General features: G+C 42.6%; 1 protein-coding gene across 1 annotated transcript; it reads right to left on the reverse strand.

The window, feature by feature from the left end:
• Nucleotides 1–22,295: 22,295 nt before the first annotated feature.
• Nucleotides 22,296–465,655, reverse strand: LOC122920408 (single-stranded DNA-binding protein 3-like). Its single transcript, XM_044269882.1, has 18 exons — nucleotides 465,492–465,655; nucleotides 376,679–376,751; nucleotides 343,116–343,177; nucleotides 316,532–316,616; nucleotides 163,807–163,896; nucleotides 97,100–97,183; nucleotides 92,453–92,512; nucleotides 88,818–88,884; nucleotides 68,618–68,688; nucleotides 67,964–68,031; nucleotides 67,833–67,878; nucleotides 65,795–65,830; nucleotides 64,971–65,025; nucleotides 52,927–52,997; nucleotides 48,053–48,131; nucleotides 46,563–46,591; nucleotides 27,022–27,123; nucleotides 22,296–25,622 (listed from the first exon to the last, which is right to left on the reverse strand). Exons 1-18 carry the CDS (start codon nucleotides 465,545–465,547, stop codon nucleotides 25,593–25,595), a joined length of 1,164 nt encoding a protein of 387 aa, XP_044125817.1. The 5' UTR covers nucleotides 465,548–465,655; the 3' UTR covers nucleotides 22,296–25,592.
• Nucleotides 465,656–576,716: the final 111,061 nt, after the last annotated feature.

Below are 576,716 nucleotides of genomic sequence, written 5' to 3' on the forward strand. Positions count from 1 at the left end.
GACACCCTCGTGACAGTTGAGTTACCTCTGCTACAGATAGTGCCAAACGCAATTGGAACAAGTAATTTCTACTGGTGCGATATATCAGTTGCCCCACAAAAAATTTATTGAGGCAGGGGTGTTATATACCAATAATATACTTTTATATAGCCAGTTGGGTAGTGCAGCATTTGTTTGCGGTTTACATGCGTTACTTCAGCTACAGATAGAGTCAAACGTCATTGGAACAAATAATTTCTACTGGTGTGATATATAAGTTGCCCCACAAAAAAACTGATTGAAGCAGGGGTGTCATATACCAATGATATACTTTCTATATAGTGCAGTTGGGCAGTGCAGCATTTGTTTGCGGTTTAGCTGCGCTACCTCAGCTACAGATATAGACAAACGCATTTGGAACAAATAATTTCTACTGGTGTAATATACCAGTTGCCCCCCAAAATACTGATTGAAGCAGGGGTGTTAAATACCAATAATATACTTTCTATATAGTGCATTTATGTAGTGCAGCATTTGTTTGCAGTTTAGCTTCGTTTCCTCTGCTACAGATAGTGAAAAATTCAGTTGGAACAAATAATTTTTACTGGTGTGATCTACCAGTTGCCTCCCCAAAAAAATTGATTGAAGGAGGGGTGTTAAATACCAATAATATTCTTTTTATATAGTGCATTTATGTAGTGCAGCATTTGTTTGCGGTTTAGCTTTGTTTACTCTGCTACAGATAGTGAAAAATTCAGTTGGGACAAATAATTTCTACTGGTGTGAAATACCAGTTGCCTCCCCAAAAAACTGATAGAAGCAGGGGTGTTATATACCAATAATACACTTTCTATATAGTGCAATTGGGTAGTGCAGCATTTTTTTGCAGTTTAGCTGCGTTACCTCAGGTATCGATAGAGACAAAAACCATTGGAACAAATAATTACTACTGGTTTGATATACCAGTTGCCCCCCGAAAAAAACTGATAGAAGCAGGGGCATTATATATCAATAATATACTTTCTATATAGTGCAGTTGGATAGTGCAGCATTTGTTTGCGGTTTAGCTGTGCTACCTCAGCTACAGATTGGAACAAACAACATTGGAACAGAGAAATGGAGAGAAACGCCATTGGAACAAATAATTTCTACTGGTGCTATATACCAGTCCCCCCCAAAAAAAACTGATCGAAGCAAACCAATAATATACTTTATATATAGTGCATTTTGGTAGTGCAGCATTTGTTTGCTTTTTAGCTGCGTTACTTCAGCTACACAGAGTGACAAACGACACTGAAACAAATAATTTCTACTGCTATGATATACCAGTTGCCCCCCGAAAAAACGGATTGAAGCAGGGGTGTTATATATTAATTATATACTTTCTATATACTGCAATTGGGTAGTGCAGCATTTGTTTGCGATTTAGCGGCGTTACCTCAGCTACAGATAGTGACAAATGCTATTGGAACACATAATTTATACTGATGTGAAATACCAGTTGCCCTCCCGAAAAAATGATTGAAGCAAGGGTGTTATACACCAATAATATACTTTCTATATAGTGCATTTGGGTAGTTCAGCATTTGTTTGCGGTTTAGCTGTGTTATCTCCGCTACAGATAGAGACAAACACTATTGGAACAAATACTATCTATTGGTGTGATTTACCAATTGCCCCCCTAAAAATTGATTGAAGGAGGAGTGTTGTATACCAATAATATACTTTCCATATAGTGCAATTGGGTAGTGCAGCTATTGTTTTCTGTTTAGCTGTGTTACCTCAGCTACAGATAGAGACAAACGCCATTGGAACAAAACATTTTTTTACTGGTGTGATTTACCAGTTGACCCCCCCAAAAATTGATTGCAGCAGGGGTGTTATAAAGCAATGATATACTTTCTATATAGTGCAGTTGGGTAGTGCAGCATTTGTTTATGGTTTAGTTGCGTTACCTCAGCTACAGATATAGACAAACGCCTTTTGAACCAATAATTTCTACTGGTGTAATATACCAGTTGCCGTTTCAAAAAACTGATTGAAGCAGGGGTGTTATATACCAATAATATACCTTTCATATAGTGCATTTTGGTAGTGCAGCATTTGTTTGCAGTTTCGCTGCATTACCTCTGCTAAAAACAGTGACAATTGCCATTGGAACAAATAATTTCTACTCTCGAGATATACCAGTTGCCCCCCAAAAAAACTGATTAAGGCAGGGGTGTTATATACGAATAATGTACTTTCTATATAGTGCATTTGGGCAGTGCAGCATTTGTTTGCGATTAAGCTTCATTAGCTCAGTTACAGATAGAGACAAATGCCATTGGAACAAATAATTTCTACTGGTGTGATCTACTAGTTGTTCCCTCAAAAAATTGATTTAAAGAGGGGTGTTATATACCAATAATATACTTTCTACATGGTGTATTTATGTAGTGCAGCATTTGTTTGCGGTTTAGCTTCATTACCTTTGCTACAGATAGTGAAAAATTCTATTGGAACTAAAAATTTCTACTGGTGTGATATACCAGTTGCCCCACATTTTTTTTTATTGAAGCAGGGGTGTTATATACCAATAATATACTTTCTATACAGTGCAGTTGGGTAGTGCAGCATTTGTTTGTGGTTTAGCTGTGTTACCTTAGAAACAGATATAGACAAATGCCATTGGAACAAATAATTTCTACTGGTGTGATATACCAGCTGCCCCCCAAAAAACTGATTGAAGCAGGGTGTATTATACTAATAATATACTTTTTATATAGTGCATTTAGGTAGTGCAGCATTTGTTTACGGTTTAGTTGAGTTACCTCTGCTACAGATAGTGACAAATGCAATTGGAACAAATAATTTCTACTGGTGCGATATACCAGTTGCCCTGTGAAAAAACTGAATGAAGCAGGGGTGTTATATACCAATAATATACTTTCTATATAGTGCAGTTGGGTATTGCAGCATTTGTTTGCGGTTTAGCTGCGTTACCTCAGCTACAGATAGAGACAAACGCCATTGGAACAAAAAAATTCTACTGGTGTGATATACCAGTTGCCCTGTGAAAAAACTGAATGAAGCAGGGGTGTTATATAACAATAATATACTTTCTATATAGTTCAGTTGGGTAGTGCAGCATTTGTTTGTTGTTTAGCTGCGTTACCTCAGCTACAGATAGAGACAAACGCTATTGGAACAAATAATTTCTACTAATGTAATATACCAGTTGCCCTAAAAAAAACTAATTGAAGCAGGTGTGTTTATATACCAATAATATACTTTTTATATAGTGCATTTAGGTAGTGCAGCATTTGTTTGCGGTTTATCTGCGTTACCTCTACTACAAATAGTAACAAATGCCATTGGAACAAATAATTTCTACTGGTGTGATATACCAGTTGCCCTCCCAAAAAATTGACAGAAGGAGGGGTGTTATATAACAATAATATTCTTTCTTTATAGTGTATTTATGTAGTACAGCATTTTTTTTGCGGTTTAGCTGCATTACCTCTGCTACAGATAGAGACAAACGCCATTGGAATAAATCATTTCTACTGTTGCGATATACCAGTTACCCGACATTTTTTTTTTTATTGAAGCAAGGGTGTTATATACCAATAATATACTTTCTATATAGTGCAGTTGGGTAGTGCAGCATTTGTTTGTAGTCTAGCTACGCGTTACATCAGCTACAGATAGAGACAAACGCTATTGGAACAAATAAATTCTACTGGTGTTATACAGTTGCCCCCCAAAAAAACTGATTGAAGCAGGGATGTTATATAAGAATAATATACTTTCTATATAATGCATTTGGGTAGTGCAGCATTTGTTTGCGGTTTTGCTGCATTGCCTCAGCTACAGATAGGAACAAATAATTTCTACTGGTGTGAAACAGCCCTATCTTTCTACATAGAGCGCGCAGCCAACCGCTGCGATTTCCTGACCCCGGGTATAACGGAGTCAGGCATGGTTCTTGACACCCTCGTGACAGTTGCGTTACCTCTGCTACAGATAGTGCCAAACGCAATTGGATCAAGTAATTTCTACTGGTGCGATATATCAGTTGCCCCACAAAAAAATTGATTGAGGCAGGGGTGTTATATACCAATAATATACTTTTATATAGCGCAGTTGGGTAGTGCAGCATTTGTTTGCGGCTTAGCTGCGTTACTTCAGCTACAGATAGAGTCAAACGCCATTGGAACAAATAATTTCTACTGGTGTGATATATAAGTTGCCCCACAAAAAAAAAGATTGAAGCAGGGGTTTCGTATACCAATGATATACTTTCTATATAGTGCAGTTGGGTAGTGCATATAGTATATAGAAAGTATATTATTGGTATATAACACCCTTGCTTCAATAAAAAAAAATTGTCGGGTAACTGGTATATCGCAACAGTAGAATTTATTTGTTCCAATAGCGTTTATCTCTATCTGTAGCTGAGGTAACGCAGCTAAACTGAAAACAAATGCTGCATTGCCTCAGCTACAGATAGGAACAAATAATTTCTACTGGTGTGATATACCAGTTGTCCCCACAAAAAAGTGATTGAAGAAGAGGTGTGATATACCTTCTTCCACAAATACTGCTCTTCTATAGGGACTTTTGTCACAGGGTGATTTTCAAATTGACAGGCAGAGGAAGAGGCAGGCTATTCTGCAGGGGTGGTAGGTGGTAGGGGTCTGGCCGATGCACCAGGCCAGAGCCTAAGTGTAAAGTTGCAGAAGGTGCATGTGATTATGTCAAAGGACCAGATTTGGTTCATTGGCTCACTCATCCTTCCGCTTCTGCACCCTCCTCATCCTCTCTATCTGTACCCTCTTCACTCCTGCTGTGTGCACCCGAAAAGACACCACCACCATCACCATATCCCCTCCGCTCGAGTCAGAGGAATTATTTTCCCAGCCATTTCAAGACCTTATCGATGCGCAGCCATTCTTTGCATCGGATCAGGAAGCGGAGGCATTAACGGTCGCCACCCAACAGTCTGACGACATTAACCAGATCACCCCAAGGAAGGTGGTTCCCGCTATTGCTGCCGACTCCGAGATCTCAAATGCCAATGGTGGTGAAGGGGACAATGATGATGTCACGTAAGTGCCCACAAGAGAGTAAGAGTAGGGGAGTTTAGCGAGAGAGACAAAGCAGCCAATAGGAAAGAGGAGAAGCAGGCACAACTTACAGTGCATAGGAGGCAAAAAGCAGACTGCTAATGTATCTGGAACAAGCCATACAGCATGCACAATCATATCTGGTGCTCCCAGGACGCTGGCATATGGCTCCGCAGTGTGGGCTTTTTTGAACGTGTATGCTGCTGACAATAGTGTTGCCATCTGCAGCCTGTGCTGTCAACACATAAGTCGCGGTAAGCCCAACACTCATCTAGGGACGACCGCCTTAAGAAGGCACCTGGCCTCCCATCACCAATTCCAGTGGTAGCAACTCCGTCAGAACCCACAAAGACACGCTCCTGGTACTCCACATCCTGCCTCTTCTCCTTTTCTTCTCTCCTCCCATTTGTCCTCCACTGCACCTCGTGTCCACTGCACCTATTCGACGTGCCAGGTGAGACATTGCCATGCTGTGCTGTGGCTGTTGTGCCTGGAAGCCAAGAGCCACACTGGTCCTGCACTTCTTTCAGCTTTACTTTCACAGACCGATCAGTGGCTAACCCCGCTCAATTTGACAGTTGGTAAAGTGATGTGCATCAATGGTGCCAATCTGCTGAGCAAGCTGAAACAGGGCAAAATGACACACGTGCCATGCATGGCACACATCCTGAACTTAGTTGTGCAGCGATTCATTGACAAATACCCCGGGGTCCAGGATGTCTTGCGGCAGACCAGGAAAATCTCTGGCCATTTTAGAAGATCTTACACGGCCATGGCTCGCCTTGCTGACATTCAGCGGCGACACCACCTGCCTGTCAGACATCTGATTTGTGACTGCCCGACGTACTGGAACTCCACCTTGTATATGCTTGATAGGCTGCTCCAGCAGAAACATGCAGTTAATGTCTACCTGTACAAACTCTGCGGCAGGACAGGTTCTGGGAGCTTGTTTTTTTTTTTCAATGCGCCAGTAGCTGCTCATGTGCGACACTTTCAGACTTCTGTGGCCATTTGATGAGATCACCAAACTGGTCAGTCGCAGCCAGGGTGCCATCAGTGACAACGTACCTTATGTCTTCTTTCTGGAGCTTGCATTGCGCCGTGTCATTGATCAAGCCATCGAGGAGCAGGAGCTAGAAGATGAGAAAGTCGCAATGCTGGATGAATTCCCAGGGGGTTCTACTCCATCTGAGACAAGTCAACAGGAGTCTGAAGAGGAGTCAGAGGAGGATGGTGCTGGGTTGGAGGAGGAGCAAGAAGAGCATGCTTTAAACATTTCTGGGATCCCTGGTGTTATTGGTGGCTGGGGGAGGAGACTGAGGACGACATTATCCTGGATAATGAGCAGGAGCCAGGACACTCCACCACTTCCAGTTTAGTGCAAATGGGGGCCTTCATGCTCCAGTGTTTTTAAAAGAGGGACACCCGTATAAAAAGCATAAAGGCCAAGGACCAGTACTGGGTGGCAACGTACTTAGAGCCCCGATACAAACACAAAATGGCGGACATGTTACCACCATCACAAAGGGCTGTCAGAATGCAGCACTTCCAGGCCTTGCTTCAAGAAATGCTGCATTCTGCTTTTGTGGGCACTGGCAGAGGAATTCCCACTCACACACTCACAGAGAGTACCAATCCAACAGTGCATGCAAGAAGAGGGCAGTTTGAAGATGTGTTAGTCACTTAAGATATGAGATCATTCTTGCAGCCATCCCATCAACAGGCACCCTCCGGATATAGCCTCACGGAACGCCTAGACCGACAGGTGTCTGACTACATCAGGTTACCGGCCGATGTGGATACTCTGAGAAGAAAGGAGCCCCTGGACTACTGGGTGTGCAGGCTTGACCTGTGGCCAGAGCCGGAACAATTTGCCATGGAACTCTTGGCTTGTCCCTCGTCGAGTGTCCTGTCTGAAAGGATGTTCAGCACAGCAAGGGGAATCGTGACCGATAAGTGCACTCGCCTAGCTCGCGACAGTGTGGACTACCTTACATTTCTAAAAATGAACGAGGCATGGATCTCGAAGGAACTGTGACGACCACGTTTAATTTAATTTCCTCATGCCAGCCCACAAATATCCGCCACCACCCAGAACAAATATTGGTCCCTGTCTTAGGTAAACACAGCGGCATAAAAGGTCTTTTTTGTCAGTTAAATGTCTAATGTTTTGGGCCTCGGAGGGATTCAACACCTGTGATGACCGCGTCTTTCAACTATTATCCTTAGTTTTTTTTTCAAGAGGGGGGATTTCGTTAAGCATGTTTTTAATCCAGTTTTAAATTTTTAGTAGTGTTAATCGAGCACCAAAGTGCTCGTGTGCTTTACATAGCACAATGGGAGAACCCCAGGCACCCCCTGCTCAGAAGAAAAAAGGGTGCTTGGTTTACAAGCAAAAGTTAGAAATTGATGGAAGTTTCATTAAAATGGTTTGAAAACCGCACTAAGAGGGAATCTGGATGCATGTTAGACTTCTATTATCTACAACATACAACCACACAAAGGCTATATGCCAAAAGCCACGTATGTGCAAGCCATCAATCAATCCATCCATCCATCATATTTTACAATGGCAGCCTTGTGCACTATGAGGCATTCTAAACCCAAACTAGCTCTCATCTGACTGAGAGACAGTAAGCCTCAAAGTTACTACAGGTCTGTTGGATGGCTTAGGTGGACAAGCGCACCTAGATCAATATCATTAGAGAGACAAAAAGTTTTTTGATTGTCCAAAGATAATATTCAATAACCTTTCTATACAGTTTTGTCAAGTAAAAACTCTTTTTCATAAACATGGGCATATGGGAAAGACATGCAGAATTTGCCTTGTTTTTCAGCTGAAAAACCATTTGCATGGAAAATTTGCAATCAATCTGCACTACTCATGAACAGCGCCATCCATTGGTTTCATAGTCTTATGACAAGAGAAGTAATCTTGTCATAGGACTATTAAACCAATAGATGGCGCTGTTCATGAGTCATGAACAGCGCCACCTTATGGTTTCATAGTCTTATGACAAGATTATTAATGTAACCTTTTGCATGGAAAATTTGCAATAAAAATTTGCACTTTGAATATTTGCAATGTACACTACTCATGAACAGCGCCATCTATTGGATTCATAGTCTTGTCATAAGACTATGAAACTAATAGATTGCACTGTTTATGAGTCATTGCAAGCAGGGCAATAGTCCTCAAATACACCCTAGCAAGCTTATAAAGTGCTAGAAGATGTGTGAATGATAGAAGCAATATGATATACACATCAGTGTTAGCGAAGGCTATATAGGTGTTGAGCAGTGTGCCCCACTTACTAGCGCCCCAAAAAGATGAACAGCGCCATCTATTGATTTCATAGTCTTATGACAAGAGTAATCGTTTTGTCATAAGACTATGAAACCAATAGATGGCGTTGTTCAGGTAGCGTAGATCGTGAATATTCTAATCGTGAATTTTTATCGCAAATTTTCCATGCAAAAGGCTACACTAATAATCTTGTCATAAGACTATGAAACCAATAGATGGCATTGTTCATGACTCATGTACAGCGCCATCTATTGGTTTCATAGTCTTATGACAAGATTATTACTCTTGTCATAAGACTATGAAACCAATAGATGGTGCTGTTCATAAATAGGGTAGATTGCCAATTTTCCATGCAAATGGTTTTTCAGCTGAAAAACAAGGCAGATTCTGCTCATTTACATGTCTTTCCCATATGCCCATGTTTATGCAAATTAGTTTTTACATGACAAAACTGTATAGAAAGGTTATTGAATTGTATGTTAGGACAATCAGAAAACCTTTTGTCTCCCTAATGATATTGATCTAGGTTCGCAGGTCCACCCAAGCCATCCAACTGATCTGAAGTAACTTTGAGGTTTACTGTTTATTAGTTAGATGAGAGCTGGTTTGGAATGTTTTAAATTTAATGATGCTTCCATTTTAAGGTATGCTGATTAAGCCTTCCAGTTGTTTCATAAATAGATTGATGGCTTGTATATACCTGGCTTTTGGAATATAGTTTCTGTGTTGTTTTTTATTGTATGTTGTTGATAATTGGTGTCCAAGACGCATCCCACTATTCTCTTAATGCTGTTTCCTAACCATTTTGATGGGATTTCTATCAGTTTCCAAACTTTTTTTTGAGAACCAGACACTCTCTTTTCTCCAGAGCAGGGGGTGTCTGGTTTGATGTTTGTGTCTCCCATAGACTTACATTGTATTCAATTGTATTCAAGCACCTGCAGTGTTCAGCCAAGCACTCGGATGTGGTGAGCATAGCAATACTTGAGCGGAACAGCAGTTCAGCCAAGCATGCTCGCTCAACACTAATTTTTAGTTCTTCTAATTATATGTATTTGACCTGTATTTGTACTGGCCTTCAGTAAAATTGATATCCGTTCACCATTTAATAGTCCTCCAGCCATATACTTACTTGTTCTTTTATGTACGCTGAAAGCATCATTTTTGGGGTCTGTAGTACACTGGACTGCTGGAAAATTGATATCCAATGACCGTGTAATTTACCTTCAGCCCCTTTCTTACTTGTTCTTTTATGTATGCTGAATGCATAATTTTTGGGGCCTGTAGTACACTGGCCTGCTGGAAAATTGATATCCAATGAGTGTGAAATCTGCCTTCAGCCACTAACTTACTTGTTCTTTTATGTACTCTAAATGCATAATTTTTGGGGCCTGTAGTACACTGGCCTGCTGGAACATATGTATGTGACTCGTATTTGTACTGGCCTGCAGTACAATTGATATCCATTGACCGTGTAATATACCTCCAGCCACATAATCACTTGATCTTTGATGTCATGTGAATGCCTAATGTTTGGGGCCTATCGTCCAGTGGCCTACAGTCAAATTTTTATCCATTGACCGCATAATGTACCTCGCACTACATAATCAGAATTTATTTTATGTCAGGTGAATGCCTAATTTTTAAGGCCCGTACTCCTGTGGCCTAAAATAAAAATTTCTTAGGAATCAACAGGGCACATTTCAGAGAATTTCCCTCTAAGACGCATAAAAATGTCCCCTGATTAAGATACATATTTTTTGTTGGAATTTTTGTCATTGATCCCCCTCTAGTATGTCACTGTCCACGTTGTGAGACTTATTTGTACACTTCTACTAAGAATTTGGTGGCTGCAAATATGAGCTGAAGGTTTTTCGGGTTCGCAAACTTGCGGTTCGCGAACATTTGATCGCGCTCGTGAACCATCTCAGCCGATGTTTGTCCATCACTAGTGGTGTTAAACAGACAGGAAGTGCTCAAACCCATATGTAGTTTTGCAGGGGAGCAAATCCTGCACATGTGGCCCGTTGCTAATGGCTATCCCCAGCAAAAATGCATACAGTAGAGGATGTCTACAGCAGACCACAATTACCACAATAAACATCCTACACAAGATAGCAATGATGTGGATGTGATAACCAATATAACAATATAATAATATCTATTATTACCCCGTAATATGTTACATGGGCTCAGGTCTCTTTTGTGTTGATTGCATCTCTTATTTTCTATATCCATTTGGGGATCTCAGTATTCAGATGTTTTAGGTCTCTTCATATATTACATTGGTTCAGGTCTCTACTGTAAATCCCCTAATAACAGAGAATGCCTACAATAGCGAGTACGTATACTCGCTATTGTAGGTCCTGTGGTATTCTGGGAAAGCTATGCAAGTTAGCTTCCCTAAGCCTTAGGGTCCAGTCACACATCCGTAAATGTTTTGCGGATCTGCAAATTGTGGATCCGCAAAACACGGACACTAGCAATGTGCATTCCACAATTTGCAGACCGCACATCGCCGGCACTATAATAGAAAATGCCTAATCTTGTCCGCAATTGTGGACAAGAATAGGACATGTTCTATTTTTTTGCGGAAATGGAAGCACGGATGCGTAAGTGTGGATCAGCAAATGCGGATGCGGACAGCACATTCCGGCCCCGTTGAAAATGAATTGGTCTGCAGCCGTTCCGCAAAATTGCGGAACGGATGCGGACCCATTTTGTGGTCGTGTGAATGGACCCTAAGGCAGCAGATGTTAATTTGCATATCATCCCACTAGAAACCAAGAGGAATGGTTTCTTGCCTATATTAGCAAAGATTTTTTTTTTTATATAAAAATATATGAGAGAGACTATGTGTGATAGAGAAAAAGAGAGACCTCCTTCTGTACCAAAAAGCATTTCGCACTCCTATATATGCATCTTTAAAGGGGTACCCTTTTTAATTAAGGAGAGCCCCAAGTCTGCAAAATATTTGCCTATGCATGGTATTGTAAACTGAACGATGCTCCTATGGAATTCTGGGAAATATATTCAAATTAGCTTTCAAAAACCTATCTGAAGGCAGAGCGGATATTAGACATAATAATTTGTATAAATTTTTCCCAAAAATAGAGAGGTGTGCCTGCAATAGTAAATCATCACACAGCATATCAAAAGGTCTCCATAATAGAAATAGTAAACATGCAGAAGTTTGCTGCTGGAAAAGCTGTTTCTGTCTGTTTTGTTTTGAGAAAGGCTTTTTTTTTTTCTTGAATGAGCTGCTATTTTGCTAATCAGTTGTCTAAAGATAATGCAGTGCTCCTATTAGCACTGTGTTCTCTTTATCTTTGTTAGATGTTACTATGTTTTGTTTCTGTGGATTTCATTGTATGTTTTCTGTATTTGCTTTTGAATCTCTGTATGTTTTATATTGGTTTGTGTTATGCTTTTGTAGATTCCCTGTTTTGGAGTACATCTATTATGCAGAAAACATGTGTGCTGTGTTATTGCACACCATCGTGGTCAAAAGTTTTGAGAATTACATAAATATTGGAATTTGGAAAAGTTGCTGCTTAAGTTTTTATAATAGCAATTTGCATATACTCCAGAATGTTATGAAGAGTGATCAGATGAATTGCATAGTCCTTCTTTGCCATGAAAATTAACTTAATCCCCCAAAAAACTTTCCACTGCATTTCATTGCTGTCATTAAAGGACCTGCTGAGATAATTTCAGTAATCGTCTTGTTAACTTAGGTGAGAATGTTGACAAGCACAAGGCTGGAGATCATTATGTCAGGCTGATTGGGTTAAAATGGCAGACTTGACCTGTTAAAAGGAGGGTGATGCTTGAAATCATTGTTCTTCTATTGTTAACCATGGTGACCTGCAAAGAAACGCGTGCAGCCATCATTGCGTTGCATAAAAATGGCACCTCAATCAACAATTTATAGGATCATCAAGAACTTCAAGGAAAGAGGTTCAATTCTTGTTAAGAAGGCTTCAGGGTGTCCAAAAAAAGTCCAGCAAGCGCCAGGATCGTCTCCTAAAGAGGATTCAGCTGTGGGATTGGAGAGCCACCAGTGCAGAGCTTGCTCAGGAATGGCAGCAGGCAGGTGTGAGCGCATCTGCACGCACAGTGAGGCGAAGACTTTTGGAAGATGGCCTGGTGTCAAGAAGGGCAGCAAAGAAGTCACTTCTCTCCCAAAAAAAACATCAGGGACAGATTGATCTTCTGCAGAAAATATGGTGAATGGACTGCTGAGGACTGGGGCAAAGTCATATTCTCTGATGAAGCCTCTTTCAGATTGTTTGTGGCAACAGGAAAAAGGCTTGTCCAGAGAAGAAAAGGTGAGCGCTACCATCAGTCCTGTGTCATGCCAACAGTAAAGCATCCTGAGACCATTCATGTGTGGGGTTGCTTCTCATCCAAGGGAGTGGGCTCACTCACAATTTTGCCCAAAAACACAGCCATGAATAAAGAATGGTACCAAAACACCCTCCAACAGCAACTTCTTCCAACAATAATCGAATTTCGATTTTAACTTAGCACTGCTATATTCCATATTCGTTAATTCTAGCCTAATATGGAATATAGCAGTGCTAAGTTAAAATCGAAATTCGATTATTATAACTTGAATTAATCGAATTACGATTTCTACTTGGACCTGGTTTACTATGGTTGGCTTGGTAGAATTAGCAAATATGACGAATGTATTCGTCATATTCCACAAAACGAAGATAACGAAGTATTCTGCATCTTCGTTTTAGCTACCTATTCATCAACTTCACTAATTCTAGCAATCATATAGGAAAGTTTACTATAGAGACAGCTAAGTTTAATTCGCTATGCGATTATATTACTTTGCTTTTTTTTAATAAATAGAATAATTCTAATAATTATCAGGTATTATAATTATTCTATTTATTTTTTTAAAAGCAGTCATATAATCGCATAGCGAATTAAACTTAGCTGTCTCTATAGTAAACTTTCCTATATGATTGCTAGAATTAGCGAAGTTGACGAATAGGTAGCTAAAACGAAGATGCAGAATACTTTGTTATCTTCGTTTTGTGGAATATAACGAATATATTCGTCATATTCGCTAATTCTACCAAGCTAACCATAGTAAAACAGGTCCAAGTTGAAATCGCAATTCGATTATTTCAAGTTATAATAATCGCATTTCGATTTTAACTTAAAGGCTACTCTCCTATTGAAATAGCAATGCGATTAATTCAAGTTATAATAATCGAATTTCGATTTTAACTTAGCACTGCTATATTCCATATTAGGCTAGAATTAACGAATATGGAATATAGCAGTGTTAAGTTGAAATCGCTATTCGATTATTATAACTTGAATTAATCGCATTGCTATTTCAATAGGAGAGTAGCCTTTAAGTTAAAATCGAAATGTGATTATTTAAATCGCATATTAATCGCGATAACAGAAATAATGACGAATATTCGATTTCGACGAATATAAAACGAATATTCTATCGAATATTCGCGAATTTCTTCAAAATCGAATATGGCACCTGCCGCTCATCACTAGTGATAACGAAGTGGCTCGGGGACCAAAACTTTGACATTTTGGGTCCATGGCCTGGAAACTCCCCAGATCTTAATCCCATTGAGAACTTGTGGTCAATACTCAAGAGGTGGGTGGACAAACAAAAACCCACTAATTCTGACAAACTCCAAGAAGTGATTATGAAAGAATGGGTTGCTATCAGTCAGGAATTGGCCCAGAAGTTGATTGAGAGCATGCCCAGTCGAATTGTAGAGGTCCTGAAACAGAAGGGCCAACACTACAAATACTGACTCTTCGCATAAATGTCATGCAATTGTCGATAAAAGCCTTTGAAACGTATGAAGCATGTGTAATTATATTTCACTACATCACAGAAACAACTGAAACAAGAGAACCAGTATAAGATTTTAATGTACTGGTACCACACTCCTGATCTCCTCCTTAGGTTCATGCTAATATACTGTAAGCTCCTGTACTGTGAGGTGCTGTATTCTGTATAGTTTGGGGTGCTGTATACTGTATACTGTGAGGTGCTGTATACCGTGGGGTGCTATATATTGTGGAGTGCTATACTGTGGGGTGATGTATACTGTGGGGGGCTGTATACTGTGGGGTGTTGTATACTGTATAGTGTGGGGTGCTGTATAGTGTGGAGTGCTGTATACTGTGGGGCACTGTATAGTGTGGGATGCTATACTGCATAATGTGGGTTGCTGTATACTATAGGGTGCTATACTGCATACTGTGGTGTGCTGTATACAATAGGGTGCTATACTGCATACTGTGGGGTGCTGTATACTATAGGGTGCTATACTGCATACTGTAGGCTGCTGTATATCATAGCATGCTATACTACATACTGTGGGGTGCTGTATACTATAGGGTGCTATGCTGTATACTGTTGGGTGCTGTATACTATAGGGTGCTATACTGCATACTGTGGGGTGCTGTATACTATAGGGTGCTATGGTACATACTGTGGGGTGCTGGGGTGCACTGTAACACTAGGGTGAGCTGAGCCCCGGTCTCCTTCTTGCAGAGCGGTGCTCTCTTCTAGCCCTGAGCCCAGCTGCCCAGAGCACTAATCCTGAGCCACTAGAGTCATCAGAACTGGAAGTATTTACAGTCATTTACTGTACTCTACCAGGTGTGTGGATTTGTGTGTGTGTGTGTGTTGTGGTGGAGGGCGTGATTGCATGCTAGGGTGTGGGAAGGCGGGATCCAGGGGGACCAAGTACATTTTTGCCCAGGGTCCAATCAATGTTAAAGATGGCCCTGATGACAATAATACGCACCAAACAGAAGATAAAATCGATTTTAGAGGAAAAATTGGCATCATACACACACTTGAAAAATTATAATTGAGGGCCTGCTGGTGACCCTCAAAAACATTAGAAGCAAGGGCCTGCTGGTGACCCTCTAAAAGATTAGGGGTGAGGGCCTGCTGCTGAGCTGACCATCTAAAAAAATAGGGGTGAGGGTCTGCTGCTGAGCTGACCATCTAAAACATTAGAGGTGGGGACCTGCTGCTGAACTGACCATCTAAAACATTAGGGGTGAGGGTATGCTGCTGAGATGACCCTTTAAAACATTAGGAGCAAGGGCAGCCTAATAAACATATTGATATTATGGAGGAGGACGAGAAAAGGAAGATTGAACTATATACCCTTTTTTATGGTGGATGGGGTGCATGGGAATACATTGTATTCAATACACCATAAAAGCCACATTAAAAGTGCCTTTATGTTCAGCTGCTTTCCTCTGGTGGAGTAGAGAAGTCAGGGGCAATCCAGGCCTTGTTCATTTTGATAAGAGTCAACCTGTCAGCATTTTCAGTTGACAGGCAGACGCGCTTATCAGTTATTATGCCCTCGGCAGCACTAAATACCCGTTCTGACAAAACACTGGCACCAGGGCAGGCCAACACCTCCAAGGCGTAGAGCGCCAGTTTGTGCCACGTGTCCAGCTTGGACACCCAATAGTTGTAAGGCACAGAGGGATCACTGAGGACGCTGACACAGTCTGCTACGTACTCCTTCACCATCTTCCAAAACTTTTCCCTCCTTGAGACAGTAGGCCGCGCATCAGGGCGAGGGTGCCATGAAACTGTCCCAGGCCTTGGAGAGTGTTGCTCTGCCTCTGTTGGAACTGCTGTGTGTTCCCCTCATCTTGTCTCCTCGGTTGCTCAAGGAACCACGTACTCTGCTGCCAGCATTGTCAGCTGGAAATTTTGGGAGTTATTTTTTCCAAAAGGACCTTCTGGTATTGCACCATTTTGCTAGTCCTCTCCACCACAGGAATGAGAGATGATTAGTTCTCTTTGTAGTGGGGGTCGAGAAGGGTGAACAACCAGTAATCGGTGTTGGCCAAAATGCGTATAACGCGAGGGTCATGGGAAAGGCAGCATAACATAAAGTCAGCCATGTGTGCCAGAGTCCCAACAGACAAGACTTCGCTGTCCTCATCAGGAAGTTGACTCTCAATCTCCTCATCCTCTTCGGCCCATCCAAGCTGAATAGATGGAATAAACCTGCTATGGATACTACCCTCTGTAGTGTAGGCAACCGTCTCCAGCTCATCCTCTTCCTCCTCCTCATCGTCCAATTTGCGCTGAGAAAACGAATGGAGGGTGGTCTGGCTATTACCCTGTGTACTGTCTTCCCCCATTTCCACCTCTTCCACATGCAAAGCGCCTGCCTTCATTGTGAGCAGCGAGCGTTTCAGAAGACACAAAAGTGGGATGTTACGCTGATAATAGTAGAATCGCTGTTCACCATCTGTGTTGATTCCTCACAGTTGCGTAAAACAATTGGAAATCACAATTCTTTTATTGTTTGCACTTTCCTCAAAAAAGAGCCAGACTGCAGAACACCTACCCCTTGGCAAGGGAGATTGCCACAAGGGGGTGCTCCGGGGAAAAGTTGTGGGCCTGTTTGGTCTGGCCCACCTTCTCCCTTTTGCCACCCACTGCCTTTTCCAGCCTGTTGCAGTGCTGCCGATCCCCCCCCCCTCTGTACTGCTGTCCTCGCTTGGCTTGCCACCTTCCCAGATTGGGTCAGTGATTTAATCGTCCACCACCTCCTCTTCCACTTCCGCACTCTGGTCATCCTCCTGAATTGTTGACCTAACAAGAACCTCGCTTATTGAAAACTGTGTCTCATCCTGATCATCAACCTCTTGAGACTCTAATTGCCGTTGACTTATTGGCAACTGTGTCTCATCATCATCATCATCATCCACCTCGTGAAACACTAATTGCCGTTCCCCACCATCATCTTTTTCTGACTGTGGATGCTCAACAGTTTGGGAATCAGTGCACAAGATCTCCTCATGCCCCTCTTCAAGTGGGCTTGGTGAGAAGCACAAATCAAGGCATGGCAATGAAAATAGCTCCACGGAATATACAAGTGTGTGATCACTTGTTTTCCAAGACTCTCCATGGTGGGAGGAAGAAGGATCAGGGTGAGGATTCTGTTGACCAGACTCTTGTATATCGAGACTGGACTTTGTGGAAGACAGGGTGGTGCTTAACTGACTGGAAGCATTATCTGCTGCAATCCAACTGACCACCTGGTCGCACTGGTGTGACTTTGAGAGTGGTGTCGTGCACCGCCTTGCAATCTGGGACATGAAGCTAGGTATCGTGTATGAGTGTGTTTCTTGTGCTCTGGCAGCAGGCACAGTTTCGCCACGGCCTCTGTGTGCACCATCAGCAGCACGGCCACTTCCCTGTCCCTTACTGCTCGCCTTAAGCATATTAAATGCAAATTATATGCTTGCAAGTATGTCACACGTACAGTAGCGCAGGTTTTGTAAGTGTATGCACAAATAAATTAAACTGAATGTCACTGATATTTAGGATGCTCAAACGTTATACAGGAGATGTAGCGCAGGTAATGTTGCTGTCACCAGCGGCAAAAAAAATTAAACAATGTCACAGATATTTAGGATGCACAAAGTTATAAAGGAGAAGTAGCGCAGGTTATGTCGCTGTCACCAGCGATGAAAAAATGAAATTGAATGTCACAGATATTTAGGATGCTCAAATGTTATACAGGAGATGTAGCGCAGGTAATGTCGCTGTCACCAGCAGCAAAAAATTTTTTACTGAATGTCACTGATATTTATGATGCGCAAACGTTACACAGGAGATGTAGCGCAGGTTGTGTCGCTACTGTCATCAGCAGCCAAACAATTGCACAGAATTTAGCGCACGTTGCCCTAATATATTTTGCAGCCAGATAAAACAATAGTCCTTAAAAGGACTGTTGGGTCTCTAACACCTTTCAACACTCAAAACTCCAAGCATCACAATGCTCGCCCAACACTAGTGGCAACCCTAACAGCACTCACGCTCGGGACCGCTATAGGCCTGCTCACTGCAGCAAGCTAAGCCTCATCAGGACTCACTTTGTAAAAAAAAATTGGGGGGTTTTCATTGCGACATTCTGACCCTCATAACTTTTTTATAGTTATGTCCACAGATATGTGTGGGGTCTCATTTTTTGTGGGACAATCTGTCATTTTTGACAATACCATTTTGGGTTGTGTATGACTTGATCACTTTTTATTCAATTATCTTTGGAGATAAAGTGATGAAAAAATGTGAATAGCCCATAATGCTATTTTTTTTTTTTTTTGGGGGGAATGGGGAATTTCAAAACTTTTATTTTATTTTATTTATTTTTAAACTTTTTGTTAAGTCCCCCAAGTGGACCACAACTTGCAATCATCAGATGTAAATTGCTCAATTATTCTGTATAGAAATCACTGAACTGGGATATACTAACAATGAGCCTGGAAACCTAGTAAGGCTGCGGCTCATTTTTAGAACAGGGTGCTTTCCCTGATCTCCACTGGGGAAAAGCGCCCCTAAAGAGGAATCCAGCACTTCCAGTTTTTAACAGTCTCAGATGTCGTGAGTAAGAGGAACTCATTGCTGTGAGGGGAGGGGCCATGAGGGTGAAGAACTGTGTGAGGAGCTTTACGGGGTGTAAATCGGTGAGGGGGGGGGGCCGGAATCGACAATGTAACTGTGCTGTTAGTACATTATTACAAGATTTGGGGCCCCACTTTTGATTTTGCCCAGGGCCACATTTTATCCTTAAACTGACCCTGGTGACATCACAGGGCTGTCTGGCTGCATGCATGACATTATGGGTGATCCCGCCTTCCCAGAGTTACTTTCTCCATGTCCTCACACGTGTAGCAGTCATTTTAGGAAAAAAAGGAAATTCGGCTTTGATTGGTCTATGACATAAAATCCCAATACAATGCATTTAAAGGGTTTCTGTCATCACAAAATTCGTTATGTAGCTGGCTGACATTAGCGATGTGCTAATGTCAGCAGTACATAACTGTGTAACATTTACATGCCTACATTCCGCCTACATTCCAAACAAACTTTTTCCGCCTACATAAAATATGCAAATGAGCCTCTAGGTGCTATTGGGGCGTTGCTGCAGCACCTAAAGGCTCTGTCTCCTAACCGTTCGTCACGCTCATTTTGCTTTGATGGACATCTCTGCTCTGCGCCTGCACCGTCCCATTTAGTCGGATATGTCACAGCGCTCCCCGGAAGTGAAGACAGCCGGCAGCAGGCGAGCGTCCTTCACTCACTGCGCCTGCGCCGGGACAGCGCAGGTGCAGGATTTTACTTTCAAAGCGAAGAGCAGAGATGTCCATCAAAGCAAAATGGCCGTGCCAAACGATGAGGAGATGGAGCCTCTAGGTGCTGCAGCAACACCCCAATAGCACCTAGAGGCTCATTTGCATATTTTAAAAGTTTGTTTTCTGGGCGAATAGCGGCATGTAGGCAGATAAAAGTTACACAGTTAGGTACTGCTGACATTAGCACATTGCTAATGTCAGCCAGCTACATAACGAATTTTGTGATGACAGAAACCCTTTTAAGGTTGTGGGTGTAACGTAAAAAATGGGAAAAAAGTTTTCAAGGCACTGTATACATATATCCGGGCAGTACAGAGATCTCTCCCTTTATCTATTTATACCCAGAACTGTGACGAGGGGACATCCTTCTCCGTCTGGAGGAAAGAAGGTTCCTAGACAGACATAGAAGAGGATTCTTTACGGTAAGAGCAGTGAAACTATGGAACTCTCTGCCTGAGGAGGTGGTGATGGTAAGTTCACTAAAAGAGTTCAAGAGGGGCCTGGATGTATTTCTGGAGTGTAATAATATTACAGTTTACATTTATTAGATTTCTGTAGAGGTTGTTGATTCATGGAGTTAATCTGTCTGATTGAGGAAAATTAATCCCTTTAAGCACCGTGGACATATCGGTAAGTCACAGTGGTGCAGGGGATGTATGGAGTGTGCCTCAGCAGTGGGCCCACTCCATACACGGTGGGTGCTGGCCATATCATACAGCTAGCACCCATCGCACTGACAGCTGCATTCGCGCCTCCCCCATCATTTAACCCCTCAGGTGCCAAGATCAAAACGCTGGTCACGGCATTTGTGAGTGAAGTCAGACAGATGTGGTTCCCTCTGCCTTCCGATTTGAGTCCCCACAGTGAAATTGCGGGGCTCCGATCGGTTGCCATGGAAGCCTGGGCGTTGCTGAAGTGCTCTAGGCCTGCCATGACTTTCTCCATACTGAGCAATGAACGAGGCATAGCTCAGAATGGAGAGTGTATAAAGCATATTCACCTTATAGATCTCTATTAGGGTGAATAGGAAAGGGGATCAAAAGATCCCATGTAGTAGCCCTCTAAAAAGTGAAAAAAAAAACATTAAAATATTTAAAAGTTTAAATCACCCACCTTTTCCAATTTTACATATAAAAATATATTAATAAAAAATTTGGTATCAACACGTCCAATAAAGTCTGAACTTTTTTAAACATTCCTGCCGGTGAATTCCCCATTTTCCAATAAAAGACATGTTAAAGGGATATTTATATATACTAATTATATACAATCATTAACTACTAAAAAGTACCTTAGATGTATTCACTTACTGGTGTGACAGACGGTTACCTCATAATATACACACAAAGATGCTGCATGCCGCATGCTAATGAGCTGATTCGAGTCCGGCGTGATGTCATGGAGTCCAGCGTATATTGAATTCACAGCTATAGCCACTCCCCTGAACACCTGCCGCTGATTCATATGGAAACAAACTGTCATTCAGCAGCAGGTGGGCGGGGAGAGTCAGGAGCTCATAAATATTCATGACTCATCATTATCAGTTGGAGCTTTTCAATACAAGATGTTGGCAGATTGACTAGGTCAATTAAAGAAAGTGACCCAGCATTTTGCTAAGCGAATCAGTCACTTATTTATGTTTCCCTTAGTTAGGACAGGTTCCCTTTAAATTAAATGGTACCAAAATGCATCTTGTCCCCCAAAAAATAATCCCACATAAAATAATCCCACATATTGCTATGTGAACTGAAAACTTAAAAATGTATGGCTATTGGAATATGGGGAGGAAAAAATGAAAATGCAAAACCAAAAATAGACCCGGTACTTAAAGGGTATTTTGCCTCTGGATCAACTTGAAAGGATAACAGGCTGAAATTGATGGACAAATGTCTTTTCAGTCTATCTTACTAAGTGAATGGGAGCAGCTCTGCAGTAACCAGTATGGATAGAGCTGTGTAGTTTTGTTACTGGCTCTAGTCCAGAAAAGCTGACCGGCTATCCTGTGGATAGACCATCCATATAAAGATTCTGGAAAACCCCTTTAAAAATGTGTAAAACACTCCTGTTTACTGCAGTCATATTAGATGTTAATTTGGAACAATGTTCTCAGAAATTTTGTGCCCAAATTCACATGACATACCTTTTTTTTTCTGATAATTACTACGTAATGTTTTGAACAAAGAGACTGACAGAATTATGAAAAAAATCAAATTACATTTATTGATGCAGGTTTTTTTTTTTTTTTTTTTTGATAAGCAACTTTCAGTCTAAAGAATTTTTACAATATAAAGAACATACAAATAACAGGATATATATATATATATATATATATATATATATATATATATATTACACTGGACAACTAAAATCTAGGACTGAATTCTAACCCTACGAGCAAAATACAAAGCAGCCTCTTTGAGAGAATGCTTTATATCCCAAAATACTGTCATATCATATAAAGAACAAATAGCAGTACAGTTTTATTTTTTTGTCTTTTAAATCCTGTCCTAATGTTACAGTATTTTACATCACACTAGAATAACGCAGACATTGCAGGAAAAAAAAAAAAGTATAAAAATTAAGAATAGGAAGGATGTGGGTCAATAGCATAATTCTGTACAAATTTGCTTTGGGATACAATAGAAAAAAATCCAATAGAACAACAAAGAAAAAGCACAGACATCTTTTGTAATGAGGTCCTTTATGTTTAGATAAAAAAAAATCCTTCATAAGAAAGTTAAAATGTGTCATCTATTATGTAAGAGACAGTTCATATTTGCCCTTCCAACAACCCTAACCCCTGCAGGCTCCAAGAGGGAGGAAGTAAAAAGCTCCCCCGTGAAGTATATTTACAGTTACTTCATTAGCTCGGCTTTAGTCTGTGCTGTTGCCTTGAAGAGGTTCACAAGCCCGGTTTAATATTTCACAGTAGTATTCCAGACCTAAATAGTCTCCTCCCATTTAAGAGTCATAAAAGGGTTCCATGTATGAAAGTGGATTTCAAATATGTAAGATATATATATTCATGCGCATATATCTGGATGACCAATTGTAGAACTGTCAGGTTAATCAGCATAGGTGGCATGTTGATCTGACAGGAAAATTCTCCAAGCATGCTCCGCTATCTGGTGTGTCAGAAAGGTCTCCTGGCTAAATTTGGATTTGGTTAAATTCTATTAAAATGCAAAAAGGACACCATTCAAGGAGATGGTTTATTAAACACACAGAGTTGATGAAATATGACTGTGTGCTGGAGTTATTACTGTACATTACTGTAGACAGAAAAGCACCATGTAGTCCCATCCCAAAGGATTTGCTGTGCAAATATGCAAGAATGAACCACTACTATGACTGAATCAGTGTTGGAGAATGCCTCTGGGCAAAATATCTTCCCATCTTCTGAAACAAAAATGACATTTATTTTTATGTCATGATACTGTTGGCATACTTTCACACTCTCAGTATGTAGATTATGGTGGCCCGTTGTCCCTAGAAGACAGTGAACTTTCATTTGTTTGAATGTTTTTTTTATGGAAGTTCACTCATAGCACAGATGGTAGAGGACCATGGGCAACTGCGTCATTTGCCCTTCCAATAATCTATCCCTGATCATTATCTATGTATTTCCCCAATGTAAACCCAGGTGACCATCTTTAGTTTCTCATTCTAATTGTGTTTTTAGAGAGTGAGTGAGAGAGAGAGAGAGAATACAAAGAATAGGATGAATATGACCTCATCAATTCCGATATCTATCCATTTTTCTGTGCGCTGTCTTTAAAGTGCCAGATTAGGACAGGCTCTAAAAGATGCATCTGCTTGTGTAGAGGGTCTTTTTACTGATCCAAACATCACAGAATGGATGAGGTGCCTACATAACAATGGGCTTCAAACAATAGCTCCAGATGTATAAGACTTACTTATGATGCTCATGGACCAACACAGATGGACCTTACTGATTGGAAGACACATACATGGCTATTACAGGAACCTCACATAACATTGTCCAGTGCTTCATTGCAGCCAATTCTCCTAACCTGACTTTAAAACACATGGACATTTACAATGAAATACAGCAATACATGTCAACTTACTCCCTGCTTTGTATTTAATCTGACATGTTCTCTATATTGAACTGGTTTTCTCTTTAGCATACACCTTATGCCAAAGATATTGGGGTCATTTATCAAACTGGTGTAAAGTAGAACTGGCTTAGTAGCCCATAGCAACCAATCAGATTCCACCTTTCATTTTTGACAGCTCCTTTGGAAAATGAAAGGTGGAAGTTAATTGGTTGCTATGGGCAACTAAGCCAGTTCTATTTTACACACCAGTTTGATAAATCACCATCTTCATTTCTACAACTGTGTACTGGCCTATAGGATATTGCTTCATATATACATAGGAAGAAGGATAGCATTAGCTACCCGATCTTTAGCTCTTGAATATGATCTGGTATATTTATTCATAGAAGAACTACTTTCATTGAAATGCTGGGTTTCAAGATTTTCATTCATTAGGCCCAAGCTGTTATAATATACATTGTGTATTTCCATAGGATGTGCCCCAATTACAAAGGGATTGCCGAGTATTCTGAGACAGCGGGATATTATTTATTGCAGTATTTACATGTTGGTTTGTGTATATTGTTTTATCAGCTGCCTTTGTGTCAAATGATTTTATAGTCTATGTCAACCTTTGCAACCAATCCTTTAATTGCTCCAATGCATATACAATTAAAACTGAAAAAAAAAAACTTTTCTAATTGTCTTAAATCATTTACAGTTTCATGTCGACAGCTCCTATGCAGACATATGTGTCTCCACACATAACCACAAACCTGTATGTAGTCTGATTCTGCAGTCATTAATTACATTCTTTCATCTGTTGCAAAGGTAGACATAGCCTTCAAAAATATTTAATTCAACTGAGTTTACCACAGATGCAGTTACTTGTTTCCTAACTATTATTTATCATCCCAGTGGTATGCAGAGGGCGGTACAGGAGAATACACAGACACTTGTCATTAGAATGTGTTTGGGCACAGTGACCTAACTGTAGTTTGGTAGGCTGGCAGCTATAAGCTGTATAGTGATATTAGAATGTATAATCTGCTTGATTACTATGGGTTACAACATTGTCCACTATTAATTATGCTTCTGCTTTCTTTATATTCCTCTATGTATTTTCTTTTTTATATATAGAAGGCCCATGTTGTACATACTAATTAAAAAATATTTTCGGAATCATATTCATTTCAATTTGTCTTCAGAGAGTACTCTCCAGGAGAAAGAAGTAATGTGGACAACGATCAGGGGCTTTCAATACTGTTCTGTCGCCAGTTGGCTTATGAGTCTGAATGGATATTGCATGACACACTTTGCAGTTAGAGACTTTTTTTTGGGGGGGGGGGGGGGGGGGGCTGCAGTATATTATGTTCACTGCAATGGAGGTAAGACAACAGGAGTTTGGGTCTCCATATGATCCAGAAAGTAAAAAGACATCTAATAAATAAAATCAGAAACTTGCACAGATATAGGTTTTAAACTCTTCAATGTCAGAAGATCTTTGTTTCCTGGCACAAAAGAATCCCACGTTTCATGGTAGTGTTGAAGTCTCCCTATACTCGTCCTTTGAAGCCGAGCTATAATTCTTGATTTGTTTCAGTTATATGAGTTGATAGTTACTCGAATTACTTAGCTGAAAGCGGAACCTCAGCTTCACTAGTTGTGGAAATATCTCTATTCTTTGCAAGCTGGGATTTGGCAGAAGAGCAAGAAGAAACTTCACAAGGTTGTGGCTGAAATGTCCTTCTTCAACACCACTGTTTCATAGGTCAAGTCGTTGCAGAGATACAGTTCATTTGCTCTGTAAGGATCTTTTAGTGTCTGCAGAGGAGCCTGTAGGGTGTGAACCTTCCTGCGTTTAAATATACAATGTACTAATTTGTAATCCTCACTGCTTGGACAGTTCTCCGCTTGAGAGGCTCAATGCACTGGTGTATACGAGGATCACACACTCATGGTCATGCTGGGTGAGTACTGCGAAGAGGAGAAAACAGTGTCACATAGAAGTAACTAGAAATCTTCACAAAGCACAGAAATACAGATCATCAGCAATAATGAAATTAGTTTTCCAGAAGCAGCCATAACTCTGTGGCCTGTGTCTGGCATTGGGGCTCCCCACCACTCAAGTGAATAATGCTTTGTAAATGGTGAAACCTGTAACTGAATGGACATGCAGTTGATTTGAAATGTGGCATCAAAGTCATCAGACATCATGTGTACAACTGGCATCAGATGTCAAGTATACAAGTATGACCTATTGTTTAATCAAGTTTTCATGTTAAAGGGGTTTTCTGAGATTCCTCTGGATAGGTCATCATTATCGGATCGTTGGGGTCTGACACCCGGGACTGGGACCCTTGTCCATCAGCTGTTTGAGAAGGCAGTGGCGCTCCTGTGAGTGCTGCGGCCTTCTGTCTGATTTCCTAGGGCAGTGACAGCACATTCGTGTGTCACGTGGCCTAGGAGAAGTTCAGTCCCATTGAAGTGAATGGGGCTGAGCACGATACCGAGCACAGCTGCTATACAATGGACAATGCTGTGCTTGGTAAGCTACAAGAAGGCAGCAGCACTGACAAGAGAGCCACTGCTTTCTCAAAACAGCTGATTGGCGAGGGTCCTGGGTGTTGGATCTACACCGGTCAGATTCTGATAACCTATCCACAGCATAGGTCATCAGTAAAGAAAATCTCAGAAAACCCTTTTAAACACATTTCATAATTTTTGGTGATTTATTTTATTTTATTTTCAGTGTCCATTAAAAAGTCCTAAAATCTTCCAGTTCTCACATTGTCCACTAAGTCTCATAATAGGCTATGTTCTGTTCTGTAGAGATCACTTTTCAGCTTTGATCTAATTATCATTACAAGCAGGATTACCATGAAAGGTAATGCCTATATATAGATAACACAGTATCTGACATAATTAAGCTCACAACACTTCACTACAGAAGTAAAAAAGTAATCTCCAGTCTGCAGCTTTCTACGTTTGTATGGCTGTTGTTAATCATAACTCTGAATGCTAACAGCTCAGGCAAGATGGATGAACCCATAATCATGCACAGGGAACGCAGTGGGGGAGATTTAGCAAAACTGGTGTAAAGGCAAAATGGCTTAGTTGCCCATAGCAACCAATCAGATTCCGCCTTCCATTTTCCATAAGAGCTCTGAAAGATTAACGGTGGAATGTGATTGGTTGCTTTAGGCAACTAAGCCAGTTCGACTTTGCATCAGTTTTGATAAATCTCTCCTGTTATATATAATTTTTGTTTTAATTAGTAGAAAAAAGATAGGTGATACATTCCCTTTAACTGAGGATGAAAAATTGATTTGTCATCTAATGCCAAAGTCTTGTTAGGCACCTGTAGAACACTTACGCTTTCGCTTTGGAAGGGGTTTAAGAAATTCCCGGCCATCTCTCCATCATCACGAGGCGTTCCGGGAGGATTATTCATCCCTGCCATGTTATTCGGAGAATTCTGTAATGGAAACATGGATACTCAGAAAATGTTTGATAACTCAACAACACGTTTTGAGACTACATCAATCAGGTGATCACCCTGCTTCCTACAATCTACCAGATTGCACAGGAGATATTGTTATAATTGTTGCTGGTTCCTTCTAACAACTACTAAACTTCTGAGATTCGCTTTAAAGCAAACAGGTAGCTGAAAATTAGGAACTCTAATTGCCTTAAAAAATATTGCCCGTGCGCGGTTAAATAATTGGTTTTAATAAAAGTTGAAAGATGTAAAAAAAAAACAGAAGCATACAAATATACACAGAACAGTTTTTAAAATAAAAAGGATGAAAGAAAACTGATGCCTACTTTACTCACACAGAGACTTGCAGCTATTAGGTCCTGAGGCAAGACAGAAAACACGGCACATATTTAACCCCTCAGATGCTGCAGTCAATTGTGAATGCAGCAGCTGAGGTGGCTTTCTCCAGAAGAACTGTGCTCCTGGGGCCCGAACGGCTCCCCTGTGCTGAGATTGAGAAAGCCGTTTGTTGGTGGTGATAGACTGGAGCCTGTTGGAGGCTCTGATGCCTGCCACTGGTATATTTTAGGCTACTTTCACACTAGCGTTCGTCGGTCTGCTCGTGAGCTCCGTTTGAAGGGGCTCACGAGCGGACCCGAACGCAGCCGTCCAGCCCTGATGCAGTCTGAATGGAGCGGATCCGCTCAGACTGCATCAGTCTGGCGGCGTTCAGCCTCCGCTCCGCTCGCCTCCGCACGGACAGGCGGACAGCTGAACGCTGCTTGCAGCGTTCGGGTGTCCGCCTGGCCGTGCGGAGGCGTGCGGATCCGTCCAGACTTACAATGTAAGTCAATGGGGACGGATCCGTTTGAAGATGCCACAATATGGCTCAATCTTCAGGCGGATCCGTCCCCCATTGACTTTACATTGAAAGTCTGGACGGATCCGTACGAGGCTATTTTCACACTTAGCTGTTATATGCTAAAATAATGCAGACGGATCCGTTCTGAACGGAGCCTCCGTCTGCATTATTATGATCGGATCCGTTCAGAACGGATCCGATCGAACGCTAGTGTGAAAGTAGCCTTATGCAGGTGTTAGGGCTCCATAGGAATATATTTAATCTCCCATAATCTGCATTCTAAAATAAATGCAGTCTAAGGGAGAAGTGATGTAATAATAACATGTTAAGATCCCCTAGGTCAGGCATATCCAAACTATGGCTGTAAGTTGAGTTGTAGTTTTGCAATAGCTGGAGTGCCGCAGTTTGGACATGCCTGCCCTAGGTGGACTTAAAAAATAATAATAATAAAAAAAAAAAAATGATAATATAAATATAAAGATAAAAATTCAAATAAGCCCCTTTCCCCGTGTTAGAATAAAACTAATAAACAATGATTATTTGCACTGCTGCATCCCCCAATACCTGTACTATACTATACTAATACTACTATAAAATAAAAAAGTACTTATCCCATACAGTGAATACCATAGCAGAAATAATAAAATAAAATTACCAATTAGCATTTTTTGTTGTTATTTTACCTCCCCCAAATTTTTGAATAAAAAGTGATCAAAAAGTCAAACACAGTCCAAAATGCTATCAAAGAAACTACAGATCGCCCCACAAAACATGAGACATCACATAGCCCCATACACATATTATATTGTATAGCCATGGGGCTCAGAATATGGCGATGCAAAGAAAAAATCAATTTTTTTCCAAAGATTTTTTTTCAGGATTAAAACATAAGAAAAACTATATAAATGTATTACTGTAATAATACTGACACATAGAATGAAAAGAACAGGTCAGTTTTACCGCAACGGAAACATTTTAAACACAAACCCTGTAAAAGGATGACAGTATTTTTTTAATTTAAATCACTTCCAGCTTCCCACTATATTGTATGCAATAGTATATGGTGCCATAAAAAGGTACAACTTGTCTCACAAAAAACAAGCCCTTATACAGCTATGTGAATGGAAAAATAAAGTTATGGGTCCGGGAAAGGCAGAAAGTGAAAAATGATAATGCAAAGATAGAAAGTTACTGGTCGCTGAAAAGATTAAAAATTACAATGCCCTTACAATAACAGGTAGTACTGGATTTACATTGAAGGAGTCTGTGGTTTCAGATTGTCTGGTACCTTAGTCTCAACCCATGAAATAGCCCACTTGCTTTAACAAAACAGCATAACTTTAAAGAGAACCTTTCCCCACTCCTGACATGCCTGTTTTAATAGCTTCATTCCCCATCCTACATAATAAAATCCCTGTGTGAGTGCGCTGTGTCCGTGTGTGTACCCAGTTTTGCACTGTGCATGCGCTGTGGGCCGTCCAATAAGGACACAGTGCTCCACACGGACACAGCGTTACACACAAGTTTCCCTGCCGGGTGTTAGCAGCCTGACTGCCCATAGATACCTCTGAGACCTCCCCCGCCGTCCGTCTGCCAAAGGCAGGAGGCTGATCAGGCTTTGTGTGAGTTTAATACACTGCAGTACACTATATAGTGCACTGCAGTGTATTGTAAGCCATCAGACCCACTGGATATTCAAGAACCAAGTGGGTCTGGGTCCCAAAAATGTAAAAAAAAGGGAAAAATGTAAACAAAAAAAAAATCCCTATATCCACACATAATTGGTTAAAAATGTTTGTTATCGCCGCATCCGTAAGGACCTGATCTATAAAAGGATCATGTTACTTTTACCACATGATGAACACCATAAAAAATGGTATAAAAAGTGATCAAAAAAGTTATATGCATCTAAAATTAGCACCAATTAAACCATGATCTCATCACACACACAAAACATGAGCCCCTACATAAGCCAATCATCCCAAAAATAAAATAAAAATATGACTTTCAGAAAATGGAGACACAAAAACATGATTTTTTTTCAAACATGTTTTTTTTGAATAAAATAAAGTAAAAAAAAAAAGCACATATTAGGTATTGTCACGTCCATAACTAACTGCTCTATAAAATTGCATGTGATCCAATCCATCTGGTAAACACCATAAAAAAATTTAAAATATGCCAAAAAATCTTTTTTTTTTATCAACTTACATCACAAAAAGTGTAATACCAAGCAATCAAAAAGTCATATGTGCCCCATAATGGTACCAATCAAACCATCACCTCAACCCACAAAAAATAAGACCCTACCTTAGACAATCACTCCCCCCAAAAAAAATATGGCTTTCAGAAAATGGAAACACTAAAACACGATTTAAAAAAAGAAATAATATTGTCACAATAATATTGTGTAAATACAAAATAAAAATTGGACTTATTAAGTATCGCCACATTGTTACGACCTGCTCTATAAAAATATCACATTATCTACTCTGTCAGGTGAACATTGTAAAAAAACTATCCAAAAGCCAATCAACAAGCGTCATACTACTTGCCCCAAAAGGCCATCACAGCCATGCCTACTATTGGCATGGCTGTGATTGGCCAACTGCAGCATGTGACCCAGCCTCTATTTAAGCTGGAGTCACGTAGCACCGCCCGTCACTCTGCTCGGATTAGTGTAGGGAGAGGCTGCAGCTGCTGTGAGGGAGAGATCAGGGAGAAATCTTATGAAGATTCAGAACTGCTTCTTTACTCAGCGATCTACAGCAAATGTGTTTTGTGGGTGCAGTGCACAATTTTTTTAAGCCTGCCCTGAGCCAACTACTACTGAAAACAAACTTATTTTTCTTCAGTTAGTCAATATCAATACATAATCGGCAGCCATTTTATGCAAAGATAGTGCACCAGCACAGGCTATCTGTATGTCTGCAAGTCCAGAAATACAACTTTTTGCTTACTGGGGTGAAAAAAATACATCTGTTTCATATAGTGCACATCTGGGATTACACGTGCATAATTGATTGTCACATTTAGGCCAGAAATACGGCTTTGGCATACTGGGCTGAAAAAAACCTCTGATATACTGCATATCTGGGATTACACGTGCATAAGTGATTGTAACATTTAGGCAAGAAATACGGCTTTGGCATACTGGGGTTAAAAAAGACTCTGATATACTGCACATCTGGGATTACACGTGCATAAGTGATTGTCAGATTTAGGCCAGAAACACAGCTTTGACATACTGGGGTGAAAAAAGCCTCTGGTATACTGCACATCTGGGATTAGACATGCATAAGTGACTGTCACATTTAGGCCAGAAATATGGCTTTTTGGTTACTGGGGTGAAAAAACCCTCTGATATATTGCACATCTGGGATAAGACGTGCATAAGTGAGTGTCACATTTAGGCCAAAAATACGGCTTTTTGCTTACTGGGATGAAAAAACCCTCTAATATACTGCACATCTGGGATTAGACGTGCATAAGTGACTGTCACATTTAGGCCAGAAATACGGCTTTTTGGCTACTGGGGTGAAAAAACCCTCTGATATACTGCACATCTGAAATAAGACGTGCATAAATGAGTGTCACATCTAGGCAACAAATACCGCTGTCATATAGAGTAAAAAAAATTTTTTAGTGCAATACCCTACATCAGGGTTTTTATTGGCGGTTAATTAGTTTTAAAAGACTTAACCACTTTTTACTTTGCTTTGTGAATGCTAACATCTAATAAGGGACGTGGTCATGGTTGTGGTGGTGGTGTTGGTGGGGCCTCTGGTGCAGGGAGAGGATGTGGCCGTTCTGCCACAGCTACACATCCTACTGAACCCACTACCTCAGGTCCCAGTAGCTGCCAGAATCTACAGCGATATTTGGTCAGGCCTAATGCCGTTCTAAGGATGGTAAGACTCCTGTACTCCACTTGGATTTCAATACAATGCTTTATTTTGTGCGGTTCCAGTCAAAAACTTTTTTTCTGCTAAACAGCCTTCTTCAGTACAACTGGAAAGGCATATAAAGTGTCACAATAAGTGTGCAATATTCACACAGCACATAGTATATCGGTATACATTTTGAACAGAAGAAGAAAATAATATCGATATAACATATTGAAAGAGCACAGTCCGTCATCTGGGGACCCTGGTGGATCCTTGTCATCGGAGGTGCCTTCAGCAGCGTGGAGGACGTAGGAGGTGGACTAGTTTTCAATGGATCACTTGGTTGTTTTGCGGGGGGTTCAGGTTGGGCGATCAGACATCATGATACATTATAGGCAAATGTGTGTAGAGGGTAGGTAGAATTAAGGAGTGAATAGGAGAGATTACAACATAAGGTACATCCTGTCAGGGGTTAAAATAATAGGTATAATATATGTGGGGTCTTCTGGTACTGGATAACATATTGTGCCCCTTGTAGTATGGCTTAGATGCTGGGTAGATGCTGGTAAATTTCCTCGATACCATAGTTTCTAAAGATCTCAATGGCTATCTCCACACCGACTTATACACAAAACCCACAGACCGCAACAGTCTACTACATTATTCTAGCTTTCATCCCACTAGCATGAAAAAGTCCCTCACACAGTCCCAGTTCCAAAGAATATCCGGAATAGTAGACAATACGGAAACAAAAGAACTGAGAATAAACGAAATGTCAACACGATTTCACAATAGGGGCTACCCCGACACCGTGATAAAGGAGTGTCTGCAACCCAGCCAGAAGGTCAGGGTAAAACAGACCCAGAGGGTACCATTTGTACATAGATTCCACCCTTTTGCACACAAGGTTCAACAGATCTTGCGAAAACACTGGCATCTCCTACACCTGGCATACCCTCACATCGAGGCCTTCTAGCTCCCCCTTCTACCATGCAACAGACGCCCTAAGAACCTAAGGGACATGCTCGTACGGGCAGATGTGGGCTCCAACATTAGGATACCAAGGCAGAGGCTCTTACAGACACAATGCAGAGGCACATTTCCCTGCCTGCATTGCACACAATGCTCCCATGTCACAAAAGGTGACAAGATCTTCCACCCCCTAACCGGTAAAGGACTCCCAATACAGGGTTTTTTCACATGCGACTCCACTAATGTCATCTATGTAATCAAATGCCCTTGTGGCTTGGCTTATGTGGGCGAAACGACACAGACCATTAGGGACAGAATATGTCAGCATAAATCTAACATCCGCTGCCTAAACAATCATCTGCCCATCCCCGCACATTTCGCAGCCAAACGTCACACCATTGCCCAACTGCGATTCCAGGTAGTGGAACAGATAACAGTCCCCAGAAGAGGCGGGGATTTATCCCGCATCCTGATGAACAAGGAAGCCATGTGGATCCACCGTCTACAAACGTTGGAACCCAAGGGGCTTAATTGGGAATACGAAATAGGAGGCTTCATATAGCCCCTACAGAAAAATAACCTTTCCTTTCTTTTATAATAAAGAGACGGCAGCTATTCAAATCCAACATGGACAATACCAGTAAATGAAATGTACACAACAATTCAAATGTTTATTCAGTTATTTTAATATGATTGACGGTAACCATGGCATTAACAGGCCTCCATCTGGACATGATAACAGTATGTATGTTCCTATTTATGTGCTCTGTCGATCAAACATTATTCACATGTGTCTATGTCTGTACTGTTACGATCATGACTATCAGCCGCCATTGCTATAATTTTGCATAGAGATGTTTCTATATCTAAGATAGCACTAACGGTACCTCTATTCTCATTCTAGAGCAGATATTGACTTTTACCAGTCCCAACAAGAGCCGCATAGATTATATCCTTTTCTGACATATCCTTCTGGCTATAGTCCTTGGGTAAATATGAGTAAATATATGCATCATCATTATCTGGTCTTTTCATTGCCACGACATAGTAGCCACTGTCATTATAACCCTTCCCTAAGCCCATAGTCTTAGCCCCTTTCCCTGCGCAGAACATCATCGCAGCATCAGCAAGCCCCTGGATGCATGCGCTATCAAGTACACTGTCTCTGGCAACCGGCCGCTCATGCGCACGCATGCGCAATTGATCAACCTGAGCTCCAGTCGCCATCTTTAATTCTCCGGCAGTACGTCATCAGGTACCCGCCCCTCCAGTCCCGCCGCCATGCCGACTCTCTTAATAAGGGGATTGGAGACACTGTTACTCCCATGGCAATTCGGCGCACAGGCCGAAGTCTACCGGAACGCACGCCAAACAGGGCCATAGAGCCCACGTGAAAAGCAGCTACCTGCCACCCACTGAGGGAACCACATTTCTAATGCTTATTATTCCACTGTATGCGGCCTAATCCGGGTAAGAACCAACCATTATGTTGCTACATGTCATGATTTCTATGCCTCTATCATTGTTGCTTCTCTGCCTCTACTATGCATAACTATGAACAGCACTTTGTATTAAGCCTGATCTTACACTATACCTGATGATGTTTTCTGACAAGCAGCTTACCCATTCACCCAGGTACCTACCCAGCATCTAAGCCATACTACAAGGGGCACAATATGTTATCTAGTACCAGAAGACCCCACATATATTATACCTATTATTTTAGCCCCTGACAGGATGTACCTTATGTTGTAATCTCTCCTATTCACTCCTTAATTCTACCTACCCTCTACACACATTTGCCTATAATGTATCATGATGTCTGATCGCCCAACCTGAACCCCCCGCAAAACAACCAAGTGATCCATTGAAAACTAGTCCACCTCCTACGTCCTCCACGCTGCTGAAGGCACCTCCGATGACAAGGATCCACCAGGGTCCCCAGATGACGGACTGTGCTCTTTCAATATGTTATATCGATATTATTTTCTTCTTCTGTTCAAAATGTATACCAATATACTATGTGCTGTGTGAATATTGCACACTAATTGTGACACTTTATATGCCTTTCCAGTTGTATTGAAGAAGGCTGTTTAGCCAAAAAACGTTTTTGACTGGAACCGCACAAAATAAAGCATTATATTGAAATCCAAGTGGAGTACAGGAGTTTTACTAATTATATGCATCTGGTTTGGGAACCATCTCCTAACAACCACGCAATCCAATTGGAGAACCATCCAACCTTATATCGCATCGGCCTAAGAAAGTACAGACGCTAGTCAATTGGGTGGCTGACAGTCGATCCAGCATGTTCACATTATCTCCCACCCAGTCTTCTGCAGAAAGCACACAGGTGGCGCCTGAAACCCATGCCCATCAGTCTGTCACATCACCCCCGTGCATATCGGGGAACCTGTCTGAGCCTTAAGTCATGCAGCAGTCTCTTATGCTGTTTGAGACTCTGCTGGCAGGGTTTCCCAAGGGCATCCACCTAGCCCTTCCCCAGGGGTGGAAGACATAGAATGCACAACCACTTATGTTTCCTGATGAGGACATGGGAATACCACCTCAGCACATCTCTGACGATGACGAAACACAGGTGCCAACTGATGCGTCTTTCTGCAGTGTGCAGTCCGAAAAGGAGGTCAGGGAGGAAGACTGGGTTGAAGATGATGCAGGGGACGATGAGGTCCTAGACCCCACATGGAATGAAGGTCGTGCCACTGACTTTCAGAGTTCGGAGGAAGAGGCAATGGTTAGACCGAGCCAACAGCGTAGCAAAAGCGGGAGCAGGGTGCAAAAGCAGAGCAGCCGTCACCAAAACAGTTTGCCTGCTACTGGCCACCGTCACCAGGGACCAAGCACACCAAAGGCAGCTTCAAGGAGTTCCCTGGCATGGCACTTCTTCACATAATGTGCTTACGACAAGACCCGAGTGGTTTGCACGCTGTGCCATCAGAGGCTGAAGCACAACCTGCATGACCAGGCATCTACATGCGAGACACGGGCTGCAGTGGAGTAAGCACCTTCAAAACCAAAAAAGGGCTCAGGCCCCTACTTCTCCCTCTTCTGCTGCTGTCTCGGCCTCTTCCTCCGCCTCTGGAGGAACGTTGGCACCTGCCGCCCAGCAAACAGAGGATGTGCCACCAACAACACCACCACCGTCACCAAGCATCTCCACCATGTCACATGGAAGCGTTCAGCTCTCCATCTCACAAACCTTTGATAGAAAGCGTAAATTCCCACCTAGCCACCCTCGATCCCTGGCCCTGAATGCCAGCCGTTTTAAACTGCTGGCCTTTGAAATGCTGTAATCCAGGCTGGTGTAGATGGACAGCTTGCTGTCCCACAGTATGTCGTTCCCAGCCGCCACTACTTCAGGACAGCTGTGCCCTCCCTGCACAACCAAGTATTGGATAAGTGTGCACTGCCCAAAGCCATCTGTGGCAAGGTCCACCTAACCACAGATACGTGGACCAGTAAGCACGGCCAGGGACGCTATATCTCCCTAACTGCACACTGGGTAAATGTAGTGGTGGCTGGGCCCCAGGCGGAGAGCTGTTTGGCGCACGTCCTTCCGCCGCCAAGGATCGCAGGGCATGATTCTTTGCCTCCTGTTGCCTCCTCTTCCTACTTGGCTTCCTCCTCCTCTTCTACCACCTCCTCATCCGGTCAGTGACAGACCTTCACCACCAAGTTCAGCACAGCCAGGGGTAAACGTCAGCAGGCCGTTCTGAAACTGATGTGTTTGGGGGACAGGCCCCACACCGCGCAGGAGTTGTAGCGGGGTATAGAACAACAGACCAACGAGTGGTTGCTGCCAGTGGGCCTCAAGCCCGCCCTGGTGGTGTGCGATAATGGGCGAAATCTCGTTGCAGCTCTTGGACTAGCCGGTTGGAGCATGTGCTGAATTTGGTGGTGCAGAAATTCATTCACAATTACCCCATGTCAGAGCTGCTGCATAAAGTGCGGGCCGTCTGTGCGCACTTCCGGTGTTCTCATCCTGCCGCTGCTCGGCTGTCTGCTCTACAGCGTAACTTCGGCCTTCCCGCTCACCGCCTCATATGCGACGTGCCCACCAGGGGGAACTCCACCTTGCACATGCTAGAGAGACTCTGCGAGCAGCAGCAGGCCATAGTGGAGTTTCAGCTGCAGCACGCACAGGCGAGTCGCACTGCGGAACAGCACCACTTCACCAGCAATGACTGGGCCTCCATGCGAGACCTGTGGGACCTGTTGCGCTGTTTCGAGTACTCCACCAACATGGCCAGTGGCGATGACGCCGTTATCAGCGTTACAATACCACTTCGATGTCTCCTTGAGAAAAAACTTAGGGCGATGATGGAAGAGGATGTGGCCCAGGACGATGAGGAGGAAGAGGGGTCATCTCTAATACTTTCAGGCCAGTCTTTTAGAGATGGCTCAGAAAGAGGATTTTTGCAACAGCAGAGGCCAGGTACAAATTTGGCCAGTCAGGGCCCACTATTGGAGGATGAGGAGGAGGAGGATGAGTAGGAGGAGGAGGATGGGGATGAAGCATGTTCACAGCGGGGTGGCATCCAACGCAGCTCGGACCCATCACTGGTGCGTGGCTGCGTGGCTGGGGGGATACAGAGGACGCAAGCGATACGCCTGCCACAGAGGAAAGCTTGTCCTTACCTCTGGGCAGCCTGGCACACATGAGCGACTACATGCTGCAGTGCCTGCGCAACGACAGCAGAGTTGCCCACATTTTAACGTGTCCTGAATCCTGGGTGGCCACCCTGATGGTTACAAAGACAATGTGCCGTCCTTAATTTCCTCACTGGAGCATGATCGGAAGATGCGCGACTACAGGCGCACGCTGGTAGATGCGCTCCTGAGAGCATTCCCGACTGAAGCCGGGGGACAAGTGGAAGCACAAGGCAAAGGCAGGGGAGAAGGAAGAGGTCGCCAACGCAGCTGTGTCAGCGCCAGCACCTCAGAAGGCAGGGTTAGCATGGCCGACATGTGGATAAGCTTAGTCACCTCGCCGCAACAACCGGCCCCAACTGCTGATATGGAGCGTGTTAGCAGGAGACAGCATTTGAACAACATGGTGGAACAGTACCTGTGCACACAACTACACGTACTGACTGATGGTTCTGCCCCATTCAACTTCTGGGTCTCCAAATTGTCCACATGGCCAGAGCTTGCCCTGTATGCCTTGGAGGTGCTGGCCTGCCCTGCAGCCAGTGTACTCTCTGAACGTGTATTTAGCACGGCAGGAGGCTTCATTACAGACAGACGCAGCCTCATGTCCACAGCCAACGTAGAAAAGCTCACGTTCATTAAAATGAACCAAGCCTGGATCCCACAAGACTTGTCTGTACCTTGTGCAGAATAGACAACTTTAACAGCCTCAACCATCCATCCTTGTACTCAAGTGCACTTATTCAATTATTATTATTTTTTATATGTCCCAATATTTTCGGGGATATCCCTCAGTAAAAATGCAAAATAACACACATCTGTGTTGGCTACCTATTCCTCCATCGCCGCCGCTTCCACCTAGACCGCCATGTGAGCCTACACGACCACATCCACCCATTCACAGCCTCCTCAACCTCTTCCTCCTACATCATTCCAAATTTTTATTTTTTCAAGGTCTTTTATGTTTTTTTAATTCATTTTCCTATCCACATTTGTTTGCAGAGCATTTGCCATGCTCTTAAGCTCAATTTGCTGCCTTTTGCAGCCCTCTGGCTCTTCCCATGACATTTTTACAGCCATTTTAGTGCTCAAAAGTTCGGGTCACCAATTTTTTTTTCAAGTTTGGTGGAACCTGCCGAAACCAAACATCCAGGTGTCCGCTCAACTGTATTTAAGACCACTTGAAAAATGGCAAAAAATCATATTTTACATTGCTGGATCTTAACAAGGTTCCAAGTAGAGCTTCAACATGCAACTAGAAGAAATGAGAGTGAGACAAAACATTTTTGGAGCATTCAATTAATTGAAAATAGCGATTAACCACTTCAGCCCCGCTAGGTGAAACCCCCTTCATGACCAGAGCACTTTTTACACTTCGGCACTACACTACTTTCACCGTTTATCGCTCGGTCATGCAACTTACCATACAAATGAATTTTACCTCCTTTTCTTCTCACTAATAGAGCTTTCATTTGGTGGTATTTCATTGCTGCTGGCATTTTTACTTTTTTTGTTATTAATCAAAATGTAACGATTTTTTTTACAAAAAAATGACATTTTTCACTTTCAGCTGTAAAATTTTGCAAAAAAACGACATCCATATATAAATTTTTCGCCAAATTTATTGTTCTACATGTCTTTGATAAAAAAAAAATGTTTGGGCAAAAAAAAAAAAATGGTTTGGGTAAAAGTTATAGCATTTACAAACTATGGTACAAAAAAGTGAATTTCCGCTTTTTGAAACAGCTCTGACTTTCTGAGCACCTGTCATGTTTCCTGAGGTTCTACAATGCCCAAACAGTAGAAAAACCCCACAAATGACCCCATTTCGGAAAGTAGACACCCTAAGGTATTCGCTGATGGGCATAGTGAGTTCATAGAACTTTTTATTTTTTGTCACAAGTTAGCGGAAAATGATGATGATTTTATTTTTTTTATTTTTTCTTACAAAGTCTCATATTCCACTAACTTGCGACAAAAAATAAAAAATTCTAGGAACTCACCATGCCCCTCACAGAATACCTTGGGGTGTCTTCTTTCCAAAATGGGGTCACTTGTGGCGTAGTTATACTGCCCTGGCAATTTAGGGGCCCAAATGTGTGAGAAGTACTTTGCAATCAAAATCTGTAAAAAATGACCGGTGAAATCCGAAAGGTGCACTTTGGAATATGTGCCCCTTTGCCCACCTTGGCATCAAAAAAGTGTCACACATCTGGTATCGCCGTACTCAGGAGAAGTTGGGGAATGTGATTTGGGGGTCATTTTACATATACCCATGCTGGGTGAGAGAAATATCTTGGCAAAAGACAACTTTTCCCATTTTTTTATACAAAGTTGGCATTTGACCAAGATATTTTTCTCACCCAGCATGGGTATATGTAAAATGACACCCCAAAACACATTCCCCAACTTCTCCTGAGTACGGCGATACCAGATGTGTCACACTTTTTTGCTGCCAAGGTGGGCAAAGGGGCCCAAATTCCTTTTAGGAGGGCATTTTTAGACATTTGGATCCCAGACTTCTTCTCACACTTTCGGGCCCCTAAAAAGCCAGGGCAGTATAAATACCCCACATGTGACCCCACTTTGGAAAGAAGACACCCCAAGGTATTCAGTGAGGGGCATGGCGAGTTCCTAGAATTTTTTTTTTTTGCATAAATTAGCGGATATTGATTTTTTTTTTGTTTTTTTCTCACAAAGTCTCACTTTCCGCTAACTTAGGATAAAAATTTCAATCTTTCATGGACTCAATATGCCCCTCACGGAATACCTTGGGGTGTCTTCTTTCCGAAATGGGGTCACATGTGGGGTATTTATACTGCCCTGGCTTTTTAGGGGCCCTAAAGCGTGAGAAGAAGTCTGGAATATAAATGTCTAAAAATGTTTACGCATTTGGATTCCGTGAGGGGTATGGTGCGTCCATGTGAGATTTTATTTTTTGACACAACTTAGTAGAATATGAGACTTTGTAAGAAAAAACAAAAACAAACAAAAAATTTCCGCTAACTTGTGCCAAAAAAAATGTCTGAATGGAGCCTTACCAGGAGGGGGGGGGGGGGGGTGATCAATGACAGGGGGGTGATCACCCATATAGACTCCCTGATCACCCCCCTGTCATTGATCACCCCCCTGTAAGGCTCCATTCAGACATCCGCATGATTTTTTACGGATCCATGGATACATGGATCGGATCCACAAAACGCATGCGGACGTCTGAATGGAGCCTTACAGGGGGGTTATCAATGACAGGGGGTGATCAGGGTGATCAGGGTGATCACCCCCCTGTCAATGATCACCCCCCCTGTAAGGTTCCATTCAGACATCCGCATGATTTTTTACGGATCCATGGATACATGGATCGGATCCACAAAACGCATGCGGACGTCTGAATGGAGCCTTACAGGGGGGTTATCAATGACAGGGGATGATCAGGGTGATCACCCCCCTGTCACTGATCACCCCCCCTGTAAGGCTCCATTCAGACATCCGCATGATTTTTTACGGATCCATGGATACATGGATCGGATCCACAAAACGCATGCGGATGTCTGAATGGAGCCTTACAGGGGGGTTATCAATGACAGGGGATGATCAGGGTGATCACCCCCCTGTCACTGATCACCCCCCCTGTAAGGCTCCATTCAGACATCCGCATGATTTTTTACGGATCCATGGATACATGGATCGGATCCACAAAACGCATGCGGACGTCTGAATGGAGCCTTACAGGGGGGTTATCAATGACAGGGGGTGATCAGGGTGATCACCCCCCTGTCACTGATCACCCCCCCTGTAAGGCTCCATTCAGACGTCCGCATGATTTTTACGGATCCATGGATACATGGATCGGATCCGTAAAAATCATGCGGACGTCTGAATGGAGCCTTACAGGGGGGTGATCAATGACAGGGGGGTGATCAATGACAGGGGGTGATCAGGGAGTGTATATGGGTGATCACCCGCCTGTCATTGATCACCCCCTGTAAGGCTCCATTCAGACGTCCGTATGCTTTTTGCGGATCCGATCCATGTATCCGTGGATCCGTAAAAATCATACGGACGTCTGAACGGAGCCTGACAGTGGGGTGATCAATGACAGGGCGGTGATCAATGACAGGGGGGTGATCAGGGAGTTTATATGGGGTGATCATGGGTGATCAGGGGTTTATAAGGGGTTAATAAGTGACGGGGGGGTGTAGTGTAGTGTAGTGTGGTGTTTGGTGCGACTGTACTGACCTACCTGAGTCCTCTGGTGGTCGATCCTAACAAAAGGGACCACCAGAGGACCAGGTAGGAGGTATATTAGATGCTGTTATGAAAACAGCGTCTAATATACCTTTTAGGGGTTAAAAAATTCGGATCTCCAGCCTGCCAGCGAGCGATCGCCGCTGGCAGGCTGGAGATCCACTCGCTTACCTTCCGTTCCTGTGAGCGCGCGCGCCTGTGCGCGCGCGTTCACAGGAAATCTCGCGTCTCGCGAGAAGACGCGTATATGCGTCCAGGAGGAATAAAGCAACCACCTCCCGGACGCATATACGCGTACAGCGGTCGGGAGGTGGTTAAACTGAAACAGGCTGTTTTTCAGCTGATCCAAATTTTAGGACCACATGCCTTTAAAAGGCCAAATCTGTGCAAAGATGTGGATTCATTGTCATTTTCTGTCAGGTAGTCACACATTGTGATGGCAAAGGCACAAAACTCTCCTTTTTTGAACGTGGTCGGGTTGTTGAACTGCATAAGCAGGGTCTCTCACAGCGTGCCAACGTGGAAGTTCTTAAATGATCCTGAGGGTCATGGAACAAAAAAGTAAAGTGGAAGACCCACAAAAATGTCATCAGCACTGAGCCGGAGGATCCAATTTGCTGTTCATCGAGACACTGGACGATCCTCGACCCAAATTAAGGCCCTTACTGGTACTGACTGCAGCCCCATAACCATCAGACGGCATCTGAGACTGAAGGGCTTCAAAAACAAAAAATGTCTTCAAAGACCTCGTCTCCTTGAACGCCACAGAACTGCTTGTATGGACTTTGCAAGAGAGCACGAAACTTGGGACATTCAAAGGTGAAAGAAAGTTTTATTCTCTGATGAGAAAAAAATGTAACCTTGATGGTCCTGATGGTTTCCAACATTACTGGCATGACAAGCAGATCCCATCTGAGATGTTTTCTACGCGCCACAGTGGAGGGTGTGCCATAATGGTCTGGGGTGCTTTTTCCTTCAGTGGAACAATGGAACTTCAGGAAGTGCATGGGCGTCAAACCAGATGTTGCAGAGAGCATTCCTAATGACTGAGGGCCCTCGTCTGTGTGGTAACGACTGGGTTTTTCAACAGGACAACGCTACAATACACAATGCCCGCAGGACAAGGGACTTTTTCCAGGAGAATAACATCACTCTTTTGGCCTATCCTGCGTGTTCCCCTGATCTAAATCCAATTGAGAACCTTTGGGGATGGATGGCAAGGGAAGTTTACAAAAATGGACAACAGTCCCAGACAGTAGATGGCCTTCGTGCGGCCATCTTCATCACTTGGAGAAATGTTCCCACTCACCTCATGGAAACGCTTGCATCAAGCATGCCGAAACAAATTTTTTAAAGGGAACCTGTCACCTAGATTTTGGGTATAGAGCTAAGGACATGGGTTGCTAGATGGCCACTAGCACATCCGCAATACCCAGTCCCCATAGCTCTGTGAGCTTTTATTGTGTAAAAAGAATGATTTGATACATATGCAAATTACCCTGAGATGAGTTAGAGCTTGAAAATATGACTCTTCTCTGGTCACACAAGTAAGATATGACTCTTTTATGTAAATTTGCATAAAAAGCAGTAAGTAAAAAAAATGCATAATACTTCTTGAATTCGTCTGCAAATGAAATTAAAAGTGCAATTTATATGTTTAGGGTAACACAATGAACATTTAGAAAAGCTCAGTGAGGGTAGCATAGAAGGGGTGACAGGTTCCCTTTAAGTGATTAACAATAACAGCAGAGCTGCTCATTACTCATTACAGTTCATGTTTGGAAGTTGGATTTCTGTTTTGGGGGGGTTTCTTTTTTTTTTTGGAGGTGTGGTCCTAAACTTTTGATCAGCTGAAAAACAGCCTGTTTCAGTTTATTCGTTGTTTTTATTAAATTGAATGCTCAAAAAATGTTTGGTCTCACTCCCATTTCTTCTTGTTGCATGTTGAAGCTCTACTTGGACCTTGTTAAGACCCAGCCATGCTAAATATGATTTTTGCCATTTTTCAAGTGGTCTTAAACTTTTGATCAGGACTGTATATACACACACATACACACAATGCACAACTACCTCTAGCAAAAGATTTCTATACTGCAGAAATAACCCTAATAACACACCCCCTTCACCTCTCACACCAGCGTGCTGACCAATCAGGACACGGCGCTCCACATTCCGCCTGCACCGCCAACACCTGCGCGACGGCAAGCAGGTTGGAGCGCCACCATTTCTGTTCGTCAGTCCCAGCCGCCATTTCTGTTCGTCAGTCACAACACTATAGAGAGGAACCCCTGTCAGCAGTCTAATCCACCAGTCGCTACCAGCAGTCTCAGCACCAGCATTGAATTACTAGCAGTCTTCAGTAAGGGTGAAGAGGGGTGGTGACAAGTTGGGGGCACTGGCGTAGCTATAGGGGTCGCAGCAGTCGCAATTGCGACCGGGGGCCTACAGGGCCCTCTAAAGCCAGGAGAGCCACAGTAAAGCCGTACCTACCGGCGAACCCTGCGTGCACTGTGCAGGGCAGGCGAAGTGAGGAGGTCAGGAAGAGGAGTGAGCAGCTGTGTGCTGACCGGGTTTGGTTGCGACCAGTGGCGTAGGGATCGCTATAGCAGCCATAGCAATGGCTATGGGGCCCTACACCACTAGGGGCCCAGGCCGCCAGCTGGAGATAAAAAATAAATAAAAAATTCATGTGGCGAGTGGGTAGCGGTACGATAGGGGGCGGCCTCCCCCTTATCCCCCCCATCATTGGTGGCAGCGGCAGTTCCAATCTGAGTCCCAGCAGTGTAATGCTGGGGCTCCGATCGGTTACCATGGCAGCCAGTACGGTACTGAAATCCTGTCTGCCATGGTCAGTTAGTCAGCAGCATACTTACCTGTGCTGTGGCCGCCCGACGCTCCTTCTTGTAACTCGTCTCAGGTCTGTGCAGCGCATTGCTATAAGCATAAGCAATGCGCCACACAGACCTGTGATGAGTTACAAGAAGAAATAGCGTCGGGCGGCCACAGCGCATGTAAGTATGCTGCTGACTAACTGACCATGGCAGACAGGACTTCATTACACTGCTGGGACTCCGATTGGAACTGCCGCTGCCACCAATGTTGGAGGGGAATGTTGGGGGAGGGCGCACTGCCCACCAATGATTTTAATACTGGGGGGAGGGCACACTGCCCCCCCAATAATTTTTATACTGGGCAGGGGGGGGCACTGCCCACCAATGATTTTAATACTGGGGAGGTGGGGGCACACTGCCCACCAATTATTTTAATAGTGGGGAGGGCGCACTGCCCACCAATGATTTTAATAAAGGGGAGGGTGCACTATAAGGCATGGGGATCTTATCTGAGGTCTGATTGGGGGTCATTCATATTGGGGTCTGAGCTGAGGTGTTATCTGAGGTCTTATTAACATTGTGGATCTTATTGGGGCTGTCAGCTGAGGTCTGATTAACATTGGGGGTCTGATTGGTGGTCTATCCTGAGGTATAATGAAAAAGCGGAGAAAAAAGGCCTCACAGTCTCCCACACTCCTTCTGCGTGGCCAAGCCTGCCAGCATCCCTGAGGCCAAGCCTGCCAGCATCCCTGAGGCCAAGCCAGCCAGCACCCCTGAGGCCAAGCCAGCCAGCACCCCTGAGGCCAAGCCAGCCAGAACCCCTGAGGCCAAGCCAGCCAGCACCCCTGAGGCTAAGAGCCAGCCAGCACCCCTGAGGCTAAGCCAGCCAGCACCCCTGAGGCCAAGCCTGCCAGCACACCTGAGGCCAAGCCAGCCAGCACCCCTGAGGCCAAGCCAGCCAGCACCCCTGAGGCCAAGCCAGCCAGCACCCCTGAGGCTAAGCCTACCAGCACCCCTGAGGCTAAGACTGCCAGCACCCCTGAGGCTAAGACTGCCAGCACCCCTGAGTCTTCAGAACTGTAAGTAGATTATATATAAGGGGAGCTTATAATATGAAAGAGACAAATTAATAAAATATATATATTTTTTTGCTATGGGGCCCAGTCATTTCTAGCTACGCCCCTGGTTGGGGGTGTATACTTGCACAGACTCACTCTATCCAATCAGTGCTGCCATTGTCAGCCTGTGCAGGGACACCCCCACAACTGGTTACTATCCCTCTGTACCCTTACTGAAGGCTAATTGCAAATCATCCATAACTTCTAGTAGAACTAATAAAGGAATGGCACAGCATAGAGTCATAAGAATAGAGGCTCCAGAATTGTTATTACATGTAAAATGCAAGTAGCTATTAAAACAAACATGTCAGGAGTGGTGACCCTCTGCAACTTTACACTTGTCCCTCCCTGAGTTGTCTCTTCTTACTCCTGAACAATATAAAGTCCTTAATTACCAGTCAAATACACATAGGGGGTCATTTATGAAATCAGATATTTCAGTTTTGTGGTGTAAAAAGTCGCAATTTCCTTGGCAACTGCGCCATTTTTGTGACATACAGTATTGTGATCCCAGCTACTTTTCACAGTGGTCTAAAGAAATGCCCCTATGTGAAAAGATTAACTGCTTATCTAGACCTGATTTTCTGTGACAGATTTTCAGTTCCACCATATAATTAATATTTGCCTTTTTATAGGACCAACTTCCTAGAAGGACATTTTTCAATACAATTTTGAATTCTCATCTTGGAGTTTCACTTTTTGAGTTCACTTTACAAGAAATAAAATATAAGTGATAAAAACAAAAACAAAGCTGTGAAATGCTAGGTTTAACTTCCATCGTGTAAAAGTATATATTGCACTGCTTTAGATGAGGATTATTAAACTTGTCAATTATGATGTAATATAATACCTTTGGCAACACATCCATATCTCCAGAGCCTGTAAGGAGGAAAAAGAGGAAAGTCAAGAAGCATAGGTGAAAAATCAAAATCTAGAACATGTTACTTCACTAAAGTATCGGGATCAAGGTCACTAAAACTTCTTTCAAAAGGGTAGGATGTTTTATTCCAACTTTCACAAATGTTCTTCAAATGGCATTATCGTAAATTTACTAGTATACGTTATAAGCCCATTAATGCCATTGTCACCCACCACCTTGTGTACTACAGTTAACTGCCCTTGTCCACACAGTGCTCCGATCCCAACATGTCACTGATGGAGGAGCATGTGGCCAGAGCCAACTATCAACAGCCTCCATTGAATGACACAGCACATAGCACTATGTGTCCGCTAATCACCCACGCAGCCCTGTTTGGTGGTACAGTCAGCTCCACTGACCAGACATGGTCACTCGCTAATTGAATAACAATGTGCATGGTACTGTGTATGCGCTAATTACCCAGGTGACACTTAAAAATGTGCGAACATCAGACTGACTCAACCCTGACACCTAGAAAAAATGATCCACGAAAAGCATGTTAATTAATGATCTGCATGTGTAGTAAGTTTCATCAACATAGCATAGTGCTTCAGTTATCATCCCAACCCATAGAATACAGACATGATAAACTTCAGCACTCCATACATTAAATACATCAGTGCATATTTTTTATTAAGATTTTATTAAGGCAATTCACAAAAGATGTTTGGGTCAAAATGAGCTTTTCAAACACTATTGCCATTGGTGATACAGTGGAGAAATGTCTGCTGCTGGTGAAGGATGAATATCACCATGGAGAAATTGAGGGTTGAGGATCTGCAGTTAGACTCATGGCCACTAGGTGTCATTATATCACCACAGTATGCAGCATCCTCCAGTACCTTTATTTGGATGTTATTTCATGACATTTATTTTCTCTTGGGATTTGAAATAACCCTATTACTATAACTCTTTCCTGTTTGGAATGTTTTCTTCCCTATGATTGCTTTAAGAAGACACAAGTAAATCTTGCAAAAAAGAATCCATGTTAGATATTATGCAGTGATCTTTCATGTTGTGATGTTACGTTTTAGAAATATGTATACATTGTACAGATTACTTCTATTTGGATATATGTAGATAACATTTATGCTGCATTTCCTCCATAGTTTTGATTATTATGCGTAATACTCTATGGTAAAAAGTTACATGCTGGCATATATTATTGAATACCATTTTGGTTCTTTTTTTTTCTGATTATAAATACAAAGGGGAGATTTATCAAGCTGGTGTAAAGTAGAACTGGCTTAGTTTCCCATAGCAACCAATCAGATTCCATTTTTAATTTTCTAAAGGAGCTCTGAAAAATGAAAGGTAGAATCTGATTGGTTGCTATCGACAATAAACCAGTTCTACTTTACACCAGTTTGATAAATCTTCCCCGAAGTTCAAAAACATGAACATTTCATGAATGTACCTACCTAACGATCCATTCATATGATGAGGTTCCATTGCACCCATTCCTCCCATTGGGCCATCAGGACCAGGGCCCATTGGGAACTAAAAAAACAAACAAACCCTGGTCACAAACATCGGTCACAACACAAATTGTAGTGCAGCATCACATAAGACAATTTTAGAAGTTGCAGTGCACAACCTTGATAACTATAATGAGCTACTGCCTTCAGACCTGCACCACCTTTATTTTACTGGTTCGCTGGAGTCTCAGAGGTTTGAGTTTCACCACAAATGTGTAACTCCCCTCAAAGCATTCAATGATTTTTGCAAAAATATATCCAAATTTACCCTTATTAGCCTCAATGTTAAGTACCCATGGCCCACAAAGTAATTTATACGTCACCAACTAAATTCAATTTCAAATTTAGGTACATTTTAATGATTATGGACAGCATGGTAGCCCAGTGGCTAGCTGAAAGTTGAGGTCCAATGTTCAGAACCAAATGTATTCCGTAAGTGCTCAGAACTGCACTGAACCATCCCAGGTACCTGTTCTGGCATTCATTGTATGCTGGTCCTGTCTTCATTACTTTCACAGTGGAAGATCTGAATCTTAAGTTGACCATACACATTAGATTAATATCAGCTGAACATGCTGATTTGGGCGGGCGCAGATGGCCATATAGTGTGTATGGTGTTATCCCCACTTTTCACCCCCAGGTAGTATTGGACTGTTGAGTTTTAAAATGCCTAACTCTTTTGTTCTTAGTGGAGATAAGCTGCTATCAGAAGTCTCTGTCAATGCTTTTAAGTGGTTATCTAACCCCTATAATGACCCTTCCCTTCGCACGCGCCACAATATGCGGGCCCCTGGGTATACATTATACTTACCTGCTCCCTGGCACCCACATATCTCTGGATCCCTGCACGGTCGCCACTGCATCTCTCCATTGCTTGGACGAAAACATCCGGCGACGAGGGGAGAAGCCAATAGCAAGCGTCGGGGACGAGCCTCCTTAGAATCGGGGGTGACAAAGGAGAAGCAGCGATGGCCATGCGGGGATCAGGAGCGACACAGATGCCAGGGAGCAGGTAAGTATAATTATACCAGGTTCAAATACTATGCTTTCCCTTTAAGTGCAAGGATGTGGTGTGTTATACAGCAATTCATTACTACTAATGTCCATTAGGACTATATTACACCTATTGATCCTGCACCTACCTAATTAACTAAGACTTAACTTTTATTGATTATTGCTAATATGACTTATGTAAATAACTAAATTATTAAAACTCCCAGTAATCACTGGCCTTAACGTATCACTTGAATTGCCCTGTCAGGATGTCACCTGACCAGGTTACCTTCTACTAGGTAGATACACACTAGTGCCGATCTGGCTGCGCGCTGCCAGTATAGTGTGTGGGCACTTTGTGATTTCTTGACACTTTATTACTAAGCCACAGTGATAAACTGTTTTAAAATTAGAGCTTCACGCTGCCCCGTGTGCTGGCGTCTTCAGGGGTTAGGGTGACAGTTTATTTTAACTACAGATCTATGAATATGCTGGAGCTATGTAAATGAGTAATAAAGATAAATTATTGTAATAACCTGCACCACCGAGACTACTAGAATAAAGTATTATAGCAACCTGCACCACCCATATTGGGTACATGGCGACTGAAAAGTTGCACAACATTTTCTGTAATGATGGTCAATAGTGTCGCACTGCGACATGCTGCGACTGTGACTAAACAGTCACACAAAATCTATCCAGGTTGGATTTTTGTGCGACTGTTGCATCACAGTCGCAGCATATCAAGTCTCATGTCACAGTGTGACACTACTGACTATAACTAAGGATCTCGGAGCTGCAGCGCCAAGAAAGGACAAGTCCCTACTCGGCTTGGCTGCAGCTCCGTAAACCTCAGCGCTGCCTCCCATTAAGATCATCAGAGATAGAGATACTGTGGCCATGGGCAGGTTTTTGGTGAAATTCTGGCGTGGATGTCTGCGCCAAAATTCCACCTCAAAAGCCTGCTATGTGGAGTTACTAGTAGAATAAATGATTGTAATATTCTGTTCTATGCTAGTAGAATAAATTATTATAATGACCTGGAAAAAGCATCGGCCTCTCTGATAGCCAGGACCGCGGAAGTGCACATAGGCCGCCGCTTTTTCCTATAGTGTTCAGGCATGGCCACCGCTGCTGGATTGCAGGGTGGTCATAACCCCTAGATATGAGCAATGTACTGTATATTGTGACGGAAAAATTAATCCAGCCAGCAAAGCAGGCAATATGGATAATAACAATACATTAGTAAGTGCCTTGTTTTATCTTTCTCTACATCATAAATACCAGTTGCCAAAACTTGCAATTGAAATTAAATCATCAACTGACAAGTGTGTTGTACTTGAGCTTACCCTAAGGCTAGTTTCAGACAAGTGTTTTCTTTCGTGGAAACACGCTATATGGGTGAGCAGTATGGTATTTCCCAGCCTGAATGCTGCTCATGGGAAGAGAACTCTCAGCATTGTAATGATTTATGATGCTGTGAATTCCAGTCTTACCACCGATCTAATGAACTGTTAGCACAGCTTTATGCGATAGCAGTAGTCATGAGCAGCATAGGCAATATTCGTTTTCGCGATATTTCGTGAATTTGTTCGCATAATATTCGCAATAAATTCACAAATTATCGAATTCGTGATCTCCAGTCATTATTTTTGCGATTGCGCAAATCGGCACTAATGATGCGCTTATTTTTTGCGCAATACATGCAACTTCACATTTTATCAGGTCTGAGTAGACATTGGTGCACTAAGTATTGTTGTGACATCACACCACTATGTCTATAGCATGTATGTATGGACAGCAGAGAAACAGCAATTCCTATCAAACTACCTAAAACTCTGCACTGGAACCTATCAGCTACACTATATCCCTATCTAACCTACACTGACTATCTCCCACTATCTATATAATATATACAGTGCTGCCCATAATTATTCATACCCCTGGTAAATTTTTACTTAAAGTTACTTTTATTCAACCAGCAAGTAATTTTTTGACGGGAAATGACATAGGTGTCTCCCAAAAGATAAAAAGATGATGTACAAGAGGCATTATTGTGGGAAAAAAACATTTCTCAGCTATTATTTACATTTGAACAAAAAGTGTCCAGTCCAAAATTATTCATACCCGTTTCAATAATCAATAGAAAAGCCTTTATTGGCTATTACAGCAATCAAACGCTTCCTATAATTGCAGACCAGCTTTTTGCATGTCTCCACAGGTATTTTTGCCCATTCATCTTTAGCAATGAGCTCCAAATCTTTCAGGATGGAGGGTCTTCTTGTCATCACCTTGATCTTTAGCTCCCTCCACAGATTCTCAATTGGATTCAAGTCTGGACTCCAAAACGTTAATGTTGTTGTCTGCTAACCATTTCTGAAATGTCCACTGGTGCCCAAGGCCAAGTTTCTTTTCAGACTGCCTGATGTTGTCATTGAGAATCCTCATGTATTGCTCTTTTTTAATGGTGCCGTTTACTGTGATTAGGTTCCCTGGTCCATTGGCTGAAAAACACCCCCAAAGCATTAGGTTCCCACCACCATGTTTGACAGTGGGGATGGTGTTCTTTGGGTTGAAGGCTTCTCCTTTTGTACGCCATATGAAGGAAACATCATTGTGACCAAACTATTCAATTTTTGTTTCATCTGACCATAAAACAGAAGTCTTCTTCTTTGTTCAGATGAGCTTTTGCAAAGGCCAAGCGAGCTTTTGTGTGCCTTTTCTGGAGAAGTAGAACCCAGCAGTGTGAAGTGTCCGTTGGATTGTCTGCCTTGAGATATTGCCACCAGCAGAGACCAAATTCACCAGGATGGCCTTGGTAGTGATCCTTGGATTCTTTATCACCTCTCTAACTATTCTCCTGGCCAGCACAGGTGTCACTTTTGGCTTCCGACCATGTCCTCAGAGATTTTCCACAGTGTGGAACATCGTGTATTTTTTTGCTCAAATGTAAATAAAAGCTGAGAAATGTTTTTTTTTTTCCCACAATAATGCCTCTTGTCTATCGTCTTATTATCTTTTGGGAGACACCTCCCGTCAAGAAAATTACTTGCTGGTTGAATAAAAGTAACTTTAAGTCAAAATTTGATGGGGTATGAATAATTATGGGCAGCACTGTATATATGAGCTCACTAACTAATGTAATTGGATAGGGAATAGGATCCAGATGAAAGCACAGAGCACAGCAATGTCACTGCTCTCTTTCTCAGAACTGCAAAAAACCCAGCAGAAAATGGCTGCTGGGTAGGCAACTTTCCTATTGGTTGCTAGGGATGTTGCTAAGCTCAAAGGTATTGCAGCCTTCTCATTGGCCCACAAGCAAGAAAGAAGGTTACTGATGAAAAAAAAAAAATCTTGAATATTTACGATTACGAAGATATAGCATTATATTCTAGATCTTTGCGAATTCTAGAAGTGTCGATATTCGCAATTCGAATATTTGCGATCAACACTAGATAACAGTTCACTTCACAGGAGAAGCAAATACCATTTCACTCACAGAGTGTGTTTCCCGGGAAGAACATGCTCATCTGAAACTACATATTGACTAAGGGTACATTCACGTGTGACAAATCCACAACAAAGTCTGCCTGATTTACATGTGGATTTGTCGCAGATTTTGCTGAAGATTTGCCACTGATTTCACAGTTTTTCATTGCTGCAGCATGAAGGTCATTTTACTTTGCTGAATTTTTTCTGGTAGCAAATAGATAGGATTTTCCAGATCATTTTGTCATGATCACAAATAATGGAGTATTCTAGCATGAATTTATATATCAAATAACATTTCAAGTACATTGTCACTGTTCTTTACATTTACTTACATTTGGCCTGCTTCCGCCAGGTCCTATGGGATTCATCATTGTGTACATGTTCTCACTGGAGTTTGTAGAGTCTGCAAAAAAAACAAAAACAAAAGAAACACATAAAAATAAGCAAACATATGCTACATGATATTCATTGTACAGTTATGCATTTTTCTAATATTCTTTCTATTCAGTGGCAGAAACCAGAGATCTTAAAAATGGTGAGCAATTAACATACACAGTGTAAGGCCTCAGGCATACGGACGTTGTTTGGCCATTATGTGGATTGGGGACCACAATTTGCGGCCGGGACGTATGGAGACCCATTCAACTTGGAAGGGTCTGTGATCTATCCGCACCTCAAAAAAATAGAACATGTTCTATTTTTTTGCAGTGCGGAGGCACGGACAGAAACACCACGGAAGCACTCCTTAGTTCTTTTGTTGGGGTTCTGTGCCTCTGTTCCGCACCGAAGCTCCGACTTAAATGGGTCCACAACCGTGATGCAGGGAGCACACGGCCGGCACCCGCATATTGCGGACCCACTGTTTGCGGGCCGCAATACGGCCACGGCCGGGCAACAGCCGTGTGCATGAGGCCTAACAGAAAGTATCAAAACCTTTCATTATTCAATGATTAAACTTTATTTACATAACACAAAAAATGCCTGTTTTTTCCAGGAATTATTTTTTTTACAACAAAAAAAACAGACAGAGGTTTAAGTCAATAGGAAATTTATAAACAAACCATGATACGAATAGTGCATTTTTTGTGTATTTTTCTTGCAATTTATATTTTGGGTCAATAGCGTTATTACAAAGTGCAACATCCTGGGGATATGGAGTTTCAGGTGTTTTCCCTATAAGACGCATTGACATTTCCCCCTACTTTTTGGGAAAAAAGTGTGTCTTAGTCTACATTCACACAACCGTACGTTTTTGGGGTCCCTTTGGCATCTGTATTGCATAATTTTTTTTTGCAGATCCATTGTAACAATGCCTACCCTTGTCCGCAAAACGGACAAGAATAGGACATGTTCTATTTATTTTGCGGGGCTACAGAACGGACATATGAATGCACATTTTTTGCGGACTCACTGAAATTAATGGGTCCTCATCCAATCCGCAAAAAAAAAAAAACAACGGAATGGACGTGGAAACAAAATAGGTTTGTGTGAATATAGCCTTATAGGGTGAAAAATATGGTGTATATATATATAAGAGAAAAAGAAAATCAGTGAAGAGCCCATGTACAGTATATGTAAATTGATACCATGATATATTATCAACTATGATATCCACAGTTGGTCTGCCATAAAAGGAAACTCTCTCAATATAATATGTGCTTTTATTTTTGTTTGCCTTGTTGCTGAAGCTTCAGTGAATGTCCTATTAATCAGACTCCATGTGGCTGCCACCAAGACAACCCTATTCACATGAATAGAACTTTTAAAATGTTTAATCAAAGAAGTTTGTTCATAAAATATTGTGTGTGCGAAAATACATAATTAATATGTCTAGTAAGTATATATAGGGGCATGAAAATTATGAACTAACATATATGAAATTAGGTAATAAACAGAAAAATGTTAAACAAACCAGAATATGATTTAGATTTTAGATTCTTCAAAGTAGCATTTTCTGCTTTGATGGCATTCTCTCGGCTTAATGAGGTAGTCACCTGGAATGTTTTTCAATTAACAGGTATGTCTTGCCAAGGGTTAATTTGTGGAATTGTTGCCTTTGTAATGTGTTTGAGACCATCAGTTATGTTGTGCAGAGGCAGAATTTGTACACAGCTCCATACACAGTTTAGTCATATTTGACTACTGTTCTAGTTCACATCATTGCAAGAACCAATCAACTCAGCAAAGGGAAACAACAGTCCTTTATTACTTTAAGACACGAAGGTCAGTTGATCTGGAAAATTTCCAGAACTTTTGACGGTATCCTCAACTACAGTAAAGAAAACCATCAAACACTATGATGATACTTGTTCTTATGATGACCGCCCCATGAAAGAAAGACCATGAGCTACCACTGCTGCAAAAGATTAGTTCAGAAACCACAAATTAGCAGCAACTTAATTTAGAGGCTCCATAAATGCTTTTACAGGGATCAAGTACATCAACAGTTCAGAGAAGGCTGAGAATCAGGCCTTTATGGTTGAATTGCTGCTGAGAAGTCTTTACTAAGGAACAATAATAAGAAGATAATAACTTGGGCAAAGAAACACACGAAATGGATATTAGACCAGTGAAAAATCTGTACTTTGGTCTGATAAGGATGGTTTCTACATGACAATGACCATTTTAAGCTCTGTCAACGGCCATTCTAAGCTGAATGTGCCTGCACTTGTCAGACTGTAGCTGATACACAACTTAAAGGGGTTGTGTCTCTTCAGCAAATAGCATTTATCAGGAGGGAAAGTTAATACAAAGCACTTATTAATTGTATTAACTTTCTCTACATGATAAATGCCAGTTGCTGAAGTGACACGACCCCTTTAAGGCCTGACAAGTACCCGCTTGGGAGGCTGGCTGGGAATCCCAGGTTGACTTCGCTGCTAAAGGAGGTGATGATGGTAAACTAAAAGAATTCAAAAAGGGCCAGGATGTATTTCTGGAGTGTAATAATATTACACATTATAATTACTAGAGTTCTGGAGATGGGTCGTTGATCCAGGGAGTTAGTTATTCTGATTGCCTGATTGAAGTCGGGAAATAATTTTTCACCTAAAATGAGTAAAATTGGCTTCTACCTCATTGGATTTGTGTGCCTTCCTCTGGATCAACACGTCTCCAGGCTATATAAGGACTATCTGACCAAGAAGGAGAGTGATGGAGTGCTGAGTTAGATTATATTGCCTCTACAAGCGCCTGACCTTAACTCAATTAAGATAGTTTGGGATTGGACCGCAGAGTGAAGAAAAAGCAGCCAACAAGCGCTCAGCACCTCTGGGAACGCCTTCAAAACTGTTGAAAAACCATTCTATGTGACTACCTCATGAAGAGGATTGAGAGAATGCCAAGAGTATGCAAAGCTGTCATCGAAGCAAGCAAGGCTTCTTTGAAGAATCTAGAAAAAAAAACATTCTGGTTTAATCCTTTTTTGTTGAGATATGCCCCCATTATCTGATAGGTGCAAGTCCTACTGCTGTGACCCGCACCTATATCGATAATGGAGCCCCGAAAGTGGGGGAGGGCACATTGCACATGCGCAGCCACCCTCCATTCATTTCTATGGAGCCGCCGAAAATAGCTGTGCGCTGTCTCGGCCATTTCCATTGGGCCCATGGAAGTGAATGGGAGCGGTGGCCAGTCATGTGTGGTGTGCTCTTATTCACTTCCATGGGGAGAGCGCTTGGTGGTGGCCAGACTGGAGTCCTCCAACCACCACTTTGCGGGGCTCCCGCACCTATAAGACAATGGGGGCATATCCTAGTGAGACAACCCCTATAATTCCATATATGTTCAATCATAATTTTTATGTCTTTAATAGGAATCTACATATATTTTTTTGTTTTTTTATTTTTTTTATTGGTACGTAAAATGCTGACAAGACTCCCTATTTCATGACTAACTTAATTCCTTCCTGCTTCTGTTTTCTGTCCTTGGTAACCTTATTTCTCCAGACACATCCAATAGATGGAAGGAATTGTTTTCTGGCCAAAATATCAACTATGAGAACATGGAAATGCTTTGGGAAGACGAGTCTTACTGTTGTCTGGGACAGACTGTGGAGATTAAGCCTTGTCAGTGATCTCTTGGCTTTGTGTACCTGAACAATCCACTCTTAACATAATTATTGTTCAAGTGCCAAGCTGGAAACAAAGATGAATACAGTAGTAAATTAATTACAGTCGTGAAAAGTACTAAAAAACTTGGACAAATTCTACAGTCGTGGCCAAAAGTTTTGAGAATTGCATAAATATAGAAAATTGGAAAAGTTGCTGCTTAAGTTTTTATAATAGCAATTTGCATATACTCCAGAATGTTATGAAGAGTGATCAGATGAATTGCATAGTCCTTCTTTGCCATGAAAATTAACTTAATCCCAAAAAAACCTTTCCACTGCATTTCATTGCTGTCATTAAAGGACCTGCTGAGATAATTTCAGTAATCGTCTTATTAACTCAGGTGAGGATGTTGACAAGCACAAGACTGGAGATCATTATGTCAGGCTGATTGGGTTAAAATGGCAGACTTGACCTGTTAAAAGGAGGGTGATGCTTGAAATCATTGTTCTTCCATTATGGGCAGGGCTAAAACGTACTAGACGTGGGTAAGGCATGCCAAACCTGACCTATGGCTGAGTTGTGCCGGGAGCCATGTGCGTGGGTAGGCCTGAAGAGGGCGTACCCTGTTGGAGTGTGTGAAAAAAGGGAGGGAGGGAGGGGTAAGTGAGACACACCGCCTGTGGGAAGGTATTGGAGGGAATATATAGGGAGCTACGCCCCGCCCACAAACACAGGCTGAAATCAGCCTTAATACTTATGGGCAGGGCTAAAACGTACTAGACGTGGGTAAGGCATGCCAAACCTGACCTATGGCTGAGTTGTGCCGGGAGCCATGTGCGTGGGTAGGCCTGAAGAGGGCAAAAAGACAAGTACACTCCATTGGTGAGAACCTGTTTATTCGTATGCTTCCAGTTTATGTACTATAACGCCAATGACTGAAAAGCCTGAGATATCTCCCTGTGTGGGTTCGGAATATATCTGTTGAAGCATGATGACCGCCAACGCCCCATGGAACGGATGACATGGGCAGGGACCTGGTGTTGTGACGCAGATGAAGCCGCCCCTATACGGAACGAATGACCCGAGATGGTACTTGGATCATATCCGAGGCCTGTCGCTAGGGAACGTATGTGGGACGTGAATTGGACGGATGAGAGGGGCTTGCCATTAAAGGGGAGGAGAGGACTATTAGGAGGAGTTGACTGTAACTGTGACAGCAGTTTATTTAGGATACGGACTGGGCACCATTTACTATGAGTGGGGAAATATTTAACCTCCGAGGGTGGCCCTGTCTGGTTTGTTTTGGTTAGAGGTAGGCTGAGTATGAAATGGTCGTTGTGCCACGCCAACTGGTCTTTGCGGAGGCAGCCTTGCCCCGGAGGGCTGCCGGTAAATTCCCCTGGCCGGAGAAAGCCATAGAAGCTTAAAAACATGGCCGCTTGTATTATCATGCTGGAAAAGGGCCCAAAAGGATGACCATCTAACGCAGAGGACAGATCCCTGAATAGCTCGGGAGACACCGGTTGTCTGCGGGGGGGAGTTTGTTTGACGGTTTTTTGGATTCCCCTGAGGGCCGCCTTGATGGCCTGGTTCGAAAATATGGAGGAACGACCCGGATTACTGAGCATGAAGTGGTGTTGAAGGCCTGCTAGATATAACTTGATGGAACTATGTGAGATATTGAGTTGGGAATGACAGAAAGCTATGAACGCCAGTAAGTACAACGTTTCGTCATGGGCGCCCTGGGGGTGAAGGCGTCTGAACCTGTCGAAGGCTTTCAATCCGGCTCTATAATTCCTGGCCGTGTTTGGGGCTAGCGACTGGTTTATGAGGCTTTTCGCTGTCGAGATGAGTGACTCTAGTCCATCGTTAGAGTGTTGTGCGATGGGATTGAAGCACCCGTGGGATCTGCGTCGGGCATCTCCTGAAAAAAACCCGAAAATTTTGATCTAGACAGTGCATCTGCTGCTGTGTTACTAAGCCCCTGAATATGTTCCCCTGAAAAACGAAAGTTGAAGGAAAGGGACAGCCAAACTAACCTGCGTAACAGTGACATGATTTTTGGAGACTTAGCCCTTTGTTTGTCCAGGATGTCGACTAACGCCTGGCTATCCGTGACAAAAAGGACGGAGGAATTGGCCCACTGGTCACCCCAAACTTGGGCCGCTGCCACTATGGGATATAGTTCAATGAGGGGGGATGATTTTAATGCTTCTATATCGGATCTTATTTCTGGGGGCCATCTGCCCGCGAACCAATGATTGCCAAAGATAGCAGCGAACCCAACTGACCCTGCTGCGTCCGAAAAAATGATGGGCGAGCGTGAGGTTCGGGGAGGGATGAATAAAGAAATGCCGTTCCAGTTTGACAAAAAGGAATTCCACATGGATAGATCTGCTCTGGCGTGACTATCTAAAAAAATGGAGCTGTCCTGATCCTGAGCTTCGGGGAGGAGTTGCAGCATCCTTGACATGAATGCTTTCCCTTGCGGCATGACCCTGGTCGCAAAATTAAGCATCCCTAAAAGAGACTGGAGTTCGGTTTTGGTGATGGAGTTGCTTAGCACCGCTCTATTCATGGCTGACCGAATCTTGATTAATTTCTCAGAAGGGAGCCTGGCCTCCATGCGGACTGTGTCCAAGATAATGCCCAGAAAGGTGACTTGTGGAGCTGGCCCTTCTGTTTTGTTCTGAGCTAACGGGACCTGTAACTGACTAAATAACTCCTTCAGAGTGTTTAATGCGGTTGGGAGGGGACGCTGTTTCTCAATAATCAAGAAGTCATCCAAGTAATGGATGACCATTGGCAAACCCCCGTGGTGAACCAATATCCAGTGAAGAGCTTGAGCTAGCTGATCAAAAAGCCAAGGACTGCTTTTGCAACCGAACGTGAGACGGTTGGCAAAATAAAACTTATTGGACCATCTGATGCCATAAAAACCCCAGAGCTGTGGCTGAATGGGCAGTAGCTTAAAGGCGTCAGCTATATCCGCTTTGGTGAGCCAAGAACCCTTGCCTGAGAGCAAAATGAGCTGGATTGCTTGATCAATGGAAGAGTATCTCATTGAGAATTCGTCTGAAGGGATCAGAGAATTCAGGCTAGGAGTGGACGAAGCATGTGGAGCAGACAAATCATAGATCAGACGTTTTTTATTAGATGACTGTTTTGATACAATACCGATGGGATTGATGCGCCAGTGTTGAAAGGGAACGTCGGAGAAGGGGCCTAGCAAGAAACCTTTGGCGACCTCTGCTAGGATCAATGTGTTAACTGCCTCTGGATCCTGACTGGCTGACATTAGGTTAGGACCCTCCCAGTTACTTTGGGGAAGAGAAATTAACCCTGTGTGAAACCCTTGGCGGAAACCGGATATCAGGGATTCAGTGAATGCTCGATCAGGGTGGTCGGCTAGGAGAATCGACAGTAGTTCGACATTGATGTCGGTTAGTCATGGTTGTTGTGAGGTTTTCCTAGGGCACGAGGAGCGAGGATGAGCTCTGAAACACAACGAGCAGATGTGCAAAGCCCGACATGCGTTGAAGGCACAGCTCCCCAGATTAAAGTTGTTGCACAACTGGCTTTTGCCGAGGTAAACTATGGGCCGGCCTAATTTGTCCACTGAACTGGAATTGCCCTGACTGCCGGAGGGGCCGGGCCATGGACCTTGTGGCGTGTTAAGACTGTAGTTTGGGCACCAATCCGTTGTATGAAATATAGACTGGCAGTTTGAGCAGGTGGGGGCCCTGAGCCCCGCGAAGTGCCGGCAGAATAGCTCAGTATCCATCTCCGCCCAATTGGTGACAAACTGGAACTGGGAGAGCGCTGCTGCTGCTTTGGCGGAGAAGGACCGGTGATAATCGTAGAATGCTGATCCACCATATTTCTGGCCCAGGTCGGTGACCCGGTAAAGGTATCTATCCAATTCCTCCCTTCTGTCAGGCTGGGCTGAGCAGACCACATCCCTATAAACACTGAAGGCCAGGACAAATTCCGGGATGGACAGCTTCCTACTGAGACGTGCATCTTTGGCTTTCATGACTATTGATACGTCCCCACAGTTGATCACGCGGTTCTCTGCAACATCATGGGATGCAATGAGGATGGAAGCTAGGTTTATGTCCTTGCCTGCCACTATATCTTTTTTGAGACTTTCTGGTAGGAAGTGGGATGGGACAATTTGGGGGGTAGGAATATTAATACCTTGGAGAGACTGTAGGGCGGCCGGAGTTGATACGGTGGCCTGGCTTTGGCCGGACGTTGGAGGCTGGACTTCCAGGACCTCAACTCTGGACTGGATGTCCGAGACTGAGTTGACTAACCCGTTGATGGAAGCTTGGAGCTGGGAAAGCGACAGCTGTATAGATGACAAGGAAGATTGTTCCTCGGAGGACCCAGCCTCAGACATCAGGATCCTATAAAGTTCCGCTTTCCTGGCTGATGATGGATACCGGATCCCTTTCCTGTTTAGCTCAGCAATTAGCTTTGGAATGGTCCAGTTGCGGAGAGATCTGTTGCTGCTGCGACCTGAGACTACTGAGCCTAAGGAAGACACATTGTCTTCTGTACCAGACAACTGGGACATCTTGGATCCGCTTTGGCTGAACCGAACTTGTGAAGAATGAATTGATCTGGATTGCCGCGGATAGAAAGGTCAACAATAAGAGCTAGGTGAGGAAAACATGGACTGAAATAAACAAGAACAGAACCTACCAATGCTAGGATCTTGTTGCGTGTATCTTACCTTGCAGAACTTTTGCCTACTTTGGATTTTATGACGGCTGGAGACACTCCTAGGAATCTGAGGGAAAATTTTTGTAAACTGAATAAACGTGGCTGTGAGAAGAGTGGGGACCGCGAGACCCCTACGAACGACCGGAAGGCTCGTGCCCGGCCTTGACAGACTCGGACGGGGTATGGTAGCCCCGATGTGACATGAGATGGGAGCCGCAATGGCTAACTTGAAGGAGCTGGATGTTGCCCAACGCCTGGTACGACCTAGGAACTCAAGAAGGACAAAATGACGTGACCTGCCATCAGACAGCTGAACCTTAACGATCCACGTAACCATGCCGATCTTGGCCGGACGAACTAGTTAACAAGGAACGCCAGATCCAGACTGAACGATATAGGTGACACCACGTTGAACGAACCTGAATGGTCCCGAGACCTGTGCCATGGACTGGTCTGGCGGTCCATGTGCCGGGCGACAATGAACTGGGGCCTGGACGATCCAGGAAACGTGCCACACGTGATGGGCGCCTGGATGATTCCGGTAACATACAACAATTGCTTGGGGCTGGACGATCCAGGCAATTGATAGCGATAGGCCATGGCCTGGACGATCCAGGTGACGTACTGACAATGGCCTGAACCTGGATGATCCAGGTGACACACAATATTGAACCGGGCCTGGACGATCCAGGTAACGTATTTACACATGACAGGGCCTGGACGATCCAGGTGACATACAACAATGGCCTGATCCTGGACGATCCAGGTAACCGATAGCAATAGGCCATGGTCTGGACGATCCAGGTGACGTACCACAACGCACTGGGCCTGGACGATCCCGGTGACGTACAGACGATGGCCTAATCCTGGACGATCCAGGTGACATACAACATTGAACCGGGCCTGGACGATCCAGGTAACGTATTTACACATGACAGGGCCTGGACGATCCAGGTGACATACAACAATGGCCTAATCCTGGATGATCCAGGTAACCGATAGCAATAGGCCATGGCCTGGCCAATCCAGGTGACGTACCACCTCGCACTGGGCCTGGACGATCCAGGTGACGTACAGACAATGTCCTAATCCCGGACGATCTAGGCAACCGATGGCAATAGGCCATGGCCTGGACGGTCCGGTGACGTACCGCATTGCACTGAGCCTGGACGATCCAGGAGACGTACAGACGATGGCCTAATCCTGGACGATCCAGGTGACATACAACATTGAACCGGGCCTGGACGATCCAGGTAACGTATTTACACATAACGGGGCCTGGACGATCCAGGTAACATACAACAATGGCCCAATCCTGGACGAACCAGGTAACCGATAGCAACAGACCATGGCCTGGACGATCCAGGAGACGTACAGACGATGGCCTAATCCTGGACGATCCAGGTGACATACAACATTGAACCGGGCCTGGACGATCCAGGTAACGTATTTACACATAACGGGGCCTGGACGATCCAGGTAACATACAACAATGGCCCAATCCTGGACGAACCAGGTAACCGATAGCAACAGACCATGGCCTGGACGATCCAGGTGACATACAACATTGAACCGGGCCTGGACGATCCAGGTAACATACAACAATGGCCCAATCCTGGACGAACCAGGTAACCGACAGCAATAGACCATGGCCTGGACGATCCAGGTGACCTACAACATTGAACCGGGCCTGGACGATCCAGGTAACATAATTACACATAACGTGGCCTGGACGATCCAGGTAACATACAAGGAATGGCCTAATCCTGTACTGTCCAGGTACATTAAGGATGCCAGTAGACTGGACCAGCTGAGACGCCTGATGCCAGCCCTTGCCAGCCGTGATGGGAGTGACCCGATCTCTGCGTCTGGCAAGTGGTTGAGGAAAGGTTCAGCAGTGAGGCAGTGAGGCGCGCGCCACCTGTTCCTGACTCACTGCTATGCTCACGCTGTGCGAGGCGAGTTTCAGGCGTCTCCGGTGGGTAAGCGAGCGGCCCGATCTGCGCTCAGCAGGAAGTGGCTGGGGAGACAGCGGAAGCCGATGCGTTCCACCGTGGACCGCAAGCCGGAATGAGAGAGCGCAGCTGCCGGCCGCGCCGATGCGAAGTTAGCAGGACTTACTTGATGAGAAGGAACTTCTCTCCGGACGTACACCGAACAGCGAGACGCACCAGACACAAGTGAACTTGGAGGCCGGCTAGATGTGCTCTTCCTACAAAGTAAGTGAGACACACCGCCTGTGGGAAGGTATTGGAGGGAATATATAGGGAGCTACGCCCCGCCCACAAACACAGGCTGAAATCAGCCTTAATACTTGTTAACCATGGTGACCTGCAAAGAAACGTGTGCAGCCATCATTGCGTTGCATAAAAATGGCTTCACAGGCAAGGATATTGTGGCTACTAAGATTGCACCTCAATCAACAATTTATAGGGTCATCAGAAACTTCAAGGAAAGAGGTTCAATTCTTGTTAAGAAGGCTTCAGGGCGTCCAAGAAAGTCCAGCAAGTGCCAGGATCGTCTCCTAAAGAGGATTCAGCTGCGGGATCGGAGTGCCACCAGTGCAGAGCTTGCCCAGGAATGGCAGCAGGCAGGTGTGAGCACATCTGCATGCACAGTGAGGTGAAGACTTTTGGAAGATGGCCTAGTGTCAAGAAGGGCAGCAAAGAAGCCACTTCTCTAAAAAAAAAAAAAAAAAAAAATCAAGGACAGATTGATCTTCTGCAGAAAATATGGTGAATGGACTGCTGAGGACTGGGACAAAGTCATATTCTCCGATGAAGCCTCTTTCCGATTGTTTGGGGCATCAGGAAAAAGGCTTGTCCAGAGAAGAAAAGGTGCTCCAACAGCAACTTCTTCCAACAATCCAACAACAGTTTGGTGAAGAACAATGCATTTTCCAGCACGATGGAGCACCGTGCCATAAGGCAAAAGTGATAACTAAGTGGCTCGGGGACCAAAACATTGACATTTTGGGTCCATGGCCTGGAAACTCCCCAGATCTTAATCCCATTGAGAACTTGTGATCAATCCTCAAGAGGGGGGTGAACAAACAAAAAACCACTAATTCTGACAAACTCCAAGAAGTTATTAAGAAAGAATGGGTTGCTATCAGTCAGGAATTGGCCCAGAAGTTGATTGAGAGCATGCCCAGTCGAATTGCAGAGGTCCTGAAAAAGAAGGGCCAACACTGCAAATACTGACTCTTTGCATAAATGTCATGTAATTGTCGATAAAAGCCTTTGAAACGTATGAAGTGCGTGTAATTATTTTTCACTACATCACAGAAACAACTGAAACAAAGATCTAAAAGCAGTTTAGCAGCAAACTTTGTGAAAACTAATATTTGTGTCATTCTCAAAACTTTTGGCCACAACTGTATTCTCTCTTGGGAGATTCTGTTTACCTCTGAACTATTACTTGGAAAACACACAGGCCGGACCTAGTTTATGACTGATACATGGACTTCATAAGACTACATTGTTATTGTAGACCTGAAAATCCATATCCACACTCAACACCACACTTCAAATTGATTACACAAGAAGGTACAAAGATAAGATTTAAGTATTACAATGCATTAAAAAAAATACCTCCTGGACTGGGCATTATAGGTGTGCCAGGTGGTCCTCCGCCACCTGGAGGACCCTAAATAAAGACATAAAACATATAGAGTTATATAGAGCAAAAGACAAAGCAGAGTACAGCTAACCCAACCTGATGATCACCCTCATTGTGAATGGATCATACAAATGGCCACTAGGTAAATATCCAGAAAGAGACGTTACATTCCTTATAGCTATGAGGAAGACTGGTATTGAAATTCGGTTTTGTGAATTTTAATCTTTCTATGATGTGTTTATCAATAAAATTAAATGTGGATTTTATCTACGTGCTGAATATAACGTCTCTTTTTAAATCCTAAAGGTATTGTCTCACTTTAGCAAATGGCATTTATCAAGTACAGTAGATAATACAAGTAGTTAATACAATATTATAGGAAAAGGTTCTGGCCTCTCTGGTGGCTAGGACTTACAGTAGTGTGCAAAGACTGGTGCTTTTTCCTATAGTTTGCAGTTGTTATTGGTATAAAATGAATTAATCAAAAATGGTTCTATTCTTTCCGTGAATGATGCTATAATAACAAACTGTAAGGCTGGTACCCTTATAATGGAACTAACATGGCCTTACTGACAAACGCGTTGCTCAGTCAAACACAAAGTTGCTTTCATTTTTCCAAAGCAATGTTAAAATGAGAGATGAGCTCTGGTTGATGTCGGCAACACAGCCATTTTTCCTGTGAAGCACTTTTGATAAATGAGACACTATTTGGTGTATAAAGAGTAGCAATATGAAGGGCTATAAGTAGAGAAAAAAAAACGTAAAAACAAATAAATAAATAAATACAATTTCTCACCACATAGTTTCCAGGTGAAGATGATGAATATGCTATCTGGATGTGGAAAAAGATAACAACTAAGTTACTAACCAACATTAACAATAAGTAAACTAGTAAAAACTCCAGCAAACTCCGCTCTTTAATGACATTTCACAGTCTGCCACAATATAATTTACATAGTTACACAGATCGCTATTACACAGATTTTCACAAAGATTCCATGCCAAAATGTTGTGTATTCCATCTTCCATTGATGTTTTTCTGCTACATATTTTGGTGTGGAAACTGCACAAAATCTGCTTGGGAACCACAGTCGAGTAGCAAAACGCAGATTAAGCTTATTGAAATTGGGTAATCCACGCACTTGACAAGCAGCAAATTAGCAACAGAAATAAACAATCTGGCATCTGAATTCTAACAGGGATTCCATCATGTGAGCAGGGCTGGATCAACATTGTCTCACAGCAGAAACATTTTTATAGTCTATTTTCAAAGGCAACCAAGAGAAATGTTAAGCCTCCTGCACATGACCGTGGGGCCACTGTCTGTGTTGTGGCTGACAAACCGCTGGCATCGGTCATGTGCAGGCAAAATCCACAACAGAAAAAATTGTGGCAGATCAGTAGCTGAAAATGGGTTGTTTTTTGTAACTTGGAAGAGTTTTTAGAGAATTTCTTGCAAGCGTTTTAGAAGAGTTTTTGAGTGAGGCTTTTCTGTTTTGACTTGTACAATCAAATGTGCATTGCACACTAGCCAGTATGCACAATCTAAATGCAGACATTGAGCCAATATTGCTAAAAAAGTCCTACTCTGAAATCTGGATTGTGAATGCAGCTCCAATGTTTGTATTGGTAGGCACACTTGCATACAGGAATCACTATTATTGATGTTTATCATAACATTTATTATATATAAATAAAATTATAAAAAATATAAAAAAAATACATAAATGGAATATCTATTTAAATACAATATTAGACTTTTTACATATTTTTTAAATAAGTATTCCATTTAAATAGGTATTTCATTTACGCATTTTTATTTTTATATTTTTAATAATTTTATATATAATAAATGTTATGATAAACATTCATAATCTACAATAGTAATTCCTGTATGCAAGTGTGCCTACCAATAGAAACATTTGTATTATAATATTTGGCATTGGGTATGCCATTTGTTAGAGCACCTTTATTCACTGGACCCAGAGGGGTGAGCTACTAATCACACTATAGCTCTGGTGTACAACCTGTAATTTCATATCAGCACAAGATGCTAAATGTTAATTTATATGCTTTTATCCATTAGTAATAAAATGTTATCCAAAGGTGGATAGATATCTAATTTATTTCATGTGTTATTTTCTGGACATTTAAGTAGCCAAACTTTTATATATTCATTTTATTGTCAAGTTACTAATCTATAAAATTATTTAGCTGGCTAAGGAACAGAATAAAATTATACCAGCTGCCATAAATATTTCTGTATGAATTTTGAGTTACAATATTAGCTCATTCACAATGGTTAAATAGGTCATTTTGCTGCCTCACTTTGACTATTGCAAAACTTCAGCGTTTTAGGTTAGACTAGCCTAGGGTCCTTACATGTGAATTTTGTACTTTCGAATCTTACCATAAAAAAAAAAAATGCCATTTTTATTTAGGGCATTAGCATTTTTTGCTATATTTATTTATTTTATGCACTTATATAGCGCTACTATATTCCACAGCGCCTTACAGACATTAGCAACCAACTGTCCCCAATGCGGCTCAAAATCTAAGGTCCCTATCAGTATGTATTTGGAGTGTGGGAGGAAACCCACGCAAACACGGGGAGAACATACAAACTCCATGCAGATGTTGTCGGATTCGAACCTAGGACCCCAGCGCTGCAAGGCACCCGTGATAACCACTGAGCCACTGTGCTGCCAATATACATATACAAAAAATGCAGATGTAAAAAATGCCACTAAAACAAAAAGGTGCCACCAAAAGGCTATGTTTGAAAGCATCTTTAACATTACATAGTGTTGTTTCAATTTCATTTAGAAGCTTACCGAATTAGCATTGGGGTTCGGCCATGGACCTCTCCCTCCTGGGCCCCTATGTAAAGAAAAATATTAATAATTTTTGTGATGAAAAATTGGAAGACACATCACAGCATGAAACCAAATGCGCATGTGCCTACATGTTCATTCCAGGCATTCCAGGTCCACCTAAGGAATTTGGAGGTGGTCTCATTCCACTGCCGTAGTTCTAGGGGAAAAATAATTATTTTAGAGAGATGACATGGTTATTTAGAGCTAGCCAACAGTGTTATAATATTATTATATTTCAGAAAGAAGTTACATTAAAGGGGTAGTCCAACATTCAAGTGTTTTTTTTTTCTTTTTTTTTTCTTTTAAAACTCTAGTGGGAAGCATAGTTACTTACTCCCTGATGTTAAGTTCTGACTTCAAGGATACATGGCTGTCTTCACTGTGCTTTTGTCCCCAAACATAAACTTCTGGCATGGATGGTGATCATGTGTGCCGCTGCAGCCAATGACTAGCCACAGTGGTGACATGTCCTCAAGTGATCCAGCAGCGATGTACCGCTTAGGAACACATTAACACCTCAGTGGCACAAGTGACCCCCCATATGTTCTGGAACTTTAAATGCAATGAACAAAGTACAGTGCTGGAACTGAGTGTTGGGGTTGAGGTAAACATACTTCCCTTTACGAGTCCCGCTTGGTGGAGTTAGGGTTATTTAAAAAAAAAACTAAGAAAAAACAAAAACATTTGAACTTATACAACCCCTTTAATAAACTTTGGAACATAAAGTTTTCTTAACAGGTTACCTGAGGTCCCATGCCTGCCATGCCTCGTGGTGGGTTCATTCTTTGCATGGGTCCGCCCATGTTTGGATGTCCTGGAAAACAACAAATAATGAAAAGATTATCAGAAACAATCAAAGAATGGAAATGAAGCATACTTATAAACTTAAAAATGCATTGCAATCATTATCTATCTATCTATCTCACAAATGCATGGAGTACCACTAGTACACTATTCCTAATACTTACTCTATGCATGGACGCTGGCCAACCCTCACCAGTTGTTGAAGGCATTACAGCAGGTAGAAAAGGGCACATTATTTGCTCTAAATCTCTGTGAATTTCCATTGCTAGTGCCAGCTGCTGAGCAGTGCCTCAAAGGAGAGGTAATGGGACTCCTAGCATCCTCCCTCTGCTCCTCCCGCTACCTCTTCTCAAGCAAAGTTAAAGTTACCATATGGTGTTAAAGCAGCGTTCAGCTATTCTAATTCATGTACTTAGGATACACTACACAAGTACTCCTTAATGGCAGAGAAGGCCTGTCTGGGGAGTGCTCAGGACGCAGTCTGTTCTGCTTTGAAAGGCTGCTGTAAAATGCAGCCCAGGTCTTGGTGACACTGTAATTATTCCTGCACTTTTGTCCTTTTATGTGCCCAGCACTAATGAGCCATTGGTGACAAAGGAAATATGTACCGTAATGCAGAGGAACATTAGCGTATTGTCACAGGGCTCATTTTCCTTGGTTCGTGAAGTAAATGTCATGTGACAAAAGACCGTTAGCACTGGGGTTGTATGACACAACCAACCAGCGTAAGTGTTAACAGTAAAATCCTTAACAACAAATACACACAACAAAAAAGCCTTTACACAATAGTCTTGTATGCAGTGTCCCACTCCATATTAGTAGTGGGGCCCTGTATACGTATGAGTATTTGCAGTATGTTATGTCATTATATGTATGTATATTGCTGTCATTCCTTCATTCCTTATAACAGGCTGGTAAACCACCACTTCACATCGGTCACTATATATATTGTGGGGATCAGCTCAAACAGTGACTTCAGGTGTCATTTAAACAATAGTCTTTTATTGTGTTCAAACACAGCTTTAAACAAATGCTCGCTTACTTCAGCGGGTAAACCCAAAGAAACACAGTTCATATGAAATGGTCCAACTCACAGTCCTCTGTAGTTCCAGAGTTCCACCACCCGCTGGAGAGGGGAAAAAGAGTAGGCAACGGCAGGCTTATCCACAGCAACACACCACACAGCTTTACTCCCAGTCTGTTACACTTTTAGACTAGGAACCACACCCCTAGCTCTCCTGGGATTCCTGGCTTAAATAGGCCAGCCAACACCTGGCCTGGATACGTGAGAGTAGTCATCCCACCCTGCTCTTTGACTATTCCAATGAAACCCGGCCCGGATCAGCTGCAGCTAGCAGCTAAACTACCTCTAGCAACTGTCAGTAACCTAGGGTTACTGACGAAACATTACCGGTTCATTTCACTGAGGCCAGGCACCTCGGTGACACGTATCTATCATCTATTATGGCACCTTGTGCCTTCTCACATATCCCCCCCTCTGTCCAAAGCCGGGGGCTTGGACATCTTTAGCCCCCAGACTGTGTACCCTTGACAGGGCGTCCGCATTCCCTTGCAACTTGCCTGGCCTGTGTTCTACTGAGAAGGAGAACTCTTGAAGTGCAAGGAACCAGCGGGTAACTCGGGCATTATTCCCCCTCTTCTCTCGCATCCACCTTAGGGGAGCATGGTCTGATACTAACCTAAACCTCCTTCCTAGTAAATAGTACCTCAGGGAGTCTAGTGCCCATTTTATGGCCAGACACTCCTTCTCAACGATGGCATAATTCCTTTCTGCTGGGGACAGTTTTCTACTCAGGTACATCACTGGGTGCTCTTCTCCATTCACTACCTGAGACATGACTGCACCCAGACCCACATCGGAGGCATCGGTCTGGACCACAAACTCACGGGAGAAATCCGGGGCTATCAACACTGGTTGCTTACACAGGGCCTGTTTAAGCTCTTGAAAGGCCCTTTCCGCTTCTGGGGACCACTTCACCATAGCAGACTTTGTGCCCTTTGTCAGGTCAGTCAGGGGAACCGCTATTTCTGCGAACCTGGGGACAAACCGCCTATAGTAGCCCACAATACCCAGAAATGACTTGATCTGCTTCTTAGTTAGTGGACGGGGCCAATTCTGAATTGCTTCTACCTTGTTAAGCTGGGGTTTAATCTCCCCTCTCCCCACTATGTAGCCCAGGTATCTGGTTTCCTCCATGCCTAGGGCACATTTGGCTGGGTTTATCGTAAACCCCGCCTTCCTTAGAGCATCAAGGACGGCCTGAACTTTTCTGAGATGGCTTTCCCAATCGCGACTAAAAATGACAATGTCATCTAAGTACGCCGCGGCATACTCCTTATGGGGCCGTAGTACTTGGTCCATAGCCCTTTGGAAGGTGGCAGGGGCCCCCTGCAAGCCAAACGGCATTCTTACATACTGAAAAGACCCCTCAGGTGTTGAGAACGCAGTCTTCTCCTTAGCCTCTTGCGACAGTGGGATCTGCCAGTATCCTTTAGTGAGATCTAAGGTGCTAATATACCTTGCGGGGCCTAGCCGTTCGACCAGCTCATCTACCCTGGGCATAGGGTAAGTATCAACTGTGGACACTTCATTAAGCTTGCGGTAGTCATTGCAGAATCTCCACTCCCCGTTTGGTTTTGGCACTAACACTATGGGGCTGGACCAGCCACTTTTAGACCTTTCAATCACCCCTAGCTCCATCATCCTCCTAACCTCTTTGGAAATCACGTCCCGGCGGGCTTCAGGGATCCTATAGGGTTTTAAGTTCACTCTCACTTGGGGATCTGTGAGGATCTCGTGTACTATCACATTGGTACGGCCAGGGGTTTCTGTGAAGAGATCCGTATTCCTCTGCAGCAGTTCCCTAAACTGTTGTTTTTGGGAGGGGGATAGGGTCTCTGAAATTTTAACAGCTTCAATGGTGGACCCTTGTTGAACCACCAGGCAAGAAGCTTCAGGTGGGTCTCTCTCCTTCCAGAGTTTGATCAGATTGACATGGTATATCTGGTAGGGCTTTCTCTTCCCTGGCTGGTGTACCCTATAATTGACCTCTCCCACTTTTTCCACTATCTCGTAGGGACCCTGCCATTTGGCTAGGAATTTGCTTTCGACAGTAGGGACTAACACTAATACCCTATCTCCCAGATTAAACTGTCTTAGACAAGCGGACCTATTATATACCCGGGCCTGTGCCTCCTGAGCCTGAAGCATATGTTCCTTTACAATGGGCATCACCCTTGCCATCCTCTCTTGCATCTGTGCTACATGCTCTACTACACTTTTGTAGGGAGTGGCCTCACTTTCCCACGTTTCCTTTGCCACATCCAAGAGACTTCTGGGGTGTCTGCCATATAGTGATTCAAAAGGTGAAAAACCTGTGGAGGACTGGGGCACTTCTCTAATAGAGAACAGTAGGTATGGTAACAGACAATCCCAGTCCCGCCCATCCTTCTCTACCACCTTCCTCAGCATGGCCTTTAGGGTCTTATTAAAACGCTCCACAAGGCCATCCGTCTGAGGATGGTATACGGAGGTTCGCAGCTGAGTGACTCTTAAACTTTGCACAGTTCCCTCATCACTTTTGACATAAACGGGGTCCCCTGATCTGTAAGAATCTCTTTGGGAATACCCGTTCGGGAGAAGACCTGGAACAACTCCCGGGCAATATTTTTGGACGTGGGGTTCCGTAGGGGAACAGCCTCGGGGTACAGGGTAGCGTAATCAGCGATTACGAGGATGTACTGATGCCCCCTAGCGGACTTCACCAATGGGCCTACCAAGTCCATTGCTATCCTTTCAAAGGGGACCTCAATGATTGGTAAGGGAACGAGAGGGCTACGGAAGTGTGCTACTGGGGAAGTGACCTGACAAACTGGACATGATTGACAGAATTCCCTAATCTCTCGGTAACACCCCGGCCAATAAAATCGTTGTAGGACCCTCTCAAGTGTTTTGTCTGCACCCAGGTGACCACCTAACACATGGGAATGGGCCATGTCCATAACCATACGTCGATATGGTTCCGGGACTAGTAGCTGCTCTATCACTTCGTCCCGTATCTTGGTCACCCGGTATAATAGATCCTGATTCAGGGCAAAGTGTGGAAACCGTTGGTCGACCCCGGGCTCTTGCGGAACCCCATTAAGGACCTCCACATTCTCTAGTGCCCCTTTTAAGGTCAAATCTCGAAGTTGGGCCGTACCAAACTTTCCCCGGGATACCTCCAAGTCGGGGACATTTTCCTCTGGGGTATCCTCTTCCTCATTGTCTCCCAGCAGGACAGTCAGAGGAAACTCCTGGGTCGCCTCTGGACTCCCACCCACAGGGTTGCATGGGCCGGCGCGGTGATTCGGCATAGCAACCTTTGCCCACAGGTCCCAGAACAGGGGGCAGTCACGGCCAATAATAACCTCATGCAGTAAGCATTTCACTACTCCCACATGGTGGGTCAGGGCAGTCCACTCTGTCTCCAGAGTAACCTGGGCCACCGGGTAAACTCTGGTGTCACCATGAATACATGTGACTCCCAGATTTTTCCCAGGGACCAACACATGAGGAAGAGAGGCCGAGATCAGGGTGACCAAGCTCCCTGAGTCCAATAGTCCTGAGACCAGAGTTCCATTGACGGTTAGTGTACACATCTGGGGTCCCTCCCCCCCTGTGGGTACGGCGCTGCAAGCTGGCTGCGCAAAGAGGGAACTGCGCCGGCCCACAGAACAGTCCATGGGCTCCGTGGTGAGGGGACACTGGGCTACCATGTGACCTGGGGCCCGACATCTCCAGCAAATGATTTCCCGAGAGGTTCCTCTGGGTATGGGTTCAGGCATCCCCCTGGCCTTGACACGACCCTCTCGAGTAGGCTTGGCCCCTAGTCTCTGACTATATGAGTCCTTCCGGGCCCCCCAATATATTGATTTCAGGTTCCCTGGACCGCCCAGGGACTTCTCCATGGCATGGAATCTCTCCACTAGTCCCACCAGGTCATCTGCTGTCTGGGGGTCACCCTGTGTAACCCAGCACTGAATGGGGTGAGGAAGGGAGTGCATGTACCGGTCCATGACTACACGCTCCACCATTTCAGCAGGGGAGCAAACCTCTGGCTGCAACCACTTTTGAACCAGATGTAGCAAGTCAAATAGCTGGGACCTCGGAGGTTTGTCCAGGCAATAGGTCCAGTACTGTACCCTTTGGGCTCGCACTGCCAAAGTAACACCTAGCCGTGCCAGGATCTAGGCTTTTAACTTGGGGTACTCTTTTGCGTCCTGCAGGGCAAGATCATAATAGGCCTTTTGGGGCTCCCCAGTTAAATACGGGGCCAGGACTTCAGCCCACTGATCCGGTGGTAGCCACCCGCTCGAACACCGTGAGGAAAGCCTCAACGTCATCCTCCAGGGTCATCTTTTGTAAAGCTTCCCTCACAGTCCTCCTGACACGGTGACCATCATTCGGAGTGGGAGGAGTTAAACTCTCCCGGGTGCGAACGGCGTCGGTCAGAACGGCCATCTGCTGGATGAGCAGCTTGTTGGTCTCTTGCTGGGCTTGCATCGCGTCCGTATGTGCTTTCTGTTGCTGCAAGTTTGCCTGCACCAGGTGCTTAATCACTTCCTCCATGGCAGCTGGTGTGGGTTGGCTCTGTGTTGCAGCTTTGACCCAGGACATGAAATTCGACCGCGGGTTTATGCCCGCATCCGACACCACTTGTGGGGATCAGCTCAAACAGTGACTTCAGGTGTCATTTAAACAATAGTCTTTTATTGTGTTCAAACACAGCTTTAAACAAATGCTCGCTTACTTCAGCGGGTAAACCCAAAGAAACACAGTTCATATGAAATGGTCTAACTCACAGTCCTCTGTAGCTCCAGAGTTCCACCACCCGCTGGAGAGGGGGAAAAAGATTAGGCCACGGCAGGCTTATCCACAGCAACACACCACACAGCTTTACTCCCAGTCTGTTACACTTCCAGACTAGGAACCACACCCCCAGCTCTCCTGGGATTCCTGGCTTAAATAGGCCAGCCAACACCTGGCCTGGATACGTGGGAGTAATCATCCCACCCTGCTCTTTGACTACTCCAATGAAACCCGGCCCGGATCAGCTGCAGCTAGCAGCTAAACTACCTCTAGCAACTGTCAGTAACCTAGGGTTACTGACGAAACATTACCGGTTCATTTCACTGAGGCCAGACACGTATCTATCATCTATTATGGCACCTTGTGCCTTCTCACAATATATATATATATATATATATATATATATATATATAGAGAGAGAGAGAGAGAGAGAGAGAGAGAGAGGGATAGGGAAGTTAGTTCAGTCCAGTACTAAGTGTGTGAAGTGTAGCAACAGTGAGAGAAGTGCAGCAAGAGCAGCACATGTTTAGCCCTCAGCTAAGGAGGGGTACCTCTGGCATCAGACCCACAGAAGTCAGATGCCTTAGCCAGACTAAAGGGGACAGAAAGGAAGTGGAGGACCAAAGCTAGGGCTGGACCTGCTGTACCTGGAAGTGAGCTGGCATTGAGCTACCCCTCTGACTTGTCTGCAGACCAAAGGTAAGCCTGAACAGAAGAACCCCAGTGTGTTGAGAAAGTATAAGGAGAGCCTAGTGGAGGTGAGAATGTTGCCATAGCCTATAGACTCCATTAGCACCCAATGTGAGACAGGAGTTAGCCTATGGTGGGTGTTCACAGTCTACAGTCAAGTATAAGCTGCATGCAGAGCCACATTCCTCTATCGACAGTGTGGATAATACTTTTGGAAATTGTGAGTAAGCCAGAAAGGCAAGACATATGTATAATGGCCGTGTGAAGAAGTTTATTGATGTATACTCCACACCTGGAAGATAGTCAGTCAGAAGTTACAATAGCCTGAGTGTGACGACAGTCAGTATCTCACCAAGAGCCTGTTACTAGGATTGCAGCCACAGCTAACTGTGATGTGCTTTTGCATAGATTACAATACAACTAACTCTTCCATATCACTGAATCTATACTTCTACCTCAAGGCAAGTGATTAACACAGTAAATGTTACAGTTATTTATACAAGCCTTCCCTGCACCTAAAACCCTATACCATCAAGGGGACCTCAACCAACATCTGGTAGGAGATCCCTTAACACCAGAGTGTGCCCCGAAGGAATCCGGTGCTATCCTTCTCGTGACTGTCCTCTACCTCTGGTGTGAATTCTGGAACTGCCAGATGCGGCCGAATGTCTTCCAGCCCCACTAGGTATAATGGGGTCCGGCAGAGATCTTTACATATTTTGGCAGACAAGCCGAGAACCAGCGTTAAACAAACCTCTGCATGCTGTGGTTTGTGTCCATCCAGTTTGTGTCTGCCAGAACAACCATGCTGGAGTTTCACAACGGAGGTGAGAAAGTAGCCTCTCAGTTACAGGGTGCTTACAAGATCTTTGAGAGGCCAAGAGCAGCAGGATGCCAAAGACAGCAGGACCTGATGCTTCCATCTTGGTGACTTCATATGAGCATGCTGAGAGCCTCAGGAGGGGGAAGTAGCCACAGACAGCTCGTGAGAGCACCACATGACAAAAAACAAGTCCCCTTCCCCCCCCCCCCCCCCCACTAGCCATGGCTGTTCTACAGAGCTGAAAGCAGGCTGCACCAGAATTCTGCCTTCCTCTCACCTTCTTGCAGAAGCTTGATGCATGCAAACTGTTTGTATATTCTTTATTTATGAATATTTTTCATAACAAGAAAAAGGGATGACAAGTACATATGACAAGAGTACAAATATGTATAAGGCACTGAATTAGATAGCATGAAAACTGAGTGAGCAGTCTCGATACTAATGGACCTAAGCATAAAATAAAAGGAGAAAGAGGAGGTCGCACACAATATATGTAAAACCCCTCACCCCTCCGGTCTAGACACAGAGGCACATACAGTATTAGAGAAGTCAGATGCCTATTAATTACTAGGATCAAGAGTACTGTCAGAACAGTAAAGGACAATATAAATCAGAAAACGGGAAAAGAAACACAAGAAACACAATAACCGGATGGGTCTGCGATGGAGTTAGTGATCCGGGAGCATCTTTATAATGCAGATAGCATATTGCGTGGGTGAGATGAGAGATCTGCTGGAAACTAAAGTAACTTTGACAAGAGCTTCGTATTATAGTAAATGGACACTGAAAGTAATAAGTGAAAAGGGAGTGTAAAAGGTTATAATCGTCTCTATAAGGACGATCCTTATGGGTTAGGTCAGGAGGAAGCGAGCGAGAGCTATAACATACCTTCTTTAACAAAGGCGCGTGGATTTTAAGTTCTCAGGTAATTTCCATGAAAGTCCAACCATGGTTGCCAAATCTTTAGAAATGTATGTCTATTACTCTTATCCCAACCTAACATTTCTTCCATAAGACATATCTGGTGAGTTTTCTCTATCCATTCTTTAATGGTAGGGGGGTCTGGGTTCCTCCACTTGGTAGGGATAATATATTTAGCTGCCGCTATCATGTGTGTGGCCAAGTTATTAGCAGAGGGCTTGAACTTCTTCTGGGGCAGCCATAGTAGAATAAGGGCAGGGGACAGGGCAATCTGTAACTTGCACACTTTATTAATAATTGCCTCCACCTCAGACCAAAAACTCAAGACTTTCCTACATGACCACCAAATATGAGTAATGGAGCCTCTATCTTCTTGGCATCTCCAGCACTCATCAGAAGGCGAGAGGTGGGCTCTATAAAGAAAGTCTGGGGTCCTGTACCACCTTGACAATATTTTATAGGAGTTTTCCTGAATGCATATGCATCTGGAGAAGCCATGGGAGTGTTGTAAAATGGTTTTAATGATCTCATCGTCTGCCAGGGAGACCTGAAGTTCCTTCTCCCATACCCTCAAGTATGTAGGTATTTCCGTGGAAGAGTTCAAGATTAGTTGGGAATAAAGTTTTGAGAGAATTTTAGGGGGAGGATTGGGCAGAAGGGTATAATTTTCTAGCCATGTGGGATCATTATAGGGCACTACACAGGTCTTCTTAAATTTTTTGCAACATAAGTCGAAATCTAATTCCATTAAGGTGGACCATAGATGACTAGGTATATGGGTTTGGGCTAATCTCAAGAGTTCTGATATGTCAGTGGATTTAATCAGGTCAGCTACCTTGAGCACATTTAGGTATCTCCAAGCTCCATGAAAGTCACCTCCATCTCTATTGAGGTAAAACGGGAGAACAGACAAGGGAGCCATGGGGGAAAGTCTGCCTGTGGACATTGAGAGGGCTGCGGTACTGTCACAGACCTGAAGCATACCTCGTGTTAGGGCACTTAGAGAGGTTTTCCCTTTTTTGATAGGTGCTTGAACCCATAGTCGGTGAAGGGCATTGTCCCCAAGTAAAGCTTTCTCCAAATCAACGTGTAGGGCTTTATTGTGAGGTCTGGACATTTCAATCCACCTCTCTAGCTGTATAGCGTGAAGGTAAGTTTTTAAGTCTGGAAGGGACAGTCCACCTTTGTTATGCTTCCTGATAAGAAGGGAGTAGGCTAGGCGTGGTTTTTTGTTGGACCATAAAAAACTACTGAATAAGCTCCTGAATTCAGAAATGTATTTGTTTGACAGTGGTATAGGCAGACTTCTCAAGGAATATAGGATTCGCGGTAGTACATATGTGGAGAGTAGGTTTTTCTTACCTAACCAGGAAAGGAAGGGGAGCTTAATGGATGTCAGATAAGATTTAATCTTGCCAAATAAGGGGACATAATTAAGTTTAAATAGGGATGAGGGGTCTGCTGGGATCATGATCCCCAAATGTTTGATAGCCTCTCTCGGCCATTGAAAGGAGGTGCTAGTTTTGATGGCTGACATGTGTTTCTCTGAGGCAGTGATATTGAGAATTTCAGATTTGTCATAGTTGACTTTGAAATTTGAAACCTCTCCAAAGTCCGAAAATATCTTAATCACCTCTGGGATGGCAACTTTAGGATTCGTTATAATAAGGAGCAGGTCATCCGCAAAGGCTGCCAGTGAGTGGGTTCTTCCATTCACTTTCAAACCCTTAATAGCCTCTGATGTTCTTAGTTTACAAAGGAGCATTTCCAAAGATAAAATGAACAATGCAGGAGAGAGAGGGCAGCCCTGTCTCGTTCCATTGGAGATGTGGAAAGGAGGAGATAAAGTTCCATTAATCAGGACCCTAGCTGAGGGACTTGCATAAAGGGAAAAAATGGCTGAAATAAACGATGCATGCAAACTGGAAGATACTAAGCGTCGGGACCAGCTGGAGGAAAAGGGGAGGCAGCAGACAAGGACATGTAGCTGCTGTAAAATACTATACTATATACTGCTGTACACTACTATACACTGCTGTACACTATTATATCGTTGTATAGTATTTTACATATATATTGCTCAATACTATTATACACTGTTATATACTGCTGTATATTACTGTAAACTGTTATAGACCGTTGTGCTGTTATACACTGATATATACTTCTGATTACAATTTTGCAGTGTTACATACTGTACGTGTGTGTGTGTATATATATATATATATATATATATAGTATATATACACACACACGTATGTGTGTCTCGGGCTTGGGGCACTATTATATTCTTGAAGGGAGGCAGTATGCATAAATTATTTCAAGATTTCAAGCAGGGAGCACAATGTATAAATTGTATATTTTTAGTGGGTTTTCTCAGGGAACACGCACTGTGTTCCCTGAGAAAGCCCACTAAAAATATACAATTTATACATTGTGCTCCCTGCTTGAAATCTTGAAATAATTTATGCATACTGCCTCCCTTCAAGAATATAATAGTGCCTCAGCCCATGATATTGTCTATATCTGTTATGTTACAGTGTGGTATTGCGCATATTATTGATTGTATAGTGGTAGTGTTCACCAGTTCCTAACTGTGTGATTAAGGACAGTGGGATTTGCCCCAGTGTGTGCTGCTGTAATGATGATGTGTACTGTATGTGGTATGTATGATATGTTTGTGTGCCAGGCCTGCATTTCAGTACCAGTCCAGGTCTGGTACAATTACAGTCCACACACTGCTTGGTCTGAAGCCTTGACCACCTACTGTCTGCCTCCCATCCAAGTTCAGCCTCCTGGTGGGTAAATTTATGCCTGTTGTTGTTGGTCACTGTAGTTTGTGTGTCTGTTTACCCTGCTTTTTAGCCCTGATGAGCGCTTTCTATTTAGAATCAAACATTTTTTAACTCCTTCAGGACCTCTTCCATACATCAACAGTGGTAGCCTGGGGTTTAAACATGGCACTGACTCAGAAGCTGAGCATGCGACATAGCTGCTAGCTATCTGCTGTTTTACAGAGCAGACACCCAGAGACAATGTCCTTACATTTAACCCCTCTGATGCCATGGTCAATTGCAACCATCGAATTTGAGTGGTCGGCAATATTGGGAACAGAATGGCATCCCCCGCACTGAGATCAAGGGAGCCATTCGGAAATCAAGGCCAGCCTTCTTAAGGATCCAAGCCCTGCCACAGCTATGTTACTATGGTGCCTTCCTATGACAGATAGGAATACAGTGACTCTCCCACAGGCTGCAATGTTAAATCATTACAGTCTATGGGAGAAGTGATCAGATGAGTTCATGTTAAAGTCTCATAAGTGGACTTAAAATAAGTGTAAAAAAAGTTTCTAAAAGTAAAAAAAATAAAGATCATTGGTATTTGCCACGAGTCACAACCCAAAATGCCCTATTATGGAGGCCATTGATACTAATGGGGGCACTCTTGGGGAGCATTATCGCTATTGGGGATAGTGTGATGTGCACTTTTACTATTGGGAGCACTATTACTATGGGGGGGACTAACTGTATGCAGGGCTGGGACAAAGGATAGGCAGGATAGGAACCTGCCTAGGGCGCAATTAGACTAATTTTTATAGCGCTGCTCTTTGAACTTTAGGCTTGCTCCTTTCCATGTGGTCTGTTTGGCACGATCTCAGCCCCAGCTGTACTTCTGGCTGATTTAATCCCCATTGCTGAGATGGATAAGGGCACTGCGCAGCAGGTTAATACCTGGCTGACCAGAGCAGCACCCTTGTCCCAATCTCAGCAATGGTGATTTAATCTTCCAGAAGCACTGTGGAGACTGAGATTGTGGCACAGGTGTCAGGGGCTGTGCCATTACCAAGAAGTAGGCTAACCAATGACACCTTTCCCAAAGAGACTGATGGAAGTGCTCAATAGGTGTTTCACTAACCATTAAGCATCAGTATAATTAGGGAAGTGCTGATTGGTTAGTGTGCTGCTTTGAAAGGTGAAAGACCCAATACACTGCTGAAGGGATGTACGAGTCCTCCCCTCTTCTCAGGTTAGCAATTCCTCCTTCCCCCTGCCCTAGTTGCCTCACTGCCCCTTCATCTCCCCCAGCGCCTCACTGCCCCTTCATCTCACCACTGCCCCAAGTGCCTCACTGCCCCTTCATCTCATAGTTACATAGTTGATACAGTTGAAAAAAAGACATAAGTCCATCAAGCTCAACCAAGGGATAGGTGGGGACGCGAAGCCCAGAAGAAAGTGAGACTCAGATTTCTACACGTTTTCATAAGCATTAATGTTGTTTAGTTTTAAGAATTCATCTAAACCCTTTTTAAAACGGTCCACTGTTCCTGCTGTGACCACGTCCTGATAAAGTCTATTCCACAGATTCACAGTTCTTACAGTAAAGAAGCTTTGATGCTTCTGGAGACTGAACTTTTTCTTCTCCAGTCGGAGGCAGTGCCCCCTTGTCTTTTGAGGGCATTTTACATGGAACAGTTTTTCACAGCATTTTTTTGTATGGCCCATTTATATATTTGTATAGGCTAATCATGTCCCCCCTTAGACGTCTCTTCTCAAGACTAAATAAATTCAATTACTTTATTCTTTCTTCATAACTAAGACGCTCCATGCCCCTTATGAGTTTAGTCGCTCTTCTCTGTTCACATTTACCTTATTTAACTTATCTTGTACCATATCCACAGTTAGCCAATTGAGTATATCACTGGATGTACTAACAGCCCAGCACCACAGATATCAGCTCCTTTCACTTCTTTTGTATATACAAATAAAAAAAAAAAACATTTAGTAACTCTTTTCCTTATCTGTAGTGCGTCCTTTCTATGGACTGGTGCCCAGAACTCAACTGCATATTACAGATGAGGCCGCAGCAATACTTTGTAAAGTGGTAATATTACATCCCTGCCCCACGAGTCCATGCCTCGTTTAATGCATGACAATATCCTGGTGGCCTTAGAAGCAGCTGACATTATATGCTGTTATTTAATCTACTATCTACAGGGACACCCAAATCCTTCTCTATAAGTGATTCTCCCAGTGTTACATCACCGAGCACATATGAAGCACAGAGATTATTACTACCAAACTGCATAAGTTTACATTTATCCACATTGAACCTCATTTGCCAAGTTGATGCCCAATCATTCAGAGTGTTCAAGTCAGCTTGTAGTTTATGGACATCTTCCATAGACTGTACAGTACTACACAGCTGAGTGTCATCTGCAAAAATAGAAATGGTGCTATTAATCCCATCCTCAATATCATTAATAAATAAATTAAATAATAGACGGCCCAGCACTGAACCTTGGGGTACACAACTTATAACCCGGGACCATTTCTGAATAGGAATCCTTGACCACAACTGTCTGGACACGGTCCTTCAACAAGTTTTCAATCCAATTAAAAACTATACTTTCCAAGCCTATAGGTCTATGATTACTTGTAAAGGACCTAGACCTTTTTTTGAATATGGGAACAACATTTCGCTTGTGCCAATCACTTAGTAATGTACCAGTACTTAGAGAATCTTTAAAAAATTATAAACAGGGGCACAGCAATGACTGAACAGAGTTTTTTTAAGCACTCTTGGGTGTAATCCATCTGGACCCGGAGCCTTGTTCACATTTACCTTATTTAACTTATCTTGGACGATATCTACAGTTAGCCAATTGAGTATATTACTGGATGTACTAACAGCCCCAGCACCACAGATATCAGCTCCTTTCTCTTCTTTTGTATATACAGAGCTAAAATACCCATTTAGTAACTCTGCCTTTTCTTTATATTCAGTGATTACCCCCCTTTACCATTATTTAGGGGGCCTACCTGCTCAGACCGTGTTTTTTTTTTGCATTTGTATATCTAAAGAATTTTTGGGGATTTGTTTTGCTCTCTTTTTCCACCTGCTGTTCGATTTGTATTTTTGCTAATTTTATCTCATTTTCACAGATTTGATTAAGCCCTTTGTAATCTTCAAACACTACAGCTGACCCCTCAGATTTGTATTGTTTAAATGCCCTTTTTTGTCTTTTATTGCCCTTTTTACAGTAGCTGTAAGCCATGGGGGAAAGGGGGGGGGGTAATTTTAGCCATTTATACTTGTTACCTAAAGGAATACATTTTTAGTGCAATTATTCAATGTGGATTTAACGCTCTCCCATTTATACTCAATATTATTATGTGACAGTAGCTGTTCCCAGTCTATGCCATGAAATGCTGTCCTCAACCCAGGGAAATTAGCCTTTTTAAAATTCAGTGTCTTTGCTCTGCCTGTCAGGGTTTGCTTCTTATAGTTTAGGGGGAATATAATTATATTGGGGTCACTATTACCTAGTGTTTCTTGAACAGTAACATTTCCAACAAGCTTTGCATCATTAGAAATTGCCAGATCCCCTAGTGAAAACTTCTACAAACTGGCCCATAAAATAGTCCTGCAGCAAGTTGAGTCATTTTCTCCCCTTTGCGGTTGAGGCAGAATCATGACCCCAAGTCAATGTCTGGAAAGTTAAAATCTCCCACTATGACCACTGTACCAACCTGTGCAGCCCACTCTATTTGGTTATACAGTTGCGTTTCTATTTCCTCTGTGATGTTAGGGGGTCTATAGATTACACCAAGTATTATTTTTTCTGTGTTTATATCCCTTTGAACTTCCACCCATAAGGTTTCTCCATCCTCATCCACAATTAATTCTTTCACACTTGTCTTTAGATCATTCCTCACATACAGGCACACACCGTCACCTTTTCTATTGACCTGGTCTTTCCTAAATAGTGTAAAACGCTCAATATTTACAGTCCAGTCATGCGAAGAATCCAACCATGTCTCAGCTACACCAACTACATCTATGTGTTCTTCTAGTACCATAGCCTCCATCTCCTCCATTTTTCTAGCTAGACTTCTGGCATTTGTGAAAATAAATATTCAATTACTATTACCTGTAAAGTGAATATGTGGGATTTTTGGGTTACCTTGGTTGATGTTTGTATGTAACATGCCCTTGTTACCAGCAGTTCTATTTTTCATCGGTGTATAGTTCTGCCCAGTCTTCTCCCTACTTTCCTCACTAACCCCAGCCCCCACTAAATCCCCATTGTCCCCTCCTATATCCCACTCTCTATCTACACTATCTACCCCCTTATTAGTATGACCCCCCCCCCCCCCCACACACACACCAGATCCTAGTTTAAAAGCTCCTCCAGTCATCTAACCATTTTTTCCCCCAGGGCAGTTGCACCCTCCCCATTAAGGTGCAGCCCATGCCTACTATAGAGCCTGTAACCGACAGAGAAGTCAGCTCAGTTCTTCATGAACCCAAACCTTTCCTTCCTGCACCAGCTTCTGAGCAACTTATTTAACTCCCTAAGCTCCCATTGTCTCTCTAGTGATGCTCGTGGTACTGGTAATATTTCTGAAAACACTATCTTGGAGGTCCTGGACTTGAGCTTCTCTCCTAGTTCCCTAAAATAATTTTTAAGGACCTTCCATCTCACTCTAACTTTGTCATTGGTGCCAATGTGTACCATGACCGCCGGGTCTTCCCCAGCCCCACCCAGTAATCTATCAATCTGATCCGCAGTATGCTCAACCCGAGCACCTGGAAGACAACACACTGTTCGCCATCCATGGTCTCAGCGACAGATGACCCTGTCTGTCCTCCTAATAATTGAGTCCCTTACGACCAGAATCTGTCTAACCTTTGCTGCACTCCTTTTCCCATCCTTCCTGCAGCGGGCATCCTCCTGGTTGCTAGGAGAAATGCCCTGCTGCAGTGTTGCTGGTCCTGGGCTTTCATCCCTAATATCAGCCAAACAGGCATATTTACTAGGGCGTTCCAGCTCAGAACTAGCCTCTCTGGCACTTTTCCCTCTACCCCTTCTTCCTACATTAACCCAACTGCTGACCTGATAGTCCTGATCTTGCCCTCCTCCTCCCACCTCTATTTCACTGACCTCAGTCAGTGCATGCACAGTGAGGTCTAAGCCTCTCTCCAGTTTTGCAATGCCTCTAAGTATTTCAAGCTGCTTATTTAGATATGATGTGCCTCACTGCCCCTTCAACCCCCCCTTGCCACAGGTGCCTCACAGTCCTTCATCTCCCCATGTCCCAGGTGCCTCACTGTCCCTTATCTCCCCCTGCACCAGGTGCCTGACTGCTCCCCTTGCATTAGATGCTTCACTGTCCCTTCTCCTTCCCTGCCCCAGATGCCTCACTGTGCCACCCTCCTCACACAAAAAGCTCCAAGTGTCTCACAGTCCTGGTTGCCGATGGCACATACAGTAACAGATATAGCGGTTAAGAAGTGTTCCTTGGCAGTGGCTCTACAACCAAGCAACAATGCTCGGGTCAACTCTCCACTTCTATGCTGCAGCAGACTGCCAGCCACGGACCTCCACTGAGGCTGCATGCTCCACTGGTGGTGGCTTGCCCATGTGTGTATATGTAAAAGAGTGCCTATGTGTTGGCATGTTTGTATAAAAGTGCACTTTGAGTGCCACTGTAGGTCTATAAAGCATATTGTTGTGTGCATGAATGTACGTCCAGGTGTACATGTGTGTAAAAATGGATTCTTGTATTATTTTATTTTTAATAATAGTGAAGGAGATACTTTTCTTCTGACAAATGTAGGCTTGGTGCTGTTACTGGATTAATGTAGTAGCCGTCAGATCATTTTTAAACTTTAAATGCTGAGCCAATAATTGGGCTGAATAGTGACATGTCCCTGAGCAGCAATGACTGCTGGATTATATGCTGCTAAAGGACACGTCACCACTAAGGTGAGTGATTGGCTGAAATAGCGCATGTGACCCTGCAGGGACCAAAGTAGAGGGACATTAATGAAAAAAGTACTGGACAACCCCTTTAATAGGGTTGTCTGAGAGTTTTGAAAATCTTCAGGGGAGCAGACAGACTTATAAACAAAGACAAAACCTTTACACACTTGAATTGGCTTAATAGTCACTAAAATAATGGATGTGACATCCTCACTTCTGCTCCAATTAGGACCGGAAGCCCTGGGGGCAGGACCCACAGCTCTGTCACAAAGGGACCTTTAGCAGGAGAGTGAAGATTTTTCCCTCAATGTGCCCCTGCCACACGATTTTGACTGCAGACCGTGGGATATGCACTTATAGGCTTTACAGTCCCTCAGTTCATGGTAGAAACGATCTGGTGATAGATTTGTTGATCTGTTAATTGAATTCCATGTTATCAAATTTTTTGGGGAGGAAGATCAATTCAATCTGAAAATCAGTTAGAGGAGGAATATTATGTGGCAGCGTTGTGCTGAGATCTGCTATGAAAAGTTGCTGCTGTCAGTGTTTGTGTGTCACATATATAGTAGTCAGTATTAGCAAATTAATTCTATGACCCTGATAGACTTGGTCATAAATGACCTGCCTCAACCGGCTCTCTGTTCTGAAGAATGAAATCTACAGTAGCTCAGAACTGCCGTAGATTTCAGTCATTATTTATGCCAATTTCTGGGTTAAATAATGATGAATCAGCCGTGACCAATGGAACCTCCGTGGTCACACCCACTTTTCATAAACTTGGGGAGGGCGGTGTATTGTTACTAGAAAAGTCGCCAATGCAGTGAAAAGTGTATGGGAAGGAAGAGGGTGCAATTTTCCTTAACAGCCTAGGGCACCAAGATACCTTGTCCTGGCCAAGTAATTAGGTATTATTTTTGCAGTGCAATATTTGAAGGTATTGGGAAGCACAGAGGGCACAGTTTTGGGGATAGCATTAGGATAACAAAATTGGGCACCGGGAGTGGGAAGTTGCTAGAAAGGTAAAGAGTCTAAAATGTCTGTGTGCCAAACTCTGCAGAGACGAGATGCATCTGAAAGAAGTTGTCAAGGTGAAATGATCTCTGAATGGAGAAGGTGAGGACAGAGAATGTCTATGTAAGATGAGACATCACTGAATGTAAGAGGTATGTGGTGCTGTATTACCCTGTATGTTTTTAAAAGTAGGGCTTGAAGGGAGAAATTAGAGTAAGAAATTGACATGGGGGGCATAATTGAAATTTTTGCCTCAGGCAGCAGAAAGGCTTTTCACAAGTACAGGCTCTATAGAAGGATCAAGGGGGCCACCTACTGCCCCTTACAGCTAAGTACCCCTTGTCAACTGTATTTGTTTCAACTGCATCTGTGTCCTCAGGCTGTGAACAAAGTTTAAGGCCTAGTTCACACGAACGTATGGCTTTTATAGTTTTTTGTGGTCCGTTTTTCACGGATCCGTTGTTCCATTTGTTTCTGTTCCGTTTTTAAGTTCCGTTTTTCTGTATGCCATGTACAGTAAACAGTAATTAAATATAAAAAATTGGGCTGGGCATAACATTTTCAATAGATGGCTCAGAAAAAACTGAATGGATACGGAAGACATACGGATGCATTTCAGTATGTGTTCAGTTTTTTTTGCGGACCCATTGACTTGAATAGAGCCACAGAACGTGATTTGCGGGCAATAATAGGACATATTCTATCTTTCAATGGAACGGAAATACGGAAACGGAATGCATACGGAGTACATTCAGTTTTTTTTGCGGAACCATTGAAATGAATGGTTCCGTATACGGACCATATACGGAACACAAAAAAACGGCCCGTACACTCGCAAAAAAAAACGTTTGTGTGAACTAGGCCTAACTCGGTGGTGAAGCATGGAGCGGTCAGCTCTCTGCTCCACTATTCATTCTTAAACCAGTTGTTTGGCGAAGGCAGGCACGGTAAAGTGATATCATGGCGCCTGCCACACCGATCCACCAGACAAACTTTAACAGATCTGCAGTGATAGATATGCAAAGTTTGTCATGGAAATGTAGGAGATTATACCTTGTATGGGGGACACAAAAGGTGCATTAGAAGGTATTGTGGGCCCATTACACTGCATAATGTCCCCTACTTGTGCCCATCATATAGTATAAATTCTACTGTTTGAGGGTAGAATATAGGAAGAATTATACTGTATTGGGAACAGTAGGGGGCTAAATATATTTTTTAGGAAACTATGGGAGAACATTACTACTGATGTGAATACTCTTGAAGCACTAATATTTCTTTAGCACAGTATTTGGGGCACTGGGTAAAACATCAGGCACAGTATTAAGGTTACTAACAAGAAGAAACTAAAAGGGCACCAGACGAGGAAGCCTGTGTTAAGAACAGTGGAAAAGTGAGGAACCTTAAATGTCTGACAGCAAACTCTGTAGAGATTGTCTTAGCTGAAAAAAGTTATCATGGCAGTCTGGGCTGAAAGGAGAAGAACAAAGAGAATGACTCAAATCAGAAAAGACATCACCTGTGAGTCAGTGGATATAATTGTTGTGTAGTGCTGTATTCAGCACTGAGTTTCAGTTAAAAAATAATATCCACCCAGGAACCTTAGTGTTCTCCTGAACCAGTTACCTAGCCCTGGCATGTAAAATTATAATTGGATTGGCTTCTATTTCTTATGCTAGCATGCCTAGAATTCAAAAGAAATTGATTCCATGTGGGAGCTGCACAGGAAAGGAAATGTCCAAAATGACTGTATACGGTATTCCCCAAATCCTCTATTTTTTATGATAAAACATTATGTTGTGAATTCTGACACACAGAAATCAAGCTCTACCATTATTTCATGGTTACCCTTAAACACATATATAGTGCAATAGTGTCTAAGCAAGCATCAAACAGTGTAAACTTTGACAAAATTATCTAAAAATGTATCATATTTATCGAAATTACTGAAGCTGGATGATTGGGTGCATCTTTAGACACTCTAGTCTAAGTTTATACCACTTATTAATTTTCTTACTACCCAATCTCCTCTACAAAACACATATGTAAACATACCTTGTGGCCGTGTGGGGTCCATGGAGTTTGGCAACAGGGGCTGTGAACCTGGGACTCCTACAGGAGGCTGCAGAACATACAGTCATATGTTAATTTTAAGAGGCAATAAAGACTTAGGTGTTCTCAGTGTTTCCTCTAGTATGCCTGGGAAAAGAACTGCTTTTGTCTACTGCCTCATGTTTTTATTTGAGGTACAGTATTGTCTCAGGTAGCAGAACTATAGTATGTGTGGGAGCTAAGAAAAATAGATAATGAATAACATGAAAAGGTATAATGCAGTCTTGCTGAGTCTGAATACATGCATAATAAAGTGGAGGAATTTAACCCTTTCCCGACAGCAATACGGCTATACACGTGCTATTTGCAAATACCCCATGCAGATAGCACGTGTATAAACGTCATGGCAGCTCTTTAATCCAAGCGCTGCAAAACGTTCGGATTAAAGCTTATGCCCCAGCCCTGCTGCTGTCACGGACAGTGCAGAGTGCAGTAGTGCTGGCAGGGGACCAATCAGTGTGGTCCCTTGCCGGTGATCGATTCGATTGGTTAGTCTGTGCTGCCGGCCAGGCGCTATCCCTGCTGGCATCTGTCCCCGCTTGCCCCCATCCATGTATCCTGCCCCATCAATGCATCCTGCCCCATTTGTGCCCCCTGCCACTGATGCAGTCCCCTGCTGTATTTGATGGCGGTGGCTCCGTTACTGAGCCGCTGCCATCAGCAGCGAATGTCAGCTATAACCCCTTAGATGCCGCAGCAGTGGCATCCATCGGGTTAATAGAGGGAGGGGGCTCCCTCTCTCAACCATTGGGCTGCCATGGCAACCGTGCGCTTTGCAAAGGTGTCTGGTGTTGCCACCTATCAGGAAATCTGATAGTACTATACTTTGCAATGTAAGAGCATTGCAAAGTATAGTACAGGCATCAGCCCCACTGGATCTTCAAGATCCAAGAGGGACTTGATAAAAAAGTGTGAAAAAAATGTAAATGTTTTATTTATTTATAAAAATGTCAATAAAAAATAAAATAAATTGCCTTTTCCTATATCCGCTCATTTATAAGAGATTAAAAAATGAAAAAAAAAAGTCAACTATTCATATTAGGTATCATCCCGTCCGTAATGGCTGGCTCTATAAATATATCCGACGATAAACACCATAAAAAATAAAAACTGTGTAAAAAAAAACATTTTTGGCACCTTACATCACAAAAAGTGCAACTCTAGAAAGGCGTATGTCCCACAAAATGGTACCAGTAAAATCTTCACCTAATCCCGCAAAAAATGAGCCCATAGATAAGAAAATAGCTTAAAAAATAAACGATAGCTCTTAGAACATGGAGACACTAAAACATAATTTTTTTTGTTTCAAATATGCTATTATTGTGTTAAAGTGAAAGAAATTATAAAAATATAAATATTAGGTATTGCTGCGTCCGTAACAACTAGCTTTATAAACATATCACATGACCTACAGCTGAACACTGTAAAAAAATAGAATAAAAACAGTGCCTAAAAAAGCAATTTTGTGTCACCATACATCACAAAAATTGCAACACCAAGCAATCAAAAAGGCATATGCCCCTCAAAATAGTACCAATCAAACCGAAACCTCATCCCACAAAAAATTAGACCCTACCTAAGACAATCAGTCAAAACATTAAAAAGCTATGGCTCTCAGACTATAGAGACACTAAAACATCATTTTTTGGGGTTCAAAAATGCTATTATTGTATAAAACTTAAATACATAAGAAAAAGTATACATATTAGGTATTGTCACGTCAATAACGATGTGCTTTATAAAAATGTCACTTGACCTAACCCCTCAGATGAACGCTGAAAAATAAATAAATAAAAACTTCCAAAACAACCAATTTTCTGGTCACCTGGCCCCATAAAGTGTAATAATGAATGATCAAAAAAATCATATGTACCCAAAAATGGTACCAATAAAAACGTCAACTCTTCCTGCAAAAATACGAGCCCCTGCAGAAGATAATCGGCAGAAGAAAAAAAAAAAGGTGTTCAGAAAATGGAGACACAAAAACATATTATTTTATTAAAAAAAGCATTATGTAAAACTAAACCAAACAAAGAAAGTAGACATATTTGATATCATTGCATTCGTAACAACCTGCTCTATAAAAATAGCACATGATCTACCCTGTCAAATGAATCTTGTAAAAAATTTAAAATAAAAACAGTGCCAAAACAGCCATTTTTTGGTTACCTTGCCTGACAAAAAAAAAAATATAAAGCAATATAAAGCAATTAATATAAAGCAATTAAAAATCATATGTACCCTAAGATAGCACCAATAAAACTGGCACCTTATCCCCTAGTTTCCCAAATGGGGTCACTTTTTGGGAGTTTCTACTGTATGGGTGCATCAGGGGGGCTTCAAATGGGACATGGCATCTAAAAACCAGTAAAATCTGCCTTCCAAAAACAATATGGCACTCCTTTTCTTCTGCGCCCTGCCGTGTGCCCTTACATCAGTTTACAGTAGAGAAAGAGAAGGTTTCTGCCTCGGCGCGAAATCACTGGAGAAGACGGTCTTAATGCAGGAATTCTTCTTGTTTTAATAGAAACAATGCGTTTTGGGGATTACAAACTCCCCTTCATCGGGTTTCATAATGATACCTTACATCAGTTTACAACCACATGTGGGGTGTTTCTGTAAACCGCAGAATCAGGGTAATAAATATTGAGTTTTGTTTGTCTGTTAACACTCAATGTGTTAAAGAAAACATGGATTAAAATGGAAAATCTGCCAAAAAAGTGAAATTTCATCTCCGTTTCCTTTTTCCTTTAATTCTTGTGGAACACCTAAAGGGTTAAGAAAGTTTGTAAAATTTGTTTTGAGTAACTTGAGGGGTGTAGTTTCTGCAATGATGTCATTTATGGGGGGTTTCAACTATGTAAGCCCCACAAAGTGACTTCAGACCTGAACTAGTCCTTAAAAAGTGGGTTTTGGAAATTTTCTTAAAAATTTTAAGAATTGCTTCTAGAATTCTAAACCTTCTAACGTCCTAATTTTTTTTATGACATTTACAAAATCATGGCAACATAAAAACATAAAGTAGACATATGGGGAATGTTAAGTACTAAATATTTTATGAGGTATCACTTTCTGCTTTAAAAGCAGAGAAATAATAATTTTGAAAATTGCTAATTTGACACCATTTTTGGTAAATTTGGGATTTTTTCATAAATAAAAGTTAAATATATTGACTCAAATTTATGACTATCATGAAGTACAATGTGTCACAAGAAAAAATTCTCAGAATGGCTTGGATAAAAGCATTCCAAAGTTAATAGCACATAAAGTGTCAGTTTTGAAAAATTAGACGTGGACACGAAGGTGAAAAAAGGCTTGGTCTTGAAAGGGCTAAGTACTTGTTATTTGTTAATGTATTTAATTATACCAAGTATATATTTTAGGTATTTAATTCAACCGATCAACTAAAATAACGATAATTGTAAAAATAATAATACTTTTTTTTAGACTTCCATTTCTTATTTCTTTCACTTTTTCTGTCTACTTTCTATAATGTGCCTGCTGTAGCTAAGCGTCATTCATGAATTTTAGTTATAGAAAACTGATGTTTAAACACATTTTAATTAATATGAACAAACCTGATTTGGCATTCTTAGGGAAGGTCGAGGGCCACCAGGATACCGAGGTGACATAAATGGCTAAAAAAACAACAGGAAAAAAGTTAACTAGGACATTACGAAGACCAACACAAAATATTTGGGTGATGTATGTTTTGCTGTAATAACACAGCTATTACAAGAAACAAAGGCATTGTATTACTACCCAGAGAGATAAGGTGTTAAAAATAAAACAGTGCTTCCTTAAAACATGATTCATCTGCTTTCCCCCTTAATGGGGTTGTGCAAGAATGGTGCCGTTTTTGGCAACCCCCCAACACACACATACACACTTGGCTGGACTTGTAAAATAAAGATTACTCACCTGCTTCCAGGGATGGTTCCTCGCTCCTCGGCTCCACACCGGAGACTGGGTGGCCTTGGGGCAAATCACTATTTGTCATAACGTAAGGGGAGCTGGTCACCACCATTTGCAATTATTGGCTGCAGTAATTTCTAACCAGATGTTGAAATCAAGGGAGCGCAGTGGATCATAGTATACGTGGAGGATAAAGAGCAGGAAGCCAGCCCCATAAGCAGGTAAGCAATCTATTCTTTACAAATCCGACCAAGTGTGTATGTATGTGTGGGTGTGCTTTGGCTAGCCCGGCGGGGATCCGAAGAGACAGAATGTGTGTGCAGCAGCCCCTGTCCTTCTGTGTGACAGGAGGCTGCTGCATATTAGACCCTATGGAGACCCTGACTGTGGCAGGGCTCCATAGGAAAACAGTACTGTATAAGGCTACTTTCACACTTGCGTTCAGAGCAGATCCGTCTGGGGTCTGCACAGACGGATCCGCTCATATAATGCAGACGATGGGATCCGTTCAGAACGGATCCGTCTGCATTTTATTTTAGAAAAAAATCTAAGTGTGAAAATAGCTCAGACTTTACATTGAAAGTCAATGAGGGACGGATCCGTTTGAAAATTGAGCCATATTGTGTCAACTTCAAACGGATCCGTCCCCATTGACTTACATTGTAAGTCTGGACAGATCCGTTTGCCTCCGCACGGCCAAGCGGACACCCGAACGCTGCAAGCAGCGTTCAGGTGTCCGCCTGCTGAGCGGAGCGGAGGCCAAACGCTGCCAGACTGATGCATTCTGAGCAGATCCGCATCCACTCAAAATGCATTAGTGCTGGACGGATGCGTTCGGGGCCGCTTGTGAGAGCCTTCAAACGGAACTCACAAGCGGAGCCCCGAAGGCTAATGTGAAAGTAGCCTAATTCCCAAAGACTTCAATGTTAATGCATTGGGAAAAAAAGTTTAAAAAAAAGTTTAAAAAAATTAAAACATTTGAATCATCCTCTTTCACAAAAAATAAATAAATATAAACAAATAATAAAACATAATAATTATAAAAATAAAAAAAAGTACTATTAAAGTATAACTGTTGTATTTTTTTTTTGAGTATTGGACTGTGGTGATTAATATCTCCTTGGTGGCCCTATTTCAACTTTTCACTGTGTATTCAATTACCCCTTAATTCCACATTTTTGTTCCCTCTACTGCCTACTTTTGCCTGTGCTTAAAATAGGGTTGCTAGGCCTGGTCCGTCTATCTGTTGAAGGACGGAGCACGCAGAAGCAGGCTGCGTGCAAGTCACATTACTGACAGCCAAGGAATGTAAGTTAATGATTAAAGCCAGGTCCTCACCAGCAGCTGATAACAGTGCCTGGGCTGTGTGCACTTCTCCCTGTACCTGCGCTTGGCAGACACTCCGTCACTCAGAAGACTGGGACAATGCAGAGTTGAAGCAGCGCAGACCAGGGAAGGGAGATCTGCCATCTGCTCAGTGAATAAATGAAAGCAACATGTGGTAAGAGGACCATTTTGTGCTGCAGGAGATTAACCCTTTAGGGGGGAGGGCTCTGGTTACTGATACTTTTGGGGGGCTATTGTTACTGGCTAGTGAGGGCAAGCGGGATTAGCCTCAGGGTGAGGGCAGTGGCAGCCATCTTAACTGAATAGTGAAATTGCAGTTTTATGCAGACTGGTTGCTAAGGGCAGATTCTTATTAAATATGGGGTAAGTCAGTCTAATAGTAACTGATTCTGGAATATCATGTTATTAGTAACTACATATATGAAAATTGAAATTAGGGTCTAAGTGTGACAGTTATCCTTTAAAATATAAAAATATTTATCCCATACGGAAAACAGGAAAAAAAAAAAAGTCAAAATGGTCGATTAAGGCTACTACTACACACTAGCATTAATATTTTCTGGTATCATAGGGTCTCAATACCGAAAAAAAACACTTCAGTTTTGTCCCCATTCTTTGTCAATGGGGACAAAACGTAACTGAACAGAACAGAAAGCTCCATGCTGCAGTTTTCTTTCCGTCATGAGATGCGGAGCAAGATGGATCCGTCATGACCCACAATGCAAGTCAATGGGGACGGATCAGTTTTCTCTGACACAATTTGACACAATAAAAAAACGGATCCGTCCCCCATTGATTTTCAATGGAGATCATTACGGATCTGTCTTGGCTATGTTAAAGATAATATAACCAGATCCATTCATAACGGATGCAGATGGTTGTATTATCAGTAACGGAAGCGTTTTTGCTGAACCCTGCCGGATCCAGCAAAAATGCTAGTATGAAAGTAGCCTTACTCTTTTTTTGGGTTGCTTCTCCTCCCACAATTTGTTTTAAAATAAATAAATAATATAATAAAAAGTTGTGCACACCCCAAAATGGTGTCGTTGAAAAGTACAGATCGCCCTGTAAAAATTTAGCCCTCACATACATTATCTATACACAGAACTACAAAAAAAAAGATGGAGGTCGGAATATGGCAACTAAAAGAAAAAACGTTTTTTTCAAGTTTTTTTTTTTCCAGTATAAAAATACAAGAAAATCTATACATATGTGGTATCGACATAATCATACTGACCAGGAGAATGAAAGTATACCATATAGGAAAGATAGTAAAAATAAAACCCATAAAACTGTTGCAGAATTGCATTTGTTTTTAAATTTCACCCCATTTGGGATATTTTTCCCGCTCCCCACTGTATTGTATGCAATATTAAATGGTGGAATTGGAAAGTGCAACTTGTTCTGCAAATAACAAGCCCTCATAGAGCTATGTGAATGAAAAAAAGCCCCAGTAAGGCAAAAATGTGAAGGCAAAAAAAACAAAAAAACTCTGGGACTGAAAGGGTTAATTGCAATTTAAGGGACTACTGTGTGCAAATTTGTTGCACTATGTATTTGTGGCTTTCTATAGGCCACCACTCTCCATAATGTACATTAATTACATGAATCCATCCTACTGAGAATCATTATTGATTCCTGATGTTTGTAAGACAAAGAGCCAAAATGACCAAGTCTGGATCTCACCACAATGTTTAATCTGGACTACAGTATCTGGAGAAGTTGAAGTGTTTTTCCTGGAGTTCAGTACTAATGGGCTATCCAAATGATTGGTTATCAATATCAAATCGGCAGGGGTCCCACACCCTGCACCCCTGCTGATTAGCTAATCCTCTTCGTAAGGGCTCATTTACATGGCCGTTGCCCCTCTGTTGCCGTATTGCGGCACGCATACGGCTGGTCTGCAATACACAGGGCACTGGCAGTGTGCATTCCACATCATGGATGCGGACCCATTCACTTGAATAGGTCTGCAAATCCGGAGATGCGGTGCGGAACGGAGGCACGGAACGGAACCCACGGAAGCACTCCGTACTGCTTCCGTAGAGTTCCGTTCAGTGCACCGCAAAAAGATAGAACTTGCTCTATCTTTTTGCGGAATGGACGGATCGCGGACCCCATTGAAGTGAATGGGGTCGCAATCCGCATGCAACAGCCCCACGGCTGGTGCCCGTGCATTGCAGACTGCAATTTGCGGTCCACAGCACAGGCACGAAGGGGCAACGGTCATTTGAACAAGCCCTAAGTCTGTGACGTCATGTTCACTGATCTCTGACCTAGGCACCTCTCCGTCCCATTCAAGTGAACGGACCTGAGATGCAATACCAAGCACAGCAGCTATGCAGTGGACTATGCTGTGCCTCTTCAAACAGCTCATCGTGGGGTGCCGGGTGTCGGACCCATGATGATCTGATATCCTGAGGATAGGTCATCTATATTCAACACCCAGAAAACCCCTTTAACAACCGAAGTGTTGTTACCTACCTATATTTTCAGCACCAAATTAAAAACCATGCAGCTTACATATTTGTTCCAACTATAAAATATTATGGTGCATCTGCTTTAGGAATAAAGACGGTTGCCTTCCAGAAGTTCAACAACATGCTGAATACTATCCAGCCAAGCTTACTGGAAATAATGTGCTTCCACCGGGCAAAAATAAAACTTGCAGCTTTGTCCCTTTCAGTATTAAAGTAATTGAGATTAACTCAGTTGGGAAAGATGTGTAATTAAAAATATGCTCATAGCTACCATGAAGACGGAGGGATCAGATTGATTGCTTTGTGTCCATAGCTGGATAAAGTCATTATCTTTCAGTTATTGCTTTTGAGAACCTCATTCATTGGCCATGCCCACCCATAATTGCCTAAGTTATTACAAACAGAGCTCACTTCCATGAAAGAATTGGAAGGAATAGTTTAATGTATTCTGCAACAAGACAGAATAACACTGCTAGACATTACCTGACTGTGTGGGCCCATCATTGGGTTATTGGGGTTGTGCGGAGGTGGTTGTGCATGAGGTGATGGCTGAGAACCTGGAGGACCCTAGAAAAACAAATATTTACATAATTAAATCTATATGTAGAACATATCAAGCTAAAAGGTAAAAAAAATCAGCAATGTATAGCCAGTATAACTCAAGTCCATAAAGAGACATGGGCTGCATAAGCAGTTATGAAGACACCCATAGTACAAAGCAAAGTAAAAGGCAGTGCTGCATAGTTTTAAAGGGGTTTTCTATGAGTTTTATACCTGGGACCCCCGTTGATGAGCTTTTTGATCAGCTCTCTGCAAACCAAGCACTGCGCTGTACATTGTATAGTGACTGTGCTTGGTATTGCAGCTCAGCGCCAGAGACATGGCTTAGGGAAATCTGAGAGAAGGACACGGTGCTACTGAGAGTGCCACTACCTTCTCAATCAGCTGATCAGTAAGACACAGATGATACTGGTCATCAGAATAAAACTTGCAGAAAACCCTTTGAATAGGGACATTTCTATCAAGAATGGACAATTTCTCTATATCAATAGATAAAGAATATAGAAGGCATTTTGATCGGCTTTGTACTCTATGATCTGGTGTTTCTGTGAAGTAATCGTCTTTTCTTAGTTAGGCCCTGCCCACACAGTACTAGTATAAAATACATGCTATTGTGCACATATAAAAAAATAAATAAATACATATTAGGTATCCATATGACCATAATTCATTTATCAGCTTATTTAGTGTGAAACATGAATAGCATAAAATAAAAAAAACACCAACTGCAACAAAAGTTATATAAATTAAACAGTAATTAATATGTAGGCCTAAACAGTGACCTAAAAAAATAACATTTCACCTGCATAAAACAAAGCATCGGTTAACAAAAAGTTAATACAAGGCACTTTCTAATGTACTGTGATTGTCCATATTGCTTCCTTTGTTGGCTTGATTAATTTTTTCATTGCATTATACACTGCTCGTTTCCAGGGGTTATAACCACCATGACAGTGCAGATACGAGGTAGCCGGGATGGCAGCTGCTGCGCATGCATGCCTATATGTGCTCCCAGGCCACCAGAGAGCACTTTTTTCTACAGTGTGCAAAAACGGCCACAGCTGATGGATTGCAGGGTGGTCGTAACCCCTTGATATGAGCAATGTATAATGTTAAAGAAAAATGAATCAAGCTAGCAAACGAAACAATAAAGGCAATCACAATCAGTGCCGGATTATAATTGGGAGGGTTTGGGTCTGTAGCCCCGGGCCCGGCATCGCTGGGGGCCCAACACTGACCCAAACGCAAACAAACTACGGCGGGGCAAGGGAGCGCATAGTTTCCTGCCTCCTGATCACCGCTATAGGCTTCAGGCCTAGTAGGCCTGAAGCCTATGCGGTAGTAAAATCCCGGCGCAGACGTGCGTGATGACGTCATTGCATGCCAGTGACCGGACGCAGCACACTGACGTGTGTGCGCAGTGCGCCTGCAGCATCTACGAGTGAGCGACAGGGAAAATTACTATATGGGGGCAGTGTGGGGGAAATTACTATAAGGGAGCAGTGTGGGGGAAATGACTTTATGGAGCAGTGTGGGTTGAAATTACTTTATGGAGCAGTGTGGGGGAAATTACTATATGGAGCATTGTGGGGGAAATTACTATATGGAGCATTGTGGGGGAAATTACTATATGGAGCATTGTGGGGGAAATTACTATATTGGGGCAGTGTGGGGGAAATTACTATATGGGGCAGTGTAGGGGAAAATTACTATATTGGGGCAGTGTGGGCTGAATTACTATATGGGGCAGTGTAGGGGAAAATTACTATATGGGTCAGTGTGGGGGAAATTACTATATAAAGCAGTGTGGGGGAAATTACTATATAAAGCAGTGTGGGGGAAATTACTATATAAAGCAGTGTGGGGGAAATTATTATATGGAGCATTGTGGGGGAAATTACTATATGAGGGTAGTGTGGGGGCGTTTCTATTAGGTGACATTAATTTTGGGGACACTATTACCTGGAGCACAATATAGGATATCATTATTACTGGGGGCACTCTAGGAGACTTTATAACTGCTGTAGACACTATAGGGACCTTTGGGGAAATTTATCAAACTGGTGTAAAGTAAAACTGGGTTAGTTACCCATTGCAACAGATTCCACCTTTCATTTTTGACAGCTCCTTTAGAAAATGAAAGGTGGAATCTGATTGATTGCTATGGGCACCTAAGGCAGTTCTACTTTACACCAGTTTGATAAATTACCCCATTTATGAGAACTCTAATGTGTCTGTGTAACAAACTCTGTAGAGACGAGATGTGGCTGAAAGATATAGTCATTGCGGTCTGGTTCAAACGGAGGAGAAGAGGAAAGAGAAGATCTACGCGACAGGAGAGGTCACTGGATGTAACAGGTATGTGATGTTGTATTCCCCTATATGTAGAGTTGGCTCACTGCTGTGACTTGTGTCTCATCTGCTCCTCCAAGTCTTTTTTTATCATAATCATATGTATTTTAAATTTGGCAACTAAAATTTTAATTTGTCACCTGCAGTCCTATAACAGCCCAGATAACAGTGATAACGTTCTGTGTGCAGATAATTAAGTAGTTCATAATGTTATGTGGGGTGATACATAGGACTGCAGGTAACCTCTATGACATCTGTATTCAGAGAGTTATGAGATGGTGGGGGTCAGACTCCTGGCACCCCTGCCAATCAGCTGTTTGAGGAGACCGTGGTGTCCCAGTGAGCGCTGCAGCCTCTTTGCTCCTTACCAAGCACAGTTCTGTCCATTTGATAGCCCTGTGCTTGGTATTGCAGCTCAGCCCCGATCACTCAGATGGGACAGATCTACACCTAGACCATGTGAACGATGTCACATGGCCTAGGAAGAGACTGTTGCGCTTATGAAGCACCGCAGCCTCTTCACACAGAAAAAATAAAATAAAACTAAAATAGGGGGGTGGGATTCCGATTAGGGTAGACAGTTAGTGTTGGACGAACATCGGATGGTACGGTTTGCAAAGGCGATCGCTCGAACGGGCTCAAATGTTCGCAAACCGCAGGTGGGTGACATTCATTTTAATGGCATGCGAACATGAGAAACCTCCAGGTCATATTTGCAGCCACAAAATATTTAGTAAATGCGCACACATAGTCACAGAACATGGACACTGACATACCAGAAGTATTAAGCGATTTTATGATCTACAAGTATTTTATTTTTATCTGCGAAATTTTGGCAAAGTATTAATCGCAAGAGCACATGCATTCTGAAGGCGTGCTTGGAGTGAAGTTCACGAGGAAGAGGAAGCACTCCTGGTGACTGTAAGTAATCTTACATTAAAGTAGTGTATTTGATTACATTTCACCTGCATGTCTGAACAATCGCTTTATATGCATAAAGAGTGTAATAAAAAAATCGCCAGTGCGACCTTCTGCGATTCTAATTTTTCCTAAGTGAACCAAACTTCACTAGATATTATTGATTTTTGCACTAAGTATTCCTGTGACATTACACCCACTATGTTAGGTTACTCTGCAGAGTGGCCGAGCGCACGGCGTCATTGGTTGCTAATGCTAACTCGCTATGACGCCGTGCGCTTCTTGCCGCCACCACTGTACAGTAACACACTTGTACAGATCATACAAGTGTATCACAGTACAGCGGTGGTGGCCTGGAAACGCATGTTGTCATAGCAACCAATGACGCCATGTGCTTGTCCACTCTGCAGGATGTCAGGACGGGTTTGTACGGTCTGTAGTTTTGAAAAAACATGCCCGTGTGCATGCGGCCTTACTGTTACGGTTAGAAGATGGGATTGTAAATACCAAAAAATGGGCCCTAGTAAAGACCCTTGGGAGGTAAACCTCAAATACACCACTGGTCAGTAAGACCAAAAGAAATCCCTGTAGGGGTCTACTAATTTTGAAAATTAAAACATACACTTTATTAAATTTTATTAAAAAGGGGTTATAGATGCCCCAATGTGCCACACATTTAAAACTATCAGACGATAGTACTAGTTTGTGTAGAGATTATTATTACTTTTTCTCTCAATTTGAAGGAGAGAAATATGATTGTGCAGGTGAGTGGTATACAGTTTAACACACTCTTGGGGTATAGCCCAAAATCTAGGTGTCCTAGGACCTGGGCCCAGGTCCCGACTACTAATCCGTGCTGAATCAACTGTGTGTCACTCTTCACTGATAACCACAATGCACCACACCATTCAAGACATACTAATATATAAATATATAACTTCACCCAGTATTAGGGTTATATATTAGTATATTATTAGTGAAGAGTGACACACAGTTGATTCAGCACGGATTAGTAGTCGGGACCTGGGCCCAGGTCCTAGGACACCTAGATGTGTGTTAAACTGTATACCACTCACCTGCACAATCATATTTCTCTCCTTCAAATTGAGAGAAAAAGTAATAATAATCTCTACACAAACTAGTACTATCGTCTGATAGTTTTAAATGTCTGGCACATTGGGGCATCTATAACCCCTTTTTAATAAAATTTAATAAAGTGTATGTTTTAATTTTCAAAATTAGTAGACCCCTACAGGGATTTCTTTTGGTCTTACTGACTAGTGGTGTATTTGAAGATGGGATTGTATTACGGCTGTATGTGGGTGGGGTCTGAGCTATCAGATAATGTCCGGATAAGCAGAGATGTACCTGTCTAGTGAAGTGACAGTACGATATGGGGTGTACAGCTGGTTCATCTCCCAGGGATGCACCCTGGGTAACTGTAAATGAACCATCAAATACTGGCGGTGCATGCAGCCTAACTCTAATATTTCCACCTCAAAGCATTAAATACTTTTTGCAGTTTACTTGAGTAAATTATTTTCAATACTATTATTGTTAAAAACGGGGATTATATGCTTGCATTTTTCTCTTGCAGCGGATGTTGGTTCGGGGCTACGATCGCACCCGATCCCATGCCGAGAAACAAAGGATTGTGTGGGAGTTGGCCTATGAAATGTGGAGGAAAATGTGTCACAAACACCTCCGTCTGGCCATTATAAAGAAATGGTCAGACATGAAGAGAAGGCAGCCCCGTTTCATGAAAAAAAAATCCGGGACGAAAAATGCCCAGGTACATACGTAAATAACTTTTGTATGTTTTGCCAACACTCTGTAATGTATACAGTGCTAAGCAAAAGTATTCACACACCCCCACACCCCCCTTGAGTTTGTTCTTTTTTTTGTTGTCTTGCCCCCTGGAATCAACATGGATTGTTTGAGGATTTCCATCATGTAATTTGTAGAACATGCCCACAACTTTGACCTTCTTTTAAATAGGTTAATTGTAAAGCAAACAACTAATAGGACACAATAACAGAAAAGGTCAATGTGCATAACTATTCACCCCCCTAAAGTCAATACTTTCTAGAGCAACCTTTTGCGGCAATCACAGCTCCAAGTCGCTTTGGATAAGTCTCTATGAGCAACTTGCCACATCTTACCACAGGCATTTTTGCCCATTCCTCCTTGCATTACCGATTCTGCTCCTTCAAATTTGATGGTTTGCGCTTGTGATTGTGAACAGAAATCTTTAAGTCTGAACACAGATTTTCTATTGGAATGAGATCTGGACTTTGATGAGGCCATTCCAACACATTTATATGTTTCCCCTTAAACCACTCAAGTGTTGCTTCAGCAGTGTGCTTGGGGGCTGTCATGGTCTTACCTTCTTGCTGTTCTCCTTCGTTTGACATGTGCTGGCGGCCATCTTGGTTTCTGGGTTTCTTGTAGCCTCCCACCCTGCAGCTTCTCCTTCCCACTGGGAGGAGCTGGATGCCTAGCTCATATATATAGGAGGTCTGTGGCTTCAGTTCCTTGCTTGGTCCTCCTGTGTTCACATGCTTCTAAGACTGCTGCTGCTTCTGGTTCCTGATCCTGGCTTCGTCTGACTACCCTGCTGGTTCCTGATCCAGGCTTCATCTGACTACCCTGCTGGTTCCCGATCCAGGCTTCGTCTGACTACCCTTCTGGTTCCTGACCTCTGGCTTCGCAAGGCCCTGATTCGGTTTAGCCATCCGTTTGGACTTCTGCCTTACAGCTTGATTTTCAATAAAGCCTTCTTATTTCCACTTATCTCTTGTTGTACGTCTGGTTCATGGTTCCTTGACAGGGGCATTGTCCTGCTGGAAGCTGAACCTCCGTCCTAGCCTCAAATCACGCACAGAGTGGTACAGGTTTTGATCAAGAATATCACTGTCCATCTTCTCCTCAGCTCTGACCAGTTTCCCAGTCCCGGCTGTTTGAAAACATCCCCACAGCATGATGCTGCAACCACCATGTTTCATTGTAGGGATAATGTTCTTTGGGTGATGTGATGTGTTGTTGGCTTTGTGCCAGACAAGTGACGGACTGAACTATCACTGTGTCTGCAGTAGAAGCCTGAGGCCTAGCTTCCTTTCTACAGGCTTTGTACACAGGACTATGGAGACCCCCACTCTGACCTATTTGGGTTAGAGTGAACTATAAAGCATGAATTTTTGGCTGAGTTTATCGCCGCATTTTTCGTATTCCCCATTAAAGTAGCATGGTGTGAATCCATAAATGCAATAAGGGTTAAATCTGCTCTGAGACGCCAAATGAATGTGTTGGTTTATTTGTCCCTAATAATAATCCCATATCATGGGTCTCCTCTCGCCCTATTGTTCCATCAAGACACTGTGGAGGGGATGTCTTTTTTCATACTGTTAATTTTGGATTGAGTTGTGTGTCATAAAGCTGGCAGTACCCTCCAGCACTACCCCATCTCAGGACTCGGAGGAAGAGGAGGTGATCACCAGCCCCCGGCAGGAGGGTAAATATGTGCAAATAGCAATATGAATTTGTATCTATAACATGTACATAAACATTAAAAAGGGCCGACAATGAGGCGACAACATACACTCTAGTAATCCCAAAAAAGAACACTGGACAATAACTCTTTAATCTACATAAAAACAATTGATTTAACAAATAAATAATAATAAACTCATCATTACCTAACAAAATAAAATTATAATGTACTGAAATATCACTAACTAATAAACCATATAATGATCATAAAGATCACTAACTAAGGTATTGAAATTTAAATCGTCAATGTGTATAAAGACTTTAAAGAAAAATAAATAAATAGGTAAACAATAGACAAACAGACATATTTTATACCGCCGTCTTACATATCGACTGTCTCTATAAAAATATCCTATGATATAACCCCTCCGGTGAACAATTTTAATTAAAAAAAAATGAAACAATTTAACAAAAATATGAATTTATTCAACCTATCACTAAAAGTGCAACACCAAGCTATCAAAATTGGCATATGCCCCCCAAAATAGTAACAGTCAGTGCATTCTGCTAAAAATGAGACCCAACCGCTATACAATTGCCACATAAAATCAATAATTTGGCTCTCAAAATATGGAGACAGTAAAACATGATTTTTTTTTTTTGGTTCAACAATGCTTTTATTGTGTAAAATACAATTAACTATAAAATAAGGAAAAATTGTAGGTTTGGACGCACCTGTAACAACCAACTGTCCAAAAATATCATGCAAAATAACCCCTTAGTTGGACACCTTTTTAAACCAAAATTTAAAACTGTTAAAAAAGGCAATTTTATGGACAGCTTTTCTCACAAAAAGGTGTATTAGCAAGCGATCATAAAGTCAAATGCACCACAAATTAAAGGTTTTTTTCAAACAGGAATGAAGACATTGAAGGCCAAAGTGGCCAAAATGCAAAGGATGCATCTCAATGATATGTGGGCCGTTCATGAGCGCTTGAAGGCCATGGAGGAGAGGCAACGCCAGGCTATGAAGGGGGCGCATGACATGATCATGCTTTTGGAAAAGTTGGCATCATTTCTATTTGATTTTTTCTACTAAGTTATATAAATCATTTGTACAGTTAAAACGTGTATTGTGTTTTTTAAAAAAAATATTGCTCGGTTTTATTGTAATAGCTAGACCTAAATCAGACAGAACTGACAGCAGCCGGTAAATATATGACAAATACATATAGGGTCCATTCACACTTCAATGTCTGCATACCACAATTGGGATGAACGTTTACAGACCCATTGATTTTAAATTCCAGTTCGGAAAATTAGGCATTCACAGGATACATGTAATGCAAGGCACCAACAAACAGACCAGTGATGAAAGCAAAAAGGTGTTTATTCACCAGAAACATAAACGTCCAGGACACTTGCTGGTAACAAGGAATAATAACAAAAAACCAGGCAAGGAGATTCCAGGAAAAGTCCCAACCAGTGCTGAATGATGCTGTGCACTTGGCAGTCGAGTCACTCCAGATCTTGGGTCCGCTGTAAGGACAAAGTTCTTGGCAGTCTTCAGTCACTAGGAGTTGTGACCTATACCTGGTTGAGGGAAAATAACAGTGGGCACTGATCACCCTGAGAGACCTCCTTTTAAATGCCTGCTGACCAATCCCAGGGTGCCAAGTGTCCACTACCATAGGTGAACAAATTGCCCTGCACCTGAGTACAAGGCCTAAGGCAATCACAAGTTGATTAACCCATGGCTGGCTCCCTAATCCACTTTGCTCTTGTGAGTCAGTATAATATGCGCCACTGGTCGACGAAGTGCATAAGAAGCGCGTACTCGCGACCGTGTATCCCTTTGCGAACCTGCCCTCGTGCGTACGCACGGACGCATGATTGACTCAGCGCGAGTATGCGAGCACGTGGACCCAGATGCGGAAACGGAAGTCGCAGGAGACACCGGAGACAACCCTGGCCGCGGCGTCTTGTCACTCGCCTGGCCACTCTGTCCCCGGGACTCCGACAGTCCTCCCCTCCGATGTCCACGCGAACGCATCTCCGCACTGGCTCGCAAAGGGGTCAGCGCTGGTGCATCAGAGACACGCATAACCTGTCCCGCAACTCCACGAGGACCCCTCTTGGTTCCCCTGGAGTGCAAAGCAGGTGAGGATCTTACAATACAGAAGTAAGTGTTGGCCATTACAGGCCCCAAAAATTAGCCGACAGGTGTTCCCCTGACAGCAAATTACTTTGTATTCTGTTGCTGGTGGTACATTAGGTATTGACAGGATACAGTTGCTGGTGGTACATTAGGCATTCACAGGATACAGAACTAAGTTTCAGCCATTACTGGCCTCAAAAATTAGCCAACAGGCGTTTCTCTGAAAGCAAATAACTTTGCATTCTGTTGCTGGTGGTACATTAGGCATTCACAGGATACATAAGTAAGTGTCGGCCATTACAGGCCACAAAAATTAGGCATTTTATGTCACAAAGTCATTTTATGCCGCTGTATTTACTGAAGACAGGGACCATAAATTGTTAAGGGTGGTGGCAGATATGGGCTGTCATGAGGAATCTTAAACAAACTGTTCACATGTGTTGAAATCCTCCGAGATCCATGCCTCATTCATTTTTAGAAATGTGAGGTAGTCAACACTGTTGTGAGCTAGGCGAGTTCGCTTATCTGTCACGATCCCCTCCAGCTGTGCTGAACGTCCTTTCGGACAAAACACTTGATGAGGGGCAAGCCAACAGTTCCATTGCAAATTGTGCAAGTTCTGGCCAGAGGTCAAGCCTGCCCACCCAGTAGTCCTGGGATTCATCACTTCTCAGAGCTGGTCCTTGCCCTTGATGCTTTTTATACGGTGGTCCCTCTTAAAAGACTGGAGCATGAAGGCCACCATTTTCACTAAACTGGAAGCGTTGTAGTAGCCTGGCTCCTGCTCATCATCCAGGATAATGTAGTCCTCGTTCTCCTCCCCCCATCCACAGACAACACAAGGGATCCCAGAAAGGTTTAAAGCGTGCTCTTCTTGATCCTCCTCCTCCCCGGCACATCCTCCTCTGACTCCTCTTCAGACTCCTGTTGTTGACTTGTCTCAGATGGAGTAGCCCCCCCTGGGAATTTATCCAGCATTACTACTTCCTCGTCTTCCTGCTCCTCGATGGCTTGATCAATGACACGATGCAATGCACGCTCCAGAAAGAAGGCGTAAGGTACAATGTCACTGAGGTGCCCTGGCTGCGACTGACTATTTTGGTGATCTCTTTAAATGGCCGCAGAAGTCTGCATGCGTCGAGCATGAGCAGCAACTGGCACAGTGAAAAAAAAAACAAGCTCCCCAGAACCTGTCCTGCCGCAGAGTTCATACAGGTAGACGTTAACTGCATGTTTCTGCTGGAACAGCCTATCGAGCATATACAAGTTGGAGTTCCATCGCGTCGGGCAGTCACAAATAAGACGTCTGACGGGCAGGTTGTGTCGCCGCTGGATTTCAGCAATGTGAGCCATGACCGTTTAAGATCTTCTGAAAATGGCCCTGCAATTTTCCTGGCCTGCCGCAAGCCGTCCTGGACCCCGGGGTATTTGACAACAAATCGCTGCCCGATCAAGTTCAGGACGTGTGCCATGCACGGCACGTGTGTCATTTTGCCCTGTTTCAGCGCGCTCAGCAGATTGGCACTGTTGTCGCGCACCACATTACCAACTGTCAAATTAAGCAGAGTTAGCCACTGATCTGCCTGTGAACACAAAGCTGAAAGGAGTGCAGGACCGGTGTGGCTCTTGGTTTACAGGCACAACAGACGCAGCACAGCATGGCAATGTCTCACCTGGCATGTCGAATAGGTTCTGGGGATCTTGGTTGGCGCAGCGGAAGAGATGGTAGCAGCAAAAAAGGAGGAGTCAGCCGAGGAGGAGAGGGAGTATGGAGTAGGAGGAGGAGAGGAAGAGGCAGGCCTGCATGCAATCTGTGGTGGTAAAACCAAATCTACACGGGTGCCACGGGTTACATACTTGATGGCCGTCAGAAGGTTCACCCAGTGGGCAGTAAAAGTTATATACCTTCCCTGCCCGTGTTTGCTAGATGACGTGTCTGTGGTAAGATGTATCTTGGCACCGACACTGTGTGCCAGAGATACATTCACTTGCCGCTGAACGCGACCATATAGCTATGGGATGCCCTTCTGCGAGAAATATTTCCTTCCTGGGACCTTCCATTGTGGTGTTCCATTGGCCACAAATTTTTGAAAGGCCTCCAAGTCCACAAGTTTATATGGCAGTAGCTGGCGGGCTATCAGTTCCAACAAGCCAGCGGTCAACCGTTGGGCAAGAGGGTTATCCGGCATCATCATTTTTTACGCTCAAACATTTGGGCCACGGAAGCCTGCCTTTTTTCTGACAAACGTGATGATGGAAGGTGGAGTGGAGGACAATTGGGAGGAGAGGGGAGAAGGAGGAGAGGGGAGAAGGAGAAGAGGCTGGACGGTGAGAGCCTGTAGTGTGGGTTCTGACGGCATTGCTCCCACTGGGCCCGGTGATGTGAGGCCAGGTGCCTTCTTAAGGCGGTCGTCCCTAGGTGAGTGTTGGGCTTACCGCAACATATGCGTTGACTGCAAAGGCTCCTGATAAATTAGTAGTCTGGTTTGTCCCTCCTGTGCAATGTAAGTTCGGCCTGCTTCTCCTCCCTATCTGCTGGTCCATCTCTCCTTTTGAACTCCCCTCCTCTTCCTCTCTTGTGGGCACCCATGTTACATCCATAGACGCGTCATCATCGACGCCACCTTCCCCACCACTAACATTATAGATTTCGGAGTAGGCAGCAACAGTGGGGACCAACCTCCCTGGGCTATTCTGGGTACTGTCGTCAGACTGCTGAGTGGCGGCTGTTGCACTTGCTACCTCCTCTTCCTGATCCAATGCCAAGAATGGCTGTGCATCGGAAATGTCTTGTGATGGATCGGAAAATAATTCCTGTGACTCAAGTGGAGGGTATATGGTGGTGGTGGTGTTGGTGGTGGTGTCTTTGGGGGTGCACACAGCAGAGAGTGAAGAGGGTGCAGATAGAGAGGATGAGGAGGGTACAGAAGTGGAACGCTGTGTGAGCCACTCAACCAAGTCTGGTGTGTCCTTTGACAAAATTGAACGCACCTTCTGCAACTTCCCACTTTGGCACCGGCCTGGTTCTCCTGCCCTACCTCTACCACCCCTGCAGAAGGGCCTGTCTCTTCCTTTGCCTGTCATTTTTTTAATGATCCGGTGACAAAAGTCTATAGAGAAGCGCAGTGTATGTGGAAGAAGGTATATAACACCCTGCTTCAATATGTCATTTTGGTGTCAACTGGTCTATAATCACACCAACAAAAAATAAAAATAAAATCTTTTTAATTCTATCACTGTGTGTAGCAGAGGTAACGCAGTGAAAGCGGATAAATTTGTGCAGCACACAAATACACAATTTGAGTAGTATATTCTTAGATAACACCATGATTCTATATGTTGTTTTGGGGCCCACTGGTCTTTCACACCAGTTTAGATTTTCCTTAAAATTTTCTCACTGTGTGTCGCAGAGGTAACGCAGTGAAAGCGGATACATTTCTGCAGCACACAAATACACTATTTGAGTAGTATATTCTTAGATAACACCCAGCTTCTATATGTGGTTTTGGGGGCCACTGGTCTATTACACCAGTTATAAAAATGTTTTCCTTTAAATTCTATCACTGTGTGTAGCAGAGGTAACGCAGTGAAAGCGGATACATTTCTGCAGAACACAAATACACTATTTGAGTAGTATATTCTTGGATAACACCCAGCTTCTATATGTGGTTTTGGGGGCCACTGGTCTATTACACCAGTTATAAAAATGTTTTCCTTTAAATTCTATCACTGTGTGTCGCAGAGGTAACGCAGTGAAAGCGGATACATTTCTGCAGAACACAAATACACTATTTGAGTAGTATATTCTTAGATAACACCCCACTTCAATATGTTGTTTTGGGGGACACTGGTCTATCACACCAGTTATAATTCTTTTTTCTAATTGCGTTTGTCACTCTTTGTAGTTGTAGTATCGCTGCAGAACTGATCACGTCACAATGCTGCACTATACAAATCCACTATAATATGCTTTCTATATTAGAAAGTATATTATAAGTGTATTACACCCCTCTGTACTGCACACCAATCAATAGCGCACCTTTACCAGTCCTTAAAAGGACTTTTGTGGACCTATTAGCTAGCGATTTGCGTCACTATTAACACTCTAACCTCCTGTCCCTGCTCCACACAGAAACCTCTCCCTACACTGACAATAGACAGAATGTAAAATGGCAGCCAGATCAGGTCTATTTATAAGGTAGGGGGTATGTCCATGTGCTGAAACGTCTTAATTGGCTGTCCTGTACCACCTGATGGATGTGTCATGGGTCAAAGTTCTCACAATGTAAAAAAATATGGCGCCGGCGAATATCTCCATATGTTCGCATGTTCGGGAACCGCAAATGTGTAAAGTTCGCTGCAAACCGACCACCAGGTGAACCGCAAGGCCATCTCTATAGACAGCCCCGGGCCTATCATGCACTTAATCCGCCCCGATCACAATACATCAGTAAGTGCATTGTATTAACTTGGTCTACATGATAAATGCCAATTCTGTAGTGAGACAACCCGATTACGACTTTTTTCAAGCCTAGTCATTAAGGGGTTAATCTCTGAAGTTGTTGTTTTTATTAATGATCACAATTTATTAAATGTCCTTTAAATTAGTTATTTGTTCAAACAAAATTTTGGATCTATTTCTAATTACATTTTGGATCTCTCTCCAGGTTTAAAGAGTTGCATACTCATGAAAGAAGACATGGTTTGAAAAGAAGGGAGGTGTGCATGGCAGTATCTGTACACTTGTGTAATGCTACTTGAGTGGGTGATAAACAATAGCTTTCCATACCCTTAAAGGCTATAGGCATGTTCAGAACAGTTTTTTATTATTGCATTTCGAGCTAAAAATATATTTTTTTAAATTGATCTTTAGCACAGTTTAGCAGTTTTTGTGATACATACGGATAAAAATCAGTCTATTTGGAGATTATCCCTCCCGATTTCCATCAGCTGATGGCTCATGTGAAGCCTTATCTCTGATCTCATGACCTCTTAAACACTTATTTTAAGCATAGCCCAATTAGTTTGATAAGAGTTTACCTTTAATCAGGGGCGTAGCTGAAGGCTCATGGGCCCTGGTGCGAGAGTTCAGCTTGAGCCCCCCTTCCCTCAGTGCTTTGTGGCCAGGAGCAGGGGAGCACATAGCCTTTGTGCTCCCTGAGGCAAAAATTGAAACAGCACTACTCCCATGTCAAATTTTTTACCTAACTCCTTCCCTCCAGCCAGAGGTGTAACTTGCATGCACTTTGTATAATACCGGTGTCTTCTTATGTGGTCCAAGGGTCTTTGGGCCCCCTCAGGCTCCTGGGCCCGGTAGCGACTGCTACTTCTGCACCCCCTATAGCTACGCCCCTGCCTTTAATGAGGCCAGGAGATCAGCGATAAAGCTTCACATGAGCTGTCAGCTGATGAAACTCAAATAGACTGAACAAACGTTAAACAACATGTATCACAAAAACAGCTGAAAATTTTTAATAAAGACCAATAAAAAATGATGATTTTAGTCCAAAATGAGTAAAATAGCCTTTAAATATAGACTTCCATGTCATGTGCTCTGGAAGTTAACCTATTAAAGAACATATAAAAAAAAAGTCCACAGCTCTTAAGGTGCATAGCTCTTAATACATTTTTTCAATCTTCTGGCTATATGTGTTTCCAAACTGAAACCTTTGGCAGCGATAGGCTGGCTTTAATTTAAGATGTGATGGATGCCAGTTTTCTGGTGGAAATTATGACAATGTGTTGGAAGGAGAAGTTTCTGCCCCCTTCCTCTAAGATATACAAAAAAAAAGTGGTAAAGTATGCGTGCCAGTAAATTCCAAAAAGTTGCACATTTTTTGTGCAAAATGTCACTTGCATAAAAGTGTGTGACTTTTGTATGTGATAAATTCCCCCTGTAGTGTCTGAAACTCATGAAAAGTGAACTAAGTTGTAATAAGCTTATGCTTAGCCAAGTATGTGTATAAATAATTGTTCTCCAGTAGGAAGTCTGAGGTGTAACCTTAGACCCGAATGCTCACCAAGGCTTATAACCTTATTAATGAAGCCCATATGCTTTGCACATATTTACACATCTGCTTATGAAACCAGAAAGTGTGCATATACAAAACCGGCTGGTAATGGGAAGCTGCAAGAGCGGGCATACAATCTAACTAATAATTGGATGGGCATCATATTTGTGTTTCTATGCCACCAGAAACACCTTATCTGTCTCCAGCGCTTACATCCTCCCACTCTAGGAGCACCTCCTTCACATTCCAGCAAATCATTCATTCATGTGTGTAACAGTGAAATTCAGTCGGAATCTTTTCCAGGGTCATAAAAATGTATGGGGTAATATTATAAAGTACGGCAGGGAGAAGAACGGCATAGTGTATTAGTTTATGTTATGTTAACCTTTATGCTAATGCAGGTGATTGAAAGGGCACTGGATGACTACAAGGTAGTAAAGAACGTGATGATGTTTCAGTCTCAAGAAAGTAGGCCTTCATCAGACACAGCTGGTGCTGCAGTTAGAAGAAAACAATGAACTGCCTCCATCGTATAGTAATGTCGGCAATTCTATATGACCGAAATATCATGAGTTTTGGGTTTTCTGCAAACAAGGAGAATTAGTTTTTCACTAATATATTATTGGGTTGGGACCCTACTCCTGCACCTTCAACACTACAGAGTGCCACTGACATGTCTTTTATGACTACAAGGCATAGGATATATTATAGTTCAGTCACAAGAAATGCCAATGTAAAGACATTTCTACACACACTAGAAATCTGGTAAATATTAGTATTTTACACATAACATTAATTTCAGCAGGTTGTGCACAGTAGATATTGATAATTCATTGAAATGTATAGAGAACTCATTCATTCTGGATTATTTTAGGATAAGTGTTTTCCTCAGTCACGAAGAACAGTAGATGACTACACTTTCATGCTTCTGTGTAGACCAGGCATGCTCAACCTGCGGCCCTCCAGCTGTTGCAAAACTACAACTCCCATCATTCCCGGACAGCCTACAGAAGGGCATGGTGGGAGTTGTAGTTTTACAACAGCTGGAGGGCGCAGGTTGAGCATGCCTGGTGTAGACGAATGTAGTCACCAACAACAGTGCATTAAGGCTACAGGTTCTAAGCACTGTGTGAAGCAATATAGGTTTGTTCACAAGAGGCAGATTTGTTTGCAGAAATGTTGGCAGCTGAAAGATATAATGATGACTACTCTCTACTGAATCTTCTGCATCGCTTTGCAGCATTTATTGCTGTAGACTACTGTACAACCTCCTTCTGCTTAGCTCCTCCTGCCTTTAGCTTATACAACATGCTCCCTTTAAAAACCTGGTAATCCTGGAAAAAACCCTTAGGGACACAGCTCTTTCTATCTCTTTGACTGCCCATTCACTGTATCATTTGCAGACTACTTCTTCTCTTCCTCACGGTTCAGTCCTAGTCTTTTCCTCTTTTCTCTCACACAACCTCTGTTGTACAAATTATTAACAGATTTGGTTTTCAGTACGGTCTCTATGCTGAGGACACATAATTATATACGTGGCATCACCCCTGCACTTTTACAAAATACCAGTGATTGTCTACTCTCTCTAACAGAGATGGAACATTTCAAAAATTGAACTTCTTTTATTTTCTCCAGCTATTGTACTAACCTACCTGATACCTCCCTCTGTGTGTGTGGCACTAAAATAATTCCAAGGCAGGTTATCCTTTGTTTTGGGGTTATGCCTTGTTTTGTCAAGGCAAATAAAATTATGAGAACACAGGGCTGCCACTTTACAAATCACTAGTCAGACCACACATGGAGTACTGTGTACAGTTCTGTGCTCCTGTGAACAAGGCAGACATAGCAGAGCTAGAGAGGGTTCAGAGAAAGATTATCAAAATTAGGGTTATTCACTTTCGAAAAAAGACGACTGAGGGGAGATCTAATAACTATGTATAAATATATCAGGGTCAGTACAGAGATCTTTCCCATCATATATTTATCCCCAGAACTGTGACAAGGGGACATCCTCTGCGTCCAGAGGAAAGAAGGTTTGTACACAAACATAGAAGAGGATTCTTTATGGTAAGAGCAGTGAGATTATGGAACTTTCTGCCTGAGGAGGTGGTGATGGTGAGTTCACTAAGAGTTCAATAGGGGTCTGGATGTATTTCTAGAGAAGGGTCATTGATCCAGGGAGTTATTCTGATTCCCGCATTGGAGTGGAGAAGGAATTTTTTTCCTTAAAGTGAGGAAAATTTACTTTCACCTCATGTGGTTTTTTGCCTTCTTCTGGATCAACTTGCAGGATAACAGGCTGAACTCGATGGACGGATATATTTTTTCAGTCTTACAAATTACTGAGGTATTTTATCAAACTGGTGTAAAGTAGAACTGGCTTGGTTGTCCATGGAAACCAATCAGATTCCACCTTTTATTTTTCACAGCTCCTTTGGAAAATTAAAGGTGGAATCTGATTGGTTGCTATGAGCAACTAAGTCAGTTCTACTTTACACCAATTTGATAAATGACCCCATATGTTACTACTGTGTGTTACTATGCTTGACACTGATCTCTCCTTCAGCCTCTATATTCAATTGCTTTCCCGCTCATGATACCTGCACTTCAGAAACATCTATGGAATCTACACTTCTCTTACTGTGGAAACAACAAAAACTGCCATTGTTGCCCTGATCCATTGTTTCCTTGATTACTGCAACTCATTCATTTATCTTCCTCTCTCTAAACTCTCCCATCTCCCACTTATGCTTAATGCAGCAGTCAAGCTCATCTAACTGTTCAAGCACTACACTGATGCCTCCACCTTGTGCCAGTCACTACACTGGTTGCCCATACAGTATAGAATTCTAGTTAAACGTATGGTATCACTCTTACCAGCAAACCTCACTAAATTGTCTTCCTCAAGTCTGTCTACCACCCTATTAGTGCTCCCATCGCTGCCAATGATTTACATCTCGAAGACTTCTCTTGAGCTGAACTAGTTCTCTAAAATGCACTACCCTAGGCAATTAGGTTACTTCCCAACACCATACTACAACAAGGTATCAGAGGTACACGTCCCTAATTATTAAACCGAACAAATATAATGAAAAGGACGTTAAAAGGGGAGCAAAAATAATAAAATATTTATTGGTGCTCAAAAAGGAATAGGGGTGAAAACCAACCTACCAAAATCATAGGACACTGAATCAAAACCGTCTGTCCAACGGTCTCAATGAAGCAATTTTGTTTGTTCCATTTATTTAATATATCCATGATCCATTTATGTGCTTTGGGGTCATCCCTATCCTCCGGGTATTTGGACCACAGTTGGTCATGGTCGTCAGGTCAAATTCAGGTATATGAAGTGGTTTTCCATCATCTAGACCAGCTTCATATGTTTCTGTGCTGCTGATCATTTATTTGATTAGCAATACACGCTTATATACATGTAAACATATATGCTGAGTGGTGGGATGATGTACCATATACGAGCTATTGCACATACACACTCATTTTTTTGATCGATATGTGATCAGATGTAAGTGTATGCATTTTTTTGTGTACATTATCCTGCAACTCTGTAGCCACTCTACATTTTTATATGTACATTAGCCTGAAACTCAATTGCCATTTTTTATATTGTGTCACATGTGATTGATCTATTATCATTCGCCTCTCCTTGATCCCCCTTTTTCTTGCTCCTTGGTACTGCCACCTATTCATTTATAAGGCCGCCGTTTATATTCCCGGTTACCTTGTCATTTTTCAGCGTGTGTGCGCTGACCTCCTGGATACATTCCTATTCCTCCATTGTCGGCAGCGAACCAGCCCAATATGAATGATTCACGCGGTGGATTGGCTGCTGATAGGAGGTGTGTCCAAAGGGGCGGGGTGTTTGCCCTTTAAATCGCGGCGTCTGGCTGGCCGCTTCGCGGCCATCACAGTGCCGAGGTCTTGTTGGTCAAAAGCAGTGCACCATGTTCCACACCAGGACTCGGTGTCACTCACTAACATTGTTGTTTAATACGCCGATCCCCAGACTAGGGTATCGGGTTAGGCAGTGTAGGTGTAGTCACTCACTACGCAGGCTCCTGATGAAGTGCACTGGTAATGTGCACGGAAACGCGTAGAGCCGCAGTTGAGTACATGCAGGGGGGCTGTCTGCCGATTGTACCCTCGTCAGCAGCAGCATCCACTTGCGCCATTGATGCACCCACTTGTGGTTAGTGTTGGAAAGACGGCATAGCGTACTGCAGTTTCCTGCACTAGCCGTGACTGCTCAGTGACATCACGGTTCACTGGCCATTTGTTACAGTTTGTTGCGGGTGGTATTTCCTATGTGGATGTTGATATTCAACATTGATATAGTCGGATAGGGCATACCACCCTCATTATACCCCACCAGCACAGATTCAATACATTGTTAGGTAGTTCCTATCCTTTGGTAGGATCATATCCGATTTACAGTGCGGTGGTGATATACACGTATTTTACATATTTTAGTCTGTAGTCTGTCTGGTACACCTCAGCAGGCTTCCAACATACTCTAGGTGGAAGGTATCCTGCCTACACGTGTACAGGTGGTACCATCTGGACAGACAGTTTTGATTCAGTGTCCTATGATTTTGGTAGGTTGGTTTTCACCCCTATTCCCTTTTGAGCACCAATAAATATTTTATTATTTTTTTGCTCCCCTTTTAACGTCCTTTTCATTATATTTGTTTGGTTTAATTCCCAACACCCACAGCTTTCGGAGTGCCCTAAAAACAAATCTTTTTAGGGTGGCCTATCACATTCACTAATCTAACTCTTCTCATTCACCCCTTCTCCCTGGCTGGTGGTTGGCTCATGCAGCTCCATTAGTACTGCTAAGATCCATGCTATACTTGTGAATGGGATTGTTTCTGCAGTATGTCCATGGATTTCTGTAAGCCTCATTTAAACTAAAATATTTTTTTATAAATCTGTTGCGTGTAAATATGCCCTATAATATTTTACATTTATTTAATTTTATTTTTTTAAAGTAGCAATTCCATTAATAATCGTACAAGGGCTGGTTATGCAATAATCTGACTTGTTATGCCATATAACTGATATCTGTCGATCCCTCTTTTTCATTTAAAAGTACCGATCCTACTGACTAAATGAAATTACTTTTACACAGTCCACTTGCCATAGTTTGTTTCCCAAAGTTTACAAAACTAAATATCTGATATGATGTGGCATGGCTGATTGCTTTCCAGTAATCTGGAATAAAGTATTCAAAGTAGGACTTCACTCAGAGGGTTCTGCCCAGCCACACAGCCAGAGAAATTTCCATAGGATTGAGTATTCTCATCTGACATCCTGTGGCTTCTAAAGCCATTTATTGCCTGAGGTGCAGGCATTGTGCTGCTTTTAAATCTGGTACATAAGGGGTTACCACGAAAGCATTTGCTTTGATATTTAATAATGCTTCTTCCTGCTGCCTTGCAATTATCGTCCAGGGCTAATAAGAGACATATGGCAGTCACTGGTTTGAGTCTGTGAGCCCAATCCCACTAGGTACCAGCCCAGCCAATCGCATTTAGGCAAAAAGAAGGGGGATAAATGAAGCAATTAATAAAATCATTTTCTATCCAGCTAAGGAGATAAATGTTTGGCATAGTCTCACTGGCCTTCGCTAGGCAATAGCTAAACATAGGCAATAGATGGCACTGTGGCCTTTCTCTTGTATGAAGTGCAGCACTGGAAAAATTTTATTTCCACATTTTTGACAGCAACAAGTTTGTTGAGATTTTGTTCTGCTCCTGCTTTTTTTACGGTCTGCAAAACACCATCAAATAAAACATGCCAAGATTTAGCCAGCACCAGGACAAGTCGCCTAACCTTACAAAAATTACTATTCAGCTGGATAACTAGGGAGGTCCAATGTCTCCCTGCACATCAGCCTGTCCATCCTGTATAGAACCAACACTTCCTCACTAGGAACCATGATGACACAATGCAAGGACTGTCACATATAATACCGTAATCTAAATTGTGAAATCTAAAAATCCACAGGAATAAGCATCAGCTAAAATAATCAAATTTTATGGTATTACTTGGAATGAACTCCTCAATGTAAAACTTCTGATCACAAAGTTGTAAAGATGAAGATCCACCTCTGAGTAAGAAAAACTATAGAGAAATCAAATAAGAACTTTATCATCTTTGTAATATGTCTACAATACCTTTTATAATAGCAGAGACCCGCAGAACATGTATGCAATCAGCCATAAAGCTGATCACATACATTTTCCCCTTCAGATGTAGAGTTCAAATGTGACCACGGCATCTGATCAGCCAGGAAGCGGAAGTCAGGCTCTTCCGTTCCGGTAACAGCATTACTCAGCTGAGATCGGGGAATCTGTTACATTGCTGAAATAGCCTGAAGCCTCAAGCAGGCTTCAGAGCCTATTTCAGGAATATACCAATACATGCCACTAGGTATTGGTATAGTGCAAATGAAGTGTTCAATGATGGCTATATAGCCATCAATGAACACAATGGGCAATCTAATGATTGTCAGTTATTATCACCCAAGGTGATTTAAAAAAAGTAAAACAAGTTTTTACAAATATAAAAAATAAATAAAAATAAATAAAAGTTAAAATCACCCCTTTTCTTAAAATAAATATACTTAACCAATAAAAAAAATAAACATCATCGGCATCGCCGCGTGCGAAAATGCCTATACAATTAAAATATGGCATACGGCAAATGGTTTAATGGGAAAAAAAATAAAAACAGGCAATTTGCCATTTTTGGTCAGTTTAACTACCCAATTTTTTTAAATAAAAAGTGATTAAAAAGCCGCACACATTTCAAATTGGTATAACTGAAAAGAACAGATCGTACCACAAAAAAAATGAGCCCTCACACAGCCCTGTACACATAGCTACAACAAAGTTCTAGGGGTCAGAATATGGTTATAATGTTTTTTTTTTTTCCAGTATTAAAACGCAAGAAAAGTTATACAAGTGTAGTATCGTTGTAACCGTACTGACCTGGAGAATGAAGATAACAGGTCAATTTTACAGCATAGTGTACAGTGTAAAAATAATTTATTTTCCTCTTCCTACTACAGGGTATGCAACCGTAAATGGTTCCATTAGAAAGTACAACTTGTCCCACAAAAAATAAGCCCACATAAGGCTATGTGAATGAAAAAAATAAAAAAAAGTAAGAACTATGGAAAGGCGGGGAGTAAAAAACAAAAACGCAAAAATGGAAAATATCAGAGTCCTGAAGGGGTTAATATTTCTTACTTTTTATTTAATCATGACTTGTGTCAGGTAATGATACAAACCCTGTGCATGACAGTGAGATGAGCCTAATGTACTAAGAGTCAGATGCCTCTTAATAAATTAGTTGGATGTCTGGAAGTCCATGTGCCAAAAACTAAAGTCTATGCCAGCTACTAAAGTAATAGTAAATCCAGAGGGCTGTGTGAAGCCCCCTCTCTTCCACTAAGCACCGAACCTTTTCTCACCACTTGGCGAGAAACTCAAAAAGTTTCAAATATTGCATGCACCATAATGTGTGACTTTTTGTTCTCCTCAATAGTGGTGTAAATACTTAAGTAAATGTCCTTCAATATTTTTTTTTTTTAAAACAATACACTCAGTCCTGAATGGAGATAATAATAAAAGATCAGTGAACAGCAACTAACCTGCTTGCTACTTTAAATCCAAACAATGACAGAACCTGCTGTATTAAATTCTAATTTATTTCATCATTAATTTATTTTTACAAAATGTTGTAAATAACACATACCAAAATCCATATAAAAGTCCATGTATAGCAATCCAACGCACGGAGGCAGAGAAGGGACAAAACTGTGCTACCACAACAGTTTGAGGGGTGTGCCCCTTCTTCTAGCTCTGTTGTTGTTTGGACTGTGTGGGAAGTATACCAGAAAACTTCCTGAGCTACGCTACGGTTTATTCTGGTGATATATGTGAATTTTTCTACCAATACGACAAGTGGCAGCAGGAGATGTTTTCATACTGTGCAGAATACAATGAGCAAAAATAAATTAAAAACATTGAAACAATGATAACTAATGTTTACCTATATTTAAAAGATGACAGATGTTTCATTTCCTGACTGTATACTTGTAAATTGAAGGTCAAGTCTCACATGTCTCAAAACCTCTAGTTACCCTTTAATTATAGAACCACTAAGACTATAATGTATAGGAGTAAATCCTCATTCACACAGTGCAGATGGAGCCTACTTCAACCACTCCTGGTTTTTAAGAGCTACCAATATAATTGATAAATGTATGGAAATTATTCTGAAGATATGATCATGCCAGACAGACAGAGCTGGTTGTTTGGGTTTTACGACATGGATTTTTTAGCATGTAATTTAATAAAACTTTGGATTTGATAGAACAGTGTTCCTCAACTCCAGTCCTCAAGGCCCACCTGCTGGTCATGATTTGAGAATATACCAAAAAATTAATACCTGTGGTAAATCCTGATGCATTGACACTAATAATATCACCTGCTCAATACTAGGGAAACCCTGAAAACATGCCTGGCAGGTGGGTCCTGAGGACTGGAGTTGGGGAATACTGTTTTAGAAGACTCAACTGAATAGACTCCATATTTCTGGACAATTTGTGACTAAAGCCATTAAATAGCATTACAGCTACCTTCAGGTTTGGTGTTACAATGCATGAGTCTCTTGTTCTGGTCTTCTCCTCACCACCCAGCACTGAGCTCTACAATTCACATAGATAATGTTGAACATCACATCAGATGTTGCACTGAACAGTCAGAGGCTTTGATGATTAGGAATATTTTTTTGGGAGGTAAAAAAAATTTCATTGCATTTGATAACCGTTTTCCCGCACAGAACCTCCACGCAGGCATAAGAACCCATGCCTAGCTTGAATCTCGCAGGATCTTGCAGAAACAGGGACTTGTTTCTTAAGATGTTATTGTGGGCTTAGTCAGGTGTGCACAGTTAATTATAGAAACAGTTGCAGATGGGACGCAGCATGTCTGTGTCAATGTTCATTGCAGGGACACACGCTGCCATCGCCAAAGAGCTCCCGTAGGAGCATCATTTGGAACCAGAGAGACAATGGCAGCCATACAACTAAATACAAGACTCAAAGAACCTATGCTGATCTCAATATCCTATATCCATTTTCAAAATGTATTCTCAGTAATCTGCCTTAAACAAACGTAGGCCGCATTTACTCCCTCTATGTAATTATTCCCTTTTCCATCATAAGTTTCCGATTTGTAACAAATCATGAGAAGAGGGAACAAGAGATTACACTCCCCTGTTGCCAGCAATAAGTTAGGTCCAGGACATAGAGGGCATGTCATCCATTTTAACTATGAAATAAACACAGGGTACTCTGCAGGGCCTCCAAAAAATTTTAAAACTTCTTCTATCTGAGTTAGGGTCCATTCACACATCTGTAGAATGGGTCTGAATCCGTTCCGCAACGTTGCGGAACGAATCCGGACCCATTCATTCTCTATGGGACTGTAAGAGATGCAGACAACACACAGTGTGCTGTCCGCATTCGCATTTCCGGAGGGCGGCCCCAATCTTCCGGTCCGCGGCTCCCGAAACAAATAGAACATGTTCTATTCTTATCCCCAATTGCGGACAAGAATAGGCAGTTCTATGGGGGCGCCGCAATACACTACGGACGAGTGATTTGACCCTTACTGTAATGTTTTAGCCAAGCACATACATAGGAATAGCTATTATCCAGTGAATGGCTAAAAAACTGCAGTACAAGTGGAGTTGGACATGGGTGTAGCTTTGGTTAGGCAGGCAGCAGAGGTGAAAGTTGTATGTGACACAAGTCACACATTTTGCAATCAGAGACAAGAGCATCACATTTCACCTCTGGAGTGGGATGCTCTAATCTGTCAGAAGGAAAGAGTTCTGAGTAAGGGCACTTTCACACTAGCGTTTTATTGGATCCGGCAGGGTTCAGCAAAAACGCTTCCGTTACTGATAATACAACCATCTGCATCCATTGCATTGGTAGTCATGCTGGATTCGTCTTGCTCCGCATCCCAGGATGGAAAGCAAACCGCAGCATGTTGTGGTTTACTCTCCGGTATGGGAACGCAACTAAACAGAATGGAATGCATTTTGGAACATTCCGTTCTGTTCAGTTCAGTTTTGTTCCTATTAACAATGAATGGGGACAAAACAGAAGCGTTTTTTCCGGTATTGAGCCCCTATGACGGAAATCAATACCGGAAAACTAAAACGCTAGTGTGAAAGTAGCCTAAGCTGTAGTGTCCCCACTTTGCCTAACATCTTTTGTAGGATAAACTTATTAAAATAGCAATCAATGTTTGTCTTATTATATGGAATGTACAAATACAACCCAGTATAGGAGGACAAGTTCAAAATATCAGACGGTCAGTCCCCTGAATTGCCACCAAACATTATTGCTTTCTTCAAGTGGTTGCATCATTAATGCTCAATTTGTATTATTATTTTTTTTCTACAAAAGTCCATATTCTCTGTACTGAAATTACAGCTCATTAACCTATTAGTACAAAATATCTAGGGGGAATTTAACAAGGAATTTGTGACTGTATATTAGCATGAAAAAGTATTTTCCAAAAAATGTTGTGCACACCATATTTGCGCTACATTTTGGACTCTTTACAGTTGAAAAGAGAGCATTTTTACAGACAGAAAATGGTGCAAATTGTATAGCAAATCAATATTTTCTCACAGTAGCCATATTGTTCTTTTTCTGTCTCTAAGACAGTCAAAAATGTATTTCACAGTGATATTATCATAATGCTGTCCCTGATGGGGCTCAAAATAGGAGGAAACCGGAGTACCCGGAGGAAACCCACGCAAACACAGGAAGAACATACAAACTCCATGCAGATGTTGTCCATGGTTGGCACACCTCTTAATACATTTAGCACATTTTACTCTGACAATCTTTAGTTTAAGACTGGTTTATGAAACAATGGGTCTGAATAAAACTTCCACCTCGTATCAAGACAATAAGGGACATCAGAATCAGGTATGTTCAACAATGTACAGGCCAGTGCTTGACCTTTGTAATTTACTTGAAAAAGAGCACATATTGATGTAGCAATGACGTTTTTACATGTGCATTTGCAAACAAATATTACAATCCATCTGTAGGCAGTGTAGTGGTTTGTCTCTCTGCATCATTACATCACCCTGAAATAATTCCACAATGAACACACTAAGATGAGGCAAACAAGTCTAGAAACCATATGATGATCTTGATGGGAACATATCACATATATATTTGTTTACTAATTAAAACCAGATAGTGGAATATATTCTTTTTTTTTCCTGTTTTTATTTTTTTATTGTATATTTTGTGTCCAGTTTCCCGAACATGATTATGGGGGCAGCTATCTTGCCTGCTCGGCATTTTACAGTATTTACCTGTATATTTTAGAGCAGCCACTATGGACTATAGGCAGAATAGACTGTAGAGGACTTATTGATTTTTAATAGAGATATTATTCTTTTTTAGATATGTGACCTGTGCAGAGGTCATTGTGCAGGGAGGGGGAGGAGGTGAGTTGTGACCATCCACTATTCAGAATGGTGGATCCTGTTATATCTATACAGAGGTGATATCTTTTTTTTATTTTTTTATTCTGTCTGTGATGATAATAAAATGATGGTTAAAAAGTGATCTCTGTAAAGCAGTAAGTGTCAGCATATCATTAGGTTCAGTGGTCACTGTGAAAATTGTAGGATTTTAGATTTGTTATTCAACATAGATACTGACATGGAAAATTAAAAATATATTTTTTTGCTAGAGTATGTTTAACGTAAAAAACATTTAAACAGTATGATGACACATTCCCTTTAAAGAGGTTTTTACAATAGGTTATAAACTTTTCCACTAAGATGTCAACAAATATAAAGTTCTGCAAGGAGCAACTAAAAATTATTTTAAATGCCAATGTGACAACTTAACATCCACAGGCATGTTTTGGGGTTTATCGAAGATTTGCAAAATGGGGGCTTCTTCCCTAGGGAACTACCAGTCAGTACAGTCTCAAAGACTGATAAAGTTTAGGGAAGGGAAAAGAACTACAGGTTGGATCTTTCAAAGGGGTTGTTGTGGAGGAGGACTCTAAAAAAGGGTCAGAGTGGTAACCAGGTCCCTACTGGTCTCTACTTCCTGGCCCTGCCTTACATACAGGAAATGCTTAAAGATGCCTGCTCAGCCAATCACTGGCCAGAGTACTTGCCTGCCTCAGCCAGTGATTGGCTGAACAGGCATCTTCAGGCATTTTCTGTGTGTTGGGAGTACACCAGGAAGTAGAACAGTTCCTTCTGCAACCTTTAAATCTGAGACACTCAGTCTTCTATGTAATAATATAAAGGTTTATCTTTGATATTTTTAATTATATCATGTTTTATTAAAAAGTACATTCAAAAGCAGAAATCAACAGGTGTTCTTGAAAAAATGTTGACAGATGCTCCTTAGGAACAGACTGTAGTTTGTTAGTAACTGACATAAATGGAGGTTTAAATTTGTTTTTAAGGCTCTGCTCACATTGTGTTTGTGCCTTCCATTAATCAGGAGTATTTAACGATGTACATTTCTAATGTAGGATTCACCCAAAAAAAATAATATATTAATTAGAGGGAATTATTCATATTGTTTGAATCACGCTTTATGTTTACAATTTTTTTTAAGAATTATTGATGTTATATTTAATTTTCCATGTGAATATCTACATTTAAACAAAAAACATAAAATCCTGGTTTTCACACTAGCCACTAAGCCTAATAATAGTTGCTACTTCTTGGTCTGCAACAGATCATGTCTTGATAAATGTCCCCCAAAATTGTTTAATTTCGCTCCATTTTGCTTTAATTTCTGTTGAACATTTAATGGGTTAACAAAGTTTCTAAAACTCTGTTTTCTCAGTTTTGAATAATTTTAGGGGTGCAGTTTCAACAATTGATCATTTATGGGTGGTTTTTATTATGTAAGCCAATGAAAATTACTTAAAGGGATTCTGTCACCTCCCCTAACCCAAAAAACGATTTTAAATTAGACATGAAGCACAGCTTACCTTGATTAGGCTGTGCTCTTTTATCTTGTAATCCGTCCAGCAGTTTCTGCAAAAAATGACTTTTATTGATATGCAAATGAGTCCTGAATGTGCCCAGAGGGGCGTTTTGTTCCTCTTAGAGAGCCCAGTACCGCCCCTCTTACAGTGCCCAGCCCGCCTTCCTTGCATTGTCTAACCGCCCCCAGCCTGCCACAGCCTCTCCTCCCCCTCCCTCACGCCGAACGAACTCTTGCACAGGCGCAGTACCCACTGAGGGCTGAGCCTGTGCGATCAGCAGGAGACTGAGGGCAGGAGCTTCATCCTCGTCACTGGGCATGCGCCGAGCCCAGTGACGTCCGATGCTCGCTCTTCCCTCAGTCAGCAGGGAAGAGCGAGCATCGGACGTCACTGGGCTCGGCGCATGCCCAGTGACGAGGATGAAGCTCCTGCCCTCAGTCTCCTGCTGATCGCACAGGCGCAGCCCTCAGTGGGTACTGCGCCTGTGCGAGAGTTCGTTCGGCGTGAGGGAGGGGGAGGAGAGGGAGGAGAGGCTGTGGCAGGCTGGGGGCGGTTAGACAGTGCAAGGAAGGCGGGCTGGGCACTGTAAGAGGGGCGGTATTGGGCTCTCTAAGAGGAACAAAACGCCCCTCTGGGCACATTCAGGACTCATTTGCATATCATTAAAAGTCGTTTTTTGCAGAAACTGCTGGACGGATTACAAGATAAAAGAGCACAGCCTAATCAAGGTAAGCTGTGCTTCATGGCTGCTTTAAAATCGTTTTTTGGGTTAGGGGAGGTGACAGAATCCCTTTAAGGACTGAATTGTTCTTCAAATTTTCTTAAATTTGAAAAATCGCTTCTAAAATTCTAAGCCTTCTAACATCTTAAAAAAGATAAATCACATTTACAAAATAATGCCAACATAAAGTAAAGTAGATATTGCTTACACAAGTAAACACGTTCCAGTTATTAACACATAAAGAAACATGTTAGATTTGGAAAATTAGGCTCTCTTAGGAAGGTGAAAACTGGCTGTGTCTGGAAGGGGTTCTCTGGAACATAAAAAGTGATCTTAAGGATAGGTGTTCAATGTTTAATTGGTTGGGGTTTAATCTCCATAAACCCTACCAATCAGCACCATGAAGAGGCCATGGATCTTCTGCCATCAGACAGGATATGCCATCAGTGTTTATGTCCCAGAATACCCCTTTAAATGCACTTCTCAAAGCACTATAGCACATGGAAAGTACAATGCTACTGCTTTGTCTTTCTATAAAGGGGTTAACAATGCATAATTCCACATAAACAGACTAGCAAATAATGGTTTCCATTCAAGGACTCTTAATAAATTAATTATTTATGAATTTCCAACAAAACATGGCTACCCATTCTGTACTATTTAAAAGGATAGATTGTGTAAGGTAACCCACTTAGGCTGTTAAATATTTTATATAAGGTCATTTTTGGACGGATGTGTTACACTGTTACAGCTGTCAAATAGATTCTAATGGAATCCTAGTGATCTCAAGAGACGCAAATGAGGAGAACAGTAAGAGGAGGAGAAAAGAGCAGGTCAGGTTGGAGGGAAGACACTGATGGATGGAATCTGGCCGATTAGGATAAATAAACAAGGTAATTACAGCCCTTATGGTTTACCTGAAAGGTTTGACACACTTCATTATTGGACTTTTGGGCTTTCAACATAAAGTTGATGGCTTCAATGTAACCTCTTAACCTACAATCAAGAGGTTCATACATTAACTGTACTGAAAGAGGCTGAACCTACAGCCATACCAGTTAAGACCGCTGTACCCTAAGCTGGGCCTACACATACAATAGCTGATGATAGACAATTGTTTGAAAGCTATTTCTCCCGATTCCCACATACAAATACATGTTTAGCTTGGCCGAAAGTTTATGAGAATTTGATGGGGAGAAAGGAGAAAGCTGCTGCCAGACTCTTCTGGAGGTGGCTTATGTCTTGAGAAAATAGGAGACACCATGGAGCTCCCAATGCATATGTTTCCAGCTGAACCCACCATTCTCTGCTGGTTTTGCTGACAATGCACTATTGTGTATGGGGGCCTTTAGCACCAACTTAGAAATATTTCTTGCATATGAGTTTCTTAGTACAAGTGGTCTATCAAATTACATTAATTTGGTCTAGGTCAGTGTTGGCGAACCATTTAAAGGCAGAGTGCCCAAACTGCAACCCAAAACCCACTGATTTATCGCAAAGTGCCAACATGGCAATTTAACCTGAATACTACAGTCCAATATAGTATCTTCCATGTACTTTATCATTTAGCTATAATAGCCTGCCTACATTCAATGCGCTGCCTGTGTCATTCATAGCGCTCCCTGTGCTGGTGAATGGCAGGAAAAGTGTAAAGCATATTGGTACACCATAGACTTTTTCCAGGGTGTGGGTGCCCACAGAGAGGGCTCTGAGTGCTGCCTCTGGCACACGTGCTATTGGTTCACCACCACTGGTCTAGGTCAACCATTCTAAGTTGAAAATGTTGCAACTTAAGACCTTGGGGGAATTTATTGATGCTCTACCAACACCAGTTTTCTGGTGTAAAAAAAAAGTCACAAAATGTAGGTGCAAGTCCCTTTTATGCCACCCTTGCTAGTTTTCCAAAATGTAGATGGAGTGGGAGGGAGTGCATGGGCCTTCTGAGATGAGTAAAGGGAATTAAGAGGCATGCACCTCTTAATAATTTCTGCACATTATATGCAAGTTTATTTTATATATAGAACTTCCCAAAACAACTCTTTGAAAAACAGATAATTGGTTCTGCGATGGGGTTTGCGATTTCAAGTTAGAATGGCCCAGGAAAGACATTCTTATTTTGAAAATATTTTAACCCGAGGCCATTGTTTTTGGAGGGACCAATGTATTATGTGAATAGTTTGCTTTAGCTGCGGGTATAATCTTATTATAATGTTTAGCGCTTGTATGTAGACCTGACCATCGAAAATGTAAAATTCTCCACAACCCTGCAGATAAAAAAAGGGATTCTGAGAATATATTAGAAAATGGCTATTTATGCACTTCCTTAATATAATTTTTAAAGTGGCAACCCAGGTGGAGATTAAATTTAAAGACCTTGAATGGGTCTCCTTCAGTTTTCCTGCCCAGGAATTACAAAAGTGGAATGAATAACATTTATGTGGTCTCATAATTAATAAAACAGGCACATAGCTAAATTATGAAAGACATGTCACCCAATGGACTATCAGCCACCTGCTTGCCCTGTCTGGCCTTCCAGTTGTATTCTGAAATAAAATAAAATTAAGCACGTGGAGAAATCCAGGAAAGCCAGTAATGAATATAACAGATGAAACAGAAGGAACATGGCCAGGTTGTGAAATGAAGGGAATATCTAGAGCTGCTGCAAAAGGCTTCTTGCTTGGCTCATTCTCTGTTTCTACGCTGGTAATTGCATTTATGCTGGGACATTCAATCCGTTAAGTAATGTGTGTAATTAGATATATAGACACTGGCAAGCTGATGACAGATTGACCTCGCCTACATTGTGCATTTTCTTTACACCCTTACAACACAGCTTACATATGGTCTTACAGATTCTCCAGTTGGGTCACATTCAGAGCCACAATACTAGTGGTCCAGTTTAAGATTATGTCTTCAATTCCTTAATGTACCTTTACTGCATATGCGTGTGTAAAATGGCAAAATTGTCATGCTACCACAAGAACATTTACTGTGGGGACAGAAGTACTTCCATAAATGCCTCCACACCACAGACATGAAGCTTTTTGGCAGCAAGATAGGACAAATAATAACATAAAACAGGTTGATGGGAAGCTTACATCTTGAAACATACTTCTGTTTTTGCACGGGAGATAAATTACACGTTACTTGAGCCAAGAAGTAATATTTGTAATAGGATATATATACATAAATATGAAGCCAGCAACATAAAGACCCATCAACCAGCCTGCCTCTTTGCATACTTTCTAAGCTGCTAAAAGGGCTGGTCTTGTTTTCACTGTGTTCCACTACTTACACTAAGCATGTCCAGAGACCTATTAATCTATGCCTCATCTCAGGCTCTAGGAATGTGACTAGAGAGATAAGGCACTTTGCCAAATTATTTTGTCCACTGCCTGTGGTGGTTGTAAATCGTTCACTCCTAAGTTAGATTTTGTGACCCCTTACTACATATCATATATGTCATGGAGATTATAGTTTCATAAGATACAACATAATTATATTTGATATACAGCACAGTATACGTTAAAGGGAAAATATCTTTTCACTGTGTTAGCCAAAAAGTGCTAATTATATGTAAAATACATCATGGCTATATACCGTGTAAATTATTGCACACACAAAGTCACGTTTCGATGTGGGAGGGAAACACCACACCGAGCATAAGAGGGAAGGGGGAACAGGGATTCAGGCCTGAGAACTAGGGAAGGAAGATGGACACCTCCTAGTAAAACCCTACCACAAATCCTGACCGACTACCAGTATGAACAGACCCCAGAGGTAAGTGTGTTCATATGCAGGAATACCTAAAGTCCTATAGGACAGTAATAATAACAGGGACGAGACTACCTGTTCCTCCTAAAGGAAGAACAAACAGGAGTCTCCTTCAGGCCTAATACAAACAATAGGCAAATGCAACACACAGAACCAAAACAAAATACAAAAGGGAAAGGAAAGACTTAATTTCAAAGGGGCTATCTCTGCCGAGATCCACACACCAGCGATCCACAACTGAAACTAATAACCGCACAGCATAATGGGAGAAGCAACTATAAATAAGGAAGGTTAAATGACCACATAAGCAACACCTGGAGGCAAGGGGTGTGGCCATTACCAGAAACAACACAGACACCTATTGATCCACAAGGAAAACCTGTCAGATCAAACCACGTGTGGCCAGTCTCACTGATCTCCTGCCACCTGTCGCGGGAATGTCTGTGACACACATGGTCATTGAAAATTTGTTCCACGTGGCTACTGTATATGCACATGCATTGCAATAGTTACAGAAATTTATGTGACTGTATGGGGGTTGATTGGGGCCCTATAAGAACCTGAATGGGGTTTGCAGAAATCCATGCACTTGCCAGCATCTGTAATGCATGAGTATATCCTAGATCTGAACTGTCTTGATTCTGCAGGCAGAGTGTGCAACGTTTATAGTCCCTATTCAGCCATAATAATATCCACAAAAATATGTCATTTGTGAACATATCCTTATTGTACAGTATACAATGCCGATAGCCAAAAAATGAAATCTCTAGAATTGTATCATCCTCCATCAAATCTTCCTTTCCTGCCTTTAGTTAAATCAATATTCCCAGTGATCATGAGCAAGTCTATGTAGATTGTATGCTGATTGTATTCATGCTTAAAGGGTTATTCCCATCTCATGCTTTCATAGCTGAGATGGACAAAACCAAAGCAAATGCTAGTCAGGGATAGACAAAACTCTAGAAGCAGCATAGCTTGCAGTGTGAAGAAGTTTGAACAGTTCCCATTCACTGCTATTCGTGTTACAAGAACATTGGAGCGCCAGCCGCTCAGATGCTTCTGTAAACATGGCCAGCACCAGTGCTTTCTATGGTTATCCCATGAAAGGCTGAGATGAGAATACACCTGTAGTATGTCATCAAATTCTCACTCAGATCTGTACTGAGTATTTTATCATGCACCAAGTAGGTCTGGATATGGCTCCAAGGTTAGGCAGCCTTGGCATCTAAAGCCAAGATCATTAGTTGGCTTATCATGGAGACCAAATCAAACTCCTTTTCCCAGTTCTGGAAGTGAATGCAGTTATATGTTCTAAAGCCTTTTGTGGCGTGTATAAGTGGGAAAAAGGGCCTATTTGCCGTTCAGCGGTGCAGTTATATGTTCTAAATCCCTTTTTGGCATGTATTAGTGGGGAAAAAAGGGCTTATTAGCCGTTATGTGGTGAAGTGAGAAGGTTACAGACTTTTTGGAGGTGTTTTCATTTCCTATTTATTTATTTGATCTAACAGTATGTCAGACAGAGAAGTGCAAGGCCCGGCACAGGGGAGTGGCAGAGGCCTAAATGTTTCTGGCGCAGGCATAGGTCGCAGCAGAGTAAGGGGGCGTGGAAGCAGGAGTTGCAGCGAGAGGCCTAAGCTCCCGGTGTCATCTAGTGGTTGTGTCTTGACCAGCAACCCAGCAGTTCTTGAATGGTTGACTAGGTCATCCACTTCGTCCCAAATGACATCAGAAACCCCCAGCCAAAAGTCGGTCAGTTCATCAGACACAACTTTTAGTTGGCATGGCCCGGGAGCAGGCTCTGGGCCATCACCTGTCCTCAACCTGTCTCTGTCCTTTTCTGTTCCCTAAGCCAGAGAAGTACTATATGCTGTGGGCTCAGCTCCACTATACAGCGAGGACGAGGTACTAGAGGACAGTCAGCAGCTACTGCCCAGCCAAGATCCAGAGGAGACATCCTGCGTTTCCTCCAGTAGGTGGGCAAGTAGTGATGAGAAGAGTGGCGTGGGAGCTGGTGTTGTGAGCAGGTCAGAGACTGTTAAGGAGGACATCAGTAACATGCAGACAGTACGCAATGATGATGTAGCTGATCACAATTGGGAGCCTTGTGACGAAGGGGCTTCATCATCATTGAGAGTAGAGGGTGGTAGCTTGCGCGTGAGGCAGCAGTGGTGCCAGCAAATCGGTAGCGTGGTGGGGAGTCAGCAGGGTGGCAGCACTGGGAGGTTGGGAGCCAAACGTGCACAGGGTTGAACACCTAGTTCGCAGGAGACTACCAGCCCAGAAAGTAGTGGTACAGAGGTTCATGGAGGCAGTGGCAGTAGCAGTCAGTCAGTGCAGAGTGTTGGGGGTAAAATCACCTACTCGGTGGTGTGGCAGTTTTTTGTTAAGCAGCCGGGGGAGGTAAACATGGCCATTTGTCGAATCTGTGGGCAAAAGGTAAAGCGTGGCCAGGGTGCCAATGTTGGCACCATGGCCCTCCGTCAACATATGCAGCATCACCATAAAGTGGCCTTCCCATCATCTGCTGGTCCTGATGCTCCTGCTTCTCCTCCTCCTAGTCTGTCATTCCATCAGCAATCGATCACCGAAGCGATTGCCAAGAGACAACAGTATCCGTGCACTCATCCAACTGCGCAGAAGCTAAACATGCTCCTGGCCAAGTTGCTGGTGCTGCAGTCCCTTCCTTTCCAACTGGTGGACTCTGCACTTTTCAGAGAACTGATGGATTGTGCTGAGCCAAGGTGGAGAGTACCAAGCCATCATTTCTTTGCCAAAAAGGCAGTACCAGCCCTGCACACATATGTAGAACAGAAGGTGGGCCAGTCCTTGAGCCTGTTGGTGTCTGCCAAAGTGCACGGCAGCAGCGATGTGTGGAGCTGTAACTACCGTCAAGGACAATATATGTCCTTGACGACCCATTGGGTAAATGTGGTTACTGCCCAGCCAAATCAGCAACTTGGCAAGGTGACGCTGCTTCCACCTCAACGTTGTCACGCCGTTGGTCTCTGCCTCCTCATCCATGTCCTCAGCCTCCACTGCAGGGACAATTCACAGTGCCCTTACAGCATACCACATGTGCAGGGCTCGGCGGTGTCACGCTGTTCTGCACCTGGTTTGCCTTGGCGTATGGAGTCACACAGGGAAGGAACTGCTCCATGTGATGTATCAAGAAATCGAATCCTGGCATTCTTCGCGACAACTGAAAATCAGAACCATGCTGACTGACATGCTGAACATACTTGTACAGCACCCTGCCACCCCACATTGAAGATCCTCTGGACTACTGGGCAGCCAAACTGGATTTGTGGCTGCAACTGGAAGAGTTTGCCCTGGAAAAGCAGTCTTGCCCAGCCAGTAGTGTGGCATCAGAGCGGGTGTTTAGTTTGGCAGGGGCCATAGTTACCCCAAGGAGAAGTCGCCTGTCCACCCAAAATGTGGAGAGACTGACCTTTGTCAAGATTAATCAGGCGTGGATCAGCCAGGATTTCCACCCACCAATGCTTGATGCATCAGATTAGATCATCTATGCTGCCTCACCCAAACCTTGACAAAAGAGACTGGTTTCTTCTGGCTACCTGCCTCAGCTACTAGTTTGATGCTGCCACCCGCCTGATGCCACACATCTGATGCCAAGTGCTCCTTCTTACACCCACCGTCAGCAGGTAACAGAGGTGCAACCCACCCCCCTACTCTGTCACTGGGTCACTATGTAGTTTCCTGATGCTGCTGTAACCTCCACACTATGTCACCTTGCCACTCTGTGGTCTCCTGATGCTGCTGCCACCTCCACACTGTCATTAGGCCATTCTGTGGACTTATGCTGTTCCCACCCTCCCCACTTCATGACTGGGCCACTATTGGGCCACTATTTTGGCTTTTTGGCCTGGTTGACGTTATCATTTATTTGACCCTTCATCTTATCTGTCAGAAGGAAGGAAAAATGAGACACACAACAGATCCTGTCTGTGTAGCAGCTGTAAGGCCTGTATGGTCCCATCAGAATTGGCTTATGATTTGGTAGCCAAAAGCAGGAGTGGGTACAAAACACAGAATTCTAAGAGCGGCGCCTGTCATCTGCGTGTCATACTAACTCAAAGTATTGTTTCCCTACCACACAAGACTCACTATGCGTGTTGCTGCAAGGCACAGTGCTCTACACCACTATGCAGGCTCTCTGCAGCTAGGAAATAGCTGTTTTTAATGCGATTCACCACGACTGAATCCAATTTTTTAGAAATTCGCTCATCTCTAGTTGAGATGTATGTATAATCAATGTTTTAATTTATGATGTATCTGAAGTTATACATGTGATGTATAACACATCTGTAACAAGTGATTACAGACTTTACACATACCGTATACTGTAAAGTGGTTACAATTTAGTAAATAGTAGTGTTGATCAAGCACCAAAGTGCTCGGGTGCTCGAGTAGAACACTTTGGGAGCACACACAATGGAAGTCAATGGGAGAACCAGAGCATTAAACCAGGAACCCCCTGCTCTGAAGAGGGTGTCTGGTTCACAGGAAAAGGTCAGAAATTGATGGAAACACCACTGAAATGGATCTGGAACAGCATGGGGAGGATGTCTGGATGCATCTTGGATTCTTAGGTCACTGCTGGGAATGATTTTGTCCGAGTAGTACGAAACTTTTACAGACTGACAATAATACGCACCAAACCGAAGATGAAATCAATTTTAGAGGAAAAATTGTTAGCAAACATTCTATCCTGTATATCTAATTGTATATAAAGTGCAAGTGCTGCCAAAAATTACAAGGAAGAGCTACTTCGATACAACCTGTATATCACGTAAAGGAGGGCCTCAATCACAGTTTGGTACTATTGTTTAGGTAGTGGAACTCATACACTCATAAAGCCTATGCACCAAGTGAAAGGGCTGCCAAAAATTACAAGGAACCGGCACTCCAATACACCCTTTATTACACATAAATGAGGGCATCATACACACCCTTGAAAAATTGTGATTGATAGCCTGCTGCTTACTCTGAAAAACATTAGGAGCAAGGCCTGCTGGTGACCCTCTAAAACATTAGGGGCGAGGGCCAGCTGCTGATCTGACTATAAAAAAACATTAGGGGTGAGGGTCTGCTGCTGAGCTGACCCTCTAAACATTAGGGGAGGGTCTGCTGCTGCGCTGAACCTCTAAAACATTAGGGGCGAGTGCCTGCTGCTAATCTGCCCATCTAAGACATTAGGGGTGAGGGTCTGCTGCTGAGCTAACCATCTAAAACATAAGGGGTAAGTGCCTGCTACTGATCTGACCATCTAAAACATTAGGGGCGAGGGCCTGCTGGTGACCCTTTAAAACATTAGGGATGAGGGTCTGCTGTTGAGCTGACCCTCTAAAACATTAGAAGCGAGGGCAGCCTAATAAGCATGTTGATATGATGGAGGAGGAGGAGGAGGAGGAGAAGGACGAGAAAAGTAAGATTGAACCATATACCCTTTTTTGTGGTGGAAGAGGTGCATGGGAATACAGTGTATTCAATACACCAGAAAAGCCACATTTAAAATGCCTTTATGTTCTTCTGCTTTCCTCTGGTGGAGTAGAGAAGTCAGGGGCAATCCAGGCCTTGTTCCTTTTGATAAGAGTCAACCTGTCAGCATTTTCAGTTGACAGGCGGATGCGCTTATCAGTTATTATGCCCCAGCAGCACTGAATACCTGCTCTGACAAAATGCTGGCGGCAGGGCAGGCCAGCACCTCCAAGGTGTAGAGCTCCAGTTCGTGCCATGTTTCCAGCTTGGACACCCAATATTAGTAAGGCACAGAGGGATCACTGAGGACACTGACAGAGTCTGCTATGTACTCCTTCACCATCTTCCAAAACTTTCCCTCCTTGTGACACTAGGCCGCGCATCAGGGTGAGGGTGCTTGCGGGGTGTCATGAAACTGTCCCATGCCTTGGAGAGTGTTGCCCTACCTCTGTTGGAACTGCTGTGCGTTCCCCTAGTCTCCCCTCCTCGGTTGCCCAAGAAACTACGAACTCTGCCACCAGCGTTGTCAGCTGGAAATTTTTTGAGCAATTTTTCCACAAGGATCTTATGTTATTGCACCATTTTAAAAGTCCTCTCCGCCACAGGAATGAGAGATGAGAAGTTCTCTTTGTCGCAGGGGTCAAGAAGGGTGAAGAACCAGTAATCGGTGTTGACCAAAATGCGTATAACGCGAGGGTCATGGAAAAGGCAGCATAACACAAAGTCGGCCATGTGTGCCAGAGTCCCGACAGACAAGACTTTGCTGTCCTCATCAGGAGGATAACTCTCAATCTCCTCATCATCTTTCTCCTCTTTGGCCCATCCATGCTGAACAGATGGAATAAACCTGCTGTGGGTACTACCCTCTGTAGCTGAGGCAACCGTCTCCTTCTCCACCTCCTCCTCATGATCATCCATTTCACTTTAAATAAAAATAAAAAACTGCCTCAAAAAGTATGTTGCCTAATAGCGTCGCAGGTACCAGTGGTGAAGTGGGTGCAATTCACACAGGTAAATGCATTTCTTTTTGTTGGACCGCGCTGCGTCAGGAGTAGCAGAAATTCCACATTTGAAACCAGTCAAATAATCACTGACATGGGAAAGCTTACAGGCCAGTTGAAGCCTTTCCTCCTCTCCCTTCCAGGCTTCTATGGAACACCAAGAATGCAGCCAATAGTGAAGTACCGTTATATGAATTGGAGTAAAACACGGTTTATTATACTCACAATATACAGTTAAAAACGAGCAATATACAAAGGATCAATCATCCGACCCAGGTTTCGCTCAGTCGAGCTTCGTCAGGGGTATGACTGACGAAGCTCAACTGAACGAAATCCGGGTCGGGTGATTGATCTTTTGTACATTGCTAGTTTTTACCTGTATATTGTGAGTATAATAAACCCCGTTTTACTCAATTCATGTGGCGGTACTTCACTATTGGCTGCATTCTTGGTGTTCCATAGAAAGCTGGGAGAGGAGGAAAAGCTTCGACTGGCCTGTTTGCTTTCCCATGTCCGCGATTATTTGACTGGTTTCGAATGTGGAATTTCTGCTACTCCTGAGGCAGCGCGGTCCAACAAAAAGAAGCACATCATCCAATTCAAACTGAGAAGACAAACTGAGCTTGGTCTGGCTATCACCTTGTGTACTGTCTTCCCCCATTTCCATCTCTTCCACATCCAAAGCGTCTGCCTTCATTGTGAACAGCGAGCATTTCCGCTACTGCCCTCTGCTGCTCACAAAGCCTGGCCAACAGTTGGTGAGCTGGCAATTGTAATCGCTACTGCAGCATTGCCAGACCGGCGGCAGCTGTAGATGACTTTCGGATATGAGCACACACACGGCGCACTTTCAACAGTAGCTCAGGCAAATTGCGGTAGGTTTTGAGAAACCGATGATCCACTAAGTTGAACACGTGGGCTAGGCATGGTTTGTGTGTGAGCTTGCCGAGCTCCAAAGCTGCCACCAAGTTATGGCCATTATCAGACACAACCATGCCTGGTTGCAGTTTGAGTGGAGAGAGCCACAGCTCAGTCTGGTCCTATATACCCTGCCACAGCTCTGCGGCGGTGTGCAGTTTGTCACCTAAGCAAATTAGTTTCAGCACGGCCTGTTGTGGATTCCCCACTGCAGTTCTACACTGCTTTCAGCTACTGACTGGTGCTGAAAGATGAGAATTCAGAGGGAGAAGTGGAGGAGGGAAAGGGGGGTTGCAGCCACTAATGTAGGTGGTGGCAGAAATCCTGATGGAAGTAGGGTCCGCAATCCTTGGCGTCGGTCATCCCAGGGTACGACTCACTCCTGGCCTCCACAACGTTCACCCAGTGTGCCGTCAGGGAAATGTAGCATCCCTGGCCAAAAGCACATGTCCATGTGTTACTCGTTAAGTGGACCTTCCCAATAATTGAGTAGGTCAGGGCACTGGTGATGTTACGGGACGCATGCTGGTGTAAGGCGGGGATGGCACACCGGGAAAAATAATGGCAGCTAGGGTGTCACGACCGCTATCCCAGCAGCAGTCGTGTCGCACCAGACGGAGGGGAAGGGGGACCCTTATCTACGGATGGGAAATAGAATGGTCACCCCTGACTAACCCTAAGCTGGCACCTGTCTGCCCTGATACCCTAGATGGGATGTGAACCCGTGCGGCGAGCAGGATGCCTAAACCCTTAGTCACCCTAACAAGACTAGCCTGGGGAAAGGCAGATGGGAGCACTAGTCATCATCACTCACGTCTAGGAGAACAACAGGGGAAGACAGCAACAAACAAACAAACAAACAATCTATAACATAGACTTATCCAGTCACGAGCAGAGAAGGTGATCCCAACAACGACAGTCCACGCCAGCTCCACGGCAATACCGTCAAACGATCTCCTCCAAAGGTCAGAATAGCACTGGAAGTAAGGACTATATCTGGCAATGACTGCAAGTGAAACTGAAACTAATATAGTAGCTGGGAGTGGCAGACAGGACTCACCTGAGAAGGATGCCTACAAACTCTCAGTCAGGACAAAAAGGTTCACAAGGCAAAACCCGGATGACATACCCTGAACCACAGAGCAAACTCACAAGCTATCGCGAGTAGCAAGTCGCTGCGACCTTCTCCTCCCAGACCTGTCTGGATCAGTCACAGTCGTGACATAGGGACCGAGGAACAAAGGATGGCCGCCGCCATCAGGCTGTGGAAAGCCTCAGTGTCCACAAGCCTAAATGGCAAGCAGGCTTGGCAAGAGGCCCAACTCAAGGAATGGCACTAAAAAGAGCTCCTCGGAATATCCGAGTGCGGGATTACTTGTTTGCCAAGACTCTCCATGGTGGGAGGAAGGAGGATCAGGTTGAGGATTCTGTTGACCAGACTCTTGGCTACTGAGACTGGACTTTGTGGAAGACAGGGTGGTGCTTAACCGACTAGAAGCATTATCTGCTGCAATCCAACTGACCACCTGGTCACACTGGTGTGACTTCGAGAGTGATGTTCTGCACTGCCCTGCAAACTGGGACATGAAGCTAGGTATCGTGGATGAGTGTGTTTCTTGTTCTCTGGCAGCAGGCACAGTTTCACCGCGCCCAGGGCCACGGCATCTGCATGCACCATCATCAGCACGGCCACTTCCCCATCCCTTACTGCTCACCATGAGCATATTAAATGGTATATATACTTGCAAGTATGCCACACGTACAGTGAATGCACAAATAAATTACACTGAACGTTCTACAGGAGATGTAGCGCAGGTAATGTTGCTGTCACCAAAGGCTAAGAAAAAATGACACTGAATGTCACAGATATTTAGGATGCGCAAACGTTATACAGGAGATGTAGCGCAGGTAATGTCGCTGTCAGCAGCAGACAAACAATTGCGCTGAATGTCACAGATATTTATGATGCGAAAATGTAACACAACAGATGTAGCAGAGGTTGTGTTACTGTCAGCAGCGGCCAAACAATTGCACGCATTTAGCGCAGGTTGCGCTAATAATATATATTGCAGCCAGATAAAACAATAGTCCTTAAAAGGACTTTTGGGTCTCTAACACCTTTCAACAGTAAACCCTGCCTGAAAAAAAAAAATACAATTCCTGTCCCTACACTACCTTTTCCTTCTGCTGCAGCTCACCCTGATTAAGACTGAGCCGAACCACGTGTCATCGGGTGCTACAAACGTCCCGGCCAGCCAATCACTGTAAAGCCAGTAACCAACATGGCTACCACATTACAGTGAGTGCCGGTACCTCCCCGCACGTTTATTGGCTGCGTAGCAGCGAACAAACGTGCAGGGAGGAGACTCGAGCATCATGCTCGAGCACACGTGGTGTTCGGGCGAGCATCGCGATGCTCGAGTTAAAATAGTGTTCGGCCGAGCATGCTCGCCCCAACACTTGTAAGTAGCTCTAACAATGAAGGAGTCAAATCACACAATCAAACTCGCTGCGCAAGTCCAACCATCCACAGGAATGAGGAACTCTCTCATTTCAGAGTTAAGTGCACAACTCAAGGTGAGTTGGCCATGTAATAGACACAACTATTCCATAGATATATAACTTGTAAATGTCTTGTTCAGTGTGGAAGGAACAGCATTCCAGTCTGTTTCTTTAACGAATTGGCCGAGTTGCCTTCTAGAACCTCTTTGCCACATTGCTTGCATAACATTGATGCATGATAAATAACATCCCCTCTACTATTCTAACCTATCCAGTTGCAAATGCACATACCCCCTGCCAACAGTATGCTGGCATGACTCCACCTGACCTTGGTATTGGCTGTGCTAATACCACTCAATTAGTACAAAATGTCACAATGAGAAATAGAAATGTCTGCACTATATTTACTTAGTTTACACTCATTAATTTGTTGCTAGCAATTAATTGCTATTGTAGGGAATTTGATAAGTTAACTAATGTAACATAACAATGATGGTCTTATAGACGGCATAGCAGAATAGGCCACATTTTAATTGCTTTACATTAACCACAGCTTCTTTTTTTGTCAAGCTGCCCTGACAAATAAAGATTCCCTCCACCAAATCTTTATCATGAAAATAGTAAGACCTTGACTGGTGGCCATCTTGTCAGGCAAGGTTCATTTCAATTTACAGAATACCATTGATAGGCTTGACATTTAATGTACAGCCAGACACACAGCATATAGTGGCTGTGAATGATGTCCAGCCAATCACTGGCTGCAGTGAAGTCCCCCCTTAGCTAGGGATTCGCTCAGTGACAATACCATGTCGATACAGGAGCAGGACGTGGATACCCTTGCTGCCTTTTTCTGGCATTTCTCATAATTTACATATAAGCCATAAAAAAAAAGAAAACTCTATGTAGGCTTTTTGATTGGTGCACTAAGTATTGTCACACTACCTAACACCCTGCACTGGAACACGATCTAACTTACACTGACTATCTCCCACTAACTATTTGTATTATATATATATATATATATATATATATATATATATAAGCTCACTAACGAACTATCTAATGTAATTAAACAGTAAAGCACAGAGCACAGCAATGACACCTCTGTCTCTCTCAGAACTCCATAAAACTATAGAAAATGGCTGCTGGGGAGGTTCTTATATAGTAAGGGGTATGCAACCTTCCTATTGGTTGCTAGGGATGTTGCTAAGCTCAGACAAAGACATGTCAGCCTTCTCATTGGCCCACAAGCAAGAAGTGAGGTTACTGATGAAAAAAAAAAAATCTAGGATATTCGAGAATACGAATATATAGCACTATATTCTAAATCTTCGTGAATTCTCGAAGGGTGATATTTGCAATTAGAATATTCGTGCCCAACAATACTTAAATATACTGCAAAAATTCAGATCAAATCAGACTTGTTTCGAGGCCTTTTTTTCTGGCCAAAAAACGTCATGAACTAAAGTATGCATGACGGAACCTTTAGAGTGGTTTCACACATACAGATTTTTTTCATTGGAAAATGCTGCACTTTTTGATGCAGTTTTCTGAGTCATAGCCAGAAGAGAATTCAATAGGAATGAGAAATATAAAGGAAAGACTTCTACTTTTCCTTCCTGCTAGATCCATTCCTGGCTTTGGTTCAAAAACTGCCATTTCTGATGACACATTCCCTTTAAATTACTGTGTGTGCATGAAAGTACAACTATGCTAATAATGTAAGTATTATTATAATAACAATAGTTTTCATCTTCATTCTCATTTCAAGGTGTTGTACAGAGGGATGTAAACAAGAGCAACACCTCGTCATAACTATGAAAATTAAGTAATGTCTGCTTTAAATGCTCCCTCCGCCATCTTCATTGCTTTTTCTGGCCGAGAAATGAAGATCACTTTAAAAGCAGAGCTTCAAATACCTTCTTTTTCGAAATTCTCCAAAACCACAATTTGCTCCCTCAGGACACCAAGCTGCAGTGTTCCAAGCTTCTAGCCCATTCCAAGATCACTCCTCCCGCAGAGTGCTGGCTCCTGACACACAGCTTAAGCTGATACAGCTGTGTCCTTTCTTTTTTTTCCCTTTTAGTGTTGATCACCTCAAGTGCTTCCATTCGAAACACACACTTTTAATACTGGACAGTGTATGGTACAACATTCGTTGGGCTGATTGGGATAAGGTTTTAGTACATGGTCAAGGGAATCAGGACAGGAAATACATTACAATATTTAACTTTAACCCTTTGAATAAACCAAAAACGACTGCTGTATAGCAACACAATTTTTCACCCTTTACTTGAAAATGTGATCACCATCTGAAAAGATGGTTATGAACCCTATTAATTCTCTCTAAAATCCAATTTATATTGGTTGAGGCTGACCATAACCGGCCAAAATCGTGAACAGCATACAGTGTCCCTGACCAGCATTTTTTTTAATCACTCAATTTCTAGATCTCAAATCAAGATGTAACCCAAAGCATTTCTGTACCACCTTCAATAGTGCTTTTACTTGATAGAGAAAAGAAAATGCACAGCCTAGACACAAGCTTCTGTTTCAGCAATTCATTCTGGAATAGTCATGGCTGTATGAAACCAGTGCCAGTATATCTACCCACAACCACACCTCCTCTGTGACGCCACCAGTCCAGACACCTAATCCGCTCTTAGGAAGTCCATCTGATATCCGTGGATCACTATCCATTCAGCATATACTTATGAATAATGGGTAGGTCAATGCCTAATAGAGGCATCAGTGGTATACATGGAACCAGTCAATCTTACTGTTTCATTAACTGTCTAATATAATCAAACTGTTCATATAAAACAGTATCTAGATTCCTGGTCTTTACTATGACATATAGCTTGCTCAATGCTCAGGTTCAGAGTGGTGAGCACATATTTGGCCACCAGCTGTTTATAACAGAACTTCTAAATCTGCCAACAAAATCACCCTATTGGATACCCTTACAGGGGTAATTGTTCTAAAGTTTTCATTCTATGGTTTCTTTTAGAGCACCATGATGACTTGCTAAACAGTTCTGAATGAACAATTCTAGCACTGCCTGTCCGAACGTAAAAGGCCTGCCAAATGTTGCGATCAATATATTACTATTAACAGATCACAATGTGTCGGGAACATCTCTTCAGCTTTGGTAGCTTGTCTATACTAGTCTGAAAACTTTGATTTTTGGAATTTAAAGGGGTTCATTCCCATGATTAAATATTAATTTAGATTTTTAATCCCTACAAAAAATTGGATCAGTTTTTAAATATTGCTGTTACTGTACATGTTATTGCAACCTGGTGTTTTTGGTCTTCTACAAAAATATCCAACTAATGTGTCCAGAGCTTGAGGTCAAACATGCTTAGTAGTTCCATCCCTTTGCCTGCATCCTTTTGTACACAAGTGTTTGCTGCAATTGTACAAATTACTCAGTAAAAAACAGCACACTAGATGTGACTTTTTCTCTACAGCACTGGGCCCCATAATAACTATGTAATAGCAATATCCTTACACAGGAACATTTTATAAAAGTTTCTAATTGAAAAAGTGTTATGTTGTATGTGATCTAACACAATAGATGACAATTTATTCCTTGGGGGTTGTTTATCTCACCCAGGAAAACACACTAGGCCAGTGATTGTGAAACTTTTACAGGCTGAGTGCCCAAACTGCAACCCAAAACCCATTATTTATCGCAAAGTGCCAACACAGCAATTTAACCTAAATACTACAGTCCAATATAGTATATCTTCCATGTACTTTATCATTTAGCTATAATAGCCTGCCTACATTCAGTGTCCTGCCCGTGCTGTGCATAGAGCGCCCTGCGCTGATGAATGGCAGGAAAAGTCTAAGGCATATTGGTACACAATAGGCTTTTTCCAGGGTGCGAGTGCCCACAGATAGGTCTCTGAGCGCCGCCTCTGGCACCCGTGCCATAGGTTCGCCACCACTGCACTAGGCAATAGCCATTAGAGGTGTGCTCTGTATGATTAGATATAGCAGCTCCCCTCTTGCAACAGGCATCCTGGCGATCACATAGTCAGTCACAACAGCGTCAGGGTCAACAGCTGCCCCTATTCTACAGAAAAGCACTCACTGAATGCTGTGTAAATACACTTATTGGCCAAAAATATATAAAATAATGCGCCCATATAGGAATGTCAAATGGCCTCAAAACTCAGTTATTCAGTTATGTCTCATGCAGATATGTATGTATATGTATGTAGGTGTGGTCTGATTAGATACTGGGGGGCATTTTAGTAGCCAATCTTAATATAGCCCTAAACTGGCGGTGTTTCTGCCAAAGTTACAAAGAGGCACAGTCCTCTCCACAACTTTGGCGCAACTGCTAACTACAGTTCTAAAGGTAAGACAGTTTCCTAGCTGGCAAAACAGGCATAGAAAATGATGACTATGACAGGCCTGCTGTCCCTTCTCTGCCCACACCACACCCACAATTTTAGACCTGGCATGAGCGCCGCCATCTTATATAGGCATACTTCAGTATAATAAATAACGTACTGAGTCTTCCCACAAGAGAGAGTAAAATTTTATCCCCCATTGCAAAAAGGCTCTCAGAGGCCTCCTTTGGGTTGTGTACCTCTTGGTGACAAATGAGTGACTGCTGGACATGCCTCTATGACACACTCAAAGAAATGTTGCCCAGTTGACAGACTTTAGGAGTGAGCACATCACTGGGCTGAGAGAAGTAGGATGGTCATTTTGATGAACTGCCTACCATCTAGACCGTTCATTTCTACAGGTTTTTGGAGGTTTTGGGGACAGCGGTTACGTGAGGGCACTCACACATGGTGAACAGGTTCCAGTCAGCCCCGAAAAAACACCAGAAGAGAGGATAATTTGATCCACCGAAAAGCATAAGCAGCACTACAGCTTTGTTGTCCACCATCCAGACATAGGTGACACCTTCATTACACATCCTTCCTCTCCCTGGACCATTTCAAGGTGTTTAGCGGAAGAAAATTTGGTCCACTTATCCTGCCATTGCCAGCCAGGCACTATCATCTGAGATTGCAGTGGTGACAAACCTGGACTACAAAAAACAAAATGGCTGCACACTGTTATATATACAAACAATCTTTTATCTAGAATGACCCCCATTTCTTAGCTCTATTGTTTGTATATATAAGTATAGTGTGCAGCCATTTTGTTTGAATGTATATATAAGTATAGTGTGCAGCCATTTTGTTTTTTGAAATTATGTTTGCTTCATGGATATGCAACTGTGATTCTGAAGGTTCTAGTCTAAATTTTCCTTGGACTGCTATGGACTTGAACCATAAAGTGTCCATGTTCTTTTTGGGATCCCATGATGATTAGGTTGAGTATGGATGTCTTGCAGTCAGTGCTTTAATCCTGCCTTTGCTATGGCGCGACACACTCCCCCAACTGCTGGTGTGATGATCTAGAGAGGCATCACATACAACAGCTGGTCACCCCTATTAGTGATATTAGGAACACTAACAGCTCAGCGATATGTGCAGAACATCCTGCAGCTACATGTCTTGCCTCTCATGGCAGGGCTTCCAACTGGCATTTTACAGCAGGATAATGCTCGCCCACACACCGAAAGGGTTCCCCAGGATGTCTCTGCCAGATTGGAAAACTTCCTTGGCCTGCCTGATCTCCAGATTAATCACCAATTGAGCATTTATGGGACCAGTTGGGAAGCCAGCTTTTGCAACTTACGAGGATCTAAAGCGCCAGCTGCAACATCTGTGTGCAAATGTGTCACAGGATACCAAACGGCAGCTGTACACCTCATGCCCACTGTATCTCATCTTCTATCCATGCTAGAGTACTAGAGCCCCTTTTCAGTTGTACAGTTTCCCCCGATACACTAATCCCTTTCACCATTATATTGTAATCCCTTACATATATCATTACATTCACACATATAAAGATTTATTCGATTCCAACAACTACTTCTTAGTGCGTTATTTTTTGGGTCAATGAGTGTATAATCAGAAAGACCACATCTTTCTTCTCTATGCAGTTGGGATAATTCTGACATGCTCTGAGCTACAAAAGTATTTATTTAATTTAATCATATTAAATTGTCACATTCTGAGAGGGTCCAACTGACTCTTAGAACATCTCACAACAAAAAATACACAGAGACATAACAGTGAGTAGGAAACTGGATCAACAGGTAAGGAAACAGTGGCAAGAAATACCACTGGACCAAGTGCACGGTTTTAGTTTGGGCCAAACCCAGAGAGCAGAAACCCAGCAAGCCCCGTTCATCACAGAGTCCCAGATGATAGGGATGAACGTAGCCGAGACTCACTGGTTGCACCTCCAGGATGGTCCCAGTGCACTTGGCCACTTACCTGCTCAGACTGCTGGAAGAAACACCAGCAGTCCACACAACAAAGACTGGAACCAAGGCACATGTACTGGAACCCAAACACTGCAAAGGACAGAGGACAGAGTACAAGCAACATACACTGGAACCAGCACACCAGTAACTTGGATGCATGGCGGTCTCAGGAAGAGCCGCTCACAGACTCGCTGTCCTCCCTCCGGAGAACCCAGGAACCCTCTCAGCAAAGGTACAGATAGGGGAATGTCTAGACTCCATGCAGGATGATACAAGGCAGTAACTGACCAGACACAGAACAACCGAGTAGACATGACAGATACATGAAAATGTCTGGACTCCATGCAAGACGACTCATGGCAGTCACAGACCAAACACCAACCCGGAACATAGAACCCACACCGTATACAGAACCAGGAAAGGCAGGAAGACCACGTGACCTTGATGTCTTACTAGGTGGCCACAAAGACTGAGCAGAAGGAAAACCAAGTAAAATGCATAGTTCCACCACCCAACAAGGCTGGAGAACAACTGACTCCCTGGTTAACAGCAACAGGATTAAATAGCACCTAGAGACCACACCAAGACCAAGACCTAACCCCACAACAGGGAAAGGAACAAGCATACAAGGAGCAGTGCACACACAGGCTACTAAAACTACACATCGCCCCTGGGAACCAGCATACACGACATTAACCGCAGCCAGTATGCCAGAGCACAAAAGTGAGCAACATGGAATCCGTGTGACAGTGTCACAGTGAACCACACAGAGACCGTGACATAAATATTCATTATAGCTCACAGAACCATGGTAGCTAATGGTCCAAAATTAGCTGTGGGAGCTCCAAGGGGACTGGGACCAGCCCAAAACCAGGTACCAGATCAAAGACCTGAAATCTACACTTTGAGGAGGCACTGTTTCCAAGGCACTCCTTCCAAGGCTGTAGCATGGTCATATCCCCTCAGTGGATAAGGCCTTTTTCACACGACCCTATGGCTTTTTCAGTATTTTGCGGTCCACAAAAAAAAGATCCGCAAAAAATAAGGATGACATGCGTGTGCATTCCGTTTTTTACGGAACGGAACATCTGGCCCCTAACAGAACAGTACTATCCTTGTCCGTTATGTGGACAATAATAGGACATGTTCTATCTTTGAACGGAACGAAAATACGGAAACGGAAGGCATACGGAGTACCTTCCATTTTTTTGCAGATCCATTGAAATTAATAGTTCCGTATACAATCCCTATATAGAACGCAAAAAAACGAAACGGAAAAAAAAAAACATTTGTGTGCAGGAGGCCTAAAGCAGATGTGATATTTCTGTTCTACTTTCCCACCTAAAATGATTTTCTTCTGATCGCAGACTGTTATAGCTTTTAGCTGTACAGTAACACATACGGTATATGTTTAGCGTTTATGATTTTCATCCTATTTTCGAAGCCATCAGAATGTAGTTACACCCAAACAGAAGCACGGTCCAGGACATTCTTCTGTATGGTACTCAGTGTCATGTGATGTAACATTAAGCAGCACAGGGTAGGCAATGATAAATAAGACTGAGTGCTAAGAAGTCAAGTCAGGATAACAAATGTTAGCAAAGTGCATAGCTTATAACTTAGAACTGAATGTAACCAGTGAGGAAGACGACTGAGAGTTCTTCTAGAATTGAAATGTTAGATTGACAAATGTGGCACATGCAGACATGAGTGCCCATACCGTAGCAGTCAGAAATATTTGTGATACTTAATATTTTACCCATGTTACTCCTGGAGCAATTTTTACTGCTTGCAAAACAACAGTCTGTCAATCTATGATATCTTGTAAATCTATTCTGTCCTACCATATATACCTGTGCCTAATCTGGGACTGCAATGTACTGTACGCAAAGATTCCCCTATGCATATATTTATTGTCAAGAGACATGCGTTATCCAAATAACTAGAAGAGCAAGAAATCTTCTGTAAAACTATGACTCCACATATTGTAAAGTATAAGCTCCCTTCAAGAATCTCTATTTGATTGTTCCACAGAACCCCTTAAAATGGGGTTAGAGAACGGATTATAGAACAATAAATAGAGCAGTAAAATACATATTTTAATATGTTCTTTTTGGTTTTTTTTACATTTGTTTTACATATTTAAAATATTATTAAATTACATCTGCATATCTGCACAACTCATTCAGTTATTAATTCTGTACACTTAGGTCAGTTACATTAGTAAGAATTATGACATATTTACATGCAACAGACTTATTACAGAAATTTGTGTCCCATTTAGGGTTTACAGAAATCCATGGACATTTTGCAAAAATAACCCTATTCAGATGTACAAAATAAAATTTTCAATTGCAGTAAATCTACGGTATGTGAACATAACCTCGCTTACTGATCAGTGACCAATATTTCTGCAGCTTCCTTCAGTAACTATCTTTAGGTAAACACACTATTGTGTAGTGGGATCAGCTGTAGTTAACATTTTTCACCTAGTAAGAGTTTCAAGGTGTTCTCTCTGCCATAAGTTTTAATAGATTGCATGGGTTGTTGTGCAAAAGCTGGCAAGCTGTTAAAGAGGTTGTCCGAGTTAAAGGGGTATTCCGGTTATATTGTTAAGCTCTATCCACAGGATACAGGATAACTATTAGATCGGTAGGAGTCCCAGGACCTCCCCCATGGATCACAATAACGGGGGCCCCTTATCCACTGAAATTAACAGAGCGGCCGGTCAGTCATGCAGCTATCGCCGGAATTCCCATAGAAATGAATGGAGTGTTCACATGCATGGTTGACCGGCCACTCTGTTGATTTCAGGGGGCTGCAAGGGGTACGGGGCCCCTGTTCTTGTGATTGGTGGGGGTCCCAGTGGTGGGACCCCCACTGATCTAATAGTTGTCTGCTATACTGTGAATAGAGAACAATGTAATGTAACAATAAAACCCCTTTAATTAGAATCTGATATTTGATATTCTGTTGTTTGTAAAATGTCCATTCATTACACCATGTCTCTGCTGTTTTGTGTATATACTGCATACACATTTCTTCAGGCACTTTGTTATATTATGCCTGACGAAGAGATCTAAGTTTTTTCAGGGAAAATTCGATTTGCCACAAAGCCAAATTTCCTCCTGCTTTGTGGTAATGAATATATTTTTCCTGAAATGGCGTAAAAAACACAAACACTCCTTATCTACTTGAGCGTGAAGAGGCTTCCGCGGCCATCTTGATTAATCATCACACACCATATGAGATTTTGGGTGGGATCTTCAATCAAGATGGTTATGGCAGAATATTCTCACTTAAACGGATTAGGTGAGTATTATTTTATTTTATTTTAACCCCTGAAAGGCCTCCATTCAGATGCCGTGATCAGCAATGAACACTGAATCTGAGGGGTTCAATGCGCCCACTACTTACAAAGAAATGCGCTTCTTGACGAAGTAATTCACCACAAAGCGGATTTCTTTGTGAAATTCAGCTAAGCAGCCAAATCAAAGTTTTCATGAGTTCGCTGATCTCTACTGTGTATTATATACATGATGTTTAAGCCAGTTTCTCATCTCGTCTTTCCTCTCAGGGTGTTCTGAATTTCTCTGGAGCAGGCATTGCCCGCCACATCCTATTGACTATAATGGAGTCCTGTAGAGATCCTCTAAAATGGTTGATCACAGATTATTTCTGTGGTATCAATAGTCATCGTAATCAGGTGTCTTTTATACCTGTAGTTGGTTGCACCGTGTACCTTTTGGTATTTGACATCATCAGGGCTGTATACACTGTGCACTTTTGTATTTGATCCTCTCTCTCCATGCCTATACCGACCCACCACTATGTCAACGATTATCAACCCATGTATAATAGGGTATACTAGGAGTTGCCAGGTAGGTTCGAGGACAGGGGGCCTCCACCATTAGGAGTCGCCCCTGGGCTAAGGGCCTAGTCTTAGGACATGTAATTAGGGTTATTTTTCCCATATCTTGGCCAACATTATTGGTGGTTTGGTATGCGCCTGGACACTAATGGACAAATTGTTTGTTGTAAGTAGTAATATTAAAGTTTATTATTTTTTTGTAAGGGTTACGTTGTAGCTGGACCACATAAATTCTGACCTTTAACCCATTATTTAGACTTATATCCTATATTTCTGGATGTTGATTTTCTACTTTCACACTTGCGGCAGAGTGATCCGGCAAGCAGTTCTGTCGCCAGAACTGCCTGCCGGATCCGGCAATCTGCATGCAAACGGACAGCATTTGTAGACGGATCCGGATGTGGATCCGTCTCACAAATGCATTGCAAGAATGGATCCGTCTGTCTGTTTGTCATATGGACAAACGGATCCGTTTCTATTTTTGTTCACATTTTTAAAGGTCTGCGCATGCGCCAACCGGAAGGACGGATCTGGCATTGCGGTATTTTTACATTACACTTACACTAATACATTCCTATGGAAACAAATGCCGGATTCGGCATTCGGGCAAATGTTCAGTTTTTTAGGACGGAGATAAAACCACAGCATTCTGCGGTATTGTATTATCTCAGTCCTGAAAAGTCAAAAATACTGAACTGAAGACACCCTGATGCATCCTGGACGGATTTCTCTCCATTCAGAATGCATTAGGATAAAACTGATCAGTTATTTTCTGGTATAGAGCCCCTAGGACGGAACTAAATGCCGAAAAGAAAAACGCTAGTGTAAAAGTACCCTTAGATTGCCTGCAACTTGATAACCTTTGATGTTATGGAGAAACAGAAGAGTATTGTAGGCCACGGTCACAAAGAAAATGCTATGATGACTTTATGACTACAATATCTGTATCTGATGAAATGTGAAACACAGTTTTGGTCTTCTACAAGAATTACAACTGGGTAAATGTAACCCCCACTGCCTGTGTTAAAACCATACTGCCTACCCTAAACAGTCCTTGTTATATAAATGGCTTCAAAGCAGGTGACAGCTAGACAGCAGGGAGATGTGGAGCACTGGATATGGTATTACAGTGAAGAGCACCAGGGAGCCCATTACTTGGGAGGATTTTGTGGGATTATTTGAGTGATATTTCATATTTTGCTCTACCTGTCCCTCGTGTGTTTCCCCATGTGTAATGATATCTGAAATGCAGCAATTTCTCTAAACTATTTCTGGCATTCAGAGTCATTCAAGGGAAGGCTTTCAAAGAAAAGCGGCCTTTCCCCTGCTCCTCTCCGCGTCCCTCTAACCCTACGGGAAGCAGACGCCTGCCCATTTCAGCGTGACGGCTTTCATAAGAAAGAACTCCCAGCTTCTGATCTACTTTGAAGCCAAGTCTGGTTAGCAGGGGCATCTCAGCTTAACTGGAGAGGAAGACACCGCATTTCAGTGACTTACAGTAGATCTTTATATGCTGAGCAGAGGATAATTTTGTGCAAGATGTAGGCAAACTGGTGAGTTGTGACATCCCACATATGGAACCCTAAACTTTGCTCAACCCATCATCTCCTGTGTATGCCTGATACTGCATGCAATATTAAATCATATTCACAGTAACACTAAACAAAAGATAATAAAAAGGGGTTTTGGTTCCTTCGAATTCTTCACACTTCAACTTTGCTACCTAGGCTGCCCATAGATGTATCATTGTGATTGGTTACGATCAATTGTCTGTAGGATCGTTCATAAACACAATACGTACCACATTAGCAACACAACAGACTAGACTGGTCAACCAGGGAGTTAGTAAAAAAAAAAAATTTCGGTAGATTGGCTAACAATTGAGCGATCATGCTATATTCTTGAAACCATGGCTGAAATTTTTCAACCTGACAGATCAAACTTTAAGCAAATAAAAGTTCACTGGTGGCCATTGCGTTAAATTTTAAAATAATGCTTGGCCTAAATAGCCAAAATCAGTCATTTCAGATCATTTTTGTCTCTACCTGCCAGCCTCCTCTAGAGCATACTTACCTGCTCCGGATCCCTGCATGGCCGCAGCTGCATCTTCCCGTCGCGTGGATCAAAACATCCGGTGATTAAGAGGGGGCAGTCAATAGCAGGCCGTGAAGTGACCAGCCTCCTTAGCGTCGCCAGCGGATCCGTTCAGATAATATAAACGTCTGCATCTGCTCAGAATGGATCCGTTTGTATTATCTTTAACATAGCCAAGACGGATCCGTCTTGAACACCATTGAAAGTCAATTGTGTCATAGAACACAGATTCGTCCCCAGTGACTTACATTGTGTGTCAGAACGGATCCGATTGTCTCAGCTTCATCAGACGGACACCAAAATGCTGCAAGCAGTGTTTTGGTGTCCGCCTCCAAAGCGGAATGGAGACAGAACAGAGGCGAACTGATGCATTCTAAGCGGATGCTTTTCCATTCAGAATGCATTAGAGCAAAACTGATCGGTTTTGGACCGCTTGTGAGATCCCTGAATGGAAAGCCAAAACCCCAATGTAAAAGTAGCCTAAATCAATGGGGACGGATCAGTTTTCTATGACACAATATAAAACGGATCCGTCCTCCATTGACTTTCAATGGTGTTCAATACAGATCCGTCTTGGCTATGTTAAAGATAATACAAACAGATCCGCTCTGAACGGATGCAGACGTTTGCATTATTTGAACGGATCCATGACGAATCTGCACCAAGCAGGAGTGTTAAAGTAGCTTGCATCTAATGCACTGGAAGATCTGAAGGACCTGTGATGACATCACAGGTCATGTGACCAGTAAACCAGGCAGTGGTTGAGAAGGACCTGCGATGATGTCACCATCATGTGACCAGTGCAGGAGAGGACAGCAGTGAAGAGGAGAAGTCCTGGGGGAAGAAGCGCGGTGAGGTCTGTAAATAAGGAGAGGTAAGTGAAGGCAGAGCAATGCTGGGAGTTGTGGTTATTAAACTGGGATTGTATGTTATGGCTAAAGGGAGGGATGTTATTTACATGGAACTGTGTGTTAGAGGTGGCTGGGGAGGTGTTTGTGTTATTTACATGTGACTGTATGTTGATGGTGGTATTTATCGTTATCGTGATACATTTCATAATATCGTTATCATGGGAATATTTTTGATATCGCCCAACACTAGGAGGGAGTAATGTTATTTACATGGGACTGTGTGTCAAAGGTGTTTCAGGGAGGCAGTGATGTTATTTACATAGGACTGTATGATGATGGCAGCTGTGGGAGGGAGTGATGTTATTTACATGGGACTCAATGTTACAGGGGTCTGAGGGAGGGAGTGATGTTATTTACATGGGACTGTATGTTAAAGGTGGCTGGTGGGGGGACGATGTTATTTACATAGGACTGAATGTTGAGGGGGTGATGTTTACATAGGATTGCATGTTGAAGGCGGCTGGGGAGGAGGTGATGCTATTTACATGGGGCTTTTTTTGATTGGGCTGTAGATAGAGATGTTATTTACATGGGACTGTATATTGGAGGTGGCTGGAGAAATGATGTGATGTTATTTACATGGAACTCTATGGCAGAGCGAGGGAAATTGTGTTATTTACATGGGACTATATACTGGAGAGACTGAAGGGAGGAGAGTAATGTTATTCACATGGGACAGTATTTTGGAGGGGGCAGTAGAGATGGTGCGATGTTATTTACATGGGACTGTATGGTGGAGGGATGAATATAACTATGGGGGCACTATAAATACTGGGGACACTTCAGGGTGACCATTATAACAGTAGAGGGCAGTATAAATACTGGGGGCACTGTAGGGGATATTATAGGTGTTCTTATTACTACTGGGGCCTCTATAGGAGGGACTAATAGATATGCCTTATCACTACTGAGGGGTCTGTAGAGAGCTTTATTATCACTGGGGGAACAATAGGGGCCCTTATTTCTACTGGGGGCTCTGTGAGGGTACTATTAATACTGGATGGCTCTTATACTAATGGGGGCACTCTTGGGGACCATTATCATGGTTGGGGGTACTGCAGGGGCAGTATTACTAATGAGGGCATTCTAGAAGGGAATTACTATTGGTGGGACTTGGAAGATCACTATTACTATGGGGGCACTAATTTCTCTTCAGGATAGTATTTGGGGGTATTGGGGAGCACAGAGGGCAGCAGGATAACACTGTGGGGACTTTAGGTTGGGGGATGATGATAGAAATATAAGAAAGCTAAGATGTCTGTGTGTCACACTCTGCAGAAACGAGACACGGCTGAAAGAAGTTGTACGGATCAAATGGAGAAGATGATGACAGAGAAGATCTACATCGGAGGAGACGTCACCTGGGAGGCCCTGGATGTGACAGGTATGTGCTGCTGTATAGCAAGTACAACAAAATGCGGTGTGTGTGGGGAGGGGGGGAGGCGACTTCGAGAACTGGGCCATATTCATTGAGGCTTGGAACCCAGACCTTTTGAGACCCTAGCAATGCCCCTGGGTAGCAGTGATGTGAATTAACCATGTCCCTGCTCTCTGTACTGCCCCTGGATTGATCCTCTGCTGTGCATTTGCAAAACATAAAATTTACTGTTTAACGTGTGTTCTAGAAGAGGATCTGTCTGGCACAAACGCCGTGTTGGATGGTTCTACAGGTTATTATAAATAGCTCCATATTTAGGAGCCATGGTCACCTACTACTATACTTTGAGATGAGTCACAAGTCACCCCAAAAATGTTCTCTAAAGAAGTGTATGCTTGAAAGCATACTTCCTGAACAGCTAGGACTTTTGACAACTGACTGAGTGTCCCCCCCCCCCCCTTCAAGGGTCAATCCTAGAGCTAGCCCTTGTTTTTTACTCTTGGCTGCCTCAGAAGCTGTTAACAATTAAAGATATTTTTTTTCTGCAGTGAGAGGGAGAAAGAGAAAAATCTGAGGGAATACTAGGAGCAACCAACCCCCCTCCATCTTTGCAGCTGAGATTTATGGCCAGCTGCACCAGGAGTGGAGAGGGAAAAAAATAAATAAGCTGAAAGAAGAGGCCCAGGTACTTGCAGAGGGGGAATAAGCTAGAATGTTCACAAGTATGTATGAACTAATACATTATATATATATATATATATATATATATATATATATATATATAGTCCACACGTCCGCAACTGTTTTGTGGTTCGCAAATTGCGGATCCACAAAACACAGACACTATAAAATAAATGCCTTTTCTTGCCCGTGCCTGCGGACAAGTATAGGACATGTTGTGTGCTGTCCGCATCTTTTGCAGCCCCATTGAAAATGAATAGATCCGCACCCGTTCCGCAAAATTGCATAACAGATGCAGACCCATTTGGTAGATGTGTGAATGGACCCTTAGTGTGCAACATTCAAATATCTGCAACATGCTATGAAGACTACCCAGCAGTGCTAATCAGTCACCCTATTTCTTATTTCGCTCTACTATTAGGGTCTCTTGCACAGATGAATTAGACAAAAATAAAAAAGCGCAAACAGATTTTTTTGCCATGTGCTCTTTTTTTTTGCTGTGGTTTTTAGAGCCGTTTTTTGCACACAGTGGGAGGTCATTTATAAAAGACAGTTGTTTTACGTTGGTCTTTGATATCCCTCAAGCCACTGGAGTAGATTTCACTCGTCATTTATGCCATGAAATTCACATAAATGATCATGAATGTGCTGGGGCCAACGGTGCCACCCAGTGGCGAGGGTACAAACACCACGTGCACCCAAATTTAGGAGCATTGGCATCTAAAAAACTGGGTTTGTGACAAAAAAAATTATACCAGTTTCTGATATAGGGGGTCATAATAATGAACCCTCGCATGTCTTACTACTAGTGTTTTTTATGGCGGTTTTCTGTTATAGAGAAAGTGGCGTTTTTAAAGCAAAAAAAAAAACCTGCAACAAATGCAAAAATTCAGAAAAATGCCAGCAAATACTATGGGGGTAATTTATGATCCAAAGTATCTTTCTGGCATGCTTTTTGACAATGAATCTGCGACTTTTACCCTCTCACGCCACTTTTACTAGGTGGCAGAAAAAGGGGTCGTGGCATGTGCAGGCTGATAGGCCCGTCTGATTCATCATTTTCAAAAACTGTTTTAGCATATGATAAAAACAACTTTTTGGGCAATTTGAAGCATCTGAAGAACTAAACACGGGCAACATTTGTGTCATGTCTTTGTGCCCCACTGAACAATGTCACCTGTTTGAAACCAGTCCGGTAGGTGACAGACTCCCTTTAAGCAAGTTGCAAGGCCAGCCGGCATCTCTACATAACTTAGGCACATCAAGCACCAGCATTTTTTAAATAAAGGAGAACATGGTAAACCAGCACAAGGAACTGTTCAAATTCGAATCCAGGAACCCAGTACCACAAGGTAACATTTCTAACCGCTGGGCTACCCTACATATATCTCAGCTGTAAGGTGGGATGCAGAGAAGTGAATGCCTTCACATGTGCCATTCTTTTGAAAGGGACTTGCAGACACCAAAAAACCCCATTGAATTGAATGGAACAGATTTTCAGCCGCAGAAATTTCTGCAACAAAACCTGCCAAGTGGGAAGGCCCCCTAATACAGATATCTCGGACACATTTTTGTATGTTGGTGACAGTCAGAGCAAGCCCTATCCTGAGCTAACAGAAACAAGCTTATTCCATGAAAGACCCCATATCATTTTTAAGATTTGGCAGAATAAATTAATCCAACGATCGTTTGGTTACAGCTTTGTGCCATCTATAGGTCTCAGCACAATGTTCTTACAATAATCCAGGGTTAGAAAAGACAAAGAAGCACCAAGAACAGCAATTGTCTAGCGTGTCTGAGGTTTAAATATTGTACTGAAATAATAATGGCAGAGTTCAAGATTGTAGAATTAGCATTTAACCTCACGCTGCACTCATTAACCCCTCTGCTGCGTAATGGCAAGAGGATACAAAGCAAAGCAGAAGAAGAGAGACAGCAAAAAAGTCTTCCCTATCTCCAAGCTTACTGTCCCTGTGCTTGGGAAGCTCAGACAAGCACCGTCTGATAATCCTGTTTGGAGAGGTCTCCTGCTTGCTGATATATACCCTTTGGGATACAAGAGGGCTTAGCACTGCTTGATTTAGACTACATGGCCAGTGTTTAAATGCTTCACTTGCTGAGGAAAAAACACAGCTTAATACGGCTGTCTCGAATCCTGTCAAACAGCATTTGAGCAATGTCAGCGTGGACATGAAAGTAGGCAGATGAATGGAGTTATGTCTTCAAATATAATGTATTAAAAGTAACACCACAATGTAACGTTTCAGTCAGATTGATATAAAAAATGTACTTACTGGTACATACAATAGGTATTTTTACAGGAAAAAAAATGTTGGCTACGTATATAAGGCTGCTTTCACACACTCGTGTGGGGCCCATAAAATACAGTCAATGTGATGGCGAGTATGGGACAATAGACCTGTGGCCAGGTTGGAACTCACAGCATCATAAATCAGTATGATGTGGTTAGTTCAGCTCAGGCGAGCCGCAGTCGGTCCAGGAAATATGGAAGAACACACAGCCGTGTGAAAGCAGCCCAAGACTAAAACTGGTATTCCTCTTTAGGCCTCATTCACACTTCCGTATAACGGATCTGTATTGATTGTGGTTTTTCGTTAAGGAAAGTTGGTGGTTTTACTGACATTTCCATTTTTATGTATAGTTTTCAATACGCTGCATGTTCCAACGGATCTATCAAAGGCTTGAATTTAAAATGTCTGTTCTATTTTAGCATATTTCACAGGTGAGCATGTTTTTTTCAGTTTTTTAACCATCAGTTTTTCAGTATTTGAACAAAAATGGATACACATGGTAAATCAGATGAACATATTGCGCATCTGTATTCGATTCGTACTTTCATACGGAAGTGTGAAGGGGTCCTTATTGTGCAGGAGGCTGTACAGAGTACCTCTGGGCCATTACAAGCTGATGTTAATTGTAAAATAACATTTTGCACAATACATACATCAGAGAAAGGGGCACACGTTTTTCAAAAAGGGGTGGCATTTGGATATTGGCGTGAATTAAGGCATTCTTACTCAGAAGCTGTTGTGCCTGAGGCCAAACAAGTAGATCATAGACTTTGAGACATGAAAGAAATGCGTGACTTTCTTTCAGTTTCAATTAAAAGACCAAATTGTTATAATTTTCATTGACAATGGAAGCCAGTGCAGCAAGTTATGTAGTCCATCTTGTCCAAACATGTGTCTATCTATCTTAAAGGTGAAGTCACAAAAGGCTAAGTATCCCAAGTTGCCTAATGCTGAACCCCAATTTTCCACAATAAAACATTTCTAAGCTAACTTATTGCTTATTAAGCATTTTCCATCGTCAATAACTACTACTGGTGTAGCCTCCCTATCCTGTTCCCTCTCTGACCCCTATGTGATTTATTACCTGGGCCACAATAGTTTGTCAAACAGCATTTGAGCAATGTCAGCGTGGACATGAAAGTAGGCAGATGAATGGAGTTATGTCTTCAAATATAATGTATTAAAAGTAACACCACAATGTAACGTTTCAGTCAGATTGATATAAAAAATGTACTTACTGGTACATACAATAGGTATTTTTACAGGAAAAAAAATGTTGGCTACGTATATAAGGCTGCTTTCACACACTCGTGTGGGGCCCATAAAATACAGTCAATGTGATGGCGAGTATGGGACAATAGACCTGTGGCCAGGTTGGAACTCACAGCATCATAAATCAGTATGATGTGGTTAGTTCAGCTCAGGCGAGCCGCAGTCGGTCCAGGAAATATGGAAGAACACACAGCCGTGTGAAAGCAGCCCAAGACTAAAACTGGTATTCCTCTTTAGGCCTCATTCACACTTCCGTATAACGGATCTGTATTGATTGTGGTTTTTCGTTAAGGAAAGTTGGTGGTTTTACTGACATTTCCATTTTTATGTATAGTTTTCAATACGCTGCATGTTCCAACGGATCTATCAAAGGCTTGAATTTAAAATGTCTGTTCTATTTTTGCATATTTCACAGGTGAGCATGTTTTTTTCAGTTTTTTAACCATCAGTTTTTCAGTATTTGAACAAAAATGGATACACATGGTAAATCAGATGAACATATTGCGCATCTGTATTCGATTCGTACTTTCATACGGAAGTGTGAAGGGGTCCTTATTGTGCAGGAGGCTGTACAGAGTACCTCTGGGCCATTACAAGCTGATGTTAATTGTAAAATAACATTTTGCACAATACATACATCAGAGAAAGGGGCACACGTTTTTCAAAAAGGGGTGGCATTTGGATATTGGCGTGAATTAAGGCATTCTTACTCAGAAGCTGTTGTGCCTGAGGCCAAACAAGTAGATCATAGACTTTGAGACATGAAAGAAATGCGTGACTTTCTTTCAGTTTCAATTAAAAGACCAAATTGTTATAATTTTCATTGACAATGGAAGCCAGTGCAGCAAGTTATGTAGTCCATCTTGTCCAAACATGTGTCTATCTATCTTAAAGGTGAAGTCACAAAAGGCTAAGTATCCCAAGTTGCCTAATGCTGAACCCCAATTTTCCACAATAAAACATTTCTAAGCTAACTTATTGCTTATTAAGCATTTTCCATCGTCAATAACTACTACTGGTGTAGCCTCCCTATCCTGTTCCCTCTCTGACCCCTATGTGATTTATTACCTGGGCCCCAATAGTTTGATCTATTAGGAAAACAGACTCCATGGTCACTGAAGCCATCACTAATATCATTTTATTGACAGATGCAGTCAGGGAGACATTATTTGGAATAAAAGAAAGCATCATACAGGCAACTGAGAGATCATGTTACATGGCATTTTAGATTTTTCTGTGTGGTCAAACATTGCCCTGATACTGAACTCATAGTAAAATGAAAATTCCCACGGCAACAGTAAATACTAGAATAACAGTTTTCTCCCTGCCACTCTGGTCCCCCCACTGGTGTTTGTTTGCCTTGGTGCAGGAGCCCCATACATACCATGTCACATTTGCTGGCACTAACTGACCTCAGCAATCAAGCACTGGAGACTGCTGAGGTGACTGACTGGTTCCACTTGTTTGTGTATGGGATGTCAATGCTGCAGCCAGGAGGATGATGCCAGCGCTGCGGGATCAGAAACAACAGGGGGAAAAAAATTGCAAATTTCACATTTATTGTTGCTATGGGAGGGGGGGGGGGGGTGGGGGAGTTAGAGGGGTTGTCCGAGAATCAAAACTTCTAGTCAATGGGAACTGGACCACTCTAAGAGAACCTTGTTGTGGACACTAGCAAATCCATATACTAATCTGATAGCTTTCAAACCTGTATAATGTACTGCATCAGGCCAGGGCTTATAAAGATTGTCTTATAATGTAAGAGGTTGCTACCAAGCACTCCCTTTTTCTTAGTTTAAAGAGGACTTTCAGTTTGCAACAGCATCTTTTAAAATAATAATTTCTGAAGGTAGCTGTCATTCTGTAATGAGGTTCTTTTACCTATATTCCTTTCAGGCATTGGTCACAATGCACACAATTGGTCATGGGCGTGATGTTATGTCCATGGGCGTGTCAGAGCAGCAACAGTGATAGGGGAGTGTATATGCAACTAGCTGGTGGGAGGAGCTATACAGTAGCTGGGTGTTATTAAGGGAGTTGCTGGAGATCGGGTAGAGGAAGGAGAAGTGCATGATGGGTTTGGTTGGATACAGCAACAGGAAGTACTACACACAGGATGTAATAAACCAGAGTGATTTGTTTACATAGTGAAAACTGGTCAGGAAAGTCCAAACCGAAGAAGAGAAAAAGCATGGGAAATATGTACATGAAGTAAGCAAATACATGAGCATATCTGTAATAAACTATTATAATCCCGGAATACCCCTTTAAGGCTTACTGACACAACTCCTGGACCTTTTGCAGTTCATCAGAACCAGAGCTAGAGCCCCATAGAAGCCTATAGTACACTCACTCCGATTCTGATAAACCACAGGAGGGCCAGATCTTGCATCCATAATTCAGGCACAAACAAGCATCCATGTGTGAAAGCAGCCTATTACTTAGTAAATCATTTGCCACTTGCTTGCTATGTCAAGATAACTATTCAAATTATCAGACTACAGTAGCACAATAACTATGTCATAATGACAAACAGTATGAGACAAAACCTATATTAATATAAAACCTTTAGGGGGGAGAGTTATCAAGCTTCTACACCAGTTTTCTGGTGTATAAAAGTTGCACATTTTGGTGCAACTTCTAGTTTGCAAAATAATTTGCCATTATTTTAGCTTTTTCCAACACACTTGAAACTTTCCCAAAAAGTAGGCAGGGTGTTAGTGGGAGGATGTGAGTTGCGAGCGGGATAGCCGTGGCCCAACTCATTTAACTAGTCCCAGCTGGAGTACATTTCATTTCTTATGCACATGCGCCTCTTAATTGTGCGTTCCTGTGTTAATTACCCCCTCACACACACACTAAATCCTACATAACATTGTTTAACAAAGTTGTCCAATCAATACATTTTTTTAAAGGGTCAGAATGTCACTGCCCTGGTCCCTGTTCATCTCAATCTATCAACACAATGAAATGATGCAAGTGATTGGTTGAGCGGTCATTTCCTGTGTGTTGGTAGAGACCTGGAAGTAGAGACTAGTGAGGATAGGATAAGTGTTGGAACAGGGACACAATAAGGTGTGTATGATTTTTTTTTTACAGCATACAACCCAATAAAAAAAAAAATTATTAGCGGGACAACCTCTTCAGCATTCAGAGAGACACCTGGTCCTCTGTTACTTTTTTTTATTCGTCAGTGTAAAGGCGAATCTTCCCTATAATCCTTGGTGTGATATTGAAGAATGTCAGAAGATCAAAAATGATAGGCTGGAGTGCATGAGCAGAGTTCATGTTAAGAATGAAGGTCCCCTAGTGCTCCCAAGGCCCTTTTGCTGGTCACTGAGAACGTACATACTGTAACTCTCTAGTGATACTATTTAAATATGAGAACTAGTTTGAGATTAGGCATATATACAGCAAATAATTCTTGTGATTTATCTGTAAACCTCAATCACAGAGACAAGAGGCTAAGAGTTTAATATTCTTTTGATCTCACCTCATGTCTACACTGTTCTCTTTCTTCTAGTAAAGTGGCAATATGGAACCATATTTACTGCAGCTTGTGCAGGAAAAAACAGTAGACAGACGTTCCAAGCAGAGACCGCTTCTCTATATCGATTGTTGGCACACAGGCTTATTCAGCAGCCAGAGAGTCTACATGAAGATAAGCTTGTGGGATGGTTTGGAAAGGCTTTCCCTTCAATAAACTATGCAGTAAACAAGCAAAGGGTTAGGGGCACCTGTCTATTGCGTGTTAATAGACTGCACAGGGAAGGAAAATGGGATTCCCCAAAGTGAATCCACCCATTAAAGCATAAAGGCAATAATCCTCTTTGATTATATGTCATAAGATGGCAGAATATCTATATGTTTACTACATTTTTATAAACCTTTTATAACATCAGGTATTTTCATTGGTTATATTATATCTCAGCATTTACTTTTTAGCACATGATCTATTAACATTGGTTATTTTAGATCTGGAGTTCTGGGGTTCTGCAGTTTGTTTAAACTGATGATCTATTCCCTGGATAGATCATCAGCATCTGACAGGCGGCGGTCCGACACCCGGGACCCCTGCCGATCAGCTGTTTGAGAAGGCAGCGGCGCTCCAGCAGCGCCGCAGCCTTCTCACTGTTTACCGCTGGCCCAGTGATGTCACGACTTGTATCAACTGGCCTGGGCGCGGCTAAGCTCTGTTCACTTGAATGGAGCTTAGCCCCGGCCAGGCCAGTTGATACTAGTTGTGACATCACTGGGCCAGCGGTAAACAGTGAGAAGGCCGCGGCATTGCTTGAGCGCCGCTGCCTTTTCAAACAGCTGATCGGTGGGGGTCCCGGTTGTCGAATCCCCGCCGGTCAGATGCTGATGATCTATCCAGAGGATAGATCATCAGTTTAAACAAACTGCAGAACCCCTTTAACATTTTAGACCTAGACACAATTTTGGTACAGGGTCTACCACAATTGGTTATTTTAGGTCTGGATACATTTGTTTTGGTACATGCTCTACTACCATAGGTTATTTTAGATCTGGACACATTTGTTTTGGTACATGGTCTACTACCATTGGTTATTTTAAATCCGGACACATTTTCTGGTACATGGTCTACTTTTCCTTTTCGCAAAACATTGAAGTAATAATCTCAACATCCATTTTGTATCAAAATATACTTCTAATATCACTGCAATATATTTGGAAGGGCAGAACATATTTGGAAAATGTTTTAAGTACAAATAGTATTATATAGCTATATAAATTGTCATTCCAATCACACTATAGTCTTTAACCCCTTAAAGGCCGGGCACATTCCAATAGCCTTTCCTTTTTTTTTTTTCTTCACATACCCATATGAGGCAGGGAGATGCAGCAGAGGCCGTGCTGGGATCAGGAGTGACATGTATCAGTCAAGTTCAACCAAGGGATACATGAGGATGTGAATTTTAGAAAAAGGAGAGTGAGACCCAGATTCCTACACATTATCATAAGTATTGGTGTTATTTATTTTTAAGAATTCATCTTAACCATTTTTAAAACTGTCCACTGTTCCAGCTGTGACCATGTCCGAAGGTAGTCTATTCCACATATTCACAGATCTTAGAGTAAAGAAGCCTTGCCGCCTTGGAGACTATACTTTTTTTTTCCTCCAGACATTGGGATTTTACATAGAATAGCTTTTCACCACATCACTAAATGGTGATATTTACATAATGTCTTCCGTCACAGAAAGGATGGATATACTGTAGTAGTTTTAAAAATTCCCTATATTTGAAATGATATACATACATATTTCATTGCATTTTAATATTAGCATAGAAACATTCTGTTACCTGAAAAAACCCTGGGGGCATGGGTCCTCCTGGCATTCCATCATTCGGAGGCATGTTACCCATCACAGGACTGGGAGCAGCAGCTGCACTCTGTAGCAAAGAAAAAGAAAAGACTGCATTAACATGGTGTCTCTTACCATGAGAAGTTATTTGATGAGTGTAGATGACAAAAGCCTTCAGTTCTGTATCACTTTTTCATCACCCAGAACAAGGGAGTACAACAGGGAAAGAAAGGTCCTACAGAAAAATTACACTGAAGCCCATTTCTTTTCTTGGACTGGATTGCTTGATGGTTATTCAACTACCCCACTATCTCCTTCCTATCCTTTTTAGGCAGGTTTGACATAACCTCCATGACTTGGTTTCTCATTCAGTTGTTTGCTAATCTTGAACACATAGGACAGTCCCAACCTACAGTGGGCACACTGCTCCTCATAGCAACCACATGGGCTACCTCTATGGTAAGCTAAAAAAAATAGAAAAGATCACAGTTTTAACCACTGTAGTTATTTTGGTGTTACAATATCTAAAAGTTAATGGCCCTTATGTATGTATGTGATTAGGCCTAGGTCTTATTATCAAATGTGCCAAAATCTGGTGCAATTTGGCACATTTGGTTTTAGAAAAATCCAGTGAACCTAGCTCACTAAGGAAAGGAGTTATGGCTTAATGGGAAAGAGGACAAGAGTTAAGATGCAACATATTGCACCAAAATTGCTCCACAAAATTCTGTTGCAAAGTAAGCCAATCAACAGGGTATATAGTTAGACAAAGATGTCTTGCCAAATGCCAAATTTATCATCCTGCCTAAGCTAATGTATTTTATCTGGCACATGTCTATATAATCATTCTAAGTTTACTCCATCTACAGGATTAGTAAATCTGCCCCAGTGTGTGTAATGCTACACACTGAATGACTGCTTCTACAGAACAGTTGTGGTAATTGGTCTTTTGGTGTGAGAAAAATGCTTCCAAGCCTTGGACACAGACTTGGTATGGATTTGTTATGGATTGTGCCCTCTGCACTGCTAAGAGGGAAATGGTCATGCGATGCAAGGGGAGCAGATCTTCGATGTGCCAGCGACTGGCTGCAGTGGCGTCAAACAGAAAGTTTATATATAGGGAGTGCAGTGGAGCAGACGAGGAGCAAAGGAGCTGGGACCCAGCACCAGGAAGCAGGTAAGTATGCTTCCAAAAAAGTTGCATCACTCCTTTAAACATACCACTATTATCAGAAATGCTCCTTTTAGTTGTCTTACTTGTCTGCCAATAATCCATGGGTCTGTAGCCTGTTAATAAATCTATAGGGGATTTCCTTGCAGGCCTGGGTGTTATAGGAGCATTCCAGTTGCTAAAAGGAACAGTTCCAATAATAACAATATTTTAGGGAGGATCTGTCTAACATAGTTTGTTAGGTGGAAAATTGTAACCATTCCTACAGCTCTACGATGAAAAAGCTTTGAATCCAAAAAGTTGTCAAAGCTCTATATACAGTACTTTTGGCCTATAATAGACAGCTACGCTGTGAGGGTGACACAATGTATTACATATACACAATACATTTCTATAGTTTTGTATACACAGTATAATGTTACAGTGAAGTCACTTGTTTTTAGGTCATTTTATGACTATTTCCCTGCAGACTATAAGTAGTTTGAGAAGTCTGGTGACTGTAATAACCAAATTCTCTCCTGTCACTTATTGCCTGCATGGCAGCTGCATCTTCTCCTCCAAGGCTGCCAATTCCAGGCAGTCAAATCACGGATTTATAACAGCCATCCTAAACTGCTAGTTCAGGTAATCGAAGGGTTACAGCACGCAGAGACAGGATATTTTATTTAAGCATATCTTTCAGCTGAAGACATCCTCTCTAGGGGAAACCGTTTGGCACGCTCCTAACTGCTGAAGGGCGGAAGTGTTTAACCAAAGTTGTGTCTTGTTACTATGACAACAACCGACTTCCAACCGTTTATCAAACTTGGCACAGAAATCACATTCCCTCAACAGCAAGCACTATCATTGAAGACAGCGCGCTACCCTCTGTATGAGAGTTACTCACCTCTGAAGTGGGCAGGGCACATGGCATATGGTGTACTTACACAAGAATACTTTGTTTTCCAGAATTTTTGAGTCATTGCACTTTGTTCGAGGCATAGTTTGAAGCTATGGTCCTTTGCTAAATCCATGCCTCCTAATTGCCCTAATGCCACTTGCAATTACTTCACCCTATATAAGAGATTATCTACATGGCATAAGGAGAGGACTAAGGCTGGGTTCACACGAGCAAGATTTCTGCGCGGGTGCAATGCGTGAGGTGAACGCATTGCACCCGCACTGAATCCGGACCCATTCATTTCCATGGGGCTGTGCACATGAGCGGTGATTTTAACGCATCACTTGCATGTTGCATGAAAATTGCAGCATGCTCTATACTGTGCGTTTTTCATGCAACGCAGGCCCCATAGAAGTGAACGCGGCTGTGTGAAAATTGCAAAGCATCCGCAAGCAAGTGCGGATGCGGTGCGATTTTCACGCATGGTTGCTAAGATGAAAGTCTATTCACTGTATTCACTGTCAATTGAAGGTAAAAAAAAATAAAAAAAAATACTCACCTCCTCCAATTGATCGCGTAGCTGCCGGTCTCCTGCTCTTTCTTCAGGATCTGTCAAAAGACCTGTGGTGACACAACTGTGCTCATCACATAATCCATCACCATGGTGATGGACCATGTAATAAGCTCAGTGACGTCACCACAGGTCCTTTGACAGGTCCTGTAGAAAGAACAGGAGACCGCCAGCTACGCGATCAATTACTATGCAACGGCCCCAGCAATCTGAGTTTCCATTCAATACTTAAAGGGAGTCTGTCACCAAGAAAGTCACTGTTCAACTAGGTACAGTGCCTTGTAGGGAATATAACGATACCCTTCACCTAGTGATCTACTGCTTCATTCTCGAGAAAAACTACTTTTAATCTATATACAAATGTGCTAAGTGCACCGAGGGTGAGTGCAACCCTTGAGTCACGGCCTGCCCTGTGAGTGATCTGAGAAGATCTGTCAGATTTTCTGCACGTGAATCTGACAGATTGCTTTATTGTGGCTTTGGGCAGGATCCCAACCCCTTACAGGTTCTGCTCATTAGTTAATTAGTGATGCTATTTATACCTGCCTCTCACTATAGCCCTTGAGGTTTATAGTTTCTCCTGGAGTTCTCTGCTGATGTTTTGTGGATCTCCTGCTCCCAGTTCGTCTTCAGTTAAGCCCTCCTTTCTTCTCTTCTGTTGTTTGTACTGGCTAGGCCTTACGTAGACGCTGGTTCCTTCATCTGTGAAAGGAACCGGTTTTCTTTTCGCCTGCTCCCTAGCTGAGGGTTTGTGTCAGTAGCAGCAGGGCTTATGTTCGAGTGCATGGACACTTCTACCATCGAGATTTATTCATGGTGGTAGCAGTTAGGGAAAGGCTCAGGGATTGTCAGAAGGTGACCTTTCCCTGTTCCCTAGCTGTGGGGCCTAGCCTGCTGTTTTGTTTAATTTTGTTGTGTTTGGTTTGCTTCCTTTCCCTCAACTTCTGTGACATTATATACCGCCCTTACCGTCATTTTTTTCCCTTGCTCCATGCAAAATGGAAGCAGTTGATACTCTGGTTGATCGCATGCAGGAATTATCTTGGAAGGTAGCAGACCTCCGTACTTCAGTTGCACTGTGTCAGGGCTCTCTGGCGTCTGGCGCCGCTGGTGGGAACCAGGTCAGCATTGAACCAAAGGTCGCTCTCCCAGAGATAACTTTGTTCGGTTCAGGGAGTCTTGTAAATTATATTTTTCGTCTGCGTCAGATTTCATCTGGAGGCGAAAATCGAAGTGTGGGGATTACCATTTCTTTGCTAAAAGGTGATGCTCCGTCCTGGACTTTTTCTCTGCTGATCGGTTCGCAGTCCCTCCGATCAATGGACAAATTTTTCTGAGCCCTGGGCCTGATTTATGATGACCCAGACCGGGACTCTCTGGCCAAATCTAAGCTGCGTAGTTTGTGTCAGGGAGAACATACGGCTGAGTCATATTGTGCTGAATTTAGAAGATGGGTGACTCGGAGTGGAATGACCTTGCACTCTATAGTCAGTTCTGTCAGGGGCTGTCTCAGAAACTAAAAGACACCCTTGCGTTTCATGAAAATCCTGATTCTTTGGAGGCTGCCATGGCTCTAGCCATAAGGATTAATAGATGTCTGAGGGAGAGGTACTAGGTTCCCCTCAGGCAAGAGGCACTGTCATTTGGGGAATCTGTCCCTCCTGATGCTCGGGGTACAGTGACACTTGAACCAGGGACTGGAGAGGAACCTATGTAGTTAGGTCAGGTCTCTTCTTGCCTTGGTAATAGGCACTCTAGAGTACAAAGAAGACTGTTATTTCTGTGGTAAAGAAGGAAATTTCGTTAATATGTGTCTTTTTATTAAGCCTCAAAGTGGTAATGAAAAACAAAAGGGGGGTTATTTAAAAAAAATACGTTCCCTTACTCTTTGTAGCGTGAATTAACAGAGTCAGAACAGGTATATTTGTATTCTACCTGCAGTACCCTATTCCTCCTGCCTGCCATGGTGGCTCTAGACTCTGAAAATATTGAATTAGAAGTATTTGTTAACAGTAGAAGTATTTGTTTAATATTTTTGTTTATCAATTTGTCATGGTTTTAGAACTAGCAAAGAGATATCAGTGTTTGCTATAGATTCCGCTCCTCTCTCGCAAAAGTGTCTAACTCATATTGTGCAGGATATTCATTTGAGGGTTGGTGAGTCTCATGTTGAATCCATTTCTTGTTTTGTTCTTAAAGGTTTGCCTGCTCTGCTGGTTCTGGGTTTACCATGGTTGACCAAACATAATCCTACCATTGATTGGCAAACTAGACAAATCAGTAATTGGACTGATTTTTGTATGGACAACTGTCTCGGCGAATCTATTTCTGAGGTATCCACTAAGGTGTTACATTCATTTCTTTCTGATTTTTCGAACGTATTCTTGGAAGGTGGAGATCAGGAGTTTTTGCCCCCCCCCCCTTACTTAGAGTATGATTGTCCGATCAATCTTATTCCCGGAGCAAAATTGCCGAAATCTCGGTTATATAATCTTTCCCAACCTGAAAGAGTAGCTATGCTGGAGTATATTGCCGAGAATTTGACAAAAGGACATATTAGGCCATCTAAATCACCTATGGCAGTGGGCTTCTTTTTTGTAAAGAAAAAAGACAGGTCCCTTAGACCGTGCCTAGATTTCCAGGAATTGAATCTCATTACTATCCATGACCATTATCCCCTTCCCTTGATTCGGGATCTATTTGATCAGATTGTTGGTGCCAAGGTGTTTTCTGAGTTGGATTTAAGAGAGGCTTATAATCTGATAAGAATCAGGGAAGGGGATGAATGGAAGACGGCCTTCAATACCCCTGAGGGTCACTTCGAGAACCTGGTTATGCTCTTTGGTTTAACGAATGCACCGGCAGTCTTCCAGAACTTTATCAATGACATTTTTCATCATTTGGTGGGGAGGTTTATCGTTATTTACCTCGATGACATACTAACTTACTCACCGGATATGGATACTCTTTAGGATCATTTAAGACAGGTGTTATTGATCCTTCGGGAGAATAAATTGTATGCAAAGTTGGAAAAATGTGTGTTTGCTGTTTAGGAACTGCAGTTTCTGGGTTGGTTACTTTCTGCCTCAGGTTTTCGCATGGATCCCGAAAAGGTCCGTGCGTTACTAGAATGGGACCAGTCAGAGAATCAGAAAGCTCTGATGCGTTTTTTTTTTATTTACTAATTACTACAGGAAGTTCATTCTGAATTATTTCTCTATTGTCAAACCTTTGACCGATATGACTAGGAAGGGCGCTGACTTCTCTGTCTGGTCAGAAGAAGTATTACAGGCTTTTTCTGCAATTAAGGACTGCTTTGCTTCCGCTCCCATTCTGATGCAACCCAATGTGTCTCAACCCTACATTGTGGAGGTTGACATGTCAGAAGTGGGAGTTGGAGCAGCTTTGTCACAGGGTCCCTCTCCTAGCAAATGGCGTCCGTGTGCTTTTTTCTCTAAGAAACTCTCTGCCGCCGAAAGAAATTATGATGTTGGGAATATAGAGTTGTTGGCCATCAAATTGGCCTTTGAGGAATGGCGTCATTGGCTAGAAGGAGCGATTCATCCAATTACGGCAATTACTGACCATAAGAATCTGGCTTACCTGCGATCAGCAAAGCGTCTGAAAACTAGACAGGCCAGATGGTCATTATTCTTTACCAGGTTTAATTTTGTGGTTACTTATTGTCCTGGGATCAAAAACGTCAAAGTGGATGCTTTGTCATGTAGCTTTCCTGGGGGAAGGGGGATGATTCGGAGGATCCCGCACCGATTTTGGCTAATGGGGTGGTGGTATCCGCTCTTTATCCCGAGCTGGAGGCGGAATTGTTGGGGGCTCAAGGTGAGGCACCTGATTCCAGTCCTCCAGGGAAGTTGTTTGTTCCTTCAGAACTGCAACACAAGGTGTTCAAGAAACATCATGATACTGTCCTTGCGGGACACCCTGGGAGGAGATCCACGGTGGATCTTATTTCCCGGAGAATCTAGTGGCCAGGTTTGGTTAAATGTGTTGAGGGCTATGTAGCAGCTTGTGAGACCTGTGCACGTGTTAAGGTGGCTCACACTCAGCCATCAGGATCTCTTCTTCCTTTGTCCATTCCATCTCATCCTTGGACGCATTTGTCCATGGACTTCATCACGATTTACCAAGTTCCTCTGGAAAAACTGTGATTTTGGTGGTGGTGGAGCGCTTCAGTAAGATGGCTCACTTTGTAACATTATCAGGTTTGCCCAATGCTAAAACTCTCGCTCATTGATAACATAGTGAAATTACACAGCATCCACTCAGATGTGGTGTCTGATATAGGGATGCAATTTGTCTCAGGTTTTGGAAGGCGTTTTGCACTCGTTTGGGTATTCAGTTGTCTTTCTCTTCGGCTTTCCATCCTCAGTCGAACGGACAAACTGAGCGCACTAACCAGAACCTGGAGACTAATTTGAGGTGTTTTGTCACTGAGAATCAGGAAGAATGGTCCTCGTTTTTGTCCTTGGCTGAGTTTGCCTTAAATAACAGGAGTCAACTGATAAGTCACCATTTTCGGCGCATATGGTTTTCACCCTCAGTTTGGTACTTTTTCTGGGACTGAATCTTCTGGTATACCTGAAGAGGAGAGATTCTCTACTTTGTTGTCTTCTATCTGGCAGAAGATTAAGGTTAATTTGAAAAAGATGGGCAAAAGATATAAACGGATGGCTGACAAGAGACGTAAGACTGGTCCGGACTTGTGTGTGGGTGATTTGGTGTGGTTTATTGGTCCTTACAAAATCTCATCCATTATTTATTCGGTGGTGTTTTGTCTGGAACTTCCGCAGGCCTGGAAGATCCATAATGTGTTTCACAGGTCCTTGTTGAAGAAGTATGTTGAACCTGCTGAACCATCTCCTTTGCCTCCTCCTCCTGTCTTGGTAGATGGTAATCTGGAGTTTCAGATCTCCAGAATACTCAACTTGGGGTTCACTTCAGTACCTGGTGCATTGGAGGGGATATGGTCCTGAGGAAAGAATGTGGGTTCCGGCTACTAATGTCAATGCTAGCAGCCTTGTGAACGCCTTTCACAGGGCACACCCAAACAAAGTTGGTTCTGGGTGCCCTGAGGTCACCCGTAGAGGGGGGGGGGGGGTACTGCCACGCCCTGCCCTGTGAGTTATCTGAGAAGATCTGTCAGACTTGCTGCACATTAATCTATCTGACAGATTGCTTTGTTGTGGCTTTGGGTAGGATCCAACCCCCTCACAAGTTCTGCTCATTAGTTTGTTAGTAATGCTATTTATATCTGCCTCTCACTATAGCTGTCACGAGGGTGTCAAGAGCCACGTCTGACTCCGTTATACCCGGGGTCAGGAAGTCGCAGCGGGTGGCTGCGCGCTCTATGTCTAAAGATCACGTTGTTTCTTAATGATAGTTTTCTGTGTTTGCCTTGCAATCCTTTTTGTCTCACTCAGGGATCCAAAGCTTCTCCTCCTCAGCTGTTTCTTGTCTGTCACTCCCAACCTCCTTATATTCTCCTCTCACACTTCTCTAGTTGCCAGATATAGAGCTTCCTGCCTGGACTTCTATACTGACCCACTGGAGCTGTGAATCCTGGTTGCTGTTCCAGAGTGTTATCCTCCGGATCCCTGTTGGGCTTTTTGTTGTCTTCTGTTGACGCCCACCTGGGATTATATGTTTAGTCTGTATTGTCTGTCCTCCCCTTGGTGTTTTCCTTTAGAGCTAGTGGTGCGGACTAGTGTTCCCACCGCCCTATTCACTATCTAGGGCTCATCTTAGGGAAAGCCAGGGTTTTAGGCACGTGATCGGCGTACGGGTGAGGAACCGGTCTAGGGACGTCAGGGCAGTCAGGTGCCAGCCTCAAGGTGAGATAGGGGTCACCACCTTTCCCTCTCCCTTGGACAGGGCCTTCCTCTTTCCCTCCCTCTGTTTCATGTATGTGATAGGCACGCCGGTCGTGATAATAGCCCTTGCGGTTTATAGTTTATCCTGGAGTTCTCTGCTGATGTTTTGTGGATCTCCTGCTCCCAGTTCGTCTTAAGCCCTCCTTCCTTCCCTTCTGTTGTTTGTACTGGCTAGGCCTTAGGTAGACGCTGGTTCCTTCATCTTGTGCAAGGAACCGGTTGTCTTTTCGCCTGCTCCCTAGCTGAGGGTTTGTGTCAGTTGCAGCAGGGCTTATGGTCGAGTGCATGAACACTTCTACCATTGAGATTTGTTCAGGTTGGTAGCAGGTACTTTTTCACCAGAATGAAAGAAAGAATCACTAAGTGAAATGTATTACATTCAGCTAAGCTAGCACTACAAGCCATTGTGTCTGGTTTAAGAATTAATTTATTTGTGACAAACAAAATAAGACAATATGAAAAAAAAAAAAATTACACTGGCACAATATTAGTCTACAAAAAAAAAAAAAGAATTCCTTTAATATGTTGTTATATTGCCTTGATGAAGTATTACATATCTCATTTATATGGAGAGCAGCTTTCAAACTCTGCTGCATGCCCTTGCAATGTACATAAGATAGTTGTCGTCCAAATGCTCATTGTCCTGACAGCTATTTCCTCTGACTTTTAGAAAAATGCACACAGTCTACTTAGACATATGACTAATCTCAATATTTTCTATGGATTTTTTTTTTCTATGGTACATTGCTGCTCAAACGTGTCCTTTAACCATATGGTTCTTCAGCTTTTGGGCTGTAAAAGTAATAGAAGTACAGGGAAGTGGGCACCAATAGTTTTCAGTATATTATAAATAAAGAGGCTGTCTGGATGATGGTGATGATGATGACTGGGGATTGGTGAATTAGGGCTATTTAACAATTTTTCTTAAGCATTCTGAGCTTGATTAAATAAAAAAGATATTGGTCAGACAAGTCCTTTAAAGGCTATGGACACCTAGGGTGGGGGAAGGAGTTTTTTTTTCATGTTTACATTACTGTACAGTACTGAAAGATGGTGTGATGCAACTTGTACTCCGTATGGATCCATCTGCCCAGCTTCTGCACTGTACAGCGCGTGCGCCGATAAAAGAGGCATGACATTTCAAGGCCAGGCGTGATTACCTCTACATCTCCTGGCCGTGTTTCTCAAAACGTTGGGGGCATGACTGGCAAAGAAAATGAAAGGAGCCTCGGGTACAACTGCAACACCCTTGCACTAAGAAGCTAATATGCATAAAATGCATTAAAGGCTTAATTCTCCAGATTTGGGCCACTTATTTCACATTATAAGATGAAAGGCGAATCACTCTTTTTTTTAAATATAAAATGATTTTTGCCCAAAATAAATGAAATGCAATCATAAAAAATTTCCGCAGTAGGTGTTCATAGCCTTTAGGCCCCTTTCACATGGGCGAGTTTTCCGTGCGGGTGCGATGCGTGCGGTGAACGTATTGCACCCGCACTGAATCCTGACCCATTCATTTCTATGGGGCTGTGCACATGAGCGGTGATTTTCACGCATCACTTGTGCGTTGAGTGAAAATCGCAGCATGCTCTATATTGTCCGATTTTCACGCCACGCAGGCCCCATAGAAGTGAATGGGAAGCGTGGAAATCGCATAGCATCCGCAAGCAAGTGCGGATGCGGTGCGATTTTCACGTACGGTTGCTAGGAGACGATCGGGATGGAGACCCGATCATTATTATTTTCCCTTATAACATGGTTATAAGGGAAAATAATAGCATTCTGAATACAGAATGCATAGTAAAACAGCGCTAGAGGGGTTAAAAAATAAATTAAAAAAATTTAACTCACCTTAGTCAACTTGATCGCGAAGCCGGCATCTCCTTGTGTCTCCTCTGCGCTGAACAGGACCTGGGGTGAGCTGCTGCATTAAATACCGGTTAAGGACCTTTGATGACGTCACTCCGGTCATCACATGGTCTTTTACCATGGTGAATCACCATGGTAAAAGATCATGTGACGTACCATGTGATGACCGGAGTGACGTCATCAAAGGTCCTTAACCGGTATTTAATGCAGCAGCTCACCCCAGGTCCTGTTCAGCGCAGAGGAGACACAAGGAGATGCCGGCTTCGCGATCAAGTGGACTAAGGTGAGTTAAAAATTTTTTTATTTTTTTTAACCCCTCTAGCGCTGTTTTACTATGCATTCTGTATTCAGAATGCTATTATTTTCCCTTATAACCATGTTATAAGGGAAAATAATACAATCTTCAGAACATCAATCCCAAGCCCGAACTTCTGTGAAGAAGTTTGGGTTTGGGTACCAAACATGCGCGATTTTTCTCACACGAGTGCAACGCATGACAATGTTTTGCACTCGCGCGGAAAAATCGCGCATTTTCCCGCAACGCACCCGGCTCTTATCCGGGCAAAAAAACTGACGCCCGTGTGAAAGAGGCCTTAAAGTCTCATATGCTTGACCAAGTGCACAAAGTCAGTTTGATGTCCCCATATGGCAATATTCTCCCCTAGTGGTGAATACCAATGTAATAAGACATGTGATGGAACATGCAACAATCCTTTTTTTGTTCATGGATTCCATGTGTATTTGTGAGAATAAAATGTGTATACCTGTGTGTGAAAGCATAAGCACACAGGGATACAGAATGACCCCACAGATTAATTTGGCACAATTTACAGAGTAGGAACAGATTCATAGCACTGATCAGATAATTGAAAGGTCCATCAAAGGTTACTAAAAGCAGATTTTTATTACTACAGGGCAAGATGGAATGTGAGACCGAAAAAGTTTAGAAGACATTGGGGAACATTCCTCAATGTGTTTGTGTGCCATACATTGGTGTGGATGCATTTTGATTGTAGGCTAGCATGTGCCATTATACTGAATTAACCATGCCTACCGCTCTTACAAATTTCCTTTTTTTTTCCCCAATAATTTCTTATTTTAGACTTTTTTTATTAAATTAATATGCAATATCTTTACAATGAACAACAGTGAATAGTTGCTTTAGATGACTAGTTTCACACCAGTGTATGGCGCACAGGAGGAAACAATAGTTTTAAACTTCTGGTTCATGTGAAGGGCAATACTGATATGTGTCCTTTATTAGAAAGAGACAGCTGAGGGTGGGTAACACACAGGATTCAGAAAGGAGAATGCAGTAGATCCAATACTGGAATTACATTATATGCCATAAATTATTAGGAGGTGGTTAAGAAGTTTAGTGCCTTAAGGAACTGCTGGGAATATAAGGGTTAAGCTGCTTAAAATTCAGATATTGCCTGACTGCCGTCATTGCTCCTCTATCACCTCCTCTCTGCTTCCACATCGCATCGGCCAAGGGAGAAAAGTACCTTGCTCAGCAAAGCCTCCTGCATATCAATGAGCTTAGATTCAGCAGAGAGAGGGGGAGAGCACGGGTGAGGTGGTGGAGGATGGGGGAAGGGAAAGAGAGGAACATAAGCCACTGAAGGGGAGTAAGGAGTTGACAAGTAGTATGGATATAATGTGAGGTGCTAAAAAATAGAGGGTTTTCACTCTAGGTGAGGGTCAGTACTAAATAATATGGAGAATAAAATACACTATAAAAGTGTTACAGATGTAGGCATTTTGCTTAAAAAGAATAAATGATAGATTTTTTGATCATGACCATTCTGAAACAAAGGCGTGAATGAAACAACTGGTCATAATGATAAGTGATTTTCTACACCATTGACCATGTACTGAGTATGCAGCATGTCCAGGCACAGATTGGCCTACACGGGAATCCATTAGTGGGCCCCTGAGCATGGTGGGCCCCCAGTCCCCCACCCCTTGCATACATGGCACAACAGACTGACTCCCCTTCATACAGAGAGACAGCCTACAGCAGTAATCCGCAACCTTCGGCACTCCAACTGCTGTGAAACAACTCCCAGCATTCATACTTACTTGGATGTTCTTGCAACTTCCATAGAAGTGAAAGGATTCTGGGAGTTGTCATTTCATAACAGCTAGGGTTGCTCATCCCTGGCCTACAGCCTCTCAACCAGCCTAGGTATCCATATTAGATATTTATGAAACAGTTTATTATTATAGACACATCAGGTGGCCGAGATGACTTCTATGTACAAAGTTAGGCCACAAAGTACCCTTTTTCACATTGTTCAGGGACCCCTATAATCAATTATCTTAACTTGCATCTTGCTGCCGTCTGTAACTGGGCGAGCAGGTAGCATTTACATGTAGTGAATTCATTTTACTGGTGGGCCCTAGGCATCCCAGTTCGACATTGAGTATGTTGAACGTTCCTCATGATAAATTCAGGCTACAAAAAATCTGCCATAGTCAAAAATCCAATTATTTCAACACCCAACATTGAACATTTTTGCATCTTGGAACAGGTGCTTTGTGTGGGTCATTTCCTTGACATGCGTACTGAAGAACTTTAGTGATGATTTGGCCTTTATTTAAAACATTCATTTTTATTACTATTTTACCACAATTTTACAAACTGGAATAGCTTTTACTACTACTTAGGGTGATTTACACAACAGCATTTTCCATCTATGTGCTGTCTGGGCTGCACCCACATAGCAGACGGATAAACTGAGTAGTTCAGACATTTGTTTATCTTCTTGGAACGTTGGTTCATGAAGAGAAAAATCTCAGCATGCACCATTTTTGTGCCTTTTCCATCTGAGACTCAAAGTGGTTATTTATCAAAACTTGCTTAGTTGCCCATAGCAACAAATCAGTTTCCACATTTCATTTTCCAAAGGAGCCCTGAAAAATAAAATGTTGGCTTGATTGGTTGCTATAGGCAAGTAAGCCAGTTTTCCTTTCCCCCAGCTTTGATAACTCTCCTCTACTGATTCAAATGTATGGGTCTGGACACACTGGAACATCCAGATACATCAGAGTTTTGTGGACTAGATATCAGATTAGCCATCTGAATCAGACCTTTTTCCACATGGATTTCGGCGCATATTCCGCACCAAAATCCTTGTGGATACAATCCACCTCCCACTGAACAGGCTAAATCTGCCGTTGGATCGTTGGCAAGACAAGCTAAAAATCCAATGCAAATGCTTGGTGGAAAAGTCTGACGTGTATTTACCCATCGTAACACACTATTCTAGCTTGAGCCTAATCTCAAGTGCTGTCTGCCAAACAAGCACAAGGAGACTATCTGTGAACAGGGTAACAGTAGGGTTAACAGCATTTTTTTTTTTTTACCCATTTTATGTTGTCCCTTGAACTTTTATAGTCTGGCTACAGACAAACTTTGCTTTGCTCACAAATGGAGATTTATTTGAAGTGATAGCTGGCGGAAAACATGCTGCCAAGATCTGTTTCCAATATGGTTAATGAAAACCAGGCATGTAAGGAGTTACAGCAGACTGCTTCAACTGGGTGTGTCTACGTCAGGACACACTGCTAATGATAAGTGGGTAGCAGCTTATCCTGAGGGAGATGAGACATTCCCTTTCTTATTTGGAGTGCATTGAACAGGTTCTAGTCCACATAGCTTATTGTGGTACGTTAAAGCGGCAATCCAGAATTTGACAAGTGATGGCCATCAATATCTGATCCTGCAATACGCTTTTAGTAACTGAAAAAAAAAATGGTCATAGAAAAATACCTACATGTTTTACAAACATTTTTCTACATCACAGGCCTACATTTAGACACAGGGATAGGCACCAATTTATATGACACTTGTTTCACACTAACATTGAAACCATCGGCAGGCTGTTCTGTCAGAGGAAAAGCCTGCCGGGGTTCATTGTATCCGGCATAGCCGTATACTGCCTTTCCCTGCTGGAGCCCATTGAGTATAATGGGACCAGCAGGGATCCGGCCTGTTTCCGGGTGTAAGTGCTTGGAATTTGGCTGGATCCCCGTCGGTTCCCATGCTCCAGCCATGAGTGAAGTAAAAAATTAGGAGGTCATTCTGTCTTTTATACTTTCTCTACTTTTATGATCCACTCCTGATTTTGGCTTCCAAACCTGCATCAGTAAGCCTGACAGTGTAGCAGATTCCTTCACAGTATGGGGTAGTTTTTATGATTTTGTTTTTTGCCAAGACCAGGAGTGGAAAGGCATAAAGGAAAGAACTGCACTTCTATTTATTGTATCCACTCCTTGTTTTGGCTAAATAAGAGTAAAACTGCACATGGTATGTCAAGTTTCCATCATGGTGTCCATATGTTTGATGGGAAGAATATTTCAGCATGCACTGGTGCTAGAAGTTAGTTTCAAGAGGAGTATAGTCAGATAGTACCAGGGATACATAGAGATGTAACTGAAAAACTGTTAGGCCTCATGCACACAACCACATTACGGGCAGTGATGGCAGGTTCGCATGGTTCGCCCGCGAACATATGCAGGCTGCCATCTTTTTTCACAAGTCCGGCGAGGCACATGCAAGCCCTTACCTGTGCCTGTGTACGAGCCGGTCTGAAAACAAGTGCGGTCAGCGGGAGCAGGCACTGCTAATTATGCACTCCTCTTATCGACAGGTCAGCGTCCATGAGCGAAGTGCGCAGACAGCTGGCGCATACACGCTTTATTAGCTGAGGCTGCTGCCAGGACTTCGCGCAGGTGCTGACCAGTGGATCCAAAGCGCATGCGCGAAACTACGGCGCACCATCGGCGATGAGAGGAGTGAATAATTAGCAGTGGGGCGGCGCTGGGCTACGAGACGCGCTGGGTTCCGTGGCCCCGCCAAAAAAAAAAATAGCATGTCCTATTCTTGGCTGTTTTGTGGACAAGAATAGGCATGTCTACAATGGGCCGCACGTTCCGTTCCACAAATTGCGGAAGGCACAGGGGCGACTTCCATTTTTTGCGGATCTTGCTGACCGCAAAAAAACGGCACGGTCGTGTGCATGTAGCCTAAGAAGTACATGTGCTGCTGCAGCCAGGAAGACTGTTGCTGGGCTCATATACTACTGTTAAATGCTGTTTTGCTGCATAGTTTTATGTGCACTGAGTATGAGGATGATCACTGTTAATACATGCTACATGACATTAGATTGGAGAAGGACCTGGTGTCACGCAACCAATGTCTATAGAAATTCTTAAGTTATTAGTGCTGTTGTAACTGTATAACTTGTGCTCTATCTGTAAGGGAGTAGTGGTTCTTCAGTGCATATGGCAGTGTCCAACCAACACAGCACTGGAAAAGCCTTGTCCTAGATACCATGATTGGTGGGAAGTGACAAAGTGATTGCCACAATATTGCAAATTGTAAGGAAGATGCAGCATCATTGAGCAACCCCATCTATTGACCTGATTCTTTTATGGAGAACCCACAAAGCTTTTATAAGAGCGATCATCATTCAACAAACCTCTAGATTTAACAAAATGCATCAAAAGGATATAACTAATACATTGCATAACATAACATAAGAGATGCTAGAAGGAGCTACAAAAACAGAATTGCAACACTCCTGCATCAGTGAGGCATATTACGTGTTTCAGAGCAGCATTAGAAGAACCAACAAGCATATTGCAAGAAATGGATGCTCCACTGATATAATAAAAAGAATGCCAAATACAAACACAAATGGTAAAAAAAATAATACTAAGGATCAGTGTATTGTCAATTAACCAATTAACTTCTGACAAGCCACCAACAAGGTATCCAGACCTTGAACAATATTAACCACTTCAACCCCAGGCCTGTTGTCACCTTCCTGCCCAGGCCATTTTTTGCAAATCTGACATGTGTCACTTTATGTGGTAATAGCTTTGGAGCACTTTTACTTATCCAAGCCATTCTGAGACCGTTTTCTGGTGACACATTGTACTTCATGGTAGTCATAAAATTGAGTCAATATATTTCACCTTTACCAAAAAGTTTGAAGAATTCCCAAATTTCCACATTTCAATTTTTCTACTTTTATAATAGTGATACCTCATATAATAGTTATTACTTTACATTTCCCATATGTCTACTTCATGTTTCGATCATTTTGAAAATTACATTTTATTTTTTGGGGGACGTTAGAAGGTTTAGAAGTTTGGAAGCAAATCTTGAAATTTTCGGGAGAATTTCCAAAACCCACTTTTTAAGGACCAGTTCAGGTCTGAAGTCACTTGGTGAGGCTTACATAATAAAAACCACCCAAAAATTACCCCATTTTAGAAACTACACCCTCAAGCCCTTTAGGTGTTCCACAAGAATTAAAGGAAAATGGAGATTACATTTCTAAATTTCACTTTTTTGGAAGATTTTCCATTTTAATCCATTTTGTTCTTTAACACATTGAGGGTTAACAGCCAAATAATACTCCACATTCATTACCATGATTCTGAGGTTTACAGAAACACCCCACATGTGGTCGTAAACTGATGTAAGTGGGCACAGCAGGGCGCAGAAGGAAAGGACTGCAGCATTGTTTTTGGAAGGCAGATTTTGCTGGACTGGTTTTTAGACACCATGTCCCATTTGAAGCCCCCGTGATGCACCCCTACAGTAGAAACTCAAAAAAGTGACCACATTTTGGAAACTATGGGATAAGGTGCCAGTTTTATTGGTACTATTTTGGGGTAGATATGATTTTTAATTGCTCTATATTACGTTTTTTGTGAGGCAAGGTAACCAATAAAAATTGATGTTTTGGCACCGTTTATATTTTTTATTTTAAGCAACATTCATCTGACAGGTTAGATCATGCGCTATTTTTATAGAGCAGGTTGTTGTGGACGCAATAATATCAAATATGTCTACATTATATGATGTTTCTTTCAGTTTTACATAATAGAGCATTTTTTAAAACAAAAATTAGGTTTTTGTATTTCCATTTTCTGAACGCTCAATTTTTTTTATTTTTCTGCCGATCATCTTGTGCAGGGGCTCATTTTTTTGCAGGAAGAGTTGACGTTTTTATTGGTACCATTTTTGGGTACAGCTGATTTTTTGATCATTCATTATTACACTTTATGGGGCAAGGGGACCAAACAATTGATTGTTTTGGCACAGTTTTTAGCTATTTTTACACCTTTTACCTTATGGATTAGATCATGTGACTTATTTATAGAGCAGATCGTTACAGACGTGGAAATACCTAAAATGTCTAATTTTTCTTATTTATTTAAGTTTTACACAATAATAGCATTTTTGAAACTGAAATAATATTTTAGTGTATCCATAGTCTGAGAGTCATAGCTTTTTTATTTTTTGACCAATTGTCTTTTTGACCAATTTGACAAATTTTTTGCGGGATGAGGTGGCGGTTTGATTGGTACTATTTTGGGGGGTATATGCCTTTTTGATCGCTTGGTGTTGCAATTTTTGTGATGTAAGGTGACAAAAATGACATTTTCTTTTATACAGTTTTTTCTTTTTTTTTTTTTTTTACGGGGTGTTCACCTAAGGGGTTAGGTCATGTGATATTTTTATAGAGCTGGTTGTTATGGATGTGGCAATACCTAATATGTATACTTTAATTTTATTTCACTTTAGCACAATAATAGCAGTTTTGAAGCAAAAATTATTCATATTTTAGTGTCTCCATTGCCTTAGAGTGATAGCTTTTTTCTTTTTTAACTGATTCTCTTAGGTAGGGTCTAATTTTTTTTTTTGCGGAATCAGGTGACGGTCTGATTGGTACTATTTTAGGGGGCATACAACTTTTTGATCACTTGCTGTTGCAATTTTTGTGATTTAACGTAACAAAAATGACTTTTTTTTTATGCGAACGTGGCGATACCTAATATGTATATTTTTTTAATGTATTTCACTTTAGCACAATAATAGCAGTTTTGAAACAAAAAAATGATGTTTTAGTGTCTCCATGTTCTGAGAGCTATATATATATTTTTATTTTATTTTTTTGGGGGGGGGGGCGATTATCTTAGGTAGCGGCTCATTTATTGAGGGATGAGGTGTCGGTTTTATTGATACCATTTTGTGGGACATACGCCTTTTTGATCGCTTGGTGTTGCACTTTTTGTGATGTAAGGTGACAAAAATTGCTTTTTTTTACACCGTTCTTATTTTTATCTTTGTATGGTGTTTATCCTACAGGGTGGATCATGGGATATATTTATAGAGCCAGTCATTACAGACGCAGCGATACCTAATATGTGTGTTTTTTTTTTCAGTTTTTTATCATAAAATAAGGGGGAAAGGGTGTTTTTTTCTTTTTTTACTTTATTAATTTTATTACTTAATTAATTTTATTAAAAGCACTTTTAAACTTTTATTTTCTTTACTTTATTTCTGATGTTCACTTTTGGGGGTCTGATCCCCTCTGCAATGCATTACAATACATCTGTACAGTGAGTAGTACACAAACAGGTTGCGTAGGAGACCCAGCCTGAGGCTGGATCTCATTGGCACCCATAGAAGGTAGGTTTTGATGCCGTGCAAGGCATTGGGCAGCCTCTGCATGGCATCAGGCTGCCTTCTGGCACATCGAGTCCCCACAACAGCAGCGCGGGGACTTGATGCGCTCACTCACCCGACACAAACCCCTTCTATGTCGCGGTCAGCGCGGACTGCGGCATAGAAGGGGTTAATCTGCTGGCATCGGCTTTTACAGCGATGTCGGCGAATACAGCAGGGGCCCGGCTACCAGGGACTCTGGTGCCCGCACGATCACCATGACGTACTATTACGTCAAATTGCAGGAGTGCAGTGGTTTCCATGACGAAGTAGTACGTCATGGGTCGGGAAGGGGTTAAGCAGAAAGAAGCATGGTCTTGTGATAACCACATAAACACGACTAACATGACCTTGAACTTCTGAGAGAAAGCTCTTAAATGGTCAATGGAATTAAGCTATGTGGAGCTAGCATATACCTGAGCCAGCAACTATCAGGTGAGCTCACTAGACAAATGAATTGGGTTTCTATAATGTCAATATATTAAGACATGTCTTTTATGGTTGTAAAAGATTTCCTGAGACATAATTCCAATTACAACTGAAGACAGAGGTCACCTACAGCTCATACAGAAGCATCAGATTGATAAAAAGGTGACCTTCTATTCATCCTCAGCCACACATATAGATATAATATCAGGGACACAGTTTGAGGTTGTGATGGTGAGAAAACCACCATTTAAATAATGGAGGAAAGACATTTCAGCCATTGTTTTAATAATGGTAAAGGAGATGAGAAGAGAAATGCAAAATATGCTGCAGGAGAAAGATATCAGCTATATATAGGTACTAACAAGTTCAAATATAAAGACTGTGGTCTTTTTGTTCATAGTTTTTAAAGGTTTCTTTCATTTGCTTGTAGAAACCCTCTTTATATTCTCATTGATGTGTTTTTAAGCACATTTTAGGATTTATAGTAACCTTAGGATTAACCGGCACTTTTTACTCCAGTCTTGAGATCCCCTGTGCTGCCAGGAAAAAGGAGGTAGGAGAGATTATGGGGCAAATACACTGCCTGTCCCCCTCAAAAAGTTGCCACCTGGATTTAACTAAGCAAATAGTTATGAGCCTCGTATTGGATAATTACTGCATGGGCGATTATCTTTCAGCTGGCAACAAGTTATTTAACTCCAACTGGTGCAATGAGTTGCTTCTCATTTCTTTAACAACCATGTCGAAAGACACATCTCGCGGTCGTGGAAAAGATGTTAGTCTGTTTGAGAAGGGTCAAATCATTGGCATGCATCAAGCAGAGAACACATCTAAGGAGATTGCAGAAACTACTTAAATTGGGTTAAGAACTGCCCAACGCATTATTAAAAACTGGAAGGATAGTGGGGACCCATCGTATTCGAGGAAGAAATGTGTTGGGAAATAAATCCTGAATGATCGTGATCGGTAATCACTTAAACGTTTGATGAAATCAAATCGAAGAAAAACAACGGTAGAACTCAGGGCTATGTTTAATAGTGAAAGTAAGAGCATTTCCACATGCACAATGCAAAAGGAACTCAAGGGATTGGGACTGAACAGCTGTGTAGCCGTAAGAAAACCACTAATCAGTGAGGCAAACCAGGAAAAAAGGCTTCAATTTGCTAGGGAGCATAAAGATTGGACTCTGGAGCAATGGAAGAAGGTCATGTGGTCTGATGAGTCCAGATTTAACCTGTTCCAGACTGATGGGCGCATCAGGGTAAGAAGAAAGGCAGATGAAGTGATGCACCCATCATGTCTAGTGCCTACTGTACAAGCCTGTGGGGGCAGTGCTATAATTTGGGGTTGCTGCAGTTGGTCAGGTCTAGGTTCAGCAACAGTATGTGCTCCAAGAATGAGGTCAGCTGACTACCTGAACATACTGAATGACCAGGTTATTCCATCAATGGATTTTTTCTACCCTGGCACAAGCATATTCCAAGATGACAATGCCAGGATTCATCAGGCTCAAATTGTGAAAGAGTGGCTCAGGGAGCATGAAACATCATTTTCACACATGGATTGGCCACCACAGAGTCCAGACCTTGAGAATCTTTGGGATGTGCTGGAGAAGGGTTTGCGCAGCAGTCAGACTCTACAATCATCAATGCAAGATCTTGGTGAAAAATGAATGCAACACTGGATGCAAATCAATCTTGTGACATTGCAGAAGCTTATCGAAACAATGCCACAGAAAATGCGTGCTGTAATCCAAGCTAAAGCCGGTCCAACAAAATATTTTTGTTGGCGACTTTTTTTTTTTTTACGGGCAGTTTATATTAGAGTTGGCTCCAAGTGCTGAGAGGTGGCAGGTTTAGCATTATTTTACACTCTTAATCAATGGCAGGATTTGAGTCTTAGGGTTCATGCACACGAATATATTTTTCTTTCCGTGTCTGTTCCTTTTTTGGGGGGGACCGTATGCAGAACCATTCATTTCAATGGGTCAAAAAAAAAACGGCAGTTACTCTGTGTATTCCATTTCCGTATATCCGTTCTGCAACATGTCCTATTATTGTCCGCATTACGGACAAGGATAGTAGTGTACTATTAGAGGCCAGCTGTTCTGTTCCGCAAAATACGGAATGCACACGGACGTCATCCCATAGCCAATAGCAGGCTGCGATGGGGATCATGCCTCCCTAGCATTACCTGCGATGCTATGGAGGCTCATCCGCATGGGCATTATAGAACGAATACCCCCTATAAACTTATATATCCACTTTGCTTCTTCTTTTAACAGTTATCAAGTCGTACAGCAAATAAAGAACTTGAGGCCCAGGCCATCTGCCTGCCCACTGCTGTCATACAAGGACCTAATTGGTTCCCTTGCCATAGGGAGGAGTGAACTTACCAGCAAGAAGACACCCCTCTAATGATGACAGAGCGAAACTCCCCCTAATGATGTCAGAGTGACACTCCCCCTAATGATGTCAGAGCGACACTCCCCCTAATGATGTCAGAGCGACACTCCCCCTAATGATGTCAGAGCGACACTCCCCCTAATGATGTCAGAACGACACTCCCCCTAATGATGTCAGAACGACACTCCCCCTAATGATGTCAGAACGACACTCCCCCTAATGATGTCAGAGCGACACTCCCCCTAATGATGTCAGAGCGACACTCACCCTAATGATGTCAGAGCGATCATTCCCTGGACTAAAAATATGTTTGGTGGCATACCCATGTCCTTCAACAAATAGAGAATTAGAAGCCCAGGTGATCTGCCTGCTCAGTGAGGTCATACGAGGACCACATTAGTTCCTTGTCCCTGGGGGGCTTTCCTATTGGCTGGAAAAACAAAAGCCGGGTGGAGGATTACAATAAAATGTGGCAGGTCTTTGATCTTTCCCCTAAGAACAACCAAGCTCACATGATGAAGCCAGTGTGCTGGTCAAACATTTGACCTTTATTTTAGGTAGGGAGATACAATTCTACCTCTGGCATGAGAATTGTGTGTGTGGTCAACTCTAGTGTGCTTTCCACTGATTAGGGGTGTAAGAAAACAGCAAGGGGAGACCCCAGCAGTAGAAGAGGTATCTCCACCCCCAGGCTATGATAGGAGTGTGTATCTTTATTCTGAATGCACGTTCTCCCCCTCCTTCCCCCATGGGTGTAAAAAAGAAGGAAGGAGAAATCTCAGGAGTGGTAGAGGTCACTCTCCATACCTATGTATAACTGCGGACTAAAGTACTCTGCTATTTTGGAAGAATTCAAAAAGCAGCCAGACTACACAGAGACCACTAGACCTGGATGTATTGGGTAATCTATATGCCTAAAGGAAAATACTTTTCTTTTCTCTTCTGAAGTGCATCCTCCTGCAGCATGTGCGACTAAACAGAAGTCTACGGCAGCTTAGAGTTGCCATAGAATTGTGTCATTGGCACAAGAACTGGTGTGGATGTGGACCACACCCTTTTTGGAGAAGTAGCAAGGGTGGTGTGAACCCCCACTTACAACCATATTTTGGTGCAATGGCATCTAAAATGTTGCAAGCACAAGGTTCAATGATAGGCTGAGTGGGCAGTCTAAGTAATTTCTGATGCATCTCAGAGAGTAGATGGGACCAGAGCAGCAGCAGGATATCAGTAAAGTGATTACTTATTGGGGGACAATTATCAATAATGTTGAAATTTGAGGCAAATACTTATGTTACATATCAAAAGTAGTGTTTAGTTTCACCTCATATATCAAAAAGTGCACGCTACTTGTGTGACTTTTTAAAATATAAACATAATTATTAGCCTATTTCTCTTGATTTGTGACATTTTAATGCCAATAGCACGAAAATGTGAATTTTTTTAAACAGAAATGCGCCATTTCAGCCAACCCTGCCCAGACCACGCTTGTGGCTTTTAAAACATATTTGCAAAATTTTCACTGGCAAATTGCCGCTTTTTTCATAGGATGTGTTTGTCATTGTTTTTGTTGAATGACAATTTACTGACAAAACACTTATTTAGCTCATATATATCATCCTGGTTTATTATTTACCTATCACTTGTTCCCACAAATACATTTTCATAAATGTGACTTTTTGATAAAAAGTCGCATCCTTATCCCATAAATGTGTTTTTTTTACACAAACCCCCCCCCCCACATAAGCTGGCTTATTGTCTGCAACAATTTGAGCCATTTCTGCCGATAAGAGGATGATAAATGGGGCGTAATATGGGACAATTTGATAGCCCCGCCCATTTGGACATTTTAACTTATTTATGGTGTGATGCATTTTTTATGGTGAAAATTCTGAAGAAAACAACAAAAGTTTATATATTTGGCGCAAAATTAAAATGCTATTCTTTTTGGTGCATTTTAAGCGCAGCATGGTTAGAAAATGTCCCCCATTGTTTTTTATTTTAACTCTCTCCAATCCTATTCAACTGGAATACCTCTTTATTTCTCCAGGTTTTTTTTCTTGTGTTTCTCATCTACAGGCCTGAGTGGGTGGTAGTAGGGAGGTAAAGGTGGATGCTGTTGTGAAAAGTGAAAAGAAATGTAAGAATACTTTTCTCTTGTCATTATTTATATATATGGTCTTATAACTTTCTGCATCTCCTGCTTGTCAGAGGCAGTGAACGGCAGGGCAAGGAACCATTGTCTCCCGTGCAGGTGAATTCAGGAGGGCAGGCTGCTGGACTGGGTACATAAGTAAAGTTAATTAACACTAGGGGTTCCCAATCATCATAAACCAGCTGGTGGCGATTCAGGGGAGTTTGGGCGACCCAGTGGACATCTGCTCGCTGCTGCCCTATGCACATGCCCTCAGGTGCCAAATTGTAATTGTGGTCCTGTTGATATCAATGGTAACGGTATAAATTTGTATACACTGAGCATACCCTAGTGGTGCTGCAGGCAGACAGTTTAATAATATATTGTGTGAAGGAGAGCAGAAGATTTATTGATGAATTCATGCCAGTTGTGTAGTGTAAATACAGAATTAGCACCATACCTATTGACCACCTCTTTCACTTTTTCTGACATAAAAATAGGATAAAGTTGGTGTGGTGGGGGGATGACTTTTTTTTTTTGTTTTTATTAAAAATTTCTTCCACTTAATAAAAAAAAATTGTAATGGGGAATCACCCTTTGTGTTCTGTATTGCCTAGGACTATGTGACATGCATAATGGGAAACTGGGTGGAATTGGGGTGGGGGGGTTCATACATAGTTTTGCTATGGAACCTTATGAGATCTGGTGCATGTGATAGCTGTAGTATGGTCATCAAAATTTAAATGCCATTTTTTTTTGTAATTTTGGGAAACATGACAGGATTTATTTTCAAAGTAAACATTTGGTCTTGGAGGCTCATTCCAATGCCATAGCTCATTCCCACCAGCTTCTAAGCCTGAAGAACACAACTGGAGGTGACAGGGCAAGGAGAGTTGCTGAGAAGTCAGGATCTCAACCAGCACTGCTTTGCAGCTGGCTGAATACTTGACATACAACATACAAGGTTAACCACACACACAAGTAGAATATATTATTGTCTTTCTCCATGCAGCGTCCTTTGTATCTTTGTGTCTTGCTCCCACACACTCTCCAGGCTGCCTCCTCCGCTTTAGGCTCTACAGCTCTGGATCTACACCAAGCAGTGTTTGTGTAATCTCTTCAGCAGCCTGAGCTGTTTCTGAGCACAAATGCAGAATATACCTATTCTATATGAACCACGTTCTTAAAAAATGTATATTTTTTAAAAATGTGTAAAGAACTTAAAATGTACAGTTGATGGTGAAAGGGAAACTATGAAGTTAATTGTGGATTCAAATCCCCTGTCAGTGAAATAAAGATCCAACATTTATTTATTTTATGCACTTATATAGCGCTACTATATTCTGAAGCGCTTTACAGACATTAGCATTCAACTGTCCCCAATGGGGCTCATAATCGAAGGTCCCTATCAGTATGTCTTTGGAGTGTGGGAGAAAACCCACGCAAACACTGGGAGAACATACAAACGCAATGCCGATGTTGTCCTTGGTCGGATTCGACCCTAGTGCTGCAAGGCACCAGTTCTAACCACTGAGCCACCATGCTGCATCTTTATATTTAAACATTTCTGTCTTTAGTTTTGTAATAGGGAAAACCTCTCCTAGGCCTAGTTGCCCATAGTCTCTGCTGCTGAAGACTCCATAGCACTTCTAGCTCATTACAGTTTTTGGCTACCTAAAGTTTTATATATCTTAATGCTTTATTAATAAAATAATATGCTTAATCATATAGTTAAAGTAACCACAGTAATCAACTGGAACTGTGGTACAGAATACAGTATGGCAAATGAGTTTACCCACTGAAATTGTATATGACAAAATGTATATTGATAGAAGCAGTTATAGAAAATGTTTCTACCCTGTATAACTGCATTATACAACCACTTACAGCTGTTGACAATTTCTGTAACTTTTTCCACTCTCCATTCTGCCACGATGGTGTGTGTGTGTGTAAAAAATTCTACAAATTGCACTTATAAGCCAAATTCCAGTTTAAATATATATGGGCATTTTAAACGGTCCTAATAAAGCCCCATCGCTGGCGGTGGATCGATGAAATTAAGAAAAGGCGCAGCACATGTGTAGAAAATGGTAAATGAGATGGCCCTGCCTCCCCCCCTCCCCCCTACGCCCTCTTTTTTTTTAGTCCTGGTGTGAACGGGGAGAAGTCACAGACATATTTCAACTTGATAAATGACTCCCACAGTGTGCCCCCAAAATAGTATAGGTCTATATACTGTGAAATTATAGTGGTTTTTGTACAAAACCCACTCACTTCAGTGGCAAGTGTTAAAAAATGCAGCTGTCTGAACACACCCCTAGACAAGGTTTTGCTAGAGGTGGGTTCTAGGCAGAATAGGATTATTAGAGAAGTAATTCTCTTGTTTGTTCATCCCTGTTTTGTCTAATATGAATGAGGTATCTAAACTGCTCAGGATTTAATTAAAAATTTAAAATATAAAATGTGCTCATCATAGGGATACAAAAAGGATAAGGAAAATCTACTTATGGTACTTACTACACCCTATTGTCCCTACTGTCCAGGATGAATAGTGGTATAGGGGATGTGTAGGGTTATGCAGCTCTTGCAGTGTGGTCAGTTTTGGTAAAGCACCAGGAGTGGTGGGCCAGTGATGACATGCTTACACCCTCTTTAAGCAGGAATTCCCTTCATCTCCCTCCAATGTACAGTATAAAATTGGAACAATTTTAACATACTGTATCCAAGGTGATGTTACATAAGGTAATAAAAGAATATCAGAAATGTTACATTATTTCAGCATATTTTCATAATGATAGGTCGATTTTTGCAAATTTTAAGCCAATAGCAGAAACATCTGGAGAAGTCTTGTTTTCATGTAGCCAGCCAAGATTGTCAATCAATCAGAACTTCACTTCCAGGATTATTATATTGCAAATAACATTCACTTTTAATGCTTTGCCATACATCTCCCACTGTGTCTTCAATATCTAAAATCAGCAAGGATCTACAGCAGAAACCTCCCTTTCAGATAATGTCTGTTTTAAAAAACACATCAAACCATAATAGGTAAACTGCCTGTAAAGTTAATCATCGACGACTAATATCTCTCTAAAGTATTTGCATACCGTTTTAACACCAGTTCAAAATTAGATTATAAGCTCTTGGGGCAGCATGTTAGTGCAAAGCATGTATATCATAATGCTGGCAATACAAAACAGAGCCCACACTGTCATTATGATTATTTGGAGATAATACAAGTGTTTCAGAAGAAGGATAACACTATTCTCAGAGGATGGCATAGAATAAGTGCTGGAGGGGTTAATCCACGTCTAGAGACTCGTTTGCAGAACGGCTCGCCCGCTTCACACCACCGGTTGCTATGGAGACCATGGCCCCGGCTGGCTTTCCCGAGCGCTCCGCTCAAGCCGGCCGCCCGTCAATCACACAGCATATACGGTAGTTTGTGGGAATTAATAAAACGCAGAGAGTAAAGGTGATTAAATAAATAAGGGAAATATTTTAAAATTAAACGTGGAGAAGGAAAAACTATGTATTGCAGAGCTCATTGCTTCTAACTCTGTTTATTCATATTTTGGAAGAAGTGTCATCTGAGATAAGGCTGCACTAACAACACTCATGGTGGGTTTTCTTCATGGGATAGCTTACAAGCAATTATAGAAAATATAAAGAACACATTGTGATGAAAACCTACTGTATATTAACTGTATCAAGTACTCCGGCAAAACAGGTGGTAGATTTACACCAGTTTCTGAACCCTTTACCTGATGGAGGCAGCTGATTGACTAGGTGCCACAGTTAGACACAACTTCAAAGTATTCTACGTTGAATATTAACATCCCTAGAGATAATTAACACAAAAACATAAGCCTCAAAAAGACCATCAATCCAACAAATGTATAGAAACACTGCTATTTTTGCAAATTATAAGGTTTTCACCTGAAAATATCATAGTTTGGTTACAACTGATGGAAATCTTAAATAATCAACAAAAAACTTTCCAACACTAGTGATATAGAATATCTGAATGAGTCAAGAATAATGGAGCTCACAAAGGTTCTTATCCATGGAGAGTCATAAAATGTTCAAAGGACCAACTCTTTATTTAGATCAGATCTAAAATAAAAAATGGTCAGGCACTCATTATATATATACAGACGTGGACAAAATTGTTGGTACCCTTTGGTCAATGAAAGAAAAAGTCACAATGGTCACAGAAATAACTTTAATCTGACAAAAGTAATAATAAATTAAAATTCTATAAATGTTAACCAATGAAAGTCAGACATTGTTTTTCAACCATGCTTCAACAGAATTATGTAAAAAAATAAACTCATGAAACAGGCATGGACAAAAATGATGGTACCCCTAACTTAATATTTTGTTGCGCAACCTTTTGAGGCAATCACTGCAATCAAACGCTTCCTGTAACTGTCAATGAGACATCTGCACCTCTCAGCAGGTATTTTGGCCCACTCCTCATGAGCAAACTGCTCCAGTTGTGTCCGGTTTGAAGGGTGCCTTTTCCAGACTGCATGTTTCAGCTCCTTCCAAAGATGCTCAATAGGATTGAGGTCAGGGCTCATAGAAGGCCACTTTAGAATAGTCCAATTTTTTCCTCTTAGCCATTCTTGGGTGTTTTTAGCGGTGTGTTTTGGGTCATTGTCCTGTTGCAAGACCCATGACCTGCGACTGAGACCAAGCTTTCTGACACTGGCTAGTACATTTCTCTCTAGAATTCCTTGATAGTCTTGAGATTTCATTGTACCCTGCACAGATTCAAGACACCCTGTGCCAGACGCAGCAAAGCAGCCCCAGAACATAACAGAGCCTCCTCCATGTTTCACAGTAGGGACAGTGTTCTTTTCTTGATATGCTTCATTTTTTCGTCTGTGAACATACAGCTGATGTGCCTTGGCAAAAACTTCGATTTTTGTCTCATCTGTCCACAGGACATTCTCCCAGAAGCTTTGTGGCTTGTCAACATGTAGTTTGGCATATTCCAGTCTTGCTTTTTTATGATTCGTTTTCAACAATGGTGTCCTCCTTGGTCGTCTCCCATGTAGTCCACTTTGGCTCAAACAACGACGGATGGTGCGATCTGACACTGATGTTCCTTGAGCATGAAGTTCACCTTGAATCTCTTTAGAAGTCTTTCTAGGCTCTTTTGTTACCATTCGGATTATCCGTCTCTTAGATTTGTCATCAATTTTCCTCCTGCGGCCACGTCCAGGGAGGTTGGCTACAGTCCCATGGATCTTAAACTTATGAATAATATGTGCAACTGTACTCACAGGAACATCTAGTTGCTTGGAGATGGTCTTATAGCCTTTACCTTTAACATGCTTGTCTATAATTTTCTTTCTGATCTCTTGAGACAGCTCTTTCCTTTGCTTCCTCTGGTCCATGTCGAGTGTGGTACACACCATATCACCAAACAACACAGTGATTACCTGGAGCCATATATATAGGCCCAATGGCTGATTACAAGGTTGTAGACACCTGTGATGCTAATTAGTGGACACACCTTGAATTAACATGTCCCTTTGGTCACATTATGTTCTGTGTTTTCTAGGGGTACCATCATTTTTGTCCATGCCTGTTTCATGAGTTTATTTTTTTACATAATTCTGTTGAAGCATGGTTGAAAAACAATGTCTGACTTTCATTGGTTAACATTTATAGAATTTTAATTTATTATTACTTTTGTCAGATTAAAGTTATTTCTGTGACCATTGTGACTTTTTCTTTCATTGACCAAAGGGTACCAACAATTTTGTCCACGTCTGTACATGATTGGATGGCTCTCTTCCCTATTGGTTGACTGTTGGCTTTCTGTGGAGGACTTCTACAGAATGCTGTAGTAAATGGTCTACAAAGTCTGATAGGCCATCACCATGATAGTCCCTAACCTTGCCTTGCCTTGCCTATGATTATTGTTATGCTTTCTTCTCTGCTTCGTTGTATTTTGCTTTGTATTTTCCTTATTTCAAGGTATTGTCCCTGCCTGCCTCCTTTGGTGATTACAATAAGGGCAAAATGTTTCCATGATGTTGTAGGAAATCTGGCCAGGTACAAATTGTGTATGGTGCATTTTAAACCTTTTTAAATGAGTATGACTTGCACATATCCTTCTGGTATCAAATAGGTTAATTAAATGTGATCAATATTCCATTGCCCCCCTCTAGTCATCAGCAGAGAAGCAGGCCTGTGTCACACACACCAACATTCCCTTAGCATTCCAATGTAGCCTGCTGTGTCCGCTCTGGTAGTTAACGAGCGATTAATTGAAAGGGATTAATGGGACTAATTAGCAATTCACAACAGGAGCATGAGTAGGCAAAACACTTACATATAGGTAGAATGTACATCATGGATGTCAAACTCATGGCCCTCCAGATGTTGCAAAACTACAACTCCCATCATTCCCTGATAGCTGTAGTAAGCCCAGGCATGATGGGAGTTGTAGTTTTGCAACAGCTGGAGGGCCACGAGTTTGACATCCCTGATGTACATGGAAGAAAACTATTATCTGTTTGGCAAATGGCCTAATGTGTTGGTTTTGGGAAAAACTATTTCTGATCATTTATATACATCAGAATTCATAAAGCTATATACTGTACATAGAGAATACACAATGCATCTGATGTACGTTGAATACCATTTTTTAGGCAACACATACCTGTGTATTTTTACTTGATAAGCGAGAGCGCAAGAAAGACAGAAGGAGAAAATGACATAGCTGCTTGTAGACCTGCAAGTTCAGAGCTCAGTGTGTGTTTCCCAGGAGCTAAATACATGCTCTCCTCCTATATTACAACCTCAAGTCAATGCATTTGCGCACAGTGATATTTTTTGGGGAGCTGTGATTTCTCTGAGAACTCTGCTGAGATAGAACCTCCCTTTGCTTCTTGATTGACAGGGTCAGGTACCTGCAAGGGTGCACCTAGCCTTTCTGCTGCCTGAGGCGACAACTGAAACAGCACCTCCCACCCAATGCCAATTTCTTATCTAACCCCTTCCCTTCAGCCCGTGGCCCTTCGGCTGCCATCCCTCTTGCCACAACCTGGTGCTGCCTGATGCGATTGCCTCACCTGGCCTCATTAGTGGTGCACCCCTGGGTACCTGTATAGTCGTCTCACCTGGCCCTATCAAATAAGAAAGAGGGGCTGACAAAGGAAGCAGGTGGAGCAAGGGTGCTCAGAGCAGCTTAACTGTATATGGATTAAAAGCACTTTTTCCTCTAGAATGAAGCCACAAATCGCTAAGTCAAAGGTGTCTGCAGTCATTTTACATCATGCATTTTAGTGTTTTTTTTTTACTCCTTTCCTTCCATAAATCTGAAGATTTTTAATTTTTATTTTGTGTACACGTACACCGGATGTCAAGAAGGAGATACCTACTCTGGCTATAAATTCCTTTCTAGTGTCCAGTTGAAGGTGAACAAGGCAAAGGAATAATAAATGGCTGCATAATCACACTGCAGACAGGGTTTATTTGTAGTCTTTAAGCTAGGAGCCCAGGCAAATGGAAAAATAAGAACCTCAAGGATATATACTGGGTGGATATACACTCATCAGCATAGCAAAATGCACCAAGTAGAAGCTGATAAAATTGAATGAAACTTTCTATGTATGAATGTAATGATGATATATGTAAGTGATGACAACAGCGTGAAAAGATACATTTATTGGGGAAAAATGTACAATTGAAAGGAGACTTTAGAACCTTGTTGGGCTGTCTCTAGCTTGGATATAATATGAGATATGATTAGGCATTGAGACATAGAGGGTTCTGTATGGTATCCTCCAGCACATTCGCCCATTTGCAGATGGGTCCGTAGATCCTGCTGATTCGTAGACTGACAAAGCTGTAGCTTCATAAATGCTGAATTGGTGATAAATCTACTGACCGGGAAGGCCAAGGAGGTGTTACAATCTGGCAGAGACATTCCTGGAAAACCAATGCTGTGGGTATGTAATAAAGGTGTCACCTGTGCTTGGATGCTGGACAACACAACTATAGGAGCTGCTAGTGCTTGTTAGCAGATCAAACAATGTTCTGTACTGCTATGCCTGGGCCATCCAGAGCCTGTTTGCTGTGTGTGTGTGTGTGTGTGTGTGTGTGTGTGTATGCCCTAATGTAAACAGTGCTCCCAACAGTGCCTAACAGCTAGATCAAAACAGCCTACAGTAGGTTTCAGACAATTTGTCGAAAGGACTATCCTACTTCTCTCTTCCAATTATGCGCTCCCTCTCAAAGATTGTCAAAAGGGCAAAATGTTTTCGAGTTCCCCATAGAGGCATGTCTAGCAGCCAACGATCTTTCACCAAGGGTTACACAACTCAAAAGAAGCCTCCGAGAGCATTTTTATATGGCAGCAGCATAAGCACTTACATACCCTCTTGCCTCAAGATCCAGTGTCTAATTAGGACACACCTTTAATAATTTACATATCTGCCTGAGGCATAAATGCATGCTTAGTTTTTCAACAAACAATTCTATTTGGGTACAGTATTTTTTTTGTCATTGAGTGCATTACAAATTTTTAATACTCACAACAACTTCCGGTTCCGGCGCGCGCATGTAAGGCAGCAGGAGGAAGGAGCTCCACTACTCAGAGCCAAAGACCAAGCCGCCAAGCCTTACAGAGGGGAGAAATCCCTGCTCACACTGCCTATATCTTTCCAGGAGTGGACGGAGAGGTTCTTGATCAGAGTTGGCAAGTCTACAGGAGGCCGGTTACTCTGTAGAAAGAGACAGCACCATAGCGGCAAGATGGCGGCTGCGGCTGACCGCGCCATGCGCTCCACCAGATCTTCCTCACAGCTCCCCCAAACCAACTGACATGGATCCAGAGGAGAACATGGAGGACAAGGAGCCAGAGTACTGAAGGGGGGGCTTGCTATAACATGTAAGACAGTGGTTCTGGAGGTAGAAAAGCTGCTTGCCCCAGATATTAAAGAGGACCTTTCATCGGTCCAAACATTGTAAGATAATTATCAGGCTACATAAAGCGGCACCCAGGGATCTCACTGCACTTACTATTATCCCTGGGCGCTGCTCCGTTTGCCCACTGTGTCCTCCGGTATCTTCACTGAATTTGTTCTGTCTGCCCTGTTTCATCCTGGGCGTTCCTTCACCCTGGACAGGCTGTAGCGCTGTCCAATCGCAGCGCAGAGCTCACAGCCTGGGAGACCACAGTGGAGGCGATATTAGCACAGATGCAGGCTGACATTTATCAACACTCCTCTCAAATAACAGAGCTAGAGCAGTGTATGAGCCTACTAGAGGATGAGCTAGAGAAGTCGCAGACCCAGATGCGGACTATACTGCAATCTAAAAAAGCTCTGCAAGAGAAGGTAGAAGACCTTGAGAACAGGTCAAGAAGAAATAACTTGCGCATCGTAGGCCTGCCAGAATTGATCCCACCGGGACAGCTTTCCCAGATCTGAGCCATAGAGATTCCCAGAGCTCTTGGCCTTCATACCTCTTGTATAGTGGAAAGAGCACATCGCATTGGCCCACCAAAAGACTCACCAAGAGGCACACAGAATAATAATGTGATTTTGAGGCCTCGTCCGACCATAGTCAAATACTTTAATTACTCGGACAAAGCCGACATCTTTGGCAAGTTCAAAAAGGAGGGGAGGCCTATAGAAGAAAGAGGCCATAAGCTGCTCCTGTTCGGGGAATACTCAGCTGAAGTTTCAAGAAAAAGGAGAGCTTTCACAGTGGTTTGCTCAGCTCTGGTAAAGAGGAAACAGAAATTTGCTTTACAATTCCCAGCAGTTTTGAAAGTATTTAAAGATTGATATATACAAGACTCCTAAAGAAGCTATGTTGGCAATGGGCATCTCTAACCAGACAGAACTTTCTTCCAGTGGGTTCTTATCTTCATCACCAGCTAGAAGACATCAATCTCAGCATGATCCAATCCCATCCAAGTCATCCAGATCACCCAGAAGACGGAGGGAAGGAGATCAGGAAGACTCCAATAAAGATTGGGACTGAGTGTTCTTATTTTGCTTGAGGCTCTCTTACTTCTATTTAATTTACTTGCTGAATTGACCCTATATAACATCATGTTTGAATCTATAGTCTGGGTTAGTTCAGATGTTCAGATAATGAGATAGGGTACAGAAACCCTGATAATAACTGCAGTAGGTTAACATGAGGGGGATTGTAAAAGGAAGGGAGAAGTTCAGTGGTTATTGAGGATATATGCAGAAATGTTGAGGAATGTTTTAGGGCCGACTATTACTGCACACTAAGCTCGAAGGCGGAGCAGATATGGGAAATTGTTAACAGAACAGAAAGGAAAAGATAGGAGTAGAGACAGCAAAGTCTCTTTGAATGTGAGAAAAAAATGAAGTCTAGAAGTAAATGCTTTTGTTGGAGAGATGGAAAAGAGGTTTCCATATTTTTTTCTTCTCTTTTTGTGGTTAAGTTCTGTTTTGGGGGAAGGAATGGGGGGGGGGGGGATACATTGTTTACAACACTGTGGGGGGCCAGAGGGAGGACATTGAACAAGATGGTATCACATTATTTTAAAGGATGGTATGTATAGTCACACGGAATGTAAAAGGTCTGAGATCACCTTTTAAGACATTAATGGTACTGAGACATCTAAAAAGGCTTAAAGTTGACATAGCACTATTACATGAGACTCACTTAGAAGAAAATGATTTCTGGAGGATGCAGAGATTATGGGTAGGTGAAGTTTTGGATTCCTCATCTGAAAGAAGGCAGGCAGGGGTGCTCCTCTTGCTACATAAAAATGTACAATATAAGGTACTTACTACAGAAGATGATGGAAAAGGTGACATTGGAAACCCCAGTGGGATTAATGGTAATATATAATGTATATGCACCAAATGCACAAGCTAATCATTTCTTTCATGAACTAGAAGGATGTATTATGCAGGAGACGCAAGGCCTTGTGTTGGTAGGAGGAGACTTGAACACTGTAAATGTGGTCTCGGAGGACAGGAAGAGGACAAGAACTGATGTCAGGATGGGAGTTACGATGTCTCCCCTTCTCCCCACCCTCCTTACTGATATCTGGAGGTACTTTAACCCCATGGAAAGGGAATTTACACATTTCTCACACTCTCAACAAACTTGGTCACTGATTGATTATTTCTTAGGAACTACTCACCTGATCTCAAGAGTACAGGGGTGGAGATATGGGGAGATAGAGATCTCGGATCATGGTCCGGTAGTCCTGCAATTACAAGAAGCCCCTAAAGGCCAAGACTTTGTATGGCATCTGTCTGTCTGATGAGGATTTTAAAAACAAACTTCTGAGGTGGTGATGGGAATATATGGAGACTAATAAGCAACATAGGGACACCCCGGCTTTGTTTTGGGATGCTGCAAAGGCGGTGTTGAGGGGAAGAATCATCTCTTATACCTCGGCCCAGAAAAAAGAGGCGAGAACTAAATTTCTAGATGCCGCTAGCTCCCTTAGGAGATTTTACACCACATTTTTGCTGAATCCTATAGAACAAAACAAGGTCAAATGGGTGACAGCTAAGCACAACTTTGACAATTATTGAGAAAAGCTAGAAAGGATATATGCTGATCACACCTCAGCGTACTTCTTCAGGAATGGTAACAAGGTTGGCAAACTATTAGCCAGACTGGAAAAGGGGGGAGACCTCAACAACCAATTTCAAGACTTATGTCAGGTGGAGGCAGAGTGACAAATGACCCTAGAGACACTTTACTAATATTCAGGGACTACTATGAAAAATTACATACTCAGGACCCCTATGACATGCAAGGTAGAAAAGCTTTTTTAGATAACATATCCTTATTGAAAGTAGGGGAGGAGGATCTAGCAATTCTGAATGCCCAAATCACAATGGATTCCCGGCTGAGTTTTATAAAGCACTTAGCACAGAATTAGCCCCCAATCTGTTGTCATTATTTAATTTGATTCTGCAGGGTCAAAGTGTTATGCCATCAGGGAAAATGGCGCACATCAAACTTCTACCCAAACCGGATAAGGATCTAACACATTCGGGGTCTTATAGACCAATCTCCTTGATAAACCAAGATCTGAAGATCCATGCTAAAATAATGACCAATAGACTGGTGGACATCCTACCTAAATTAATTGGTCACCATCAATTAGGATTTGTAAAAGGTCGTTGAGCCACTATAAACATATCACAGCACTGGCAGTATAGGATTGGGTAACAAAACAAAAACACCCTGAGAAAGGAGGACGTCAGGCTCTTTTGGTGATATATGCCGAAAAGGCTTTTGATAATGTGAATTGGGAGTGGCTGGGGTTGGTTCTGGACCAGATGGGAATTAGGAGAGGCTTTCATGCCTTTGTTCAAGCAATATACACTTCACCCCAGGCTAGAATCTGCCTCCCTGGGTTCTTGTCCACTCCGATCCAACTTCAGAAAGGGACAAGGCAGGGGTGTCCGGTATCACCTCTTCTATTTGATATAGCATTGGAACCATTAGCCCTACATCTATTGAGGTCTGATATTTATGAAGGAATAAAAATAGGGAAAAAAGAGGCAAAAATAACCTGCTTTGCAGACGATTTGTTAATATTTATGAATGATCAGACCAAACATTTGGTAAAGGTGCTAGAGACCATGAATGGGGTAAATGATTTAATGGGGTATAAAATAAATGTTACCAAATGCCAATTGTTGCAGATTGGGGGAAGAACATCACTGTTACAGCAAATAGATTCGATCTCAGTAGCGAGAAAATGTATAAAGTATCTGGGGAGAAAAATTGGGAGAAACCCTGCTATGATGCATAAACTAAATTATACCCCTTTGATAAACAAAATAGTACAGGAATTGCAGAGATGGAAAGACCACCCATTGACACTTCTGGGCAGGGCACAATTAGTGAAAATGACCAGCTTTCATAGGTTATTATACCCAATGCAAACTATTCCTTTACTGCTGAAACATATTGATGTCTGTAAGCTACAAACAGCCTTTGTTGAATTCTTGTGGCAGAAACAACGGCCTCGGATAGCATATAAAAAGTTAGTCATCTAAAGTGGGAGGGAGGTCTACAACTACCTATTTCAGAGGATACAATTTGGCAGCAATATTTAGACACATTAGGGATTGGGTCTGGGGAACATCTAACTACTCAAGTAGGGATCTGGAACAGGAACTAGTGGCACCTTATGATTTGCAGGCCCTTTTGCATACCAAAAGGGCATTGCTCCCGGAAGCAGCAAAAAATATTTAATTGATTAGGGATACGTTGGCAACATGGAGGCATATCACAAAGTTGTATAAACTTCCCATGTATATCTCGCTTACATGCCATTGTGGACACTTCCATCCTTTCAGCAAGGCCATAATAACAAATTATTCAAAGAATGGAGGCAGATTAATTTATTATTAAGACTCTCAGGGACATACTGGATCACTCAGGGGCAACCCTTATTTCTTGGGAGCAATTAGAGAATAGATTCCAGCTTTCGGCAAAACATTATTTGCAGTTTCTACAAATGAGGGCATTTTGTGCAGTCCAATCCAGTTCACTGGGGACGGAAAACAATCTCATTCGTTTTGAAGGCTTGATGGGCACTGAAACTAGAACTGATTCGCTTTCTTCCATTTACAGAAGACTCTGTGATGCTCAACTTGGAGGGGTGGTGCAAAATGTCTTTAAAGGGTGGGAAGCCACATTAGAGGATAATACTATAACCTTTAAAATCAGAGAGGGAATGGATAAGATTTGTTCAGCTATTAACAATGAACAGTGGAGGGAAACCCAATTCAGAATAATAAAGCAACATATGCCTTTGACCTGTCATATAGCAATGCTCCAGCTCACTATTTGAGAAATTGCCAAAAATGTGGGTTACAGAAAACAGACTTATTACATGGGTTGTGGGGATGCGACCTTTTGAGATCCTTTTGGGGGAAAATATGTGATTATGTTAAGACAACTTGGAAAGTTAAAGTTTGTGATGTGCCTCAATAATGTATCTTCCAGTTCATTCCCAGAGATCAGGATACAGACTCAACTAACAAAGTGAGCATTAAGGGACCACATATTTTGTTATTAGCAGCCAAAAAGTGTATTTTGAGAAAGTGGTTACAACCCCGATTACCCTCTCTAGATGAAGTGTTTGGAACAATGAAAAACCTTAAGTACATGAAATCAGAGAGGTGATGAAACCATTTGTTGGAACTACTTGGTTTATGAAGTAACAAATAGCCAATAGGTTAGGTAAACTGGCAGTTTAGTCTCTGGGTCTGGTCTCCTCACAGTGCTGTGGGTTTATGTTTTTGGGGGAGTGGGGAAGGGAAGGGTTTTATATATATAAAAATGGATCAGGATTAGAGTTGAGCGGACACCTGGATGTTTGGGTTCGACGGGTTTGGCCGAACTTTGGAAAAAAGTTTGGGTTCGGGACCCGAACTTGACCCAAACCCGAACCCCATTGAAGTCAATGGTGACCCGAACTTTTGAGCACTAAAATGGCTGTAAAAATATCATGGAAAGGCCTAGAGGACTGCAAATGTCGTCAAAATGTGGTTAAGAGCATGGCAAGTGCTCTGCAAACAAATGTGGATAGGGAAATTACAAAAAATAACCTAAAATAGAGAAAAGCTATTGAGGCGCAAATGTTGGCCAAAAGAGTATAGTGGAAATGTGGGACAAATTATTGAAGTGAAAATGTGGTACAACTTGTTTAAGTTTAAGCATTGAATCAAAGGAGGTGGGGCACATCAATTAAAGAAGAATTTCAGAAATTTTATTCCCTGTCACCTATGCAGAGCAGGAGTTTATTCACGTCTAAAATTGTACAATGTCAACCCAAGAATGTAACAGAAAAATTACAGAAATGTATTAACCTGTCTACTTGGTAGAGCAGGCATCTATGACAGAAAACAATTGTTTATTGTCACCCGAAAATGTAAAATAAAAATAATTGAAATTTATTAAGCTGTCAACTAGGTGGTTTTTGGGGTATAGTACCCAAAAATTGGTGAATTTGACCCTAAAATGTAACTGACAATTTTTATTTTATTTTTATTTTTTACCAGTCTAATAGGTATATCAGTGTACTACTGATATACCTATTAGACTGGTAAAACAAAAAAATGTAACTGACAATTTTTTTTTTTTTTTTTAAATGGCCTACTAGGTATAGCAGTGGTTCTATACACCCATAAATTGGTGAATTTCACCCGAAAATGTAAATGCCAAGTTTTATTTTATTTTTTTAACTGGCCTACTAGGTATAGCAGTGGTACTATACACACACAAATTGGTGAATTTCACGATAAAATGTAAATGACATTTTTTAAATTTTTACCGGCCTACTAGGTATAGCAGTGATACATCACACCAAAAAATTGGTGAATTTCACCCGGAAAAGTAAATGACAATTTTTTTTTTTATGTAAACCTGTCTACTTAGTATAGCAGTGGTACTATACACCCAAAAATTGCTGAATTTCACCAGAAAATGTAACTGACGAAGTAGTGAAATGACATAAAATAAAATACGTACAAATAAATAAAAAAAATTGATTTATGAGGTGGAGTTCCATATGAAGTAGGAGTTTAAGGAGGTGGTGGACGTAGCGGTGTAGGTAGAAGCGGCGGTGGAGGAGGATGAGGTAGCCAACACAGGTTTTTGGTTTTAATAAAAAAAAAAATTAAATTAGGGTACAAGAGTATGAAATTTCCAAAATACAAGAATGAGCAATTTTTTTTTTAAATTAGGGTACAAGAGTATGAAATTTCCAAAATACAAGAATGAGCAATTGCGATGCAGTATAACAATGGCTGGTTAGTGCCGGTATACAAGTCTATTCTGCACAAGGTACGGACAAGGCCTGAGGGATCCATGCCTGGTTCATTTTAACAAACATGAGCTTGTCCACATTGGCTGTGGACAGGCGGCTGCGCTTGTCTGTGATGACGCCCCCTGCCGTGCTAAACACACGTTCAGATAATACAATGGCAGGCCAGCACCTCCAAGGCGTAAAGGGCAAGCTCAGGCCATGTGCCCAATTTGGAGACCCAGAAGTTGAAGGGGGCAAAACCATCATTCAGTACGTGTAGGCATGTGCACACATACTGCTCCACCATGTTGGTGAAATGCTGCCTCCTGCTAAGACGTTCCATATCAGCAGGTGGTGCTGGTTGTTGTGGCGTGCTGATAAAGCTTTTCCACATTTCGGCCATGCTGACCCTACCTTCTGAGGTGCTGGCGGTGCCCCAGCTGCGTTGGCGACCTCTTCCTCGTCCACTGCCTTTGCCTTGTGCTTCCACTGTGCCCCCGCTGTCAGGTGGGAATGCCACCAGCAGCGTGTCTACCAGCGTGCGCTGGTACTCACGCATCTTACGATCACACTCCAGTGATGGAATTAAGGACGGTACGTTGTCCTTGTAATGGGGATCCAGCAGCATGGCCACCGAGTAATCAGCACAAGTAGAATGTGGGCAACTTGGCGGTCATTGCGGAGACACTGCAGCGTGTAATCGCTCATGTGTGCCAGGCTGCCCAGAGGCAACGAAAAGCTGTCCTCTGTGGGAGGTGTATCACCTGTGTCCTCTGTATTCCCCCATCCACGCACCAGTGATGGCCATGAGCTGGTCTTGGTGCCACCCTGCTGTTAACATAGTTCCTCCTCCTCCATCTCCTCCTCCTCATCCTCCACCTTCTCATCCTCCAGAACTGTGCCCTGGCTGGACAATTGTGTACCTTGGGTATGTGGGTGCAGGAACCTACCCTCGGAGCCACTTGGGAATGACTGGCTGGAAACCCTTCCATCATTGCCAGGAGCGTTTTTTTCAAGGAGGCATAGAAGTGGGATAGTAACGCTGAGAACGGCGTTATCAGCACTGGCCATGTTGGTGGAGTACTCGAAACAGCGCAACAAAGAACACAGGTCTCGCATGGAGGCCCAGTCATTGGTGGTGAAGTGGTGCTGTTCCGCCGAGCGACTCACCCGTGCGTGCTGCAGCTGAAACTCCACTATCGCCTGCTGCTGCTCGCACAGTCTGGCCATCATGTGCAAGGTGCAGTTCCACCTTGTAGGCACGTCACATATGAGGCGGTGAGCGGGAAGGCCGAAGTTACGCTGCAACGGTGACAGGCGAGCAGCAGCAGGGTGAGAACGCCGAAAGAGCGCACAGATGGCCTGCACTTTATGCAGCAGCTCTGACATATCGGGGTAGTTTTTAAGGAATCTCTGCACCACCAAATTCAGCACATACGCCAGGCAAGGGATGTGCGTCAAACCGGCTAGTCCCAGAGCTGGTACGAGATTTTGCCCATTATTGCACACCACCAGGCCGGTCTTGAGGCTGACTGGCACAAACCACTCATCGGTCTATTGTTCAAGGCTCGTCCACAGCTTCTGCACGGTGTGGGGTTTGTCCCCCAAACAGATAAGTTTTAAAACTGCTTGCTGTCGTTTACCCCTGACTGTGCTAAAGTTGAAGGTAAAGGTGTTACGCTGACCAGATGTTGTATATTGCCCAAAAAAGTGTTTTTTTGGTAACAGAATATGAAAGCGGTATATATTAAACTTGAATTTAACACTTGCAGATCAGGAAAATCGTGGTTTGGGGCAAAAAAGTGCATTTTTAAAACCCCAGAAAATGATGGCTGTACTTCTAGCTAAAATTGTACACTGACCAATCCAGATGTTGTATATTGCCAAAAATGTGTTTTTTTTTTTGGTAACAGAATATGAAAGCTGTATATATTAAACTTGAATTTAACACTTGCCGATCAGAAAAATACAGTTTTTTTGCCAAAAAAGTGTGTTTTTAAAACCCCAGAAAATGATGGCTGTATTTCTAGCTTAAATTGATTGCACACTGACTAATCCAAATGTTGTATGTTGCCAAAAAAAATTGGTTTTTCAATGTCCCAAAAGCTCAGATGCAGTACTGGTGCACTGAGTTTGCATAAAATGGCCGCCGCCGCCCACCTAACTGACTTATTAAAGCTTTTTTTTTTTTCGGTCACCGGGCTTAGGGCAGGATAAAAAAAATTGTGCCCTGCACCCACAAAACACAATGTATGTAGATCGCTGAGTTAGATTCAGATTTTGAGCAAAGAGTCTCTCCTATTCTCTCCCCGAAATCACCAGCAGCATCCTCTCCCTACACTAAGCACTACAGAGTGACGTGCAGCGATACGTGACTCCAGCTTATATAGAGGCTTAGTCACATGCTACACTGGCCAATCACAGCCATGCCATTAGTATCTGCTCTGTATATGGAAGATCTTTCTTTTCTTATGCCATCAGATGTGAACTTGTTTCTGATCCGAATAAAAGTTTATTACAAAAAAACAAATAAATACTAATAACTACATTATTGTATTGTAAGGTCTCCATTCAGTAACTGTCTTATGGCGAGTCGGCAAGGGATCTGGTCCAAAACCTGGGTCTGTACAAAAAGGTATGATATTTTTAATTAAAACTATAAATACAGTTGTAGTTTGGTATTTTGGCTTGAAGGTCTTTATCACAATTGGAATATGGAAATGTGATATACAAAAAAGTAACTCTGCCAAAATGCAGGTTACATAGAGCAAGGCAAAAGCATCAACTAACTGCTTAGGGGCACGTCTGTCATTAGGTTTGTCAAATGTATCCAACTGCATCCAGGTTTTAATGGTCTGCTTTTCATCGCTGAACATTATATTACAGTTTACATATCAAGTTAATCCACACAAAAACTAAATTGGCAATCACATTGCATTAGTTATCTTGCACTAATCCTGTGATATCGCCTATATTATTCTATGCCCACATGGGAGATTTTCTGTCCAGATTTTCAGATGGACAATCCAGAGCAGTATAGATTAGCAGCAAGGCTAAGCGCATCAACATGCTGTTAATTTTTTTTTGCATGGGAATTTACCTTCTGTGCAAATTTTAAATGGTCACTATCCACACAACTTTGCATAAATCAATACTACATGTGAATATTGGAATTTTGGATCTACATCTTATGATAGAAAAATGCCTCCTTTTACACTTAACAGGTCTTTTTTTCAACTCTCTTAAAATTAAAGCTATCTGCTGAATCTGTCAAGACGGCCTTCAGGTCACAGAAGGATCAAACTACATCCGCCCATAGAAGTCTATGAAGACAGTGGGAAGTATCGGGGGGGGGGGGGGGGGGGGGTAATGAGCTGCAGTGAAAAAGATGCACAAACAGGCTTAAGCAACTAATAGTGTGTTCTATTTTATAGTTTCATATAGAAGCGGCTCAGAACTTCTCTATTAGAGCTGTTTCAATACCCAAATTTTGATTCGGTTTCCATAAAAAAATATTGCGATACTCGATACCGTTCGATACCACACGAAGAAAATAAAACACCAAACACGTCCTATCCTATTTTTTGGAGGGACAAGGTGACCAAAAAAAATGGCGAATCGCACAGTTTTTTTTATTTTCTTAGTTTTTATTTTATGGCGTTCACAACATAGGCGATTTTTTTTTATATTTTAATAGTTTGGACTTTTCGGAAGTGGTGATATGTAATATTTTATTTATTATTTATATATTTTATATGTAAAATTGGGAAAGGGGGTGATTTATACTTAACATTTTGGTGCTTTTTTTAAACTTTTTTTTTTTTTACAGTTTATTTAATAACTATTTCACCCCTTAGGGGCTAGAACCTGGAATTTTTTCATCCCTTGTCCTATTCACCCTGATAGAGCTCTATTAGGGTGAATAGGACCTCACACACAGCAGCAGGGAGCTTACCATGGCAGCCAGGGCTTCAGTAGCGTCCTGGCTGCCATGGTAACCAATTAGAGCCCCAGGATTAAACTGCTGGGGCTCCGATCAGAAGCTGGCACTGCCACCAATGAGAGGAGGTGAGGGGACTCTGTGGCCACTGCCACCAAGGATTTTAATACTGGGGGAAGGGGTGGGGGGCGCACTGCGCCACCGATATCTTTAATACTGTGGAGGGAGAGCGCACTGCGCCACCAATGTTTTTAATACTGTGGAGGGGGCCCACTGCGCCACCAATGTTTTTTATTAACGTTTAATATACAAATACAGGCAGTGGCAGAAACACATTGCCGGCACCCAACCTCTGACAGGGTGCTGCGATTAGCGGCAGTTAACCCCTCAGGTGCGGCACTTGAGGGGTTAATTTCTGCGGATCGCAGTGTCCTGTCAGAGGCAGGGTGACGGCTATGTGTTTCTGCCGCCGCCTGCATTTGTAATGTATTACAAATCATTTGTGGCACAGTGGCCACAGCCTCTCTCCTCCTCCGCCCCTCTGCACTCTCACTGGAGGCAGCGGCAGCAGCACAGGGGGAGGGAAAGACTGCTTCTTTCTTCTCTGTGCTGAGGGAAGTGGTGCACGCTGAGAGCAGCGCAATCCATATTCTCTGATACTGGGCTGTGCAGTAGTATCGATAAAAGGCAAATCCCGGTATCGTATCGGTACCGGGCTAAAAGTATTGATTGGGTATCAAAAGTTCGATACCCGAAACAACCCTATTCTCTATACTGTCTTAGGCTACTTTCACACTAGCGTTCGATCGGATCCGTTCTGAACGGATCCGCTCATATTAATGCAGACGGTGGCTCCGTTCAGAACGGATCCGTTTGCATTACCATGAACAAAAAAAAAAAAAAAAAATTTTTTTTTTTTTTTTTTTTTTTCATGATAGTGCAAACGGATCCGTTTTGACTTTACATTGAAAGTCAATGGGGGACGGATCCGTTTGAAAATTGAGCCATACTGTGTCAACTTCAAACGGATCCGTCCCCATTGACTTACATTGTAAGTCTGGACGGATCCGTTTGCCTCCGCACGGCCAGGCGGACACCCGAACGCTGCAAGCAGCGTTCAGGTGTCCGCCTGCTGAGCGGAGCGGAGGACAAACGGTGCCAGACTGATGCATTCTGAGCGGATCCGTATCCACTCAGAATGCATTAGGGCTGGACGGATCCGTTCGGGGCCGCTTGTGAGAGCCTTCAAACGGAACTCACAAGCGGAGCCCCGAACGCAAGTGTGAAAGTAGCCTTACATGCTCCTTTGTTTCCCAGTATATGATAATGTATGTGTGCTCTACATAGGAGACATAAAGGTAGTTTTTCTCCACTCACTAACACAGGTATACCTTAGAATTTGAGATGGATCCAGCAGAGGGAAAACAGCAAATAAATGCCAGATACAAGTCATATAATGACCAGAAAAATCATTACTCAATCAGTACACAAAGGGCAGCATATCCTCAAATGTTATCTGAAACACTACATATGCTTTAAAGTCAAAGCATGTCATTTTCTGCTATGGAATGAGCAAGGATGTTTTGAAGATTTTCCCAACTGAAGTCAATTGGGAGGAAGAAATCTGCAATTAAATTCTACTGTTGCAAATCTTGTGGCCAATTTCTCACGAAACCACAGCAAAATCCCAAAACATTGAAAATAAAAATTGTAAAACTAAAAATCAGTATACTCACCTTCCCAATATTGCTCCACTTCGGTGGAGGGGGGCCAAGCAAGCATTACCAGAGAAGATGTAGAAGATATAGAAGGAAAGTGCCAGAAAATATTTACATTCACTGAGGCCACTCTAGATTTGCTGTGGAAACCTAGTCTTGATGTGGCAGATCATATCAATTCACAGTTTCACTGGTTACTAATTGAAGCAGTGAACAAGCTTGATTTGAGACACTCACCTAACAGCTTAGCTACGCTCTTTTAGTGGTACAGTAAAGCTAAATACACATACAATACAAATGAATTAGTTATTTAACCCATCTCCACCATAAGCATAAGCACTTGACTGAATGAGCAGAGGCGAATAAGAAACTGCCACATCCCTCTAGCGCTGACTTTGCTTCTGTATTAAAGGAAGGATCAAGAATTTTGAAATATAACCGATCATTCATTAACCTGCCACCAAGGAATGGTTTAGAGGCCCCCATACACAGACAAAAATTGGCAAATTTGACCAACATTTATCTAATGAGTATGGCCAGCTTTAGTTTTCTCTAAGTCAGATTTACTGTATAGCACCTGCAAAATTGTGAGTGCAGCTGTGGAGTATAAACATGTTGTTTTACAATATCACTAAAAAGGTAAAAGCAGTATATCTTAAATTATTTAAATTGATAAGTACATTCTAAAATGGTGTTCAAAGGTGGACGTACGCTCTAAACTTATGATGCTCCATGGAGTAGATATATTGGTTAGACTTACACAGAAGAATAAAGCTTAGCAAGTTATTAGAATCACTGTTATTTAACTCACACTTGCTGAAATAAGCTGCCAATGGTGAGCAGGGGTTAACTGCATTAGCCACAACCACTGTGACCCATATTTACAGGAACTTTAAAAAATGATTCTGCTATCTGGCTTTTGTCATCCTTTAGTAGGTCACAACATAGTGACTGTGGCTTAAAGTTAACAAATACAGATTAGTCTACTTGCTTGTTTAAATCCCCCTCTTAAACTTCTCCAAAGCCGGGCTGGAGATAACGTAAGTGACCTTCCAGATTGAAGACAGCAGCTCCACTGAAAATAAGTTACTTGAGATATCTCCTTTGTAAGACATTAGCCGCAGAGGTGACGTTTGCTGCCTGCCTAAAAGCTAAACAGTGAAAAAAGCAAATCTCTCATACCAAATGTCCATGAAGAACAAGAACAAGATACACAAAATATTAAAATAATAAAGTAGCTAGAAATCAGATTTGAACAGCGGTATATTAATCATATAGTCAGTGTAAATGCATCACCTCATATCTAACAGTGTCAATTTAGCCGACCCTGGTCCTAATACTTTAGTCTTTTACACTTGCCTCATCCATTAAGTGATCCAACTCCTAGGAACAATTACAACCCTTTCATACCTTCTCATATCTGACTAGAAGCTAATGTAGGTATATCCATCCATCTGTGCCATATCTATGTGTGTATATATATATATATATTAATCTGCTTTATTGGCAGGACTAAATACATTTTAGCATTGCCAAAGCAAGTGGAAAATAATTGGGTAGGGTTGGGGTTAAGTCTGTGACATATCAAGCTCTTCTCAGTCTATGACAGGCACTGACGTATATTGTGCTGCTATGGCTGCTGTGTTCTCCTCCTCCTCACCCAGCAGTATGGAGTGTTTCTCTTCCTCCTCCATGGAGGTGAAGTCTGGGCATAGATCAGACAGTCTTCTGAAGTTAGTCTCTCTCACTACTGAGTATTTAGGGCACCGCAGCAGGAAGTGGGCCTCATCCTCCACCACCTTCTGGTCGCACTGCTGGCACAGTCTGCTCTGCCTGGGCATGTACCTCTTTTGGTGCCGCCAGAATTCGATGAGCAAGCTGTGGGTGCTCAGTCTGTAGCGGCTCAGGATCTGTAGGTCTCTGGGATTGGGAAGTTTCTCCAGATATGGGGCCAGTTTGTACTCCCTCTGCAGGCTTAGCTTCTGTGATGTTCTTATGTCATTCCTCCAGATAATATATTCCTATTGTCTTCAGGGTTTACTTCTTTGTCAGGCAGTACTGGTTGGTGGCTTGGTCAGGCTGGTTTTTGGATGACTTGTTGTGGGATGCTTCGTTTTTCTGGGGCTTCTTTGGGCAGCATGGCTTTGTGATGGTAGGAGCTGGGACTGCTACTATGCATATGTGCTCTGAATAATAGTGCAGAGAGGGGGGGGGAGAGCAGAGGCAGCGCCGCCAAATGTGTAGTACAGTCTAAAATAATTAAAGTGATACCGAAGTAATGCGCTTACCAGAGTGTGTTGTGAGGAGTCATAACACCTTGAAGAGCCCTGCTGGTAAATAAACCCGACCAGCAACTGGGGAGTTTACTTTGCGGGAGCAAAGTAAAGTAAACCAAAAGAGGAAAAAGACTGGAACTGATTAAACCTTTGTTTTGGGCGCTGCTAGGCTGGATATATGATGCAGGTGGTAGAGTAAAAAGCAGTATTTTATTTGTCTAAGCGTTTCGAGGGAATTGGACCCTCTTCTTCAGGACAATACACTAATAAAGTACAAGACAATTTGGATTTATTTATACACTTATTTTGGCGCCAAAATAAGCGTATAAATAAATCCAAATTGTCTTGTACTTTATTAGCGTATTGTCCTGAAGAAGAGGGTCCAATTCCCTCAAAACGCGTAGACAAATAAAATACTGCTTTTTACTCTACCACCTGCATCATATATACAGCCTAGCAGCGCCCAAAACAAAGGTTTAAGCAGTTCCATTTTTTTTCCTCTTTTAGTTTACTTTACTGAATGATAGTGCCCTCTTCTGGACAGCAAGGTATAGTGGGAATCTGCCCAGCTCTGCTCGACGGATGCTGTTAGAGGTGCTCGAATGGACCTGGAGAAGGTGTTTGCAGAATTCTAGGTGGAATATTTCTATTTGCCCAGAGTCTCACTTTGACCAGTTTGGGTATGTGTCTGGGCCCCAGACTTCACTGCCATACAGGAGGATTGGGGCGATGATGCAATCTCTGTCTCTCGGGGGGGGGGGGGGCGCCCGGCAGCAGGAATTTCAATGAGCGCCATGGGAGCCTATGGCTCCCTTCCCCTCTGTTCTGCCTCATAGGCTTCAGGCCACCAGGCCTGAATCCTATGAGGCAGTAGAGCGGCACAGGAGATTGCGATTACCTTACTGTGAACTCCTGCGCCTCACTGTGACCTCCTCCGTAAGGTGATGTGATAACGAGGTGCAGGAGCCAACAGGGATGTGTTCGTGACCGCAAAAACTCAGGCCAGAAGCAGTGATGGAGTGAGGAAGAGAGGTGAGTATTATTATTATTTTTTTTTTTACGTAAGTACCCTAAGGCAGGCAGCACTGGGGGCATTATGGAGGAGGGGGGAATTATCAATACCACAAAGGAGGAAGCATACCAAGGAGGCAATTATGTAGAAAGAATTGAGACCATTGTATATCACAATACCAATAAGGAGGGGGCCATCATATATCACAATATCAATAAAGAGGGGGCCATTATATATCACAATACTAATACAGAGGGGCCCATTATGATAACAGTACAGAGGGGGCCATAATAACATAGAGGGGGGCATAATAATAATAATACAGAGGGGGTCATTATACTAATAATAAAGAGGGGGTTGGTCATATTATTATTATCCCCTCTGTATTATTATTATTATTATAATGATCTCACTATGTATTATAATAATGGCCCCCTCTGTATTAGTGTTGTGATATATAAAGGTCCACTGTGTATTATTATTAATTATTATTATTATTAATACAGAGGGGGCCATTATATATCACAATACTAATACAGATGGGACCATAATAATAATAATAATAATACAGAGGGGGCCAAAATAATAGTAATAATAACAATAGAGAGGGGGCCATTATAATAATACAGAGGTGGCAATAATAATATTAATAATAATAATAATAATACAGGGGCCTTATTTCTACTAGGGCCCTATGGGGGCATTTTTATTTAGCATATATTAATGGGAGGTACTGTAGGGCAGTGTTCCTCAACTTCAGTCCTCAGGGCCCACCTGCCAGTCATGATGTAAGAATATCCCACAGAATGAATACCTGTGGTAAACCCTGATGCATAAACTCCTTCACTGTAGTTGCAGCAACCACTTCTGCAGGAAGGTTATTCCATGCATCCACTACTCTCTCAGTAAAGTAATACTTCCTGATATTACTTTTAAACCTTTGCCCCTCTAATTTAAAACTATGTCCTCTTGTAGCAGTTTTTCTTCTTTTAAATATTTTCTCCTCTTTTACCTTGTTGATTCCCTTTATGTATTTAAAAGTTTCTATCATATCCCCTCTGTCTTGTGTTTCTTCCAAGCTATACATGTTAAGATCCTTTAGTCTTTCCTGGTAAGTTTTATTCTGCAATCCATGTACCAGTTTAGTGGCCCTTCTCTGAACTCTCTCCAAAGTATCAATATCCTTCTGAAGATATGGTCTCCAGTACTGCGCACAATACTCCAAATGAGGTCTCACTAGTGCTCTGTAGAGCGGCATGAGCACCTTTCTCTTTCTACTGGTAATTCCTCTCCCTATACACCCAAGCATTCTGCTAGCATTTCCTGCTGCTCTATGACATTGTCTGCCTACCTTTAAGTCTTCTGAAATAATTACCCCTAAATCCCTTTCCTCAGATACTGAGGTTAGGACTGTATCACTGATTTTATATTCTGCTCTTGGGTTTTTACGCCTCAGGTGCATTATCTTGCACTTATCAACATTAAATTTTAGTTGCCAGATATTTGACCATTCCTCTAGTTTTCCTAAATCCTTTTCCATTTGGTGTATCCCTCCAGGAACATCAACCCTGTTACAAATCTTTGTGTCATCAGCAAAAAGACACACCTAACCATCGAGGCCTTCTGCAATTTCGCTGATAAATGTCCATCCAAATATCTGTTCACAGTAGAGTTTAGGGGGTGGATATAGATTTTGGCCCACACTGCCACAGTCCGACCCCAGACTTCAGATCCCACTGTATGTGTTCTGAATTCTGGGTCCTCACACCCATCTACTACACTGTCTGTATTTAGAGAGTTATCACTGTGTTATCTGTCGTGTTATGTAGGACTGCAGGTGACATCTACTGCATTATCTGCAAAAAAGGGGCGTGACCAAAGGTTGGGGGGGGGGGCACAATACTTGACTTGCTCTGGGTTCTGGCAACCCACGCTACGCCACTGGTCTCTATCACACAGTCCTGATCAAAAGTTTAAGACCACTTGAAAAATGGCAAAAAATCATATTTTACATTGTTGGATCTTAACAAGGTTCCAAGTAGAGCTTCAGCATGCAACAAGAAGAAATGACAGTGAGACAAAACATTTTTTGAGCATTCAATTAATTGAAAATAACAATTAAACTTAAACTGGCTGTTTTTCAGCTGATCAAAAGTTTATACCACATGCCTTTAAAAGGCCAAATCTGTGCAAAGATGTGGATTCATTGTCATTTTCTGTCAGGAAGTCACAGATTGTGATGGCAAAGGCAAAAAATCTCTCCCTTTTTGAACGTGGTCGGGTTGTTAAACTGCATAAGCAGGGTCTCTCACAGCGCGCCATCGCTGCTGAGGTGGGATGCAGTAAGTCAGTCATTTGGAATTAAATGATCCTGAGGGTTATGGAACAAAAAAGTCAAGTGGAAGACCCAAAAAAAATTCATCAGCACTGAGCCGGAGGATCCAATTTGCTGTCCGTCAAGACACTGGACAATCCTCGACCCAAATTAAGGCCCTTACTGGGGCTGACTGCAGCCCCATAACCATCAGACGGCATCCGAGACTGAAGGGCTTCAAAAACAAAAAACTTCTTCAAAGACCTTGTCTCCTTGAACGCCACAGAACTGCTCGTTTGAACTTTGCAAGTGAGCACCAAACATGGGACATTCAAAGGTGAAAGAAAGTTTTATTCTCTGATGAGAAAAAATGTAACCTTTATGGTCCTGATGGTTTCCAATGTTACTGCCATGACAAGAAGATCCCACCTGAGATGTTTTCTAAGCGCCACAGTGGAGGCGGAGCCATAATGGTCTGGGGTGCTTTTTCCTTCAGTGGAACAATGGAGCTGTCCAGATGTTGCAGAGAGCATTCCTCATGACTGAGGGCCCTCGTCTGTGTGGTAACGACTGGGTTTGTCAACAGGACAACGCTACAGTACACAATGCCCGCAGGACAAGGGACTTTTTCCAGGAGAATAACATCACTCTTTTGGCCCATCCTGCATGTTCCCCTGATATAAATCCAATTGAGAACCTTTGGGGATGGATGGCAAGGGAAGTTTACAAAAATGGACAACAGTTCCAGACAGTAGATGGCCTTCATGCGGCCGTCTTCACCACTTGGAGAAATGTTCCCACTTACCTCATGGAAATGCTTGCATCAATCATGCTGAAACAAATTTTTGAAGTGATAAACAATAACGGAGGAGCTACTCATTACTGAGTTCATGTTTGGAAGTTGGATTTCTGTTTTGGGGGGGTTTCGTTTTTTTTTGGAGGTGTGGTCCTAAATAGGGATGAGCGAACTCGAACTGTATAGTTCGGGTTCGTACCGAATTTTGGGGTGTCCGTGACACGGACCCGAACCCGGACATTTTCGTAAAAGTCCGGGTTCGGGTTCGGTGTTCGTCGCTTTCTTCGCGCTTTTGTGACGCTTTCTTGGCGCTTTTTGAAAGGCTGCAAAGCAGCCAATCAACAAGCGTCATACTACTTGCCCCAAGAGGCCATCACAGCCATGCCTACTATTGGCATGGCTGTGATTGGCCAGAGCACCATGTGACCCAGCCTCTATTTAAGCTGGAGTCACATAGCGCCGCCCGTCACTCTGCTCTGATTAGCGTAGGGAGAGGTTGCGGCTGCGACAGTAGGGCGAGATTAGGCAGATTAACTCCTCCAAAGGACTTGATTAACTGATCGATCTGCAGCTGTGGATCATTGAGCTGCTGATCCTCAATTGCTCACTGTTTTTAGGCTGCACAGACCGTTTGTCAGTCTCATTTTTCTGGGGTGATCGGCGGCCATTTTGTGTCTTGTGGTGCGCCAGCACAAGCTGCGACCAAGTGCATTTAACCCTCAATGGTGTGGTTGTTTTTTGGCTAAAGCCTACATCAGGGTGAAGCTGTGACACCAAGTGCATTTAACCAGCAATAGTCTGTTCATTTTTTGGCCATATACAAAATCAGGGGCAAGCTGCGCCTGTCACCAAGTGCATTTAACCCTCAATGGTGTGGTTGTTTTTTGGCTAAAGCCTACATCAGGGTGAAGCTGTCACACCAAGTGCATTTAACCAGCAATAGTCTGTTCATTTTTTGGCCATATACAAAATCAGGGGCAAGCTGCGCCTGTCACCAAGTGCATTTAACCCTCAATGGTGTGGTTGTTTTTTGGCTAAAGCCTACATCAGGGTGAAGCTGTCACACCAAGTGCATTTAACCAGCAATAGTCTGTTCATTTTTTGGCCATATACAAAATCAGGGGCAAGCTGCGCCTGTCACCAAGTGCATTTAACCCTCAATGGTGTGGTTGTTTTTTGGCTAAAGCCTACATCAGGGTGAAGCTGTCACACCAAGTGCATTTAACCAGCAATAGTCTGTTCATTTTTTGGCCATATCCCAGTCTAATTCTGTCACTAAATCCATACCGGTCACCCAGCGCCTAAATACTAGGCCTCAAATTTATATCCAGCTAAATCTGTCCCTAGTGCTGTAGCTGGGCGAGTTATTTAGTGTCCGTTCAAGCACATTTCTTGTTCTGGGTTGAAATACAATTCCCAATTTAGCAATTTCATAATTTAGTGGTTCCTGCTATATCAGAGCTCTTTGAAATCTATCCCAAAAAGGGTATATAATATTGAAGGTGCACATAGGGTCATTCAGAGTAACTTCACACACACCCGCTACTGTGTATTTCCAAGTCTAATTCTGTCACTAAATCCATACCGGTGACCCAGCGCCTAAATACTAGGCCTCAAATTTAATTCCCTCTAAATCTCTCGTTACCCACCGCTGTACTGTTGTTGCTGGGCAAGATATTTAGTGTCCGTCAAAGCACATTTTTTGTTCTGGGTTGAAGTACAATTCCCAATTTAGCAATTTCATAATTTAGTGGTTTCTGCTATATCAGAGCTATTTGAAATCTATCCCAAAAAGGGTATATAATATTGAAGGTGCACATAGGGTCATTCAGAATAACTTCACACACACCCGCTACTGTGTATTTCCAAGTCTAATTCTGTCACTAAACCCATACCTGTCACCCAGCGCCTAAATACTAGGCCTCAAATTTAAATCCCTCTAAATCTCTCGTTACCGTTGTCCTGTTGTAGCTGGGAAAGTTATTTAGTGCCCGTCAAAGCACATTTTTTGTTCTGGGTTGAAGTACAATTCCCAATTTAGCAATTTCATAATTTAGTGGTTCCTGCTATATCAGAGCTATTTGAAATCTATCCCAAAAAGGGTATATAATATTGAAGGTGCACATAGGGTCATTCAGAATAACTTCACACACACCCGCTACTGTGTATTTCCAAGTCTAATTCTGTCACTAAATCCATACCGGTGACCCAGCGCCTAAATACTAGGCCTCAAATTTAATTCCCTCTAAATCTCTCGTTACCCACCGGTGTACTGTTGTTGCTGGGCAAGATATTTAGTGTCCGTCAAAGCACATTTTTTGTTCTGGGTTGAAGTACAATTCCCAATTTAGCAATTTCATAATTTAGTGGTTTCTGCTATATCAGAGCTATTTGAAATCTATCCCTAAAAGGGTATATAATATTGAAGGTGCACATAGGGTCATTCAGAATAACTTCACACACACCCGCTACTGTGTATTTCCAAGTCTAATTCTGTCACTAAACCCATACCTGTCACCCAGCGCCTAAATACTAGGCCTCAAATTTAATCCCTCTAAATCTCTCGTTACCGTTGTCCTGTTGTAGCTGGGAAAGTTATTTAGTGCCCGTCAAAGCACATTTTTTGTTCTGGGTTGAAGTACAATTCCCAATTTAGCAATTTCATAATTTAGTGGTTCCTGCTATATCAGAGCTATTTGAAATCTATCCCAAAAAGGGTATATAATATTGAAGGTGCACATTGGGTCATTCAGAATAACTTCACACACACGCTTCTGTGCATTTCCAAGTCTAATTCTGTCACTAAATCCATACCGGTGACCCAGCGCCTAAATACTAGGCCTCAAATTTAATTCCCTCTAAATCTCTCGTTACCCACCGCTGTACTGTTGTTGCTGGGCAAGATATTTAGTGTCCGTCAAAGCACATTTTTTGTTCTGGGTTGAAGTACAATTCCCAATTTAGCAATTTCATAATTTAGTGGTTTCTGCTATATCAGAGCTATTTGAAATCTATCCCTAAAAGGGTATATAATATTGAAGGTGCACATAGGGTCATTCAGAATAACTTCACACACACCCGCTACTGTGTATTTCCAAGTCTAATTCTGTCACTAAATCCATACCGGTGACCCAGCGCCTAAATACTAGGCCTCAAATTTAATTCCCTCTAAATCTCTCGTTACCCACCGGTGTACTGTTGTTGCTGGGCAAGATATTTAGTGTCCGTCAAAGCACATTTTTTGTTCTGGGTTGAAGTACAATTCCCAATTTAGCAATTTCATAATTTAGTGGTTTCTGCTATATCAGAGCTATTTGAAATCTATCCCTAAAAGGGTATATAATATTGAAGGTGCACATAGGGTCATTCAGAATAACTTCACACACACCCGCTACTGTGTATTTCCAAGTCTAATTCTGTCACTAAACCCATACCTGTCACCCAGCGCCTAAATACTAGGCCTCAAATTTAAATCCCTCTAAATCTCTCGTTACCGTTGTCCTGTTGTAGCTGGGAAAGTTATTTAGTGCCCGTCAAAGCACATTTTTTGTTCTGGGTTGAAGTACAATTCCCAATTTAGCAATTTCATAATTTAGTGGTTCCTGCTATATCAGAGCTATTTGAAATCTATCCCAAAAAGGGTATATAATATTGAAGGTGCACATTGGGTCATTCAGAATAACTTCACACACACCGCTTCTGTGCATTTCCAAGTCTAATTCTGTCACTAAATCCATACCGGTGACCCAGCGCCTAAATACTAGGCCTCAAATTTAATTCCCTCTAAATCTCTCGTTACCCACCGCTGTACTGTTGTTGCTGGGCAAGATATTTAGTGTCCGTCAAAGCACATTTTTTGTTCTGGGTTGAAGTACAATTCCCAATTTAGCAATTTCATAATTTAGTGGTTTCTGCTATATCAGAGCTATTTGAAATCTATCCCTAAAAGGGTATATAATATTGAAGGTGCACATAGGGTCATTCAGAATAACTTCACACACACCCGCTACTGTGTATTTCCAAGTCTAATTCTGTCACTAAATCCATACCGGTGACCCAGCGCCTAAATACTAGGCCTCAAATTTAATTCCCTCTAAATCTCTCGTTACCCACCGTTGTACTGTTGTTGCTGGGCAAGATATTTAGTGTCCGTCAAAGCACATTTTTTGTTCTGGGTTGAAGTACAATTCCCAATTTAGCAATTTCATAATTTAGTGGTTTCTGCTATATCAGAGCTATTTGAAATCTATCCCTAAAAGGGTATATAATATTGAAGGTGCACATAGGGTCATTCAGAATAACTTCACACACACCCGCTACTGTGTATTTCCAAGTCTAATTCTGTCACTAAATCCATACCGGTGACCCAGCGCCTAAATACTAGGCCTCAAATTTAATTCCCTCTAAATCTCTCGTTCCCACCGCTGTACTGTTGTTGCTGGGCAAGATATTTAGTGTCCGTCAAAGCACATTTTTTGTTCTGGGTTGAAGTACAATTCCCAATTTAGCAATTTCATAATTTAGTGGTTTCTGCTATATCAGAGCTATTTGAAATCTATCCCTAAAAGGGTATATAATATTGAAGGTGCACATAGGGTCATTCAGAATAACTTCACACACACCCGCTACTGTGTATTTCCAAGTCTAATTCTGTCACTAAACCCATACCTGTCACCCAGCGCCTAAATACTAGGCCTCAAATTTAAATCCCTCTAAATCTCTCGTTACCCGTTGTCCTGTTGTAGCTGGGAAAGTTATTTAGTGCCCGTCAAAGCACATTTTTTGTTCTGGGTTGAAGTACAATTCCCAATTTAGCAATTTCATAATTTAGTGGTTCCTGCTATATCAGAGCTATTTGAAATCTATCCCTAAAAAGGGTATATAATATGAAGGTGCACATTGGGTCATTCAGAATAACTTCACACACACCGCTACTGTGCTATTTCCAAGTCTAATTCTGTCACTAAATCCATACCGGTGACCCAGCGCCTAAATACTAGGCCTCAAATTTAATTCCCTCTAAATCTCTCGTTACCCACCGCTGTACTGTTGTTGCTGGGCAAGATATTTAGTGTCCGTCAAAGCACATTTTTTGTTCTGGGTTGAAGTACAATTCCCAATTTAGCAATTTCATAATTTAGTGGTTTCTGCTATATCAGAGCTATTTGAAATCTATCCCTAAAAGGGTATATAATATTCAAGGTGCACATTGGGTCATTCAGAATAACTTCACACACACACGCTTCTGTGCATTTCCAAGTCTAATTCTGTCACTAAATCCATACCGGTCACCCAGCGCCTAAATACTAGGCCTCAAATTTATATCCCGCTGAATTTGAATACAATACATTGGGCCAAATAATATATTTGTTGTTGTGGTGAACCATAACAATGAGAAAAACATCTAGTAAGGGACGCGGACGTGGACATGGTCGTGGTGGTGTTAGTGGACCCTCTGGTGCTGGGAGAGGACGTGGCCGTTCTGCCACATCCACACGTCCTAGTGTACCAACTACTTCAGGTCCCAGTAGCCGCCAGAATTTACAGCGATATATGGTGGGGCCCAATGCCGTTCTAAGGATGGTAAGGCCTGAGCAGGTACAGGCATTAGTCAATTGGGTGGCCGACAGTGGATCCAGCACGTTCACATTATCTCCCACCCAGTCTTCTGCAGAAAGCGCACAGATGGCGCCTGAAAACCAACCCCATCAGTCTGTCACATCACCCCCATGCATACCAGGGAAACTGTCTCAGCCTCAAGTTATGCAGCAGTCTCTTATGCTGTTTGAAGACTCCGCTGGCAGGGTTTCCCAAGGGCATCCACCTAGCCCTTCCCCAGCGGTGAAAGACATAGAATGCACTGACGCACAACCACTTATGTTTCCTGATGATGAGGACATGGGAATACCACCTCAGCATGTCTCTGATGATGACGAAACACAGGTGCCAACTGCTGCGTCTTTCTGCAGTGTGCAGACTGAACAGGAGGTCAGGGATCAAGACTGGGTGGAAGACGATGCAGGGGACGATGAGGTCCTAGACCCCACATGGAATGAAGGTCGTGCCACTGACTTTCACAGTTCGGAGGAAGAGGCAGTGGTGAGACCGAGCCAACAGCGTAGCAAAAGAGGGAGCAGTGGGCAAAAGCAGAACACCCGCCGCCAAGAGACTCCGCCTGCTACTGACCGCCGCCATCTGGGACCGAGCACCCCAAAGGCAGCTTCAAGGAGTTCCCTGGCATGGCACTTCTTCAAACAATGTGCTGACGACAAGACCCGAGTGGTTTGCACGCTGTGCCATCAGAGCCTGAAGCGAGGCATTAACGTTCTGAACCTGAGCACAACCTGCATGACCAGGCACCTGCATGCAAAGCATGAACTGCAGTGGAGTAAACACCTTAAAACCAAGGAAGTCACTCAGGCTCCCCCTGCTACCTCTTCTGCTGCTGCCGCCTCGGCCTATTCTGCTGCTGCCGCCTCGGCCTCTTCCTCCGCCTCTGGAGGAACGTTGGCACCTGCCGCCCAGCAAACAGGGGATGTACCACCAACACCACCACCACCACCTCCGTCACCAAGCGTCTCAACCATGTCACACGCCAGCGTTCAGCTCTCCATCTCACAAACATTTGATAGAAAGCGTAAATTCCCACCTAGCCACCCTCGATCCCTGGCCCTGAATGCCAGCATTTCTAAACTACTGGCCTATGAAATGCTGTCATTTAGGCTGGTGGACACAGACAGCTTCAAACAGCTCATGTCGCTTGCTGTCCCACAGTATGTTGTTCCCAGCCGGCACTACTTCTCCAAGAGAGCCGTGCCTTCCCTGCACAACCAAGTATCCGATAAAATCAAGTGTGCACTGCGCAACGCCATCTGTAGCAAGGTCCACCTAACCACAGATACGTGGACCAGTAAGCACGGCCAGGGACGCTATATCTCCCTAACTGCACACTGGGTAAATGTAGTGGCAGCTGGGCCCCAGGCGGAGAGCTGTTTGGCGCACGTCCTTCCGCCGCCAAGGATCGCAGGGCAACATTCTTTGCCTCCTGTTGCCACCTCCTCCTTCTCGGCTTCCTCCTCCTCTTCTTCCACCTGCTCATCCAGTCAGCCACACACCTTCACCACCAACTTCAGCACAGCCCGGGGTAAACGTCAGCAGGCCATTCTGAAACTCATATGTTTGGGGGACAGGCCCCACACCGCACAGGAGTTGTGGCGGGGTATAGAACAACAGACCGACGAGTGGTTGCTGCCGGTGAGCCTCAAGCCCGGCCTGGTGGTGTGTGATAATGGGCGAAATCTCGTTGCAGCTCTGGGACTAGCCAATTTGACGCACATCCCTTGCTTGGCGCATGTGCTGAATTTGGTGGTGCAGAAGTTCATTCACAACTACCCCGACATGTCAGAGCTGCTGCATAAAGTGCGGGCCGTCTGTTCGCGCTTCCGGCGTTCACATCCTGCTGCTGCTCGCCTGTCTGCGCTACAGCGTAACTTCGGCCTTCCCGCTCACCGCCTCATATGCGACGTGCCCACCAGGTGGAACTCCACCTTGCACATGCTGGACAGACTGTGCGAGCAGCAGCAGGCCATAGTGGAGTTTCAGCTGCAGCACGCACGGGTCAGTCGCACTACAGAACAGCACCACTTCACCACCAATGACTGGGCCTCCATGCGAGACCTGTGTGCCCTGTTGCGCTGTTTCGAGTACTCCACCAACATGGCCAGTGGCGATGACACCGTTATCAGCGTTACAATACCACTTCTATGTCTCCTTGAGAAAACACTTAGGGCGATGATGGAACAGGAGGTGGCCCAGGAGGAGGAGGAGGAGGATGAGGAAGAGGGGTCATTTTTAGCACTTTCAGGCCAGTCTCTTCGAAGTGACTCAGAGGGAGGTTTTTTGCAACAGCAGAGGCCAGGTACAAATGTGGCCAGCCAGGGCCCACTACTGGAGGACGAGGAGGACGAGGATGAGGAGGAGGTGGAGGAGGATGAGGATGAAGCATGGTCACAGCGGGGTGGCACCCAACGCAGCTCGGGTCCATCACTGGTGCGTGGCTGGGGGGAAAGGCAGGACGATGACGATACGCCTCCCACAGAGGACAGCTTGTCCTTACCCCTGGGCAGCCTGGCACACATGAGCGACTACATGCTGCAGTGCCTGCGCAACGACAGCAGAGTTGCCCACATTTTAACCTGTGCGGACTACTGGGTTGCCACCCTGCTGGATCCACGCTACAAAGACAATGTGCCCACCTTACTTCCTGCACTGGAGCGTGATAGGAAGATGCGCGAGTACAAGCGCACGTTGGTAGACGCGCTACTGAGAGCATTCCCAAATGTCACAGGGGAACAAGTGGAAGCCCAAGGCCAAGGCAGAGGAGGAGCAAGAGGTCGCCAAGGCAGCTGTGTCACGGCCAGCTCCTCTGAGGGCAGGGTTAGCATGGCAGAGATGTGGAAAACTTTTGTCAACACGCCACAGCTAACTGCACCACCACCTGATACGCAACGTGTTAGCAGGAGGCAACATTTTACTAACATGGTGGAACAGTACGTGTGCACACCCCTCCACGTACTGACTGATGGTTCGGCCCCATTCAACTTCTGGGTCTCTAAATTGTCCACGTGGCCAGAGCTAGCCTTTTATGCCTTGGAGGTGCTGGCCTGCCCGGCAGCCAGCGTTTTGTCTGAACGTGTATTCAGCACGGCAGGGGGCGTCATTACAGACAAACGCAGCCGCCTGTCTACAGCCAATGTGGACAAGCTGACGTTCATAAAAATGAACCAGGCATGGATCCCACAGGACCTGTCCGTCCCTTGTCCAGATTAGACATTAACTACCTCCCCATAACCATATATTATTGGACTCCAGGGCACTTCCTCATTCAATCCTATTTTTATTTTCATTTTACCATTATATTGCGATGCTACCCAAAGTTGAATGAACCTCTCCTCTGCCTGTGTGCTAGGCCTAAATATATGCCAATGGACTGTTGCAGTGGTGGCTGACATGAAGCCTGATTCTCTGCTATGACATGCAGACTAATTCTCTGCTGACATGAAGCCAGATTGTCTGTTACGGGACCTCTCTCCTCTGCCTGGGTTCTGGGCCTAAATTTATGAAAATTGACTCTTACAGTGGTGGGTGACGTGAAGCCTGATTCTCTGCTATGATATGAAGACTGATTCTCTGCTGACATGAAGCCAGATTGTCTGTTACGGGACCTTTCTCCTCTGCCTGGGTTCTGGGCCTAAATTTATGAAAATTGACTCTTACAGTGGTGGGTGACGTGAAGCCTGATTCTCTGCTATGATATGAAGACTGATTCTCTGCTGACATGAAGCCAGATTGTCTGTTACGGGACCTTTCTCCTCTGCCTGGGTTCTGGGCCTAAATTTATGAAAATTGACTCTTACAGTGGTGGGTGACGTGAAGCCTGATTCTCTGCTATGATATGAAGACTGATTCTCTGCTGACATGAAGCCAGATTGTCTGTTACGGGACCTCTCTCCTCTGCCTGGGTGCTGGGCCTAAATATATGCCAATGGACTGTTGCAGTGGTGGCTGACGTGAAGCCTCATTCTCTGCTATGACATGCAGACTAATTCTCTGCTGACATGAAGACAGATTCTCTGTTACGGGACCTCTCTCCTCTGCCTGGGTGCCGGGGCCTAAATATCTGAGAATGGACTGTTCCAGTGGTGGCTGACGTGAAGCCTCATTCTCTGCTATGACATGCAGACTAATTCTCTGCTGACATGAAGACAGATTCTCTGTTACGGGACCTCCCTCCTCTGCCTGGGTGCTGGGCCTAAATATATGCCAATGGACTGTTGCAGTGGTGGCTGACGTGAAGCCTCATTCTCTGCTATGACATGCAGACTAATTCTCTGCTGACATGAAGACAGATTCTCTGTTACGGGACCTCCCTCCTCTGCCTGGGTGCTGGGCCTAAATATATGCCAATGGACTGTTGCAGTGGTGGCTGACGTGAAGCCTCATTCTCTGCTATGACATGCAGACTGATTCTCTGCTGACATGAAGCCAGATTCTCTGTTACGGGACCTCTCTCCTCTGCCTGTGTGTGTGCTGGGCCTAAATATATGCCAATGGACTGTTGCAGTGGTGGCTGACGTGAAGCCTCATTCTCTGCTATGACATGCAGACTGATTCTCTGCTGACATGAAGCCAGATTCTCTGTTACGGGACCTCTCTCCTCTGCCTGTGTGTGTGCTGGGCCTAAATATATGCCAATGGACTGTTGCAGTGGTGGCTGACGTGAAGCCTCATTCTCTGCTATGACATGCAGACTAATTCTCTGCTGACATGAAGACAGATTCTCTGTTACGGGACCTCCCTCCTCTGCCTGGGTGCTGGGCCTAAATATATGCCAATGGACTGTTGCAGTGGTGGCTGACGTGAAGCCTCATTCTCTGCTATGACATGCAGACTGATTCTCTGCTGACATGAAGCCAGATTCTCTGTTACGGGACCTCTCTCCTCTGCCTGTGTGTGTGCTGGGCCTAAATATATGCCAATGGACTGTTGCAGTGGTGGCTGACGTGAAGCCTCATTCTCTGCTATGACATGCAGACTGATTCTCTGCTGACATGAAGCCAGATTCTCTGTTACGGGACCTCTCTCCTCTGCCTGGGTGCTGGGCCTAAATTTATGACAATGGACTGTTGCAGTGGTGGCTGACGTGAAGCCTGATTCTCTGCTATGACATGCAGACTGATTCTCTGCTGACATGAAGCCAGATTCTCTGTTACGGGACCTCTCTCCTCTGCCTGTGTGTGTGCTGGGCCTAAATATATGCCAATGGACTGTTGCAGTGGTGGCTGACGTGAAGCCTCATTCTCTGCTATGACATGCAGACTAATTCTCTGCTGACATGAAGACAGATTCTCTGTTACGGGACCTCTCTCCTCTGCCTGGGTGCCGGGGCCTAAATATCTGAGAATGGACTGTTCCAGTGGTGGGTGACGGGAAGCCAGATTCTCTGCTATGGAACCTCTCTCCAATTGATTTTGGTTAATTTTTATTTATTTAATTTTTATTTTAATTCATTTCCCTATCCACATTTGTTTGCAGGGGATTTACCTACATGTTGCTGCCTTTTGCAGCCCTCTAGCTCTTTCCTGGGCTGTTTTACAGCCTTTTTAGTGCCGAAAAGTTCGGGTCCCCATTGACTTCAATGGGGTTCGGGTTCGGGACGAAGTTCGGATCGGGTTCGGATCCCGAACCCGAACATTTCCGGGATGTTCGGCCGAACTTCTCGAACCCGAACATCCAGGTGTTCGCTCAACTCTAGTCCTAAACTTTTGATCAGCTGAAAAACAGCCTGTTTCAGTTTATTTGTTGTTTTCATTAAATTGAATGCTCAAAAAATGTTTTGTCTCACTCCCATTTCTTCTTGTTGCATGTTGAAGCTCTACTTGGAACCTTGTTAAGATCCAGCCATGCTAAATATGATTTTTTGCAATTTTTCAAGTGGTCTTAAACTTTTGATCAGGACTGTATCTATCTGTATCTTTCTCATATCTATCTATCATATTGTATAGCAAATGTAGAAAGGAACCGTGGCACTCCAAAGTTTTCAAACAAAATTACATGTTTATTCGAACCAGGCAAGCAACGTTTCGACTCAACAAGTCTTTTTAAAGCTTGAAAAAGCCTCGCTGAGTCGAAATGTTGCTTGCCTGGTAGGAATAAAAAACGTAATTTTGTTTGAAGACTTTGGAGTATAGCGGTTCCTTTCTACATTTGCTATACATCTGGGAGTCCAATAGGCCGGGATTCGACACTGTTGGAACCACCACTAAATGGTTATCCTGGGTAAAAATCTCAGTGAGTAGTGCTGTCTTACTACTATTTTCTTATCTATCATATTGTTCATATCTATCTAACTCAGATGTACATAATAACCATCTATATATCTAACATTCTCTTGTATATCTATCATTCTTTCCCATATCAACCATTTACTCTCATATCCATTGTATACTTTTTCATATATACATCTATCTATAGAATAAATATCTGTTCTCATCACACTAAACATAATCTGTATACACTATAAACATGTAATAATTTGTAGCTAATACAATGCAAGGATACAATAAAAGTAAGCTAATACGTACATAAACTAAATGTAGTTTTATTATCTATTAAGAAATTAACATAATATCTATCTATTTATGTGCTACAATTAGTCTTCTAATGCAGAAATCGGTTCATGTAAATCACGTGGCACAGTGGGGCAGATTTACTACTGAAAATCACCGGAATTCTGGTTTTATTTGTGGCAAAAAAAAAAACTGGCATACACACTTTGCACCACACTCATTAAATGGGTGTTCCATCAATATGAGATCAGTGGGGGTCCAACACCAGTGGATGGAAGGCTTTGTTCACTGTGTAGTTTCTGGTGTCAGTATACTGCAGCTCTGATCCGATTCACTTGACAGATCCTTCTTCTTCCGTCTCCATCCAGTGTTTAATTTCTGGTGTCGTCAGCTGCCCGAAAAGCTGATCAGTGGAGGTGTCTAGTGTAGGACCTCAACTTTTAGACAATTGTTTTGCCTCTTCCGGAAAAGAAGCATGGCTTAGCAGAAACACATGTGGAAGCAAGATTGTGAACCAAAAAATAATAATATTAATAATAATGTACATTGTCATGCTCATGGGCCTTTGTATTTTGAATCTCGCTTGGGTTTTGCTGCACTGTCAGTGAGACCATGGAGGCTATGTCCTCTCAACAAAGTTCTTATATTTTTTTCACCACACATTGTCCTCATATTGAAGCATATATATTACCCTTATCATATGCAGCATCGTGACAGCGCAGCTCACTCCTGAGTTTCTTTCTGTTCACACAATGCTTACTTGCCCCGACCACCACCACCACCCCAAAACATTTTTTTTTATACAGCTTCCAAATTATTAGAGCCTCCAATGGCTCTGCGGAGTTGTCTGTAATGTCATATTAAGAATTAATGTTGACATGGGCAATGTAACCACACTGTGGGCCAGATTTATTATTTGCTCAAGTCAGAATAATGGAGTGAAAAAGTCGCAAAAAAAATGCTTAAATGCTAAAACTGCGCACAAATTTGCGACTTTTTTCTGCTCTGCACTATGCTCGCCAGTTTTCTGAAAGTGGACGTTTTTTCTTATGTAAATGTATCTCTAGACAGATTTACTATTGGGACTATTTAAAAAGTCGCAAAAAAGTCGAAAAAAATGCGCAATTTCACTCCAGTGAGGACCATACTTATCTTAAGAGACTTTTTAATAGAACATGCAACTTTTTCGTAAGGATGTGCGACTTTTGTAAAGCTGCTTTCTGACGGATAAACTGCTACCGTCAAACCACATTTATTACAGTCTTAAAGGGCCGATCATAAATCTGACTTGGCTAAAACTGACTTTAGCCATATGTGAAAGTGGAGTGAGGTGTCAGAGTAAAGATAAATCTGGCCCTGTGTGCGCAAACTAGTCTTTTAATTTTCACAATGTATTATATTTCTTTGTGCTGCTGGTCGTGAATCCGTGTTTTACATGTTGCCACAAGTACCTGGCTCCACAAGTAAAATAGACCAGCAGTACTAGCTCACTGTTTATAATGATTAAAGACATGTAGTTTGTCCGAAACACGTTTACAGTCAGGGTGCTGTGATTATTTGTATATGCTTGCTGTATTCAAGAATAAAAGGTTGTCACAGCTTTTAAGAATGGTGCCAGTTTTTACTTTATGGATTACTAAAGGTTGGGAATCGGACTATAACCTTGCACGTCTGGTACAAAATAAGGAACAGGTGAGCTGGAGCTTACGTTTGCATATCAACCAAAAAATACTAAAAAAAATTGGTACATTTTTGGTGTCCACTCAACCAATAAGGAGGTAGTATAAATTTAGACATTGTCGAGGTGCACCCGATTTATTACCTTGCATCAGCCACTCTGATAAATCTGGTAGAGTTTTATGACTGTCTAGTCTTAGTTTACATTGTTTTACTATATAGTACTGGTAAATCTGCCCCATTTACTTAAAAAAAAAAAAAGAAAAAGATGTAATCTGTTGTACCCACACTTTCCTGGAAGTGGCCACTTTAAGAACATCATTTTTTGCAACCAAAGCCATAAATAGCTGCTGTGACAGTGATGCTGATCGGCTGGGCTGTGATGTGCACAGAATGCTCCTTCCTATGCCAGTTTGTGAGATGGCTCTCAGTAGCATTCAAATAGGGAGGGTGTGCTTTGTGTCCAAAGGAACAGGACATTAACCCCAGAGGTGCTGTATCTATGTCTGAGCCAGTTCAGATTCCTTCTTTTCTGTTTAGAGACAAAAAAAAATGGAGTATGTCTCCCTTCCAAGGATGTGCTAATGTCATATATCTTTCTATGTCTTTCTAATAGCTGCATATCCCTAGGGTAGATTTAGAGGATTCAGCAGCCGGTGAAAACCTGGAAACCTCATGGAAGGTACGAGAGGGTAGTAACGAGTAACCCACAAAGGTATGCCCTTAGTTTTCATTTAACAGTCATTAGTTGCCTTATTCATCTCCATGTAATAATCACAACACATGCTGAACAGATCTTTCCCATCCCACTATACCTACAGTACAGTACTAAGGTACAGGACAGGATTACTCATTAATGTTCCAAGAACGGAAAGCGGGTGGCTTTGCTGACATGGTGGGCAACACTTTGGGCTGAATGGTGAAATTAACTCCATGGAGGACTATTAACCACATGTCTACCAAGGATGGACAAACCATATGTGCAACCTGCACAGCTTTACAGGGGCCAAGAGGATATGGGGTCTGCCGCTACCTTAAAAGCTTCTAGAAGTTACAATACCTGTTGTAAAGAAGATTGCATGTGAGGGACTGAGTTTGTGGATTTCATGACTCAGTTACTGCTGGATTGTTAAAATACATACGGTCAAGGCTCTATCATGAGCTATTGGACAGCAGGTGGCCCTTATACTGTTCTTGCACTGAGGCCCTCAACTGTCTGTTTCCGCCCCTGACATTCATTTTTCCTAAACTTATTTTTCCTAAACAAAAATGGTTTTCTTACAATAGTAAAATGAAGTTTTGATTTTATAGTTGTTACTAAGAAGAGAAGGAGCAAAACTAAAGAATATAAACTAAAGCTGAAACAAACAATTGCATTTACTACTCAATGTAATGTCAAGTCATACTTGCCTTCTAACGATATGTAAGGACCCATCTATGCATATATCAACTTAATATTGTACCAGTATAATAGTCAGAGCCAAAAGCAGCCATCATTATTCATTATTACCATTCTGAAAAAAGATTTGTACTGATTTTAATCTTTCTGGCATTACTTTTACAGGGCATTACGGGCTGTGGTATTTTGTACCGTCCCATGGTACACTGGATGTAGGCAATATTTCCTTAAGAATTAAATTAAATAGCCATTGTTCCACTGCCCTGTAGGTGGCAGCCAGAGATCCTGTAATTTGAGATTACGATTGGTGAAGTGACAATGACATTACACAAAGGACTTCCATAAGCCTCATTTTTGGTGTTTTTTTTCTTCATGAATGTCCATTAAACTTTTAAAAAGTTTCACCTAATTTCTCAAGTTACTGAAAAAGACTGTATATTCTTGCCCTACAAAATCCCAAAATAAGATATTATTGGCTGTGAAAGAGAAATTATACTTGTTGACTGGCTGCTTTGGTTTTAAAGTCATTTATAAATATTCTCTGAAACCACCAATGTTGCTGAGTATATTTATTAGGCTACTTTCACACTAGCGTTCGGGTGTCCGCTTGTGAGCTCCGTTTGAAGGGGCTCACAAGCGGACCCGAACGCTTCCGTCCAGCCCTGATGCATTCTGAGTGGACGCGGATCCGCTCAGAATGCATCAGTCTGGCGGCGTTCAGCCTCCGCTCCGCTCAGCAGGCGGACACCTGAACGCTGCTTGCGGCGTTCGGGTGTCCGCCTGGCCGTGCGGAGGCGTGCGGATCCGTCCAGACTTACAATGTAAGTCAATAGGGACGGATCCATTTGAAGATGACACACTATGGCTCAATCTTCAAACGGATCCGTCCACCATTGACTTTCAATGTAAAAGTCTGGACGGATCCGCTCAGGCTACTTTCACACTTAGAAAATTTTATACAATATAATGCAGACGGATCCGTTCTGAACGGAGCCACCGTCTGCATTATATGAGCGGATCCGTTCAGAACGGATCCGCTCTGAACGCTAGTGTGAAAGTAGCCTTAATTGCATTGCTTTGTGGACCAGCCACAGGATACAAAAGTGGACTTTTCCAAATGAAGTCTACCCTCCAGTCTTTATTTGCACTGCATTAATAAGGATATTAGTAAATCCTGTGATGAAATCAGTGATACATCCGTGAAGATGTTTGTGAAGGATCAGTGTTTGGTCCGTGTGTCTAGTGTTTCACTGACACTGTACAGCTGAAAATAATTTTCACAGCATCTGCTCCTACTGGTCTGTGAAGCACGAATGAAACATAGATGGTATCCGTGTTTTTCCCAGATCCATAGACTATAATGGGTGTGATTGATCAAGCATGGACAAAATAGACCATGCTTACGTGCTAAAACCACGGACCATTCTAAAATATGGATGTGTGAATACACACATTAAAATGAATGGGTACGTTTGCCTTCCATGGAAAACACAAACAGCACTGATGTGTGAATGAGGTATTAGAATCAATATACTCTTGAGCCTCAAATACATTAAAAGAAATAAAAAAAAATCTGAATATAGAAAATTCAAAAATAGGAAAAGTGAGTTTATATTTTCCACAAAAACATATCATACTGGAATACTTTGCATTTATTTAAATTTAGAATTGCGTGAATTGGTTTAAGTCTTAAAAGTCCTAAACTGGCCTCATTATTCGTCTTAGAAGGATAGATGGTTCTCAAACATCCACAAACAAAGGGGTATTTCAGGTCATGGTGAGAAACGGTGACCTAATTTGAAATTGCTTTGTTCAGCTGGCTGGCGATCAGCAAAGCTTCAACAGACATATTTCTTTGTCTGGACATACTAACTAGTGAAAAGACTTGCAAAATAAAAAGTGGAAATATCACCTCTAGCTGTTTTTTGTTTGCCCAAAGGCAGGCTTTTGGAATGGATGTTGTCTGAATAGCTAGAGGAACGTATGATGTCTTAAAAAGCTGGCCAACTTTAAACCTTTAATCTCCCTTTCAAAAACAGCAGAACTTTTTCTCCACTATCTGCATTTGCTTTGTCCCTTTCCTTTTCGACTGGCGTGTCAACAATCAAGCTGGCAAATCAGCCATGAGTTTTTTGGGCAATACAGAAGAAGCAACACTCCCTTGACTAATCCTTATACATTATACAGTATTCATACCTGGCCACAGAAGGCTTCCATTTTAATTTAAAGGGGTTTTCCCACAAAAAAGTATGACTATGCAATAATTACAGCATTTTAAATGAAGTATTATTGCAATATACACACATTAAAAATATTAGGGGAGATTTATCAATAGTGACCTTACCATACAATACTCTTGATCTCCTGTGTGCCAGAATGAGATGCGCCTAATTTACACGCCTCTTAATAAATTAGACGCACCCCTGTCACTCACTGTTCAATAAGCTCAAATCAATGCCAGCAACGAACTGGCATGGACTTGAGTTATAACTTGCGCCAATTTATGACGTTAGGTATAGTAAATCCGGCAGGCCATGTAAGCCCGCTCCCTCTCGCAATCTTCCATTCTTTTTCTCGCCGCTTTTGGAAGGTAGTAAAAATTAATTGCAAATGATGGTACAAGTATGCAGTGTGCCAACTTTTTAACACCACAAAAGTGGAATAAACATTTCATAAATGTTTTTCTTGTAATGTACTGTATTTTCCTCTCTGGTAGTGCCCCTGCTGCTTATCCTTCTGAGTCACCTTCTCTTGTGGACTGACATGCTTAGTAGCGTCCCTGCTCTCTTCACCTTAGGGTGAAGTCCATACAACTTTCATTCATTCCTACTTCCAAATGTATATATTTATATATACAGTGCTGCCCATAATTATTTATACCCCTGGAAAATGTTGACTTAAAGTTACTTTTATTCAACCAGCAAGTAATAAGGCACACAAAAGCTCGCTTGGCCTTTGCAAAAGCTAATCTGGACAAACAAGAAGACTTCTGGTCTTCTGTGTTATGGTCAGATGAAACAAAAATGTAATTGTTTGGTCACAATGATGTTTCCTTCATTTGGCGTAAAAAAGGATAAGCCTTCAACCCAAAGAACACCATCCCCACTGTCAAACATGGTGGTGGGAACCAGGGGCGTAACTATCAGGGAAGCAGGGGAAGCAGTTGCTTCGGGGCCCTGAGCTTAGAAGGGGCCCGGGAGCAGTAGCAGGGGTGTCAGCAGGGCAGGGTTGCATGTACTATGATGTAAACTTCTGGCCTCACAGGCAGCAGGCAGCGTATAGTGGAGGGCCGCACTGACGATAACAGCAGCTCTTGTCAGCAGCTGCTACCTTTAAAAAAATCTCCCTGGAGCTTCCTTAAGAACCCCCCCCCCCCCCCTTTTGCTCCTCTTCACTTACGGTCATATTACGGCAGGGCAGTAGTGCTCTTTGCTCTGCTGTCAGCGTCGGGACACAGTGAGGGGGCTGCACTGCTCTCTGAGGAGGAGACACCCAGCCATGTGCTCGGGGGGTTAGAAACTCTTCTGGATCCTCCACAGCCTGACAAATCCATCTAGCCTGCCTAAAAGGCAAGTGTATGTGAAAGGTGTGTGTGTGATCATCTATCTCCTATCTATTATACTGTATATATATATATATATAACAGAACCTAGTTTTCTCACCAGTGGAGGCATTTGGTGGAAATTTCAATGCATATGTGAAATGAGAAACAGGCCTAAGACTATATACTGAATGTCTGTGTATATTTATACAGTCAGCCCCATACTGAGGAGGCATAGGGGAAATACACTGCCCAGTGGATGCTATTCCTGTACTTGCTTGAAATTGGTTATGCTATTTTATTCTGTGTATTCAAGTAAGCAAGAGTTCACATCTCCATTTCATTTTCGCTTCTTCTGATCCGTCAGAAGAACAGAAAAAAGGATCCTGTAAACAAATGGATCCTGTTGCATCCGTTATGCACATTTGGCATCCGTTTGAGCCATTTCTACCTGAGATCCGTTTTTTAGACAGAAAGAAAACTCCTGTACGCAGTACTTTTTTCTGTCTGATAGAACAGATCTCAGAAATGGCTCAAACGGATGCCAAATGTGCATAACGGATGCAACAGGATCCATTTGACACATCAGAAGAACGGAAATGTAAACTCTCCCTATTTATATTTGTTTTGAGTACTTTTTTTTGCATTTTTCTTGTAGTTATGGTAACAGACCTTTTATTGGCATTGTATAGTGTGTATAGCTGTAATATTGTGAAAGGCAGGAGCGTACCTATAGTGGAGACAGGGGACGCAGCTACTGCGGGGCCTGAACTCAAAAGGGGCCCACCTAAGATGAGGACTAAATTGTAAAAGGACCCCCACAATAGTATTATATACAGTGACATGATATGCAGTATATGTGTGGGAAACGGACAAAGTCACAGCCGGGCCTGGTCTGAGTGAATGTTTTTGACTAGCTGCAGGACTGGGGCTTGCATGGGGGGGGGGGGGGGTTGTTTGAAGAAGTTGCCCGTGAGGGGGGGGGCCCCATTCAATAATTTGGTGTGGGGCCCAGTCAGTTCTAGTTACGCCACTGGTGGGAACCTAATGCTTTGGGGGTGTTTTTCAGCCAATGGACCAGGGAACCTAATCACAGTAAACGGCACCATGAAAAAAGAGCAATACATGAGCATTCTCAACGACAACATCAGGCAGTCTGCAGAGAAACTTGGCCTTGGGCACCAGTGGACATTTCAGCATGACAATGAGCCAAAACACACAGCAAAAGTGGCGAAGAAATGGTTAGCAGACAACAACATTAACGTTTGGGAGTCCAGAGTTGAATCCAATTGAGAATCTGTGGAGGGAGCTAAAGATCAGGGTGATGGCAAGAAGACCCTCCAACCTGAAAGATTTGGAGCTCATTGCTAAAGATGAATGGGCAAAAATACCTGTGGAGACATGCAAAAAGCTGGTCTGCAATTATAGGAAGCGTTTGATTGCTGTAATAGCCAATAAAAGCTTTTCTATTGATTATTGAGAAGGGTATGAATAAATTTGGACTGGACACTTTTTGCTCAAACGTAAATACAAGCTGAGATTTTTTTTTCCACAATAATGCCTCTTGTACATTGTCTTATTATCTTTTGGGAGACACCTATGTCATTTCCCGTCAAAAAATCACTTGCTGGTTGAATAAAAGTAACTTTAAGTAAAAATTTGCCTGGGGTATGAATAATTATGGGCAGCACTGTATATGTATATATGTATATATATTTTACCTTTCTCTAGACAGAGAAGGAAATTGGGGAAACTGCATACCCCAGTGCTATTTATTAGCAAAAGAGCGAGAGGTATGTGACTATTGGCTGACTGCAGTGCATCATGGGGGATATAGGTGCTTGATTGTCTCATGTGCATAGCTGCAGGGGTCATCAAACCGGATGTTTTCAGTGAGGGAGTGCAGGTCAGGAAGGAGACTGAGTGGGTAGCCAGCGCCAGGAAGCAGGTAAGTAAGCTTCCCATTACTGTCCAGCCAAGTGGGGAGTTTGCCCCACCATTCTTGCACAACCCCTTTAGAGGAAATGTGTCACCAAAAATGTTATCTGCCAGTTAAAACTAGATAGCAACACATATTCTTTTTTTCTAATCTGTTTTTATTTTCTGATAGATTTTTTTATTCTGTTTTCTGAACATTATTTTGGGAGCTTCCATCTTGACTGAGCTGTTTTTGACAGCATTTAGAAAACATTAATAAAATAGGTTTATGACAGCCTTATGGTCCATAGACACAATGGTCAGGAGGGGACCCTATTGACTTCTATGGGAGAGTTTTCTCTGTGACTTGTGCAGAGGTCATTGTCGAAAGAAAGAATAGATAAGATTTTACAATTACCTATTGGGAATAGTGGATCCTGTCTTAGCTATAGACAGAGGTGATATCATTACAGTGAGGATTCGAATGACAGATAAGCACCAAATTTATTGGTTCAGACCAAGTAGTGCCTATTAGAATGTGACTTAAACAATGGGTCATTTTCTGATGACACATTCCCTTTAAGACCATTTTCACACAAGCAGATTCAGTATGGGAAACATACTCTGAGTGGGAGCTGCATTTTGTGGAATTAACACTGCTCCTCTGAAGTTAACTCTCACCATCATTAGGATTTATGACGCTGTGAATTTCCATCTTACCGCAGTCCTAGCTGAACTTTACTCACATGACATGACTACAGTTCAGTAGACCAGCACTGAGAAGGGAATTCACAGCATCATAAGTCGTTACGACAGGGATATGTAAGGTGTTACAGCGATATAAGCAAGTAACAATGTAATCCATCCCACATATTGGAAGAAACCCTAAAAAGTAGGATTGTGGGAAAAATCAAAACCCATATATAAGGAGTGAGAATCCACTCACTCAGTTGGCCACTGAGGAAGGGGTGTATGACCCAGAAACGCGTCTGGCAGAGACAGAGTGAGCGTGGATTCCAGGAAAAAACAAGAAACATCTATACTTTAAAGACATCGCTATACGAGATCTTTCTCCTGCATCAAACCGGAGCACGAGTCGCACATTACTGACGTCAGTGCAATGTCAATCCAGTGACGTCAGCTCAGAGTTTAGCCGGCACCCCAGACTACTAGGTCACGTGGGACGCCACGTCTTGACCGAACACACCACACGGGACGTTGTGAGTGTACGGCAACCTGAAACATCAATGCTGTGAGGATTCAGCCAGGAGGGGTGATCGGAAATACCGCAAGCGACAAGAGACTGTAAGTACGGGAGCATAGTCTCCAACTTGCCATACATCTTGTTAAGTACGGGAGCATAGTCTCCAATTTGATATATACTGCTGCATACTCAGCATACTGGATAAAGAGACATTAACATCATCAGCGCTCCACTAGGACTGAGCCATAGGGCTGATACTATTGCTCTAACGTCACAGGCCTTAATCCTACACCTCTGTGGAAAGAACTCTCACTGAGATTATTACTACTAGTGAAATCTTGCACTTTTTGTTTTTGTTTTATGTATGTTTTAATGTTTTTAAGGGTATGTTCTTAAAATATTAATAAACACAATTATCTACACTTTATCCAGTGATCCCTCTTGAGTGTGCCCCCTCATTTCTCTTATTCTCCATTATTTCTTCTGGGTCCTGAGGGTAGGACCTGAGGGTGAGCACCTACCCATACGCAACAGGGGTGAGCCGCTGTACGTCATACGTTCTTCCTATATGTAAGGTGTTGTCGAGATAAAATAACCTCCTCACTGATTTTATGATTTATCGTTTTTGTCAGATGTACCTGAAATGGAACCTTTTGAGTATGAAACTCTGTGAGACTAATTCTGTCATTTTTGAAGGACGCAACACAGGCTATTTTCCCAATAAATTTGTTCATACCACCATCATATTAAAAGGGAACCTGTCACCAAGCAAGAGTAGCTGAGCAGATTGATATAGAGTTTAATAGACGAGTTTTAAAGATTCAGAAAAACTTGTTATTTATTCATTTAAACTGCTGTCATTTCTATGCTTAGGAGTCATGTGGGCTGTCCTGACGGCTATGATTAGTCATGCTGAGCTGTCAGTCACTGATTAGGACAGCCCACATGACTCCTAAAGTGAATCGGTCACCAGTTTTATGGTGTATTACCTAACTTTCTTTAACTGACCCAGGCATTCATGAGTTCCTGGCTTTCTCTGCCCTCTGTTGCTGATTCAGTTATAAATCAATGTCAATCAATGGCAGGGCATGGAGAAAGTCTGGAGTCGATGAGTATCGGGACCTGTTGGCATGCGCTGGAGCTGTTAGAACCTAGCAGCATTAAACTAGTGACAGATTCCAATTAAAGGGGTTGTCCCATGAAAAATATTCTACAGTTTTTAAACCAGCACCTGGATCTGAATTATTTTGTAATTGCATGCAATTAAACATTTAGTATAACTACTGATTTATTCAATAAAATTTATCTGTATAGCGCCACCTGCTGTTTGCTTTATTACTTATTTCTTTGTCCTACTTACTGAGAAGGTTGCACATGCTCAGCTTTATCCTTCAACTGTGATAGGGAGAGAGCTACAGAAGAAATACGTGCCCCTTGAGAAAGTACACTGCCCTTTCGCTGCCAGCAATTGGCGTAATGAATGTGGAGTTCTCTGGATCAATGTGAGTAACAGGGCTGGTTCTAGCTTTGCTATAAAGAGAGTGACATGTACTATATGTCTGATTTTCATGCAGTTTTTATGGATCTTATTTTTAAAAGAAGCTCATGCTAGGTTGACTGCCCCTTTTCAGTGTCCTCTATCGACAGGTCTTATGACATTAGCAAACAAGGGTGTGGGGGTTAACCAATGAATCATGGAAAGGAGATGTGGGGTAAACAAGTAATTTATTATCCAGAAATACGCCTATATTATATTTAGGTTCCGCAATCTGCTACTTTTCCCTGCTCATACTAGGTCTAAAAAAGTGGGTGCTGCGTGGGTGGGGAAGGGCCAGCAGGCTAGTCTCATTTACCATTTTCTACGCCTGTTTTAGATGTAGAAAATGGGCTAAATATAAGACAGCGCCTCTTCATAACTTTGGAGGATCCACCGCCAGACATAGGGGTTATTAAGACCAGTGTCTTGAACGCTACTTTTAATAAATTAACCCTCGATTTCTTACGTTCCAAAGTTATCAGTATTGTGGGCCTGTTAACTATCACCATTAGAAGGCCCCTTCTTAACTTTTGCTAGGCTACCTTCTCACCTCTTTGCAGGTAATCATGTGGATACTGAATCTTCACTAAATATCTAATACACCCAGCCTTTTTTGTTGAAATGGTAGACTTCACAACTCTCCCACCCTTCAAATCTGTAGTATACACATAGCAAAGCTTTGTCAGATTTATCACAGCAGACAAGGGAGAAAAGTAGGGAGGCTGGAGGCGCAAACAATGAGCACCACAGTCCTCCCCCTCCTCTCCTCGTCAGACCCTGCAGTTCATTTAAGGAGTCAGTGACTTATTTAAATGAAATATGACTAATCCTCTCTCTGACAGATGTCACCAATTTAGCAAGCGGCAGCGGCAGGGGAAGCTGCTTCATTTGCAAACGGCCCCTCCATAATGATTAGATGGGCAGGGATGTGTCAGGACTGGAAGGCAGACTAAACTTCCTCGCTCTGTGGTCCAGATTATTTAACCTTATCCATCCTGGGAGTCTCTTGCAACTGGTGATGGCTTTTAATGAGAGATTCTGAGCAAGATATAAGTTTATATTACGTTACAGTTGTAATCGTCGGATTTCATCATATTTAGGTATGGTACAGGGGATCAACAGGCCGTTACGTAAAAAAAAAAAAAAAGAAGAAGATTCAAATATGATCCAAACAATCCACTAGAGCAACAAACAGCCACAAGGGAAGGAAAACGCAGTCTGGGAGTAAACTGGTCTTCTGTTAACCAAATCTCTTCCAAAGTGGGCAAGACCAAAATCACACTGTTTCCCAACTGTATGGGCTGGCAGATATTACAATACTTTGCTAAATTCATGGAGCATGTACCTACTTTAGAATATGAGTTGTACACAAAATGAATTGTCCTAATATAACCCCCTGTATTCATAGGCCTTAGACTTGAAACACTAATCTATACCATCCCTACAACCAGGAGACATTTCAATCGCTACCATACAAGACATTAGCATGTCATTTGTGAGATAACCCAGCATTTGCAATGTACAGATGTAGCAGAGTAAACATTCACAGTCTTAACGCGTTAACTCTGTGAGTTAACTCTGCTACATCTGTATATGAATGCTTTAATGATAAATAATTAGTGGCAGATCTCTATGCATTGTGTGTACGTGTACAGAAGACTCCGGCAGGATTCTGCGATCTTGTGTTCCTCTACCCTGAGATGAACAGACTGCCGTTCAGCCTGGCTACAGAGCTCTCTGCTTTTGCAGCTCCCATGGCTGCCGTATTCAGGGCTGTTAGTCTTACTTTGTATTCAAAACAGCACTGCCATAAGCACATTGTTATGCTGTAGCTGGATGGATGCCTTCCTACCAGGTCCTATATGCATATTACACCGTGTGCCTTGAAGCCTTGAAAAAGTGATGCTTGTCTGCTTTATCACTGTTGACTACAGAGTTTTATAAGCTTTCTCTTCATCTGCAAGCCTTATGTATTTTTACTGCTCTCTAAACTCTATTTTACACTATATATCAGAGTACACTAATAATGAAATTCTGTAATAGTTGCAGTATTGTAAATACAGGATAGATACTGCAAGCAAATCACTACCATGGCTAGTGTGGACTTTGACAACCACAGCTTAGATCTGCTTGACCATACAGTGTCCATCTTCTTGCCAAATATCAATATACTCTTAAAATCATAACTCATTCTACCACAAACTGCAGAACTTGAGAAAATATTAAGGGTCTTGTTCCTACTAAATATCCTACAACAGGAGCAAAGTTCCTTCTTCAGGATTACTTGCTGAGAGTAGTTTTGTTTAGGAAACCATACACTATGGGGGAGACTTATTAAGATCAGTCTTATGTATGCCTGATGTTAGCATTAGATGGGACACACCTCTTAATAAGGCCTTATGCACACGACCGTAGCAGGTCCGTGGTTATATTGCGGCCCATGTCCTGTCTGCATCCGTTTGTCTATTCTGCAGCCCTGCAAAACAATAGAACATGTCCTATTTTTGTCATTTTATGGACAAGGATACGACTGTTCTATTATGGGCTGGCCATTCCATTCCGCAAAATGCAGAATGCACATGTATCCTTGTTTTGCGGACGGTAAAAATGGCAAAGGCCGTGTGCATAAGCCCTAAATGTTTGATTCTCAAGTCAATCCTTTCTGCTTAAAGAGACAGCATATTATCAAAAAACAAAACGGCATGTGAGCATGTAAGTAGGCAAGTGGGTGACAATATCTGTATAACTGTGCTATCTGTGTGAAATAATTTAAAAAAGTGTACCTGCAGTTTCACAAGAATGATTAGAGTACAAGACTATGGAATATAATCAGGGTATCTTTTTAACTACTGCACATATGTGTTGCAGTCTGCTGTGTACTGCACTTAATGGGGTTGTCCTCAGGATAGAACATCACTAGCTCATTGGTGGGGATCTGACATTCCAAACCCCTGGCGATAATATGTTCATGTGTAGCTCCATCACCAGAAATACACAGCTCAGTCAATGCATCCACAGTACAGACCATGACTTGTGTGTGCAGTCTAACGTTAATACAGTTTATTTGTATGTGGTATAGCATTTGTATGAATGTATGAAGTATAAAGGTACTGTATATGTGTTTGGTATAGCTGAATGTTAAACATCCAGTTGTCAATTTATGTATTTCAAGGAGAATAAGAGGAACTACACAAATCAGAGTTTTAAGAATAGATCCTACAGAATTGTCATTTCATGGGAAATGCAAGTGTGTATATAGTCTGCAAAGAAATAATACTCTGCAAAGCGCCTGTATATACATGGTATTTGACCATTATATGGTCACTGTACAGTGGTATTATTGGTTATACAGTAATGGTGGTTTACAGTGGTAGGATACATTTATCCGTGACAGAAATAGCAAGTGTACACCTATACTTATCCATGCATTGATCCTGGTCTTGTTTTAATGCTTGTCTTGTCCTGGTCTTGTTTTAATCTCAGATGATGCCACCTGAGATATGAAGACTTATAGGAACCCTCCCCCTCACCCTGCTGCCTGAGCTCTACTCAGGCTGAACTGTTAGGTCTTACTCCCTAAGGTCAGGAAAAACTATTAGACAGTTCACAAGAACGTTTGCCTTTCTTGACATTTACAGCAGGAATTGTACTGTTGGGGCAACCCATTTAAGCTGACATAGAGTCCTCTAGATAGTTTTTGGCTCTGAAAGACCACCAAAGTCTTCGCTGCGCCCTGATTAACTAGCTTAGAGAGAATCACAATTTGGGGAACTAAACGGGATGTCTCATAACTATTTGATGAACCATTAGCTGACAGAGAGAACATATTAATGACGTACTTTGAAAACAGTTTTTCTAGAAGAAACATTGAGTTTGTGGACATAGTTAACAACCTCCAGGCTGGCAGCCTTATGTTCCATGTGTGTCTCTCACTCTCTATAAGCACTTTCTAAAACCTTTTTTTAACAGCATCATTTAATTTTCATTTTAACTATTGCACTTCCACAGTTGCTTGAGTCTAGCTATTGTTCAGTAGACAGACTTTTCATGTGGAAAATGCAAAAATTCTGCATAGCCAAACACACATAAATAATGGAAAAAAAAATAAAAAAAAATACAAATATATATATATATATATATATATATATATACACACACACACATACACACATATATATACACAGTTAGGTCCATATATATATTTGGACAGAGACAACATTTTTCAAATTTTTGTTCTGTACATTACCACAATGGATTTTGAACAAAACAATAAAACAATTCAGATGCAGTTGAAGTTCAGACTTTCAGCTTTAATTCAGTGGGTTGAACAAAATGATTGTGCTCAGTTATTAAGAAGGACGCTAAAAATAAAATAACAAATTTTATTAGTGTATTTAGTTAAAAAGAACGGGATGAGAGCACAATTATTAAATTATAGGGATCCCATACCAAATATCAGATCAGCATAAGATGCACTACTGGCCAGGTATTTGCGTTAAGGTGCATCTATCAATGTTTCTGTATTTGGTATGACTAGTGAGGGTACAAGTGGGGGTATTGATTCACTCGCTGATAACCACCACTAAAATTACTGGTCCTGTTTTGGTATCAGCTATTGCTGCAAAGGTGCCGATAGTGCTGCCACATGGAGAGGTGGCGTGTCCTTTGATTTGATTTGTTTGTTTGTTATTTTGTTTAAAGCAATAGCTGACACCAAAACAGGGCTCCTGATGAGAGCTTAATAGAAGCCAGAAATGTGTCGAGCCTGAGCCTGTATCAATCTCTAGTCAGCCACTTATAACTGAGACACCGAGTGTTGTAGTTCTTAGTAGTGAGGGACAAGCAGGCTAGATGTGAAACATCCACCTATGTGAACTAGGGGTGGATGAGTTTATCCATATAGCACCAGTAATTTTAGTGGTGGTTATCAGCGAGTGAATCAATACCCCCACTTGTACCTTCACTAGTCATACCAAATACAGAAACATTAACGCAAATACCTTCTGTCTGAAGTTTAGTCTTTAACAAGTGAAAACATGCTCTATTGGGTTCAGATCAGGTGACTGACTTGGCCATTCAAGAATATTCCACTTCTTTGCTTTAATAAACTCCTGGATTGCTTTGGCTTTATGTTTTACAGATGATGTGGTATGCTTTGGATCCATGAGCTGTACCATACCTTCTCCATACTTTTTTCTTTCCATCATTCTGGTAGAGGTTGATCTTGGTTTCAGCTGTCCAAAGAATGTTCTTCTAGAAGTGTGCTGGTTTATATTTTTTCGCAAAGTCCAATCTAGCCTTCTTATTCTTAAGGCTTATGAGTGGCTTGCACCATACAGTGAACCCTCTGTATTTGCTTTCATGCAGTCTTCTCTTTATGGTAGATTTGGATATTGATATGCCTATATCCTGGAGAGCATTGTTCATTTGGTTGGCTGTTGTGAAGGGGTTTCTCTTCACCATGGAAATTATTCTGCGATCATCCACCACTGTTGTCTTCCGTGGGCGTTCAGGTCTTTTTGTATTGTTGAGGTCACCAGTGCTTTCTTTCTTTATTAGGATGTACCAAACTGTAGATTTTGCCACTCCAAATAGTGTTGCAATTTCTCAGGTGTTTGTTTTCTGATTTCGCAGATGAAGGATGGCTTGTTTTACCTGCATGGAGAGCTCCTTTGACTGCATGTTTACTTCTCTGCAAAATCTTCAAAATGCAAGCACCACACCTCAAATCAACTCCAGGCCTTTTATGTGCTTAATTGAGAATGAAATAATGAAAGAATTGCCCACACCTGCCCATGAAACAGCCTTTGAGCCAATTCTCCAATAACTTTTTGTCCCTTTAAAAACAGGGTGACACGTGTAAAGGAGCTAAAACTCCTAAACCCTTTATCCAAATTTAATGTGGATACCCTCAAATTAAAGCTAAAAGTCTGGACTTTATGTCCATGTCCATTATATAAGTATAACTTGAATATGTTTTAGTAAACAGGTAATAAAAACAAAATTTGTGTCAGTGTCCAAATATATATGGACCTAACTGTGTGTGTGTGTGTATATATATATACAGTACAGACCAAAAGTTTGGACACACCTTCTCATTCAAAGAGTTTTCTTTATTTTCATGACTATGAAAATTGTAGATTCACACTGAAGGCATCAAAACTATGAATTAACACATGTGAAATTATATACATAATAAAAAAAAAGTGTGAAACAACTGAAAATATGTCATATTATAGGTTCTTCAAAGTAGCCACCTTTTGCTTTGATTACTGCTTTCCACACTCTTGGCATTCTCTTGATGAGCTTCAAGAGGTAGTCACCTAAAATGGTCTTCCAACAGTCTTAAAGGAGTTACCAGAGATGCTTAGCACTTGTTGGCCTTTTGCCTTCACTCTGCGGTCCAGCTCACCCCAAACCATCTCGATTGGGTTCAGGTCTGGTGACTGTGGAGGCCAGGTCATCTGGCGCTGCACCCCATCACTCTCCTTTATGGTCAAATAGCCCTTACACAGCCTGGAGGTGTGTTTGGGGTCATTGTCCTGTTGAAAAATAAATGATGGTCCAACTAAACGCAAACTGGATGGAATAGCATGCCGCTGCAAGATGCTGTGGTAGCCATGCCAATGCCTTCAATTTTGAATAAATCCCCAACAGTGTCACCAGCAAAGCACCCCCACACCATCACACCTCCTCCTCCATGCTTCACGGTGGGAACCAGGCATGTAGAGTCCATCCGTTCACCTTTTCTGTGTTGCACAAAGACACAGTGGTTGGAACCAAAGATCTCAAATCTGGACTCATCAGACCAAAGCACAGATTTCCACTGGTCTAATGTCCATTCCTTGTGTTCTTTAGCCCAAACACGTCTCTTCTGCTTGTTGCCTGTCCTTAGCAGTGGTTTTCTAGCAGATATTCTACCATGAAGGCCTGATTCACACAGTCTCCTCTTAACAGTTGTTCTAGAGATGTGTCTGCTGCTAGAACTCTGTGTGGCATTGACCTGGTCTCTAATCTGAGCTGCTGTTAACCTGCTATTTCTGAGGCTGGTGACTCGGATGAACTTATACTCCACAGCAGAGGTGACTCTTGGTCTTCCTTTCCTGGGGCGGTCCGCATGTGAGCCAGTTTCTTTGTAGCGCTTGATGGTTTTTGTGACTGCACTTGGGGACACTTTCAAAGTTTTCCCAATTTTTCGGACTGACTGACCTTCATTTCTTAAAGTAATGATGGCCACTCGTTTTTCTTTACTTAGCTGCATTTTTCTTTCCATAATACAAATTCTAACAGTCTATTTTAGTAGGGCTATCAGCTGTGTATCCACCTGACTTCTCCACAACGCAACTGATGGTCCCAACCCAATTGAAGTGAAAACCATTTCAGGTGACTACCTCTTGAAGATCATCAAGAGAATGCCAAGAGTGTGCAAAGCAGTAATCAAAGCAAAAGGTGGCTACTTTGAAGAACCTATAATATGACATATTTTCAGTTGTTTCACACTTTTTTGCTATGTATATCATTCCACATGTGTTAATTCATAGTTTTGATGCCTTCAGTGTGAATCTACAATTTTCATAGTCATGAAAATAAAGAAAACTCTTTGAATGAGAAGGTGTGTCCAAACTTTTGGTCTGTACTGTATATATATACACTTACATACACATACACACAAACATCTTCTCTTTACTTTTTAAGTGAGACCAAAACATAATTTTGTTAAATATGTAACCTTGCACTGTGAGGAATGTGGAAGACTTGCAGCAAGTATTCAGATGGTTAAGTAGATAAAAGTAATTTCCTTCCCCTTGTATTTGATTCGTTAGCAGAGCCTTGGTCTGTAGAAGTGTTTGATGCTGCTCTACGCTGACCCTCTCCTTACAGCAATTCCTCTGGACTTCCTCTCTGCTTTGGTTCTCAGTTACAGGGATGACCCATGAGGTCTGCTAAGTGAGCCATAACACAGTCAAATAGGGGCCAAAACCTTCAACAGTCCCACTCACAGGCTCACCTAGCATGACAAGGCAAATGGCATCTGATAAATCAAAAGTCAACACACGATTGATAGCAGATTGCTTCGATTGAGTGTTTTACTAAGGACTGTACAAGCTCATCCTAATTCATGTCAATTCATCATTCGGGTGGTTGATTGAAATCAACAAATGTCGTTTTCTGTACAAATTTTATTTAGGTTTAATATAATTTATGGTCAACAGAAGTCTATTAACGAGGTTAAAGGGAGTGATTTAAAGAACGTTCATTAGGCTTAAAAAATAAAAGGATCCCAAAATATGACACTGCATTACCATGGATTATGATAACTATATCATTTACAGAGAATTCTGAAGTAAGATAGCTTTTGTCTCTAGCATATGCCATATCTTCAATCTCTTCAGGATACTTAGCTATGACCACCAATATTTTCAGATCACAATAAAGGAAGCTGTAATACGATTTATCAGTCAAGAAAACTGAAAGGTATAATAGTGGTTCTTAGGGGAAATGGCCTAAATCAGTGCAAAAATGACAAGGTGAATCAGTTAGTGCTTCATATCATCAAAATAATACCACACTTGCATATACGCCAATAACCTTCCATTACTAAGTCTGCCAGCAAAAATATAACCACTCTTAGTTTGAATGTGAATGAATGTTTTATATTTTCACTTTAGAGATGATGATAGAAAATGTAAAGCTGTCCATATACACTAGATTAATATCATCTGCAACTGCCGCTTTTGGTGGGACCAGCTGCCCATGTAATGTGTATCGAAGCCTCCAGACTCTCCCCCCAACGGCAAATTAGTTGTTGGATTTCAGCTCTCAATCTTTAATTCTCAAAGAAGATAAGCAACTGCAACAGGTGTCTAGAAGTTGCTAGGCTCCCCTCTTAGTAGTGAGAACACATGCACACTTGGCCAAACTATACACCAAAGTTTATGGAGGGTGTCGAGAGCAATAGTTGTTGACCAAACACTAAGCAGCTATGAAATGTGCATGGCCGATTATCAGAAAAGAATGTTCATACAAATTCTCTTTCCCCATAATTGGCCAGTGAAGGTGTACTGATCACCTGCTGAATGAGCAAATGCTTGTTTATCAATGGCTCTGTAAGGAGATTGGCGATTTAAGTAGGGATTGCTCATCCCCACACAACAAAGGTGATAACTTAATGTAAATGAAGCTCTCCTTTCCACTCATGATCAGGCAATTATTAGGAACAAGTGGTTTGGTCATGATGGGGCCTTTAGTCGTACAGTCTACTTGAACATTTTCTGACGTCATATGAGCATTAAGAAAAAATATCCTTACTTGATCAACAGGACAATGTAAAGTAGTACTTGTGCTATCTAACCGATATCCTTTTTAGTAATTTTTCATCAGAAGGGAATCACCATTTGATCTTTACAGATAGACTGAAAACATTGCTATAGTTTGTTAACAGACTATGACCTGCTGTTTCATTTATATGAAGCAATTATATAATTTCATGCACATCCATACACAGTGGAAATTTCCTAATTTGCACTAGACAACTGGGGTATTTGCTGTGTGCCATATTTATTAAAGGGGTTTTCCAGGACTTAGATATTGACACCTGGCATACCAATGTCTTTTCCTTTCAGCTCTTTCCATTGTATAGTTTCTGATACCTGCTGAAACAGCTGATCAGTGGGCTGCTAGGTGTCAGACCCCACTGATCTGATACTGATGACCAATCCTGAGACATTTGTATTTTACCATTTTCTTGACATCCAACAAGGAGATGTTGCTTAGCAGAAATGGGATGTTGCTTAAGATGAATTAACGTAAACCAAAACAATTGATGGAAATGCAAATTTGGACTAGACAATCTAAAGTCACTTTGATAATCTGGTGCATTTTTAGCCTGTCTCTTCTAAGTTTACGCTACCTTAATGTAGACAATGTTAGTAAATTTGTCCCAGAGTCTTTACCATGAGTGATATGGCATCACCAATAGCTTTGGCACCTTATCAGCAAGTATTCAATTATTCAGAGTGCAAATATACATTCAGCACTTTAACCCTTTAGTGACCAAGCACATTTTTAAAAAAATTGCATTCCAAGAGCTAGAACTTTTTAGTTTTTTCATAAATGTACTTGTATGAGGTCTTATTTTTTTCAGGACAAGTTATAGTTTTTAATGCACCATTTTAAGTACATGTAATGATTGATTAAAGCCAGCTGTTTAGCTAAAACACCCTTTTTTTACATCAGTAAAAACACGTATGGGTGGTCACTAAGGGGTTAACTTGTCACTGAAATCAATAGTTGACCCATCAGTTTCCAAGTTTCCATTTTAAGGCTTTGGCGTTTAGCCTGAAGCTATTTGAATATTTATCACAATAGGTGAATGCCCCCTAACAGTAGAAACAAACTTTTTGGGGCATTCACACGACCATACCCTTTTTGTGGTCTGCACACCGTAGATCCACAATATATGGATGCAGTCCATGTGCATCCTGCACTTTCCATGGGCTCCACTGAAAAAATACCTATTATTGGGCGAATAATAGAATAAGACATGTTCTACAATTTGCAGCTCATCCGCACGGATGTGGACAGCACACGGATGACATCAGTGTGCTGTTTTCATTTCTTGCGGTCAAATTGGGTTGACATGCGATCCGCATAAAATGCCGATTGGACATGAACCGAAAATATGGCCCTTGAATACACCCTTATCCTGAAGTAAAGATACAGGATGTGTGCTAATATTCCTTCTTCCTTCCTTTGCCTGGCAAGCTGTTTCTACCTCAGAAAACAAACCATTGGAGTTCAGAAGAGCCCCATCCAGCTTAAGTGGTCTGAAAAATCACCTAGAGAAAACATTACAAAGACTTTTCAACTTTGGGACTTCTAGGGGACATGAGTCAAGTTCAGGAAGCACAACTCTGTCTTGTTAGTTGGTTTCAGATGTTAAAAGCTTTGGAGCTGTCTCGTTTTAATTACAGACATTTCCGCACTTGGAAGTCAGGCCTTAGAAAGGGGAATTTAAAAAGCTGTGCTGTGGATTAGATGATGAGTGGGCTTTAGTCTTAATTATTTTGTATCTGCATAGAAGTGATACCTTTAATTTTGTCATATGCTTTCCGAAATAACCTGGAAAACTAAGGATGGTAGCAAAAGGGGCTATACACACAAACATATTCCACGTGTGTTATTCATCTGTATTACTTGCATGTGCCATGGCCTGACTGCATCTTTAACTGACCCAAACCCACAACATCATATGGATTTATGATGCCGTGAGTTTAGATCTGTGAAACCCATGGCTGCAATCTAAAAAGAAAATACAGTTACTGTAAAGTGAATGTTGACATCTCCAGATCCAGTGTTCTATAAGGGAACATTATTCCTTGGAAGGTGGAATCTTTACAGCTTTTGGAAAAACACCAATGCAATTTGTTATGCAGTTTTTGAGACAAAGCCAGAACTGGGTCCAGCAGGAAGGAGAAGTATAAGTCATTTTTTCATGTTTCCCATTACTTTTGAATTCTCTCATTGCTTTGGCTAAAAGAACTGATTCACAACTTCAGTGGTGGTATTTCTATAAAATGCTTTGCGTGAAACCACCCTAAAAGTATTAACTTTAGGAGTTACATACAATGGGACCTAAATGATCAGCGGGGAAATAGTCCAAGAAAGGAACTTGAAACAATCTGTTTTCTTGGCACTAAGAGTTCCCACTTTGTCTTGTGGCTCTGTTCAGGAAGCAGAACATGATGTTTAATTGACAGCAACCTGATTAGCTAACTACAGGAAATAAACAGAGACTGTCTTCAGTCAACCTGCTTCCAATCTGCACATTTGATCCATGGGCTCTCTCAGGGGCAGCCTTTCCGTCCTGTAATAAATTTATGAGACCTGTCAGTGTGGCATTAGTGTGTATCAGTGGGCAATGAATAAGGTCTAACTGCTCTAATGTTCTCTGCACAAAGGCACAGCAGCCACGTTCTTGATAGCATTGATTATCTTAAATGTTAAAAAAGAATGTCTCAGACAATGCTTATTAACCATCTTTGTTTCCAAGATTGCAGACTATGGCTTGCTTACAAAAATAAGACTATAGCATGTGTAGAGAGGGATGTCCTTTAAAGGATAGAACACTACGTGCATATGGAAGATAAGAATTAGAATACAATACACAATATTACCCCAGTTACAAGTGCAAAATACAAATGTCTACGGATCAAGATCTGAAGACTATAAAATCTGGAGAGACAATCACAATTTTCCAATGCTACTCAAATTCATATACACAAGATTACATTCCACCCTTTCTTGAATTTCATCAAAGATGTTCGCATCATACTATCAAAACCCAAAACTGGGTGTAATTGGCATTACAACCATTGGATGGCCACCTAGAGATACCTATAGCGTAAGCAGAGTATAGCAAAACCATAGTTTCTTCTTCCATAGCTGGTCACTTCACACCACCCATTTCAAGATATATTGAGCCAACAGCAAGGTAAAGAATGGCTCTCTCCAAATAGGTTCTCAGTTTGGACAAACCCATTTTAGATGGCTGGTTAACACATACCACATCTATATTAATAACATCTATATAAGGCGTATCATCTTTTTTTCTCTCTTTGGAAAAAAATCTGCAGCATATTCCAAACCTGCATGCAGGCATACAGTAACTGTAATAAGAAAAAGCTTTCTAGGATATAATCAAACTGGAAGAATTGTCTCTGAGAAGTAAGATGCGATGAGGGAAACATAAAGCTAAACCAGTGGTGGCGAACATATGGCACGGGTGCCATAGGCTGCACTCAGAGCACTCTCTGTGGGCACCCACACCCTGGAAAAAGTCTATTGTATACCAATGTGCCTTAGACTTTTCCTGCCATTCATCAGTGAAGGGTGCACTATGAACAGAACAGACAGTGCATTGAATGTAGGCAGGCTATTATAGCTAAATGATAAAGTACATGGAAGATATGCTATATTGGACTGTAGTATTCAGGGTAAATTGCCGTGTTGGCACTTTGTGATAAATAAGTGGGTTTTGAGTTCCAGTTTGGGCACTCGGCCTATAAAAGGTTCCCCTTCACTGATCTAAACCATAAACCCAACTTTAGAGCGGGGGTGTCATGGCTGCAGCTTTACAGCCACAAGCTGTTGGAGAATGACTGCAGTTTCTCAAAAGTTACCGAGTCACAACTTTCCGAACACTTACTTTTAAGCAAGAAAACATTAATCAGAACATTTTTGCGTACTGCAGCAATGTCAACCATGAATGTTACATAGCTGATAGCTAAACACCCATTCAGATATCTCCAGACTTCCCCAATAACACACATACCTTTTTAATTTCATCATTTTAAATCCAATAAATATTTAATCCAATAAATACAATGTTTGATCCATCTTTTACCCAACGTGGGGGATGGGTTTGGCTCCTGCCATGGACATTGGATTTTTGGCGGAGCCTGTAAAATGAAGCTTGGCTGACTTTAATGTAATGTATATGGCGACTTTAGGCCTCTAATCCCACTGTTATATATACTAATCTGGAGTTTATCAGTAAATGTAAGTTAATGTTGCCAAAATGTAGGTGAAGAAGATGACCCATTACACAATATAGCAGTATTATAACACCATATGTATATTATTTCTGCATATCCTTAGAGAATTATAAGACTTATATATTCACTTAATATCACAGCAATTGCCAGGAGAGAATCCTCTCATTTAGACCATGAATGCATGTAATGTGCTCTTTTAGAGGTGGTAACATAGAATTTACTGTTCCTGAGATCAGTGTCTTAGCCAGCCATGCTCATTACAGTATGTGCTATCTAATTATGGTATTGTGACATTTAGAGATCTAAACCTTGCATGTACAGTATACCATGTGAATGGGTCATTTTCACATTGGTTCCCTGGTTTATAGGTTGATTACCCATACAGTTGTTCATCTATGACAGAAGACTTCTTGCTGGTGAAAAGGGCTATACAGGACAGCTGTACCCTCACTGGTGGAGGTCAAGGATCATTTCATTGTGTTCTACTGGGGTCAAATTTAGTGTATACCACTGTGTCAGCCAAAGCATTTATAACAGACAACCCCAATGCCTAGCTTACAACACTAATAATAGTAATGCAACTTTCCATGAAATAAATCACAGTTTAGAGGCCTGGCTGCCTTAAGTAAAAAACAAACAAACAAAAAAAAACTGGTTATTTCCCACAAATACTAGTGACTTTCTGTACCATGTACATATGTGCCTGGCCAGATCGGGACCATGTATGCCCTACAAACAGTAAAAGGTTTGTGCTTTTCAGTGTCTGTCTGTCCTTTCTATCACCCCCATTCTTCTCCCTCCCCCTTCCTTTGTCTATTGTTTATCCAGATCTAACTAACCCTGGGCGGGCTGAGGGCGCCTCATGCCTCACACAGTCCCAGAGCGAGCTCTGCTTTTCCATATTCAAGACAGCGGCTGCCATGGCAACCAGGCCTAAACCTGCCAGCTGACCTGCGAGGCAGACTTGCTTCTGAAGCAGTATGTCTCCGTTCAGGAGAATCTCATTAATTCTAAAATAGAAATCATTTATGCATACAGTGTGCTAACCCCCTCCCTTCCAAAGGAGCAAAGATTTTTCTTTCTGGGTTTTTTCTTTTTTGCTGTTGAAATACATATATATATGTTTCTCAGTAGTAAAAATTATCTAGAGGAGTTTTATTTTAGAATGAAAAATATGTTTCTCAAACTATTGCCATTATTATTTCTTAAAGGAGATACTTTATGAAATGCATGTAAGGGATAGCACACAGCTCACTGTTATTCTAAACGTATGACTGATATATATATATATATATATATATATATACACAGTTTATATAGTATTACTTTTGGATATTCTAATTTAAGACATAGAATATTCTAATTTAAGACAAAGGACCATACACAAGCCAATTATATCTAGTTAATTGCCTGAATCCTTTTGAATAAAATTTCTATATGTAAAGTATATATCGTAGGCTCTCCTAATAGACTGTACACTCCTGAAAGCAAGTAAATCACTCCTATTGTTTGAAGTGCTGAATGCTGATTAGTTTGTTACACTGTCATGTCTGAATGTGTTTGTACAGGTACCCTCTAATTGTGAAGTGCTGAGGAATATGTTGACACTATGTAAAAAAAATATATATATATATCCTTAGAAATTACTCAAATATCTTGCATTACTAATAAAATGCGGTGTGATGGTTATCTAAGTCACTATTATAGACAACACACATACAGTCAGGCTCAGACTGACCCACAGAAGAACAGGGGAATCCCCCGGTGGGCCCCTGAGCAAGGTGGGCCCCTAGACCACATACCCTGCAAGTGGCACATGGCACAATAGACTGACTGCACTACATATACTGTAGATATGCAGTGTACAGTATCCCAACCAGTCACTGTTCATATAAAAAACTGGTTAGATAATGTAACAAATTACCCAGTTTATTATAATAGATGCATCAGGGGGCTGAGAGGACTTGTAGGTAAATAGGCAGGCCAGCCAGTATCATCTTTCATCAGGGACCTGCCCTCTCAAAAGTCACTGCAGGGACCCCCATAATCATCTTGTAGTGTCTTGCTGCATACCCAATATGAGGTGACAATATTTGCATGTAGTTATTCAGTGAGCCCCCAGAATGAATTTTACTGGTGGCCCTAGGGACTTCAGTCAGACACCGCATACAGTTGTGCCACCCATATCATTTATTGAGCACACTGAGTAAACAGTGTCTATAGAGCAGGGAGAAAACGTAAGTCAACACTTGTATTTAATAACTGGTAGATCCCCCTTTAGCAGAAATCACCTTCACCAAAAGTTTACTGTTGCTGCACATAATTTTGGGCCATTCCTTCCTGCAAACGTGCTTTTGTTCACCAGTGTTTCTGGGAAGCCTTGCATGTATAGCCATTTTCAGGTCGTGCCATAGCATCTCCTTAGGGTTAAGGTCAGGACTCTTACTTGGTCATTCCTAAATACAAACCATCTTCTTTCTTAACCATTCTTTGGTTGATTTACTTGTGTGCTTTGGGTAATTGTCTTGTTCTATCACCCAATGTTTCTTCATCTTCAGGTCATGGACTGCTGCACAGGCTAGTTTCACATTTCCAGCAGCAATTCTCTAGATTTGGCACTGCTAGATGCAGACTGAATGCCTCTCGGCACCATTAACTATAATGGGGTCTGGTGGTGATCCGGATGTAATCCGGAAAATATGCAGAGAATCGGCCACACAGAAACCACTGCATGCTGCAGTTTTTTTTGCCTGGCTGATTCCTGGAATTCTCTGACGGAACTGACTGCTGGATGACAATGCCAGATATGTGAAACTAGCCTTAATTCTCCTGTAAAACGTATTACACCTTAGAATTCATTTTTCCCTCAACAACTCCAAGACTTCATAACCATGGGTTACTCAAGCTGCCCCAAACCATGATGCTCAGCTGGGATAAGGATTTGATGTTGGAGTGCAGTATTCTTTTTTTTCACCATGCATTAAAGGTCTGTCTATAATTATAATTTAGACAACAATAAGACCCTAGCTTATTAGTAATCAATGCAGAAAGCCTTGCATCTATCTATCTATCTATCTATCTATCTATCTATCACACAATGCTTTTAATTTACAGTAGAGAGGAATATTTGTACAGTATGTCCTGTTCTCTATCCATGGTACTGAAAGCTAAGGTGGTCATGAAAGACCAATACAATCCATGCAATCTTATCAAAGATGAACACTGACAGTTGTAGTTCTATTTACAGAATAACAATTATAGATGTAGTCCATGGTATAGCGTGCAAATAAATACAATTTATCTCTCTATTTCCATCTATCTATCTATCCATACACACACTATAAATCTATACATGTGTGTGCTTATGTGGATTGGTACTCTGTTGCCGTTTTATTTATTTTCACAAATAACAGTAAATTAGCTGAAAAGAACAATATATTACTTCCTGTTACGTGAAGTTGAAGCCACCTGAAAGTTCTGCATACAGAACACAATGCTTTTTGTTGTAAGATTTTTAGAAAACGTAGCTCAAGATCTAATGAAAGGCACCCATGAACCACATCATTTTGATTTGCATGTCTTCTTATGAGATTTAGCAGGGCACAATCTAATAGTTCAACTTCATTTTTCTCAACAAAAATCACAGCAAAGAGCATTTTCACTTATCAGAAAAGTCATCAATAACTATACAAAAAAGTAGAATAGTAGAACCTGTGCTTTCTCTCCCTTTACGATCTACATCTGGTTTTAGCTTCAAAGCTGCATCTGAAAACCTGATCAAATCCTGAACGTGTGTGGGCCACTTTAGGGTCCTTTTTACACGTGAAGGTAAATTGGTTTGGTAAAAAAACATTTAAAAAAAAGGATTGCTATAATAATGTCTCCATGATCTGAATACCCTTTAAGATTATAGTAAGTACTTAGTTAGAGGCTTAACAGTTTCCTAGCTATTAACTCCACATACACATAGACAACATCAGAATAATAAAAGCAGGATGGTAACAGGTCCTCACACTTGCCCCGCTGCATATTACTATTGCTGGAAATCTAAGCAACAACAAAGCCATGGTAGTGAGATAACGGTTGGTTAATTACACTGACATAAGTGTCTAATCATGGGCAAGTCTGCTACATAGGAGTCAATAACAAGTGGACTGCTGCATTTAAGGGACACCTCTTGTAGACCACAACTACAAAGAGCAAAAGTGACTCAGATACAGCCCATCACTTGTATATAATTTAGAAATAAATGCCCCATTAATACCAAGGCAAGAAGGGATTAGATGGTTTACATTTGACAATACAGAAAGGAGGCACATACTGTAATCCGCATCGGTTTTGTAATGAATCCCCTTTTTTCCCTCCCACCCTGTTTCTTCATGAGCTGTCAATACTAAATGGGTTTCCAGAGGAACGCAGTGGAGAGTGGTGGCTCCCTGCCAAGGGTAATGTTGGGCTAGCAGGGCAATGCAGCAAAAGAGAGACAAGTCTTGTATCCCAGGCAACAATCCGGTAAGCACACTGCAGCAGCATGGTACAGACAAAATGACATTTGTCACTTGTGAAGTTGTGAAATGCCTAATGAAACATAAGGGCCTCCGACTGCAACAGCATGCTGGTAATAACAGCCTGATTGGATGCTTTACTCCTGTAGGCTGTCTACATGTGGGAAGAGGAAGTGGCAGATCTGTAGTAAAGTATACGAATGACACGTCAGCATGCATAAATATATACTGAGTCTCACTCTGTCACCTTGCCAAAATTGTTAAAGGTACACAAATTAAAATGATCCAAAGCAAATACCCAAAGTGCGAGTATATGACAAAAAATATTTCATTATGGGCATACATGTGGTACCCCACTCGGGGGTATATTGAACTGTGACCTCAAGATATTTCCCGCATCAGATGAAAGGCTAACAGCCAGGATCGTTATGGATACTTTGATAAAGTTTTATATATTACATTGCACGATGATCTGACATGTATATGGATTGATGCTTTAAATGAATGGGTTAATGGCTTATTTTGCAGATAATGCAAATTACACTGCTTCCTTATAAATCTGTTTTATCTGAAAATGCTTTTTAATTAGGAGAATATGTCAGAAGATGTTGTGCATTTTTTCAGATTTTTGCTGTGTTTATGGTCTGGATTAGTGTTGGGCGCGAATATTCGAGAATTCGCGAATATTTAGAATATAGTACTATATATTCGTCATTTTTACTTAAACACATGATTCCTCCCTGCTTCTTGCTTGTGGGCCAATGAGAAGGCTGCAAGGCTTTGTCTGAGCTTAGCAACATCCCTAGCAACCAATAGGAAAGTTGCCTACCCCTTACTATATAAGAACCTCCCCAGCAGCCATTTTCTGCAGTTTTCTGCATTTATGAGAGAGACAGCGGTGTCATTGCTGTGCTCAGTGCAATGGTGTGCCAAATTCATTTCATTAGATAGTTAGATTAAATATATATATATAATACAGATAGTGGGAGATAGTCAGTGTAAGTTAGATAGTGATATAGTGTAGCTGATAGGTTCTGCTGTCCATGCATACATGCTACAGACATAGTGCTGTGATGTCACAAGTTCACAACAATACTTGGTGCACCAATCAGTAACATGTAGTCAGACCAGCTAAAATGTGAAGTTGCACATATTGCGCACAAAAATGTGCATGATTAATTGCCGATTGGCGCAAATATATTGGAGTACTCTATCTGCATATAAAGCTATTGTAATGTTCTGCCATGCTAACCATTTTCTCCAGTCTCAGAAAACTTCTAGCAACTAGAAAAATGTAGCAAAAGTAACCCACACCTGTATTGCGCGCAAATTTGTAAATTTATGACAAACATTTACCAAAATATTCGCTAAATATCGCAAATTCGAATATTGCCCCTGCCACTCATCACTAGTCTGGATTCTTCCAGAGACTAAAAGTACCTTTAAAGGTAACCAGGGGCATTTACTAATGTCTTTACGCCACAAAAGTGGTAGAAAAGAGTCCCAAATTATGGTGCACGAGTGAAGGGGGGCTTAGCGATGCCAGCTAGTTTTACTATAACTTACACCATAAACTGCAGTAAGTCATAGCTGTAGTATACACCAGCCCATAGCTGGCATACACTTCAGTATTTGGCGCACAAGAGGGGCAGAGATGGGCCAATGACTCTTAAAGGGGTTCTCTGGGAATTAAGAAAATGAAAATACTTAAATATTACTTATAGTATAGTATAAATATATTCCCAAATACATTTCATTAGCAATAATTGTTCATTTTATGCAGGGAGCAATCATTAGGAGAACAAAATGCCCGCCGTCCTATTAGTACAAACAAAACCTGTCCTAATCACACAGCAGGACAGTTACTTTACAACACTGAGGTAAAGAACTGCTTATCTCATCTCCTACTGTACTTGTCAGGTATTATGATCCAGAATACAGCTGATAAGATCTTCAGCTGAATCTCTGTAGGAATGGAGTTCATGAGGGGACATGAAGTACAGAGAGGACGGACAGGACCGACTGTGGTAATGGAGACTGCATACAAGAGCTGCTGCTTATTATCTGCACTCCATTCCTACAGAGATTCATCTGAACATCATATTAAACTGTATTCAGGATCATAATCCCTGACAAGTAAGACAGGAAGATGTGCAGCTCTTTAGCTTGTCCTCCTGTGTAATTAGGAGTGGTTTTGTGTGGACTAGTAGGATAGCAGCCATTTTATCTTTCCTAATGATTGCTCCATGGACAAAATGAGCCATTATAACTAATGAAGGGTATTTGCTAATATATTTATATATTTTCATTTTCTAAATTCCCGGAGAACCCCTTTAATAAATTAGGCTCATCTCACTCTGGTGCAGAAGAATCAAGACTGGATTATGGGAATGCCAGTCTTAATAAATGTCCCTCAATGTGTCATCAGAAAATGACCTATTGATTAACTCAAGTTTTTAAAATTTTATAATGTGGCATTTGTTCCTACTATAAATTAGCTTTTTATAAACCATAATCTAGAGTCCTACCAGGTCCATGTAGAAAATGTCATGTCATTGTACACCCCAGATCCAGCAAGCTCTGAGTTTGAACTTTGTTTCAAGGAAAAATAGGTACCCTTGATACTTCCAGTGGACAGTGAATTCTTTTTATGGTTTATTTGCTCTGTAAGACTAACACAATAACTCTTACAGAAGCAACCTGTCATCCAGCCTGTGTACACATGCCGTATCACATCTATTTCTGGGTAGCAAAAATATAATCTACAAGAAGATATATACCAGAGATGTGGTTATCATTCACAAAAGAGCAGCCACCATCTGCTAATGATTGGAGACTACAAGGAGAAACCGGTTGGTAGGAAAACAAGCTATTTGTTGCTAGGAAGGAGGTTATGATCAGGCTGGTGATGCTACTCTATTCCTTTAAAGGAAATGTCTGGATTCAAAAGGAAACTAGACAACTCAGAGGATTGGCCGGTAATAAAGAATATATGATTACTTACCTGACAGATCTCGAACTACAGCACCGGGTGCAAGTAAGTTGTGAGAGAAATGCCTCTGTACTGTTGGTAGTGACACTTTAGGAGCTTTTAGAAAAAAATTATAGGAATTGGCCAACCCCTCTAAGAAGGCTAAAGATCATTACTGGGTTGCATTTGGTAGAATTTAAGAGTAGGTCAAAAACATATGGCTACAAGCAGGCTATATCTATTGGGATGGGCACAGGGTACAGTAACTAAAATGACATTATAAGGCGGCAATCATTTGGGAAATGCCTAGTAAACTAAAGTAGAAGGTGAATTTCTATGCTAAAGACACCCATCTATTGAAAAGGGTGCAGCATCTGTCCAATTTCGTAAAATTGATTTTTTTTTTCATCCTTTGAAAACGTTGTTTAAAGTGCAGCTACATTGTGGAAAGTGAACTGATGTACCGATCTAGTAATATGTAAAAGCTACATAAATGCCTGTGTATAATAATATATAATTGATGATTAGGGTTCTGAAGAAAAGAAGATACCGGCTGCACGATCAAGTGGATGAGGTGAGTTTTTATTTTTATTTTTAACCCCTCAATAGACATTTTATTTAGCATTCTGTTTTAAGAATGCTATTATTTTCAGCTATAACCATGTTATAACGGAAAATAATAAAATCACCCAAACACCAAACCCAAACTTCAGTGAAAAAGTCCAGGTTCTGGTCCGGGTGTCCGAACTCGCAAAGTTTGTTACGAACCCGAACTTTGCAGTTCAGGTTCGCTCAACTCTATTGATGATAATATATCACATCATGTACAGAGACATAAAACCATATTGAGCTGGTGGGCTGAGGTGCCAGTTTTGTGATCTAGACATGATACTTGCTAGGTCCACTAGCAAGAGCAGAAATGTCCATGTATGTAGCCTGGAGTTGAAAGTAGTGCCCCTGAAGTGCCAAAAATTGTTGTGTGGGATTTACTTTTAGTAAGATGACGTTTCTTATCAGCATTATGAGAACCCCAGCTACGACAGCATGCTCCATTCATTTCTATACAGTTCTGAGAACAGCCAAGCAACTGTACATCTTGGGAGTTGTAGTTTTACCATAGCTGGCGTGCCGGAGGTTAGTCATCACAGATCTATGCTGTCTTGGGGAATAGGAATACAGAAAAGACTTCCAACCATATCATCACATAAGGCCGAATGCACACGGCCGTAGATCATACCAGTGCACTACTGTATTGCGGCGGCAGCAGGGAGTGCACAGCGTCATAGCCACCAATGAAGCCGTGTGCTCCTGCACTCAGCAGGAATCCAGCCCGTGGATCCACGGACCGCTCACGGCCATGAAACACGGCCATGTGCATTCGGCCTAACCCTGCAAGTAGTGAGCAGCTGCCAAAATACTAGAACAACTAGCCAGGATGATAAAGTAAAATAGGACCGTTTGTAGTACTGAGCTCGCCTTGTTCACTTTAAACATTGATAACTGTATTACTACCACATCCTTTCCCTTCTTCCTTAGCACTTACAGAATGCTTTGACAATATAGGGCACCATGAGTAATTGCTCATTTTTGACAAACTCAAACTGTAATTATGAATATATTATTTATTTCTCTTGCATATATAGCACATACATATTCCACTGCACTTTTACAGACTCTGTGGGGGTCCTTTGCAACAGCCCCTTTGTCACAAACTGGCATAAAATTGTCTCAAACAAGGGTTTGCAACTTTTTAAATGCCATTGGGAATAAATTTAGATGCATTTGGCATTTCTGCACTATTCTTGTCACTTTTCGAAAGGGGGACATAGTGAGAGCGGGGCCATCGGCCCTCTACATATTTTAAAGGGGTTATTCAGACACTCAGACAATCAGCTGTTTCAGGGAGCTGCCGCCAGCTCCCAGCAACTTTCTAAGCACAGCGCCATACATTGTGTAGCACCTCTGCTTTGTACTGCTGCGCAGCGCCACTCACTTTAATGGGGCTGAGCTGCAATTAGGATATGTGTCCATTGTACAATGTCCCAAGGACTAAGAAGAGGCCACTAAGCGTCCCCTTTTCTAACAGCTGATCGGCAAAGGTCCCGGGTGTTGGACCCCCACCGATCTGATATATACCAGATAACGAAAGTAAAAGCAGTGAGAGAGAATGAAAAACTCCCAAAATTGCTCCTTAGGAAGTCAAAGTAAAGAGTGGGGTATATAATGCTTTCATTTGATATTATATCTACCCCTACCAAGACTGAATAGAGACTACATGGAAACATATACATATTGCCCTTTCCAGTTCTGGTCCTCTCTACAGTGAACAGGGGGACCCAGCACAGAGACAGACAAGGTGCAAATACTAATCAAATACACAAGACCTGTGTCATACAGGCTTTCCTGTTGACTCTTTGGTTATTGATTAACCAAGCAGTAGCCCAACTCTGTAGATAAGGAAGCCAAATTCATTATAGCCCTCAACCAATGCAATACATTATGTGACATTGTGTAGGGCCTGGGTAAAGGTCATCCCAGGAAGACAAAGTGTGATGAATTAATGCAATTTGAATGTATCAATCACTCAGTACATTGGTGTGGGGTTTCCTTGTAGCATTTAGGACACAATACCTGTATCAGTCTGTAACATTATACCTGGAATCTCAAAGATTCTTACATTCTCTGTAGCATTGTAATGCCACACAACATATTATGTGTGTACCTTTCTTCTTTCTGAAGCCATTACAACTGCGTTCATATCCGTGTCAGAGGATTTTTTAGGAGCCTCCATGGTAGATTCCATAACATTTGATGGAAAAAATAGCACAGAATGTAGCACCTTTTTTTCAGTAAAACAATAGACACAATGACACAAAATGACAGCCCCCATTATATATAAATGACAGTGATGGACGAACTTTGGCGGGGATGCAAATGTTCGCGAAACGCGTGTTCGCGGTGTGCCCCATTGACTTTAATGGCAGGTGAACCTGAAAAACTTTCAGGTCATATTTGCAGCCAAAAAATACTTACTAGAAGTGCACACATAGTCCCACAACATGGACAGTGGCATACCAGAGAGGTATAATTGGCAAAAATTCCCACAAAAAATTTGTATTTTAATCAGGGGCCATTTTTATGCATCTTAAAAAAAGGGAAACTATAAAAAATGTGCCCTGCTGGAGCCTAGAAAACTGGAGTACAGACCCCAAAAATTAGGCATCCACTGACAGAAAAGAACTTATGATTATGTGGCTGGAGGTACATTAGGGGGTCACTGGATGCAAATTTTACTGTAGGCAATTACAGGCCCCAAAAATTATGCATTCAGCGGACAGAGAAGAACTTACGATTATGTGGCTGGAGGTACATTAGGTGGTCACTGGATAAAATTTTTACTGTGGACCAGTACAGGCCCCAAAAATTAGGCATTCACCTGACAGAAAATAACTTGTGATGATGTGGCTGAACGTACATTAGGCGGTCACTGTAGGACACTGGAGTAGAAGCCCCAAAAATTAGTCATTCATCTGACATAAAAGGCCTTTCATGCCGCTGTATATTCATAAGACAAAGACCATTCTTTGTTCTGGGCGGTGCGGATATGTGTGGGTTGGCATGAGGAAATTAAATTAGATGTGGTTGTCACAGGTGTTGAATTCCTCCGAGATCCATGCCTTATTCATTTTTAGAAAAGTGAGGTAGTCCACACTGTCGTGAGCTAGGCGAGTTCACTTAGCAGTCACGATCCCCCCTGCTACGCTGAACGTCCTTTCGGATAGGACACTTGAATAGGGGCAAGCCAAGAGTTCCATGGCAAATTGTGCCAGCTCTGGCCACAGGTAAGGCCTAAACACCAGTAATCCAGGGGTTCATCGCTTCTCAGAGCGTCCACATCGGCTGTTAACCCAATGTAGACGGACACCTGTACTTCTAGGCGTTCCCTGAGGCTGGCTCCGGAGGGCGGCTGTCGATGGGCTGGTTGCGAGAATGATCTTATATCCGAAGTAACCAACACATCTTCAAACCGCCCTCTTCTAGCAGGCGCAATAGGATTGGTAACCGCGCCTGTTTCTCTGTGGGTGGATATTCTTCTGCCAGCACCCGCAACAGCAGAATGCAGCATCTCTCACAGCAAGGCCTGGAAATGCTGCATTTTGCCAGCCCTCTGTGATGCTGTTAACATGTCCGACATTTTGTGTTTGTACTGGGGGTCTAAGTACGCTGCCACCCAGTACTGGTCCTTGCCCTTTATGCTTTTTATACGGGGGTCCGTCTTCAAACACTGGAGCATGAAGTCCCCCATTTGCACTAAATTGGAAACGGTGGAATGCCCTGGCTCCTGCTTATCACCCAGGAGAATGTCGTCCTCAGTCTCCTCCACCCAGCCACGGACAACACAAGGCATCCCCGAAAAGTTTAAAGTCCCACTCAAAACATGCTCTTCTTGCTCCTTCTCCTCTCCCCCCCCCCCCCCCCCCAGCTTCCATCGACCTCTGACTCCTCTTCAGACTCCTGCTGACTTGTCTCAGATGGAGTAGCTCCCGCTGGGAATTCATTTGGCATTGCAACCTCCTCATCTTCCTGCTCCTCCAGAAAGAAGGCGTAAGGTACGATGTTACTGATGGCGCCCTGTCTGTGACAGACCAGTTTGGTGATCTCATCAAATGGCCGCAGAAGTCTGCATGCGTCGCGCATGAGCAGCTACTGGTGCAGTGAAAAGAAACCAAGCTCCCCAGAACCTGTCCTGCTGCAGAGTTCATACAGGTAGTCATTAGCGGCACATTGCTGCTGGAGCAAGTCGGGCTGTCACAAATCAGATGTCTTACGGGCTAGTGGTGTCGCCGTTGAACATCAGCAAGGCGGTTCATGGCCGTGTAAGATCTTCTAAAATGGCCAGAGATTTTCCTGGCCTGCCGCAAGACGTCCTGGACCCCGGGGTATTTAGGAACAAAACGCTGCATAACTAAGTTCAGGACATGTGCCATGCTTGGCACGTGTGTCATTTTGCCCTGTTTCAGTGCACTCAGCAGATTACCAACCGTCAAATTTAGCAGGGTCAGACACTGATCGGCCTGTGACCGCAGAGCTGAAAGCATGGCTTCCAGGCACAACAGCCGCAGCACAGCATGGCAACGTCTCACCTGGCACATTGAATAGTTTCTGGGGTGCTTGGGGGGCGCAGCAGAAGAGGCGGTAGTAGTGGAAAAGGAGGAGTCAGTCGAGGAGGAGACAGAGGATGGAGTAGAAGGAGGAGAAGAAGAAGAAGCAGGCCTGGATGCAATCAGTGGCGGTAACACCAAATCCACATGGGAGCCACGGGTTATATGCTTGACGGCCGTCAGAAGGTTTACCCAGTGGGCAGTAAAAGTTATGTACCTTTCCTGCCCGTGTTTGCTACACCACGTGTCTGTGGTCAGATGTATCTTGGCACCGACACTTTGTGCCAGAGATATTCACTTGCTGCTGAACGTGGCCATATACAGTACAGACCAAAAGTTTGGACACACCTTCTCATTCAAAGAGTTTTCTTTATTTTCATGACTATGAAAATTGTAGATTCACCTGGCCTCCACAGTCACCAGACCTGAACCCAATCGGGATGGTTTGGGGTGAGCTGGACCGCAGAGTGAAGACAAAAGGGCCAACAAGTGCCTAAGCATCTCTGGGAACTCCTTCAAGACTGTTGGAAGACTATTTCAGGTGACTACCTCTTGAAGCTCATCAAGAGAATGCCAAGAGTGTGCAAAGCAGTAATCAAAGCAAAAGTTGGCTACTTTGAAGAACCTAGAATATGACATATTTTCAGTTGTTTCACACTTTTTTGTTATGTATATAATTCCACATGTGTTAATTCATAGTTTTGATGGCTTCAGTGTGAATCTATAATTTTCATAGTCATGAAAATAAAGAAAACTTTTGGTCTGTACTGTATATCACAGTCCTCAATCAGTATTTTGTGGAAGAAGGTATATCACACCCTTCAATCAGTTTTTGTGGGGCAACAGATATATCACATACCCATTGCAAATAGTTGTTCCAATAGCGCTTGTCCCTCTATATAGCTGCGGTATCGCAGCAGAACCACACAACTGCTGCACAATACAAATGCACTATAATATACTTTCTTTGTTAGAAAGTATATTATAAGTATATCACACCCCTCAGTATATCAGACCTACGATAGTCCTTAAAAGGACTTTGTCCCTGCTCCACAAAGCAACCTCTCCCTACACTGGAAAAACACAGAATGTGTAATGGCTGCCAGATCGGGTTCTTTTATAGGGTGGGGGTGTGTCCATGTGCTGAAACATCTCAATTGGCTGTCCTGTCCCTCCTGATGGATGTGTCATGGGTCAAGGTTCAGCGCAATGCAAAAGAATATGGCGCAAAATTTGCCGAGAAACAAAGTATATGAAGTATACAGAAGGAGCAATGTGGGACTGGACAGAAATGGCAGGGGAACAGAGCATGATTAACATTCTATTTTACTAGTTTTACACAGTTTTGTTAATCCAGTAAAAATTCTAAAAGTAATATTTAAAATGTACTATTAATGCTGGTATTAAGAAAATCTCAAAAATGACAGCAATATGGGCAATGGAGTGGGAATAATTAATAAAAAATAAAAAAAATGAAGACAACGCCAAGGCCAACATCTGTCTAATAAAATGTCTACATGGAATTCCTTCAGTTATACAAAGAAAAAATGCAGCATTTTGTATGCTTCCACAAGTAAGTCCTCAAAGCATTCTACAAAACCAGAGTCCAAAAGTCGTTGTGCATTCTTAGAAGTTTAGCAAAGCCAGGTTTCACTTTAAAGCCTAGCTTCCAACTGTGAGGTTATCCTGGCATGACTCCACACTCTGAAATGGTTGACACGCATTCAGCAAAAGAGGAGCCAGCGGGGATGATCAGGAGCACAGTTGCTGGCTTTTGCACAACCGCCTCCTGCCCGTCCTTCCAGCCTGTCGGCTGCAGTAATTATGTCCAGATGTGACTGGCCTGATGCAGTACATGCTGGCAGCCGGGTGGATGGGTGAGTCCTGGCCAAATAACACTTGACTTGTTCTTCTGTAAGAAGCATCTGTTGTAAGTACCCCCCTTCTTACATTGTGCTACAACCTTTCTTTTCCACAACCTACATTACCAAATGTATTTAATATTCTTAGGCACTTTAAAATAAATTTCTCCTTTTATGCAGTTCAATTTTTTTCCCTCAGTTGTAAAACGTTAAGTAAGCTGATTTTAAAAAAATATATAATTCTAGTTTTTTTCCACCTGAAGCATAATACACAGACCGCTATTTTCTCCGTAGACTTAGTGTACAAATAACAAAGATAGCCTTGTTCTGCTTGTCAACCTGGCATTGCATTTTCTCTGCTTGTACACTTGTACTAGATCTACTTGAAACTCACCCATGCCGGGTCCAACAGGTTTCTCTTGACTAGATTCTCAGCCAAAGTTTTCTTTCAGAAAAACAACTTCTCACCAATTATCAACTCCTCAAGGAGACACAGGAGATTCCATATAGTTTCTATTATGTAACCTTGCTCTTTAAGATGTATAATTAAAAAGTCATACTGACCATCTATGTGGTTTAACAGCTCAAACAATGATGTAATAGATTAGAAAAACAAAATAAGAAATAATCCACACTTTTTACATGGGACGTATGTGATAATTATGTTTCCACGTGTCATTACAGGCATATGGCAGCAACCGAAGGTCAAGATCTGGCAGGTGTCAAATCCAGATGTCAGAGTGAATCCACAGAAAAATCCAGCAATGAACAATCTGAGTATTGTTTTACAAATCATCATTTACACACATTTTTATTATGGTTCTACCTTATATTTATTCCAATAACTTTTCTATTACCCACTTTTTAGTGTCCTTATGCCCCATCATACAACATGGGTCGCTCGGGGAAACAGCGGACTATTCGTTTATATTACGAATAATTATAAAATAGTGACATATTATACTAATACATCTATGATAGTAGTACAACCGCTTCATTAGAAGGTAGGCAGTAATAGAAATGATTACATTGCAGTTCAGTGGAATCCTACAATTTGAAATGCTTTCTAGATAAACTATAGGTGCTCTAGATAGGTTTATAGGTATGAGAAGTCACAGGAAATGTCCATCCATCTTTCTTATATCTGTATTCAGCTGAATTAACACAGCCCCACTCAGGGAATTTGCAAGAAGAGAGGTATCCAGAGGAAATGGTTACAGAAAGAATGAATGCTCAAATCAAAATGTAATGTACCTAGTGAGAGACTATGAGAGAAAAACAAATGGCATATACAAGTGTCTCAGGATATATTCCAGAAGTAAATGCAATGCTAATTCAATTATGTTGCCATTCACAGCCTAATCTGCATGATATGAAGGAGGTGACAGGACAGGATACAGTCATGTGGGGTAGGTGGTGGTCTACCTTTGGTTTAGATTGCAATTATATTGTAACAGTGGCTGCTTACCGCCGTGATCCCAAGCACCATGTTCAGCGATGATCTGCTGCCAGTGTTTCCTTCCAGCACTGGCGACTGCATGCTTGCTGCTCGTTTCCTGCATCATTTCCTTAAGGGCCGGCATGCACCACTTCCTGTGTTTTATGGCTTGGATCATGTGACCTCACCAACCAATACTAGCCCTCCAGCACATATATAATTGTCTCAGCCCCCTTCCCAGATGCCTGTGTCAAAGTCCTTGTGTCCTACTAAGGTTCCTGACTCGTACTTGTGTTCCTGGACTCTGCTACCTGTTTGATCCCTGCCTGCTTGCCTCGACTCTCCTGTTGCCGATCTGGCTTGCCTGACCTGTACCTGTGCCACCTGCCCTGACCTACTGCCTGTCAGACTTCACCTCTGCCTCATCCTTCAGTCCTGCACTGTTGCTCCTGGAAACAAATCAGCCTGCTGACAACTCCTGTACCTCTGGTATCTTTCTCAGGTACCTCCTGGTCCGACTGGACCAGCTGCCTGGTGTGTGCATCCTCCTCAAGAGGAAGTGACCTGGTGCTCCCCTCGGGAAGGTCTATCCCCACCTTCAGGGGTACTGTTAAGATCGAGGGGTTCACTTAGACAATGCCCTTAGAGGAGGTAGGACATTTGGCACAGTGGGTTCACACCAACTGGTTTGTGACACATATTATTTTGATTGTGTATGTATATAGATACATTCACATCAGATATTACAACTAGTGTTGAGTGAATTTGTGTTTTTAAGTTCAGCATCCAAGGTTAAGGTCATCTAAGAATTCTTTAATGGATTCCACTACCACAGCCCATAAGTTATGGTCTGTGGTAGCGGAATCCATAACTGAATTCTTAGACAATTGGCCCAAGGATCATGAAACAGACGTGAAGAGGGAAAATAACCACCTCACCCTTCTGTCTAGTTAGCATTTTTGCTATAGGAGTTTGTCCTACATCAGATCAGCTGTAAAATGCCCACTAAAATGATAATAAATATCAGTAACATAGTTTAGAAGGTTGAAAAAAAAAGACATCTGCCCATCCAGTTTGGCTTGTTATCCTGCAAGTTGATCCAGAGGAAGGCAAAAAAAATATAATGTGAAGTAGAAGCCAATTTTACCCACTTAAGAGGAAATGAATTCCTTCCCGACTCCAATCAGGCAATCAGAATAACTCCCTGGATCAATGACCCATATCTAGTAGCTATAGCCTGTAATATTATTACATTCCAGAAATACATCCAGGCCCTCTCAAACTATTTTAGTGAACTCACCATCACCACCTCCTCAGGCAGAGAGTTCCATAGTCTCACTGCTCTTACTGTAAAGAATCCTCTTCTATGTTTGTGTACAAACCTTCTTTCCTCCAGATGCAGAGGATGTCCCCTCATCAGTGTCACAGTTCTGTGGATAAATAAATCATGGGAGAAATCTCTGTACTGACCCCTGATATATTTTTACATAGTTATTAGATCTCCCCTCGTCTTTTTTCTAAAGTGAATAACCCTAATTTTGATAATCTTTCAGGGTACTAACTCCAATAAGTAAGCATAGCACAGCTAGTAATAAATAACTTTATTTCAACAATGGAGTAGATAAAAATATAATACATACAATGAATAAGTGGATAAAAAATACACAAGCTATAAAGAGAACCATAGCCCAGTATCAACTAGTGTGGGCGGGGCTAAGCTCTAGTCGTGATGTCAGTGGGCCGGCGGTAAACAGTGAGAAGGCCGCGGCACTTCTGGAGCTCCTCTGCCTTCTCAAACAGCTGATCGGCGGGGGTCCCGGGTGTCGGACCCCTGCCAATCAGAAGATGATCTATTCAGAGGATCGATCATCAGTTAAAACAAAGTGCAGAACCCCTTTAAATTAATTTGACATGACCGATCCCTCATTGGGTGTGTCAGATCAGAGCTAGCCTCCCTGACACTCTTCCCTCTACCCCGCTTTCTGTTACTCAGCTAGCTACCTCACTTTCCTGAGCCTCCTTGCTACCTCCCTCCCCCACATCTACCCCATAGAGTGCTTGCTCAGTGAGCAGCAAACTCTTTTCCAAATTGTCAACGTTCTCAGTGTTGAAACTTGCCTGGTTAGATACACGATGTGCGATTCCAAACAGGCAATTTGCTCACATTTTGAACAAAGATATGCACCCTCAAACGGCTGTTCCAGGACTGCATACATCATGCAAGATGTGCACTGGACTGCGAATTGTGAATGAAGCTTTGAATAAGGCTGTAAAATGCTGTAACTTAGAACACTGGTAATATAAAGTCTTTGTAAAATTGCTTAAGAGATACAAATGTCAACTACCAGTTTTAGGTTAGTGGTTATCCTCTTTGAAATGGCAGCAACAAAAATCTTTCATGATATTTTCTCTAATACACTCAAGCAGGGTAAACTATTCACCAAATACAGGAAGTTTTGCTGTATTCCTGCAATCAGAGGCTCATAAATTCCACTTCTTAAGTCTTCATTAAAAATTACCTTTTTTTTTTTAAATACACTCATAAGCAAAAAAAAACTAAAAAGTCAGTAATGTAGTATGGAAAATGTTAACCAAATAGAAACCTTATGTCTATTAAACTTTATGCAGGAAATAGACCACACTCTAGAACTGCATGAACGGAAGATAAGGAAGTTTCCACTGAAGCAATATTTTACATATACCATAACGGGGATGTTTTTCTTCTAATCCAAGCACTGAACACTTTGAAAGCAATATTTCCATTGCACACTGATTGGGATTCAGACAAAAAAGTTACAGAATACTGTATCTTCAGAATGTTCTTGCATTGTGGCACAGGCAATGGGTTTAATTCTTTTGTGCTACTGAGGTTGCTGAAGGGGATACTCCCTTGGTTTCTATAGCTATTTTTATATCTTGTGATATATTTTTAAAACTGTTTTAGAAATATCTCATCATGAAAAGGTAAAATAAAAGGGTAAACAGATCACAATATTTTTTACCACTATTGCAACATGCCACCTTAGGACCCATTCACATGACTGTGGGACTGCAGTGCCCATGTTGTGGACCACAAACCACAGGTTCACAAAAAATGGGCACCAGCAGTGTACATTCCGCATCACTGTGCGGACCCATTGACCTCAGTGTAGGACAAGACAGGACATGTCCGTACCTCCGCATTGCAAAATATAGAATATGTCCTATCTTTGTGGAGATTGAAGACCCATTGAGGTTAATAGGTCTACATCACAATGTGGATTTCACACGACTGGTGCCCATGTTTTGTGGACCTGCAGTTTGCAACATGGGCACAGCAGTCCCATGGTCGTGTGAACAGAGCCCAAGTCAAAGCTAGTACTAAAAACTAAGCTACAGGGTCAATATGGAAGGCTACTAAGCCACTGAAGCATTGTAAGGCTGCGTTCACACGGGCGAGATTTCCGCGCGGGTGCAATGCAGTAGGTGAACGCATTGCACCTGCACTGAATCCTGACCCATTCATTTCAATGGGGCTGTGCACATGAGCATTTTTTTTCATGCATCACTTCTGCAATGCTTTAAAATCGCAGCATGTTCTATATTCTGCGTTTTTCACGCAGCCCTGGCCCCATAGAAGTGAATGGGGCTGCGTTAATAACGCATTGCATCTGCAAGCAAGTGCGGATGCAATGCGTTTTTCACTGATGGTTGCTAGGAGATGTTGTTTGTAAACCTTCAGTTTTTTATCACGCGCGTGAAAAATGCATCAAAACGCATTGCACCCGCGCAGAAAAAACTGAACAACTAAACGCAATCGCAGACAAAACTGACTGAACTTGCTTGCAAAATGGTGCGAGTTTAACTGAACGCACCCTGAACGCACCCTGACCTAATCTGTCACGCTCGTGTGAACTCAGCCTAAGGCCCCATGCACACGGCCGTTGTTCACGGCCGTGTGCGGGCCGTGGAACCGCGGCCTGGATCCCTTCCTGAGAGCAGGAGCGCACGGCGTCACTGGTTGCTATGACGCCGTGCGCTCCCTGCTGCCGGCACAGAACAGTAATACACTGGTACGATCTATACCAGTGTATTACTGTACTGTGCCGGCAGCAGGGGGCGCACGGCGTCCTAGCAACCAGTGACGCCGTGCGCTCCAGCTCACAGGAAGGGATCCAGGCCGCGGTTCCACGGCCCGCACACGGCCGTGAACAACGGCCGTGTGCATGGGGCCTAAGCCAAACCATTTACCTGGAATATATACCACAATGCTGTCTCGCTAAAATGAGAAAAAGTAAAACATAAAAAAAGTGTGATCAAGGACAGGAAGGACAATGGCGCCAAACAAATTAGAAATGGGTAAGGCTCTTCACATTGACATATGACTATGACATTTATATTCTGGTTTGCAGTGGATCCTAGATATTCCTATTAACTAAGGCTACTTTCACACTCACATTTTATGCAGATCCGTCATGGACGGATCCGTTCAGATTATACAACAGTCTGAATCCGTTCAGAACGGATCAGTTTGTATTATTTTTAACTCAGCCAAGACTGATCCATCTTGAACACCATTGAAAGTCAATGGAGGACGGATCCGTTTTCTATTGGGCCAGATTGTGTCAGTGAAAACTGATCTGTCCCCATTGACTTACATTGTGTGCCAGGACGGATCCGTTTGGCTCAGTTTTGGTGTCCATCTCCAAAGCGGAATGGAGACTCAACTGATGCAAACTGATGCATTCTGAGCGGATCCTTTTCCATTCAGAATGCATTAGAATGCAAACTGATCCGTTTTGGACCGCTTGTGAGGGCCCTGAACTGATCTCACAAACAGAAAGCCAAAACGCGAGTGTGAAAGTAGACTAATAATTTTTCCGTCAGGTTTCAATGTTTTACTGGAAAAAATAATTTCCAGTTAATAATGATGTAAAAGACTTAAAGCTGTAGTCGCATCAAAAGAAACTATCATCTATCTGCATTTGACTGATGGTGGTTCGACTGACGGGACTCCAAACAATGATAACGGGGTCCCCAAGTTCCCAGAGCTAATGGGGCGACCCTCGCACATGTGCACACTTCACAAAGATCTTTTAAACTACCAATCACAATGCTCAGCTATGGCCAGAGGTCCAGTAGGAGTGGTGTCCCAGCAGTTAGACGCCAACTGATCAGATACCCATCAGCTATCAGATATCATTTATGCTCCTTCATAAAAATGCATTTAAATACATAAAGCACTAGTAATTAAATCCCTAAATAAATGTTAGTCTCAGAATCACAGGGTGTACTGTTTAAGGGTCTACGATCTGGATCATTTAAAGATATATTTTAACAGCCTACCCTGTACCTGTCTGTACAGCCATGTACATAAATGTAAAAATATGCACATATAAACATATGATTTTCTACATATACCCACACATTGATACAAGATACACAGAGTGATTTCTTTAGTAATGCAACGTGACACTCAGAAAAAAAAAGAAAAGAAATTGACTCCTATATCTGGCAGACTTTGTCAAAAGCTGTGAAAATAAAGAGAAAGTACACAGGTCTTCTGGTTTTTTCATGCAATTTGTTGTCATGTTGCAGATATAAAAGGTCCTTTGTCTTCATGCTGCCGGCTGGTCTCAGTCTCAGAAGCGTGCCTGACTATTCCCACTGGGCTGAGGCTGGATCCTGCACTCCGTTCTTATAAAATTATTCATGCGCTTAGTGGGTCTCCAGCAGGAAAGCGCTGCACAGCGTGGGTCATGAAATATTAATATCTCCTGTAGCCCAGGAACAGAGCATGCTCACAGGCCCGAGGGCAGGTGGGAGGGTGGGAAAGAGAAGGGCTTGAGGTGAAGGTGAGAAATAGTAAGACGAGAGAGACACGGGAGCAGATTCCAAGCGTGAGGTAACAGTGGGGATCAATGTTTACTATGGGATACTAATAGTTAGAGACATGTGTATTTTTGTGTACTTATAATCCCTATACTGGGATTTATCCATACATAATGTGATTAATCATTTTGGTTCAGTAGATTTTGCTAAAAACGTACTTTTATAATATGTAAATTACCTGTCTACCAGCAAGTAGAGCGGCTACTTGCTGGTAGCAGCCACATCCTCCTATCATAATGACGCCCCCTCCGCATGTTGATTGACAGCGCCAGGGAACGGGGTCGTTCTCTGCTGGCCCTGTTTGCATTCAAAATCTCGCGCCTGCGCCGTACCTGTCTTCAATCGACGCAGGCGCACTAAGAGGCGGATGCTTGCTCGGCCGCTCCATCCTCAATGCGCCTGCGCCGGGTGTAGATGTGACGTCATCCGTGCAGATGCATTGAGGATGGAGTGCGCCGATTGAAGACAGGTACGGCGCAGATTTTGAATGCAAACAGGGCCAGCAGAGAACGATTCCGTTCCCTGGCCCTGTCAATCAACATGCGGAGGGGGCGTCATTATGACATGAGGATGCGGCTGCTACCAGCAAGTAGCCGCCCTACTTGCTGGTAGACAGGTAATTTACATATTATAAAAGTACGTTTATAGCAAAATCTACTGAACCAAAATGATTAATCACATTATGTATGGATAAATTGCAGTATAGGGATTATAACTACACAAAAAAACAAAACTGTTTAGTGGGGTGACAGAAGCCCTTTAAAGATCTAAACTGGCGGTGGATCCTCTGAAGTTATGAAGAGGAGCAGGCCTCTCCATAACTTCGGCACATTCAGTGCCAGTTCTAAATGTATGACCGCTTCTTAGAGGTCTTACATTTAGATCATTTTCTACACCTAAAACAGGCTTAGAAAATAGTGACTGAAATGGGCCTGGCCCTTCTCTGCCAACAGTTTTAGAACTGGTGTGAGTGGGGCAATGTCTCAGTTAGCAGCGCAAATAACCATTGCGCTTCTAACTGCGCCTGAAATACACCTAATTTTGCATAGTAAATAATCCCCTAAATGTGTAGTGCATATTTCAAGCACCTTCTACCACTATTTTTTATAACATTGATTATGAACTTCACCATCGCTAAGAACATTCTATTTTATGTGCTCTTGAAAATCAGTTTGCAAGTAATAGGCATATCTGTTCTCTCATTGTAGTGACAAGTGAACTGCAAATCAGATGACACAATTAGCTTATCTCCAGGCCCAATGATATAGGTCATGACAAATATGTCAATCATCTACAGGGAGTGCAGAATTATTAGGCAAGTTGTATTTTTGAGGATTAATTTTATTATTGAACAACAACCATGTTCTCAATGAACCCAAAAAACTCATTAATATCAAAGCTGAATATTTTTGGAAGTAGTTTTTAGTTTGTTTTTAGTTTTAGCTATTTTAGGGGGATATCTGTGTGTGCAGGTGACTATTACTGTGCATAATTATTAGGCAACTTAACAAAAAACAAATATATACCCATTTCAATTATTTATTTTTACCAGTGAAACCAATATAACATCTCAACATTCACAAATATACATTTCTGACATTCAAAAACAAAACAAAAACAAAACAGTGACCAATATAGCCACCTTTCTTTGCAAGGACACTCAAAAGCCTGCCATCCATGGATTCTGTCAGTGTTTTGATCTGTTCACCATCAACATTGCTGGCAGCAGCAACCACAGCCTCCCAGACACTGTTCAGAGAGGTGTACTGTTTTCCCTCCTTGTAAATCTCACATTTGATGATGGACCACAGGTTCTCAATGGGGTTCAGATCAGTTGAACAAGGAGGCCATGTCATTAGATTTTCTTCTTTTATACCCTTTCTTGCCAGCCACGCTGTGGAGTACTTGGACGCGTGTGATGGAGCATTGTCCTGCATGAAAATCATGTTTTTCTTGAAGGATGCAGACTTCTTCCTGTACCACTGCTTGAAGAAGGTGTCTTCCAGAAACTGGCAGTAGGACTGGGAGTTGAGCTTGACTCCATCCTCAACCCGAAAAGGCCCCACAAGCTCATCTTTGATGATACCAGCCCAAACCAGTACTCCACCTCCACCTTGCTGGCGTCTGAGTCGGACTGGAGCTCTCTGCCCTTTACCAATCCAGCCACGGGCCCATCCATCTGGCCCATCAAGACTCACTCTCATTTCATCAGTCCATAAAACCTTAGAAAAATCAGTCTTGAGATATTTCTTGGCCCAGTCTTGACGTTTCAGCTTGTGTGTCTTGTTCAGTGGTGGTCGTCTTTCAGCCTTTCTTACCTTGGCCATGTCTCTGAGTATTGCACACCTTGTGCTTTTGGGCACTCCAGTGATGTTGCAGCTCTGAAATATGGCCAAACTGGTGGCAAGTGGCATCTTGGCAGCTGCATGCTTGACTTTTCTCAGTTCATGGGCAGTTATTTTGCGCCTTGGTTTTTCCACACGCTTCTTGCGACCCTGTTGACTATTTTGAATGAAACGCTTGATTGTTCGATGATCACGCTTCAGAAGCTTTGCAATTTTAAGAGTGCTGCATCCCTCTGCAAGATATCTCACTATTTTTGACTTTTCTGAGCCTGTCAAGTCCTTCTTTTGACCCATTTTGCCAAAGGAAAGGAAGTTGCCTAATAATTATGCACACCTGATATAGGGTGTTGATGTCATTAGACCACACCCCTTCTCATTACAGAGATGCACATCACGTAATATGCTTAATTGGTAGTAGGCTTTCGAGCCTATACAGCTTGGAGTAAGACAACATGCATAAAGAGGATGATGTGGTCAAAATACTCATTTGCCTAATAATTCTGCACTCCCTGTACTACAGAGCCATGCTCTAGTTTCCCTATCCAACATCCACACTATATGGCCAATTTCCAATTTTTGGGCTTCAACTTTTTATTTTTCCATCGATGTAGTTGAAGTAGGCAGGGATGGTCAGTTCGCAGTGTTCGCCAGTGAACACATGTTGGCTGTCATCTTTAGTAAGGTAGACTCACCTGTCCGGCGATGCACAGGTAAGCCCTTACCTGTGCCGGGAGCCGGTCTGAAATCAAATGCAGTCACCGGGAGAAGGCAGTTCTGAAAACAGCCCGATGAGGGTCCCCGGCGGCTGATCTCGGAACTGCCTGCTCCCGGTGACTGCATTTGATCTCAGACCGGCTCCCGGCACAGGCACAGGTAAAGGCGAACTAACAATCACTGGAAGGAGTGTTTGTTTTTGCAATTTTCGGTGGCACCCTACTGGGTACATATAACATTGACAGAATTCTACCATTATTGTGCGGCATAAATAACATTTTTCTTTTATTCTATGGATTGGCAAAATTAGAGATGCACAATATGTACAGTTTCATGGGAAAAAATTGTTTTTATGTTGCAAAAGCCATAACTTTTTTGTGGTGTCATTTTTTACAGAACAATTTTCAGGTCCATAAAAATTAGTAACCCTTTTTTTAAAACTTTCTTTACATTTCTTTCAAGTTCTTTACTCTTTAAAATAATGTGTTATACTGGAAGCCTTATTGCTTTAGACCAGGCATGCTCAACCTGCGGCCCTCCAGCTGTTGCAAAACTACAACTTCCATCATTCCCAGACAGTTTACAGCTATCAGCCGGCAGCTGATAGCTGTAGACAACAGCTGGAGGGCCATAGGTTGAGCATCCTGCTTTAGACAATCTTTTAGGTCATGGTTCTAGCAAGGTCAAGCATATAGACCTGGGAGTCCTTTGATAGTTCATCAACTGTCATGGAAACCCATCAGCAACCCCCTATGTCTAACCACTCAGGTGCAAGTGGTTGCAGCATGTAATGGGTTAAATGGTCCTAACTGGTACAATTCCAGCTGTTGCAGTCCAGACTGCCACCGATGCTGACACAGCGGACACAGCTCTTGTGCCTGTGCTATCCACTAGATGTAACTGTACAATCATTTGCTGGAAGCTGCCATGCACATTAGATGGAAGTTGGCTGAACAAACAAAAACCTGGTGAATGTTCATTTCACAAACATGGTCATGCATATTTTAGTCCATATTGCCCGTTACAGTTACTCAAATTGCCCGTACATGTTCAATGAAACCGAGCGATAGATAGATATCTTTCTGGGACGTTCTTTCAAAGAAAGAACTCTTGTCCATAAACAATCTTTCTTTGAACAAAAGATCTTTTGTCCGACTCTCGGATGAAAATATTAAAACATGGCCAACTTCTTTTTCAGACAATAATTGTTTGTCATCAGGTGGCTAAAACAATTGTTCATATTCAGGTTCACTCAGCATACATTTGTTTTGGTTGAAATAGTCCATTTTGATCAATTTTAGACTAATGTGTATGGAAACCTTTAGGCCTCATGCACAAGGCTGTTGTGCGGCTGTTCCATGCATTGGGGACCGCAATTGCAACATCAACTTGAATGGGTCCATGGTCTCTCCGCACCACAAAAAAAAATGACGTGATATTTATTTGCAGTGCGGAACAACGGAAAGAAACGCCACGGAAGCACTCCGTAGTGCTTCCGGTGTTCCGTTCCGTGACTCTGTTCCGCATCTCCGGAATTGCGGACCCATTCAAGTGAATAGGCCCGCATCTGTGATGCGGGGTGCACACGGCCGGTGCACAACAGGTGCTTCAATGCAGCAATATAAAGGAAGTGTCTCCGTATTATTATATATTTTTTTAATATTGTCCCTTTTCTACATAGCGTTGCATGTGCATCTCTTTCTCAAAGACAAGTACTGTCCTAATGAAATGTAAATCAGGCTGCTCTCATGCTATTTGATGCAAACAGTACATAAAACAACTGGGTAGTTACAAATATTAACATTCTGCTGTAATATTAAAAGTACCAAAAATGTTCATTGCAGTTAAGATGGGAATAACCCTTTAAAGAACACATAGGGTCACATTAATTAAAGGGGGTTTCTGGGATTTTAACATTGATGACCTATGTACAATATCAGATGGGTATTGTCAAACACCCGACACCCCCACCGAGCAGCTGGTCCAATAGAAGGCCACGCTCTGTGCCAGCCCAGCCTTCCTTCATTGTTTACCTGCTCGCTGTTGAGCCCTCAGGTGTAATTACAAGCCATCCCATTCACTTCAATGGGACGGCTCCTTCCTATTTCTATTGAAGTGAATGGGATGGCTTGCAATTACACCTCCTCTGCGCTGAGCAGGCAATTAAGGGAATGCTGTGCTTACATGGAATGCAGTCTTCACTTCAACCAGCTGATCGTGGGGGTGCCTGGGCCAATCTGATATTGATGACCTATCCTGAGGATAGGTCATCAATATTAAAATCCTAGAAAAACACTTTTAAGTTTATTATGCCATAATGCACAATAATTGACAGTGGTGAGAAGAGCAAAAAGTTAAAAAAGTGGTGATAAAGTGGACAAGGCTTAGTGGGAGAGGTGCATGGTCTTCTGCAGCCCATCAGATTTACAAAGGGTTAAACTGGGTTAAATCTACAGCAGCTGATATTTGGCGTGCACTGGAATTTCTGGCACATAGACTACTGTCTGATGCACCAAATTTATTAAGATTATTGTGCCTCTTAACAAGGCCTCATGCACGTGACTGTATCAGTTTTGTTGTCCCCAAACCACAAATCTGCAAAATACAGATATTCGCCATGTGCATAACGCAATTTTCTCAGTCTCTTCACTAGAACAGGCTATTCTTGTCCACAAAACGGGACAAGATTTAGGCATATATTTTGTGGAATGACAACACGGATGCGGACAGCAAAAATGGATGACATCCCTGTGCTGTCCATATTTTTTGTGGATCCAAAAAAAAGAATGGGCCCGTGTGTGGTCGGATGCGGACCCAAAATACAGTCATGTGCATGAAGCCTAAATTTTGATCATTTATCCTAAGACTGGTAACTATAACGCCAGTCTTTGTATATATCTACCTCATTATTCCCACTCACAAAGAGAAAACTGTCAACCTAGTAAATATGTGGCATCACTTCTATTTTACGCTAACAATTTATTTTAGATACTGTATTTAATGTGTAGCTCAACTTTTATTTGAACTTGCCATCTTGTTAACCATATTCCTGGAAGATCAAATACAAGCTAACAAACTAACAATATAATATATTGTTTAGAATGAATTTAGATATAAACATGCCAAAACAAGATTTCCAATCTATCTGTTCTAATCCTGACCACTGCATGTTCACAGCCCTGGATGTGCTGCTCCAGTGTAATGCGGCTGTCCCACCTGCAGCTTCAGCTCATTGAAAACTACAAATGGGATCATCATTTTAATTAGGTTTTCTTAATCAACCATTGCAGATTTGAATAATCTCAAGGTTTCTCTGTGGGAACAGAGCCAATGGAGCAAAATTGAGAAATATTAATTGTCCTAGAGATACAGGTAGCTGTGCTGGTAGGGGACACAAACTATCAGAAATGTATAATATGATTACATGTTTTCAGAATGATTGAAATGCATAAGCAAATAAAAAATAAAAAAATGAAACTGTTACTATAATGAAGGGAAAAATGTTTCCAACCTAATTGAAATTTGCCTCAATGGCAAAAGGCACTTACTCAAGACATGCAAATTTCACAATAGTCATGTGCATGGACGTAGCTTAAGGCTTATGGGCCCTGGTGCAAGAGTTACGCTTGGGCCCCCTTACCTTACTGCTTTGTGGCCAGGGGCAGGGAAGCACATATCCTTCATGCTGCCTGAGGCAAAAAATGAAACTGCACCTACCCCCATACCAAATAGTTGACCTAACCCCTTCCCTTCAGCCAGAGGTGTAACTTGACCAGCATGCACTTTCTAAAACACTGGTGTCTTCTTATACACCACAAGGGTCTTTGGGCTCCCTCAGGCTCCTGGACCTGGTAGCGACAGCTACCTCTGCACCCTCTATAGCTATGCCCTTGGTCATGTGCTTATGCAGCCACATATGTATACATACATTTGCCCCAAAAGGGCATGTAGATAATAGATAGTGTGACTGTTTGAGGGTCACATATTGTCAATTTAGACAGTTGGCACAAACCAATAAACATCCTCCTCTAAAACCTAGGTGCGTCTTATAGGGAGAAACATTGTAAAACCTTTTTCTTTAAAGATTTGAAGTGTATCAAAGGAAGTATCTTGATGAAAATGTATACATGTTACGGAAGATAAAGGTATTGTCTTGTTTCCATCTACCTTCCATTCACTACAGTGTAAAAAGAAAGTATACGTTTCTATACTTTTTCTTGCAGGACAGAAAAGTGTGGTATGATACACTATTCAGTCCTGCACAAAAACTTTCAGAAACACTAACAGTGACAAATAAAGTCAAAAGTATGTACTTTTGAATTAAGGTTGCTCAATTATAGTCTATGGGTACATCAAGCCATACATTTCTATATGTTTTTTGTGTTTACAAATCTAGTCACTAAACAAGATGCGAACAGCCCCTTAGCAGAGCTTGCTTCTTCCCCAGACTCAGCCCTCTTTTACATGAGCTCTCCAGGTAGCTGATGATTCCATTCATTGGCCAGCATAAAACCTTGAGTACAGCAGGTGGAGTTGGGAGCGCACCCTTCTCTCCACCAACTTTAGCACCCAGACTCCTTTTAGTTTTTGTTTTTTTTACTAAACCTAAATACAGCTTTGCTGTACAGGTCACTCCCTTGTTGGCAATACTCCACTTCAGTGGCATTGATATGCCTCTCTAGCAGTTTGGCTATCAAATATCACAATAGACAGCCAGCCAGATAGAGGGAGCAAGAAGATTCACATCATGCCACTGGGAAAGATTATTTGCACGTCCAAGAAATATGGGAGATTTATCAAAGCTAGTTGCTCAAAGCAACCAATCAGATTCCACTTTTCAGAGTTCCTTTGGAAAATGAAAGGATTAATCTAATTGGTTTGCACCAGTTTTTAAAAATGTCCCTTGAGTTTTTCTGCTTTAAGAATATCATTTTTGATCTTGCTAGTTGATTGTACACTGTCCGAACTCCATCCATAAAGTCACATTTTCAGCTGAACTTCAATTTGTGTAATAGAGCAGCAGTTCTTTCTTCTAAATTTCATTTGTGGATTTGCAGTGTGTTATAATAATGAAATTTGACAAAAGACAAGGATCACAAATTTCCAATATGTGTGTGTCTGTGTCAAGATGACATTTTAGCAAATGTGATGCTTTGAGAAAGACAATTTAGCTAATAATGCCATTCATAATTGTCTACAGCATACAATAAGTGAGACTGAAAACAATATAAATGGCACTACATTGATTACTATGTATCAACATACACTGGAAAACATTATTCTTTAAACAGAGCAAAAAAAAAAAAAGGAAAATGGCACTGGAAATTGAAAAGGGGTGGACTGTATATCTGTCCAAATGCTAAACGCTTCACTGCAGTCGGGTAGTTACATTCTTCTCACCTTTCCTTACGGATAATGCTCTTGAGGCACTCCTATGTCAAGGAGGCTGTACATAAGCTGCTAAAGTCCCTGCAGCTTCAACCTACATATGAAAAGATTAACCTAGGAACAATCCAAATGTATACAAAGATACAGATGGGCCCCAAAGCAATATTAGGGCTCTGTACATCTTGGAGGTTGTATGGAGCTGCAATATCAGCCATATTCACAGGGCTTGTTGTGAGTCTTGAATAAGACAAACCTTTCATGATAATGAGAGGTGATGGGAACTCTAGAACTAGTGCACCATGTCCAACCATTTGTACTTACTGACAAATGATTGCATTAGAACTTATGCAATTTCGCAGTGCCATATGTTTCAATTGGTGTGAATGGCATTTTTTGAGTACTGTAATTACTTCTGTCTGTCTTTTAATAGTTCTCTATTTATTAACCTTTTTAACACAATCTAAGCTAGACAAATTAAACAAGAATGAAATAGATACATTCTGCTACTCATAATCTTTGTAGACATTGCAATTTCAATTACCATCCCTTAGCTCCTTTTAGCCCTTATTTTAACCTATTTCCCTTTCATTGGCAAGAGGCCATTTTAGTTTTCACCCAGCAAAACTGTCTCCTTAATCCTCCTGCCAAGCCAAGGTGGAGGCGAACAGAGAGGGAGTAGGGGGAGGTATGAGGCGAGACTTGTGAATTTCCAGTGACACTTGGCTACAACCCAAAAATGTATCTAAATAATTCTGAGAGCCTGAAAGAACAGACTCAGATCATCTCCTGCAGAATCCTTTGACCTAGTATACATTGTATACTAGAAAATACTAAACGTATGAGCTATATTTCAATTTGACCTAGTTGAAAAGTCGCTTGTCATCCATAAACCAAAATTTAACATAAAAAAAAGTGACTTCAAACTTTTTTCGCAAATTCAAAAAAATCAAACAAGCTAATAATAATTTAAATTGTAGCCACTTTGTCTACAGGAGATAACTTCTAACCTTCATGACTGGGCTACAAGAGGTATAACCTATAGTATTGGTAGTAGATACACACATTAGGATTATTTAGAGCCTCCTGCTTTTTTAAAAGGTTCTATGTTATTAATATTAGGCACATCACAAAATCTTAATATTCAAAATAATCATAATCGTACCTAACTGTAAAGAGGAGCAATCAGCATTCATGTCTGTTTTAGTAAAACTTTTTTTCCCGCATCAGACTACGATGATGGAGCATGTTTTCTTAAAACTCTATGTTGGCAGCAACTCTGTTATACCTGCCAAAAATGTATGAATAACTTGATAACTGGTCGTTACCAGTTTAGGTTATGTCCCTTAACAGTCTGCCACTGTCTAGTTGTGCCACACTCTGGTGGGACACACATCTTTGAATCTTAACGTCCAGCCAGCAATTTTCCCATATAATTCCAATACCAAGGGAATGCAGAATTCTACAAAAAACAAGAATTAGTCTTAATTAAAGGCTTATGCACATTAGCTTACACAAGCTTATTCTAGAAATAGTTTGACTGCCCCCAAAAAAGGATATGTTTGCTCCTCATTTATGCTTAATATATCACTTTTCTGTCGAAGACCTTGACTGAATAAAAATTTTCAAATTAAAAAGTTTTGCTAATGTATGTCACTGGCTTTATGTTTGATCATTAACTGATATCTGGCATTTTCTAACATGGATCACACAGTTGTAGGAAGATGCTTCATAAATGACTTCTCAGCAATTCTTTCATTCCTGAGAATGAATGAACCAACGATTCTTCTGCTAGTGAGCTGTCCAAACACCAAAATGTGGCCTATCAACCATTTGTGGGATTGTTTGTATGTATGATGCCACCAGCAACAGAAACAGGGAGTCAGTTCAAAGACCAAAAAAAATAATACATAGTGGGTTTGCGCAAAGTCGAATTCACCTTACTATGCAATGAACTAGTATTCTCTTGATTTTTTTTTTCAACATCCACACAACTAGTCAAAATGCAGTTGTTTCCCAACAACAGCTTTTACTGTCAACTTTAAATTCTGTAAGCCCAGGCTGATATATACTACTGCAGAGTTTCCAAAAAGGTGCTGCAATTGCTTTTGAGATCATTAATTCATCCAATGATGCTCAGCTATAGCTCGATATATATTATTGGTTATTTATATTAACTGCAGTTGCCCAGGTGAAAGAACAGTGGATGAGGGTTTGCCGTTCTAGCAATCAGTAAGGGCCCCAGTAGACCATATGCACACAATGTGTATTGCGATATTTTGCTTGGATATGCATGCAGAAAATCTGCAGCATAATGCATTACCAGAATAGTTATGAGATTTGAAAACCTCATGTCCAGGGCGTTTATTTTGTATGCACGGAAATTGACCTTTGGTGTGGCTTTTAAAATACTGCATGCAGCATGTCAATTGCATGCTATTTTCATGTGGATTTGAAAACGTATTAGGCCCCATGCACATGACTACATTTTTTATCCGTGTTCTAGCCCAGATAGCACACCGACCTATTCATTTCTATGGAGCTATGCACACAGGATGTTAGATTGAAAGCCATAATGAAAAACAAAAATCACTGTACTAAGATGAGCCTTTATACTTTTCACTAAGAACTGTGTCATTAAATCACCAAAAAATAAGCTACTAAAACAGAACTGAACGTGTTGCACTTTTCTTCAATAAGTTTGGTTCATTGTAAACTATGGTCACTTTGTAGTGAACTTATAGGATTTGGAAGCCAATGGGTTAACAGTGCAGCTTGTAGCATTTAATAGGTCAAATTTCGAATTACACAGTCCACTAACAACAGGCAAGAGCTTCTGGAAATGAATTTGTGTGAGAATTTTTTTTTTTCTGGTCCAGTATTTAAGAGCTGGGTAGCATGAAAAACAAGGGAAGCCTGTTAGAATAACAAATGGCACCCATGGAACTTGGCTAATTGCGTGTGTCAGTACTTGGCCTTAATTTTCAGGAAACAGGGCATAAACTTCAGTATCGCTTTGGGGAAAATTCCTTGTGTAAAGTAGATGCTGTCCATCTCAAATTAAATCTTCAATACCCATAGTTTCTGGAAGAACCATAACATACTTGAGAAAATATACATCTCCAAAGACTCATTCATACAAGCAAGTTGTTCAGCTCTGTGAAATGGCTGTCTTTCCTAGACTGAATTCTGCTCCTCTGACCTGAACTCACAGCATCATCTTGATTTACGATTCTGTCATTTCTTTTGCCTGACCATAGTTTTACTGTATTGTACTCACGGCATTATGTGAGTACAGTACAGAAGACCATTTTCAGTCTGGAACTCACAGCACTGTAAGTCATTATGATGCTGTGAGTTCGGGTCAGAGGACCAATGCTCAGCCATTTTACAGAGCATGTTTCCAACACCGAACACACTCTAGTGAAAGGACCTAAAACATGTGATTGCCAGGAAGAAATGCTTCCTTTCCAACAATTTCCTTCTTAATTATCCTGTGTAAAGGGACTTTTAGTTAGTTTACTGCTGCTGTAACAAAAAGATGATATCTCTTAGTAAAATAGTAGATTAGTAGAAGTAGGATAACAGTGACAGATCAATTCTTCACTTGATAGTCCTAGAAAAAGATGCGTACAGAAAAGCATTGAACATATCACGTGTTATTCTGTAATTGGTATCCAGAAAAATCATCCACCCAATATGTATATATATATATATATATATATATATATATACAGGTCCTTCTAAAAAAATTAGCATATTGTGATAAAGTTCATTATTTTCTGTAATGTGCTGATAAACATTAGACTTTCATATATTTTAGATTCATTACACACCAACTGAAGTAGTTCAAGCCTTTTATTGTTTTAATATTGATGATTTTGGCATACAGCTCATGAAAACCCAAAATTCCTATCTCAAAAAATTAGCATATCATGAAAAGGTCCTTTAAACTAGCTATTAACCTAATCTTCTGAATCAACTAATTAACTCTAAACACCTGCAAAAAATTCCAGAGGCTTTTAAAAACTCCCAGCCTCGTTCATTACTCAAAATCTCAATCATGGGTAAGACTGCCGACCTGACTGCTGTCCAGAAGGCCATCATTGACACCCTCAAGCAAGAGGGTAAGACACAGAAAGAAATTTCTGAACGAATAGGCTGTTCCCAGAGTGCTGTATCAAGGCACCTCAGTGGGAAGTCTGTGGGAAGGAAAAAGTGTGGCAGAAAACGCTGCACAACGAGAAGAGGTGACCAGACCCTGAGGAAGATTGTGGAGAAGGACCGATTCCAGACCTTGGGGGACCTGCGGAAGCAGTGGACTGAGTCTGGAGTAGAAACATCCAGAGCCACCGTGTACAGGCGTGTGCAGGAAATGGGCTACAGGTGCCGCATTCCCCAGGTCAAGCCACTTTTGAACCAGAAACAGCGGCAGAAGCGCCTGACCTGGGCTACAGAGAAGCTGCACTGGACTGTTGCTCAGTGGTCCAAAGTACTTTTTTCGGATGAAAGCAAATTTTGCATGTCATTCAGAAATCAAGGTGCCAGAGTCTGGAGGAAGACTGGGGAGAGGGAAATGCCAAAATGCCTGAAGTCCAGTGTCAAGTACCCACAGTCAGTGATGGTCTGGGGTGCCATGTCAGCTGCTGGTGTTGGTCCACTGTGTTTTATCAAGGGCAGGGTCAATGCAGCTAGCTATCAGGAGATTTTGGAGCACTTCATGCTTCCATCTGCTGAAAAGCTTTATGGAGATGAAGATTTCATTTTTCAGCACGACCTGGCACCTGCTCACAGTGCCAAAACCACTGGTAAATGGTTTACTGACCATGGTATTACTGTGCTCAATTGGCCTGCCAACTCTCCTGACCTGAACCCCATAGAGAATCTGTGGGATATTGGGAAGAGAAAGTTGAGAGACGCAAGACCCAACACTCTGGATGAGCTTAAGGCCGCTATCGAAGCATCCTGGGCCTCCATAACACCTCAGCAGTGCCACAGGCTGATTGCCTCCATGCCACGCCGCATTGAAGCAGTCATTTCTGCAAAAGAATTCCTGACCAAGTATTGAGTGCATAACTGAACATAATTATTTGAAGGTTGCCTTTTTTTGTATTAAAAACACTTTTCTTTTATTGGTCGGATGAAATATGCTAATTTTTTTAGATAGGAAATTTGGGTTTTCATGAGCTGTATGCCAAAATCATCAATATTAAAACAATAAAAGGCTTGAACTACTTCAGTTGTGTGTAATGAATCTAAAATATATGAAAGTCTAATGTTTATCAGTACATTACAGAAAATAATGAACTTTATCACAATATGCTAATTTTTTTAGAAGGACCTGTATATATATAAACACACACACACACACTGTATGCTATTAGTGCCTGATAAAATAAAACTGATGCTGGTGTCCTTAACAATGAAACAGAGAAGTGCTTAAAATGTACTTAAAAATGGTAGTCAAAACTTGTGTTTTCTCTGAAATCCAAGACGGGGTGTCCTTTTTGGGGTGTCTAAACATAGCACCATGCTGCATTTGAGGTCATATTCCAGCCTGGCTGGATGCACCCCAGCGCTTTCTCAATAAATTAGATGGAAAAATAAATATGGAAAACAGAACAAAAGATTTTTTTAACGTAAGTGTGAAGACTGTGAGCAGTAGAGATTGTCTGTTAACATATGGATAAGAAATTGACAAGAAACCCATAAAAATGTGCTTGAATTGTTTGTTTCAGGGAGTAACAGCCCTGTCTGGAAAGAAAAAACATGAACAGAATATTTTTAAAAATGGTGAAAAGGGAATATAAATGGCTGGCTACATTGGTGGATGTGCCTAAGGGCTTGTATGCACAGACTTATATGATGTTGTGCAGATTGCACTCAGAGTCGTGGAGTTCATAATTGGGCAGTCGGTCTGTCCCCGTATGGTGAGGCACCACTTCTATAAGTGACTTCCTTCATAATATAACATGCAAGGGAGTCAAGGGAAAATACATCCATCTGGCCCTGTGTAAAATGTGCATCTTTATTTTGCTGAGAAATGTGCTAATTTTGTTTTTGAAAAGAATAGACAAATTGATTATTCCAACCATATAAACACATATAAATATTGTCTGCGTATTGTGATATAATATGAAGAAGCACAAAATATAATTAATTATAGCTGTATATACAAAGATATTAGAATATAATCTAAACCTAAAAAGCTAATGATATGGTCTAGGGAGAAGATGCATCCTCTGGCTTCTTGGTTGACTTTGCTGTAGAAGATGGATAGGGGCAGACTAACGGATGGTGTGGAATGATCCACAGGGAATAACTCTAAGCAGAGATTTGTAGAGGATCAATAGTGCTCGGCAATAGGAAGCCACCCCTGACTCATTGTAACGTATGGTCTGGAAATCTTGGCAGGGTGGAGGAGCTGAGCTTGTGTGTGTGTTCAGATTGAGAAGTAATTGATTTCACACTGCAATGCGCAATATTATATTGCCATTGTAATGACACACTTAGATTCTGGATTTTCACATGTAAAGTGTTACAGGAGTAAATGCACATTTATCAGCCATTCAAGGATATTTGGAAATGTGTCATCTACAGATGGGGTCTGGTCTTGTTGATGAATATTGGGATGAAACATTGCATATGTCTCTCCACAAAGAAACACCAGCTTTACTTATTACGGCCAAAGAAGTACTATTGGCGTTTGGTCAAATATTTACCTCCCTGCTGGTAAAATACCAGCTTTTAGGCCGCAACTTCTTCTAAAATAGCACACATGCTGTGGCCACAGTTAGTCCCAACAGGAAGACCATTAGATCAGTCAATTGATTATTCATTTTAATAGATCTCTTTATAGAACACAGTTTTGCAAAGGCCTACAAGAGGAAAATCACAATTTTGTGATGTAAGAGGCAAACTTAAAAAAATGCACTCTTCGCTATTGCACTTACCAAATCTACACAGTTTCTCTAATAAAACACATGAACCATCAGTTTATTGGTGTAAAGCTTTTTCAGTACCTTTAGCTGAAGTAGATCACATATATGGACTGACATAAGTATTTTTTAAGTATTTAAGGGCATGGCTAGTGGATTTAGACTGAAATTAATCTCTGACAATATATATTGTGATTTACTTGTTGCTCTTTTATGAACAGTAATTTGTCACTTCGAGTTGCTATTACTAGATACTGCTGTGTGAAATTTCGACCATGGCTAAGCCATTTTCATAGCTGTGGGAGCTGTCTTTGGTCACCTACCCTCAATGTTAGCATACTCTGATCAAGCCTTCCATACAGGGCCGTCTTTACCAAGGGGCAAAAGGGGCAGCTGCCTCAGGCCCAGTTTCTCCTGGGGGGCCCAAGGCAGCTGCCTCTTGAGCCCTGCTAGCCACTGCCCCGGGTGTCAGGCTGTCAGCTACACAGGGGGTGCTGCCATGCCATGCCTGCCGGCACTCCAGCCAGCGTACTGTGTCTGTGAGAGCTGTGATCTAGGACCTTAATGAAATCATCACCATGTGACTAGTAACCTAGCAATATTACTGGTCACATAGCTATGAGGTCATCACAGGTCCTACCAGGAGTGTTGCAGGAGAAGTTTGCCTTAACTGTGGAGCTTTTTTTGTGAAGATTATATCAGGAAAAGGTGACAGGGGCTATTATGCTAATATACTGTAAACTACTGTATAGTGGGGTGCTGTATACTGTGGGGGGCTGTATACTGTGGGGGTCTGTATACTGTGGGGGGCCTGTATACTGTGGGGGGGCTGTATACTGTGGGGGGCCTGTATACTGTGGGGGGCCTGTATACTGTGGGGGCCTGTATACTGTGGGGGTCTGTATACTGTGGGGTCTGTATACTGTGGGGGGGGGGGCTGTATACTGTGGGGGGCTGTATACTGTGGGGGGGACTGCATACTGTGAGGGGCCTGTATACTGTGGGGGGGGCTGTATACTGTGGGGGGTCTGTATAGTGTGGTGGCCTATATACTGTGGGGGGCTGTATACTGTGTGGGGGGGCTGTATACTGTGGGGGGCTGCATACTGTGTGGGGGGCTGTATACTGTGGGGGGCTGTATACTGTGGGGGGGCTGTGGACTGTGGGGGGCTGTATACTGTGTGGGGGGGCTGTATACTGTGTGGGGGCCTGTATACTGTGTGAGGCTGTATACTGTGGGGGGGGGCTGTAGACTGTGGGGGGCTGTATACTGTATACTGTGGGTGCTGTATAGTGTGGAGTGCTATACTGCTGAACTGTATAGTGTGGGGGGCTGTATAGTGTGGGGGGCTATATTGTGTATAGTTTGGGTGCTGTATACGATGAGGTGCTATACTGCTCTATTGTATACTGTGGGGTGCTGTAAACTGTGGGCTGCTATACTGCTCTACTATATACTGTGGGGTACTGTATAGTGTGGGGTGCCATATTGTATAGTGTGGGGTGCTATACTGCATACTGCGTGGTGCTGTATACTATAGAGTGCTATACTGCATACTGTGGGGTGCTGGGGTGCACTGTAACATTAGGGTGAGCCGAGCCCTGGTCTCCTTCCTGCAGAGCGGTGCCCACTTCCAGCCTGAGCCCAGCTGCCCAGAGCACTGATCCTGAGCCACTGGAGTCTTCAGAACTGGAAGTATTTATATCACTGTACTCTCCCAGGTGTGTGGATTTTTTGTGTGTGTGTGTTGTGGTGGAGGCCGTGATTGCCTGCTAAGGTGTGGGAAGGCGGGATCCAGGGGGCCCAAGTAAATTTTTGCCCAGGGTCCAATCAATATTAAAGACAGCCCTGCTTCCATACGCATACTGCTTCTCAGCAAGACCATACATACATGTGCTCTCAATATGGAGAGGGGAGTGTGCAATACCCCAGATAGGGTATCTGCAAATTGTTTGGTTTGTAATGCTACTGTAATGTTTTTCTACATCATACAATGTTACACCAGCAGATGGTGTATGGGTGGCACAGGGAATGGAGCTAACCACTCCATTACCACCCACCCCCTGTTGGTAAGATGGACTGGTTCTACTTGCTGTCAGGAGGGAGAGCTAGCTAGGCTAGTGAGGAGACAGGGAGCTAGTCCATCAGCTCCTTCTCCCTAGGGCCTTAGAACCAGAAATTGGCTCGTCTGTGAGGAACACTGCTCCATGGGGGACAAAGGTCCAAGTGCTGCAGAAATTCATCAGAACTATGGCATTACAGAGTGACCAGCTATGACAGCTTCACAGATACTGCTGCAAGGTGAAGGAGAAGGCATTAAGACACCCATCACCATAGTCCAGTTGAGGCAAACTTTCAAGCCTGCATTACATAATGACCACCTACAGCCACAGTTGCCAGCTTTATAGCCATAGTGAAAATGAATCAGGAGAAAGAGATTTTATTAGCTAGCATACTTCGGAGTGCCAGTAAATGCCATTTAACCAGCCACCATACTTCATCATCTGGTGACAGAAACTGTACCTTGTACCTACTATTGCTGGGTGTAAGGCAAGCTATTATTTGCGCTCATTAAAGAAAGACATTAGATCTCCTATATCTTCCTGATTCCTTTACTCCACCTTTTCACTGCATTGAACCCCAGGGAGGGAAAGCAAGAGGGAATGCACCATAACACATCATCTCATCAGCGCCAATACCACTGTTATCCACTATATCAGCTCCTCAGGGACTCACTCTTTTGGTAGCAGCTTATCTCCCTTCTTTCACTCATCAGCTGGCAAGGACACCACTATAGAGATTAACTGGTCGTCCAATCCCATTGAAATTGGCAGGTTTGGTTACCATTTATCTAATGTTTACTCTGACCCTGACTCTTTCCCTCCTATCTTTTTTACAGTAAAAACTTAATACAAACTATACAAATTTGGTATCACTGTAATTGTACTCAGCAGCAGAATAAAGTCATCATGTCATTTATAATGCACAGTGAATGCTATAAAAAATAAAACCTCACAAATGGTGGAATTGCAGTTTTTTTTACCCCATAAAGAATCTTTTCCCCATTTTTTTATGCATGATATGGTAAAGTAAATGGTGCCATTAAAAAATAAAACTTCATCTGGCTATGTGATCAGAAAAGTAAAAAAGTTAGAACTTTAGGAACAAAAAAAAAAGGTTGAAAGGGTTGAAGATAGTTTCCACTCGGAGCAGCGCAGGTCACTGCTGTTCTACACAGCAGATGCCTGCTATCAGAGTTCGTCTGTCTCCGATCAATGACTTTTAACCTCTCAGATACTGTGGTTAATTGTGACCATAGCACCAGAGTGGTCAGTTACCGAGGGCAAGTTGCTCCAGGTGACCTAACAGCCTCAAATCTAGATTGCGGGAGCCATCCAGTTACTATATTAGTCCTGCTGTGGTTAAAGGGGTTGCCCCAATAACTATTTTACAATATACAAAAAAACCTGCTATAAAATATGACAAGTCACTTGTTAGATAGAAATATAGTACCTTGAGGCAAATCCCTACAAGAACCTTTGATCAAATACAGTAACTGGAAAGACACTTTAAACATAACTCATGTATGTGAATTATCATTTGATTGTCTTTTTTGTCCAATATTAGAATCCCAGTATAAAAGCCAGGGACTCTGATGGAATGAGAAGACTCTTCACCGCACTTCTCAAACCATCTGTGATGAACAGTCATACTTAAAGTGAAGAGTGCATTTTATCTTTTTTCTTTTTATATAGAACCAGGCCTAGAGTACAGTACTTTGTGCTTCTTCATCCTAAATGTATTAATTAGAATTCACTTGGTTCTTGCTTCGAACTCCGTCATCTGTCAAAGCTTAGCTGAACTCTATTACTTAGTCTTTGTGATCTAGGATTTGAGGATGAAAATCTATAATATTTGTGTACAGCTGTCACTTAGGGCAGAATGAGGTATTACTATAGTCCTGCTAAATATATGGCTAGGGATCAGATATTTATTTCCTCAGCTGATGTGACACTTTTGATAATAATGACAGAAATATACGATATGAGGCAAACTCCAAGTTTACTATACAGATATCCCAAACGCACTGGTCTTATACATGTAGAGCACTTCTGCGGCCTGACATGTAACATGTCTTCGTCATTAATAGGACATGGCACAATAAAGCTGCTTTCTGCTATACATTACACATAGAACAAGAATGGTGACTCACAGCAACAGGAAAGACTGTTCTCTCCCAACCTCCATGTCCTCCTTTGCACTCCTTCACTTGTGACTTGTCTCTGGACACCAGGGTTATATGTGAAGATAAATGAACTAATCTCTGATTCACAATCTTTGCCTCTTGATACATTATCTTTATAATGCATATTCATTACATAGCAGTCCACAGGATTATTGATTTTATATAATGTCCATTCATTTATTTATGCAGAGAAACAGAAATGCATTATTCAAAAACCTTTTCCACCAGATTGCTCCAGAGGCAGATGAGAGACTGTCCTACTAGGACTAGCTTTATACTATACAACTTTCTACATTATGCCGTCAGCTAGAAGAATCTTTGACTGGACACATAATGCATTAAATGCACAACTGCAGCAAACTCTAAATTGACACATAAAATAACAAAGCCACAGAATGCAAAGATAACAGCTGCAACTGTTTATTTCATGTGCTTTGTCAAGTTAACCAGTGCTACATCTGTATGTGTGTCTGACTGTTATACAAATATCTGTGTGTCCATCTATATCTTTCCACCCACCTAATACTGGAAATGTAATAGCACTCATAGGTACATTATATCTATCAGCTTCAGTTCTTTTCCAATACCCTCCATTCGTAGGCACGAAATATGCTCTGCTAATATTATAGGGCCTCATGTACACAACCGTATGGATAATGTCCGTGTTGCATACGCACATTTTTGTGGACCCATTGACTTCGATGAGTCTGTATTTTGCGGCCAAGTATAGGAAAAGTTCTATCGTTTTGCAGAATGGACATACGGAGGCAGAAAGCACTTGGATCATCCATGTGCATTCCGCATCCCTTGACCTGTATTGCAAAAAGATAGAATTTGTCTATAAAATGCGGCCCATGGACCCATTGAATGGGTCTGCAAAAATGCTGAAGACTTCATGGGTTTTTTGCAGATCTGTGACTTGCGAACCAAAAATCCTATATGATGGTATGCATGAGGCCTAAGCTATAAGATAAAAGTACTGCTCTCTTACTGCTACTATCACATACTACTAATAAACACATGGAGATACAGAGAGCCATATGAGGATTTAGCAAAAGTATTAATACTCCTTTAAGAAATGATAGAAGGAATAATGTCAATTTTTTAAGTTATACTTTATTATCAGCAGTAATGTGTTTTGATTTCAACAGCTAAAATTAAGTGAAACTTTACTAAGCCTTTCATTCCCGATCATTGCCCAGTGTAAACATGTCTGCTGATCCGACTAAACCTCATTTGTCATTAATCACATCTTTTATGTGCATATTAACAATGCTGTTTGTCTGCAGAGCAGGGGTGTGCTACCCACATACAGTCACAATGATTGCTCCAAGTAAATCTACTTGCCATATCGTTTGTCAAGAGCAAGACATTTGCCTATATTAAAAATGCCTCCTAACTAGCAATGTGAATGAAGAAATATCAGTCTATGAGAACAATCCCCTGTAAAATGTGCCTAGCATAGTAATGAAATGCTCGCTACTATAGGGCTGTCACCCTTCCATTATTTGGCAATGTGTTAGTTTGTCTCTCTGTTTACACATGCTCTACACTTAATTGACACAGTAGGTCTCATTTGCTTTGATCTAAATTAATTGGTTAATGGTCTCAATTTACTCAATTAGCTGAATTAAGCTGGATACGGTCTTGTACTCTTCGTTTATTTCTACAGGTTTTCTAATTTGGAGGTCGGACATAGGGAAAATGGTCAATCACTCATGTATGGGATGAAGGCAGTGGATAAAGAGGCAAGAGAGTCTTATTCATCTCAAGCACATGTACATGAGTGCAAGGAGATAGAAAATGCTTTACCGCTAACCACAGGGATACAACATCATTAAACAAATGTCTGTTAATTATCATTAAAAAACCTAATTAATTAAGTTATTTGGAACAGAAGCAGCAAAATCTATTTAAGGGACAGAAGTTAACAGCATTAAAGGGGCTTTCCAGGCTCCTGATATTGCTGACTTCTCCTTAGTATAGGTTGTTAATATCTGATCCAACCCCTGACATTCCCATTGATCTGCTGTATTCTTCAGCCTCTGGCATTGGAACTAGCACTTTGATTTGAACCGAAAGCACAGCTCCATTCAAAGTATAGTGGACGACTGAATTACCAATCGTTTTAATGGGAGCTGTAGTAACCCAGAACGGCCACTACACTTTCAATGTGGAAATTCCAGCACCAGTAGCTGTAGGAACTGCTGATTGGTGGGGAGTCACAGATATCTTTTATAAACAATGAAAAAAAGTGTGTGATGGAACCATTAAGATCCAACCAAAACGAATTGCTAGCAATTCCTAATGTGCCTATGGTTCCATAGATCAGGTAAATCAGTGAAAACACTCATCTGTTAGTATGACCACATTTCTGCAAGCAATGGTTGAGAATTTGCATGTGAGGAGATGCAACAGAAACAAATTATCAATGAAAGTGATAGATTGCACAGAGAAAATAATTGTTAGAAATATTAAGCCATGTAGGTCCATAACAGACTAGTGACCAATTATCTGGAAATCTTTACATCTATAGCAAGTTTTAATTTTAATATTAAATGGACAATAAAGGTACCAGCTCCAGCACAGGCAATCAACAATTCCTGATAGGAAAGACCAGATGAAATGCTGGAGAGTGCAGGAACTTCTATGGAAACAAGACTCTTAATAGTTTAGGAGGAACCCAGCCTCTTTTTTTCCCAGATTTTAAACCAAAAATTGAATTGTATCATACAATATGGAACAAAGGAGACAGTCTTGATGGGCACATTTGTGAACAGGCCCTACTATCTCTTCCTGCAGTTGCAAAAACACTAAAGAGGGAATGGATATCTTCAGAAACATGTGAGAACCTAGCCTAAGAATATGGTGACACTTTCAGACTCTTGAACATATTTCTACTGCTTTGTAAAAATGCAGCTACAATCTTTTACACCAGAGACAAGAACCAAGGCAAAACCTATATGCATTAGAAATGTGTGGTAGTGGTGTGGCTATATGTCTAAAGTCTAAACATTAGACAACATATATACTGTATGTCTGTAAAGTTTGTGTAACGGGTTGAATTTTTTGGTTATTCCATCCCATCTACCTAATAGCTAGGTCCTGGGGTCCACCTGGTGGACACATAACTGTTTGTGGTTAGTGATGCATACAAAGAAAGAAACAGCTTCTGTTTCACAATATACTGTACTATTATCAGACTAAAAAGAGAGATGTACAAGTTAAAGGCTACAAAAATCAAAATGCTAATGGTATGTGGTATCACAAGTCAGTACTATGGTACTGGTCACTCACTAGGGTTAAGCCAGGGAAATTATGCCATTCTATATAATATTTCAGTTTAGATTATAAAAACTCTAGCTTTAACCACCAAAAAATAATGAGAGATCCTGATTCCTGACCATAGTAAAAAAAAAAACAACACAAAAATAAAAAGGTTAAACACATTAAACCAGTAGAAAGTTTCAGTAACAAAATGCAGAACAATGCTCAGATTTATCGTGTGTTGTGTTGGAGGAGGAAAGGCTGTGGGAGGGAGGGGAAGCGGGAGAGAGAACAGCCATACTGGGGAAGGAGGGGTCCTTGGGGGATTAGCCCTCCAGTACCATCATGAGTATAAAAATAGGTCACATCTATTCTACATGTCACTGCCTGGTGAGGATAATGCTGGCAGGGAATTCATTTAACCCTGGAGGTCCCAGGCTGCCTCAGCAGAAGGAAGCCGATTTTCCACCTTCTGCTGCAATGTCAGAACTGTTGGCAAACAATAACAATATATGTAATTCAGGAACCAAGTTAAATAATATGACAAATATTTCAGCCCTGTTCAGCCTTGATCATCAGCAAAATATGTACAACTGTATGAGTGTAAGTATACATTGTAATGAAATTAAAATTATGCCACAGCTACAAAAATAACTATACTCTAGACATCCTGATAATATTTCGGACTTGGAGGGAACCTCGTACAGCTACCTTCCAGGGCCTTATGCACATGATTGTATAAAGATAATTACTATATGATACCTTGTGCAGATATGCAAACTGCACTTGTGAAGTATGAAACTTTATTTTTAATGGCATGTTCTACATGGGTCCTGTATGAGTTCCCCACACTTTCCACTGAGTTTTATGTGGTATTCCATATGAAAAAGGGGCTAGTCACAAAAAAAAGTCTACATTTAATGGATCCTTTTTTTGTTTTGTTAGTACAGTGGTGATGGATTCCACTGTATGGCATCCATTGGAGGCATCTGTTTAATGCACATGTAATGTATATACGTTAAACCTGGGACAAAAATGTGATGTGAACAAAGCCTAAGGCTAAATTGTTGGGTACATTAGGCCAAAGGCTAAGCTACACCCAGATAATTTTTTCAGTTTTGTAAAAAAAAGCTTGAATTGAACTCTGAAGGCCTCATATTAAGGCCCGTATTAAGGCCTCATGAGCAAGACCGTATGTGATTTGTGGTCCGGAAAGCGTAGATTCACAAAACATGGTTACCAGCTGTGAGTATGCCGCCATTTTCTTTTTATCTTCAAAAGAAATGTCCAAAATGGACAAGTTTTTGGTGTGCTGTGCGCATTTTCTGTGGCCCCTTTGAAATGAATGGCTCCTCAGCCATATGCAAAAAATGCAGATCGGATGTGGGACAAAAATATGGTCATGTGGCGTATCAATACACTTGGAAACTCTGTGTATTTGAAAAGAATATAATGCAGTGTACAGAAAGTTCAAGGAGCGCGAACACGAAAATGAAAGGTGCTGTCTGTGTAACAGCCCTAGTTTTGTTTTAAATGCATCACTCAAAGCAGTTTTCTCGACTCATACTATCGGGATAATCCAGTTTTATGTAACCAAACTTTTAAATCTTTTACAGTTTTAAATATTTTAAATCTATTAAAGTTTACGTCACACAATTTGTGTCTGCACCTAGAGGCTAAAAAGCCTAACCTAATATTTTTAAAAGCTAAGAATTTACAATATATCCAGTCTAGGCAATTGTCTGAGTTAAACAGCATAGACTCAAGGTTGATATATTTTACCTACACTCATTGCACCAAACCTTAAGGATATGGGGAACTAGCGGTTTAGCTCACATAAGTTTGTATACACTGTACAGTATTGTAGCAAACTTCAAGTGTGTAGCTCTGTACACATTATGTAGAAATTTGCTGAACTTTTCATTATACAGTAAGTATACTTTACTTAGAATGGCACACTATTTAAAAGCACCTTCAATTAGCCACTTAAAAACCTTTTGCAATATGTATTTTAGCATGTCAATTCATATTGCTTGTTTGCTATTTATTAGCTGCACACTCTATGTATTTCAGTAAGTGGCAGAGTAGGAGGAAACTTCCTCAATGCTAAGAGAGATAGCTAAAACAAGTAAATAACTTTATGAAACAGGAAACTGCAATCTTTTGGTGTGTCCATACAGGGAGCTTGCTAGCTATTCAAGTCATTTGATTACAGCAGCCTCTGCATTGTTTCATGCAGTGGGGGTGAAGGCAGTATACAGTACATGAGAAGGGGGAGTAGCACATGTAAGGAGTGTTAGCAGGTTGCAGAAACAGGGACTGGTGACTAGGCTGCAGCTCCATCTGTAACATGGAGGACAATAATAACTTTCCATTAGGAAGAAGAAATGGTCTCCTGCATGATCGAGTTTTGAAAGGAAATCCTTTGCAAAAGCATTGTACATGAGAATCTAAGAGCACGGTATATATATTTTTTTCCACTGGAGACATGCTTTAACTCAACCTTTTTAATCTATTTATCAAAATATGAACCAGATTTGCTAATGTCTAGTCTTTGGCAGAAGATTATTAGGTGTTTCCTGTGAGTGAACAAAGAGATATGGGTTTTCTCTGCAATACCAGACACAGCCCGACTAAAGAGTTAACAAAACGTATAAAAAAATATAAAAATCAATAGTGAAAATACAAGATGATCTCATTCACAGGATGGTAAGAATGTGTCACATACAATAATGTTTGATGTCTGACAGCATCAACTGCCAGAAATAGACTTCCCATCTCATGCAGCTGGTGACCATGCAGATACAAAAGCACAAAGTAAATGCTCAGGAGGACATTTGGGTCTAGAGAGCCAGTGACATTCAGTGGTCAGTTAAATGTTCAAAAATACCTGACTTGTTATACACGTGTTAAAATTCTTTTTTCTGATCTGCAAGTTCTGGGTCTGAATCTCTACATTGCTCTCTATTGACATAATGAGTTGCTTGTGGCACATACAACATCATTAAGTGGGCATACATTCTATTTAAAGGGTTTGAACAGGGTTAGAAACACATGGAAGGTACTGAATATAGGAAACTCCTTAAAGTTTTCTCAGACATCACAAGTACATGGCAGTGTACTGGTAAGCAGAGTATTGGATGAACATTGCCAATGTATGTTGCAGGGCTGTGGAGTCGGTACACCAAAGGTCCAACTCCTCTATGTTATCAGAGTTAGACGCCTTCAAAAATGGCCAATAATTAATAATAACAAACTTCCCGCAGTAAAATGGTAATACCAGGCTTTTTCTCACCATTTTATCAATAATAGGTTGCTTAGATAGAACATAAAGCAGATTTGTTGCAATAGAATTTGTGAACAAAAACCAAAATGAACGAATAACTTTAAGAGAAACTGTTACTTAGAAAACACACACCAATATATGCCAGGGAAAAGATCAGTATGATCCGGATATAACCCCAATAATGAACACCAAAAATGGCCAGTCCGGATAAGAAATAAAAAAATAACTTTATTCATACATATACATAAAACACAGTAAAAATCTGTTGGTGGAATGACTACACATAGGACAAGAAAATTGCCGCACAGGAGATAACCAGAAATAATGATACATATGCAATGGACATAAATAGAAATATGGGATCTCCGTACAACATATCATAAATAGATTTCATAAAGAGCAAAGTGCCAAACATATGGGTAAACAGTACCTAACCACCAAATCTCTGCATAGTTATGAGTATACCTGTGACCAAAGTCTGGATCTCCCTCGTCCCAACGCGCGTTTCGCCTATTGCTTCATTAGGGGCAGTGCTGAAAACGCACAGCAAACTGGAGACATGGCTGCATAGGGATGAAAACAGTGAGACAACATAGACCTTACTGTACTTGTCAATGGCTTTTTATTGCCGATGTGACAGGTCAAAAAGGTGTGAATAAGGTGCTTAAAGGGGTATTCTCATATTAAAAAAACATGGCCGCAGGGTTCTCTGTCCTCTTTATCTCAACCTGGGGACACTGGGAGGCCGGAGAAAGACAAAGAGGTGAAGCTACACAATTTGGTAACTCCCATTGACCTGAATGGGAGTTGTGCAAATTGCGTAGCCCCGGAAACTATGTCGTTTACATAATTTTTAATGGCCTCCTGGCTGCCCCAGGTCGGGACAAAGAAGCCTGGAGATAGCCTGGCAAACATGTTTTTTTAACAATGGGAATACCCCTTTAAGTGCCCAAGCCCAATGCCTCTCTCGGCTCTGCCACCCTCTCCCTTCATAATTGACAGACAGTGCTCTCCAATCCCAGCTGAAAACCTGTGTTTGAGCCATCAATGACAGAGATACAGCTTACTTGTCAGAGACTGTGCACAGTAAGAGCTGGCAAAATCTCTCTGTCACTGACAGCACATGCGCAGGTTTTCTGCAGGGCTCACAGAACAGAGCGGAGAGAGAGTGTGCAGGCCGGGGCACTTCAGTGCCTCATTTTCGCCTCTTTGACTCTTCACAGTGACGCTAAAAAGCATTTGTTGGAAACTTGCAGCCATGGACAAGTACAAGTAAGGTATGGCTAGACTCCAGTCACCAGTTTTGTACGTGTTTTCTAGGTGACAGTTTCCCTTTCAATTCCAGTAAGTAAATATGCAATAACTGGAAAACTTAATAAGAAGAAATCTATGAATTTGATCCTCCTTCATGGATGCCCCGAGAGCAGAGAACAACCTCTCTACTACTCTCTGTTGGTGGCAAAGCAGTGACTACAAGGGCAACATCTCTGACAATAAAATAAGAGACAGAATGGAAATATATTTTATTATTAACATTTCGAAACTTCCTAAAAAGTGAAATCAATTATTCAATATTAATAAGAGATTTTGCTTCAAGCTTGAGTCGCAAAAAAAGTACACCAAACAAAAATAGCCCTGACTATGACTCCACGACTTTGACTTCACAGCCCTGGTATATTGGCAATATTTTCTTGCCCATATAAGCATGTTCTTTCAGTATTCCAAATATTAGAAAAAACTAGCAGGGTAGGGTGACAAGTGAGTAATACAGCAGAGTAATACAGCAGAGTAATACAGCAGAGCTTGAATTGGTAAGGCTACAGAAAAACTTGCCAGCATAACATCATTGATGACATGTGCCAACATATACTTTTTGAATGTTTTTTTCCCCACAATAGTAAGTTATTACATATCTCTGGGATATACCATCACTTACAAGTATGTGGGAGACCCTCAGGATCCTTAGAATGAGTGATATGCTATAACATTCCAAAATGTGATGGACACTGTTGTGTGTAAACCACCAGCTGTACAATATTGTGCATTACATAATTCATGGCTAATATATAGTGCCTACCTACCTTGTTATGCAAGAAGCTGACTAGACAAATAATTTGTCCTAATAATGTACCAGTTAAACAGACCCATATGAAACACCTTAATGTGTTACACCTTTTATAGCCTTGAGAAGATCTTGGGAAGGTGGAATGCCATAGTGAAGATTGTGATGCCACATTGCAAAATTGCATCTATGGAGTTGTGAAATGACTATTACAAAAAAATCCAATCCTGTTTAATTCTAACTGCAGGTCAAACATGACTACAATGCAAGTCACATGCGACTGCGACTTGCCTGACACTTTTCTGTCACGAGGCTGTATTTTTACAGCCAAATTACAACTTTGAACTAGTCAAAAGACAATAAGTCACACAAATGCTTTTTGTGAGACTTTCACAAGCATTGTGTGACCAAAGACAACTGTGTAGCACCACAGCCTTGAAACATAATGGAACTGAATAGAGTCACAGAACGACTCACAGGTTCTCGTGACTGTAACCACAGAATCAAAAAATAATCCAAAATTGCTTTGTTGTGGCCAAAATTGGGACTACACATGTCATGCAACAGCAAGTCTCGGAACATTTGCACAACCAAAAACAATTATGTGCCTTGTCCGCAACGTGCTGTCACATGGCTATTTCAGAGCTGTGATTTGGTTATAAGCAAAGCAAAATCGTTGAAAAGTCACAGGCAAGTCACACATGACTTGCTTAGTGGTCTATGATGGCAAAGTCATGTGTAACCTGCAACCAAAAGTCCAACAGTGTTGGATGTGTTGTGACTGCTCTGTCACAGTTGTAGCATGTCATGTGTAGTATCATGACACAATATCATGTTCTTCATGTCTCGTGATATGTGTAGCCCCATCCTTTTTCCTATATATCCAAGTAAGATAAGCATGAAGGAGATTGCTCTTGAGAATTGTGGACTGTAGTCTTCACTCTGGTCACTCAATTCATCAATATGGTGCAATTTCCCTATCTGTGATGGAGATGTTAATTTATAGGTGCAGATCTTTGGGAAATAAAATGGTGCAAGGGTTGACAGTGCTTTTCTGTAGTTCTACTTTTAAAGCCTGATTTCATTCCAACTACTTTATATGTTAACATTTCCCAAAAGGAGAACATGTTTATAGGTCAGCTTGGAGACTGTATACAGTATACTGTATACTTATTACACAACTGGTTATGTCAAGGAGACAGCTTATGTCATATATTGTAGCACATGAATACCTTGATATCTTTGGACCTTAGTACAGTACATTTATCTAGTCCTAGAATGTAGGCTTCATTTTTGGATTTGGAGAGTACATTCACTTGGGCATTGCTCAGTTTTTATCATATCAAAGTGAGGTCTTAGTCAATATATAATGTTTGCATTTATTGTGTTAGAGCATTATTTTCTGTGATTTTTCTTTTATAAATGTAGCCATGCACATCTGCATATTAATTTAGTACAGGATTTTTTTTTAAATCTTTTTCTGTGATTTCTGTATTAGTTTGTAGTATACTCTGGAAGAAATAAGACTTTCAAGTGTGAATGTGCTTCTATTTTATCCTGGGAGTAGCATTCATGTGCACTTTTGCCCCGCCTATCCCACAGGTGACTCCTCCTCTCATTGGTTGCTTGGTGACTAGGAGCAGCACACTATATATGCAGCGTCTGCTTTCTTAAATGTAGATTCCCAGCAGCATGGATAGGTTTAGAATAGGGCCTGCCTAACTGCAAGACCACCTTGTCACTGGTAGGTGGGCACAAATGTGTTTTGGCGGAGAGTCTCCGATTTTATCATATCAGCATGAGGGCTTAGTCCATATATAATATTTGCATCTATTGTGCATTATTTTCTGTGATTTTATCATTACTCATATTTGCCTAAAACAGCTATGAGATTGTGGGCTTTAAATAAAATTTAGGTTATTAAGTGTACTTCTTTAATTCCTAACCATATTACCATGAGGGAACCCCTGTTTTTCCCTCCTGGGGAACCTATACAACTATAACATGGTTATAATAAAAGGGGTAGCTTTTGCATTTTTATAGCCCCTTTTTTATTTCTTTGAACCCTGGTTGAGAAAAAATGTCTTACTACTATTTATTTCCTTCACTTAGTTCTACTATATTAGACTCTATCACTCCATTGTTCTGATTGCAATTTTCATTGTGAACATTTAATTAAGAAATAAGGGGAACTGTTAAAGTTGAGTTAAAATCTGGAATACCAAGAAGAATCACAAACTGTACAATCTGCAGTAACATGCACAGTTTGGCATGGACGAGCTGCTCTGCTGTGTAAACAATAGCGCTTGCATGCCTGTGATGTAAGGGCTCCTATCCCTGAGAACAAGGGTATCTGGACTGACACACAGTGCAAAGAATGGAAACAAGGCATTAATTCGTGATCATTTCCAACTCGTTCAAGCAGCAATCATCTCCTGTGTATCGGTACAAATGTTCTACAGATTCATAGTTTTTTTTGCAGCAGAGCCCTGTTTACATAGGGGAATGTGCTGCTGATAAATGATGATTTTAAGTGCCACATAAACAACAGATCAACCAACAAATTAGCATTTTGCCTATGTTGGATAAGCGACCGTACATTTACATGGGGCAATTATCAGGTATGGCTGCTTCTATCTCTAAGATCTAAAGTGGATGGAGAGCAGACTACACATAAGAAGTGTCCTCACCATTCACTGCTATGAGACTGCTGAAAATAGCTGAGCGAGCGTGCTCTGCTATATTTTGGTAGTCTCAGAGCAGTGAAAGGAGGGTAAGTCACACATGTATGTCATGCTCTACATTCACTTCAGGGTCCCATTCTTGAGATAGGAATTGGACCCAGAGCTGGGATCGCACCAATCGGACATTTATTGCCTATCCTATTGTTAGGCCATAAATGCCCTAAATGAGAAGACCACTTTGTTTGTTCCCTGTACAGTATATGTAAAATGTTTTTTCATGCGGAAAATCATCAGAACGTGGTGCAATGTGACTGATTGATGTTTACAGACAGGTCTACACTATTATAATTTTTCACTATATATATATATATATATATATATATATATATATATATATACATACATACACACGTACACATCACACATTCATAGTTTAAGATCTTCCTACTGTAACCACTTCCTGACTGCACATAGGATATAAACGTCCCATGGGCGGTTGTTTATCTCTCAATGGACATTCTAAAACGTCCATTCAGAGATGGAAGCTACACGCTAATCGTGCAGCTGCCAAGCAGGGGGCATGCTGTCAGTGACAGCAGGGCAACCCAGAGGGAAGGCAGGGACAGTTCTATGTATACAGTTCTGTGTATACAGATCAGGAAGCGCTATGCGCTTCCTGTCACGGCCTGGTGGTCATGTGACCGCCGGGGACGGGAGAGTACAGGAGCTGTCAGGTCTTCCATAGACCTCGATCAACCCTGCAATGAGGCTGTACAGCACAGTATTATGCTGTACAGCCTCTCTGGTGGGGGGGAGGGGGGTATTTTCCCTGTAAATGGGGCTACTATGTCAGCCCCAGTTACAGGAGAAATCAATAGTAAAAAAAAAAAAAAAAAAATGAAATGTGAAATGTCCCCCAGATGTCTAGCATTACCTTATGGGGGACACAAAGTGTAAAATACAAACTAAAACTAATAGTGTTTTAGAAAAAACAAAATAAAATTTCACATGTAAAAAAAATATAAAAATCACAATGAAGTAATATATATATTTTTTAAATAGTAAAAAATGTATAAAATAGATATATTTGGTATTGCTGCGTCCGTGACAGCGGGCTCTATAAATATAACACATGATCCACCCCATCCGATAAACACCATTAAAAAAAAACTGTGTCAAAAAAAGCAATTTTTGTCACCTTACATCACAAAAAGTGCAACACCAAGTGATCAAAAAGGCGTATGTCCTACAAAATGGTACCAATAAAACCGTCACCTCATCCTCCAAAAAATTAGCCCCTATATAAGAAAATCGCTCCCTATTAACTTACATTGTAAGTCAGGATGGATCCGTTTGGCTCCGCCTAGTCAGGCGGAAATCAAAATGCTGCAAGCAGCGTTTTGGTGTCCGCCTCCAGAGTGGAATGGAGGCTGAATGGAGGCAAACTGATGAATTCTGAACGGATCCTTATCCATTATTCAAAATAGTGCCAATAAAACTGGCACCTTATCCCTAGTTTCCAAAATGGGGTAAATTTTGGGAAGTTTCTACTGTAAGGGTGCATCAGGGGGCTTCAAATGGGACATGGCATCTAAAAACCAGTTCAGCAAGATCTGCCTTCCAAAAACCATATGGCAACCTGCCATGTGCTCTTACATCAGTTTACGACCACATTGGGGTGTTTCTGTAAACCGCAGAATCAGGGTAATAAATATTGAGTTTTGCATGACTGTTAACCCTCGATGTGTTAAAGAACAAAAATGGATTAAAATTGAAAATCTGCCCAAAAAGTTAAATTTAGAAATTTCATCTCCATTTTCCTTTAATTCTTGTGGAACACCTAAAGGATTTATCCTTTAGGTGTTCCACAAGAATTAAAGGAAAATGGAGAACAAAGTTTTTCAAATCAATTTCGAGTAACTTGGGGGGTGTAGTTTCTACAATGGGGTCATTTATGTGGGGTTTCCACTGTGTAAGCCCCACAAAGGGACTTCAGACCTCAACTGGTCCTTAAAAAGTTGGTTTTGGAAATTTTCTTACAAATTTTAAGAATTGGTTCTAAAATTCTAAGCCTTCTAACGTCCTAAAAAAATAAAATGTAATTTACAAAATGATGCCAACATAAAGTATATATATGGGATATGTTAAGTAATAAATATTTTATGAGGTATTACTTTCTGTTTTAAAAGCAGAGAGATTCAAATTTAGAAAACAGTGAATTATTTAAAATTTCCGGTAACTTTTGGATTTTTATTTTACAAATAAAGGTAAAACATATCGATTAAAATTGACCATTAGCATGATGTACAAGGTGTAATGAGAAAACAATCTCTGAATGGCTTGGATAAGTAAAAGTGTTTCAAAGTTATTACCACACAAAGTGACACGTGTCAGATTTGCTAAATTAGGCCTGGTCAGGAAGGGGGCAGATGGCCCGGTCTGGAAGTGGTTAAACATCAATTAACATGTATTATTACTGTATCTAACAGTTCATGGTATGCTATATATATAATAAATGTTGAATGTGAAAACACCTTAATAAAGTATATTCATGAGCTCAATATGGGGACATGTGAACAAGTAAAATCCACTGATGCCGTGTAACAGTCAAGCTGTGACCATACACAGTATCTGAAAAGCAGAACTGCATCTCTGCAAAAACAATATCTCTCAGGTTCAGTAATATGTTTGTGGTCTCAGGAGTAAGGTTTTTCTGCAGCTCACAGTGGGTTCCTCTCTTTCTTTTCTCCCCCCGCCTGCTCCCGCATGTCCCCAGTTTATTCAATCCCTGCTGTTACCACTGATCTGCCAGCTGCCACTGCAAGTCTGTTCCCCCTTCTCTGACATAGCCATTACCTCCCAGTTTGATCAGTATCACAGCAACAACACCAAACGGTTCCCCTGTTGGCAGAGAGCTCACCGTGTGCCTGCTCTGCCCATATTTGTACAATGCAATGTCATGACACTGGGAGGCCTGCCTCAATTTCACGTTTTGTACCAAATGGTGCCCCGCTTTGATGCTCAGAGCAGGAGGCAGGAGGTGGCTCCAGGCGACTTTGTTTTAGCTGTTTCTCTAGAAATCAAATGCTTGGGTGAGCATCTTGAAACCAAAGCAGCTCATCTATAACCCAGCACTGCTTTAAAATGCCGGATCACTGAGAACAGATATGTAACAGTATAACTGAAAGTAAATTCATCATTAAAGCTAAAGAACATCATAACCATTTAACAAATTCATAGAATCTTTAGGACATTGCAATCCTCTAAAAATTCCAAATAATTTATTATATACTGTAGCTAATTGCAATTAGAGAGAACCAAACTCATAGTAGCAGCCTCTATAAGCTATCACACTATGAAACTTAAGAATACCATTAACTTTAATATTTAAGTACGGCATAATGATCTTGCTGTAGTCTCAGTGAAGATATGGCAACTTGTCGGACATTTCGGAAGTTTACTATCTAGTTCACTTCATATGTGTCAATCCAAGGGATAGGTTGGGATGTGATATAGTAAGTAACACAGCTTATAAGGCAGAAAAAAAGACATATGTCTATTCAGTTCAACCTATTGTCCTGCAAGCTGATCCAGAGGAAGGCAAAAAAAAAACATGCGGTGGAAGCCAATTTTCTTCATTTTCTATGTTTGCATACAAACCTTCTTTCCTCCAAAAGCAGAGGATGCCCCCTCGTCACAGTCACAGTCCTGGGGATAAATAGATGATGGGATAGATCTCTGTGCTGACCCCTGATATGTTTATACATACAGTACAGACCAAAAGTTTGGACACACCTTCTCATTCAAAGAGTTTTCTTTATTTTCATGACTATGAAAATTGTAGATTCACACTGAAGGCATCAAAACTATGAATTAACACATGTGGAATTATATACATAACAAAAAAGTGTGAAACAACAGAAAATATTTCATATTCTAGGTTCTTCAAAGTAGCCACCTTTTGCTTTGATTACTGCTTTGCACATTCTTGGCATTCTCTTGATGAGCTTCAAGAGGTAGTCACCTGAAATGGTCTTCCAACAGTCTTGAAGGAGTTCCCAGAGATGCTTAGCACTTGTTGGCCGTTTTGCCTTCACTTTGCGGTCCAGCTCACCCCAAACCATCTCGATTGGGTTCAGGTCGGGTGACTGTGGAGTCCAGGTCATCTGGCGCAGCACCCCATCACTCTCCTTCATGGTCAAATAGCCCTTACTTTCAAAGTTTTCCCAATTTTTCGGACTGACTGACCTTAATTTCTTAAAGTAAAGATGGCCACTCGTTTTTCTTTACTTAGCTTCTTTTTTCTTGCCATAATACAAATTCTAACAGTCTATTCAGTAGGACTATCAGCTGTGTATCCACCTGACTTCTCCACAACGCAACTGATGGTCCCAACCCCATTTATAAGGCAAGAAATCACACTTCTTAAACCTGACAGGGCACACCTGTGAAGTGAAAACCATTTCAGGTGACTACCTCTTGAAGCTCATCAAGAGAAGAGAATGCCAAGAGTGTGCAAAGCAGTAATCAAAGCAAAAGGTGGCTACTTTGAAGAACCTAGAATATGACATAATTTCAGTTGTTTCACACTTTTTTGTTCGATATATAATTCCACATGTGTTAATTCATAGTTTTGATGCCTTCAGTGTGAATCTACAATTTTCATAGTCATGAAAATAAAGAAAACTCTTTGAATGAAAAGGTCTGTCCAAACTTTTGGTCTGTACTGTAGTTATTAGATCTCCCCTCAGTCGTCTTTTTTCTAAAGTGAATAACCCCATTTTGATAATCTTTCAGGGTACTGTAGTCCACCCATTCCAGTTATTACTTTAGTTGCCCTTTTCTGAACCCTCTCTCATTTCCCTTTCCTAATGACTTGTACACATCTACATACAAGTATAATAGTACTTATCCATGGTAATTCCTATGATATCCTTTTTAATGGTCCTTGTTACTTGTACTATGAGATTGTTTTGCAAACACGATAACACGTTCAGGAAAAATATGTGATAGGAAGTCACATTCATGCACTGAGATGTCTGAAGAGCATTTCAAGGACAGGAATGCTTGTGCTGGCCAGATGCACTTTGTTACCTGTACCCAAAGTACTAGCAGTTTTGCAATATCGTCTTGGACAAACACAGTACTCTGTATCTTTCCATCATCTGAAATCATTCCATCTGGGACAGCGGCCAGTTCTTGAGCGAGGAAAATCTTAGAAAATCCTGTACACAACTGATGGCATTAACCCTGCCATAGCCAGATGTGCCAGCAATCAGAGCTGTTTTAAGGCTACACTGCCAGGTATAAATCCAAGTTTTAGAATATACAAAAATAAGAGAGGCCACTTTATTCATTATAATGACAAAACAAAGGACAGTGGGTATACATATATGACAAATAGGTTGCTTTGGTTCCTATACATGGCACTTCAGATTTTTTACTGTTTCAATCAGAAAAGAAAAATCAATACTTATGTGACTATGAACTCAGGGCAAACCCTAATATATAGCTGAATATGTTATGAGTAAGGGCTTACATTCCTGGTAGCCCGAAACGCATAGACTAAGAGTGGTTATACTGGATGTATTTTTAACCGCTTAAATAAAGTACCGTTTTAACCTCTGCGAAACTGAGCTGGATTTTTGCTCTTCATAGCTGAACACTGTGTACAAAAGTTGGCTACCAACAAGCATGAAAGAAAATGAATCCTAAGGGTCTGTTCAAGTGGCAAATGGTTGACATGAATTTTGGCATGGACACCAGGTGTAGTCTGCCTCCCACCAAAATCCACAGTGTGAAAAAAAAAAAAAAAAAAAAAAAAAAAGAGTATAGCCTTTTTGCCACAGATAACGCATAAATACTATGTAGAACCACTCGCATGTGGCTCTCCAGCATGCAAACTGAAAATCTGTTTAAAAAATCTTAGCCTCGATTTTCTTTGCCACAGATTCCACAGAAAAAATATGTCAAGTTTTTCTGATGTGAATCTTTCTGTGTGAACATACCCTAATGTTCTCTACGTACCAGATGTGTCAAATTTTGACACAGATAGTTTAAGACCAGATTAGATAATTAGCTTGTTACATGGAAGAACCTTATGGGCACAGGCAGATGTTGTGGTGTTCACGTGCAGCTGAAGCCCTGTCAACATAAGATGACCAAAGGCCACATAATTTAGCAGGTTAAACTGAGGAATTATAATCGTGCATAACACAGACTCTTTTTTAAAATCTAAGATAATTCATTAGTTTAGCGTTTACTTCTTTAACAGGAGAAAACTGAAATCACACAAATGATCTATCACATAGTTATCTATGCAGGTCTTATAGCCACCACATTCCAAGAGAGCATTAACATAAATTATTCCACAGGCACGCAGAGGTTCACTTATGAGCTCCCAGCAAGAGAATCAGTGCCTATAATACAAAGCAACACCCTGGAACCAAGCTCACATGATCTTTAATAGAATACAGCTTCACGAGGAGAACTGAATCCCCTCTGTAGCTCATACATTTAACGTGTGAGACAGCACAAGGTGACCTGTTGTGTGAGATAATTCTTGCTACTCTTCCTTGACCTCGAGCTAAGCCAGAGATGAGCATACTATCCATGGTTCACTGGTCATTTTGTACTCTAGGAATTGGGTTTCCATGTATGTCCACCATAGTTTGTAAACATATCTGCTGTTAATGTGGACAAGCAATAGAAGAAATTACAGAGGTGGCTAATAATGAAAGCCTTTTTGTCAGATTATTGGTAATGCTTCAGATTACCAAAGATTTTTGGGGTGGATGATGATTAATAACAAACATATATATCTAAATAGCGGGGGGGGGGGGGGGGGGGGGGCTTGACTTGAGTCATCTACTGATCAGTGATCATCAGAGCATTAAAGCTGCAGGAATAAAAAACATCTAAATGTCTGGTGGGGTAGATGGAGGGGGTTGAAGGCTGATGGGTGGAGGGGGGGTTAGATGATCTAACCCAGCCCCCCTTCCCCCATCAGCCCTTGTCCTACCACCCCATCTACCCGTACCCCTGCAAAACTTGCTAGTTCTAGTTTTTATTCTGTCTTGTTGACAGGATTATGTTTATTTATATTAAGATTATGTGGTTATTGTCTTATATGACTTGTTTTTGTTTTTTTTCTATCTTTATATGGATCTAAAGAGGTTGTGCATTTGTTTACAGCTATACTTAATTGGTACATTAAACAGTGCATATTTATGTGTGATTACAACAGTAAGTATTTAGTAAAGACTCCACAAGTTGGGGGGGGCACACTTGGGCAGCTCAGCCTCTGTTGGTGGTGGACCTTGTCCCAGCCCTGAAGTCAACACCCGTTTACAGGAGAAAAATTTGGAGGAACAGAAGAAAGTAGACTTCTAAGAAAAAATATACTCTAGGATGATTATTTCAGTATTTTACTAAGGCAGAATTTACACGACCAGATTCCGGCCACGTGAGCTTCAATGGGTCTGTAGACCACATGTTGCAGTAAGATCTTTTGTGTCTTGGCCGCACAGATGCGCATAAGAAAGGAACAATTAAGGTCTTCCGTTTGCTTCCGCAGATGTGCGGCTACGCTGCAAATAATACAACATCTCCTATAATTTGCTGCAAGACCACAGACCCATTGAAGTCAATAGTTGCGCAATGTGATGAGGCAAGCACACGGCCAGTATCTGTGTATTGCATATCGCAAATACTATGGGGCTGTTCACGTGGTGTTTTTTTACCTGCAGAATTCTGACATGGCTGTTAGCAGTTGCTTGCTACTTGTCCGGCCAGCAACTGCGTCCATTCTGCCTTCCATTCATTTCAATGGGAGGCAGCGCTGAAGATGGAGGAGCTATGGTTCAAAGCACTGAAATAAATGGAGGAAGAAACCAGCAAAATAAAAATAAAAACACCCAGCCGCTGGTGACATTTCAGCAAAGGCGTCCTTGCCAAAATTCAGAGGCAAAGGTCATGTGAATGCACCCTTAAACAGACATGTCAGGAAAGCTGAAGGGAACTTTTTTGTGGAATTGCTACTAAATCTTAGACTTGTTTCACACTGCCAGCAGCCTGTTCTGGAATATAATGCCGCAAATCGGCTGGATAAAAACCACTGCATGCAATTCTTGGCACTTTTGCTGGATTGCATCCAGATCACCACCAAACCCTGTTATAGTTAATGGGGCCAGATGGCATCCCGGTAGCATCTGGCAACGCCAGATCCGGCAGGCTGCTCCCGGCCGTAACAGCCTGCCGTATCGGCAAACGCAAATGTGAAACCAGACTTAGTCCCTTTCCATTTCAGATTTCTTTCACATTCCCTTTCAAAACTTAATATAGATCACAGTTTCACTCGATTCATTCAGAACTCGTTATATCTCATCCATACAGCATAAACACACATAAAGTTCAGTCTTCACTGACCCTGTGGTTAATAACCTGCTAACAGGAAGTTAATCAAAATTAAGGAGAGCGCTGTCTACATGATCTCTCATTATACTATGGCCTAGTAACGTGGCAAAAACACAGCTTACTAAAGTAAAGGTGAAATAACATGAATGCAGAAATGAACTTTGCTGCTTGAAAGTAAGTGAACCCCTGTAAATTTTGCAGCCATTGCTTATTTCTTTGCATATCCTTCACAGAATATCCACACACACATATATATATAGTCGACTTTGATTCTATGCCTAATGCTTCTGCAGAGTTGGTGATTTCATGTGAAAGGCATATTCCTCTCCAGAAGAGGAATATTTGCCTGTGGGAACATTCTTTGCCTTTCTTTGTCTTGCCAGGGACTTTTTTGTCAACTATATAGCTGGAGGTGGTGAATAAAACATTGAATAGTAAAAATCACTTACTTAAAGGCCTCTGATCATGTACAATGTTATAAATATGACACTCTAGTAGAGTAATAGAGCTCCTAAGAATGTGTGATCTGGTCCCTATTTCCACTAAAAACACATCATACAGAGGGAGAAGCTGAAGAAGCCAGTATCATAGCCAAAAGCTTAAATTAGAACCTCAAAGTTCTTGAAAACAGCCAAACTTACATTTTCCTAAAATAGGTTTCCACCTATTTAAAACCTTATCTCTGTACCAACAAAATAGCAATTTAGCTCCACATACATTGCAAAAATTGCTTTTTTTTAAATAGAAATCTTGGTTACAGAAATTAGATTTGTGTAAAAACCTGTGTCCGTATTAATGGGAAAACAGTCCTCAACAAACATCTTTAAGTAAAACGATTCCTTCATAAAAATCAGGATTAATGACGGCTAGGTTTTACATATACTGTGTTCAAACTGAGCCACTTGATGGCTGCAAACTGAAAGAAATTACCGTAATTATGATCACATCCTAGATAGAACATAACTGAAGTAGAATTTTTGTGTAATACATTATTCATTCGGTCCGGCTCTCGTTGACAAATTTCCAAAAAGTATCTTGATATTTTAGAGGAGAAAGATGGAGGGGGGAGTGACAGAAAGGTGGTCACATTGCTTGCCTGTACATAACAAAAAGTTCCTTAAGACAACAAGCTTGATATAAAATTCATGGACAAGATGGTGCATTCTGGCAGATCAGACTGTTATTGGTAGAACATCTAATGCACGTTTGGCACAATATTGGGGGAGGTTTAGTAAGACTGTAGTGTCGGGGTCAGCAATCTCCAGCTGTTGTCAAACTACAACTCCCAGCATGCTCCGCTGACTTCTATGGAAGCTCCAAGAACAGCTGAGCAAGTGTGCATGTAGTTTCACAACAGCTGGAGTGTCGAAGGTTGCCGATCCCTGCATAGAGCGTTGAGGCAAAATGTACAAATGTAAGATATCTTATAAGGTGTGCATCTCAATGAAGGTTGTGCAACTTAGGATGTCCTAAAGACATAAAGGGATAGGCATAGATTTGTGCTGCAATTTGCACTACTTTCTGTCTTTGCAGTTGGTCTGCAAGAAAGATGCTAGCCGTGCTCCCTCCCCGATAACCTCTCCCCACAATGAGTGACAAAATTATTGGGCAAATATTTGTGCCATAATTTGGACTTTTTATACCAAAAATTGGCACCCATGACTTAATAAAGTCCCTTCACTGCTTTGTGATTGTGCATGTCTCACATAGAACATGATGGCATAGTGAAGTTTAATGTAGTTAGGCAAGTCATTACTCTAATGATTAAGTAGGCATGGTCTACCTTTATATCCTCTCGGGGGTTCACAAAATCCTATAAAGGAATTATTTGCCATAGAAAACCCCTTTCATTTGGCCTAACAGCGCATGCTGAGCTAATAGAAGGGGTTCCTCACTCTCTGCTCTAAAGAACAGCAGACAACCATAGAAATCAATGGATGCCTATTGATGTTAATGAGTGCCCTGCAATGAACCGCTGCCACTGTAGGGAAATCAAGCAACTGGTCAGAGGTTTTCCCTGTGATAACAGTGGAGTACGGGGGTCACAGAAATCGGCCACATTAGAATCAACTTATCCCCAGGAGCCTAGACTTGCAAACAGGAAGTGCTTAATTAATTACAAAGTTAGTGATTAGGCCAGACTAGAAGGGTTCTGATTTAGTTTTCCACCTTAAATATATCCATTGTACAGGATATAACGAAAAGCAATGGATGAGAAATCAAACATATGAAATGAATATTTGAGAATGTGGCTATAATAAAGCCAACACATAGCTCCAGTACAGGAAGAGTTAACTGAATACATGGATGTTGACTGCAGAATTTTTAACCAAGCTTCCATAGGGATTACATTTCCTGACCCGCCGAGGTTCCAATTAAACAGAGAGCCCACAGCCTGCCCACTAGAATATATGTTCGGCCTGAATCATACACAAATGTGCCACAGCCAAGTACAATAGCTGCACGCAACAGGCTTTCCTTGGCTCATACTGCTGTCTCTTTTTTTTCTTCTTAAGCCATTCCAGCTGTTTTTCTACGTTCAACCAGAGTCTCATAAAAGATCAGTAAAATGTGGTTAAATTGGGGGAAAATACAAAAAAAAAAAAGTGTGTTACATTTTAGTGAATCAAGAAAAAAAAAAGAAAAGAAATAGACATCATTTTGTGCAGATATTTTCCACGTAACCCTTTAATTAATGTCACCAATGTGTATACTGTGGATGAGCAAATTCTATACTCACATAATGTACACTGCCCACATCAAAAAGCAGTATTTTATCATCTGCAGTTCATTGCATTATAGAGCAACAGAAACCATATGAATGACTGAAATAACAAGTTCACATAAGGGTAGTAGGGGGTGCTAACTTACATAGTCGTGGAACGCCTTGGCTTCACTGGAGTGTTCACAGGTCTCCCGTCTGTCAGGTGCTGCACAGTACAAATCCCAAAATACGCTGCATGATATCAAGGAGAAAAATAAGTTACTCAACTGCAGACCAAACATAAAGAGAATGGGGGACATGTATCAATAATGGCGTTTCACCTCATATATCCAAAGGCGCACTCCACTTGTAAAATATGACTTTTTAAAATGTCAACTTGATTTTAACACCAACAGCACTAAAATGCGACTTTTTTTAAACCAAAATACAAAATTTCAGCCACCCCCCTGCTAGACTACACTTGAGACTTTTGAAACATAATTGCGACTTTTGAAGCATATTTGCGACATTTCCATTGGTAAATTGCGACTTTTTTTCACACTTGGAACGTTTACTGACAGAACACAGTTTTTTTTAGCTCATATCAGGAAACATGAATGCATCCTGTTTTACTACTTACTCATCACTTGTTCTCACCACGAGTTGGTTTCACTTTTTACACAAACCATCACCACATAAGCTGGCTTAATTGTCTGCAAAAACTAGAGCCATTTCTGATGATAAGTGGATGATAAATCAGGCGTAATATGCGCCAATTTGATATCCCCGCTCACTTTGACATTTATAATTAATTTCTGGCCTGATGCATTCTTTATGGTGAAAATTTGGGAGAAAACAGTTGATATATTTGGTGCAAATCAAAACTCCATTCTTTTTGGTGCATTTTACTGCATAATTCTGGTGCAACATGTGTCATCAGAAAATGACCTATTGTTTAAATAAATATGTATATTCAAAAAATCCTGCAGTTTTCATACTGGCCACTAAGCCTAATAATAGGCCCTACTTCTTGGTCTGTACAGATCATTTCTCAGCAGTCATCTCCTTATGATAACAGGCAAGATTGCAATGACAGATATCACCTCTATATATAAGAACATATAATCCATCATTCACATTAGGTGATAGCACAGCTTATCTACTTCTGATCTCTGTACAGGTCACAGAGCATGCATAGGAAACTCTCTCATTGAATTCAATTAGTCTTATCCTGATCAATGTATCTATGTCCTATGGTGGCTGTTATAAAGCATCTCTCTAAATCAGGGGTCAGCAACCTTCAGCACTTCAGCTGTTGTGAAACTACAATTCCCAGCATGCTCCATTCATTTTTGTGAGAGCTCTTAGAAGAGCAGAGCAAGTATGCATGCTGGGAGTTGTAATTTCTCAACAGCTGGAGTACCAGAGATTGCCTACCTCTGCTCTAAATGCTGTTAACAGCAGATCAACATGGCAGGCCCCATCATCATGTTCAGGATATAGAATAAAAAAAAAACTATATATACAATTGGAAAACAATAACAATTTAGGAAAAAAAAAAGCATATGTGTCGCTATCTAGGTTTTAGCTGGCAAAAAATTATGGTGACAGATTCCCTTTAAGAAGAATATATGAAGCCCTTAGTCACCCATAATGGATTACAGTGAGAAATTGACTGGATACCCTACAAATAATAGTACCTAATTTAGTTAAAGAGGACCTTTCACTTGTATAAACTATGTGAACTGAGTATGCTACCATATAGAGCGGCGCCCGGGGATCTCACTGCACTTACTATTATCCCCGGGCGCCGGTACCTTTGCTCCTTAAGTTATAGTAGGCGGGTCTTCCCTTGTCCTGTGGGCGTCTCCTTCTCCTAGGCTGCAGCGCTGGCCAATCGCAGTGCACAGCTCACAGCCTGGGAGAAAAAAACTCCCAGGCTGTAAGCTGTGCACTGCGATTGGCCAGCGCATACTATATGGCAGCATACTCAGTTCACATAGTTTATACAAGTGAAAGGTCCTCTTTAAGGTATCATAATGTAGTGATAACTCAGCAATTGGGATAACAGAATGTACAGGCCCCCAAGAGCGTTTCGCTTGGGGGACACATGAGGGCAATGACACCATATGTTAGTATCTTATATTAGTGGTTTGAAGACAGCACACCAGAGTCAGCAAGTAGCTTTATATTCAATCTTTATTTTACCAGTGGTATAATCTCATGAAATTTATTGCTTATAGCCCGCTCAGACCTCCGGTGTCTTCCTCGGCGCGGTCTGGGGTCTTCTAAAAAATCTGTGTCGCTGGTGTTGGAGGATCCGGAGACCCTTGAGCGTGCTCGTTGATGCGTTACTTGGGTTCGTTGTGGGACCCTGTAGACGTATCCTAAATCGTAGTCTTGGCAGTCTCGTAAAAATTTGGTGCGTTTCATATCTTCCAAGTTCCTCTTGAAGAAGTTTATCTTCTGGGTCAGATTAGTTTTAATATTAGCACTTTCAAAAGCCACTTGACAAAATGTATGCTGAGGTCTCATAGCGATCAGAAGATATTGGATCCACCCAGAAAACTCGTGACACCGTCCTAGGCTGCTGCGCATTTTTTCCTTAATGTCGCTATTTAATATTCCACGAGATACCAGTGGTACTTTCTCTTACACGGAAGAAGATGCACTAAGAATCACTGCAAGTGTGACAGCATCAAACAAGTTCCTGACTAATCCAGGTTCGAACATATCTGTTTCAGCCCTTGAAAAAACTTAGAAAAAAGTGACTGCACTGGAACTTCATGCCGTGACATTGGCAGATCAGGAAAACCAAAGAGGAGAACACCAGACTAGAAAACACCCTGTTTGGCAATATTGCTGATGAAGAAAGTGCTAATATTAAAACTAATCTGACCCAGAAGATAAACTTCTTCAAGAGGAACTTGGAAGATAGGAAACGCACCAATTTTTTATGAGACTGCCAAGACTACGAATCAGAATACATCTACAGGGTCCCACAACGAACCCAAGTAACGCATCAACGAGCATGCTCAAGGGCCTCCGGATCCTCCAACACCAGCGACACTGGTTTTTAGAAGACCCCAGACCGTGCCGAGGAAGACGCCGAGGAGGTCTGGCCGGGCTATAAGCAATAAATGTCATTAGATTATACCACTGGCAAAATAAAGATTGAATACAAAGCTACTTTCTGACTCTGGTGTTCTGTCTCCAAACCACTAATATGGGTTACTTATTTACTCCAGGTGTGGAAGGACCTTGTCAGGAGATGTGCACCCACAAAAGCCACTTGACAAAAAGTGTGCTGAGGTCTCATAGCGATCAGACCATATGTTAGTATGTTGCATGGTTTCCTGCCCCCCCCCCTTTTTTTTGTTTTCCCGCTCTTTTTTGACAGGTTTACCTCAGGTTGAAAAGGTTCGTCCAGCATCAGCTGGTTTTAGCCGTTCTCACCTGATTTTGTTATGACAGCCAAGGATCTTCACTGATTGGTGCAGTTTGTTGCTGGGGAAGATTTCCGGACAGCTGATTGGTGTTTATGTCAACGGCAGGAAAAAATTTGTCCTTAAATGTGGGGTTCGGTGGCGATTCTGGGCCAGTTTTAAGAAGACTGGATTGTCGCCCCGCCCTCCCTCTCTTATTTTTTTCTTGTATGTCGCTTTGCTTTATTAGAGGGGCTGTATACTCAGCAATAGCTGAGTGGATTTCGGCAATTATTGGAATTTTGAATGGTTATTTATTTAATGAAATGTACGTTTTTAATTATTATTAATTTATTGGTCAATTAAAGTGTGTTATTTAAGGTTACCCTTAATAAAGCATTGCAGACATTTTTATTCCAATAACAAGGTGTAATGCCATCATTTATTAGATACTATGGGTCATTTATTAAGTTTGGAAGGGGTCATTTGCCACCATGATAGTACAGAAGATCCTATGCTATCTCTAAGTAGCAATTTATCAAAATCAGTGGGGGAGCTATATTAATCTGCTGTTGCCTATAGCAACCAATCAGATTCCACCTTTCATTTTCCAAAGGAGCGCTTAAAAATGAAAGGTGGAATCTGATTGGTTGTTATGGGCAACTAAGCCAGTTGTGATAAATCTCCCCCATAGTACAGTGGCTATGTAGAAAAGGCTTTGTTTAAGAATCCTGACACATGGGGAGATTTACTAATCAAACTGCGCCAGAATTCTGGCCCAAATAAAAAAAGGCAGGCATACATGCCACATTTATTAACCTGTTGTAGACACTTTCTTAAACTTTTTACAAATGTGTCAAACAAGGAGAGAGGCTTAGCACAAAATGTCAAGTACCTTTTATATCAGGCAAAACCTTACTCATATAAAAGGGTAAGAAATATGGAAACTGTCTAAAAGAAAAGCTGTCTTTGTTGCTAATATCAACCAATCATAGTACAGATTTGATGTTTCTGAGTTCTGAAAGAAATGGAAGCTGTGCTGTGATTGGTTGTTATAGACAATAAATATAGTTTTTCTTAGACAGCTTCATACATTTCCCCAAAGGTTTGCATTACAGTGAACGGAACAGGTAGAGCCAGTATACATATTCTACCTAAATATTGGGATGAATGGGCATTAAAAATGTAAAAAGTACACTCACACTAGACTTTGTGAAAGGTCTTTGATAAAATCCACAAGGGTAAAAATAAAGGTTTTCTGGTAATATGAGGAAATCAGTCAGGTTTAGTAAAATAACCCCACAATACCACTCAGGGCTTAACAGGACAATGCTTCCAAACAGCACAAGCCTCTTCCAAGACATACTGAATCCGCAGGATATGGCCAAGAGCGTTCTGTATTTTACTGGTTCCTGATTCCGGCCCACTGCCTGCAAATAAGTTAGACCTGCAAATTTTATTTTTCCTTAAGATTCCTAAAAATAAAATCTAATATATTTGTGGCCACAAAAAAGGTGCTAATCCAGTTATAATTCTTCCAGCTAAGTATTACAAGGTTTAGAAATGTTATTCAGTGAAAGCCTACTCGGAACATTCTTCTTTGACGAGATTTATCAAAACTGGTTTAAAGAAAACCTGGCTACTAGAACCTAGCAACCAATCAGATTCCAGCTTTCATTTTCTCAAGAAGAACTGGAAAATGAAAGGTGGAATCTGATTAATTGCTAGGGGTAAGTAAGCCAGTTTTACTTTACACCAGTTTTGATAAATCTTCCCCCCGTGTACTTTAATTAAATATATGATTGTGTCTGTGCTTTTAAATATTAACTATTATCAGAAATTCTAAGAGTTGCATTACCATTGAATGAATTATGCATATATACACCGTAGGAGGACTTTATCAATGGCTGGGCCTACAATTAATGAATCTATTAAAGATCATAGCTTTTACAGCATTTACAAAATATCTCATCAAATTCAACAAAGATTTAAAGGGGTTGTGTCACTTCAGCAAGTGCATTTATCATGTAGAGAAAGTTAATACAAGGCACTTAGTAATGTATTGTGTTTGTCCATATTGCTTCCTTTACTGTCTGGATTAATTTTTCCATCAAATTATTCACTGCTCATATCCATGGTTATGACCATCCTGCAACCCAGCACCGGTGGCCGTGCTTGCACACTAGGAAACAGCACGAGCCTATGCAGGGCCGGCGTCAGCACCAGGCACACCCGGGCAAGTGTCGGGGCCCACTGCTCCTGGACGGGCCCACTGTGCCCGCTCACTCCTGCAGCTGTGTCCTGGTTTTCATTAAACTGCCTGTTCTAAATTCTAGGGCAGCTTACCCCAGCAATGCAGACAATTGGACTCAGAACAGGGTGGATGGAGTTTTGTACTGGGCTAAAGGACCTTCTTGATGTCATCGGCCCATGTGACTAGTGGAGGAGAAGCCGGAGGAGCAGAGAGCTTTGTTTCTGTCAGGGCCGTTTTTAACGCAGGGCAAAAGGGTCCGCTGCCCCGGGCCCAGTTGCTCCTGGGGGGCCCAAAGCAACTGCCTCTTGAGCCCCACTAGGCACTGGAGGACCTTTCATGGGTCCATACTTTATTAACTAAGTAACAGGGCATGTAGGGCATATATGGGGCATGTCCCTGCATTTACTATTATTTCTCCTGCGCTGTATGCTAAGTAACAGCATCGGAACACCAGGGAGGAGACATCAGCTTTTCTCTGTGGGAGTTCCTTCTCCCTGCGCAGCGCTAAATGTCACAACCAGGAGAAAAAAAATTAAAATCACCTTCTCCCTGGGAGAAAAGCTGATGTCTCCTCCCTGGTATTCTGATGCTGCTACTTAGCATACAGTGCAGGAGAATGTAACCACAGCGACGCAACGGAGCGACGCCAGAAATAATAGTAAGTGCAAGGACATCCCCCATGTATGCCCTACATGCCCTGCTACCTAGTTAATAAAGTATGGACCCATGAATGCTGCAGCGGCACTTGTTTTCTCCCTCTTTCCCAGGGTCCAATCAATCCGGTCCCTGTAACCGCCGCCTGCTGCAGCGTCTTGGATATCTGCAGGTTCCCCACCACACACACGGGGGGCGAAGGAGGAGTGGGGCGGACGGGCGGCTCCATGCTTTGTCCCCGGCGCTGGGTGACAGTGGCGGCGGAGAGAGCATCAGCGAGGCGGCACACACTACAGGAGCGGCTGCGGGAGGGAGGAGGCGTCGGGAGGAAGGAAGGGGAAATGCTGCGCTTATCGCTGCCAGTCAACTCTGCACACAGGCTCCGGGGCTGACAATAGCGAGGTGCAAGCTGGACCACACTAACGTCTCTCCGCCCGATGCCGGCTCCGCTCTATGAGGCTTCTCACCTAGGGCACCGCCATTCTTCTCACTGGTGGACGCACAGCACACCTCCGGCAGGAAACTTTACCTCAGCACAAGGGTGAGGGCGAGGGAGGATGAATGCACCACACCATATGTATATATGTTACACGTATATAAGCTGTACTTGCAGTATGCTCTGTATATATATTGTGGGTATACAGTCATATAGCTGTACTTGCAGTATGCAGTATGTATCTGCGCCCATGATGATACCACTTATGCCCTACATCCTCTCTTGCCCTCACTATGGTGCTGAGGTAAACCCCACAGACAGTCGCCAGTTGCTGAATTAAATTTTCAATCCTCCTCCCCCTCCGGCTTCCTCTGCAGCCGCCTCACACCCCGGGATCCGGGCCCTACATCTGCCGCCTGCTGCAGCGTATTCTTCACCGGACAACCTTATATCGGTGTACAATACCGGAGACTGATCACATCATTACACATGTATTACACTCCAAACTCCATCCTTGTATACATATTACACTCCAACCCCCTGCATTACACTACAGCCCTCATCATTATATACATATTACACCCCCCATTATTATATACATATTATACTCCAACCCCCATCATTATACACAATAAACACATTATACATAATAAAAGCCCTGTGTGCATGCTCCGTGTGTGTGTGCCCATAATTAAACTGTGCATGCGCAGTGCGCCGACCAATCAGCGCACAGCGTTCTACACGCCGCCTACACCAGCTCCCTGCCCATTCACCTCCGCTACACACAACTGAGCTACCCACACCAATGCGCTGATCACACGGGGAGGTCTCAGCCATCCTTTAACTGCGCATGTGTGGCGCACAGAGCAATCATCACACAGCACTCCACACACTGCACACCTGCGCGCCGGCCAATTACCACCGCCGCTCGCAGATTATCTCTACGTCGGAGCGCCGTCATTACTGTCCACGCATCACAGAGCCGCACAGTCCCAGCACTCTCAGCCACAGACAGCAGCCGCTGCCAGCAATCTCAGCCACTAGTCGCTGCCAGCAGTCTCAGCTACCAGTCGCTGCCAGCGGTCTCAGCTACCAGTCGCTGCCAGCGGTCTCAGCACCACCAGTCAGTGAAAGCCATCCCCTTGCCATTTAATATACACTGTTCCTACTAATGTTTATGCACTACTGTTCTAGCGCCTGTTACGTTATTGTAACAGGCTTAATGTCTAGTACAATTATAAAATTATACATTTACAATTGTTTAGTACAATTACATTTATCAGCAGTTTCCCTTTGAGATCTCGAGCTGACTGGCAATGTACATCTAACTTTAAACTGCTCCGAAAATCACTTCATGAACAATTGGTCACATTGGAAAGAAAGGACTACTGCATGTACTCTGTCATGTTGGATAATTAGGGAGATGTCCAGATTTTCCTATCTCTGGTTGCACTGCATAGAAAATTGTAGATAATAAATTACCAATGGCCAAACCCACTGTTTTCAAAGGACCTGGCCAACAATCTAATACTGTATGTGCGGGGAGCTCTGGGGTCCCCATCTTTCTGAGAGATCAGAGGATCAGGCACATTGAATAGCAAAGCCCAATCCTTTTGTTCTCCCAGGAGATGTGTCTGGCAGCTGGCTCATCAATGAAAACTCATACTCAGATAGGTAATAATAACTTTAAAACATCAATGACAAAGGTAAAAAATCCTTGAAAATGCACATATACAAAAGATATTTTTAATTACTTATGGATCCTCAAACTTTGAAAGAGAATTTATTCAACAGTACTTTATATGTAGTTTCCTATATGTTTTCACACATTTCTAACTTTCTATATAATCATACTACATTCTCCTCTAGAATTGATCAAGAGTCTGACAAGAAACCTCTGAGACTCTAACCCATCATGAATGCTCAGAGCTACTGACGCAATGAAGCTGTAGCATTATGATTAGAGATAAGCTAATTTTTCTAAAATTCGATTCGATTGAGCCATTTCACAGAATTTTTCAGAGAAATTTGCTTCGATCCCAATTTATTTGTTGTTGCGAATCGCGTTAAAAAACGGCTATTTCCTGGCTGCTGAGAGCCTTTATAGTGGTGTAGAAAAGTGTGCCTTGCACACGAGTCTTCTTTGGTAATGAAATAATACTGCGAGTCCGTATGACATGCAGATGACAGGCGTCGCTCTTAAACTAACTCCTTACTTCACTTATTTCGGCTGTCACGGAGCAAAAACTGACCAAATAACTCAAGTATTCACTCAGCCTTACAGGTAGATGTTAGCGTCAAGAAGAAGCTTACACCGTCGTCAACTGATTCCACATAGATGTCTACAGAACATGTTCTATTAAATGAGTATATAAATAGAGCCCACCGACAGAGTGGAGAGGGTGTCAGCAGTAAGTTTGTGTTGACGTCACTGATTAATTTTCTCCATTCTCTGATCCGTCAGAACAATTACCCGGAAAAAACGGATCCTAACTGTGGAGCATATGCCTTCACTCGGTCAGCATTTGCTCAATAATTCATCAGTATTGCTAATGGCAAAAAAAAAGACCATACAGATCAGAAGAAGTGTCAAATAAATGATGATGTCAGCCAGGCCAAAAGCCAAAATAGTGGACAAGTCATGAAGTAGGGAAGGTGGGAACAGCATGAGAAGTCCACAGAGTGGACCTATGACATATTGGTGTGGTGAAAGCAGCATAAAGAGACCACTGAGTGGTACAATGACAGAGTCTGGAGGTGGCAGCAGTATTAGGAGGCCACCGAGTGGCTCAATGACCGAGTCTGCAGGTGGTGGCAGCATGAGGAGACCACAGAGCGGAACAATGACAGAGTCTGGAGGTGGAGGCAGCAGCATCAGGAGGAGGCCACAGAGTGGCACAATGACAGAGTCTGGAGGTGGCAGCAGCATGATTAGGCTGCAGAGTGGCACAATGACAGAGCCAGTAGGTGGTGACAGCAGCAGCATTAGGAGTAGGCCACTGAGTGGCACAATGACAGAGTCTGGAGGTGGCAACAGCATAAGTAGGCCACAGAGTGGCACAATGACAGAGTCTGTAGGTGTCGGCAGCAGCATTAGGAGAAGGCCAGAGAGTGGCATAATGACAGAGTCTGTAGGTGGTGGCAGCAGCAGCAGCATTAGGAGAAGGCCACCGAGTGGCACAATTACTGTAGCACAATAGTAGTGGCACAATAGTCTGGAGGTGGCAGCAGCATAGGGAGGAGGCCACAGAGTGGCAAAATGACAGAGTCTGGAGGTGACAGCAGCATGAACAGACCACAGAGTGGCACAATGACAGAGTCTGGAGGCGGCGGCGGCAGCAGCAGCATCAGGAGTAGACCACAGAGAGGCACAATGACAGAGTCTGGAGGTGGCGGCAGCAGCAGCATTAGGAGGAGGCCACAAAGTGGCACAATGACAGAGTCTGGAGTTGGCAGCAGCATGAGAAGACCACAGAGCAGCACAATGACAGAGTCTGGAGGTGGCGGCAGCATCAGGAGGCCATAGAGTGGCAAGGTGACATACTGAGGAGGTTGGTGGCAATACAAGTACCTGCTGAAGATGGTGGGTGAAAGAAGGAGCACTTGGCATCAAATGTGTGGCATCAGGCGGGTAACAGCATCAGAATAGAAGTTGAGGCAGGTAGCCAGAAGAAACCGGTCTCTTTTGTCAAATTGTTGGTGTGGCGCCATGGATGATCTAGTCGGATGCATCAGGCATTGGTGTTTGGAAATCCTGGCTGATCCACGCCTGATTCATATTGATGCAGTGTCCCACTATGTGCTATATGTGGGCACTTTAAACTGTTGGTAAATGTCATATCAAATGTATTGTGGTATCATGCTGTAATTCCCTTTATTATGCTGTGTCATTTACCTTTATTCGCCCCTAAGGCCTCTTTCACACTGGCATCACGTTTTGGCTCCGGATGCGTCCCGGGTGCATTGTGGCAAACCTGCGCGAGTAGGTACGCAATTGCAGTCAGTTTTGACTGCGATTGCGTTCCGTTGTTCAGTTTTTATCGCACGGGTGCAATGTGTTTTGCACGCACATGATAAAAAAATGAATGTGGTACCTAGACCCAAACTTCTTCACTGAAGTTCAGGTTTGGGTTCAAGGTTGTATAGATGTAATTATTTTCACTTATAACATGGTTATAAGGAAAAATAGCATCCTTAATACAGAATGCTTACTAAAATAGGGCTGGAGGGGTTAAAAAATGTAAAAAATTTTTTAACTCACCTTAATCCATTTGTTTGCGCAGTCCGGCTTCTCTTCTTTATCCTTTCTTCAGGACCTGGGTAAAGGACCTGTGGTGACCATGTTATAAGGGAAAATAATATAATGATCTGGTCACCATCCCAATCATCTCCTAGGAACCATGCGTGAAAATCGACCGCATCCGCACTTGCTTGCAGATGCACGCAGCCCCATTCATTTCTATGGTGCCTGCGTTGCGTGAAAAACGCACAAGAGATGTGAAAATCACCGTTCATGTGCACAGACCCATAGAAATAAATGGGTCCAGATTCAGTGCGGGTGCAAGGCGTTCACCTCACGCGTTGCACCCGTGCAGAAATCTCGCCCGTGTGAAAGAGGCCTAAGTGGTGCTGGCACTACTTATATATATAGCTGGGGATGGGTGTCAAGTCAGTGTATGTGTTGAGGATGAGAATGAAGAGAGGAGGAAGATAGTGGAGGAGGTGGAAATTTGTTTTTCCACTGAAATAATTCACAAAAGATTTTACTGTATACAAGTGCAGCGCTTAACGCTGGATACAATTCATTTTTTTCCACCCAAAAAAATCACAAAAGATTTTACCACATAACTGCAGCGCTAAACGCTGAATAAAATGTATTTTTCCACCGAAATAATTCACAAAAGATTTTACCACATATACCACAGATTTTACCACATATAACTGCAGTTTTTCTACCGAAATAAAATAGTAACATAGTATATAAGGCCGACAAAAGAAATTTCTCCATCCAGTTTGGCCTATTATCCTGCACGTTGATCCAGAGGAAGGCAAAAAAAAAAAAAAAAACTGAGGTAAAAGCCAATTTTTCCCTACTTAAGGGGAAAAAAATTCCTTCCCGGCTCCAATAAGGCAATCAGAATAACTCCCTGGATCAACGACCCCTCTCTAGTAGCTATAGCCTGTAATATTATTATACTCCAGGAATACATCCAAGCTCCTCTTGAACTCTTTTAGTGAACTCACAATCACTGGCTCCTCAGGCAGAGAGTTCCATAGTCTCACTGCTCTTACCGTAAAGAATCCTCTTCTATGTTTGTGTACAAACCTTCTTTCTTCCAGACGCAGAGGATGTCCCCTTGTCATAGTTACAGTCCTGGGGATAAATAGATGATGGGAGAGATCTCTGTACGGACCCCTGATATATTTATAATAGTAATTAGATCTCCCCTCAGTTGTCTTCTTTCTAAAGTGAATAACCCTAATGTTGATAATCTTTCAGGGTACTGTAGTCCCCCCATTCCAGTTATTACTTTCGTTGCCCTCCTTTGTACCCTCTCCCGCTCTACTATGTCTGCCTTGTTCACAGGAGCCCAGAACTGTACACAGTACTTCATGTATGGTCTGACTAGTGATTTGTAAAGTGGTAGGACTATGTTCTCATCACGGGCATCTATGCCCCTTTTGATGCAACCCATTATATTATTGGCCTTGGCAGCAGCTGCCTGACACTGTTTTTTAAAGCTTAGTTTGCTGTTCACTAAAATTTTGAGGTGCTTTTCCATGTCAGTGTTACCAAGTGTTTTACCATTTACTATGTACTGGTGACTTGCATTATTCCTTCCCATGTGCATAACCTTACATTTGTCAGTGTTAAACCTCATCTGCCACTTATGTGCCCAAGCCTTCAATCTACCCAGATCCATCTGTAGCAGTATACTGTCCTCTTTCTTGTCAATTACTTTACACAGTTTAGTGCCACCTGCAAAACATTATATTTTACTGTGCAAGCCTTCTACAAGATCATTAATAAATATATTCAAAAGAATAGGCCTAATACTGACCCCTGAGGTACTCCACTAGTGACAGTGACCCAATCTGTGTGTGTACCGTTAATAACCACCCTCTGTTTTCTATCACTGAGCCAGTTACTTACCAAGATACAGACATTTTCTTCCAGTCCAAGAATTCTCATTGTATGCACTAATCTTTTATGCGGTACAGTGTCAAATGCTTTGGAGAAGTTTAGATATACGACATCCATTGCTTCGCCGCTGTCAAGTCTAGAACTTACCTCCTCATAGAAACTGATTAAATTAGTTTGACATGACCGATCACTCCTAAAGCCATGCTGATACTGTTATTTGCTTATTTTCCTTGAGGCACTCCAAGATAGCATCTCTTAGAAAACCATCAAACAGTAATGTCATAGCCAGACCCTTATTTCTCATATTTAAGGACTCTATACTGACAGGGAGTGTTTCACAGGATTGGCGCATAGCAAACGTAGTGCCGATATTCAAAAAGGGTGCAAAAACAACCTGGAAACTATAGTCCGGTAAGTTTAACTGTCGTGTTAAACTTACCGGACTATAGTTTCCAGGTTGTTTTTGCACCCTTTTTGAATATCGGCACTACGTTTGCTATGCGCCAATCCTGTGAAACACTCCCTGTCAGTATAGAGTCCTTAAATATGAGAAATAAGGGTCTGGCTATGACATTACTTAATTCTCTTATGATACGGGGGTGTATGCCATCTGGTCCTGGCGATTTGTCTATTTTATTATTTTTAAGACGCTGCTGTACTTCTTTATGGGTCAGATAGGGCACTTTTAATGGGGAATTTACTTTTACATTCTGCATTTTTTCTGACAGTTTATTTTCTTCAGTGAATATAGAGAATATTTTTTTTATTAGCTTTGCTTTCTCCTCATCGCTCTCTGCAACTCCCCCCTAATTACTCTGTAGAGGCCGACACCTTCAGATTTATACTTTTTACCATTTATATCATTAAAAAACATTTTAGGGTTAGTTTTGCTCTCTTTGGCAATTAATCTCTCGGTCTCCAGTTTGGCTGCTTTTATTAGTTATTTACATATTCTATTTTTTTCCTTATAGTATTTCAGTGCTTCCTTGCTACCATCCAGTTTTAAATGCTATATTTTTCTCATTTATTGCTTTCTTTACAGTTCTATTTATCCACAGTGTTTTTTTTCTTGGTTTTCTACCTTTTATTCCCATAAAGAGGATACTCTCACAATTAGATTTTAGGATGCTATTAAAAATATCCCATTTTGTGGCTGTATTTTTATTTTTGAGGACTTTGTCCCAGTTAGTTGGGCCTATGGCCTCTCTTAGTTGGCTAAATTTAGCTTTTTTGAAGTTTGGTATTTTTGTTCCTCCCTGAAGAAACACTCTTTTGAATGATAATTGGAAGGGTATTACTTTATGGTCACTATTTCCCAGGTGTCCCCCGACCTGCACATCTGTTGTTCTGTCAGGTCTTTTGATTAATACTAAGTCCAGTGCGACCATCCGTCTAGTCGGTCCTGAACCAGTTGAGAAAGGTAAATGTTTTTGGTTGTTGCCAAGAACCTGTTTCCTTTATGAGATATACAAGTTTCAGTTTCCCACTGTATATATGGGTAGTTGAAGTCCCCTATAATAACCACCTCATCATGATTTGCCTCGTCTATCTCGTTTAGTAGCAGATTTTCTGTGGACTCTGGTATATTAGGTGGTTTATAATAAACTCCTATTAGTAATTTATTATTGTTTTTGCCTCCATGTATGTCTACCCACAGTGACTCCACATGTTCATGTCCCTCACTTATATCTTCCCGGAGTGTGGGCTTTAGACTGGACTTTGCATAAAGGCAGACCCCCTCCCCCTCTCCGTTCATAGATACCATTCAGCCATGTCTCAGCTATTCCCATGTCATAGTCCTCCTCACACATCACTAATTCCAGTTCCCCAGTTTTATTAGTCAGGCTTCTGGCATTAGTATACATACAATTAAGAGGTTTATGTATATTTTGTACCCTACACTTTTGCTTCTGAGCTGTCCTAGTCCCTCCTTCCATTTCTCCCCCAGTCCCACTACCTTGCCCCTGGTCTCTATCTGCACTATCTTCACACCCTATAATGTAATTACCCTCCCCCAGTCCCTAGTTTAAAAACTCCTCCAACCTTATAGCCATCTTCTCCCCCAACACAGCTGCCTCGTCCCCATTGAGGTGCAGCCCATTACTACGATAGAGCCTTTAGCCAACAGAGAAGTCGCCCAGTTCTACAGGAACCCAAACCCCTCCTTCCTACACCAGTTCTTGAGACATTTGTTAACCTCCTTAATCTCCTGCTGCCTCTCTTGTGTGGCTCGTGGTACCGATGCAGTGCAGTGCATATATTTTTTTTTTTACTGTAATACGCCCCTATACGCTTTCATCAGAAATAACTGCAACAGTGCAGTGCGTATATATTTTTCTTATTTTACTGAAATATGCCCGTATACACTTTCACCAGAAATAACTGCAACAGTGCAGTGCGTAAATATTTATCTTTTTTAATGTAATACGCCGCTATACACTTTCACCAGAAATAATTGCAACAGTGCAGTGCGTATATATTTTTCCTGTTGTACTGAAATACGCCCCTATATTCTTTCAACTAAAATAACTGCAGAAGTGAAATGCATATATATATATTTTTTTTTTTTGTCGTACTGAATAAGATACTAAGATATAAGCCACTAAAGGCTTTTCAACATAACACTTGCAGCCCAATAACAAAAAGCTACAGAGCTGTCTAATGACTATTTGGATCACCAAATAATCGTTCCCTGCACTTCTAAATCATTTTCCTATCAATGTCCCTAGCGCCTTCTGACATCTCTCCTTGCACTAAGATGCTGTGAAATTATTCCTCTCTATCCTTTCCCTGCACTTAAATCCTTTTTTCATTTTATTTTAATTTTTAAACATTGAGGTTTTTCCAATTGCTGTCCCTAGCAGCTTCACACGTCTGTCCCTGCACTCTGAAAGCTAGAAAATGGCACAATCTAAAATGGCTGCTGTATTTATAGGGCAGTGACATCACAGGGCTGGCAGGCTGCTGATTGGCTGCATGCAGGCATGTCAATCTGGGTGATCCCGCCTTCCCAGAGTTCCTTGCCCCATGTCCTCAGTCACACGTGTAGCCAGCATTTTAGGAAAATTGTGATTCGTTACCACGAAGCGAGGGGAAGTATGCGTTCATTGAGAATCAAATTTTTCCTGAAATTCGGATGGAATTCCACTTTGTCAGCTTTGATTCGATCATATCTAATTATGATCAATGGAGACTTGTCCATCCTGACTATTCTACAAATGCCTGAGATAGCAGTATCTCTTTATGGTGTTTTCAGACATTTTTTATTTTTATTTTTAAGCAGTTTAGACAACATTAGAAGTGGATCTATTCGGAAAAAGTCTGAGTCCTTTCTTAGTATATGAAATTTCTTTGGTAAGCACTCGTGCCTTGCAGTGCTGGGGTCCTAGGTTCGAATCTGACCATGAACAACATCTATATGGAGTTTGTATGTTCTCCTCGTGTGTGTGTGGGTTTGCTCCGGGTACTCCGGTTTCCTCCCACACTCCAAAGACATACTGGTAGGGAACTTAGATTGTGAGCTCCATTGACAACAGCGTGATGCTAATGTCTGTAAATCGCTCCAGAATATGTCAGCACTATATAACTGTGTAAAATAAATAGAATCTGCATTTTGTGGTGCTCAATGGCATCCCTTTGTCTATTTAATGCAAAGACATGGTGGTTCCTGCAGAGGGAAAGAGATGTTCTTTATGACTGCCTCTGTTTTTTTAGTAATTGATGGTGGTCCTAAATGATTAACCACCCTTTGTTAAATAAGAATCCCCCAATACGGTATTTGAAAAAGTTTTCTAAACCAGACAAACCATTTAAGGGTTCTATTTCATTGATCATAGAATGGTGAAGACCTCTGAACATCACTAATGCATCTGACCAGGACTTGTACAATGGAGGTTCTATGAACCAAAATAAACCAATCAAACATCATTATAACATGTTATATTATAACAAGCTCTCTTACAAGAAATGCAGCATGGAAAAATCCTACAAGCAACTGTGATAAATATTACTACATGTCAAAGTTTTATAGTCCCTGAATCCCAGTGTTGTAACCTTTGATGTGGGGTGATGGGCTCACCCAGTACTAAATGCAATAGGATATGATTTCACTTCCTCAGACATAGCTAGAGAGATCTAAAAAATATGCTGTATCCCAGCAGTGTACCAATAAATAATTTGAAATACATGTCTGCTTCATAATCGATGGGTCCCCTGTGTGGAGAAGGGACCATAATTTACGAGAGTTCTCCATTGTACTCAGAATATAGACAGGTCACAGCTTCTCTCCAAGGCAGTATGAATAGCTGTAGGATCCCAAGAGTGAAATCAAACACAAGAACAGAATACTGAACTTACACTTTCAAATAGAGACTGCACACATTATGTTGTGAATTGTAATTTCTTTAATTAAAGTTCCTGAAAGCCATTATTCATCAGGCCAGTCATATGGTCTTCAGTCTACAAGCCCCTATCTATTCAGCTTGGAAGGACATCTCTTGGATATACACGGTAACATTTGTAATTTAGTTGTTCTAAATGATACATAAATCTTCTAAATCTCATGCTGTTAGGTAAAATAGGATGCAGTTTTTCCAGTTAGATATTGCCCCCATTTACAGATAAAAAACTCAGTGGCACAAGAACCTAGACTGGGTCCATCAGAGGAGAAGTTTCTGAAGTACTACACTCCATCTAAGCAGAAATTAAACATCTCAATTGTTATTTTAATTGTTATATTTAATCATTATATACAAAGCACATATCTTTGAGGTTATTTGTTAATCAGCCTATAGAGAGTGACTGGCCCTAAATGAGTTAGCCTTCTGTTAGACCTTTGGTGTCCATTAATGTGTCAGAGCCTGGTACCACTAGAGCAGTGGTGGAAAACCTACCGATGTAGTAGAGTTAGTGTATGGGACGGGTGACAGAGGCGACACTCAGAGCTCTCTCTCCCTGGAAAAAGTCTATGGTGTACCAATGTGCCTTAGACTTTTCTGCTTATTAATTAGCACTATGCGTACTAGCGTACTTTGACCAGTACAGGCAGCACACTGAATGTAGGCAGGCTATTATAGCTAAATGATAAAGAACATGAAAGATATACTATTGGACTGTAGTATTCAGGTTAAATTGCCGTGTTGGTACTTTGCGATAAATAAGTGGGTTTTGGGTTGCAGTTTGGGCACTCTGTCTCTAAAAGGTTCACCATCACTGCACTAAAGGATTCTCTGGTACTTTGGTGAGCTAGTCTAATTTAGAGTTGAGCGATATACCGGTCTTGGTTATATACCGTGGTATTAAGAAACAGCATCTGTACATATCAGGTACCAATTAGAGCCTGCAGCGGTCGCCCTCAGCTCCTCCAAGCTCCCAAAATGAAGTCTCTGCCCGCCGATGTCTAATTCAAATAACGAGCGAGGCTGATGAGCAGCACAGGAGCAATGAGACGGGTAAAGTCTCACTCCAACCCCCACAGAGTTTGCCTGTGAGTGATGGAGGAAGAGGAGTGTAAGAGAGACCCTAAAAGATATCCCGACTGTTTTTAAAAAAGGTGTTATGTCTGTCTATGATCATGTATGTTATACTGAGAGGAGGGGGGTGGCCTTGTGGCTGCCCCATACAGTATAACTTCTCCTTGTGGCTGCTCCAGTGCCCCATACAGTATAACGTCTCATTGTGGCTGCCCCAGTGCCCCCTACAGTATAATGTCTCCTTGTGGCTGCACCAGTGACCCATACAGTGTAATGTCTCATTGTGGATGCCCCATACAGTATAATGTCTCCTTGTGGCTGCCCCAGTGCCCCATACAGTATAATGTCTCCTTGCGGCTGTCCCCATACAGTATAACATCTCCTTGTGGCTGCCCCATACAGTATGAGGTCTCCTTGTGGCTGCTCCATATAGTATAATGTCTCATTGTGGCTGCCTCATACAGTATAATATTTCCCTGTGGCTGCCCCATACAGTATAACGTCTCCTTGTGGCTGCCCCATACAGTATGAGGTCTCCTTGTGGCTGCCCCACACAGTATGATATCTCCTTATGGCTGCCCCATATAATATAACATCTCCTTGTGGCTGCCCCAGTGCCCCATACAGTATAACATCTCCTTGTGGCTTGCCTAGTGCTCCATACAGTATAACGTCTCCTTGTGGCTTCCCCGGTGTCCCTATACAGTATAATGTCTCTTTGTGGCTGCCCCAGTGCTCCATACAGTATAATGTCTCCTTGTGGCTGCCCCATACAGTATAACGTCTCCATGTGGCTGCTCCATACAGTATATTCTTGTGGCTGCCCCAGTGCCCCATACAGTATAACGTCTCCTTGTGGCTGCCCCAGTGCCCCATCCCCAGTATAATGTCTCCTTGTGGCTGCCCCATACTGTCAAATGTCTCCTTGTGGCTGCCCCATACAGTAAAATGTTGCCTTGTAGCTGCCCCACACAGTATAATGTCTCCTTGTGGCTTCCCCATACAGTATAATGTCTCCTTGTGGCTGCCCCATACGGTATAATGTCTCCTTGTGGCCCGAGTGTTTTTTTCTTCTAAATGGGCATTTATCGCAATATATATCGTTATCACAATAAATTTCTTAAAATCGTTATTGTGGGAATATTTTTGATATTGCCCAACCCTAGTCTAACTCTAACTTTATAGAAAAGTCAAAATGTGATCTTTAAATCTGTACCTTTCATGTATTGTATTCAGACATACATGTTGTGTCTGCGCCAATTATTGATACTGCTACTGCACACGTCATCACAGCTGGGAGTTCTCAGGTCCTAGAGGAGGCTGATGCAGGAGCCTGCGGATGTAACCATGCACACCCACCTCCAGTAAAATTTACTCACAAAGGCTATAAAAAGAATACAGGACATAAACCTATCAGGAAAGTGCAAGCATAATATATACAGTCAGGACATTAGTATAAAAACACCCCAAAAGGATCACATTCACATTTATTATATGAAGTAATATAAACTCCAAGAGCATGTTTAGCATAGACTAATGACTCTTACAGACGAGTGATCTGAAACCTGCCCATATACTGGCTGCAAAAAACAACAACTTTTTCTCATACACCATATACAGATGGTATCTGTGTGGCATCTGTTCTTATTGCACATCCATTCTCTTGAATGGTAAAATCAGACCTAAATGGTGCATAATTCTCTGCACTATAATGGGTCAGTATTCAGTCGTTCTACAGTGGGATAGCACCCAGACGCTAAAATTCCTTGTCTGAATGAGCCCATAGGGTACTAACAGAATATCATTTACTGCAGTACCCCTTTGATCCCATGTAATTATCTTTACTGTTTTAGTATTTTCATATTTTCGGTCAGATATGACAGAACTTTTGGTAAAGGGTTATATTTTAGATTAGGGTCTAGCCCTGTAAATAATTGCGTTTTATGGTATGAACAGTCCACTTTTCTTGACTGTGGGGCTTCTGGCATCCAATAGGCCGAGACATTGTTAACCCCTTGAGGACCGGGCCACTTTTTAACCTTAAGGACCAGACAGATTTTTGCAAATCTGACATGTGTCACTTTACGTGGTGATCACTTTAAAACGCTTTTACTTATCCAAGCCATTCTGAGATAGTTTTCTTGTCACATATTGCACTTCACGACAGTGGTAATTTTGATTTAAAATATTTCATTTTTATTTATAAAAAAGTACCAAATTGACCAAAAATTGGGAAAAATTCACAACTTTCCAAATTTCAATTTCTCTGCCTTTAAAACAGATAGTGATATCATATATAATAGTTATTACTTTACATTTCCCATAAGTCTACTTCATGTTTGGATCATTTTGTGAATGCCATTTAATTTTTTGGGGACATTAAAAGGCTTAGAAGTTTAAAAGAAAATCTTGATATTTTTTAGAAAAATTTCCAAAACCCACTTTTTAAGGACCAGACCATGGTTTTTGGAGGGCAGATTTCAGTGGGATAATTTTAACTTGCCATGTAACATTTGAAGACCCCCTGATGCACCCCTAGAGTAGAAACTCCAAAAAAGGGAGACCATCTTGGAAACTACAGGATAAAGTGGTTGCTTTGTTGGTACTATTTTAGGGTACCGATGATTTTTGGTTGCTCTGTATTACACTTTTTGTAACAAAAAAAATAGCTGTTTTGGCACTGTTTTTATTTTTTGTTATTTACAAAGTTTATCTGACATGTTAGATCATGAGCTATTTCTATAGAGCAAGGTGTTATGGACGCGACAATACCAAATATGACTACTTTTTTGTTGCTGTTTGTTTCAGTTTTACATAATAAACATTTTTGAAAAAAATGATTTTTTTGTGTCTTCATATTTTGAAAGCCATATTTTTTTTTTTATGGGCGACTGTCTTATGTAGGGGCTCATTTTATTCGGTATGAGATGATGGTTTGATTGGTACTATTTAAGGGTGCATATGACTTTTGAATCGCTTGGTATAGCACTTTTTATGATGTAAGGTGACAAAATGTCTTTTTGACACCATTTTCATTTTATTTTTATGGTATTCACCTGAGAGGTTATATCATGTGATATTTTTATAGAGCAGGTTGTTAAAGATGCGGCAATACCTAATTTGTATATATTATTTTTATTTCAGTATTATACACTAATATCATTATTGGAACAAAAAAAAAAATCCTGTTTTAGTGTCTCCATAGTCTGAGAGTAGGATATCATTTTTGTGGGATGAGGTGCCGGTTAGATTGGTACTAGTTTGGGGTGCATATGACTTTTTGATAGCTTGCTATTACACTTTTTGTGATGTAAGGTGACAAAAAAATGGCTTTTTGACACAGTTTTTATTTTTTTACGGTGTTCACTTAAGGCCTCAGTTCAGTGTGGCGGGATCTAGAGAGTGTTGCTGGAGGAGGTGGAGCACTGTGGATGGGCAATCACACTAAACCACCAATAACTGCATGGACAGCTGATTTTGTTCAAGTTCAGAGCTGGGCAAGGAATTTGGGCACGGATACAAAACACACAGATAAAGTAATTAAACTGAAATCAGCTTATAATGGGGGCAATTAATTTCCGACTCTGGGTCCTGCTGAAGCTCTTGGCCCTGTCCATGGGAACAAGAATTAAAGTTCCTGTAGACAGAGATGTGGTGGCCCATGCTGCTGCCAGTTGATAGAATTATGAGAGTGAGGAGGGGTGGGTAGCTCATGGGATACACAGAAGAATACTTTATACATCCCTCATTATTTGGGAAATAATAAGAGCAATGGAAAGGAGAAAATTAAAGGAGCCATTGGAATAGGATATTTGTTGTACATTATACATTAATATTTCTTTGAGGCTGTTCATAAGACTATACTTAGCGGGCAAACAATGCAAAGCATAAAATAATGATTTTCTAACCAATTATACAGGCATCCTCAAACTGCGGCCCTCCAGCTGTTGTAAAACTACAACTCCCACAATGCCCTGCTCTAGGCGGATACCTGTAGGCTGTTCGGGCATGCTGGGAGTTGTAGTTTTGCAACTGCTGGAGGGCCGCCGTTTGAGGATGCCTGAATTATAAGATTTATAGTTGTAAATAAGCATCCAAGCAACCAGTAGGTTTGGTTATTTTACAATACTTTACAGTCCTGCACATGTTCACAATATAGGATATTCCATGAAAGTCCGATCTCTAGCCAGTGGCATAACTATAAATGACTGGTCCCCAAAGCAAATTTTTGAAAGTGGCCCCCCTCAGCAACTTCTTTGCAACCCCCTACCCCAGTGCAATCTTTACTCCTGCGGTCATCAAGATTGCTCTACCTGAAGAGGCCCAGCAGCTGCTCTGCTTGTTTCCTACACGTATATACTGTGTCATGTCATTGTATATGTTGTCCCTGTATATATTGCTGTATTATATATTACTGTTGAGGGGGCTCTGACAATAAAATATTTTAGTCCTCTTCCTAGGTGGGCCCCAACTAAGTTTGGCCCCCAAAGCAGCTGCTTTCCCTATAGCTACAAGGACCCTCACCAACCCCATTAGTACAGGTTGTGTTCCCTATAACCAGGAGCTAGGTGACCACTACATGTTAGTCTATGGGAGATATACAAGCAACCAGCAATCAGAATTTTATGGTTAATCCAGTGGATATATGACATAATCTGATATCCACTGGGAAAGAAAACACTATGGAATAGATGGGTTTTTTAGAATAAACTTTCTTTAACTGCAGCATGTGAATGGGGCTTAGCTGCAGTACAAGGCACAAACCATGAGCAAGAAAGGTGTTGTTTCTGCGGGAAAAAGCCACATATTTTTACTCATAAAACCTTTTTAAAGTCTCTCGCTTTCAGGATAGAGGGTTCATATCAGTAGTAAAACCTACTGTATAAAAAAAAATCCACTAATATAGATTAGCAGACTGTATTTTACCTACATGATTGCAGGTATGGTACCATCACTACAGCCAGTTGTAAAATAAATATTAGTTATAATCATTTGATCTTACATTGCGGATGGCAAAAATGCCTCATATCAAGCAGAAATGTGAGCTTTATATTATGAATGGTTTCCCAGGCGTGTGGTAAGTGACCTCCACTGATGACAAGGTAGTACTATAAAGAGACTCATTTAGGGAGGTCAGAGAATAGAAGAATAGCAAATTGTAGCAAATGAGATGGCATTGCGGATTGTCAGGTTACTAGAGCCGAGCTCGCCTCAAACACTACGTGGTTGTACCTCACTGGACCCGCTATGTATGAGCTCTACAAAGGAATGCGCTGGAGCAAATGACTGAGGCTGCCAGGCTGTTCTCCAGCACAGCAAGAGAATTACAGACCTACAGCAAACCCCCCTCCCGTGTGTTTAGCAGTCAGCTTTTCAGCCAATGATAGTGATTGCTAGGGCAACTTAAGAGAAAATCACGACACCATGTAATATTAGATACCTGGTACTAACTCAGGTATTACACAAAAGGTCACATGACTCACAATAATTACTCATTGCTCTGGCTACTCGTGATTTTAATTAGATCTAACTTTATCCTTAAAGGGATTGTAAAGGATCAGAAAAACATGTCTGCTTTCTTTCAAAAACAGTGCACGCCTATCTACAGGATGTATCTGGCATTACACCTGGGTTCCATCCAAGTGACTAGGACTGAGCTGCAATACCACATACTACCCGTGGACAGGAGTGGCACTGTTTCTGAAAGACAGCAGACATGTTTCTCTAATCATGGAACACTCCAGGCAAAACTTATAACCCTGTCTGCAGGGTCTGAGGTTGAAGTGCAAACAATACCAAAGAAAGAATCCTGGTCATCAAATCCCACCAGGTGCACCCATAGGCATACCACAAAGAATTTATCAGTTTTGTTTGGACTGTACTTTTGAAAGACCTTTAAAAAAAAAAATATGTAAATATCTGTGTGGTCAACACTTAACAATAAAATAAATTCTTTAAATATATTTTAAACATAAAAATGTGATTTAAACAATAGGCCATTTTCTGATGACACGTTCCCTTTAACCCTACAAGGACGTTTCTGAACATCCTTGCAGAGTTAACAGCCACACAGAGATTGTGCAGCTGTAGTAGAAGGGAGTCTGCTGTGAGTGACAGCTGGGCTTTCCATAGAGAAACAGGATTTTTTTTTTACCATCTCTACCTTCTTCATCACTGTATACACAGTGTTCAATGGATGCTGTGTAGACAGATCATGAAGTAGCACTGCTGCTTCCTGCTCAGGTCCTCAGGTCTTAGCAGACCCAGATCAGCTGTGTAATGAGACTCAATGGCCTTATACAACCATTCTGGTGGTTGTATTCCTGTATTGCTGTACCTGGAGCGAATATTTCAGCTCCAGTTAAGGGAGAAATCAGCAATTTAAAACATTTAAATAATACAAAAAAATGCACCAATACATGCCACAGCACAGCTTCTATCCCTGCCCCCAGCAACTCTAAACTATACATCTCCTTACATCAAAATGAATCATGAAAAGGAGACATTATATAAAAAACATTATTGTAGCTGCACTTTGTGCCATTAGAAAAAAAAATTGGAAAACATTTTTACATGTATGAAAAAAAACTTTAAATTAAAATTACATAAAAATAAATCCTCATGTAGCACAGAAAAAAAAGGTACAAAAATGACTTGAATAACCGAATGGAAAAAAATGTTCTTTCAAAAATGCATCTTTTCTAGAAGGAGGGTACATAGTCTGGTCTTAAACCAATAATTACACAGGGTTTATTTGTATTCTGCAAAGACGGGGACCCCTAAATATGTATAGGTAATGCATATACATTGCAGTAAGTCGCTTCATTTCTTTGATTTGAAAAGCATTGGAGCTACATCACAATGAAAAGCATTGGAGCTACATCACATAAAATCAACATAAGACTTTACATCACAAAAAATATAAGTACAACACAGCGTGACTACTCATTTGAGCTCTGAACTCAATTTTTCAATACTGCTCTGTGGCCACAATGATTCTTTTGGGGTCACAAAGAAAAGATCCTTAACCATATTAACCAACCGAGAGCAGATACAGCTGCCACCACATTAGGATGCCCTTTATTTTGTTATATACAGATGGTCAGTGCAAGACAGGCTGAATTACTGTCAAGCAGAATCACAGAAGACATCACAAGGACAGGATGTTCCCTGTCTAGCAAAGTCTGAACAAACAAAGGTTTGGGATTTTTGGATAAACCTAGAAAATTTGCTGACTCAACAAAACAAAAACAAAAAAAAACATAAAGACAACTTTGCAGACACAAAAGCATGATTCTTTTGAGTGGTTCCCATGATTCTCTGCTTTGCCATATTTACTGTGTAACATGCAGGTGGACACATACAGCAGAGGACCCTTGTACAACAGTATATATGGGGCGTGGTCCCCTTGCCCTCCAGCAGCTCATCACTGAACATCCCCTTTCTAGCTCTCTAACATGAAACTCATTAACTCAGTCCCCTGTATGCAATCTAATAGATAGTAGGAAGTTGCTTTTCATGGCAACCTGTGACTATGAAAATTAATCTACAGACAGCATATTATAGAGTAGGAGGAGATGAGGAGATGGATATATAGTTTTATGGGAAATGATTCAGTATAACTTGCATTTTATACATTTATATTCCTGCTCATTCTGGGCTTTGAAGTCAAGGAGGCGGTCCTATCAGTGATTGACAGCTATCTCTGTATACACAGTCATAGAAAGAAGGCTGTCAATCACTGATAGGACCGGATAGGACCACCTCCTTGACTTCAAAGTCCAGAATAAGCACAGATAGAATTGAGAAATTACAAGGTTTACTAAATCCTTTCCCATAAGAACTCTATATCAATCTGCTCAGCTCCTCCTGCTCTATAGTGTGATGCCTTCAGCTTGGACACCATGTGACAGGTTCCCTTTAAGGTGCCAGCTGCACAGGTTGCACATATAGTATGCCTGCCCCTGCATTCTCACTAATGTTGAGCCTATAACATTCCAGTGTGTTTGGCCGGCAAAAAACTGTTTTAAAAGAAACTAGTTAATCTCATACTGTAGATGTATCATTGCTGATCACTGGATACCAAATGCACAAAAAAATTTGATTCTTTTATACATATTTTTTTATTTTATTTTTTGTCATACAGTTTAGTTATATGTTGCAAGTGGTTATATGCTATAAGGTATCACATGTACAAAGCTATAGCAAAAGAGAAAGGTAAAACAAGCTCACTACTCTGTGGATACAGTACATGGTGTACAGTACGTACCTACTTTTCCCTACTAGAAGAAATCTAAAAATGCATACATTTAGTCTTACCAAGTGCAACCTCAAGCAAAGTCAAAATATAGTAAAATTACACTTACCACCACCAAGAGTGTAAAAACCCAGGAGGTTCTCCTAATGTGATATTTTTCTCCCATCGTATCTAAAAGAAAAAAAATAAGACAATATGTTAACTAGCGCACATTTTATACCATTGCACATTATACTACTGCAATACATGTCCATCCATCCCTACAGTGATAGAATTGAAATGCAACCACCTAGTGAAAATGGTGGCAAAAACATACTGGCCTAATTTTACTAATGTGAGTGGACCTATGTTGTAAACTTTGCGGCTTAAAGGGGTATTAACATCCCAGACTCTGATGGCATATTGCTACAATATGCCATCAATGATAGATAGAAGCAGGTCCCACATGTGGGACTGGCACCTATTTCCAACGGGCCCCTGAAGTGTACAGAGAGGCGCCTGCATGGCCACCCACTGTTCACTGCTATGGGAGTCCTATAGCAGTGAATAGAGAGATGGCCATCCCATGCACAGTGCACTCCATTCACTTTGGGGGCCATGGTCTGGAGATTGGAGCAGGTTCTAGAGGTGGGACCAGGATCTATCAGACACTAATGGTATATCCTAGCGATATGCCAATCAATCTCCGAGTTGGGAATACTCCTTTAATAGAAGAGGAGCATGGCTTAACAGAAAGTGTCGGACTGTACCAGATTCTGGCACAATAATGTATCCCTAATGCAACAAATTGGGGCTTTACAGCCAATCATTTACCAAAAGTTTCAATTTTGTATCCAATGAACATGCATGAACATGACTAAGCATATGTCCATTATAGATTGAACAGAACATTTGCTCCTATGGGCCCAAGGAACCCTAGTCTGACATTGAGTATGGCCTCAAAGGCAATATTTTGCTCCAAGACTGTTCCACAATTCTGGTATAAAATTCTGTCTTAAACTAAGCCAACCAATAGTTAGTATAAAGTTAGACAAAAGTGTCTATCTATACACAATATTTATCATCCAACCCTGTGATAAATCTTGTAATCGGCAGAAGTATTACACAGGCAGATAATCGCTAACGAGCGTTCATACGAACGCTTGTTAGTGATGATCTAGCCAACTATGTCAAGGTCTAATGCAGCCTTAAATTCACACCATCTATAGGATAGTAAAATCTACCCCATTGTGTTTAGTACATGCCACAGAAGTGTGGCCAAAATGAAGGGTCTTTAATAACATAATAAAAATAAAAAATAAAACATACTGAACATTGGGACTCATGCAACTTCCAGTGCCACTGCTCCTTTGCCTCCCACTGGTTCTTGTTTATCTTGCTGCATTGGTGCATGCCAGTACACACGTTACATCTCCGCCAATCACTGGCTACATCAGTCTCATGCCATATGCCCATAGGGCCAGTGATTGGCCTAGGTAACCAAAGACTAGGGAAAGGCAGATGGAAGAGCCACTGGAAGCGGCGGGAGTCCAACTAGTGAATATGTTTTTTTTGTTATGTTATTACAATCTTTATCTTTCATAAAATATTTCTAAAGCCAGTTTCACATTTCAGTTGTGTCCGGCCAGCTACTTTAGGCCAGGAGTGGGATACCTCTGATAACTATGAATTTGACTTCAGTGCACAGATCCAGTGTCTATCCACTGATGGTGCGGGACAGAAAAGCTGAGAATGCTGCATTTTTCTGCCTGATGCTATTTGGCATCCGGCATGCATCGGATGTATGAGGAGAATCCCATAGAAAACTATGGGATCAGTTCTGTCTTGAGTTCCCTACAGCATTTTCTACTACATGCTGAAGGGGAACTGAATCAGATCACGGGACATATGTGAAGGGAGCCTGTGAAATGTTATCTCATGACAAAAGCCACTGAAAAACAAGAACATTTTCTTGCCATAGTTTACTGAACACATTAACCATTTCTTTTAATTCTGCTACATCATTAAAAAAAACATTATTGTGGTTTACATTACTTTATATTTAAGGGTGGTTTCACACATAGCTTTTTTTTTCTTTTTTTATTATTCTGCATTTTTGGTGCTTTTTTGTAGCATTTTCATGCAACAATCTAGCAGATTTATGCGATTGTCAGGAAGGCAGCGTTCCTTCCCAACAATCTACTGATCGCTAGCCTAGTTAGACCGGTGTATTTACATGTGCCAATCTCCTCCAGCTCCTCCAGTTAATGCCATCGCTTTCCCCCATACTGCCTCATTGTTTCCCGGCAGCAGATCGTGTTTACAGTGTTTTTTAGTGTTTTTTTTCCTCCCACTTGCTGCACTGTTTGGAGATTTTATCTCTCAGACATCCATTGTTTTTTTGGGCACGGCTTAAAAAAGAAACAAGTAGCAATGTTTTTTTTTTTTTTTTTTTTCATACTGATCCACGTAGGAAGGGACATCAGAGGGGTGTCCATACTATTCTTCAGAAAAACAGGTTTTGCCATAAAAAAAATGAACATACTCAAACACACTATTCATGACAACATGCTATTGAAAACAGTACTGAAGTGGCACTAATTATGACTCCACTGTCTAAAAAACTAAATTGTTAAACTTTTCACTGCACAGAAAGTGAAAACAAAATCCAAAACGTTGCTAGAACACAGCCGAAATGTTTTGAGCATCTGGATGTAAACAAGAATATTCTCATTCAACTACAGCAAGCAAAGGTCTTGAAAATAATGAGAAATCAAAAGTATTTTAAAAAGGTTTATACATTTTATTATATATAGCAATAGAGCTACATTTTAATTTAGTCAGAAAACCCCTTTTAATGAAAAAATAAACTTGAAATGTAAACATTTTATCTATTCCCTGATTTAACTATCAAGTGAAAAACCACAAAATCTGAAATGAAGTTTTAGAAGTCTGGTCCTTTCTTCAGCTTTTTCTTTCTACTTGTATCACAAGGATAATGGAGTCTTTATGCTAGCTAAAAGTAGGTAATAAGGAAAGTAATGCAGTTGTCCTATGGCTGCTGATCTGCACAGGTCCCTGCTGCGAGTACAAGTGTTATGAGCAGGTAATGTTAGCTTGGAATGGCAGCACTCTGCTGGGTTTCACACCTATTACTTCCCTCATACAAAGTGGGAATTAGACACTTCTGCTACATACGGCACTTAAATATTACAGGTAGAGCAGAGTGCTTCGCATCACAACAGAGTAAGGATGGGTTCACATCAGCGTTATGTGTGTTCCGTTATGGCTTTCCGTTATAACATGGTCATAACGGAAAATAACGGGATCCTTAAGACAGAAGTCAAAATGGAAGTCTTTAAGAGGTATTCCGTTTTAATCCTTCATAATACAAGTCTATGGGCAGTAGGGGTGGGCGATATAGACGATATACGATATAAACTATATAAATTTGGCCAAAAATAGAGATTTTGTTTATATTGTCATATTGCGGTAGAACATGGCTTACGCCGTTCTTGGCGCGCACCATGTGATCCTGAGTCGGCACAGTGGAGAAGGATGGAGTCCCTCCCTCCCCACTGTTTGCGACTGCCGCTGACCACCAATGAGAACAGAGGAGGAGTCGAGGGCCTGTGGCCACTGCGCCACCAATTAGAACAGAGAGGAGGAGGACGGGAGGGACTGTGGCCACTGCGCCACCAATGAGAACAGAGAGGAGGAGGGGAGGGACTGTGGCCACTGCGCCACCAATGAATATAGTTAATATGCCTGAATACAAACGTAGCCTGCATATGCCGTCCATATCCCATACCCGGCCTCTATGACTGCATACTGTGATCCAGGCATATTAACTATATTCATTGGTGGCGCAGTGGCCACAGTCCCTCCCTTCTACTCCCCCTCTTTTAAGTATTATATTAATTGCGGGCCCCCCCTCCACACGATTAAATCATTGGTGCCAGTGGCCCCAGGGTGGCAGCTTCTGATCAGAGCCCCAGCAGTGTAATCGCGGGCTCCGATTATTTACTATGGCAGCCAGGACACTACTGAAGCCCTGGCTGCCATGGTCGACTCCCTGCTGCTGTGTTTACTATGCACAGGGCAGCAGGGAGAGTGTGAAGTCCTATTTACCCTTATAGAGCTCTATTAGGGTGAATAGGACAAGGGTTCTAGCCCCTAAGGAGACTAATAGTTATTCAATAAAAAGTTTTTAAAAAAAGTTTACCCCCGCAAAATATTTAATATATTGCGATATGTATCGCATATCGCACATGCTTAAAATTATATCGCAATATAGATTTTAGGCCATACCGCCCACCCCTAATGGGCAGCATAACAGATCCATTATGCAGGAGTCTAGTCCTGCATAACGGAAACCAGGATGGATCCGTTATGCTTCCCATCGACTTGTATCATGTCGAAATCCAAACAGAAGCCTTTACTTTCCGTAAGGCTATGGGAATCATAACGGATCCATCTGGTTCCCGTTATGCAGAACAGACAAAAAAGTCCTGTCGACAGGACTTTGTTTTCCGTCTTGCATAACGGGAACCAGATGGATCCATTATGATTCCCATAGACTTCTATTATGACAGATCAAAATGGAATGCCTCATAAAGGCTTCCATCTTATGGATTCTGTTATTTTCCGTTATAACCATGTTATAACAGAAAGCCATAACGGAATACATAACACTGATGTGAGCAGTTACCATTGTAGTGATCCCCAGTAACATTCATCAGCTGAACACTGCTTCCCCCCAAAAATAAAATCAGCCTGGAAATCATAGTTAGGGTTCGAGCACACAGCGAGGTTGTGGGGCAGCTGTGCTAATATTTGAGTACCGCACGGCCAAAAGGGTTGCAGTGTCCTATAATTAAACTAATGAATACACTGTTCAGTGGGTCCGTATTGTTAATGGCCACACAGCACCTTCAATATTCTGTGTCCACTAACAAATTAATGTAATTTTTTTTCAAACTAAAGCTCATTATTTTTCAAATAGCTGACTAGCTGAGACATTTGGAGATCACATGATGGCCGGGTCCAAGAGAGGAAGAAACTCTATTCACTGCATAACACTCATTGAGCGACATGCGCCAAGGAAAGGTGAAGGCAGAAGAGGTTATAAACCACTTCTGGCTTTGGCTCAAAAAATTGCATCAAAAACGAACACAAAAACTACATGTGTAATTCCAGCTCAGATTTGGTTTCTAGACAGTTCTTTGTCAAGGTTAATGTAAGTTAACCCTCAGAGTGAACATTTCAAATAAACACTGGAATTTCTCCAATATACTGTATATGTTTAACATAACCATAAACTTCCAAGCAAACATAAGTCAAAAGAGAGTCCTTCTAGCATGTATTTCTCTGGCTAATTATCAGTTCTCCAACAATCTACCTATATCTAATACCTGAGGGTATGATCACACAGTAGCTAAATCAATAGCTGAAAACAGGTAATTTTGGTGTCAGATGTATAATTGTGTGGTGGTTTAAGAGGAGTTTTTACAAACATTTTAATTTTTAGGGTAAGTTCACTGTACTTTTGAAGGTTTCTACCTAACATTTTTAGATATAGGATGCACAGAACATCTTGACTTGCACCATCCAAGGATGTGGTATGGGTATGGTTGTACAGTGGTGCTTGAAAGTTTGTGAGGTCCATGATACAGTACACTCCCAAAAACTTGTTGGGACAATAGGTCCCTGTTCTTTAAATAAACACTCACACCTGTCATCCTATTGACTGGAAACACCTAACTCCAATCTGACATTCATATCTGTTAGACTTAAGGGTTCATATAGTTTTGCTACTCAGACATGTGATACTGGATCATTTTCCTCAACAAATAAATGACCAAGTCTAATATTTTTAACTAATTTGATTTGGTTATCGTTATCTACTTTTAGGACTTGTGTGAAAATCTGATCTAGTTCTAGGTCAAATTTATGCAGACATATAGAATATTCAGAAGGGTTCACAAACTTTCAAGCACTTCTGTTTATTACACCAAAAAGCTTATTCTTGGAGTCACATTTTCATGGTACGAGTCATTTTCTTAGACCTAGAAATTTATTTTGTAATTCTTGTAGTCCACAGATAAAATGTTAAGGTATACAGTCGTGGCCAAAAGTTTTGAGAATTACATAAATATTGGAAATTGGAAAAGTTGCTGCTTAAGTTTTTATAATAGCAATTTGCATATACTCCAGAATGTTATGAAGAGTGATCAGATGAATTGCATAGTCCTTCTTTGCCATGAAAATTAACTTAATCCCCCAAAAAACTTCCCACTGCATTTCATTGCTGTCATTAAAGGACCTGCTGAGATCATTTCAGTAATTGTCTTGTTAACTCAGGTGAGAATGTTTATGAGCACAAGGCTGGAGATCATTATGTCAGGCTGATTGGGTTAAAATGGCAGACCTGACTTGTTAAAAGGAGGGTGATGCTTGGAATCATTGTCCTTCCATTGTTAACCATGGTGACCTGCAAAGAAACGCATGCAGCCATCATTGCGTTGCATAAAAATGGCTTCACAGGCAAGGATTCAAGGAAAGATGTCCAATTCTTGTTAAGAAGGCTTCAGGGCGTCCAAGAAAGTCCAGCAAGTGCCAGGATCGTCTCCTAAAGAGGATTCAGCTGTGGGATCGGAGTGCCACCAGTGCAGAGCTTGCTCAGGAATGGCAGCAGGCAGGTGTGAGCGCATCTGCACGCACAGTGAGGCAAAGACTTTTGGAAGCTGGCCTGGTGTCAAGAAGGGCAGCAAAGAATCCACTTCTCTCCAAAAAAAAAACATCAGGGACCGATTGATGTTCTGCAGAAAATATGGTGAATGGACTGCTGAGGACTGGGGTAAAGTCATATTCTCCGATAAAGCCTCTTTCCAATTGTTTGGGACATCAGGAAAGAGGCTTGTCCGGAGAAAAAAAGGTGAGCACTACCATCAGTCCTGTGTCATGCCAACAGTAAAGCATCCTGAGACCATTTATGTGTGGGGTTGCTTCTCATCCAAAGGGAGTGGGCTCACTCACAATTTTGCCCAAAAACACAGCCATGAATAAAGAATGGTACCAAAACACCATCCAACAGCAACTTCTTCCAACTATCCAACAACAGTTTGGTGAAGAACAATGCATTTTTCAGCATGATGGAGCACTGGGCCATAAGGCAAAAGTGATAACTAAGTGGCTCGGGGACCAAAACGTTGACATTTTGGGTCCATGGCCTGGAAACTCCCAGATCTTAATCCCATTGAGAACTTGTGGTCAATCCTCAAGAGGCGGGTGGACAAACAAAAACCCACTAATTCTGACAAACTGCAAGAAGTGATTATGAAAGAATGGGTTGCTATCAGTCAGGAATTGGCCCAGAAGTTGATTGAGAGCATGCCCAGTCGAATTGCAGAGGTCCTGAAAAAGAAGGGCCAACACCGCAAATACTGACTCTTTGCATAAATGTCATGTAATTGTCGATAAAAGTTGAAACGTATGAAGTGCGTGTAATTCTATTTCACTACATCACAGAAACAACTGAAACAAAGATCTAAAAGCAGTTTAGCAGCAAACTTTGTGAAAACTAATATTTGTGTCATTCTCAAGACATTTGGCCATGACTGTAGACATGTATAAATCTACATGCACACACAAGTCCATACACACAGTGTACAGTTCCACAGGTAACAGCAGTTAGCCATCAAAGTTTGGAACATACAGACTAACATGTGGACACAGATTATGTGTACCCAGTACAGACAAGGTTAATACAAGGCACTTGCTAATGTATTGTGATTGCCCATATTGTCTCCTTTGCTGGCTTGATTCATTTCTCCATCATATTATACACTGCTCCTTTCCAGGGGATATGACCACCGCTGCACAGAACTGAGCTGGTAACAAAGGGGGGGGGGGGGGGGGGGCGGGGGTGCTGCGCATGCGTGCCTCTGAGCATGCCCACGTTCCTGGCTTCAAAAATCTGTGCGGAATATACACTATGTACATGTGCTCTGTATTGAAGGGTACAGATCACTTCAGGGACCACATTTTTCATAGCGAGCAGCACAAAATTTTAACACTAGTTATGCTCCAATATTTTAACCTTTAAAAAGAACTATAACATCTTTAAGTATTTGGGGTCAAATTTCCCCCCCTTACAAACTTTTATAATACACTAGAAACAAGTACTCGATACAGTAATGTGTTCTGATCCCCTTTAAAAATATAAACACCTGTACCCAAATTCTAACAAAATAGAGCACACTCTCCTTCACATTAGCAGCTGCTAGCTCTCGTTCCTGCCAACGTCAATGAAGTAGTTTTATTACTCAGAAAGACGATAAACATGTACTTTCCTAAGGTCCGGGAGGTCTTAGCACCACTTGTTTGTCTCATAAAGTTCTGCAGTTTGCAATGAGCTGACCTTCCTCACTCAGTAAAACCCTGCAGAAAGGATACTGTATTTTTCGCCCCATAAGACGCAATTTCTTTCCACCCAAACTGTGTCTTATGGGGCAAATACTAATGAGCGCTTCCATTATGGAAGCGCTCATTAGTACCAGAGAACCAGGAAGCGATGAAGGCTCTGTACTCACCGCTTCCTGGTCCTCGGCTGTCAGCTGTGCAGTAGCTGCACACAGCGGGAGGGTGCTCTGTGACCTCACACTGTATGCGCCAGTTCACAGCACAGCCGACAGCAGGAGGAAGAGGATCGCGCTGGAGGAGAGGAGCAGCGGCGTGCAGTAGCAGGAGAGATAAGTGGTTTATTTATTTTGTGATCTGAGGCTGGGGGCTGCTGAAAAATGGCTGGGGGGCTGCTGAATAATGGCTGAGGTCTGGTTATATATATGACTCGGGGCTGATTATACATATATATATGACTGGGGACTGATTATATATATATGACTAGGGGCTGATTACATATGACTGGGGTCTGATTATATATATATATGTGACTGGGTGCTGAATACATATGGCTGGGGGCTGATCACATATGGATGGGGGCTGATATGAGGCATGGAGGACAGTGAGCTGATTAATATTGGGGGTCTGACCTGAGGTGCGTCCTCTAATACCTAGGTGCATCTTATGGGCCGGTGCGTCTTATAGAGTGAAAAATGCGGTAGTTTAGGTAAGACCATACTATCAGTATATGGTCAGATAGCAGAACTCAGCAATGCTCTATAGCAAATGTTGTTGGAAGCAAAAAAAATAAAATAGCAGGCATAAAGGGCTTGTCCAGCTGGGTTATTTTTTTTCATATACTGGGAAAAAGGGGTTAACAAAAAGAAGCATTACTCACCTAACTGGAAGAGGCAGGTCACTTCAACAACTTGTGATTGACTGAGCAAGCATCTCCAGAGTGACACACTGGAGTTAGGAAGCAGAGACCAGAGAGGAGCCAGAACGCGTCACAAAGGCAGCAGTGGGAATTGGGCAACTAAGTAACACTTTCTTTTTTTAAACACATTCTGCACTATATATATATATATATATATATATATATAGATATATACATATACACATATATACACTGCCTGTCCCCAAAAAAAAGTTGCTACCCCCCAAAAAAAAGGTCACACACTAATATTTCGTTGGACCGCCTTTGACTTGGATTACAGCACGCATTCACTGTGGCATTGTTTCGATAAGCTTCTGCAATGTCACAAGATTTATTTCCATCCGGTGTTGCATTCAATTTTCACCAAGATCTTGCACTGATAACGGTAGAGTCTGACTGCTGTGCAAAGCCTTCTCCAGCACATCCCAAAGATTCTCAATGGAGTTAAGGTCTTCACTCTGTGGTGGCCAATCCATGTGTGAAAATGATGTATCATGCTCCCTGAACCACTCTTTCACCATTTGAGCCTGATGAATCCTGGCATTGTCATCTTGGAATATGTCCGTGCCATCAGGGAAGAAAAAGATCCATTGATGGAATAACCTGGTTATTCAGTATGTTCAGGTGGTCAGCTGGCCTCATTCGTGGGAGCACAAACTGTTGCTCAACCTAGACCTGACCAACTGCAGCAACCCCAGATCATAGCACTGCCCAAACAGGCTTGTACAGTAGGCACTAGACATGATGGGTGCATCACTTCATCTGCCTCTCTTCTTACCCTGATGTGCCCATCACTCTGGAACAGGGTAAATCTTGACTCATCAGACCACATGACCTTCTTCAATTGCTCCAGAGTCCAATCTTTATGCTCCCTAGTAAATTGAAGGCTTTTTTTTATTTAATTTTTTTTGCCTCACTGATTAGTGGTTTTCTTACGGCTACACAGCTGGACAGTCCCAATCCCTTGAGTTCCCTTCGCATTGTGCGTGTGGAAATGCTCTTACTTTCACTATTAAACATAGCCCTGAGTTCTACTGTTGTTTTTCTTCAATTTGATTTCACCAAACGTTTAAGTGATAGCTGATCACAATCATTCAGGATTTTTTCCCGCCACATTTCTTCCTTGAATACAATGGGTCCCCACTATCCTTCCAGTTTTTAATAATGCGTCTGACAGTTTTAACCCAATTTGAGTAGTTTCTGCAATCTCCTTAACGTTTTCTCTGCTTAATGCATGCCAATGATTTGACCCTTCTCAAACAGACTAACATCTTTTCCATGACCACGAGATGTGTCTTTTAACATGGTTGTTAAAGAAATGAGAAGCAACTCATTGCACCAGTTGGGGTTAAATAACTTGTTGCCAGCTGAAAGATAATCGCCCATGCAGTAATTATCCAATCGGAGGCTCATAACTATTTGCTTATTTAAATCCAGGTGGCAACTTTTTTGGGGGGACAATGCGCGTTTGCAATCTAATTTTCACAAACCACGCGTTCGCATCGCACCTATTGACTTTCCTAGCAGGCGAACCTGAAAAACCTTCAGGTTATATTTGCAGCCATCAAATACACACTATAAGTGCACAATTAGTCCCACATGGACAGTGATATACAAGGAGGGGTATCATTGGCAAAAATTCCCACAAAAAATAGTATTTTAATCAGGGGCCATTTTTATGCGTCTTACAGGGAAACTCTCAAAAATGTGCCCTGTTGGAGCCTAGAAATTTTTTATTTCCTATCGGTTTGATGTATACAAATGTGCAGCACTCCACGTTTTTGTATCCTGCAGAGTCAATTTAAAAAATGCATACGTTAACGTAAAAAAATGTTCTACCATGAGACTGTACAGTGAACGGACGAAACTGTACGGCATCAGTCTGAGGCATCTGTTAACGCATACCTTTTTGGTATGCTTTAAATGGATGGAAAAAATAGGATGTGAACACAGCCCTAGTGTCAGAATAAGCACCAGTACACAACGGAGCAGCGTGGCGAAGAGTAGAGACCGACATGTACTGACAGAGCGCTACCTGGTCCTGGTGGTCAGGGATGAGGACTGTGCTTCCCAAGTATCATTTTCTACTGGGAAATACAGGGCACAGTATAATACACTAGAATAAATGCAATATAAAGATATTCGCCATACCCCTAAATAATAATACAATTAGGTGGTCATTTATTATATAGAAATATGTCTATGTTAGGCATATTTCTGAAACAGATTGTGGTGCAAAGGTCCTTAGCACCGCAATCTGCATATTTTTTCAGCTCATGCCAGGTCTAAAAAAAGGATGGCGTGGCACCCCTCAATCAGTATTTTGTGGAAGCAGGTGTATAGCACCCCTCAATCAGTATTTGGCGGAAACTGGTATATACTGGTATATAGAGCCCCTCAATCAGTATTTGGCAGAAACAGGTATATAGCACCCCTCAATCAGGATTTGGCGGAAACAGGAATATAGCACCCTTCAATAAGTATTTTGTGGAAGCAGGTGTATCGCAGCCCTCAATCAGTATTTGGTGGAGGAAGGTATATAGCAATAGCACCCCTCAAATCAGTATTTTGTGAAAGAAGGTATATAGCACCCCTCAATCAGTATTTGTCGGAAACAGGTATACGGCACCCCTCAATCAGCATTTTGTGGAAGAAGGTATATAGCACCCCTCAATCAGTATTTAGCGAGAACAGGTATATGGCACCCCTCAATCAGTATTTTGTGAAAGCAGGTGTATTGCAGCCATCAATCAGTGTTTTGTGAAAGAAGGTATATAGCAATAGCACCTATCAATCAGTATTTTCTGGAAGAAGGTATATAGCACCCCTCAATCAGTATTTAGCGAGAACAGGTATATAGCACCCCTCAATCAGGATTTGGTGGAAACAGGTATATGGCACCTCTCAATCAGTATTTTGTAGCAGCAGGTGTATTGCAGCCCTCAATCAGTATTTGGTGGAAGAAGGGATTTAGCACCCCTCAATCAGTATTTGTCAGAAACTGGTATATGGCACCCCTCAATCAGTATTTTGTGGAACCAGGTGTATCGCAGCCCTCAATCAGTATTTGGTGGAAGAAGGTATATAGCAATAGCACCCCTCAATCAGTATTTTGTAGAAGAAGGTATATGGCACCCCTCAATCAGTATTTGGCTCAATCAGTATCTGGCGGAAACCCTCAATCAGTATTTGGAGGAAACTGGTATAAAGCACCTCTCAATCTGAATATGGCGGAAACAGGCATATGGCCCCCCTCAATCAGTATTTTGTGGAAGCAGTTGTATTACAGGCCCCAATCAGTATTTGGTGGAAGAAGGTATATAGCACCCCTCAATCAGTATTTGGCAGAAACAGGTATATCGCACCCCTCATTCAGTATTTGGCCGAAACAGGTATATAGCACCCCTCAATCAGTATTTTGTGGAACCATGTGTATCACAGCCCTCAATCAGAGGGTGAACTGCATTTGGTGGAAGAAGGTATATAGCAATAGCACCCCTCAATCAGTATTTTGTGGAAGAAGGTATATGGCACCCCTCAATCAGTATTTAGTGGAAACAGGTATATAGCACCCGTCAATCAGTATTTGGCGGAAACTGGTATATAGCACCCCTCAATCAGGATTTTGTGGAAGAAGGTAAATCGCAACCCATAAGCAGTTTTTTTGGGGGGCAACAGGTATATCACACCCATTGCAATTAGTTACTCTAATAGCGTTTGTTCATCTATCTAGCTGCAGTATCGCAGCAGAACCGCACACAACTGCTGCACCATACAAATACACTATAATATAATTTCTATGTTAGAAAGTATATTATGAGTATATCACACCTCTCTATATCACATCTATCGATAGCACACCCATACCATTCCTTAAAAGGACTTTTGTGGCCCTATTAGCTAGCATTTGGTGTCCCTAACTGTCCCTGCTCCAAAATGCAACCTCTCCCTAAACTGGCAAAACACATAATGTAAAATAGCAGCCAGATCGGGTTCTGTTATAGGGTTGGGGGTTTATCCATGTGCTAAAACGTCTCAATTGGCTGTCCTGTCCCACATGATGGATGTGTCATGGGTCAAAGTTCGGCGCTATGCAAAAATATATGGCGCGTGCGAATATTGCCATATGTTCGCATGTTTGGCGAATCGCGAACAAGCAAAGTTTGCCACGAAATGACCGCTGGGCGAACCGCAAGGCCATCTCTATCTATATATCTTATATGATAATCTTGCTGTACAATACATTTAATACAATGTTGTAAGACTATTGCAGTGTATCTGTCGTTTCAGGTGAATTTTCTGAATAACGGTAATGTATGTACACAAGGAATTCTCACTATTTCTGACAATTTTATGACTTATATCAAGCATTTATCATTGGCTTCTGCAGCCTCTATGTCTAATTTGCTAGTTTTTCCTGAGCCCAGCTCCAGAACGGGCAGAGACCAGCTGCCATAATGTTTCACACATAGCACATACATTGAGAAACCACAGCAGCACCATGGGGAAAATTCTACAGCAGTACTAAGCAATGTACATGTGAATCCAGCACTGGTGTGAGGTAGAAAACATATCAACCCCTTTAAATTAGGTGGTCTGTGGAGGTCCTGCCCATGGTGCACCTCTTCCCACCCGTTCTTTGTAAAAGAGGAGAGGGTAGCACAAACAAGACTTGCACCAGAATATGTGACTTTTGTACAGTACTCTTCTGGCGTACATGCTAAAAACATTTCCTCCTAAGACTCTAATGATTGAAAATACATGTTCGCTAGACAACATTTCTAGTGTAATTGAATATTGTTTTTACCTTTCTCAGAACCCAGCCTAAAATGTTCATGTTGGAAGACCTATTTCCCCTTTTCTACTAGTCTGTTAATACAGTTAAGACAATCAGATTACGGTATATTCTGCTCCTATGCTACCCTCATGTGAGCTAATCATGCCATATTACTAATTTGACTAATCTGAAGATGACCAAACTGGATCAAATCCAGTCTTTGGATACCCCACCAAAGCATTGCAGTGCCTTAGCCAATTATAATTTGCTTTTCAAATAACAGAATTCCCAACTTTCTGTTGCGCTCATCATATCACATTTTCCAATTTATCAGCTAACGGTTAGCTTAATTCCAAGGGAGTCCTCATTGAAAAATATGGTCAGTTTTGGCCAACAGGTACTGGCATTTTGGATCAGTTGATCAATGCACCTAAAATTGTTCTTTGTGTGGCATTAGGTCTAGATGTTCCTCAGATTACTGCCACCATTACAAATAACGAACTGAAAATGTGCTTTCATAAAAATCCTTTATATAAAACTAATTAAATGATATTGAGAATACCGGTAATTCTGAAGGTCACACACAGAAAGCTTGGTAAACAGCTCAAAGTAAGGAGATTATAATTACATATAATTTATATTAGCAACTGTTCATTGTCTGTGATGATAAACCACATATTTGCATTTTTGCTTCAGTTTGCAATCAAATGAAGGTAGCCCCATATAAGTTATAGTTTTGGGTCTGGCAGATAAAAGCCAGTTTACTCTAATGGGTGTTCCGCCGAAATGTCTGTAATTCTCACAGAAAAAAACTATGCAATTTCTGATTCTGCCGATGTAAATGTAATCTCGTCTATTTAAAACTGCCGTTAAAAAGGTTGTCCACATCCTCAAAAAAAGGCCATTACTAGCTGATTGGTGGGGGTCCAACACGCTGCACCCCCGTTGATCAGCTGTTCGGCAACAGCTCACCTGTCAGAAGTGGACATCTCCATTAACTTAGCAGTAGACTGAGCTTGTCACTGCTCCCACTGGCTTTACGTTGATGGTGCGGTCTGCTTTTGGCAGCTGAACTCTTGTCAAATAGCTAATCAGCGGGGTTGAGGGTGTCAGACCCCCACCAATCAGCTAGTGATGGCCTATCTTGAGGATAGGCCATCACTTAAAAGGGGTTCTGCAGTCTGCAGTGAGCAAGCAAGGCATGATTTCCAGTGAAGCAAATGAATGCTATGTGTTCATACTAAATGAGAAAAAACTTGCACTCAATGTATCTGCACACTAAACAATCATGGAGCAGTCAAACCAGTTTACTGCAAATGCTGGAGTTCACATAGACAGCCCATCTTATTTTTAGTCCAGTAACAGTGAATAGCTTTCAAAAAGGCATAGTTCAGTGTTGGACCTTTCTGTTGCTTGCATTTTGCTTGGCTTCCATTCCATTAAAATGGTCTCAGACTAGATCCTGCAAATCCCAAATTAGTTGAAGTGCAATTTAAACGATTCATTCCTCATTTATAATGAGCGAAAGGCCACTTAGTATCAATAACGTATGCCTAGAAGCAGCAGGAAGGGATTAAGACCAAATGGAAAACTGTGCATCTGGATTAGCAGTTTCATTGACCTGCTGCCTAAAACTTGTCTAACTCCTTTAGCAAATGATCACCTTGGCAAACAGGCAGTAGTGTGTTAATGGACTATAATGATCTGTGAAGCATAGGATAGTAATCATTAGTAGGATTCTATCCAATAATCCAATCATTCATTAGTAACAATTACTTCCCCGCTATAATGAATCCACCCAAGAAATCATTACTCTCCAGGAGTAGACACAATATTTCATAACAAATCCAAATTTCAGACGGGATAGCGTTTATCACATTGGACTGCCAGCAAGAAGTGTATTGAATCAACTGTGAGCTCAAGACCTCTCATAATATATTACTATGCTGAGAAAAAGACAGGGGCAGTGTATATGAGTCATGAAAAAGGCTGGTTATGTACCAGATCCACAGGACATTGATCAAGGCCGGGCAAAGAAAGGACCAATCTAAAGTATTCTAATCCATCTATTCTTGAAGGAAATGTCCACACAGGACATAAACTTAAGCAGAAAAATAATGTGATGAATCCGTGGCAAGATCACCATAAGTTTCATGCATATTTGTCCTGGATTTTGCCATTGAACTGACACATATTGGAACATATGGATTGCAAATGGTGAAATTCATGGTGAAAATTTGCAGCATAAATATACATACTGCAGGTTTAAAATATGCTTACCAGGTCAATTTCCACAGCAAAGTTTTTTTGGTTCTTTTTGTTCAGTGTGTATATGAATTTTACGAAAATATAAATTACTTTGCTGGTACATAAAATGCTGAGGATTTTTTGCCTGCAATCATTAATCCTGGCAAGGGCAGCAGGAACTGAACAGGCCCTACAGGCTGTGCTGATACAGCACTCCAGAACACTGCTGAAGCTCAAGTCTTTCTGCAATGGCTGGGGCATCTAGGCAGTTGGAGGGAGAGGATTCCTTCTGCCAACATCAGGCATGGCAGCTAAGTGCTTAACTGAGGCCCTTAGACCTGCCATGACTGCATGTCTATATAGCAGACACAGCCTAATAGACTGCCTGTCACTGGTACAATGAAAGGCTATAATGCACTGGTATACAAGGTATACCACGGCAGTATAAAAACCATCTATGTTTCCTAGTGAGTAAAAAAAAAAACTGAAAAAATAAAACATTTTGCCATAAAAAGTTGTTTTATTTATTTATTATTTTTAAAGTGGTAAAAAAAACAAGCACACATATTATATCATACAATGTTTGCCAGAACCTGTATAATAAAAATACCATGTTATTTTAACCCATTAACGTAAAAAAAAAACTGTATATGCGGAATAGTTATTTTTTTTTCCTTTTCAGCCCACCCCAAAAATAATGTTAATTAATAAGTCCCATGTACCCCTACAAATGGTACCAATGAAAACCACATCTCGCTCTGCAAAAAACCTATGTCTACTTTAGCGCAAATAGTGAGTTCTGGCCTTTGGAATACAGCAAAAAACATGCCTTCTTATGGTAACTTCGACAGAAAAATATTTAATTATGGCCAGAAAAGAAAATTCCACTCAGCACTTTATTGTGTATTGTCTGTGTATTATTCTTTGTCTGAATATACTCCTCAAAAATGTCTTTAGGAATATTTTTCCAGGAAAAAATGCAGTGTGACCTCTGTCTGCATTGCATGTCAAGCTATGTGTGGATTTTATTGCAGAAAACGTACAAACACTGTGGATGACATTTATTAAAATCTCATCTACATCCGCCTATCTACTGGATTTTCAGCGCACAATTGTGGCTCTGCAATTAGCGTTAATTGGCACGTGGATCCCGCAGCCAGATTTCATTATGTATGGGTGCTCAAAGAGTGCATGTCGAATTATAGTAGTATTATATTGAAAGGCCAATTGCCTTGAAATAAAGACACATTGGAGAAGGTTTATCAAGACTTGAGTACCTATGCACCAGTCCTGATCTTACTACACTGGCGTGAGATGCGTCTAATTTATTGAGAAGCAGATGCCCTGCCATGTACCAGAAGCTGAAGTCAACATGGGCCAGAGATGGATAAGTTGGAGTCAATAATTCAGGCAGAACAAAAGTGACCAGCCCATCCATCAAAAGATTAATATATGAAGTTTTGTTCAGTAAGAGAACATCATCTTCAGAATGTACTGAGTAGAGAAGAAGGCACACCAATCAGCAAAGGTACTGTAAAAAGAAGGCTAGCAACTAGTGGTCTTAAAGGATGAGAAGCAGTCTCAAAACCACAATTCAGGAAGGGAAACAAGACCAACTGCTTGGCATGAGCTCAAACACACCATTATTTTACAGTGAAGAGCTGGAAAAAGTAATTTACTGATGAATTCATATTTTAGACTTATGACATTAACAGAAGAGTTTAGATAAGAAGATGAACAGAAGAGAGATTGATGTCACTGTTTCAAAGCTTCACAAGAACTTCTTGAAAATCAAAGAATAGCAAGAGTGCTGACAGTCATGGACTTCCCTTCATAGTCACCTCACTATAACCTCAGTGAACATTTAAGGGCATTTGTAAAGCAATAAAGCTTAGCATGAAATATCATGGCTTTCATTTTGGAACATTGCTGTGCTTGTAAACAATGGACTCAATTTCAACAAAGTAAACAGTGTAAAAGGAGAACATACAAACTATTAAGAAATATGTAAGCAGATACTGTATTTGAAAAATTTGTGGAAAAAGGATACAGGATATGACCACCAATACAGGATGTCAAGCATGGAAATTATACACTAGTGAATTTACTGTTATGTTCAAATCTAAAATCATGACTTCAATTTCTAAGGGAATCAACAAGACTTGATCTGTCATACTACAGATAGTAACAGTGCCCTATGGATCCAAATGAATTGCAGTGAGTTCTGCTGTGATTGAGTCTAGCTGTTCATAATTTTGACTAAAATAGCTCTGCATACTATTCTTGCCATCAAATTTGATGGAACTCCAGGCAGGGTATCCAACACAAATGCTAACATAGCCTAAGCTTCTTTGAGGGTAAAATATTTGAAGTTTTTCTTAGAGATGCTACTCTGTAGTATCTCAGTGATAATAACCTTATGACACATCACACCACCAACATGGGTTTATGAGAGATTAGGCACGTCAAACTAAGATCATCAGCTTCTACAGGGAGGTAAATTCTAGACTGGATCCAGATAAAGCTGTATGTTTTGTACACCTAGAATTTTTTTAGGCTTTTGCACCATATAATAAAAATGCTGGGATATGAGGCCTAAATGTAAGTAACATTATTGAATAAATAACACGGTAAAAATAAGACTATAGGGGGAACTTAATAAGACCCATGCTTTATATAAAAGAGTCTTAGTCTAAAGTCCGCAGGAGTAAGATGCAACAATTTTATTAAGGGGCAGAGGCCCATCAACTGAGAGATTCAAACGCCAGTAAGAAATCTAAGCCCCCACCCATAACCACAACCACTTGGCTAACATAAATTAGAATTCTTATGTAGGAAAGAGTAATTATTTTTGGTGCAAATACTAAATCATTGTCAGCAAGCTGGTGAGCGCATGGTCTAAAACAGTAATTGACTTCTAGAGATTGTGGACAAAGTATTAACTGATTATTATCTGTGACTGTGAACAGAGGTTGAAACCTAAAGGAGGAGGACTCCAAGTAAGAAGGACAAGAATGGAGTAATATACAGGCCATTAAGCGGAACAGTGTGAAATCATTATCATATGTGGATAAACATTATATCTATTTATCAATGAATGAAGGTTTATCACTGTTTATGGGCATAACCTAATATCCCAGAGAGGAATACTGGAGCATTTTTTTTTATTAATTTAATATAATATATTTATATTCTTATATATTTTTATATTTTTTAGTGGTGTTTATTTAATTAAAGGGTTTTATTGTATGAAATATTTACATGTATAGTGGTCTATATGGTCTTAATATTGACTGCCACCCATACTTCACTGTTTTCCACAGAAAGGTACTGGATCACACAGACTTGATACACGTCAGCTAGTGTATTGTTTTTTCCCCATAAGAATCCTTTTGATTTACCCATTATACATAGCTAAAATGGTTTTCTGGTAGTTAATATTGATGGTCTACCGTCAGGATAGGGTATCAATATCTGATTGGAGGGGGTCCAGCATGATCAGCTGTTTGAAGAAGTTCCAGTGCTCTATTTAGTGCTGTGGCTTCTTCACACCAAGCACTGCACCATACATTTTATAGTGGCTGTGCTTGCAATGGCAGAGCAGTCCCATTCACTTGAATGGGATTGAGCTGCAAATAGGCATTGTGACTGATGAATTTGACATCACTGGCCTAGGAAGGAGCGCCACAGCCTCTAAAAACAGGTGAGTTGTGGGGGCTGAAGTCGGACCCTCACTATCAAATTGTGAGGATAGGGCAATATTAATCTTTCAGGAAAACTCACTCAATATAAGCTGCCTACAGCTTCCTTGTCCTAAGAGGCTACCTATGATTCCAGGGAGAGCGTTCTGCTGATATCTATTGCTTTAAGTTTAGGAGGTGGGCTATGGATACTGAGTGAAACAATCCGGCTCTCCGTAGTAGTCAGTTTTGTTAGGGATTATCAGAGAGGCTGAAGGACGCCTTTCATGAGAATCCTGAGTCTCTGGAAGCAGCTATGTCTCTTGCAGTACGCATTGATAGATGCATGAGAGAGATCTAGGGGCCCCCACTCTCAGGACGTATTATCACATAACATATCACCTTCCTCTGACATTTTGAGTGAAGATACTCCTGGGTTTATGTCTGGGGACGAACCCATGCAGTTAGGGGGAGCTACTCCCGTATCCACTTTTAAGCATTCTGGTCGTAGGAAGGGAGTGTGTTTTTTCTGCGGACAGAAAGGAGATTTTATTGATGTATGTCCATGCATTCAGCCTCAAAAATAAAAAAGGGGACGTTTAATTCCCATCTGACTCTTGTAGGGGTGGGAGGAGAGTCATAAAATGTGCATTTATCTGGTAATACCCGATTTCTCCTGACTGCTGAGGTGGCGCTAAAGCCCAAGACTGTGGGGATTGAGGTGTTTATCGACAGTGGGGCAGGGGTGAACCTGATTAATGCTCAGTTCGTCCGTATGCATGGGTTGTCTCCAAGTGCATTAGAGAAAAACATTAAATTTTTGCTATTCATTCTGCACCTCTAACTCAGTGTTTATCTCAGATAGTGCATGACATCCGATTAAGAGTGGGTGACTTTCATCAGGAATTCATCTCGTGTTTTGAATTGGAGGGTCTCCCTGCTCCATTGGTTCTGGGTTTACCGTGGCTAAGCAGGCACAATCCAACCAGCGATTGGCAAGCTAGACAGATTCTGAATTGGGGTAATTATTGCGCTGACAATTGTCTGAATACATCCTTTTCTGCTTTACCAATAAAATATTACCCTCTTTTATATCTGATTTTCCCAATGCATTTTCTGAAAGTGGATGCCAGGATTTACCTCCGCATCAGGAATATGATTGTCCTATCAACCTTATTCCCGCAGCTAAGTTGCCCAAATCTAGGTTGTATAACCTTTCTGGACCTGAAAGAACAGCCATGAGAGAGTATATTATCGAGAGTTTGGCTAAAGGACACATAAAACCTTCCAAATCTCCAGTGGAAGCAGGGTTTTTCTTTATTAAAAAAAAAAAGACGGAACTCTTAGGCCATGTCTGGATTTTCACAAACTCAATCGGATTACTGTTCATGACCCTTACCACCTTCCTTTGATTCTTGATTTGTTTAACCAGGTGTTCAACAAGTTGGTCTTAAGGGGGGCATATCTGGTCAGGATCAAGGAAGGGGATGAATGGAAGACAGCTTTTAATACCACTTGAGAACATAGTCATGCCTTTTGGGTTGACCAATGCTCCTGCGGTTTTTCAGCATTCTTTTAATGACATTTTTCATCACCTGGTGGGGAGGTTTGTTGTCGTGTATTTGGAGGACATACTAATTTATTCTCCAGATGTGGAGACTTATCAGGATCACGTTTGACAGGTATTACAGATCCTAAGAGATAATAAATTGTACGCAAAATTAGAGAAGTGTGTTTTTGCTGTACACGAGGTGCAATTCTTGGGCTACCTGCTGTCATTTTCAGGGTTTTGAATTGATCCTGAGAAAGTCCATGCTGTATTGGACTGGGATCGACCCAAAAATCTGGAGGCTCTTATGCAGTGCACTGTTTTTATTCAGATCAGTGGTGAATCCATTAACTGACATGACAAAGAAAGGGCCAGATGTCTCATTGTGGGAGCCTTTTCTACGGTTACGTAAGTGTATTGAGGACTATGTGTTGGCCTGTAGTATCTGTGCACATGCTAAGGTGACGCATACGCTACCTTCTGGATCACTACTTCAGTTGCCCATTCCATCCAGACCACTTGTCTATAGATTTTATTACTGATCTGCCTAATTTGTCTGGAAAGACAGTTATTCTGGTGGTAGTTGATCATTTTAGTAAAATGGTGCACTCTATAGCATTTCCTGGCCTACCTAATACTAAAAAAGCTTGCTCAAGTGTTTGTTGACAACATTGTGAAACTTCATGGCATTCTCTCGGACATGGTCTCAGATCATGGGACTCAGTTTGTGTCCAGATTCTGGAAGGCATTCTGTACTTGGCTGGGGGTACAACTGTATTTTTCTTCTGCTTTTCAAACTTAGACAAATAGACAGACAGAGTTGACTAATCAGAGTCTGGAAACTTACTTAAAGGGATTCTGTCTGCAAAATGTTTGATATAGAGCTGTTCATATCATCCTATCAGTCTCCATTATCTAATTTAAAATATACTAGATTTACCCCCCCTTTTCCTTTCATTTTTGATAAAAATCAGATTTATATGCTAATTACCTTACTAACCTGCCCAAGGTTCTATCCCTCTGGCCGTCTGTGCCCACCCCTTTTCTCATAGCCCAGCACCGCCCCACTGCTAATTATTCACTCCTCTCATCGCCGACGGTGCGACGTAATTTCACGCATGCACCCTGGATCCACTGGTCGGCGCACTTGCGGTGTTCTGGCAGCAGCCTCAGCGAATGAAGCGCGCATAAGCCAGCTGTCTGTGCACTTCGTTCGCGGGCGCTGATCTGAGAATAAATTACACACTAGTAGACTCTATTTACTAATTAGGTGACTTCTGGAGGCAGTTGGTCACACTGGATTTTATTTAGGGGTATCAGAGTACAGAGGGCTGAATACAAATGCACACCACACTTTTCAGATATTTACTTATTAAAAATTTTGAAAACCATTCATCATTTTCTTTTCACTTCACTTCACACTTTACTTACTACTTTGTGTTGGTCTATAACATAAAGTCCCAATACAATACATTTATGTTTGTGGGTGTAACGAGAAGAAAATGTGTAAAAGTTCAAGGGGTATGAATATTTTTTCAAGGCACTCTATCTATAAATTACATAACAGTACCACCTAGGTTTAGTGCCTAAGTCAATGCTGCCAGCCACTGAATGCTGCTTGCAGGTAAAAAAAAAAGGGCAATTTGTATCCACAGGTTGAACAGCAGTAAGGGTGCTGCTGCCACAATGCTCCATTTCTTAAGGTTACTTTCACACTTGCTTTTTTTTTTGGCATAGAGTTCTGTCCGGGCTCTATACCGGAAAAGAACTGATCAGTTTTATCCCCATGCATTCTGAATAGAGAGCATTCCGTTCAGGATTCATCAGGATGTCTTCAGTTCAGTCTTTTTGACTTTTCAGGACTGAGATAATACCGCAGCATGCTACGGTTTTATCTCCGGACAAAAAAACTGAAGACTTGCCTGAATTTTTTCCATAGGAATGTATTAGTGCCTGAATGCCAGAACTGTCCTTCCGATCTGTGCATGCGCAGACCGAAAAAAGGGTGAAAAAAATAAATGTCCGATCCGTTTTTCCGGATGACACCGGAAAGACGGATCCGGCATTTCAATGCAATTTTCTGACTGATCAGGCATTTTTTAAGACCGATCAGGACCCTGATCAGTCTTACAAATGTAATCAGTTGACATACATTTTGTGATGGAACTGCTTGCCGGATCACTCTGCCGCAAGTGTGAAAGTAGCCTAACTCACTGTGTGAAAAGCAAAACTAACTGCCCCTCTATATTTTTTCATTTTAACTACATGTTAAAACTTTGTTTATAGTCAATGTTCATTTATGAATTATGGAATAGTTCCAGCAATGACAGTGGAGAGGGTAATTGGGGACAGTTGCACTTAATTATTTTTAAATACTACTTGCCTCATAATAAATCTAGCCTATTGTGACTTGTCTGACCATTTAAAATCATTTGTATGTTTTCTACATTATACACCGTATATCTATAGTTTCTCTATATACAATATATACATACATACCTACAAATCGGATTCCCAAAAAGTTGGGACACTATACAAATCGTGAATAAAAACTGAATGCAATGATGTGGAGGTGCCAACTTCTAATATTTTATTCAGAATAGAACATAAATCACGGAACAAAAGTTTAAACTGAGAAAATGTACCATTTTAAGGGAAAAATATGTTGAATCAGAATTTCATGGTGTCAACAAATCCCAAAAAAGTTGGGACAAGGCCATTTTCACCACTGTGTGGCATCTCCCCTTCTTCTTACAACACTCAACAGACGTCTGGGGACCGAGGAGACCAGTTTCTCAAGTTTAGAAATAGGAATGCTCTCCCATTCTTGTCTAATACAGGCCTCTAACTGTTCAATCGTCTTGTGCCTTCTTTGTTGCACCTTCCTCTTTATGATGCGCCAAATGTTCTCTATAGGTGAAAGATCTGGACTGCAGACTGGCCATTTCAGTACCCGGATCCTTCTCCTACGCAGCCATGATGTTGTGATTGATGCAGAATGTGGTCTGGCATTATCTTGTTGAAAAATGCAGGGTCTTCCCTGAAAGAGATGACGTCTGGATGGGAGCATATGTTGTTCTAGAACCTGAATATATTTTTCTGCATTGATGGTGCCTTTCCAGACATGCAAGCTGCCCATGCCACATGCACTCATGCAACCCTATGCGTTGATAACAACTTGGGTTGTCCTTGTCCTCTTTGGTCCGGATGACATGGCGTCCCAGATTTCCAAAAAGAACTTCGAATCGTGACTCGTCTGACCACAGAACAGTCTTCCATTTTGCCACACTCCATTTTAAATGATCCCTGGCCCAGTGAAAACGCCTGAGCTTGTGGATCTTGCTTAGAAATGGCTTCTTCTTTGCACTGTAGAGTTTCAGCTAGCAACGGCGGATGGCACGGTGGATTGTGTTCACTGACAATGGTTTCTGGAAGTATTCCTGAGCCCATTCTGTGATTTCCTTTACAGTAGCATTCCTGTTTGTGGTGCAGTGTCGTTTAAGGGCCCGGAGATCACAGGCATCCAGTATGGTTTTACGGCCTTGACCCTTACGCACAGAGATTGTTCCAGATTCTCAGAATCTTCGGATGATGTTATGCACAGTTGATGATGATAGATGCAAAGTCTTTGCAATTTTTCGCTGGGTAACACCTTTCTGATATTGCTCCACTATCTTTCTGCGCAACATTGTGGGAATTGGTGATCCTCTACCCATCTTGGTTTCTGAGAGACACTGCCACTCTGAGAAGCTCTTTTTATACCCAATCATGTTGCCAATTGACCTAATTAGTGTTAATTGGTCTTCCAGCTCTTCGTTATGCTCAAATTTACTTTTTCCAGCCTCTTATTGCTACTTGTCCCAACTTTTTGGGGATTTGTTGACACCGTGAAAATTTGAATCAACGTATTTTTCCTTTAAAATGATACATTTACTTGGATTAAACTTTTGATCTGTGATCTACATTCTATTACAAATAAAATATTGACATTTGCCATCACCACATCATTGCATTCAGTTTTTATTCACAATTTGATTAGTGTCCCAACTTTTTGGGAATCCGGTTTGTATATGTAAACGCTTGTGCATGTGTTTATGAAATGAGCCAGTGGACAGTGGATGGAGAAACTATCATCATCAGAGCAGTAAATTGAAAAAACTGTAGAGTATATTGTCCCGCTCCCCTTCCTTACTTGAACAAATACATACAAGGCTGTCAACAACCTGTCCCCACCCTACATCTCTGAGCTACTTTCCCAATACATCCCCACACGTAATCTCCAAACCTCCTCTCCTCTTATCACTTCTTTCCACAATCACCTCCACAAACATATCAAACTCTTACCTACAGTGGAATCCTTCAAAAGAAACCTCTCTTCAGACAAGCCTACATCCAGTGACCAGCGATATTATTAATAATAATGATAACTTGATGGACATATGTCTTTTTCAATCATTCTAAGTAACAATTTGTATACATGGGCAGTTGACAACAGCTTTATTTTGGCTTGCTATTGTGTATTTTTAGGATTTTGGAGATTTGAACATCTTGAAAACTGTATTGCGGAATTACATGAAAACTGTATGGATGTAATAAACGTTAAATATAGACAAAAAACAAATCAACCGACAACCTAATGATTAATGATGGATGCAACAGTGCTATAAATATTTTGGCCTCAACTTACTAAGAGTCTATAACAGAATCTTGCAAGAACATACGTGCAAAATAAGTTGCTGAGGTCTCATGCACACCACCGCATTTTGCATCTGTGTTTGATCTGCATTTATTGCAGATCGCACATGGACCCATTCATTTCTATGGGTCTGCATTCGTATATCTGTTCCACAAATTATAGACCATGTGCTATTGTTGTCCATTTTGTGGATGAGAATAGTAATTTCTAGTGACTGGGGTGAGAAAACTGCGGTGTGCATACAGAAGTTACAGTGGAGGAAATAATTATTTGACCCCTCACTGATTTTGTAAGTTTGTCCAATGACAAAGAAATGAAAAGTCTCAGAACAGTATCATTTCAATGGTAGGTTTATTGTAACAGTGGCAGATAGCACATCAAAAGGAAAATCGAATAAATAACTTTAAATAAAAGATAGCAACTGATTTGCATTTCATTGAGTGAAATAAGTATTTGAACCCCTACCAACCATTAAGAGTTCTGGCTCCCACAGAGTGGTTAGACACTTCTACTCAATTAGTCACCCTCATTAAGGACACCTGTCTTAACTAGTCACCTGTATAAAAGACACCTGTCCACAGAATCAATCAATCAAGCAGACTCCAAACTCTCCAACATGGGAAAGACCAAAGAGCTGTCCAAGGATGTCAGAGACAAAATTGTAGACCTGCACAAGGCTGGAATGGGCTACAAAACCATTAGCAAGAAGCTGGGAGAGAAGGTGACAACTGTTGGTGCGATTGTTCGAAAATGGAAGGAGCACAAAATGACCATCAATCGACCTCGCTCTGGGGCTCCACGCAAGATCTCACCTCGTGGGGTGTCAATGGTTCTGAGAAAGGTGAAAAAGCATCCTAGAACTACACGGGAGGAGTTAGTTAATGACCTCAAATTAGCAGGGACCACAGTCACCAAGAAAACCATTGGAAACACATTACACCGCAATGGATTAAAATCCTGCAGGGCTCGCAAGGTCCCCCTGCTCAGGAAGGCACATGTGCAGGCCCGTCTGAAGTTTGCCAATGAACACCTGAATGATTCAGAGAGTGACTGGGAGAAGGTGCTGTGGTCTGATGAGACCAAAATAGAGCTCTTTGGCATTAACTCAACTCGCTGTGTTTGGAGGAAGAAAAATGCTGCCTATGACCCCCAAAACACCGTCCCCACCGTCAAGCATGGGGGTGGAAACATTTTGCTTTGGGGGTGTTTTTCTGCTAAGGGCACAGGACAACTTATTCGCATAAACGGGAAAATGGACGGAGCCATGTATCGTGAAATCCTGAGCGGCAACCTCCTTCCCTCTGCCAGGAAACTGAAAATGGGTCGTGGATGGGTGTTCCAGCACGACAATGACCCAAAACATACAGCAAAGGCAACAAAGGAGTGGCTCAAGAAGAAGCACATTAAGGTCATGGAGTGGCCTAGTCAGTCTCCGGACCTTAATCCAATCGAAAACCTATGGAGGGAGCTCAAGCTCAGAGTTGCACAGAGACAGCCTCGAAACCTTAGGGATTTAGAGATGATCTGCAAAGAGGAGTGGACCAACATTCCTCCTAAAATGTGCGCAAACTTGGTCATCAATTACAAGAAACGTTTGACCTCTGTGCTTGCAAACAAGGGTTTTTCCACCAAGTATTAAGTCTTTTTTTGTTAGAGGGTTCAAATACTTATTTCACTCAATGAAATGCAAATCAGTTGCTATCTTTTATTTAAAGTTATTTATTTGATTTTCCTTTTGATGTGCTATCTGCCACTGTTACAATAAACCTACCATTGAAATGATACTGTTCTGAGACTTTTCATTTCTTTGTCATTGGACAAACTTACAAAATCAGTGAGGGGTCAAATAATTATTTCCTCCACTGTATCTGCATTTTGCGGATCTGTGGATCACAATATGGACAAGGTTGTGAGCATGAGCCCTTCCGATAACAAATTATCCCATTTTTACATTTAAAGTGTAACTGTCCTTTCAGTCTATTTTTAATATAGTGTAGAGACAGTAATATTAAATATTTTTGTAATATACTTTATTAGGGAAAGTTATTTCTTTGTACGAGAAAACAGGGTGTAAAGAGTTTCCTTAAACGCTCTCTAGTTGAGCATTGCTAAGTAGATCCTGTCTTCAGGGTTCTCCAGTGCTGAAGATGCCTGTGCATAACATACAGAGACTTTCGGGACGCCCGTTGTCACTACCTCAGTCCCTGTCTCCCTGTGATTATTGACAAAGATAAATTAGGGGTATTAGTTCCTTTTAATATCTAATTTGCTGCTGATATGGCTAATTACTATCGATGTCTCATTTACCCTAAATATTGGTTATCCTAAAACCGTTGATTCTTTATTGATAATTATTAAGAACTTGCTGCAGATTTTAAATCCCATCAAGCAGTCGATACATATATTTGCACCAATATTTAGGGGAAATGAGCAATGGCTATTAATTAGTTATCTCCGTTGTGTCCCTGCCTAAATGACAATGCCGTTGCTAACCGCCGGCAGCTCTGCTAGCCTAGCTCTTTTCACTGTACTTCTCTCTTTGGCCTCATGCACACGGCCGATGCCCGTTGCAAACACCGGGTACACAATATGCAGGCACCGGCCGTGTGCTCCCCGCATCACGGATGCGGACCCATTCACTTGAATGTGTCCACAATACGGAGCTGCGGTGCAGAACGGAGGCACGGAAACCCACTGAAGCACTACAGAGTTCTTCCATGGGGTCTCTCTCCGTGCCTCCGCAATTTGAATGGGTCTAGATCCGTCCCAGCCGCCGCACAGATGTTGCCCGTGCATTGGGGACCGCAAATTGCAGTCCACAATGCACGGAACGGCCGCACAACGGCCAGGTGCATGAGGCCTTAGTAAAAGCAGGGAAGACTGCAGGATGGGAAGCTAAAATACTAAATGCAATAGTGTCACTGTAGCATCTCCCATCTGCCAAAATACACATTGGGAAGATAGGAAGGGGAATGGGGCTGCAGCATTCTGAGCTAACAGTACGAGTCAGTGCGCTGTGTTACTGTACACTTACAGTCATCGATAAGCTCTGGCGGTTCTGATCCCAGCTTTCTTCCCTTACTAAGAGAGAACCGTAGGGAAGAGAGCTAAGCTATTACAGTTGTCATCAGTTAGCGCTGGCAGCAAATCAGTACATCAGGGACACACCAGAGATTATGTAGGAGACAGCCTGGTGTAGTGACATAAGGCAGGCTGGATTCTGGGCAGTATATTGTGCTGTATTGTGGTATTTGATTCTGCTGTTGTAGCATATTGTGCTGCACTTTGGTATTTGGTTTTGCTGCTGAACCTAATACCAAAGTGTAGCACAAAATACTACTGGCATGTTGGTGGCCCTGCCTACTTGATTTGACCCTGGTCACTTGTGTTGGCCCCACCGTCTGTCAATCTAGGCCTGCCTACAATATGGGTCCACTTTTAGTTTATCTCCAGGGACACTTTAAATTCCCTCTCCATCCCTGATAGCCGAAGTCCTCCATGGAAGGCTGCAGTATGATCGGTATGAATGGTAGTGGGCACTGGGCAGTCTCCATGCACTGTAAGGACCGTCTGACGTCACAGGGTCACATTACATGCTAAAGTCACGTGGCTCTGAAGCAGACACAGAATATAGGAATAGAGACAGTATGTCACACAATGGATTTTGACCGTGTCCAAATCAAGCATGTATCACACAGCAGAAACTGTGGCAGCTTTTGCAGTGGTTTTTCATTTTGAATAGCGCAGAACTGAATGGGTTCAGTTTAGCTCCATTGAAAGTAGGGGATGGAGTCAGGGTTAGCGCTGGGCAGGATATGAGATATTATACGGTCTCTTAAAATGCAAATTAGACCTTTGGTGGAATGAGGTGTCACCATTGCTCTTCTTGCACCCAAGCTCCACTGTGGCCAGCGCTGACAGGCCCTGTCAATCAAGGCAGAGAAGTAGGGGGTGGCTACAGAAATTAGTTGGCGAAACTACAGCAATGGTGATGCCATAATTGCACCAAAGGCCTAATTTGCATTTTAAGAGAAAGTATCATGTCTTAGGAACAGAGCCTCGGATCAACAAATGAAAAACAGCTTTTTAATCAAGAGAACCACAGCTATGTGCCTATGCAAACAGTTAGACAGGGAGGCCGCTGGTGACAGATTCCCTTTAACATGAACAGTTAAGGATTAACATTCCACTTTTTACAAGACACAAAAGGCTCATTTCTGTGTACATTTACAGCCCTCAAGATTAAGGAGTCCTCTCAGTTTATACTGACAACAATCGATTATTAGACTCTGTTCACACTAGAACCATAGATTCCTTTTATGGCAGAACCATGATAGCTATGACAGATTCATTTTCCAGTAGATAACAGCAAATCCTTGATGGTCCCATTGAGATCCATCTGGGATCTAGTATTTTCGGCAATAATTGTATTGAAGGCTTTGCATTTCATACAGGGAAGCTGGGGTTGAAAAGACAACATTAAAGGGCATCAGTCAGCAGATTTGTACCTATTAAACTGGCTGACTTGTTACATGTGCGTGGCCTCTGAAGGCATCTGTGTTGGCCCCATGTTCATATATGCCCGCATTGCTGAGACAAATTAGGTTTTAATATCTGCAATGAGCCTCTAGGAGCAATGGGGACGTTGCCGGTACACCTAGAGGCTCTGCTCTCTCTACAACTGCTGCATCCTCTGCACTTTAGGGGAAGTCAGGGCCAGGCAGTAAAAACCTCATCACACTGGCCCTGTCAATTAAAGTGGAGATGGTGCAGCAGTCCTTTAATAATTTTATACCATAATTTGCATTCTCTTTTTGATTCATTTGGCACAACTCATAACCCTCAGCTATCACAAATCTGCAACAAATGTATAAAATGTTTCCTCATGTTTCAAAAGGCTATATGTAGATAGCATAAGCAGGCCTAGAACATGTTTTCTAGATTCACTATTTACCAGCATCGTATCTTACCCTACAACGCACATACATATAGAAATACACCGGTGCCTGATCACAACTGTGTGCAATTGGAAGAATTAAAATGCAGTTTATATAACTCCACTGCCTTAAACAAATAAACTACAAAAGCAGCAGACAGGATTTAAGACAGAATGAGAGCTTAATACACTGATCTTAAACATCTGGATAGGATGTGACCTGAATGTCTACTCATAATCTCTTCCATGTGCCATGGATAACAATACATGGTACACTGCAGCAGTTCCACGGCTGTGTTTCTTGCCATTCGACCACCACAACTTGGCTTTATATTTTTTGTTATGGCAATTCATATTGAGTAAATCACCAGTTCTGAATTACTCTAATCGCACTGCGAAACTCCATAACATTTTATAGAACATAAGTGAGGTGATCTACCAGGGGACCAATCCAAGTAGGAGTTCCTTTTTAAGATGTCGCAGTGCCCATGCTCTACTCTTAGCAGTCACAATTAATGATCCTGCTCCACAGCCATTCCTTCTTTATACCTTAATGTATTGTTACTTCTCTATGTCCTAGTTAATGTCATTATGGAGTCAGTGAAAACCACAATATCCAATGGAACTAGTTGCAGATTAGTATATGAGCATTTCCCTAGCAACCAGTGCTCACAGGCCCACAGAAACACAACTATATCAGTAGACAAGTGACTTACTTCTGTGAATGAGCCAACAGCCTGGTGGCCTAATATGGAGATCTACTGGTCCACACACTGAGGTCTAACATTGTAAAATGATATGTTAAACTTGACATAGTTCATTCCAGTTGACTTTATTGTCAGAACCACTGAACAAATGACAGCGATCTCACCGGAAGATCATCCTTACAGATTACAAAAAGATTATGCCAGTGTCATGTGCCAAAATTAAAAGTACTCCATATGTGTTAAAGCTAAAACACTAAATGCAATAGTGTCACTGTATCATCTCACACACTTACATAACATTGTTCTCAAATCCAAGGGCCATGCTTGACAAATCCTAGAAGCCAGGCAGCCAATGACTGCAATTTAGTAGCTGACACATAACCTTTTAGACTGTTTTCTGCAGATATCTATAGAAGTTCTCATTATTTGGCTGCTAGAAACCTCATAAGGACTTGTGGGGAAATATGAGTGGCTCAACTCCTGTACATTCAACAATCTGATTACCACAAAAAGAAATACTGGAACCCCCAATTCAGGACATCCTCTAAATTATTTAAATAGGTTGTGCGGAACAATTACATTTCCATGTCACAAGGGTTTGGTTCAAACACACCATTTATACGTACATTCCTGTTGATTTGACATATTGAGCCAGTTTAGGTTTTCAAACAATGGATTATAAACCAGACTTTGCCTTTGCAAACATGATGGAAAATGTATCATCTTTGGAACTGATGGCCATACACAGCCTTTACACAAGATGTTTGGGCCTTTCTTATGCTACATTCACACATGTTTTGGGCGGGTCTGTCATGTATCTGTAAAAACGGATCTGTTACAATAATACAACCGAATGCATCCGTCATGAACGGATCCATTTCTATTATTTGTAACATAGCAAAGACGGATCTGTCATTAACTCCATTGAAAGTCAATGGGGGACGGATCCGTTTTCTATTGTGCCAGATTGTGTCAGAGAAAACAGATCCATCCCCATTGACTTACATTGTGTGCCAGGACAGATCCGTTTGGCTCAGTTTCGTCAAGCAGACAACAAAACACTGCAGGCTTGGGGCTTGACCCACAAAGTTCTATTTGCTAATTAATGGAAGAGTGCAGAAAGTACAATGCTTGTTGTCATGGATTACAACATTCGCCTCAGCATGCTAAAATATATCCGCTAAAAAACTGTCTTCATCTCATAACCACACAACTAGCTGTTCTGGCTGCTTTACAAGTTTTGACTGGGGCCTAAGAAACACAAAACACATGGTGTAGACAAAGTGGAGAGGAGGGTCGCTCAGTCCCATACTCATATGGTCTTTAATGCAGTTTTAAATTCTGTTGCGTTCTTAACCATTTCTGTTCTGAAATATGTGGGGATCCTATCCCATAGACATCCAGCAACACTATCTTCTGACATACTTCAATGAACGGATTGTGCAAGGTTTTAGGCTTCAAGTGTCAGATTGGTGAGAGTCCAATCATGAGGACGAGGTTCTGTGTCTTTCCATATGAATGGAGCGGCAGTCAAACATGCATGCTGTTATACCATTTATATCTATGGGACTGCTAGAAATGTAATTGGTGAGCGTTTTGGTGGTCAGACCTCCACCAATCAGGTAGATATCACTTATCCTATGGATAGAGGAGATTATAAAAACTTTGTACAACCCTTTAAACTTCTATGGCTATGCCATCACAGCATACGGTGATCAGAAACGTAATGACACAAAACATCTATGAAACATGGATTCTTACCTCTGAAAGGAAAGTCTGTGCAGATTTCTGAGCTCCTACATGTAGTAAATACTCGTACACATATAAAGCTAATCTGAAAGAGAAGCAATAAAAAAAAAAAAAAGCTTTTACAGCAGCAAAACAAAGCACAGTAACGTCAGATAACATACAGTATACATATCTAAGTGAATTATTGTAATCACCGCATATAATAAAGACAAAATATCATACAATGACAAATCATGAAAAGTGTTATTTCAACTATATTATTATTTATTTACTTATTTTATTTATTTATTATTTCCCATTGTTTATTTCTAAAAACATTTAGAGATATGCTTTACAGCAGCCACCATGGGCCATAGACACAATTGGCCGGAGAGGACCTCATTGACTTCTATGTGTGTGATCTTTGCAGAGGTCAGGAGGGAGTTCATAAGCTGTGAATGATGTAAATGATGGATCTCGTGTTGTCTACATATATAGGTGATATCTGTCATTCTAGTCCTGCTTGCAATCACAGTGAGATGACTGCAGTAAACTGATCTGTACAGCCCAAGAAGTGGTGCCTATTATTAGGCTTAATGGACAGTGTGAAAACTGCAGTATTTTTTTCTTTTTTTTTAAGAATGACCTGAAAATTTAAAAACATCACCAAATATACTAAAAACATATGTTTAACATAAAAATGTAATGTACACAATAGGTTATGCTCTGATAACACATTCCCAATATTAAAATTCGTTTTTTTTAAAGGAACCAAAAGCAAGCGTTGACAATGCCAGCAATTAACTCCTCCTCAAAATGCCCAGATTACCTATAGCAGAAAGACATATACTATTGAAGTGTTGACACAACTGCTGATTAGAGGATCAAGGAAAAGTGTAGGAAAAAAAACCCTACATTGTACAAGTACATTGACATAAGGCAAGGGATGTAATAAATGTAAGCAGAAGTCCTATTGTACATAAAGATGGCTCTCTGACAACTTGCAATTTGATTGGTGGTATCTATTAAGGACTCTTGTGTTAAGCCTGCATTACACATTGCAAAAAAAGGATAATATCATTCACAAAAGAACGGTCTTTGCACTGGGTGATAGTTTCCAGCTCTCACAAAATTGTTCCATTCCCGCTGATCACGATCTTTCAGCACAGTTGAAAATTCTCGTTCATCAAGCGCATATCTGAGCCTCTAAAAAGTGGTCACCCATTTTCTGTGTGTAATATATGCATTGACAAACAATTAGCGAGTTTATAATGATCAAATTACCGCTTACTACAGCGACCACTGCTCTGTGTGATGTGAGCACTTCTGAACGACTCGCTAACTATTCAATCGTCAATCATCATCAGTACGAAATCTACTTTTCTAACAAAGTCTGCCACTCTGACAGCTCCATCAACTTTCGTGCTCTGATCTTCCAAATCTATATGCATAAAAAAGGGAGACAAACCTCTACCAATCATGTCTTACAAAGGATAAGGAGATGATCCCACGGCGCAAAGAACCAGCCTTTGTTGTCAACAGGAACTAGATTTATTATTATAGCAGGTGGTACAACGCATTTTGGGGTAAAAGGACCCCTTCATCAGGTACAGACTGCTGATAGTTAAAAAGACACTACACACATGTTTAAATACATTTTTTTAAAACGCCAAGAGGCACAAAATGGAGTAAAGGGGAAGGTCCAAAGCCTGCCCACATGTCACTTTGGTGTACTGGACACAAATCACCTTAAAATATACAATAGAATATTTATAATATATCACCATATAAGACTCAGGCAAGTGAATGTAAAAACTTTAATATATATTGAAGATCATTAGTGCAGCAATGATCAGCTTAGGAAAGATGCCAGAAGCATCGCTGCACACAGTGTGATCATGTGACCTGAGCAGCGGTCACTTGATCGCTCAGTGTCCAGGCACAGGACGCTGAGGGCAGAGCCCAGTAGGAGTGTATGGTCAGGGAGGAAGAAGCATCGCTGCACACCGTGCAACCACGTGACCTGAACAGCGGTCACGTGATTGCTCTGTTTCCTGGCAACAGGACGCTGAGGGCAAAGCCCAGTAAGAATGTATGAGCAGGTAGGAGGCAGGATCGTACCGGCCACACAGTGATCCCAAGAACTGTGTGCAGGCGAGACGGGGTGCTGGAACACGCTGGGTGGGGAGGGAGGTGAATGGCTAAACTATAAAAATGGAGATAAATAAATGTAAAAAAAACTATAGATTAATGGCAGACATAAATAAATGAATATAAATGATTGACTCATGGAATACATTAAAAGGGGTATAAAATCGATCAATACAAATGTCATAATGGCAGACAGATAGATCGCTAAATATAAATGATTGGATAGCCGAATGAATAAAAAAAAAATAATTGTTGGATGTAAGATCGATCCAGAGGGCACATAGTCAAAGGATTATAATCATTTTCCAGGTACACAAATTATAGGGGAAGAACCAGAATTCTTAGTATGGACACAGGTAGACGAGTTGGTGCGAATAACGCTACCTGAAGTGTATAAGGGTACACAAATGTGCTGAGACTCAGGAAATGTGTACAGTATATCATGTCATGGAAAATATAAGTTAAAATAATCATCATTATTGCAAATGCAAAAACCAAACGCACCTATATTAAGAACGGACTAATGGTTGTTGGTTTAGCCCCATTGGTGGGTGAGGGTCCTAGCTGATGTCCTAACCCGGGGTTATTGGTAGATGCCCAAATGATCAGAGCATTGATCTAGAGATTGATCTCAAAAGCCTCATTCATGCCATGTGGGATCACACTGACTATACCGACGTGTAGAGCGGCGCCCGGGGATCCCCCTGCACTTACTGTTATCCCCGGGCGCCGCTCCGTTCTCCGGTTATAGCCAGGCTATGAGCTGAGCGCTGCGATTGGCCAGCGCTACAGCATAGGAGAAAGAGACGCCGGCAGGTTCCCCTGGGTGGAGCCTAAGTTCCCCCGGGTGGAGCCTAAGTAGGAACATACCGGAGGCTATAACCGGAGAACGGAGCGGCGCCTGGGGATAACAGTAAGTGCAGGGGGATCCCCGGGCGCCGCTCTACACGTCGGTATAGTTAGTTTACATACTTTTTCCTGGTGAAAGGTCCTCTTTAAGTTAACTAGGTGCCAGTAAATTCTTTAAAGTCTGGGTTCTTCTAAGGTTTATTTGGCAGAATCTTGTTTAGGACGGGGTCCCGCTTCAAGATGAACCAGTGTTTTGAAAAAACTTCTTTGTTCGTTCTGTGGTTGCTGTTGAAGTTAGTTATGAAATTAGTACTGTGATGTTTCTCAGAAGTGTCCTTCGTAATGGTTACATTCCTTTCTTTTGGTAAACAGTCTTCTTGCGTAAGTGCTCTGGCTCTGTTAAAAGCTGCCTCTATTAGCCCAGGAGGGAAACCCTTGTGTAAAAACCTGGTGCGGATTATTTCACTTTGCAATAAAATCTATATCTTCAGAGCAATTTCGTCTAACGTGCTTGAATTGGCTAAAGGGAATGTTTGCCTTCCACTTTTTGTAATGGTCGCTGGAGAAATCTAAATAACTATTGCAATCCACTTTCTTAAAACAGGTGTGGGTGGTTATTCTTCCGCTCATGATATTCAGTTCTAAGTCAAGATATTCGACAATAGTAACATTATGGTCTCCCGAGAGCGTTGTACCCCAGTCATTGTTGTTGAGGTATTTTGTGAACTCATCAATGGATGTGGTGTCACCATCCCATATAAAAGATCATCAGATCGTCAATATATTGATGGAAAAATACTATATTGTCGGTCAAGAACCCAGAGTTATAAATGTAAGAGTCCTCAAATGCCCCCATAAACTAATGAGGAAATCTGGGTGCGAAACGTGTACCCATAGCGGTACCTTTGATCTGCATGTACAAAGAGTCTTCAAAATTGGGCAGACTAGATGGGCCAAATGGTTCTTACCTGCCGACACATTCTATGTTTCTATTGGAAACATTACGGGTAAGGATAAAATTAATACATCTGAGGATAAATGATCTCTGTTCCTTTGGCATGGAATTGTCACTGTCAAGAAAGTGTTTAGTGCAACTGATGCCTAAATCATGCTGGATATTCGAATAAAGAGCTGTTACGTCCAGAGTTAACCAAAGGGCATTCTTTAGTGACTGAATCAGGGTTGACGAATCCTTCAGGTACGATGGGAGTTGGACCAATAGTTTCTGAAGGAAAATGTCGAATTAATGAGATAGTTAGAGAAGATATTCCAGATATGATCGGACGACCCAGTGGATTGGAGGTATCTTTCTGGGTTTTTGGTAAATGATAAAAAAAGAGTGTTGACTGGATCGGTGATGAGAATATATTCCTGTTCCTTCTTGCTGAGGATATGGGATGCCAAATCAATGAGTGTCTTAAGTGCTAACTTGTGTTCTGCCAGAGTTTTTCCCTCCAATGGCTAGTAATACTCAATGTCGGATAGAATGCGAAGTGCCTCTTTGACGTAGTCGCCCCTATTCTGTAGCACAATTCCATCTCCTTTATCAGCGTTCCGAATTATTAGATCATGTAACGGGGTTCCAAAGGTGCACTTGGTCCCCCATTAGCCGCAGACCTGCTGCTTAGCTTCGGGAGTGAGGATCTGTGTTTGACCTCGTTCCCAGGGCGGTTTTACTAGCTGGGTGGCTCCCTGCTCCTAAGTCTACCTTGAGCGCCGAGCTGATCACTCGGTGCTCGACTGGTTGGTCTGTCAGTCATGTGACGCTGGCCACGTCACATGACCCTCACTCCCCACTATAAATACAGGCAGCCTGCTGGCCACAGGTTGCCTGTTAATTTAGGTTCCACCTGTGATTTTGTCTTCCTGGCGTACTTACCGCCTGCTGAATTCCTGACCATCCTCTGCCTGCTCCTTGTGTACTTTGCTGCTCTCCTGGTATTCTGACCCCGGCTTCCTCCACGTTCTGTTGTTTGTCTGTCTGTCATCCCTGCACTTATTCTAAGCTAGGGATTGCCGTCCAGTTGTCCCTTGTCATTAGGACTTGTGAGGTAAGTAGGCAGGGCCAGGGGTAAGGGTGGAGCGCAGTGGTCACTTCCCTCCCCCTGTGTGTACGCAACCATTACAGATCATTTTCTTGTAATTGTTTGATCACTAATCTTTCTTTGGCACTGAGATTATGATTAAGCACTGGTTTCTGATGAATGGCACGGAATTCCTCCATAACCAGATCATGGAAGCTCTCTATAAAGTTGCCCCTATGATGAAGGGGATAGAAGTCAGAGCATAGTTTTAAATCAGTGGAAACATACTGTACCATGGGGGCAGGAGTGACCTCATTAGTCGTTTTACTGCTTTCCTTGGTGATGTCGCCATGTAGGCGGAAATGCCTTTTTAGGGTCAATTTCTTGATAAAATCATACAAGTCTAAGAAGAGATCAAACCCCTTTACTTTGGACTAAGGGCAGAAAGACAGACCCTTCAATAGAACTGTAAATTCATCAGAATTCAGGACGTGGGTTAAAAGATGTAATATTTTGATTTCCTTGTCCTTTATTTTTGGTGGTCTGATATTTTTCGCATTATTCTTGCACCCTCTGCAACCTCTTCAGAGTTTTTTTTTCTTTTTGTGGGTCTGGTTCCCAGGGGGTAGAAGTAGTTTGTGATCAACACCGTCTCGGGACTTTTCAGTACTGGATAGGACGTTCACGGATTCAGAATGGGAGGTAGGGATAAAAAAGAAGACGGACAATTGTTGGTGGGTAGTGTAATATTGGAACTATCTTCCAGACCTGGATTAGGATATAGGGTGTAACCTGTGTGCGTGGAAACTGAGGCGGTGATGGGAGAATGGGGTGGTGTGCCATTATGGAGAGTGATAAGCGAGTTGAGTTCAAGATCGACAGGTGTAGACAGGAAACCTGGGATAGGACCGATGAATGGTCTGCAATTGGTGTTGGATGAGGTGGAAGTAAAAACTGTGGGGGGCAGTTTAAGAGGAGTACAGTTGGAAAGGACATCTTGGCCAAAGAGGTCAATTGCCAAAGCTGGTGATGGCTTGGTATGGGCGGATCCATGGCGTGGAGAGTTGGATTGAGGTCCCCCAATAGGAGTCGCTGGGCTGGTGACAGGATTCTGGTTGCATAATTGGGCTTCCGGTGTGGCTGAGGAATGAAAAATGATTGATGTTTGAAGGGGGGATGATCCGGCTGGGTTGAGATGTTGGTTGTGTGTGGACTTGTCATGGGGAACTGCAGATGAATGGGTTTTGCGAACACAATCTTTGGGTTTTCATCACCCTCAACTAAGCCTACACTAGTGTTGTGCCTATTTGCACAACCTGACAAGGTGAGCCTCCAATTTGGATTCATTTAATATACTGCTTGTCTGGCGTTATTACCCTATGGTGCGCCTGTCTCGTTTTTCTTAGAAGCCTGTTATATTCATGTCTGACAGTCACTTAGTCATTAGAACTAAGGATCTGTCATGTTAAATCCAACAGGCCCAATCTCCTGACATCTGGGGCACACAGTCAGGAGGACCCCCATACATATCAGTTTGTCCCATGTCCTGCCAAATTAGACATCATTATTTACTGGGTAAATACACTACAGTGAAAAAAGCAGATCATTAAATAAGACCTGTCACCCCTTCTTTATTGTATCTTCTAGAAGTAATGAATGAACTGCTAGGAGTTTGAATGAAGGGCCATCTAGGCGTTACCAGTTTGGATAACAGACTGTGCAGGGCTACACCCCCAATGGGTAACACCCACCTGGACCTGCTTGCAATTCATTCAAGTTAGAAAGGAATCAAAATGAGCTCTTAGCAAGCTCTGCCTCTTCTAGTAGCTATGATACAGAAATGGCACAACATAGTCATAAGAATAGGTGCTCCAGAATTATATTATTACAAGGGAAATGCATGAAGCTATTAAAACAGACATGTCAGGAAAGGTGACAGGTTCTCTTTAAGATTTCAAAGTAAAACTTAAGGATATTGCATGAAATCTAAGAAACTGCTAGAGACATCAGAAGATTGCTACTATTGCTATGACTATTTCTATTGTGATTGCGATAGCACTTGGCGGGCTGGGTGGGGTATGACCTAAATTGTACAAATGGATATGATGTCCTAATCCTTCATACACTTTACAATGCTAGATGCCAGTAGCCAAACTATCTTTTCTGAGTGCAACAGTCTATGTGCTCCTCCTATCAGCAAACAAGAATGCATCAGAACAACAAGTAGCATTCATCCCCTCAAAAATACATTCCGTGCCTTAATTAAACTGTACTTGATATAACCTTAGATGGCGGTGCACAACTCGTTTCAAACACTGCATAAAAGCAGCAAAGATAAACCTTAGGTAAATGCAGAGGACATTTATTTAACTTCCTTATATAGCACTGACATATTCTGCCACGCTGTATAGACATTTTCATCATGCTGTCCCCTATCAGTATGTCCTTGGAATGTGGGAGGATAACCAGAAAATACAGGGAGAACCTACAAACTCCATGCGGATGTTGTCGGATTGGAACTTAGGACATCAGTGCTAACCACCGAGCCACCATGCTGCCTACTACAAACACTGATGTACAAACATGTATGCAGACACAATCATCAAATGACAATGTCCAGATCTCACTGATCAGCCTCCAAGATCAGCATCTACAGGCTGTACAATCATGTATGTATAGTCACCAGATATATGGTTAGATATGGGTCAAATATAGCCATGCTACGTTTCTTCTTTGCAGTTGAAAATGATCATTTACCGGGTCCATTTTTTGTACAGAAAACAATATTGGAGCCAATATGGCAAAAATGTGTGCTCATCCATAAAGGCGATATCACTAACACTTGCTGCTGAATATTATTTTTACACTTTGTCCATTGTCAGATTTGAACCTAAAACTAGTGATACAAGGTCGAAGAGAAAAACGGAGGTTCTGTTGCAGTTATCTGTTGCGGTTTAATCTCCGCCCAAAATTCTGGAACACTTGCCGGAATGCCGAATCTGTCAATTTTTCACATTGACATGCATTATTGCCGGATCCGGTCACGAGTGCTCTGGCCAAACGGATATGGCATTGCGATGACATGGGAGAGACGGATCCGGAATTTCAATGCATTTGTCATACGGATCAGGATCCTGATCCATCTAACAAATGCCATTAGTTTGGATGCGTTTTGTCGGATCTGGCAGGCAGTTCCGGCGATGGAACTGCCTGCCGATATCCTCTGCCACAAGTGTGAAAGTACCTTAACTCCAACAGCTTCTAACAGACAATATAGCTGGTGGCAATTAAAGATTTAGGCATCATGCACACAACTGTGTCTATTTTGTGGACCACAACTTACAGATCTGCAAATCACGGATGTAGGTCATATATGTTCCAGCCTTCAATACAGCAGTCCTATCCCTGTCTGTGATACTTCTATGTGTGGCTGAGAACAGCAGACAAAGTGCTGCCTGCATCTTTTGCGGCCCCATTTAAGTGAACGTGTCCACATCTGACCTGCAAAATATGCGGATCGGATGTGGACCCAAACCACGGTTGTGTGTATGAGCACACCTAAACTCAGCACGTTCGACCAGCTCAGTGAGACGGACAAAGCAATCAGAAAAGAAAAAAACAGCAGGTGGCGCTATGCAGATGCATTTCATTGAATAACTCAGTGATAGGGATGAGCGAACTCGAACTGTATAGTTCGGGTTCGTACCGAATTTTGGGGTGTCCGTGACACGGACCCGAACCCGGACATTTTCGTAAAAGTCCGGGTTCGGGTTCGGTGTTCGTCGCTTTCTTCGCGCTTTTGTGACGCTTTCTTGGCGCTTTTTGAAAGGCTGCAAAGCAGCCAATCAACAAGCGTCATACTACTTGCCCCAAGAGGCCATCACAGCCATGCCTACTATTGGCATGGCTGTGATTGGCCAGAGCACCATGTGACCCAGCCTCTATTTAAGCTGGAGTCACATAGCGCCGCCCGTCACTCTGCTCTGATTAGCGTAGGGAGAGGTTGCGGCTGCGACAGTAGGGCGAGATTAGGCAGATTAACTCCTCCAAAGGACTTGATTAACTGATCGATCTGCAGCTGTGGATCATTGAGCTGCTGATCCTCAATTGCTCACTGTTTTTAGGCTGCACAGACCGTTTGTCAGTCTCATTTTTCTGGGGTGATCGGCGGCCATTTTGTGTCTTGTGGTGCGCCAGCACAAGCTGCGACCAAGTGCATTTAACCCTCAATGGTGTGGTTGTTTTTTGGCTAAAGCCTACATCAGGGTGAAGCTGTCACACCAAGTGCATTTAACCAGCAATAGTCTGTTCATTTTTTGGCCATATACAAAATCAGGGGCAAGCTGCGCCTGTCACCAAGTGCATTTAACCCTCAATGGTGTGGTTGTTTTTTGGCTAAAGCCTACATCAGGGTGAAGCTGTCACACCAAGTGCATTTAACCAGCAATAGTCTGTTCATTTTTTGGCCATATACAAAATCAGGGGCAAGCTGCGCCTGTCACCAAGTGCATTTAACCCTCAATGGTGTGGTTGTTTTTTGGCTAAAGCCTACATCAGGGTGAAGCTGTCACACCAAGTGCATTTAACCAGCAATAGTCTGTTCATTTTTTGGCCATATACAAAATCAGGGGCAAGCTGCGCCTGTCACCAAGTGCATTTAACCCTCAATGGTGTGGTTGTTTTTTGGCTAAAGCCTACATCAGGGTGAAGCTGTCACACCAAGTGCATTTAACCAGCAATAGTCTGTTCATTTTTTGGCCATATCCCAGTCTAATTCTGTCACTAAATCCATACCGGTCACCCAGCGCCTAAATACTAGGCCTCAAATTTATATCCAGCTAAATCTGTCCCTAGTGCTGTAGCTGGGCGAGTTATTTAGTGTCCGTTCAAGCACATTTCTTGTTCTGGGTTGAAATACAATTCCCAATTTAGCAATTTCATAATTTAGTGGTTCCTGCTATATCAGAGCTATTTGAAATCTATCCCAAAAAGGGTATATAATATTGAAGGTGCACATTGGGTCATTCAGAATAACTTCACACACACCCGCTACTGTGTATTTCCAAGTCTAATTCTGTCACTAAACCCATACCTGTCACCCAGCGCCTAAATACTAGGCCTCAAATTTAAATCCCTCTAAATCTCTCGTTACCCACCGCTGTACTGTTGTTGCTGGGCAAGATATTTAGTGTCCGTCAAAGCACATTTTTTGTTCTGGGTTGAAGTACAATTCCCAATTTAGCAATTTCATAATTTAGTGGTTTCTGCTATATCAGAGCTATTTGAAATCTATCCCTAAAAGGGTATATAATATTGAAGGTGCACATAGGGTCATTCAGAATAACTTCACACACACGCTTCTGTGCATTTCCAAGTCTAATTCTGTCACTAAATCCATACCGGTGACCCAGCGCCTAAATACTAGGCCTCAAATTTAAATCCCTCTAAATCTCTCGTTACCCACCGCTGTACTGTTGTTGCTGGGCAAGATATTTAGTGTCCGTCAAAGCACATTTTTTGTTCTGGGTTGAAGTACAATTCCCAATGTTTCTGCTATATCAGAGCTATTTGAAATCTATCCCTAAAAGGGTATATAATATTGAAGGTGCACATAGGGTCATTCAGAATAACTTCACACACACGCTTCTGTGCATTTCCAAGTCTAATTCTGTCACTAAATCCATACCGGTGACCCAGCGCCTAAATACTAGGCCTCAAATTTAAATCCCTCTAAATCTCTCGTTACCCACCGCTGTACTGTTGTTGCTGGGCAAGATATTTAGTGTCCGTCAAAGCACATTTTTTGTTCTGGGTTGAAGTACAATTCCCAATTTAGCAATTTCATAATTTAGTGGTTTCTGCTATATCAGAGCTATTTGAAATCTATCCCTAAAAGGGTATATAATATTGAAGGTGCACATAGGGTCATTCAGAATAACTTCACACACACGCTTCTGTGCATTTCCAAGTCTAATTCTGTCACTAAATCCATACCGGTGACCCAGCGCCTAAATACTAGGCCTCAAATTTAAATCCCTCTAAATCTCTCGTTACCCACCGCTGTACTGTTGTTGCTGGGCAAGATATTTAGTGTCCGTCAAAGCACATTTTTTGTTCTGGGTTGAAGTACAATTCCCAATTTAGCAATTTCATAATTTAGTGGTTCCTGCTATATCAGAGCTATTTGAAATCTATCCCAAAAAGGGTATATAATATTGAAGGTGCACATTGGGTCATTCAGAATAACTTCACACACACCCGCTACTGTGTATTTCCAAGTCTAATTCTGTCACTAAACCCATACCTGTCACCCAGCGCCTAAATACTAGGCCTCAAATTTAAATCCCTCTAAATCTCTCGTTACCCACCGCTGTACTGTTGTTGCTGGGCAAGATATTTAGTGTCCGTCAAAGCACATTTTTTGTTCTGGGTTGAAGTACAATTCCCAATTTAGCAATTTCATAATTTAGTGGTTCCTGCTATATCAGAGCTATTTGAAATCTATCCCAAAAAGGGTATATAATATTGAAGGTGCACATTGGGTCATTCAGAATAACTTCACACACACCCGCTACTGTGTATTTCCAAGTCTAATTCTGTCACTAAACCCATACCTGTCACCCAGCGCCTAAATACTAGGCCTCAAATTTAAATCCCTCTAAATCTCTCGTTACCGCTGTACTGTTGTAGCTGGGAAAGTTATTTAGTGCCCGTCAAAGCACATTTTTTGTTCTGGGTTGAAGTACAATTCCCAATTTAGCAATTTCATAATTTAGTGGTTCCTGCTATATCAGAGCTATTTGAAATCTATCCCAAAAAGGGTATATAATATTCAAGGTGCACATTGGGTCATTCAGAATAACTTCACACACACGCTTCTGTGCATTTCCAAGTCTAATTCTGTCACTAAATCCATACCGGTCACCCAGCGCCTAAATACTAGGCCTCAAATTTATATCCCGCTGAATTTGAATACAATACATTGGGCCAAATAATATATTTGTTGTTGTGGTGAACCATAACAATGAGAAAAACATCTAGTAAGGGACGCGGACGTGGACATGGTCGTGGTGGTGTTAGTGGACCCTCTGGTGCTGGGAGAGGACGTGGCCGTTCTGCCACATCCACACGTCCTAGTGTACCAACTACCTCAGGTCCCAGTAGCCGCCAGAATTTACAGCGATATATGGTGGGGCCCAATGCCGTTCTAAGGATGGTAAGGCCTGAGCAGGTACAGGCATTAGTCAATTGGGTGGCCGACAGTGGATCCAGCACGTTCACATTATCTCCCACCCAGTCTTCTGCAGAAAGCGCACAGATGGCGCCTGAAAACCAACCCCATCAGTCTGTCACATCACCCCCATGCATACCAGGGAAACTGTCTCAGCCTCAAGTTATGCAGCAGTCTCTTATGCTGTTTGAAGACTCCGCTGGCAGGGTTTCCCAAGGGCATCCACCTAGCCCTTCCCCAGCGGTGAAAGACATAGAATGCACTGACGCACAACCACTTATGTTTCCTGATGATGAGGACATGGGAATACCACCTCAGCATGTCTCTGATGATGACGAAACACAGGTGCCAACTGCTGCGTCTTTCTGCAGTGTGCAGACTGAACAGGAGGTCAGGGATCAAGACTGGGTGGAAGACGATGCAGGGGACGATGAGGTCCTAGACCCCACATGGAATGAAGGTCGTGCCACTGACTTTCACAGTTCGGAGGAAGAGGCAGTGGTGAGACCGAGCCAACAGCGTAGCAAAAGAGGGAGCAGTGGGCAAAAGCAGAACACCCGCCGCCAAGAGACTCCGCCTGCTACTGACCGCCGCCATCTGGGACCGAGCACCCCAAAGGCAGCTTCAAGGAGTTCCCTGGCATGGCACTTCTTCAAACAATGTGCTGACGACAAGACCCGAGTGGTTTGCACGCTGTGCCATCAGAGCCTGAAGCGAGGCATTAACGTTCTGAACCTGAGCACAACCTGCATGACCAGGCACCTGCATGCAAAGCATGAACTGCAGTGGAGTAAACACCTTAAAACCAAGGAAGTCACTCAGGCTCCCCCTGCTACCTCTTCTGCTGCTGCCGCCTCGGCCTATTCTGCTGCTGCCGCCTCGGCCTCTTCCTCCGCCTCTGGAGGAACGTTGGCACCTGCCGCCCAGCAAACAGGGGATGTACCACCAACACCACCACCACCACCTCCGTCACCAAGCGTCTCAACCATGTCACACGCCAGCGTTCAGCTCTCCATCTCACAAACATTTGATAGAAAGCGTAAATTCCCACCTAGCCACCCTCGATCCCTGGCCCTGAATGCCAGCATTTCTAAACTACTGGCCTATGAAATGCTGTCATTTAGGCTGGTGGACACAGACAGCTTCAAACAGCTCATGTCGCTTGCTGTCCCACAGTATGTTGTTCCCAGCCGGCACTACTTCTCCAAGAGAGCCGTGCCTTCCCTGCACAACCAAGTATCCGATAAAATCAAGTGTGCACTGCGCAACGCCATCTGTAGCAAGGTCCACCTAACCACAGATACGTGGACCAGTAAGCACGGCCAGGGACGCTATATCTCCCTAACTGCACACTGGGTAAATGTAGTGGCAGCTGGGCCCCAGGCGGAGAGCTGTTTGGCGCACGTCCTGCCGCCGCCAAGGATCGCAGGGCAACATTCTTTGCCTCCTGTTGCCACCTCCTCCTTCTCGGCTTCCTCCTCCTCTTCTTCCACCTGCTCATCCAGTCAGCCACACACACCTTCACCACCAACTTCAGCACAGCCCGGGGTAAACGTCAGCAGGCCATTCTGAAACTCATATGTTTGGGGGACAGGCCCCACACCGCACAGGAGTTGTGGCGGGGTATTGAACAACAGACCGACGAGTGGTTGCTGCCGGTGAGCCTCAAGCCCGGCCTGGTGGTGTGTGATAATGGGCGAAATCTCGTTGCAGCTCTGGGACTAGCCAATTTGACGCACATCCCTTGCTTGGCGCATGTGCTGAATTTGGTGGTGCAGAAGTTCATTCACAACTACCCCGACATGTCAGAGCTGCTGCATAAAGTGCGGGCCGTCTGTTCGCGCTTCCGGCGTTCACATCCTGCCGCTGCTCGCCTGTCTGCGCTACAGCGTAACTTCGGCCTTCCCGCTCACCGCCTCATATGCGACGTGCCCACCAGGTGGAACTCCACCTTGCACATGCTGGACAGACTGTGCGAGCAGCAGCAGGCCATAGTGGAGTTTCAGCTGCAGCACGCACGGGTCAGTCGCACTACAGAACAGCACCACTTCACCACCAATGACTGGGCCTCCATGCGAGACCTGTGTGCCCTGTTGCGCTGTTTCGAGTACTCCACCAACATGGCCAGTGGCGATGACACCGTTATCAGCGTTACAATACCACTTCTATGTCTCCTTGAGAAAACACTTAGGGCGATGATGGAACAGGAGGTGGCCCAGGAGGAGGAGGAGGAGGATGAGGAAGAGGGGTCATTTTTAGCACTTTCAGGCCAGTCTCTTCGAAGTGACTCAGAGGGAGGTTTTTTGCAACAGCAGAGGCCAGGTACAAATGTGGCCAGCCAGGGCCCACTACTGGAGGACGAGGAGGACGAGGATGAGGAGGAGGTGGAGGAGGATGAGGATGAAGCATGGTCACAGCGGGGTGGCACCCAACGCAGCTCGGGTCCATCACTGGTGCGTGGCTGGGGGGAAAGGCAGGACGATGACGATACGCCTCCCACAGAGGACAGCTTGTCCTTACCCCTGGGCAGCCTGGCACACATGAGCGACTACATGCTGCAGTGCCTGCGCAACGACAGCAGAGTTGCCCACATTTTAACCTGTGCGGACTACTGGGTTGCCACCCTGCTGGATCCACGCTACAAAGACAATGTGCCCACCTTACTTCCTGCACTGGAGCGTGATAGGAAGATGCGCGAGTACAAGCGCACGTTGGTAGACGCGCTACTGAGAGCATTCCCAAATGTCACAGGGGAACAAGTGGAAGCCCAAGGCCAAGGCAGAGGAGGAGCAAGAGGTCGCCAAGGCAGCTGTGTCACGGCCAGCTCCTCTGAGGGCAGGGTTAGCATGGCAGAGATGTGGAAAACTTTTGTCAACACGCCACAGCTAACTGCACCACCACCTGATACGCAACGTGTTAGCAGGAGGCAACATTTCACTAACATGGTGGAACAGTACGTGTGCACACCCCTCCACGTACTGACTGATGGTTCGGCCCCATTCAACTTCTGGGTCTCTAAATTGTCCACGTGGCCAGAGCTAGCCTTTTATGCCTTGGAGGTGCTGGCCTGCCCGGCAGCCAGCGTTTTGTCTGAACGTGTATTCAGCACGGCAGGGGGCGTCATTACAGACAAACGCAGCCGCCTGTCTACAGCCAATGTGGACAAGCTGACGTTCATAAAAATGAACCAGGCATGGATCCCACAGGACCTGTCCGTCCCTTGTCCAGATTAGACATTAACTACCTCCCCATAACCATATATTATTGGACTCCAGGGCACTTCCTCATTCAATCCTATTTTTATTTTCATTTTACCATTATATTGCGATGCTACCCAAAGTTGAATGAACCTCTCCTCTGCCTGTGTGCTAGGCCTAAATATATGCCAATGGACTGTTGCAGTGGTGGCTGACATGAAGCCTGATTCTCTGCTATGACATGCAGACTAATTCTCTGCTGACATGAAGCCAGATTGTCTGTTACGGGACCTCTCTCCTCTGCCTGGGTGCTGGGCCTAAATTTATGACAATGGACTGTTGCAGTGGTGGCTGACGTGAAGCCTGATTCTCTGCTATGACATGCAGACTGATTCTCTGCTGACATGAAGCCAGATCGTCTGTTACGGGACCTCTCTGCTCTGCCTGTGTGCTAGGCCTAAATATATGCCAATGGACTGTTGCAGTGGTGGGTGACGTGAAGCCTCATTCTCTGCTATGACATGCAGACTGATTCTCTGCTGACATGAAGCCAGATTGTCTGTTACGGGACCTCTCTGCTCTGCCTGTGTGCTAGGCCTAAATATATGCCAATGGACTGTTGCAGTGGTGGGTGACGTGAAGCCTCATTCTCTGCTATGACATGCAGACTGATTCTCTGCTGTCATGAAGCCAGATTGTCTGTTACGGGACCTCTCTGCTCTGCCTGTGTGCTAGGCCTAAATATATGCCAATGGACTGTTGCAGTGGTGGGTGACGTGAAGCCTCATTCTCTGCTATGACATGCAGACTGATTCTCTGCTGACATGAAGCCAGATTGTCTGTTACGGGACCTCTCTGCTCTGCCTGTGTGCTAGGCCTAAATATATGCCAATGGACTGTTGCAGTGGTGGGTGACGTGAAGCCTCATTCTCTGCTATGACATGCAGACTGATTCTCTGCTGTCATGAAGCCAGATTGTCTGTTACGGGACCTCTCTGCTCTGCCTGTGTGCTAGGCCTAAATATATGCCAATGGACTGTTGCAGTGGTGGGTGACGTGAAGCCTCATTCTCTGCTATGACATGCAGACTAATTCTCTGCTGACATGAAGACAGATTCTCTGTTACGGGACCTCTCTCCTCTGCCTGTGTGTGTGCTGGGCCTAAATATATGCCAATGGACTGTTGCAGTGGTGGCTGACGTGAAGCCTCATTCTCTGCTATGACATGCAGACTGATTCTCTGCTGACATGAAGCCAGATTCTCTGTTACGGGACCTCTCTCCTCTGCCTGTGTGTGTGCTGGGCCTAAATATATGCCAATGGACTGTTGCAGTGGTGGCTGACGTGAAGCCTCATTCTCTGCTATGACATGCAGACTGATTCTCTGCTGACATGAAGCCAGATTCTCTGTTACGGGACCTCTCTCCTCTGCCTGTGTGTGTGCTGGGCCTAAATATATGCCAATGGACTGTTGCAGTGGTGGCTGACGTGAAGCCTCATTCTCTGCTATGACATGCAGACTAATTCTCTGCTGACATGAAGACAGATTCTCTGTTACGGGACCTCCCTCCTCTGCCTGGGTGCTGGGCCTAAATATATGCCAATGGACTGTTGCAGTGGTGGCTGACGTGAAGCCTCATTCTCTGCTATGACATGCAGACTGATTCTCTGCTGACATGAAGCCAGATTCTCTGTTACGGGACCTCTCTCCTCTGCCTGTGTGTGTGCTGGGCCTAAATATATGCCAATGGACTGTTGCAGTGGTGGCTGACGTGAAGCCTCATTCTCTGCTATGACATGCAGACTGATTCTCTGCTGACATGAAGCCAGATTCTCTGTTACGGGACCTCTCTCCTCTGCCTGTGTGTGTGCTGGGCCTAAATATATGCCAATGGACTGTTGCAGTGGTGGCTGACGTGAAGCCTCATTCTCTGCTATGACATGCAGACTAATTCTCTGCTGACATGAAGACAGATTCTCTGTTACGGGACCTCCCTCCTCTGCCTGGGTGCTGGGCCTAAATATATGCCAATGGACTGTTGCAGTGGTGGCTGACGTGAAGCCTCATTCTCTGCTATGACATGCAGACTGATTCTCTGCTGACATGAAGACAGATTCTCTGTTACGGGACCTCTCTCCTCTGCCTGTGTGCTAGGCCTAAATATATGCCAATGGACTGTTGCAGTGGTGGGTGACGTGAAGCCTCATTCTCTGCTATGACATGCAGACTGATTCTCTGCTGTCATGAAGCCAGATTGTCTGTTACGGGACCTCTCTGCTCTGCCTGTGTGCTAGGCCTAAATATATGCCAATGGACTGTTGCAGTGGTGGGTGACGTGAAGCCTCATTCTCTGCTATGACATGCAGACTAATTCTCTGCTGACATGAAGACAGATTCTCTGTTACGGGACCTCTCTCCTCTGCCTGTGTGTGTGCTGGGCCTAAATATATGCCAATGGACTGTTGCAGTGGTGGCTGACGTGAAGCCTCATTCTCTGCTATGACATGCAGACTGATTCTCTGCTGACATGAAGCCAGATTCTCTGTTACGGGACCTCTCTCCTCTGCCTGTGTGCTAGGCCTAAATATATGCCAATGGACTGTTGCAGTGGTGGCTGACGTGAAGCCTCATTCTCTGCTATGACATGCAGACTAATTCTCTGCTGACATGAAGACAGATTCTCTGTTACGGGACCTCTCTCCTCTGCCTGGGTGCCGGGGCCTAAATATCTGAGAATGGACTGTTCCAGTGGTGGGTGACGGGAAGCCAGATTCTCTGCTATGGAACCTCTCTCCAATTGATTTTGGTTAATTTTTATTTATTTAATTTTTATTTTAATTAATTTCCCTATCCACATTTGTTTGCAGGGGATTTACCTACATGTTGCTGCCTTTTGCAGCCCTCTAGCCCTTTCCTGGGCTGTTTTACAGCCGTTTTAGTGCCGAAAAGTTCGGGTCCCCATTGACTTCAATGGGGTTCGGGTTCGGGACGAAGTTCGGATCGGGTTCGGATCCCGAACCCGAACATTTCCGGGATGTTCGGCCGAACTTCTCGAACCCGAACATCCAGGTGTTCGCTCAACTCTACTCAGTGACTATGCTACATTTTTTATTAGAGTACACGCAATTACAAAAGTATTCAGATCCAGGTGCTGGTTTGAAAAAAGTAGACTATGTTTCATGGCACAACCCCTTTAGAGGCATGTTTTGGAGCTGTAGCCTAAACATATTTAAATTGCCGCCATCTCACACCTATTTTTAAGCCACTTTGGATCACATATTAAAAGGTATTTGATAGCTAGGTACTTGCAATGAAATTCCTGGCACGTGTCCCTCATCTTTAATGAAGCGTACAGAATAACGCAACTACAGGTCGCCTTATCTAATGCCGGGGGCATATCTATGCCAGGTTGACTGAAGTGAGCAGGACTCGATCTCTTTACTGCACCTATTCCACCTCTACTATAATATACTGCATGGAAAATAAGCAAAAGCAACAAAAATGTTATCAGTTATATTCTAAATGGCTTCTCTAATGCTGGATTGTCTGCGATAACATGTAATATATATCTCAATACATGGAATCCTTCCCTAGACTTCCCTAGACAGTTATTAGCATCATGAAAACGTACACGTGGATCTAGCGAGATCCCTTTGGAGCTGAAGGGGTTGACAGAAAGAAAGCAATACATCAGCAAAGTGTTTTCATCTCAATTAACCCAGTTTTGCAAGCATTAAGGGCTAATACAAGGAGGAAGAGCAGTTCATTTCGGTAATGGTCTCACTGGGAGACTGTCCATTAGATGCAGCTTGCTGTACACTTAAAATATATTGCGTACTAGAGTTCATGGTTCTCTCTTCATGCTGGATTTAAGCTTTGGTGAACATTAGCTATGGATTTACGTATCCTTTCTGTAAAGGGACAGAGGCACGTGGAAGCTTTCAGAAACGGTAATGTGAATACCATAAGGTACTACTTGGCATGAAAAGGTTTGATTAAAAATGTTAGGGGCACCGGGACTTCCGAATTTACTGTCAGTGCTGTGAAAATGTTTTAACGGGATCTGTACATTCGGTAGACAGAACCCGATTTTTTTAGGCGTTAAGATAAGAAGTGAATAAAGTCTCAAACAGAAAAGCTGATGCAGGAAAGCTATGTGCACAATGGGCAGATATTTTCCATTGCACAATGAAAACCAGCATGTGTTTTGGGAATCCTCATTCCCAAGCATTGTATTGTCTAGTTTATTGTGTTTTTTCCTATGCAGATCCCAAATAATTATCAAGTAATCCACTCCAAGTGTACATGACCTTAATTCCCATCTGCGTTTCCACCACATTGCAAATTCCGCCAAACTAAGGCCTTGTTCACACTTCAGTGAATTAATCAGTGATTGAGAGCCAAAACCAGAAGTGGAGGCTACACAGAGATATAATGGAAAGATCTACACCTGTTCTGTGTTTGATCCACACCTGATTTTGACTCAAAATCACTGATGGAAATAACTGATCAAATCACTGAAGTGTGAACTCCGCCTAACTGGACAGAATAGCACTGCTGTGTTATAGTGTTGGACATAAATGAAGGACCCAGTTATGCTCAGTCGGGCACTGTTGCTGCCTGTCATCTGATGGATCTGGTGCGTCCAGCGTTTTTGTTGTTCTTTTCCTAAACACCCAGGGCAACCAATGGCCACACAATTTTGTGGTAAAGTTGTGTAGTGGCCAGCCCACACCATGGAGTCGTACCTTAATGAATCTTGACTGGCTGTTTCAAACAAAATGTATAAATTTGATACAGTCCAAAGTTTTTATTGACTTTAACACCCACTGAACTCTTGAATGTAAGACACTCTCCTGTTTCGCAGTCCACTGGGGCCCCGAATCCTTTGCGGGCGGACGCGGTTCCGGCGTATACATGCGTCCGCGTGCGCGGTTGAGAGGAGGTTTGCAAAGGGTTACGCAGCCGAACGTACGCGCATCTTATTCGCTACGCAGGCCGCTGACTGGTTATATACCTGTACATAAACTTTTGTAGATTAGAGGGCAGGCATGGGTTAAGTGATCAATGACCAGCTAAGGCCGCACAAGTGTCAGGGATTAGGATAATCATATGGCCTATGAGGAATAGACACATGGCACTTTGTGATTGGCTAGCAGGTGTTTGAGAGGTGATCTCCCTGGCTGGTCAGTGCCCACCGTTGTTTTGACAACCCGGGTGTATGATTCTGTTCACATTCTTCCAGATTACCTGTGCATGACCTCTGACTTCCTCAAACCATCTCCAGAGACTGCCTGTGGGAAACTTCTATGCAAAACAGTTTGTCTCGTGTTGGACCTCGTATCGGACCCTGGAAATGTCTTGTCCCTAGGTACTACGTTACACAGACAATTTCTGTGCATATGGACTATGGCCTGGTCTGGCTGTCCCTTGTGAGTTTTCCTGCACAAGTTATTACTTGGATTGATTACCTGCATATGATTTCTGGTCTGGACTGTACTGCCGTCATTTAATAAATCCACCATTGTTTAAACTCTGTCTGGTTGTTTGGGGTACCATTACATTGAATATGTTGGTCCCAGTTCTCATTATCAGTGGATTGTGTAGCTTCTATTGATCTCAGTTGATAGATATTATTAACATTCATTCATTTTAATGGAGTTCTAAAAAAGAAGTCCTACTTGTTCATGTGGCTGGCAGTAATGTGGTCATTTCACGTCAGATAAAGAAGAATGTGGTCATTTCACGTCAGACATACCACTTACAGAACGCATCATTTCTCAGGTGGAAGAATATGAGAGTTGTGGAGCTGACCTCTGACAGCTTTACCCCTATACTGAATTTATACCGCTACTGGTCATAATTACAGTATACTATATTGTCTGACCAAACTGAACAGTGGCCAGATACTAGTATGCCTTTTATGTGCAAAACCCTAACACCGAATGCCCCACACATTTCCAGGGAACCATTTGAAACAATTTTTCCATAGAACTCTATACCGCTATAACATCACCATATTTCCTGTAACATAGCTGGCCCATTTCATATAATCCAAGCTAAACAGTGGCAGATTCATCAGTTTAATCATACTAGTACTTCAAAGAAGGATGTGACAGTGGCTGTACACATTAGACAGAAGTAGGTCGATGGTCAGACAGCCATTGGACTAATGATTGTCTAGTGCAGTGTTTCCCAACCAGCGTGCCTCCAGCTGTTGCAAAACTACAACTCCCAGCATGCCCGGACAGCCTTTGGCTGTGCAGGCATGCTGGGAGTTGTAGTTTTGCAACACCTGGAGGCACACTGGTTGGGAAACACTGGTCTAGTGAATAATCCCAGGAACAGCCAGACATGTTTAAGTCCATATTGGTAAGTATAGCCAAACTGGTCACACATTTTTTATAATGTTGGCAAAGTTAGAACGTTTTTGGGAACATTCTTTCATAGAGTAATACTTTGTGGACTAACAACTATCACACAAACATTTGAAACCTGGCTAACTTATTTTCCAGGGTTGTCAGTCTGTCATCGGTCACCTAAAATGATAGTTCGTCAAACAGTTGATTTTGCAGACTGTGATCACCTTTAATGTGCATTGGTACCTCTACCTAGCCCCACTTTCAAAACACATATTCTGAAACCATATTACAAGGAAACTTCATGCACCCTGCCATATTACTGATTTATGTTGTATAGATGCAGACTGTGGTGCCAATAAAAAATCTACTACTTCATATAGTGGCATACACCACTTTTCTTTCATTGATTCATATGGAATCTGTGAAAAATATATTGTAGCATGTTCCCCTGAATGTCATACTGCAGACATAGGCCCCGATTCATCAAAACCAGCGTTTGCTAGACTGGTCTTGATGGGGCATGTAATTTAAAACTAGGGGCAGGCTCATGGCTCTTCCGGCAGTCTCTGCACTAGAATGAAATCTGCAGAAGCTCCGAGCTGCCATAGATTTTAGTTATTATTTACACCAGTTTCTGGCGTAAGTAAAAATAAATGAGTCAGGGCCGCCCACACTCTGACCTTGCCACCCCCTTTTCTGTTGGCGAGGGCAATGTAAAATGCCAACTGTGACTATAAAAGCCAGCATGGCTTTGAAAAATCACAAAGTCTGTGGATTTGTGACTTTTCTATGCCAAAAACAGGAGTAAGGGGAATAATGAAATTTCCCCATAGTGTCTAGAGATGAATATGGTGCAGTATTGAGGCACCATACAGGATCCTACCAATAAATATTCTGATGCTTCCCCCAAAAAGCTGTCAATGACGTCCAGTGTCGGTGTTATAGACACAATAGCTATGGTCACTGTTGTTTTCCTATGTGATGCCCATGGTGGGGTGCCCATGATATGGAATAGGAAGAAGCAAAATGGCAAAATATCATTGCTTAAAGTGGAAGGAGATATGACACAGACAGGAAGAAAATAGGCTATTAACAAAACTGGGGTCCCAGTCCCTTTGCTCATGTTCATTGATCATGCTTGCATCTGTAGTTAAATAAAGTATTTTAATACTTTTAGGTTACATGGGTATAGAGTGTACATTCATTAAGTGTTTTAGATACTTTTATTGCCTTATTCGACAAAGGTTTAAATGAAATGGGCATGGCTTAAGATCTGACAATTTCTGGCAACATTGCATCAAAATTATGGGGCAAAGTAAGCTAATAGGTGAAAATAACTTACACTAGACCAGATTCATCATCCAGCATCAGCCACTGTGATAAATTTGACACCATTAGACTGTCTGAATCTACATTTACAGTGTCTAAATATTAGACAGGGTTACTAACTCTGCCCCTGTGTAAGGCCTCTTGCACACAAACGTATTTTCTTTCCGTGTCCGTTCTGGGTTTTTTGTGGACCGCGGAACCATTCACTTCAATGGGTCAGCAAAAAAAACGGAAGTTACTCCGTGTGCATTCCGTTTCCGTATATCCACATTTCCATTCCGCCAAAAAATAGAACATGTCCTATTATTGTCCACATTACTGACAAGGATAGTACTGTTCTATTAGGGGCCAGCTGTTATGTTCCACAAAATACGGAATGCACACGAATGTCTTCCGTATTTTTTGCGGACCGCAAAATACATACGGCCATGTGCAAGAGGCCTAATAAGGTGATTCCTAGAACAAAAACTGAGGCAAAGAATCTAGGATGGGAAATGGTAAACTTAATATCGCTGTGGGAAGTCATTTATCTTTTTAAGAGTTTATGCAGGTTTTTGACACCTGGCCAATTAACTCTAACTTTAGCATTAAACAGAGGTTAATGAAGTGTGGGGAAAGCTTGTGTTTAACTAATTCACTTTTTATGCAACTTTTCTGCTACTGTGATATAGTATGTGAGATAAAGAGCATGTTTAGTGAACATATATTTTTTTACACATGGATTTTTGTCAATAGTAACCTAACCATAAAATCATTTTTTGGGCTCATTCACACAAATTTATTGCAATCACCTCCGCTGCCATCGCACGTCCCCATGCACATTCATTGCCTCTGACACAGGGATATTTGCAGCACAGAAACAATGTCTTAAATGGGGCAATAATTGGGAACAAGCATCTGATAACCCAGTTATCAGTCCGTGTAAAAGGACATTTAGTTGTATGGAGCTGTAATAGGGTGCAAACATCTGAGTCCAAATATACCTCTGGATGCCTCCGATTTCATATGGAACCATGGAGCATCTACTAGTATTAATAACCCTATTAAATCAGGCATACTTCCCGTTAGGGTTGATTATGCTGAGTTAATTGACCCCTTAGTAGTTCAAACCTGTAGACCTGTTTTAGAGACATATTCACTTTATTCAGTATGCTAATTAGGTGTTTCTGTTTCAGATCACAGCATCACCACCAACATTCCCCCATAGTTATTTCCCTTTCCCCCTCGTGTGACCTGGCCTGGCATCCTCACTGTTTTCCTGCCTGGTCCTGTAATCTTGCTGCATTCACTGGAATATACACAAATCTGTTTTCAGCATCAGCAGGGGTGCGATTCAAATTTTTAACACGTGGTGTCATGACACATGTTTACATATACATACACCATATACATGGTACAAATACATAAATACACCATATATACACTACACACACATACCACCCAACTTTTAAAAAAGCCTAAGGAGCTAAACTATGGAATGGAAGCATTCATCTCCAGCTGCCACTGCCAGAGCATCGGATCGGGATTCAGCCGGTAACATGGTTCTCCAAACTGGCTGCAACTTTAAAAACCATCTCTGAAGAATCTGAGGGAACCAGCTGAATCCCATGCGTGAGCATCAGGGAACGTGCAGTCTACTTTATGCTAAAATCCAAAACTGAACATGCGCTGATTAGCCAATGTTTCTGAAACTGTCATTTGGCATTAGCTGTTTCTGAAACTGTCATTTGGCATTCCGGGCACTAGAGGCCACTTTTTTGCAGCTACAGCCAGCACACTCTGGGATTTGAATATGCAAAACAGATGATGACTTATGCTGCTATGTGTGCCAGAGAGAGAGGAAATGGTGACATGAGGAGATATGTTTATGCAGAGACTGAAAATAGGATCTAGTGCCATCCTCAGGTCTGTGGGACTTGGAGCGGTCAAAGTCACTGTCAGAAGTGACGGATGCCTGTCAGCAATACAGATGTTGTCAAGGAAGAAAGGATCGGTTCCCGAAAGGTCAGTTGGACCGTGGAACATGGTTACAGACCCTGTGAGGCCTCATGGTGGATGGAAGGACCTGCGAGTTTGTGTAAGTCCCCATCGCATAAGGACCAGGCCAGGGTCAGCGATCCAGAAGGCTCCCCAGAGAGTGAGAGAGGACCGGGTCCCGGAAGGCTGGAAGGGCCATGGAACGGTTGGAGCTACCATAAGAGGTGGTGTTGCTCAGCTTAGAGAAGAAGCAGTCCGCCATCTTGTGAGCTGCATGAGAGAACCGTGTGAATCCGGATTCTGTTTGCAGAAATTAGTATCGGCACCAGGAAGCTGATCGGAACAGAGGGTCAGAGTTACAGTTTCTGCAGGGTCACATGTTATGGCAGAGACTTGCTGTCAGTTTGGAGCAACCAGTGAACACAGGACATACCCAGGTCAGTGACGCAGCAGCACGGTTATTGACTTGTAGGCTCTCCCATGTGCGCCATTGGTCAGGTCCGTTACCCTGTAGCACAGTATCGGCTTGAGGGCTCTGCTGTGTACACTGCCTTGGGTAGGGTTGTTCAGTTGGGCTGGGACCGTGACTCTGAGCCTGGGGTACAGGGTGTTCTGGATACTTCATTGTTGCTATACTACAAGGCTACTCCAGCATCTAGGCTGGAAGTATTCAGGGCACGTGAACAGTGTCGTTTGGGGGCAAGAGAAGGGAATGTGACGTTGTGGTGTTCATTGTATTTGATACTGTATGTGATATATACTCTATGTAACTACTGTTGTAATACTATTGTTAATACCACTGTTCAGTAAAGTTACTGTTTTTGCATCAAGAGCTGGTATCTATATCGCTTTCCTTATTCCATGACTTTGCTGTATCCTGGGGGTCCCTCTCCGGTTCACGATCTTACAGTAAAACATAAAAAAAGTCTAAAAACTTTCCATTGCCATAGTCATACTAATCCTTCTCAAACTGCTGATTGGTGGCAGTCCCAGGTGTTGGACCCCCACTGATCAGTAAAAAAAAAAAAATATTGGAAAACCCTTTTAATGGTATTTATGGAAGTTCTAATAATTTATCTAAGCTTTTTTATTGGTTCTTTTATATATTTTTATAGGTTAATCATGTAGAGTTATGTAAATTAGTATATGAATTTAATTGGGTAGATGTCTGGCGGGTGCAGAACCCGGATGAAATTATTTATTCTTGCTACTCAAAAACACACCAAACCTGGTCGAGAATAGATATGATTCTGGGAAATAAAAATCTAATATCCCAAAATAGGATTAGGATAAAGTATATACCCATGGCTTTATCGGACCATAGTGCAATGGTAATGGAATTGGATCTGAATAAAAATAATACCTTGCCGTTGTTTAAGTTTAACCCCCATTGGCTATTATTAATCTCAGATAAAGAGAGTATAATAGAAGAGTTAAAACTTTTTTTCATGGAAAATAATTGTTCTGCCGGTAGACTTGTGGTTTGGGACACTTCTAAGGCATTTTTGAGGGGATTACTGTTCAAAAAAGTAAACTATTGGAAAAAAAATACTAGAGAGAACGGGAAGGTATTGGAAAAAAAACTACAAGAGGCTGAAATGGTATGTATGAGATACCCTACTGTACTTAATAAGAGAGTTTGGGAGGAAGAACAAGAAAAGTTGAGGTTATATCAATTAGAAAAAAGTAGGAAAGAATTGCTCCTTCAGGGGATTAAGTTGGCCTCGGAGGGTGAAAAGGTCGGTAAAATATTAGCAAATATAGTGAGAAATCAAAAAGGGAAATCATGGATCGGCGCGATTAAAGATAAAACGGGAAAATTACTCACCGTACCTGAAGATATTAAAAAAGTGTTTGGGAACTATTTCCAAGAGCTATATAAGTCCAGGGTACAATACTCAAAACAAGAGTTAGATTCCTATTTAGATAAGATTGCTTTTAATAGGATATCTGAGGTCCAAAAAGAATTTTGGGAAAAAGAAATAACGGTGGCAGATATAAATTTAGCTCTGGGTAAGGTTAAACTTGAGAAAACACCAGGTGGAGATGGGCTCCCCTTTGAAATATATAAAACCTTCTCACAGGTATTAGTTCCAGAATTAAAAATAACACTGGACGAGGCTCGAAAATTAGGTGACTTACCGAGTTCTATGAAGGAAGCAATTATTACACTAATCTTAAAAAAGGGGAAGGAACAAATAGACCCCGGCTCATATAGGCCTATATCCCTTTTGAATACGGATGCGAAAATTTTGGCAAAAGTATTAGCAGACAGGCTCTCTAGGGTTATTAAAGAAATAATAAATAAAGATCAGACAGGTTTTATACCGGGTAGAACAATATACTCCAATATAAGAAGGCTATTCCTTAACATTGAAGCTAATAGATCAGATGCAGGGGAAAAAGCGATACTCTCATTGGATGCCCAAAAGGCATTTGATTGCATTGAATGGGAGTATCTATGGGCAGTATTAAGGAGATTTGGCATAGGGGAAGGATTTATAGGGTGGATTCAGTTAATTTATCGTAACCCTAGGGCTAGAGTGGTTGTGGATGGGAGCCTATCCCCCCCGTTTGCCCTATCACGTGGCACAAGGCAGGGATGCCCTCTCTCCCCATTGTTATTTGCAATTGCAATTGAACCCTTGGCAAATATAATAAGAAACGATAGGGAGATTAAAAGTTTTACATATGTGGGTGGAGAAGAAAAATTGTTGATGTATGCAGATGATATTTTACTTTTTTTTGCAAAATACTGGGGAACAGTTTAACAAAGTAGTAGAGATAATAGATAAGTTTGGGTTTTTTTCCGGTTTAAACATTAATTGGGGTAAATCACACATGTTATTATTAGGAGAGGGGCAATTACAGAGAGACACACGGGTGCACGTTTTAAAAAGACACGAAAATTTCAAATATCTCGGTATACAAATCTCCGGAAACATAGAAGAATATGAAAAATTAAATGTTCTCCCCTTAATAAAAGAATTAAGAACTAAAATACACATATGGAAAAGATTACCATTGTCAATGCAGGGCAGGGTAAATTTAATAAAAATGGTCTTTCTCCCAAAGATACTTTATGTACTGCAAAATGCCCCAGTAAGAATACCACAAAATATTTTTAAACTATTTGATAGACTAATGGGGGACTTTATTTGGAAGGGTGCGATTCCTCAGATAAAGAAGGAAGTCCTTCAGCTCCCAGTGCAAGAAGGAGGACTAGCGCTTCCCAATCTATTTTTTTACTACTTAATAACACAATACGGGAATATAAAGGATAGTTTAGATAGTCAGATGGGTAGACAAGAATTAAATAGATGGGGATGGAAAGAAGAATTTAATCACTTAGAGGTGTTGGAGTCAGGTTTTTTGGGGAAAAAAAATACTAGTAATAGGATATTTAATTTGCTAGAATACGTATGGGGGGAAATTAAGAAGATATTGGAGATTAAAAGGTTTTTGAAGTATACACCGATATGGAAAAATCTTAATTTAAAGGAATTGGAAACAATAAGAGATTATATAGATTGGGAAAAAAAAGGAGTGAAATATCTAGAACAGATTTTTGAGGGAGATAAGCTGAAGGACTTTAATATAATGGTGTCGGAATTTGGGATCCCCCATAGTGACATGTATAAATATTTCCAGCTCAGGAATGCATTGCGGATAGTGGTACAGGAGGATAGGTACCGAAGGGAAACATCAGATATGTTGGACAAGTTTATTGTAGCAGGGGAAGGAGGTGGAATAACTGCAAAGAGATATAGGATCTTGATGGAGGAAAAAAAAAAAACTATTACAATGCTTGCCGTGAAGAAATGGGAGAAAGATCTAGATTCCTTTACAGAGGAAAAATGGAGAGATGCCCTTAGAAATTATGCGACAATTTCGGATAGGGGTTCGCATAAGATCTCACAATTCTTTATAATACATAGATTACATCGATCTCCATGGATGCTAAAAAGAATGGGGGTAAGACCAACAGATAAATGTTCAAAATGTTGGGAGGAGAGAGCTGATTTGATACACTGCTTTTGGAGGTGTCCCAAGCTTCATAGATATTGGACAGAAATTATGGAAACTGTCTTTTTGTTACTGAAGGTCCGATTGCCAAATGACCCAGTAATTTGTATTTTAGGGGCAACTGAACATTTGAAATTAAATAAAAATATACGATTGGTTTTGAACAAAGTATTATTTCAGGATAGAATCCTTATACTTAGGAAATGGATAAAGGTAGATCCACCGACGGTGGGACAGTGGAGGAAAACAATAGACAATTTAATTAAAGAAGAACGTGGGACGAAGAATTATACCAAAAAGTCATCAAATCTCGACCAGGTCTGGAAAAATTGGGTACTTTAGTTTTTACTTTTTTTTTTTTTTCTCTCTCTACGCCTGGGGGTGGGAGGGAAATGGGAGGGCGGGTGATGGGAGGTGGTTGGGAAAGGGGAGAAAGAAAGAAAAAGATGAAAGATGAACAGTAATTATCATCTGTCAATAATTTTTTCACGTATTGTTGGGGTAATGTTTTTCTACGGATGTATTTAAAGAAAAAAAGAAAAAGAAAAATCATGTCCCCCCCCATTGACATCTCTTCTCAAGACTAAATAAATGTAATTATTTTAATCTTTCTTCATAACTAGGACCCTCCATGCCCCTTGCCAGTTTAGTCGCTCTCCTCTATGCTTTTTCCAGCTGCAGTGCGTATTTCTGTAGACTGGTGCCCAGAACTGAACTGCATATTCCAGATTTGGCCGCACCAAAGCTTTGTAAAGTGGTAATATTATATCCCTGTCCCACGAGTCCATGCCTCGTTTAATGCATGACAATATCTTGGTAGCCTTAGAAGCAGCTGATTGACATTGTATGCTGTTAATCTATGATCTGCAAGTACACCCAAATCCTTCTCTATAAGTGACTCTCCCAGTGTTAATCCCCTAGGATATATGAAGCACGGAGATTATTACTACCAAGATGCATAACTTTACATTTATCCACATTGAACCTCATTTGCCAAGTTGATGCCCAATCACTCAGTGCTCAAGTCAGCTTGTAGTTTATGGACATCTTCCATAGACTGCACAGTACTACATAGCTTAGGGTCATCTGCAAAAATAGAATATTAATAAATACATTAAATAATAGAGGACCAAGCACTGAACCTTGGGGTACACTACTTATAACCCGGGACCATTCTGAATAGGAATCAAGGGCCACAACTCTCTGGACATGGTCCTTCAGCCAGTTTTTAATCCAATTACAAAAATTTATTTATTTATTTACCTACTACACATCTATGAGAGACAGTATCAAAAGACTTTGCAAAGTCCAAGAACACTACTTACACAGCTGCCCCTGTCCAGGCTTCCACTCACCTCCTCATAAAAAAACTAATCAGGTTAGACGGATAACATCTGTCCTTGGTAAACCAATGCTGGTTAACACTTATGATAACTTAACCTTACAGATCTATAATTACCTGGGAAGAACCTAGAGTCCTTTTTTCTTTAAAAATAAATAAATACTGAAATAACTGGACTGTTTTTTGCATGTAATCCATCTGGACTTAGAGCCTTGTTCACATTTGACTTGTTTAACTTAGCTTGAATCAAATCTACAGATGTAGCAGAGTCACCACATTCAGTTAAAGTGTTATAATTGTGACTGTTAATTGCTGCATCTGTACTACTTATGCAAGTCTATGCAAATGCAGCAGAGCCAACGGTCACACTTGGTAAGTTATTGCATCTACTTAATGCGTTCACTCTGCTACATAAGTGAACTTAGTATATGATTGGATGTATTTACAGCTCTGGCACCAGTAATATCAGCTCCTTTCTCTTCTTTTGTATATAAAGCGAAAAAAAAAAAAAAAAAACATTTAGTAACTCTGCTTTTTCCTGTTCCTCATTGCCACTTTTGCTCTCTTTGGCCAACTGCCGTTCATTGTGTATTATTGCCAATTTTATCTAATTTTACAGATTTTATTACGAAGTTGTAAATTTTAAAAACTATAGCTGACCACTCAGATTTGTATTTTTTTAAATGCTCTTTGTCATGTATTGCCCTTTTTACATCAGCTTTTGTACATTCAGTTACACTCCACATCTTTCCTAAAGACTGTAAAACCTTGAAGATAAAGAACCCAGTCATGTAAAGAGTCTAGCTATGTCTCAGCCACACAAACCAAGGGTACATCTGTGTTCCTCAGTACAATGGACTCCAGCTACCATATTTTGCTTTCTAGACTTCTGGCATTTGTGAACATACATTTAAAGTTATGCTTTCATTTTCCCCACTCAGTTTTTGGAATGTGAATTCTTGAGGGTTTTTTCAGGCACCTAGGTTTTCATTGAAGGTTTGTAAAATGTGGATCTTTCATTTATAACACCCGAGACAATGAAACCCTCCCCTAAATTAACTGCACCGCAAGGAAAAGAAAACTGTACTTTTAAATTGTGTCAGTAGTTCTACATAATCTGGATCTGCACAAAATAAAAGAACCCCATTATATCTTATAAAAACCACTCAAACCAGTCCACAGAATTATTCTCACCAACAACACCATAACCTTTCAGACACCTGGCAAGCAGCAGACACAGCACACAGCACTGTAAAATAGCGCTCTCAACACAACAAGCTCAAGGAGCCATGAAAATTAAGCCCTCATATAGCTATGTAGATGAAAAATTAAAATATGGCTCTTGGAAGGAGAGGAGGGAAACCATCAGCATGAATGAGGGTCCCACATCCCTAGTTTGAATAAAGAGACAGTCACTAATGCACTTTGCTGCACTGTTGAGTCTTTATGGGACTGACAGAGATAGCAGACTTCACCGAATGAAAAATGGCATAAAAAAGGTCTGTGTGGTGAAGTTAATATGGAAAGTTAGGGAATACTTTCACATTTGCGTTCGGGGCTCCGCTTGTGAGTTCCGTTTGAAGGCTCTCACAAGCGGCCCCGAACAGATCCGTACAGCCCCAATACATTCTGAGTGGATGCGGATCCGCTCAGAATGCATCAGTATGGCACCGTTTGGCCTCCGTTCTGCTCAGCAGGCGGACACCCAAGCGCAGCTTGCAGCGTTCGGGTGTCCGCCTGGCAGTGCGGAGTCAAACGGATCCACCCAGACTTACAATGCTTTAATAGTGGATATACCTATTGAATTAGTATTCCAGTCACAAATCTTGAAATCCATAGCTAAATATTAATCTTTTCTTTGTTTTATTGGCAATGAGTCATCGTTACCTGCCCTAGATCTCTCCTTATTAAAGGGGTTGTCCCACGAAAAATACCTGGATTTGAATATTAGAATTATTTAGTATAGTTACTGAGTTATTCAATAAAATGTATATGTATAGCACCGCCTAATGTTAGTTTTTTCCGAATTTTAATGTCCTACTTACTGAGAAGGCTGCACATGCTCAGTTTCATCCTTTAACTGTCTCCTCAGCTGTGATGGGGCGAGAGCTACAGAAGAAACATGCTCCCTGAGCTGCCAGCAATTGGAGAAATTAATGAGGATCTCTCTGGATCCATGTGAGGTACAGGACTGGTTCTAGCTTTGTTAGAAAGAGCTGGCATATTTTCATTTTACATGAATCATGGGATAACCCCTTTAAGGTCAAGTTAACCGACACAAGTTAACCATATCCCTAACTATTTTTGGCAATACAGTGGTCTCCGCTCTTGATAAAGCTCCATCTTGCAGCTCAGGGAGCCAGTCTTTCTTATGATTTATGCTGTTGATACTGACTTCTTACACACAGTAGAATTGCTACTTAGAAAAAAAAATACAGACAGTCCAAAGCACTTAGCATTTTTAACCTTCTTGTTGACTGGACTTTGCAGTTGTGAAATTTGTTTTGGGGAAGTACCTATTATATTTGGCAACTATATGGTGTTTCAGAGGATACCTTAGTTAGTACATTTTAGATAGTTATAAAGAATTCAGACAGCATCCTTGAGCACTGCATAAAGGAAGATTACAAATACATTTTCAGCAATACTATGGATGCTGTGTAGATATACTATGCTGTAGATCCTAGAAGAAGATATGCCACCAAAATCAGCTCTTCCTTCAGATCATTGCCAGGGCCTTTAATGGTCGCATATTCTGAGATATATCCACTACTTCATTCTAACACAGATGCAGATAAATCTAGATATATTGTAGGCTAAGAATCACACAAGACAGTTATGTTGCATTTTATTGGTGTTTTTCACAATACTTAAAAAAAAAAAAAAAAGGATGGAAATGAGTGCTTAGTAAGTTCTGCCTCTAATTCCACCAGAGGTATGGAAGGCAGAGCTTGCTAAGAGTTCATTTGTATCCCTTTTTCCCAGAATTCCAGAGAAGCATACAGTACAGACCAAAAGTTTGGACACACCTTCTCATTCAAAGAGTTTTCTTTATTTTCATGACTATGAAAATTGTAGATTCACACTAAAGGCATCAATACTATGAATTGACACATGTGGAATTATATACATAACAAAGAAGTGTGAAACAACTGAAAATATGTCATATTCTAGTTTCTTCAAAGTAGCCACCTTTTGCTTTGATTACTGCTTTGCACACTCTTGGCATTTTCTTGATGAGCTTCAAGAGGTAGTCACCTAAAATGGTTTTCACTTCACAGGTGTGCCCTGTCAGGTTTAATAAGTGGGATTTCTTGCCTTATAAATGGGGTTGGGACCATCAGTTGCATTGTGGAGAAGTCAGGTGGATACACAGCTGATAGTCCTACTGAATAGACTGTTAGAATTTGCATTATGGCAAGAAAAAAGCAGCAAAAGTAAAGAAAAACGAGTGGCCATCATTACTTTAAGAAATGAAGGTCATCAGTCAGAAAAATTGGGAAAACTTTGAAAGTGCAGTCATAAAAACCATCAAGCGCTACAAAACTGGCTCACATGCGGACCGCCCCAGGAAAGGAAGACCAAGAGTCACCTCTGCTGCGGAGGATATGTTCATCCGAGTCACCAGCCTCAGAAATCGCAGGTTAACAGCAGCTCAGATTAGAGACCAGGTCAATGCCAAACAGAGTTCTAGCAGCAGACACATCTCTAGAACAACTGTTAAGAGGAGACTGTGTGAATCAGGCCTTCATGGTAGAATATCTGCTAGGAAACCACTGCTAAGGACAGGCAACAAGCAGAAGAGACTTGTTTGGGCTAAAGAACACAAGGAATAGACATTAGACCAGTGGAAATCTGTGCTTTGGTCTGATGAGTCCAAATTTGAGATCTTTGGTTCCAACCACCGTGTCTTTGTGCGATGCAGAAAAGGTGAACGGATGGACTCTACATGCCTGGTTCCCACCGTGAAGCATGGAGGAGGTGTGATGGTGTGGGGGTGCTTTGCTGGTGACACTGTTGGGGATTTATTCAAATTTGAAGGCATACTGAACCAGCATGGCTACCACAGCATCTTGCAGCAGCATGCTATTCCATCCGGTTTGCGTTTAGTTGGACCATCATTTATTTTTCAACAGGACAATGACCCCAAACACACCTCCAGGCTGTGTAAGGGTTATTTGACCATGAAGGAGAGTGATGGGGTGCTGCGCCAGATGACCTGGCCTCCACAGTCACCGGACCTGAACCCAATCGAGATGGTTTGGGGTGAGCTGGACCGCAGAGTGAAGGCAAAAGGGCCAACAAGTGCTAAGCATATCTGAGAACTCCTTCAAGACTGTTGGAAGACCATTTCAGGTGACTACCTCTTGAAGCTCATCAAGAGAATGCCAAGAATGTGCAAAGCAGTAATCAAAGCAAAAGGTGGCTACTTTGAAGAAGCTAGAATATGACATATTTTCAGTTGTTTCACACTTTTTTGTTATGTATATAATTCCACATGTGTTAATTCATAGTTTTGATGCCTTCAGTGTGAATCTACAATTTTCATAGTCATGAAAATAAAGAAAACTCTTTGAATGAGAAGGTGTGTCCAAACTTTTGGTCTGTACTGTATATGGCGTATAACCCTCCTCAAGCCGATTAAGGCGCTCTCCGCAAAGAGAGATAGTAAAAATCACAATACTTTTTAAGGTAAAAAATTCTGTAGCAAGACATTACTATAAAAGGGGTTTTTCAGGTTGCATCAACATGCTTTACAATAATTTATGAAGGTAGCTGTAATTCTGTTGTATTTTTTCTTTTATCTTTAATGCTCCTATATTCTGTTTGTCCATAGTCATTTCACACCACCGGCAAAGAAGGGTACTTGGTTGGACCGAAAACCTATAGGTGTCTTCAGATGCGGTTCATGTAAGGCATGTGAATACATCTAAACCGTCAAGACCATCACGTGCTCTGTAACCAAACAAGTCAGGGACTTTGTCAATTGTAGGAGCAAGGGGGTAATTTACATCTGCCAGTGTATGTGTCCATTGGACTACATGGGTAAAACAGTGAGAGAAATCAGGAGGAGGATCTGCGAACACGTAAATGACATACCTGTGGCATTACATGTCAATGACTGTCATGACTGTCGGGTACCCGACTCAGTTCTTGAACTGGTACCACCTTCTCCCCAGGGGGGGGCGACTGGGATAGGAAGATCCTTCAGAAGGAATGTGAATGGATACATCGGTTCTGGTCCCAGTCCCCCCTCGGGGTTAATGAAAGATTAACCTTTTCCTGTTTTCTCTGACTGTGATGACGTGACAATTTGGTGCCCTGTTCCTAGTCTCTGCCGGGCCCAATGTATTTTTAAGTATCCCATAACTGTCCGGATGCGTGAAGCATCTTAAATGGAGTATTACTAAGATCATTGAATATTAAGTTTTCATTTTGATAATATATTACACTCTCTATTGACTGTCTAGGGTGTTATGAACGGTATAATACTGTGGCTCCATAAGTCACCTCATCTCATATCTATAGCTACTACTTCTCCCACCATCTATTTTTACCCATGTAAGTCACCGCTATATATATATATATATATATATATATATATACATACTTTGGGCCCCCAGAGGCTGTATATTCTTCAGGGAGGCTGGTATTTATGTGTGGGTAAGATATACTATACGGTTAATTCCGGTATCCTACACTTGCATGAGAATAAGTTCTCTCAATCCGATCATGTGACTGCGTGTCACTGCGTTCCACCGACCGGATGCATGTAACCAAAAATGAGCGCTCAAAGCTGAGCGCTGTTTAGCGTTCCACCTACCGGAAGTGCCCGTATCCATAGACCAGAAGTGGCGTAACCGGAAATGGACGCGGCCACATCTAATCGACCCTGGGTGGGAAAATTGAATGAGGTGAGTGTATATAAAAAAGAGGGCACCTGGCATACACAGACGTGTGTTCTCTTTGTACACATTGTACTGTATTATAATGCATGAAATCTGTGCAAAAAAAAGTGCCCAATCCGCAACATGTGCAGCCACTGTTAGAGTTTTTCAAACGCATCACACCAAGAAAATTAGAAACAACATCTAGGACACAGATGAAAAAAATCTAGGATTTATTTACCCATTATGCAGCTAAATTTTAGTCCATAGTGGAACATCTGTCAAGCTAAGTCTCATACAATTTCATGTGAACAATACAACGGTAATTAATGAATTGTATTAATGTACTTGTATATATACTGTAAACGAGATTAAAGTATGTATATACTGACTGTATATCACATGTCCAGCACACAGTCAAACTGTTAAATAGACCATATAATCATGTAAACCATTAATACAAATATGCACACCCACTATAGAGTATACATATTCAGTGTACATGCCATAGAAATTGGCTAGTCATAGTGACTACTTCACAGTATAAATAGCCATACACAGGTGGTTATGGTTTATTGTCACCAATAAATAATAAAAAATTTGCCTTAACCACATTCATTGTTTTCTTTATAAAGGTATAGTGGTTTAGTACAGAAAGGAATTTATCATTACATTGTAAGCTGCTCCCAGGGAAACAATGCAAAGTAGCATAATGAAGGCTGCAACATATACAGAGTAAGGGTGGGTTTACACAAGCCATTATGGAAACCCTAACGCTAATAATAACGGAATTCCCAGACAGAATGCAAAATGTCGACAGGACTTTGTTTTTCGTCTTGCATAACGGGAACCAGACGGATCCGTTATGCTTTCCCATAGACTTCTATTAGGGCGGAAAGCAAACGGAATGCCTCTTAAAAGGCTTGTTTTGCATTCTGTCATAATACAAGTTTATGGGCAGAAGAATGGATCCGTCCTTCCGTCTTATGGATTCCGTTATAACCATGTTATAACGGAAATCCATAACAGAATCCCTAACACTAGTGTGAACCCACCCTAAGATATCAAACCTGCCTCTGTACCTGCTCCAAGGTCTTATATCAAAGCCAAAGTGTAGACTGCCATTTGAGAACACAGCCGGAACGGGAGGGGTATTATCAGAGGTGGAGAACAAGCAGTTTCTTTGATTGCCAGGAGGTTGAGGGAGAAATAAACATATTGCTGTATGTAGTAGAGCATGACATGGCAGCAGGAAATGCTAGGTGACAGGAAATTATATTGCCCACATCCCAGGTGCTAGCCTTGGGTAGGGCTAAGAGATAAAGAATGTAAGTATAATATACAGGAGGCTCCTTTAGAATTGATCATCGTCAATGCAAAGAAAACTCCTTTAGAACTGAACGTCCTCTGCTATACAGGAGCCTCTTTTAGAATTGGCATCCTCAATATACAGAAGCCCCCTTTAGAACTAAATGTCTTCAATATACAAAAGCCTTCTTTAGAACTGAACGTCCTCAATATACAGACGCCCCATTTAGAAGTTAATGTCCTCAATATACAGAAGCCCCCTTTAGAACTCAATGTCCTTAATATACAAAAGCTTTCTTTAGAGCTGAACAGGAGCCTCCTTCAGAACTGAACACCATATTAATGTTATGAAAAGTACAAGCCCAAATCAATGTCTCCAACCTATGCATTTTTTTCATAGACAGTCTGTGAAAAATGAGGTAATTAGGATTGTGTTCGTGATACCTGTGTAAATTATGCGATATACATTTGACATAGACATCACGGATAGACCTCTAATGCCCTCATTTTTCATCTACTATCTGTGAAAAATTGGATTAGTAGCTAAACCATGGCACAAATTAAAGATCAGAAAGTACAGATTAACTTAATTGGTTCATCCTGATTTTGTACTTCCAGCAGAAGTTGCTCTTGGTCAGATAAGTAGTAGATGACCAGTGGACATTTTATGTTAGATAGTAGTTCCCCCAACATGTCTACAGCAATACTATAAAACAATATTTCAAAATTAACTGCAACAAATGTGATCCCATACTGGCAAATGAACAAGCCCACAATCATGCTTCATGAACATGTTTGCTGAACAAACATTGAGAGAGACCAGACACAAAAAAAAGAGGAACAAAAATGTTATATATGTGGAAAAGAGGCTTTAATATGCTGAGTGATGACCCAAAAAATAAGTGAACATCAAGAACATCAAACAGCTTTAGAAAAAAAGTTAAAGAGCAAGGTAACAAAATAACTGGAGGGGCAATTAAAGCAAACTTGTCAGGCTGCTTATGCTGCCAGTCAAGAGCCAGCATGCAACAAGGCCTTAATCCGATTGATATATAGTTTAGTGGGAAAAGATTCTGTATAACCTTTCGTGTTTTATACTTTAAAATTCCTGCACATTGTGGGCTTAGGAGTCAAGAGGGTGGTCCTAATCAGTGACTGAGAACCTTCTCTTTGTGAGTGCATACAGACATAGTGAATCTTGCAACTCTATAAAAATTCTGCTCAGCTCCTCCTGCTCTATAAGATGTTGCCTGCAGATAGATTAGCATATTATTAAAAAGTCAAGTTTAATTATAAATGTGATTGCGAAAAGACAATTGCAGTGAGGAGGCATCCTCTCAAAAAATGACGAGCAATATATAGAGGGTATAAGCGAATTGAAAATTTGTCACTGAAAAATCTGTTTAAAAATAAGATTCTATACAGTGGTGCTTGGAAGTTTGTGAACCCTTCAGAATTTTCTGTATCTCAGCAAAATGTTTTCTAAAACTATATTGAATTTTTCACACAAGTCCTAAAAGTAGATAAAGATAACCAAATCAAACAAAGGAGTCAAAAATATTAGACTTTGTCATTAATTTATTGAGGAAAACGATTCAATATAATGCCTGAGAGTGATAAAAGTAAGTGAACACTTAGGATTAGCAGATAATTTAAAGGTGAATTTAGAGTCAAGTGTTTTCAAATCATTGGTATGATGATTAGGTATGAGCAGGATACATAATTTATTTTAAAAAAACAAAGATTTCTCAAAATCCGATCTTCACGACACATGTCTGTGGAACTGAATCATGGCATGAACAATGGAGATTTCTGAGGACCTCACATGAAGAGTTCTTGGTGCTCATCAGGCTGGAAAAGATTACAAAATCATATCTAAAGTGTTTGGACTCCACCAATCCACAGTCAGACAGATTGCGTAAAAATTGAGGAAATTTAAGATCATTATTACCTTTCCTGGGAGAGTAATCTAGTGGTCACAAAGGAACTGAAGGACTTCCTAAAATTAGTTAATGTTAATATTCATGAGTCCACTATAAAAAGGAAACTGAATAACAGTAGTGGGTATGGCAGCATTGCAAGGAGAAAGTATGTGCTCTTCAAAAACAAGATTGCTGCCCATCTGCAGTTGATTAAATATCACCTGGACAAGCCAAAAAGTTACTGGAAAAATGTTTTCTTGATGGATGAGACCAAAATGGAACCTTTTGGTTTAAATGAAAAGCGTTATGTTCAGAGAAAAGAAAACACAGCATTCCAGTATCATGGTTTGGGTCTGTTTTGCTGCATCTGGGACAGCTTACCACCATTGATGGAACAATAATTTCTGAATTATACCACCAAATTCAAAAGGAAAATGCCAGGACATCTGTCTGTGATCTGAATATTAAGAGAACATGGGTCATGCAGCAAGACAATGACACTATACACACACACACACAAGTCGTTCTTCCAAAGAATGGTTGTAGTATCATGAAGTTAAAGTTTTGGAATGACAAAGTCAAAGGATAGTAGAGGATATGGTCTCCAAAAAGGATAAGTCATCGAGTTTAAAGTAGCCATTGTAGCAGTCCTCCAGGGATATCCGTCAGCAGTTCCAGAAAAGTGAAATAAATAACAAGAAATGAACTTACAACTTTATAATTAACATACAGAACCGAGTCAAGACCAGTTCTGTCCAGGTCTCATCTGCCCATTGCCGTGAGGTAAGTAACAGAGAGAGGCATTTAGTCCTGTGACCCCATCTGATTGAAGTAGAAAGGCCAACCGCAAACTTGAGGTTAATTATTGGTACACAGACCCCTGCCCACGACAGCTAAGCAAGAAGAAAAGAAGGTAGTAAAGACTTGGATGAGGTCTTGGATGAGGTCTTGGAAATTGGACATTTTGCATTAGACGCTCCTGGCACCACGTGGTAGGGAAAACCCATGAATGTAATTTAAAATAGGTAACCTGGGGGAGTAATGCAATAAACGTGCCCCACACCACACAGAAAGATTTGATTTTTTTGGTCCATGTGTTAGGCAGCCTCTATCCAGTCAGATCAAATGTAAGGTTCAATTTAACATTCTGGCAGGTCACTGAGCAATATCAGTAAATGTCATTGGTGGCCGATTGGCACGCTGTAACATTTTCTTCTGTTTGCACATATGTCTTATAGTACCAATGCAATGATTATGGCATGTAACCTCCCAAGTTTCTGCTTACTGGAGTTGTATGGGGCGCTTTTAGCAATCACTTATAGTTGCCCTACTTTAAAGTGTCCGTTGATAATGGAAAATGTATTTTTCTTCTTTTTTGCACCAAGAATAGCAGATGTGAATCCTTATAGCTATCCCTAGGAGAAAACAAAATAAAAAGTAGAAACAATGTTCTGGTCAGTAATACTCCTCTCATGAACAGTTCAACATTTTGGGGGTCATTTATCAATCTGAAATACGCCTAAATTAGGCGTATTTCAGTCGCCGAGTGCGGTGTAGCAGTTAGTTCATGCCAGGTCTAAAAAAGTGGGCGTGGCGTGGGCAGGAAAGAGGACGGGCTGTTTCAGGCATAGAAAAAGGTTTAAATGTAAGACAGCTCAGAAGATGTCTTACATTTAGAAGTGGAGTGGGATACGCCGAAGTTATGAAAGGGCCAGCACCTCTTCATAACTTTGGCAATCTGCTGCCAGCGGTGGGGCTTTATTAAGACCGGAGTCTAAATTGCCAGTCTTAATAAATATGCCCATTTATTGCTAAAATTTAGGTTTACTTCAGGTCCTAGCATACCTCAGTAGAAGTGCTTTGTGATATGCGATCTGCTCCATTTCATAAAGGCAGCACTGGTTGCGGTTTAGAGCTCCACTTCTTCTAAATGTTCTCATACTTTAAAGGGAACCTGTCACATTGAACAAATAGTGTGAGATGCATAGAGCAGGAGAAGCTGAGCAGATTGATATTTTAGGGGGGAGAATAATTATAACTTTCTTTCATTAGAATTTCTCATTTTGGGCTTTGAAGACAAGGAGGCGGTCCTATTCATGACAGAGATATCACTGTCTATCACTGATAGAACTGACTCCTTGACTTCAAAGCTCAGAATAAACATGAATTTAAATACAAGTTATACTGAATCTTTTTCCAAAAACTATAACTGAATCTGCTCAGCTCCCCCTGCTCTATAACTTGCTGCCTGCAGCTAAAACACTTCAATCAATGTAATAGATTCCCTTTAAAAAGCCACCCAAGCACTTCTTTAGGCTACTTTCACACTAGCGTTCGGGGCTCAGCTTGTGAGTTCCGTTTAAAGGCTCTCACAAGCGGCCCCGAACGCATCCGTACTACCCTAATGCATTCTGAGTGGATGCGGATCCGCATCAGCGGATCCCATCGTCTGCATTATAGGAGCGGATCCGTCTGTGCAGACACCCGACGGATCCGCTCCGAACGCAAGTGTGAAAGTAGCCTTAATTGTATGTACTGTATGAATGCAAACTCCTGGATCCTTCTCATCTGCGTACAGGCCAGAGAGAGGAATAGTTCTGGCCCTGTCCACAGCAGACATGACATCCTGCCTGAAATCTGGTAAAAGAAGTGATGTCAGTGGAAGGTCGATTTTCAGAAGAGTAGAATCATATCATTAGGGTCAAGGAACGGAAAGTACAGTATACTGGCTTTAGTCCCCGAAAATACCTTTCATCATGTCTATCTGTATTGCTCTTTTAAAGACTCTCACTGAGTGTTCAGTAAACTATTAAAAGTGTTGATTGGTGTGATCCCTAGAACGAGGAGAAAGAAGTGCTCTCTCTCTTGCTACAGGGGACAAAACCGAGACAGGCCTGTGGACTCTATTAAGTCTGTTTTGTTTCCTTACCTGTAGCAAGTAGAGAGAACATGATATCTAAGCGATTTTCTCTCATTCTAAGGGATCTGTGGAGTCTCAGCATTCAGATCCCCACCAGCCAAAACTTTTGATATCTTTCTATGACATATCAGGTTTGGTGGGGTCTCTATGACATATTAAAAGTTTGATGAAACTCAGTGACCCTTTAATATTTTAATAGATTTTCAACAAAGCAGAAAATTTTACAGATACTCGAGCTCACATTTTTTACCAAAGTTTGTCTGGCTTTGTCAGCATTAGGACAGCGCTGATGACCTGAGCACTGGAGTGTCAGCTTTAGGACATATTCACACGTCAGCTAATCATGTACCCATTGACTTTTACTGTAGCCATTCACACATCAGTCAGTGAAAAATCACAGGGACATGCACTATTTTGGCCCGTGATGCAGATAAAATATGTTTATTTGTGTCCATCAGTCAGTGAAAACCATTGACATAACACGGGTGGCATCCTTGGTCTGTCAGTGGTTTTCACTAACCTAACATGGATCCTTCACAACATCAACATGGATGAACAACTGATCATCTTGTCACATATGTCATCACAGACGTATCAAAGCCTTAGGTGTGAGCAGAGGATGCAGGGGGAGATGTTAGTTCTAAGAGTGAGTGGACTCTGCAGGATGGGGACCCATTCAATATTTTAGAATATGCTTTTAATGTTGCATATTATTAGGTTTTTACTAATAGCTGTATGGTGGATATGGAGCCACTGCTACTTTTTCTTCAATCTTCTTATTTTATTTTGAGACAGCTTTTACAAGTAAAACCCACTTTGTTTCAGTATAAATTCTTATTTGTCTTTGCATTGTATCTAGGTATAGCATGTAAAGTTAGGATAAATGACACCATATAGGGTAGCCATTCATCTAGACTCTACAGGTTCACCTATGAGACATCTGTGGCTTCTCTATTATTGAGAATTAGTGCTGCATATACTATTGCATGGTTGTAGCAGTGACCTGAAAACACTACAATACTACAAAAATGTTATTACACACACAAGCTTGACTGTTCTGCCAAGTCTGATTTATTTAGAAGTCGCCCTCAGCCTGAAATCTAATGTTTCCGGGCCCATGTTCATAAAACATATTCAGCTAATCTTCAATTATTAAAGAAAACAAAAATAAAACCGCTTAAAAAAAATGAAGATCTTATTGCCAAAAGGATACACTTTATTGCAACTTCAATATACACAGAGAGGAAGGAAACATGCTGCTGTGGAATACTTTCTGTAAGCGACACTCCAGGAAATGAGCCTCAGAACTGGCCAGCACTTCTACAACTGTGAAATCCCTGCTCCTGTTTCTGGCATCTTCCACTTCCTATAAATGGACGCTGAATAGGAATCAAACATGTGCATTGCAGAGATCATTTTATATAAGGCAGTCATTTGCAGGATCCTGTACAGTGCCTTATCCAGTTTTCTGCACCCCCGTTGTATAGAGCCATAAGCAGTCCATGTGGTGCTCGATTATGGAAGTCTCCACTGATAGCAAAAGAGAGAATGTATCAATCTTGTACACCAGAAAACTATTGCACAAAACTCACAAATTATGGTGCACGTGCAGTTTTGAACCAAAATGTACAACTTTCTCATTTTGCACCAACCTCACCACTTCTGAAAAATGGTATAAAAGTGGATCTAGTTTAGTATGGTAATGAGCCTGTATACCAATTGTGCTCGGATCGGCTATCAGAAAGGTGTCCCTAACCTATCTAACCCTATCTTGCAACAAGCAGTAGAATTGTGCCATAACTGCTGCGATAGGGCAGCCTAAAGGGGGCCACCCCTATATGAAGTGACTGTAAGATGGCGTGGGTGGGTGGGTGAAATCAGCTGAATCATCATCAGCCTAGGCCTGCAGGAGCCTATAAATAGCCTAGTACCCACCCAGCCTGGCCTCACAGGTGCAAGTAAGTAGCCGTGTAATCAGCCTCTCCTCTCACAAATACAGCAAAATACTTTTGCTTAACACTTGTGCTCGGATCGGCTATCAGAAAGGTGTCCCTAACCTATCTAACCCTATCTTGCAACAAGCAGTAGAATTGTGCCATAACTGCTGCGATAGGGCAGCCTAAAGGGGCCAAAAAGCATAGACCTTATTTAGAGTAAACATATACATACCATTACGACACCCGCTTTGAACGCAGAAGACTCTACCCGATGAAGGTGCGGAATATACCGTACATATCAGAGACTTCTATATACCTTACCTCTTTGTCACGTGCCGTTGTTTTTGGAGGTAGCTAAAGTTGATGTTTTGAAAGAGCGGTCGGTAGTCAAAACTATTTACCCCTATGTTGACGATCATATGAACATTTACGAGAAGGTCTGAACCCGGGAGCTGCAGACTGAAATAACAATGGTGAATGTGATGGAAGACTTAATGAAGTCCAACCATTCGCTAAGGGCCCTGCTCGGACACCAACTATTGCTGGTAGCAAATACTTCACCTATACTTCTTCCCCAGGCCACTGCTTAAATTATTTCTTATTATTTATAAAGGACCCAAAAGTTAGAAGATGGCATATGCCGCTTAACTCTGATAATGGATCGGGACTTCGTAACCGCCTGTAGTCGTGACCGGACTTCGTAACCGCCTGTAGTCGTGACAGGACTTCGTAACCGCCTGTAGTCGTGACAGGACTTCGTAACCGCCTGTAGTCGTGACAGGACTTCGTAACCGCCTGTAGTCGTGACAGGACTTCGTAACCGCCTGTAGTCGTGACAGGACTTCGTAACCGCCTGTAGTCGTGACAGGACTTCGTAACCGCCTGTAGTCGTGACAGGACTTCGTAACCGCCTGTAGTCGTGACAGGACTTCGTAACCGCCTGTAGTCGTGACAGGACTTCGTAACCGCCTGTAGTCGTGACAGGACTTCGTAACCGCCTGTAGTCGTGACAGGACTTCGTAACCGCCTGTAGTCGTGACAGGACTTCGTAACCGCCTGTAGTCGTGACAGGACTTCGTAACCGCCTGTAGTCGTGACAGGACTTCGTAACCGCCTGTAGTCGTGACAGGACTTCGTAACCGCCTGTAGTCATGACAGGACTTCGTAACCGCCTGTAGTCGTGACAGGACTTCGTAACCGCCTGGCGCGAAAGACCCTAATGGCGGGGCCAGGCGCCAGTGAGGGAAGAAACGTAAACCTGAAAGAAAGCTGCTATGTTCATCAGGGGAACGGTATCAGAGCGGTGCACTGACTCCCCCAGAAAAATACTGAGTAAACATGATGTAGCAATGAAAAGGAAAATGCAGCCTTAAGTGGAAGCCGAAGTGATGTATGAACAGGTGGGTGAACGCAGCTGTGGATGTGAGTAGTGCCTAAAACATGGTATGGGCCCAGCTGTGAGCATGAAGAGCACGGTATAACGCAGCTGTGAATGCAATCTGAGATGACAGGGTATCAATGTGATGCAACAGCAACGCATGAACGCAGCTCTAGTGGTGAACAGAGTATAAATTGGGAATGCAGTTGTGATACACCATGTATGCTGCTCCTGTAGTTGTGATAGGATCTGTCGTGTCTGTAGACGTGACAGACTTTGTCAATTGCGCCTTATTACTGTACCTCCTACTGGAAGACAGACCGATACCCAGGCCGGACACCAAACCCTCAGCCCGAGTTTGTAGATGAAGTAAGCCTGCCTTGGGAGAAGGTGATGTCCGCAAAGGCAGGCTTGAGATGACTGCTTAAAAAACCCAACAACCTAGAAAATAAAAGTCAGAGAAAACGACAATGTGAGAGAGGCTCTAATGGCGCGAGACACCACAAGAAAATTGTATTGCGAGCCAAATATGACCGAGCCATGCGAGCGGGTCTGAGGGCAGAAAAGACATGGAACCTACTTGTGGTGGGACCACGCAGCCGGCCTCGAATGGCGGAGTTTATGTCTGTAAAATTTAACTGAGAAGCCATGCGTGGGAGACTAAAGGTGGAGTGATGCGTGAGGGACTCTAATGGCTGAGTCATACGTGTAAACTGAAATGGAAAAGCCATGCGCGAGACTCTAATGGTGGAGTCATATGTGTAAACTAAACGGAGAAGCAATGCGTGAGAGACTCTAATGGCTGAGCTATGCATGAGAGACGGATGGCAGAGTCGTGTGTAACTAAAACGGAGAAGCCATGCGTGAGACTAATAGCGGAGCCATGCGTGAGACTAATAGCGGAGCCATATGTGTAAAACTAAAACAGAGAAGCCATGCGCGAGAGACTAATGGCGGAGTCGTATGTGTAACACTAAAACGGAGAAGCCATGCGTAAAAGACTAACAGCGGAGCCACGCGTGAGCGACTAATGGCGGAGTCATATATGTAAAACTAAACAGAGAAGCTATACGTGAGAGACTAATGGCGGAGTCGTATGTGTAACACTAAACGGAGAGCCATGCGTGAGAGACTCTAATGGCTGAGTCGTGTGTGTAACACTAAAACGGAGAAGCCATGCGTGAGAGAGTCTAATGGCAGAGTCCTATGTGTAAAACTAAACGGAGAAGCCATGCATGAGAGACTAATGGCGGAGCTGTATGTGTGACACTAAAACGGAGAAGCCATGCATGAGAGACTCTAATGGCGGGGTCATACGTGAGAGACTCTAATGGCGGAGTCGTATGTGTAACACTAAAACAGAGAAGCCATGTGTGAGAGACTAATTGTGGAGCCATACGTGAGAGACTCTAATGGCGGAGTCGTATGTGTAACACTAAAACAGAGAAGCCATGCGTGACAGACTAATGGCGGAGCCGTACGTGTAACTAAACCGGAGAAGCCATGTGTGCGACTCTAATTGCAGAGTCATGCGTGTGAGACTAATGGCAGAGCCCTGTGTGTAAAAGTTGAACGGAGAAGCCATGTGTGAGCGACTAATGGCGAATTATTATTATTATTTTTTTTACCACTTATGCAGCACCAGTATGACTTGTGGACTCTCATAACCATGACCCTCTCCGACAATAAACCTCAGACGCTAACCAGCCTACAACCGTATTGTACCCCTAACGAACAACATGAAGCACGGTCATCGGGCCCCCGAAGCCATGTAGCCCCCCGAAGCCAAGAGACTGACCTGGATGACCTTACAGTGATGATAAGTAATTAAAACGTGAGCCAGACCTAATAAAAAATGCATATACATTAATGATCTGAACCACGTGCCTAGATGAAACATTAAACCAACCGCAAAATTGAACCAGATGGGAGAAAAATGAAGAGCCAGAGGCATTACGGTTCGCTAAGAGAAGACCCTTTGTCGTGACAAACGAATGAACAACTGTGAAAACATAGTAGGAACTTACTCCTATTGGCCCACAGTCCGCTAGGGAGCTATTTGGTTAACTGGGGCAGGGGACCAATCTGAGTAACTGCAAACCAGAAGTAAAGGAGACCAGTCTGAGTGAATGCAATCCAGGACTGAAGAACACAATTTTTTTTTTTTTTTTTTTAAAGAAATGCAGCTTTAAGTGGAAGCAGAGTATAACACATAATGTAAGAACAAGTGAGTGAACGCAGCTCTGAATGTGAGTGGTGCCTAAAACATGGTATGGGCACGGCTCTGAGTATGAGCATGAAGAACATGGTATGAAGCAGCCGTATGAATGCAATCTGAAAGTGCACAGAGTATTAATGCAATGCAACAGCGGACGCATGAACGCAGCTCTAGTAGTGAATGGTGTATAGGACAAAACGTAAATGCAGACACCTCGACGAAGCTGTGCGTGAGAGACTCTAATGGCGGAGCCATGCGTGAGAGACCTATTCTAGGCACATGCTACACCAATAACAATATGCAATAGCCTCCAACAAGCCCCTAAACAGCCAGGCAAACTATACTAACAACAGTCATTTTGACCATTAGCGCCCAACTCTGCTTCGTCCAAGCATATGCGCATACCGCAATGTGTGTCTCGTCCAAACAAGTCTGATTTGCCCTTTTTTTTTTTTTTTTTCCTCCGCCATTGATCCACATTTACCATCACTTAAACACAGCACGCGTGCTTGAGCCAACTGCAGACACGCTCCCCGCATGTAAACCAGGTACCAGAAAACATACAACCATGCCCACTCTAAGCACATGCTACCCCAATACTGTATGCAATGGCCCCACCAGGCCTCTGAAATAGCCGGACAAACAATACAACCATCGTTCAACCCTTGGCGCCCAACTCTGCTTCATCCCAGAGCACTACATGTGGTGGACCGCAGCGTGGGTCCCGTGCAACAACTCCGATCCTACCATGAATACCAGCGCCCTCCTGAGACATTCTGCCGTCGCCCAGCCGTAAGGAGCCTCCACACCATGCTGCTGTATCCTAGAACTGACTCAGAGGTAGTGAAATCAGCTGAATCATCATCAGCCTAGGCCTGCAGGAGCCTATAAATAGCCTAGTACCCACCCAGCCTGGCCTCACAGGTGCAAGTAAGTAGCCGTGTAATCAGCCTCTCCTCTCACAAATACAGCAAAATACTTTTGCTTAACACTTATCACGGCAACTTTTTGAAAAAGCACACTAACAAGGAGGCAGTATTGGAAAAATGCTTTTCTACACCAAAATTAGCAAACATTGTGCACCTTTTGATCAATTTGGAGCATTGTTTAACTCTAAGGCTCCGTTCAGATAATACAACCGTCTGCATCCATTCTGAACGGATCCGTTTGTATTATCTTTAACATAGCCAAGACAAATCCATCTTGAACATTATTGAAAGTCAATGGAGGACGGATCAGTTTTCTATTGTGCCAGATTGTGTCAGAGAAAACTGATCTGTCCCCATTGACTTACATTGTGTACCAGGACGGATCCGTTTGGCTCAGTTTCATCAGACGGACACCAAAGCGGAATGGAGACTGAACTGATGCATTCTGAGCGGATCCTTTTCCATTCAGAATGCATTAAAACGCAAACTGATCCGTTTTGGACCGCTTGTGAGAGCCCTGAACGGATCTCATAAACGGAAAGCCAAAACACGAGTATGAAAGTAGACTTAGTTAAAACAAAACTTACTTCACCTCATCCCGCAAAAAATGATCCCCCACATAAGACAATCACTAAAAAAATAAAAACCAATGGTGCCCATAAACCAATCCATCCAAATCTGCGCCGCAAAAGTCATGTGGCACTCCTTCCATTCTGAGTCCTGCCATGTGTCCCCACAGCAGTTTACCACCACATATGGGGTGTTGCAATATTCAGGAGAAAATGGGTAACAAATTATGGGGTGCTTTTTCTACTGTCACCCCTTGTGAAAATGAAAAATTTGGGGCTAAAGCAACATTTTATTGGAAGAAATGAAACTTTTCATTTTTACAGCCAAGTGTTTTCAAATTCCATAAAAAAAAGCTTAGGGGGGGTCAAAGTACTCAGTACCCCCCTTAATATATTCTTTGCAGGGTGTAGTTTCCAAAATGGGGTCACTTTTTGAGGGTTTCCACTGTAGAGGTACGTCAGGGTCTCTTCAAATACATATAGCATAATCTGCCTCTAAAAACCATATGATGCTCCTTTCCTTCTGGCCACTGCCATGTGCCCCAACAGCAGTTTAATACCACATATGGGGTATTTCTGTAAACTGCATAATCAGAGTAATGCATATTGAGGTTTAGTTTACCGTTGACCCTTGCCGTGTTGACCCTTGCCTCCATTTTCCTTTAATTCTTTTGGAACACCTAAAGGGTTAACATCAGTTATGAATCATTTAAGAGGTGTAGTTTCCAAAATGGGATCATTTATGGGTGGTTTCCATTGTGTAAGACCCTCAAAATCACTTTATATCTGAATTGGTGCTTAAAAAAATGGTTTTGAGAACTTTGTTAAATTTAAAGAAATGGCTTCTAAACTTCTAAGCCTTATAACGTCCTAAAAAAAAAAAAAAACATTCACAAAATTATGCCAACATAAAGCAGACATATGGGGAATGATCAAAATAAAGAACAGTCTTCACTCAACATAAAACTTAGTCCGGACGAGGAGGACAACTTCCAAAACATTGTATAATAAATCTCAGCGGACGTTATCTTTTATCAATATGCTTGCTTTTATTCCATTGATTCACGGGTTAATAGTATAAGCACGTGTTACGGCCCATCCAGCCTTCATCAGCTGCTGATAAAGGCTGGACGGACCGCAATGCGTCCTTATACTATTAATCCGTGAATCTATGGAATAAAAGCAAGCATGTTGATAAAAGAGATAACGTCCGCTGAGATTTATTATACAACGATATGGGGAATGATGACATAACAATTTTATGAGGCATTACTATCTGTCTTAAAAGTAGAGAATTCCAAATTTGGGGTAAATTTGGGATTTTCTTTTATAAATAAAGGAAAATGATATTGACTCAAATTTACCACTGTTACAATATGTCATGAGAAAACTGTCTCAGAATGGCCTGGATCAGTAAAAGTGTTCCAAAGTTATTACCACATGAAGTGACATGACAGCTTTGCAAAAAATGGCCTGGGGAGGAAGGAGAACACTGGCCCGGGGTAGAAAGGGTTAACCACACATTTGTGTCTGGGTCACAGAAACATACATTGTACACATTGGAGTACCTGCCTGGGGAATCTCTTGTCATAAAATATGGGCTTATGTTGCGAGTGTGCTATTGACTTTACAGAGCCAAAAGTTTTTGGTAGGCTTCTATTGCAGCAATAAAGCTTTGTTGGCACAGTAGTGCCAACTATTTGGCGGGCATCCAGGCTTGCAAAGAACTACACTTTACGGTAAAGAACGCAAACCGATACATATTGAACTCTAAAAACAATATACTGGTAATTTCTTTGCAACAATTCTGAATTACGTGCCTTTCTCAGCACAGGATGGAAGAAAATAGCCCCCTCATTGGGGTCAGAAATATCAGAGCCAGGGGGCGTAACTACCATAGCGGCAGACCATGCGACTTCTATTAGTTGGGATCATCTCCTCTTCTACTGGGGGGTTAAACCTGTTTTTTTTTTTTTTTCTCTTTTCAATGAAACAGATAAAAAACTAAACCTGTATCTACGAACTGGTTTCATGAACATGCAGTATACTGTATACATGAGTAGTCACATGGAGGGGCACTGTATTTGAGTAAAATTATGAAAACAATGAAACATAAGAGGTTCTGCACATTGTATAATCAACCAGCTAGATTATTGCCAGGACCTACAATTCAATTGCTATAATAAGAAATGCTTATATAAAGCACTAGGTATACAGATAAGCAAATCACTTAAAACGCGAAATGGTATGACTGTGTTGATGCGAGTCCAAATCAATTCTACCCAAACCGGAAGTGTTCCAATTGGCCTGAAAAGTTGTGTATGACACGCTGAGGTCTCCTTTGACTATATTTTTTCTCTCCTGTTTCTCCTTATGTTTTATCATTTTAGTATTAATCTCCCTCTTGCCCAATACAATTAGTATTAGGCATCTACAAAAAATTTCTGACGACTAGTAACCTCCCTTCTAGTGTTGGGCGCGAATATTCGAATCGCGAATATCGGCACTTCAAGAATATTTGGAATATAGTGATATATATTCGTTATTTCGAATATTCAAGATTTTTGTTTTTCATCGGTAACCTCACTTCTTGCTTGTGGGCCAATAAGAAGGCTGAAATATCTTTGTCTGAGCTTAGCAACATCCCTAGCAACCAATAGGAAAGTTGCCTACCCCTTACTATATAAGAACCTCCCCAGCAGCCATTTTCTACAGTTTTTTTAAAGTTATGAGAGAGACAACAGTGTCATTGTTGTGCTCTGTGCTTTCCACACTACAGTAGATAGATAGTTAGATAGCTTATATATACAGTATATAAAGCAGATAGTGGGAGATAGTCAGTGTAGGTTATATCCTGATATAGTGTAGCTGTTGCAGTGCAGTGTGTTAGGTAGTGTGATAGGTTCTGCTGTCCATACATAAATGCAGACCTGCTAAAATCTGAAGTTGCACACATTGCAGCTAAACATTTGCATCATTGGTGCCGATTAGCGCAATCGCGAATATATTGGAGCACTCTAACTGCTTCTAAAGCCATTTTTTATGTTCTGCCGTGCCAACCATTTTCTCCAGTCTCAGGAAACTTCTAGCAGCTTGGAAAATGTAACAATAGTGACCCACGCCTGTATTTCGCACGCATTACTCGAATATTACATTGCCGATTTTTTGCTAGAAAATAATCTTGAATTTGCGAATATGACGAATAGTCGCCTAAATATTGGTGAAATATTGCCAGTTCGAATATAGCCCCTGTAACTCATCACTAGTGGATCTTTTAGTGTATTCTATTCCGCTCCTTCAGGGCACCTAAAAGATTAACTATGCCATAATGATCAGTGTACTTCAGGAATGTCATACTACATATACATATTTGTGAATAGTTTAAGATAATGCTGTGTGCCTCATATCAATCATAGTGATGAGCAGCAATATTTTGCGAATATTTGGGTGAATATTTGTCATATATTCGCGTATTTTCTCAATTGTGAAAAAAGCCAATGTAATATGTGCGTATCAAGAAGTTTACAACCCATGGCACTATAGCTAATCTCCCTGGGTGTGGACGGAAGAGAAAAATTGATAAAAGGTGTCAACGCAGGATAGTCCAGATGGTGGATAAGCAGCCCCAAACAAGTTCCAAAGATATTCAAGCTGTCCTGCAAATGAAATGAAATGCTATGGCAGGAGACCCAGGAGGACCCCACTGTGGACCACAGAGAGACATAAAAAAGCAAGACTACATTTTTCAAAAATGAACTTGAGTAAGCCAAAATCCTTCTGGGAAAATGTCTTGTGGACAGACGAGACCAAGATAAAGCTTTTTGGTAAAGCACATCATTCTACTGTTTACTGAAAACAGACAAAGAAAAGAACAGAGTACCTACAGTGAAATACGGTGGAGGTTCATTGATGTTTTGGGGTCGTTTTGGTGCCTCTGGCACTAGGTGCCTTAAATGTGTGCAAGGCATCATGAAATCTGAGGATTACCAACGGATTTTGGGTCGCACTGTAGAGCCCAGTGTCAGAAAGCTGGGTTTGCGTCCTAGATCTTGGGTCTTTCAGCAGGACAATGACCCCAAACATACGTCAAAAAGCACCCAGAAATGGATGGCAACAAAGAGCTAGAGAGTTCTGAAGTGGCCAGCAATGAGTCCAAATCTAAATCCCATTGAACACCTGTGGAGAGATCTTAAAACTGCTGTTGGGAAAAGGCTCCCTTCCAATAAGAGAGACCTGGAGCAGTTTGCTAAGGAAGAGTGGTCCAAAATTCCAGGTGAGAGGTGTCAGTGTCAGTTATTTTTTCCAAAGGGTATGCAAACAAATATTAAATAAAGGGTGCCAACAATTTTGTCCAGCCCATTGCTGGAGTTCTGTGTGACATTATGTCCAATTTGCCTATTTTTCCTCCCTTTTTTTGGTTTTGTTCCAATACACACAAAGGGAATAAACATGTGTATAGCAAAACATGTGTTACTGCAATACTTTTGTGTGAGAAATACTTCATTTTCTTGAAAAATTTCAGGGGTGCCAACATTTACGGCCATGACTGTATCTAATGTAATTACACAGTAGAGCACAGCAATGACAGAAAATGACTGCTGGGGAGGTGGCAGCCTTGCAGCCTTCTTATTGGCACAGAAGCAAGGGAGGTTACTGATGAAAAAAAAAAATCTAGGATATTCATGAATAGGAATATATAGCACTATATTCTAAATCTTTGCGAATTCTCGAAGTGGCGATATTCACGATTAATATTCGCGATACGAATATTCATGCCCAACACTAATCAATCATGGAAGCTAGCAAAACATCATTCAGTCTATCGGTAAAGATTCTTTTAAATGATTTTTTAAACTATCTGTATAGTTCCAAATTCTGAAGTGAAAATAAAATGCAGCCCGTGAGCATGCTTTCCTAATCACTGAACGCTTCCAAAGGGAATGATAAAGCCATAATTACATAGGAACAATAAATACATCTGGTCTGGAAGGCGGGATTGACCCCTTTCATTCTAAATAGGCCCCTTTGTCTTTGCGGAAGTGTTATTGTTAGCAGAGGAATGCTAAGAATCTCTACAGTGTGCGTCTCTCCATATATATTCCCCCTGGAAGAAAAGTAAATACCAGCAAGGGCCCCTGAGCTATAAAACATATAAATGTTCACGATATTTAGCACTTACTATAGAAAACATTTTTAATATTCACAGATCTAATAATTTTCACTCACTAACTTATTTGGTTAATCTTCATTTATTTGATCAAAAGCATGTTCAGACTAGTACATATTCTGTGTACCTGACTGTCAGATGCATTTGATATGTGGAGAAATGACACATTTTAGTTAAATGTGTTATCTCATGACTAATGTAAAGAATGAAAATCAGACATAATATAGCACATGACAACCTCTTTCTAACAAAGCTAGAACCAGCCCTGTACCTCACATGGATCCAGAGATCTCCCCATTCATTGGTCCTATTATTCTGCTAGATTTATATTGAAGCTCAGAAGGCATGTCCTTTCTGCTGTAGCTCTCTTCCTATAACTCTCACAGCCTCTAACATGAGATACAACTGTTAGCAGTTGAAGGATGGAACTGAGCATGTGCGACCACCTCAGTAACATTGAAATAAGGAAAATAACAAACTGCAGGTTGCACTATACAGATATATTTTGTTGTATAACTTAGTGGATATACTAAATTATTAATGTGGTGGTGTTCAGCCTTTGGCCCCACCCAGTATATGTTTGCCTTTTATGAATCAAATATAATCATGATCAGATATCTATCGTAATATATAGAAAATTAATTTCTTCCATCAAATTCACTTCTCCTATATACATACATGCATGTGTTCTCGATAGGCCTCTGCCGTCAGCTTAAAAGGGCTGGCCACTTTCTGGTTCCTTTGGAACAATGTGTATGTATGATGATTACAAGGCACTTACTAATTTAGCCTTTGTTGAATTTCTGTGCCGTTTTCTACATGTCATAAGGCATGTCCCCTTGTTTGTAAAGTCTTTGGGGCTGCATACACAGAGGTCTTGTTGATAAGATGGGTCCCCTGACTAGGCAAATCACAACCATGTGATACCTCCTCTGTTCAAATACACTATACCTCCCATCCCCATTTGCACTGTTGGGAGTTTAGTGCATGTGCAGTGTGTTCGAATGGAGACATCACATGGAGGTGATCTGCATGGTCACATGACCATCAGTGGCCATCATATGAAAAGTACCTCTATGTGGAAAGCACAGAAGATTTGCCTAACAAGGGGGCATGGCTTATGAAATAAAGCAAATGGCAATGAATATCAACAAAGTCTATATTAGCAATTGTCATAAAATCATTTTAGATACACTTTGGTCACAAGTTGCCAGAAAGTGGCCAACCTCTCTCGTCTGAGAACAAAAGGAACATATTGAAATCACCCATACCCAACCCTTCTTTCTCATGACATCTGCTGTCAGGACAGAGTTGGCTACTGCCCCATACAAATATATTGGTTGCCTGGTACTGCCAAAATCTGAGGGTTCGGCCAACATTCATCTACTGTGAATGGGGGCTTTAGGAATCCAGGACTACCAGAATGATTTCATGAGCCCTGACCTTTCTTCCTATATAAGGAATAGGTACCCATCGCATCACAGGAAAAGGCTCCCTTCTCTGCTTTCTCCTATGTACACTGTAAACACACAGCTCTCTCTGTCACTTTCAAAGCTTCTAACTGTAGATATGGCGATGGTGGCAGTTGAAAGATGGAATTGAGCATGTGCCACCACCTTAGTAGGTGGACATGCACATTACTATACAGATTAAAAAAACAACAGCGGGTTCCATTCAAATGAAATAAAGAGAAGATTTCACAACTGGCACATTTTTGTAACAGAATGTAACATTTAATGGTGACACAACTCCTTTAACCGTATGTACTGAGTATATCCTTTTAATTTAAGAGATTCATAACTTATGATGACAGCTTATGTTGGCAGAATTGAGGTTTGAGCTGTGTCGTGCCACATAAAACAGATTTTTACCTTAAATCAAATTAATTTATAGACGACATGTTTGGCCAATCAAAACAGGCTCAGCAGTATACTCAGTAGTATGTATGCAGCTACATATCTCCAGAATTTGGCTAAAAATCCCATACAGGTACAGAATTCATTTCTGTGGCTGCGCTTCCATCTTAAAATAAAGAGGGGAAAAACTGCAGATAAATATAAAAAGGCACTTCCGCCTTTATTTTTCTGTAAAGATCGGAAAATCAAGAGCCATATTTACACCCTATGCATTCAATTCGTGGAAGGCAAATTGCCATCTAAAGCGGTCTCCTGTGGCTCAGAGCTATATTTAATGTTGCTTGTGTTGGTGGAAATATTCTGTTCAGCCGCAGAGATGGCAAAGGAACAGCAGCCAGGAATATTTGATTGTGGATTTAACCAATTGTGTGCTGAATCCAGCCTTAGTAATGATGCAATTGCTTGTCTGTCATATTTAAGGAATGGGGGCTGCATTCTTTAGGATGAAGACATACTAGAATCATATTTCTAGTTGACTGTATGATGAACCTACATGTATGTAAATGAGCTTTCTGATTATTTAAATCTTTAAAAGGTCCCTTCTGCAAGTGCTATGTAGGAAAGAGTTTGAAAGTCAGGCATCTGTTAGCCAGAGATGAAAAACGTATAGAGACACTCCCCCATGCCAGCCTGTTATTCCTGTTTTCTTCCAATGTAATGAACTAGGGAAAAACCTCCAAAAATGCCATGATGAAACCATGCCATGCTGCAACTGGAGAACAAACTCTAAGCATGCTATAAGACCTTGAAATACATACAGGGAGTGCAGAATTATTAGGCAAATGAGTATTTTGACCACATCATCCTCTTTATGCATGTTGTCTTACTCCAAGCTGTATAGGCTCGAAAGCCTACTACCAATTAAGCATATTAGGTGATGTGCATCTCTGTAATGAGAAGGGGTGTGGTCTAATGACATCAACACCCTATGTCAGGTGTGCATAATTATTAGGCTGCGTTCACACGGGCGAGATTTCCGCGCGGGTGCAATGCAGTAGGTGAACGCATTGCACCTGCACTGAATCCTGACCCATTCATTTCAATGGGGCTGTGCACATAAGCATTTTTTTTCATGCATCACTTCTGCAATGCTTTAAAATCGCAGCATGTTCTATATTCTGCGTTTTTCACGCAGCCCTGGCTCCATAGAAGTAAATGGGGCTGCGTTAATAACGCATTGCATCTGCAAGCAAGTGCGGATGCAATGCGTTTTTCACTGATGGTTGCTAGGAGATGTTGTTTGTAAACCTTCAGTTTTTTATCACGCGCGTGAAAAACGCATCAAAACGCATTGCACCCGCGCAGAAAAAACTGAACAACTAAACGCAATTGCAGCCAAAACTGACTGAACTTGCTTGCAAAATGGTGCGAGTTTAACTGAACGCACCCTGAACGCATCCGGACCAAATCTGTCACGCTCGTGTGAACTCAGCCTTAGGCAACTTCCTTTCCTTTGGCAAAATGGGTCAAAAGACGGACTTGACAGGCTCAGAAAAGTCAAAAATAGTGAGATATCTTGCAGAGGGATGCAGCACTCTTAAAATTGCAAAGCTTCTGAAGCGTGATCATCGAACAATCAAGCGTTTCATTCAAAATAGTCAACAGGGTCGCAAGAAGCGTGTGGAAAAACCAAGGCGCAAAATAACTGCCCATGAACTGAGAAAAGTCAAGCGTGCAGCTGCCAAGACGCCACTTGCCACCAGTTTGGCCATATTTCAGAGCTGCAACATCACTGGAGTGCCCAAAAGCACAAGGTGTGCAATACTCAGAGACATGGCCAAGGTAAGAAAGGCTGAAAGACGACCACCACTGAACAAGACACACAAGCTGAAACGTCAAGACTGGGCCAAGAAATATCTCAAGACTGATTTTTCTAAGGTTTTATGGACTGATGAAATGAGAGTGAGTCTTGATGGGCCAGATGGATGGGCCCGTGGCTGGATTGGTAAAGGGCAGAGAGCTCCAGTCCGACTCAGACGCCAGCAAGGTGGAGGTGGAGTACTGGTTTGGGCTGGTATCATCAAAGATGAGCTTGTGGGGCCTTTTCGGGTTGAGGATGGAGTCAAGCTCAACTCCCAGTCCTACTGCCAGTTTCTGGAAGACACCTTCTTCAAGCAGTGGTACAGGAAGAAGTCTGCATCCTTCAAGAAAAACATAATTTTCATGCAGGACAATGCTCCATCACACACGTCCAAGTACTCCACAGCGTGGCTGGCAAGAAAGGGTATAAAAGAAGAAAATCTAATGACATGGCCTCCTTGTTCACCTGATCTGAACCCCATTGAGAACCTGTGGTCCATCATCAAATGTGAGATTTACAAGGAGGGAAAACAGTACACCTCTCTGAACAGTGTCTGGGAGGCTGTGGTTGCTGCTGCACGCAATGTTGATGGTGTACAGATCAAAACACTGACAGAATCCATGGATGGCAGGCTTTTGAGTGTCATTGCAAAGAAAGGTGGCTATATTGGTCACTGATTTGTTTTTTGAATGTCAGAAATGTATATTTGTGAATGTTGAGATGTTATATTGGTTTCACTGGTAAAAATAAATAATTGAAATGGGTATATATTTGTTTTTTGTTAAGTTGCCTAATAATTATGCACAGTAATAGTCACCTGCACACACAGATATCCCCCTAAAATAGCTAAAACTAAAAACAAACTAAAAACTACTTCCAAAAATATTCAGCTTTGATATTAATGAGTTTTTTGGGTTCATTGAGAACATGGTTGTTGTTCATTAATAAAATTTATCCTCAAAAATACAACTTGCCTAATAATTCTGCACTCCTGTATGTCATCAAGAGGGAACAATTGTGATCATACTTCAGTGAAACCAATAGCAGATCTGATAAGTCAAATGCGGGGGTTCAGGGGAAATCCCAGTGCTAAGGCAGCAGCGCTTAGTAGCTGATCAGCATGGGTGTTGGCATTCGGTGTGATATTGATGATCTATGCGGAGGATTCATCATCAATATAACAAAAGCAGACAACCCCTTTACATTTTATTTCATGGTCATAATACAACTATCGTCCCACTTATATAAATGCCTTTTTTCTACTACTTTTTTTCAGGTTGTCTGGGAAGGATAATTGACCAGAATATTGGCGATTCTCTTACTATGGTGTGGTTAGTGTCCCACTGAGTACATATTCTTTAATAGCAAAAAGAACCATAATATACAATACTCCTTATCAAAGTATATGTAGAATGGGTCCAGCTATGTGGTGATTGGTGTCCCATCCACCTAATATCCCTCAGTGCAAGGTAATTGTAAAGCACTAAAGGATACGCTTATCGGAGGCTGTATATCTGGAGTTTACAGCCAACCACCAAATTTATTGGTCATCATCTACCACCGGCATACCCCAAATGCATGTTTTAGGTACTGCCGATAAGAGGTTTACTCTGTGGTTAACAGACAACCACCGCTTTACAATCGACATGCACTGAGGGAGATTAGGTAGATGGGACACCATCACCACATGAGAGGACCCATTCTATAAATACTGTGATAAAAGAGTATTGTATATTTTGGTTTCTTTGCTCTTGAAGAACAGACAGCCACTGGGACACTAACCTCAATATTAGGGTACCCACAGAATACATCGCTCATCTTCTGGTTAATTATCCTTCCCTATTAAACCAAACAATAGTATAAAAAGGCATTTATGTAGGTGGGACAATATAATATAGTTGTTTTATGGGATAAGAAATAAACGTTTACGTTTTAATTCTGGGAGGTCCTGTCGATATGCCATATATGTTCAGATGGGACAACCTCTATAAAACTTAATAAAATGTATATCTACCACTGATCATTTTTCCATTAATAACACCTACAAAATGAATTGAGATCCACTCCAATTTTAAAGGGTATCTGTTAGCAGATGTGTACCTAGGAAACTTGCTGATGCAGATAGAGCAGAGCCTCTAGAAGTAAAGGCAACAACTCTGTCCCTCCTAGAGCAGGGTTTCTCAACTCTTTGGGTCCCACCTACCAGTCAGAATTTGAGAATATCCCACAGATTGAATACCTGTGGTAAGTCCTGAAGCATGGACACTAATTATATCACCTGCTCAATACTAAGGAAATCCTGAAAACATGACTGGTAGGTGGGTCCCGAGGAGCGGAGTTGAGAAACCCTGTCCTAGAGGATCATTTGCATATATTAACATAATATTTCTCAGCAATGTGGCCACATATGAACACAGATACTTTCAGCTGCAGAGTGCACATGAAACAGGTTAGCCACCTACACACATTACGGATTATGCAGGTTTTTCTGCTTTGTGTTTCGCGTTGAAAAGCTGCGGCATAGTAAATTAACAGCAAAGTAAATTATTTTTAGAGCGGATTCCACCCTTTGCAATGCAAAGGGAGAGATTGGGGCAAATCTGCAACAAAATTCAAAAGTAACACATGTGGATTTTGGTGTGGAAACACAGAAAACTCCTCCTGAAAATCCAAAGAGAAATTCTGTTTGTAAATCAGCACTCGTGTGCAGATGCCCTTAGAATAAAACATTGTAAAAGGTGAAATATTACTCTGGCCATACAGGCCCAAAACATTCTCGGCCATAAAAGGGTTCAGTAGAAGATTTTAAAAAAAGATGAGATATTCAAAAGGCAGCGATTTAAAGAAAAATAGGGATGCTTGAGGAAGCACGGCTTCCATTTCTTAAGTGGTATCAGTTACCATAAACAAACTGTATGGACTCTAATCCTCTTTTCTAAAACACACTTGGGATAGGTTCATAACATCCTTACAACTGGAATGCACATATAACAGGAATTACCCAGGGACCTGGTGGCAGTGAATGATAGAGCTGTAGAATAAAAAACAGTACTTTGTGAAAACTCACTGCCCTGCCTGGCAATTTAAGGATTGTGCTCACTTTTGCAGCCATATGAAGTAGCTTTATGAGAAATGTAGATACACAATGGCACCTAGCATTTGTCACTCTTTTTCCTGAAGCCAACCTGAGCTTTCTATTTTCTCTTAATTTACTCTTCGAGTCATTAACAAAATAAGCCTTGATTATTTCTACCCTAACAGCACATTAGGATGAAGCTGAGCGTACATGAATACAAACTAGTCTGGGTCTATGCACTAGGTCCCAGAGCTTACAATCTAATTGTTTTCTCCTGGCTAAAAAGAAAATGGAAACTTCACTGTAGCAAAGTCAAAGTCAAGAGCGATAAAGAATGTCTTTTGTTTGCCGCTGATGTTCTTGGTCACCGGATGTATACAAGATCGATTTTAACTCATGCATTATTAAACGATAGAAATTTGATGCTTTGGAGTTCAGAGCTATATTTCTTTAGTGCTGTTTTCCTGTAAGGTGCCTAGTTTTTCAGATATAAATTAAATTAAAAGCAAGAATAAGAGAATCATCTAAGAAATGTGTATTGACGGATAGTCTTCTCTTGCCCCTACTTTTTGGGTGGTCATCAGACATTTAGGCACTAGACCGTAGCCCAATTGTTCTTTTTTATTTCTGTTTTGTGAGGGAATATCAGAAAAAAGGTACTTTCCAAGTTTTTGATATTGATGGCCTATCCTCTGAATAGGTCATCAGTATCTGATTGGAGGGGGTCTGACTCCTGGCACCCCTGATGATCAGCAGTTTGAAGAAAATGCAGCGCTCAGTGGGCACTTCAGCCTCTTCCTTTGTCTGCGATGTCACATTCATCGGTCACGTGGCCTAGGTGCAGCTCAGTCCCATTCAAGTGAAAGGGGCTGAGTTGCAAATACCAAGCACAGCCACAATTGACAGCACTGTGCTTGTAAGCTGCAGCATTCACTGGAGCTCCGTAGTTCTGTCAAACAGCTGATCAGCAGGGGTGCCGGGAGCTGGGATCTTGAGAATAAGGTCATCAATACAAAAAATCCTGAAAAATCCCTTAAAGAGGTTATCTAGGAAAAGATACTGATGACCTATCCTCAGGTTTTGAAAAATGTGATATGGCAACTTTGGCGAAGTTATGCAAGAAATTTAATTTGCTCCAAATTAATTTGTCACAAATGGCTATAAATCAGGTTAACCCAGGCGACTCTGCTTTAGGGTATGGCCACACGGAGCGGCGCGTTGTGGTCATGCTGCGGTGTAGAACTTTGCGGCCAATTAGCCCGCAGCTGCCTTTCATTTACTAATGAAGACCGCACTGTATAGTCCAGGGGTGGCCGAGAGCGGGCACGAGGAGCGCCGAGAGCGGGCACGTGACTCAGTCAATCACTGCAGCCCCGCCTCTTCCGGCGGCAGAGAAGGCGAAGCTGCAGTGCTTGACCCCGCCACCAGCCGCCGATGTGCCCGCCCACGGCCACACACCCCCATCTGTGAGTGTGTTTGTGTGTGACTGAATGCCCGCCCATAATCTTCCCAGTGCCAGCCCAGCAGCCAGATTCATCAGACCGCAGGCTGGGTCTATGGGGGCGCAGCAAGCAACCTGGTTCCAGTTCCATAGTAAATTTTAATGAATGTTAATGGTGGACAGCAGGGCAGGACAGTGGGCACTCAATCAGAGCAGCAGTGGCAGAGATAATCACTGAGGCCAGCAGCAGCCCTTTTAGTCTGATTATAGCCACTCTGCAGCTTTGGCTCTAATCTGACTGAAATGGCTGCTGCTGGCCTCAGTCTCTCTGCCACTGCTGCTCTGCCTTTTTTTCACAGGTGCCACTGCCCAGCACACAAAGTGTATTTGAGCATATGGGCGGTCGTCTAAGCATGGGTGGTCATCTGAGCATATGGGCGGTCGTCTAAGCATGGGTGGTCATCTGAGCTTAAGGCGGTCATCTGAGCATAAGGCGGTCATCTGAGCATAAGGCGGTCATCTGAGCATGGGGTGGTCATCTGAGCTTAGACCGGTCATCTGAGCATAGAGCGGTCATCTGAGCATAGAGCGGTCATCTGAGCATATGGACGGTCATCTGAGCATATGGGCGGTCATCTAAGCATATGGGCGGTCATCTAAGCATATGGGCGGTCATCTAAGCATATGGGCGGTCATCTGAGCATATGGGCGGTCATCTGAGCATATGGGCGGTCATCTGAGCATAAGGCGGTCATCTGAGCATAAGGCGGTCATCTGAGCTTAGACTGGTCATCTGAGCATGGGGCGGTCATCTGAGCATGGGCGGTGATCTGAGTATAGGGCAGTCATCTGAGTATAGGGCAGTCATCTGAGCATAGGGCAGTCATCTGAGCATAGGGCAGTCATCTGAGCATAGGGCAGTCATCTGAAAAAATCTTGAAACACATTATGAAACAAAGATTGCCAGGAGTCTCACTAAAGCTGTCTACATTACAGGTAGGAGAGGTGGTTTAAATGCACTTTTAAATGTTTGATAACTCAATTGCAGTAATACTGTCGTGTGCACGCATATTTATGTAAACTGATAGTTTGTGGCTCCTGGCAGTCATACGATTTTTTTTTCTGGCTCTTTGTGTCTGTAAGGTTGGCCACCCCTGGTATAGTCGGTCTCCATTGTTAATGGCCCCGTGGCCCCTTTAAACAGGGGCTGTTGCTGGTATGGGGGCACAATATGCAAATTATTTGCTGTTCCTGTCTGCAGTCTCCTGCAGGTTATTTGACAGTAAACAAAGAATATTAATCAGCTCTGGCATACCCACTTCTCCAACCCCAGCGCTCTCCTGCCCAACAGGTGGGAGTCCATCTTTTGCCATCTGCCTTTCCTTCTTTTCCACACCATCTAGTATAGATGAGAATATGTCATCAGGAACACCCTCCTCTGTCTGCAGCTAACTTTTCTAGGACATGGAGACTTTGAAGGATCATTTGGAAGAAGTAAAGCCAGCAAAAGATGAGGATGGTCATCATTAGGATCTGCCCCTCCGCCCCCAAGGGGTTCAGACTGGATGGATTTGGTTGGCAGACTGGAACTGGATCTTGGTATTGAATTACATATCTTAGTTTATGGCTGATGTAGGAATAGGTAAATTTAGAAATAAAAATAAATAAAACAGACGCAGAATAAGTCTCCCTGCACTCTCCCTTCTCCAATGTTCTTCTATTAATTATTTTCAGCAACACTGTCCCTAGCACTTGCCATGTCAGATCACAGGACAATAGCAGAGACCACGCGAGATGAGGGTTTTATAGGGCTGTAACATCACAGGGGATTAGCTGGCTGCATGGCATTATGGGTGATCTTGTGTTCCCAGACTTGTCTCCTCTACACTTAGTTTCACTTTGTAACACGTGCAGACGCCATTTTACATGGTTCGTTATCACGAAGCTCGAGAAGATTTGGATCGAATTCCACTTTGAATGCTTCATTTCGCTCAACACTAGTCATCAATATCAGATCTAGTTGGGACCCCCACCGATCAGCTGTTAGAAGGCCACTGTTCCTAGGCCAGTGACATAACTGTACATTGGTCACATTCAAACCAATGGGACTGAGCTACAGTACCAAGCACTGCTATTATACAATGTATGGCACTGTGCTTCGTAAGCTGCCAGGAGGCCACAGCACTCACTGAAACTCAGGTAAACTCTGCAGCTTCCTGAAACAGCTTATCGGCAGGGGTGTCGGGACTCACACCCTCGCTAATGTGATAATGATGACCTACCCTGAGGATAGGTCATCATTATTTTTTCCAGGACCCCTTTAATATGGGCTCTTATCAAGAGTTAATGATTTGATATCTAATGATATAAAAGAAACAAAGGAAAAAAGGCTGAAAAAACAAACATATGGCCAGAAAGTTCATGCTATGATACTTAATGTGTACATGCAGTTGTATGAGACTAACATACCTTGGGACATCAGCTGTTAGATGGCCTCATAAACAGATTACAAGATGAAGGACAATGTCAAGGTAGCCAGTTACTGACTCCCAAGAGGCGTAGTCAATATAAAAGTACAAGGCTGCACGTAGAATAAAAAAGGCCAGAGGTCAGTAAGGTCTCACCTTTCTATTTAGGACTGAATTGCCGAGCACATGAGTTTTCCCCCCAAGGCGATTTTTAGCTATTTTTTTATATCTGTTTCTATTTATTGTGTTTGGAAGGCTAAAAGCTTGATATGCGTGTCTAACCTTTTAAAATTTTAGTTTCCTTTTTGACTTGCTATAAACAAAGTAACATGAATATATAATAGAATTGCGTTCAGTAGTAGCCAGGGGCCTTCAGAATAAATGATCGCTTGAAACTAACCAGCAAGACCGTTGTAATCAAGTAGTAAAAATTACCTTTCATAGATGCCGATAGTGGGATTATTTGTAGCTGGCTCGTAGGGTTTTGATGACCGAGCAGTCTCTTCATTTAATTATTTTAACTTCTGAGTTTTTATAGGATTTTATAGAACAAAAATGCATGCGGCACAGGAATGCGATTAGTACAAGTTCCAGTGAGTGGCAATAGACATCTGTATAACCTCTTTAACAGTTATAAAATAATAGGCCTATTAAAAAAGCCTAAGTATATATAAAGATACTAGGAACAGCATTAAATCCTTCCCGCTACAGACATTTTCAGTTTTTGATTTTTGTTTTTTTACTTCATATCTTACAGGGCTTGTTTTTTTGTGGAAAAAGTTGTACTTTCTAATTGCACCATTTAACCCCTACCTAAAAGCCATTTCCATTTTGCATATTTGGTTTTTCAATCCCCAATTTCCACAGCCATAACTTTTTATTTTTAATATAGTCATATGACAAGGACAAGTTGTACTTTCAAATGCCACCATTTAATATTCCACACAATGCAGTGGAAATCTGGAATGCAATTCTAAGTGATGTGGAATTGGTAAAAAAAATAAAAATATTGGCGTTGTTTTATAGGTTTCACTCTACTGAATTTATAGCTTATTTTGTAATACTTTTTTATTTCTTTATATTGCCATATTTTGAAATTAATATTCTATATTTCTGTCTACAGAGCTATGTAAGGGCTCTTTTTTGCATGGTGATCTGTAATCTTTATTGATACCATTTGTGTGATATGTATTACTTTTTAATCACCTTTTATTTAAAAAAATTGGAGACAACCAAATAAAGGTGATTTAACAATTTTCTTTTTGTTCCATTACAGAATTCACTATATGGGATAAACACTTTTATACACTGAACAAAAATATAAATGCAACACTTTCGGTTTTGCTCCCATGAGCTGAACTCAAAGATCTGAAACATTTTCTACATACACAAAAGACCCATTACTCTCAAATATTCATCACAAATCTGTGTTAGTGAACACTTCTCCTTTGCCAAGATAATCCATCCCACCTCACAGGTGTGGCATATCAAGGTGCTGATTAGACAGCATAAATATTGTATATGTGTGCCTAAGACTGCCCACAATAAAAGACCACTCTGAAATGTGCAGTTTCATCACCCAGTAGAATGCCACAGATGTTGCAACGTTTGAGGGAGTGTGCAATTGGCATGCTGACTGCAGGAATGTCTACCAGAGGTGTTGCCCGTGCAATGAATGTTCGTTTCTCTACCATAAGCCATCTCCAAAGGCGTTTCAGAGAATTTGGCAGTACATCCAACCGGCCACACAACCACAGACCACGCGTAACCACACCAGCTTAGGACTTCCACATCCAGCATGTTCACCTCCATGATCATCTGAGACCAGCCACCCAGACAGCTGCAGCAACAATTGGTTTGCATAACCAAAGAATTTCTGCACAAAACCGTTTCAGGGAAGCTCATCTGCATGCTTGTCGCCCTCACTGGGGTCTGGACCTGACTGCAGTTCGTCGTCGTAACAAACTTGAGTGGGCAAATGCTCACATTCGATGACGTCTGGCACATTGGAGAGGCGTTCTGTTCACGGATGAGTTCCGGTTTTCACTGTTCCGGGCAGATGGCAGACAGAGTATGTGGTGTTGTGTGGGTGAGCGGTTTGCTGACGTCAACATTGTGGATCAAGTGGCCCATGGTGGCGGTGGGGTTATGGTATGGGCAGGCATATGTTATGGACAACGAACACAGGTGCAATTTATTGATGGAATTTTGAAAGCACAGAGATACCGTGACACGATCCCGAGGCCCATTGTTGTGTCATTCATCCACGACCATCACCTCATGCTGCAGCATAATATTGCAAGGATCTGTACACAATTCCTGGAAGCTGAAAACATCCCAGTTCTTGCATGGCCAGCATACTCACCGGACATGTCACCCATTGAGCATGTTTGGGATGCTATGGATTGGCGTATACGACAGCGTGTTCCAGTTCCTGGCAATGTTCTGCAACTTTGCACAGCTATGGAAGAGGAGTGGACCAACATTCCACAGGCCATAATCAACAACCTGTTCAACTCTATGCGACGGAGATGTGTTGCAGTGCGTGAGGCAAATGGTGTCCACACCAGATACTGACTGATTCTCCCCCCCCCCCCCCCCCCCCCAGTAAGGCAAAACTGGGCACATTTCAGAGTGGTCTTTTATTATGGGCAGTCTAAGGCACACCTGTGCAATATTCATGCTGTCTAATCAGCACCTTGATATGCCTGTGAGGTGGGATGGATTATGTCGGCAAAGGAGAAGTGCTCACTAACACAGATTTAGACAGATTTGTGAACAATATTTGAGCGTAATGGGTCTTTTGTGTATGTAGAAAATGTTTCAGATCTTTGAGTTCAGCTCATGCAAAATGGGAGCAAAACCGAAAGTGTTGGACAGGGGGCTTGAACAAGCCTTGCCTGAGGTAGAGCTCAAAGAGAACTTTACTATGACAAACCTGGGGACCTTCACAAGGCTTTTGGTGGCCATAACAACCTCATGGATCTCACAATCTTTTTGTGGTGGCCTTTTGGACATTAGAAAGCTCCCTCTCTCAAAATTACTATTCAGAAGCTGGGGGCGCAATATACTATGGCATCTGAGAGGTTAAATGTCTGTGAATGGCATGGTCTCCAATCACAGACACTGGTAGCGGAAGTCTGAAGTTCAAAACAGCAGAAAAGCTCTGGCTACAGTGCCCGTTCAGGTCCTAAACGGGTGTCATTTTCTATCATTTACTGAGTGGGCGATTTTCCCTGTTTCACTCCCTGCCTTCCGATTCACATAGCCGTTTGAGGGCTTGTTTTTTGTGGAACACGTTGTTCTTTCTAATAGCTCAATTTAATTTTGCATATGATGTAGTGGGAAGCTGGAAAAAATTTCCAAATAGTATTGGAAAAACACAGTTCTGTCAAAGTTTTATAACAAAGCCACATGGTACCACATGTGCAAATCCGGAGCCTACAGTATAAAAAAAAAAAGACATGCGTAGAGATTAGCAAAGGTTGTCACTCTCTGCATGGCTCAGGCCTGACTCAGATGCAGAGAAAAGTGCTCTCAAGAAGAAGCCTGTTGATTTGTGACTCACTTGTTACTGCCCACTGCTCTCCTTTTATAACTTCTAAAATATAACATCTGTACTTCTTTTGTTGCTTATTCCCAATAACTCTTGGAAAGTCTGAGGTACAATGTAATGCTTTACTGAATGTTTAATGTAATAAAATAAAGGAGATGCACATAAGATGGAGTCAATGCAACTTACTATATAATATTTAGGGTGAAATCTGGGATACTGTCTGATACTGACAATGCAATAAATAACACTGGTGTATTCTTATGTTGCAGAGGGGATCTGGAACCACTTGGCACTAGAGATCAGGTGCAACTGCTACCTCTGTACTCTCTATGGCTATGCTTCAATTTGTGTATAAATACTGTGAAATCACAATGGGTGTCGTATGAAAACAAATGGTGACATGAAGCCAATAAAGTCAATTTAGTTTGAAGGCTTCAAAACTTGGATCTGATTTTGTGGCATTGGCGACACTTCTGTGCTTATTAGGCTAATCTTTATACATGACACCCATGACTAATGTCTACATCAAAACAGATGTTTGAGAACATGTTCATAATAAGCTTATGAGAACATATATATATATTACATTACACACTGTCTGAGTTTTGTATAAATTTTACACAAGGGATATCTTGATTTTAACATAATAAATGAGTTATAATGGAAATTAAATTGTTGTTATCAGTGCAATTAAAAGGAAAAATACTGACAAGCATGATCGCATATGTCATCCAGAAAGGAACAGTGAACTGGAAGAGGGGGGACAGAAAACAATGAACACTACCAATAGTTCTTTCATCCTAAAGCTACTGGAGTCAGACTGTGGACAGTTTTATCCTTTCAAAAACGCCAGGTGGCCATTCAAAACAGCAGACACCCAATAAGCCTTCTGAAAGACTATGAACACTCCCAATAACTCTCCTTCAGAAATTGCTTTTGTCTGCATGACCTATCCCATGGTCCTCTCACAAATGGTGACATGAGGATCTGATCCTTGGGTAATACTCCATCTTTTAGTAAACCTAACAAGGAATTGATATTTTTAACTGATATTTTTAACTTAGCAAAGACTTTAAAGTCCCAGTAAACCTTTTGTTCTATGCTTTGAAAAGTGTTTGCCCCTTGCAGCCCTTTATGATTAATCCTACTCAATGGATTCCTGTCTTTTAATACAACATAATAAATAATTAAAAAAAACTCTAAATTGTACCTGTCCCCATAAATGTAACAATAACGAGTTTCATACTTTTATATATTTCATGTGAATTGTGAATCAAAACCTTGGCCAGGATGGTTGCCAGTGTTTTCATGTGAGCAAGTTCTATAAGACAAATAGCTGAAAGCTCTCTGTCCATAAGGGCATTTTAAGGATCTGAAACTATATTAAAGATATTAAATGCAATTATCACCAAATGTAGAGGACTCCAGAACAGTCATGGCTTACCTACTAAAATTACCCCAAAAGAAGGATGCTTCTAGGAAGCCACAAAACTTTTCATATATGCAGATAGTCAGTCAAGTAAGCAAAAATTGTATTGCTCCTCGGCCCTCCCATGGGTCCATCAGTTCTTTACAGTCTGTTCTTATCTTCTGCTTACCCTAGTATTTAAAGAGGACCTTTCAACGATTATGACACTGTGAACTAAGTATACAGACATGGAGAGCGGCGCCCGGAGATCTCACTGCACTTACTATTATCCCTCGGCGCCGCTCCGTTCTCCTGCTATGCACTCCGGTATCTCTGGTCACAAAGTTATGGTAGGCGGAGTCTGCCCTTGTTCTGCTGTAGCGCTGGCCAATTGCATCACAGAGCTCACAGCCTGGGAGAAAATAACCTCCCAGGCTGTGAGCTCTGTGCTGCGATTGGCCAGCGCTACAGCAGAACAAGGGCAGACTCCGCCTACCATAACTTAGTGACTGAAATCTCCGCCTACTATAACTTAGTGACCGGAGATACCGGAGGGCATAGCGGGAGAATGGAGCGGCGCCCAGGGATAATAGTAAGTGCAGTGAGATCCCCGGGCGCCGCTCTCCATGTCTGTATACTTAGTAAGTGCGGTGAAAGGTCCTCTTTAATTATGCTGTTCTATATGTTTGATATCATTATTTTATAAATAATTTAGCTTAGATATCTGCCCTATGTACCACAGTCTGCTGTTGCAGATATTTTTTATGATATCATCTTCAATAAATTACTAAGTTTGTAAAATACCTATGCGTGGAGGTGTCCAATGTCTGTTTGGTTTAGTACCTAAAGCTCCGGCACCTTCCACCTGGCAAAGGCACCTCAAATACACACAAGAGACTGGTCATTGGCTGAAACAAATCAGGGCTCCCTAGAGACAGAAGGAGGAACCTTGGCAGTAGAAGAAGGCTGCACCTGCAAGGGGATCATGTGGAAAGCTGGCACCGGACCTGCTATAAAACAGCAGGGGAATCATAAGAAGGTCAGGGCTGGTGGGTAGGAGAGAGATCGACCTGTAAGTGATGCTGTGCCAGTCCCTGCTCAGAGAAGCGGGGCAGCAGTGGGCACGGGCTGCCAGTTAAACAGTCAGCTATGGCTGACTAACAAGTTTTTCTTTTGTAATATATGACTATAAATTTCGATACTTCCATAACAATTGAACAATTCAGTAAAAAAATTGCAATAAAAATTAGTATAAGCTCAGATTCTAAAAATAATACAGGTGCAGACTTTTTTCACTTGTCAACAAGTGGGCAAGTTTTTGAGTCTGCAGCTTTAAACAGGCAGAATGGTACATGGCACCTCATGGAGTTCAGTCTGCAGGTCCATCACTATCATGCTGTTTTATACCAAGTATATGTGATATATTTTGTTTCCCGCACAGGGGGAAAAAAACTGTTCAGGAGCAGAAAATATCCCTCACTAGAAATGATTTGCCTCCCACAGTGTAGAAAATACAAGGAAGGCTTAAGGCGTATCAGAATAGAAATTCTAGCTTTTAAAACTTTCCCACTGAGTTTTTTATTGTGCAGGTGATCTGGCTATCTGTGCATTTCTAAGCTCAAAGTATCACTGTATATGAAACATAGATGAATTGAATGATTCTATGAACGTTTAATGCATCCAGTTTTGGGGGATTAGAGGCACAAAACATACAGGGCCAGATTTATCATTAGCTCAAGTCAAAATAATGGAGTGAAAAAGTTGCAAATTTTTGCGCAATTGCTAAAACTGCGCAAATATTTGCGACTTTTATTGGCTCTGCACGGTGCTCGCCAGTTTTCTGAAAGTGGGTGTGTTTTCTTATGTAAATGAATCTCTAGACAGATTTACTATTGCAACGATTTAAAAAGTCGCAAAAAATGGCGCAATTTCACTCCAGTGAGGACCATGCTTTTCTTATGCAACTTTTTAATAGAACATGAAACTTTTTCGTAAAGACGTGCGACTTTTGTAAAGCCGCTTACTTAACCACTTGGCGCCACGCTAACGCCGAAAGGCGTCATCTCCGCGGCGCTCCCAGGCTACGCTAACGCCGATTGGCGTCATCTCGCGTGAGCCGAGATTTCCTGTGAACGCGCGCACACAGGCGCGCGTGCTCACAGGAACGGAAGGTAAGCGAGTGGATCTCCAGCCTGCCAGCGGCGATTGCTCGCTGGCAGGCTGGAGATCCGAATTTTTTAACCCCTAACAGGTATATTAGACGCTGTTTTCATAACAGCGTCTAATATACCTCCTACCTGGTCCTCTGGTGGTCCCTTTTGTTAGGATCGACCACCAGAGGACTCAGGTAGGTCAGTACAGTCGCACCAAACACCACACTACACTACACTACACCCCCCCGTCACTTATTAACCCCTTATAAACCCCTGATCACCCATGATCACCCCATATAAACTCCCTGATCACCCCCCTGTCATTGATCACCGCCCTGTCATTGATCACCCCCCTGTCAGGCTCCGTTCAGACGTCCGTATGATTTTTACGGATCCACGGATACATGGATCGGATCCGCAAAAAGCATACGGACGTCTGAATGGAGCCTTACAGGGGGGTGATCAATGACAGGCGGGTGATCACCCAATATACACTCCCTGATCACCCCCCTGTCATTGATAACCCCCCTGTAAGGCTCCATTCAGACGTCAGCATGCGTTTTGTGGATCCGATCCATGTATCCATGGATCCGTAAAAAATCATGCGGATGTCTGAATGGAGCCTTACAGGGGGGGTGATCAGTGACAGGGGGGTGATTACCCTGATCACCCCTGTCATTGATAACCCCCCTGTAAGGCTCCATTCAGACATCCGCATGCGTTTTGTGGATCCGATCCATGTATCCATGGATCCGTAAAAAATCATACGGACGTCTGAATGGAGCCTTACAGGGGGGTGATCAATGACAGGCGGGTGATCACCCATATACACTCCCTGATCACCCCCTGTCATTGATCACCCCCCTGTCATTGATCACTCCCCTGTAAGGCTCCATTCAGACGTCCGCATGATTTTTACGGATCCATGGATACATGGATCGGATCCGCAAAACACATGCGGACGTCTGAATGGAGCCTTACAGGGGGTGATCAATGACAGGCGGGTGATCACCCATATACACTCCCTGATCACCCCCCATTTCGGAAAGAAGACACCCCAAGGTATTCCGTGAGGGGCGTATTGAGTCCATGAAAGATTGAAATTTTTGTCCTAAGTTAGCGGAAAGTGAGACTTTGTGAGAAAAAAACAAAAAAAAATCAATATCCGCTAACTTATGCAAAAAAAAAAAAAATTCTAGGAACTCGCCATGCCCCTCATTGAATACCTTGGGGTGTCTTCTTTCCAAAGTGGGGTCACATGTGGGGTATTTATACTGCCCTGGCTTTTTAGGGGCCCGAAAGTGTGAGAAGAAGTCTGGGATCCAAATGTCTAAAAATGCCCTCCTAAAATCATCATTTTCCGCTAGCTTATACAAAGTTGGCATTTGACCAAGATATTTCTCTCACCCAGCATGGGTATATGTAAAATGACACCCCAAAACACATTCCCCAACTTCTCCTGAGTACGGCGATACCAGATGTGTGACACTTTTTTGATGCCAAGGTGGGCAAAGGGGCACATATTCCAAAGTGCACCTTTCGGATTTCACCGGTCATTTTTTTACAGATTTTGATTGCAAAGTACTTCTCACACATTTGGGCCCCTAAATTGCCAGGGCAGTATAACTACGCCACAAGTGACCCCATTTTGGAAAGAAGACACCCCAAGGTATTCCGTGAGGGGCATGGCGAGTTCCTAGAATTTTTTATTTTTTGTCGCAAGTTAGTGGAATATGAGACTTTGTAAGGAAAAAAGAGAAAAAAAAAAAAATCATAATTTTCCGCTAACTTGTGACAAAAAATAAAAAATTCTAGGAACTCTCCATGCCCCTCACGGAATACCTTGGGGTGTCTTCTTTCCAAAATGGGGTCACTTGTGGCGTATTTATACTGCCCTGGCAATTTAGGGGCCCAAATGTGTGAGAAGTACCTTGCAATCAAAATGTGTAAAAAATGGCCTGCAAAATCTGAAAGGTGCACTTTGGAATATGTGCCCCTTTGCCCACCTTGGCAGCAAAAAAGTGTGACACATCTGGTATCGCCGTACTCAGGAGAAGTTGGGGAATGTGTTTTGGGGTGTCATTTTACATATACCCATGCTGGGTGAGAGAAATATCTTGGCAAAAGACAACTTTTCCCATTTTTTTATACAAAGTTGGCATTTGACCAAGATATTTTTCTCACCCAGCATGGGTATATGTAAAATGACACCCCAAAACACATTCCCCAACTTCTCCTGAGTACGGCGATACCAGATGTGTCACACTTTTTTGCTGCCAAGGTGGGCAAAGGGGCACATATTCCAAAGTGCACCTTTCGGATTTCACCGGTCATTTTTTACACATTTTGATTGCAAAGTTCTTCTCACACATTTGGGCCCCTAAATTGCCAGGGCAGTATAACTACCCCACAAGTGACCCCATTTTGGAAAGAAGACACCCCAAGGTATTCCGTGAGGGGCATGGCAAGTTTTTAGAATTTTTTATTTTTTGTCGCAAGTTAGTGGAATATGAGACTTTGTAAGAAAAAATAAAAAAAATAAAATCATCATCATTTTCCGCTAACTTGTGACAAAAAATAAAAAGTTCTATGAACTCACTATGCCCATCAGCGAATACCTTAGGGTGTCTACTTTCCGAAATGGGGTCATTTGTGGGGGTTTTCTACTGTTTGGGCATTGTAGAACCTCAGGAATCATGACAGGTGCTCAGAAAGTCAGAGCTGTTTCAAAAAGCGGAAATTCACATTTTTGTACCATAGTTTGTAAATGCTATAACTTTTACCCAAACCATTTTTTTTTTGCCCAAACATTTTTTTTTTATCAAAGACATGTAGAACAATAAATTTGGCAAAAAATGTATATATGGATGTCGTTTTTTTTGCAAAATTTTACAGCTGAAAGTGAAAAATGTCATTTTTTTGCAAAAAAATCGTTAAATTTCGATTAATAACAAAAAAAAGTAAAAATGTCAGCAGCAATAAAATACCACCAAATGAAAGCTCTATTAGTGAGAAGAAAAGGAGGTAAAATTCATTTGGGTGGTAAGTTGCATGACCGAGCAATAAACCGCTAAAGTTGTGGAGTGCCGATTTGTAAAAAAGGGCCTGGTCACTAGGGGGGTATAAACCTGTGGTCCTTAAGTGGTTAAGGATAAACTTCTGCCATCAAACCACATTTATCACAGTATTAAAGGACCATTAATAAATCTGACTTAGCCAAAAGTGACTTTGGACATATGTAAAAGTGGAGTATAATGCAATGATAAATCTAGCCCACAGTTTTTGATCCTTTTAAGTGAAAACAGTTCAAATGAAAGGACATCTTTATGTGTAAATCATATTCTGTATAGTATTATACAGTTTTACTCTATGGTAGGAATTTATCAAGTCCTGCACTCTGGAATTCTGACTTCAAAATTAAAATAAAAAGGGGCTTTGTAAATTCTTTGGCTTAATTGTGGGAAAAACATTGCAATATTTAGCATTTTTACACCACTCACTCCAATTTTGAATAGTGGGTGGTAAACTGCCTATGGTTGCCTGTCAAGCTGATGTCAGTCAGATTTAACTACTGCAACTTTTCAAAAAGTTAGAAAAGTAGAAAAAGGCACAAAAATTGGTGGAGTGGTGCAGAAAGAAGAGTAACAAATCAGTACAGAAATTTTAGACTTAACCCGTCCCTTCAAGACAACTTACCCCTATCCACAGGGGCTATGGGATAAGCGTTTCATTCACAGAAGTGGGTCTGCCAATCACAAGGGCTCTCTGTTTGAATGGGGTGGCAGACATACATACATGCATGCCTGAAGCTCCATTTAACTCTATGGGACTTTAGGAGAGAACAAGTACTTGGCTATCTGCAGTAGTCCCATAGAGCTGAATGAAGTGACAGCGCACATACATAACCGCTGCTCCATTCCAACAGGACAGCACCAGCCCCTGTTCTCGTCCCCAATTGGTCTGATCCCTGCCAATCACTTATCCCCTAATCTGTGTACACGTGAAAAGTTGACTTATGGGACAACACCATTAAAGATGTAACAAATTTATCAAGCGGCATACTACAGTCTGACTGGATGAACAATATGTATTTGAAAGTCTCTAAGTGGGTTTCCCTAACTAGGCCAGATATACAGCATTTCTGAAAATCAGAAGCACTCAAAGAATTTTCCAACACGCACTATTAGGCCCCAAAATTTGTGATGGATGTCTATCAGCAAGTACCTATTAAAGGCATTCTGAGATCTCAACCAAAAAGGGATTATACGATGAGGAATTTATCATTCCAGTTGTGCCAGGAAACTGGCCTGCGTTTTTACGCCACTCAAGTGGATGAGAAAGTGGGAATGGTTAGTGATATTCATTAGGTGCACTCCGGGTTTATCAACTATGAAAGAAAGTTGCATACAAAACCTGGAGTAACATCTCTAGACAAAGGCGTTATGCTTAAATAGACGTGCGCTGATTGTGTTAGTGTATTTTATACAAAATGTATCAGACTCAAAGCTAAATTCTGCTAAGGTCCTTAATAGTCCAATCTCATATCTAGATGAAATACACAAAAAAATGTGCTCCAGGGTCAAACTGGCAATTGACCCTACAGGGAAATTTTCCATTGGCCAATGCCCAGGGGGCTGCCCAAGTCCTCTTCAAGGCTGCTAGTCGGCTACATAGTGATCTAATGCTCTGAGCATCTGGTACTTAGGCACCTGGTGGCAGAAGAAAGTGCCCTCCTGCCTTCAACTGTATTGCCTTCCTCAGGACGGTGATATACTTGAATACTGCAGTGAGGATGGCAGTATTTTATCCTGCACTGTGCATTTGGTTCTTCCGGGGCTGGTATTTTGTGCTGCAATACAGCATTGCAGGCCCTGTCTACTTATATTGGTCCTGCCTATTACATGGGGCCACTGTTATTTTTTATTTTTATTTTTCAGGAACACTACTTTTAAGTTCCCAGTTCGCCACTGATATGCTCACCCGAACATCTCACCATTCTGCCGGGGTCTACCCAGAACGCAAAAAAGTGTGCATATCTTAAACCTGCAGCAAGTGTGGTGGGGGATTAAATCTATGGCAAAATCTGCATATGACCCATAGCAAAATATACCACGTGTTGTCATACCCTGAACGCCTTGACTTTTTGTCACTTTACATTTTTGGGGATTGCATTTGATTGTAGTTGTAATATTTAAGAACATCTCAAATAAATAATTGCAAGCTAGAAGTCACATATTTATATGGACAATGCAAGGGATTTCGTGTTCATAATTTTTTATACTAACGAAAGTTTAATAATGTTTAATTAATTTTCCAGGCCATTACAACTAGTCTCCTGGAAATCTGTGACTACTGCACATGTTCTTCCTGTTGCTGATCCATCATACACTTTCAAGGTCAACCCCTTAAATGCTGGACCATCGTTAACCCGAAAGTGATCTCTTTGAGCTGCCCACGTGCATGCTTGTGCTCTAAATAGGGAGAGGGGGGTATGCTGCTGCCAGACACCTCTGGCAAAGGTTTATCTCCCAGAGAACAAAAGGATTGGGCATTTTGAAAGGAAACTGCCCAATCCTTATCTTTCCTGACATCTGCTGTCAATGGACTGAATGGAAACCCCATACCCTTTACATGGAAAGTGGCTTCTGCTGAAATTAATGTGTCCGATCCATTTTATACTGGAAGTACGTGTTTTAAATAAAAATACATTTTTAGACTAAATGCACAAGTGAAATAAACCTCTGTTAAAAATGGATAAACTGTCCGTTTCTCAGAAAGGCATTTTTCACTGATGCTTTTCAGAGAAACGGAAGTTAAAAACTGACACATTCAATTGTATGGGGACAGTCGGTCAGTGCAAAACAGTCTATTATTCACTGGCCGTCAAAAAAATAGCTGTGCAAATAACCCCATAGACTACCATTGGTCTTAAAATAGACGTGTGATGGCTGTTAAAAAACATCTGTTACATGTCCGTGTTTCTCTGTCGTGTGCATGTAGCCTAACCCAATATTTTCCAGATTAAAATATGTATTCTCAAGTATGGAAATCAGATTGTGAGCTCCAATGGGGCTGACTTGGTGCTATATTAACAACGAGAAGTAGATACCAACCATACATTTCTAAGCTTTTGCCTTTCTTACACAAGCTTGTATACAGTAGACTAGGGAACAGTTTTTATACGAGTGTACGCTAAACCTTATAAATGTGAGATGTCTGACATCTATAGGCTCATAGACTGGCTTCACAATCAAAAAAACTGCAACATATCATGACAGAACTGAGGCAAGGCTCTATACACTACGTGCAGAATTATTAGGCAAATGAGTATTTTGACCACTTTATCCTCTTTATGCATGTTGTCTTACTCCAAGCTGTATAGGCTCGAAAGCCTACTACCAATTAAGCATATTAGGTGATGTGCATCTCTGTAATGAGAAGGGGTGTGGTCTAATGACATCAACACTCTATATCAGGTGTGCATAATTATTAGGCAACTTCCTTTCCTTTGGCAAAATGGGTCAAAAGAAGGACTTGACAGGCTCAGAAAAGTCAAAAATAGTGAGATATCTTGCAGAGGGATGCAGCACTCTTAAAATTGCAAAGCTTCTGAAGCGTGATCATCGAACAATCAAGCGTTTCATTCAAAATAGTCAACAGGGTCGCAAGAAGCGTGTGGAAAAACCAAGGCGCAAAATAACTGCCCATGAACTGAGAAAAGTCAAGCGTGCAGCTGCCAAGATGCCACTTGCCACCAGTTTGGCCATATTTCAGAGCTGCAACATCACTGGAGTGCCCAAAAGCACAAGGTGTGCAATACTCAGAGACATGGCCAAGGTAAGAAAGGCTGAAAGACGACCACCACTGAACAAGACACACAAGCTGAAACGTCAAGACTGGGCCAAGAAATATCTCAAGACTGATTTTTCTAAGGTTTTATGGACTGATGAAATGAGAGTGAGTCTTGATGGGCCAGATGGCTGGATTGGTAAAGGGCAGAGAGCTCCAGTCCGACTCAGACGCCAGCAAGGTGGAGGTGGAGTACTGGTTTGGGCTGGTATCATCAAAGATGAGCTTGTGGGGCCTTTTTGGGTTCAGGATGGAGTCAAGCTCAACTCCCAGTCCTACTGCCAGTTTCTGGAAGACACCGTCTTCAAGCAGTGGTACAGGAAGAAGTCTGCAAGGTAAGAAAAACATGATTTTCATGCAGGACTATGCTCCATCACACGCGTCCAAGTACTCCACAACGTGGCTGGCAAGAAAGGGTATAAAAGAAGAAAATCTAATGACATGGCCTCCTTGTTCACCTGATCTGAACCCCATTGAGAACCTGTGGTCCATCATCAAATGTGAGATTTACAAGGAGGGAAAACAGTACACCTCTCTGAACAGTGTCTGGGAGGCTGTGGTTGCTGCTGCACGCAATGTTGATGGTGAACAGATCAAAACACTGACAGAATCCATGGATGGCAGGCTTTTGAGTGTCCTTGCAAAGAAAGGTGGCTATATTGGTCACTGATTTGTTTTTGTTTTGTTTTTGAATGTCAGAAATGTATATTTGTGAATGTTGAGATGTTATATTGGTTTCACTGGTAAAAATAAATAATTGAAATGGGTATATATTTGTTTTTTGTTAAGTTGCCTAATAATTATGCACAGTAATAGTCACCTGCACGCACAGATATCCCCCTAAAATAGCTAAAACTAAAAACAAACTAAAAACTACTTCCAAAAATATTCAGCTTTGATATTAAAGAGTTTTTTTGGGTTCATTGAGAACATGGTTGTTGTTCAATAACAAAATTAATCCTCAAAAATACAACTTGCCTAATAATTCTGCACTCCCTGTACATTGGAAGCATACACCAAAGGATTCCCTGATATATACCTCCAGAGTATGCTACTGCATAGCCGTACAATTGTGTATTGACCATTGGTCACAATGTTGAAAGAAATAAAAGTATACCTCTTTTTTTTTGCAGTAGTCCACTATATAGGAAAGTGCGGTCTACTGTGCATTCCTATACAGTAAAATAAGCACGTCAGCACATACCCTCCCAATGGTATGGTCCACTGGGTTCCACCACAGTTTCCATCATGTCTACAGTAATAACAGTGTAACATACTATTCCAAAGTGCAGAGCTTAAATGTGAACAGAGCCCTTATCCAAAGCAGCCAGTACAATACATCTTACCATTGAGAAAGTCCTGTGGACCCTCTCTGGCTACTTTTGACAGAGGCCATAACATTAGCCAGGCTCTCCTCCCACAAAGCTGAGCGTCTGGTGTAGCTTCACAAAGCCTCATGGCAAACAGAATGAAAAGGCTTCTTCACACACATGGCATGAGTTAGCCAGGCTGCTCCCCCTGGGACCCTTCGGCTGGAGCTGAATTGGGAGCAATACACAAGCATGGAAATGCAATTCATATGCAAATTGTATAGATTCATATGCAAATAAGGGATATGTCTTGTCATTGTCACATGAGGAGATCTGGTCTTGCTTGGGGTCCCGTGAGGACACATTTTAATCCCTTCTTCCCTATTACTTACCTGCTTTGAGCAGATTATTCTTAAACAGTTATAAAACTGTTTGATTTACAAAAAAAATGCTTTTTATTCCACAACCGATAAAATGCTTATAAAGTTCCTTATGATACAAATATGCCTAATTTGTAATATCCTGCATGTTGCATCCTAACTGTCAATTCCCAGGTCATCTGGAATCTGCCATTTGCTTTGCATTCTTATATATAGAGAAATACAGTATGTGCATTGCTCTCATTGGCAATTATGCATTCTGTCAGAAAGTGTTTTTTCAGCACTGTCTACTTCTTTGTAATGAAATGAAGTGAAGACCTTCCTTGTTCGATTAAGTATTAATATGTTTTAAAGGGATTTTCCAGGACTAGAATATTGAAGACCTATACAACTATTAGATTGGGACCACCACCAATCACAAGGACAGGGACTCCGTGGAGCCCCCTGATATGAACGGAGTGGCTGCTAAGGCATGAGTACTGCTGCTCCATTCATTTATTTGGGAACGCTGATAGAAATAAATGGAGCGGCAGTGCACATGCCTGACTTGCCTCTCCATTCATTTTGGGCAGCTGTGCCTGGTAAGCAATGAAGGGACCTTCAATCAATTGGTGGGAGCGCCAGCAGGAGGACCATCACTCATGTGATATTAATGGCCTAAAGCAAGAAGATGCCTTCAGGATTCAAGTAATCCTGGAAAGGTTCTGCAGTCATTTCTCAACTACACAAAAAGTTGCTAATTTAAAAAGGAGCACTTAACACAAATCTAGAAATGAAATCTCATATAACATCCTTATTTTCTTACTCTTGCCTTTAAAGGGAACCCGTCACCGGGATTTTGGGTATAGAGATGAGGACATGGGTTGCTAGATGGCCACTAGGACATCCGCAATACCCAGCCCCCATAGCTCTGTGTGCTTTTATTGTGTATAAAAAACGATTTGATACATATGCAAATTACCCTGAGATGAGTCAGAGCTTGAAAATATGACTCTTCTCTGATCACACAAGTAAGATATGACTCTTTTATGCTAATTTGCATATGTATCAAAATCTTTTTTTTTTTTTTTTTACACAATAAAAGCACACAGAGCTATGGGGACTGGGTATTGCGGATGTGCTAGCGGCCATCTAGCAACCCATGTCCTCAGCTCTATACCCCAAATCCCGGTGACAGGTTCCCTTTAAGATATAAAATAAAAATAATAATAATAATAGAAAACAGAAAAAAAAAAAAAGTCAAATAGTGAGGTAGCCATGTTTTCTTCCCCCGTCTCATCCTTTAATGATGATGCATGTAAGCCAAGTAGTTTTGGGGAGGGGGTAAGAATGTAGACTGTACACCTTTTGCTTAAGCAACATAGTCATTTTGTTGTCAGGAGTCTTCTCCTTACCAGTAGTATTAACAACCCCAGTAGTAGCATAAATGGTGGCCCCAGCCAGCTGTACCTCACTGACATTCAGTAGAAGACATTACTGTAATTCTGAGGTACAAAAGCAAACATACTCTATACATTTGTCCCAATACTACATATAAACACATCAGGACAGCATTTGTTTCATGGACATTTGAGGCCCTCATTACAGTAATTTCCTTACTATATTACTGCATATTTAGGTAGATTTATCTTTCAGGAGCTTTGAAAGTCAATCAGGTATGCTGGAGACCCAATGGTGCAGGTATTAGACCCACTGTTGCCCTCACTGTATATATAGAGTAAATATTTTGTATTTACAGAATGTGGTTGTTCCCCGAGTTTTCTAGACTGCTGAACTTCAAATTTGCCTAGTTTAAGGTTTTCTGGCAAGATCATCAACATCTGATCAGTGGAGGTCCAACTTCCGGCACCCCTGCAGATCAGCTGCTTACAGAGGCTCTGGTGAACACTGTTGCCTTTTCCCTGGCCAGTGACGTCACTTTCATCAGTCATATGGCCTACGTGCAGCTCAACCCCATTCAAGGGATTGGTCCAGGGCTACAATACAAAGCACATCCTCTACACAATGGATGACACAGTGCTTGTCCTGTGAGGAAGCCGCTGTGCTTACTGGGTACAGTAGGGTTGGGTGATATACCGGTCTTGGTGATATACCGCAGTATTAAGAAACAGCGATATGGCATGCCAAACCCCTTTGCCACAATGAAAGTGCTTATTGCTCATGACCCTTTCGCTGCCCCTCTCTTGCCCCTACCTGGCACTGCCTGAGGCAATCGCCTCACCTGGCCTCATTGGTGGTGCACCACCATTATGTAGGGCAGTGCTGAGAAGAAGGCAGATAGGAGACTTAACAATCAAACAGATTTCTGTATTGTTGGGTAGAGAGCTCCATTTACATTTCTCTGCTCCAGAATACCGGAACTGACAATGAAGTGGAATGTTTTTCTGCACTGCATTCTCCATATAAATCACAATTCTGGAGCATCTATTCTTAGGACTCTATGTTGTGCCATTCCTCTGTTATTCCTGCTGGACGTTTATGAATAAAGGTACAACTGGGTGTTATCAGCTGGTAGTATGTCCCTGAGCAGTCTAAAAGGTACTTTTATAAGAAACAATGTTTTAGGCAATTATTGGGAACTAACCAAAACGTTCCTGATAACTGCCAGATGGTCAGAGGAGATCCACATGCAACAATTATCTCCTCTGTATGACAAGTGATCGTTACTCCAATTGTTTGGAGATTTATCAAACTGGTGTAAAATAGAACTGGCTTAGTTGCCCATAGCAACAAATAAGAGTCCACCTTTCATTTTTCACAGCTCCTTTTGAAAATGAAAGGTGGAATTGTTTGCTATCGGCAACACAAAGCCAGTTCTGCTTTACACCAAAATCAGGCAATCAAAATCGTTCAGCACGCTTAAAAATTCTCGTTTGCTGGCAGCAGACCACACTGTGTATTCACGATTTGCTGCTGGCAAACAACTAGACAGTATGGGGACGAGCGATGGCATTAGCGATCTCTCCTCCTCATGTAATAGCAGTGGTCTCCTCCTCTAACGAGCTGGAGATTGATGGTAAGGAACGCTTCCTCCCAACAATTGCCTGCTGGTTTGAGCAATGTAATACAGGCATAAGGGGGGAATTTATCATAAGGATAATATTTGAAGTCAGTTTTGCTTGAGTCTGCTTTGGTGTACTTTTTGCCACATTTATCAAATGTCTTATGTTGTTTGATGAATTTGTCTTATCTTTAAACACTTTTGTCTAGAAAACTATTCCAGTTTTCCTACTCCATCCTCCTACTGGAGTGAGACTCATTAACACAGCTAACCATGCCCACTTTCCCATCCATATTTCAAAACTGGAGTGAATGGTGCAAAACTGCAAAAAAGTAACAAAATATTTGCGCGAGTGCATAAATTCGCAAAAACCTTACTGGTAACACCTAGATAGACCTCTATTCATAATCCTCTAGCAGGAATAACAGCAGAATGTGAAAAAAAAGTCATTGGCTGCAGCAGAACAGGTGACCATGCCTGGCTGGAAGTAAAGAAGCAGGAGACCGGATGATGGACATGTGAGAGCCACTGCGCATGACCAAGGTGACGGGGGAGGGTAAATAAGAGCAAACGAGCTGAAGAATCCTTCTTCTAACACCAGCACCGTAAAGTCATATGTAATCATTTCCATTTGATTGAAACATTGCTCCATCTAAATCATGGATTATACAGTTCTTCATATAGAATGTAATCAGGTGGTTTTCACAAAATCACACCATATGGACCATAAATTGTGAGAAAGGAGCATTCCAATTCCATACGACATTATCACTAAGCAAAATGGAGATTAAAGTGCCTTCTCATCATAGTGGCCATTATTAAACAAGAGCACTGGGCTAATCCTGAAGATTACTTAACCAGATTAACAACTTTTACTTTCTTTCTTGTAAGGTCAGTTCAGAAGGATGTCACCTACATAAGAGGCCAAGAAGGCTAGCAGGTGAAGCTGAACACTCAAATACAGACTTTCTAGACTTTTTCCCCTTCAGTAGAACTTCTGTTTTCATAAAAGTGATTATTTTTCCAATGAGTCAGGAACTAAATTTTGTCTTCAAAAAATGCCTATAAAACGCATTGCTAAAGATTCTTCTCAAATATCTTAATTTTAACAAAAGGTATTAGAAAAAAAAAAACATAGAAATAAGCTAGACTAAATCTCCATTATAAAAAATGTGCTGTGGCTGAGACATTCGGCTGGAGCGAATCCACTTCTAAACTGCTGACTGTCCTAAGAGCAAAGTGTCCGTATATACTGTCCTAAGCATCATGTTAAAGGGGTTGTACAGTTTCTAAAAAAATAAAAATAAAAAAGCTAAAGTAACAAAAAAACTATATTCACCTTTATAATCCCGTGCCAATTAAACAGAGATCATACAGTGGTCCCCCCAGTCTTTGCTTACAAGTAGCCAGGATTTGTTATTTGCAGCCAACCAGTGGCCTCAGTAGTCACGTGCAGCACTACTGGCATAATGGCTCCCATCACTGAATAGTGATTTTGGTAGTACAGCATGTGAATGCTGAGGCCACGGATTGACCACAGCGATCACGTGCTGGTCATTAATAAACAAAGAAGGGTGGGGGGAGCCAGAGTTCCTGTGCTGCATTGTAGAGGCAAGTATTGTTTTGTATTTTTGTTTGTATGTTTTTTAAGAAACTGGATAACCCTTGTAACATGATAAGCATGTGTAGTCTCACAGTTCGGCAGCAAGACCTCAAAATTGTTAGATAGGGAATTCCCTTATAAAAAATAAAAATAAAAAATGCTCAAACGTTCTATGAGTGAAAAAACACTTTGGAGATATTGTAGGATAGTAGTGGTCTAGCACAACAGAGAGCTGAATAAGGGACGAACTGGCATACCAAATAGTTGTAAGAATGTTCTAAGACACGGAAGAGCTGGGCACGGGGCGACCCCAGACACGGGAGAGCCGGGCACGAGGCGACCCCAGACAAGGGAGAGCCGGGCACCAGGCGACCCCAGACACGGGAGAGCCGGGCACCAGGCGACCCCAGACACGGGAGAGCCGGGCACCAGGCGACCCCAGACACGGGAGAGCCGGGCACCAGGCGAGCCCAGACACGGGAGAGCCGGGCACCAGGCGACCCCAGACACGGGAGAGCCGGGCACCAGGCGAGCCCAGACACGGGAGAGCCGGGCACCAGGCGAGCCCAGACACGGGAGAGCCGGGCACCAGGCGAGCCCAGACACGGGAGAGCCGGGCACGAGGCGACCCCAGACACGGGAGAGCCGGGCACGAGGCGACCCCAGACACGGGAGAGCCGGGCACGAGGCGACCCCAGACACGGGAGAGCCGGGTATGAGGCGACCCCAGACACGGGAGAGCCGGGTATGAGGCGACCCCAGACACGGGAGAGCCGGGCACGAGGCGACCCCAGACACGGGAGAGTTGAGGTAAAGTGGTTTTGCAAAAAGGAAATCTTTGGCAAAGTTACGGAAAAAGAAGGATAACATTCTCTAGTAAACAAAAACTTTTGGGGAAAAAAATCTGCAACCCACAAATCATGTCCATAAATGAAGAACATTTACTATACTATATTTACAATTTTTTACTATGTTAACAAAATCCCCCCAAAAACTCTATTTTACACACTCTTTTTAGGAGCTACTGGAAAAGTGAAGGCTTTCAGAGAGTGTAGGATATATCAGCACTGTTGTGATTTTTTAAAATAATTCATTGATTGGAATACAGTCAAAAATATTTCACCTAAACATATGATGTACCTTTACTTATAGAATAAAGAGTCTATGATGTAAATGAAGTGAAGCTGCTGAGTTTAAAAATGGAGTTTGTTTTGCCAATCTTTACCTATTACCTATTAGAAGCTGGTAATCAACCCTGAAGATAAAAGAGGGTCAAACCGAATATCATCATTAGTAAAATGATTTGGTCATATCAAGCCATGCCTATAGATAAAAAATAAAAATAAATAAACTGTGCTGGCCAATTTAAGCAGCATATTATTCAGAAACCCCTAAGCACAACATCTACTGACCACCACTGAGGGGCGGTGTCTATCAGAATCCCCCCAACAGAAGACAGCTAGTTTATGACAAGCTGCCCAGCAGCTTACACGTTGGTTTACATGCTCATAGGAGGACACAAGGGTCAGCACTGCCCCCCCCCCAATTTACTTTTGCAGCAGCAGTATAGTGATGACTGCTGGAAATGTTTGACAACTTTGCATCGATGTACCCAGGTTGCAAGTAGTAGCTTTCCATTCCTTTTTGTCATACTGTAGACAATCTGTAGCTAATAGATCCTGGCACAAAACTTCACGCAGGAATTGTGCTTAGGTTACCACCTTTTTCAGAAGCTATCCATATACATTTCTACACAGTAAAAACTGTTTCTAAAATATGAATTTCTTGAGATCTGTGGGATTTGCTATATTATACAGTTTTTCAACCTTACTGAAAATCAAGACATTTAACAAACCTCTTCCTACGATGGTAAACGTTATAACATTAGAATAAAATTCAGATTTTTATGAGTGTGCTGAGTGTATGTGCTCAGGTTATACAGAGTCGAATGGGCAGTGGGATCATGCTGGTATCGGGATCACAGAGGAAGGTGTCCATGGGCTTCTGCTGTTCCCATGGACAGGATACATAGAGTGGCAGTGGGCACACAGACGTGGTGATGAACAGCTACGTAACAATATCATATAAGTTTGTCCAGTGTCTGCTGTGACACATACTGTACATACATTTCCCCCAAAACTTTTACAGCTGTGGTCACTGCACCCTAAAAGTCCTAAGAGAAGGCAAAAAAAGGAGCCTGCTGACAAATCATCACAAAATAGAACTACACAATGCCACAATACCCTATAGCAAACAGTATATGCTTCCATCACTGCATCGTATGGTCATGATCAGCTAGAACATACATGTGGGCATACAGGAACACATACAAATCTCTGCCATCTACACCATCAGCTGCGGGCACTCTTGGGAGAAATGATATGGAAATCCATATTCCTACAGGAATTATGGTCCTGAGCAAAAGGCGGCAGAGTGTCAGCTTTGTCTTGCCACAATGACAATCAAGTTAACCACTTCTTGCCCAGCATGGCTGAACCCTACTATAAGGATGCTGTGGGATCAATAGGGTTTTGGGATGCTGGCGTCCATACGTGGGGAGATAAGGGATAACAAGCCCGGGTAGGGGTCATTGTTCCAGCTGGCCCTGTGCGGGGCATCCCCGGCTGGGCTCTGTGCTGTTTGGAGGGAGGGGGGCACGCTGTAGCAGGGAGAAAGAAAGAAACTTATACAGAGGGGTTTTCTAAAAAAGCAGATGACAGACTTCTGCAAGGAGTGAACTTGCCAGAGTGGCTGGAGGGTCCCAGCCAAACATAAGGAGGGAATTTCAAGAGTGCATGTAACTTCATGCAAGAGGAAAACAAAGCAGCTGCCAGGCTGCAAACTTGTCATAGTAGTGCCCACATCAGCACAGGCATCACCCATCAGCTGTACCCAACCAGTACTCATACACCCAGCCATCTCTACATCATCATCACCACGGCAAAAAGTTTCCAAGAAAGTGCAGCGAGCAGTGCACGGCACATGGTCTGGCAGTGCCAGGAGCCCGTCATGCCAGCCACCACATACGAGCGCTCAGGAAAGTTGCATCCACATCCCATAGCCCGAGCTGGCGGAGCCCGTGCCCCCGCACCCGGCTCTGCTGACCCCGGGCTGCCCACAAACTTCCAGCCATGAAATACAGCAATGAATGGCACTTACTTCTCCCTCGCCTGGCTATCAGAAGGGACAGTGGATCCTTTCCCTTTGGCATACATGCTTGTTTGAGACTTTTCCTACTCAACACCTGTCAAAGGAAGCAGCCAGCAATGCTCTCTCTATCTCCATAGCTACCCTTCAGTTTTTTACATCCCAAAGCATTGGCCACAAATCAGGCACATTTTCTAATGGGGGATCTTGAAACAGCCAGAGCTTTTTTTTTCTTCTTTTTTTTTTTTTTTTTTTTTTTTCTTCAGCTGTTCCAGGAATCGCACACTCCCCCCGCCCCGATGAGCAGCAGCGTGTGTGTGATGGAGGAGAGCGTGTGCTCCCGGCTCTTAAAGGGGCAACGCCAGAGCCGCAGCCGAGCCGTCTGCTTTAAGGGGGCCGCGTGTGGGAGCCCCCGGAGCATCCCACTATTCATTGCAACTGGAGCTTTACTCGCATTCCACAGAATTGGGTTTAGTCAGTGGAAAAGAAACCAAATATCATATATATATAGACATGCTTGTACCAGACTTTCATTATATACTAGCAGGATGACCCAGTTTCACACGTTTGTAATGCTTGTGTGTGAGGTTAAAAGATATCCACAGTGTACCCCATAACAGTGACCTCTATACCACCCCTCCCCCTTAATAATGACCTCCACAACAACCCTCCCCCTTAATAACGACCTCCACAGTGTTCGCAATAACAGTGACCTCTGCTGCACCTTTCGACCTTAATAGTGACCTCCATAGCACCCCACCTCCCTAACAGTGACCTCAACAGCACCCCTCCCCCTTAATAGTGACCTCCACAGCACCGTTACCACTTAATAGTAACCTCCACACTGTTCCCCATAACAGTTACCTCTACAGCACCCCTCCCCCTTAACAGCGACCTCCACAGCACCGTTACCACTTAATAGTGACCTCCACACTGTTCCCCATAACAGTTACCTCTACAGCACCCCTCCCCCTTAACAGCGACCTCCACAGCACCGTTACCACTTAATAGTAACCTCCACACTGTTCCCCATAACAGTTACCTCTACAGCACCCCTCCCCCTTAATAGTGACCTCCACAGCACCGTTACCACTTAATAGTGACCTCCACACTGTTCCCCATAACAGTTACCTCTACAGCACCCCTCCCCCTTAACAGCGACCTCCACAGCACCGTTACCACTTAATAGTAACCTCCACACTGTTCCCCATAACAGTTACCTCTACAGCACCCCTCCCCCTTAATAGTGACCTCCACAGCACCGTTACCACTTAATAGTGACCTCCACACTGTTCCCCATAACAGTTACCTCTACAGCACCCCTCCCCCTTAACAGCGACCCCCACACAGTGCCCCACCCCCTTAAAATGTGACCTCCATAGTACCCCACCCTCCCCCTTAACAGCAACCAGTGGATAGGTTTAAAAAAGTGAACCTTATGAAAAACGGCGCTGCTGCAGAAAACAGGACTCAAGTAGATAAAATAAAGTGGGTCTTTATTTATATCTGTCTACGCGTTTCAGGGGCGGACTGCCCCCTTCATCAGGACAATATTGTCCTGATGAAGGAGGCAGTCCGCCCCTGAAACGCGTAGACCGATATAAATAAAGACCCACTTTACTTGAGTCCTGTTTTCTGCAGCAGCGCCGTTTTTCATAAGGTTCACTATTCTCCATACCCCGGATATCGTGCTCCACGAAAACGGGTAAGAACCTGGGCAGTAACAGCAGTCACCCCCGCAAGCTGGACGGGCTTTTGCCAGCACAAGCGATTCATAGGAGTTGTGACCCATCACAACCCAATACGGTAAGCACAATCAGTGCATTGTTTGTTTTTAATACAATCATACGGTTCTACACACGAGGCGCTGCCTCCTGTCTCTCTCCTTTTTTACACCTTAACAGCGACCCCCACACAGTGCCCCACCCCCTTAAAATGTGACCTCCATAGTACCCCACCCGCCCCTTAACAAAGACCTCCACAGCAGCCCACCCCCTTAACAGTAACCCACCATAGCGATCTACCCCTTCACAGGGTCCGGCCCCCTTAACAGTGACCCCCCCCCCCACAGTGCCCCACCTTATTAAAATGTGACCGTCACAGCACCTCACCCCCTTAACTGTGACCTCCACAGCAGCCCTCCACCTTTAACAGTAACCTCCACAAACCACCCCGCCCCTTAACAGTCGCAATCACAGCACCCCACCCCTTACTATTTACCTCAACAGTACACTGACCGGAGTGATCTCCACGGCACCCCACCCCTTAACAGTGACCTCCACCATGCCCTGCCCCCTTAAACGAGACCTCCACACAGGGGCGTACACAGAAATCATTGGGCCCCATAGCAAGAATTTAGATTGGGCCCCCATGCCCGTTCCTAGTCCCGCCGCTCCGTCCCCATTGACTATATGGTGCACGGCGAAAGTCGCCGGACTAAAAAGTCAGACATGCAGTACCTTTTAGTCCGGCGGGTTTCGCGTGCACCGCCATGCTGCGCCAGACCTCCGCCCCCGTTATAGTCAATGGGGACGGAGCGGCGGTCGCGCGAAATAGCCACAGGACGGATCCGACATGGTGAACAGCCTGTCGGATCCGTCCTGCCGCAAGTGTGAAAGTCGCCTTATAGAGAATGGGATCTGATAGGTCAGGTGTTCAGCATATATTGACAAGAATCTGGGGCGTTACATGATGTAATACCACCCAACTTTCCTGCTGTCCAGCATGGCACATGCACATGCGCATAGACATGAGAAAAGTTTGAGGAAGTGAGTACCCCCCTTCCCATATCCTCTGTGTCATGCAGGACAGCTGGGAGACACTGTCATTACTCGCTATCCTGCAGGACACATGTGCAGACAGGAGTCTCTGGGAAAGCTGGGTGAACCCCTCCCCCCTGCCTTTCCGTGTTCTTATCTGCATTTATGCCTTGCAGGATAGCAGGAAATCTGAGGGACATTGCATGATGTAATAGCATCCAGCTTTTCTGCTGTCCTGCAAGGCACATGTGGAGAGACATGAGAATAGTCTGAGAAAGCTGGGTGACACAACTCCCACCTACCCCCATATCTTCTCATGCCTCTGCACTTGTGCCATGCAGGACATCAGGAAAGCTGAACATTACATAATAGCACCCAGCTTTCCTCCTGTTCTGAATGACATATGTGCAGAGGAATAGCCTGGGAAAGCTGAGTGGTCACTTACTTCATTACTGGTGGGGTAGTGGCAATCCAGAGAGGAATCAGGCATAATGGAGCTAACAGGCGGGAGGCGGAGCTAGCCGACGGGAGGCGGGGCTAGCGGACGGGAGACAGGAAGATAGACGGGGGCGGGGCCTCTCCTCCACTGCGGGCCCCTCTTCCTCACGGGCCCCATAGCAGCTGCGTGGTCTGCCTATATGGTAGGTACGCCACTGCCTCCACATTAACCTGCCACCTTAACAGTAACTTTCACAGTGGCTTCTCTTTTAATAGTAACCTCCACAGTCCCCTGACCCTTTAACAGTAACCCTCACAGTGCATGCCCCTTTAACAGTGATCTCCACAGTACGACACCCCATTTACAGTTACCTCCACAGAATTCCGCCCTTTAACAGCGACCTCCACAGTACCCCGCCCCCTTAACCACCTCCAGACCGCCTAACGCACGGATGTGTCCGGAAGGTGGTTGATTTACTCCTCCTGGACGCATCCGTGCGTCATCCCGCGAGACGCGAGATTTCGGTCACAGCCGGCCCGCGCATGCGCATCGCGGGCCGGCAAAAGTTAAAGGAGTATTTCGTCAGCAACCTGCCAGCCAATGATCGCAGCTGGCAGGTTGCTGATTTTTAAAAAATCCAATCAGAAGCCACATAGCAGATCATATTAGTAAATATGATCTGTTATATGGCTGCCCTGCTCCTCTGCTGGTCCTTTTCGTCGGTTGGATCCAGCAGAGGAACAGGCTTCACAGTGAGTACACCAAACACCACACACTAGCCCCAGATCACCCCCCTGCACCCCAATTAACCCTTTGATCACCCCTTTGATTGCCCCTGTCAATCACTAGTGAAAGGAAAAAAGTGATCAGTGCAAACTGTCACTTTTTTTTTTCACTGGTATTGACTGTTAGGTTTTAGGATAGTTTAGGCCCCTTGGTTAGGTAGTTTAGGGATCAGTTAGCGCCCAGCCCACCGCACCGCAGTCCCTTATTCGCTGATTAGCGTATCGCTAATCAGCATTTGTACTTTTATAGTATCTGGAAGTGATCAAAACTGATCACGGTCAGATCTATAATAGTATTAGTGTCACTTTAGTTCGCCCTCCACCCAAAACGCAGTGACCAAAAATATATTTTTTTGATCACTGCACAATCACTTTACATGCGATGCGGCGATAAAAAAAATCAGTTTTGATATTTTTTATCAACCGCAGCGGCCTCCGGTACTTCGCTAGCCTCCCATTTGTAAGACAGGCTTGCTTTTTTTCTTGGGTAGTCTAAGGGAATACCCCTAAATTTAGTTGCCCAAATGTCAAACAGGGGGTATTCTTCTGAAGAGGCCTACAGGCTTCTAAGCCAGTTGGATGAGGAATGGGAACCCTCATTTGATGAATCTAGCGGGTCAGAATACGAACCTGTAGAAAGCAGTGGCTCTCTGACCCAACGTTCGGACGAGGAGGCTGAGGTCCCTGATAGCACCAGGCGTACCCGGCCCCGTGTCGCTAGACCGCAGGTTGCGCAGGATACGCTTCAAGAGCAGCAGAGTGGAGCTGGTGCTGTCGGATTACGTGGTGAGGCATACACCAGCAGCGCAGCCCTTCCTGGACCTAGTACCAGCACTGCCGTAGAACATGGTGAAGTAGCGAGCACCAGAAGGGAAGTTGAAGCTGGTACGGTGGCACGTGCAGTAGTTACCCCGTCGCAGCCACCGCAAAGACGTGCCCGTAGAGCCCCTAGAATCCCTGAGGTGCTGGCAAACCCTGATTGGCAGTCCCCAACTTCAGCCGCACCTGTAGTTCCCCCTTTCACCGCCCAGTCTGGAGTTCGGGTTGAGACAGCTCAGATCGGTTCGGCCCTGGGATTTTTTGAGCTGTTCTTGACTGCGGAGCTTTTAGACATAGTTGTGGCAGAAACAAATCGGTATGCCACACAATTTATAACCGCCAACCCGGGAAGCTTTTATGCCCAGCCTTTCCGGTGGAAACCAGTCCAAGTTTCCGAATTTTTTTTTTTTTTTGAGCCTTCTCCTCAACATGGGTCTAACTAAAAAGCATGAATTGCGGTCATATTGGTCCACGAACCCAATTCATCACATGCCCATGTTCTCTGCTGCTATGTCCAGGACACGATTTGAGACCATCCTGCGTTTCCTGCACTTTAGCGACAACACCGCCTCCCGTCCCAGAGGCCGCCCAGCTTTTGACCGGCTCCACAAAATTCGGCCCCTCATAGACCATTTCAACCAGAAATTTGCAGATTTGTATACCCCAGAGTAAAACATCTGCGTAGACGAGTCCCTAATACATTTTACCGGGCGCCTTGGCTTCAAACAATACATCCCAAGCAAGCGCGCCCGGTATGGGGTCAAATTGTAGAAGCTCTGTGAAAGGGCCACAGGCTATACCCACAAATTTCGTGTCTATGAGGGAAAAGATCAGACCCTGGAGCCGGCCGGTTGCCCTGACTACCTGGGGAGCAGTGGGAAGATAGTCTGGGATTTGGTGTCACCCTTATTCGGCAAGGGGTACCATCTTTATGTGGACAATTTCTACACAAGTGTGGCCCTCTTTAGGCATTTGTTTCTAGAACGGATTGGCGCCTGTGGCACCGCGCGAACTAGTCACGCGGGCTTCCCCCAACGGCTCGTTAGCACCCGTCTTGCAAGGGGGCAGAGGGCTGCCTTGTGTAACGAAGAGCTGCTCGCGGTGAAATGGAGAGACAAGCGTGACGTTTACATGCTCTCCTCCATTCACGCAGACACGACAATACAAATTGAGCGAGCAACCCGTGTCATTGAAAAGCCCCTCTCAGTCCACGACTATAACCTTCACATGGGAGGGGTGGACTTCAATGACCAGATGTTGTCTCCGTATTTAGTTTCCCGCAGAACCAGATGCTGGTATAAGAAGGTGTCTGTATATTTGATTCAATTGGCTCTGTATAATAGTTTTGTTCTCTACAGTAAGGCCTCATGCACACGACAGTTTATTTTTACGGTCCGCAAAAACGGGGTCCGTAGGTCCGTGATCTGTGACCGTTTTTTCGTCCGTGGGTCTTCCTTGATTTTTGGAGGATCCACGGACATGAAAAAAAAGTCGTGTTGGTGTCCGCCTGGTCGTGCAGAGCCAAACGGATCCGTCCTGAATTACAATGCAAGTCAATGGGGACGGATCAGTTTGACGTTGACACAATATGGTGCCATTTCAAACGGATCCGTCCCCATTGACTTTCAATGTAAAGTCTGGAGTTCTTTTATACCATCGGATTGGAGTTTTCTCCAATCCGATGGTATATTTTAACTTGAAGCGTCCCCATCACCATGGGAACGCCTCTATGTTAGAATATACTGTCGGATATGAGCTACATCGTGAAACTCATATCCGACAGTATATTGTAACACAGAGGCGTTCCCATGGTGATGGGGACGCTTCTAGTTAGAATACACTACAAACTTTGTGCAAGACTGCCCCCTGCTGCCTGGCAGCACCCGATCTCTTACAGGGGAATATGATAGCACAATTAACCCCTTCAGGTGCCGGGCCACCAATGTTGTTACTGCTATAGAGGGAGGGGGGCCGTGCTATACCACCACGTGCTATACCCCACCACCCACAGCGTGCTATACCCCACCACCCACCATGTGCTATAACCCACCACGTGCTATTCCCCACCACCCAACGGCATCTTTACCTTGAGTGTCACAGGGGACGTAGGCTGCCCAAAACTACATAAAAAATAGTAGAGGATGGGGGGCGCACACTGTGCCACCAACGATTTATAACAATAGAGGGAGGAAGGGGGGGCCCGATGGGGGGCGCACACTGTGCCACCAACGATATTCAAACTGGGGAGGGGGGGGGGGTCTGCCCCCTGTTGCCTGGCAGCCCTGATCTCTTACAGGGGGATATGATAGTACAATTAACCCCTTCAGGTGCCGCACCTGAAGGGGTTAATTGTGCTATCATATCCCCCTGTAAGAGATCGGGTGCTGCCAGGCAGCAGGGGGCAGTCTTGTACAAAGTTTGTAGTGTATTCTAACTAGAAGCGACCCCATCACCATGGGAACGCCTCTGTGTTAGAATATACTGTCGGATATGAGTTTTCACAAAGTGAAAACTTAGATCTGAAAAAGCTTTTATGCAGACGGATCTTCGGATCCATCTGTATGAAAGCAACCTACGGCCACGGATCACGGACACGGATGCCAATCTTGTGTGCATCCGTGTTTTTTCACGGACCCATTGACTTGAATGGGTCCGTGAACCGTTGTCCGTCAAAAAAATAGGACAGGTCATATTTTTTTGACGGACAGGATACACGGATCACGGCCTCGGCTGCAAAACGGTGCATTTTCCGATTTTTCCATGGACCCATTTAAAGTCAATGGGTCCACGAAAAAAAACGGAAAACGGCACAACGGCCACGGATGCACACAACGATCGTGTGCATGAGGCCTAAGGCTGGGAGAACACGATCCTTCCTCAAATTTCAGGAAGAGATCATCGAGAACCTCCTGTACCCAGGAGGTTCCGTGGCCCCATCCACCAGTGTAGTTAGCCGTCTACACGAGCGACATTTCCCCAATGTCGTTGCTGGTACCTCAACCCAACCGTCACCCCGAAAAAGATGTTGTGTCTGTAGCAGGAGTGGAATAAGGCGTGACACCCGCTATTTCTGTCCTGACTGTCCTGACCACCCTGCCCTATGCTTAGGGGAGTGCTTCCGGAAGTACCACACACAGGTACACCTAGCATAGGGATCACATCTCACCAGGACAGGCACACAGGGCTATTAGGGCCCATTCACTCACAGCTGCTGCAAACGTCTCCTTTCACCTGGGACAAAGTGCATAACGCACTTTGCCACATCTTTGGGCGATTTGCGCTTTGCACATTGACCCATGGGGAAGGAGAGGTTTGTTCTATAAAGGTTAAAAAAAAACAAAAAAAAACACCAGTAAGCAAAAAGGTTAATGTTTAGTTCAAAAAGTTAAAGTTTATATGTTCTGTTCCAAAGTTAATAACATTATTGCGTTGCGGCCTGTTTTTTTTTTTGTTTTTTTTTTTACCTTCCAGGTGGACCAACCGATCGACTAGCTGCAGCACTGATGTGCATTCTGACAGAAGCATTGCGCTGCTGTCAGATTACACACAAGTCGGTGTATGCGGCGCTGCAAGACGAGATTTCTACTCTGCAGTTAAAGATACGTTAGCTGAGGAGGAGGCGGCGTTCCTATGCTTTGGCAAACACTTTGTATATAAAAAATAAAAATAAAAATTCCCGGCAATGATTTATTCATCCACATCGATTGATGTGAATGGAGAAATCTGGTTTGCCAGGGCATACGAGCTAAGCGGGTATGGATGTTGGGCGGAGCTCCTATGTCCTGGCAGACGCCTTTCCCCTCCTTTTTTTTTGGGCAGAGATTTTTTCATCCACATTGATCGATGCGAATGAAGAAATCTGTGCCGTTCATTTTTTTCTTTCAGCCCAGAGGCTGAACGGAAAAAAAAATCTCATTACCTGTATGCTCAATATAAGGAGAATAGCAGAAACTCCTAATGCTGGCCATACATGTAATGATTGCGGAGACCCTCAAATGCCAGGGCAGTACAAACACCCCACAACTGAACCCATTTCGGAAAGAAGACACCCCAAGGTATTCGCTGAGGAGCATATTGAGTCCATGAAAGATTTAAATTTTTGTCCCAAGTTAGCGGAAAGTGAGACTTTGTGAGAAAAAAATAAAATAAAATCAATTTCCACTAACTTATGCCCAAAAAAAAAATTTCTATGAACTCGCCAGGCGCCTCATTGAATACCTTGGGGTGTCTTCTTTCTAAAGTGGGGTCACATGTGGGGTATTTATACTGTCCTGGCTTTTTAGGGGCCCTAAAGCGTGAGAAGAAGTCTGGGATCCAAATGTCTAAAAATGGCCTCCTAAAAGGAATTTGGGCACCTTTGCGCATCTAGGCTGCAAAAAAGTGTCACACATGTGGTATCGCCGTACTCAGGAGAAGTTGGGGAATGTGTTTTGGGGTGTCATTTTACATATACCCATACTGGGTTAGAGAAATATCTTGGTAAAATGCCAACTTTGTATAAAAAAATGGGAAAAGTTGTCTTTTGCCAAGCTATTTCTCTCACCCAGCATGGGTATATGTAAAATGACACCCCAAAACACATTCCCCAACTTCTCCTGAGTACGGCGATGCCAGATGTGTGACACTTTATTGCAGCCTAGGGGGGCAAAGGGGCACATATTCCAAAGTGCACCTTTCGGATTTCGCAGGCCATTTTTTACACATTTTGATTGCAAAGTTCTTCTCACACATTTGGGCCCCTAAATTGCCAGGGCAGTATAACTACGCCACAAGTGACCCCATTTTGGAAAGAAGATACCCCAAGGTATTCCGTGAGGGGCATGGCGAGTTCCTAGAATTTTTTATTTTTTGTCGCAAGTTAGTGGAATATGAGACTTTGTAAGGAAAAAAATAAAATAATAAATCATCATTTTCCGCTAACTTGTGACAAAAAATAAAAAATTCTAGGAACTGTGTTTTGGGGTGTCATTTTACATATAACCATGCTGGGTGAGAGGTAGCAAGCCTTCAGCCAGACACAAGGCTCCCAGATCCCAACACAGACCTCGCTTCTGAGCCCAGCTGCCTATTTAAGGACAGCCAGGTGCTGCCAAAACCCTGACCAGCACTTAAAATCCGGTCTGGTATTTGACCTTACCTCGCGTTTCACTGTAACTTGCCCACCTTGTGTTCCACCGAAAACTTTAAGTTTTTTCGGGAGAAAAACCATCGGGTGAACCGGGCATTTCTGTCCTTGGCCTGGCTCATCTACTTAAGAGGGGAGTGGTCAGTGACCAGGCGGAATTTCTCCCCAATAAATAGTAGCGGAGAGCTTCTAGTGCCCACTTGATAGCCAGGCACTCTCTCTCCACTATACTATACCGGGTCTCGGCTGAGGAAGACAACGGGATGCTCCTCCCCGTTGACTTCCTGAGACAGTACAGCACAGAGGCCTACTTCAGAGGCATCGGTCTGTACTATAAACTCCCTTTTGAAGTCAGGCGTCACCAAAACCGGGGACCCGCACAGGGCCGACTTCAAAGCGGATAAAGCTCTGATCATCCCAGCAAACCATCATTGACTTGTGTCCCTTCAAGAGTCCTGTCAAGGGCATGGATAGAGTAGCAAAGTGGGGAACAAACCTCATGTAATAGCCCACCATTCCCAGGAATGACTTTATTTGTCTAGTGATGACACGTCAGGGCCAATTCCGTATCGCCTCTATTTTGTTCACTTGGGGTTTGATGACTCTGCTCCCAATGACATACCCCAGGTACTTAGTTTCTTCTAACCCTATCGCACATTTCTGGGGGTTAGTGGTTAGGCCAGCTTTCCAAAGGGAGTCCACTACAGCCTGCACTTTTGGTAGGTGACTTTCCCAGTCGGTATTGTGGATGACAATATCGTCCAGGTAATCCGAAACATACCGACGCTGTGGATGAAGCACGATGTCCATTAGTCGCTGAAAAGTGGCGGGGGGTGCCATGCAGACCAAAGGGTAAGACCTTATATTGATACAGCCCCTCAGGCGTAATGAAGGCAGTTTTCTCTTTGGCAGCCTCCTTTAAGAGCACCTGCCAGTACCCTGGCTCATCCACCCGAGGGATACGCATCGAATTTGGAAACCTTGTTTAGTTTTAGAAAGTCGTTACAAAACCGCAACGTCCCGTCTGGCTTGGGTATCAATACTATAGGACTGGCCCATTCACTTTTTGACTCCACAATGACATCTAACTGCAACATTAGCTTCACCTCCTCCGATATGACTTGTTGCCGAACCTCGGGTACCCGGTATGGTTTTATCTGACTTTTGCCGGAGGCTCAGTGACAACGTCATGCTGGATTATGGAAGTGAGTCCAAGGAGGTCCAAGAACACTAGTGTTGAGTGCGAATATTCATATTATGAATTTTTATCGCAAATATTGGCACCTTGAGAATTTGCTAAGATTTAGAATATAGTGCTATATATTCGTAATGATGAATATATTGTTTTGTTGTTGTTTTTTTTTAGCACAGTACACATCAGGTGATCATCCCTCCCTTCTTCTAGCTTGTGGGCCAATGAGAACCCGATCATCCGGGTTAAAGATCCGGACCTGAGCCTGCCGATTATATACCCGACTCTGGGCTCGCTGAGCTGCCTCCATATGCATCTGCCTATGTACTCAATGACACTTATTTGGAGTGGGTTGTTGTTCCCACCCCTGTTTGGCCACGTCCAGGAGACCGCGAGGGTGTCTGCCATATAGCAGTTCGAAGGGTGAGAACCCAGTAGAGGCCTGCTGTACCTCTCGCACTGTGAACATGAGATAGGGCAGAAGGAGGTCCCAGTCCTTCCCATCTTTAGCCACCACCCTTTTCAACATATTTTTTAATGTTTGGTTAAACCTTTCTACCAGACCATCTGTTTGCGGATGGTAAACAGACGTCCGTAGTTGTTTTATGCAAAGCAACTTCTCTCATCACCTTGGACATAAAAGGGGTCCCTTGGTCGGTCAGAACCTCTTTAGGTAGTCCTACTCTGGAAAACATCTCCATTAACTCCTTAGCTATGAGTTTGCCCGAGGTATGTCGCAATGGCACCGCCTCCGGGTACCGAGTGGCATAGTCTAGAATGACTAAGATGTGTTGATATCGTGTATGGTTCCAATAATAAACTTATTGTCGATGCGTTTCAGAGGTGAATGACCCCCTTCCTCAGGACAGTGATACATGTATATACAACAGTTAACAGCAAAATATCGAGTCTCTAAATGGGCAAGTTGCAACACTTAGAGGCATTGACAATTTGCAAAAGAGTTTGCTTCTCACCGAGCAAGAACTCTTTGGGGTAGATGAGGGGGATGGTGACAGAGAGAAGGCTGAGGAAAGTGAGGTAGCTAGCTGGGTAACAGTTAGAAAGTGGGGTAGAGGGAAGAGTGCCAGGGAGGCTAGCCCTGATCTGACACACCCCAACAAGTTTGCACGTTTGGCAGATGAGGAGGATGTCAGTCCAGGGATGGCACTGCCGCAGCCGGACACTTCCTCTGCCAGTCAGGGGAATGTCAGCTCCAGTAAGCAGGGGACCAGGAGAGCAGGGCAGGCCAGGGAGGTGCTGGTAGTGGGAGACTCAATTATTAGGGGAAGAGATAGGGAAATCTGTCACAAAAACCGTGATCGCTGAACAGTGTGCTGTCTTCCTGGCGCTAGAGTTCGACACATCGCGGATCGGGTTGACAGATTACTGGGAGGGGCTGGAGAAGATGCAGCGGTCATGGTCCATATCGGAACCAATGACAAAGTTAGGGGTAGGTTGAGAGTCCTTAAAAATGATTTCAGGGATTTAGGTCAAAAGCTTAGGGCAAGGACCTCAAAGGTAGTATTTTCTGAAATACTACCTGTACCACGAGCCACACAAGAAAGGCAGCGGGAGATTAGGGAGATTAAAAAGTGGCTCAAGAACTGGTGTAGGAAGGAGGGGTTTGGGTTCCTGGAGAACTGGGCCGACTTCTCTGTCAGCTACAGGCTCTATCTAAGGGACGGGCTGCACCTCAATGGGGAAGGGGCAGCTGTGCTGGGGAGAAAGATGGCTAGAAGGTTGGAGGAGTGTTTAAACTAGGGACTGGAGGGGAGGGAAATTACATTATAGGAGGGGAAGATAGTGCAGATAGAGACCGGGGACAAGGTAGTGGGACTGGGGGAGGAATGGAAGGAGGGACTAGAACAGTTCAGAAGGAAAGGTGAAGTGTAAAAAATATACATAAACCTCTCAAATGTATGTATACTAATGCCAGAAGCCTGGCTAATAAAACTGGTGAACTGGAATTAGTGATGTGTGAGGAGGACGATGACATAGTGGGAATAACTGAGACATGGCTGGATGATAGCTATGACTGGGCAGTTAATGTACAGGGTTACAGTCTGTTTAGAAAGGATCGTCAAAACCGGAGAGGGGGAGGGGTCTGCCTTTATGTAAAGTCCTGTCTAAAGCCCACACTCTGTGAAGATATAAGTGAGGGACATGAACATGTGGAGTCACTGTGGGTAGAGATACATGGAGCTAAAAACAATAATAAATTACTAATAGGAGTTTACTATTAACCACCTAATATACCAGAGTCCACAGAAAATCTACTATTAAATGAGATAGACAAGGCGGCAAATCATAATGAGGTTGTAAGATCCTCACCTGCTTTGCACTCCAGGGGAACCAAGAGGGGTCCTCGTGGAGTTGCGGGACAGGTTATGCGTGTCTCTGATGCACCAGCGCTGACCCCTTTGCGAGCCAGTGCGGAGATGCGTTCGCGTGGACATCGGAGGGGAGGACCGTCGGAGTCCCGGGGACAGAGTGGCCAGGCGAGTGACAAGACGCCGCGGCCAGGGTTGTCTCCGGTGTCTCCTGCGACTTCCGTTTCCGCATCTGGGTCCACGCGCTCGCATACTCGCGCTGAGTCAATCATGCGTCCGTGCGTACGCACAAGGGCAGGTTCGCAAAGGGATACACGGTCGCGAGTACGCGCTTCTTATGCACTTTGTCGACCAGTGGCGCATATTATACTGACTCACAAGAGCAAAGTGGATTAGGGAGCCAGCCATGGGTTAATCAACTTGTGATTGCCTTAGGCCTTGTACTCAGGTGCAGGGCAATTTGTTCACCTATGGTAGTGGACACTTGGCACCCTGGGATTGGTCAGCAGGCATTTAAAAGGAGGTCTCTCAGGGTGATCAGTGCCCACTGTTATTTTCCCTCAACCAGGTATAGGTCACAACTCCTAGTGACTGAAGACTGCCAGGAACTTTGTCCTTTACAGCGGACCCAAGATCTGGAGTGACTCGACTGCCAAGTGCACAGCATCATTCAGCACTGGTTGGGACTATTCCTGGAATCTCCTTGCCTGGTTTTTTGTTATTATTCCTTGTTACCAGCAAGTGTCCTGGACGTTTATGTTTCTGGTGAATAAACACCTTTTTGCTTTCATCACTGATCTGTTTGTTGGTGCCTTGCATTACAGAGGTGGTTATTATGGGGAACTTAACTACCCAGATATAGACTGGGAAACTGAAACTTGTATATCTCATAAAGGAAACAGGTTCTTGGCAATAACCAAAGACAATTACCTCTCCCAACTGGTTCAGGACCCGACTAGAGGGACGGCCATACTGGACTTAGTATTAACCAATAGACCTGACAGAACAACAGACGTGCAGGTTGGGGGACACCTGGGAAATAGTAACCATAAAGTAATAACCTTCCAATTATCATTCAAAAGAGCGTTTCTACAGGGAGGAACAAAAATACCAAACTTCAAAAAAGCTAAATTTAGCCAACTAAGAGAGGCCATAGGCCTAACTAAATGGGATAAAGTCACAAAATGGGATATCTTTAAAAGCGTCCTAAAATCTCATTGTGAGAGGTACATACCGTATGGGAATAAAAGGTTAAGGAACAAAAAGAAACCAATGTGGATAAACAGAACTGTAAAGAAAGCAATAAATGACAAAAATAAAGCATATAAAACACTAAAACAGGAGGGTAGCATGGAAGCACTGAAAAACTATAAGGAGAAAAATAGAACATGTAAAAAACAAATAAAAGCGGCCAAACTAGAGACCGAGAGATTAATTGCCAAAGAGAGTAAAACTAACCCTAAAATGTACAGAGATCTATCCCATCATCTGTTTATCCCCAGGACTGTGACTGTGATGAGGGGACATCCTCTGCATCTGGAGGAAAGAAGGTTTGTACACAAACATAGAAAAGGATTCTTTACGGTAAGAGCAGTGAGACTATGGAACTCTCTGCCTGAGGAGGTGGTGATGGTGAGTACAATAAAGGAATTCAAGAGGGGCCTGGATGTATTTCTGGAGCGTAATAATATTACAGGATATAGCTACTAGAGAGGGGTCATTGATCCAGGGAGTTATTCTGATTGCCTGATTGGAGTCGGGAAGCAAGTGAGGAAAATTGGCTTCTACCTCACAGTTTTTTTTTGCCTTCCTCTGGATCAACTTGCAGGATGACAGGCCGAACTGGATGGACAAATGTCTTTTTTCGGCCTTATGTACTATGTTACTATATATAGGGTGTTTAGGTGTATTTTGGCACCCAAAAACGGGGGGGGGTGGGGGGGTATCAACGGGTGGACCATATGCAGAGTGACAGCACCATCATGGTCCTGATCGGCACTTTTTTTTTTCACATTTAAACTACTGATGTCTTAGGGCAGAACGCTCTGTAAGGCAAGGGGCATGGCTAATAGCTCAGCTTTTGCTGTTGTACAGCGCAATAGGACACGCTCACTTCGCTGGTGCTGTGGCAGGCACACCCCTGTCAGATAGATCGACACATCGTGCTGGGCTCAAAGGGGTTGGGGGCTACCTATCGGTCAGGCCCCTCGTGTTAGACCTCATGATAGGCCGAGCTTCTTTCTGAGGGACCAGAGTCAGCCTGCCCCAGTTAGAACTTCAGTACACACTGTGCTGGTAAGCAGAGCAGGCTGGTAGGGGGAGAATGTGCGCAGGCAGGCACTGGAGCGCATTATGAAAGCGCTCATCAGGGTAGAAGAAAAAACTAAAGCGCACATCAAAGTATCAGTGATACTAAGGCACAATGGAGAGGAGCTCATCAGGTGGCAGGGGCACCCGAGCGCAATGTAGAAGCGCTCATTACAGGGGCAGGAAATCTCGAGCGCGATGTAGGAGCGCTCATCACATTGACAGGCATTGTATTATGTACATTATTCACATTATAGAAAAATAGCTAACAGTCCACATTCTATATTGGCATATTCTACAGTGGTATGCGCCTTAGTGAGTGCTATTTTCTCATAGCCGGATAGGAGTTGGGGCAGTATTATTATAAACTCCCTCATAGTTCATATTGATCCATAGTATTGGATAAAATAATTAGCTTAGTCGAGCGCTATAGTCTCATTATAAATAACATATAGAGAGACACACTGTGGCAGTTAAAATGTATACAAACTGTATCCTAGAATAATAACTTATGTCATAGTATTATATGGCTTGAAGCCAAAGAACAAGGTTAAAAGAAAAATTATGTATAATAAAAAGAGTGGTTAAAAACAAATAATACGCCTAGGGGACTCTCATGCCCATCTGGCATATCAACTAAGATGGTATTTTTCTTGTAGAGGTGGTCACCATAAATATAGAATACAAGTGTTTATAATAATAGTAACAGCAATGCCACATGGCCGTATGTTGGCTCAGTGAGTGGTGTCAATCATATATGGACATGTTGCAGCATACAGTACTGGATTGTTATCAACAAGTTTGGACAAATCAATAAAACTTTCATATGGTCAATACCTATATGGTCACTGAATGCTCATGAGAATTATATTTGGCAGAGACCGCAAAGGGTGAGTTGCTCACCGTCAGAGGACCCGTAGTTATTAGTAGTGGGCCGACACATGTTGATATAATAGCGCAATATTTATATTATATTAGGAAGAAGCATGCGGCCAATTTTATAACACTTTTCTGGCCACATTTAGTTTTCCCGTCATGTAGGTGCTGAAGCGTGTGTTCTATAGTATTGTTTCATTCATCTCGTTCAGCCCATGGGGGGCAAGTGTATCAAGTTGGTAGATCCAGTATACTTCTCTTTTTTGAAGGTTGTCGAATCTATTGAAGGGGTTTTCCGGTATCTGTTCAATGGGTGTTAGTTTGAAGGGATGATTTTCCTTTTTCTATCGTGGATGCGCAGTGTCTGAATAAGCTGTGTTTTAGATACTGTCTTTGTATATTATAGCAGTGTTGATTGATACGGCATTGTAGAGCCTGTGTCGTGCGTCCTACATATTGTAGGCCACATCCACATTCAATGAGATAGATTATATAACTCGCTTGGCATGTCATACGCTGTTTTATGGGGAATGTTATGCCATTATGTTTGGATGTAAAGGTGATTTGGTTGTGGGTGATCATCTTGCAGCACCGGTTAACCCACATTTAAAACTTCCCTGTTTTAGGGATTTGCTTATTATTGGTTTCCCCATGTCTTGCCTTTTTGCATGTTGTTTGGGTTTGCTGGGTGCGAGAATGCTCCTAAAGTACGGGTCCTGAGCAATATATGCCAGTGTTTTTTTTAGAGTATTTTGAATATACTGTATTTGAGGTACTATACTGGGTGATAAAGTGGTTGAGGTGGTTCCTTTTGTGTATGTGTTATACATTTACCCAGTGCGTTTTTTGATCAATTGTTTGGGATATCCTTTATCTGAAATTTCTTTTCTTAAGTATTTTTGCTTGTTTCATAAAGTCATCATTGTTGTTACAGTTTCGCCTGATTCTTTTGTGTTTGTTGTAAGGGATATTTTTCAACAATTTCTTGTGGTGAAAACTGGAAAAATTGATATAGCGATTAGTGTCGACAGATTTGAAGTATGTTTTAGTGAGTAGGGTATTAATGGAGTTTGTGACGGTGATATCTAGGAATTCTATTTCAGTTTTATTGAAATTTGGGGTAAAAGAGATACCCCAATCAATCTTATTAAGGGATTCGCTAAATGCTTTTGCCGACACTTCGTCACTATCCCAAATGATAAAGATGCCGTCTATGTATCTGTTAAAATATTTTATTTGGTCTTTGTATATCGGATGGTTTGTGATATACATTTTTTAAAATTCACCCATAAATAGGTTTGCTAAGGATGGCGCTACGCGTGTCCCCGTAGCGGTCCCTTTACATTGATGATATATGGTGATGTTGTATATAAAGTAATTATTTTCAAGTATGAATCGTAAACTTTCTAATAGGAAGTGATTTTGTGGCGATTTTAGTGTAATCTCCTGTTCCAAAATTGTTCTGATGCAATTGATTCCTAGTTCATGCGGGATAATTGAGTATAATTACAAAAAAAGAGTAGAATATGGCGGCACTGCTAATTATCAGGTGAATAAAATCGGCTCCGTTTTACTGACTAGATGTCAGCAACGCAGTGAATGTATTCTTCGTATGTGGTGCTCAGCATTAGAAGGAAAGGCAGGATCAATTTCAACAATGTAGATTAAAATCACTGAAAGAATATGCGACACTCACCGAAGTAACAAAAGTGTTTCTCTTTATTGTTCCTTCATTCAGAACAGAATAGATGGGGTGCTGGGGCAGACAAGCTCCTGCAGATGATTAGCGGCTACGGCCGTTTCGTGCGGTCTGTCGCGCTTCTTCTGGCCGCTTACTGTGACGTCTAGGGTGAGGAAAGCATAGGTGTCCTGCCCCTCAGTTGTGAATAATTCCTGGATCAATTGTCTAGAATCATGAAGATAACTGGGGAGTTCTTTTACGTATGGTTGTAGGAAATGATCAACGTAGCACATTTGTATTTGAAATGATTGGTCTGCCCAGTGAATTCACTAAACTCTTGTGTATTTTTGGGAGGGGATAAAAATACGGATTGCAGGGGATTCGAGGTAAAAGGAATTTGTATTTTGTTTATATATTGATTTTCATAGGCAGTCTTGATTAGATTATTCAGCTTTTTATTTACTTCGTGGAATGGATTGTCTGAGACTTTGGTGTAGTAGGATGCATCGATCAGGATCTTCTGGGCCTTCATTTCGTAATCGGTATAGTCTTGGATTATGATACCCCCCTTTGTCCGCAGGACGGATAATTAATTTATCATTCTTTTTTAGGTCTAGAAGGGATTTTTGTTCTTGTTTTGAGAGATTACCTTTATAGTGCAAAGCATTAGGTTCATTGGCTACTTTTTTTAGGTCGGTAGTTATAAGGTCACAGAAGGTGGGAATACAGTGGCCCTGACTTTGGAGCGTGAAGAAGTTCGACTTGGGGCGGATGTCCTGATGTTTATACTCTCCATTGTCTGTGGGTTAATGGTTCAGGGTACTGCTACATTCTAGATCAAAATGCCTCTTTATTGTTAGGTACCGTCTAAATTTCTGGATATCGTCAAACAGCTCCGTTAGCAGCAACATATATAGGGTGGGTGTATTTTGGTGCCCAAAAACAGGGGGGGTGTATTAACAGGTGGACCATATGCAGAGTGACAGCACCATTACTTTTTTTTTCCTTTTAAACTACTGATGTCTTAGCGCAGAGTGCCCTTGAAGGCAGGGGGCACTCTGAATATGGTCCACCCGTTGATTCCCCTCTTCGTTTTTGGGTGCCAAAATACACCCAAACACCCTATATATGTTGCTATTAACTGTTGTATATACATTTTTTACTGTCCTGACGAAGGGGGTCATTCACCCCTGAAACGCATCGACAATAAAGTTATTATTGGAACCATACGCCATATCTTGATGTGATCCTTGCAGCGCCCACAGAACAGGTTCATCTGGTTTTCACCATTTTGTCTGAGCTCAATTCTAGCACCCGTCTTTTGGGCGCAGGCAGGAACCCAAGCTGCAGCCAAGACCCCGTATGCTGGATGGAATATATATACCAGCGAGGTCTTCAAAGTTGTTGTGACTTCCTAGAAACACGCTTTGGTAAAATTTTCTTTTATATAAGATTTGTTGATGCCCTCTGTAAGACTTTAGTACTGGGCCTAAGGTCCATAGCTATTCGGTCAAACGGTACTTTGATCATTGGGAGAGGTACTAAGGGACTAAGGAAATGTGGCGGGGGGCTAGTTATCTGGCAGGTCGGGCAAGACTTACAAAACTCTTCCACTTCTTTGAATCTGCTGGGCCAGTAAAACCGCTGTAGAATACGATCCAGAGTTTTCTGCAGCCCCAGGTGACCCTCGAGAACGTGTTGGTGGGCTAGATCTAATACAAGTTTGCGATAAGCCTTGGGGACCACAAACTGTTCAATAGGCTCACCCCGTAGTTGGTTTACCCGATATAACATATCTTGATGTACCATAAAACAGGTAAACACTGACTCTGCCCTAGGTTGTTATGGTTCATAGTGAAGGACGAACATCTGCCAGGATGGTTCGCAAATGCGATCAAATGTTCGCAAACCCCAAGTTCGAAGCGGGTACCATTCATTTTAATGGCAGGCGAACCTGAAAAACCTTCAGCTCATATTTGCAGCCAATAAATAATTACTAGAAGTGCACAAATAGTCCCACAACATGGACAGTGACATACCAGATGCATTATTCAAATTTGCAATCTCCATTTATAATTTTTCAGCAATAACATTTTCGTGTGCGCGCATTATCGCTGCAGAACCGCTCACCACTGCACAATACAAATCGACTATAATATGCTTTCTATGTTAGTGTATTACACCCCTCTGTACTGCACACCTATCAATAGTACCCCTATACCAGTCCTTAAAAGGACATTTGTGGACCTATTTGATAGAGTTTTTGTCCCTAACAGTCTGTCCCTGCTCCACACAGCAACCTTTCCCTAGACTGACAAAAGACTGAATGTAAAATGGCAGCCAGATCAGGTCTATTTATAAGGTAGGGGGTATGTCCATGGGCTGAAACGTCTCAATTGGCTGTCCTGTACCACCTGATGGATGTGTCATGGGTTCTTCACAATGTAAAAAAATATGGCACACGCGAATATCTCCATATGTTCGCATGTTCGGCGAATCGCGAATGGGCAAAATTAACCGCGAACCGCAAGGCCATCTCTAGTGGTTCACCATCTACTGTTAACACATTTTCCCCGGAGACATTGAGGTCTGCCAATTCAGGACCCGGGGGCAAGTCCTCCACATCTCCCACCACCACACTTAGTGGGGTTGTCTCCCCCTCTTCCATCGAAGTGGCGGTCACCCCTACCGCTGGCCCTTCGGTCTCAGGTTCCCAGGGTTCTGGTCTCCCCGTGAGCCGGGCCACTCTGCTAGGGTTACCCCTGTCTCATGGGTATCAGTCACTCTCATAGCAGGCCACAGTGCCGGGAAGTCTTTCCCTATTATGAGTTCATAATATAGATTTGTGGTGACAGCCACCTCGTGGGTCCATCTACCGGCCACCGTAGTTAGAGACACCAGTGTGGTGGAGTAGTCTTTTAAGTCTCCGTGGATGCACATCACCGCGACTTTATGGCCAATATACTCAGTGGACCGCACCAGGGTAGCCCTTACTAGCGTCACCAGACTCCCTGAGTCCAGCAGATCCTCTGCCGGAGTGTCTCCTACTTCCACCTGGCACAAATGATCTAGAGACTCTGGGGTACCTGTTGCACATAGCATATAGCAACTGATGGTAGCCATAGTTCGTGTCCATGGGCTCAACCCGATGGGGACAGTCAGCCCTTACATGGCCAGGCTCCTGACACCGACAGCAGACTATCGGAGCCAGGTCTGCCGTGGGTACATCCTGGGCGGGTTTTATCAGCTCAAATCTCCGGGCCAGGGGTGGAAATTTCCGGGGTTTGCCGACCCCCCTCCTGACAGAACCCTCCTTTAAATTCCTGCTAGCTTCATAGCGTTCCACCAGGTCCACCATCTCAAGGGCATTGAAAGGAGACACCTGGCCGATCCAGTGCTGGAGAGGCTATGGCAAAGCCCTCCAGAACATATCGGCTAACATACGATCCAGCATAGCAGTGGGACTCGGCACGACAGGCTGTAGCCGTTTTTGCAAGAGGTGAAGTAAGTTATAATACCGGTGTCTTGCAGGCTCAGCCGGGTTGAACCCCCACTGAGGAACCTGCTGGGCCTGGACCAACATATTCACCCCCAGTCTTGCCAGAATCTCACTATTGACTTTCTGGTAGATCGTCCGGCAAGTGGGGATTCACTCTGGCAAACAGGATTAGCAGACGCAGTATAGAGGCAACAACAAGTTCTTTGGATCAAACAGTTCAGTGTTTTATTCACACTTTAGGCAAGTGACAAAACAAGCAGTCATAATCAAACAAAAAGTCACCTTGCGGTGTTGGTGTTAATTCACACCATGCGACAATTCTGCCTCAAAGAGTCCTTGACTATAGCAGCACCAACCTGTTTTCATGCCAAACAGGTAGCAAGCTTTCATCCAGACACAAGGCTCCCAGATCCCAACACAGAGACCTCGTTTCTGAGTCCAGCTGCCAAAATCCGGACCGGCACTTAAAATCTGTTCCGGTATTTGACCTCACCTGGCTATAAATCAGCCCAGCAGCACATGCTGGGAGGAAAATACCTTTTCCCAGACAAAACCTCTCACTGTGTCACACTATGTCAAGACTAAAGGACCTATGAGCTTCTATTGGCTGATAAGGGTCATGGGATTGTGTGTATGGCAGTTGGGATGTAAGTGAACGACCTGCAGGCTTCTAATGGCTAATGCAGGTCATGTGATGGTGCCACATTTGCATTTTATGGGAATATCTCAGGAACGGTACGTCCTAGTCTAAAACTTTCCAGGACACCTGGTGTACCTGTGTGCCAAATTTGGTGCAGATCGGCCCAGTAGCTTGTCTGTCTGTCTGTTCTTTATGCACAGCCAGACAGACAACAGACAGAAATTTATATATATATATATATATATATATATTTATATATCTCTATCTATAATAAAGTTATATGAACTACTACTACTAGAACATGGTCGATAACCAATTAATTACACAAGCTGTATAGTAATGGTTGGTTCTAGTTTACTGGCTGTGGGGGAGATTTATCCAAACTGGTGTAAAGGAAAATTGGTTTAGTTGCCCATTACAACCAACAAGATTCCACCTTTCATTTTTCACAGCTCCTTTGGGAAATGAAAGTTGCAATCTCACTGGTTGCTGTGGGCTATTCCCCTTGAGTATTACCGGTGTTACATGTAGGGTGGCCACTCAGGCCACCCTCAAAAGACGGACTTATAAACCCCACCCCACTGTCCCGCTAAGCCACACCCCCAATCTGGTTAGGCCATGTCCCTCCCACTCCGCAGTCGATAGAAATTCAAAAAATTAAGCTAAAATCAACTTTGTCTCAGCTGCAGGGGTGGGAGGGAGACTGACTTTCTCCCTGCAGCTCACGTTCAGACAGCACAGTCTGAGCGTTGGCTGTTCAAAAGGACACCCCTGCATCTGTCCAAGCCCTGCACCGGATGGAGGACAGGGAGTCTGAAAATCGGACTGTCCGGCCTAAAACCGGACCTCTTGCCACCCTAGTTACATGGCAAGAGGTGAAATCTGAAGTACAAAGCCACAACCTAAGGCCTCTTTCACACGAATGTATTGGTTCTGTTCCGTGCATTGGGGACCGCAATTTGCGGTTTGCAATGCACAGGCAATATCCGTGATCCGTCCGTTCCGCAAAAAAGATAGAACAAGTTCTATTTTTTTGCGGAACGGAAGCACGGAACAGAACCTCACGGAAGCACTCCGTAGTGCTTCTGTGGGGTTTCGTTCCGTGCTTCCATTCCGCACCGCACCGCATCTCCAAATTTGCGGACTCATTCAAGTAAATGGCCGGTGCCCTGTGTATTGTGGAACCGCCGTATGCGACCCGCAATATGGCTACAGGAGCACTACGGCCGTGTCAAAGAGACGTAACTGACATATTGAGGCTTTGGAAATCTGCCACACACTCAGCATTTTGCATGGAAAACATCCACGGGACGTAGGTGACACTTGTAAAATCCCATCAACTTGACTTATACTGTAATCTGCTGCAGATTTTACTGGTGTGGACCTGGTTCCAAAATTAAGCCAGCGGCCGTATGGTGTCTGCCTCCCATTGTTTTCAATGGGAGGCAGCACTGCAGTTCATCAGGCATACAGCAATCTTACAGGGCCCCATAGCAAAACTTAGCATGAGTTCCCTGGCCCACCCAGTTTCCTAGTACACATGCATCAATCTCTGCCATGCAATGCAGAAAGCAAAGTGCAAGGTCCCAGACCTCTGATGATGTTACTTTTCCAGGTATCTGATGATACTTTTTTTTTTATAAAGTGGAAGAAATTTTAGTTTTAATAAAATTTAATAGAAAGGTCACACCTGGTGTTACCCACTTTATTCATCTTCTAAGTTACAAAAAGTGGAAGAGGTGTTTCATAACTATAGATCTCATTCTGATAAGCATATTTCTCAATGTGTTCACAATACCCCACATCCATAAATACATTGTTAAATGTCCCGCTTCCATTCTATTACAAGGCGAGCTGCCTGCATTACCACTAGGGGGAGCACGGGTCATAGGAATTGATGTAGTTCCAATTGCCTGAAATGGAAGCTGTAACAATCTGCATGCACTGAGCTCCATCTAGTAGTGGCTGCAACTGTAAAGCGCTGTGGAATATGTTGGCGCTATATAAATAAAGATTATTATTATTATTACCACTTCTGTTTTGGACCCACTCTTGGTTTTGGCACTACACAATGACCTTAGGCCTCTTTCACGCAAACGATATGGATTAGATGCGGATGCGTTCAGGGTGCGTTCAGTGAAACTCGCAACATTTTGCAAGCAAGTTCAGTCAGTTTTGTCTGCGTTCAATTGTTCAGTTTTTAGTTTTTTGTTTTAAACTGAAGGTTTACAAAAAACATCTCTTAGCAGCCATCAGTGAAAAATGCATTGCATCCGGTCAGTGGATAACAATTTTACTGTAGGCCAGTACAGGCCCCAGAAATTAGGCATTCACCGGACAGAAAAGAACAAGTGATTATGTGGCTGGGGGTACATTAAGCGGTAAGTGAATAACAATTTTACTGTAGGCCAGTGGAATACAGGCCCCAAAAATTAGGCATTCACCTGACAGAAAAGAACAAGTGATTATGTGGCTGGAGGTACATTAGGTGGTCACTGAATAACAATTTTACTGTAGGCCAGTGGAGCATAGGCCCCAAAAATTAGGCATTCCCCTGGCAGAAAAGAACAATTGATTATGTGCCTTGTGAAACCTCTGACCGATATGACTAAGAAGGGCGCTGATGTCTGTGTCTGGTCGGATGAGGCATTGCAGGCCTTTTCTGCTATTAAGGAATGTTTTGCGTCTGCTCCCATTCTGGTGCAGCCCGATGTGTCTCAGCCATTCGTGGTGGAGGTTCATGCATCAGAGGTGGGGGTTGGATCAGTGCTGTCGCAGGGTTCATCTCCTGGCAAATGGGTTCCGTGTGCTTTTTTTCCCAAGAAGCTCTCGGTCGCCGAGAGGAATTATGATGTAGGAAATAGGGAATTGCTGGCCATCAAATTGGCCTTTGAGGAATGGCGTCACTGGTTGGAGGAGGCGTCTCATCCCGTTACAGTATATACAGATCATAAGAATTTGGCTTACCTGCAATCTGCCAAGCATCCGAATCCTAGACAGGCCAGATGGTCACTGTTCTTTGCCAGGTTCAATTTTGTGGTTACTTTTCGCCCGTGGGTTAAAAACATCAAGGCTGATGCGTTGTCTCGCAGTTTTCCTTGGGGATGTGATTCAGAGGATCCTGCTCCGATTTTGGCTGATGGGGTGGTGGTCTCCGCTCTGTATCCCGAATTGGAGATGGAGGTGTTGGGAACCCAGGAGTGGGCTCCTGGTTCTTGTCCCCCAGGGAGGTTGTTTGTTCCTGATGGACTGCGATACAAGGTATTCAAGGAACATCACGATACTGTCCTTGCTGGACATCCTGGTGGTAAGTCCACCTTTGATCTTGTGTCCCGGAGGTTCTGGGGGCCCAGGTTACGTAAGAGTGTTGAGGATTACATAGCAGCTTGTGAAACCTGTGCACGGTCAAAGGTTGCTCATACTTCTTCCTTTGTCTATTCCGTCTCATCCTTGGACACACTTGTAAATGGACTTTATTACGGATCTGCCGAGTTCCTCCGGGAAAACAGTAATTTTGGTGGTTGTTGACCGTTTTAGTAAAATGGCTCACTTTGTATTGTTAGCCAGTCTGCCCAATGCCAAGACTCTTGCTCGGATTTTTGTTGATAATATCGTGAAATTGCATGGCATTCCCTCAGATGTGGTTTCTGATAGGGGCATGCAGTTTGTCTCCAGGTTTTGGAGGGCGTTCTGCTCTCGGCTTGGCATTCAACTTTTGTTCTCTTCGGCTTTTCATCCGCAGTTGAATGGGCAGACAGAGCGTACTAATCAAAACCTGGAGACCTACTTGAGGTGCTTTGCGGCTGAGAATCAGGAGGACTGGTCCTTATTCTTGTCCCTAGCAAAGTTTGCTCTGAATAACCGTAGGCAGGAGTCCACGGGTAAGTTGCCATTTTTTGGCGCATACGGTTTTCATCCGCAGTTTGGTACCTTTTCTGGGACTAGTTCCTCTGGGATGCCAGAGGAGGAGAGATTTTCTTCTGCCTTGTCTTTTATCTGGCGGAGGATCCAGATGAATTTGGAGAAGATGGGTGAGAGGTATAAGCGAATGGCTGACAAGAGACGTATGACTGGTCCGGACCTGTGTGTGGGTGATCTGGTGTGGTTATCTACTAAAAATATTAAACTGAGAGTACAATCTTGGAAACTGGGTCCAAGATTTATTGGACCTTACAAAATATCTGCGGGGGTCAATCCAGTAGCATTTTGTCTGGATCTTCCGCAGACTTGGAGGATCCATGATGTGTTCCACAAGTAGAGTTGAGCGAACACCTGGATGTTCGGGTTCGAGAAGTTCGGCCGAACTTCCCGGAAATGTTCGGGTTCGGGATCCGAACCCGACCCGAACTTCGTCCCGAACCCGAACCCCATTGAAGTCAATGGGGACCTAAACTTTTCGGCACTAAAAAGGCTGTAAAACAGCCCAGGAAAGAGCTAGAGGGCTGCAAAAGGCAGCAACATGTAGGCAAATCCCCTGCAAACAAATGTGGATAGGGAAATTAATAAAAATAAAATAAATAAAAATTAACCAATATCAATTGGAGAGAGGTCCCATAGCAGAGAATCTGGCTTCACGTCACCCACCACTGTAACAGTCCATTGTCAGATATTTAGTCCCAGGCACCGGAGAGAGGTCTCTTAACAGAGAATCTGGCTTCATGTCAGCCACCACTGTAACAGTCCATTGTCATATATTTAGGCCCAGGCACCCAGGCAGAGGTGAGAGGTCCTGTAACAGAGAATCTGGCTTCATGTCAGCAGAGAATCAGTCTGCATGTCATAGCAGAGAATCAGGCTTCACGTCAGCCACCACTGTAACAGTCCATTGTCATATATTTAGGCCCAGGCAGAGGAGAGAGGTCCCGTAACAGAGAATCTGGCTTCATGTCAGCAGAGAATCAGTCTGCATGTCATAGCAGAGAATCAGTGTCAGGATTCGAACCCATGACCGGCCGGAACTCTTTGATCTACCTTGTTCCAGCCTTGCCTTGTTAATCTCTGTGATTCCTTGCACCTGCTACTTCCTCTTTATAAGCCCAGCCTCTTGCACCAGATCCCTGCTGGTTATTGTTCTTCTGGACTTGATCCTGCTGCATCTACTGCTGTTCCTCTGTTGCTACTGCTACCAACTCGACTGCTGCCGACCACGGAATTGTCCCCGACTACTCTTCTGCTTGTCCCTACCAACTGAACTGCTACTACCATACCCGATCCGGATTGTCTAACCACGCTCACTGCCGCCTGCCCTGACCCACCGCCTGCCAACTGATTACGCCTCTGCCTGACTTCCTGCAACTACAACCTGCCTGCGGTCCTTGCCACTGGGCTCCCACCTCCAGCCAGCTGTCCTCTGACTCAGGTGAGCCTGTAGGATTGTAACAGAATAACCAGCCTAAAATGGAGTCCGCGATGGCCACCCTGCGCAAACAAGTCTCCAAACTTCAGGAGTTTGGCACCTCTGCCCAAAAAGAAATGGCTCAACTTCAAGGCGCAATCCAGAGCCAACAGAGGGAAATTATTGACTTGCAGCGTCAACTACTGGACGTACGCGGCGCAGTCACAGACACAGACACCCGCGTGCCTCTCCCGTCAAAGTTTAACGGCGATCGGCGCCAGTTTCGGGGGTTCCTCAACCAGTGCCGTATCTACTTTCAGATGCAGCCAGGCTCCTTTTCCTCAGACAGAAAGAAGATCCTGTTCATCATTAACCTTCTAACTGACGAGGCCCTGGCATGGGCATCCCCATATGTGGAATCCCACAGTCCCTTATTAAATAACCTAGACAACTTCACCGCAGCCATGAGCCAAGTCTTCGACGACCCTAACCGCTGCGCGACTGCCGAGGCTAGGCTGCACAGTCTACGGCAGGGAAGACGCTCTGTAGCCGAGTATACCTCCGAGTTCCGCCGCTGGGTCACGGATACCACCTGGAACCCCGCTGCTCAGAAAAGTCAATTTCGCCGCGGACTCTCCGAACTTATAAAGGATGAGCTCGCCAGGGTAGACGCCCCAGACGATCTGGATGACTTCGTCAAACTGTGCATCCGAATTGACCGGAGACTTGCGGAAAGAAGGAGAGAAAGACTCTGGTCCTTAGATAACAGGCCCGCATACCCTTTCACTCCAACGACTCAGCCGGCTCACCAACCCTCCACCGAACCGATGCAGGTCGACACACTGCGCAAGACTCTATCAGCTGCTGAAAAGGAGAGACGACTTTACTGTGGCGAGCCAGGGCACTTCGCTATTAAGTGCCCCAATAAGACTCGCCGAACCATCGCTGTCACTAAATTACGGGAATTACAACAAGCCACAATCTCACCCTTGGCCTCTGAAACCATGGACATTACAGGTACCGGGTACCACTTCATTGTACCCATCCTTATCATCATTGGGGAACGACAGCTTCCCTGCTCTGCAATGCTTGACTCGGGGGCCGGCGGAAATTTAATGGACTTGACCTTCGCCCATGAGAACAACATATCACTGGTAACCAGGGAAGCCCCCATCGATCTGGAAACCGTTGATGGGACCCCACTCTCTTCTGGGCCGGTTACGCACCAAACCGCTGATCTTCAACTCCTCGTCAAACCCGATTATCAGGAAACCATTCACTTCTCCCTGATCACCTCCCCTAAGTTTCCGGTGATCCTAGGCATCCCTTGGTTGGAAACCCACAACCCCTTGGTGGACTGGGACGCCCGCTGCATACGGTTTCGCTCGGACTTTTGTTCTCAGAACTGTTTACGTGAATCCGTCCCTCCCCCGCCCGAAGAACCTACCATATTCGGACTATCCACCAAGGAGCTTTTACCCCCTCAATATCGGGAGTTCCAGGATGTCTGTGACAAAAGAAATGCAGACAAACTGCCCCCGCATCGGCCTTATGACTGCCCGATTGAGCTGCTACCTGGAGCCGAAATACCCTTCGGCAGTATATACTCCCTCTCCGAGCCGGAACTCAAGGCCCTGAAGGAGTACCTTGACGAAAATCTAAAAAAAGGTTTTATCCGACCTTCCACATCTCCTGCAGGGGCCCCTTTCTTCTTCGTGGAGAAAAAAGACTCTTCTCTACGCCCTTGCATAGATTATCGAAAGCTCAACAATGTTACTGTGAAGAACCGGTACCCTCTCCCCCTGATTTCTGAACTCCTTGAGAGACTTCGGGCGGCAAAAGTCTTCACTAAGCTCGATCTCCGAGGAGCCTACAACCTGGTCCGAATTCGCTTGGGGGACGAGTGGAAAACCGCCTTCCGAACCCGCTACGGTCACTTCGAGTATCTGGTCATGCCTTTCGGCCTCTGCAATGCCCCTGCTACCTTCCAACATTTTATCAACGACGTCCTCAGGGACATGCTTGACCAATTTGTGGTAGCATATCTGGACGATATTTTGATTTTCTCAGAAGACCCTGAACAACATCGTGGGCATGTCCGCGGGGTTCTACAGAAACTCTGTGAACAGTCTCTCTATATTAAACTAGAGAAGTGTGAGTTTGAACAGACTTCCACCCAATTCCTCTGCTATATTATTTCCCCGGAGGGCTTAAGTATGGATCCCCAGAAGATCCAGGCCGTGACTGAGTGGCCCGCCCTGAAGAACGAAAAGGAGGTCCAGAGATTTATAGGTTTCGCAAACTTTTATCGGAAATTCATCAGGAACTTTTCGAAAATCATCGCCCCAATCACTCAACTAACAAAAAAGACTGTCCCCTTCATGTGGACTCCGGAGGCACAGGAGGCCTTTGCTAAACTGAAGTCCCTCTTCACCTCTGCCCCGATCCTGGCCCACCCAAACCCTGAGTTACCATTTACGGTCGAGGTGGACGCCTCCGACACTGCGGTGGGCGCAATTCTGTCTCAACGTTCAGGGGAAAAGATGCTCCTACACCCTTGCGCTTTCTTCTCCCGCCAGATGTCCCCCGCTGAACGGAATTACGACATCGGGAAAAAGGAACTGCTGGCAATCAAGGACGCTTTCACCAAGTGGAGACACTTGCTGGAGGGGGCCCACAATCCCATCTCTGTATACACCGACCACCAGAACCTAGAGTTTATCCGCAGCACCAAGAGACTCACCGTCAGACAGGCCAGGTGGAGTCTGTTTTTCTCCAGATTCAATTTTATTATCTCCTATCGCGCTGGGTCGAAGAACGGCAAAGCGGATGCTCTCTCAAGGATGTTCTCTGAACCCTCTCAGATCAATGAGGCTCCGGCCGGTATGCTTCCCGACAGAAGCATCCTAGGAGCCACCTACTTGAGGGAACTCCTGGGTTCCCTCAAGGAAGGGTATGAGAACGATCACCTCCTCACCTACCCACCTGGAGCTGTAAACCTTACTCTCAAGGGTGGCTACTGGTTGTACCGGGATCAGCAGTTGTACGTACCAGAATCTGCACGACTTGACGTACTTAAACTCAACCACGATTCCAAACCGGCCGGCCATCTGGGTATCAGAAGGACCCAGGAGCTCCTCTCCCGTTTCTTCTGGTGGCCAACTTACAGAAAAGATACCGAGAGGTTTGTCTCCTCATGCACGACGTGTGCACGCAACAAGACCCCCCGCTCCTCCCCCGTGGGCTTGCTATGTCCACTCCCAGTTCCCTCCCGCCCCTGGGGTTCAATCTCCATGGACTTTATTGTGGACCTTCCTCCCTCCAAGGGTATGAACACCATTCTGGTCGTCGTCGACCGTCTCACCAAAATGGCCCACTTCATCCCCTGCAAGGGCCTACCTACTGCCAAACAGACGGCCGATCTGGTACTCCGAGAGGTTTTTAGGCTACATGGGGCCCCGGACGATGTAGTTTCGGATCGGGGAGTACAGTTCACTTCCAGGTTCTGGAGAAACTTCTGTCAAGTCCTTGGGATCAAGGTGAACCTGTCTTCTGCGTTCCACCCCCAATCCAATGGGCAGACCGAGAGAACAAATCAAATCCTCGAGCAGTATTTGCGCTGTTTTGTCACCCATCTGCAGGACGACTGGCTGGACCACCTCTCCACGGCCGAGTTCGCCTATAACAATGCGGGGCACAGTTCTACCCAATACAGCCCATTCTACGCTAACACCGGCCTACACCCAACCTTCATCCCTCATTTGCCCATTTCCACCACAGTCCCAGCTGTGGCTGAACGTCTTGCAAGTCTACAACAGGCACAGGAAAATATTCGGGACAATTTACAACGAGCCCAGAGCCGCTTCAAGCAGGCAGCGGATAAACACCGCAAACCCGCTCCGGAATTCCAGGTAGGAGACAAGGTGTGGCTCTCCACCAGAAAGCTAAGCCCAAAGGTTCCCTCCCGGAAGTTGGGCCAAAAATACATGGGTCCTTTCCAGATCACGGCTCGAAGCAACAAAGTCACCTTCCGACTCGAACTTCCCGACTCCATCTGAGTTCACCCGGTTTTCCACTGCTCTCTCCTGAACCCACATGTTGAGAACACTTTCCCAGGCCGCCACCCCCCTCCTCCTCCTCCTCCGGTAAGAGTACAAGACCAATAGGAATACATTGTGGCCAAGATCCTTGACTCCAGACTCCACCATGGAAGGCTGCAGTATCTAGTTGGGTGGAAGGGCTATTCCCCCGAGCATAACTCCTGGGAGCCGGAGGAAAATGTCCATGCCCCCAGACTGGTAAAAGCTTTCCACCAAAGACATCCTGATAAACCATCGTCTGCGGTGCCCAGAGGTCACCTTGGAGGGGGGGAGTACTGTCAGGATTTGAACCCATGACCGGCCATGTCCCAGGCAGTAGCTCTAGCCACTAGACTACAAACCCTTCTGGACCTTTCCTTCTACTGAACTCTTTGATCTACCTTGTTCCAGCCTTGCCTTGTTAATCTCTGTGATTCCTTGCACCTGCTACTTCCTCTTTATAAGCCCAGCCTCTTGCACCAGATCCCTGCTGGTTATTGTTCTTCTGGACTTGATCCTGCTGCATCTACTGCTGTTCCTCTGTTGCTACTGCTACCAACTCGACTGCTGCCGACCACGGAATTGTCCCCGACTACTCTTCTGCTTGTCCCTACCAACTGAACTGCTACTACCGTACCCGATCCGGATTGTCTGACCACGCTCACTGCCGCCTGCCCTGCCCCACCGCCTGCCAACCGATTACGCCTCTGCCTGACTTCCTGCAACTACAACCTGCCTGTGGTCCTTGCCACTAGGCTCCCACCTCCAGCCAGCTGTCCTCTGACTCAGGTGAGCATGTAGGATTGTAACAATCAGGCTTCACGTCAGCCACCACTGTAACAGTCCATTGTCATATATTTAGGCCCAGGCACCCAGGCAGAGGAGAGAGGTCCCGTAACAGAGAATCTGGCTTCATGTCAGCAGAGAATCAGTCTGCATGTCATAGCAGAGAATCATGCTTCACGTCACCCAACATTGGAACAGTCCATTGTCATATATTTAGGCCCCGGCACCCAGACAGAGGAGAGGTTCATTCAACTTTGGGTTGCCCCGCAATATAATGGTAAAATGAAAATAAAAATAGGATTGAATGAGGAAGTGCCCTGGAGTACAATAATATATGGTTAAGGGGAGGTAGTTAATGTCTAATCTGCACAAGGGATGGACAGGTCCTGTGGGATCCATGCCTGGTTCATTTTTATGAACGTCAGCTTGTCCACATTGGCTGTAGACAGGCGGCTGCATTTGTCTGTAATGACGCCCCCTTGCCGTGCTGAATACACGTTCAGACAAAACGCTGGTCGCCGGGCAGGCCAGCACCTCCAAGGCATAAAAGGCTAGCTCTGGCCACGTGGACAATTTAGAGACCCAGAAGTTGAATGGGGCCGAACCATCAGTCAGTACGTGGAGGGGTGTGCACACGTACTGTTCCACCATGTTAGTGAAATGTTGCCTCCTGCTAACACGTTGCGTATCAGGTGGTGGTGCAGTTAGCTGTGGCGTGTTGACAAAACTTTTCCACATCTCTGCCATGCTTACCCTGCCCTCAGAGGAGCTGGCTGTGACACAGCTGCCTTGGTGACCTCTTGCTCCTCCTCTGCCTTGGCCTTGGGCTTCCACTTGTTCCCCTGTGACATTTGGGAATGCTCTCAGTAGCGCGTCTACCAACGTGCGCTTGTACTCGCGCATCTTCCTATCACGCTCCAGTGCAGGAAGTAAGGTGGGCACATTGTCTTTGTACCGTGGATCCAGCAGGGTGGCAACCCAGTAGTCCGCACACATTAAAATGTTGGCAACTCTGCTGTCGTTGCGCAGGCACTGCAGCATGTAGTCGCTCATGTGTGCCAGGCTGCCCAGGGGTAAGGACAAGCTGTCCTCTGTGGGAGGTGTATCGTCATCGTCCTGAGTTTCCCCCCCCAGCCACGCACCAGTGATGGGCCCGAGCTGCGTTGGGTGCCACCCCGCTGTGACCATGCTTCATCCTCATCCACCTCCTCCTCATCCTCGTCCTCCAGTAGTGGGCCCTGGCTGGCCACATTTGTACCTGGCCTCTGCTGTTGCAAAAAACCTCCCTCTGAGTCACTTCGAAGAGACTGGCCTGAAAGTGCTAAAAATGACCCCTCTTCCTCCTCATCCTCCTCCTGGGCCACCTCCTCTTCCATCATCGCCCTAAGTGTTTTCTCAAGGAGACATAGAAGTGGTGTTGTAACGCTGATAACGGCGTCATCGCCACTGGCCATGTTGGTGGAGTACTTGAAACAGGGCACACAGGTCTCGCATGGAGGCCCAGTCATTGGTGGTGAAGTGGTGCTGTTCCGCAGTGTGACTGACCCGTGCGTGCTGCAGCTGAAACTCCACTATGGCCTGCTGCTGCTCGCACAGTCTGTCCAGCATGTGCAAGGTGGAGTTCCACCTGGTGGGCACGTCGCATATGAGGCGGTGAGCGGGAAGGCCGAAGTTGCACAGACAGGCAAGCAACGGCAGGATGTGAATGCCGGAAGCGCGAACAGACGGCCCGCACTTTATGCAGCAGCTCTGACATGTCGGGGTAGTTGTGAATGAACTTCTGCACCACCAAATTCAGCACATGCGCCAAGCAAGGGATGTGCGTCAAACCTGCTAGTCCCAGAGCTGCAACGAGATTTCGCCCATTATCGCACACCACCAGGCCGGGCTTGAGGCTCACCGGCAGCAACCACTCATCGGTCTGTTGTTCTATATCCCGCCACAACTCCTGTGCGATGTGGGGCCTGTCCCCCAAACATATGAGTTTCAGAATGGCCTGCTGACGTTTACCCCGGGCTGTGCTGAAGTTGGTGGTGAAGGTGTGTGGCTGACTGGATGAGCAGGTGGAAGAAGAGGAGGAGGAGGAGGAAGCTGAGTAGGAGGAGGTGGCAACAGGAGACAAAGAATGTTGCCCTGCGATCCTTGGCGGTGGAAGGACGTGCGCCAAATAGCTCTCCGCCTGGGGCCCAGCTGCCACTACATTTACCCAGTGTGCAGTTAGGGAGATATAGCGTCCCTGGCCGTGCTTACTGGTCCACGTATCTGTGGTTAGGTGGACCTTGCCACAGATGGCGTTGCGCAGTGCACACTTGATTTTATCGGATACTTAGTTGTGCAGGGAAGGCACGGCTCTCTTGGAGAAGTAGTGCCGGCTGGGAACAACATACTGTGGTACAGCAAGTGACATGAGCTGTTTGAAGCTGTCTGTGTCCACCAGCCTAAATGACAGCATTTCATAGGCCAGTAGTTTAGAAATGCTGGCATTCAGGGCCAGGGATTGAGGGTGGCTAGGTGGGAATTTACGCTTTCTCTCAAATGTTTGTGAGATGGAGAGCTGAACGCTGCCGTGTGACATGTTTGAGATGCTTGGTGACAGAGGTGGTGGTGTTGGTGGTACATCCCCATGTTTGCTGGGCGGCAGGTGCCAACATTCCTCCAGAGGCGGAGGAAGAGGCCTAGGCGGCAGCAGCAGAAGAGGCCTAGGCGGCAGCAGCAGAAGAGGCCTAGGCGGCAGCAGCAGAAGAGGCCTAGGCGGCAGCAGCAGAAGAGGCCTAGGCGGCAGCAGCAGAAGAGGCCTAGGCGGCAGCAGCAGAAGAGGTAGCAGGGGGAGCCTGAGTGACTTCCTTGTTTTTAAGGTGTTTACTCCACTGCAGTTCATGCTTTGCATGCAGATGCCTGGTCATGCAGGTTGTGCTAAGGTTCAGAACGTTAATGCCTCGCTTCAGGCTCTGATGGCACAGCGTGCAAACCACTCGGGTCTTGTCGTCAGCACATTGTTTGAAGAAGTGCCATGCCAGGGAACTCCTTGAAGCTGCCTTTGGGGTGCTCGGTCCCAGATGGCGGCGGTCAGTAGCAGGTGGAGTCTCTTGGCGGCGGGTGTTCTGCTTTTGCCCACTGCTCCCTCTTTTGCTAAGCTGTTGGCTCGGTCTCACCACTGCCTCTTCCTCCGAACTCTGAAAGTCAGTGGCACGACCTTCATTCCATGTGGGGTCTAGGACCTCATCGTCCCCTGCATCGTCTTCCACCCAGTCTTGATCCCTGACCTCCTGTTCAGTCTGCACACTGCAGAAAGACGCAGCAGTTGGCACCTGTGTTTCGTCATCATCAGAGACATGCTGAGGTGGTATTCCCATGTCCTCATCATCAGGAAACTTAAGTGGTTGTGCGTCAGTGCATTCTATGTCTTCCATCGCTGGGGAAGGGCTAGGTGGATGCCCTTGGGAAACCCTGCCAGCGGAGTCTTCAAACAGCATAAGAGACTGCTGCATAACTTGAGGCTCAGACAGTTTCCCTGGTATGCATGGGGGTGATGTGACAGACTGATGGGCTTGGTTTTCAGGCGCCATCTGTGCGCTTTCTGCAGAAGACTGGGTGGGAGATAATGTGAACGTGCTGGATCCACTGTCGGACACCCAATTGACTAATGCCTGTACCTGCTCAGGCCTTACCATCCTTAGAACGGCATTGGGCCCCACCAAATATCGCTGTAAATTATGGCGGCTACTGGGACCTGAGGTAGTTGGTACACTAGGACGTGTGGCTGTGGCAGAACAGCCACGTCCTCTCCCAGCACCAGAGGGTCCACTAACACCACCACGACCATGTCCGCGTCCTTTACTAGATGTTTTCCTCATTGTTATCGTTCACCACAACAACAAAAATATTATTTGGCCCAATGTATTGAATTCAAATTCAGGCCTTTTTTTACAGACACCTAACACTATCTGACTATGTATTTAGGTACCGTATTACACTAATACAGGCACAGCAGTAACCACAGATTTAGCTGACTATAAATTTGAGGCCTATTATTTAGGCGCTGGGTGACAGGTATATGTTTACAGACAGAATTAGACTGGGATATGCACAGTAGCGTGTGTGTGAAGTTATTGAGAATGACCCTATGTGCACCTTGAATCTAATATACCCTTTTAGGGATAAATTTAAAGTAGGCCTGATACAGCAGAAACCACTAACTTAGAGAATTGCTAAATTGGGAATTTTATTTCAACCCAGAACAAAAACTGTGCTTTGACGGTCACTAAATAACTTGCCCAGCTACAGCAATAACCACAGATTTAGCTGACTGTAAATTTGAGGCCTATTATTTAGGCGCTGGGTGACAGGTATACGTTTACAGACAGAATTAGACTGGGATATGGCCAAAAAATAACCACACTTTTGATGGTTAAATGCACTTGGTGTGACAGCTTGACCCTGATGTAGGATATAGCCAAAAAATAACCACACTATTGATGGTTAAATGCACTTGGTGTGACAGCTTCACCCTGATGTAGGATATAGCCAAAAAACAACCACACTATTGAGGGTTAAATGCACTTGGTGACAGGCTTAGCTTGCCCCTGATGTAGTATATGGCCAAAAAATAACCACACTATTGATGGTTAAATGCACTTGGTGTGACAGCTTCACCCTTATGTAGGATATAGCCAAAAAATAACCACACTATTGAGGGTTAAAAGTACTTGGTGGCAGCTTGTGCTGGCGCACCACAAGACACAAAATGGCCACTGATCACCCCAGAAAAAAGTGAATGAAAAACGCTCTGGGCAGCCTAAAAACAGTGAGCAATTGAATAGCAGCAGTTCAATCATCCACAGCTGCAGATAGATCTCTTAATGAAGTCTTTTGGAGGAGTTAATCACTGCCTAATCTCGCCCTAACGTCGCAGCTGCAACCTCTCCCTACACTGATCAGAGCTTAAATAGAGGCTGGGTCACATGCTGCACTGGCCAATCACAGCCATGCCAATAGTAGGCATGGCTGTGACGGCCTCTTGGGGCAAGTAGTATGACGCTTGTTGATTGGCTGCTTTGCAGCCTTTCAAAAAGCGCCAAGAAAGCGACGAACACCGAACCCGGACTTTTACGAAAATGTTCGGGTCCGTGTCACGGACACCCCAAAATTCGGTACGAACCCGAACTGTACAGTTCGGGTTCGCTCATCCCTAGCTAGCAGACATAAAGATGGAGGTACATCAAATGGGGGCCCGAGTCTAATCACTCAAAGCCTCCCAGTTAGCTATCACTGAACACAGCAGAGGGCTGCACACTCAAATGAAGTCGCTACGCTCGCAGCTGAATAATGCCTACCTTAGCCTGGAAGATAAGAAGAATAGGGGACGGCGGAAAAATGTCAGAATTAGGGGGATCCCTGAATCCATACCTGCTGAAGAGCTATCGGACTGCATACGCCGAATCTTCTCAACACTAGTGGGGCAGGCGCATGCAGAAGCCATTATTATCAAGCATGCACACAGGGCCCTGAGACCCAAGCCAGCAGACGGAGACCCGCCGAGAGACACTTGTAGAGAAGAAATGGCACCGGCAGCATCTCACATCTTTTATTGCGACCCCCAGACAAGTAAAAACAGCAACGTTTCGGCTGAATCCCAGCCTTTGTCAAGCCTGAGAGACACTGTCTGCGCACTCCTGAATTGCCTAGACACGGCGGAGATCCTCAAAAAGGCGAGAGATAAAGAGGAAATTTTGTTGGATACTTACAAAATTCAGATCTTCCAAGACCTGGCAGCTAACACGCTTGCTAAACGGCGAGCCTTACGTCCGCTGATGGCGGAGTTGAGGGCAAGGAAATTGCCCATGAGATGGCTCTTCCCCTTTGGCCTGAGCACCCCCATTTCAGGCCGTCAGTACACAGTGCGTCACCCGGATGACCTGCCAAAGATTTGGGAAGCCCTGGAGATATCACCTATGGACATCCCATCGTGACTGCCTGTGTCTGCAGCAGAAGATCTCCCTCGTCTGCCCTCATCTGAGCCTTGGGCACTTTCATCTAAGTCCAGGTCGGCAAGAAGGAATCAGACCTCCGTGGACTGAAGGCTACCTTTGTGAGGGGTAAAAAGCCACCAGATGTAGCGTTAAAGTCTCCTTCTTGGGCTTATGACCCATGTATTTGTGAACCGCTGAGTTCCTGTTAGCATAGCTGTAAGTGGATTTGCTTTACCTGGACAGATATCATGGGAACGTGGGTATGGAACACAGAACCGAACATGGACATAGATTGCTGGGTGTGGGGGAGAGTTTGTTAAGCCAGACTAGATCCTCCGATTAGTCCTCTTTAACCATCGTGCGGCGGTACTCTCCCTCAGACCCTGCAATAGTCTAGACATTTGTCCTCCTGTGTTTCTGTATGATTTCATATGCGTTTTCACGTGTTTTTCCATGTGTTATGTATGTTTTCTTATGTTCTCTGAATCGAGTAGGCCTGGAAAGGCCCTTATACTGGCCGGAGGAGTGCGGAGTCCCTGGTCCTGTTGGGCTCTTCCACTGATGTTCCTCCCCCCGGCCTTATATTATTTAACAGTCTTTGCACTATTGTGCAGCGTTGCGCTGTTAGAGCCTAAGAGCTCTTTTTTCTCTTCTGTTTATACTACTATTCCCCGCCCCCCCCCATGTCGACCTACAGGATGATATCACTGAGGTGGTTATGATAGATATTGAGTGTTCAAAAGAAATATGGCTGAAATAACTGTTTGCACACTTAATGTTAATGGAATGAATGTACCCCAGAAAAGAAGCCAGGTATATCACACTCTTAAAAGAGAAAACGCTGACATACTCTTTTTGCAGGAGACTCACTTCCGGCATCAACATGTTCCAAATATGAACAGCAGAAGCTTCCCTGTCTGGTACCATTCTACCTATTCCTTGGCTGCACGTGGTGTCTCTATTGTTATAAGCAAAAATTTACCTTTCACCCTGACGGCTAAGATGTAGGACCCTCTTGGGAGGTATTTGTTTGTTAAGGGGAAAGTCCTTAATAGTAGCATCACTATGGCGAATGTCTGCGCACCAAATGCTAAGCAGGTTCCGTGGTTCATGCAGATATTGGCCACTCTCGGGGAGTTTATGGAAGGCTTATTAATCTTAGGGGGTGACTTAAACTGACTTTAGATCACAATATAGACTCCTCAAAATCCCCATCTCTAAGAAACACGTTTTTCTCACAGGTACATGGTACCTACCAGAGGCTGTACTACATCCTTATGTCTAACAGCTCACTTACCTCTTTAAAAAAAGCGGAAATTGGTAATTCCACTGTCTCTGATCATGCTTTGGTCAAAGTTAAGTGGAAATTGACAGACCTACCCCCAAAAGTATGGACGTGGCGGCTTAACACCACACTCTTTGAGGATGAAGCTAATAAGACCCAGATAGAGAAGAAGATCCAAAATTATTTCAATATAAATGACAGTCCCCAAACCCCCATGCCCATGATTTGGGAGGCTCATTAGGAGGTTATTAGAGGGGAACTGATTAGCGTAGGCTCCAGAGTAAAGAAACATAGATCCCAACAGTTAAACTCTCTGCTGACGCAGATTTCTACCCTGGAAACCCTAGATAAAGCCAGACAGTCAGACAAAGTGCAATCCGCGCTTAGGGCGCTGCGCTACCAGGTTAAAGATCTATTAAACATTAAAACAGCCAAAATATTGCAATCACTACGATTTAAATATGTTTGTCATGGAGATAAGGGATCTAAGGTTATGACTAGAGTTGAGCGAACACCTGGATGTTCGAGAAGTTCGGTCGAACTTCCCAGAAATGTTCGGGTTCGGGATTCGAACTCGACCCGAACTTCGCTCCGAACCCGAACCCCATTGAAGTCAATGGGGACCCGAACTTTTCGGCACTAAAAAGGCTGTAAAACAGCCCAGGAAAGGGCTAGAGGGCTGCAAAAGGCAGCAAAATGTAGGTAAATCCCCTGCAAACAAATGTGGATATGGAAATGAATCGAAATAAAAATAAAATAAATACAAATTAACCAATATCAATTGGAGAGAGGTCCCATAGCAGAGAATCAGGCTTCATGTCATAGCAGAGAACCAGGCTTCATGTCATAGCAGAGAACCAGGCTTCATGTCATAGCAGAGAATCAGGCTTCACGTCACCCACCACTGGAACAGGCCATTGTCAGATATTTAGGCCCCGGCACCCAGACAGAGGAGAGAGGTCCCATTGCAGAGAATCGGGCTTCATGTCATAGCAGAGAATTAGGCTTCACGTCACCCACCACTGGAACAGGCCATTGTCAGATATTTAGGCCCCGGCACCCAGACAGAAGAGAGAGGTCCCATAGCAGAGAATCAGGCTTCATGTCATAGCAGAGAATCAGGCTTCATGTCACCCAACACTGGAACAGGCCACTGTCAGATATTTTTAGGCCCCGGCACCCAGACAGAGAAGACTTCATTCAACTTTGGGTTGCCCCGCAATATAATGGTAAAATGAAAATAAAAAGAGGATTGAATGAGGAAGTGCCCTGGAGTACAATAATATATGGTTAAGGGGAGGTAGTTTTAAATGTATAATCTGCACAAGGGATGGACAGGTCCTGTGGGATCCATGCCTGGTTCATTTTTAGTCCGCACACATTAAAATGTGGGCAACTCTGCTGTCGTTGCGCAGGCACTGCAGAATGTAGTCGCTTATGTGTGCCAGGCTGCCCAGAGGTAAGGACAAGCTGTCCTCTCTGGGAGGCGTATCGTCATCGTCATGCATTTCCCCCCAGCCACGCACCAGGGCCCGAGCTGCGTTGGGTGCCACCCCGCTGTGAACATGCTTCATCCTCATCCTCCTCCACCTCCTCCTCATCCTCGTCCTCCCCATCCTCCAGTAGAGGGCCCTGGCTGGCCACATTTGTACCTGGCCTCTGCTGTTGCAAAAAGCCTCCCTCTGAGTCACTTCGAAGAGACTGGCCTGAAAGTGCTAAAAATGACCCCTCTTCCTCCTCCTGGGCCACCTCCTCTTCCATCATCGCCCTAAGTGTTTTCTCAAGGAGACATAGAAGTGGCATTGTAACGCTGATAACGGCGTCATCGCCACTGGCCATGTTGGTGGAGTACTCGAAACAGGGCACACAGGTCTCGCATGGAGGCCCAGTCATTGGTGGTGAAGTGGTGCTGTTCCGCAGTGTGACTGACACGTGCGTGCTGCAGCTGAAACTCCACTATGGCCTGCTGCTGCTCGCACAGTCTGTCCAGCATGTGCAAGGTGGAGTTCCACCTGGTGGGCACGTCGCATATGAGGCGGTGAGCGGGAAGGCCGAAGTTACGCTGTAGCGCAGACAGGCGAGCAGCAGCAGGATGTGAACGCCGGAAGCGCGCACAGACGGCCCGCACTTTATGCAGCAGTTCTGACAAGTCGGGGTAGTTGTGAATGAACTTCTGCACCACCAAATTCGGCACATGCGCCAGGCAAGGGATGTGCGTCAAACCGGCTAGTCCCAGAGCTGCAACGAGATTTCGCCCATTATCGCACACAACCAGGCCGGGCTTGAGGCTCACCGGCAGCAACCACTCGTCGGTCTGTTGTTCTATACCCCGCCACAACTCCTGTGCGGTGTGGGGCCTGTCCCCCAAACATATGAGTTTCAGAATGGCCTGCTGACGTTTACCCCGGGCTGTGCTGAAGTTGGTGGTGAAGGTGTGTGGCTGACTGGATGAGCAGGTGAAAGAAGTGGAGGAGGAAGCCGAGTAGGAGGAGGAGGCAACAGGAGGCAAAGAATGTTGCCCTGCGATCCTTGGCGGCGGAAGGACGTGCGCCAAACAGCTCTCTGCCTGGGGCCCAGCCGCCACTACATTTACCCAGTGTGCAGTTAGGGAGATATAGCGTCCCTGGCCATGCTTACTGGTCCACGTATCTGTGGTTAGGTGGACCTTGCCACAGATGGCGTTGCACAATGCACACTTGATTTTATCGGATACTTGGTTGTGCAGGGAAGGCACGGCTCTCTTGGAGATGTAGTGGCGGCTGGGAACAACATACTGTGGGACAGCAAGCGACATGAGCTGTTTGTAGCTGTCTGTGTCCACCAGCCTGAATTACAGCATTTCATAGGCCAGTAGTTTAGAAATGCTGGCATTCAGGGCCAGGGATCGAGGGTGGCTAGGTGGGAATTTACGCTTTCTCTCACATGTTTGTGAGATGGAGAGCTGAACGCTGCCGTGTGACATGGTTGGGATACTTGGTGACGGAGGTGGTGGTACATCCTCTGTTTTCTGGGCGGCAGGTGCCAACGTTCCTCCAGAGGCGGAGGAAGAGGCCGAGGCGGCAGCAGCAGAAGAGGTAGAAGGGGGAGCCTGAGTGAGTTCCTTGTTTTTAAGGTGTTTACTCAACTGCAGTTCATGCTTTGCATGCAGATGCCTGGTCATGCAGGTTGTGCTAAGGTTCAGAACGTTAATGCCTCGCTTCAGGTTCTGATGGCACAGCGTGCAAACCACTCTGGTCTTGTCATCAGCACATTGTTTCAAGAACTGCCACGCCAGGGTACTCCTTGAAGCTGCCTTTGGGGTGCTCGGTCCCAGATGGCGGTGGCCAGTAGCAGACGGACTCTCTTGGCGGCGGGTGTTCTGCTTTTGCCCACTGTTCCCTCTTTTGCTACGCTGTTGGCTCGGTCTCACCACTGCATCTTCCGCCGAACTCTGAAAGTCAGTGGCAGGACCTCATTGTCCCCTGCATCGTCTTCCACCCAGTCTTCCTCCCTGACCTCCTGTTCAGACTGCACACTGCAGAAAGACGCAGCAGTTTGCACCTGTGTTTCGTCATCATCCGAGATGTGCTGAGGTGGTATTCCCATGTCCTCATCATCAGGAAACATAAGTGGTTGTGCGTCAGTGCATTCTATGTCTTCCACCGCTGGGGAAGGGCTAGGTGGATGCCCTTGGGAAACCCTGCCAGCAGAGTCTTCAAACAGCATAAGAGATTGCTGCATAACTTGACGCTCAGACAGTTTCCCTGATATGCATGGGGGTGATGTGACAGACTGATGGGCTTGGTTTTCAGGCGCCATCTGTGCGCTTTCTGCAGAAGACTGGGTGGGAGATAATGTGAACATGCTGGATCCACTGTCGGCCACCCAATTGACTAATGCCTGTACCTGCTTAGGCCTTACCATCCTTAGAATGGCATTGGGCCCCACCAAATATCGCTGTAAATTCTGGCGGCTACTGGGACCTGAGGTAGTTGGTTCACTAAGACGTGTGGCTGTGGCAGAACAGCCACGTCCTCTTCCAGCACCAGAGGGTCCACTAACACCACCACGACCATGTCCGCGTCCGCGTCCCTTACTAGATGTTTTCCTCATTGTTACCGTTCACCACAATAAGAAAAAATTATTTGGCCCAATGTATTGAATTCAAATTCAGGCCTTTTTTTACAGGCACCTAACAATATCTGGCTATCTATTTAGGTACCGTATTACACTAATACAGGCACAGCAGTAAGGACAGATTTAGCTGAATATAAATTGTAGGCCTTGTATTTAGGCCCTGGATGACAGGTATCCCTTTTACGGACAGAATTAGACTTGGAAATGCACGGTAGCGTGTGAAGTTATTGAGGATGACCCTATCCGCACCTGCAATCTAATATACTCTTTTATGGATAGATTTAAACTTGGCCTGATACAGCAGAAACCACAGATTTAGGGAATTGCTAAGTTGGGAATTGTATTTCAACCCAGAACAAAACTATATCCTTTGCCAGACAGCAGACAGTATTACAAATGGCTAGCCACAGCTGAAACACCAGATTTAGGGTACTGCTATTTTGGTAATTGTATTTCACCCCTCAATAAAATAGCAAGCACAGCCAAGCACCTGATGTAGGATATAGGAAAAAAAAAAAAAAACACACTATTGATGGTTAAAAGTATTTGGTGGCAGCTTGTGCTGGCGCACCACAAGACACAGAATGGCCGCCGATCACCCCAGTAAAAAGTGACAGAAAAACGCTCTGGGCAGCCTAAAAACAGTGAGCAATTAAATAGCAGAGGTTGAATGATTTACAGCTGTAGATCGATCACTTCATTAAGTGTTTTAGAAGAGTAAATCCCTGCCTAATCTCGCCCTAACAGCAGCAGCTGCATCCTCTCCCTACACTGATCAGAGCAGAGTGACGTGCGGCGCTACGTGACTCCAGCTTAAATAGAGGCTGGGTCACATGCTGCACTGGCAAATCACAGCCATGCCAATAGTAGTCATGGCTGTGATGGCCTCTTGGGGCAAGTAGTATGACGCTTGTTGATTGGCTGCTTTGCAGCCTTTCAAAAAGCGCCAAGAAAGCGCCGAACACTGAAGCCGAACCCAGACTTTTACGAAAAAATGTTCGGGTCCGTGTCACGGACACCCCAAAATTCGGTACGAACCTGAACTATACAGTTCGGGTTCGCTCATCCCTAGTTATGACTAACCTTATGACTAACCTCTTAAGAGCTCAAAGGAGTAAAACTTTTATACAGGCTATTAAAAATAAGGAGCGGAAAAGGGTGACCTCAACTCCTGACATAGCTTGGGAATTTTGTAGTTTCTACTCATCACTGTATAACATTGAACAAGAGAAACGGGCAGCAGAGTCTGATCAGAGCCTCTTAAGAGGACACATCGATTCCTTCCTTGAATCCATCTCAGTTCCCACTTTATCAGAGGAAGACAGATCTGCACTGCTGAGCCCCGTTACCGCTGAGGAGACTGATAAAATCCTGGGGTCTATACCTACAGGTAAGAGCCCGGGTCCGGATGGATATCCCATCTATTATTATAAGAAATTTAAACATATCTTGTCCCCATACTTTGTGAGACTCTGTAATTACCTGCTACGGGGCTCCACCCTCCCTGCTCAAGCACAAGAAGCACATATTACCATCATCCATAAGGAAGGGAAAGATCAGGAGCTGTGTGGTAGCTACAGACCCATATTTCTCTTGAACACTGATCTGAAGTGGTGGGCCAAGCTTTTAAGCAACAGAATTGCCTCCCTGCTTCCTAGCCTGATTGGTGAGGAACAGATGGGATTTGTGTTGGGCAGGCAGGGTAGACACAATGTTAGTAGAGTCGTAAATGCGGTTGCCCATGCTCACTCTAAAAAATTACCCTTAGTTCTCCTGGGGACAGATGCGGAGAAAGCATTCGACAGAGTTAACTGGATGTTTATACAGAAAACTTTAGGAGTTTATACAGACGATATTTGCAATGTACTCCTCTCCCTCGGCATGTATATTGGTAAACAACACACTATCGGACTCCTTTGGCATTGGAAATGGTACCAGACAGGGTTGCCCCCTTCGCTCTTCATTTTGGCTATGGAAACGCTACTGCTTAAATTTAGACAGACCCCTGATATCCGAGGTCTGGGAATAAACAAAACTGAACACAAGATGGCGGCGTTTGCCGATGATTTGTTGATGTTTATCTTGAACCCAGAAGAAGCCATGCCATGTCATGTCATGAATATTTTCGAGGCATTTGGAAAGGCGTCTGATTTTAAGATTAACTTTTATCAAGTCAGAAGCTTTAGGCATCTCTATCTCTCCTCTCCAATTGAGCAGAATTAGAGATATGATTCCCTTTAAATGGCCCACCAAGGCCATTAAGTATCTAGGGATCATGATACCTGCCAACATGAACTTGCTATACCAACTTAACTATGTCCCCTTACTAGCTAAAATACAATTTACCTTAGCAGGTTTCTCAAAGAAAATGCTCTCTTGGCTAGGTAGGAAGAATGCATTGGTCACATTTATCCTTCCGCAGCTGTTGTACTTATTTAGATCCCTTCCGATCTCAATCCCTGGTGCATTTCAAACTAAACTGAATTCTGTCTTTGGTAAGTTTTTATGGGATGGAAAAAAGGCAAGACTTCTCTATTCACTCCTTACTAGAAAAAGAAAACGGGGCGGGGGGGGGGGGGTTACATCTCTTTGCCAGATGTTAACTCGTACCTACAGGCCATACACTTGGAGAGATGGTTAACCTTGACGTAACCTGACCCACTCCCTATTCATATTGACATGGAAAAATCCCTACTGGGGGGACATAGGGAATTCTTGCTTCGGTATAAAGCTCCATTACCAAATAAACAGGATTTACCATATGACCTAATCAGAAGTACAATCCGTAGATGACAAAACTCTGATGAGCTCAATATGGGAAAGGATAAATTTAGACATCTGTGGCTCACCTTCGACTAGGTGACCTAAGTCGTTCAAAGGCTAATAGAGGTTTCTACATTGATATCACAGGCAGTAGTGACATACCTGGGGATATACTGCAAATATGGGACTTTGAGAAATCTTGTGGCAGATTTAAGAAATCCAATCATTTACCTCTGCCAGACCCCACGTGGCTAGAGAATTATACAATGCTCCCTACTCTGCCAGCCAAATGCTTATCTATGGTATACAGAGAGCTATCCAGTAATAGGAGCCCTCAGGACCCCATCTACCTAAATAACTGTGAACGAGAGTTGAATATAAAATTAGATGACAGTAGCAGAGCAAGTATTTTGACCAGCTCTCATGGGTTCTCCACCTGTATCAGAGTTCAGGAGAATTCCTATAAAATTCTATCAAGGTGGTATAGAACTCCGGATTTCCTTCACCGAATAAACATATCCCCCTCAGACAAATGTTGGAGATGCTCATCAGGTGTTGGTAACATCTCGCACATTTGGTGGTTTTGTCCCAAAATGAGAGAGTTCTGGTCAGGAATTGAGGACATAATCAACAAAGTATGCCTGAGACTCCTGAGAGGGTAAAGCTTACGGCCTCACTAATACTGCTTTGGCTACCAGAGGGGAGTTTTAGACCAAGTAAAGCGAATCTAGCCACACATATGATTACTGCAGCTAAACTATTGATTCTGCTAAGGTGGAAGGATGAAAGTCCCTCGTCACTAGCAATGTGGTATGAAAAGATGATGTATTTGTGCCGTATGGAAGAAATGATGGGTTGGGAGAACAAAACCAGAAAAAAAATTCTTCAAGTGTGGCAACCATGGTTAACGCATGTGAAAAGGAGAATGGAGCTGGATGCAAGGGATTAAGTCAAGTGATGAATTAGGGGTATTCAAAAATTCAAGGATTCATTTGTTTTTCTAGAAATCAATACCTCAGGTTAGAACGTGCTCTTGCCCCCCCCCCCCCCCTCTTTAATGTTTCACTATTATTTCCTGTTCTTATAAGGTCTGATTATTCGGATGTCCAGCATATTCGTATGTGTTTTGTCAAGATGGCGTGTACTGCATGCCTCCTGTGTTGTCAGGCATATAGCCTCTGAAGCTATGGTTTTCTTTGCTTATTCCTTGCATGGAACTGGATTTTTTATTCTATGATGCTTCACTGCCATTTACCTCATGTTCATTTCTGGACAGACTGTATAATGTAAGTGTATGCTTATTATTATCACAAACACTCCAATAAAAATAGATTTGTTTAAAAAAAAAAGTTATTTTAAGCACTTTATGATCTCTCTGAGAGGTATACCTATGGTCTAACTAATAGTTCACTTGCTGAATTTGGTCGCAATTTGCAATATGCAGTTAGCAGTAACTATTTGCAGATTGGTTGAGTATGATTGTATGCAATTTGGATTGCAATATGGAATTTGAATGGTTGCAATTGTGAACTTTGTAGTTTGCAATTAGTGGAACTGTAAGTAAACACATATATAACTAGTTCAGTATACAGTTCTAATCACTATATTAACAGTAGGAACATTATATAACAGTTTTAGGCTTTCTGTTGTTTCTGCTGTGTCATTGAGCTTACTTCACAATTATATAATTAATCTTAAAGGCATATTATCTTTTCTGCTTCTGTGAACACAATATACACTGCCTGTCCCAAAAGAAAAAAGTTGCCACCTGGATTTAGCTAAGCAAATAGTTATGAGCCTCCTATTGGATAATTACTGCATGGGCGATTATCTTTCAGCTGGAAATAAGTTATTTAAACCCAACTGGTGCAATGAGTTGCTTCTCATTTCTTAAACAATGTCGTGGTCGCGGAAAAGATGTTAGTCTGTTTGGGAAGGGTCAAATCATTGGCATGCATCAAGCAGAGAAAACATCTAAGGAGATTGCAGAAACTACTAAAATTGGGTTAAGAACTGTCCAACACATTATCAAAAACTGGAAGGATAGTGGGGACCCATTGTATTCGAGGAAGAAATGTGGCGGGAAAGAAAATCCTGAATGATCGTGATCGGAGATCACTTAAACGTTTGGTGAAATCGAAGAAAAACAACAGTAGAACTCAGGGCTATGTTTAATAGTGAAAGTAAGAGCACGATGCGAATGGAACTCAATGGATTTGGACTCAACAACTGTGTAGCTATAAGAAAACCACTAATCAGTGAGGCAAACCAGAAATTTGCTAAGAAGCATAAAGATTAGACTCTGGAGCAATGGAAGACAGCAATGGAAGACGGTCATGTGGTCTCATGAGTCCAGATTTACCCTGTTCCAGAGTTATGGGCGCATCAGGGTAAGAAGAGAGACAGATGAAGTGATGCACCCATTATGCCTAGTGCCTACTGTACAAGCCTGTGGGGGCAGTGCTATGATCTGGGGTTGCTGCAGTTGGTCAGGTCTAGGTTCAGCAACAGTATGTGCTTTTAAGAATGAGGTCAACTGATTTTTTTCTTCCTTGATGGCACAAGCATATTCCAAGATGACAATGCCAGGATTCATCGGGCTCAAATTGCGAAAGAGTGGTTCAGGGAGCATGAGACATAATTTTCACACAAGGATTGGCCACCACAGAGTCCAGACCTTAACCCCATTGAGAATCTTTGGGATGTGCTGGAGAAGGCTTTGCGCAGCAGTCAGACTCTACCATCATCAATGCAAGATCTTGGTGAAAAATGTATGCAACACTGGATGGAAATAAATCTTGTGACATTGCAGAAGGTTATCAAAACGATGCCGCAGCGAATGCATAATAAAAGCTAAAGGTAAAGAGAGGAAGAAGTTCTGCATCGGCGCAAATCCACCAGTATAATCAGTCTTAATAGATTATTTTTGTTTTTAATTGCAAACAACGCGTTTCGGGGATAAAACACTCCCCTTCATCAGGTTACCTGGTAACCTGATGAAGGGGAGTGTTTCATCCCCGAAACGCGTTGTTTGCAATTAAAAACAAAAATAATCTATTAAGACTGATTATACTGGTGGATTTGCGCAGATGCAGAACTTCTTCCTCTCTTTACCTTCGAATTCTTTTGGAGGGACTGGACATCCCAGCCAAAAGATCCCAAAAATCTGCGGCTGCAACCCTGGTTCAAATGGTCTTATTTTTATCAAGTTTACAGTAGCGTTGTGCCTGCCGGAGCACAACCATATAAGGTGAGTTTGGATATTTCTCACTCTGATATCCCTATCTGGTGCTTTGAACATACTACCCTATTGTGCGCTCCTTTTTCTCTTTTTTCCCTTGTTTCCGAGGGAAATTTAGATTTGTCCGTGCTTCATAATAAAAGCTAAAGGCAGTCCAACAAAATATTAGAGTGTGTGACCTTTAGTTTTGGTGGCGACTTTTTTTTGGGACAGGCAGTGCATATAACAGTTATATGACATCCAAACATGAAGTCACTGTAAATAACTCTGCATTTGTCTTTAACACACAAACATAGGAACTGTATTAAGGTTATCGGCAGGTCTAGCTGTAAAAACATATAAGCTATATTAGCAACCTAGGACAGGTTTTATTTGGCCAGCTACAGTTATGCTGTTCTACAACAGCTGAGGTGTATGTTGGGAGGTTCTGCAGCAATTAAGGTGTGTATTTGGAGGTACTGCAGCAGCTGAGATGTGTATTATGAGGTTCAGCAGCAGCTCAGGTGTGTGTTATGATGTTCTGCAGTGGCTGAGGTGTGTATTATGATGTTCTGCAGCAGCTGAGGTATCTGTTATAATTTTCTGCCACAGCTGTTAGTTTTCTGTGTCTGCACTTTGTAAAATGTCTCCATACTGTTCCTCTGTCTGCACGCGTCGCACTGTAACCGGAATGACCAGTCCGGACCTGACCTGATCCAGCAGCGTCACCAGTCTAGACTCCAGTTCAGCTCCACGAAGTTCTGCCCCGGGCCCTGACTGCACTCTGCCAGAAGCACAAACAGTAAGTCAGTATTGGGGAGGATGTGAAGCAGGAGCAGGCACAGTCCATGGGTTAGGATGACACACTATATAAGAAGTAGCAGCAGCAGGAACAGTCCATGGGGGAAGGATGACACCCTATATAAAAAGTAGCGGGCACAGTTTATGGGGTAAGGCTAGGTAATCATTTGTGATCAGATTTAGGTATTCTGTTACAGCATACCAGCAGAATACCAGAATCCAGCATATGCCAAACACTGCCAGCACCTGCTGGATCCTATTCACAATAATGGGGTCAGTCGAGGGGCATGCAGCGGTATTTTGCCCTTTGTTTTTGCCAGAATTTGCAACAGAGGCTTCTGCCGGAACCTCTGCAGCAGATGTGCACATACCCTAAGGGGTGCTATGGGTCACTCACAGTGGTGCCCAATTCAGATTTTTGCCATGCACCCCAGTGGCATCTATGTATGCCCCTGCTGTGAGGGGCACAGCTGGGTATATTACTGTGAGGGTGCACAGTCCTGAGCATATTACTGTAAGGGGGCACAGTCCTGGGCATGTTACTGTGAGGGGGCACAGTCATGGGCATCGTTACTGTGAGGGGACACAGTCATGGGCATCAGTACTGTGAGGGAGTACATATCTGGGCATAACTAGTGTGAGGCGGCACATAGCTGAGCATAACTACTGTGAGGGGGCACATCTGGGCATAATCTGTGAAGGGGCACAATGCTGGCATAACTATGTGGGGGCATGAAGGGGGAATAATTACAATGTGGGGGCATTTAGAGGACTGGGTAGGATTAGGTGTTTAGTTATATTTTAGGCAGAGTCTCCCTCTTCCTCCTTTTCTAAAGTTGGAAGGTATGTGGTTCACCAATATTTTCTGCTGGTGGTATTTTGAAATGTGAAGAATTACTGGTTATAGTGTCCATCTCACCTTTCTTGGCCCTGTATTTAGCTGGGTCATAAACTGTAGAGCCTTATGGTTGAGCATGCCACCTCTTTTCTGCATACTGTTTAATTTTCTTTTTATTATTTGAGTCTGTTTTGTTATTTGAGTCAGGATTTCTAATATACAGTAGTTGAGCAGAAGCAGCATTGGTTAATAAATGTGGCCTACTTCTGTAGTTGCGCAGGAATTAGTAGAGTGCTTGTTTCAGTGATATGTGCACAAAATAAGCAGTTTTAAAGGGGGCATTGATGGCATGTTGCTGGGACCCACTCCTATCTCCAGAATGAGTCTCCTGAAGCAAACAGCGCAACTACGCATGTGCAGCCAGCCTTCGTTCACCTCTGTTGGAGTTCCAAATATGGCCGATGGCTGGCTTGGCTATTTTCAACAATGAATAGAGAGACCGCTGAGCTTGCATGGTGGGCTTTCCATTAATCACTATGGGACTTCTGAAAAAAGTTAAAGGATAACTGTCACATTTAGACCCTAATTTCAATTTTCATATATGTAGTTACTAATAACATGATATTCCAGAATCCGTTACTATTAGACTGACTTACCCCATATTTAATAAGATTCAGCCCTTAGCAACCAGTCTGCATAAAACTGCAATTTCACTATTCAGTTAAGATGGCCGCCACTGCCCTCACCCTGAGGCTAATCCCCCCCCTGCCCTGACTAGCCAGTAACAATAGACCCCCAAAAGTGTCAGTAACCAGAGCCCTACCCCCTAAAGGGTTAATCTCCTACAGCACAAAGGGGTCCACATGTTGCTTCCATTTATACACTGAGCAGATGGCAGATCTCCCTTCCCTGTTGTGCGCTGCTTCAACTCTGCATTCTCCAGCTCTGCTGAGTGAGGGAGCGTCTGCCAAGCGCAGGGACAGGGAGAAGTGCACACAGCCCAGGCACTGTTATCAGCTGCTGGGGAGGACCTGGCTTTAATAATTTACTGGCTGTCAGTAATGTGACCTTGCACGCAGCATGCTTCATGCCTAGCAACCCTATTTTAAGCATTGGTAAAAGTAGGCAGTACAGGGAACAAAAATGTGAAATTAAGGGGTAATTGAATACACAGTGAAATAGCACCCCTGAGACCAAGCCTGCCAGCACCCCTGAGACCAAGCCAGCCAGCACCACCAAGGTGATATTAATCACCACAATCCAATACTCCCAAAAAAAAAAATATATACCACAGTTATCCTTTAAGCATGCTTGCTGTGGTATTTGGTTCTGCTGGGGCAGTGTTTTGTGATGCAAAGTGGTATATGTTCGGAAGGTATGTAATTTTGCACTCTGTTATTTGATGCTGCTGGGAATTCATTTTGTTCTGAATTGTGGTATTTCGTTCTGCTGGGATAATATTTAGTGCTGCACTGGGGTTTTGGGCACTGTTGAGAAGATATGTTGTTTTGCACTCTGGTATTTGGCACTGTTAGTGAGGTATGCTGTTTTGTACGCTGGTATTTAGCGCTGCTGGAAAGGCATTTTGTGCTGCAGTCTGGTATTTGGCACTGGTGGGAAGGCATTTTGTGCTGTGCTCTGATATTTGGCACTGGTTGGGAGGTATGTTGTTTTGCACTATGGAATTTAGCACTGGTAGTGAGGTATTTGGTTTTCCACTCTGGTATTTGGCGCTGCTGGAAAGGCATTTTGTGCTGCAGTCTGGTATTTGGCACTGGCGGAGAGGTATGATGTTTTGCACTCTGGTATTTGGCACTGGTGGGAAGGCATTTTGTGCTGTGCTCTGATATTTGGCACTGGTTGGGAGGTATGTTGTTTTGCACTATGGAATTTAGCACTGGTAGTGAGGTATTTGGTTTTCCACTCTGGTATTTGGCGCTGCTGGAAAGGCATTTTGTGCTGCACTCTGGTATTTGGCACTGTTAGGGAGGTATGCTTTTTCGTACTCTGGTATTAGCGCTGCTAGAAAGGCATTTTGTGCTCTGCTCTAGTATTTGGCACTGGTGGTGAAGCATGTTGTTTTGTACTCTGGTATTTGGCACTGCTGGAAAGCAGTTTTGTGCTGTGCTCTGGTATTTGGAGCTGCTGGGAAGGCATTTTGTGCTGTGCTCTAGTATTTGGCACTGGTGGGGAGGTATGCTGCTTTGCACTGTGGTATTTGGCGCTGGTGGGAAGGAATTTTGTGTTGCACTGTGGTATTTGGAACTGTTAGGAAGCTATGGTGTTTTGCACTCTGGTATTTGGCACTGGTGGGAAGGCATTTTGTGCTGCACTGTGGTATTTGGCGCTGCTGGGAAGGCATTTTGTGCTGTACTCTGGTATTTGGCACTGGTGGGGAGGTATGATGTTTTGCACTCTGGTATTTAGTGCTGCTCGGAAAGCATTTTGTGCTCTGCTTGGGTATTTGGCACTGGTGGGGAGGTATGTTGTTTTGCACTCTGGTATTTGGTGATGCTGTGAAGGCATTTTGTGCTGTCCTCTGGTATTTGTTAGTGATGAGCGGGAGGTTCCATATTCGATTTCGCGATATTTCGCAAATATTCGAATGAATATTCGTGTTATATTCGTTGAAATCGAATATTCGTAATTATTCCAATTATCGCGAATAATATGCAATTTAATTAATCGCGTATTGCGATTTTTTTTCTTTTGATAGTATAAGGCAACGTTCCTATGCCAATTGACTTTGGCTAGGCTAATATGTGTATTTTACGAAATTTCGTAATATTGCTCTAACTTCGTCTTTTAGAATATTCGTAATATTCTAAAAGACAAAGTTAGCGCAATATTACGAAATTTCGTAAAATACACGTATAGATTGTAATTTAGCTAATATAGTGCTATAATCCTTTTTCTCTAATTGCTTTTGCCTCTTCTGAACCTAAGTTTTGTAAAATATGTACACTATTAAAAAAATTACTATAGCAGTATATTAGCTAAATTACAATCTATGTGTATTTTACGAAATTTCGTAATATTGCTCTAACTTCGTCTTTTAGAATATTGCGAATATTCTAAAAGACGAAGTTAGAGCAATATTAATATACGTAAAAAGTTGAAATCGCAATGCGATTAATATAACTCGAAGTAATCGCATGGCGATTTCAACTTAGCACTGCTATTTTCCATATTAGGCTAGAATTAACGAATATGGAATATAGCAGTGTTAAGTTGAAATCGCAATTTGATTATTATAACTTGAATTAATTGGATTGCGATTTCAACTTAACACTGCTATATTCCATATTCGTAAATTCTAGCCTAATATCGAATATAGCAGTGCTAAGTTGAAATCGCCATGCGATTACTTCGAGTTATATTAATCGCATTGCGATTTCAACTTTTTACGTATATTCTTAATATTGCTCTAGCTTCGTCTTTTAGAATATTCGTAATATTCTAAAAGACGAAGTTAGAGCAATATAACGAATATTCTAAAAGACGAAGTTAGAGCAATATTACGAATATTCTAAAAGACGAAGTTAGAGCAATATTACGAAATTTCGGAAAATACCCATATAGATTGTAATTTAGCTAATATGGAATATAGCAGTGCTAAGTTAAAATCGCAATCCGATTAATTCAAGTTATAATAATCGAATTGAGATTTCAACTTAACACTGCTATATTCCATATTCGTTAATTCTAGCCTAATAGTTAGAGCAATATTAGCCTTAGGCCTCATGCACACAACCGTTGTGCCGTTTTCCGTTTTTTTTCGCGGACCCATTGACTTTCAATGGGTCCGTGGAAAAAATCGGAAAATGCACCGTGTTGCAGCCAAGACCGTGATCCGTGTTTCCTGTCCGTCAAAAAAATATGACCTGTCCTATTTTTTTGACGGACAACGGTTCACGGACCCATTCAAGTCAATGGGTCCGTGAAAGAACACGGATGCACACAAGATTGGCATCCGTGTCCGTGATCCGTGGCCGTAGGTTACTTTCATACAGACGGATCCGAAGATCCGTCTGCATAAAAGCTTTGTCAGAGGTGAGTTTTCACTTCGTGAAAACTCAGATCCGACAGTATATTCTAACACAGAGGCGTTCCCATGGTGATGGGGACGCTTCAGGTTAGAATATACTGAAAAACTGTGTACATGACTGCCCCCTGCTGCCTGGCAATGCGCCGCACAGACCTTTCACTTACCAGTAGGAGGAGCTCCCGGCCGGTCACAGACATCGCAGCTCGCAGGTAAGTATGAAGCTTCTACAAATTGCTAAGCACCCATGGCAACCGGGACTGCAGTAGCGTCCCGGTTGCCATGGTTACCTATCGGAGCCCCAGCGATTACACTGGGACTCCGATCGGTACTCTCCACTGCCACCAATGATAGGGGGGGGCGATTTTAATTAGGAGGGGGAGGGAGGGGAGAGGGCTCACTGGCCACCAACGAGTTATCTACAGCGGAGGGAGGGGGGGCCTACTGGACACCAATGAGTTAACTACAGGGGAGGGAGGGGGGCCCACTGGACACCAATGAGTTAACTACAGGGGAGGGAGGGGGGGCGACCGCACTGGCCACCAATGAATTAAAAACAGGGGCGGGGGGGTCTGCCCCCTGCTGCCTGGCAGCACCTGCCAGGCAGCAGGGGGCAGTCATGTACACAGTTTTTCAGTATATTCTAACCTGAAGCGTCCCCATCACCATGGGAACGCCTCTGTGTTAGAATATACTGTCGGATCTGAGTTTCACGATCTAGCTCATATCCGACAGTATATTCTAACATAGAGGCGTTCCCATGGTGATGGGGACGCTTTAAGTTAAAATGTTCGGGTGTCCACTTGTGAGCTCCGTTTGAAGGGGCTCACAAACGGACCCGAACGCTTCCGTCCAGCCCTAATGCATTCTGAGTGGACGCGGATCCGCTCAGAATGCATCAGTCTGGCAGCGTTCAGCCTCTGCTCCGCTCAGCAGGCGGACACCTGAACGCTGCTTGAAGCGTTCGGGTGTCCGCCTGGCCGTGCGGAGGCGTGCGGATCCGTCCAGACTTACAATGTAAGTCAATGGGGACGGATCCGTTTGAAGATGACACACTATGGCTCAATCTTCAAACGGATCCGTCCCCCATTGACTTTACATTGAAAGTCTGGACGGATCCGTCTGAGGCTACTTTCACACTTAGAAATATTTTAACAATATAATGCAGACGGATCTGTACTGAACGGAGCCACCGTCTGCATTATATGAGCGGATCCGTCTGAGACTCCTGACTTTACATTGAAAGTCAATGGGGACGGATCCGTTTGCAATTGCACCATATTGTGTCAATGTCAAACGGATCCGTCCCCATTGACTTGCATTGTAATTCAGGACGGATCCGTTTGGCTCCGCACGGCCAGGCGGACACCAAAACGACTTTTTTTCATGTCTGTGGATCCTCCAAAAATCAAGGAAGACCCACGGACGAAAAAACGGTCACGGATCACGGACCTACGGACCCCGTTTTTGCGGACTGTGAAAAAATACTGTCGTGTGCATGAGGCCTAATAGTTAGAGCAATATTACGAAATTTCGGAAAATACCCATATAGATTGTAATTTAGCTAATATGGAATATAGCAGTGCTAAGTTGAAATCGCAATTCGATTATTATAACTTGAATTAATCGAATTGCGATTTCAACGTAATTCTCAAATCCGACAGTACATTCTAGTATATGGAGACGTTACCATGGTGACGGGGACGCTCCATGAGCACGGAAGTCGGCAGAAGCGGCAACCGCCACTGACTGGAGCAGCTAAGAAGCCAGGAATCCAAAGGACAGGTAAGAACAACTTTAGGGAAGTGGGAAAGAAAAAAAATATAACAATAAAAAATTAAAAAAATTAAAAATTAATATTCGATTTTGTGAATATATAGAACCATATTATATTCGCGAAATCTCGAAATTGCGATATTCGAGAAAAAATTCTCAATTCGAATATTCGCGCTCAACACTAGTATTTGTCACTGGTGGGGAGGTATGTTGTTTTGCACTCTGGTATTTGGCACTGGTGGGGAGGCATTTTGTGCTGTATTGTGGTATTTGGCACTGCTGGGAAGGTATGTTGTTTTGCACTCTGGCATTTGGCACTTATAGGAAGGAATTTTGCTATTTGGAGGAGCTGCTGGGAAGGCAATTTGTGCTGTGCTCTGGTATTTGGCACTGGTGGGAAGGCATTTTGTGCTGCACTGTGGTATTCAGCACTATTAGGAAGGTATGTCGTTTTGCACTTTGATATTTGGTGCTGCTGGGAAGGTATTTTGTGCTGTGGTATGTGTAGATGGTGGGAAGGCATTTTTTGCTGCACTGTGGTATTTGGCACTGTTGGGAAGGTATATTGTTTTGAACTCTGGTATTTGGGACTGTTGGGGAAGTATGCTTTGCACTCTGGTATTTAGAGCTGCTCGGCAGGCATTTTGTGATGCACTGTAGTACAGTATTTGGCACTGTTGGGAGTTATGTTGTTTTGCACTGTGGTATTTGGTATTGTTGGGAAGGCATTTTGTGCTGGACTGTGGTATTTGGCACTGTTTGAGAGGTATGTGGTTTTGCACTCTGGTATTTGGCGCTGCTGGGAAGGTATTTTGTGCTGTGGTATGTGTAGATGGTGGGAAGGCATTTTTTGCTGCACTATGGTATTTGGCACTGTTGGGAAGGTATGTTGTTTTGAACCTTGGTATTTGGTGCTGCAAGGTGGTATTTGGCATTATTGGGAAGGCATTTTGTGCTGCACTGTGGTATTTGGCACTGTTGGGGAGGTATATTGTTTTGAACTCTGGTATTTGGGACTGTTGGGGAAGTATGTGGTTTTGCACTCTGGTATTTGGTGCTGCTGGAAATGCATTTTGTGCTGCACTGTAGTACAGTATTTGGCACTGTTGGGAGTTATGTTGTTTTATACTGTGGTATTTGGCACTGTTGGGCAGCCATTTTGTGCTGCACTGTGGTATTTGGTATTGTTGGGAAGGCATTTTGTGCTGCTCTGTGGTATTTGGTATTGTTGGGAAGGAATGCTGTTTTGCACTCTGGTGGGTAAGCACTTTGTGCTGCACTGTGGTATTTGGCGCTGTGGTATTTGGAACTTTTGGAGAGGTGTGCTGCTTTGCACTCTGGTATTTGTTGCTGCTGGGAAGGCATTTTGTGCTGCACTCTGGTATTTAGCGCTGGTTGGAAGGCATTTAGTGCTGCATTGTGGTATTTGGCACTATTAGGAAGGTTTATTGTAGGAAGGTTTTGCACTCTGGTATTTGGTGGTGCTGACCAGGCATTTTGTGCTGAACTGTGGTATTTGGCACTGTTGGGGAGGTATGTTGTTTAGCACTCTGGTATTTGGCAATGTTGGGCAGGCATTTTGTGCTGCAGTGTAGTATTTGGCACTGTTGGGCAGGCATTATGTGCTGCACTCTGGTATTTGGCACTGCTGGGAAGGCATGTTGTGCTGTGCTCTGTTATTAGGCACTGTTGGAGAGTTATGTTGTGTTGCACTGTGGTATTTGGCACTGTTTGGGAAGTACGTTGTTTTGCGCTCTGGTATTTGGCACTGTTGGGGAGGTCTGTTGTTTTGCGCTCTGGTATTTGGCACTGGTGGGAAGGCATTTTGTGCTGCGCTCTGGTATTTGGCACTGGTGGGAAGGCATTTTGTTCTGCGCTCTGGTATTTGGCACTGGTGGGAATGCGTTTTGTGCTGCACTATGATATTTGCCACTGTTGAGTAGGTATGTGGTTTTGCATTTTGGCATTTGCCACTGCTGGAAAAGCATTTTGTGCTGCACTGTAGTATTTGGCACTGTTGGGGAGGCATTTTGTGCTGCACTGTGGTATTTGACACTGTTGGAATGGAATGCTGTTTTGCACTCTGGTATTTCGCGCTGCTGGCAAGGCATTTTGTGCTGTGCTCTGGTATTTGCCACTGTTAGAGAGGTATGTTGAGTTGCACTGTGGTATTTGGCACTGTTGGGCAGGCATTTTATGCTGCACTGTGGAATTTGGCGCTGGTGGGAAGGCATTTTGTGCTGTACTGTGGTACTGTATTTGGCACTGTTGGGGAGGTATGTTGTTTTGCACACTGGTATTTGGCGCTGCTGGAAAAGCATTTCGTGCTTCACAATAGTACAGTATTTTGGCACTGTTAGGGAGGTATGTTGTTTTGCACTCTGGTATTTGGCACTGTTGGGCAGGCATATGCAGCGTCCTACTAGCTTATGTGGGAACTGCAAATGCTTTTTGTCATCATATGTATATCATGTACATCATCTGTATATCATGCTGTATTGTGTTATCTTGTGATATTCCTATTTACCAGGCTGTCAGGTGCACTACATACTTCCACCACTAGATGGGGGTAGCACCACAGTATAAATAGTGTAGTTCAGGCCTAGTTGAGGGGTTAAGTCAGTTGAGAGGAGAAGTGGTAATTAAAGGAGTGAGAGTGCAGTTGTAGCTGTGTTAAATGCAAGGCAATTCAAGAGAAATGGAGTGGAGGTAAACCCAAAGGACAACAGACATTTATTCAGGCTTCAAGGGCCTTTGGATTCAAGGTGAAGGACTTACTAGCTTCGGGCAGCTTCACCATTAAAGAGCAGGAGAAAGAGAACCAGAATAAGGAACTGAATATCAGTGAGTACATAACTTATCAGCACAGCCTGTTACTAGGATTTATCACATCTTACTTGCATGTTTATCAGAGACAGTTTTATTGCTGGAAGTGAACTGTTACCAAGAAACTGGTTAAAGTAAAGTTTACTGTTGAATTCAAACCTACCTCATTCTTCCAATTCCAAACCACCATTACCCTCCACCTCTTGCACCATAAAGGTGCTGGTGACACAACATTATTTAAACCAGGGGCTCAGCCGCCCAGGCACTCAACGACCATCCACCATCAAGGGAACCTCAATCACCACCTGGCCGGTGTCCCCTGTAACCGAGTGTGCCCCAGAGAATCCAGTGCCGTTCTCCCCTTCACTGCACTGTTGGCCCAGGGAGGCGACTGATAAACTGTGGGAAACCGATGAACTGTATGTACATTTTGGCCCACCGTGCACCTCATGTGTTCTCTCCCTATGGACTGACACTCTGCATAAAAATTGGCATCACAAACTGTTACATATGCTCTGTGCCTTATGTGAATGAGCCCCAATTGTTTAACTGTTTTTATTGGGCTAAATAACTATATAAATTGCTTACAACTGCAAGGATATACTGTACGAAGTGACTGCTTTAAAATCTCACTGTTGAAATTGAGAAAATTGCATATTTTTTGTGTCACTAGAACTGCTTGCTGTGATTGAATTGACTTTGACCATGAACCTAATATGGCCACTAGAGGCCTTCTTGTCTGATTTTTGGCTTCATCACTCTACGAAACGCCCTGCTTGGCGGGAAAATTTTGTGCCACCCCTATATGCAAAATAACTTGGACAGCCCACTATACCTTGATAGCAGTGATTCGGGAAGGCCAGCCCTGTATGCAAAATTTTGCACAACCTCTTCTGTCTGTCAGACACACTGGAGGAAGGAGCCGCGCGCAAGAGGGGAGCGTGAAATGCGTCCTCACACCCAAGTTTACACAAGACTTTGCATGTAAGTGACGGGAGGAGAAAGTATGTGCGATCACCAGCTGTCCTCTATGGAACAATTACATGTTAGTGCTCCGATACCCCTGCAATCTGAGGACTCTCCAAAAATAACAGAGAGCGTTAAATTAAATACGAACTGCTTAAACCTTACATTCAGCTGGCACCGCAATTCTTAAAGGGCCATACCCCCCACAAAATTAAGGTGGCCCATCGCAATGCAGTATAAAAAGTGTGTGCAACTAGATTTCACCTGCCATTACCATGTCTGTGCAGGAAGATAATATGCAGCCTGACCTCAATAGGTCCCCTGCAGTAGCCGCAGCTAGTTCCAATGCATCGCTGGCCGCCGCAGCAAGTATGATGCCTCTAACGATGCCTTACTACTTAGGGGCACCCTGGTTCCCAAGATACTCTGGGGAAGCTCATACTTTAAGGGACTTTAAAGAAAAGATTCTAGCTATATTCAGGTTGTATCCTGTAACAGTAGAGCAACAAATGGAAATTCTGCTTGGAAGGCGCTGCCCTCAGAGAAGTGAAGTCCTGGCCAAGCTCAGAGAGGAAAACGCTGGAGCAGATATTTGAACAGCTCAACACCACCTTTGAAACCAAGACTGTGTCAGAGATCAAGATGAGGTTCTTCAGCAAGAAACATTTATTGAAGGTGTTAGCACAGACGCCTTAAAAAGTCAGTTGAGGATGCTAGCGGCTCAGCATCCAAGTTCCACTGGACTTCAAAGAGTTAGCCATCAGTATTATGGGGACAAACACACCATCAAAGCCTATTAGGCCTGCCGAAATACCTATGGATGCGCCAGTTGCATCTCCAAAATGTTGTTCTATAGCCAGTCAAGCAACTCCAGCCCCGGATCCTGATGCCGATGCCGCCTTGACAGAGAGAGTCAATTTTCTGACCAAAAGTCTGGAGAAAGTGTGCAAAAAAACTAGAGAAGTAGGAAAAGCCCTTGCTGCGGGAGGATGAAACGGTGTTATACAGGAGATTCTTCCCTCCGGATTATAAAGAGACATATCCCAGGCAATACTACAGACTATCCGTGTGATAAGTGTGCAACAGAAGATTTGCTGTGCCCACATCCGATGTAACCAGCCAGTAATCCTTAAACCAAATACCGAAACACTCCTGTGGTGCCGAGCTGCTCTTGGGATCCAAGACTAAGACTACCAGTGTCACGGCCTATGGTATGTTGTGTGACACTTTCCTTCACTTGGTTGCCGGTGGCAACGTGTGGTGTTGTTGTGCGTGTGGTGGCAGTGTCCCAGCCCTGTGGCTGATCCCCAGGACATGATTGCCACACATGCCGTTGCCCACGGCAACAGGTGAAGTGTGTGGTTTATGTATGTATTCCCCTTTAAGTGGCCGTCTTCCCTTGCCTTGTGTGTGAAGGGTTAATTCCCTTCTGTGTGTGTGTGTGAACACTGGGTGTGTTTGTTGGGTGTGGCTACTTGGGCCTATAAAGCCTCAGTGTTTAGCACGTGTCTGAGGGGGTGCTTCAGCCATGCTTTGCTGGAGACACTCTCCTGGTATTTCCATCTCCCAGTGGGGGCCACCCTTGTGGTCATAAACTAACTGTGACTCTTAGGTTTTTACTGATGTTCACCTGATGTTTTCCTTTCTTATCTGTTATTGCAACTATGGATGTCCTGGTTACCTGTGTGATGTGTGCTGTGTCCCTGAGTGTTTTGTGGACATTGGTTGTCATGCATGGGTTCCAGTCAGCGTGGCTGTGACAGGTACGTTTGGAACTACTTTAGTTTGCCTGTCATATCTGTATGTTGTATGTGTTCCCCCCCATTCCTTGCAGCTTGGCCAGTGAGACTCCTGTTCCTCCATGTCCAGAAGGAACAGGTCGTCTTACCCTACTCCTAGTTCAGGGACCGGTCGGAGGGTGAGTAGGGATCCGAGATTCCTGAGCATGGGCCCTCCTACCTTTAAGGTCGGCCCATGCAGCTAGGAGTTAGGGACGGATTAGGGATGTATTAGGAGGTGACCTGCTCCCTAATTCTCTCGTCCTGGCCGAGCAGCCATTAACATCTTCTGGCATCGCACGGCTGAGGGTTTTCCCCATCCTCAGCCGTGACAACCAGGCCCTAGTAGAGCCCATCACTCTAGAAGATCATCCTTTAGTCTGTGCTGCAAGGAGCTTAGTGACTGTATCTCAAGGTAAAGTGCCTATTCCTCTTCTGAATTTAAGTGATCGCAGTATATCGTTGAACAAGCACTACCCTGTGGCCCAACTACTTCAAGTCACTTCCCAAGATGTTCTCAGCGTGCCTTCAGCCATCAATGAACAATCTGCTCAGAAACTACATCCATAGAAATATCCTTCAGACACATTATGGTGGAAGGAACTCAATGTAGGGGATGTGTCTACCCCTGAGGACAAAATTGAGGGAGTCTTAAAAGTTGTGCAAGAGCATCATAGTAAAAACCCTACAGTAAACACCCTACAGATTATGGTGAAGTCAGTGTAATCAAGCACACCATCTCTACCTGTTCAAATCCTCCAATCAAGGAAAGGTACCGGCCTATACCACCGACAATGTACCAATCTGTGAAACAAATGATCCAGGAAGTGAAAGATTCCAAGACAGCCATAGTCCATGGGCTGCACCGCTAGTCCTTGTCCGAAAGAAAGATGGTAACGTACGATTCTGTGTGCACTATAGAAAAATATATCAAATCACCCACACTCACCCAATTACCAAAAAACAAGGAGTCTCTGACAGCATTAGGGTCCTCAGCTTACTTCTTTACCCTGGACTTAACCAGTGGGTACTGGCAGGTACCTATGGCCCCTGAAGACCGTGAAAAAGCAGCATTTACTACCCCTATAGGCCTATTTGAATTTAACTACATGCCTTTTGGACTTTGCAATGCCCCTTGAACTTTCCAAAGACTAATGGAGAAATGCTTAGGCCACAAAAACTTTTAAACTGTCCTACTATATCTGGATGACATAATCATCTATTCAAAATCTTATGAAGATCACTTAAAACATCTTGCAGAAGTCTTCCAAGTCCTCATCAAGCATGGACTCAAGATCAAGCCATCTAAGTGCTATCTACTAAAGTCAGAAGTTATGTACCTGGGACATGTAGTTGGTGCTGAAGGTGTCAAGCCAGACCCAGAAAAGACAGCGGCAGTCCGGAATTGGCCTACTCCTACCACAGTAAAAGAGGTGAGAAGTTTTCTTAGTTTTGCAGGATACTACAGATGTTTCATCCCTCACTTCGCTCAGATTGCTGAACCGATACAAGAACTCCTAAGAGGACATCCAAAAAAGTACCAGAAATCCCAGATATCGGTTGAATGGAATGAAGAAAGGGAAAACGCTTTTCAACTCCTGAAGATTAAGTTGACAGAACCCCCTATCTTGGGCTATCCGGATTATCAACAGCCATTCCATCTCTACACTGATACTCAGAGGGGCCTGGAATCTGTCATGTCTCAAGTGCAAGAAGGTAAAGAAAGAGTAATTGCTTATGCTAGCACATCTCTTAGAGGTGCTGATAAAAATGACCATAATTACAGTTCCTTCAAGTTAGAGTTCCTAGCACTTGTCTGGGCCATCACTGAAAAATGTAAAGACTATCTTGCAGAAACCCCATCTGTTGCCTATACTGATAACAACCCACTGGCGCATCTCAACACAGCCAAGTTAGGAGCCTTAGAACAAAGATGGGCCTCACGTCTTGCCAACTAGAACTTCACCGTCAAGTACCGAACAGGCAAGTCAAATGAGAATGCAGATGCTTTATCTCGCCTGCCCACCAAGGAAGATCCTACTGAACAGATAGATGTATGGGAAGACGTGGAGATTACTGCTTTTTACCAACATTTTGCCTAATACATCATCACCGCCAGAGGTAACAAAGTTTTCCAATTCCAACAACAGGCAGATCCAAAATCCCAAGTTAAAAAATAAGATTGGATCAAGTTACAATCAGAAAGCAGAGTATGCTGTTTTGCACTCTGGTATTTAGTGCTGCTGGGTAGGTATTTTGTGCTGAACTGTGGTATTTCACACTGTTGGGGAGGTATGGTTGTTTAGCTCTCTGGTATTTGGCACTGTTTGGCAGGCATTAGGTACTGCACTCTGGTATTTGGCTCTGCTGTGCTCTGGTATTTGGCACTGTTGGAGAGGTACGTTGTTTTGCACTCTGGTATTTGGCACTGTTTGGGAGGTATGTTGTTTTGCACTCTGGTATTTGGCATTGGTGGGAAGGTATGCTGTTTTGCACTCTGGTATTTGGGGCTGCTGGGCAGGCATTTTGTGCTGCACTGTGGTATATTTGGCACTGTTGAGGAGGTACTATGTTTGCACTGTGGTATTTGGCGCTGCCGGAAAAGCATTTTGTAGTGCACTGTAGTATTTGTCAATTTTGGGTAGGTATGCTGTTTTGCACTCTGGTATTTGGCGCTGCTGGGAAGGCATATTGTGCTGTGCTCTGGTATTTGGCACTGTTGGAGAGGTATGTTGTGCTGCAGTGTGGTATTTGGCACTGTTGGGGAGGTTTGTTGTTTTGCACTCTGGTGTTTGGCATTGGTGGGAAGGTATGCTGTTTTGCACTCTGGTATTTGGGGCTGCTGGACAAGCATTTTGTGCTGCACTGTGGTATTGTCACGACTTGCCCTATGAATGTGCAGAGGTCTGTCAGACTGGCTGCACATGTCTGACTTCTCTGTTTGTTTTGATTTGGGTTTGAGCTGGATCCACCTTCCCTCAGGTGTACTGGGTTTCATTGTTAGTGAGGCTATTTATCCCTCCTTCCTCCAGTGGCGTGTGCTGGTTATAGTTCTTTCCTGGGAGCTCTTGATTTGTGGTAGATCATCGGATCCAGCTCTGCTCAAGATAAGTGTGACGGTCGCATACACTACACACAGGGGGGAGGATAGTGACCACTGCACTCCACCCTCACCCCTGGTTCTGCCTACTTGCCTCGCAAGTCCTAATGACAGGGGACAACTAGACGGCAGTCCCTAACTTAGGATACGTGCTGGGAAGATAGACAAGACAAATAACGGAATGTGAACGGACCGGGTCAATACCTAGAGAGCTACACAGTACTAAGGAATGAGCAGAGAATAGTCAGGAAAAGCCGAGGTCAAATACCAGGAGAGAAACTAAGTATAACAGGAGTCCGCAAAGAATCGTCAGGTGGAAGTCAGGGTCAGGATACCAGGAGAGATGCGCAGTAGAGGAGGAGCAGGCAAAGGATTGTCAGGGAACAGGATCAGGTGAATATTCAGTAGTCCAACAAATAGCCAGGAACCTAGAATTAACAAGCAACCTGTTGCCAGCAGGCTGCCTGTATTTATAGTGGGGTCTGAGGGTCATGTGATGTGGCCAGCATCACATGTTCGACAGACAGACAGGTTGAGCACCAAGTGATCAGCTCGGCGCTCAAGGCAGATCTAGGAGCAGAGAGTCTCCCAGCTAGCAAAGCCGCCCTGGGAATGAGGCAAACACAGATCCTTGCTCCCGAAGCTAAGCAGCAGATCTGTGGCTGATGGGAGACCGAGTACGCCTTTGGCACCCCGTAACAATAAGTCTTCTCCTTTATTTCCTTTTGTGTGTTTTTCTAGGCCTCAAGGGAGACACTTGCTTCCTCCTGGTTTGAAGAAGCAGGATATCTCTTCCTTTTTCCCTGCTGTTTAGGGTTTTCCCAGAGTGTTTAGGTTTAGGCACGAGAGCATGTGCATATCCACCATTAGGGTATGCACATGGGCACAGCAGTTTAGGGAAAGCTTTTAGGGATTGCTAGGAGGTGACCCATTTCTCCCTAGCTTTTGGGCCTAGTCGTTTGTTCTGTTTGTTTTCCCGTGTTTGGTTATTTCCCCGCTTACCTACCTATCAGTGAAGTAAGCCATCATTAGGCTGAAAAAACAAACCCATCAGAGAGATAGCAAAAACATTAGGCGTGGCCAAAACAACTGTTTGGAACATTCTTAAAAAGAAGGAACGCATCAGTGAGCTCAGCAACACCAAAAGACCCAGAAGACCACGGAAAACAACTGTGGTGGATGACCAAAGAATTCTTCCCCTGGTGAAGAAAACACCCTTCACAACAGTTGGCCAGATCAAGAAACTCTCCAGGAGGGAGGTGTATGTGTGTCAAAGTCAACAATCAAGAGAAGACTTCACCAGAGTGAATACAGAGGGTTCACCAAAAGATGTAAACCATTGGTGAGCCTCAAAAATAGGAAGGGTAGATTAGAGTTTGCCAAACGACATCTAAAAAAGCTTTCACAGTTCTGGAACAACATCCTATGGACAGATGAGACCAAGATCAACTTGAACCAGAGTGATGGGAAGAGAAGAGTATGGAGAAGGAAAGGAACTGCTCATGATCCTAAGCCCCACCTCATCAGTAGGTGTTGCGAACATAAAATTTTCCGTTCACGAACGTGAATTTCTGCAAATGTTCGCGAACCGGGCGAACCGCCATTGACTTCAATAGGCAGGCGAATTTTAAAATCCACAGGGACTCTTTCTAGCCACAGTAGTGATGGAAAAGTTGTTTCAAGGGGACTAACACCTGGACTGTGGCATGCCGGAGGGGGATCCATAGCAAAACTCCCATGGAAAATTACATAGTTGACGCAGAGTTGGATTTTAATCCATAAAGGGCATAAATCACCTAAGAATCCTAATTTTTTTTGAACAACATGGTTTAAAACATCCAGTGTGTGTATACGATCAGGTATGATGTTGTATCGATCAGGTAGTGTAAGGGATACGCCCGCTTCACAGACATTGACAGACCAAACTCCCCTTTTAATGCACCGCAAACAACCACAAACAGTTCATTTGCCCAACCGCAAACTTCCCATTTGCACAAGGTTGGATACCAAGCTAGCCATGTCCCGTTGATGTCAATTAAGGTTTCTTCCTCCACCCAGCCACGTACAACACCAAGGGTCCCCAAAAGGTGAATTTAATTGATTTTTCGAATGGGGAGATGGTTAAAAAAAACGCTGGCTCCCTCCCCTTTGTTTGAATCCAGGCCACGGTCACTGCGTCTGCGCCGTGCAATTTACTGTCACACCCGATATGAGTGGTATTTTCTGTAGTACTATTTTCATCAGTTTAATCCTTGTTACGTGACGTCCCCAATCTGGGGTCCATTTATTAAATAGATTTTTCAAACGGCGAGATGGTTAAAAAAAATGCTGGCTCCCTCCCCTTTGTTTGAATCCACGCCACGGTCACTGCGTCTGCGCCGTGCAATTTACTGTCACACCCGATATGAGTGGAATTTTCTGTAGTACTATTCTCATCAGTTTAATCCCTGTTACGTCCCCTATCCGGGGACGTGTGTCGAATTGATTAATCATTGTCGAATTAACGACATCCTGAAATTATTTTGTTCTGAGCTCTGTATTTATCCAGCCGATCGCTTTTAGTTTGATCATAATGAAGCAACGGCCTTATCTGGGGTGTGGCAACATTGCCAACACACTCATAGAGGTGATGATCGCTTCATTGTGATACGCAAGCCCCTTCACCACAACAAGGTACCGATCACGAAGGGGAATTGACACATGTATGTGCCTTTTTTTTGTTTTGTTTTTGCAGCCACAGTGCAGCACTAGAGGCCAGGAAAATTAGGCATGTACACATGCCTGAAAAATTAGGTATTGTTGCAGCCGCTGCAAAAAGATGCATGAGCCTACAGGCATTGCGCATGAGCGTCCAGTAACGTGGCAAAAAAATTCCCAGCTCCGCAGAGGCTGTCCTAGCACCCCAGTCATACAAATACTCGTTGACGGCTTTTTCTTGTTGGAGCAGGCGGTCGAACATTAGGAGTGTTGAATTCCAACGTGTCGGGCTGCTGCAAATCAAGCGCCTCACTGGCATGTTGTTTCGGCCCTGAATGTCTGAAAAGTGCGCCATGGCCGTGTAGGAATGCCTGAAATGGCCACACACCTTCCTGGCCTACTTGAGGACGTCCTGTAAGCCTGAGTACTTAGACACAAACCGTTGTACGACGATATTCAACACATGTGCCATGCATGGCACATGTGACAACTTGCCCAAATTCAATGCCGCCAACAAATTGCTTCCATTGTCACACACCACTTTGCCGATCTCCATTTGGTGCGGGGTCAGCCACTGATCCACCTGTGCATTCAGGGCGGACAGGAGTGCTGGTCCGGTGTGGCTCTCTGCTTTCAGGCAAGTCAACCCCAAGACAGCGCGACACTGTCGTATCCGGGATGTGGAATAGCCCCTGGGGAGCTGGGGGGATTCAGTTGATGTGCAGCAGAAGAGGACTCAAGGTTATGGAAGAGGATGGAGTAGGAGGAGTAGAGGAGGTGGCAGTAGGCCTGCCTGAAAGTCGTGGCAGTGTCACCAACTCCGCTGCAGAGCCACGCATTCCATGCTTGGCAGCCGTCAGCAGGTTGACCCAATGTGCAGTGTAGGTGATATACCTGTCCTGACCGTGCTTTGCAGACCAGGTATCAGTGGTCAGATGGACCCTTGCCCCAACTCTGTATGCCAGAGATCAGAGATGCCATGACTTCCTTTTCAATCACTGAGTACAGGTTTGGGATTGCCTTATTTGAAAAAAAAAATTGTCCGGCTACCTTCCACTGTGGTGTCCCAATAGCAACAAATTTTTGGAAGGCCTCAGACTCCACCAGCTGGTATGGTAAAAGCTGGCGGGCTAAGAGTTCCGCCAAGCCAGCTGTCAGACGCCGGGAAAGGGGGTGACTCTGTGACATTGGCTTCTTACACTCAAACATTTCTTTTACAGACACCTGACTGTGGGCAGATGAGATGGAACTGCTGAAGGTGAGTGGCGGGTGGTTGAGAGGGGGCAAGGAGGACAGCAGTGGTTGACGTGGCTGAAGATGTTGGACCAGGAGGAGGATGGTGGCTTTGAGCTTGTGTGCTGCTTCTACTCGTCATCATGTGTTGATCCCATAGGTGTTTGTGATGTGCGATCATGTGCCTTCGCAAAGCAGTTGTACCTAGGTGGGTGTTGGATTTCCCACAACTCAGTTTCTTTTGGCACAGGTTGCAAATGGCATCGCTGTTGTCAGAGGCAGACACACACAAAAATGCCACACTGCTGAGCTTTGCAATGACGGCATTCTGGTGGTAGCAACAGCATGCGTTGATTGGCGTGCTGTCTGGCTGACCCTGGGTGCCGATACATGCTGTCTGACTGTGCCACTAGCTCCTTGTGACGACCTCCCCCTGCTTCCAACTCGTCTCCTCCTTCTCTCTGTCTCCCCTTCTGAACTTTCCCCCTCTTCTTCTTCTCTTCGAGCAGGCACCCACGTGGCATCCACGGACACATCGTCATCATCAACCACTTCACTTTTATCTGACACCTCAGCAAAGGAAGCAGCAGCGGGTACAACATCATCATCATCATCACACTGTACGTCCATGTGTGTAATGCTGCCTGACTGAGATATATCCCTGTTATCTACATCCCCTGGCATTAATGGTTGCGCATCACTAATTTCATCCAAGTGATGTGCAAATAACTCCTCTGAGGGATCAAGTGAAGCGGCTGTGGTGGTAGTGCTGGTGGTGGCGGGCGGGAGAGTGGTAACTTGAGAGCAGGTGACCAAAGCTGAGCTAGAGGAGGATGGAGCATCAAGGTTCTTAGTGGAAGCTGTTGAAGATTGGGTGTCCTGTGTAAGCCAGTCTACTATTTTCTCTGAATTTTTGGGGTTCAGAGTACGTGGCCTCTGAACTCTGGGCATTATTCCAGGGCCAGTAGAAATCACAGCACCACGACCATGACGGCCCCTGCGGAGTGGCCTGCCTCTGCCTGTCATTTTTTTTTATGTGAAGTGGTACTATGCGTGCAAGGTACTGTGCCAACCTATATAAGTGGTTGGCAGTGGGCACAGTACAGTCTGTGTAGGCCTGACACACACGGGCTTGCAAATGTGATTATATCACAGAAAATGTTTAAATATATATTTTTTATTTGCAAGGTATTTGAGTAAATGACACCCTGTAACGGTATGAGTGGAGGCCTAGCCAGTGGCCACAATACAGTCTGTGTGGGCCTGACACAAACGGGCTTGCAATTTGCAAATGTGATATCACAGAAAATGTTTAAATATATATTTTTTATTTGCAAGGTATTTGAGTGAATGACACCCTGTAACGGTATGAGTGGAGGCCTAGTTACTAGCCAGTGGCCACAATACAGTCTGTGTGGGCCTGACACACACGGGCTTGCAAATGTGATTATATCACAGAAAAATATTAAATATAATTATTTTTTATCTGCAAGGTATTTTCTGTCACACCCTGTATGAATGGTGTGCACGTGCTGTCTGTGACTGAGCCTGCAGCCTCTCACACACGGGCAGCCAGGCAACTGCAATATATATAATATATATATATATATATATAAATAACAAAAAAGAAAAAGCAGACTGATGTACCAGCCCTGAAAAGGGCTTTTTGGGGTGCTGTCAGGATGCTGTCCTAACAGCAGATGAGTCTGTGGACACAGAACACTGCCCTAGCTAACGCTTTCCCTATTGATTCAGCATTAGCAGCACTGTCCCTCCTCTCACTGTGAATGCAGTTTCCAAATGAATCTAAAATGGATGCTGTCCAGGAGGTGGGAGGGTCTGGGAGGGAGGGTCTGCTGATGATTGGCTGGAATGTGTCTGCTGACTGTGAGGTACAGGGTCAAAGTTTACTCAATGATGATGTATAGGGGGCGGACCGAACATCGCATATGTTCGCCCGCAGCGGCGAACGCGAACAAGCTATGTTCGCTGGGAACTATTCGCCGGCGAATAGTTCGGGACATCACTACTCATCAGTAAAGCATGGTGGTGGTAGTGTCATGGCGTGGGCATGTATGGCTGCCAATGGAACTGGTTCTATTGTATTTATTGATGATGTGACTGCTGACAAAAGCAGAAGGATGAATTCTGAAGGCAATATTATCTGCTCGTATTTAGCCAAATGCTTCAGAACTCATTGGACGCCGCTTCACAGTGCAGATGGAAAATGAGCCAAAGTATACTGCAAAGGTAAGTTTATATAGATATAGTTTGTAGTGGCTCTCCCTCCTCTGCAAAATTGCTAAGGGTGCTTTGTAGTGTGTGACTCACCCTGTCACAAAATTTTTAATAGATAAAAGTAAAAAGCAATACAAGCACTCACCATCTGGGACCAATAGTAGAATAAAGGACAATAATTTTATTATACACTGCTCCAAAAAATAAAGGGGACACAAAAATAACACATCCTAGATCTGAATTAGTTAAATATTCTTCTGAAATACTTTGTTCTTTACATAGTTGAATGTGCTGAAAAAATCACACAAAAAAAATAATAATATGGAATTTGGAGTCACACTCAAAATTAAAGTGGAAAAACACACTACAGGCTGATCCAACTTTGATGTAATGTCCTTAAAACAAGTCAAAATGAGGCTCAGTAGTGTGTGTGGCCTCCACGTGCCTGTATGACCTCCCTACAACGCCTGTGCATGCTCCTGATGAGGTGGCGGACGGTCTCCTGAGGGATCTCCTCCCAGACCTGGACTAAAGCATCTGCCAACTCCTGGACAGTCTGTGGTGCAACATGACGTTGGTGGATAGAGCGAGACATGATGTCCCAAATGTGCTCAATTGGATTCAGGTCTGGGGAACGGGCAGGCCAGTCCATAGCATCAATGCCTTCGTCTTGCAGGAACTGCTGACACACTCCAGCCACATGAGGTCTAGCATTGTCTTGCATTAGGAGGAACCCAGGGCCAACTGCACCAGCATATGGTCTCACAAGGCGTCTGAGGATCTCATCTCGGTACCTAATGGCAGTCAGGCTACCTCTGGCGAGCACATGGAGGGCTGTGTGGCCCTCCAAAGAAATGCCACCCCACACCATTACTGACCCAATGCCAAACCAGTCATGCTGGAGGATGTTGCAGGCAGCAGAACATTCTCCACGGCGTCTCCAGACTCTATCACGTCTGTCATGTGCTCAGTGTGTACCTGCTTTCATCTGTGAAGAGCACAGGGCACCAGTGGTGAATTTGCCAATCTTGCTGTTCTCTGGCAAATGCCAAACGTCCTGCACGGTGTTGGGCTGTAAGTAGAGTTGAGCGGACACCTGGATGTTCGGGTTCGAGAAGTTCGGACGAACTTCCCGGAAATGTTTGGGTTCGGGATCCGAACCCAACCCGAACTTCGTCCCGAACCCGAACCCCATTGAAGTCAATGGGGACCCGAACTTTTCAGCACTAAAAAGGCTGTAAAACAGCCCAGGAAAAGGCTAGAGGGCTGCAAAAGGCAGCCACATGTAGGTAAATCCCCTGCAAACAAATGTGGATAGGGAAATGAATAAAAATAGAATAAATAAAAATTAACCAATATCAATTGGAGAGAGGTCCCATAGCAGAGAATCTGGCTTCACGTCACCCACCACTGGAACAGTCCATTCTCAGATATTTAGGCCCAGCACCCAGGCAGAGAAGAGAGGTCCCATAACAGAGAATCTGGCTTCATGTCAGCAGAGAATCAGTCTACCATGTCATAGCAGAGAATCAGGCTTCACGTCACCCAACATTGGAACAGTCCATTGGCATATATTTAGGCCCCGGCACCCAGACAGAGGAGAGGTTCATTCAACTTTGGGTAGCCTCGCAATATAATGGTAAAATGAAAATAAAAATAGGATTGAATGAGGAAGTGCCCTGGAGTACAATAATATATGTTTATGGGGAGGTAGTTAATGTCTAATCTGCACACGTACTGTTCCACCATGTTAGTGAAATGTTGCCTCCTGCTAACACGTTGCGTATCAGGTGGTGGTGCAGTTAGCTGTGGCGTGTTGACAAAACTTTTCCACATCTCTGCCATTCTAACCCTGCCCTCAGAGGAGCTGGCCGTGACACAGCTGCCTTGGCGACCTCTTGCTCCTCCTCTGCCTTGACCTTGGGCTTCCACTTGTTCCCCTGTGACATTTGGGAATGCTCTCAGTAGCGCGTCTACCAACGTGCGCTTGTACTCGCGCATCTTCCTATCACGCTCCAGTGCAGGAAGTAAGGTGGGCACATTGTCTTTGTACCGTGGATCCAGCAGGGTGGCAACCCAGTAGTCCGCACACGTTAAAATGTGGGCAACTCTGCTGTCGTTGCGCAGGCACTTCAGCATGTAGTCGCTCATGTGTGCCAGGCTGCCCAGGGGTAAGGACAAGCTGTCCTCTGTGGGAGGCGTATCGTCATCGTCCTGCCTTTCCCCCCAGCCACGCACCAGTGATGGGCCCGAGCTGCGTTGGGTGCCACCCCGCTGTGACCATGCTTCATCCTCATCCTCCTCCACCTCCTCCTCATCCTCGTCCTCCTCGTCCTCCAGTAGTGGGCCCTGGCTGGCCACATTTGTACCTGGCCTCTGCTGTTGCAAAAAACCTCCCTCTGAGTCACTTCGAAGAGACTGGCCTGAAAGTACTAAAAATGACCCCTCTTCCTCCTCCTCCTCCTCCTGGGCCACCTCCTCTTTCATCATCGCCCTAAGTGTTTTCTCAAGGAGACATAGAAGTGGTATTGTAACGCTGATAACGGCGTCATCGCCACTGGCCATGTTGGTGGAGTACTCGAAACAGCGCAACAGGGCACACAGGTCTCGCATTGAGGCCCAGTCATTGGTGTTGAAGTGGTGCTGCTCCGTAGTGCGACTGACCCGTGCGTGCTGCAGCTGAAACTCCCATATGGCCTGCTGATACTCACACAATCTGTCCAGCATGTGCAAGGTGGAGTTCCACCTGGTGGGCACGTCGCATATGAGGCGGTGAGCGGGAAGGCCGAAGTTACGCTGTAGCGCAGACAGGCGAGCAGCAGCAGGATGTGAACGCCGGAAGCGTGAACAGACGGCCCGCACTTTATGCAGCAGCTCTGAAATGTCGGGGTAGTTGTAAATGAACTTCTGCACCACCAAATTCAGCACATGCGCCAAGCAAGGGATGTGCGTCAAACCGGCTAGTCCCAGAGCTGCAATGAGATTTCGCCCATTATCGCACACCACCAGGCCGGGCTTGAGGCTCACCGGCAGCAACCACTCGTCGGTCTGTTGTTCTATACCCCGCCACAACTCCTGTGCGGTGTGGGGCCTGTCCCCCAAACATATGAGTTTCAGAATGGCCTGCTGACGTTTACCCCGGGCTGTGCTGAAGTTGGTGGTGAAGGTGTGTGGCTGACTGGATGAGCAGGTGGAAGAAGAGGAGGAGGAAGCCGAGTAGGAGGAGGTGGCAACAGGAGGCAAAGAATGTTGCCCTGCGATCCTTGGCGGCGGAAAGGACGTGCGCCAAACAGCTCTCCGCCTGGGGCCCAGCTGCCACTACATTTACCCAGTGTGCAGTTAGGGAGATATAGCGTCCCTGGCCGTGCTTACTGGTCCACGTATCTGTGGTTAGGTGGACCTTGGTTAGGTGGACCAGATGGCGTTGCGCAGTTCACACTTGATTTTATCGGATACTTGGTTGTGCAGGGAAGGCACGGCTCTCTTGGAGAAGTAGTGCCGGCTGGGAACAACATACTGTAGAACAGCAGCAAGCGACATGAGCTGTTTGAAGCTGTCTGTGTCCACCAGCCTAAATGACAGCATTTCATAGGCCAGTAGTTTAGAAATGCTGGCATTCAGGGCCAGGGATCGAGGGTGGCTAGGTGGGAATTTACGCTTTCTCTCAAATGTTTGTGAGATGGAGAGCTGAACGCTGCCGTGTGACATGGTTGAGATGCTTAGTGACGGAGGTGGTGGTGGTGTTGGTGGTACATCCCCTGTTTGCTGGGCGGCAGGTGCCAACGTTCCTCCAGAGGCGGAGGAAGAGGCCGAGGCGGCAGCAGCAGAAGAGGCCGAGGCGGCAGCAGCAGAAGAGGTAGAAGGGGGAGCCTGAGTGACTTCCTTGGTTTTAAGGTGTTTACTCCACTGCAGTTCATGCTTTGCATGCAGGTGCCTGGTCATGCAGGTTGTGCTAAGGTTTAGAATGTTAATGCCTCGCTTCAGGCTCTGATGGCATAGCGTGCAAACCACTCAGGTCTTGTCGTCAGCACATTGTTTGAAGAAGTGCCATGCCAGGGAACTCCTTGAAGCTGCCTTTGGGGTGCTCGGTCCCAGATGGCGGCGGTCAGTAGCAGGCGGAGTCTCTTGGCGGCGGGTGTTCTGCTTTTGACTACTGCTCCCTCTTTTGCTACGCTGTTGGCTCGGTCTCACCACTGCCTCTTCCTCCGAACTCTGAAAGTCAGTGGCACGACCTTCATTCCATTTGGGGTCTAGGACCTCATCGTCCCCTGCATCGTCTTCCACCCAGTCTTGATCCCTGACCTCCTGTTCAGTCTGCACACTGCAGAAAGACGCAGCAGTTGGCACCTGTGTTTCGTCATCATCAGAGACATGCTGAGGTGGTATTCCCATGTCCTCATCATCAGGAAACATAAGTGGTTGTGCGTCAGTGCATTCTATGTCTTCCACCGATGGGGAAGGGCTGGGTGGATGCCCTTGGGAAACCCTGCCAGCGGAGTCTTCAAACAGCATAAGAGACTGCTGCATAACTTCAGACTCAGACAGTTTCGCTGGTATGCATGGGGGTGATGTGACAGACTGATGGGCTTGGTTTTCAGGCGCCATCTGTGCGCTTTCTGCAGAAGACTGGGTGGGAGATAATGTGAACGTGCTGGATCCACTGTCGGCCACCCAATTGACTAATGCCTGTACCTGCTCAGGCCTTACCATCCTTAGAACGGCATTGGGCCCCACCAAATATCGCTGTAAATTATGGCGGCTCCTGGGAATTGAGGTAGTTGGTACACTAGGATGTGTGGCTGTGGCAGAACAGCCACGTCCTCTCCCAGCACCAGAGGGTCCACTAACACCACCACGACCGTGTCTGCGTCCGCGTCCTTTACTAGATGTTTTCCTCATTGTTATCGTTCACCACAACAACAAAAATATTATTTGGCCCAATGTATTGAATTCAAATTCAGGCCTTTTTTTACAGACACCTAACACTATCTGGCTATCTATTTAGGTACCGTATTACACTAATACAGGCACAGCAGTAACCACAGATTTAGCTGAATATAAATTTGAGGCCTAGTATTTAGGCGCTGGGTGACAGGTATAGGTTTACTGACAGAATTAGACTTGGAAATGCACAGTAGCGTGTGTGTGAAGTTATTCAGAATGACCCTATGTGCACATTAAATCTTATATACCCTTTTAGGGATAGATTTAAAATAGCTCTGATACAGCAGAAACCACTAAATTAGGAAATTGCTAAATTGGGAATTGTATTTCAACCCAGAACAAAAACTGTGCTTGACGGACACTAAATAACTTGACCAGCCACAACAGTACAGCAGTAACGACAGATTTAGCTGGATATAAATTTGAGGCCTAGTATTTAGGCGCTGGGTGACAGGTATAGGTTTACTGACAGAATTAGACTTGGAAATGCACAGTAGCGTGTGTGTGAAGTTATTCAGAATGACCCTATGTGCACATTAAATCTTATATACCCTTTTAGGGATTGATTTAAAATAGCTCTGATACAGCAGAAACCACTAAATTAGGAAATTGCTAAATTGGGAATTGTATTTCAACCCAGAACAAAAACTGTGCTTGACGGACACTAAATAACTTGACCAGCCACACCAGTAACGACAGATTTAGCTGGATATAAACTTGAGGCATAGTATTTAGGCGCTGGGTGATAGGTATACGTTTACTGACAGAATTAGACTGGGATATGGCCAAAAAATAACCACACTATTGATGGTTAAATGCACTTGGTGTGACAGCTTGACCAACCACACTACTGAGGGTTAAATGCACTTGGTGACAGGCGCAGCTTGCCCCTGATGTAGTATATGGCCAAAAAATAAACAGACTATTGCTGGTTAAATGCACTTGGTGTGACAGCTTGACCAACCACACTACTGAGGGTTAAATGCACTTGGTGACAGGCGCAGCTTGCCCCTGATGTAGTATATGGCCAAAAAATAAACAGACTATTGCTGGTTAAATGCACTTGGTGTGACAGCTTCACCCTGATGTAGGATTTAGCCAAAAAACAACCACACCATTGAGGGTTAAATGCACTTGGTGACAGGCTCAGCTTGCCCCTGATGTAGTATATGGCCAAAAAATAACCACACTATTGCTGGTTAAATGCACTTGGTGTGACAGCTTCACCCTGATGTAGGATTTAGCCAAAAAACAACCACACCATTGAGGGTTAAATGCACTTGGTGACAGGCTCAGCTTGCCCCTGATGTAGTATATGGCCAAAAAATAACCAGACTATTGCTGGTTAAATGCACTTGGTGTGACAGCTTCACCCTGATGTAGGATTTAGCCAAAAAACAACCACACCATTGAGGGTTAAATGCACTTGGTGGCAGCTTGTGCTGGCACACCACAAGACACAAAATGGCCGCCGATCACCCCAGAAAAAAGTGACTGAAAAACGCTCTGGGCAGCCTAAAAACAGTGAGCAATTCAATAGCAGCAGTTCAATCATCCACAGCTGCAGATCGATCTCTGAATGAAGTCCTTTTGGAGGAGTTAATCACTGCCTAATCTCGCCCTAACGTCGCGGCTGCAACCTCTCCCTATGCTGATCAGAGCAGAGTGACGTGCGGCGCTACGTGACTCCAGCTTAAATAGAGGCTGGGTCACATGGTGCTCTGGCCAATCACAGCCATGCCAATAGTAGGCATGGCTGTGACGGCCTCTTGGGGCAAGTAGTATGACGCTTGTTGATTGGCTGCTTTGCAGCCTTTCAAAAAGCGCCAAGAAAGCGACGAACACCGAACCCGAACCTGGACTTTTACGAAAATGTCCGGGTTCGGGTCCGTGTCACGGACACCCCAAAATTCGGTACGAACCCGAACTATACAGTTCGGGTTCGCTCATCCCTAGCTGTAAGCACAACCCCCACCTGTGGACTTCGGGCCCTCATATCACCCTCATGGAGTCTGTTTCTGACCGTTTGAGCAGACACATGCACATTTGTGGCCTGCTGGAGGTCATTTTGCAGGGCTCTGGCAGTGCTCCTCCTGTTCCTCCTTGCACAAAGGCGGAGGTAGTGGTCCTGATTCTGGGTTGTTGCCCTCCTACGGCCTCCTCCACGTCTGCTGATGTACTGGCCTGTCTCCTGGTAGCGCCTCCATGCTCTGAACACTACGCTGACAGACACAGCAAACCTTCTTGCCACAGCTTGCATTTATGTGCCATCCTGGATAAGCTGCACTACCTGAGCCACTTGTGTGGGTTTTACACTCCGTCTCATGCTACCACTAGAGTGAAAGCACCGCCAGCATTCAAAAGTGACCAAAACATCAGCCAGGAAGCATAGGAACTGAGAAGTGGTCTGTGGTCACCACCTGCAGAACCACTCCTTTATTGGGGGTGTCTTGCTAATTGCCTATAATTTCCACCTGTTGTCTATACCATTTGCTCAACAGCATGTGAAATTGATTGTCACTCAGTGTTGCTTCCTAAGTGGACAGTTTGATTTCACAGAAGTGTGATTATTTAAAATAATAAATAATACAATTATATAGTTACAACAATTGCAATTTACAAATTGACGGATAGATGCAATAAAAATAGTGGAAAAAAGGAATGTCTCTTATTCCGTGGATAATTGTTCAAAAGTGCAGAAAAATGTGTGCAAAAATGTTAATAAAATTCTGGTGCAGGATGTGTGACTCCGGATAGTAATTAAAGGTTGAAATAGATGTTTAAAAACGTATCCATCTAATTGAAGTGCATACTTGTTGGGGGGAAAAAAAGGAAAAATGGTTGCAATGTTCCAGATAATAAGTATCGAGTGTCCGTACTTGTAGGGGGTCTTTCTGGAGATCACATTTGAGAAATATACTGTTAGTGATGATATTAAGTGTCGATCATCTTTAATTGTAGAAAACTATTGTAGATTTGCACTAAAAAGGTCAAATTGGTGAGACCATCTCTACTGTCAGAAAATTATTGTGGAATTCACACTTGAGGGATATAGGTATATAACGTCTCTATTCCCTGCAGACTACTATAGATATGGCACTTGGAGGGTATAATATAAATAATGTATGTCTCTACTCACAAGAGACGTATTTAATTAAGGCTGGAATCGGGGGTGTCCCACCCATTACTCAGCCACTCACCCGTCCTGGTGTCTGCGTAGTTTCTGTGTTGCTCCTTGTGGAAGTTTTCGTGTAGCTCACCTTACTACACTGTGGGTGTCTCACGTGACTTTAGATCACTCACGTGTTCACTCGGCATGTCACGTGTTGCTTTCAATTCTTGCGATTTTATTGTATATATTCGTGAGATTCCAAATATTTGTAATGGAAATATTTTGATTGTCTTTTACTGCCGAGTCCCCGACTTTGAAGTGAGCTCGAGATAAAATCGCAATAGTTGTGGAATATCGATTTTCATTCCAACACGGTGCTAATTTAAATTATATGTGAATTCCAGAGTCCTCAATTTTAGTAGATGAATAAATGGCTGAACTTGTAGTTATCCAAAAAGAGGGTCCCATCCAATACCGCCAGACGTGTTTTGAGGTGTACTACCTCTTCCTCAGTGTCCATGAATGGGACTAAAATCCTTCCTGCTTTTATATACCTAGGTTTAGGACTTGCTATAAAATGTGGAATATGGAATGGATAACTTGAGTAATTATAACTATTGAAATTTTCTCATAAACAAAATGATAATATAGATAGAAACATTTAAAAAGGCAGAAATCATGGTAGACATTTTAAATTATTATAAAATATCATAAAATACTGCATGCGTGTTTATTGCATTTTTTTATGCTTTTTTGGGGAGTGTGCGTTTCTTTCAATATTTTATGCTACACATTCCACTAAGAGTTCTGGGCAGAGAAAGAAGTTTATAATTCAGGTCCTTCATTCTTATGTTTCATTTTCTTATTTTGTTTACCTTTGCTTGTAGGGGTATTGCAGAGTTAAAAAAAATTGAAAGTTGAAAAGTATATTTGCAATTATGTTAACATATCTGATTTAATCTATTGTGGAAGATTTTCATCTATATATATGTTTCTTTTTTCTTATAAATATATTTATTTATTATATATATATTTTCCTATGTGGATTGTTCGTATGTACTGTACGTATGTGGAATTTGTGTGTAGTATATAGTGTAGTGGGTCTTACTCCGAGGGAAGATTGTGGTGCTGAGAAATCGGCCAGACTCACGATGTCCCGTCAGTGCAAGGCCCACAACCCACTAATAGAAAGCCAAAGATTGGAGGCCGCCAAGTATTAAGGTTTCAAAATCATAGATTCGTCTGGATTCCTGTCTGGACATTTTGGCAATATGGTTTCCTCCTCTCCACTGCATTTCTACTTTCTCAAAATCTGTATAAATCATCCTTTCCTGATGTTAGATCTATGTTCTGTTACTATCTTTTTCAGAGTTCTTTTAGTTCTTCCCACTTATTGTTTCTTACATGGGCATTCTATTATATAGATTATATTTGTATAATTGCAGGATAGGAATTCTCTTATTTCCCACGCATAGGAGTTATTAGTGGAACATACTTTCACAGTTTTTCTGGGGAATGTTGTGATTCTACAGTTTTGGCAACTGCCACATCTGTAGAATCCTTTCAGGTTGAACCATCAATGAGAATTTAGGTCTTTTGATTGTTTTATAGGTTTTATTGTAGTTGCTATTTTATTGGATAGGTTTGGTGCTTTTGTATATGTTATAAAGCGGACATCTGTCAATATGGACCAATTATTCTATCTTGCAGTACGTGGTGCCAATGTGATTTTATAATGTTCTCCATTTTTTTGTATTGTGTGTTGTATGGTAGAATAATTCACATTTTTTCTCCCTCTTGTGCTTGATTTTGATTAGCATGTTTTCCTTTTGGTTCAAAGAAGATTTTTCCGTCCATTTATCTTATTTTATTTAATGAGTCTTTCAGTTGTTTTGCTGGGTAATTGTTGGAGTTTGCAGTTTTTTTCTAATTGAGAGGTTAAGGCATTGATACCCTGTTCATGATTAATTACTGTATATAATGAATTTACATTGAGTGTTCCTAAAATCCAGTGGGGTTTGCATTGAAGATTTTACACTATTTTGATGATCTGGGTTGCATCCTTAATGTACTGTAGGAGAATGTTTTCTTTACTGATGGTTGCAATAATTTGTCTATGTACTGGGAGAGGTTTGACGTGATAGACTCTACCCCTGAGATGATTGGCCTACCAGGTTTTTTTTGGGGGGGTCCTTGCGCACTTTTGGAATGCAGTGAAATGCTGGTAACCTCTGTGTGCCGGTAATAAATTACAATTCTTGTTCCTGTAGAATCTACAAATTAAAGACGATTGACACCTAATATCATCACTAACAGTATCTTTCTCAAATGTGATCTCCAGAAAGACCACTACAAGTATGGACACTCAATACTTATTATCTGGAACATTGCAACCTTTGTTCCTTTCAACCTTTTTTCCTTTTTTCAATTTTTTTTCCCCAACAAATATGCACTTCAATTAGATGGATACATTTTTAAACATCTATATCAACCTTTAATGACTATCCAGAGTCACACATCCTGCACCGGAATTTTATTTACATTTTTGCACACACTTATCTGCACTTTTGCACAATTATCCACGGAATAAGAGACGTTTCTTTTTTCTACCAATTTTATTGCATCTATCCGTCAATTTGTAAATTGCTATTATTGTAACTAGAGTTGAGCGTACACCTGGATGTTCAGGTTCGACGGGCTTTCTGCCGAACTTCAATCGGGTTTGGGGTCAAGTTCGGGTCCCGAACTCGAACTTTTTTCTGAAGTCAATGGGGACCCAAACTTTTGAGCACTAACATGGCTGTAAAAATGTCATGGAAAGGGCTAGAGGGCTGCAAATGTCGTCAAAATGTGGTTAAGAGCATGGCAAGTGCTCTGCAAACAAATGTGGATAGGGAAATGACTTTAAATAACATAAAATACGTAAAAATAAAAAACAATAATCTTGATCTAGCAGGACCAGATCCATATGGAGTAGGAGGTTGAGGAGGCGGTGGATGTGGTGGTGTAGTTGGAAGTGGCAGTGGAGGAGAAGGAGGTAGCCTACACTGCTTTTTGTTTTAAAATTTATTTTTATTTTTTTAAATTAGGGTACACTCCAAAACATTGGGAAATATAACCCCCCAGTCGTGCTAAATACACGTTCCGACAATATACCAGCTGCAGGGCAGGCCAGCACCTCCAAGGCATAAAGGGCAAGCTCAGGCCATGTGCCCAATTTGGAGACCCAGAAGTTGCGGATCGAGAATAAATGTGGGAAAAGCTATTGAGGCGCAAATGTTGGCCAAAAGAATATAGCGGAAATGTGGAACAAAGTATTGAAGCTTAAATGTGGTACAACTTGTTTAAGTTTAATCAAAGGAGGTGGTGATCATCAATTAAAGAAGCATTTCAGAAATTTTATTCTCTGTCATCTATGTAGAGCAGGGGTTTATTCACATCTAAAATTGTATAATGTTAACTCAAGAATGTAACAGAAAAATTACAGAAATTAATTAACATGTCTACTTGGTAGAGCAGGGGTCTGAGACATAAAACAATTGTTTGTCACCCGAAAATGTAAAATAAAATTATTGAAATGTATTAAGCTGTCAACTAGGTAGAGGAGGGGTATATTGCACCCAAAAATTGGTAAATTTGACCATAAAATGTAACTGACAAATGTTATTTTTTTTTACCGGTCTACTAGGTATAGCAGTGGTACTTCACACCAAAAAATTGGTTAATTTCATCTGAAAATGGTAATTACAATTAATTTTATTTTTTTAACCGACCTACTAGGTATAGCAGTGGTACTATACACCAAAAAATTTGTTAATTTCACCAGAAAATGTTAATGACATTTTTATTTTTATTTTTAACCGGCTACTAGTTATAGCAGTGGTACTATACATCCAAAAATTTTGTTAATTTCACCAGAAAATGTTAATGACATTTTTATTTTTATTTTTAACCGGCCTACTAGTTATAGCAGTGGTACTATACATCCAAAAATTTGTGAATTTCACCCGAAAATGTAAATGACAAAGTAGTGAAATGATATAAAATAAAATACTTACAAAAAAAAAATTAATATATGAGGTGGAGTTCCATATGGAGTAGGAGTTTGAGGAGGCAGTAGATGTAGCGGAGTTGGTGGAAGCGGCGGTGGAGGAGGACGAGATAGCCAACACAGGTTTTTGGTTTTAATTTAATTTTTTTAAATTAAGGTACACTCCAAAAGAGTGTGAAATATCCAAATTACAAACATAAGCAATTGTGCTGCAGTATAACAAAGGCTACTTAGTGCCAGTATACATGTCTATTCTGCACAAGGTACTGACAAGTCCTGAGGGATCCATGCCTGGTTCATTTTAATGAACGTGAGCTTGTCCACATTGGCTGTGGACAGGCGGCTGCGCTTGTCTGTTATGAAGCCCCCTGCCGTGCTAAACACACGTTCAGATAAAACACTGGCTGCAGGGCAGGCCATTACCTCCAAGGTGTAAAGGGCAAGCTCAGGCCATGTACCCAATTTGGAGACCCAGAAGTTGAAGGGGCAGATCCGCCATTCAGTACGTGTAGGCGTGTGCACACACACTGCTCCACCATGTTGGTGAAATGCTGCCTCCTGCTAAGACGTTCCATATCAGCTAGTGGTGCTGGTTGTTGTGGCGTGCTAACAAAGCTTTTCCACATTTCGGCCATGCTAACCCTGCCTTCTGAGTTGCTGGCGATGCCCCAGCTGCGCTGGTGACCTCTTCCTCGTCCTCTGCCTTCGCCTTGTGCTTCCACTGTGCCCCCGCTGTCAGGTGGGAATGCCACCAGCAGTGCGTCTACCAGTGCTGATCACGCTCCAGTGAGAGAATAAAGGACGGTACATTGTCCTTGTAAAGGGGATCCAGCAGCGTGGCTACCCATTAATCAGCACAAGTTAGAATGTGGGCAACTCGGCGGTCGTTGCGGAGACACTGCAGCATGTAATCGCTCATGTGTGCCAGGCTGCCCAGAGGCAACGAAAAGATGTCCTCTGTGGGAGGTGTATCGTCTGTGTCCTCTGTATCCTCCCCATCCATACACCAGTGATGACCATGAGCTGGTCTGGGTGCCACTCTGCTGTGAACATGGTTCCTCCTCCTCCATCTCCTCCTCCTCATCCTCCACCTCGTCATCCTCCAGAACTGTGCCCTGGCTGGACAATTGTGTACCTTGGGTTTGTGGGTGCAGGAACCCACCCTCGGAGCCACTTGGGAATGACTGGCCGGAAACCCTACGAAATGATCCCTCTTCCTCCTCCTCCTCCTCCTGTGCCACATCCTCTTCCATCATCGCCAGGAGGGTTTTTTCAAGGAGGCATAGAAGTGGGATAGTAACGCTGAGAACGGCATTATCGGCACTGGCCATGTTGGTGGAGTACTCGAAACAGCGCAACAAGGAACACAGGTCTCGCATGGAGGCCCAGTCATAAGTGGTGAAGTGGTGCTGTTCCGCAGAGCGACTCACCCGTGTGCACTGCAATTGAAACTCCACTATCGCCTGCTGCTGCTCACACAGTCTGGCCAGCATGTGCAAGGTGGAGTTCCACCTTGTGAGCGCATCGCATATGAGGCGGTGAGCGGGAAGGACGAAATTACGCAGCAGCGCTGACAGGGAAGCAGCGGCAGGGTGAGAACGCCGAAAGCACTCACAGACGGCCTGTACTTTATGCAGCAGCTCTGACATATTGGGGTAATTTTTAAGGAACCTCTGCACCACCAAATTCAGAACATGCGCCAGGATGTGCGTCAAACCGCCTAGTCCAAGAGCTGCTACGATATTTCGCCCATTATCACACACGACCAGGCCTGGCTTGAGGCTGACTGGCACAAACCACTCATCGGTCTGTTGTTCAAGACCCGTCCACAGCTCCTGCGTGGTGTGGGGTTTGTTCCCCAAACAGATAAGTTTTAAAACTGCCTGCTGTCATTTACCCCTGGCTGTGCTGAAGTTGGTGGTGAATGTGTTACGCTGACCAGATGAGGAGCTGGTAGAGGATGAGGAAGCAGAGTAGGAGGAGGAAGCAACAGGAGGCAAACTAAAGCGCCCTGCAATCCTCGGTGGTGGAAGGACATGCGCCAAACTGCTATCCGCCTCAGGCCCAGCCGCCACTGCATTTACCCAGTTTGCTCTTATGGAGATATAATGGCCCTGACCGTGCTTACTGGTCCAAGTATCTGTAGTCAGGTGCACTTTGCCACAGATGGCGTTGCGCAGTGCACACCTGATTTTGTCCCCTACCTGGTTGTGCAGGGAAGGGATGGCTCGCCTGGAAAAGTAGTGGTGGCTGGGCTCGACGTACTGTGGGACAGCCACCGCTATAAGGCCATTAAAACTATCCGTCTCCACCAGACGGAATGACAGCATTTCAAAGGTCAGTAATTTAGAAATGCTTGCATTCAGGGCTAGGGATCGCAGGTGGATAGGGGGGTACTTCCTCTTCCTCTCCAGCTTTTGGGAGATGGAGAGCTGAACGCTTCCTTGGGACATTGTGGAGATACTTGGTGACCCAGGTGTTGGTGTTGCTGGAAGATCCTCTATTTGCATAGTGGCAGGTGGCCCTGACACACCAGAGGTGGATGAAGAGGCAGAGACTGAAGCAGAAGAAGACGCAGGAGGAGCCAGAGACCTTTCTTGTTTTTTGAGGTGTCTACTCCACTGCAACTCGTGCTTTGCACTTAAATGCCTGGTTATGCAGGTTGTGCTCAGGTTGAGAAAGTTTATGCCTCGCTTCAGGCTCTGATTGCACTCATGTCTGGTCGTCAGCACATTGTCTGAAGGACTGCCACGCCAGGTAACTCCTTGGAGCTGGCTTTGGTGTGCTCGGTTCCTTGCTTCGGTAAGTAGGAGGCGCACTGTCTAGAGGACGGCCGCTCCGCTTTTGCACCCTGCTCCCTCTTCTGCTGTGCTGGTTGCTCTGTGCGACCACCGCCTATTCCTCCGAACTACATAGGTCACTCGCATGACCTTGATTCCATGTGGGTCGAGGACCTCATCGTCCTCCACATCATCTTCCACCCAGTCTTCAGCCCTGCCTTCCTTGTCGGTCTGCACACTTTCGAAAGCCCCAGCAGTTGGCACCAGTGTTTTGTCATCATCCGAGATGTGCTGCGATGGTCCTCCCATGTACTCATCTTGAAAGATAAGTGGTTGGCATCGGTGAACTCAATCTCTTCCACTCCTGGGGCAGGGCTATGTGGATTGCTCTGAGAAACCCTGCTAACAGAGTCATAAAAAAGCAGAACAGACTGCTGCATGACTTGGGCTCAGACTGCTTGGCTGATTTGCAAGGGGGTGAGGTGAAAGACTGATGGATATCGGCTGCAGGTGCCAACTGTGGTCTTTCAGCAGGAGACTGGATGGCAGACAATGTGAAGGAACTGAATCCACTGTCAGCAACTCAATCTACTATCACCTGTACTTGTTCATGCCTCACCATTCGTAGAGCAGCATTAGGCCCGACCAAATACTGCTTTGCAGGTTTTATTGAATACTCGCACGTGAGAAAGGGGTTTCACTTGTGCGTGTAGCTGGCACAGATCGACCACGTCCTCTCCCTGCAACTGGAGCTCCACCAGCAGCACCACGACCTGGGCTACGTCCATTATTTGACGCTCTCCTCATATTTTTCGAATTTAGGATCTAGCCCTAAATGGGTATGTTAATTAATAGTAGAATAGAACGACAGTATGTAAAGGGTGAATCTCACACGGCCTGAACAAGACTAGACCTTAATTAAAGATTTTTTGGGCCAAAATGGCTGTATTTCAAATGCCTGAATCAAACCCCTGTATGTAAAGGGTGTATCTCACATGCCTGAACCAGTGTAGGCCTGAATTAGATATTTCTTTGAACAAATGGCTGTATTTCAAATGGCTGAATCAAACCCCTGTATGTAGAGGGTGTATCTCACACGGTCTGAACCAGTGTAGGCATGAAATAAATATTTCTTTGCACAAAATGGCTGTATTTCAAATGCCTGAATCAAACCCTTGTATGTAGAGGGTGTATCTCACACTGCCTGAACCAGTGTAAGCCTGAATGAAATATTGGTGCACCAAATGGCTGTATTTCAAATGCCTGAATCAAACCCCTGTATGTAGGGCGTGTATCTCACATGGCCTGAACCAGTGTAGGCCTAAATGTAATATTTATTTGCCCAAAATGGCTGTACTTCAAATGCCTGAATCAAACCCCTGTATGTAGAGGGTGTATCTCACAAGGTCTGATCCAGTGTAGGCCTGAATTAAATATTAATTTGCACAAAATGGCTGTATTTCAAATTCCTAAATCAAACCCCTGTATGTAAAGGGTGTATCTCGCACGGCCTAAATCAGTGTAGGCCTGAATTAAAGATTTATTTGCACAAAATGGCTGTATTTCAAATGGCTGTATTTCAAATGCCTGAATCAATCCCCTGTATGTAGAGGGTGTATCTCACATGGTCTGAACCAGTGTAGGCCTGAATAAAATATTACTTTGCACAACAAGGCTGTATTTCAAATGGCTGTATTTCAAATGCCTGAATCAAACCCCTGTATGTAAAGGGTGTATATCACAGGGCCTGAACCAGTGTAGGCCTAAATTAAATATTTCTTTGCCCAAAATAGCTGTATTTCAAATAGCTGTATTTCAAATGCCTGAATCAAACCCCTGTATGTAGAGGGTGTATCTTACACTGTCTGAACCAGTGTAGGCCTGAATTAAATATTTGTTTGCACAAAATGGCTGTATTTCAAATGGCTGTATTTCAAATGCCTAAATAAAACCCCTGTATGTAAAGGGTGTATCTCACAGGGTCTGAACCAGTGTGGGCCTGAATTAAAGATTTCTTTGCCCAAAATGGCTGTATTTCAAATGGCTGCATTTCAAATGCCCGAATCAAACCCCTGTATGTAAAGGGTGTATCTAACAGTGCCTGAACCAGTGTAGGCCTTAATTAAATATTTCTATCCACAAAATGGCTGTATTTCAAATGCCTGAATCAAACCCCTGTATGTAGAGGGTGTATCTCACACGGCCTAAACCAGTGTAGGCCTGAATAAAATATTTCTTTGCACAACAAGGCTGTATTTCAAATGGCTGTATTTCAAATGTCTGAATCACACCCCTGTATGTAAAGGGTGTATCTCACACGGTCTGAACCAGTGTAGGCCTGAATTCAATATTTGTGCACCAAAAGGCGGTATTTCAAATGCCTGAATCAAACCCCTGTATGTAAAGGGTGTATCTCACACGGCCTAAATCAGTGTAGGCCTGAATTAAAAATTTCTTTGCACAAAATGGCTGTATTTTAAATGGTTATATTTCAAATGCCTTAATAAAACCCCTATATGTAAAGGGTGTATCTCACAGGGCCTGAACCAGTGTAGGCCTAAATTAAATATTTCTTTGCCCAACATGGCTGTATTTCAAATGGCTGTATTTCAAATGCCTGAATCAAACCCCTGTATGTAGAAGATGTATTTCACACTGTCTGAACCAGTGTGGGCCTTAATTAAAGATTTCTTTGCCCAAAATGTCTGTATTTCAAATGGCTGTATTTCAAATGCATCAATCAAACCCCTGTATGTAGAGGGTGTATCTCACATGGTCTGAACCAGTGTAGGCCTGAATTCAATATTGGTGCACCAAATGGCGGTATTTCAAATGCCTGAATCAAACCCCTGTATGGAGAGGGTGTATCTCACACGGTCTGAACCAACTGTTGGCCTGAATGAAATATTTCTTTGTACAAAATGGCTGTATTTGAAATAGCTGTATTTTAAATGCCTGAATCAAACCCCCGTATGTAGAGGGTGTATGTCACAGGGCCTGAACCAGTGTATGCCTAAATTAAATATTTCTTTCCCCAAAATTGCTGTATTTCAAATGCCTGAATCAAACACCTGTATGTAGAGGGTGTATCTTACACGGTCTGAACAAGTGTATGCCTGAATGAAATGTTTCTTTGCACAACAAGGCTGTATTTCAAATGGCTGTATTTCAAATGCCTGAATCAAACCCCTGTATGTACAGTGTGTATCTCACAGGGCCTGAACGAGTGTAGGACTGAATTCAATATTGGAGCACCAAATGGCAGTATTTCAAATCTCTGAATCTAACCCAAATGAATTAAGGGTGTATCTCAACAATGACATCTGCATTAAAGGCTGCCAACTAATTTTTTGTGGCCCAAACAACTGAATTTTACAGCAGTATATAAGCCTGTAATTTCACACGTGCAGATGCATCAAGGCCTGAAAATAGAGTTTTTTGTAAAAAAAAAAGTGTGTTTTTAAAACCCCAGAAAATGATGGGTGTATATCCAGCTGAAATTGCACACTGACTAATCCAGATGTTATAGATTGCCAAAAAAGAGTTTTTTTGTAACAGAATATGAAAGCTATATATATTAAACTTGAATTTAACACTTGTAGATCTGGTAAATACATTTTTTTGGCAAGAAAGTGTGTTTTTAAAACCCCAGAAAATGATGGGTGTATTTCTACCTTAAATTACACACTGACTACTCCAGATGTTGCCCAAAAAATTGTGATTTGCAATGTCCCAAAAGCTCAGTGCTTGTGCACTGAGATTGCATAAAATGGCCGCCGCCGCCCACCCGACTAACAGAATTATAAAAGTTTCTTTTTTTTTTTTGTCAATGAGCTCAGGGCAGGGTAAAACTATTGTGCCCTGCACCCACACAACTATTTCTCTGTAGATCGCTGAGTTAGATTCTCTCCTATTTTCTCCCTGAAATCACAAGTCCAGCAGCATCCTCTCCCTACACTTGTAACAGCAGAGTGACGTGCAGCGCTATGTGATTCAAGCTTATATAGAGCCTAGGTCACATGCTGCTCTGGCCAATCACAGCCCTGCCATTAGTAGGCATGGCTGTGAAGGCTTCTAAGGTCAGACAGTTAACCGCTTGTTGATTGGCTGCTCTGCAGCCTTTCGAAAAGCGCCAAGAAAGCGCCGAACACCGAACCCGAAACTAAACTTTTACTGAAATGTTCAGGTTCGGGGTCCAAAAATCCTAAAGTTCGGTATGAACCCGAAATTTACAGTTCGGGTTCGCTCAACCCTAATTGTAACTTTATATCATTTTATTATTTTTTATTACTCCACTGCTACTATTCGCTAACTATATTCTGGAGTATTTACAGTTTTCAATAGTCAATATAAACATTTTATCCTTAATTTTTATATATAATAAAATTATTGTCCATTATTCTACTATCGGTCCTAGATGGTGAGTGCTTGTATTGCTTTTTACTTTTATCTATTACAAATTTTGTGACAGGGTGAGTCACACACTTCAAAGCACCCTTACCATTTTTGCAGAGGAGGGAGAGCCACTACAAACTATGGCCCAGATTCAAGAAGCACTTGCGCGGGAACAAGTGTGATTTGCGCCGCGCAAGTACTGATTTGCTCCTATGCAAATTTGCGGCTGATTCTGTAAACCAGTTAAGCCTGAAAAGCGGCCATTTTCCCGCGCACGCAGCCTAGCTGTTCCTGCGCAATTTTCGTGCAATTTTGCACGGGGTGTAAGTTGCGCCTTCATGGAATTCCCTCAGCGAATATGCAAATTAGGTACTGCCGATGATTCAGAAACATGCGCGTGTGATGCGCATCTTGCGCTGGAAGCGTGCAAGCTTTTTTCCCTGGGCAAACTTGCTCCTGTTAAAAGCAGGGGCAAGTTAGCAAAAGATGGCCAAATGTCTCATATCATTTAATTTCTTCTGGATGTCATCCCAGGTACGCACTTCATTACCCAGGGCATTGATGTCCAGGGCAATGGCTTCATATATAGCCCTCCTTTGGGCAATGGTGGTGTTTGCCCGCTGGGCACCATATAGGACTTCCTTATGCTGCTGGAGTGCAGCAATCAGGATGTCCATCTCTGCAGCCACAAAGTTGGCCTTCCTTATTTTGGTCCCTTTGGGAGGTGCCATGTCTTGCAAAAGGGCTGAATTTCCTTGCTCAGGGGGGGTAGGAAAAAGCAGGATGAAATTCAGCAAAGAACCTGCGCAAGTCTGCTCCTATTTATTTGCTCAGTGCAAGCAGCTGAGCAGGATTTGCCCTGAAATTATGCTAGCAAACCTCTGCTGAGCCGAAAATTCCTCATTTACATAGGGGCACACCCACTTTGACTTGCACGGCCTTGCGCCCTCAGCTTTGCCTTAAACAGGAGCAAATTAAATGAACAAACGATTCCTGAATCAGGTGGCAATTTGGCAAAATTGCTCCAGCGCAGAGAAATTCAGCTGAGCGGCTCAGGTGTAAGTAATGGGCAAATCTACCTGAATCTGGGCCTATATCTATATAAACATTAACTCCCCTCTACTTTCCAAAATGGACATAAGGAACTAAATAGAAAATCAGAAACAACGATAAAAAAATTTACATTTGAGGATGATACTCAAATGCATAATGAAAGAAAGAAAGAAAAATCCATGATGGAAATATTTAAAGAACTGGAAACCCTTTTAATAAAGCAACTAAAACAAAGATGGGAGATCAAATCCCTGAATCAATACTTAGACAATGGTATTGTTCCCAAGGGTCTGCAGTTGTCTAAAACTCTGGCATTAGATTTATGCAATAATGCATTTAAAAAGGAATGGACAATTTTTTTTTAAAACACAATCAGCTGCATTGGTCCAATTAATTATAAAGAGAAGATCTCAGATCCTATAAGAAATCACTGATTTCAAAATTAATAAACTAAGAGAGATAATAGGGAAGGCTGAGATATGAATATTCTACAGTAAGAAGAATTTAAATTTATTACAGGCACACAACAGAGGTTACCCGCATTTTACTGCATTCCAAAAGTGCACAAGGACCCCCCCAAAAAAACCTGGTAACATTCTCCTACATTAAGGATGCAACCCAGATAATCAAAATAGTGTAAAATCTTCAATACGAACCCCACTGGATTTTTCGGAACACTCAATGTAAATTCATTATATACAGTAATTAACCATGAACAGGGTATCAATGCCTTAACCTCTCAATTAGAAAGAAACGGCAAACTCCAACAAGAACATATACACTTTATAAAAAGAGGAGTGCAATTCATACTTACACACAATTATTTTGTCTATGATCAAACTTTTTATTTACAGACAAAAGGAACTGCCATGGGTACCAGGTTCGCTCCCAGTTTATGCCAATTTATTTATGGCAGAATGGGAGGACCACCACATTTTTCCAAAACTGGGGGAGGACCTGGTACTCTGGCATTGTTATATAGATTACATATTTTTCATTTGGAGTAAAACACAAGAAGATCTCAACAAATTTCTTGAACAAATTAACAATAATTCAATTAATTTACAATTTTCATCCAAATTTAGCAATAAGTTGAATTTTTGGACTTAACAATCAAATAAAATAATCTGTAGTACCTACCAAAAACTAATATCTAGAAATAGTCATATTGTTTTCTCAAGCTGTCACTTGCCAAGATGGCTTCTCAATGTGCAATTCAGACACTTCAAAAGGAATTGTACAGACGAAGGAAATTTCGAAAAAGAAGCCCTAATTATGAAAAAACAATGTTTAATGAATTACCCAGCAAAACAATTGGAAGACTCATTAAATTAAATTAGAGATATGGATGGAAAACGTGCTAATCAAAATCAAGCACAAGAGGGAGAAAAAATTTGAATGATTCTACCATACAACACACAATACGAAAAAATTGAGACCATTATAAAATCACATTGGCACCACGTACTGCAAGATAGTATAATTGGTCCATATTGACAGATGTCCCCTGTATAACATATACAAAAGCACCAAACCTATCCAATAAAATAGCAACTACAATAAAACCTATAAAAAAATCTAAAGACCTAATTTATCATGGATAGTTCAACCTGAAAGGATTCTACAGATGTGGCAGTTGCCAAAACATTCCTCAGAAGAACTGTGAAAGTATGTTCCACTAATAACTCCTATGCGTGGGAAATAAGAGAATTCCTATCCTGCAATTATACAAATGTAATCTATATAATAGAATGCCCATGTAAGAAACAATATGTGGGAAGAACTAAAAGAACTCTAAAAAAGAGTGTATCAGAACATATATCTAACATCAGGAAAGGATTTAATAAACATGCATTATCCCTACACTTTAAGTAACATCACAATAAAGACCCAAGTGCATTCATTTATACAGCTTTAGAGAAAGTAGAAATGCAATAGAGAGATGGAAACCATATTGCCAAAATGTCCAGACAGGAATCCAGACGAATCTATGATTTTGAAACCTTAATACCTGGAGGCCTCAACTCAGATTTTGGGTTGTGGGCCTTGCGAGACCCACTACCCTATATACTACACACGAATTCCACATACGCACAGTAGATACGAACAATCCACATAGGAAAAATATAAATATATATATATAAAAAAAGAAAAATATATATATTGATGAAAATTTTCCACAATAGATTAAATCAGAAGTGTTAACATAATTGCAAATATACTTTTCAACTTTCACACTTTTTTAACTCTGCAATACCCCTACAAGCAACAAATGAGACATAAAAATGAAGGACCTGATTTATAAACTTCTTTCTCTGTCCAGAACTCTTATTGGAATGTGTAGCATAAAATATTGAAAAAACGCACACTCAAAAAAAAAAAAAAAGCATCAAAAAACGCATGCGATATTTTATGATATTTTATAATCATGTCTACAATGATTTTCTGCCTTTTTAAATCTTTCTAATTATATTATCATTTCGTATGAGAAAATTGAAGGTAAACAAAATGAGACATAAGAATGAAGGACCTGAATTATAAACTTCTTTTTGTGCCCAGAACTCTTAGTGGAATGTGTAGCATAAAATATTGAAAGAAACGCACACTCCCAAAAAAATGCATCAAAAAACGCAATAAACACGCATGCAATATTTTATGATATTTTATGATATTTTATAATAATTTAAAATGTCTACCATGATTTCTGCCTTTTTAAATGTTTCTATCTATATTATCATTTTGTTTATGAGAAAATTTCAATAGTTATAATTACTCAAGTTATCCATTCCATATTTCACTCCACATTTTATAGCAAGTCCTAAACCTAGGTTTATAAAAGCAGGAAGGATTTTAGTCCCATTCATGGGCACTGAGGAAGAGGTAGTACACCTCGAAACACGTCTGGCGGTATTGGATGGGACCCTCTTTTTGGATAACTACAAGTTCAGCCATTTATTCATCTACTAAAATCGAGGACTCTGGAATTCACATATAATTTAAATTAGCACCGTGTTGGAATGAAAATCGATATTCCACAACTATTGCGATTTTATCTCGAGCTCACTTCAAAGTCGGGGACTTAGCAGTAAGAGACAATCAAAATATTTCCATTACAAATATTTGGAATCTCACGAATATATACAATAAAATCGAAAGAATTGAAAGCAACACGTGACACGCCGGGTGAACACATGAGTGATCTAAAGTCACGTGAGACACCCACAGTGTAGTAAGGTGAGCTACACGAAAACTTCCATACGGAGCAACACAGAAACTACGCAGACACACCAGGACGGGTGAGTGGCTGAGTAACGGGTGGAACACCCCCTATTCCAGCCTTAATTAAATACGTCTCCTGTAAGTAGAGACATACATTATTTATATTATACCCTCCAAGTGCCATATCTATAGTAGTCTGCAGGGAATAGAGACGTTATATACCTATATCCATCAAGTGTAAATTCCACAATAATTTTCTGACAGTAGAGATGGTCTCACCTATTTGACCTTTTAAGTGCAAATCTACAATAGTTTTCTACAATTAAAGACGATTGACACTTAATATCATCACTAACAGTATATTTCTCAAATGTGATCTCCAGAAAGACCCCTACAAGTACGGACACTCGATACTTATTATCTGGAACATTGCAACCTTTTTTCCTTTTTTTTTTGTCCCCAAACAAGTATGCACTTCAATTAGATGGATACGTTTTTAAACATCTATTTCAACCTTTAATGACTATCCGGAGTCGCACATCCTGCAATGGAATTTTATTAACATTTTTGCAGACATTTTTCTGCACTTTTGCACAATTATCCATGGAATAAGAGACATTCCTTTTTTCTACCAATTTTATTGCATTTATCCGTCAATTTGTAAATTGCTATTATTGTAACTTTATATAATTGTATTATTTATTATTTTTTATCATTCCACTGCTACTATTCACTAACTATATTCTGGAGTATTTACAGTATTTAATAGTTATTATAAACATTTTATCCTTAATTTTTAAATATAATAAAATTATTGTCCTTTTATTCTACTATTGGTCCCAGATGGTGAGTGCTTGTATTGCTTTTTACTTTTATCTATACTGCAAAAGCAACAAAAAAGTTTAAGGGAAAGAAGTAGAATGTTATGCAATGGCCAAGTCAATCACCTGACCTGAATCCGATTGAGCATGCATTTCACTTGCTGAAGACAAAACCGAAGGGAAAATGCTGCAAGAACAAGCAGGGACTGAAGACAGTTGCAGTAGAGGCCTGGCAGAGCATCAACAGGGCTGAAACCCAGCGTCTGGTGATGTCTATGCGTTCCAGACTTCAGGCTGTAATTGACTGCAAAGAATTTGCAACAAACTATTAAAAAGTGAAAGTTTGATTTATGATGATTATTATTATGTTTCATTACTTTTGGTTCCTTAACAGCGGGAGGCACATATGCAAACTGTTGTAATTACCACACCGTTCACCTGATTTGGATGTAAATGCCCTCAAATTAAAGCTAACAGTCTGCAGTTAAAGCACATCTTGTTCATTTCATTTCAAATCCATTGTGGTGGTGTATAGAGCCAAAAATGTTAGAATTGTGTTGATGTCCCAATATGTATAGACCTGTCTGTGCTTGTAGCTGAACTAAACAAATGAAATGGAAATTAAAACACCTCTAAAAGCAACAAATATATTTTTATTTTTGTACTAAAATAGGCCACTAAATTATTTCTGCACAAATAACAGCAAAGGTGAACTGAGTATATATTTCTTGTATTGTACTGAAATAGGCCACTAAATTATTTCTGAACAAATAAAAGCAAACGTGACCTGCGCATACATTTCTCGTATTAGACTAAAATAGGCCACTAAACGATTTCAGAGTAAATAACAGAAAAAGTGAACTATGTATATTTTTCTCTTTTTCTACTGAAATATAGCCATAAACGCTTTTTTGTGCAAATAACACTAAGTGTAAACTGCATCTATTTTTCCCATATTGGAGTGAAATATGACAAGAAATGCTTTTAATGCAAATAACACCAAATGTGAACTGGATACATTTTTCTCGTATTGGAGTGAAATATGACAAGAAACGTTTTTAGCGCAAATAACAAATATGAACTAAGTCTATTTTTCTCTTTTTCTCTAGAAATATGGCAATAAACGCTTTTAGCACAAATAACACAAAATGTGAACTGCGTTTATTTTTCTCTCATTGTAGTGAAACATGACAATAGACGCTTTTATCGCAAATAAAACCAAATGTGAACTATGTCTATTTTTCTTGTATTGGTATGAAATATGACAATAAACGCTTTTAGCGCAAATAACACCAAATGTGAACTGCGTTTGTTTTTCTCGTATTGTAGTGAAATATGACAAGAAACACTTTCAGCGCAAATAGCACCAAATGTGAACTGCATCTATTTTTCTAGTATTGGAGTGAAATATGACAAGAAAAGCTTTTAGTGCAAATAACAGCAATTATGAACTTTGTCTATTTTTCTCTAGAAATATGGCAATAAACGCTTTTAGCACAAATAACACAAAATGTGAACTACGTTTATTTTTCTCGTAGCACTTGCACCCCAATAACTAACTGCTGGAATGACAGAGCTGTATTATGAGAGTATCTGGATCCCCAAGTAATGTTTCCATGCAATTGTAAATCACTTTTTTTCACAATGAGGATTTCCCTATGACTCTACCTAGCATCTGAAATATGACAATAGACGCTTTTAGCGCAAATAAAACCAAATGTGAACTATGTCTATTTTTCTTGTATTGGTATGAAATATGACAATAAACGCTTTTAGCGCAAATAACACCAAATGTGAACTGCGTTTGTTTTTCTCGTATTGTAGTGAAATATGACAAGAAACACTTTCAGCGCAAATAGCACCAAATGTGAACTGCATCTATTTTTCTAGTATTGGAGTGAAATATGACAAGAAAAGCTTTTAGTGCAAATAACAGCAATTATGAACTTTGTCTATTTTTCTCTAGAAATATGGCAATAAACGCTTTTAGCACAAATAACACAAAATGTGAACTGCGTTTATTTTTCTCGTAGCACTTGCACCCCAATAACTAACTGCTGGAATGACAGAGCTGTATTATGAGAGTATCTGGATCCCCAAGTAATGTTTCCATGCAATTGTAAATCACTTTTTTTCACAATGAGGATTTCCCTATGACTCTACCTAGCATCTGAACACGTTTCTCCCTGCCTGTGAAATGATTCCTCTCACTATTCTTTCCCTGCACTAGTAAATCGCTTCTTTCCTTTTTTTTTTTTACAATTCGTTTTTCTTTCACTCTCCTTAGCGCCTGCTTACATGTCTGTCTCTGAACAAAGTACGATAGTGAATGGCAGACTCTAAGATGCCCGCCATATTTATAGGGTTGTGACATCACCGGGCTGGGGGGGTTGTCCTTGTATACTGAATTACAAGTTATATTATATATAACTAAAACACACCACTATGATGCAATATCTAAAAACGTAAGGGGTCCAAGGCTGGTACCCCAGTTCTAGTAGAATAAATATAAAAATCTTCTCCACCTGGTGAAAGGTGCAAGCAGTCTTACCAGACCAATGGAAACACTGGGATCAGCGAAGGTGTCTAGGTAGATCTATCCAATGACATCAGGTATAGGCTGGATAAGAGGTCACACTGTGGGGTGGCATCTGTATAGTCAATGCAGAGCTGTGCCCTATAAGACACTATAAAAGGGGGAAGGGGACTGGTTTCATTCTGCCTATCTATACAGAGCACCCGCCCCTATAGTGGCCAACCCGTCCGGATACCTGTCCCTACTTTGGGCCTGATCCCTAAATCTAAAGATGAGAGTGGCCAGTTAATACATTCCTAGTGACCTCCCGACGTGACATCCTCTTGTGGATTTTAGGGAGGCAATAAAAAGTTGACCTTTGGGGATGTAGAGGAAAAAGAAAAGCATATTCCTCAGATGTAATAACCTAAGAGACCTTGGCTTCATCAAGAATAGCTTTAAATTCACGCTTGTAGATGTCGGTAGGGTCTCTCTCAAGGATCTCATAAGTTTCATCATCAGACAGTAAATTCTTATACACATTCCTATAGTGCACTGAGTCCATGACCACAATATTGCCCCCTTGTCAGCAGGTTTTATAATGATATGGGGGTCATCAGATAATGTGGAAATGGAAGTGGACACTATTTGGAATAATGTGAAGAGACCTTGAGGTCTTCTAGATTTCTGATGACCATGTTAAGAAAGACATCAATGCAGGATATCTCAATGGACCTAGGTGGCATTTTGGTACTTTTTAATTTTACATTTGTAAAAGGACCAGTGCCTGGAGTTAGATTCTTTTCCATATTTAGGGAGTTCAATAGTTGCACATCCCCCAGTAGCTCCACAGGGATGCCTAATTCAAAACTTAGACGTCTGTCCATATGTTTAAAATGCTTGTGCCACATCAATTTGAGAATAAACAAATTAAGATCCTTAACCGTAGTGAATCTGTCAAACTTAGGGGTTGATGCAAAGGATAAATTAACTACCTGTGGTCCCGATGCTATATTGGGGGCAGTTGTGTGCGACTGCAAAAGGGGTATTCTAGGGTATGATTCGATTGCCCTAAAAAACGGTTGTCACGTCCCCATAATGAGCCCCGAGACAGACCCCTTCTAGGAGTGCCCCTATTAGGGTGCTTATTAGTCTTAGAGCCTGTTTCCCTTTCAGAATCTGAAAGGTCTGTCTCAGTAGAGGACCGTTCTGAATTACACTGTTTATTATTTCTCTTAATGTTGGTCAAAGAGAAATAAATATGGATTTCCATAAAGTCAGAGAGATCCCTAATAAACTGTTGATTTTTTGTTTCATTGAGGTGGTATTGATACTTCTCCAGGGTGAGTTGCAACTGTTTCTCTTTGTTGGAAAATTCTGCCTCCTGTGAGAAGGTTTTTACCAACTCAAAATACTCCGTTTCTGATTGAGCATAGTTAGTGTGCCCCTTTCCTCCTCCAACAGTAGCTTTATAAGTCTCAGGGAACTGTTTCTGGCCTCCTGTTCCCATTTGGTCATAAATCCCGGATGTCGTGAACGAGCTGCTGGTACAAGGGAAATACGCAAACCCCTAGGGACAATGTTGTTTTTAATGTAATTATCCAAACTTTGAACCTCCCACCAGGACGTAATTTGTTCTTTGTACACCTCTGTTAGATCGGTAAAGGCTGACCTTCAAAAACATTAGGAGCAAGGGCCTGCTGGTGACTGTCTAAAACATTAGAAGGCGAGGGCCTGCTGCTGATATGACCATCTAAAACATTAGGGGTGAGAGTCTGCTGCTGAGTTGACCATCTAATACATTAGGGGTAAGGGCCTGCTGCTGAGCTGACCATCGAAAAAATGATGGTTGAGGGTCTGCTGCTGAGCTGCCTCTGTAAAACATTAGGGGCAAGGGCCTGCGCTGAGCTGACCGTCAAAAAAAATTATGGTTGAGGGCCTGCTGCTGAGCTGACCCTCTAAAACATTAGAGGTGAGGGCAGCCTAATAAGCATGTTGATATGATGGAGGAGGAGGAGGAGGACGAGAAAAGGAAGGTTGAACCATATGCCCTTTTTTGTGGTGGAAGGGGTGCATGGGAATACAATGTATTCAATACACCATAAAAGCTACATTTAAAGTGCCTTTATGTTCAGCCGCCCCCAGCAGCACTAAATACACGCTCTGACAAAACGCTGGTGGCAGGGCAGGCCAGCACCTCCAAAGCGTAGAGCTGCAGTTCTTGCCATGTGTCCAGCTAGGACACCCAATAGTTGTAAAGCACAGAGGGATCACTGAGGACGCTGACACGGTCTGCTACGTGCTCCTTCACCATCTTCCAAAACTTTTCTCTCCTTGTGACACTGGGCCGCGCATCAGTGTGAGGTTGCTGGCGGGGTGTCATGAAACTGTCCCAGGCCTTGGAGAGTATTGCCTTGCCTCTGTTGGAAATGCTGTGTGTTCCCCTCATCTCCCCTCCTCAGTTGCCTAAGGAACTACATACTCTGCTGCCAGCACTCTCAGATGGAAGTTTTGGTAGCAATTTTTCCACAAGAACCTTCTGGTATTGCACCATTTTGCTAGTCCACTCCACCACAGGAATTAGAGATGAAAAGTTCTCTTTGTTGCGGGGGTCAAGAAGGGTGAACAATCAGTAATCAGTGTTGGCCAAAATGCATATAACGTGAGGGTCAAGGGAAAGGCAGCATAACATAAAGTCAGCCATGTGTGCCAGAGTCCCAACAGACAAGGCTTTGCTGTTCTTATCAGGAGGATGACTCTCAATCTCCTCATCCTCTTCCTCCTTTTCGGCCCATCCATGCTGAACAGATGGAATAAACTTCCTATGCACACTACCCTCTGTAGCGTCGGCAACCGTCTCAAGCTCTTCCTCCTCCTACTCATCATGATTCAATTTGCTCTGAAAAGACGAACGGAGGGTGTTCTGGCTATCACCCTGTGTACTGTCTTCCCCCATTTCCACCTCTTCCACCTCTTCCACATGGAAAGTGTCCGCCTTCATTGTGAGCAGTGAACGTTTCAGTAGACACAGAAGTGGGCTGGTCATGCCAATAATAGCGGCATCGCCGCTCACCATCTGTGTTGATTCCTCAAAACTTCACAGAGGTAAGTCATCCAGGCCCACTCGTTGAAGAGTGGAAGCTGACTGGAAAGGCGACGACCATGTTGCAGCTGTTATTACACTATTGCCCACTGTTGCTCACAAAGCCTGGCCAACATGTAGAATATGGAGTTCCAGCACGTGCTCACGTCGCACAACTGAGCTGGCAATTTCAGTCGCTGCTGCAGCGTTGCCACACCAACAGCAACTATAGATGACTTTCAGAAATGGGCACACATGCGGCGCACCTTCACCAGTAGCTCAGGCAAATTGGGATAGGTTTTGAGTAACCACTGAACCACTAAGTTGAACACATGGGCTAGGCATGGTATGTGTGCTCCAAAGCCGCCACCAAGTTAAGGCCATTATCAGACACAACCATGCCTGGTTGTAGGTTGAGTTCTGAGAGCCACAGCTCAGTCTGGTCCCTTATACCCTGCTACAGCTCTGAGGCGGTGTGCTGTTTGTCACCTAAACATATTAGTTTTAGCACAGTCTGTTGCCGCTTCCCAACTGCAGTGCTACACTGCTTCCAGCTACTGACTGATGGCTGACTGGTGCTGCAAGATGAGAATTCAGAGGTGTAAGTGGAGGAAGAAGTAGAGGAGGAGAATGGGAAGTTGCAGCTACTATTGTAAGTGGTGGCGGAAATCCTGATGGAAGTAGGGCCCGCAATCCTTGGCGTCAGTAGCACCTATGCCATCCCAGGGTATGACTCGCTCCTGGCCTCCGCAACGTTCACCCAGTGTGCCGTCAGGGAAATGTAGCGTCCCTGGAAAAAGCACAGTCCATGTGTCAGTCATTAAGTGGACCTTCCCAAAAACTGCGTTGGTCAGGGCACGGGTGATGTTACGGGACACATGCTGGTATAAGGCCGGGACGGCACCCGGGAAAAATAGTGGCGGCTGGGGATTGAGTAACGAGGGACTGCCGCCGCTATCAGGCTGCGGAAAGCCTCAGTGTCCACAAGCCTAAATGGAACATTTCTAGTGCCAGCAAAGGCCTGCGGTATGGACATCTGTGCGCTGCCTTGGGACACAGAAGTAGATGTGGTAGCTGATGGTGCTTGCGAAGGTCCAGGTGCAGGGCGGGAGATATCCGGGCCTGCGTCTTGGACAGGGTATTGGCCAGCACATAACACAAGGGAAGAGGAGGCAGTAGTGTGACCCACAGACACTGATTGTGGACCCAGGCGTTCGGCCCACCTATTAGTGTGCTTTGATGCCATGTGGTGGATTATGCTGACTGTGGTGAGGTTGCTAGTGTTCACGCCCCTGCTCATTTTGGTACGGCACAGGTTGAAAATGACAATTCTTTTGTCCTCAAAAAAGCACCAGACTGCGGAACACCTACCCCTTGGCAAGGGAGATTGTTGCAAGGGGGTGGTGCGGGGAACAGTTGCGGGCCTGTTTGATGTGGCCCGCCTTCTACCTTTTACCATCCCACTTCCTCTTCCAGCCTGTCGTGGTGCTGCAGATCCCTCCCCCTCTGTACTGCTGCCCTCGCTCGGCTTGCCACCTTCCCAGGTTGGGTCAGTGAATTAATTGTCCACCACCTCCTCTTCCACTTCCTCACTCTGGTCATCTTCCTGATTTCTTGACCTAACAACAACCTCACTTATTAACAACTGTGTCTCATCCTCATCATCAACCTCTTGAAACACTAATTGCCGTTCCCCACCGTCATCTTCTTTTGACTGTGGATGCTCAAGGGTTTGGGCATCAGTGCATATGATCTCCTCATGTCCCTTTTCAAGTATGCTTGGCGAGAGGCCCAAATCAAGGAATGGAGATGAAAACAGCTCCTCGGAATATCCAAGTGTGGGATCACTTGTTTGGCAAGACTCTCCATGGTGGAAGGAAGGAGGATTAGGGTGAGGATTTTGTTGACCAGACTCTTGGCTACTGAGACTGGACTTTGTGGAAGACAGGGTGGTGCTTAACCGACTGGAAGCATTATCTGCGGCAATCCAACCGACCATCTGGTCGCATTGGTCTGACTTCGAGAGTGGTGTCCTGCGCCACCCTGCAAACTGGGACATGAAGCTAGGTAACGTGGATAAGTGTGTTTAACATGGTGCGGTGCTGCACAGGGGCCACTGTGCTGTTTTTCTAGCGGGTTGGTGGAGCCCAGTGCTAGATTAGTCAGGCAGCAGAGTTGCTGTTTGGCTGCTGGGCCCCGCCGCTGGCCGGATTGGCGCCACAGCGTCGGTGATCGACATGCAGCGCCACGCCAATTTTAGGTTTGGACCCACTCATAGAGGCAAACTTGGTGTGGTGAGTGGGCTTATGCCTTTTGATCAAAATGTACACTAATGCCTCATTTAGAATGTAGCAAAAAAAAAGTTAAAAGTAGCAGGGATGAGATCAAAGCATAGCAGATGGATGTGCAAATTATTTTTCCACACCACATATGCCCCCTAGAGCATTTAAATGGCGGCTTAATGAAAAGTTAATATCATCTACTGAACTTAAAAACAAAGTTACCCAACTCCTAGATGATTTTTTCTTATTGAATTCCGTCCCAAACATATCTCCTCATATGGTCTGGGACGCCCACAAAACCTTTATGCGTGGCCAATTCATTAGTATAGGGTCCTAAAAAAAAAAAAAAAAAAAAAAAGAATGGCCCGCATGGAAGGGATTTTATCTGAGATTCAGAAAATTGAAGCTATACATAAAAGATCTCATCAGAGACAAAATCACTCAAATGTTACCTCAGCCAAACACTTACACTCACAATACAAATATTTTGCGCATGGAGACAAGGCCTCTAAATTTATGATGAGCCGCATTAAACAAAGGAAGGCTCACAACTATATTTGTAAAATCAATAAAGAAGGAAAAGGTATAGTCATGAATACTAAAGATATAACTGTGATGATTCGTGATCTCAGTAACACGAAGAAATTGCAAATGAGTCCAGTTTTAAAATCACCAGAGCCTTCGCCTGCACACAAAGAGTTAAAATCTTTTTTTTCAACCCCAACTCAAATAATTCACCCTTGCTAGCACAGCTCACAGATCAGAGGTACAATTAGCAACTCCTTGCCAAAGAATCTTCCTGCCCCCATGCCAGGTTAAGTACCCATCAATCTGGTATTTTCTTGACAGAACCTCATAAAAACTTCCTTTCTGTAGTCGGAGCGGCTCCAGCATCGCAGGAAGTCTTACACCTTTAGCCTGGGCAGCGAGCCTCAGAAGAAAAGAACAGATCCTTATCACACAGCTGTTTGGTACAGGAAGGAAGATAACCTGAAAGTCACCTTCAATCCATAGACTTCATATTTTTCCCATATTTTCCTAATATTTCATGGGTTATGGAAATATGAAAGGAACCATCTCTTCAGAGATGGTTTCGGTTCTTCTAACCCACCTTCTAGGAAACCCGCGGGCAAATCAGAGATTCCCGCTCTGAGATATAAAGGTTCTCAGGCACCCTGTATTATCTTCTAGTCGTATTTGGTATCAGATGATGTGTAACATTGTTCTGATTAGCAATATCAACTCTATTTCTTGATTGGACTTACCGGATATGGAGAAATGGGCAAAGCAAAGATTCTGCCAGATTTTCTCCCGATGGGGCAAAGGACTGCCCCTGTTCCAATTACACAAGGCTGGACCTGTACTTGTCATAACCACTCCCCGCTTCAGAGTGGGTAAAAACAGTGACAGACTCAGGCCCTGGGTCTTTCATCTACCATCTGACGTCAACTAACATCACGACCGCCCGCTGGACACGGGCACCCTACCATCTTGGATTATTTCAAAGACTTTATCTTTTAATGGCCTATACCACGGTAATTCTGAACTTACAGACATTCTATTCCCTTCCACCTCTTACCTATTTCTATCCAACCAATCTGTTTGACTGGCAGGTATATTTATCTGTCAGTTTTAATGTATATATTTTTTGTGTATAGTTTTTAAAATGAAACTAACGATTGCATTGTTCCAGTTTTGCCCTTGTTCCTTGATTATCTGGTTTATGCTAAGAACTCTGTCCTCAGAGGAGACATACTACCGCATTGTCTTATTTTTCTAAATTGTTAATTGGTTAGCTAGGTTGCAAATAACCGTTACTTCCCTTTAGGATTAGCTAGCCGGAGTCTCTTCTCCCCGATTCAATACGAAGAGTGGTGGCAGCAAATTAATCTGAATTCCAGCGTGAAATAGATAATTTTTATTTTTCTGATTTTATCATGTATGGGCACACCAACCAATCTTAAACGTCTACTGTGCTCACAGTGGATTTGCCTCCAGAAGTCTCTAGTGGACGAGACCTGTATGGCAACTGTGGCATAGTACGATGGGATTGGTGGGTGGTTTGTCACAATAACAATCCAATTTATGACCTTTTATCAATCACTTTACAATATCCCCCAAAGTAAACCAACATCACATACCATATCCAATCTAGAAGCTATTAATACATTTCTACATTCAGTAACACTCCCCAAATTAGATGAGGCTAAAAAAATGTCTCTAGAAACCCTGTTTTTTTCCCGAAGAACTGCTTCTAGCCATTAAACAGCTTCCCAAAGGGAAATCCCCGAGCCCAGATGGCCTCACAGCTCTCCATTACCGAACATTTAGTAAATCTCTTACTCCATATCTATTGGCTATTTGAAATCACTCCATCCAGGGTGTCCCACTGTCCCTAGATATGACTAAGGCCCATATAACCATTATCACTAAGGAGGGTAAAGACCCTACTCAATGTGCCAACTACCGCCCCAATTCATTACTAAATTTGGACCTGAAATTACTGGCCAAAATGCTGGCAAACCGCCTCTCTTCACTTTTATCATAGCTGATACATGGAGACCAAATAGGTTTTTTCATGGGAAGGGAGGGAAAAGACAACTCAACCAGGATCTTAAATGCCATATACCATGCAAAAAAACACTCACGCCCCCTGGTACTTCTCTGCACCAATGCTGAGAAGGCCTTTGATAGGGTCCACTGGGACTTTATGCGTCTGACACTTGACAAGTTTAGCCTCCCAAACTCTTAGTGCAAGCTATCTTCTCTATGTACATCAATGCCTCAGCATCAGTGCTGGTGAATGACAATATGTCCAATCCATTCCCCATTAGAAATGGCACTAGGCAGGGTTGCCCATTATCCCCATTAATCTTTGTACTGATCATGGAACCATTGCTTCAAAATATACGACAAGATTACAATATTAAGGGAATTAGATTAGGTAACCAAGACCATAAAGTAGCAGCTTTCGCCGATGACCTCTTGATTGTAACTGACCCAGTAAATTACTTACCTCTCATCTACGACCTACTATTAGCCCACTATCTAACTTTAAAGTCAACATGAAAAAGTCACATATCTTGAGTGTCGGACTTAAAGACTCATTTAGATTAGATTTGGCAAAAAACTCCCCCTTTAACTGGGATGCCCCTTATATAAAATAATATTTGTCCGGATCTCTCAAAACTTTTTTACCTAAATTACATTCCATTACTACAGTCCATACAAGACCAAATGGCTGGATTACGCTTCCCCATGCTCTCTTGGTTTGAAAGCAAAAACCTATTCACCTCATTAGTTCTACCTAGACTAACTTATCTACAACAAGTACTGCCTCTTCCTATCCCTAACTCTTACTTCAAAACACTAGCTAAAAATATTTGCTCTTTCATATGGGGAGGGAAGAAAGCACGTGTAGCACTAGCTACCCTACAAAAAACTAGGGCATTTAGGGTTACTGGCCTTCCTGCTCCCTTACATTACAATAGAGCAATTTTGTTGACAAGGGCCCTAGATTGCTTTAGACAGATGCCACACAGGTCGTGGGTGGAAATGGAATCCTCAATCTCGCATTCATCTTTTAGATGCCTACTGGTTGAGACCCAGAACAACCCTATCATCACACAAGCCACATGCCCAACAATTAAAGCTACTACTGACGCATGGAGGTGGTTCCACTGCTCAGCGTGAGGCTTCCCACTGCCCTCCCCCCTCATACAGGTGAGAGACTTGATTGAACTAGCTCCAATTGAATTGAAACAGAGTCTCCCGAGCTCGCTCCATAAATCTGAGTTACCTGTCCTCTCCATGTTTGATGAGAGAGGGGTATTGAGAGATGGCCATTCCCTTATTTTAACACTTCCTGGAGCAGGACTATACCCCAGCTTACTTTCCTTCCTGTGTTCTTACATATCTAAACACATTCCTTTACAAACATTACTCAGACCTCTCACATAGTTTGAAAGCCTGATTAGTAATAGTACCCCCCACATAAGCCGATATCACAGCTATATAAAATACTTAGTCCCCCTATCTTGATGCCAAAACCTTCTTTTATTGGTCAATGATAGAAAGACCTGGAGACCTAGTTCTCACCTGAAGATCAATCCAGAATTACAAAAAATAAAAGAAATTCCCTACACTATCTGTCCCCTCTAAAGCACAGCTCTCCCTGACTAAGACTGGCTGAACCACGTGTCATCTGGCTAGCCAATACCTGTAATGCCAGTAACCAACATGGCTGCGGCATTACAGTGAGTGGCAGTACTTACCTGTACGTTTATTTTCTGCCTAGCAGTCAACAAACGTGCGGAGAGGAGACTGGTGTTCGGCCGAGCATGCTCGATCAACACTAGACAAGAGCAAAATCCAAAAGCTGTTAACTCATCACAGCAGTCCAATCCTTAACCACCTTTGGAAAAAAGTCTTTGAATCCAACTCCAGACTGACCTCTGAGTTCTCCAGAATGACCTCTGTGTCATTGGAGAACTGCATGACTACTTCACAAATGGAAGAATGCCACAGAATCCAGAGAGGTCGCGCTGACCCAGAACTGACCCGAACTGGTGACAAAGAAAACAACTCTTCATACAGAAAGGACTACTGCTCCAAAGAACCCTTGATCTTATAACTAATGAAGTTTACATCAAGTTGTAGTACACTGCAGAGATGCATGAATTATGCTAGGAATATTAGATACTCTATGGACATTTTTGGACCCAGAAGACTGAAGCTACCATCAGACCATCATTCTATTCTATCAGATCATCATTCTACAAAATAGTAATGTGGTAAGACATTGAAACTTGGTGCCTGGAATGCCCAACATGTGCTATAAGCAGGGAGAAGAGCATGATCAAAAATCTACTTTTCATCCAGTTGTGAGCAAAAGACCACTTGAAATTGTGGCCATTGACCATATCAAACTTGAACCAAGTCGGTCCAGGTACACCTACGCCTTGATCAATATAGATCACTACAATAAATTTGTGATTGAAGTACCCATCAGAGACTTAACAGCCAAAACTATTGCAGCAGTCCTATCAAAAAGGTTCATATTGCTCTATGGATGCCCAGAAAAGATCCTACCTGATTAAGGATCTGCTTTCGAATCTTTTGAAACTGTTCCAAGAACTCTGTTTATTGTACAGCTGTCAAACGTTCAGGATTACTGCCTGCTACCCTCAAGGCAATGACCATTGTGAGAAAATGAACCAAACCATCATTAACATGCTAAAAGCCATACCACTTAAAAAAAGAAGTGACAGACCACGAATCCTGCCAGAACTGGTATACCTTTACAATAACACCACTCACTTTTCCACTGGGTATTATTATTATTATTTATTATTAAAGCGCCATTCATTCCATAGCGCTGTACATATGAGATACCCCTTATCTAATGTTTAGGGGTCAAGGGAATTAACTTGCTAATATAGCCCTAAATGTAGACATATTAGATGCCATGAATTAACTACCTCAAACAGAGTGGGTCAAAGAACACCAGAGTAGCCTAAAAGACGCAAAAGAGATTGTTTTTTTTATGGACTTTCTCCATTCTGGATTCGACAGAGACAGGACTATGACCAAAATTCTACATCTAAGTCAGTCAAAGTGGGAGATTAAGTTTGGCTTTAAAACAACCATCTTTCTAAACCTTTAGAATTCACTAATTATAGTGTAAATATGGCATTTGCCATAATTTGCTACTTTTTTTTATTCCATAATAGTGTCATAAAGACATTAATAAATATCCCCCTATAACCTTGCATACCGAGAAAACATGAGTGGTCTGCTTGCTATCAAAGTCACAATTGTAGGTAAACACAAGATGTATGGAAGCTAGTGCAAAGGAAAGTGGCATAGTTGGCCATGACAACCAATTGAGTTGCTGATTTCAGTGGCAAAGGCCTGTTGAAAAATAAAAATTTGACTCTTTTTAGTTTGCCTAAAAATTATTAACACACTTGTGCCATGTTATGTCAGTTATTGAGCACATTGAATCTCCATAGTATAGGGAGAAGAAGTAAGTGAGCGCTTGTATGTTTAATAACCTGTAGATCCCTCTTTAACAGCAATTATCTCTACGAAACAATTTCTGTAGCTGCAAATAGGAGGAGGAATTACCATATTTTGAACTAGTCTTTCCTGCAACTGTGTTTCAGTTCATCAATATATCTGGGATGTCTTGTGTTCTCAGCCCACTTCTGGTCATGCCACAGCATATTGATAGGGTTAAGGTCAGGACTCTGTCTTGGCCGTTCCTAAACACAAATACCGTATTTTTCAACCATGCTTTCAACTTCTAGTCATAGACTACTGCCCTTACAATTCTCCTGTAAAATGTTTTATTAAGCCATAGAATTCATTCTTCCCTGAATGACTGCAAGGCATCCAGACCCTGAAGCAGCAAAACAGCCTCAAACCATGATGTTCCCTCCACCATTATTGGCAGTTGGGATGAGGTTATGGTGTTCTTGGGCAGTGTTCATGTCCATTTTCCCAGAATAATGTGGAGCATCCAAATGGTATTGGGCAAAGTTAAAACAGACGACATTGTTCTTTTTTTGGACAGCAATGGCTTTTTTTATATGTTTTGTGGGATGTACTTTTCTAAAACAAGACTGTGTATAGACATTGATAAATATGTTGTGTGAGGCTGAGACTCATGAGCTACA

This window comes from Bufo gargarizans, chromosome 1 (genome assembly GCF_014858855.1).
Source record: "Bufo gargarizans isolate SCDJY-AF-19 chromosome 1, ASM1485885v1, whole genome shotgun sequence".
In the NCBI taxonomy this organism is placed as follows: domain Eukaryota; kingdom Metazoa; phylum Chordata; class Amphibia; order Anura; family Bufonidae; genus Bufo; species Bufo gargarizans.

Coding starts and splice junctions, on each gene's coding strand:
- LOC122920408 (XM_044269882.1), bottom strand. CDS start 465,547: ATGTATGCCAAAGGGAAAGGATCCACTGTCCCTTCTGATAGCCAGGCG. Junction 97,184..163,806: donor TGCCCCCAGGGTTTTTTCAG/GTAACAGAATGT, acceptor TTGTTTTTCTAG/GGTCCTCCAGGTTCTCAGCC. Junction 65,026..65,794: donor CTTCACCTGGAAACTATGTG/GTGAGAAATTGT, acceptor GTCTTTATTTAG/GGTCCTCCAGGTGGCGGAGG.